Below are 532,564 nucleotides of genomic sequence, written 5' to 3'. Positions count from 1 at the left end.
GAGTAATACAACTTACCAGTTAGATCTTCACTAGTCTATTATTGCACCAATTTCAGAAGGAGAAATCTGAAAAAATTGCCAAGGGAGATCGAGATCAGACTGGTGACAAAAAAGCTGAAATGAAACAATGAGGCTCATTGTGTTGGTGACTTCATTAGTTTTTCAAGTTTCTCCTGAAGTGCACTTCTCTCACAAAACTTAAACACCAGTGCTCTGCCAGAGAATCCCCTGGCACCTGGCCTGCTGGGTCAGACATCTGTGATGCCACAGTCATGTGCAGCCCCTGCAGACACTGAGGGCACCACATGAACTACACAAATAGCAGTGTGTCAAAGTCATGCATTTTAGACTCTGTAAGTGGCAAATTTTCATGCAGCTCACGAAAGGGTTCCCATCATCTCTGAGAAGACAAAAAAGTGCTGTCCCCCAGGGCTCCTTCTGTATGTGTGATTTGTAAAATGTTAGGAAGTCATCTGATGGTTGCAAATTGCTTGACACTTGAGAGAAGGGGTAAATAGATGAGGAAAAACTGGAGATCAAGGACTCTCTACTCAAACAGCTCACATTTAAAAGACACTTCATTAGTATAAACATATCAACACAACATGGAGGTACTCCACTTTTGTAAAGCCACATGCTTTGGCACATCAAGAGCAAACATAAAATGTCCACATGCAAACAGGAATAAAAGAGTTAAGAAAAGGATTCCTTGCTAAAATATATTGTTTGAAGTAAAGCTGTGCCAATCAGGAGAAGAGTCAAAGAGAAAAGAACAGCTAAAACACAGGATGGGCAGCAGGTACGGTCCTTTGTAAGCAGGCTAGCACTTCACACTTGTTTGACACTTTGATCAAATAAACCTGGTTTATTTCCTTTCTGAGCCTTGTCTAGCAATGAAGTGATCTCAAAGTAAGCCAGGAGGTGGGGATGTTCCTTACAGAAACAGCAAACTGCTGAACAGGATGCCTTGGGACAAAGTAACAGTGCTTACAGTTCAGCACCTGTGTTGAGGATGCCAGACACAGAGAGGTTTCTGTCATAAGTCATCTGGCAAGTGTAAGAGCTAGTAATATCAAGTGGTAGCTAAAGGAGAAATATTTTCTCTAACAACATCTTTGGAAAAAATCTGCAGCTTTTCCACAGCTGAGAAGAATATGTTCAATGCCCAATGAGTAATAAATAAGCAGAGGGCACAAGAAATGGGAGACTCCAATACCTAAACCTGGATGTGTTGTGCCTTCACCCACAAATCTCTCTGTTCAGGCATTGCCCAGCAAAGAGGCCCTGGCAGCCAGCCCGTGGCCCCTGCAAATGCCTCTGATGGAGAGTGACTTGCACGGGAGGGGTTTGTGATTTAAGGGGACCATTTATTGCCTCCTTGGCTCTAATCAGGTTGATTTATGCCACGGAAAGATTTGGACCTCGTAATGTCTGAAAAGTGTTTGCAATACCTCTGACTTGATGATGGTCATTAGCCTGACCTGCTGACCCTGATAGCCACACTATGGACTGTGATACATTCAAAGTGTTCAAGTACTTTGGGGGATTTGGGGTAGTTTTTTCAGAAGCCCTGGTACATGGTTGAAATATCACAGGTTTGGATTTTCCTGTCTCATGTCAGATGGCTTTTGCACTCCAGGGCTAACAAATGACTGCACTGGCCCTTCTGAACCTCAGCTTTACTACTAGAATGTATTCGAGAAAATCACAGCTGTGCAGCATCTCCTGAAGGTGGGCTCATGTTGCAACATTAGTGTCATGTAATTCTTTCTAGGTCAACTTTGAATGGCATTTGTGCATTTGTAATGGAGAAACAGCCGGCTAAAAACGAGGTCCTGGACTTTCAAATGACTTGGCATAGCCTTCTGGGCCTGAATGTCAAGTCCAGCTAAATATGTCCTCAGGGGTCAGATTTGAGTTTTCAGTCTTCAAAAACATGCTGTAGTATCGATATCCCTCATGCTTTTGCTTCCTGGGGCATTTGGAATGATCATGCTTTTCCTGTGTTGTATTTTGCCTTCTAAAAGTTTTTTAAGAGGCGATTCCATCAAAAGCAGTGCTGTTGCTGTCAGGGAGGTTAAATTTTTTTTGCTTGCTTACTTCTGGGCCTTACACTGTGCTTGTCCACCATGTGTGGGTCACACTGCAAAGTGATGCGGAATCCACTTAATATATGGCTCAAATGCTGGCTTTGGAACTCCATCCAATCTTTCCAGACCCACATATCTTGTCAATTAATTCTAATTTCAAATCCCAAATACATTTGTGTGTATTATAGGAGACCACCTGTTTGCTGACATTGGGATGAATTAAATGATCTGATTCACTGTTTGGGAATTGTGAACATACCCTACGATATCTCTGAATGTCACCATTCATTTTAAAATGCTCTAAACTAATGGCACTGTAAGGACTAATTACTGTGCTGTGACTCTAGGTGTGTTACAGCAGTCTTAATAATTACATGCTTGATTTAAGATTAACATATTGTGAAACATGTTTGTATTAACATATTGTTTGTGGCAAATGGGGCATCAAATATAACAACAGTTCTCTCCACAGTGTTAGAAGAATCTTTTCTCTTTTTCCTGCGGGGCATACTAAATCACCATTTTCCTCACTTCAGTGCTGAAGTTTTCTGACATTGTTGGGGAGTCAGAGGGCAGCAGGATTGTATGAAAAAATGTGTAGATTGAATGGAATAGATAGAAATGTTATGAGTGAGGATGAATCTTGATATAAGAAAGGATGTGCCAATGCCTTCACAGATTTAGGCTGAGTTAAAAAGAAAATAGCTGGGTTGGTCTCTCTTTCCCTGAAGAGAAAGTTATTTTGCTTACAAGAATTAAAATGAAACATACTTCAGAGCCCAGACATAAGTATTTTTCAAAGCTTTGGCACTCTGCTTATGTGCCAGTTTTGTCTGGAGAAGCTTTCCTCTTTTTGCATGGCTGAGTTTGCAATAGCAAACAGCACCATCCTGCCAAAAGGGAGGGCTTCAAAATCTCCATTGCATTTCTCCTGCAAGCATGGGCACCTGGCACCCTCTCACAGCACACAGCAGGTGTCTGCCTCAACCTGAGGGCTCTTCCCCTCTGCCTGGAGAGAGGTGGCACCTGGAAAGCACTTGCAGAAAGAAAGCTGAGCTGCTGCTGGCAGCTGAAGCTGGATGCCCAGCTGAGCCTGCAGAGCTGCCCATGGCTGAGGAAAGGGAGTTGGTCCCACTTCTGCTCCTGCTGGCCCCACTACCCCAGCACCTTGCCTGGTTAGCACCTTCTTAGAGCCTCTCCTGTTCCCATTCACCTACCAAAATGTCTAAACCTGGGCACTGCTTTTGCTCAGAGAGGAGCCTGGTGCTTGCCATCCCTGGCAGAGGTGGTGGCAGGAGCTCTGGCCAGGGGTGGGATGGGAACCACCCCCTCCTGGCAGCAGGGAGCTGTTCTGTTGGCTCACACCACCTTAGGAAACCTTACCCCAAGACAGCTGCAAAAGGAGGAATAGCACAAACAGCAACCTGGAAAGGAGGCAAAGCACCCTCTTCCATCTCAGCCTGGCTTTTCTTCTGTTGCTGCTGGCTTTAAGAAGCTGGTGAGAGGACAGGAGTAGAAAGAGCAATAGCAGTGGCCACAGGTGCCAAATAAAGGTGCAGCACACAGGCAAAGAGCAGATTGAAACTCCATGTGGAATCTCTAGAGGTGTGTCTTCAGAAAGCTATTCATATCCATGAGTAAAATATAACTTCCCTTAAGCAAAGGAAAGCACAGAGATGAGTTCTCTGGGTAACCAAGAACTCATGGGACTGCCCAGGACAGCATCCTTGCTGCAAGGGCCATGTGGTCTTCTCCTTCCCCCTTCATAAACTGCAGATTTTGGTGCCCCAGCAAACAGCCCCTGAGACATTCATGACTATAAGGGCAGTGTGCAGGTCTGGGCTGGTGCTCCATAGAGGTTAAGGGACAAAACCTCAAGCCAGATTTAAAAATCCCTAAGATTCAAGGGATACTGATGGTAGCTTTACTCCTACTCCTTTACTCTCACTCTCCATTCCCCCTTATATTTCTTCAGTTGATATCGATCCATTTAAAATGTATAAAGCAAATAACTGTATTTAACAGCCCTAGTTGTGAGCAATCAAAGAGCTCTCAGAAAATCTCAGAATGTGAATCTACAATGTTTACCCTCAGGCAGGAATTCCATTAATAATTTAAGATGTCTGTGTGCAATTGAACAGTAATGGTAATTTTCCCCTACAAGGGATCAATCTAACAGTGTACTCCAGATGTCTGTATGCTGTGGAAACAGTTCTCCTCTGGGTAAATGTCATCTTTATATACAGTGGGCTCTGAAAAATTACAGCCATTTTTCTCTCTGGTTCATTTACAAAGCTTTCTTGAATCCCAGGAAAAGCCCTTACAGCGTGACCCTCACCTTGCATGCCTGTCATTGCCTTGCACAGCCAGCAGAGCTGCTGCTGCCTGGACCTGGAAGTCCAATGCTTCCTAAGTGTCCAAAGCCTCAGAAGTGAATGACAAAATCACAGAATATCCTGAGCTGGAAGGGGCCCACAGGGATCATCGAGTTTAAATGCAGAATCTCACCCTGTGCCTGAGAGCATTAAGTGGCTCCAGCTCCAGTGCCTTCCTGAGGAGCAGCACCAGATCCACCCAGAGCTGGATCATCTGCTGGCTCATCCAGGGCACAATCACACATTGCACACATATGGCCAAGTGATGCAGTTATGCATCAGACAACGTGCTGTTTCTGCAAGAAAACATCTTTCACCAGGATGCCTGGCTATCAACCTGGTTTCACAGTGGGATCCAAGGTGACAAATCCATGGTCTGCCCACCTGCAGGATCAGCAGCTCCATGCCAGCCTGGGCTCCTCCTCCTTTATGGGCAGGACTGGTTGCATAGGTATGGAAAAGTTCCATCAAGACCAGGGTGTAAACCTCTCCAAAAAGTACTTTCAGGGAGGGCAACAATTGAGAAATCAAGTAAGGAATACATCATTGAAAAAAAATGAAAGTAACAGGTGTAAGAACACCCAGCTGATGGATGGAGGCTCCTAAAATCCCTGCTGACATGGTTTCCCACCCCTTCAGCTACTGTAAATAAAATGCCACAACCCCCTTTGGAAGTAGTACATCATGAACTGAGCTTTGGTCCAAGGCCTCTGCTGGCTCCCTCCAGCTGGAGGATGGTGCCTTCATCCTCAAGCCTGCCTTCATCCTCCTTCAGAAGATACCAGATGCTTTCCATGCCAGTTGTCCCTACTAATGGCCTTTGAGCTATGGAAATTATACCAGCTGTGGTTAGCACTGTAACAACAAAAAACCTGCCTGATAGTCAAGGCTAATGGTGGGGGAGGGGGAAAAGAATCAGTTTTTACTGGACTTTTCTGAATTCAGCCTCCCTCAACAAGGATGATTATAGCTAATTAGGCAGAACATGGTAACAACACTCACATTTGGATGTGTGGTGTCTCGATGGAAGAGGAAATTAAATAGGATGTGATCAGAGAGCTGCAGACAAAGAAAATGAGGCCAGTCCAAATGAGTAGTTTTTCATCAGAGAATGGATGAATAGATTAGTCAATTTATTTTGTTGTACCTAGAACATTAATAAGCATTACATAGTATTGTAATTTGCAATTCTAGGAAGCATCTGACATACCATCCTTGAGGGCATTGTTTTCCTCCTGCCCTGAGCAGACAGAGAGACAGACAGACATACACACACACACACACACGCACACACACACACACACACACAGACCCTCTTCACCAAGTGTCCAAAGCAAATGCAGCTGTTAATTACCCAGGATTGTCACACTGGAAGGAAGCCAGGGCTCAGTAAACTGGGGAGCAAAATAAGGATTAGAGAATCATTAAGGCTGGAAAGCCCCTTGAGATGAAGTCCACCAAGGAGGTGCAAGGTGGACCAGATGACTGGGTCCAGTGAAGGCACTGGCAGCCTTGGCACAGCTCAGAGACCCCCAGCAAAATTTCTGGATGTCTTTTGATATAGTACAAGAACTTTAAATGTGAGCAGAGACTTGTGCAGCTTTGGTTGCTAGCAGGTATGATCCCAGCTCTGAGACACACAGCTCTGGTCTGACCATCCTGTAAAACTACTTCCCCAAGCTTGTAGTAACTCTTGAAAATGTAGATCTCCAGGCAAAGTTTTTTTTTTTTTTTTCATTACTCTACCATATAAGAACTGGGAAGAATATATGCCTTGAACTGACTACTTTTTTCTTGTCTGCTGCTGGCAGTGCCCCCAGTGTGGTAGAGACAAGAAGTAGGAAGAGGTGGAAGCAGGAATCAGGCTCTGTCATCCTCCTCAGCATGAGCAAACAGCAGGATTGCACCTAGTGGTCACAGTTTGGGGTCATGATCAAACACCAAACACCTGTCCATGTGCTGCTAAGGCAGAAGACAAATGATTGAAAGATTCTCGCTGATTAAAGGTAATGCCAAGGGAAATCCTTCAGGCTATAAATTCTGCGCAGCACATATTGGGAAATTTCATCCAGAAATTCCTGCTTCACACTCTCTCCATACCAAAATTGCATCACACTTTCAAGCTGGGCACCTGGCTCTGAATGCCATTTTTGGACAGTGATTTTCTCTCTCCTGTGAGCTGAAAGAACAAAATCACAAACAAGAATATGAGAAAATTATTGCCTCAGCAATAACCTCTCCATAACCTAGTGGGGAGGAATTGTGTGCAAAAAAGACTTTGCAGTAAGATATAACAGTTACCAATAAAAACTTCAGGCCATGTCACTGAAGCTCTATATTATCCATGCAATTTACAGAATCTATTTTAATTTAGCCACTTTCCCAAGAATATGAATGAGGCAAATAAAAGGCTTCACAGGAGCAGAAACAACAGTGAAGGTACAGAGGTGTCCCAGAAGGGACTGGCAGCTCAGGCTTCAGGCAAGATGAAGACAAATAACCCAAGACCCAGAGGCCAGCAGAGTGTGGTTTCTCCCAGGGGCCTCCTGCTGCAGCATCACAGCATCATTCCTTGCAGGAGAGGCTGGCCACAGCCACGTGAGGAGGGCAGTGGTGGCTGCCTGTCCAGGGAAGGCTGGGCAATGTGCATGGAGAAACTGTCCCCAGACTGAGGGACAGGGCATGGCTCCTTAGGGCTGCCAGCCACCCCTTTCTGTAAGTGTCCTGATTGCTAAACGGTGTTTTAAATAATAATAAAGAAAATGAGTTAAAATTTAGCCAAATTCTAAGATAAAGGGAAATAGTAACCACAGCCCCGTTTAAAAATATTCTGGCTGCCAAAATGTCACCTTCTGCTCTGCCCTCCTCAGAACATGCTACAAACTCCCAGCTTGTTCCATCCATGCTTCCCATCAGTTTGTTCTGTCACTTGAATACATGGATACCTCCTGTCTCCTTCAGTCTTCACTTCCTCATAGGGATGGTGTGATAATTTTTGCAGATCACATGGAAATTCTCAAGTAAAAACTTGCTGGTCTTTAAAATTATTAATATTTTAAACTATTAATATTTTTCAACTCTTTCTAAAATATGGATTTCATTTGTTCTAACGCTGCTGCTATTTTTTTTAAATTTTACTTTGCAAGCACTTTTCTTCAGGGAGGGCAACAATTGAGAAACCAAGAAAAGTTAGAGGTTTGTGAGAAGCTGCTTGAGCAATGATGGACTGAGAATATCAGTGTTCAAAGGGGGACCTGGCCATTCAAACCTCAGTCTATTCACATTCCATGAAAGCAACCCTTCTAATACTGCATGTTTCCTCATTTGCTTATTTCCAAGAGAGAAAAAAATTATTTAATACCTAGTTCAGGCAAATAAAAAACCAACCAAACCATGTATAAACAATTTATGGGTCTACAACAGTAGCCAACAACTACATATGGAAAGCTGGCCTGCAATTAAACAGTGTACCAGTTGCCCTACCCAGCTGAACCAGGCTCCAGTCAGTACCTGTACTCATTTGGATCAATGATTATCTCACGTTGCAGAGATCCCACCAGCATCACAGTGTCAACCTTCCACTCACAGAGACCTTTCATTAAACTCCCTTCTTTCCTTCTCTTTCTCTGCCACTAGCTGCCTGCTGTCTCTTTCATTTCATGTCTTCCTTAAGGCTGAGTGTGACATAACCCTTGTAGACCTCATTCCTGCACAATGGGGAGGAGAGACAACGCCAGAGTCACTGCCCTAGCTCCTGATGCCATTCCTTCACTCTCCAGCTAAAAGGACCAGCTCATCATCTGCTAAATAAACACGAAGTAAACAGAGCCAGGTCTGCTGGGGAAGTGACAAGGAAATGTGTAACAGGGCTCCCACTCAGCGTGCCTCACCCGCTGGCTGCTCCCGCTCCTGCCAACACAGCGTGGGGGGCTCTGACCCCACGGGAGGGACTGGGGCCGCCAAAAGCTTTTCCTTTGGGAGTCTCCACACTCTCTGTGTGTGAACAGGGACTTCCACGAGCCCACTATGGACTGCAGGCAAATCTGCTTTGGGCAGAGGTCTGGCTCTGGAGCTGCAAGCTGCAGCGGAGGGATGGCCACCATTCCCTGGATGGCATCGTGGGAAAAGGTGTGGGGCTGCCTGAGCTGTGTCTGGTCTTTCCTGGTGGGAATTTAGGTCTTGGATCACAACACGGTGACAACTGAAAAGTGTTGATGCTGGTACTGGAATCTGATGTGGGGCAGGTGAGTGCAATCAGGTCTTTGCCCAAGTGGGGAACAGGACGTGGGAGCAGAGATGTGTTTTGGTATGAGTGTCTCAAGGTTTCTATCCATACTGACTTCAATCTCTGCCTCTGTCCTTTTCTAAAGAGTCACATTTTAAGTGCTACCATCCTATTACATAAATATTTTTAACACTTTAATAAGCAATTTCAGCTAACAGACACCAATTTATTTTCCTTGTCTGCTTAGCAAATTTATTTTTCTTTCCCCATGGTATGATTAACAAATCTGCACTTACCCAGGTATTGTGAGCAAGACATTTCATGATGACAGGGGAATCATGAGGAGTAATTTAATGTGTCCAATCTCAGAAAAGCCCACTAATGTTTGCATTATGAAAAATCAAGACCTGCTAATACAACAAAATGAATTCCCAGTTGTATTGAGCCTTGTGAAAACAAGACTTCCACTTAAAATATAATGTAAAACATATTTGAAATTCCAAGTGGCTTTGGTGAAAGCTGTAGGAATTCATTTGATAGCAAATTTGGTCACAGAGGATGGAAAGGATAGCAAGGACAGGGTGACAAGACACTCTGCATGTAGACAGTAGAGATGTGAGATATGGAATCAGTGGGAATTGTGCTTGTGCATGTGAATGAGAATTTAGTCCCAACTCCCCGTCTTCTACAGCAGCACCTGTTTTCTGGGTTCATTTATGTTTGTCTGATTCTTACAGTAGGCTTCTAGTATACACAAGAGAGCTGGCTGGTCTTGCTTCGGGCTAAATAAATTCAAAAGTTGCAGAAACAGCTCTCTATTATCATAAAGCAGATAAATTGCAGCAAACCAGTAAACTGTAGCTTCACAGTCACACTACCACAAGAAAAACACCTGCTGAAAGTCTGCATGTTCTCTAGGGCTGGACATGACCCCATGGCCCTCTGGAGCACCTTGCCCCATGTCCTTCCAAGGTGCACAGAGGGACAGGCACTTGCTCATTCCATCCTTGTCCCATGCCAATCCTCCACAAGGATCAAAGCTGATATTTTTGCAACAGGACTGAAGTGCCCTTCTCCTGCCTCATGACTTTTCCAGACACTTGCACCTCCCTTCTGGCCTCCTAAAGAAAAAATGAGACTAAATACCCAGCAACACCTTGCTGCTGCAGAGGACTGTTTCCCAAAAGAGTCCTGAACATGACTGTGTGCCTAAATAAACCTGCTGTGTGGGACCCTCTCCCCAGCTTCTTGGACACACTTTGGAACACAGAAGTGGACCTACATCACCAGTGCATGACTCTTTCATGCCCAGGTCCCAGGACATGCAGCCTTGTGCACTCAATCAAGTGGCACCCCGTAGATGTCTTTTGCATCAGGTTCAGCTCCATTGGAAAAATTTCATTTCTTCCCAGAGCCTACAGGATCACTGTAGTTTGGGGAGGTGGGGTAGTGCAGCTGTGCCCACACCTCCAGACATCACAGCAGCAGCAAGCACAGCCATTCCAGGCTGGGAGCTCACACCTTGCACAGAGGCATCAGCTCTCAACACACAATGTACGCCTGTGTGTGATTCTAGGCCATTTTTTCTCACCCTTTTCATGAAAAATTTCACCTTCCTTTCCAATAAATTTGGTCTCTTCACTGGAAAGCTCCTGTTTCTCGAGTTACGGGATATATAGAAAGAAAATTGCAATAATGAAAACACCACTCCAACACCAGACAAGTTTCATGTTGCTCCACTCATATGGAAGGCTAAGCTCAGAAAATCCCATTGCTGTGGAAGTTTATTTGAGAAATTCAGAAGTAGTGTGCTGGCATGAAACTTCTTGCTACCACTGTGAGCATTTCAAACAGCTCTGTTCACTTCCAGGTGCTGAAGTAGTAATAAAAATACAGCAGCCCAAAATAGTTGTCAAGTTTTGAATCTGTCAAAAATGTATCATAAACAAGATGTGGGAAGCTGTGAAGTTGCCTGAGGCACAGCAAAACTAAAACACAAATAATTACATAAAAAATTACATAATCCAGGGTTTCCCTTCTCCTTCATCCCAATTACAGGAAAGGTTTAGAAAAGGTGGTGATATATTTTCATCCATTTCTCTTTGAGAGATACCACCAAGGAATATCTTTGTCCAAAGAAAAAAAACAGAGAAGACACTTTGCAGAGCTGTAAACTTGTGTCAGGATCATTTCAGCATGGGTTAATTGGTTACTCTGCTTATTTGCTCTTTATGGTGCTGATCCCCACAGATGAAACAAAAAACTTGTCTCCAGTGCTTCAATGGATTTTTACCTCTGAAATAAGAGTTAGTGGGTGTTTTCCTGAGGACTTCAGCTGCATGAATTCAGCTGTGCTTGTTGAACAGCACAGCTTCTGCCCAACACCCACGCCAGCCTGTCAGGTCCCTCTGGAAGGCAGCATGGATGGTGCCCTCCTCCCAGCTTGGTGACCCTGGCAGCCCTGCCAAGGCTCTTCATCACTCCCTCCAGGGCAATGGTGTCACACAGGACAGACCTGCAGTACTGCACTCAGGACCAGCTCCCAGGAAAGATCTACAACCCAGTAACCCTGATCCTCTGAGCCCAGCCATCCAAAGAGCTGCTTGCCCATCTAGATCCCCACCCATTCAGATGACAAATTCCAAATTTAGATGCACGAATATTATGGGAGACAACATATTCAAGCCTTGCTAAAGTTTACATGAACTGAGCCCACATCATTAAAGCTGCAGTAAATGAGATCCAGTGCTCTCCCTACATTCACAGCTGTGGTCATTTTATCACAGAAGGCAAACAGGCTGGGCAGGTATGATTTTCCTGTGTAAAGTTGTGCTGAGGGCTCTCTCACATTCTTCTTCATGTGCCCAGAAATGGACACCCTGATTTTGCCAGAGACTGAAACAAGGTTGATGTGCCAATCAGTCCCCAAATTTTGCTTCTGGTTCTTTTAAAGACAATCATATATAACAACCTTTTCCACATACAAAAGGTCATCACACCTGGCATAATTTATGTAAAGTCTTTTCACATCTCTCCTGTGGCCATATTTTTGATCATCCCAGTTTACCTAAAATTATTGGGGGGAGCAGAAGGTGGAGTGAGAAATGCTCAAGTCCCTTTGAAGAGAAATTCTTCAGACAGCTGGGAATCCAATCCTATAACAATCCTTTCTGCTCCTCCTGCAAAAACCCAGCTCTGTTCCCTAAAGCAAGTTTAGCAGTGCTGGACAAGGAGAAGTGGTTCTGCTGTTACTGTCACCTCATGCTGCAAGCATGTACAGAAGTTACCAATCCAGTGTGCATCCACTACCATAGACTGTCCACCAGAAGAAAGTGACAGGTAAGGAGAAAGATAAACCTTCAAAAGTTAATTCAGTATATTGCAGAAAATGAAACACATCCACTCATCTTGTCTACTACACCCTTCTGAAGCACACACCCACACATAAACAAGGGGTGAAAGAAGAGTGCGTGTGTCCTTGTCTACCTACCAGGAGGATGTCCTAAGTGGTTTCCATTGAAATAGGGATCCCAGAAACAAAAAACTTTGCTGACCAGGTTTTCAAGGTGCTAATGAAACAGCCTCCAGCAGCTGCTTGCTGCAGAGTAGAGATGCCTTACCTGTGTTTTCTCTGGGGGAAATCTCTGCTATCCAAAAAGACACAGGTGAAGGTCCAGATTAGAAAGGAGCCACCCACACTGATAGCAAATCTGAGTCTGTGGCTCTAGTTCTTACTTCAAGCAAGAAATTGATCTAAAAGGCTCTATATTAGAAAGGATAGGGCAATGAACCCTCCTAAAGTTAGATGAAACTGTTGAAATAATATTTACATCAGTTTTACAAATAAAGATACACCTGCCCTTTCTGAGCTTTGGTACAAACCTATTCAACTTGTCCTCCAGAAGTTCCTTTGTTTTCATCTTTTGTCACTAATAGCACTAGATAACAGATTTCTTCACTTAATATTTCCAGAAATACATGACATTTGCCTCAGTCACCTATGGCAAATATGAACAGTTTATTCATGGAAGATAATATTTGTGGTTTTTTGAGAATCTTGCTCAGCCATGGCTTGACAGTGAGTTTGCAAATATAATTTTGTGTGTTTCTGTTCTGTCAGACACAATAAGACAAGCCTTGGCCTCTGACTTGAACAAAGAAGGTTCTTTGTCTTCCTTTGAAATCTCCATGGACATGAGTGCTACCTTCTGGCCAGTGGTGCCTTCTATAAAATAACAACAGTGGACGGCAGGACTCCCTGGAAATCCATTTCTAACAGTTCTTCTTTATTCTCTTGTACAGCATGACACAGTTTTGTCTTTGCAAAATGTCACTACTGCCCTGACACATAACAGCCTCCAGTCCTGTCGTTAAAGCTAGTAGGAGTGTCACATAATTTGTGTTTATCTTTTTTTGGAAACTTGATGCTCTATTTCCCTTGAGCCCATTTAGATAGAATTCCTTTAAAACTATTATAGCCCAGGGAGGATTACTTTTGAAAGTGAAGTCCCACTGTTTACCTCAGTATTGTAGCCTTACTTCCACTCTTTACAAGTCTCTCTCTTTTGTAAAAGTTCCTTTGTGCTGAATCTAAGGGCCCAGCATAAAGGAGCTCTCACCACACCTTCTACATTAAAAAAAACCCAAACGTTAGTGTGGATAACAAAGATGGAGAGTATCAGTAATTTTACTTTAAAAATACTACTTTTGTCTTCTTGAAGCTGTCTCCAATCCAAGCAGAATAGGGTCAGCAGACAAAAAACTGAGACAAAACATAAAACACATAAAATCCTGATAAAGCATGGAAATGAAAAATCAGGGCATTCCAAAAATCATATTACTCTTCTGCAGTGACACTATGGCAAAATGATATGAACATGACCAAAGTTTTAAAGTACCTCTGACCATACATTAGACTTGATTAAAGTTTAAGACATTACATTTATTTCCTTCTACTTCCAGTGTCCTCCAGAGACACCTACAAATGAAAGCATTCGAACTCAGGGGACTTTCCTGAAAGAATTGCCCTTAATCTTTTAGCTGTTGAATAAAATCACTGTGTGGAACATGAATCTAACAATTCATCTTTTACTGATAGGGCTCTTGCTAAATTGTCTGTTCCCAAAGTCATAAGACTGAAGAAGCTATTATGAGAGCAGAGCATTTTATTTCAGATGCAACCACACAAATCTCAAGGAGAGAGGAGGCTGGCAGAAAGAAAAGTCCCCTGATATATATCTTTTAATTAACATTGCAAAACATCCCTTTCTGTATGCAGGTGAATAATTTACACACAATTCACTTGTATTTCTAATCCTTATCACTAAATACTTTTTTTTTCTTCCAAGTTTGATTTATTTTGAAAAAAAATCGAACTAGCAAAGTGTATTGTATGATGAGGGAATTCAGGATGTATACCACTGAGGGTATTTAAATTGCATTAATTCTTCCACAAAGTGAGAGCATAAAGGTGACTCTATCTGCCTTACCCAAGTTTTGCACTACTCACTTAATGGATCCAAGTTTATTTTAAGGTTTTTGGGGTTTTTTGGTTTTGGGGTTTTTCCAATAATGCTGAGCTATGAGCCTGAGACATATTAACCTTTTAGGGCCCCATTTGTCAGCAAGCCAAATGCAAGAGACAACTCCATATTCTCTGCATCAGGATCCTTTCCCCAGAGCAAGAAGCACAAGCAGAAGTTCAGGTCCAGTTCAGCCAGCATCAGTGTTGGACAACTGATGTGCCACCACCATGAAGTCACCTACTGCCTGCATCCTCTGCAGATCCCACGGAGTCTGTTCCAGCCCTCACTCTCAGCTGATGGGCACAGGAGGCAGCTTTTACTTTTTATTAAAGTAAACTACAGAAAATAAAACCAGCAACTTAAAGCACCTTAAAAATTAATGTTACTGTACATAGGACTACATGTAGGAATTGCCTTGAAACATTTTTTGAGTAAGACAGACTCAGTGCACAGGCACATGGTGCTTACAGCACACTCACATATTACACAAAATTTCTGTACTGCAAGGAATTTTGCAGTACAGTAATTCTGCAGTAAAGGAATTTCAGACACATGCTACCTACATCACTAGTTTCCTAAAATTTGGATGGAGGTTAGATTTTCACCCCAACAACTAAAAAGAATTTTGACTTCTGCAAAGTTTCCATCTACCTGGGTGGAATTAATTTTATACTCTTACTGTAGTATCTGTAGTAATCATCTACTATGACTACATGTATAGTATGCAAGGTCTTTAAAATTGATTACCCTGAACTACCAAGGTATTGGAAAGGACAGCAGAGCCAGCAGACCTTCTCAAGGGTTTGTAAGGGGCTGGCTCTGGCTGGATGCCAGGTGCCCACTAAGCCACTCTATCGCCCCCCTTCTCAGCTGAACAGGGGAGAGAAAATAAGATGAAAAACAACTCGCAGATTGAGATGAGGCAGTTCACTAAAATCAAATAAAAGGCTGTGTACACACAGGCAAATGCAAAAACCCCAAAGATTTTAGTCTCTACTTCCCATCAGCAAGTGATGAACAGCCACTTCCTGGGAAGCAGAGCTTCAGGACACATAGCAAACATTGTAAATAACAAATGCTCCCAACTTCCTCCTCATTTTCCTGGCTTCTATATCTGAGCAGACATCATATGGTATGGAATATTTATTTGGTTAGTTCAGTTCAGCTGGCCTACTTGTGTCCCCTCCCAAGACCTTGCCCACTCCCAGCCCATGGATGTGGGGGCAGCGTGTTGGACAGACAGTGCTGAGGCTGTGCCAGCGCTGCTCAGCAGCAGCCAAAACTCTGCACTGCTACCAGCTCCTGTCCAGCTCCCAGTGCAATGGGGAAAACAAACTCCACCTCAGCCAGACCAAATACAATCTCCACCTCTTATTCCATACCATTTGTGTCATACTCAGATCCCACAAAATTTAATCTTCTAAGTATTGCACTGTATTTACTTTTCATTACTGAAATCCCTTTTTACCAACACTTAGCCCTTAAACTACATCCTTAAACCGTCTTTATACCAAACATATAGATCCATGCATTTTCCTTAACTATTATCCCCAGTCCTTTCACAGATATCATTTTCCCATTCCATGGGCTTCCTCTCCCCCTCCAGACGTTCAGAAACAGTCCATGACTTGGATTCCATTCCATCAGGATGGGTGCTCAGGACAGGAGAAACAGCACACTTGGCCATTGGACACTGACACCAGCCTGGCTCAGGTTGCTGTCACACTTGCCTTGCTCCCCACAAAATTCACTCTTCACCAGTTCATGTCACTCCTGCTTCTTCACTTCCTGCAACATAAAACTCACACCACAGATTATTTTTCCCCCCAAGGTCAAATCTCCTTGAGGCACACACCAGGTCTCCCCATCCTTCCACATTACCCACCAAGTACACCCAGGCCCTTGGGCAAAGACAATCCCACAAAGGAGTTTGCCTTTTCCCATGGGAGGAGAAACCCACTCTGACTCCCCCAGCTACTTCCCCGTGTGTGGTACAGGGACCTTATCTCCTCCCACAGCTTGGGCAGGACCAGGGCGGTTAGCAGATCCCCTAGAGTTAACCAGCCAAGTGGCTTCTGCTCAATTTGCATCCCAATGCTTCCATGCCCCATTGCCCAACAACTCTCGACATAGTCTTCAGCAGTACATTATACCTCCCAATCTTTCCAGAGGCTTGTGGGTGATGAGGGATGTGATACACCTATGAAAGATCTTAGGGCTGTGTTTCCACCCCCCGAGGATGTCAATTCCAGGTTTATTTGACAGTCTCCACACTGGATAACATGTCTGATGTCTGATTCAGCAGTACTCAGGGGTGCTGTGACTTCTTTTAGGCCACAATAGCCTATGCTAACCTCCATTCTTCATCAGAGTTTTGCAATTGCCATATGGACAGTTACAAGGTGAGTGAGCCTTGCTGATAACTCCTTGGCTCTCCAGATGAGGAATCAGCTCATGGATGGGAGCCAGGGAATCTCGGTTGGTGCCATACTGCTGCTGATGCACTGTCTTGGCAGCAATTGTCACCTGCTGTTCTTCCCCTTGCAGCTCTCCTGCAAGGAAGGGATGTTCTAAGAGGCCAGGCGGGGTGATAACTACTTGATCTCTCTATTCAAAATAGCTACACCAAAAGCCATTGGTACCCCTTTACATCCTTGAAGTACCCTCTCCTGAGACAGTCAATGCCAAGGATACAAGTGGGCCAGTCACAATGGGGCACTTTTCCCACTTGTCTCCTGTTAAGCTCCCTTCAGCCTCCAAAACAGACAATTTTTGGCATCCCCTTGTCAATCCAGAGATCCAGATGGGTTCTGAGCCCCTGTGCCCCAACAGCACCAGCGTACACTATGCACCAGTATCTACCAAAGCCTTGTATACTTCTCTGGGTCTGATATGCCAGGCTGTCAAATCCAATACATGCAGTCATCCCTTTCCTCCTCCTGGCAGAAGGGAGGGACCCTCTACTCTTTTTCCTGATTAGAGCATTCACTGTCTAACCCTTACAGGGCCAGACCAGAAATCTCCTCACCAGGATCAAGAGAGGTAATGTCAGTTCTTCTGTGTCTGGGAGGTTGCTGATTGCTGTCTTGTGTCTGCAGAAACTACTCTGACAGCTTTGTTGGATGGCCCCTTCTCTCTTCTCTCACAGCTCTCTCCTTTCTCAGCTTTCTTCTCTCTCAGTTCACGGGCACGGGCTTCCAGTTTGAAGGTGGGTTCACCATCCCACTTCCTCATGTCTTCCCCCTGATCACACAGAAAGAACCACAGTGCACCACGTGTCATGTGTCTGGCGCTCTCTTTCCCTCTGATCAGGGCAGGACAAGACTGATTTCTTGGACTACCCCTGACAGCTGAGGTGCTGGCCTGGATATAAAGAGTTTCTTCTAAGTTTTGGAGCCAAAAAGATGCTCTCTCCACAGTTGGTGTCTCCATTTCTGGGCAATACATTGCTGCCAAACTGTTAGAATATGATGCAGGGGCACTTTGAATTACCTTCCTCCACATGGCCATTGTGCAAGGGACATGCTCTGGATCTTTAGAGATGTTATCATTTTTTAGATCACTATAGATGACTTCCAGCACTGCTAATTCTCTCAGGTACTGGATACCTTCACCTGCAGTGGTCCACCTTCCTGGGGAGTTCACAAGATCTTCCTTAAAGGGATGTTTTGCTTTCACACCTGACAGGAGTCGTCTCCAGAGACTGCAAATTGCCATCTCTTTTCCAATTCCTCTTTGAATTACCCGATCTCTAGCAAGAGATCCCAGCTGTTGGGCTTCCCTACCTTCCAGCAGGTGACCATCAGCCCCACAATCCCAGCATCGAAGCAGCCAGGCAGAAATCCGCTCACCTGGCTGCCGGCTGTAATCTTTCTGCAGGTCTTGAAGTTCTGATGGTGTCAGAGGCTGGGTAATTTCTGTTTCCTGATTGAATTCTTTCGCTCCTGGCTTTGATTCATTTGTTGAAGGACTGGTTTTTTGATCAGACCCTTCCTTTCCTGATGATTCTTCTTCTTCTTTATTTTCTTTTTCTTCTTTTTCTTCTTTTATTTCTTCTTCCCTTTCTTCTTTTTCTTCTTTTTCCTCTTTTCCTTCTTTTTCTTCTTTTTCTTCTTTTTCTTTGTTTTCTTCCTTTTCTTTTTCTTCTTTTCCTTCCTTTTCTTCTTTTTCTTCCTTTTTCTTTTCTTCTATTCCTTCCTTTTCTTTTTCTTCCTCTTCTTTTTCTTCTTCCTCTTCTTTTTCTTCCTTTTCCTTTTCTTCTTCCTCTTCTTTTTCTTCTTCTTCTTCCTCCCTTTCTAATTGACAAGGACTTGCTGATTTCCTTGTCCACCTTTTCTTTTCCATTACAGGGACAGTTACAGTCGTTGTTGTGGTCTGGGTTCCTATCTCAACCATCCTGTCCTCAAACACAGTTTGTGTCCCAGCCTCAGCCACACTCCTCTGCGAGTGCTGGACTGTGGCTCGGTAGGCACAGGCCAGGCCCCAGCACAGGGCAGGAAGCTGCTGGCTTTCATTGGGCTGGGCAAGGCACCCCTCTATCAGCTGACGGGTCAGTTTGTCAGGGCTCATTGCCTGCTCATGTGTAAACTCCCAGGCAACGGGAGGTGATAACCGCCCTAGGAACCTGCCCAAATCCTTCCACACACCCTGCCACCCCGGAACTGACTTCTTCAGGGAACATTTTGGTAACACCTCACTCACAATTTGTTTTCTCATACACCACCATGACATCAGATTCCACAAACCCCATGATATGGTTACAGTACAAATTAAACAGATCATGTAAGGATGAACAAGGAGTGCAGGAGCCTGCATAATAAAAGAATCCACATAAATTCTGGGTAGGAAGAGAGAGATGTATTCCCTCATTGTCTCCGCCAGATAGCTCCCCCAGCACAGCAAGGCCATCAATGCCAGGGAAAAGCACAGAGCCATTGTTTGTGTGAGCATGTTCCCAAACTCAGCGAAATAAAGAGATAAGCAGTGCAGCTGGCAAACTGTGCTCTGCACAGGAGCTTGCTAGCGGATAACTAACACTGCTGTAGCATGCAATAAATATAAAGAGGTGTCACTGCCTCACCCCACACCAGGCACCAAAAAGGACAGCAGTGGGTTCACCTAGGCTGGATGCCAGGTGCCCACCAAGCCACTCTATCACGCCCCCCTTCTCAGCTGGACAGGGGAGAGAAAATAAGATGGAAAACAACTCGCAGGTTGAGATAAGGCAGGTCAGCAAAGCAAAAGCGAAAGGTTGTGCACCCTCAAGCAAAGGAAAAAAAACACAAAGGTTTTATTCTCTACTTCCCTTGAGCAAGTGATGTCCGGCCACTTCCTGGGAAGCACAGCTTCAGGAAATGTAGCAGTTCCTCTGAAGGTAAATGATGCAAAAAACAAATGTTCCCCACTTCCTTCTCCTTTTCCTAGCTTTTATATCTGAGCAGACGTCATATGGTATGGAACATTCCTTTGGTCACTTTGGGTCAGCTGGCCTACTTGTGTCCCCTCCCAAGACCTTGCCCACTCCCAGCCTACGGATGTGGGGGCAGCATGTCGGAGAGACAGCGCTGAGGCTGTGCCAGCGCTGCTCAGCAGCAGCCAAAACTCTGCACTGCTATCAGCTCCTGTCCAGCAAAGCACAGCCTGTGAAAGCTGAGCTCCATCTCACCCAGACCCAACGTGGGATCTTAAGCCACAAAGTTAACCCACAATTCTCAAGAGCTTGAAATTTAAATACAGGTACCTGTTTTTAAAAGTTTGGTATCACCCACCTTTCTTCTCCTTCCACTATTGGCAACCTGTTTATAAAGTGAACCAAAGGAATAAATTAATCTGGGAATCCTGGCTGCAACTGGGGAACGCCACAACTGTCCTAGCCACTAATGCAGATTTTCTGTTTTGAGACAGAACAGAGATTCCTTTGATTTTTTAAACTTCCAACAAAAATAAATGCTTACTGGGAAAAGTAATCTTGGAAATGTAATCTTAAACTTGGGAGAAAACCTTAATACTGTTTACAGAGCTTTCTATATATACTGCATTTGCTCTGCTGCTCTTCCTCACTGTATCATTCCTCCTGCTTGTTATATTTGGAACTTCAGTAACAGCCAGGAAGGTAAGAAACTGCATGGATCGTTATCAGCTTGATTATTTTTTGACATTACAATACTCACATTACTCTTTTGATACTCATACTACTTTTGCTCACACTGCTTTTCATACTCAGAAATTGCTAGCTCTTTTGAGCAACTCCTGCACAAGGGGGGGGGGGTCATTACAAATAGCAAATAGGCCATGAGAATTATGATAAATCTAAAGCAACAGAATTCAGTACAAAGATGCATTGTTTCAAAGCATTTCTCTTACAGAATTTTTAATTATATTCTTTGCAACTGTTTACAGTGTTTTTTATCTCTTTCATTGTTATAACAATTTAAAAGATTAACTAAAAATACCCAATGAAAATTAAAACAGTGGAGCAGTCCAATTCGATTGCATTTATTCTGCACACTCCAAGAAATTAGGATACAGGTTATCAGCAACTGTACTTAATTAGTAAGAAACCTATTTAAACCTAATGATATGCATGGTCAAGGTTGCTGCTGCTCAATGGAGACAGCAGTTCTGCTTGACTGGGATGCTTTCAGACGGTGTAATTGTTGAAACTGATGCTCTGCTCTGCTGCTTCAGGCGTGCAGTGGTTCTCTTGCTCTCTCCCCAGCTGGCTGGGAACATTTTGCATTTGGAGCTGACATAGCACCCAAAGGGCTCCCTGACTGATGCCTTTTACTTCCCAACTCGTGCCTCCAGCACCAGCTCTGCGCTGCCAGCTGGCCCACTGCACAACAAATCTGCTGCCGAGGACAGGGACGACTCTGGGGCAAGGTCTGCTGTCAGCTCCCTTGAGTGTTGAACCGCCACTTTTCAGTAGCTGGAAGGACTTTATCTCCAGCTCAAGGGTTCAGCCACACAATACAGACATAGCTGCTACCCCTACCACACAGAAGAGCAGCAATTACAGCTGCCTGAATGATTGCAATGAGAAGTTTAAGTTTGTGACTCCTGCTGCTATGAGTTCCTCCTCAGCAGACACCCAGTGATTTTTATACTTTGCATTGATGCTACGACACCTGAGAGCTGTTTACTAACCCGTGGGAAATGGAGATGAAGTCTCAGCTCAGCTCCTAGAGGAGCCTTCCTCTCACTCAAACCTTTTGTTGGCAGCCTCAGTGGAAAAGGGTCACCAAGAGAATCACATGTTTTCTCAAACCAGGCAGATGATCTCCCCAAATCGCTCTGCTGGGCAAAATAAGAAAGTTTGCAAAATAACTGATCTGTCACAGTTTCTGTGCAGAAATTACAAAAATTGGCTCAAAAGATAGACGTTTCTTGTGGCCATTAAACTCGCTGCAAATAACTAAGACAGCATTTTAGACAAAGTACCAAAGCCAGGACAAAGTTTGCAGAGTCAGCAGCGCTTGGCAGTGTGTCAGTATAACACAAGATGGCTCCACTTCCATCGACAAAGAGCTTAGTGCCACTGCAGAGCCCCTCGCACCCACCTGATCGTGCCCATCGACTGAAACCAGACCTTTCAGGCTGTCCCGTGCCAGTCCACTCAGCCCTCAGGGCCAAGGAGCAGAACAAAGCTGCAGCCTGCAACAGGCTGGGCTGGGAAGGTAACACAAGCCTGGGAAAAAAATGTGGAAAGGGACGTAACTCCAAGTTACTTTACAGATCAGCAACTGCCTTCAGCAAAAGACTGAAAAATGGGAGACCACAGCCAGCCTTCAGTAGCTGGAAATATTTAAGAGCAGTATAAATATGGCTCCATCTATAACTGAACATTCTTACCATCCTCTTTTGCATTTTTGTTGTTTCCTTCTGGCTTTTCACATTCAAAATGTCCCTCAGAATCAATGCAGACATTTTGTGAAAAAGGCTTGGTTTGAAACCTTGTCTGCACTAGTTCCTATATAAAGTTTCACTGGGGTTTTGCTAGTACAGTCCTGCTGCTAAGTATTGATGTTCTCAGCATAGGCTGGTGGGAGAATGCCTCAGCTGAGGCAGAAAAGGCCAGAAACATCAGCATCAGCCACAACAACAGCAGGTGGAGGGAGAGAGGGTGGGAAAGACCACTAAGTGTCTAGGGAGAATGGAAAACCAGAAGGCTTTAGAGAAAAGATGAAAGGAGAAGGAAATGTAAGAGAGCAGAAAAATTACACACCAACCCTAAACCACCTCGGGAGCAGGAGACTGATCTGGAGCAGGCACTTGCCCTGGGCACAGGTGGCTCAGTGTAACCTGACAGTCTGAAGGGACTGGAAACACGACTGCAGGTGCACACACTTAGTGCACATATTTAGAAGTAAAACAGGACTACTTGTCACTGTGAGCATGTTTGTCTGGCAGGGAATATCCATGCAAGGTGATGCAGTGCATTTTGGGGCCCATCAGTACATTTTTAGAAAACACTGAACCCCTTCAGCTGTGTCATGTATGGCTAGATCCCAAACCTTACTTCCTACAGAAGGATCTTCTGGAATACAAGGGTCATTTCAGTGGTATGGTTTCACTGTTCAGGAAACAGAACACCACCATTATACACAGAATGTTCTAAAAAAAAAAAAACCAACCCTAGGCTCCTACATTTTTACGTGAGTCTTTTGTCTGATCCACTGCATTTCACAACCTTCCTTCCCTGGCCTTCCTGCTGCTGGTCCTGCTCCTTTCTCACCTGGATGAAGGCCCGCAGGGTGACAGGGGGATGAAATCTGCTCACCCAGAATGTCGGCCCCTCCAGCCACGACGGTGAAGCAAACAGGCTGACCAAGCTTCACTTTCCATCCAAGGGACGGAGCACTGGACACCTGGCATAGCTCCTGGTGATAGCAAGTATGTTTTTGGATGGGGTGACCATGAAGAACAAAAAGGCCTGCCCTGGAACAGCTGCAGTAATGCTTCGAAAATGCCGAAATGCAAAAGATCCCAATACCAAACATGGAGTCATCTATATCCACAGTGAAAAAAGCATTAAAAAACTGAACAAGACCAGCTCTGTACTATTGATTTTCAGGTAAGTGTCTGTGTCTGGGAGTGACTGCAAGCACAAGATGAGAAGATCTGGATGGAAAGCTGAATGCTATTTTGGCTCTCCTACGACCCTGCTGGCCACACGTTCTATGAAGATTCTTTATCAGAACTGTAATTTGGTTACCACTACAACAGTTTCAGGCTTCCCAGCAGCAACGTGCTGGAGCTGCTGAGGTCAAACATAAATTCCTTGGTTTTTTGAGCTATATGAATGATGATTAAACAACATTGCTAAAGAAGCAAACTGTCAAACTCATTTCATTTATTTCTTAATATCACATCTGTACAATTTTCATACATACAGCAGGAAATGCACATTGGTTACACAATGGCATTTGGCTGCATTTCCAAGTATAATACAGTAAGTGCAACTCCACTTAAAATGTACATTTATACAACTTAAACAAATTAAGGATTGCTACACCACTATCTGTGACAGTATAAAGCCTCATTTATGTTATGTCTCATTACTAAACCACTTCCTGGTTAAATACAAAACATATTCAATCATTTAAAAATGGCCTTTGTGGTACCTGGCCAGCATATAAAATATTTGTTGTTTAAAATTTAACCATTAACTTTTTGTTTTAAAAAATAATCCTCTAAGCCTATTTAAACATTTGCTATTGAACTGTTATCCTGACACTTTGTAGCAGGAACCAAATTTTACTCTCCTTTTGTTTGTTCTTGCTTACCACCAAAAGAAGTTACATTTGCAATGCACTGCAGCTTTATTCAGATACAGCCAGGTGGTTAAACAATTTATCAATTTTGTTCAAAAGGTAAATAACAATTTTCATTAAAGAAAATAAAATTACACTTCAGAGATATTTGTCAAAATTTTAATGGGTAGAGTGCTACCAGCACTTAAAAAAATAAAAGAAAGGAAAAAAAAAAGAAAAAAGAAATAAAGAAAATTTATCTTTTAAGAAACACCCGAATATTCTTATAATGGTACTTTTGGAATACATTGGTCCACAGACCACATTCTTGTTACAGCTTACCAAATGAAACCCAAAATTTCTTATTGCCGTCCCTGTAACAGGAATGGTTCAGTTTTAAACCTCCTTTAAAAATATACATTTTACAATCCTTTCACCTCAACAAAGGTGACACTGACAATAAATACACTGGTTTGGTGGGTTTTTTCCTTCACTATGAAAAGTCCACAAACTACCTGTTGTATGCCCTTTCTTTTTTAGATTTCTCCAATGCCTTGTCCATAGTTTTCTCATTTTCTCCTCTACATTTGGGGCAGTACCATTTGCCCTTTGGTTTATGGTTGAGTCCCACACAAGAAAAGTGAAACCATTCAATGGGGCACTCATCATTATCACATCCTATCATTTCTCCATAGGAGACTTGGTTGCACAAGCAGTATGTTGGCTCATTAGGGTCAATAGGAAGGTCAGGGGGAGAAGCTTCCCGCTCTGCTTTAGCCTTGGATCGTTTCTTCTTCTTGGATGTTTTTGCTTTCTTCTCCTTTGGTGTTCCTGAGGTGATGTCATCATGATCATGATTATTTGAGGCATTTTCTCGATTCTCATTATTCCGTTGCCTCCTCGATCTCTTGTTGTTGGGCTTTTCAGCCTGTGCGATTGTCTCATTCTTCGACTTATCCTGGCTGGCTTTCCCGCTGTTTCCAGTGGTGTCATTAGTCTCTTGACAGCTCTCAAACAGTTCCACGTGGCTGTCCACTTGCCTTGTTCTGTTCTCAACGAGCTCCACCATCTGACTGACGATTTGGATCTTCTCGTCCCCCAGTTCCTGACTTCGAATCAAGGCTCTCTGTATGCAGTGCAACATTCTTCTCTTCTGCACAGCATCTGTCTCCCGTTTAAATTTTTCATAGTAATCATCCAGGTCCTTCAGAATCTCTGCAAAGAAGAAATAAAAACTATAAATATTTTTGACAGAGAGAATGGCAAAACAAAACCTCCCATTTTTTCTTTCATACAGGAACAGCTTCTTGTAGCACGCAGCACCGATCAGAGACAGACGCCCTGAAGCTCGTATCTGACAAGCAGCTCATGACTCCACTGGACTCCTTTTGGTCTAGGTGGTCCCACAGGAATGGAATGCAAATGCTGACTTAGGAGAAAAAAAGTGACTAAATATATATTTTTATATATGTTGACAATACTTCCCTTTGAACTTTTCAATAATTAAAAGGAACTAACTAAACCAATACACATACCATCAAAAGTTCCAAGGTTAACTGCAAAATCAGAGGTGAAATCAATGGACATTTTCTGTATAACAAATTAATGTTTTCAGTGAATGACAGAGTGGGAGAAAGAGGGGGACAGAAAGCAAGCACAAACCAGTGTAGAAGCACGCTGCTGGGTTATTTGACCCAGGAGATGCAGAAGTACCAAATACATGGTCTAGACCCAAAGCTATTTCATCCAATACTGTCGAGCTATTTCTGCTGAAAATATGAGGCCATGTAAATCCCTGGATTGCAGGATTAGGACTACAATATCCAGGATGCTCAGATTATTTCCCACCTATACTTTACGTAAAATACATGTTGCTATTCTTTAAAACACAAAAATATTATCTTCATTAAATATTTCCTGCAGAGCAGGAGATAAAATTGAAAGGTAACATTAAAGACGATAGGCAACAATGGGGAGCAGCTACAGTGTCTCCTTTAAAATATGCTACATCCTGAATTGCACCTCAAGGATTGTTCTAACCATTTATAGAAAAACAACAATGCACAAAGTTTCAAGAATGGCTCTGGAAACCTATTTTTAAGAAGATGTTTCTGAGTTTCATTATGATACACAAATCAACTACAGGGCACGGGACACTCAGCACTCCATATTAAGTCCTGAAAAACACACTGAATGTTTTTCCTGCATCTCCTTTCTTCTCTGAATTTTCTTTTTCTCACAAGTTAAAAAACTCCATCTCAGAGAAGCAAAATATATTTTTAAAAAATATATAAAACCTGACCTCAATTAATGTAACAGAAACCAGGATCTCTCATACATGCCATTGCCATTACCAAAACTTTAAAAAAAAGTATTTATTTATTATTTATTTATTTATTCATGGGAGAATGTGACACATATGCAAACCAAGAGTTACCCTGTGGTTTAGGTTTTGGCTTTCCTCGGCAGTTTTTAAACATACATGATTTCCAGTGAAGACGTGGAAATATTATGTAAGGTTTGCTTCACATTTTAGAGCTGCAGCTTGTGTTTCACACGTTGGTTAAGCACGACCTGTCAGCTGGTTCTGCAACATAACCCATCTGACCAAATCAGTATTCCGATATGTTACTAACAATTTTAAGCAACTGGTGGGTTTTTTTTTAACCTACAAAAAAAGCCCAAAACAGAACAACAAAAAAAAAATATCAAGAAGAAATCCAAACCCAAGATGCCACCAAAAGATCCTTCAAACATGGAGCAGATTGTGCATTCAGGAAGGCTGGAAAAGCAGAGTTAATGATTTCGGTGGCTGAAATGCAGAAGTTTTATGCTTTGGCACTTGACTGATGTCATCAGCTTAACCCTTCTGAACGTGGTGGGCGGCACGCTCTCTGCAGACCGGTCTGTCTGAAGAGCACCGAACGATGCCGCCCGCAGCCGGGCAAGCCCCGGTTCTGGCATTCCCGCCGGGCAGCGGGAGCACTCCCGGGGCAGGCCGCGATCCCGCACGGCGCCGCAGAGCCGGGGTGCTCCCGGTGCCGAGATCCGCCGGGCCGCCTCGGGAGGGAGCCTGAGGGCACGGCAGTGCCGGCATTGCTCCGCGCCGCGCCGGCTGCCACGGCGGCAGCGGAAAGCCGCGCTCCGCGCCGCCGGCGTCAAGCGGGGGGGAGCCGGAGCCTCAGTGCCAGCGCAGCTCCGCAGCCTCTCGGGGCTCGGACACCGCGGGCCGGCGGCGAGCGGGTCCCGAGCGGGTCCCGAGCGGGTCCCGAGCGGGTCCCGAGCGGGTCCCGAGCGGGTCCCGAGCGGGTCCCGAGCGGGTCCCGAGCGGGTCCCGAGCGGGTCCCGAGCGGGTCCCGAGCGGGTCCCGAGCGGGTCCCGAGCGGGTCCCGGCCTCCCCCGCCCCTCTGCGGCGCGCGGGGCCGCCCCGGAGGTGACGGAGCCGCCATTGTTCTCGGGCAGGAAAGCGGGCCGGCCCCGGGAACCCGCGGCGTCCCGAGCGGAGCCGAACGGACCCGAGCGGGGCGACAAACAGTGATTGACACGGAGCAGCGGCCAATCACGACGGGCGGGAGCGCGCTCGGGCCCGCCCCCTCCGGCCAGTCACGAGCGAGGTGCGGCTGGAGCAGCGGCGCCACCCCCACCCCGGACACGTCAGTCACTCTCCGGACGGCCAAGGTTGCCCCGCCCCCTGCTACGAACCCGACCAATCAGAGCGCGCCGGCCGGGGCCGGCCGAGATATTCAAATCAACCCCACGGAAAAGTTGCTTCTCGAAACGTCACGACGGGGCGGGGGCGCGAGACGGGTCGGCGCGGCGGCGGAGCCAATCCGCGCGGGGAGGCGGGGCAAGGCCGGCCCGTGGGGACGCCCCCGCCCTATCAGCGCCCCCGACGGGCGTGGCCAACCGCGATATGCAAACGAGGACTGTCTATAAAAAGCGCACGGACGCCCCTTCCTAGCACAGCGCGGAGGTGCTCGCTGGACGCGGTTTCGTGGGGCGTGATGCCCGCTCTGTCCTTTTCTTCCTTTCCCACCCCCGACAAGCACCCGCGGGCTTCTGAAGAAGTTTCCCCCGGACCCTTTCCCCGGGAGCTGACGGGCTCTCATGCTGAGCTGCTCGAGGAGCGGCTGAGGCAACGGCAGGCAGGGCTCGCAGCCCACCGCCCCTAAGGCCACATGCACGGGGGCGCGGACAGGGAGAGGGGGTCCCCCCTCCCGGCACCCCGGCTGTCAGCGCTACCTGCGGCACAGAATAAAGCGCCCCCCCCTCCCCCTCCCTTCCCGAGTGGACGCCAGCGACCAAGTGACAAAGCTGCCCCGAGTCCCGCAGACCGGCCTCCCCTTCCTTCCCTCGGCCCGGGGACGGGGACGGCGTGCCCCGAGCGCGGCGAGGGAGAGGGCGCCTCAGCCCAGCCGTAAAGGCGGCCGTGTGTGCCGTCCCCCCCACTCACGCCGGTCCTGCCCCCTCGGCCCCCCCGCCCAGCGGAGCGGGGCTGTTTCCCCGGGTGAAACGAAACCCACCGAGGAGGCAGCGAAGAAAGCACACCCTGCCCCCCGCTCTCGCCTAACCCCCCTCTCCTCTTCTCCCTCCCTCCTTCCCTCCCTCCTTCACTAGCTGCCTCTCTCCCCTACTACAGCCATAATGAATACTGTACATTCCTAAATGTTGTGCTGTAATCTCTACCCCCTCTATCCACCCAGCACTTTCCTCCGTACCCCCAAACCCCTCCACCTCAGCCCCACGGCCAGGGACGGCCCCCCTTTGTGCACCGCACACCCCACTGCCCTGCCCCCGCCTTCTTGGCCAGCAATTTACACAGAAAAGCAGAGTCCTTGCTTAATAAGAAAAGCCGGAGACCTTTTGTTCCGCCCCATGACAAGAGCTAACGCTGCAGATCAGTCCCTCTCTCTCCTCGGATCTTTCCTCCCGGCTTTCTTCCTCCTTTTACCTCTCAAAAATAAAGCTACCATCCCTGTGGGGTGCAGAGGGGCAAACGGAGCCGAGGCTCAGCTCTAAAGAAAAGAAAGGGAAAGACACCCTTCCCCCCTGAGCCCCGAACCACACACACGGACACACACATATATAGAAAACACTTACCTTGATATTTGGCGTCAATTTCCCTCATCAAGGAGACATTTCTCTGCAGATCGAAGGGCATAGACTCGATGGAGTCCAGATAATCCTCCACATAGTTCACTAGGTGAAGCTGGTCTCCGTTTGCAGGACTCAACATTTTCATCCGGCAAAGAAACAAAAATCCTTCCCCACGCCTCTCCGTGCGAGAGCAAGTGCTGCTCCCTTCAAAGACGGTAACCCCGATGAAGGTCTCACTCCCTGCCCACCTCTCTCGGTAGCTCCCCCCGAAAAATCCGAGGGAAGCTACATCTGACTCCTCTTGTGTGAAAAAGAGGGAGAGAGAGACACACACACACACCCTCCGCTAGTCCCCTACAGCCAGCAGCAGCTGATTGAATGGCTGTCGTTGTGGGTAATTCACGAAGGAGGTGGTAAGAACAATCAGAGGGATTTGTGTGTGTGTGTGTGTGTGTGTGTGTGTGTGTGGGGAGGGGAGGGGGGGAGGAGGAGGAGGAGAAAGGAGGGGGGCTTAAACCAGCTCCTCCGAAACAATCTGGAAACAAAATGTGCTCTGCAAAGTGTCTGTCAGAGGCAGCGGCAGCCCCTCTGCCTGCGCCAGCGCCGCTCTGCTCCGCTTCTCCTCCGCTCCCCCCTTCCCCGCGCTCCTCCTCACCGCCGCCGCCGCCGCCGCTCCCCGGCGATATCAACGCAGCCTCCTCGCTCCCATACGCCGCGCTAGATCCAACGTGGAAAACCCAAATACCAGTTTCAAACACTTGGGAAACATTCGGCCCCGCCAGCCAGGGCGCATGCGCTCTCTCCCAGCGCTGTGTACACACACACACACACACTCTCTCTCTCTCTCTTTCACACACTCACCGCACACACTCAATCCCTTCCCCCGCCCGGAACCTCCGCATATCCATCGTCCCGCCTCCCTTACTCACGTTTGGAGAGGGAGGGAAGGCGGCGGGGATGCGGGCCGAGCCAGGGGGCGGGCGGTGCAGGGCCGGCGTGGGCGTGGGTGAAGGAAGCCCCGGGGAAGGCGGAGGCTCCGGTGAAGTTGTGCGGAGGCTGCGAGGCGAGCGGCCCGCGGGGAGGCTGGGGGAACGCGGGGGCAAGTGAATGCTTTTGCGGTAGGGTACCGGGACTTTGCAGGAGTCTCGCCTCCTGCCAGCTCGCCCCGGGATGGAGCGGCTCCGAAGCCCTTCCTAGGAGAGGGGAACACTGAGAACCATGCGACGCCACCCCCCGCTGCGGGCAGGGCTGCGGGCAGGGCTGTGCCCGGCGCGGCGCCGGACGCCGAGGGGAAACGGGGAGCGCTCCGTCCCTCCCTCCTCAGCGGGCACCCGCATCCATCACCCCGCGGCGCCTGACAGCCGCCCCAGCCAATCACCGCGCCCCTCGCGTCCCGCCCCGCGGCGCCCTCGGCCAATCCCCGCCGTGCCACCGCTGCCCGGGATACCGCGCGCCGCGGCAGAGGGGGCGGTAACGCCCGAGGGGAGGGGGCGGGCCTGCGCACGCGCGATTCCTCTGGCGACGGGGAGAAAATGGAGCCGCCAGGGACGCAGCGGGACTACGTTTCCCAGCTGTCCCCGGGCGGTTGCGCATGCGCGAGGCATGTCTGGCTGGAGGGCGGGAGGGGAGGAAAAGGGAAGGAGGGGACAGTGCTGGAGCGGGCGAGCTTGCTGCGGCTGCCTTATCCCGCGCGGTGGCGAGGGAAGGGTCACCGGGGGACGCCGCCGGGGGCTGCGTTGTACAGGAGAGCGGCGGCGGAACGCGCCCGCTCCGCATGGTTGCCGGCAGGGAAGAGCAAAGGGGAGCCCGGGTACAGCCCGGTGCCGCCCGCTCTCTCCCCGCCACAGTGTCCCGGCGCCGTGCGGAGGAGCCCCGCTGCGGTCAGCGTCGCCTTTGTGTCCCGGAGCCGCTGCCGTGTCCCGGAGCCTGCAGGCTCTGCCCGGAGCGGGGAAGGCGGGGCTGGCGAGACCTGCCCCCGCTCTGCTGGAGCAAAACAACGCGCGCTTTCTGCTCTTGTTTTTTTTAGCAGACGTCACCGGCAATCCCCTAATTTAGGGGAGACTGAGTCATGGCTTGCGAGCGGCCGGAGCCGGCGGTGCGGTCGCTGCTCGCTGAGGCGCTGGCCGCGGGAGCGGCGGCCTGGCCGGGCTCCCTCAGCTGTGCCCCGCTGAGCGCTGCTGCCGCTGCCTTCGGCCCGCAGGGTGCAGGGGGAAACCCGCAGCTGTTGTGCTGTACTGCCATAGCCTCCCTGCCACCCTCCAGTGGGAGACAGGCACCCAAATGCTTTCTGAGGAGCGGAGACGGTACCACAGACCAAACTTAGTGAACTGATACCCACCCGCTGTTTCGGGCAGATGTCAGAGGGCACTTCCTTGTTTTCTGGAGATCCCTGTAAGTTCTCCCGTTATTTTCTTCCTCTCATTTTCTGTTTCCAGTAGTTGCCGTTAAAAAAAAAAAAGTTGCTGAACTAAATAAATAAAACCCACATACACAAGGTCTCAGGTTTTTAACTTAAAAGCGCCACGGCATCTAGGCATTGCTCCAAGCCAGTGTTTCTGGACCTGTGTGCTTTGCTTTACTGTGGCATAGAGTTGTCTAATGGCTGCACTAGCCTGGGAATAGGTATTCCTATTCCAATTCTAGATTGTTGGCACCTATCTGGTAGTTAAAGCCTTCCTGCCTTCAAGAAGGTGAGCCACTGTCAGCAATTAAAGGTAGTTAACAGTCCCCTGGGTAGTGTAGGAATCCAAGCCAATAATTATGACTCAGTAGAGGCAATACATCTGAAAAGAATACAGATGAGTCCTAAAAAGAGTCATTCTTGCAAAAAAGGTAATCATCATTCTAGACACACACAAGTAATTACACATATGAATAAAAAATGATTGTGTAAAAGTACCTGCTAATTTACTAAACAGGAACTTTTGTCCCTCCTCTTAGTAGACAAGAAAAAAATTAGGAAGGGAAACACTGAAGTGTAATGGTAGCCTGCTAAGTTGCAGCAATACTATCTTTCAACAAAAGTATTGATAGTTCAGATGTGCTGAGTTTAAAGAGCTTGTTATCCTCTGGCTTTTAAAAGTGCTGTCTACTAGATCCTCCTCTCTTAGCTTCTTGTATGTTACTAGAAGAAGAGTGACAGATAAAACCGTCATGGAAATTTGCACAAATCCTTGGGACAGGAAGGGACTGAGCTCAGTGATGATGCTCAGTGCTTTGTATAGTGCTGTAATCAAATATATACCTGTACCCAGAAATATCAATTCTCTGCACCCCGCTGTAAGCTCAGCAGCAGGTCAGCCGTTGTTTTAGGAAGTTGGGTGGGGGGGACAGAAAGATAAAATCAGGTGTACGAGTACATCTCTAGCATGGAAAGTTGTAGAAGATGTGGAGCTGGTGCCCACTGCCCATCTCTGCTTTTCCTCCTTCTCCTCTGCTTTCTTCTTATTTTGGCCTCTTGCCTCTGAACTGAAATAGGTGAGAGATGGGAGATTTTGAATAGAATTTCAGACATTCTTTTCATATTAGGGGTCCATTTCTTACTCTGGAGAAGGATTCTCAGGAAGTGAATGTCATGTATCAAAGAAGGAAGAGACTCCTGGGGTTAATTTTCTTCCTATTTCCTATATTTGACAGAAGACAAAAGATATCTCTCTCCACCTTGGGCTCCCAAGCCCCTTTCCTCTGTTTATAAAAAATCTTTCCTATTTAGAACCCCAAATATCTGAGGTTTTCAGAAGTTTCTTGAAGCTGTTGCCTTACTACAGATCTAAACTCACAGCAATTGTGATCAACTACCAGATCAACAACTTGCACAACTACCGTGTCATATACATACCATGTGTGTATATACAAAATACACTTCATATAATAGGAATGTTTTAGTAATTATAGTTGTTCCAGTCATAATGGTTATCCCAGCTAATCAGCACAAAGTTCAGAACACTTGATATGAGGAACATAAAATCCCAAACCTCCAAGCGTTCACAAACGCACGCATTACGTAGCTGGTACAAGGAATTGTGGCTGCCTCCTTTCTCCTTCCCTGGCTTAGCTGAATATTGCTATATGAAATCCTATGTAATCATTACAGCTGTGTCTCTGTTTATTAGAAAAGATAGTGTCTTCTGATAATTTGTCATTATACTTTATAGTCAGACGAATCAGATGGGTTTATTCCTGCTAATGAATTGCTGTTTCCGCACCATTTAATGGCTTAATCCCTCTTCTATAGTTACATATGCTTGGAGGGTTTTTTCCTTGCTTGTTTGTCTGTTTATTCTTTATGAGGCTAAATTCATGCTTACGTGGATGATGGTAATAGAATTTTACAAGCCTGTTAATTTTGCTTGTGGTTGTAAGTTTTGAAACAAAAGTACAAACAATTAACATGCAAGATGAGCAGAGCTGAGGTTTGCAAGTGTGAAGACCAGCAGAGTCATGGCTCACCCTCTCATGCAATATGCATTGGCTGTGCCCTGGACAGTATACACCATTTACAGATATTTAGGCCAGAAATACCCGTTCATGTCACCAAATAACGTTGGATGAATAGATTCTAAAATCTGGAAAACTAATCTAGTTGTGTTTGTCCTTTTGCTGCTTCCCAGTAAAGGCTCAAGAATTTAATGAACTTTCCAAATGCCTACCTAACATTGGCCTGCTGTTTTAAACTTCTGTCTTTTTTTATCAGGTATTTCATATCTCCTCCTCTGCTTGCCCCAAGGCAGTTGCACTCACTGCCTCTTCTCACACCTGCTTCCTGGCTACTGCCTTCTTTTTTTGCACCTGCTGCACTGGTGCACTTCCAAAGCATAGTGAGCTTAAACAGCATTACACTGGTATTAAAGGTCAGCAAAAAATTTTGACTGGAAAAGTAAATGTGCATTGCAGTAGAAGGCCAAGGAAAATACATAGGAGTTGTCCCAGAATGTCAATAGAATGAACACAGATCAAGGACAACATATTCCATGAGCTTTGCATTCCCTTAATGAATTCAAGAGAGATATACCTCAGCAGCTGGAAACCACTGACGAAGACACCAGTCTGAACCCTGACTGAATTCATACCAACCCTCAGACCTGTGGTCAGCTGTGGTGCAGGACCCAAACACTTCCAATGAAAACCAGGCAATGTATCTCAGAGCAGTTGGTGGGTAGGTTTTCTGAACAGTAGTAGGTTATGCTAAGAGCTAATAGACTTCTGGTAAGAGAAGAAAGTTTAATTGGTTATATATGTCCACCACTAATAATTTTTCTTTTGCAGTGTTATTCCCTGTCCCCAGAATTACTCTTTTCAAATAGGTTTCTCAAGATGATTTCTCTTTTATAAAACATACTCTTTACTTTGTGAATATTTGGTGGAATGGCCACTCAACATTTACAATATTTCTGAGCCAAGCATTTGTAACAAGATAGAGGCAATTTTTAGTCTCCTTTTAAAAATCAAACAAGATTCTGAAACAAACCATTAGGCACCTACATTTTTTTAAAAATAAAAAGACTAGAAAAGTTAAGTCCAATGTGTCTGTAATTACAGATTACTACAGAGCACCAGCAGGAATTCAGTCCACTGCAGTGGATTTAGCTCATCTTTGCTTCTGGTTTGTAATTTGTCTTTATAACCTTTGCCCCCGTATTTTCTCTGGTTCAGCTTCCTTGCCAGGTTTCTGAACTATAACTTGATGAGAAGGGCCACAGATAATGGAAACATGCTCTTGCTAACACAGCAAATGTAGCCTTTTTCCTCTACCAACAATTCTAAGATGGTGTGGTTGAATTTTTTAGAAGAAAAAGTACATCACCTTTAGCAGTAGGGGGGAAACTGTAAAAAATTACAAAGTATGTGTCTCCTAATAATACATGGAAATAGAAAATTGTTTTTTAGCTTTATTCATGTATGATACAAAACATGCTCTGGGATCTTACATCTGGGGGCAAATCTTATAGGTATTCCTGGGACTGGAAAATACAGAAGCCAGGTGAGCCAAAATCCCAAAGATCCTCCCTGCTCACCACAGAAATGTTGCCAGCACTGCTGGTGGACAGCACACAGAGCTGTGCTTCTAACAGACTTCCTTCTTGATCAAGGATGGAGGGCAAACGTTGCCTTCTTACACATGTAGATAAAGGAACAGAAAACATAGAGATCCCTTCTAAGGTGTTCATGAGTCACCCTTCTACCTTTGAGCTTCAGTTTTTAATTTAAAGGAAGTTTTAGCCTTGATGACTCTTAAGAAAAACATGAGAACATGACCTGACAATATTAAATACATGTGTCCCCTTGAAACAAGAGTTTACCTGAAGCTCAGGCAGACATGCTGCAGTGGGATTGTGACTAAGAGCTGTACTGCTCTGCAGATCACATTTCCTCCTGGCTATTCAGCTAGTGCTGAAGCAACAGGAGTACAGCAGGCCCAGGCCTGGCACTGATCATGTGTACTTTGGCTCCAACTGCTTGAAACCTCCAAAGGCATCCTCTACTCCAGGTGGAAGCAAAGGTCTCCTGATGGCATAAAATCTGCTGCTGCTGTTCTGCCTTTCTGGTAGATGACTGTTGTGCCCATGTCCCAGAGCAGGAGTAAGGGTACAGGTATAGGTGGCATAAAGTGGAGGTATGCTTACAGACCTATTGATTCTGAGAATGCTGGTATTTTTAATATTAATAATTTATGGGTTTTATCCACCAGGATTAGTTTTGCTTTTATTTGAAGTTAGGTTCTTTTTGCACTTTGGTGTTTGAAGAACACTTTCCACCATTCCACTAGATGTATTCTTTTGCATTAAATCTCAAGCATGAATGATGTTAGCTGTTTATTTCGGGCATTTAATAATTGTGGCTTTTCCCACCATCAGAAAATAACATTTTACAGCAGGACATAGAGGTTTTGGGACTAAATGCTAAAAGCCAGTCTGGCTAGCACAGACTCTAAGCCTTCTGAAACCAATGGGAAAGAAAAGGCTCTTGCATTCTTCTGATCTGTTGGCAGTTTCATCCATGATAGCTAAACCTGGAATTAAGCCTAAAAAACATCCATTGTTACTTAGTATTGATTTGAACTCTCTCAAAGTGCTTGGAACCATACAGAACAAAGAAGACAACAGAGTTAATGACAACTCTTAACTAGATGTGTGTTGAACAGCAAGACATCAAAACCAGCTCATTATGGAAGCTGAAATAATTGGCTTGTGAAGCTTCCTGAGAAACATACAAAGCAAACATTTACAAAGGTTATTGGATGGTATCCTGAATTTCATCCTAGGTAGTCTTAAATTAAGAAGCCCATAAAATAGGTTTCTTATTTGATCAAAAAGTTAAGATTGTTAAATGACAAATTCTATGGAAAGTACCTATTAAAATAAAAAAGGAAACATTTGCCACTGGTAGGTCTTTATATCTGATACGCTCTAAAATTAAGTAAGGTGTAGACAGACATCAAGTATTATGTAAAAGCAGTAATTTTAAATGATCTTATTACTTATGAGGAAAATCTATTAAAGTCATCCCTGGCAGATAGAAGAGGAAACAATACAAACACTTGTGTGAGACAGCTCACCACAGGCAGACCTGCAGCATCCAGTCCAGAAAAGCTTTTTGCCTTCCTCCTAAAGACCAGCAAGGTGCCTTAGCAGGTGACACAGTGGTCTGAGAGACCTGAAAAGGCTCTGCCCTGAACAGCCTGTTTAGAGGATTGGCTGGAAGACAGGAGCAGGACAGACAACATGCTGGCACTGGCAGCTCACTCACTCTCCTTGTACAAGAGCAAGGGTGGCCATAATTGGAGCTCACAGGCCTTGAGTTCAACACATGCCAAGAGGGTGCTTCCTAAAGATGCCACTAGACCTGCAGTACTCCTTGGCAAAGCCTGGGACTGATGTGGGTTCACAGAGAATGAAGAAATTAATGGTATAGCAATCTATGAGGATGGGTACAAAACCTTGGGGGCGTGAGGCAAAAAAAAAAAACAAACCCACAGATATTCAGCTGAGGATGCCATCTGGTTGGAAGTTGGAAAAATATCTGGGAAAATATTCACAGAATCATGGAAAGGCTTGGGTTGGAAGGGACCTTAAGGATAATCCAGTTTCAACCCCTTTGTCGTGAGCAGAGACACCTTTCACTTAAACCAGGTTGCTCAGAGCCCCATCCAACCTGGCCTTGAACACTTCCAGGGATCGGGCACCCACAGCTTCTCTGAGCAACCTGTTCCAAAACCTCCCTGCCCTGCGAGTAAAGAATTTCTTCCTAACATCTATCTCAATCTCTCCTGAGTTCAAAACTGTTCCCCCCTTGTCCTATCACTATCTGTACAAGTAAAGAGTCACTCTCCCCTTTTTCTGTAAGTCCTCTTTAGGTACTGGAAGGTGCTGTAAGGTCTCCCTGGAGCCTTCTCCAGGCTGAACAGCCCCAACTCTCTCAGCTTGTCTTCAGAGCATACCTGTTCCATCCCTCTGATCAACTTTGTGGTTATAATCTTGTGCAATTCTCACTTGTTTCCTTGGTACCTGCTCATAGTCACTTTTGGAAACAAGGTACCCATTCAAAAATACTTTTGGTACCCTTATGTCTGTTCCATTACACTGTTATTCATTCTAGTTGAGTAGCCGTGGTTCAAGGTACTGCAGCCAGTTAAGCTCCATTTCCTCGATAAGCTCTGAAAGAGAGAAAAAAAAATCCCCAGTGAGGAAGCAGACCGTGACAGTCAGCTGGGCTAAGGGCCAGGGTACCTCACCAGGTACTCGGCAGCACTTGCTGCCATTTTTGAAAATGTCTAGGTCAGGTAACACTTTATACAAATATGTGGGAGTCTGTACAAGGGGGGGGCACGTTAAGTATTTTCTGAGACTCCGTTTTATTAAGTCCAGTTTGGGAATGTCACACCATGTTTTATTTTCATGAGCTAACAGGCTGCCAGCCGTTCTCTGACCTGAAAGGCAATGCAAAAATAGATTCACTCCTAAAGTGACCGAATTGACTTGACACAGTGGAGACCATTATGCTGACTTAGTCACACATTTCCCACAAACATCTTTCTTAAAAACCTCCTAAGAAGAAGCCGCGCTGGGGCTATACCGAAGCACAAGGCTAGGCACGCGCCGTGCCAGCGGGACCCGGCCGGCCCAAGCCCCGCACCGCGGGCTCTCCGCAGCAGCGCTCCGCAAAAGGAGCCGAGAGCCGCCGGGGCAGCCCGGCGCTGGCCCGCGGGGGGCAGTGGCGCCCGGCCCGGCCCGGCCCCGCCCGCAGGCCCGCCCCTTCCTGCGGCCCGGCCGCGCCGGCCCCGCTCTCCTGCGGCTCCCGGGTTGTGCCCGCTCCGCCCGCGGCCCGGCAGCGTGCGGGCCATGCTGCGCGGGGCGGCGGCGGCCGCCCGGCGCTGCGGGCTCGGTGCCGGTGCCGGTGCCGGCCGGGGGCAGGCGGGGGCGCGGCGGTGCTCGGGCGCTGCGCGGCGGCGGCAGTGGGCGCCTCCGGCGGGGTGCGACAGCGGGATCGTGGCGTACAACAGCCGGAGCCAGAGCAAGGAGCCGCTCGTGCTGGCCACGGAAGGAGTGGCGACCTGGTAGCGCCTTGCGGCGCGGCGGGCGGGCGTGGGGGTGGCGGCGGTGACAGCAGTGTCCGGAAACAGCTCCGGTGTCCCGTTCTGGGCTCCAGTACACGACAGACATGGAGCTACTGGAAAAGGTCTAGCGAAGGGTCACAAAGGTGATTAAGAGACCGGAGCGTCTCTCTTGAGAGGAGAGACTGCAGGAGCTGGGCCTGTTTAGTCTAGAGGAGCAAAGACGGAGAGGGAATCTCATCAACACACATAAATATATCGAAGATGAGTGTCAAGAGGATGATGCCAGGCTCTTTTCAGCAGTGCCTGGTGACAGGATGAGGAGCAGTGGCCTTAAACTAAAATATAAGAAGTTTCACCTCAACATGGGAAAGAACTTCTTTGTGTTGAGGGTGGCAGAGCACTGGGACAGGCTGTCCGGGTGGCTCACGGAGACTCCCTCTCTGCAGACATTCCAAACCTACCTGGACACTGTCCTGTGTCACCTGCAGTAGGTTACCCTGCCTTTACAGGGGTTTGGACTGGGTGATCTTCCAACCCTAGCAATTCTGTGATTCTGTTTTTGCCTCTCCTCTCTGCAGGTACAGCTGCGGGCCGACAGTGTACGACCATGCACACCTCGGGCACGCCTGGTGAGTGTGGATTGCAGCAGGGGGCATCCAGGCAGACATGCGGTGCTGGACTTCTCCGTGCCAGTGGTGCCAGGGGATCCAGGCAGATACACAGTGCTGGACATCCCCACGCTGCAGTGTGTGTCCTGCTGACAGAGCTGTGACTGGTGACACAAGGCCCGGCCCTTCACCTCCTGTGCCGTGCAAAGGGCAAAAGTCTGTTTGTTATGTATTTTTTCCTCTTGGGCTGGGGTAGTCCGTAACGGGGCTGTTGGTTCTGCTGCCTGGCTGAGGCAGAGACAGTGCGTGTCTGTGTCTTGGGAAGAAGCATTAGGAATACGTGCAGTTTGTTTGGGTAGGGTGAGTTGTTAGTTGTTTCAAATTGTATCACCGTAGTGTGAGCTCTCACGTGGAGGAGTCCTGATCCTGGAGCAGAGCCTCTCAGCTGTGCGAAAAGATAGCTTCACCTCAGGTTAGGTCGGGCACTGTGTTGGCACCAAGGAAAAGCCATGCAGGGTTGGCTAATGGAAAGGTACTTTCAAGGTTCATAGATGAACACATCGCATCTTAAATCTCAGCAAGTCCAGGTAGCTTAAAGGCCTTTTTGCAGAGTAACACTGCAGTGGCTTACTATGTTTAAAAATAAAAAAAAGCCAATCCAGAACAGCACAGGTTTTTCTCTGTAGTTCATTAGGATTGTTAGAACAATAAGCTAGCTTCATTATAAGTAACTTTGAAAAAGTACTTTAAACACACCAGAAGAGGTTGCTGGCATTTGTTTCAGAACAACACACCTGATGAGTAGACATGCCAGGGTGTCTGCTATTCCTGTGAAACTGAGGGGAGTTGCAGAGGCTCAAACTGCTCTTAAGGTTCTGTCTCTGCATTCTTAAAGAGCAAGTTGTGGTGGGCTCTTTGGAAGAACAGGGGTTTATCAGATAATTGCCATCTGTATGAGATCAGACATTGTGCATTTCAGTAACTGAATAATTCCCATTCAGTGTAAGGGATTTCACAGCTTCTCATCTTGTCTCAACTTCATTCAGAAACTTGTATTGAATCTTGCTCATGCTGAACTGAGCCATCACAGTAACTGCATAACTGCTGCTTTGTTCTGTAAAAAGGAAGACTTAAAATACCAGTTATGTGAAAGTACTGTTGCCAGTGCTAATGTTAATGCTACTGTACTGTTAATGCTACTGTACTGTACTGTTGTGTATATGTTGTGGTGTCTTTTCCTCCCTGCTTTTGTCAAGTCTCAGCAGAAAACTGACCTAGCTTTTTACTGGTGACCTAAAAATCAAGAACATGATATCTTGGACTTGTTGTTTGTACTAAGTATTTTCAGGGGAACTTTTTATTTGAAAGTCATAGTAATTTGTGTATTTAAATCAGCTCTTTGTGATGCAGGCTCCATTACAGTTTACATTGAAATAATTACAATTTAAAATCATCATTTGAAAGTGACTGTGTAAAAAAGATGTTTATAAGTTTCTTGTCTTTATCCCTCAGTTGAGGTTCTCTGGTGTGGTAGGGCCTGTCTTCCCTGGCATGGTGTAATAGGGAAGGGAATGGCAGAGGTGCTTCTGTCCTAAGGGGTATATTTGATCTAGACCACAATGTTTTATAGACCCTTTGGTCTTGCAGCTCTCTGTGGCTTTTAAATGTCTGGTTTTTTTTCAGTGGTTCTCTTGCCCTCAGACTTTCTTGATTAAAAGAGGGAGTAGAAAGGCCTTGCTTACATTTGCCTGGTTTTTACCCACCTTTCTTACCCATGTCTAAACTAGCAATTTCAAGCTTTCCCACTGTGGAGGTTTGCCATGTCACCCGGGTCTGACCTCTTCACGTGCTAATTTAAGAAAGAATGGTTAGTGCTGAATATTGCCTTTGGTGTATCGTGCAGATACACCAGGTATCATTCTGTCCTTTAGCACCTCTTTAAGCACCTTCACGTGTTGTTCCTGCTGCATGACAAGGTGTCTGCGCTGAAGACCTTTTGCTCTCTTTTCTCATCAGTTAAACCCTTCATCGTGGGAGGAGTTGGCTGTTCCTTTCCAGTATCTCTGGTCTTACACATGTCAGTGTTGACATTGTGTTGCTCAGCTGATTTGTTCAGGATAGTGGAGCACTCTTGGTTCTATTTATTTCTTTATTTTTAAAAATGGTATCTTTTTTTTCCCCAGTAGTTAGGTCCAGACATAGAACAGCTGAAATTTATGCTGCTGTTGGGGGCCAGGAGAGGCACTGGGAAATAGCATGAAGTCAAATGGAATGGTGGCTGTTGCTACTCTGCTGCTCTTGTTAAATACCATCATTTTGTTGTACTTCTGCCACATGTTCTCTTCTTACTAGAATGCCCTTTTTTCCCCTCTGTCTTGTACTTGACTTGTGTCAAATACAACAAATGGAGCAGGTAATAAAGCAGAAATGGATAATGGAAATGAGTTTGAGATCCTTGAGGAGAATTTGGAAATAATGGCATTATTTTTCTCCTGTCCTCTTTCCATTCCACAAGCAGTTCTTATTTCTCTAAATAATTTAACATTCTTTAGTATGTTGTGCTTCCAGTCTTAAAAACAGATGCTCTGTCTGCCTCCATATGACATCCAACACCCATTCTGTATAGAGAAAAAAGTAAGACAGGCAAAGAATACTATTTTTTTTCCCAGTTCTGGGTCTGACCTTGGTTGTACTGGTTTGACCTGCAGCCTGGTTGGCATCCAGGTTCCTGGCTGAATGCTTTGAAGTAAGAGTAAAACCAGCCACGAGAGATTTCTCGTGCACGTGCTCTGCCACCCCCTGATCTTCACTGTCTGTTTTGGCTGGTTTTTTTTTATCAGTCCTGAAGTGGTAAAGACCCTGTGGTATCAGGAATTCTGCTCTTGTTCTTGCAGAGTTTCTTCCATTAATTCAGTTGGAAGATGAGAGGAGAGGGAACAGTGTGAAATTTGTGCCTGCTCTGGGAACAGTGACTGCAGGGCTGTTAAATCTAATATCAAGCTTTTGATGCTGGCGTTGTTCCTGTGAACAGGATCCAAAGGCCAATTTAATATTCTTATGGAATCATGTCACCACATTAGATGAGCCTTACTCCCAGTGAGCTGCTATTCATTAAAAACTATCTCCCTGGCAGCAAGGCTTTCAAAAAGTCTTTTTTCAGCATGGGCACAGCACAAACAACAACTAAAAGTATTTTTCTTCATCAAGGTATTATGCATCCGTAAATCAGTATCTTGGTGCTACCTGGCACCTGCTGGGAAGGGTGCAAATCCATTTCTATAGTTGCTTACACTTCTTTGTTCTCATGGCCATGGGAGTTGCAGGTTGTGTGATGCTGTGGATGAGATGGGAACCTGTAGGTCTGTGAACCTCCTTGCTGGCTTTAGAGAAAACAGAGCCCAGAAAGGCTGAGGATTCTCATCATCTTGCAGGGCAGACACAGAGATTATAGTCACCTTCTAGTTTCCCACCTAGTAATTTGGTTTAACTCAAAGTGTGTTTTGAGAATTACAAATGGAGAGTCTGTGAGCAGAAGGAGCTGCAGCAGCCCTATATACAGCTTGTATATCCATCAGTCTATCAGCATTAAATACTCTGCTTTGTGGCACAAGCCCTGAATAATTTTCAGAATAACTCTATTCTCAAGTGTAAATAGAATAAGCTATAGAGCATCTACTCTTTGCTATCAGAAAATATCTGTGATGGTGTGTGATTGAAATACTTTATTGGTGGCTGGTATCTGTTGTTACTCAACCCTAAGAAAAATTAATTTGAATCCTGCTTTATTTCTCCGTGTTCTTCTGCTGCATGACTTTTGAAAACTTGTTAGGATATATAAGCCCAAGGGATGTGTTTCAAGAACATCTGATCTCTGTGTCTTGTTTTGTCCTGTTGGCTTTGAAAGACTCTCCAGGCTCATGTAGCTTGTGATACCCTTTAAATAAAAAGATGCAACAAAAGAAAACACTCAGAAAATCTGATGTAATGTGTCACTAATGCCAGAAGAGGGTAGGCCAGTTCAAGAGAAATTTGCTTGACTTTTGTGCAGGTAGCAAGTGGTTTTGGAAAAACACCTTATGCACTGAAGATCTTTTCATTGCAAGTGTTGGGATGAATTAGATTGTCCCTGTGGCTGTTGGTTATTTTTGTTTAAGTTTATTCTTACTACTGCATGTTCAAAAGCTCATGTTTCTTTCTCTTCCAGCTCCTATGTTAGGTTTGATATAATTCGAAGGATAATGACAAGGTTTTTTGGAATTGAAGTTATCATGGTGATGGGGATCACAGACATAGATGACAAGATAATAAAAAGAGCCAATGAGGTAGGTGTTTGCTGCAGTCTTTGACTAACCTTTTGGTATTTTCTAAGCTTCTTATATAGGAAAATTAACCTGGCTTTGGGGTTCTTTTATTGAGTTATGTTTGTTTTAATTAGTAGGTAATAAAAGTTGAGATTTTTGGTCCCCTAGTGTGGCTGTAATGGGTCTGGGAGTGAGGAGGGCTGAGTGTCAAGAGCTGTGGTAAATGGGTACAGAGCTGTGTGATGGGGGAGGCAGAGAGGAGCTACCTTACAGCACTCACAGCTGGGATTCTCCTGCCCTCTCCCCCTGCCTGAGAGGCTAGAAGGGAACAAAAGCCCTGCGTGAATCCTCAGCACGGTGGAATTATCCCAAAACTTAGCAGCCAGAAGGGTTCTGGGCGAGTTCTGGAGAAGTGTTGTGTGCCGGGATCATGGAAGGCGGTACCGACAGCGCTGCCACGTGGGGCGAGGGCAGTTCCTGGAAGGTGCCGAGCACCATCTAGCTGCAGTGTCAGCACCTGGGAAAGCTTCCCCAGCCCTGCCTGAATTTGTCACCCACAGGAAAGTTAACGTGGTGTGTAGGGGTAAGTCTTGATAAGACAGGAGCTGTAAGTGGTTCTCAGCTGAATTTTAGTCTGACCTTTTTTACCAGATCAGCTTGGTGAATGATTATTTAAATTCTTTTTTTTTTAATGGTTTTAAAAACAGTTTTTGAACCCTGAAGCACTAACGGTGTATTCTGTATTTTTATTCTGCATTTTGAGTCCTTTTTTTAAATTTGATTTTAGAATCTATAACTCACATGTTTGGGATCATAAGTGAATGTATTGGATTGAATTGCAGTTGCAAGCTTTAAAATAGTTTATTGGAGCCAGATAATTTGACAGCTGTTCCTTTTACTTATCTTTAAGTAAACAGTTACTTTCTCAGTTAAATATAGGCCCCTGCATTCAGATGAATACTAGCACACCACTCATCTAGAAATATGTCTGTTCCCTTAGTCCATTTACTTGCTGTTTTCTAAGGCAGTAAACAATTCCAAAACAAGCAACCCCCCTCCAAAATTTAGGCATTTTAAAATTTTTCCTCACTGACAGAACATCTTAGAGATTTTGTCTTTGAGGAGGGGGGAATGACATGTTCTTGAAAGATGTGTTTCTTTATTACATTCTTTGGTTCTATGAAGTCATCTTTTCTTGGCTTCTTTTTTTTTGGTGACCTTTTGAAGTGTTTGCTCAACCATTTGGTTTGGATGGCCAGGGCCTTTACCTCAGTAGCCTGCTTTTGTTGTTGGAACTTGTGCACCTGAAGCATTACAGTGGTAGAATCGATATGCCGAAGCTTGTTCTTCATCCTCTGGTAGGATTCATCATGGGGAAACCTCAAAATTGGGTACTAGTTTGTGATGAACTGCATGCCATCAGTGGTCCTTTGAGAGCGAGATGACTCTCTGTGTGTTGAACATCCATCTGGACAGGAGGAAATTCCCCCTCTTCTTTCTGTAGGCACCTTTGTTTCTTTCTTGATCAAAGAAGTAGCTGAGCTGTCTGGGAAGATGAATCCAGTCACTGGTCTGTAGGCAGAGGCATGTCTTTGTTTTTTGGTGCTGAGCATTGTCCTCATTTCATTGCTGCATGAACATCTGGATTGTCTTCACCAGAACCCCTGCTTTGTCCAGGAGTTTGTACAAACAGTGGTAGCCACCTGCTCTCTCAAATCGGAGCCCGTACAGATGCTCCAGTAATGAATTAGAAGTGATGAAATGGGATGGATGTTGTTAATGATTCAGTTACCTGCAAGATGGAGAGACTGACAGTATGTTGTCTTCTCCTCAGTAGTTTGTTCTCAGAGAAGATGTAAAAGCATGCATTTGAAACACTTTGATACCATGCTGTTGCTTACTAGGGCAGGTTTTGCTGTCATGCATCTTTCAATCCCTGGCCTCTTCTGAGTATTTGAGAACAAGTACCTTACCATGGGCAAGTACCTTTCCTTTTGGGTTGCATTTTCTCATCCCCTCTGCAAGAGGAACCTGTTCATGTCCCATGAATGAGAAATGTAGAGAAGGTGCTTGAGAAACGCTGGGCTTGGCAAAGTGAGGAACTGGCTTTTAATATTGAGATCTATGAGTACCCATGATCTGCTGAAATAGCTTATTTTTCTTAATCACTGAAAATTAATATCTTGTCTCATCCTGCAAGTCTCTGATCTGTCTTTCTGACGCGTAGGTGGTATTGGTGTTTCCTGTCAGTAAGTTGAATGGTTTTTATCTCGGTGTATGGTAGTATATTTTGTCACTGGAAATGAAAGACACTCTCAAAAGGAAAATAATAAGAGAGGGAAGGAGTTTATTATTTTAGTCTTTAGTTGCTTTCTCTTAAAAGAGATATATTAATATTTGGAAATTGAGTAGCATAAATGAAATACTACTTCTAAGTTATAAATAACTTACATCTCCTCCCTGTCAATGTTAGATTAATAAGCCTTTCTGACTCTTTACCTTGGGGGCTCTCTAAGTCTTTCAATTAGCTATTAGCTGTCTGAGAAAAGATTGCCATATTTTATATCATTACTCTGATTTATGATTTGCTAATCTGCTTCTCTTTTTTTCAGATGAATATATCGCCAGTAGCTCTTGCTCGTATTTATGAAGAAGACTTTAAACAAGATATGGCTGCCTTAAAGGTACAAATACTCAAGATTCTAAATTTAAGACTATTTCTAAGCAATTATTTTGGTAAAGAATCTGGTTTTGAGAGTTTAATCTGAAAAAATAAATTTGTTGCTTGGAAACTGAGTGCTGATTTACTTTTTCATTCTTTTGGAATGATATTGCACATCTTTTGAGTAAGGAAATGTGGGGAGAAGCAATCCTGAGCTTTGGAATAAGCAAGTTACATTTCTTTAGGAACAGTTTTTTTCCATATTTAGTAGATCCTTGATTCACAGATATTGCATATTTACTATAATGCAGAAATAGCCTGATTGAAAGCACAGGAAACACAAAATCTTCTTTGACTGATTTCAGGTGACTTTGCTTCTTGTCTCCCTGTCAGAAGCAGAGAGTGAGCCATTGGGAAAATCAGGGCTTTTCTTTGCCACCTCTCAAATATTTTTTCTATGTGTGTATTACCTTAAATACTGCTTATCAATTTTTATGATACTTGCAACTTTTTTAAAAGATACAATTGAGGAGAATGTTTAGTTTGTTTCTTAGGGTGAAGGAACTCATTGGCAGTGTGATAATGCGATGTTACTCTTTCTTTAAGGTCCTTCCTCCTACGGTATATATGAGGGTGACTGACAATATTCCTCAAATCATTTCCTTTATAAAAACAATAATTTCCAGTGGGCAAGCTTATGCAACCTCGCAAGGTAAGACTTTGAGCAAAGTAACTCCTTGTTCAGCACATGTATAGGAAGCCACTGCTCTTAGTAATCCTGTTTTGGAATCAGATGAGATACCTTGTGCCAGGCTTTCCTTCTGTTGCTTAACAGGGTGTGAGTGAATTGTTTCTGATGACATGAGTGGGCAGAACAGCTATTACTCAATTTATAAGTTAAATGTAGCTTATTATTTATTGTAATTGTTTACTGTAATAAACTGCTGTCTAAACTCCTTGGGGAAATCCTGGCCTGGTTTCTACAAGAAAGCTGGGGGAACCTCTGAAGAGGAGCTGTGTACTCCTGTGTGCTGTAAAAGATGTGTCTGCAAAGCAAAATGTGTGGATTTCTTTTTTAGCAGAGCTGGTGGTTGTAGAAGAGTTCAAGTGCATTGTAACTGGACTAGGTGTAGCTTGAGCTGCAGTAGGGGAGGGCATTGCTGATTGTGCATGGGCAAGGGAGAACCTGGGAGATCCCCAGAGTTCAAAGTTATGCTGTGGGCAGAAGGTTGCTGCAAAACATGGGACATCTGTTACTACTTCTGCAGTATTTCTGAATTTCTAAATCAGAATTTCACATGGGAGTGGAAGAGCACTTTATTTTGCTTTCAGAGAAATGTTACCAAGTTCTCATCAATGTACCCCATTTTTGGTATGCAACTAAACATTTCTTTTGTATTAGGCAATGTTTATTTTGATGTTAAATCCTGGGGAAGAAAATACGGAGTGTTCACTGCTACTAACCCTGATACCCAAGATGAAGCAGGTAAGTTTATGGCATGAGCTAGTTTGTGTTAATGCATTGTTTGAATGCATTTTGCATCTGCATGCAAACTTTCATTCAACAGTCTGATACAGTTTTCTAACCCATTGTGTATAGCTAAGTTTCTGGTTAATTAAGGTTACAGTGCTTGTGTAGTTATTTTTTGAAGCACTCACTGTTGCCAGTGCAGGAGGAAACTTGGTTTTTCTTCTTCCTTTCATCCTTCCCTCTATACATTTGTTCTGGTACCTTAGAACAATTAGGATTCTCAAGCAATTTTAATTATATACTTGGCAGTGCTACATAGAAACTTCACAGTGAGGTGGTGTTCTTGCTGTTGCAGTAGCCAGCAGTGAGGTACTCAAGGGAAAACACAAGGAAACCTCACCTACCATGTTCTTCTTGGGGCAGTTGCACTGCTCTGAAGTTTACTGGGTGAATTGCTTCCTTCATTACTTGTCACTGGGCTAAGCAGCCTCTTTGTGTGAGAGTGAGCAATCTTCATAGGCTGTGCTAGAGCAGGGCTGTACCATGGCTGTGGGGATTTTGCTCCAGTTCCTGCTTTGCAGGATTTGCTTTGCTGAACCTCTGTAAGTAAGGATCTGATCAGGTCTCTGCATCAGAGAATTTGATTCAGGTCTTCTGCATCCTTCCGCAAACTAAAGTTCAGTATTTCATCATTTTAAAAAATCTGTTTGTAATTACTGAAAATGCCTTGGAGGCTGATGCTCAGCTCCAGCCAGAACTTCTCACAGCTCTGCTCTGGAGTTGTTTCAGCGTTACGGCTTCCAGGGGGAATGTCAACAGTTAGTTAGAGGTAATTACTGACTGCAGAGAGCCAGCAGCCTCCTGGGCTGCACAGGGAGGAGAGTTGCCAGCAGCTCAGTGGAGGTGGTCGTTCTCTGCTCAGCACTGGTGAGACATTCTGGAGTGCAGGTCTGGTGCTGGGCTCCCCAGAACAGCAGTGGAGAAAGGCCAGCAAAGGGCCACAATAATGATGGAGCATCTTTCATGTGAGGAAAAGCAGACAGAGCTGGACCACTCAGCCTAGAGTTGAGAAGGCTCAGGGGAATCCTACCCATGTGTACTCATACTGATGGAGTAGAGCAGATGGAGCCAGGCTTTTCTCTGTGGTGCTTGGTGGTGGGACAAGAGGCCCTGATGATGACTTGAAACTTAGGAAATTTCATTTAAAGCTAAGAAAAATCCTTTTTACCCTGAGGATGGTAACACAAGCCATGGTGCTCAGAGAGGCTGTGGATCTCCATCCTCAGTCAAAGCCTAACTGGACACCATCCTGGGCAGCCTCTGTAGCTGCTCCTGCTCTGAGCAGGGGGTTGGGTTAGACTGTCCCCAGATGTGCCTTCCAGCCTCAGCTGAGACTGATTATGTGTTTTACCCTGCTTCTCCTCTAGTCACAACTAAGTGCATTCTTATTTCTAAAGATTTTGACATTTGTTTTGCTTACAACTGAGAAGTTGAAGAGTGCTCTTTTGTAGGCAAAAGAGGGTTGGAGTCCACAGATACTGGTCACTCAGAACTTGGCAATCTAGTGAAAGAGCCCAGGTGAAGATTCAGTGGGAAAAACTAGGTTTATATTTCTGTATTTTTAGTTCTTGGGAATTTTGAGTTGTATGATTCTAAAAGTGAGGTCGTGTATTTGTCTGAAAGAAAGTCCAGAGTCCAGAGCCCTGTTCTGTGGCTCCTGCCAGGGTTTGCTGTGTATTTGACTGGAGGTTAGGAGTCAGCAGAGATGAGCAGCCCTGCAGTATTGTAACAAAGAGGACTGCATCCTTGGCAATGTAGTGAAGGAAAGAGCAAATATAGCTGTGAGGAAGCCTTTGTAGAGAACCCATTGGTGAAAACGGTACTGAAAAATTGCTACTGTCCAAGAATAGATTCTTATCTCTGTACACATTGTTTTATAAAATCTAAAACACAAAGTAATTGTGTCCCAGAGAAGAAAATGTAGGGTGTTTGTTTGTTTGTATGTTTTGGTTTGGTTTTATTACCTTTCCTGCTGTAGTGCAGTCAATTTGTCCTGGGGAAACTGGCTGATATGTAACTAAATGAATGAAAAATAAGGCAAACCAGGAAAGGATAAAAGGACTGGTAGGATGTATTAAGGAATCTTGAATCCATCTTTGTAGCTTGTTGAAATCTATTTCAATATTCCAATATTTCAATTTTCCCCTGTGTGAGGGGGAAGAGAAGGAAGTTGTAGTGAAAAGAAGTTGATTGAAGGGGATTAAAATCAGACTAGTTCACTAAATACACATTTCCTCTTGCTTTCATTTGGTCATTTTTTTTCTTTGAGGCATATCCCATTAACAAATCACTTATTCTTGCCAGTTGATTCTGATAAACGACATGGTAAAGATTTTGCCCTGTGGAAGGCTGCCAAGCCTCAAGAGCTATCTTGGAATTCTCCCTGGGGAAAAGGACGACCTGGATGGCACATTGAATGTTCCACAATATCAAGGTCAGATTTCTTGGATTTTGGTAAATCTAATGCTATTTTTTGTTTTCTGTCACAGTACAATGGTAGCAGCAGTATTGAAAGTGTTTTCTAATCAGTAGGTAGCACTGGTTTTAATGTGACCATTTTATGCAACTTGGGATGTCACATGTGGCCCAGATAAACTCTGCTTCACCTTACTGTCACAGCTGTCTCTATGTTTTGGCACCTTCTCTTGAGTCAGACTTGGTGCTTAAGATATGGCACACGGGATCACAGTCCATTAGCAGTCTTTTAACTTGAGCTGAGTAACCAGAGGTGTGGTGGAAATTATGGCACCTCTTCCATTTGCTTCCCTTCCACTTCTAGCAGTCTTCATCAGCCCTAGTTCAGGATGTAGGTGTCAGGAGGACAGGGTGTGGGATTACAGCTTGATCTATGAGGTCTTGCTGGCCTTATCTTAACAGCAGCTGTGGATGTTCATGCTAATAATCTAAGTGCTATTCAGCATTCTTGCTGAGTAGTGTTTTGCTTGCAGTTGGTTTGATGTAATTTGCTCTTAATTTGAAGTTTCATTTTCACCACAGGAGAAAAAATCTTCTTTCCTGGAAGATTGATAGTGTACTTAGTTTTGCATTAGACTCAGATCTTTTTTTGGAAGCTAATAAGAAATAGTTTAGATCTGACCTTGTTCAGCTTAAATTTTCAGCTAAAGCTGAAAGGAGGTGGAACCAGCTGCTTTAGGTTTTTCTTTCATATGCTTTTCTGGTGCACCTGGTATTGTTAGTCTTTTCCACCTGCTTGTGGAAAGTGTTTATAAGGGTGATTTTCTGTCTGTAAATAGTTTCAGCATAGTGAGGCAGCTCTTAAAGCAATCAAAGTGCACAAAATCATGCTGTGTTTGATGTACAACCTCTGACAGAAGTGCACAGATAAGAAATGCCAGTTACAACATGGCTTGTCTGCTAATGCAGTGCTGCTTATAGTCTGCATTTCTTTCTCTAAAAATGTGTTTTACTGAGGCTGGATGAGGCTTCTGCCATATAAATAAAAGACCCACAGAGAGCATGATTGTAGTAATCTTGGACTGTGAAAAATTGAGAGCTTACTTTGGTAAGTGACCTAAACCAATTTGCTGACCCAGTCAGCTGCTGAAGGTCCATTTTAAGCAATACTTGCTTAGCTGTCTGTTTTGCCAAGTATCTCAAGGCACTTTAACTATGTTAGGTGAGTTAATTTTGATAAGTCTGTGAATGAGGAGTCTCTGGTCTCTAGAGCAGCCCTGGAGGAGGGAATCCCCTGCTTTGTCCCCTTCAGGTCTGATCTTCTCTATGCATTTTTCCTTGTGTGAGGTGGGTGGCTCCTCCTGTCCCTGTGCATTTGCCATATCCATCTGGCACCTCTCTCCAGCTCTTAGTGGTTTTGTTGGAGGAAACAGCAAGTGCTCCTCTGTAGGTGGCACAAAGGAAGGTGAGGGTCAGCCCTGGGAAGATTTGTGCTTTAGCTGGTTTTGAAGTGGGCAGAAGCAGAGAAGGATGAACTTGGGAGATGGTGGCAGCTGCTCTTCCTTCCTTCCTCTCTTCTCCCTCTTCTCCTCCTTGTCTTTTCCTCCTGTGCCCCAACAGCTTCTGCAAAGCCATTGTGTGGCTCAGTGTTAGCAGGGTGTTTGTCTCAAAAAGGGACCAAAGTATTAATGTTTAGCCAGCTACCATGAGCACCTTGTTAAGGTAACATATGGGAGACCTGTGTGTTTGTAGGCCTTGCATCTTTCCCTGCCTGAGTACTCCTGGTTTCTGAGCACTTGAGGTTGACTCACATCCCTATGAGGCTGTAAGTGTGAACTTTGTATAACAGGCAAAATAAAGTTGCTAACCTGCCAAGCTTGACCTGACTGCACACACTGTTGTTTGAATTCTTAGAGAAAAGGTACAAGATAAGGAAGAGTAATACCAAATTTATAGAAATAAGTTGTTAGGTTTACACATAAAGGCACCTGTGTGATACTGAAACTGTAGTAGAACAAGGAAAGGAGACATCCTCTTTGCTGTCCTTGAAGGTAGAAAAATAATTGCTTCTACTAAGGAGGAGTAATTGTGAATAGATATGGGTCCTGTCCATACATGTTCTGCTGCAGTTTTGGTATCCAAGGTATGTGTAAAGTCTTGTTTTAAAACTGCAGTTACTAAATTGTGCACTTAAATATATGTTGTTTCATCTTATTTTTGTCTGCATTGCTTTTTACAAAAAGCTTTTGTGGTGTTCTACTTACTGATCAGGAAAATATTGTTACAGTGCAGTGTTTGGAAAGCAGCTGGACATCCATACCGGTGGAATAGATCTTGCATTTCCTCATCATGAAAATGAAATTGCACAGTGTGAGGTGTATCATCAGTGTGAGCAGTGGGGGAATTACTTTCTGCATTCTGGTAAGTAAAATATTGATCACTTGAGAGGCCTGTACAAATACAATAGTTTGGGTTCTTTAAGTTTGGCATTTCATGCTGTGAGAACACGTTTCACTGCCTGGCATTATGGAGAACTGCTCCTTGCTCCCTCTGCATAAAAGTGCTTCATTCAGGGAAGTTTGTGCTGTGAACTACGTCACTGATGGCTCTAGTGCTGTTCCCATTGATGGAAATCTTGGCATTTTTTCTTCCTGTTGCAGTTGTGGTGGCTCTGGATGGACAGCTGAAGTCAATAGAAAGTCAGATTCAAGCCTGCAGCCTCTCTTTTGCTGATTAGTATTTTGGGCAGGATGTCTCTATGAACTCTTGAGGCTGCTTCTCTGAATAGAAGAGCTGCAGAGTTAAGCCTGTGGTGCACTCTGGGAATTATGTGAGCTTTCATTTTTATATATTTGTACTGTTTGGGTTGAATATTGAATTCTAGTTTCAGTTCCCAGCGTAGAGCCTGTTGTAAATCTATAGCAGTTGTCCAGAGGCTGGTGCATCCTCCAGGGTGTGCTTTGTTCCCGAGGCACTGTGGAATCCTCTGCACTTCCATTGAGATGCACTGGTTACTGCTGAGGGGAGCCTTCTGTTGACAAACCAGTGAATCTGGCTTTGCAAACTTGGAACTGAATCTGTAGGGGAAATATACCAGCTAAATAAAGAAGAGTCAATTAAATCAAAAAAAGAAAAGGGGAGAACTTAATTCCAAGGGCAGTTTTTATACTGAAGTTCTCTAGGAGCTGACAGATTGCATTCATTAAGTCAGAAAGTCTTGCTGGAGGATGATGGTGTGAATTATTTAGGGCAAATGAATCAGCTTCAGAAACAATTTATTCTGCTAACAGACTTCAGAATTTTAGCAGCTCAGAATTGGAGGAGCAGTCCCCATTAGAGGAAGAAAATCCCTGCACTGGGGATAAATCTTATAAGGACTTTATTTTTAGACTACTTGTACTCTGGGAAGAGCGCCAAACCAAAGTTATGAAAATCCTTGTATTTTGTGTTCTTGAATGAAATCATTCTAAGTACTGAAACTCTTGGAAGAGGAGTATTAATTCAAATTCAGATGTTACTGGTACCTTTTTAGGAAAACACAGTCCAACTATTTTTAAGCTTGTCTGCCTGAAGTTAATTAAGTCAGTATTTAAATGCCTTTGCAAAAGAGAGAGGAAGTAATCTTACCCAGGCTCTTCCCCTTCTCCGAGGAGAATTTTGGCTGTGGGTTTTACTTGAGTCCCAAGAGCTGCAGGTGTCCAGCTGAGTCTGACAGCCTGAATATGCTTATTGAGTGTCCCAGGTTTAATGATACAGTGGTGAAAGTGGCCTCACCTGCTAGCAGACAGGACAGACTGTTAAAGCAAGGTTTTTTATCATGGGTAGCTACTGTAGCTGGTTCTGCACCAATAGATATTTTGATTCATTCCTACTCTCCATAGAGTATGTTGTGCAAAATTAAATTTTGAGGTGGTAAGGGTAGGACTTCCCATGGTGAGTTCCTTTTGCTTTGAATCATTATCAGAAATAGCTGAGAAGTGAAACGAGGAGCTTTTCAGGTCCAGTTATCAGGCTTGAGCTTGTTGTTTTCATATCCAGATGAGTGCAATGGGGATTTTATCTACTTGTGGAAGCAAGAGGGTTTCGGGCAAGGCTGCAAAGCAGCTCTGTGTAGTGAGTAGCACAAAATGCAGACAGCTGCTGGGTTGCTGAGCAAGAAATGCCACTTCTGTCACCACTCATAAAAGCAGGAGCACGATCATACGTTGTCCTTGCACTCTGAGGCATTGGTAGCACTGGGCTGCCAAATGTGAAAGAATGCAGTGCTGGTAGGGTATTACAGAGCAAGATAAATTTATGCTTAAAAATCTGTCTCAAAGTATGATTAAGTGCTAGATGCTGCAGGTCAGAGAAGTGCCTGAAATCTCACGTTAGTTGTGGGTGGTTGGTAACTTACAGAATTACTCTTTCATTAGGAGAAGCCTATTAAGGCTTTTAACAACATTTCTGAAATTATGCTGAGTAGTCTTTCAGTGGCAGCATGTTTGCCATTCTCTGGTGCTGTGAATAATTGGTGTTTTCCATCAGTGGTGCTGCCATGATGAGACCTGGAATGAGACGTGCGTGAGACCTGGAAGCAGGCAACCTCAGGCTATACCTCTCCTGTATTTCTTCAACAGAGCTTTCAATCCTAAAGCCAAGCTCTACATACTCTCCTAAATGCAGTGTTACTACCTTTTTCCTGTGCTACAGCCCTGCAAAGCAGTGATCTATGTGACTATTGAATGTTCTAGCAATGCTCAGAGATCACACTTTAAAATAAACGAATTCAAATTAGGTATTGTAGCTGCATCCCTCCCTCACCCTGCTTTTTCTCAGTCTCACAAGTCTGGAGAAGTTGAGAATCTGTAGAAAATTCATTTTGCATTTAAGATATTTTGAACCAGTGCTATAAAACTTCGCGGTAAAAAAATAATGTTAACAGCCATCAGCAAGTAGTAAGTACAGAAGATTGAGTTTTAAGGATTTTTAAATGCTAGATCACTGGAAAATATTTCTTAAAATACTTCTGGGAAGTCAAGAGTAACAGGTAAGGTACTTGTGAAGACTGAAACTATTTACTTGCTTGTTTTTACCAGTTTATTGTCAATTTTGAACAGGGAGACTCATGGCAGTGGTGGGGATTTTTTGTTGTTTTTTTTTTTTTTAATGTTTTAAATGTCTGTATTTTAAAATTCACCCAGTGGAAGTTTTTAGGATGGAGATGTGTGCAGGACTGTAGGCAAAGCTATTGAAAAATGTACCCATTACATTGAAATGTTTGGCATGTATCCATTATAGCATATGCTGCCTCCAACATTTACAGTGTCTCAGTGCAGTCTTTCTCATTTGCTCCCTATTCAGAAGCACACTTGTTTATCCTGATTAATTTTTTTTTTTTTTTTACTATAGGGCATTTGCATGTTAAAGGAAGTCAAGAAAAAATGTCAAAGTCATTAAAAAACTACATAACAATTAAGGTAATTTCTTTGTTTGAATTGAAGCAAGTTTGTAGGTTTATAATATGTAAATATTAATCACAGCCCTCTTTTGAGAAAGCTTTGGAGTGTGTGCTTGTGCTGCTGTGTTTCTCTAGTACAGATGTATCTGTTATTGTGGATCTGGAGGAAGGATACCTGCTCAGATTCATGATTTCCTTATAACAATGGATCGTGCTGAGCTGAGAGTGTAGGAGCAGAGTTTGTGCCCAGTACCAGAATCCTGCACTGCAGATTTGTGGCTGGACTTGGCAGTCTCAGGGGTCTTTTCCAACCTGAATGATTCTGTTCTGTAGAGATGGGTTCTCATTGGTCTATTCTTAATAATGCTTTGAAAAAGCATGGACTTGGAAAAAAATGGATGTTTTTCCTAGTCCTTCTTTAGGTGAAATGGGGCATAGTGTCAGTGTTTTGTCAGGAAGCTTCAGGGTATCCTGAACCACACTATTGCAGCAGTCTCTCCCATTACCATTATTTTTTATAAGGTGGCCTTGCTGATGCACAGAAGCTTTGCCTTCTGATACCCCCGAGCCACATGGCTGTGTGATATGTCACTGTGTCCCCAGGTCTTTGGTGTGGCCCAGAGCAGGGTTTCTCTGCCAGCTGTGTGTGCTACAGCTGTGCCTGGTGCTGGGGTGGCTCCCACACTGGCTGATGCCTACTGCTGGAATTGGGTGATTTCCTTCCTTTAAACAAAGCTTGGGAAACTGCTTTGGCATATGTGTTCCCCTTTGTCCTCTTGAAAAAATTAATTAAAATCCCTTTAAAAAGAGGTTCAATATGAGCTGCTTTATTCCTAAGTCTTCTGATGCTGTCTGGGTACAGTTAAGCCCTGTTTCCCTGGAGCTCACAATTTTCACAGAAATCTCACAAGTCTCAGCAGATGTTGTGGACAGGGTGTAGAGATGACCACAAATGCAGTGCATGGAGTTAAAAGCAGCATGTCAAATGTTCCTCTCCACATCCTCCATGATGGCACAGCTTGTGCTGAGGAAACAAATATTTCAGGCCTGTCTCTCTTTTCTTGTCGGTCTCTGCTTTTCATGTCTGCCCTTACACATGGGTAACAAGCATTAATCTTTCCTGAAAAGTGATTTTCAGTCCAGTGAAACAATTTTTTCCTCTACAGCTGCCTTGACCTTGAAAGTTAAACCCTACATGGAGGGTTTTGTGCCTGTGCCAAAAGATGGGAGGTCTGTCCAGGATCTTCCCTTGGTCCAGCCAGTTGCCACCTGCATCCCAGGCTGTCACCTGGGCACAGCAGCCCATCCTCTACATCCAGCTGCCCTGTTTCCCTCCCCTTGTACCCTACTCCAGTTTTTTCTTTCATAGCTAATTAAAAAAAAAATTAATTTAAAATGAATTAATTAAAAAATTTAATTCTGACCCTGAAAATCAGAGAGATTGTGATAACACAGGGCCAAGCAACCCGCTTTCAAAGAGCTGTGATTCTTCATCTGTTCTCTGTTTTAAAAGAAATGCAGAGTTGTTTTCTCTAGTTTGAATGGTCCTTTCCCAAATTTGAATTGATTTCTGTACTGTACTCATATTGTTCTACCTCTGTATATTAGTGTAAAGCTGCTGTGCATATGGGGTGCACTCATTTCTATCCAGTTTATTTTAAAAACCCACAACAAACAAATGAACACCTACCAAAACAATCAGTATTACTGTTTCTTGATTGTGATTGCCTCAATTATTTCTGTTTTCACTTGAGAGACAGCACATTGCTGATGCTTTTCCACTGTTCAGGCTGGTTTAGTCTTGTACCAGAAGCCTTATTTAAAAATGTGAGATTTAAGCAAATGACACTTTCCATGTTTGATCATTTGTACTGTCTTCTTATTATTTTTGATTTTTGTGGCACTTCAGTCATCCTCACCTGTTTGCAAATTAAAAAAAATAATTGCAGGTGAAAAAAAAAATAAAGCAAAAGTGCAATAGTCACAGTCAATCTACCAATCTATCGCAATGTCCAGCCTTGCCTGAGAGCAGGTTGGAGGTGATTGAATGTTTTATCAGTGTACCTTCCAAACATTTAAAGAGCTCATTATATTACTAATATAAATTAATTGTACTAGTAGTAATACTAGTAGTTTACTGGAGTAAATTATTTGTAAAGCTAGATAAATATTAGAGTGGAGTTTATTAGGCTTCCTAATTAACACAGATAACTCTTTTTATATTGCTAAGATTTATTATGTTCACTCCCTATGTTTCTTCATATTCTAGTCCTGTAGAAAAAGTGCACTTATTTTCTTTTTCAATAAATCTTTGTATTTGTAAAGTTTGCAAAACTCAGGAGCTTTGCTCTCTGTAAGATTGTATCCCACACTTAGTCTGATAATTTCATTTTAGGGTTTTTTTGCAAAGGTGTTTTTACAGTGTATGTTTGATTGTACCAGCAAAGTAATTTTCACTGTCTTATTGGACATTGTGCGTATATTTATATCTTGTATATATGTATGCACACCTATCTTATATGGAACTGAATTTTATTTAGTTTAGGTTTTAAAGCAGTGTTAAAGGTTTTATGCCTGTCTTAAATTGCAGAGATGCGTTGTTTGTCGTGTTAGTTTGAAAACCAAGGGGGTGAAAGAGCTCCTGAAGAAACTGATATCATGCTAAAGCTGTCTTTTTGTGCATGGAGTTTAGGATTTCCTGGAGAAATGCTCATCAGATCAATTCAGAATGTTTTGTTTGCGTGGCAGATACAGCTCAGGTAAGGACCAGCCCCTTCCCTGCATGGCTTTCCCCACGCCTTTCCCACAGCCAGCTCCCTGTGTGCTTCCTGGAGTGCTGTGGGTGGAAGGGTTTTGGTGGTGCTCTCTGGGGCTGCTCTTTGGCTAACATTTAGAAAATTGTCTTTACTGGGCACAGTACATAACCATTCATTTAAATACCTTCTTGAGCTTAGTTGTGACTCATAGTTAATTGCATTTTAAATTAATGAATTACCTCTCTCTCTGGTTTGCCTCTGTTGTAGTTACGTGTATTGCAGTCACGATCAGCTGGTTTTGGAGATGTATCTAGATGGAGCTGTGGCTTATATTCCTGTAGAGGGTATGACGAGGGCTGGCTAGTAATTTTTTATCTCCCTGCTGTGTTATCATTTTTGTCCTGTGGAGTTCCTGAGTGTTCAGGCAGTTCTGTGGTGCAGTGCAATTCACTTAGACCAGCACATGATAACCTAATGAACACCTTAGTTGGCAGATCATCTCTCTGCTAGTGGGGAGATTTTGTCAGCTTCCCTGTGTACACCACAGTGTTTCCAGCAGGTAGATGCTACTTTGAGCTGGAAGAGGTTTTCGTATGTCTGTGTTCCTACCAGTTTATTGGGACCTACCAAAAGCAGATAGTATTTCCTTAACCACTGCTGGATCACCTGGCTTGTTGGCTGTCCTGGCATGGCAAAGGAGTAGTGGAGCATGGGCAGCAGCTGCTGTGGTGTCCAGTGGGCCTCTGTCTGCCTTGGATAAAGCACCTGTAGCAGTGTGACTGTGAGCTGGCCTGGCCAAGGCTCTGGGGCACTGCCCGTGCCTGTCAGTGTGCAGTGTGCTGCCAGGCTTTATAGTCATCCAGTCATTGGACTGAGAAGTGTTTCTGCTTGTTCATACTGCTAGCTGCCTTGCAGGAGCCACCCATGTGATCTTCCTGGTGGATCCTCCCTCTCCTAGGACAGTGGAAGGCATCAGGAATTGAGCAATTGCAGTATTTCAAAGCATGGGGTAGTAAAGAGAGAGGTGGTTATTAACTTCCCTGCCACTGTCACAGAAAGAGAGGGCTGCATCCAGCTGAAGATCTGCTGCAGAGCAGCATCCTGTTTGGGAATGCAGAGGATTGGTGGCATGCTTGGCTGTTTTGGGGTGATGCTGCAGGGCAGTGGCACACTTGACTGGTTGCTCCTTTTAGGAGATGAAATACCTTGTGTACACTTAGGTGGCTCCTTGGCTGGGGGCACTTGGGGGTCATGAACAACTGCGTGTTTAAAACATGAGGAAAGACTAACACTTGCTGCCACTACCATATATATGTTTGTCATGTGAGCAAGAGCTAAATGTCTGGTAGTTTCTAACCTTGCCTCAGGACAAGGAATGGCACTGGAGCCCTGCAATGGAGAGCTGCCTGCAGGCTTTCTTCACTCCCTGTCAGCTGGTTGCAGTTGAGCCTGTGCTTTTTGCATTACTTCTAGGATAAACACCCCCTGAGGTAAAAAAAGAGTGCTACCTGTGTGGATGTGGGTGGCTTTGATGAAAGGATGTGCTGGTGTGATATCAGAGTATAAGCCAGTTGGCAGGTAAGGGTTGCTCAGAAGTCTGCACTTCCCACCTCCACCTTACAAGGCCATGTGCCCAGTAAAGAGCCAGAGTTGGTCTCTGCTGAGCCAGGTATTCACTGTGCTGCCTGTCAGCTTGTGTCCCTGCTATCAGTATTCACTTTGGTCTAAACTTAAGTTTACTGCACTCCTCATCTTGCTGTCTGCTGGTATTTTTATTTTAAGTGAGATCCCAAGCACCTTCTTGTTTCTTAAAAGGTTTTTATAGCCTAGACACATGGGTGATGGTTGCTGCCATTTCTATCTGCCGAAGAAAGCCTTTTATAAAATCCAGGTTTGTGGGTCAGGTGGTACCACAAATGTTGGATTAAATCTGTAAAAAAAGGTCTTTGTAGGCATGTGGATGGGGGCAGCTGCTGGCAGTGGGAATGGCTCATGCTTGATAATGTGTTTTCTTTGGCTTGGAATGGGCCTTTTTTGTTGTCTGGGCTACCCCCCTGTCTCTGTGTATGCTAACAGGCACAAATAGAGACAAATGTGACTCCAGACTAGCCCAGCCTTGGAGGGGCAGGGTTTGAAAGGGGTGAGTGCAGGGAGGTGCACGTGTTTCATGAGAGTGGAGTCCCTTCCTGTGATGATCATTGTCAGAGGAAGGATAAAGCAGCATGCCTTGCTTGTGGGGAAGAGGAGAAAAGTCAGAGAGAAGAGACTTGGATCATCCTTCCATAATGTATTTCTGCATGGGGTTCCCTGCTTCATCTGCTTCTCTGCCTCTCTGGTGGTGGGGCAGAGCTGCTCGGGGTGAAGCTGAGCTCTGGGGGCAGTGGTGATTATCTGGGCATTTTGCTTTGGCTGGTGCCTCTGGCTGTTCCCTTCTTGGCCTGAGTCACCACCCTGTGGCACATCTGGGGCTGTTGGGAAAATCTTTCCTAGGTACCCGAGGCAGCAGCATGGTGACCAGTGTGCCAGCTGCTTCTGGATGCAGCTTGGAAGGACAGGTGCCATCTCTGAAGTCCTGTGGGACCCTGCTGTGAGGCAGCACTTTTCCTCTTGCATCTCTTCAGCAGTGGCTTCACTTTATGCAGTGTGATAAATCACAGGGCCTGTGAGCCCGGCCACGGGCAGTGGGGTTCTGTCTCCAGAATGTTCTCCTGATCACCAGAAATGCTCTGGTGATTTTGTGAACCTGAGTGAACTACAATGTTTTGACCGCTCTGAGGTGTAATTACTGGTTGGTGCTAATAAAGAAATGTTTTGTAATTTGATGATGCATTGGTGATGCTGTCGGTGGCGAAGGAGGGAAGGAGTGGGGAGCACAGTGAAGGTTTATAGGGCCAGGCTTGCCTGTGCTGCGTTGTGGGTTTGCAGTGCCTGCAGGCAGTGGTTTAGGAGTATGCCCTCAACTGGGGATGAAGAATGGCTTGAACGAAAGTAGGTTTCATCAGGATAAACTTTTATCAAGTATTCCTTGCAGAATTCTTGTAAGCAGGTTAATCAGTTGAGTAATGCTAGTGTATATAAATGATCACTCTCAGTGTCTCATTGTGTTATAGAGGTCTGTTTGAAAACTGAGTAAAGCTTGATTTAATGAGGCAGTGAAAAATCTGACAAATAGAGGTCCAGACTTATGCCTTTGTTACACTGGGGTAAATCCTGTGTAAAGTCTGTTTAAATAGTTAGGCTTCCTTGGGAATTAGGCTAATAGAAATTAGATTGGATCTCACATCTGGCTGCTTTTTCCCTCTTACATCTGTCCTCTTGGTAGAACTGTCTGATCTAAAGAGTCTGTCTGGGCAGCACTGGGTAATTCTGCAAAGCAGCTGGATGCACCACAGGCAGGAGCAGAGGTGAGATTTCTGTGGAAGCGATGGGTGATGCTCAGTGCTGATGATATTAGGAACGTGCTGGCAGCTGTAGTTTGGATGTACCATATTGCTGAGGTCAGGTGTACAGCAGTGAAGCAATGCTGCTCTGGCTGTGGATGGGTCTGGTGTGATCCTGGGGGAAGGAGTGCAGTCAAACTCAGGCCTGTCCTAAGGACACCGCTTCCACTGAGGTCAGGTGAGCTCTCTTATGTGGGCTCCAAAAGCTTTTCTACAGATAATTGCACATTCCTGTACAAATTAAAAAAAGCCTCTCACTGATAGCAATTCCCAGTAAAAGTGACAGTGAGCTGGTCTGGCACACCTGCACTTCACAGGGTACAAGCAAGGTGAGAGGAGCCTGCTGAACTCCTGCCAGCAGGAGTGGACTCTGGAAGTTCCCAAAGTGGAATTGCCTGCCAAAGGTAGGGTCTGCCTGGGTGCAGTGGGGATGTCTGTGTGCATGGATGCCTTGTTAGTGGTAGGGCTGATGTTACTGTGGCTGGTGGAACAGAAGCTCTGTAGGGTTCCTGTGTGGCACATCTCATCGTAAAGTGGAGCTCAGCTGTGGATGCAAGGAGTCATTTACCTCGAGGTTTTATCTTTCTTTCCAGTGGCCATAAGAGGCTTTGATACGTGTGAGTGTGATAAATCCCATCCTAGACGTGCCCTTATGAGTTTAAGCCATTTGGTTTTTTTCTCTAAAAATAGCTTTCTCAAAGTAGTATGGTCAGTTTAGCTCTGATGTTGTGAGGGAGTTGTTCAGGAGCTACACCACAAATTTTAAGTTCATCTTGATTTTAGATGTTGGTGAGGCAGCCCTTTAAACAGAGTCAGTGGTGAGGGTTAGGCTTCTTTGGACATCTCCAAATACAGATTGTGTCTACCTAAATTAGAATAGGCACAAAATTAGAGGTACGTGTTGCCATAACTAGAACGCTTAGAAGTATATTAAATCCTAATGCTTTGGATTGATGACTTTGCAGAGAAATTCAATAATGGAAAAAAATTAAAATTAAATAGTGATTGCATCAGTAAACTTCCAGATTCAACTTTTTGAATCAGTTTGATAAGTGTTCCAGTAGGTTATACTTTGTCATATGTAGTGATCGTCTTTTATATTGATTTAATCCACCTGGTGTGCATGAAAAATGGAGCTTTTAATTAAATGTGCAATTAATTGTAAGAAGTTTGCTATACAAATAATAACAAGCTTCTCCTTTGTTTCCAAATACTGTTCTTATGTATGACAGACAACATTCTCTCCATCATAATGCCTTGATTTCTTTTTTCTCAGCAGTAGAATTTAGTGAGGAGAGCATGGAAGATGCAAAGAACCTTCTTCAGGCAATCTCCTCATTTATTAGAGATGCAAATGCTTATATAAAAGGACAGCTGGTGTGTGACCCTGTTAGAGAAGACATATTGTGGGAAAGGTAAGTGCCCTTCCCATATCTTAGAAGATTGTGATTATGTGAGCAATAGTTTGCTGACAGACTCAAGGGTTCTGTTTAAGAAGCAGGACAAGAAGGACTAAGCAGCAGTCCTCCCTCCCACCCCAAAAACCAAGGGTAATTAAAACAAAAAGTCTCTTTCTAGCTTGCTGTTTTTGCTCTTAGTCTGCTATACTCAGTTCACTGTGTTTTTAAAATCACTGTTACTTATCTGGTGTGCCTGTCCTAACACAGGCATCTTTGCCCCTGGTGAGTGGTGTAGGAGGCAAAGCTGTGGCAGTTGTGAGGCTCCCCAGTTCGTAAGCAGAGCTGGGCAGTGGTGATTTGAGAAGAAAGAGGGTGACTGGAGAGTGACACACCTTGGGCACGTGGATTTGTAAGCAGGCTGGCTGGCACTGTGGTGTGCTGCAGAGGAGAGAAGGGGCTGCTGAGAGATTGGCCATGGGCAGGGATGTCACAGGGAAGGAAGCAATTACAGTTTTTGTTACCCTGACAATGATGACGAGAATCCTTTGGAGTCCGTTGTGAAAACCAGGTGATCTTCAGGACTGAGGTGAGCTGTGTGTTGGGTGCAGAGCTGAGAGCAGAGCATGGAGTCAGGGTAGGAGGGGCTTTGAGTGCCACAAAGCAAAGTTAGTGCAGGCAACTCTGGCTGTAGAATCAGGGGGGAGACAGTCTGTGCTGTGGAGGTGAGAGGCAGCTTCCTTATGGCTCAGGTGCCTCACTGATGGGGAAGCTTGTGGCTGCACTGGTAGGTTGCAAGGGACACTGGAGCCTGTTACGGGAAAGTGCAGTTGCATTAACTAGCTGTGGTATTTGGCAAAAGCAAATCCTTCAGCAGGAGTCTGCAGGAGTTCTGTTAGTGCAAGATAAAGCTGAGAGGCATGAGGAAGTTGAAATGGATAATCAGTGGGGGATGTGTGGGAGGGCACAACTTGTGTATTCCTAGGTGTAAAAACAATGAAAATGAAACAAAGCTCTTAATTAGCAAAGTGTTAGGTAGTCAGTGGAGAGGAGTAAGCTTGCAGGGAAGAGTGTTGGGAAGAATGTATTAGAACAGCAGCCATCCAGTATCTGAGGGGAGGTAGGCATTCCAGGCAAAAAATTACAGAAACAGGCAAAATAAGGCTCAGGACAGTCCCAGAGATGCTAGGACAGCTTGAGGTTCCCCTGCTCCTTGGACTTTTTTGGTAAATGGCATCCTTGGGCCAGTGCTGTCAAGCTCTGGTTCACCTGGCTGTGTGTGGGAGCATGCTGCCAGCAGCTGTTTGTAGCTCTCCATGTATCCCTGCTGCTCTCCTCATCTCCCTCTCCCAGTGGCTGCAGCTGGTGGTGCAGGTTCTGTGGTGATCAGTGCTGGTTCCCATGGCTTTTGGCACTGCTACACAAATATTCCCAGTGGACCTTTCCACCTGGGCCATGGTGAGTGGAATCCCTTGGGACTGGCATTGGGCTCCCCTGGGAGATGAGGAGGCAGTGCTTGGTTCTGAGTCGGATCCTGACAACAGGATTCTTGGCCAACCCCAGGACAGCTTTCTTGCCAGGCACTGGAGAGCTGCCTGTGATGTGCCTTTGGAAGAGAAACATGCTGTTAGCATGATTAATGGGCTGCTGGAGAAAAAAACCAAAACTCAGTGAGATCTTTGATATGCTTAATATCAGTCTCATTTTCCATCTGTTTTTAAATTATTTGAGGCAAACTTTGCTCTGTTGTTGTTGGCCCCTCTGATTAGCCATGTATATTTATTGAATGGATAACACTTAGGATTTTGACATGCAAAAGATTTTTCCCTTCACAGCAGAAAGATGTATTTTCCCTGATGAGTGCAGCACTGCCCATCACAGGACAGCTGGGAAGGAGATGGCAGTGTCCTTTCAATGACTCCCTCTGGCTGAATGGCTGATGAATTCAGCATACTGCTGGCATCTTGTTTGTCTTATCTCAAATGTTACCTTTTCTTCTTGAAGGCTAGCCAACACAAAAGTAACCGTGAAGGCTGCGTTTGCAGATGACTTTGACACCTCCAGGGCTGTTGCAGCAATTATGGACCTCATTCACCATGGCAACAGACAGCTTAAGGCTGTTACTAAGGTAACCCATTAGGATACAGAGATCAGAAAATGACAGCTGTCCACTGTCCTACTGCTTAATGCAGACAGATTAGTTTATTGTTCACATAAGATACCAGCAGAAACAAAGCTCCATAAATTTTTGACCTTAGTGGAGCCCATTATGTCCTGACCCTATCACAGGAATTGTGCATGGCTATTGTTTTGTGCTCTGTTGTGTCCAGAGGATGTTTCTTTCCTGCTGCCCTATATTATTTATACCTAAGGCTTTTGGAAGTCCTAAAGCTGTTGTGACATGCTGCTAATTTTAGTGCTGGTTCTGTGTTCTTACCCTGCTTCTTTGCTTAATATCCATGCAGAGAAATTAAGCTAAACTGGGAAGTGGTGGGGGGTGGTTGCTGCAGGGGCTTTGGCCAGCAGCCTCAGGTGCACTGGACAGTTGTGGTGGCGAGTTCAGCGTTGGGGACTGAGTGGCTTCTGCTGTCTCCTGTAACTGGCATCAGCATCAGTCTGTCTTCAGGTGGCTTTTGGCAAGTTAAGACCCTGTTAAGATCTCTCATGCTGATACAAAGAAAAAATCTGGTCAGGACAAGACTTGAGCAATAAACACTATCTGAAGCACTTCTGGGTTTTCCATTTACCAGCAGCTCCCTTTGTTACTCAAGGTGAGCACCTCACCCGTGTTGCTGTGCTCCTTGAGTAATGGTGTCATGTTCACCATGTTTGTGTAGTAAAATAAATGTTGTGTACATGGTAATGACTGGTTTTAAGAGAGAATTAGCCTGTTGACTTAGAAATCCTGCCTTGCTCTGGTCCTGTTTTGGCATTGGCTTTAAATTTTGTCCTTAGCCTTATCTTTACAAATTGACTCTCTGAGCGGATCCCTGACCTGAAACACTTTGCAGCAGGGATCTGTAATGGCATTGCCACTCCTAGCTACAGCTACCCCATTTTGTCAGTCACTGCTTGTTCCCCCTGAATTCCTCCTGTCAGTTGTTTTGTTGAGAATGGGATGGGATATTTGTGGGGCACCTGACTCAGATTTCTGGTTGAGGTAGTGGAGCTTTTCTGGGTACAGCCCAGCTGTCTGGAGTGTTCCCTCTCTATCATGAGTGTAATTTTTCTCCCTAAGAACTGTGAGTAAATCCACATAACTACTTATGCCTCTCTTTAGCCTTCCTGCTAAGCATTTCTCAGCTTAGATGTCATGCTTCTGTTCCTTTCTCCCAGTGCCCTGCTCCAGCTCCTCCCAGTTCAGATATTCCTATACATTTTAGATTATGGCTTATCTCAGGCCCTAAGGAAGATGTCAGATAAAATCCAGTACCAGCTGCTGATTTGCTTGTGCATGTCATCACTCTTATTTTTTTAGGCAAGGGTTAGTCCCTTAAATTGCTCCTCATTCTGTCATTTAATCTTTATTTTATTGTTGCTGCTGCTGCTGATTGCTGGTGCTACCAGGGCATGACAAAATGCCATACACTGTCTCAAAGTGGTCTCCACGTGGATCAAATCAATAAGATACTCAAAGAATTTGTTTTTCATCTTTTATATTATAGGTGCCTGTGAATGTGGGATTTTGTTCTTTTTGTTTTGTTTCTATACACACAGCCCTTTCATGCCCAGAAGTGCTATTTTTAGTTCTAATTTACTGCACACATGTAATGTGTGGCAGCTTCTCACATCTGTTCTTGCCGGCGCAGGCTGGCGATAAGCTCTTCCCTTCCCTTGTTTACTTAAATCCCTTCCCTTTGTGCTGTGAGGTGCTTTTGTATCTCTGTAAGATTGCTTGTCTGGGCAGGAGTTCCTGATGGAGGTAGATCTTTATAATTAGTAGTAGTTTTCCCTTGTGGACTAGGCTGCAGAGAGATGCTGGGCTCTGTAATGTGTATTGACTGGACAATCTCTTTTGAGTGTTTTCTAAACAGGATGCTGGATCTCCTAGAAGCTCTGTTGTGTATGGAAGCATTATTTCCTATATTGAAGGCTTTTTCAGTGCCCTTGGGATGTCCTTTGGAGAAAGACAGGTAATGAAATACCTCTTCTATGTGTTCGATGATATGGTAGCAGCCCCTGTGTTTCATAGAGTGCTTTCTGAAAGCATCAGATGTAACAAAGTTATTTATGATTTTAGTAAACCTTTCTGCACTGCTTGCAGTTTCTCCTGTGATGTTTTAGGAGAGTATATGAGCAGGTGGTACAAAGTGTGGGCTTTTTAGTTCTTGGAAGTACTCCCATGTGATTTCTGCACCAGTTTTGCTGTGGAAATGAAAGACAGAGGAACAAAACAAGAAAAAGGCATTGGAGGCATTTAAATTGTCCTGTAATGTCTCTGGCTTTCCCCAGCTTTTCCTCTTCTTCCTGATGGTTGCATCCAGGCTGGCTTCAATAGCTGTGTGAATATTTGCAGTTGTGAGGGATCCCACTCCTCTGCAGAAAGCCAGGGGAAGGGGCTGCTCTGCCTTGAGCCATGGGGGGGATATGGAGAGGGGAGGACAGTGAGCTGGGGATGGGGCCCTTACATAACTAGTTTTTGGAAAGATAGGAATGGGGAGAGCTAAAAAAGGAGAGCTGAAAAAAAACAGTTCAAAGCAATGTACTGAACAGGAAAGAAAGTCGTCAATTTGGAGGTGATATCCCAGTGTATGGAAGCATTTGAAATGAGACTTCACTGTTGGAGAATAGCAGGTTGTTCTTTGCTCTTCTCCTCAAATATGGAGCTGAATGCAAAGTAGTGGAAAACTTTCTGTAGAGAAACTGTTCTGCAAAACAGAACTGTTAATTTGGGGAGGGGAGAAGAGAATAAGAAAATGTATATAACAGTATTCATCCTCCAAAAATCAGGCAGTGTAGTGGTAAATGCATTTATTTAGTTTGTCTCCATGGATTTTGTCACAAAATTACTTTCAAAACAGTGTCTGGATGTGATTTGGCTGTGTGTTACTCCTCACAGCCTGTAGTTTGCATGTTAATTTTAGTGGCATACTAAACACTTACATTTTTTGTTAGCTGGATGGCAAAGACATTCCTCCAGATTCTGGGCTGTCTGCATGCAGGCGTCTGCTGCACCTATATTTCTGCTGAAACAAGTATCTGAATGCCTTTCTTTGTTTTAGGCTGTGCTAGTCCCTTTCTCTGTGTGGCAGGAGGATCAGCAGAAGATGCTGGTCTGAGATAAGCAGGAAGAAAGGAGCAGCTCATCAGACTCCTCTCTGTTCCTCTGCTCTTTCAGCTTCCAGTAAATGAATCTGTCAAAGTCTTTATCAGAAAGGTCCATGGGCTACCACAGTTTAGTAAATAAAATGGTGTAGGGATTGTTCCCTGACTCTGAGACCAGCCAGAACAGCTCAGCATCCAGCCTTTCTTGCCTCTTAGCCAGGCAGCCCCAGGCATGCAGCTTGCCAGGAGCAGTCCCTGACCACAGTGGGTGCTGGCATGTGTGGGACAGGGCTGCCTGGCCTGGCCACTGCTGTGCTAACAGTGCAGAGGATACAGGCAGCAGTGTTTGGGCCCCCTCATTTGGATGTTTGCATGTAGCTTGTGGGTCTGTCTTGCTCCTGGGCTGGGATTCATCTCAGCTAATCAGGCTAGTGTGGCTGCCTGTGCTTCTGAAGTCATCAGTGGGGATGCTGAGGAGTGGCTCATCTCAGTCTAGTGGCTGTATTACAGTAAGAGAGCCTGTCTCTCCCTCTGCATTGGCAAGAGAAGATCTTATCCACAGGGAGGTAAGATGAATCCATCTGGAAAGGTGATGAGTGAAAACCATTGTGCCTGTTTTAGAGCTGGGAAGCTTTTGCTCTCCCAAAGAGTCCAGAGTGTTGAGTGTATTGCAGGTGCAGCTGGGGCCAATCTGTGGAATAAGCAAGGGCCAGAAATTTTGAGATCAGCCCTGAGAGGCTGTTTTATGTGGCAGACTGGTTCATCTCCTAAAGCTGCTCCTCCTTTTGAAGGCTCTCACTCCAGGTGCCTGGTTTGAATTCTTTCAGTGGTGTTTGTAGAGGCATGTTTCTTGTTCCCATCATCATGGTTTTCCCTTCTGTATTTAAGTATTTATCCTGCCACAGGTTACTGTGGAGCGTTCTGACACTTAGATTTATTACCTTTTTCAATCTCATAAACTTTTTCTTTAGTGTGGTTGCATGTTTTGAAAGCTTGGGGAATTCACTGCATTTCACACTCTTACCTTCAACAGCTTCTCCCTCACTTCCTCCTCCAGCTCCTCTTTTTTGTCTGTGACCTCTGAAGCTCTGCTCCCTTTCGTTTCCATCCTGCTGTTTGGTGACTAAACCCAGTCCCTTCTGGCTTTAATTACTCAGCTGCCCTTCTGCTCCCAGATGATGCTGCCAGGAGCTTTGCCCATGGCCTTGGTGTGCTTTGTGCTCCTGCTCTCGTGTCCTAGTGATAAAACACTGTGGTGAGGTTCTCTTGTTTGTTGGAGGTTTGTCCTTTTGCTCCCCCTTGGGAGTTTGCCTCTAATGAGAAGCAGGGAAGGTCTCTCTGCCAGGGGTGAGATCAGGAGCCTGGCTGTGCCAGTGCTGAGGAGTGGCCTTCCTCTTCAGCCAACTCCCAAGCTCCTGTCCTGGCAGCTGTTGGAGCAGGACTCTGCAGGAGGAGGAGTCTGTTCCTTTCCTGAGGCATTGACCAGTGAGACTCCTGCCAAGCCAGAGGGGCCAGGGATGCTTGGAAGTGGCTGAGGGGAGGAAGGGGCTTGGCTGCAGCCAGGAAATATCCACGCCCTGTGTGCAGTAGCTGCTGCTTCTGTCAGGTTTTCTTGAGTGGCTGAAACTTATTATTGGGTAAGGTGGGTCAGATGAAAGTTCTGTGGGTATGGGAAGGATTTCTGTAGATGAAAGGAGAAGAGATAGGATGGACTGGAGACTTAAAGCCAACATACTTCTCCTGATTTGTGTTTCCTGAAGGTGGTCTGGAACTCCAAGACAGAGTAAGGGGCTGGTGTATTCTGTGTCTTTGGACTTTTATAGCCAAGGAACTGTCTGAACTGGTGGCTAGGCTTCCTTTGCTGTGTTGGATTCCTGTTGCCAGGCCTTTCTTACATTAACTTGTCAGATCCCTTTTTAAGTTACGCACATTTTGGCATATCCAAGATTTCCTGTGGAGATAAGTTCCCCACTTGGGTTACGCTGTGTGTTGTGCTCATGTGAGAGCACTGTGCTCCAAGGTAAATGCTTTATTGTGCAGGAATATGCTGAATTATTTCCAAGTGTGACCCCACTGTGACTTTTTGTCCAGCATTAGTGAGATGGTGACATTTTAATCCTACCAATATATGGAAGGTGCACAACCAAGAGAGATGATAGAGCCTCACACTGCTGTGGATATGGGGTTGATTTTTTTAATATCAGATGTTGATTTTTTTATATCAGATGTTTGTAAAGCCCTGTTTGATTTCTAGGTGGCTGTGGGAGGAGACAAGTCTGCAGTGCTCTCCAATGTCATTGAAGAGCTGGTGAGGTTCCGCTCGAAGGTCCGGCATTACGCGCTGGCTCTGCCGGAAACAGCAGGAGCCGAGGAACCCAAACAGGAGCAGAAGGAGAAGAGGAAGCAGTTAATGCAGGAGAGAAAGCCCCTCTTGGAGGCTTGTGACAGTCTGCGTGGAGACCTTGCTGCCTTTGGAATCCACATAAAGGTAGAAGACAGTAACCCCTTTGTGAGGCTCAGTCACTTTTTAAGATAACGCATATTTTTGTCCTTCACTCCCCTTCATCAGCTTGTGGTGTGGTGCCCTGCTCCCTGTGTGACTGCAGAGCAGGAGCTGGAAGTCAAGCCCCTGTTTGGCTATACTGCTGCCTTCTCTTCTGCTCCCCCTCAGCCTCGTGTCTCCATGCAAGGCACTCATAATATGAAAATCTCATGTTATTCAGAAATCCCTAAGTTTGCCCAAGTTCAATCCAGAAGGAAGGGTGTGAGGAATGTGTGCAGTCTTAAAAAAAGATTGCAAAGGAACTGGAAAGTAAACAGAGTTGTGAAAATAATGCCTTCCTTCTACCTACCCCACACTCCCCACCAAAAATAAGTCTTCATTAGAAAGCCTCTTCCATCTTCAGCAGCTTCATTTCCAGTTGTTCCTGAGCCACAGGGACTTTGCCCGATTCCTGTATTGCTCCTCTCTCTATCCTGTTTTCTACTTTTAGCCTACACCTAATGCCAGTGTTCTTTCCCATTATCTCAATGGCATCTCTGGCTCGAGAGAAGACCCTCTATGGCATTACTGCCTTCTCCTGGTTCCAAGGACCTGAATTGCTTCTTTAAAGTGCTGCTTCTTCCAGTTCTCTTGGTCATTGCCCTTCTTGCCTCTGTGAGGCGAGGGTCAGTGTTGCTCCTTGAGTGCAGAATAATCCTCCACATTCTCTCCCTCCATCCAGTTCATACTGTTCATTTTTCCTTTCCTTGGGAACTGATGCTGGCAAGGCTGGTTCCATCATTTTACCAGTGGGAGGATGGAAAGCACAGTGACATCAGGGAGTGTCAGCACACATCCGCTCCCGCTGCCGAGCGTGAGGGCTGTCCCTTGTCAGGGCTCTCCTCTCCTGGATGACAGCGAGAGTGCCGGCAAAAACCGGGCTGAGGGCAGAGCGTGGTGCTGGTGGTGAGCTGCACCTGTGGAAGGAAAGGGAAGCTGCAACATCTGCTGCCTTTAACTTGTTTGTAAATCCCTACTACACTCACCTGTCAAGCAAGTTTGCAAATGCAACAACTACGCTGAGACAGTCTTGGGGAAGCAGCCTGCTGCAGCTCCACCTCCATCCTTTTGCAGATCTGTTTTGGTTTGTTTTTAAGGGGATTTACATTTAAAAACCTCACAAATTAGTCTTGAGCTTGAAGGATTCAAACCATTCCATTTATTTCAAAAAAATTTTAATAACCTGAAGTTCAGCATAATCTATCCCAGACTAGATTGCTCCAGAAGACGAAGCACAAATGCACTTAGGAGCACACACAGAGCAAGCACCCAAAGCTGAACTCCTGCTTTTTTTGCTGATACTGTGGAAGTAGCTGAAGGCATGTTGTGAAGTTAGCTTATACCTTGCTTTTGCAGATCCCAAAGAGTCCTGCAGACTGAGTGATGCAGCTCTGCAGTTCCTCACACAGGCTCACCAAAGCACATGTGCAACAAGACACAGCCTACACAAAGCAGGGCTCTCCCCACCCTCTTGCTCAGCATGAGTCTGCCTGGCTGGGTCAGCTGATGCCAAAAATGCCCTGATAAAACAGCACCTAACAGGGGTCCTGCTTGCCTAATAATTGCTTGAGGAAGTTACGTGAATTTCTCATTTCTGTCCAGGCCCTCATGTCCACAAAATGTTTGAACCTCTCATCTACATGCATTAATGCCAGCATGCTGCCCTCTGTCATGTGAGGCTCAAGCAAGCCAGCAACTTCTAAAGTCCATGTGCAGGTGGAAAAGCAGCAGAACAGATGAAGCAGACAAGCCTCAGCTCCATCCAGTGCAGACTGGGATCCCCCTGGTTGGAGGCAGGGCAGGGAGGGTGTGGCTTGAATAGAAGCTTAATTTTCTTAAAAATCAGCTTTGTAGAAAGGATAGTTTCTCCTTCAGGTTGTAGCTTGTCATTTCCCTAGTCTGGTTTCTTCTGTCAGGTTGCTCATTGCAAAGGATGTTGGCTGAAGTTACATATCTTGTAACAGACTGATTTAAAAAAAATCCATGTCTTTTCCTGTCATTGTGGCATGCTTGGAACCTGTGGTACCAAGTAAAATGTATTTAGGCATCAAAAAGTTTTCATTTGCATGTAAAAAAAGATTCAACAATTCCAGCTGCTCTCATGGAACATTGTTGTGTGTCTATGTTCAGATTAACTTTCATTTTCAACCATTGCAATCAAACAGCTGGTTCTAAATAGAATGTTTAATTTAGCTGTAATATTGCCTTTCAAAAATATGACAGTATCACATTACAGAGAGTAAAACCAACAGGCTTCTGTCCTGAGTTCAGATGAAACATGTTTAGCAATATATTTGTATGTATTGAGATTTTTTCAGGAACATGAGCCATTGAGACTTGAAAATACGATTTCATGAGTTGAGTGTAGCTACTCATGTGAGAGGCTGCACCCACTGCAGCATTCCACGCTGAAGAGGTGACATTTCTACTCTGTATTTCTTCCCTCTGAGCTAGGAAAAATTGTCTAGTTTTGTTTTACAACTCTGAGCATTATTAGTAGCAGTGGCATTCCTGTGAGATTGTATTGCCACCTTTTTTGCTCAATTGGATGAATAGCTTTGCTGAGTGAATCTTGGTTAAAAAAACCTGTGATCCAGTTGGGCAGGACTGACCTGCTTACTTTCTCTTACAGGACAGAGCTGCTGTTTCAACCTGGGAAATTGTGGAAGGAGGCCAGACAGAGAAGCAGACTGAGAAAAAAAGCTGATCCTTCATCCTTGGACTTGTTTTTTATTTCAGCTACTTCAGCAACTGTTGTAAATACTAATTCTTTCAAAATAAAATCTGTTGAACAGAATGGCTAAAAATGATAGCGTGTAATTTGAGCAAAACTGTTGGCACTAGTACTTGGTAAATAAATACAGGGCTTGCAGCACAGGTGGTGGGAGCATCCAGAATGCAAGGCAGCACAGGAGCAGCTGCACTGATTTAACACCACGAGGCATGGGTGTGTTCTGCTGCAGGAACTGCCCCAGCCCAAAGGCTCCTCACCTGCCCTCACCCCCTGTTGCTGACCCGAGACAGAGTTTAAACAGAGTGAAGGCAGAGGCAAGAACTTAGGCCTGTCTTTAAGGTGAAAACACACACGTTTTATGCCTGTTGGTCTGACAGTTCGGTTTCTCTCAGACATAGGAATGGGGGATACTTTTAACCTTGAAGTATTTCCTTACTGCAGTGGTGCTTCTTTGATCCTGTGAAACCTTTACCTGTAATAATATGGTATCCAGTTACCTGTAAGGCTTGGTGCTTCTGTTTGCTTTTGCACAGAATACAAGGAGATTTCTCTAGCACTGGGTTTCTAGCATGCTCAGGATCTCACCAGAATTGGGAAGATAAAATTAGGATGTATATGTATTAGTATAAAGTAAGTTTAACCTGTTCAGTTACTTTTTGCTGGCCGTGGCTGCTGTGTCTGTGGGCAGATCTCTGACACCTGAGCTGACCTGTGTTCTAGGGCCTGTGTTGATACAGGGCTGGCACTTACCTGCTACCTCCACTTTCTTTAAATCAATTTACAAAAACATAAGACCCAACAACATGGGTTCATCTACAAGGCACTTTTGTGTTTTCAAAGTATCTGTTCAAAAGGATAAAGGCTTTCTTTTATAGTGTTGAGACCAAAATGTGTAGCTCTTTTTCTGCTCCCTTTCTCCATTATCTGTACTTCCAGAGAAGAGTGGGGTGTCTCTTCATTCAGCACTGGGGCACAGGTGTTTATTTGACACAGCTGCTATTGTACATTTGTTCGTGGCAGTGTTGTTCTAGCAAAACAGAGCTAATGGTGAGCAGCAGCTCAGCTGCTGTGGGAAATGGGATCAGCACACACCAAACAAAGTCCAGTCAATTTGCTATTATTTTTATTTCCTACCAAAAGAAACTGCTACATTTCCAGAATGTTTAAAAATTGTAACAATTCATATACATTAGTGAATAACAGAGTTACAACTTCTGTGTAGTTTTAAAACCAACAGGGCAAGTTGAAATCTGTACTGAGCTCTGTTAGTGTATAATACCACTGATATTCTAATCACAAGAGAAAAATCACTTATTTTAAAGGCAGTAGCTGTTTTAAAATCAGTTTTAACTTTCTGATTTCATTTTAAAGTAGTCAGGTTTCTCAAATACATTTAAGGGGGGGAAATAATAGCTTAACTTTCCCCAAAGATGCAGACAGTTTATAAAACTGCTTAAATTAAACACTAAAACCTCATTTCTTAAGAGTAGTCTGTGAACCCTCATAGAGCAACACAAGCAAACACTTCAAATCCTATTTTAAAAATAGGTAACTGGTTTAAAAAGAAAAAGAAAAATGCATCAGGGTGAGGTAGTAGTCACAGTGCATCCATAAATACCAACTCTAAGGGCTGAAGGAAAATACTTGGAGTAGCCTTTCTGATTCTGGGTGCTTTCTGCAGGCAGCTATTGCAAGGAATGAGAACAGTCTGAGTGGTCTGGGACACCACATTCCAGCTGGGAATGCAGGGGTGGCTGTGCTGAAAGGCAACATCCACTGCAGGAACCGGATGCGTTTCATCATTGTTCTGGCACTACAATGAGCAGCAACACTTGGAGCTGGGTTGGAGGGTCAAGGGCAGCACCCATTTAAATTTTCTTTGCAGGAACTTGCTTCCCTCTCCAATCATGTTCAGTCTCTACATACTTTGACTGAATCTCCAAAAATTTAAGGAATGGTCCTGTGCAAATCCCACAGAAGTTCTGCTTTACACCTAATGCTTGCCTGCTCTGCCAGCGCACCAGATCAGTGTCTGTCCTGCAAAGATCAAGTAAAGGCCTCTACGCTTTTTGCTCTAAAAGCTCCTGCTTTTTGCAATACTAAGTACTTCACCTGAAGCTCAAAGACTGACCACCCTATTTCTGTTTCTACCTTTGACTTGCAGCACATGCTGCCTGCACTCTGCCCTGAAGGCACAGGTACGAGCCGTGGGCTGCCTTTTGTTCCTTCAACTTGTATTCCCGCTGGCTCATCGCTGTCCACCTACAGATCTGTGTGCTGGGCTGCTCCGAGCTCTAACCCAGCAGGCAGCTGGAATTTTAGAAGCACTTCACTCTTCCATGATCACTGAGAGCTGAACCAGTTCTGCTGGGTATCACCGAGTTTCGTGCCCCACCTAGTACCTCTCCAAATGACAATTTCACAAGTTCGTTATACTGAGTCGAGACCAGATAAAGAAACACAAATTTATTTCTTTTCCAGGTAAGCCTAATTATTAATGAATTTTACTGCCAAGATACCTATAGCGTATCTTTATTCCGCCAAGGGGGAACCTTTAAAAAAAACTAACAAGACATTGCAGGAAGGGATGCCTTGTCTACATGAATGCTGCCTCTAGGACCGGGAATGGGAAAAGGCAACTAATTACATTCAAAATCTACAGCAACTCTCATGCATTCCCTTTCCAAAGAGGCTTACGTTTTGCTTCTTACTCTACTAGCATAGCAAAAAATGAAGTGCAATAGCTAATTCTAGACAGAGGGTCTAAGAATGACAAGTGACAACCTTGGAGAAATCCAAGAAATTCAGTTGAGCTGGTGGAAGAATTTTATCTAAGTATCAAGTGCATTTTTTTTTTGCTGTTCACACTTTAGTTATTGCTCAATAACTATCAAAAAGAACAGAGGAATACTTTCAGTTTAGTTTTATTATATTATAACAGATCTGCAACTACAGCTTATTTCAGCCAAAACATTTTTGTATTCCAAACTCTTAAAAAATATCTACATTAATCATATTTTTCTATTCTTAAAAATAAAAAAAATCTACCTAACATACCAATGCTGCTACAGCACTTGAAAGGGTGCATTATGTAAATTCTACGGTACATGTAATTACTCTTGCAGTCATTGTTCTTTTCTTCTTTGCTGCTTTGGCTTCAGGTTTCAAAAAGTTTGTTAAAAGCTGTTCCAACTTCTGAAACCATGTCAGAGGCTGTCATTGAACGTCCGAATTTCTGAAAGGCTTGGTGGTTAGACTGCCTCGTGAGAGAGCAAGCTCCAAATGCAGCCACTAGAAAGGGATTTTGACTGAAAGGAAGAAAAAACCAAAAAACAACATTATAAAGAGAATTCCAACACGTCTGTGCAATCTGTGAGGTGGTGGACATCATTATACCCATAAATGTTAGCATTGCCAGGAAGGCCTCTTAAGCAAACATGCTCTCACTCTTGCACTGCAGAGCATCTTCATCTGATTTTTTTGAATCAAGTACTTCCCTACCCATGGCACAGCATGTGACTGAGTGAGAAACACCACCAGGGCCAAAGCACCCAAAAGGCCAACAGGCTTAAGAAGTGGGGAAGGTGCTCCATGTCTAGTTTTACTGATGTGAAGCTTCATGCTTTCCTTCAGAGGAAGACCAAAGGCTCACCCGACAGCCTTTCACCCCCTTTCCTCTCCATTCTCTGGGTAACTCCATTTAGTTTTTGTCTTGCAGGGGTGGGGGAAGGTCATGGGGCTGCAGACAAGAAATTATTTTCAGCAGGGCCACAGCGACTGCCCCAGGGACTTCATTAGATGAGCTTAAAAGGGGTACAGTGGCAAGTGAAGACCACAACACAAGCTAAAGCACTGCTGTAATGCCTCTACACACTTATGAACTGCCCAAGAGTGTGCACCCAGACCCAGACCTGTAATGCTGAACCTCTCCCAGAGAAGCCAGCACAGTCCAGAGCCACCTCTACCTTTCACCTCCAGAGCATCTAGTCATAGGCTGCTTGCCATAAGCTGCCTTAAAACAGAAAACAACTGCAGAATAGTTCAGCAGCCAGTGCTGTGCTTCAGGTCTGGCAGATCAAAAACCTCATAAAGCTCAGCCTCAGCTGAGCATTGCTGCCTGGAACACACTGAAGACCTCCTGACTCCTCTGCCAAGTGAGAGTTTTGTGAAGGATCCCAATGTAAAACACAGACAAAGCAGGACATGACTTTACAATTAGATGCTACCTAAGCAAAATTTCCATGTGCTCATCAAGGTGCAGGTGTATTTAAACCACCTTGAGAGTAATCCTGGATGCCCAAATACTGCTGTGAAACAAGAGCTGTGTACAGGCTCCTGGGCTCAAGGCAGCTAAAGCACCAAACACATCAACATCCTCTCTACTCAAGTGAGGAATCCTACCTACAGGTACCACTAGCACCCCTGAAAAGCCAGTGCAATCTCAGTGTTTGAAAACCTCTCTGCACAGAGCCATTCCAGAGCCAGGCAGAAGCTGGAAGGACTGGCTGGACTGCCTGCAGTGCAGTCTCCAAGCAGATGCCCTGATTCACTGAACCCAAAAAGCTCCTCCTTTCCTGCAACACATGAGGCAGGCAGGATTGGTACAGCAGGTGTCTGTGAAGGGTCACCTTAACACCACTGCAGGAGACACAATGCATTGCTGATGCCAATTATACTTTTCCTTCATCTATAAAATAAAGGCGTTTCCGAGCGAGCCGTTTAGAAAAGCCACAGGAGCTCAAGTCAGGAGTGCCTGGAAAACACATGCTGTGTTTGCTAATCTCTCCAGCAATTTAATACTGCTGTGCTGCACCCCATGCAAAAATGAAGTCACTCTTTTAACAACTTAAAACAGAATTCCTCCTTTAGTGGCAGCTGCAAATTCAGATACCCAGAATGACAAAGGAAACCAAGATTGTGTGTGTTAGATTTTAGAATTCTGAAGCCTTGGGCACCTTGTGCAGTGTCCCTGTGGTAACACAAACACAGCCTGGATAATTCCCAGGGACATCTGATACTGTGCACATGCAGCATCCCAAAGACTACAGGTCTCCACTCCTCAAGCTTCCACAGCTCCTGACTTACTGAAAAGAGAGACTGTAACTCCCTGACTGCTTACATTCCTTTCAACTTTATTTGAAGCTGATGCTTTCACAGAAAGACTCCATGACTATCTGAACCAGCTAGTTCAGCAGGAACTGATGTAATTTAACTAAAAAGCCATCTGCATGGCTGCTTTATAAACAACCAAAGTGGACTGCCATTTGGCCTTAAAAGATTTACTCTCTTTGAAGTTGTATTTTATTTGCAAGTTTTAACATACCTGCCCCACTGAATTACATAGCCACAATGCAGGAGGATTCACCAAAATAGAAAAAAACAAAGCCAAACAACATGTCTTTTGAATTACAGAGATGTTATTGCCAATGACTACCACTTATTTATCCTTTCTACTTTCTGCCTACATTCAGTTGTTTTGAAAACACATACCTCATACATAAATGTCCTTATGAACAGATCCAGAGGCTCTTCTTCTGCCCCAGACTTGGGAGATGCTAGATTACTGAAGAGTTTGTCTTACTATAATTATTACTGTTATGTAGACTGCTCTAGAACACTCTTTTTAAAAGTACATGGATATTTTCTTACCAAAATCTCAAATTTCACTTGGAAATTTATAAAATAGCAGGTCTACAACAGTTACCATAGGTGAACACAGGCTCACAGCAATAAGTGATTAATTAATATTCATACCCATTTGTTTTTTCAGCTCCAGCAACAAATGCCCAGTGTGCCAAGACTCCAAGAGAACCAGAAAGGAGGTCCCCCTGTCCACCACATCGCCGGCTGCTTCCTTCATGACTGCACACAAGTACTGTGAACACACAAACCAAAACCAGAATCATGTGCTTTTATCCCTCTGTTTGCAATGACAGCTGCAAGGGCCACCCTCTGAGGCACACAGCAACTAACAGGTGGGAGACTTAACACAGGCAGCAGAATACGCTGAAATACACTGTTCTTAAAAAAATGCATTAACAGTTTTAAAAATACCTTTCTCATTATCTTTTAATCCTTTGCACGTAACATTGCACAATGCACACACTTTTTCCACTTCACTCAGCCTGCACAGGTGAGTTTAGTTATTTATGTGGCATCATGAGCCATCACCCCAAACTGAACCAGATCCTTCCACAAAGCCATTGCACAAACGTAACTCTTCAGTGTCTCTGACCTTCACAGTTTGCCAACGTAAACCAACGTGCTTACAAAAAGCAAATGCAAAACAGAACTAAAATCTCAAATGTTCTACCATATCCATCACAAAAATATTTTATTGAAACAGCCCTTTCCTTAGGCTTTGTAAAAAGCACACGCAAGACAGATTTATTTTTGTTCTGCCAATCGACAGTGTCCTCACCATCCGTGTATGTTTCTGTCAGCAGTGTCACTGTGGATAGGCTGTGTCAGGATATCAGATGTTACATTTCTATTTTAAATATACAAAGGACCTTGATCAAACTGATCTCTTTGTGCAGCTTTAACTATGAGGAACACACAAATGGTTTCACTACATTTAACTCCTTTGTTCTCCACTCTCAACAAGCCCAAGCAGGAAGCCTGGAGGACATATAAGGCACATAAAAAGAGAACAGCAGCAATTCTGCTACCCTTCTCCAAACTCTCTTGTGGGTATGTACCTACCCTTAGCTTTTTTTCTTGCTTGGCTCTGAAAAAAAAACAGGAGAAATTTATTTTCCTCTCCTAAGAGGATGGAAGAGCTGGTGGAATCATGACTGGCCAAGTGTGATCCTCAGCATCTGCAGTGAGCTGCTGCAGGATTCAGGACTGTGCACACAATCACTTGTGTGCTGCTGAGCATGCCAAATATACAAGCAAAGGATAAGGCAAGTCCAGGCATTGCCTGGACAACAGCTCTTACCTCAAGCCTGGGCTCGGTTTCTCCAAAGAGTACAAATACAGCAGCCCAGGTGTTTTAGAGGGAGTGCTATCCATATTTTTAGCATTTGAAAAAAAATTTTATTCTCAAACAAAAGGAAAAAATTTGCACAGAACTGAAGGACTTGCAGATACATCTTCCTAACTCGCAAGTGGTAAAAAACTACATAATGCCAATAAATCCTTTCCAGTTTGTTATGTGCAGCAGCAAAGAAATTGTACTTCACTTCCATTTCCTAGTAATCCTTCCAGCAGTAATTGTGGGGCTCACAAGGCCAGGCAGTTGTGCGTGTTTGCTGCCACTGAGAGGGCAAAGATTCATTAGTCACCACGAGCACAGAACACACCACTGCAGCCTTGCCAGCAGTTCATTTTCCCAATCACTCTTCTCCCCTTCCCCCTCCCCCTCTCAAATTAAGATTCTGGATGTGTTTCTCAGTGAGCAGTAGCTAATGTCAAATTTCACAAGTGTAATGCCCTTCTGAGTTAGCTATCTGAAGAAGGTATGCCCTTTCAGGTGGAGTGATTTATTCTTATTTTTATTTTAAATACAGTGCTTTGGAGAAATTACCTCTAATTCTACTACTTTGAAGATGCTATCTCACAGAATTTTCACTTTGAGGGCTTGAACTCCTGGCAGGAGGCAGGATGGAAATCCTCTGTTCAAAAGCTTTGGGGCCTTCTGACTGACAGCTGAGCACAAGCCCCTGCTTATTAGCTGTATGTCACCATCTGCCACTATTCTGTAGCCCCACAACCTTCCAGTCACTTTTGAGCTGTACAGGAAAGCAAGATCTCAAACTAGGCCAATTATAATACTCTGCTAAAAAAAAAAAAGAAAAGAAAAAAAAAGAAAAAAGAAAGAAGTGGTCTTTTGTTTGTGGTTTAAAAAGTAAGTCTCAAACATGTGCAGACTACCTCACAGGCAACAACAAAAGCAGACCTTTGTACTCTGCACACAGATGCTGGAAAACAAATCCTTGGAATACCTTCAAAGAAGCAGAACTAGAGGAAATTCACTTGAATGAGGAGGGAGATATAACACAGTTCTTGTGCAGAGGCTCGGCTGATCAAAGAACATCTCAAAATAAAAGGATGATGAACATGACGACAGGCAATGGGAAAAGGATTTAAAACCACTTCTGAATTACAGCCATTATTAAGAGCTTTTAAAATATAAAAAGAATCCCACAGTGCATCAAGACAAACCACCATACTGCCGAATCAACACGGGATGCTTTTCTCACCCTTCTAGAACAGCAAAACAAAACTGCTGTCTTCACACTGTGCCAGTGCAACATCCCCCACTGCATGTCTGAGCCCTGCTGTGAGGACAGCTCCCCATCCCTTTCAGGACTGTGGGGTGATGCCTTTACACTGCACTGAGCAGTCACAACCAGTGGCAGTGTTACCAGACCTCCATTAGCTGGATGTGGCTGAAGAGTCAGCTACGATGCCAAGAAGGTGGGCAGCTCTGTTCCCTGGAAACATGCACAGTGCTCTGCCTACGTGAGGATGAAGCTGGTTTTGATGTGTTCAGTGAGGCTGTAGCAGTTCAACTAGGGATGGGCATGTACATCAGCAAACATAGAAACAAGGTTCTTGGAAGAGCTGAGGAGACCAAGACCACTGAATGTGGGACAACAAGGAAACTACAAAGACTGAAATCACCACAATGTGTCAGTTTTGAAAAGGCAGCAGCCAGGGCCACTTAAGGTCAATTAGTTTGACACCAGTCTGGATCAAAACATTGGAGAGGTTCAGTTATAGTTCCACTGACAGAAACACACAATTAATGCTGGTCAAGCTGGCTGTTACAGTAGGATGTCTAGTTCTGTCTTCTAACAGGTCTGAGCAACCAAATCTGATGTCGTCATTTTTCAGGGTAATGAATCAAAGAAAACCCACCCCAGTATAAGTAGCAGACAGTTTTTCAATGAAAGATGATCTATACCAAGTAACTCTCAGGGGAAAAAAAAAATTACCCAACTCCCTAGGACTTATCCATGCAGCACACACACAGAAGAAAAGGCTAGATGAAATAAAAATGTCATCACTGAAGAAATGCCTGCAAGGAGATCTGCTAGAGTCAGAACAGCCACAGTCCTATTCAACAGTTTCAACACAATCTCAGCAAGTAAACATCACAGCCAGAGCTTTAGGCAGCAAATACAACACGTCCCTCACATATAATCACATGGATTTCTTGTGTACCTAAACCCATGGAAATAATTTGTACTGAGTGCAACCGAAACAAAAAACAGAAGGCTGTCACACTGATAGAATATTGTAAAGTAAAATTCAGGAGTTTTAGGCTTCAAACAATTCAAAACTCTGCCCCAGACTTTCTGGGTAACTATGGCCAAGTCATTTAGTAGGTCTATGTTTACAATATCTTCAGTAGTGCTGAAAAGGGAGTGATGGTAAGATACACATTAAAATTTGTGAAAGCATTCAGACCACGGTGTCACACCTAGCTGTATCATTGCCAACTTTTAAGCTGAAAGAACTCCCAGCCCAAATTTCCTGCTGCCAAAAGTCCAGAATTACCTATTTATGGGCATTGTATGCTTAATAAAAACAACAACAACAACAACAACAAAAAAAACCCACAAGTCTGTTATATAATTGAAAATAGCTGTTCTCTCTTTGAAGGAAAAAAATCACAATGTAGTAGTTTTGCTGACTTCAAGCACTACAAGTTAACTGGGAAGCACAGATTTTGATATGGCTGTATGCAGGCAGCACCAATTACAATGCCAGCCCCCAGATACAGCACAGTTAGAAAAATGAAGTTTTTCTAAGTACAAAAGATAGTGTGTGTCTGCTTGTTCTTGATTCACCATGTTCACCCAGTAGTGAAAAATATAAATGAATCTCTGGGTGGTTTTTACTTTTTCATTTAGAGCATGGCATGTGAAATATAGGATACTTTAGGTGCTCTGATGATGGTCAAGAAGGCTGAAGAGCCTATGTGAAATATCGCATTTATTGAGACGGCAGACTGAAAGACTGGAGATTTAAATTTAACTCCTGAATCTCAGACATCTTGAACAAATTCCTTGCACTTGTTTTCCTCTTAGAAAGGAGGAGGATTACACTCACCCTAATGTGGTCAGGAATCCATGTATGAGACACCACCATTCTAACTTCTGATACGACTCAACTGGATCAATCAGCTAACAGCCACCCCACACAACAAACACACTCCAGTTTAATTAAAAGGCTTAAGATTTCCATTTTTCTATGCAAATAATGCAGCTACCAAGGATCATTTTGCCCCATCAATGCAAGATTCACACCAGTATCAGATTTTTAGTAAAATCTCTTACCAATATTCATCTCTGACCTCGCATGTATTTACACTAGTAAGAAATTTATCTTTTTCCTTTTGCAAGTTAGTTCACAAAAGCAAATAGCTGGAGATCATGAATTCCCAGGAACATGTCCCAGAGTGCATACAGACAGGGAAACCAAGTTTAATGACTCTGGCTGGAGAAACAACTCAACTGATGTGGAAAATGTAAGTTGGCTTTTATATAAAGGGTGCTTATACTTTTTTATTTCCTAATCACACTTTTAAAACTTAGGTAAGTCCTTGAGTGCAACAGAGCAGTCAGTTTAAGTTGAGATGAAAATGACCCACATTTTCCACTAGTTTTGTTGGATAGGCACAGGAGCCAGGGGCCAGGTGAACAGTGCCAGGGAGAAGCTGGCTGGGCTGCACGTGCCAGAGACAGCACAGTGGCACCAGGGACAGGAACCATCACCTCCTCATCGTGCTCATTCTGCAGAAGCAGCACTGGAGACAAAGGTGCTGCCTCTCAGTTATAAATCTAGATGAGATTTGCTCAGCAGCTGTGAGTGAGCCAGTCAGTGACAGCTTCTTTTCCAGCTGTGTGGGGAGATGAACGGCTGGAATTAAAAGCATGACTTGGGGACTTAAGGCAAGAGTTGGCTTTTTACCCCATAGCCAGTACTTAGGATTCTGCCTAAGAAACCAAAGAGAGAAACCAAATTTGGCTACTGGTTCCAGGTAGAAGTAGTCCCAGGTAGTACCGACATGGTTCCCATGAAACCTGCCTTTTGGAAGGGAGGAGGGTCAAACACAGAAAAACTCACTATAATGTTTAAAAACCAAAATACAAATACTCTAATTCAAGGACCTAACCAAATTTTAAACATGTTAGGAACTAAGGCTGGTATAACCACACTTTATTACTGACCAGTTCTCCAAAGAATAATAAAAAGATAACCTTAGAGAGCTGTGCCATAGTGAATAAAAGCTGACTTACCTTTTACCCATAGGCTGAGTACTCATTCCTACCCTGGTCAGTGATGGCACTGATATCACCTACCAAGAGCATGGTGAAGCTCATCTTTGTAGAGCAGGGAATCAACAACTGTAGACCAAGCTATAATGTGAAATTGCAAAAGGAAAGAGAAAAAGAATATATAAAACTTAATAGGCCAGTTGGCAGCTCAGTACTGAACTGGAGACAAATTTTAGAAAAACCTCCTTTATACTGGAGGGCTGCTACTGCTTTCACAGAGGACAGTATGTGACTTTGAGGCCATCTAGTCTGATCTGTGAAAACAAACTTTAGAGGTATCCAGACACTTCAAAGTTTGTGAATCTAGCAAAGTTTCAGGTATGTGGCTGTACTAGTTAATTTGTCTAAATCTTACTTTGAATTTGTTAAACTTCAGCTTCCAATCAGAATTTACTGAGCCTTTCTGTATAGATTACAAAGCTTTTTGCTGAGAGTAATTCTTCAGCAATACCTGACACCAAATCACCTGGTAACCCTTTCTGTCTTCGGGCAGCAGAAGTAAACTGTCTGCTGCATTTCCTACAGACTCATGAATAAAACTACTGTGAAAATAACCACTACAATCACTCTAAGCTATAAAGCATTCACAAACCCAGTCTTTCCTACTGCAAAATTTGGCACCTTCAGAAAGCCTTCCTTCCTCAACAACTAAGCATAAAACACTAAAGTTACACAGTTAAGTTTGCAATTTCTCGATTTCTGGTTTTCCTGGAGAGCACTGAGACTTACTTTTCTCTTCTCTTTTTTTTTCTGGAAAGCACACATGCAGTATTTTCCCAAAGGAAAAAGTAATATATGCAAACTACAGCGTCAGTATGCTGAACACAGGAGGCCAAACAGGAAATGCCTAATAGGTAGGGCTTATGCACTATAAATGGATGATGACATGACAAATAAAAGGCAAGAGGAGTATACAGATCTTTTCATAATGTTTGACTGTGCTCAGAGGACACTGGCCCGATCCAATAACCTTGGATTTCCCTGATGTATGTAGTCTTAGCTGGAAAAAAATGACATCAGATCAAAAGAAGAGACAGATGAAAAACAAGAGCAAAAAAAAAATCTGAAGAATTCAAGGTCAGTAACAGGACAACATATTCCATGTTTGCCACAGAGCACACAGAAGAATCTCCTTTCTCAATGTAATTTTGCATTTGAGAAGCTTTAAAAAAAATGACCAGCAGATCACACCCAAAGAACATTGTTGTTAAAAGGAAGGTGAAGTCTGCAGTTTCTGCAAAATTCTCAAGAACCTCCTTCAAAGTCATGCAAACTCTAAAAACAGTTCTTGTTACAGACATTATAACCTTCTTTCTCAGCTCAGCAATGCTGCCTGTAATGTCTGTAATCCAACAAAGCACCAGTGATAACACCAAGGTAAAAACAAGAAAGCAGCCTATAGCTGGACATCAATGAACTACTATAAAGGCACAGAACTGTTTTTATTTCAAAACCAAAAGCCACTTCATTAGTAGAAGAAAATACCAGAACACAACAGAGACAAATAACAAGATGGGGAAAAAATAAAACCAAGAAAAAGCCCCAAAAGCATACAAGACATATGTGAACTTGTGCCACAAATGAACATTCAAAATTGAAACTGGAAGGAAATTCACTTGTTTCCTGTTTTTTTGGGTTTTTTTTAATCCTTCATGACAAGAGACATTGGAGACCTGTCCTTTCTCTCCAGCAGGTGTGGGGATACACTTATCTCAAGAGTTCAAAAGGAGAACAGACAGATACTAGATAATGTACTCAATCTAAAGTGCTCACCCAGTCTTCCCAACGTTCATTTAAAAAGCAACAATCCTGTATAAAAAGAACATTATTGACATAAAAGCAGAGGAAGAAGACAAATACAATGCTCTAAAGCTCTCTAGATGGCATAAACTGGAGTCAAGACATTTCATCCTCCAGCAGAGTTCATCCACCCTTAAGCCTGGCCTGACTGTCCATGGTTACAAATCAAGTCAGCTGCAAGTGCAAATATGACAAAAAATTCTTCCTGTGGGGAAAGCTGGGTACTGTGCGAGGAAGGTCCTTTCCCACACAGATGTCACCACATTGCTTCCAAGTCCCACTTGTTGCACAGTCTGTTACAGCATCTGCCCTAATGGGGTATGTGGAAGGTGGCTCTGCACAAACCAGTTGTCATATTACATCTGCTTTTCTGGTATAAAAGACCTCCATGGCTCCCAGTAATGAAAGATTGGCTGTATATACAAAACAGTTCTGAAGTAGCATAAACATTTATCAGAGATTAGCATTTCAAGTAATTAAAAGCAGAGCTGCTGCTTGTTATGTATGTGAAATAAGACCATGCAGGCAAAATGTGACGAAGGCACTCGTGAATTAATTTTATACTGATCACAGTACATGATCAGTATAAAAAGCATCAGACAAGCAGCTAATTTTATTAAGTATACTTTAAACCATATTGGTATGAGACTGTTGTAATGGCAATCTAGAATTAATTTTTAATTTGTCAGGGCTGCTGAGAAGTTATGTATGAACAAGCTAATCTGCAGCCCCATGATGGACAGCATCAAGGAACTGAGCAGGTCATGAGCTGCAAGACTTCTTCACTTCTCACACACACTGATACATCCTGAACTAACAGTATTATTTTGTATCAATTTAGCAATGACAGCTGCTAAACCAACTATAAACCAATTATAAACCAACTCAACAAAGAACTTTCAAATAGTTCACAAAGATTAAATAATTAATTTCTCAATAACCATGTAATGTAAAATATAACATCAATGAATGCGAAATATAATCAGCAACTCTTTTCAGCAAATAAATTTAGTTGCACTCTTAAGGTACTAATTTACAGAAATCACCTAAGTTGATCAGCAAAGGCAGCAATCCTTCCAATCTTCAGGGGAATACTGCCAATTGCCATACACTCTACTGGACTCTGACTGAAAGAAAACAGAACAGAAAGTCACATTGCTAAAAGCAGAAGATTTCACTTACCCTTCTCTCCATCTGAAATAAGATCTCTTTCTCCCTTTTGCACAACTGTCAAATTCCCCATGGCTTGGCTGAGTCTTAGCACACATCCATGATGATCACTACTGTCTACGGGGTCTCTAAGCTACAACACAAGAATTCCATACACAGTACATATTTTGGTACTAGAACAACATATACTAACACAAGCTAGTTACATATGCATGGGGTGGGGAAAAAAACAACATCATCAGTCTGTGTATTTTTTTCTATACCCACTGCAATGTTAAAAATGCATGAAAATGGGTCTTTAAAATAGAGCTCAGTTTAAGAATATGGATTGCTGTGGCAATCATCCCACGAAATAATAACCCAGAAAGTGTTTCTTTCATATACAAGAAGCAGTACATAATATTTAAGCCAGTAATAAGTTACGTATTTTCAAGGACAAAAAGGCAAGCAGCTCACCATGGCTTCATACAGTCTACTGAACTCCATGTAGTTTGGAGTAAGAATAGCTCGCTGGTAGCCTTGAATAAGAGAAGGCTGCTGGGAAATGAGCCACAGTCCATCCTGCAAAACACAGTAAGAACATTTACTGAATAGATTCTTAAATGTTAAACCACTGTGACTGAAATAAAGAAAATACTTACTGCATCAATAATGATAGGAATTCCTTTCACTTTTGATTTCTCTATAATACCCTGCAAAAAAGGCAGATACTTTTAAGATGCTTGTTAATTTAGATTTCATAAGATCCAAACCAAATTCATACAATAAATCTGACCATCACTTTACAAAGTGATAGAAAAAAATCTGTTATATTCTGCAAACTAATGTAGAACATTTTCATATCAGCAGGTAATTTTAATAGTCACAATCTTTTCTCCCTGGTTTAAGTGTCCACAGAGTTGGTATGTGTACTGTGTACTCATGGCAAGGTTTTGGGAGGGGGAAGAGGGGCTACAGGGCTTCTCTGAGACACTGCTGGAAGCTTCCCTCATGTCCAACAGAGCCAATGCCAGCTCCAGGACAGTCCTGCCACTGGCCAAGCCAAGCCCACCAGCGACAGTGATGGGATCACAGGTTTAAAAACAGGATAAAGTAACTGAATCAATTGCAGCCAGAGAAGAGAGGAGTGAAAATATGTGAAAGCTACAGTCCTGCAGACATGTGAAGAAGAAAGAGGAGGTGTTCCAGACTCTGCAGCCTGTGGTGCAGTTCATGGTGAGGCAGCTGTGCCCCTGCAGCCCATGGAAATGCACAGGGGAGCAGAGCAGGTGGATGCCCAAAGGAGGCTGTGACCCCACGGAAAGCATGCACTGAAACAGGCTCCTGGTAGGACCTGCCCCATGGAGACAGGAGCCCACAGTGGAGCAGTCTGCTCCTGAAGGACTGTACCCCATGGGAAGGACTCATGTTGGAACAGTTTGTGAAGAACTGCAGTCCATGGGAAGTCCACTGGAGAAGTTTGTGCAGGACTGTCTCTTGTTGGAGGGACCCCATGGTGGAACAGGGGAAGAACGTGGAGCCCTGCCCACAAGGAGGAAAGAGCAGCAGAGACAATATGTGATGAACTGACCAGAGTACCCATTTCCCAACCCCCTGCACCACTAACAGCAGGGAAATGAACAATTTTGGAGTTAAAACAGGCTCGGGGAGAAGGAAGGGGTGGAGGGAAGGTATTTGACCATTTAGTTTTATTTCTCAATATCCTACTCTGATCTCATTTGTTATAAAATTCAATTTCCCCAAGCTGAGTCTGTTGCACACACTTCAACATAACAGTAACTGGTGAATGATCTCTCCTGTCCTTATCTTAACCCACAAGTCTCTTGTTGTATTTTCTCTCCCCTGTCCAGCTGAGGAGGAGAGTGACAGAGAAGCTTTGATGGGCACCTGGCACTCAGCCAGGGTCAACCCACCACAACAAGCAAACAAACAAGCAATCTCACCCACTCTGCCTGCTGTAGGAGGCATGTAATGCCAACACAAATCACACATAGTAAACATACATCTCCAATTAAAATAAAACCAGAGAAATCCCAGTGAGTACTGCCTTGATGGAAATCTACCAATAACTATAATAACTAACTTCAGTTGCTTTGCTGCTGACAGCCCCACTGCAGGATTAGTTTATGTACAAACAAACATCTGAGATGAGCAGTATGCATGATGTCATTTCACCTGTGTGTCTGGAGGTTTCATGCTTTGAAAGCAAAACCAAGGTGGCCCAGGCAACAGACCATTTGTAAAAGTGTTCTTTCCAGCAAGCAGTATCTCTGAGCAGACTGTCTGCCCTTGTTCTCTCTCCTAACCCAGCAGCAGCAATGACTGATCCTCAGGCTTTTTAATGAACAGTGGCCAACAGTCAAGTTTTCTTCAGCACTGGTTATTACTAACTCATCTTTGAAGCTGGAGGGTTTATCTTATCTTTTTCCTGTATAAGATAACAGAGCATGGTATCCATCTGAAATTTTAATTAATTTTGAATGTTATTAATCTCTTCAGATTAGTTGTCATACAGCACTGAGCTTCACAGGTTAGCAAGACATGATGTAAGGAATAAGAAAGCAATTTTTAATTAATAGTCAGGGTACTGAACATCTCTCTTTTCTTGTATAGTGGTCAAAATAAACACCACCCACCTTGGTCCCTGTAAATTATTACATATGACATATACATATCCTTACAAGCATTACTACCTGACTCTGATTTTTCCAATACCAATGGAAAGTATTTCCCTTCCATTTTCTTTGTTGGGCACTGTCTGCAGTTTGGAAGCATGAGACTATCCACTGCTCCAAGCCTGAGGACTTGTCTCAACACACAGCTGTGGCTACAGCAGAAGCTGCTAGAGAACAGAAACCTTTCCAACAGCGACCTGCACAACTTGGGCTGTGTGTCAGACTGCCAGCTGCCTTTCTGCTTTGAGATCCCTAGGGAACACCACAGTCTTCTCTTATACTCAGCTACCTGAATAATTTTGAACCAATTGCAAGTATGAGTTTTTACACAACTCATACTGTTCAGCTACTGCTAAGTTATTCAAATTTACTGGCAAGCACACTTAAGAGCTGTGTGAGGATGGAGTCTTAAAACATATCTACAATTAACTGCAGCATTCTGAAAACCAGAGTACCTCACTATCAAAGCTTTCAAGAAATGTATGAGAGAGTAATTTCTTAATTCATTCATGTTAATCTGCACAGATGTGTACAGCTCAGTTTCCCTTCACAGAAGCCGCATTGCTTTGCCCCTGCTGTGTTAAGTTCATTAAGAATTATGTTTAACTTGGCTCACTTTGTAATAATAAAACAAGGCTGTGGATCTAGCAAGCAGATTTTGTGTTTGCTGTTTGTATTTTCCTTGTATAAATGCATGTTACAGATCCAACAGCTCAATTATTTTTGAATGATACTAAGCTCTTCTGATAAGATATCATAGGGCACTGAGACCCAGATCTCAGCAAGACCATCCTCCCCCAGCGTTTGAAGGTACAAATACCTTTTGCTGCAGCCTGGTTTTCTAACTGGTTAGAATATTTTTGTACATTAGCAGCTTCAGCAAACTCCTTCAGTACACTTAAAATGATTACTGCTCCACTTCCCACTAATATGAATCACCAGTTTATTCTAGTATGTCAACTTCAGTAAGCCAGCCTTTCATGACACTTGATGTTCTTAAACTAAAAAAGATTTCCCCAACAGAGTCAGTAAGGAAGTCTGAAGGAAGACACCAGATCTCAGGAGTCCTTATCCTTTCAAACTGTTCTCTTAAATGTATTATAAGCAATCTAGGGAAGGAATTTTGCCAAAATTCTGTTCCCAAAGAAGCTGAAGTTTGGCAGTAGCTGTTATTGTTTGGCCCTTTTTCATGTTTCCTCATAACTGTCATCTTGGTTACTGGAATGTCTCACTCTCTACTAAAGAAGCAGTCCTGAAGATTCATGGTATCCCAAAAGAATGTATGTATAATAGAAAAAAAAAAAAGTGGAAGTCACAAAGCATGACTGTATCTACAGCTAAATAGCATCCGGAAGGTCAGATCACTGGTACATTCAGAGAAATAAGGCATTTTTTTCCTAATCATGTTTTGAGTTCCTACCTCTCTAGCACATCCTCCACAATCCTGAAATATTTGACCTCCACTCTAATTTGACCTCCTCCTCTTGCTGAGTAAAACCACTGGGCAAGCAACTTTTATTATGTACCAAGTCTCTGAGGTATCAGTTTCTAATCTAACATACTGAATGATATTTGCTTGTCCTTCCTCTCCTTATAAAACAAACAATCAGGGGATACAAAGTTGTTTGTCTTATTTAGAAAACTAATTTTTATTAAAAAAAAAGCCAACCAGTAAGAAACAAACAAACAATCAAAGCCCCTATCCCAATAATTTTCCTTTCCTCTTCCTTCCTTAAACCTGGAGAGAAACTGCTTGGAGATAGACAAGGAACCTCACAGAGGAAGTTCTGGGGAGGGAAGGGATGATTTCAAAACTGCAATAAGCCAGTAAAGATCAGGGATCCCCCCTAAGACACCACATTTATGGGAGAAGCCCTGTTTCCTACTGATTGTGGACAGGACCATGGGAGAGCAGTTCATCCCGTGCAGCTGAGACACCTCACTCAGGGTGGGATGAATAGCCAACAGACATACCTGTCTCTCCTCAGCTGTCACAGGGGGTGCAGAGACACTTTACTGTTTATTTTTAGACACCAAGAATTAGGTGAGATGAAGCCCACTTTTAAACACTCTATTTCTGCAAATACCGTATTTAAAAAAAAAACCCTTAAATATTCGCATTAACAGGAGTTTATGGCAATAATGGCAACATCCTCTGTGCAGAGTATTAGCAAAAATCAGTTTTCACTTGTATTTGTACCTTGGTATTTGGCATGGACTTTTTTTGGCTAGTACCTGTAGATACAGAAGAACCTTCACTGTTAATTGCCCAATTAATATAGCTCAAGCTAACTCTCCTTTCACACCAAAACCTATTTAACAGTTCCTGACAGAATTCTATGTATGAGGAGAAAATATATCTTCAGTTTTATCCAATGCAACAATTATTTCTATGGGAAAGGATTTAGAAGAGAACATTGACAATTAAAAATACTGAGACATGTCACTAAGACAAAAGCTGAAACAAAACAAAAAATCAAAACACCATTGACAAGTGAACAACAGCAACACATACAGATGTCAATGATAAGCCCAAGATATCACCCCTTCCCTTCAAACAGCATTTTGAATATTAAGAATTTGAGAATTCTAGCTCCAGGACAGCCCACTGAACAAACTTTCTGTGCACAGATGTATTATATTTATACATATATTTATGTATAACAGTGGTGGTTCAGCCTGGAGCAAGGCAGGAGAATTCCTTCAGTTCATTCCTAAGCCCTGAAGGACATCCAAAACTGAAGCACTGGATTCACAAGGCAATCTTGGCACAAGTCACAAAGAGAGAGGACAACGATGAGAAGATTGTTGTCACCCAACCTTATGACCTACAGCCACACTGTGTAGGTAAGATATCAAAGACTGTTTGGATCCTTCCTCTGCAATTCACAGCCAGGGCCAAACCTCAGCCTCTTACATTGAGACTCTTAATAACAGGGTTTGGGCAATCTCTTGCTAGAGATCTTCTTCTTTGTACCAGCTGGCTAAATACTTGGCAGTCCTCTGAAAGAGTGATTCAACATTTGTGTGAGAAAGGGAAAAGAGGTGTCAACTCCCTCTCATTAAAATCAGTGATGATTAACTGTATTGCTGGACTGCAGTACTCATGCTAGAACAAATCTGTAACAGGAGTTTCCTCTCCTAATAACAAGACTAAATCTGAAGCTTCTATCCTCATTAAGCCAAAGAGGAAATTACCTGGGATTCACACATCCCACGAAGATGCTCTATGGGACAAGCTCTCTCACAGTTATTATCATTTGTTAGCAGCATCAAATACTTGACATTTAGAATTGCCCAAAATAGTATTTCAGTCATTGCAGTTTTTGGTGGTGGTGGTGAAGAGGAAGAAAGCCAGAGACGGTAAAATTAACCTGAATCTACTCCTACTCTACTCTTGAAATACACTATTTCCTGAAAAAAACCTTTTTCTTTGACTCATTATTCAGGATTTTTACACAAGCAGCCTACTTAGTAAAAACTGAAAAAGAACTTGTCACAGTAGAAACCATTGGTCCATCTGAGGAAAGGTAACACTTTACTGTAATTTCAAAAATTTACAAAGTAAGAATGAAAAATTAATCTGTTTTCATTATTTTTTATTGTAATGGAAACTATTCCCTTAAATGCAATTTATTCATTGTAATAGAAATCTGTTTCCTGTCCCAACTCTCACATGGGAATTTTAAAACAGATTCCCAAGCCCAAATTCCAAACTTTAAAAGAAACCCAAAAGACAAAGCTGAAACACAAAATAAGCAAAACCACCAAAACAAAACCAAAACACACCAACCACCACACTTCCCCCAATAAACCTGAAACACAAAACCCACAACACATGGATACCTGTACAACACACACAAGTGCAGAATTATTTCAGGGTGGAAAGGAGTGCAGGAGGGAGAAGCCTGAAGGAACAAATGGACAGGACACTGCTGAAAGAGGACACAGGAATGCAGAAAAGCATGATGTGATTGAACCATTTGACAGCCCGCAGCTGTGCTGTGAAACACAAGATTCACCTGCACTGCACTAACATGGACATCCAGGACTCCTGCACACTTACACAAGTATTATGGAAAAGGGAATGGGGCTGAGATGAGCCACTGGTTTTAAGAAATAGTCACGTGGAGAATAGTGGGGAACATGTGAGGGAGGAATAAATTGCTGTGGAGCTCCTGAGTACAAGCAAAGGATTCCTTATCAGCCATGGAAGTCTTCACAGAGCAGCCACTCAGAGGCCCCAGGGGGAGAATTTACCTGTTCACTCTCCCAGGAGTGCCCACAGCCTCTTGGAAAGAAACTCTGCAGTCTGGACTTCTGCACCCAAGTCCACGAGCCAGCAATAACACCCATCCTATTTATGCTGCCCACATGGAACAGCATAAAAGCTGATCTTCCACAGATCCACAGAAAAGACAATTATGTAGGTTTGCCACACCTAAGTCAGATATACTTTTCAGCTTTTTTAATTAGATGTGGATTAGCAGAAGAATGCCTGCAGTGACTTTTAATATATTAATATTTTTGTCACTACTTATGTTCTTCCTCATGAGCTAGTTCAGCTACAGAAAACTTTGGCATTTGGTGTTTACAAAGGGAAGAATCAGGAAATTAGAACCAGTCATTTAATTATAAGATTGAATTTTAATGAAATGAAGAGAAAACCAGACTAGCAGAATATATAAAGCAACATCAATCCCAAAACAGTAATTAATTTTCACACCATCATTTTTCTACCTTGCAAAGAAAAGACTGCTTTACTTGACATCAGCAATAAACACTGCATTTCCTCAGTCCCTTCACAAGTCATATCTTGACCCACTCTCAGGAAAAGTCTTATTCATGTTCTCAAAAAGAAATTCAAGCCTTAACATGCTATAATAATGGACAGTATTGACTAAAATGATATCCAAACTCTTTAGGAAGCAGTGCCTTCAGCCCACTGAAAAGTGCACTCCACTGCAACCTGCAAATGCTGAGTATGTAATTACACACTCTGGTTTGGTAAAGACATGCAAATGTGCATAACCTGGCATTGGGAGTGGCAGTCCCTTTCACAAAGAACCATCTCCTGAAAGCTAGGATCAGAAACTGCTGCTGAAACACCATCTATAATTGCTTCTATTTTCTGCATGGATGCTGCTCCCATCCAGCAATCCTGAATCCATGATTTTGTCTGAAACAGGGAGATAAAAGAAAAAAGAGCGAAATTTTTCCTGTAAAAGCTGCAGCTCGAAGCATTTCCACACATCCTCCTCCCCAAGGTGACCGGGAGGAACAAATAAGTTCCACCCCAACACGCTGCAAATCGATTCCTACAAATAGGCACTGAAAGCCCTAGGAAGCATTTCTTGCTTCAAGTCTGGATAAATGCAGAGTTAGCAGGGACTCAGCTGCAATAGAGGTCAGGATGCAGCTCTCTGGTGGAGATGCCTGGAAAATGGGCTTGGCAAGCAGGAATTTGTAATCTTGCACAGCTAGAAGGAGGCAAATAGCCCAGCACAGGCTGTGCTCGAGGCTACAGCCCTAGCTGGCAGGGGGGAGAAGCTTCCCTTAATATATTCTATTTGATGCAAGAAGTTTGGAAAACATTAAGAATGGAGTTCTACTGTTTGAGATTCTTCCTATTAGAGCCATATTTTCAGACATTTCAAAACTGGTTTTAGGCTTTTATTGACTCACTGATTAAAATGTGCAGTTGTCTCTTAAACTGCACAAACTGACCCAAAGACTCATCCTCCTTTCAAAATTCAGCAAAGACAACAAAAATCTATCTTCGTGGACAAGATATATATATATATATAAATCATCTTTAACTAGCCTAATTGCCTGACTTTTACTTTATGTATTTCTGTATGCATACCTGTCACAAACTCATTAATTGCTTCACTAAGTGCTCAAACCTTATGAAAGGAATGATCGCCACTTGTGAATGAAGAGTCACCTAATAGAGATGAATATCCCTGCTCTAGCACAAATAGGTTCTTCATCTCGTGGTTTATGCTCCATTCAATTAAGTCTTTTGTCTTTTAACTGTAGTACCACATGCTAGGCCCCGTGTTCCAAAACAGATTTTCAGGTGCACAGCAAAATGTTTCACTTAAGCCAGGCAGAGTGTGAGAAGGACTCTACCCCTCTACACCATCAGGCTCATTAAACGCTTTGGGAGATGTTAGAAGCTGTTACAAATAACAAAGCTGAAGACACTGTAGATGTCAACTAATCAAAACTGTTCTACCCTACATTAAAAAAAAGATGAAAAATTATTCATTTGTAGATTCTTTGAATTCTTTGAATTCTTCTTTGAATTAAAAATTAGATCACTTGCCTTGAGCATGGAAGAAAACGGCAACTAACAGTTTCTTAATATCATCTTCAATCACATGCTAAATTCCTGAAGAAGTGACATAAGCCAAAGTAATGCCTGAACACAATAAGAAAAACCAAAGCCTCTGAAATACTGTCCTAGTTACAAAAAAATCCAGAACACTCCTTTTTGCCTGTGCTCCCCCAAAACCATGGTCAACCAGAGACCATTTGAGAAGCTACATTTATACGTACATTTCAGCCCTAAAAAAACGTGACCATCCATTTTTAGGTATTAATCCTTTTTATTGCAATCTAAAGTATAAATATCTACATCAGAATAAATAAAAGTAGTATTTTTTTCATGTTCTCATTCACTTAATGTTCACTGACAATTAAAACGCTACAAAATTTCCAATTTATAACTGATTATGTTAACTAGATTTGGCATCAGATATTCATGGTCAGCTGTTGGCACTTTGTCTTAAATAAACATAAACTCAAAACTAACTTGTCATGCTTAAAATGAACTTAATGAACTGAATTTATCACTGCCAATTTCTTTTTAGGGTTTCTAGCTGAATGAGCTCAGAAAGAGTTGAAAAGATATCCAATACCAGTATTTTGCTTACAAATGCTTTTGAGTATAAAAATCAAGTTAAACAACAATATAAGCCTACACACAGAAAGCAAATAAATATCCCACTTCACTGTGAATGACTTTCATCAAGATCCATTACACATATCAGAAATAAATTCTGTTTGCAAGCTACATAAAGCTTGCAAACTAACTAACAGCTCTTAGCTCAACCAGCAGTAGTTTCTTGCCATAACCAAGAGGGCATCTCTGCCTTGAGCTGGTGTTCCCCAGCTTCATCCACACCAGTAACACCATCACAAAGACCTGCATTCTAACCCAGCAACTGCCCCACCTTATGTGACAACATCCACAAATTCTGAGTCTCATCAGGCCTTCTGAAAGCAATGAAGCTTGGCTAGCTGGAGATCAGTTTGTCACTGGATTCTGTCTGTGATATGTGCATCAATGCTGGGCCTTGGGTGAGGGCTGACAGCACACACGTTCTCACAGAGGGCACACACATCCCACTGTGCTGCCCTTGCAGTACCCCAAACACAAAGTTCCAGCTACCTCACCTCCTCCTAGCTGAGGGCTGAGAAGAGAAAGAGGCATGCCCTTGCTGCTACTTCAGTTCCTTATGAACTGCTGCATCCCCACAGCAAGAACCTCCAAAGGGTATCAACAGGGAGGAAGCAAATGCACATGACACACACTAAAGAATGAAGTTTCTGGAAAATAATTGTGCTGATTTGAGTTGCCGTGAGCAGTGACTCCAAACAATAACACATTCAGTTGGTTCATACTTGTACATGGTGGTAGGTAGGCAATACTAATCTGTCACCTGCAACATTCACCTGGGACACTTCTCAGGTGTCTTACACAAACAGAACTGAGAGGACTAGTAGACATCAAGAGGAAAATCCTTTTCAAGGCCCACAGTGACAGATTCAACTCCAACAGACCTATATAACAACAGGTGGCCCTGTATTCTGCAGAGCTCTTCATCTTGCAGAAAAGTAGTGCAGATATGTAGTGAGGCACCTGGTCCCATTCTCACAACTTATTAGAGCTGTGAAGTGTTGCCTAAATCTTGAATGCATGAGGCTTGAAAGGAGGAAAATAATCCAACTAACCAAACACAGAAAGGCTGATGCCTCAGTCAAGGTGGGAACTGAGAATCCACACACCTAAAAATTTCAAATGGGCTCTCTCTGGGCACACCTGATGGAAATGATCTTTGACAAGGGCCCAAACCTCTCTCACCATGTAGATGTTAACTACAGCCAAGACACTTTAACATGACATTAAGATGACGTCACAAGGGGTGGAAAATGAGATCCTGAAATTTATATCCCAAGAGATAGTGGAGATCTTTAAGGACAAATGACTGTCTGAAGGAAGCACTGCAGGACAAGGAGGCTGAGGGAAGAAAAACAGCAACAGGCACAAATGGCAGCTAAACAGGGCCTCAGCCAAAAGAAAACCCAGGCTGGTAGTCCTGACATGTTCTGGAAGCTAAAACAAAGACTGAGAATTGAGCAAGAGGAACAAGCATATGGTTTGAGAACCCAGTCAATTTCATCATGTAATCTGAATTACACAGAGCTGTTCTTGCCATTAATCATTACCTCTCTCCTACAGGAGGAAAGCAAGCATGCTTTGCTGAAAACAGCATTCTGACTTCAAGCAAGACAGGAATCTGGAAGACCAGGGTGCAGGACTTGGGGTTCCCACTTCAAGGAGAGAGGCAAGGAACCCAGTGACAAGAAAGGAAGATTTTAACGTGGAAGAATTCAGTTAAGGAGAGGGCTCTTCATAAGGATGAATGCTTGTCTGTGTGATCCCTACAGTAACTGCTATCCCAGCAGCAATCCTGTATCAGTCCATCTGGCCTCAAAGCCATAAGGAATAGGGGAAAGGAGATGACAAGAGGATGGAAACTGATGAAGGACATAGCTCAGCCTGTAACTGCCTAACTGCTAGGTGGCAGCAGAATGCAGAACATCCTGGAGCATTAGGCAGCATCTCCTGCTCTCCCAGGAGGCTATGCAAGGAACATTATTTTTAATCAAGTCCTCTCAGAAGGTGCACTCATCACCCTGCAGCAGAGGAACCTCTGGCTCTCTCACACACCCAAGAAACAGCTCTTGATGGTACAGGCAGAAATTTCCCTACTTCCCAGCTTTTCCTAAAAGGAAAATCAGGTCACAGTAAAGCCAGAAGTGCAAACATACATGCAACAGCTGAATGAAGTAAATTGCGATTGGTAGATATGATAGGGACGTTACACTGCTGCTGTGGGAAAACAAGGAGAATATCCAATACCTTTGGAAATATGCTGCTTCTAAGCAGAGGACAGTCACTGGGATCTTGGCCTTGCTTCCACATAGCAGCTAAAGCACCAGCAGCAGCACTCCAACTGAGCTGAACTCGGTGACATAACATACTGGTATCTCTGGCCAGAATCAGTCATGGACACTGAAAGGAATAAACAGATGGCCTGATGCTCCCAACAAGAAAGCAGACATCGTGGCCAACTCTCACATCAGACATGGTAACAGCATTTCAAAAGTCTGAAGTAGTATGGGGAGCAGAAATGCTTCAATCTGCATACTCAACAGCTGAGAAGTGGAGCAGAAATGTGTTTTTGCTCTTTTCTCTTGAAGAGAGACTGCTTGGACTGCTTATTTGCTTTGGAATTGGAAGGTCTAACCAGGCTGAAACTAGAATTGCCACATCTGCAAGGGATCCAGGTGTACAGCTATCAGGACACAACAAATGCTTTCTTTAGGGGAATTTTCTGAAGCTGCAGCTCCTGGCCTCATAAACCCATGGCTCGAAAGCTCTGACAGAGCATCAGCTCCAAGCAACTGAGTAACAGCATGGGAGGGTTCTGGCACAGACCCACACAAGTGGCTTGTAAAAGGAGGATATAACTTGCATAGTAGCTTCTTGTAACAGGACTTGTAAATGGAATTACAGCCAAACCCACAAAATTGCAGGAAACCAGTAAATATGTATTCAGACACTATCATAGTGCTCAAGGAGAAAAACATCAAATCAAAGGAGACTGATCACAAGGTGGTTTTTTTAAATCAGACTGTTGAAAGGAGCTCAAATGCCACAGTGAGCAGTGCAGGCGTTAAGAATGAGGGAGGCAGGTGACATACTAAAGATGCTGAGGAAGCAAAGCATTCTTTGATCTGGAGATGATGCACCATCTGGTCAACAAGCACTCAAGCTATTCCACAACAAAACACTGTCTCTTGGCCATATACCAGAAATTGAAGGTTACAGCACTAGTAATTAATTTCTTAATTTCTCAATGCTCAGAAGAGGGAAGCAGCCCAAACACATGACTGTTTGGAGAAGCACATTAATTGGAAATGTGCTGGCACAATACTGACAAGAACTGACATAAAAACAGCTTTAGAGAGATGCCAGAACTCGATGCCTCAGCACCTTAGTGGGACAGAAGGAGAGAGAGGGGAAGCTCCATCTCACCATCACTAGCACTGATACAAAACCCTGGCCAGAAAGCAGACACCCACCTACCTCCCAGCCTGGTGCTCACACGCACCACAGTTAGCTTAAAGGGAAACCAGAAAACTTTACACCAAGCCAGCCTCCTATAAAAGTTTAAAATAGCAATGCTATCACCTCTTGTTTTTTTTCTCGACACTTGAAATTTGCTGTTGGAGCAGGAGGGAGACTCAGCTTTCCCTCAGCACAGAGAAGCACCACTCTCCCTCAGACAGGCAGCCAGGGTTCACTTGTCCCCAGTGGCATGTTAAAAACCTCAGCACTGGGTAACTAATGAACACTTACACAACTACAGTGCAAACAAAGAACTTGAGCTTTAATGTGACTTGAAATTAATAAGGCCAGATCCACAGCTCATATGAATGTGCCCTGAGATTTTAGCACAAAGTGACTTCCAAATGCCTTCTCTTTACTGGCTGGGTTTGTTTCTTTAAGCTGGCTTTCACAGGACAGCCAAACTGAAGTAAAAGTATGCTTGTAATTCCTAGGAAAGCAATGTTATTTTTAGCAATGAGGAAAAAACTACAATCAAGAAATCTTCCAGATACTTCTGTAGTACAGATAAGCACATAAACCCTGGATGGAATTCTGACATAAAAGAAGCTTATCTTAGCTATTCTAAATGAACTCTTATTTTCTTTTGTTTAAAGTTGTTCTCCTTTAGGAAAAAAGCCCATCAAACTTATTTTTTTAGAAAAAACCAAAGAATTGTGTCAAGTATTTTTTCTGTAAAAAAAATTCTGAAAATAATGTTTTCAAAAAACTAATAAAATATGTTTAAATTTCTCAGTCATAATATAATTTGATTTCTTCATCACTTGTAACAAATTTATTTTATTTTCTAATCTTTATTACTTTTGCAACTCTTTATCATAATATATACATTTGCCGTCCAAAAAGAAAATTAAAGAAGCAAGAAACTCCAATAGCAACTTTCTCTAACAAAATCCTAGCAAAACTACCTTTCATAGTTTTCAAGGTATTCTAAACACTTGGATAGTATGGTCTCCAGTCTCTTGCCTGCTCTGTTTTGTGATTTCACTGTATAACTGTCACCATTTCTGTAAATTACATTAATTTCACTTGTTAGTGCCACTGACTAATTCAGTAATACTGGTCAGGAAAAAAAAAATTAACTTGTACAAAGTTAGATTGACATTAGACTGAAAGACACACTTTGAACGCACAAAGATGTGTTGACAGTAATACAAAACATCACTGGGAAGATGGTCCAAGTACATATTATTTAAAGTAAAAGACTATCTCATCTTCTGTTTGAGCTCTCCACTAAGGCTTGACAGAAAATAGGATTATCTCTTTATCCAAAGTAGAAATCTGCAACATTTTATAATTAAGAGTATTATTTCTTATAGCAAGAGGACCCAGTTCCTGTTCTTTGGTGCATCTGATACGAGCTGTCAAAAATTATGAACTCAAATCCATATTTATGTACTTACAGCACTGGTGCTTTGAACCTAAGAAAACACAGAGCCTTTTATCTAGATATGCCAACACCTGTTTCTTAATTCTTGACTTTGACAAGCTAAACAAAAGCAAATCAGAACAACCATACAGGTGCCTAAAATTCAGACTGAAGGTTACAGTTTAACAGTGAAGGCCATGGATAAAAACTGTAGTTGTCAGTCAACAATATTTTATTAAATTTGATATTTAGCAACCATAACAGAAAGAACATTTGTGTAATGATATCAAATATAGGAATGGTTAATACAATTCAACATGAAGACATAGGATAAAATGTCAGTATGCACATTACCTTAGCGTTCTCAAGCAGAACTTCATCTCTACCTAAGCCAGGTCCTATGACAACCGAGTGCAGCCGTGGTAACCACTTTTCCACCTCATGGACAGCATTGGGACTGTCACTACAGGGAAGAATGTGGGAAAAAAAAAGTTTTAAAAGGCTTCATTTTAGTATACTTAGAAACTGAGTTTAAGACACAAGATAGAAAGAAGTATTTTCTATCTTGACAGAGTCAGGCAATTTTATCCTCCAAACTACCAAGAATCTGTGACCCAGAAATACAGGAAATACAGAATGGCTTTCCAAATAGCTAAAATGAAAAATTTCTCTCCATTCATTCTTTAGGGGATACCACATAAAAATGAGGAAGTAACTGCAAGTATCCACTACAGCTGTTACAAAATAAAAAAATAAAATCCAAGCAGGAAACCAACAATTTTTAGTGTCTGTCACAATTCCCTATTTACTGCTTCTTTGCAGAGGTTATACCTTGGAGAGAGATCTACCATCTCGCAGGTATATATTGCAGCTTGCTGGAAATGATGCAATTGTTTATTACCCCACATGGCAGAATGATAAATCTACTCATATGCTTTTTTGTCAGTTGCTTCGTAAGAATTTGTTCCAACTGAATTACAGCCAAATTGTCCTCTTTCCCCAAAAGGCAACAGGAGAAACAAGCTATTCAGTATGGGCATTATCTGCTTATAATGCTTAAAATTTCTATGGCATTCTGTTTTTTGTCTACATTGGAAAAATGATGAGAAAATTCACTGCCAAATATAGCTGCCACAATACAGCATTCAGTCACTGACCAGAACTGTTTATTTTGTTCTGATCAGTTTTGTTGTGTAAATAGGTCAGAGTATTTTGAAAGCACTGCCCAGCATTTGCAGTTAATCCTTACTGACAGTATGGAGTGAAAATTTAGCCTCCCTCCCCCCCATCTCTGACATTGGTGACAACAATAAATGAACATCCTAACTGAAGCACGGGGGAATAAAGCTCCGTGTAGGCTGAGCAGGGGGGTACTGCCTCCCAGTACTGCTCGGATTATTGTGAATCTGCAATAGTCCAACAAAGCTGTATTATTACAGATGAAAGCCACTGCATGGTTTTCATAACCAACAGCTGTCCTGATGGGACGCAGCACTTGGGAACAAGTGTTTAGGTTGTGTCTGGCAGAATCAGCAAATTCCACAATGATTCCTGCAAGTGCCAGGCAGCAGCCCAAAGCTTTTGCAGCTGCAGGGAGCGAAGCATCCTGCTCAAGGGCGCAGGGATGTGGTGCCTGGCTGCAGCCCAGCGACCCCTCTGCTGACAAGAGCCGCCTCCCAAAGCCCAGAGGAGCCCTGTGCTGACACCACAAAACAGCTCTGTCAAAACAAGGCTGCTGGGTGGGAGTGACGACCCTGCAAGGGCAAGGGAGGCAGTGAACACGCACACAGGACATCGCTGTCCCTGGAGCAGTCCCTGTTTCAGCAAGCTGAACTTCTTCCATTTGAGCACTGCAGCTCCCTCCCTCCTCCTCTACCTCACATGGAAACCAACTTGACAACTGTTAAACAGCTCACTTTTTATTTATCTCTGTACAATCACCTATCAGTTCATGATGTAGATAGAGGCTGGAAATAAAAATTATTCAAGAAATAGATAAAGCACTATTAAAAAAAAAAAGAAGACAGGACTTTGATATGAGGTAGGTTGAACGTGTGAAAAACTGCCTGCAAACCAAACTCTAATAAAACATCATCATTTCTGAATGCAGACCACTCTTCTTTGTTTGCATACTGAACTTGTTTTATCTTTGAAGAGCAATATATATCTCAATATACATATATTTCTCAAATAAATATATCCATATACCACGTAGTTGTAAGAACACTGCAACTTCTAGATATATAAGGATGTCTGGACTCAACATACCTTTGGATAGTAGAAGCCAAATACATTAAAAAAAAGCTTAATTAAACATAAGCTAAGAATAGAGCCATAGGTAGTATCATAAATGCTCTGCTCGTCTACAAATAACTTATACAAATAATCTAACCATAAAAGTTTGTCAATTTATTTATATGCAGGATTGAAATAAGATAGTTTTGTCTAAAACTCAATTGATAATTGTGCACTTTTCAAAACAAAGCCGTCTCTTGGGAAATAAACAGTCCAATATTAAGCCACTCCTGCACACTTTGCCTCTGGTAATAATAAAAACCTACTGTGGAGCTTTTCATCTTCAAAGCATTTTACAAACATTATATTCAGCTACTTTCCAATGTCACATCAAGAAGCAATCCAAGATGTGAAGGGTCAAGAGATTAAAAATGGTGGTAATGACAACTACATTACAAAATCAGCTATAAAACCATGCTGTAAATAATTGATGGATTTTAAATCTTCATCAAGAAAGCAGGAAAATACAGTCTCACAACAGCATCATGCCAGCTTCACTTCAGGACACTGGATGCTCACAACAGCTGTGCTACACAGCTACAAACATTGTACCAACAGCCTGCTCCTACAGCTGCTCTGGAAGTGGAAGGGCTGTTGTGCTATCTACAGTTTATGTCCACACACACACATCAAACCAGTAGCATTTTAAAGCTAATAGGGTACAAATGATCAATAAGCAGCTTTCTTCAGGCAGGGTAAACCTTGAATGTTCCTGACCATGGGATTTAGCACAAAGGCAAAAATTCCTCTAGCTCTCACCAGTTACAGTCTACAAATGATGTTTGAACACATGCAGAAAAGCTCTCTGACTTTGAGATTAGATGGCCTCTGCACTCTCAGGCTCCAAAACAGACAAAGTTCAACCTGCCTGTTGGGCACAGTTCCTGGACCATGGTAATTCCTCATCAGTGGAAGAAATGGTTGGGAGAAGCTAACTGGCATGAATCAAAATCCTTGCTAAGGATCATTTGGATGATTTGCCTATACAAATAATTGTGCTTGGGTACTGAGGAATAAGTATTTAGTTTATCATTACAGAAAAAGTCAATGCATGTTCTTGTTTGCCTGTGGATCAAAACCACACAAAAATGTGTTTGGAAAAAACTCCTTTGGAGGCACCAGGACAGAATGCCACATCAGGTTCTCAGCTGCTCACCATGTCCTACACTCACACAGAGGACAGAGTCAGCTCCCTTTGTCACGTCATGCCAATTTCTCTGCCTGGTTACTAACCTGATCTCAAACACATCCTTTTACTTATCACCTCCACTGCCCAAGACATTGAAACAACTGAAATTAGCTCTGTATTTATAAAAGCCCCAACACCTCTCAAGAAAGATACGAGGTATGAAGAAGACTTCCCCTTGATCAAAAGAGATGCGATCTTCAAGCTTTGACAGAAATGAATGAAGTGAGCAAGAATCACCATTGTCTTTAGAGGTGCAGAGCCATATGATCTCCAACTTGATTATTTTCCAAAAGAGATATCATTAATGCAATATCCCCAACTCTAAAGCACAAAGCTAGTAATAATATAAAAAGGAGCAAGAAAATCTCTTAAGGCCAGGAGAAAACAGTATTTCAATTTCTGAGAAGAGAGTAAAAACCTTTAAGAGAGACTTTGATTAAATAAAAATCTGGTGTTTCTCAAAATAAAGCAAGTTTTTTTTTTTGGAAGGTGATAGGGAAAGACTTTGGGAACTAGTCTGGCTTTCCCCTAATGCAAAAATACAAACTCTGCACCATGGATATACACAACAGGAATAACTGGGAAGCTCAATCCTAGCAGTTACACCTGTAAACATGGAGTGTGAACTACAATACCATGGCGCAGATGTGTGCAAAAAAAGATTCTAGTGACAAAGCACATCAGGGAATAAATGGGGAATGCTACTGCCAGCTAATCACCAGGTGTTATGAGACATGCTATCAGATGCTGTTCTGATGAAAATCTACATTATGACAACTCACTGTTGTTCAATCAAACAACTAAGCAACACCTCTCCAAACTCCCAAACACTTCCTCAAAACCTTGTGTGCAAAGCAACCAATAAACCTCTGACTGCACATATTGAAGAACTATCACAGGGTAAACACATAAATAACAACTGCAAGACAACAGAATAACTAATAAGAAAAACTGAAGGAACTTTTGTAACTTGTGTCATATCTGTGAAGCTGTGTAGGTAAGAAAGAGTCTAAACCTAACGTCAGCAATCCTGGAATCAACTTCACAAATTATCCATTAGTCAGATCTAAAAAAACAAGCAAGCAGACGGAGGGGGCTACATGGAGGCACACGATGGAAAAGGACACCAGAGATGGGGTCTGATCAGCTTTCCTTGGCTGTTAATGAGAGGTAAGGAGAGGCTGAGATGACTGATGATGTCTTGGGAAGGCAAACACAACACCTTTATAATTTGCTGTCTCTGAAGCTGCTGGGCAGACAGGACCAGGGTATGGTGCTCAGTATCTTGCATGTTTATCTTTTTCCTCTTTTCTCTGCTTACAGAATATATTGAGGAAAGTACTTTCCCTGGCAAAATAGACAAGGATTCTTCAAATTAAACATCACTAAGTCTCTAAAATTGTGAGGACAAATTTTCTCTAAATTATTAGTGGCTTTAGGTAACTTCTGCCACATTAACCTCATGAAGTTCAAGGAGTGCAAGGTGCTGCACCTGGATTGGGCCAGTTCTAGATTTGAGTACAGACTGGGAGAAGCCATTGGGGACAGCCTTGAGGGGAAGAGCTAATAAAGAAAGAAGAACTAAGTTAAACTTTTTGCTCTTCAGAACTCTTCTATATTTCACTATGGCACAATAAAAATTGTCCTAAAACACAGTTCTGTAGACCTTCGTCTTAGGGAAAGCTTGATGTATTAATCTTTCCAAAAACAGACAAACAGACAAAAACTCATAACATTAAAAAAACAAACAAGAAATCCCCAACAAACACCAAAGACGGTGGCTACTGCCCTAGTATCACCCACAGTTCCCAAGCATCTTCTAGAGCTGTTTGTAAAAGATATCTGACAGGTGCCATCTGCTTGAAAGTCTGCTCTAGGCTGGTCACTGCCCAGAGTGGGGGGACACTTGACAGCTAGGACCTGAAACACCACTCCCATCCCTAATCCTCCGAAGAAATAAAATTTTGTTCTATGCTGCACTTTATTCAAAGACTGGCTTTTACCAAATCATCAAAAGCCACCAAGCAACAGCTTTAAATAATCATAGAAAGCTCTAAACACAGCAGCTTTCCCCATTCAGAATGAATGACAGCTTCTGTCGCTGCTTTCTGGAGGAGGGAAAGGAACAAGAGATAAGGTGCAGCCTTGTCAAATTTTACATGGAAACAAGAAAATGTGAAGCAAAGTCAGCAAGGGTATAACCAGGAGCTACAGAAATAGTAGATAAGCATGAATGACAGCACAAACAGGAGGCAGCAGGACTGCAGCTCTTCACATGGGTCTCAGGCAGAGCTGGTACCGCCTTAGCAATCAGAGATGTGGTTTGGACACCAGAAAATGCCAATCAGTGGGACCTCCTGCTAGAGAAGAACATGGGACAAAAGCAAGACTGCTGTCACCTGACTGACTATATGGCTCCTCTCTGGAGAGTACATTATTCAAATTCTGCTTGTTATCTGTACACACTTGGTATGACTGAGGCAACTCCAAATGCATTAAGTTGTACCACTGCACAAGGCTGTTTATGCAAACTCAGACAAAGCGACACTAAGGGGGCAGTTTCATAGCAAACCTACAGACTTCTCTTCAAAGATGGGAAAAAGTTTCTGATCTGAGGATGAAAGAGTTTCAGTTTTGTTTGTCCAAACGCTGCAGGTAATTATAATTAATGTGAATCAAATGTTAGACCTACTGACACTTGGAACTTTCATGTAATACAACATATCAAAAGAGCCAAAGATGGGACACAATTTGTAGCTCTAGAACTGAAGTAGATCTCTCAGAAAACTAATTGTTATCAATTGTGGTAAACCTTGGATGAGCTTTGTATTGGGAAAATAAGATAGGGAGTGAAATTATCCTGTAAAGGACGGGTCAAAGGAACGAAAAGCAAACCCAAACAACGCAAAAAAATGTTGAGCATAAAATTAAACTAATTCTCTATTCTAAAAGTGGCTGTATTTGCCAACATTTAAATAATCTTTCTCGTAAATTAATGCCAAATTTCCAGAAGCCCAAGGGCTTCAGGCAGCCTCTTTCAGTCCCATGAACAGAACTGGAAATAACAGCTTCCAGAGAAGCTCATTGAGCTTATTATCAACTCTTGTGTCTCTCACCAAGCACCTCAGTCAGGTAGAGCAAATCACAAAGACAACACAATGGCATGAAGCTGTCTGGATGCAATTAGAGAACAAAAAGAGAAACATTTATTAAATTAGGATTAGCATATTAAAATACCCCCCCCCCAAGTTTGGAATACAAAAGGGTCATTTTCATCTAACAGGCTGTTTAAATCGTTAAGTTGTATACAATCTGTAAACACTGTATAGACAATACATATTTTCCAGCTACAATTTGATTAAATAACAGAAAAGAAAATGAAAGAGAAATAAAGACCTTGATGAGAGAGGGATTGAATTCTATTCAAATCTTCTTTTCCAGACATTGAGTACATTAATTTAGACGCCAGAAGTGAACCTGGTAGGCTTCTTCTATTAGCAGCAGCAAGAACAGCAACCCATTATCCAGGAGAAGCAGTGGTATCACAAGTTCATAGGAAGGGGCTACTCTCAATGTGCAGATACCAGAGCTTTTACTTGCTCCCTATTCTACCTTCAAGGCAGTAAAAGCTTGAATGACCTATTGAGGCAAACATTTAGAAAAAAAATGCCATATTGACCACATCGTTGTTTTGGGCTTTGTTTCATAATGACAATGACTGAAAGTGTTTTCCATGGCTGCTGCTTGGACACCAGACACTCACTTGGGTATCAGATGTTCTGCTGCATTAGGAATTAGGGTGGTCACACTCTAGAGGCATTGGAGCCAACAACAGCCTCTCTAACAATGAGCCCAAATGCACCACACAAATGGGATCACCTCTCTTAAGCAGAGCAGAGCCCCCTGCATCCCCTCCTCTCCCCAAAGGAGAAGAAGCTGTTGCCTGACTGTTTGCTGAGACTTCTCACCCAGCCAAGACTACAGTGCTGAAAGTCAACCTTACCTAGCCTTGTAAAGATACTACAGCTACCAACACAATCATTTTATGACCTGCACTTAGATATATACCAATACTTAAATCAGTTGTAGTTTGTTTTGATCTCAACCACATTACCCGTGTGTATTATGACAATCCTCTCCAAAAACATAATGATAACCAAATGTCTTGACCCCCTGTTTTCAGAGTTCATGGAAGTGGTCTTGACCCATTATAACTCCTGTGAACTGAATTGATAAATACAATCTGGCTAATATTTTTCAAATGGACAGCAATCAACCAAACTTGTGACTTTAAAAGCCATAGACAGAAGATGACAATGAAATTTCCCTCAGAAAGGAACACATTTAAAATAATAGTTGCATACCCAGAAGGCTAGAGTACTTCCAGTCAGCTGTGGACACATGAGAAGACAGAACAGGTCTCAGCCTAAGTATCTGCTTTGCTTATTGTCATCTGGAGAAAAAAAAAGTGGGGATCCTAAAACCTTCAAAAATAAACCCCAGGGATGCCTGCCTTCACTCAAACTCAAGGAAGATTGAAAACCAAAGAAATTTGATCCTGGTTTCAAATCACAGCAGTATGGCAAGCATTCAGGAAGATAAATTGGGCCAGATCTAACTGGAGCACATCTCTTTCTGACATATCAGAAAGCAGCAAGGACAGCAGCACTCCCTGCAGCAATGCTAAAAATCTTTGGCTACTTCTCACACTTTGAGGAGGTGACAAAACCTCTGCTGGAATCACATGGGATCTCTGCAATTACAGGAAGGAAAGGGACTGTAGCACAGGGTGAATACACCTCCCTGCTTTTATTCACTCTGCAACACAGCAAAGAAGGAGCAGATTTTTGCCAAGAAAGCTGGACACAGAAAACAGGCCCATAAGCAAGTTTTGGCCACGGCATTGCATGACAGAACAAGAAAGAGTTTAAATATATAAATTGTTTAAGTCAGCACATAGAAACTGACCTTTGTCTCCCGCTAAGTACTTAAGAAAAAAACCCTGAACTTTCTCATGTGATTCCTAGCCAGGCTGATGTCTAAATGAGGCTTTGGAAGAAAGAACACAAAGTTTATATCTTCCTTCACCTTCTCTGCAGGTGTAATAGTGATCCAGCAGCCAAGTCACCTGTGAGACATCTTTTTGATTGTTGGAGGGATCTCTGTTTATCCCCTGACTTTCCCTGGTGACAGCAACTCTGCACTTCTTCCAGCAGCTGATCCAAAAGTGAGGTTAGTGCCAGCATTACACCAAAGTAGTGTTTAATAGCTATCCTTAGCTAACACAACTGAAATGTATGAGCGTCCTCCCACACCGCATCGATGCTTTTGCACCTCCTCTCCACGTAATAAATTACAGGAGACCAAAAATACCGAGCTTTTTGTTGGGCCTTTTATAAGAGATTTGGCACTGGTTCAGAGTACTCAAGTAACTTAGCAGGGCCTCAACTACCCATGATTCATTTTCATGATTTTTTCAAATGCTCAAAACATAGACAAAATTCAATACAACTAGGTAAAATATGTTCCAGAAACCCTGATCTTCATTGAGTTTCTTCATTAAAAGTAATTGGCCTGCAGAAACAGTCCAGCCTCAGGAGTATTTTCTTCCCAATTACTCTTATTTCAAACTCAAAAGAATAATCTTTTCCAAAATGCAACCCAAAACCTCAACTCTGCAATTAACTGTAAGACTTCAAGTAATTCTCACAATCTTTCCTAGTGCACACAAACCCAAAGATATAACCAGATAAGAGAAAAGTTTTAGTTCTAAATCCATGCCTTGTTCAAGGGTGGGTTTTTTGGTGGGTAATGTAAAATTACATCACCTCTTTGGCACCACAAGAAATTAATGACCTCATTCTGCTTCTCTGATAAAACCCTGGAGATCAAGGAGTATACTGACTGTTGATTTCACAAACTGTCTGATACCCAGCTTACAAGGGGGCTACTCAGTAGTATCTGGCTCTTTTCTGGCCTACAGAGAAGAAAATCTCTGTACAATTATGAAAAGTCCCTGCAAAAGGGGAAAATAGCACAATAGATTTATTCTCCCTTCTTTTAACATACAGCCACCCGGGTTCCTACAGCTCATTCAGCTCTGTGATCACTTGCCTACCAGGACAGGGTAAGCTAACCCAGATATCCAAGAAGTCTATTCAACCTGATCTGAGCCAGGCTACTAACATGGCAAATATAAAAAAGCTGCTGAAAACTCTTCTCTAGAAAGCATGAAGGAAGTGTGCACACATCTACAGCAAAAATCCACACACAGAACACCTGCAATAAAACTTATTAAAATGCCAAAGCTAGGCTTTGTCTTGCCTATATTTGTGAAGCATTCACAGTAGGAGCACATTAGCTGACAGAACAGGAAAACACAGCACAAACCTGAGGTAGCAGTGACAAGATCAAGGAGACAAGATGTCACCAAGACTGGGTATATTCCACTATTCGAAAGACCCCAACTTCTGCAACGCACATTTTTTGCTTCTCCGCAGGAAAGCAAAAAGTCAGACATCAATATTATTGAACTGGTTAGCTGGTAAATTTTTGAATAATATCAGGCTGTTGTGGAAGGGGCCATAATGCATTTGACAGAATCTCTGAATAAAAAGGAAAAGTTACTATTGATAATATTGACTATTCCCAGCCCCTAGACACTCTGCTTTCATTATTCTGCTCAGGTAGTGAGGACATAGAGCCAGGTGCTGAAGCTTCATTTTTCCAGATCCCAGGCTGCCACATGCAGTCCCAGCTCTCACATTCACTTAGAGGGAATGAAGTCAAGAAACAAAAACCACAGAGAGGATGGCACTATGGGTGTCCCCAGCATGGAATGTCACACCAAAAGGATTCCCAGGATTGACTACATCTGAAGTCACATGGAATTGCCCTGGCAATGCTGGAAGATGGATGTTCATTTTCATAACTCCTTCTGCAATCCTGCTCAATGATTCTCACATAACATTCTCTGCATCCTTCAAGTGACAAGTGATTGCCAAAGACCTGAAACGCCCCGGTCCAACTTCTAACTCTCTCATGCCTTCACCAGTCATACTGGCAAAGATCCACAACAGCAGCTCTAATGAGCCAGAAGAGCCTGAGCATCCAGAGAGGGCAAGAAGAGAGTATTTTCTTCCCTTGAGGTGATCCCCTGTGAGGTGAAGGCAGTAGAGAAAGCAGTGGCAGCTAAGATAAAATGTCAGACTCCCAGCAGTACAAAATGGCAGCTGAACCCTGGCCAAGTGCCAAGCTGCTCAAACAGGGAGTTGAGTACACGGGGCCATAATTATGATTAGCATAATAAGAGAGTGGTACAACAGCTACCTAGTTACTCTGAGGGGTCATGGAGAAATCATAACAAAGCAGAGTTTTAAGGAGAGACACAAAAGAAAACAATGCCATAGCTGCTCGTGGGTTTTACCCGGAGGTTCCTCCATGCGTGAAGCGCGGCCCGGGAGAAAGCACAAAGACTGTTTAGGAGATCAGGCTCTGAATCAGGAGCAGCCGGCCGTGCCCGCGGAACTCAAACAGCTCCACAACACATAAAGGATCATATGAAAAGTGTGACACTGAACACAAAGGACCTCACAAGAAAAATAGGCTGTTAGTGTAAATTTCAATAAAACCTGCGCTAAGTAGAGTCAATCAAGATTTCTTTCTTTTCTAACCAGAAAAGACTGTTTTCTCTTTCCCTCTGTCCTGGTTTGAGAATGAAGCAGAAGATATAAAAATATGAGAAAATTCAATAAATAAAATCTGAACACTTAGACATTTGCATTTTTTTCATTTTGAATGTCACGTACACAGTATTTAGAGATCCACTTCATCATGCAATTAGCCCAGCTGTCTGCATGAAATTAATCAGTTTTATTAAAAATATTAAATACTGAGTCACAGACTTAAAAGATACATGCATATGAAAATCTGTAGATTAACTATACTGGGTACGTCTCAAGGAACTCATAGACAGAGCAGAAGTTTAAAATCAAAAGTTCTCTTGGCAGGTAGAAAGATCAGAGTTTTTACTGAAATCTAAATCCCACAGAAGACACTGAGAATCTGTATACAAAAAAAATTCCCACTCTTACTTAGCAGGCCTGTTCTGGTCCTTCATGAACAGAAAGTTTACTGTTAACCCTGTTTTCAGCTCCCTTTTCCTCTGTGCTGCTTCCATTTCTCCTATTAACGTTTTCCATGACCAGACATCAAGAACCACCGAGTACACAAACCAAGCTTTTCCCAAGGCAAGGTCAACTTGTTACCATACAAGATGACCATCTGCTGTACCTCAAGTGAAATACATCCAGAAAACCCCAAGTTAAATGTTAATATCGCCATTAGGCTTCTCCATTGCATTTGCTATCATATGATATCAGACAGAACATCAACAGAAGAGATGCTTTTTAGACCGAAGAGGCAAACTGTCATACTGGTAAAAACCCTACCCATCTCTCCCTTGCTTTCAAACATCATTTTTATTTGGTCTGAAATCCATAAAGTTATGGGTTTCTTCTACCTTTGCGGAGAGGGGGAAAAAGCAGCCAACACAACACAACCCTGTTTAACTGCCTTCCTTCTAAGCACCTCTGTCTCCAGCGAGAGGAATGAAACCCACCTTCAGAACACAATAAACTTACGACTTCCAGCCACAGGCATTCCCATAAGGAAGACCACATTCTTGTTCTCAGACACCAAAATATTCCTGCTGTCATAAATCCTTCCTGACAGCAATATCTGACAAACATGTTTTTAAATTATGCTTTTCCTACCCTCATCACAGCTTTGCTATGTACACCAGCAGACTGTGACACGCACTGGTGCGAGCTAAACTCACACCTAAGGCACACATCTTAATTTCAATTTGCAGTGCTCATTGCAAACCATCATAACACCTAATTGAAACAAATTTATCCCATGAAAGTTCATTAATCAGTAACACATTTCAGAACAAAAATTCAGAGAAGCACACACACAGATTTTCCCAATCAGAGGACAGTCACTTATTAAACTTTTCATCTTCTTGTTAATTAAACCCTTATTTTATATAATTTTGGAACATCTATTTATTCTGAAGAACAGGTGTGTATTTCAAGCAACATACTCATGAAGAAAAAAGGAGAATTAGCATCTCTCTTGCCTTGCAATTTTACCTAGGTGTCTATATACACAGCAGTGAGAGGCAAACAGACACACTACTATTAAATACTATCAGGGCTGAAGAAGCAAGAGAACACACTCCATTTGCCTTTCAAATGCAGATTGCAAAATGCTGACTTGTAGTAATTTGTAGCTCTGGATCTTGCTACTGTTCACCGGGAAATGCATTACAATCACAGAACAGGTCAGAAAGAAGCAGAAAGAAAGATCTCTGCTTTTAAAAACTTGTACTTAGACAGACATGAAAAGAAATTCACAGCTGACTGTCCCATATTAAATATTAAACTAGTCATAATGAAAGGATAAAGCCTGGAGTTTTTGTAATCTCCAGCTCATCCATCCAGTAACTCAGCAAAAGAAATAACAAAGTAATCAACTATCAGACTGAAATATTAAAACTAGTAAGCCTGACTAGCTCATTTAAACAAAACATAAATCACTTACAGAACTGGATGAACAATCAGCTCTGGACTATATGATTTGATTACTGTTGCTGCATCTTTGGTACAAAACACGTGGGATAAATCTGCACCCTAAAAAAGAAAATTTGCAAACAGTATTATCAAATTTATATTTAATGATAACAACTTTATCATTCCAAAGATTACTCAACTAATAATTCAACTGAATTCTTTCTTCTTGATAATTTAAACAAATTTTATTATGTTTCTTCTATTTTAGCATAGACTAGTATGAAATGTTCTGTTATTTTTGTATCTAACTTCCAATATATTTTTTTTCTGTTTCTCACTAACAGGATGACTGAAAACACAACTCTCAAATTTTTATTCACTTGAGAAATGTTTCTCATCCATAGATAAGCAAAGAATACAATGTCTCATGTACAAAAGAACACAGATGAACATGAGTAAAACTACTTAAGAAAGTCATAATACTACTGTAACATACTTGCATATAGCTATGGTGAGCCATGCTTACATTTCTAGTCCTACCATTTTTACTCAATGAGCCAAATTCATACACGAAAAAGGCTGGCACAATTTCAGCAACACACCCTATGTTAAATAAACATTAAAGCTGAAGAGTTGAGACTCAAGCTTGTGCTACTATCTCAAAAAATCAGAATACACATAAAATTATGTAAGCAGTGACCAGACCAGTGATCTTGTATTGGTCACGCATACTGAAATTTCCCATTATCAAGGAGTGTCTTCTCTGCTTTACTGCTATACATTGAACAGTTCAAGCCACTCTGACTTGTTTATGTGCAGGTGTAACAGTCTGAAATCAACTGACTTCAGTAAGGAACCTCCTACTATTGCTACTGGACTTCCACATAGTGGACAGAAAGCTGAGTGGTTAAATATTATCATTTCAGTTTCAAATCTTTAAGGGTTTGAGGGAAAAAGTGGTTGGAAATATCTGGGATGGTTGCCTACACATTGAGAGAAATCTTCAAAAAGAAAAACACACAATGAGCTGAAAGTACTGACAAACTATACACAGCTTTCTGAAAATCAGATGTATCATGCAAGCATGACTTGTTCACATTTGTGTGTTTACATACACCCTGTATTTATGTAGTCTGTTTAGCCATTCAATGTGTCAATAAAATAAGGAAGTTCATGCTTCTAGAAAAAAAAGCTTAGAAAATACTTCTGCTGAAGACTAGAATGCAAATAAAATAGGCTATGAGAAATTACATGGAATTCCACCTCCAATCTTTAAACTTACTGCATGTAAGAATTTTACTAGGCTAAAGTTTTAAGTTTTGAAAGAAAGTTATTTCATTCAACATAGTTAACTATCAGGTCCAGAAAAAAAATCTGAAGAACTCACAATAGCACAAAAACATAACTAAACAATAACCTAAGGTTATTTTATTGTTCACTTTTGGAGCAAACATTCCATCAAGACTTGAAATTTCCTATCCAACTCCCTGAAATTGTCAAACTTTGGACATATTTCTAACCTCACCTTACATAGAGAAAGGAAACACAGTGAATGAAACACAGTAAGTGACACATTTACAAAGTATTTCTACAAATTCTGAACTAAGGATTTTCTTTGCTTAAGAGAAGACCTTCTAGAGCTCAAAGTTCATGTGCACTACACAATGAATGATATTTTAAAAATTACACCTAGGCAACAGAAATCATAAAAAGTTCATTTTGGACTTGTAAAGAGGAACACGTACCACTTTGAGAGCTGTAATTGCAGCAAAATATGGTGCTCCAGTGTATCTAAAATGAAATAAAATTTAGGTTAGGAACCACAGTAATGAGATTAGATAATGATCTTGTATAGAAATATTTACACAGATCACGCCATAAACCAGCAAAATTTTCTCAAGTAAAAGAGGTAAAACTTCAGAGACAAACAAACAAGAGCCAAAAACTGTTTGCAAGCTAAATATGGGATCTGTGACCTGGATCAATCCCATCTGGTTTTACATGCTTAACTAAAGTGCCTAAACTGTGATTCCAGTTGTCCTAAATTCTCTTTATAAAGACTGAAGAGAGAGATATGAACACAATTGCTCTCCAAAGGAGCTTACTTCAACCAGGAGGTAAGAACCTATGACCATTAGCTTCTAACTCCTGGCTATTTGACCCAGCTACAAGACAGCACCTTTTTGCTCTTTATGAAATGTTTATTCACAGCAGATGTCCAACAGTAGATCTCTCATACAGGAGAAAGATGTCACCTCTCTTTCAAAAGAGGAAAATGAAAAGAAGGAAGGTGTAGTGGCTCCTTTAAAGTACTGTGGCCAATATTGTTTCTAGGTCAATACAGCATTTAACTGATTTATGCAGTATAAATTTAATGATTTATGCAGTATCCCTGAAATAGGATATTTCCATTACTTCAGTACGTAAAGCAAGGCATTGACAGAATCCACTAAACACCAATATTTATCAAAATAAAAAGCACACAAGAAAACATAGCATAAGAAAATAGAAACACAGTTCCCACAAAGGCAAAAAATCAGATGTGCCACTGTCTTACCTACTTATTCTAAAATCTCACCATGCAATGGGAAAAGACTAACACTGAAAGCAGAGTTTGGTGGTCAAAAAAGACAGAGAAGGTAGACACAAACAGCATTTTAAGTTCCCATAGCATTCAGTATAAAAATTTTGCAACATATCTGCAAGGTACCATGTTCTTTCCTAAGTATGCATGGTCATGATGATGGAGTACTAAACCACAGTTTTCCAGAGAGCTTTAAGTGTAAGGTGAGTTTGAATGGCTTCTCCAAGCAGTTATGAAATCCTGATGCTTTATCAGAAGCAAAAATCAAATTTCTATTTAACTTACTCTCGACATCCTCCAACAATGCCTATACGACCATCTTGACCTTTATGCTTTTTCCCTGTTAGAGGAGGGATAACATTGCGCACCAGCTGAAAAATATTCTCCATATCCTTCAGAGTGTGTGTTCTGTGCAGTGAAAAAGACCTCTCTATAACTGAAAAGAAGAAAATAAGTGTTACTTCAAAGAATGTTCTTTCTTAAACTACTGCCAAGCATTTCTTTTAAGCACTCATGTACACTAATAAAACTACACAAAGATACACGAAGTGACATACTTCTAAAATCCAACTGCTTTGTCACTTAAAGGCCTTTAGAACGGTGAGTAACTAGGGAAGGTGATAATTATAAAAATGCATTCAGGGTCTGATGAAGAGAATATTTGCACTGACTGTTCACAGTTCTAATTTAGGGCTCAGGTACAGAAAGAAGCAACAACCCAGAATAGTTACATGAACGTTTTGTAACTAGAAATACCTTCTTAGTTCAGCCTGAAATCAGTTCCATAATTAATCTCAACTGAAATAGGAACACTTAGTAAGGACTGAACACATCCACAGAGCAAGCACAAAGCAACTGAAACCAAATTTTAAATGGACACCCTACCTTTTATTTCGCTTCCCCTTAAAGACTTGCACCTCTTAGCAGAATCAGGGCCTAGCTCACTGCTTTTTTATTTTGGTAGGCGGTTACAAAGCATAGTGAAAGTCTTTCTGCAAAACTCTAATCCAACGCACTAGATGCAAACATCACAAATATCACACAAAGATCATTTTTAGCTATAATACATCTCCAGATCTCTGATGCAAAGCTACATGTCAAGCCACATACTAAAACAACTGCACACTCAGTAAGCTATATATCAAATGACTCTTCCAAAAGGCTACAAAAATTTAGAAGGAAAAATTACTTCAACAATCACAACTAGAAAGAACTGAAACATTTACCTAACATGGGAAAAATGTGAAGATCACTACTTCTCTCAACAATGCGTTAACTATAAACTGCAACAAATACACTAAAAGAGCAAGTTTTTAAAAGCTCCTCATTACCAGTAAAATTTTGCTCAGAAGAGTGGCTTATTTGAATGCTAATATGAGCGTCCTAGACCACAGCCATGCTTACTTTCTTTTTTACAGATCTTCTAAAAGCTTTCAAGAACTGCTACACATATATAACATAATTATGTAGAAAATAACTCCCATGATACTCCTTACTTTCAGCTGCACACAACTCAATAACCCCAACCCACAACTCCAAAATACAGAGAGGAGGAAAAAGAAGGGAAAAAAAATTCTGTTCCAGAAGTACTGGGCAAATTAAAGGGGAAAAAATGTAATAAACAAGAAAATTACAAATCTGCGTGCTATCAGCAAAATACAGTTTTTTTCTCTATCTTTCACAGAATCTAAACCAGACATATTAATCTTCAGTAATAGTATGTTTTAGTCTTCAATAATGATAAATACTCTCGGCTGATCTTTTGCTTTTGAATACAGGCATCCCAGTCTTACTGAGAAATAATTAAAAAAGGGGGGTAAAAAAAGAAAGGAATTAAAATAAAAGAAAAAACCCACTACCTGTTTTGGATTACAGCCAAAATAGCATTGCAGTGACCCAAAGGAGAACAAAATCCTTATCTACTCTGAAAATAGGGCAGATTATTTTCTTTAAATCACACTTCACACACCTGCTGGTTTTCAACCACACAAGAATATTACTTATTAGCTTGGAACCCTTAAACTGCAGTGTTGCTAAGATGGCCTTGTGTTAATTCGCTGCTGGTTCTTGTTCACATGTGAATATAAAATGACTACATAATAAATAGAGAGAAAGCAGAGAATTATGCAAAAAGCCATTCTTAATTTAGCCATACTCTACCTACAGAATCACTATGGCACATTCAGCTCTTAACAAATTAAATCTTAATTCCTTAAAAGATGTGTTGCCTGAAGCATTATGCTCACATTTTAGCATAAACACTTTTTTACACTCTTGCCAATTAGAAGATTAGAATCTCAAATTCCTCTTGCTACAGTTAAATAAATAAAATGCATTTTTGCATAGTGCAATATGCCTGTACACCTGTATGATGAAATCCAAAAAGAAAAATTGAACCTGTTTCAGGTTGCTACACATAATTAAACTTTCCAGGAAAAAACTTTCAGAAGTAATGGTAAGGCCTTGTAGGTACCTTCACCCCAGTCTAGAACCTTAAATAATTTCCTATGGGGTTTTCTAAAGCACACCAATTTCCGTAATTTTAGAAGTGAAACACTGTATCCATTCACATCCCATAATCTATCTGCAAAAGTCTGTTGCCACCTGGAAATCCTATACACCAACTATCCCCTCAAGAAACACAACCAGATCTGCCAGCCTAAACCCTCAACAGGCCTAACCACCCAGCATTTTACAGGGAAACAATAACTAACACACTCCTGAGAGGCAAGGGCCTCTCAGGACTCAGGGAATGCCCCTTAGGATCTGGCATGCCAGATTATTATTCAACACTGATGCCGCCTGGTTCCCTTTTTTTTTCCCCTCTTTTCGAACTACACTTTTTTCCTTCCAAGCAGTGTAAAATTCAGAATTAGAAGAGAATAACACTTTTTGCATTTCCATGTGGCAGGCTACAATCACTAAGCCCCCAATCTGACCCTAGTTCCAGCACTGATGGAATATCCCCGATTTCCTCCTGCCCATGCAGTCTACCTCCAGGTACAAAGAGACCAAGACAAAGGTAAATGCCACAGGCACACAGATCTCAAGGAGTTTGTTAATGATTGCTACCATCAGCTTCTGGCCCACACATGAGGTACAGAAGGAAGAGTTTGTGCATAAATACCAATTCTTGAGATATTGCTTTGTCTTTTTCTTTAAAGTAAATTCAGATGCCCATAGAATTTATAGAGCTCGTGTAGGAAAAAAAAAAAAAAGCAAATATTTTCATCTTCTATTACACCTACTACAATAATACAATATTTAATTTATAAGTTCCAGAATTTTGTTGTAAAGAAATTTATTTTAAAGAAGCTAGACCTTAACATCTGATGACTTCAGTGTAGGAAAAACTCCACTCTTTTCCCAGCCCTAAAAAAACACATACACAGCCTTAACTTCATATACTGGGTTATGCTTGATAACTTCAAGCAAAACAGCAGCAATATTTCTGCTACAGAGTAACTAACGCTTCCAGATTGCTTCCAGCAACTCTCCTACTTGCCTTTTACATATATAACTTCTCCTCGCTTCAGTGTACAGAGACGTGAATGTGGCAAGAAGTTCCCAAGGTTTACAGGGTTCAAAAGGTATAATTTTGCTCATGAAAATCTGTTATAACTAATGTACCTGTATTAAATAACCAGTACAATAATGATTTAATTTCATTCCACATCAGACAAACACCTTCACCACAGGATTAAATAATTCCAATTAGCTTTTATTTTCAAAAGCTGCTTACTACCAGTGCTTTCACACAGAAGTTTTAAAAAGTACCCTAGTTTTTATTTATGCTGTAGAAGGAAGTACCTATCGGTGGAGAAAGTGTTGCTGTCATAGCATTATAATTAAAGTTATCCGCATATGAACGGTGGTTTGTTCTCCGAGGTGGACTTGTTGGTATAGACTGTGACCTTTGTGATACAGTAGAAGAAATTCCAGCCAACATCTGTCCCAACATCTGTAACATCTGGAGTTCTCGAGCATGCTCAGCTTCCCGACGCTTGTCCTCGATTTTGAGCCTCTGCTCTTCAAATCTGTAAAATTTCTCATCTGTATCCATGCTCTGCTGCAGAAATTTTTCCATCATTTTATCCAATGTCAAATTGGTATGGCGTTTTTTTGATCTTTTGGGCTGATTGAGAGGTGGGGTAATGGTTGGAGCACTGACTTCTTTAAAGCCTAAAGCAAGGAAAGAATCTATTATTTTTCTGATGAAAAACAATTTTCTAAGAGGAAAGCAGCAAAAAAATCTCCCTACAAGATGTGACCTAACGTCTCACAAAGCATTAGGTTACACTTTCTCAATGTGAACTGTATTTACGTGAGATAAATAGTACTTCTTTCAGAGTACCAAAGCAAATCCACAAACTTCTACCAAGTTGCAAGGGTAACACAAAAATCACAGAGCCATTTTTTAATTGTTGTAGTGCTAAACTTCAACAATAGGAGTATTTTTCATTTTCTAAAAAGGTTTAAGTGAAGGTTATTAAATAGTATAGCCTCATTTGTCTATTGCAGATAATCACATTAATCTAAACTGAGTTTCAGTCTGTTGGCATTCTAGATTTGCATTTCAAAAGAACATTAGTGTAAACAACTCTTTGATGGGGTTTAAATGTAAAAAGAAGGTTGCTTAAACGTCAACCAATTGGCTGATGCTTAAGTGATGTCAACTTCTGAAGACAGGTTCATGTTTGTATTAAACAACCTGCAAACCTGCATTAATCCAGATTGAAAACAAACAAGCAGCATTTCCCCAGCACCTCCACAATACAAATGTGGAGGGTAAAGAACGCACAGGGAAAGGACGGCTTTATCAAAGTGCTGTTTCTGTCCGCAAGCCCGGTAAAGTTAGAAACATTGTTTCTGAATTAACCCGTGCAATTTATTATGTGAAAGCTCTCCCCTAGTAGCTTTCTGGCCCAGCTGCAACAATAAGGAGATTTTTCAGGTATTATCGTCATCACCGTTTTAATACCGATTAGCAAACTGCACTCAGTCTGCAAGGAACGGGAAAACACTCCAGCGAGAAGGATGCTTATTTTCTTGTTCAATGCTACCTGACACTTTGTCTCGATAATCTCCGCGCTAGTTTTCCCATTGACAAATACCGATTAAAACTCACTAGGGTCCCTGTCTGCAGCGTCTCCCCTCCCCGGTATGCAGCATTTCCAGCAGCGGCAGCAGCCCGCTCCCCAGTTCACAGGGACGCGCAAGGTGCAAGAGCGGGGGGAAGCACGGGCGGGTTTCGGAGCGCGAAGGACGGGGCAGGAGGCAGCAGCATAAGGCAGAAGCCGCTCAGAAGCGCGCTAGCTGCGGAGAAGCGCCGGCAGCCGGGCTGCGAGAGCCCGCGGGGCGAGGGGAGCACACCCGGCGCCGGGAGCCCGCAGGCTACTCACCGTCACCCGGCGGCACGGGGATGGCGAAGGGCGGGCACTCCACCTTGATGGGGTGGTCGGCGTAGGAAGAGCACTCGCCGGAATCCTCGGTGAAGTTGTCCCGGGGGGACTCCGGCCCGGCGTCCTCGTCCAGCTCGGCGTCCAGCTCGCGGCTGTTGTGCGGCGTGCCCGGCGTGGGCGGCGCGGCCAGCGGCCCCGCGGGCGGCGGGGCGCCGTCGGGCGGCGGGGCCAGCGGCTCGGGGGCGCCGTCGGGCCCCCCCCGGCAGCTGAGGATCCGGTCCATCTCGTCGTAGTACTTGCATATCTTGCGGGCGTGCCCGTTCTTCTTCAGCCCGTCCCGGGCCTGGTAGTACTGCCGCTTGAGGCCCTTGATGCGGATGCGGCACTGCTCGGGGGTGCGCTCGAAGCCCAGCTCGGCCAGGCGGCACGCCACGTCCCGGTACACATGGCTGTTCCGAAAGTTGCCGTCCAGCGCCGACTGCACGTCCGCCTCGCCCCAGATCTCCAGAAGCGCCCGCGTCTCCAGATCCGACCACAGGAAGCCCCGCGTGTTCGTAATCATCCTTGGCCGGCCGGGGTCACTGCAATGGCCGCGCACCGGGGAGAGGGAAGGAGGGAGGGAGGGAGAGAGGGAGGGAGGGACGGAGGGGGCGGAGGAGGGCGGCGGGGAGGAGGGAGGGGGTTTAATGCCCGCACGCGGCTCTCCCAGGGGGCGCCTACGCCAGCCCCGGCGGCCGCGGTGCGGCGGGAAGCGGCGGGGAGCCGGGCCCCGGGACCCGCATCCCGGGCCGCCGCCGCTCGCAGCCCGCACGCACGCAAACAAAACTTTCCAGGCGCCGCTCTGTGCGGCGGCCACCTGCAACAAGAGGGGTAGTGAGGTGGCAAAAAAAAAAAAAAAAAGGAAAAAGGAAAAAAGCCTCTTCCCCTTGACTCGCCCTCTCCGAAAACGATGATGGTAAATAAATAAACAAGCAGGCAGCCGGCGTGGAGCCGCGGTGCTCGCCTCCCCCCCTCTCAGGCAGTCATTCGTGCGCTGCCGCTCCCCCGCCCCGGGCTCCGCTGGGAGCGACAGGACGACGGCGCTGGCTGGACCTGGAGGCTCTGCTCATCACAGTGCGCCTGCCTCCCTCCCTTCCTTCTCCTCCCTCCCTCCCCGCCGCAGTGGAGCGCGATCCCTACACGCACACACCCCCACACACAAGGCGCTGCAGCTCCGCTCGGCGCCTACCTCACCCCCGCGCACCGCCGTGCCGGGCCGCGCCGCGCCAGCGCGGGCAGCGACATCGCTGCGCCCTGGCCGCCGTGTCAGCGAGCCCGCGGCGGGCGGGCTCCCCCCGCACCCCGCACCGGCGCACACACGCGCGGCAGCGCTGCCCCTGCAGGCCGCCGCGACAGCCGCGCCGCAGCCGGCGCCGCCCGCAGGCCCGCGGGGACCCGGCAGCCGCTGCCCCTGGCAGACCCTGCGGCGGGGCTGGGGGTCGGGTCTGCGAGCGCTTCCCCCGCCCCCGGCCGTCCCTCCGCGGAGCAGGTGAGCGGCCCGGCCGGCCCCCGCGGCAGGCGGGGGTGGGCTGCATCCCGCTGGGCCCCGCTGCCGCCCCTTCGCTGCGGTTTCGCTCTCCGGCAGCAGCGTCACGAGGCCGCCGCCGCCTCCGTCCCGCCTCGGCCCAGCCCCCGGCCGGGCTGCTCGGCCCGGCGACCTTTCCTTCCGTGCGGAGCGCGCACCGGCCCGACCGCCCGCGGGCTCCGGCAGCACCCGGCGCCCACCCGGCCCCGCCTCCCGCCCGGGCCGGCGCTCGGAGGTTTGTACCTTCGTCACGCCGCAGCCAGAGGGCCGCGGCCAGGGCGGCCAGGGCGATGACAGCGGCCCGTCCCCACATGCTGGCGGGGACAAGGCAGGGCCGCTCCGCTCTTACCTCGGCACAGCGCGGGGCTCCGCACACCCGCTGCCCAGCGCGCACAACTCATCGGCGCGGCTTCCGCCTCCGCTCCGCGCCGGCGGGGCCGGGCCGGGCTCCGCGGGCGGGCGGGCGCGCCCTCCCGGCACCGCTCCGCGCCTCCCCGCGGGCCGCCCGCGCCCCGCGCAGCCACCGGCGGGCGGGGCCGCCGCCGAGCGTGTGTGTTAGCGCCCGGGAGGGGAGAGCTTGGAGAGCCTGGCCCGGCCAAAGCCCGGCGCTTCAGGGCTGGCTTCCCGGCCCTTTAATTGGCAGCTGTTATAAACTCCCAGGAATTTACCATTTATTGTTTCACGCTCTTCCCATCCCTCACTTCGCCAGGTGTTTCTGAGAAAACTCCTCATTTTCAAGTGTGATTTGCTTCTAAGGTGCTATTTCTTGCTCAGATACATCATTTTGCCCTATACACAGCACTTGCCCTATACTGCGCTGGTGAGGCCACACCTCAAGTACTGTGTCCAGTTCTGGGCTTCTCAGTCCACAAAGGACACTTGAGGTGCTGGAGCAAGTCCAGAGAAAGGAAACAAAGCTGGTCTGGAACACTAGTCCTGAGAGGAGCAGGTGAGGAAGCTGGTGCTGTTTAACCTGGAGAAAAGGAGGATCAAGAGACCTTATCACTTTACAACTATCTGAAAGAAGGCTCTAGTCACATGGGGTAACCAGTGACAAGACAAGAGGACGCAGTCTTACGCTGGGCCAGGGGGTTGTATGTTGTACATTAGGAGGAATTTCATCACAGAAAGGGTGGTCAGACCTTGGGATGGCTTCCCAGGGGGGTGGTGGAATTACCGTCCCTGGAGGTAGTTACGGAAATCCTGGATACGGCATTTAGTGCTGTAGTCTAGTTGACATGTGTGATCCTGTGATTTTATAGCAGCATTCCATTATCATTTTCTTTAAAACACAACAGAGCTGGTGAAACTACCATCTGATGTTCACCTCAGCTCCTATGGCACCTGCTTAATCTACGCGATGAATCAAAATGCATCGTGACCCAGGAGAAACTTAAGATTATATGCATGAGAAATCTGCAACATTTTTTTAAAGCTCTAAACAGCTGTGTTATGAATAGAAAATTGTATTTTTTTTAGTTTCAGAGTTAAAAAAAAAAGCAAGTCAAACCGGTCAGACTTCTTTGGGTGTGCTGCCAAAGAAAAAGTCCTTAATCACCCGTTAATGGCCGGTGATTAACTGTTGTTCCTCTGATGCTGGCCGTTTGCCAAAAAGATACCAAGGGAAACCCTCCAGGGTAAAGAGAATGGGCAGTGACACCAGAGACAACATGCAAATAAATGCAGTGCACCCTGGGTTTTTACAGTTTTACAGTTTTTACAAGAAAAACCCCTAAAATCACGAGCCAACAAGTGACTTAAGTGACGTCTAAGGATGGGAGCATAGTCCTGTACCTGCTTGGACCTTTTTGTTTCTCACCCTAACCTAAAAGATACTGATTAAGAAGACATCCCGGAGTGTTAAACACACAAGACAAGGACTCCACGACTCTCCCGTGAGGACAGAGTCCCCAGCTCTGTCTGCAGACCAGTGGACAGAGTTGCATCGTCCTCCTTCTTCGTGCCACGCCTGGGAGCAACGGCGGTGTGGGCGCAACCCATCGATTTCTCCCCACCTGAGCTGATTCTTCTTAATAAAGGCATTAAAAAGGAGAAAGATCTCCTGCCCATTTATTTCAGCTGTAATTTCTGCTCTAGACTCCTGGGTGTTTCAAGAAAGAGTGTTGTTATTAACTCATAAAAGCTTGTAGCCTAACTGGCAGTAAAATGTCAGTGTTTCAATTAATATTTTGCAGGGGTGAAGACGGACAACATTTTCCTTTACTGTCCTGCGTTACATATATATATAAGCTGTGGTCAAATGGACCTGCTGGTGTTACCTGGATCAAACCCAAGCACGTGATATTTATGTCTTTCAGCTTCAGAAGCATTGCTTAAAACAGCCATGCTGTCTGCAAAGTACGAGATGGACAACCTGAACTTTTAGTGACCCAGGTTGATCAGTAACCCATGTTCCAGAGCAGGACCTTGGATACCCGATGACTTCACTGTCAAGTATTAACTTGTTTGTTAAAACATTGCTCTTCTATAGGTCCTGGTATCTGGGATGACTTTAAAGCCAATACCAAGTCAGTGAAATTTTCCCTTCATTCAGTCACCACAAGTAATGCTTTTTACCCTCTGATTATCTGAGTGGCAGTCCAAAAGATAGATTAAACAGACAATCACATTTAGTTTGCACATGAATTTTAACCCAGAAAAAAAAAAAAAAGTTGAACACCACATTTCATACACACATATTTTGATTCCAGCGGGAAGGATAATGAATGTGTAGATTCCCATAACTCCAGCACTGATTTAATGTCTGGAAGAGAGGGGGGAAAGAATAATGCAGATTTTTTTTTCATCCCATCAAATGTCCCTACCAAAAGCATGTCTTGTGCCCACCAAAGGAGAGAAAGAAAGATATAGTTGTAATGTTTTTTGCTGAGTTCTCTGGTTTCCTTTGTACCAGAGGTGGAAGGGAATTCTTCTGATGCTGCAGGCATCATAAGTTGTTTGTGGAGGACCGAATTCTCAGTCTGTGTGTAGAAGGGTGTCTGTGGGCTTCCCCTATGCCACAGTTCTTCAGCTTGTTATGCATAGCTTTGTTGTGCACAACAGCTTTGTGTAACCCCAGGAGTGTAAAACCTTTGAGCAAAACATGGTGCCACTCCTCCGACATTGTCCTGCCCTGTATCCAACTCAAGGTACCTTCTTCTGGTGTAGTACTGGCTGCCATCTCCATACCTTGTGCAGTATAAATCCATAACTTCTGGTGCCATCTCTGAGTGCAGCAACAGACATACTTTAACCAGCAGATGAGGCAGGGAAAAAGGACCTTTAACAGAACTGCAGAAGGTAGGAGGTGTATGAGGGAAAAGTTCACACTTCCACCAAGGAGGAAGAGAAAAAGCAGCTGCAAGAGGCACTTACTTCTTCGCGTATATACTGTGCTTGTCTTTTTTTTTTTTTTTCAGCTTTCTTTTCTGACAGTCTTGTCACTTTCTCTGCTTGTCCCTCTTACATGAAAGGGGGAATGACTGCAGATTTCCATTTCCTTCTTTGTTAATATCATTCTGGCTTCATTGCCTATTGTTGGCCCCTACCTCTGCCTCAGACTCTTGTCCCTCCTTCCCTAATTCCTGATCCCAGCCTTGAGTTCCAGCATTTTAACCCTTCCCTAGCTGCACTGTCAAGGCACCATATCCTCCTCATTAGTGCATTAACTCTGTACCTCCCCTGCTACACAGAAAAAGAGGCATCAGTAGCCAGCCTGAGAATGTCCTAGTGCTGTCAAAATAGACAAGAGCTTGGAGGTTTGACTTTGTAGTAGATGGCAGCAGTCACTGACAGCTGGTGCTTGCTGGGAACAAACAAAATGAGGAGGGATGGACTGTAAGTTAGGTGGAGACCCCAGAATAGTGACCATTCAGGACCATCTTTTCTTCTGCAGGTTTCTGATGAATCTTTATTGGCTCTTTTCTTCTGATGACTTTGCACCCACTGAGCACTTCAGTCCTTTCCACCCATTTGGTAACTGTTGTGCAACCCTGCCTACCAAAGCCATTCCAAGGTGAATGTGGACAGCAGGTGTCAATAGCAGAGTTTGCAACATCCTTTGATTGCATTCTCTCCACTCAAGTAATTGACAGCCTGTACTGGAATCGCCATTTAATATCATAAATATTACAAACATATCCCTATCAACATATGCATATTAATAATTGCAATAGGAGGTTAAAGCATATGTGTAGAGAAAGGTTATAGAAGAACTCAGAGGTAATAAGTAGCTCTAATTGAAACTGCCCTTAAAATACCACCAAGGATTTCTTTGTTGTTGACATGGGAATCTGGAAACACCTTTCATTGTGAAAAGATAAAGGAAGTTTTAATTTCATTTGAATGATTACCTAGCTAAATTGCAGCTGTTAGAATTGATAGTGTAATAGAGAAGGCAAAAAATGTATAGATGTTGTGATAAGAAGAGAGACAATCCTGCAGATGTTGTTAGTAGTGCTATTTACTGTTTTTAAATTGAGTGGAATGAGCATGTTTTACACTGCTAATATGTTTATCTTAATACAGGACAAAATGTGGCTATATGGTATAAATTTTAGTTTATGAGTTTGGTGTCTCTCTAGTCCACAAAGAAACTAGGGAACACCTGAAGCTACAGTAATTATTCCTGCCACTTCACTTTCTGTATTTTTATATTCAAGAGAAAGGATAGCATTAAGCAATTGACATCGAGCTGTTACAAGAACACATCAACATGGCTCTGGTTTTGCTATAAAATTTACTAAACAGCAATGTTGTATGGGCTGAAGAAGGAAAATAAAATTGTATATGGAAAGAAACATACCAACACCTGATTAAATACTGTGTTAAAAGTTTGCCCCTACAGCTTCTGTGATTCTTCATGTTCTTACCAGGTCAGTACTGATACCACTTCTAGACATACTCAGTCTAATAATGTTTGTGAAACCCTGTGCTTCACTAGGTAATTTTTGTTTTACCCAAAGTGAACAGTCTTTCTGCTGAGTGTTAATGGTGAAAAAAAAAATAAACATGAGGGAAACAATAAAGAGGCTCTTTCTGGTCTGTATTCTCCTTAAAGCAGGCAATAAGAATGATCTATGCAGTGCAGTAGAAGTGAAGAAGGTTTTTTGGGCTCACCCAAATCCTTCAAACAAGTTGCTGATATCTAGTGCAAACAATTATGTAAAACCTCTTAAGCAACAGCCAAAATGTTAAAACAAATGGCCTCTTTTCCAATAGGGAATAATGAGATTCTCAGAAAGCTGATACTGGGCAGTTATACAGTTTTTAAAAAACTGCTTTATCTTGTTCTTTGGTAACATCTGCCAAATCCATTAATTTACACAATTTAGAAGACTGCTATTGTTATGAAATATACAATTTATATAAGTTTTTTACCATTCAGTAATGTCATTTAGACATTATTTTAGTTGTGTTGTATCTGAGCCTGAAGGCTTTGCCTGAGCATCGTCTTACCCATTGTACATATACAGATGTCAGCCCCTTACTCAAAACAGTTTTATGTGCATTTAAGAGAGACATGAATACTCAGAATGATGGACAGATTTGTAAAAAATAAATAGGTTTTACCTTAAGTGATATAGCTCAATTCAGTCTTGGAAATCATAGTGGATATTGAACGTGACTGCTGGAGGAAGGCTACATGCTGTATTCACAAAGGGATTTGAACACTGAAAGGTTCCTCTTTCAGGTTCCCTGGGTTTTTTTCCCCCTGTAATGTGTTGCTAGTTATCTCATAGATCCAGCATATGAACTTTAGCAGTTGTGTCTCCAGGTTTCTCTGAAGACTCTGTAGTTGCTTCCCCTGCAGCCCCTAAGCCTTGCATTTGTAGTCAGGCTCAGACTGCTGTAATGCCACAGGTGATGTCTGCTTCCAGTTGCTTCTGGAGTTGTGCATAATCTTTTTGCCCACAGGAAAAAGCTGTAGCTCTCTGTCCTCCCTGTGAGAGCTGTTCTTATTACATATTCCTGACCACTCATATATATAAAATAAATTCTAGTCCTTAATATGCCTGCACTTCAATTTACAGGTGTTAGAATTAAACACACATACCCTGGTTTTGGTTACAGCATCTTCTACTTCAAAGTCAGCATATATGCATGTACATTATTACTTCCTGTGATTGCCACAGCTGTGTAAGTGTTTGGGCAGCAACAATTCATTTTCTCCATGCCAAGGCCAGCTCTGCATGTTCTACTAGGATAATTAATCCCATTGTGGGGGAAGAAGGTCATGTAAAAATACAAGCTAAAATAGGGTAAGAGGGTGGATATAACCATGTCGTTATAAAATGACACATCCAAATGGTGATTTTCCTTGCTGTATGGGAATAGCTATCCCAGTATAAAGCACCTTTGTAGAAATACAGCTGTAGACTTGACGGTCAGAAGTTGAGACAGCAGGGAAATTGCATTGCTTTAGTTCTCTCACAATAATTAAAATAGGACCTATTTTTTTGTGTCCAGCCCCAAATAACATATAACAATAAAAAATTGCTTAATTTGGCAAATGGTTTTCCACAAAGAAGCTCATCCTTTTGTGTGAAGTAAACTTTTCAATCCCCCCACTTTCATTTTCTATCCTTCATTACTCTGAACACCCTTCTAGAAGGGCACACCATGTCAGTGAATCCAGTTCTCCTACTAGCACATTTTCATGAGGAGTAGTTAATGAAGGACCAGTAAAGATCAAAAGGGGAGAGGATTTTGTGTGAGGGTGTGGAAAGGACAGCCTTGATGGCTCTCCAGGGCTAGGTCTGCCAAATGTCATGTGTCAGGAAAGAGGATGCATGGCCAGGGAGGAAGAGAGGCAGGTAGCCCCTGTGCCCTGAGCTGCTGCTGTCACCTCCAGGTTCACACTAAGAGTTCAGACAGCCCATGCCAGGGTCACCACTCTGTACCAACCCACCCCTCCTGCTCTCTCCCACCAGTGTCTTCCATCAAACCCAAGTCTCGCTGACAGATTAAATTAAGACTAAACTCTCAACGAGTATCCAATTAGGGGGAAACCTTGCTGCCCTGAAGATATCCTACTGGTGCTCCCTAGCTCCAGGCTTTTCCCTCCATGCCTGGCCTTTCCCTTCATGACTGCCTGCTCTCACCCTTGCCAGCCCTACTGTGGCTCAGCACTCAGCTGGCCCCAGCCTTCCCATCCCTGCACTGGGGCTGTCCACATTCTTCTGCTCCCATTCTCCCTGTGCAAGAAAAAGCAGCTCCTGCTGCTGCCAGTCAGGCAGACACAGCCTGCACTTCCTCAAAATCCATTCAGGCAGGATCCTGATGAATGGAAGGAGGTGTGTGTGGTGAAACTTGGACACCTTAGCCAAGCCCTGGTACTGTGGTGGGGGAAACTGTGACAGAATGATAACTGGAGTGTCTTTGGTGACCAAACCTTGGCAGGGGATACGGAGCTCCAGTGAGGGTGCTATATGATTCTGCATAATCTTCAGCCTGCAGTGTTGGCTGATCTCTTATCATGGTAACCCACCTCTTCAGCACCATGCAGGGAGAGGAGGTACCCCGTCTTCAGCTACCTCCACTCTGCAAATGATTCCAGGACATTGCTCTTACCTTGCCCCTTCTTTAGTGACACATCCCACTCCCTCAGGCTAGCACCCCTAACATTTCATCCCTACTCTCCCCTTTATTTTCTCTTGAATACCTCCTCATCCCACTGTAGAGCCCACTTTGATCCCTGCTCTGTGTTTTCTTTTGTAAAGTGGATCCAAGCACTATGCTGGATGTGAGGGAAAGGCACCACAGCTGGACACTGAGCCTCCCACACTTTGACCACATTTGAGCATTCCCAAACAATACTGCACGTGTCACAGGTGAGCAGTTCCTGCAACTGGTAACATCAGGGGACCAAATCTGTAACATGCCTTCAGTCAGCTGGTGAGTTGTGTGCTGTAAAAAAGCTTTTTAAGACACTGCCTTCTGAGTGGCCATGAAGATTTTCTCCCATTATATGGAAACCAGATTATTTCTGAACTTATTTGATCCCTTCATAGGGAGTAATAAAATATACATTTTGCACAGTAAAAGCTCCATTTGGTCTCTGAGATATATTGGCATGGCAAGCATCCACCTTCCGTTGCTGTCACTTGCAGTCCCCATCCAGCCACTTATCAGTTCATCTGTCACAAGAAGCAGAGATTCCCCTTGCATAGACAAAAAGTCACCTCCCTGAGGCATCTAGTAACTGGTCCTGCCTCTATTCTGGCAACTGGAGTGGCACATTTTAAGGCTGTAACGTCCTAAAAAGGATTCATCAGACTATCCCTTTTGCTCAGGCATTCACAACTGTCTCTGTACAAGGAAACTGTGTAATGGGGAGGAAAAGCATTGGGAATTGAAAATTAATCACTCTTGTTTTTTTTTTCCTGTAAGAGCTGTTTTGTAATGCTTTAGAGCAGACAGGAGTTAGCTGGTTAGGAAAATCAGCAAACTGAATGCCTTCTTTTGAGATAAAATGTGATTCATTTGCATCTGTGCAGACACAGTCTTAATCCACCCCATGTTTATCAGGTTCAAAAGCACTTTTATCAAATTCACCTGAGAAAAAGAAGTGCTGCAGGTTTGTGCTTAACTGTTCTACCGATACCTGTAGGTCAAGGCTGAAACCTCAGGTCTTTCCTTTCATAGAGGGGGACTGACTTCCCTTCCTCTTGGTCGAAGTTTATTGAAGCTTCTGGCCTGTTAGAGATCATTGGGATTACAAAAGTGACTCAGTTACTTTTCAAAAGCATCACATTATTTCAAGAAAAAAATATTACTGAGTAGTATTAAGACCTGTTTGTCAGGTTTAACTGATGCTTGGGGTTATTAGATTTTATGTTGTATGTTTCTGAATTTTTCCTGCTCAGACATGCCCTGTCAGTGTGCTCTTCTCCTCCCTGCTTTTTGCCCTGTTGAGCCAAAATCCATTATCATGTTGCTTGAGGGCATTAGGCTTCCCAGTCTTGTTCAGTTGTAAGTTTATTCTTAACTACTCTTTCAGGATCAAAAAAGGACACCTATTGGTCCATTAACCTATGAACATTTAATATGTGGGGGGTCTGGAGATAAAATTTTTGCTTTTTCTGGGCTTTCAAAGTCTCATGTCTTTTTGTAAAAGTGACTTTTAGACCATTCAGTGTGAGTAAAAAGGCTCAGAACTGGAGGTCAGAGTGACAGACAACAAAGTTGACCTAATTGTGGAGGAGTGAGAGGACTGTTTCAGAGTAGTGGGAAAAAATGGGAATAAAGGATGTCAAAGAGTTTCAGAAAATGCTTCTGACTATTTTTGCCAGGTCCTGAGCTGTAATGGGAAATATGGAGTGTAATTCAGCTCCAGATTGTAGACATCTAAATTTAGGTATTAAATGTAGGGGACTGCCTGTAAGCCACATATCTCACGTTCCATTTCAAGCAATGGAGATCACATCCTGAGAGTTACTGGGGCCTGGAGAGCTACCGAGCTCATCCTAAATTAGACACCTACCAGGCCAGTCTGTCAAAGACCCAGTCATGCTGCTGCTAAGATACTTCTTAAACTTTGACAAGTCTATTTTGTACATCCCAAGATGCCCAGGGTTCCCCAAAGACAGAATAATCACACACATCTCTCTGGTAACTCTGTTGGCAGGGGGAAACTATGACTGTGTTTGCCCAGCCAGAAACACACCAGATGGTTGGAACAGCTGAGGGTAGTGCATCCTTTGGGGCAAACCTCCTCGAATTTCCCAAAACCTCCTTGTATACTTGCTCATTATACATGATAGACACAAGAAGGATGTAAACATGGCCTCAAGTGCTCCTGGGCAGCCAAAGAGTCTGTTCACAGCCTCTCTGCCAGGCCTTCTTACTATCATGGCCATAGTCTCATCTGTGGGGCTATGGACAGGAGCTGTAGGGCTCAGGGTGCTTTGCTAAGAGTGGCTGGATATCTCTGCAGTAAACACTATCAACTGCTAAGACATGGCACTGTATACACGTGGATTATATATGGAACATATAGGGAAGGCTAAAACAAAATTTTGTAGCACTAACATCTATAGCTCACTTGTTTGCAAAAGAAAGGGCACGTTCATTATGTATTTCTCTTTTAGCTTACCCTCTACTCAAAAGGTTAAAAAAAAGAAAAAAAAAAGGAAGAGCACAACACACCCACAATGACATGATCAGGGCTTATTTTTATCTCTTTGTACAGTTTACTTACAAGGTTACAAATCTTTTTGGTATATTGCACAAGAATTACAAGAATTCAACTACCAATGAATTTTTACCATAGAACAAGAGTACTGAACATTTCTGGGAATACAGTATGTTCATACTGTTGAACATAAAATGTGTGAACACACAAATACTTAACAGAGTATATTAAGAATGGATACCATCAGTTAATATAGGAGGATATATAAGTAACTGGCTTGTACTTAATGAATCAAAATCCTTGGTCCCTCACTGCTCATTGCACATTCCCTTCACAAGGTATTTGTAGTACACATCTGCCTTGAAAACATCACCAGCTTTGTCTATGCCACTGTTTTTACACGGTCTTGCCCTTTCTTGCTGTTGTTTGGCTTTTGTTTGTAACTAAAGGCTGCTACTTCCATCTGCTGTGGGCAAAAATGTGCTTCTCAAAGACTCTCACTGTCCCTTGGCAGCGTGCCTCAGAAACGTTTCTCCACAAAAACAGTAGCTGTCAGTGCTGGATTTTAGGGACTGAGGGATCATCTTGAATACTTGAATGCAGTTACTTTTATATAAGTTATTATTAGGTTCCTGCAGAATTTTCTGGACCTGGACTTCTGAGCCTCTTACATTTTTGAGGTGAGCAAAGTGACTGATGTATCGCTCACTGTTCATGCAAACACAGAGCAGCCTGACAAGCTGCAGTGCTATGAATCTGCTTCCTTTTCTTAATTTTAAGAGATCTTGAAGAAGAGAAGTGTTTCATCTTTTGTAACCCATACTTATCACTGTACTACTCCACAAAATATTTCTTCTCTCCAATACCCTTTGTAATCATTATTGGCAGCACAATTCTTCTGATTGTTCATCAGAATTATAACCTGAGACAACACTTGAGTGGGTACAAACAGAGAGGAAAATAGAGAGAACTGAGAAGTCATTAATGGTCAGCATGAGGAGGACAGCATTTCCAGCATATCTGCAGCATAAGAGTTTCAAGATTCTTGCTGGAAAGCTTTGAAAAGCACAAGGCATTCACTCCATAAGTGCTTGTGGCACACTTCACTCATAATGTGATGGCTGAAGGAGGAAGTGCCAAAGGGATGCACTGAGAAACATAAGACATGACCAGTTATTGGCTGGAATCAGCATCTTTATGGAGAGTGGGGGATAACAACACAGTACAAACATGCTACAGAAGTTCTTGAAAATGAAGACAAGGATGTATTTGATGAGCCAGAAAAAAGAGCAGAGAATAAATGTGTGGAGTTCAAAGACAAACTGATGGAAAAGACCTGAAAGAAACAAATAGAAGGCAGGAGCTCTTACATGATGCGGTAAGGTTTAACTCAGCAAGTCCCTAAGCTGCTGGCTATAGAAGAAGGAAAGGAACCCTCTCTATTTCTAGGTTTTTGCTCATCTGGCTCTCCACAGGTGATTTCAAGGAATGCAAGGTAAGGTAAATACAAAGGAGAAGTTTAGGAAGTTAGGAGGGGTTAGGAATTTGCATTGTCAAATATTTTGGAAACTTTGTACTGAAAAGTAATGGTCTCTACATTATTTTCTCTAAATATATTTCTCTGAATTTCTCTATATTTTTTCACCTAATGACCAGCAGTAAAACATATGTTCACACATCATGTTTTTGTTACCAGGACAAATGGGAGAATAAAGAATGTATAGGATGTGGAACTCAGCACCAGAAACTTATCTGTATTATTCACAAACAGCTTGCTAGAGAAAAACTGTGACATCTGACTGAGACACTGGTATCCAAATAAACCCAATTTATGCCCAGTTCACGTCAGATTATTTGTGTGATACAGAAACCTCTTAAATGTCCTGAATTTTCCCTCCAACCCCTCAACACCTTTTGTGCTACAACATGTTACCCCCAGAGCTTCTCTGCCATCAGAGCCACTCACCATGTCTTGGCATTTTGTCCCCCTTAATATAAAATGAAAGAAGTTTTGAAGCAAAAATTTAAATGCTGAAGTTCTCTTCACCTAACTCTTGTCATCTAAAATTTAGCCTAATAATCTAAAAGTCAATCTACTGATTCAGTTCAGGGTGAATAAATTGAGAATGGTTCATTTAATTTATTAAAAATAAGTATGTACTTATATTTGCAAAGATATTGTAAGCTCTTTAATGTACAACTTCAATTGTTTTTCTTGACCTCGATATCAAAACCATGGTTCAGGCCACTAGAGGGAAAATCCTATATTAATAGCCATTGATTTCCCATATGAGGGGAACTGACAGAAGACATCACTGCCCACTCCTTTCTCAGGTATCTAGACCTTCCTTGGGTAGAAAACATGTCCAGGAAAGGAAAAGCAGCACAAACATCTGGCTTTTCCACCCAGGTCAGAGTGGAGTCAGATATCTACTGACATAGTAGATATTGTTTGATCTATGACATATATTATAGCAGATAATCTCTGTCTCTCTCTGTTATGTAAGAGTGGTGGTATTTTTTGAGCTGTCAGACACAGTCTGAAAATCTGAAACTTCTTTACAAAACAGGTCACAAAACCCAGGATAGGGAAGACATAAATAGGACTGTATTCAAAGATCTTTAGCAGCCATTTCTCTCTCTTTCCTGTATTTTTATACTAATATTTTGAAATTTTATGATGTTATTTTCAAATGTTTCCTGCGTTTATTGCTGGAGAATATTAATATATTATTATTGAGCTGTTTATGTGTCCATGGCCACTCTTCTAATCATTCTTCTAATTTTTAAAGTGTTCATTAATGCTTTTGTTTGAGGAAAAAAAAGAAGCAAAAATATAATAATTCGTATACATAGCAAGCTTCAAAAAAGCTGCTTGTGTTTCTGAGTGCTCAGATTTAATTCTGTCTGTCCCTTTAATATCAACTGAACACTTAATACTGATGGGAAGACAGCTGGCTGCTCAGACATGGATGTACAACATCTGTTGGCTGCTGTATGAGCATGGGACTTGGAACAGCTTCCACTCACTGTGCACCTGACTTTTTTGAAAAGGATCCAGTTTCTGTGTTTGTGAACTGATTTGATGCCTTTATTCATCACAGAGCATCTCCTTATCCCTTCTTTATCCATCCTTGAATGTGTGCCACACCATCTGAAAATAAAAGATTGAATTGGAAGGATGACATTTTTTTTTTAGCTTTTGCACAGTTCTTCCAATATTTTCTTTCTTTAAAACAAAAGTAAATGAGTTTTGGAGTGTCTGCTAGTCTGTGTGACTCTTTGTCTCCCTTGCCACAGGTGGCAGAAGTAAGAAAATGCAACACCCAAATGCTCACAAGCTTAGAGCTATGAGGAAGGGGATTCTAAAGAATCCACGTAGGGATAGAGAGTCTCTGGATCTGCAGCACCTGAGCTGTGTGGTCTCATTTCATTGATGAAGAAACAGGTAAAGCTTGTGACTAGGAAGAGTGACTGAGAGATTAGTTAAATCACCAGTGTTGGAATCCATTGCAAACAAAAGAATTTAAAGAGCTCCTGGGTCCCTGAATGTAGCTGGGTAATCCTCTAGCAATGAGAAATCTTTTTGGGGCTGTAACCTGCACTCATGCTTCCCATACTGCTGGCAGCTTCCAGCAAAGTATCACAAGGTGTATTGCAAATACTGAATATGTACATATGCAGATGATGGCTTTCTGACTCTGAAAATGCTTTCTTTCCAGCACACAACACATCGTGTCATTCCATGCCACTGTGAATGCATCCATACAGTTTGCTAAAATCCTCCTTTATGTTAAAGGAGTAAAGGGGGAGATGGGAACTTTATTTACCATCAACACAAAAGAAAGAGGGGATGCATTTCATTGCTTCTTTCCACTTCACCTAAGGCACTTTCTCAGGGCAGGACCTGCACAGACATACACACCTGTATAATCTCCATACACACCTGTGTAATCTCAAGTGCAAACTGATTTTCAGGGTGGGGTGGGAGAGTTGTTGATATACTCAGTCTTAAGCCCAGGGCTTGCAGACCCAAAGCTGGGAAGGTAAGTTCTCCTGGGACATGCATTCCCAAGCAGCTGGGTGTAGGTATTGTCAACAGCATGGCAATTTTGTAAATTTGGCAAATTCCTGTAACTGTGTTTGCTGCCACATCACTTGAGCGTGTTGCTCATTGTTACTAGCTGCAGATGGTCCTTCATGAATGTCTCCACACATGTTCTGGGTTGAAGTTATCTCACTTGAGTGAGGGTGAGGGGAGCTTACTGGGATAGGTACTACGTGTTATCCAGGGTCCAGCATAGCTAGGACTTTGGGTTTGGCCCAGAACCTGTAGGTATCATTGCTAGAGAAATAATCCTTTTTGCCTACTTTGTCAAGATATGAGACGATTTAGGCTATAAGCATTTCAACAGGTGCCTGCTCCTTCCCTTTGACAGGGGGAACAAGATTTCTTCCTTTAGCTGGTCTACTGCAGTCCATAGGCCAGATAGCCCACTTCATCTACTTTTCAGCTACAATAAACTCTGAACTGGAACACTTAAAGCATGTGCTTGATTATGCTGGTACTCTTCTGGGTGTGTGTGGATGGATTTTTTTTTTTTTTTTGTGCCTGTTGTGACTTTGTCGGGTCCCTTTTACACAAATCTGAGGAAATACGGGCACACCAATTTCCATTTTTTATTGTAGACAGAATCAGATGTGAGCTTATACCAGTGGTTGTGACAAGGCTGGAGTCTGCATGTGAAGATACCCAAATCCTCTTGGTATGTGTTCTCTATGAAGTCTGAAAGGTAAGGGTAGAACCCATTTGATTTAATTTAGGTGTTTGAAGGTGATGTATTTAGGCTTAGATTACATTATAGGCACTTTTCATAAGCGATGAACAGGGAAATGTACCATCAAAGCTGATACGTGTCATCCTAAAATGAATGTCTGTGACAAGTTAGGCAAGTACAAGAGACAATTCCTCTGTTTCCTTCCATCACACTTGAAGAGAGCATGGGGTACTAGCTCTAGCTGCTGTGGATGACTGTGGATTGGTGGCAATAGTTCAGTGTTTATGGAACCTGGCCATAGAATCCCTCTTCACAGATGACAGAAGTAGAACACAACTGTGATGGCTCTCTCACAACTACGACAAGAACAGGAGCCAGCAGGACTGGGGATGACAGACATCCACAGTGACCATCTGGACTGGATGGCTCTCCTCCAGAAGCGATGAGGAGTGGAACAGCTGACTTGCTGATAAATATCTACAAGTGTTCATCTCACATTTATTATGCCACACTGAGATGAAACCCTAACCCTGACTCTAACTCTAACTTTAGGAGTATCAGTTAAGTTATAGATATTTTATTTTTCCATTATCCTGAAGAACAGAAATCCTGCTAGCACAGAACTCATGCTAGAGGAATTCCAGAAAATACCAACCAAGTACCAACCAGAATAGTAATTAACAAACTCATTGAGAATGACAAAATACTAAGGGGCTTACATACAACTTAAGAGCAGCTTTCATGAAGAGAAATTCTGACTAGTTTTCTGTCTTCTTTTTTTTTGTAGCAAATTCATAAAGGGAGAAAGAAAAGGAGGCAGATAATTTACTGGCTGAACTTTCACACAAAAAGCAGTAAAAGAAACTTGAAAACCACAGGGTTGCATGGGCTGTTCTGTCATTAATCAAACTTGCAAGAGAAAGGACTCAAAGGGTAATAAAATTAGTTTGAAATCAGGTTAAATTTGAATTGTTCAAGTGACCACTACACATAAAATTTGCTTGTGTGCTATCATCAGAGTTAAAAACAGAATTAGCCAATTATTATGAGAAGTTGTATAATTAATTAGGAAACTGTTACAGATCTAAAAAATTATTCAGAGTCTAGCACTTACTTTCATCAAGTTTCATTTTATTAATCTGTGCTGTGAAAGCATCTTACAATGTTACTTTATGCAAGAATCTCATGGAGTGAAGGATTCCATTTCTTCATAGAAATCCCTGGAATATATCCATTTGCTAGGTTTCAGGTTCTGCATTTTTTGGTGTCCATGGGGTAGGATGGGAGTGCAGCTGGTTGCAGCTGCTCATGCTTTGTACCTCTGGACATCTTAGAGCCTGGCTTTGAGCCGAGAGCGTGCCACCACGGGTATGTTGTCTCAAACATTTGGCCAGAGGCGTGCAAAATAGAAACCCTAATGCCCGAACAGTTGCACTGACCAGGTGTCCTCAGAGGTTGGCTGGGGACACAGACGCTTCTTTTTACACTTTCTAGGAAGCATCCGGATGCAATTGAGTGAGCTAGGAAAAAGAATCTGTTCTTCATTCCTTGGGAAGCTGAAGTAGTGTGGAAGAAATGCTTTGGGTTTTCCAGAATGCATTCCTCCTAAAATGGTTTGGTGAAGAAGAAGCGTGTTTAACCAGGGAAATGGGCAACGCAGTATCATGTTTTTGGAGGAGTGGGGTGAGTGGAGGAACTCCTGCCCTGTGGAAATTTCCCATTGATGCCCTCTGGCTTTATGGCACCACAAGGGTGTCACACAATGGGAGCCACTGGGTCTGTCACTGGTAATGTTACCACAACCTGTGGAGCTTGTTTTATTATCTGCCCTTTCCTTCCCAACTGACTATTGGTATTGAGTGGAGAAGGTCTCGGGGGGGGGGGATCAACATCTGGCAAAAGCATTTCCTTGCTTCCAAGGATGAGAAAAATGGTTGTAACTCAGTTTGATAATTTCTTAATCTCATATGAGTTCTGCTGAAGACAGTCTTGATCTTACCTCTTTCTTTTTGCACACTCCTGTCCTTCAGCTCTTGGAAATACAGTGGCTTTCTGGACAAGAATCTTTTCTGTAGCTGAGGGAGGAGTGGCTAACCAAATGATCTGCTCCAGAACCACAGTCAGCATCACTGACATATCCATTAAAGCCTGTGAAGTGCATGCAAGTAAAATTTGTGAAATATCGTGGTCATTAGCCTGTATGCAGCGCCTCTTAGATTGTCAAATAAACTGTTAAAGATTAGAGCTTTGTTATTCTCTTTATTGCAGGCATAAAGCAAGGGATGGAACAGTGAGGAAATACGAATAAAGTCACTCCTAAACTTTTGGCCAGGATAGCATATTACCAACAAGCTATTGAAGACTTTGCAACATCCCCCCCTTTTTTTTTTTTAATACTTTCATGTGGGGTGAGGGTCTGTAGTGACACAGAGTCCCCAGGCAGGTGCAAAGGAGAGCTGCTTTATTGCAAAACCCAGGCCTTTTTAAGCAGTTAGCCCATTATCAGCTACATAGTTTTAAATCATAACAAACATAATTCAACCAACCACCATACACGACGATGTGAACACATAATGGTTACATAGCTTGTTTTTCTACCCCTAATTCAGCTGAGTTTCTTTCCCACAGTCCTTTTCTGCTTAGACAAAGTAGCAGGCCTGAGCCATGATTTTACAAGGCCTTCTCTTTGTAAGATTTTACCCATATGCAACACCTTCAGGTTAAAATGCCAGTGGAATTAATCAAAATTAGAAGTGTTCAGCAGAGCAGGAAAGACTGCAGAGTGCTGGTGCTGCGAAAATTAATAGAGACACTCTGGAACCCTGGCTCCATCGCATGAATGAGTCTGTAACCTCAACTATCAAAAGTTCATTATATATGTAGCTTTGGGGGATTTAACAAACCATTTCAAAGACTGGAGATTATAAGAAAAATGAAAAATAAATATGTTCATTACAGTATCATTACTTCATTTTGCCTTCAGAAACTGGCACGTACGGTTTGGCTGAATAGAAATGGAACAATTTATTTTGATCAGTATGAAATACAATGCATTTTACCCTGCTCCTCTTACTCCTTCCATGGCTCAGGTTGCACAGAGTTTGATTAATGTGCATGCTTTATATGGGGTAATTTTTACTTTTATATCCCCTCTCATAGCTATATAAAAAGGCAGTCTCTACCCTGGATAAGAACTCCCTTGTGTTAGAGAAAACACACATGTATGCATTTTTTCTTTCCTTGAATTTTTGTTCTATGGTTTTGAGGGAAATAACTTTCAAGCTCTTTAATATAGCAAGCAAATAATTTTTGCTCTTTAGTGAATATAGTATTGGGCTAGGAAGAGAGCAAACCTAGAAATGAGTAATCAGACAGAGTCTTCAATAGAATACTACCCTGACAGCCACAGGCTCGGGATGCACTTTAATACAGTCACTACAACTACTAATTGAAGGCAACAAATATCTTTTTGGCCCCACCAAGACCATTTGATGTACTAATCTGGTTTTAGACAACCAAGTAAAACCTGTTGGTCCCAATGTTCTATATTTTTGCAACTGGAGTGTGTGCATGTAATTGGTAGATAAAATTGAAAACAATGGATTATTTTTATAGTAATATTTATACCACTGATAAAAGACAGCCTGCCTCCAAATTGAAAAAAATCAATCATCCCTTTTCAATATGAACAAAAGTAGATTTTTTTTTTCCAAAAAAAAAAACTCATGCAAAATTTAATTTCTTCAGTGTTGTTTTTGTTCTCATATAGATATATGCCTACAGGCTTCAAAGTGCTCCATGTTAAAGTCATTTAACTTCAGAAGACCTGTCTAATAATCTCCATTGTTGTACAAGAGCTATTGCATTGGAAGTATTTGGGTTGTGTCAGCATTTACAATAGTGTTAGACACTGACTCCTTGAAAGTACAGCAACTTTTCAGCTTTTCACTTCACTGCTTTATTTCCAATGGATTGCAGCACTACACTGTGCCTGACTAAGAATCTGCTTTCTCTGTCTTTTTCTGATTTTGACTGTGATCTGTATTTCAAGGCAGCAGAAGTAAAAGCAGCTTTTCTTTTCAACCACCCCACTGACATAAGGGCATCACTGATAAATTCAAAACAAGGCTGTTCACCACTTGCAAAAGTGTTTCTGACTGGTTGTGCCAGTGCTGCTCCTGTGCCCTGGCAGGAGCTGCTCCACAGAGCTCTGTAGCAGCCATGGAGAGCTTTTTATTCACTGTGAGCAATCACTGAAATACCATGAAGAATCCATGTATTAACATTAGGCTTATTTAAAAATGGGGAAGAAAACCAAAAATCACCTAAAACTCTCAGCATCACAGTTTACATCAAAGGAAATCCTCAGCTTGTTTTTGACCCCCTGCTGCTGCTTCTTTACAGGAACCTTTGCAATTCAAGGCATCTACCCAGACTTGGGTTAAGACAGTAGGATATTTAGACCACAACTAAATTAGAAGGTTTTTATATTTTCTTACTATGTGAGTGGGTGTTATTTTTTCATGCTACCAGAGTGCTTAATCCAGTCAGAAGGTAGTTTCTGAAATATATGAGGAAACAATGAATAGACATTTAGTTGTTATAAATATACTGACATTGTTTAGAGATAGAAATCGTGATTTGGGAAGCAGGGGATATAGAAGCAAAAAATGTTGTTTGACGGCTGACAAAGTAATTGGAAGCTGACTTGACAGCCTTCACTCCTGACAGCCTAATCCAGTACAGCTGCTCGTTCCCACAGGCTGTGCACTGAATGTAGGGGTGAATTCTTCTTCTCAAAGCCATAGAAACACCATCAGGTGTTTCCACTCCTGCAAGGTGAAGGCTTCTGTGATTCTTGTGGCCAAGGCAGTATCCATCCATCAGGACACTACTCTGGAGCCAGGTTTTCATTCTGCCCTGGCTGCTGTGCACAGCTCAGGCACCAGAAAAGGGCTTTGGCACACCTTGGAGATGAATTTCCTCCACACAAAAGGGCTCTCTGTTGGCATGAGGTGTGCAGAGCTGGGCTCTGCACCAGCCATGCTGCCCTCCTGGGGTTTACCTGTGCCAGGGGAAAAGGACAGACTGCAGAATGACTGACAGAGGTCTGTGTTAGTTTTCCAGACAGTCCCAGGACAGGCAGTGCTGGCAGCCTGCACACAGAGCCTCTGCACCAAGGCTGTCACCTGCTGTTGGTGAGAAACAGCCGAGTTTATACATGTGTGTCAGCACAGGAGGGGAAAATACACACAGCAGCACCCACAGCACGCACAGCACAGATGATAACACACAACCTGAAAATTATCCAGCAGGAAGCAACAGGACACCTGACACAGGTTTTGTTCAAAACAGGCTTAAGCAAGGTATATGCATGCATAGGAGGGAGCAGAGAGATATGCTGAGCTAACATGACTGTAAGAGTGGAAGCAGGCAATATAACATGCACTTTTTAAAGGAGGTTATTTGTTTTCATGTCTTTAAGGAATGCTGTCAGTCTCTATGCTCATCAGACACAGACAGCAAATAAGTTTTTCCAGAAAGTGAGTATGATCTTAACAGCATCTGACTGCACAGGTGACCATTTTCTGAATACAATGACATTGCCATTGCCTTTGTATATAAAGCATGATTGGGAAGAGCATCCCATGACAGAGTATTTGCTGTAAAAGCAGGACAGAAAAAAGTGACTAAAGGAGGAAACCATCTTATTTCAGCACTGTAAACATGGAGCTGGCTGTTTACATCCTGAGATCTTGCGCTTGGCTCCATTTCCAGAGCGTGAAGAGGGGTCTCAGTGGTTGGTGAATCCCCAGGCAGCAGCAGCCACTGGGCTGCCATGACAACCACGGGGCTATGGCCACAGGCTCTGGATGCTGGCACACACTGCATGGCTGTTGGCTTTGTGACTAATTCCTTGCCATCAGCTGACTCTTGCGCTCTGCCAATCTCCTTCCGGTTCAGAAAACACGGGAAGTAATTTCTGCCAGGAGCTCATTTGTATTGCTGACTTAATGGTACTTTTATGATTAGTGGAACATATTATTTTACTTATTTTACAAAAGATGGCATCAATTGACCTTTTTATGAATGGCCTAAAAAGAGATACCATCTTTTGTCTCTTTAATTTCATTAGTGGCCTCTAAACCATTTCTTTTCTAGGCCCAGGACATTCTTGATTACTCCAGCAGTGACAGACTATATGAGCAGCAATATCCCAAGAGTGTCAGCATCTCAGTGCAGTATGACTGCAATACAAATTATTTTGGACTCATGCTGTGACTGTTTAGGGGAAGAGACTCGCCGTCTCCACCACAGTACCTTCACAGAGCTTATCAGCAGAGCTTTTCCAGAGGGTGGACAACCCAGGTAATCTCTGCTGTTTGAATCATTCATCTTTGTCGAGTATTTCTTGCTGTGATAAACTTCCAGTTTAATTTGTGGGCAGAATAATTAATATTCAGAGCAGTGGTAGCAGAACTGTATCCAAGCAGGATAAATGCTGGTCCTTACTTGCCGCAATACCATGCAGTTTCAAGATGCTGCTGTTCCCTTAATTAGAGAGGGGAGTGAAGAGCTCTGCAGTTCTCCACTGGCACACCAGGGGTGTGAGCAGCCCCTGCTCACCCAGACAACATCTCAGCATTGCTGAAACCAGCACTGGACTGCAGAGGGGCCCCACCAGCCAGTGACACCTCTCCCTTGTGTGAAACCCTCGGAGCAGCTGCACCAGTGGCAGCCCTGGACACAGACTCTGGGCAGCTCTAGGTCTCCCCCTCGAGCAAGGCTGATGAAAAGGCAACTGCTGAGGCTGATCATCAGCTCCTTCATTTGTTAGCTTCTTCAGAATGTAAGATTGTGAATCCACCACTGAAAAAAAATATTTCTTATTGCACTCACATGACTGTTACGTGTTTGAGCTTTCAGGTTAAGCAGTTAGAGAGCAAAGCGTAGTGAGGAAATACTAAAGAGACAGACAATCTCCTGGGCCTTCAGAGCGAAGGGACTTCCCCTTACACTTTGCAGTAATTCATTTATTGGCTGCTGGGAAACAGCAATAATAATAACAAGCACGTGTCAGTATTTATCAGAACTTGTCCCTTCCCTGCAAAGTGGGGCTGGCGCTTCTGCAAAGATACACAGAGGCTCAGCAGGTCCACAAGGGGCTGGCAGCCTTCACGCAGCCATGGGAGCTCTGCCGAAGGTACTGCTGCCTGTAGCACTGCACCAGTTTACTTAAATTTAATGGGGTGGCAACTTAAAACACTATAAACAAGTTTTCCATTAGATATAGCTTCTATGGCCACTTGATTTCCTTGGGAAGTGTATGCTTTGACCCCTGAGCGATGTCCCCCTTGCTCCTTGGGTCATGGCACTCACATTTCCCTTAGCTGCCTGACTTTAGCTGTCCCCTGGTTTTCAGCAAGACCTGGCCATCAGCAGCTGGGGTGGTCTGGCTCACTGCTCCTCACTGCTGTCAGCTCAAGGGCCTGAGCACACAGACTCTCGGGCACAGTAGAAAGCTCTTGCAGGACAGCAAGAGGAATGCGCTGCATCCCTCAACAAGATTCCACCTGAGCCTGATGTGCCCAGGAGCCGTGCCATGCTGGGGACCCGGTATGGTGTTGAGAAACGATGCCGTGAGGAGGAAGACGAGAGACGTGTGGGCAGTCGGGCTGCCTCCCGCCGTACTTTGGCAATTATTTGGGTTGGAAGGCCGGCAGGAGCGGGGCCGCGGGCGGGCCGAGGGGCCAGCCGAGCCGGGGGCAGCAGCCCGGCGGGGCGGGCAAGGCGGGCCGGGCAGGGCAGGGCAGGGCAGGGCAGGGCAGGGCAGGGCGGGCAGGGCAGGGCCGGGCAGGGCCGGGCCGGGCAGGGCCGGGCAGGGCAGGGCAGGGCCGGGCAGGGCAGGGCCGGGCCGGGCCGGGTAGGGCAGGGCAGGGCAGGGCAGGGCAGGGCAGGGCAGGGCAGGGCAGGGCCGGGCAGGGCCGGGTAGGGCAGGGCAGGGCAGGGCAGGGCCGGGCAGGGCCGGCCAGGCCGGGCAGGGCCGGGCAGGGCCGGGCGGCCAGGCCGGGCAGGGCAGCGCGGGCCGCGGCTCCCGGTGCGAGGCGGCCGTGCCGCCACCTGCCGGCCCCGGGCAGAGCCCCCGGCACCTCCCGGACCTTCCTCCGGCCCCCGCGTTCTGCTCCTCACAAATTAGCTTACAGCATTTCCAGTTTTCCAAACTCCTGCGGGACCGGGTGTATGCCCAGCATTCCCATGTCATCCAGTATGTTCTATCCGACTTTTACCTTACAAAGTTAATATCACATAACGGGAGACTTCGGGAAAAAATACATCTCAGAGAAATGACAATCATTTCTTTTTCTTTGCAAGAGCTTGTTTCAGAAGTAACCCCTCCAGTTTTTGGCTGTCCCAGTAGTGTTGTGGTATATGTATTGTATACATGCCTGCAGTCTTGATTTTCCTACTTGTCCAGATAAAGGTGCTAGCTGAACATTACACCTCCTCCCTTCTGTCTGAGCATCAAGTTTTCTTTTACACAGAAAAAAAAACAAACAGCGAAAGACAGGAATGGTCAGCTATAAAATCTGGATACAAATTTTTAAGCATCCAGACTTGACAGCAGAGATATGCCCTCATGCCCCATAATGCAACTACATTCTAAACATCCTATTGTAATTAGAGTGGTTCATATTTCCAGGCACAACAACACAAATCTGCAAAATGCCCACATAATGTAGTTGGAGGCTAAGCACTACATTAAATTGTTGTTTCTTCAAGGATATTTTCCAAAAGTATATCTATCTTCTACAGGATACCTGCCCGCTTCAAGTCCTTTAATTTATCCATGCCCAGAACAGACAAAGCAGAAACTCAGAGAATCTTAACCAGATTTAACTGAAGGGTTAATGCAATAGCAAATGAACTTTTTTGTTAATAAATAAGAAGTCATTCACCCATGGGACACCTAGACCTGATAGGGTCTTCTACAGGAGGCCTTCAAAAACACTTCTTTTCACTGACTGTATAGAATATGCCCAAACCATTCAGTCTGGGAACTCAGGAAAAAGTGTTTCTCATAGGCTGAAATCAACAAGCTGCTTTTAGGACAAGGTATAAATGGACCATGTATCCATAGCTCAGTTCAGATCATAGTATTATTTAGGTTGGAAAAGATCTCTAAGACCATTGAGTTCATTTGTTAAACCAGCACTGCCAAGTCCATCACTAAGCCTTGTCTTTTTAATACCTACAGGCAGCTTTTGTAGGCAGCGTTTCCACTGCCTGACAACACTCGAGGTGAAGAAATTTTTCTTAGTATCCAATCTAAATCTCCATGGCACAACTTGAAATAATTTCCCCTCATCCTATCATTTATTTGGGAGACCTCCTTTCAGGTAGTTGTAGAGTGATAATGTCTCCCCTGAGCCTCCTTTTCTGCAGGCTGAACAACCCCAGCTCCCTCAGCCACTCCTCACACGACTTGCTCTGTAGACGTTTCAAGGCTCCACTGCCCTTCTCTGGACACACTGCAGCACCTCAATGCCTCAATGTTTTCTGCAAAAAGGAACTGTAAAGAAGGCTGGAATGCAATTCTGCTAATACAGATAAGCAATGTCAAAACTAGAGGCTGGGTTGTTAGTCTCCGAGTGATCCTGGTGAACAGTTACTTTTCTGCATTTGTTATCATGTTATATTAATGTAATTAATATGCACAAAGAGTAGATACTAATCAACTGCTCTCAGAAGAGGCTAATTTTTTTTTCTGCCATCAGCAACTGAGTTTGTCAAGGTCCTGAATCATCTCATTCTTCAGCAATGACTGATTTCAGAATGTGACCAAACCAGCCTCCATCTCCTGGTTAATAGTTAACAACTTAAAGTGTCTGATAAATTCTGAGCCAGATCTGAAAACATGTAAGGGCTCAGAGTTAATATTTATCTTAGCAGGATGAAAATATAAATGACGTATTTCTGTAGCCTCTTGTGATTTGTTTTCATTTTCTGTATGAAACAAATGGGGCACAAGCAGCCACCTGTTTTGACAGGGATACAATAAAAGAGCTGATCAGAAAAGTCTCTCAGAAATAGAAGACCAGACAGGAGGAAGCTATAAGGACCAGAATCATAATTTACCACCACTAATCAGGTAGTTTAAGACCAAACATCTACCCTCACCTAAGTTTTGATCTAGTTATACATATTTTGCAAAAAACTTTTCCTGTCAAAAATCTCTAATTACTATCTCTATATTTCTTTGCTCAAATCCAGTATAGATTATACTTCTGAAATCCACATTACTTAATTTTTTTTTTTTTCTTTCAACCACCTGGACAGTGACAATATAAGTTTTATGATCCTTCCAGCTGGGAAGCAAGACAGCACCTACAGCTTGAAAAATAAAAACTTGAACAGTTGTTAGACTCCATGTGTGTCTAGTAGCTTTATACTAGAGGATGTGGCAGGCCAGAATCTGGGAGACCTTTGCAGGCCCTTTCTACAGTCACCTCCTGACTCCCTGCCTCAAATTCTCAGTGTCCCACAGAAGGAACAAATGAGCAGTCATTTTTATCTCCTTAAATGCCACACCTGTTAAATTTTGCTTTAAGATGAGCTGGCCCAAGTTTCAGTTTATGATTATATGCAACATCAGCAGTTTGGAGGCTGCTCCATAAAACCATTCCATTTAAAGAGAAGAGGATGGTTCAAGTGGGAAACAAAGCAAGCATACAGGAGCTCTTTCCAGGTAAATGCTGCTCAGAATTAGCAGCTTTGAGACTTTCTGATTTTCATTGGTCTATTTTTTTTTTAACTTTGACCTCCACAAGGCAAGAAGTTCTGCAATGCACTAATCATACAATGCACTCAAATCATGCACTGAGAAGAAACAATTACTTCCTTCCATTTTAAACCTGCTACCACAAGACTGGAATGGCTTCTCTCACTGCTGGTAATTTCCTGCTAGTTTTTCATCCTGTGTATTGGCAATTTGAGGACAGAGACAATGAGGAAAAGGTTTTATCTGGAAAACAAACTCCACTTCCATTTCCTGAATTGCCTAAATTCTTCAATTTTAAAAAAGTCCTTCAGTTTCAAGTTCTTCCAGCTCTTGAGTGTTCATGCAAAGGTTTGTTACAGATCTTTTCTCCTTCATGATCACAAGATGTACTTGCAATGAGTATAAGCACATTGTGAACTTGTGTGCCCTATGTATCAAAACACAGGCTGTGAGCTGAAGCTCACTGAAGTGGATGGATTTTTTGCTACTTGCTCTGAAGAATACAGCTAACAAGTGTTCATTGCAATTTCTCCATCTGTGCTCAATTATTTCTTTTTGTTAGTATCCATTATCAATGTGTCCAGAGGTTAGTTAATGTATAACTCTAATCAAAAACTCATAACAGAATTTAAATTCAAGTCCATCCTTCTTCACTGAAGAATTTTGGTATAGGTTTCATTTAGGTGTGCTTTTAACTGTTAATGATATTCTTAAGAGCCAAGAAAATACTTCAGCACCCAGCTGAATATGCTGTGGGATTAAGTCCATACTTGCCATTTCAATGAGAATGGAATGTCTTTTCTAGACTCACTGATGTCTTACAGTCAGACTGGGTATTCCTATATATTTTTCTTTTACCCTCATCCATTCTTGTTTTCTATGCATATATTCTATAATGAAGGTTTGAATCAATATTTTGTAGTCTTTCTTTTCTCCTTTGGACACACTCCCTTCTGTTTCACCTTTTAATTTCAAGCAGTTTTTCCATTCAGTGTCATTTGTCTATATTAAATTAATTGCTACCTTTCTTCTTTTTCTGATTTATGAATAGCAGTGTTGCCATGTTATTTTATAGTAATACCATTTGAGCTTTAGAGAATTACAAGCTTCCTTATTTGACTTAAATAGGAACAAGCTTACTCCAATAATAATCTTATGCTAATCTTATGTTAACATCTCCAATATGTTCTAAAAGTTTTTTTTACTCTGTTATTTTTACTCCTTAAATAGACTAGCTTTGACAGAAGCAGGTGTTTGAAGCAAATTAAATTATATAATATTATATCTGGAATAAGTTTTACCAGCACTTCTGTTTAAATTAGGGATTTACTTTGAATATCAGCTAACATTAATAATTTCTCCAATGTCCTCTATCTCACAGAAGCTGTTTTCTCAGTGTCTTAAAAGGATACATATTATTCAAATTCACTGCAGAAAAAAATCTCATAATAGAGACTTTTTCCTTGAGTATTTTTCTTCTTCTTTCATCCTTTAGCATTCCAAGTTTTCCCTCTTGATTAAGAGTTTCTTGCCCTGGGTGTGAAAGAAGGTTAGGATACCTTAAAATCAAAGCTCTGGAACCAATCAGTGATGTATGAAGCCAAATACAGAACTGATTTGCTCCCATAAGCAATTCAAGCAGTGTTTTAGGGAGGTTGGCTTAAGTGAAAATGAGCACAGGTTGTGGTGCTGCATTTCTGCAATGCTCTGAAGATGGAAACATCGTGACAATAGTAATTAATACTGATAATGCCAAAGAAAGCCAATCCACAACTATATTTACCTCTCACTTGGCATTTCAAATGGAAAAAAGCAAGCAAGCAGGCTTTTAAATATTTTCAGAGCTGAAGCCATTTCAGGAGCTACTAAATCAATTATTTCAGCAACTTGCTTTTGTAAACGGAATCATCAGCAACAGATTTCATTTCCAGGTGACTTCCCAGGCCCCAAGAAACACAGCAGCATCTATAGCCTGGAAAGATGTTGAAACAGCAGCATGCAATTCCTAGTAAGTCATAAGTGCCAAAAAATATACTGCTTCAGCAAACATAGCAGATTTTCACATAACAGAACTACACAGAGAATAACTATTATAGCAGGAAAAAAAGTTTAAGTTTCAGCTGCAAGCACTAGACACTGTTTGTCAGAGGCAATTTAAAGTATTTTTGCTCTTGAATTTACAGCAGAATTTTCTCTATGTAATGAGATTGGAGAATATTTTTTTGAGATGACTGAAGGTCAAATTGCATGTACTTATTTATACCTTGGCTATGAATAGTTCCACTGATCTCAGTAAGATTTCTGGAGGAGTACCCAAGGTGAGTAATGATTAAAACCTTGGTTATTAAAAAAGAAAGGATAGAAGCAAACCAGAACAGTTTCCTAAGATCAACCAACAGCAAATTTTTGAATGGTGAAATTGGAAATGCAATCAAAAGAGTAACACAGAAATTAATTCTCAGAAACACTGTGATGTAGAGTGATGTGCTGGGGACTTGTGCACATCATTTTAATCATAAATATATGGTTAAAGAGACAGAAAAAGTAGGAAATTCTGACTGCACCATCTTTATGCAAACTCTCTACAGGATATTATGGTATGGCAATGTTTCAAATGTAATGAGGTTGCCCTCATGCTGTGTTTGAAACTATTTCAGTAAAACTTAGCATATTTTTAGTAGGGTTTTAATGCCTAGATATAATGTCTGAAACAGCATAAATCCAACTAACTAGCCAGCAACTAAAATCTGAAATATTCTGGGGTGTTTTGTCTCTTTATACAATTTAGAAAGCAGCCAGGAAGCCCTCTTTCATATTCTAGGAAGAAAAGATTTTCTGTTACAGAAGCAACTAAGAAAATCATCATAGCTTCCTTTTTTTCTTAGCTCTAAACTAAGACTAGCAGAGGACTGGGACATTTTATGCAGTAAATTTCTAATTTGAATGCTACAAACTTGACAAGAATTTCCAGTATTACTCTCCAAAAACATGCTAGTATAAATTATATTTTTATCTTCTAAATTCTGCTTTGATCATCCTTTTTTCTTCTTTTTTCTTCTAATCTGAAAGTCACATCTTCACACATGTAAGTAAATCATTAGTATCTTTATGCTTCTAATTGCATTAATATTTCCTTTCTAAATAGGTTCTCTTATCCATGAATAGCTGGGGCATCTCTCATCCAAGGACCAGATGTGGCTGGATGAAACAAGAGCCCATGAAGGGGTGCAATACTTTTAGGAGAAACCATTGTGATGAATTTCATTTCATAGTGATCAATTTACACTTTGAAGGTCACAGTGTTGTCTTTCTGTAAGAGGATAAAAAGAGGGTAGCTGGTTTTTCCTGCCAAATGCAATCAGTGTTGTTCAACTTTAACATGCATCAGGAGGAGAAATCCCACTTCTCTCTACAACTGCCAGTATGGGTGGGGAGAAGCTCAAAGAGGAAGGAGGAAAGGAGATTGCAATGGTTTGTCCAGCCAAGAGGTGAAATGAAAGTGGAGTAACAGGGCCAGAGGCAGGACAAAGTGTAACTCCTGACTGGATCTGTGGCACAGTTTAGGAATGGGTCTCCAGTTTGGTGTTCCCAATGAAACACTCCAAAGCACATGCCCCATGCTCACTCCCCTGTATCCCCTCCCTTTCCCTGCAGGGAGATGGAGAGGAGAATTGGAGACTCAAAAGGTGAAGATAATGGGTTCAGACAAGAACAATTACTGGAAACAGCAGAAATATTATTGCAGAAATAATGTCAGATTTAAAGGTCAAAAGTTGCATTTCTTTTGACTCCCATATCATTATTAGTCAATAGGATCATGCTTTCTGATTCTGCCAAATCTGCACTCACATTCCCATTGTGGGCTGCTGCAGTCCATAGGATGTCTCCTAGATACATGGGTCTGCTTATTATGGACAAGAATCTTAATGAGTTTATAGAAACTAAAGCAAATTCTGTCTTACTACTGGCTAACTTATTCCATTGCATCCATGATGCCAGGAAGAGGGAAAATCTAATGCATTGTTTATAGGACATAATTCTGTATCTTCTTGTAAGCATATGTGTACCTTCCTACACATCCACACACAGTGCCCTATTAAACTTCAGGAACATGATAGTAGGACAGCCTTGGATTCTTGTGTGCTGGTGGAGTCAGACTAGACCTTAAAAGACTGCAGTTAAAAAAAGGCAATCTATGCAAAACTCACATTTAGTGCATTCACCAGAATGTCTTGTATTGTGATCACTTTGAATCACAATGCTTACATTTTGATTGAATTTCCAGTCCTATATTTCTGTGTCATTTATTGAGTATATCCACACTAATCCCCCTGAAACTCAGGTAAAAAAAGTCTAGAAAAATGAGAGCAACTGATTCCTTCATACAGGGAAACTCGCCAATCTTAGTACAAGGTACTGCAGGGCTCAGATGATTTTGGTGAGCAGGAAGTACCAGCAAGGAGAGAATCAAGCTGTCTGGTGCAGTGGGCACAGCAGGGCTGCTCTCTCCATACAGTGCTAGCAACAAAGACTAAACTAACTTTCCATGAAAGACCTGGGTGGGGAGCTCCTCCTGAGCTCCTATTTTCATCTGCATCTCTAGCACCTGTGCATCAGGAAAGAGTTTATTTTTGCTCACTCAGTGGCTGAGTGTAGCTATAGCTTAGGTTGCTTCATGGTTTCCATCTAAGACCTGATGTTCCACTGCCTGTAACACAGGCAAATTCTAATCATCCAGGTCAGGCTTTTCTGTGATAAGGATGTCTTGAGCTGGTTGGTTCACCATCTCACTGTCAGTGTGGCATGATTCAGACACTGACCAGGCAGAAGTTGTACAGTGAAATACTTTTCCAATCCTGGTGAAAGAAAACAGTCCTACAATTGAGGTGCTCCAAAACCTGCAAGGTTTGAAGATGAGGTAGAACAGGGACACTTGCCAAGAGAAAGTGAGCAGCCAGCACTGCTTAGCTGAAGACCCAGGAGACTGAAACCTCCAGCCATGGGCTGCCTCATCAGCCTCCTCTGTGCCAATCACAAAACCAGCAGAAAATTACTCACAGTCACTGCTGAGCTGGTTTCTCATCAGCTTATCAAGCTCAGTTTTCATGCCAAAGCCAGTGCCAGCCTAAGAAAAATGCCAGGAAAAGGAGAGGGAGAAAGGTGTGGAACTGCAACCCTAGAGAAGGGCAGACTAGCTCTTGATAAGCAGTACAAGCAATTTCCCTTGATTAGGGCATCTAGGTTGCGGACTAATGTGTGGGGTGGAGAGGAAGAACCTAGTATATGTTAGAATAAATATGTAAGCAAAGCAGAATAGCTTTTTCAGGCTACACAGCTACTCATCACATTGCCACTGCTCTGTCTATATATTTCAGGCTTCCTGCTTGAAAGAAAGCACCTTGAGAGTGAGCTGTAGTTACAGCTGTCTGGAAGATGATGAGGACAAATATTTATGTTTCATGAGCATGCATACTCATTAAACAGAGTAAACTCATTGCTCATTAGAAGAAAGAAGTCATAAAGGAAGGCAATAAGCAGAAACAAAACCAGAAATTGCTGTGACATGTTGGGGGCAGGAGTTAGTAGCTGATGTGACATTCCTTTCAACCACTTGCTCAATTTTTCTCCAAAATAAGATCAGCTCAGCAAAAAACAGCCTTGTTCTGTGACAAACATTTCACCTCATGTGAACTTACAAAATATTGTTAGCCTGAAGACTAAATGAGGACCATAGGCAGGAATATGTATATATATATATACACATACATATATATATAGGGAAGGCTGGCAAGGAAAAAAATAAACAGGCTCTAATTTTCTCCTGCAATACTAAGCAGCTTTCATACTGCGGGAGACTAAAAAGGTTGAGTTACCCTGACGTCAGTACAGTAATTATTGGCTCAGATTTTTGGCTTGTGTACAAGGCTAACATTCTTACTCTTGGGAAGGTCTTACTCTAGCACAGAAGTGGGTAAGAAACTTTAATGTGTTGTCCCTCTTTGTATCATAATCCAAATGTCTGAATTTCAGAACATCCGGAGACCAGCCATGGTGAGCACTTTGTCACACTGTCAGGAAGGCTAATGAACAACCTTGTTGTAATTAAAGGTGTCCTCAGATGCTCTAAATTGAAAACAAACACCAGACAATGTATGTAGTCCACATACATGCACTACTTAAAGAGTAAAGTATTCCATATTCCTTCCTATAAAGCAATTTGACATTCTTCATGCCTATGCTGAATACTGTGGAGACATCTTGCTACAGACGACTCAGTGATTTGGGGAAATTGTCTTGCAACAGGCCAATACATCTGAGTGCTAGAGAGCAAATTACAGGCTCTTAATGTTTTCCCAAATATTTTCACATATGCTCTATTATTATTTATATTGCATTACAGACTATCGTGAGCCTTTTGACTTTAACCAGAGGTGACTTAAATTGCACGCTCTAGTTCGGAGTGCACTCATCCAAGGCGAGGTGGGCAGTAATAACAAAACACACTGCGCTCTGCCCAGTGAGCGTGTTTTCCTGAGGTCAGTGGGAGCTCAGGCTGCTGAGGACTTCACAAACTTGACCTCAGGAGCCCTGTAACATACCTTGACCTTGTTCAGATCACCACTGTCCTAAATTCTCCCAAGGATCTGAAACAACACACAGCACCCTCCAACCCTGTTGCACCTGATCATTAGGGACAGATTGCTGTGAAACAGAGATGACCCTTTAAGAAAGCAGTGAATGGGAGGTGAATACCAGCGGGATAATGCACATCCCTTGCTGCGTGGGAGTTGCTAGTTGTGGCACCAGGTCCAAACCAGTACTGGACCAGATGAATTTGGTGCCTTGTTGAGCTAGGCTATGTTTTACATACAAAAGTGATACATTACCATCAGTGACATTTGGCTGGTGACACTTTCAGGAGAGTCTCTTGTCTTGTCTGTCTGCTGCTAGCTGGAAATACCCTCACTCAAATATGTGGGGATGTAGGTATGTGTTTCAAGAAACTGTGGAAAACATCTGTGAAGGGAGTGGGCTTCTCTTTTTATAGAGCATGTTATTAACAGAGCCTAAAATCCCAGTTGCATTTTCACCCTATTATTCAGACTGTTTTGTGTCCTAAGTTCTCTGCTCACTTTTGGAAACTATTGATACTTGTTTTGAATCCCAGAAAGACCTACATTTCACTACTACTTGAAAATAATTCAAACACAGCAGAATTTTAGAGTAAAATTCAGAAATAATTGTTTTAAGTGCTTTAACTGATAGGATTTGATAACAGAAGCGCTGTTGTAAATCAATAACTGTGTCTAAGCTTTTAATTATTTTGTTATTCTGTGGACAGTAAAACAGTTCATAAGGAAAAAGTACATAAACCCAGGAATTTTTTACAGGTGCAGATCCTTATGGTCTAAACTCTTTGATACAAGATTCTTCTTTTCTCTTTCTGAAATGGCATCTGCCACTTCAAAAGGGTGAAACATATTGCACATGGGAATTTGCAAGCAGTATCCATACAAAGAGAATTTCTGTTGCTTTTACACTTTCATACTAGGCACCCAGAACTTGCTTTTCGGTATGTCAGAGAAACACTTTGATCCAATGAGTATATTTTTCCCAACTCTGGGAGTGAGATAGGAATCCAGGCAGAAAATGGGAATCTGAGGCAAAGGCTGCATATGCCACATAAAAATAGTGCCACACAATTACCCAAGTGCAACAATTCCCCCCCACCACCCCTTAATGAGTATTGCACACAGCTCTGAATCACATCCTATATTAATATCTTGAAGGCACTTGTAAGGCTTTTTTAACCTAACTATTTAACATCTCCTCTCTTTGGGTATCTCCAGTACTTTAATATCTAGAGTATATTTTATTCTGAAGTTACATATCACTGGGTACAGCTGCAAGATTACAAATCTGGTCAGTAAAAGCAGAGTAAGCTAAAGTAAGCAGGCAAGGCTTAAAAACCCAGACTGTCACACAGCTAATCCTTTTTAGCAGGTAGGTGAAAATCAAAGCATCTCATAAATATGAACCCTGGACTGGCTAAAGAAATTCTAGTAGTTTCAACATGAGACATGCAAGAATGAGGATGCATGTTCACGTATTAAGAAAAGTGCTTCTATCTGACCATTTTTCTGTGGGGAAGGAGAGAAAATTAGTAAATGATAGGTTCTCTTAAGAATACTGTTAACAGTTGCTTCCTTCCCCTCAGCTGGTCTACAAATTATCCCTTTATTTTACCCAAATTTGTAGCAAGTTTGTATTTTATTAATATTTGTTTGGCATAAAGAGGACTGATACAAAAAGGATAGGCTGGATCTCTAGATCTCTGTAATGGAATTAATCTGAATTACAGCAACTGGGCAACTGACTGTGAAATTGGGTAGACCTGCCCCTCGGAAAATAATCCCTGACACCTCCTTCTCACCAGAGCAAAGGCGTTTGCCTGGCAGCTGTCACAGCTCTGTGAGAAATCTTAATTTCGGAGCAACTTTGTGCCCCTCCATGTACACCCCAGGAGAGGAAGGGGATGAGCGGGCTTTGCCTTGTGCTCCGGGAGGGCTGCGGAGATGGTGTCCGTGCCACCTCCAGCTGGAAGGACGCGAGCATCCCGGGACGCAGCTGCATCCCCCGCAGGCTCAGCGAGCCCGAGCTCGACACCCCGCGAGGACCGGCTTCTCGGCAGCCGCTCAGCGTGCCCCGCGGCGGCCGGGACACCTCGGCCGGCTCCTCCGGGGTAGGGCAGGAGGGGAAGGTCCGCCGAGCTCCGGCCGCTTCCCCGCCCGCGTCCCCTCCCCCTGGCGGGGCGGGGCGGAGCGGAGCGGGGCCGGCCCGGGGGAGGAGGAGCAGCCGGAGCCGGGGCCGGATCGCCGCGGCTCCCGCGGAGCCCCCGAAGTTTGCGCTGCCGGCGGAGGCGGCTCTCGGCCCTCGTCCCGCCGCTTCCGGGGCCCCGCCGGGCGGAGCGGGCCGGGCCGGGCCGGGCCGGGCAGGGGGGCGGGAGCGGCCGCCGGCAGGAACCGAGCCGAGCCGCGATGAAGAAGCCGGACGGGAAGGTGGTGCTGCTGGGGGACATGAACGTGGGCAAGACCTCCCTGCTGCACCGCTACATGGAGCGGCGCTTCCAGGAGACGGTCAGCACCGTCGGCGGCGCCTTCTACCTGAAGCAGTGGGGGCCGTACAACATCTCCATCTGGGACACCGCAGGTGAGGGCACCCCGCACGGAGCGGATGGGGTCCGGCGCGGCGCTCCCGGCCGAACGGGGCTCCCCGAAACCCGCGGGGTGTTTGCTGGCCGGCTGCCCCTCTCCGGCTCCGGGGAGAGCGGCGCTGCCCGCGGCACCCTCCGTGCCTTGGGATGGGTAGGGCTTGCTTTTCCCTAGTGTTGGCTCGGCCCTACTGTGCGAGCTGCGGGGTGGGTGACCTCGCTCGGGACAGCTTTCCGAGAAGCGGGAGCAGGAGATGGAGAGTGCTCCCCGCGGTGCCCCGGCGGCGGCGCCGGGAGCCCTGCCCCGCTGCTTATCGCCTTGTTGGCTCTACGCTGAAGTCAGTCGCCTGAATCATAGGGTTTGGCGGTAGGACAGAGTCTGAGGAGACACGATTTTGATGGGCCTTAAGGGGCAACTGTTACTTACAACTGTTCATCTCTGGTGTTTTTGGAACTGCTTTGCGAAATGTGGATGTACAGGGAAGATCGCGGTGCCTGATTGCTTTCTTTTACCTGAGTAGATGGCTGCTGACTACAAGTTCAGTCAGGAATTAGAGAGGTTGCAGCTTCTCCCTTCCCTTTCTTACTGAGTTCATCCCTGCTCGTTGTGTGCTGTTGAATTCGGTATCAGCTGGTGTCGGACGCGGACATCCCAACGCGTGCTGCTGCCAGCCCTTCGGACGTGGCGTTCCCCTTCCCCGCAGCTGTAAGAAATTGGTGCACAGAGAGCACGGGCTGCCGGCAGCTTCTGGCTGGGATAGCAGCAAGGGGCTGTGTTTGCCGCTCTTGTGGCAGGCAGCATCTCTGGGATGCGGGACTGAGCGTGGGTTGTGGTTGGGAGGCCTGGGGTGGAGGAGGTGGGAGAGCATCGGCTGGAGAAGTGGTTTGTGGTCTTAGTCATATGAATGTCTTGCTCTTGATTATTAAGTCAGGAAGCTCTCCCCTGTCAAGTAAAGCACCAGAGTGTCCCGCAAAATTAAGTCAGTCAATGCTCTTGCCTTTAAGTTGTTCTTTGCAAATATAATCTTGTTCCATTTTTTTTGTTGTTATTGTTTTCATGTTTAGCTGGATTTTTAAAAATATTTAGTGGCAACATGAAGAATGCAGGTTATATGTCCTTGTGGAACTTGAAGAGCTGCAGCATCGTGCAATATTCCAGTTTCCTCTTGATGAAATTTGGGAGGGAAGTTCATTTGCTGTGTCACTTCATGTCACAATCTAGTCCAAAATTGTTTTTCCTGTGTCAGGAATTGAGAAGAAGGAAGGGGAGAAATGAAACTGCCAAAAAGTTATACAGAAACACTTTTGGGAAGTGTGGAGAGGAGGTGTTTTAAGAGCTTTTTCTTGCATTTGGTAATCTGTTACTATCATGAAAGCTCTCTACCCGTAGCTCTGTTTTAAATATACTTTCTATGTAATTTGCGGTATTTTTTAAATCTACTTCAGTTTTGGAGTTTATGTGTTTTACTATGGGGAGTCTCTTGTGGGCAGTTGCTGGTTGTTTCTGGTAAGCCATGGGTGATTAGCAGAGGGCTTTATTTCAGCAGGAAAACCATCTGTCTAGGTGACATTGTCCTTGGTAATTTTCATCACACCCTTCTTTTTTTTTTTTAAATCATACATAATACAATAAGTCCCTCCAAGGCTTGTCTCCTGGTTTTAGAGCCCTTTTTGTCAGTCATTTATTCTTACTGTGGTATTTTATTCAGTGTTAATTGAGGAACCAGGTTCCAGTTGTATGTGGAATCTGGAAAGCTCCAGAGGGGGAATCTCCATGTGCCAGATGAAGCACCCAGGTGCTGTCTGTCTCAAGACAGTGCAAGTGTTCAGAGCTCAGCAGTCACTTCCCCGGTGGCCACAATTCCTGGTGCAGGGCCACTGCCAATGCACAGCTCTGCAGCAGGAGTTCCTGCTGCTCAGCAGCACTTCTGGAGCAGAATTGCTGAAGCTGAATTTGCAGAGCAACAGTTGAAAAGTGTTGCTGTACTGTACCAGGGTGACATAACACATCTTCCTCATTCTTCTCTGTTGCTGGAGTTAGCGCTGAGCCTGGCTGTCCCCTCTCTGGTGTTTCAGGGGCACACAAGGGCTCTTGCACCATCTCCCTGTTGACTCGTGCTCCTGAGAATGATGGAAGTTGCCAAAACTGGGCTAGACTGTTGGGACCTGTGGGTTTTCATTTCTTAACAGCTCTCATTAATCTTGGAATTAACAGAAGCTCCCAGGGCACATATGTGCTTTCTGCTGTCCTGGTGAAGAAGTAAGGGACCTTGCTGACACTGTAAATCTGGTGTTAAGTCACAAGGGGATTGAAAAGTTGGTGTTATTTGTTTATTTTTATTTTGTGTGGATTTTATGTGTTTGCTGGGCTCAATGTGTCTGGAGACCTTGGTTTGCACCTCTTATCTCTCTGCAGTCTCACTGTCTTATCTCTACTAGGTGGGTACCAAGTAAGCTTGGAGTGTGTAGTAAGGAGGAGTTTAAAATTTAGCTTTTTTGTCTGTTTATTAACCTGATGTTGCTAACTACTGAATTCTTGTGAAGCAGTTATAGGGTTAACAAATACTGATACATTGGTTTCTTATGTATGTGTAGGTATGCAGAGAAATCCAGCAACAAACAATCATCCAGGAGAGTTGAAATTCTTTAGCCAGCAATGACAAGAACATGGATCAAAGTTTACAACCATCCCACCTATCTAAATACTGAGGCCCTGCTCAGGATGTCTGTCTTAATACCTCAACAGCACTTTATACAATATGTGATGTAGAAATAGGGAAGATTTGGCCTAGAAAAATCAGGGTATGCATGGTAGTAGCTACTGTACTAGTTCAATACATAATTAAACAAGGTAAACTGGAGTACATCTTCTTAAATTTTCCCTATTCATATTTAGTATGTGAATGTCTGTTTATTTTTGTTGTTGCTTATGAGCATTATTTTTGGGGCTTATCTCCATAGAAATCCCCTATGTTTTATTTGCAGTTCAGAGTGTGTGGTTATTTGTTTTTCTGGTATGGGGTAGGCATTTGCCTGTAACAACACAAGCTCCAATACAATGAAGCTCCATTCTTGTAATACAAGGAGATTGTTGTGCACACTTAGACTTTAGTGATTGATGAGGATATCTGCAGTAGTGGTGATGGATCAGAAGTATGCATGGATACTAGTACAAGTGTAATTGCTGATTTTCTGTGATATTTAAAATGTGTGTCATTTTCACTAATCACTCTGTTGATTTTGGATTACTTCCTGCTCTGAATTTAGAAAAATCTCATTTTCCTAGGAAGAACTAAATTTGCTTACCACAGTGCTTAAAATGTGCATTTCTGTGTTATCTTTAATGAAATCAGTGTGCACACCTGACCTGTTCTACCAAGTTAGATTTGAAGTGTAAATCATTATTCTAGGGAGGAGTCTTAGCTGTACATTCACACCTCTCCTTATCTTGGAAAAATCAGCTGCTTAGTCTAGTCTAAATCTTTCATGTTCTTATCCACAAGCCCTGTGGTATATATATAAAATGGGTATGCAGAAGTTGTCAGACTTGATTGTTTTTTTATGTAAATGCACATGGCAAATAGATCAACATCTCCCGTTTTCCAATTTGATGATTATGAGAGAAGTTATTTGGAAGTTGCATTCAAGTCAAGGAAACAAATAAACCCCAGATGGAGGAATACTTGGGAGAAGAATCATATGCTTGCCATGTTCCAAAGCTCTCCTTTTCCTAGCCATCTGCTTTTGGCTGGTTCTCCATTGTCAGAGGCTTGGCTAGACAGTCCTGTGTCTGGCCTAGCATGGCTGCTGTTGTACTTGTGGTTGGTGCATAGAATTATTTACTTCTTATGTCCTGATGTAACAAATTACATTTTGTTGTTTTCTCTTTGGATCAGTTAATTCAAAGGAATTGAAAAAAAAAGCATAAACTGTACAAAAGGCAGTAACTGTACACTTTTAGCATATTTTAAAGAGCTTGTTTGCTGGATAGAGGCCTAGTCTTTAAAGCATTTGAGTACATGCTTTGAGACCTTTGTACTAGTTTTTTCAAGTAGTATTTTTCTGCAACAAAGAAAGTAGGCAACAACATCAGTAAGAAGGCCTTCCTCCTCACACAACAGGATTGAGGGTTGGACACTCAGGATGTCAAAGCTATATATATATGTATGTATTTCTGTGTGTGTCTATACATATGTGTATATATAAATATATTTTCTAGGCAGTGCTGACAGCAGCTGTGGAGTAAATTAAAACTTCCTGCTGGGTGCTGATGACATGTAGCTCAGAGCTAGCATATAATCTTTTATGTCTGGCAGCACAAAACCACCTGAAATTTTGAGGGTCTTAGTCCTATTCCACCATTAAACGTGGAATAATAACGTGTGGTGGCTACAGCTAATGATAATGTATAAGTGTTTTGATTGTTCAGGCATGTTTTCTGATGCCTTGGCATTTCAAAAGGTAAAACTTTTTCTGTATGTTAGATTTCAGTCTCTTTAAGTTGACATTTGTTCATCTGACAGATAAGTGGTTTCTTAACCCCAGCAGCAAGGTTTCTTTATTATTAGTGGCCATGTCCCCTGTGTGGCTGGCATAGTATTAGGGCAGTCAACTGGTAAATGAATGACCAGTATTTTAGAAAGTTCACATCAGGATGCTCTAATTCTATTTTAAGAGACTAAGTTTTGAACTAACCAGCAGATATTCGTGCAGCATTATAATGGGGAAACATAAAGGTTAACTTTATGGAAAGCAAACTTTTCTTCTTTTCCTTTTTCTCCTCTTGAACTATCTGTCAACAAGGACTGACTTAATTTTTTTTTTAATTCTGTAAATACTCGGTTCATATTTTTACATCTTTCAACCATTTATTTTCACCTGCATATATATATACACACATACCTACCTGCATATATATATATATATATATATTTAACTTGTCATAGTTAGGGACAAAGGAGATAAACATAGCCTAGAAAAGGCTTTTCTGCGCCTTGGGTCAGCTGCAGTGGTATCTGCCTAATGAGTGCTTACATCTCTTGTGCCTGGTTTGCTGATGTCTGATGTTAATCAGCGCTGGTGAGCACGTGTGAATTGCTCACAGCTTCTGATCTCTGACTGCTGGGGTTCCGTAGGCTGCAGCTGCCTGTGCTGAGCTTTTCGGGCAAGGTGTCAGTGTTCAGCTGGTGACATGTGTTAGATTCCCCCGGTAAAAGGATTCGTTTCCCCCCTTGCTTAGTTGGGCTTTGAGGGTTTTGTGGGTTTGGTTTTGTTCTTTTTTTTTACACAATTTATCTGTGTTGATGAACACTTCCTTGTGCTCACTGAGTCAAAGAATATCTTGAGCTGAAAGGGACCCATAAAGACCAAGTCCAATTCCCTGTTCCTTACAGGTTTACTTAAAACGAAACCATTAAACCGTGTGACCAAAAGGGAGCTCCTTGAACTCTGACAGGCTTGGTGCTGTGGGGAGCCTGTTCATCCCCCTCTCAGTGAAGAATTTTTTCCAAATGTCCATTCTGAACTTCCCCTGATGCAGCTGTGCTCCATTTCTTGGTAAAGGCTGTGAATCAGCTTAGTTCTCAAGGCAAACCTGAGATGGGGTGTGATTTGGTGCTCAGAGTGTGAGATCAGCCCAGGAAGCTGGAACCAAACATTGCCTTGTGTGGTGAACAGTATGCAAATTGTCAGTAGGTAGGGCAGAAACATGGTCCTCCATCATACTGAAACAGAACAAAGAAAGAGGAGGATTTAGGTGACGCATTTCCTCACAAGTGAACACTGATAGTAGCTGCTCTGTTTGGTATTATTCTGGTTTTGACTTTTGGAAGTAGAGGATTGCAGCAGGGAAAAAGGAGCTGCAAATGAGATGAGATGGTTGGGTGGGTTAGTTGAAGCCAAAGAGGGCTCTGATGCATGTGCCTTTCTGCACCTGATGGAATTCTGGCAGCAGCTGGGGTTGGCTGTTGCTGAATGTGCAGTGAGGTATCTTTATTCAGGGGGTTTCTTGTTGGAAGGACATGGGCGGTATCACCTAAAAAAGTGTCTCTGGCATCAGGGACCATCAATAAGGAAGGCTGCTGAGTGTGTGTCTGTGCTCAACAGGTGAGAACTAAACAACATAGAGGTTGGAAATCATGGAGAATAAAATCCCTTTAGTCTGTTGCTGGTGAGTCATGGCTTGGGGGCCAGTTACTGGCAAGAGTCTTTGATTTTAATTTTTTTTTATGAATTCTTAAAACACTTTCCTTTCTGCCCTTGGGAAAATTATTTTGCAAAATATGATGTTGGCCTCAATTAGTTTTTCATAATAGTTGTATGTAAAACAATGATGGCTGAGGAGCAGTGTCTCATACACATGGTGTGGCTTCCTTGAGATTACTGTGCGTGGTTATAAGCTATATATTTTCATATCTTGCAAAGGAAGCCATAAGAGTGGAAGCTCAAAAGGACAGAAATTCCTCAAGAGCGTTCACTGTCAGTGAGCTCTGTATCTAAAGCCTCTGAAGCAGATTCAGAGGAAAGAATAAAAGTTTAAGCTTTAGACCAAAACATGGTTTTGTTGGTGTGAAATAGTGCACTGGATACTTTTTCTTTTTGCAATGAATGTTTCCTGAAAAGAGTAGAATAACTTGGGAGGTGATTAAAAATATGAAGAAATAATGAACTGCTTGGGGAATGTCCTGAAGGAAGTTCTATTTTCTGTGTCCAGCAATTTAAAATATAGCAATATACAAATAAAGTCAAAGGCAACAAATTCACTGCAGCTGAAAGTGCTTCTGTGTGCAAATTAAGTAAAAATACAGAAATACCTTGCCAGAGGAAATAGTGAAAAATACATATCAAAAATAAACAGAAGACAAAAGTAACACAACTTTTTCAGCTACATGTATATTGAAAGCAGAATTTTATTTCTAGTGTGTAATTTTTAGTAGTGACTTGCAGAGGCAAGCTAGTGGGGAGGTTATGGCACCTCATGAGTACGTGATGCAGGCTAAGGTAAATGTTGTGTGTGAACCTCTGTGCTACCTTCTGTGTTCCAGCCCCCACGTTAAAGCCCTACTTTGCATGTGGTATTTAATAACAGTGTGCAAAGTGACTGAGCTGTTCTAGCCTAAGTGGGGAAGTACTCAACAGTTTGAATAGGACTCTCCCTGAATAGTCTCTGTGACCTGAGATATGTGCTTGGCTGAAGCTGCCCAGGATCATGCCAAGGCATTGTGGCTCGACAAATACCAGCAACTTTCAAGAGGACTTGAGTTTGTTCAAGTTCTTGAATTGATTAAATATTTGTGACTTTTAAAGTCACAGATTCTAGGCTGTAGCAGTATGGAAAATCTTCCTGATGAAGAGTTTGTGCCTCTGGCATTATGTTTTTCTTCTCTGTTTCCTGAAGGAAGAGGTGTATTTTGCAGATGTCTGTCAAATTTGACTCAACATCTGAAAGATTAGTTTAAATACTGTCTGCTTTATGCCAATACTGAAAATGTATGAGGGAGGGAGACATGAGCAAGAGGAATGGTTAGTAAAACAATATAAATGCAGCGGCAAAGCTGCTCATAAAAATTGCAGATATATGGAAGTTCATCTTCCTTGTGGATTGGGAGCTGGTAAGAGAGACTCTAGAAAATAAGGGTGTCCAAGAACTGGATTATTGACTTCATTTAAACTGGTGTCCTGGAGGGTATATGCAAAGGCATGGGTGTTATGGGCATGAAAATTACTAATGCCCTGTTGCATTCTTCAGTTTGACTTTGTGAAATGTATACCTGAGCTGTCCAAGAAACAACAGCTCTTTCAGTTTGAGCATGAGGGGAAAAACACAGAGATGGAACAGGAAATGTTTTTCCCAGTAGTTCTTTCTCTAGCTGAGTAAATAGTGTGGCACAGAACAGCACAATGCGTTGCAAACTGTAATGTAGAGATGAATGTATGCAAAATAACACACATTGACAATTGTGGTGGTTTTTTTTTTTTTTTTTAACTGGGATGCAGTCACATTCTGTAATGGAAAACAAATAGGTGTTTAAAATTAGTATTGTATGTCCAGGTGCCTGAACTTAGGCAGTGAGGGTTGTGGTGTCTTTCTGTTGACTATGCAATCAACTTTGTCTCTCAGTTGGAAGGAAGGGGACAGTGGATACTTCAGATACAAGTGTGGGGCAGGTAACTGGCTGCTCATTGTACAATTTCTACTTTGAGTGATCATGAATGGTGAGTACATTTCTAGTTTAATCTCAGTACATGCACATTATGGTGACACAAGTACGAAAACCAGGGAAACTCATAAGCAGCCTCACAGTGCCTTGGCTGAGCTTCTCCTGGTACTCTGTGGACTAGTTTGAGTCTCTTTACTCCATGCTGCAATCACATCTTATATCTACATGAATTGTTTGCTTCACTGCAGTTGCTGTCTCGTGTTGAAGCCACTGGGCATGTGAGCTTCCAAGGGGCAGTGTTTTACTGCCTGAACTGAAGGTACACTTAGTAATCCCTTATCTGAGTCACATTTTGCTATTGCAAAATATCTGAACAAATAAGCTTTGTTTGGGTCTCCATCTAGAAAAATGCTGAGTCTGTGGTGGATACATTTGGAGCCATTAAAAATTGTGAAATAGAAAGAATAATTTTCTCTTCCAAGTCTGAATGATTTCCTTTCTTTCAGGGAAACACTGAGTACAACATCCAGGGGGTTGATCAAAAGACATCAAAGTTGTGATAAATTCCTTTTCCTGTGCTTGATTAACTGTAATTTCATATTCAGTACCTGAAGATATGCCTAGGAAATGAGATTTCAGGTTGGTGATTAAACTTAACTTATGCAAGCATGCTGCAGAGAGCAGAGGTGGTCAGAGGAAGTGAGTGGGTTTTTGCTCTTAATTTGAATTCTTTACATAAGTAATTTGCTATCCTACATCACAAGAGATTCAGGATAGCTTCCTTTAGGGCAACCAACTCAATAAACATACAAGATTTCCACACCTACCTGGGTGTGGAAAGAAACAAATCTAGAAGAGTGTTTATTAACATGGTTTTTAAAGCGAGATAGATGATGAGATGTGTTTGTGAATTTTCTAGTATATCTTTCCATCTCTTGGGAAGCAGGTGAGAATGGAAGTTGGCTTTGCATGGGCCATCAAGAAGCCATTCATGGAGGATCCCCGGTGACCGCCTAAAGACCTGTGTGAGCATTTGATGTAGATACTTCTCCCAGCTCCCTCAGTCTTTCTTTTTTGATGCAGTTACATATTTTCTATACTCTGTTACATAATTTAATATTACTAACTACTGCTTTTGTACTTCAGGAGATTCTTGCAAAATACAGAGAAAAGGTGTTGTCCAGCCATCCAACCACTTTTACATAGTTTAAAAATAATGGTCTTCAGTGCAGGTGAAATAAAAGGCAAAATTTTCATTAACATTCTGGAGCTGATGACTACTTATGAGTTTTTAGTCATACATAATATTCAACCATATAAATTTAAATGTGTGAGATTTTGTTGTGAAAGGCCTCAAAAATTCAGTTTCTGTTCTTCATCATGGGATCTGTGATCTGAGCATATAAATCTGTACATCTGTTGTTTTTTTCTTAATTGTTGCAGGTAGAAATAAGGATCTTGTTAATATTCTAGAGGTCTTTTTGTTTATATTCCACTTATCATTTGCTCTCAAAATTTTCATTCATTCAGAAAAGGGAGAAAATACCAGAATCTGTAGTGGCTTATAGGTACAAAAATAAATGAAAGAAAAAGCTGTGTTTAGTCGAGTCAGCATCTTCCAAGCCTCATAAAAGGGATCAGCAAATCTTGTGGCTTGCTGGAAGTGAGACTTGAGTGTTTTAAACAAAACAAAAAATCTCCACTGGTATAATGAGTGAATTTTTTTTTTCTCCTTCCTGATACAGGCTGTTGCTTTTTAAAAAACTAAATCTCCATTTTTGTGAAAATAAAAATGTCTGACTGCTCAGCTCCTCCAAATCCTACCAGTATGATTCCTTCTTATTTTCATGAGACTGTAAGACCGTCTTTAGGATGTGAGCTTTCCCTCCTTCAGCAGATAGCTGTATGTGTGACATTTGTATTGTTTCCCTTATCTCCTTCCTGTTACAGTGTTTTGTGCCCTTTCCCACGTTGTACTGTTTGACTTTTTTTTTTTTTGCTTCAAGTCTTGGAACCCCAGTGGAAGTGGAGTAGTTGTCTTCTCTTTGAGTGGCAGAACACTTTGTGACCTAGAGATACTGTCCTAATTATGGAAGTAAAGGATGCAGTGCAAGCAGATCAGCGAGCAGTTCCCTTTCTGTAAGTAGCTTCCCCTCTTGGCAGGAGGGTTCAATGGGCAGACACTGGACAGTGGTAACCTTGCTCTTGGTAGCTTATATTGTTTAGAAAGTTCAGAACTGTGTTGTTTATGATTTTTAGCACTACTCCCTTTGTACCAGGTTGGAGAACAATAATGAGATGAGATTATGTACCATGCCTCTTGTCTGATTACAGTTTCTTTAATTTCAGATCAATGCTCCTAAACTGTGGATATTATGTATGCTCTTAAGTGTGTAGGCAGAGAAACTGGAAGGAGAATTAAAAGGGAGAAGTAGTGCCGGAAATATAAAGACCATTTTTTTATCTTAGCATAAACTCTGAAAACACAAGTCGCACGTCCTGTGATAAAATTATCCTAATGTTTTGAACAAGTTTTAAATACATTCCCACAAAACCCAGGTAGCAGAACTGTCTGGCACAGTCTGCCACTTCTGATACTTGCTGAAGGCAGCCCACTGGATAACCAGAACTGCCTCCTGCTTTTGACAAATTGCAGCTATTTAGAAACACCCAGTGAAGAAAGATTTCAACTGAATGGAAACTGATGGTAGCTGTTAAGTAATAGAAGCAGTTATAACTTTCTTCAAGGGTCATTATGCATGAATTTATTGCTTGTGTTCTTAGTTGAGAACCTGCCTATAAATCATTGAGAACATTGAAACAAATAAGAATTGAGTGAGCCTAATTTTATGTCCCATGATATATTAATATGAGTTTCTCTTCAAAAAAATAAAACAGTAGACTTTTTCATTCAGTTTGCAAGATCCATGGCCTTTATTTCTACACATCTAGCAAAGTTAAATATTTTTCAGATTGCTGGTGAAGGATGGCTTGAAGTTAAACTCAGTGTTGCAAATCAGGAACTAGCATATAGTTATCTACCCATTTCACCAAAAGATGATTTAACCTTAAGTAAGAAGCACTTGCCAAGTAACTGCAGGGGCAGACCAGCTGTGGGTATCTTCTATTGATGTGATAACCAGAGCTTCCTGAAGCATTTCAGATAACTGTGGTTTTTGTTATGTGTGCAAGAATCATTCCTCACTTTGGAAACATGTGACACAGAAGATCACTTCTTACAAAACAGCCTGCCAGCTCTCAAATGTGTTTTTGTGTAACCTGGACTCTGTTTCTTGGAATGTGCATGTTGTGATTCTTAGATGCCTTTCCTTCCCCCTCCTCACCTAGTAGTGATCAGTGATGAATACCAGCATTTAGCTGCTGTCTTGCACTAAGTTCAGTTTTGTAAAAGCTAGGCCTCTAGAAGTGCTTCTAGTTCTCTTCTTCTCTACTCCTAATCAAACCGGAAACATACTAGTAGGATAAAAGATTTATGGAAATAGTGCTTGAGGTGCTGCCTACATATGAGCCCAGTAATTAATTTTATTAATTAATATTGAAAAGGAAGCATGGCCAATATACTTGGGTCCCTCTCTGCATTGCAGTGCCCCACACATGTACTGAACCAAGCTGTGCTGCAGCTGTGGAAGAAGAGAATGTTCTCTGGCTGTGTGGTAGGTTTGGAAGGTGCATTCCCACAGATACGTGACCTTCCAGACTGCTTACTAAAGGCTAAAAACTCTTGCTTCTGGTGGGCTGATGCTGTGGTAGAAACAGCCTGGAGATCCCTGAAACTGTCTAAATACTGAATTTCTTGCAGGTTCTTGAAAGCCTCTGGCTGATGTCCTGGGATGAGCCTGAAGTAGAGCACTGAGGGGTAGGGCTGGGTTTTTTTGGCCTGTCTTTGCTGCTAGTGCTTTTGAAATATTAATGGAAGGAATTATCATGAAAGTGGGGCTGATGGAAAATAGGCACTGCCATAGCTAATGCTCTTGTAAATGAATCTAGAATGGTTTGGGTTGGAAAAGATCTTAAAAATCATCTAGTTCCAAACCACCTGTCATGGGCAGGGATACCACCCACTTGATCAGCTTACTCAGGCCCCTATCCAACCTGTTCTTGAACACTTCCAGGGTTGGAGCACCTACAGCCTCTCTGGGCAACAAGCTCTGAAGCTCTCCTGTGGGTTTGTGGGAGAAAGCTCAATTACTGTGTTACCATGTGTGACTCCTATTGGGTGGATGTGCACAAACCAGTTTACAGCTGCTTCTTGATGGTTTGGCTTCCTATACATAGGAAGAAGGGAAATGACTGACAGCCAGGAGGCAGAAATACATAGAATGTATTTGGGGTTAAAGCAATACTATGGAAAAAGAAGAATGTTTCTAAGAGTAGACCATTAAATTTTATGTATGGTTGGATACAAAATTTAATCCAAAGAGGGTCTGCAATGAGTAACAATAAACTCTTTTTGTAGTCTCTAAAATGTCACTTCCCTTAATTGAGATATTTATTAAGTTTATGGTGTTTCCTCACTCAAAAAATGGAGTATTGTACTGATTGTCTTGGTATGTATGTAGTTAACCCTTCTACAAAAAATCCTTTGGGGAATTTTGATTTTAAAAAGAGAGGTTGTAATGAGCTAAGGCTATAGCAAAGTATCTAATGAGGAAGTTAAAAAACCTAACTCAGCTTAAAACAGGAATAAAGAATGAAGAAAAACAGGAAGAATTTCTTGTCTGTGAGGTAGTGGGCACACAGTGACTTAACAATTCTTTGCTGAGAGCTGGCAGGAATGCTGATGAGTGGTAGAATTTCAGAGTGCTCATTGAGATACATTTAGGAGGGCAGCCTTAACTAAGCTCCAACCACCCTCTTGCTTACTCTGCCCCGTGGGGATGGGGGAGAGAACTGGGGGGGTAAAAGTGAGAAAAGTTGTGGGTTAAGACAAGGACAGTTTAGCGGGTAAAGCAAAAGTTGTGTGCGCCAGCAAAGCAAAAGAAGGAATCCATTCCTCACTTCTCATTGGTAGGCAGTTGTTCAGCCATCTCCAGGGAAGCTGGGCCCCATAATGTGTAATGTTGACTTGGGAATACAAGCACCATCACTCTGAACATCCCCCACTTCGTACTCCTTTTCCCCAGATTTATCTGCTAAGCATGACACCGTATGGTGTGGGATATCCCTCTGGTTAGTTGGGCCCAGCTGTCCTGGCTGCATCCCAATTTCTTGTGCACCCCAGCCCCTTCACTGTTTGGGTGATGTCACTGAACCAAATAGGTTGGACAAGATCTCTGAGATCAAGTCCAACCTTTGAACATCACCATGTCAGTTACACTATGACACTCAGTGCCATGTCCAGTCTTTCCTAAAACACCTGCAGGGACAGCCCATTCCAATGTTTAATCACCCTTTCTGTGAAGAGATTATTCCTTAATGTTCAACCTAAATCTCCCCTGGTGCAGCTTAAATCTGTCTCCTCTTGTCCTGTTGCTGGTTATCCAGGAGAAGAGGCCAGCCCCCACCTGGATACACCCTCCTTTCAGGTGATTATAGAGGGCAGTAAGATCCCTGCTGAGCCTTCTGTTCTCCAGGCTAAACAACCCCAGCTCCCTGAGCCTCTCCTCGTGGGACCAGCTGTCCCAGGTTGACCAGCACTCCCAGGTCCTTTTCTGCTGGGCCACTTTCCAGCCACTCTGCCCCAGCCTGTACTGCTCCCTGGGGTTGTTGCTGCCAAGTGCAGGACCCGGCCCTTGGTCTTGTTGAACCTCATGCCACTGGTCTTGCCCCATTGATCCAGCATGTCCAGGTCCCTCTGCCAAACCTTCCCACCCTCCAGCAGATCGACCCAACTTGGTGTTGTCTGTGGACTTGCTGGAGGTAGATTCAATCTCGTCATCCAGACAATCCAAAAAATTAAACAGGACTGGGTTTAATATCTGGGTTTATCCCCCACCGATCCCTGGGGGATACCATTAGTGGTTGGATGCCAGCTGGATGCAGCACAGTTCAGCACCATGTCCTGGGCCCAGCCATCCAGCTGGTTCTTCACCCAGTGAAGAGTGCTCCTTTCCACGATGTGGGCTGCAAGCTTCTCCAGAGTATGCCACAGCAGGCAGTGTCAGAGGCTTTGTTGAAGTCCAGGTAGGCTACATTGTCTTTCAGCACATAGGGATGGTCTGCTTGTGTGTCTTCAAGATTTCTTTTTTAAGGTACATTGAAGTATGTATTATCTATTAATTAAAGTAAAAATATATATTGATGTTTATGAGAAACAGGAAATTTTCTAATATTGTGCTGCTCAACAATAGCTAAAATATCCCTGTTTTATTTATGCAGTTTCTCGAATCAGCAGCACAAATCCCAAAACACAGCCCCATACTGGGTACTATGAAGAAAATTGACTCTGCCCCAGCCAAACCAGCACACCAAGCTAATCTGCCAGTTCCTTATTGAGCAATATAAAACCTCCAGTAAGTGTGGAGTGACCTCCTGGCCCTGCAGTGCCAGTCAGACCGTGCTAAAGTACATCTGGCCACGCATTCCTGCCTAAGGACCTGCTTCTCAGTTTGAAGAGCAAGCTTTGGGAGGGAGTGTGGGCTTTGAAGGACTCCTTTGAGTGACTCTGAAATTAAGGACCTGGCAACACCCTCTGCTTGGAAATTGGGGAAGTGGCCTCATCTGCAGCACCTTTACACCTGCGGAAAGGAATTGTAAATTAAGGTAAAAAGTATCAGTATTCAGGTACTACAAAGAAAGAATACCTGCTTTTAGAACTCACCCTGTGGAAAATGGTTTGTTTTCTGTAGAGGGTACTTTTCTTTGAGGCAGTGAATTGGTGTTTCTGCAGGTGTTAGAGCTGTAAAGCTGCTCCCACAGGCCAGGAGCGAGTGTCTCGCCTAGGTCAGGTTGTTGTAGAGCCCTGTCCTGTAGCTGGCCTCTTTGTTACTCACTACTGAGCAGGATTTGACCGTCAAGCTCTGCTGCTGCAGTTAAAGTGTTCAGTGATATTGCTTCCTGCAGAATTCTTGCAAAATAAATCCAAGGTTTCTTTTTCCCCCTCCCCTTATGATTTCCTTCCAATCATATTTTCCTAAGGAAAACTGTCAAATGACTGCTTCTTTCTAAGCAGCAGTTTCAATTTTTCTTTTAGACACTTAATTTCAGAAGAATTTTACATCAATGCTTTTTTACTTACTTGGACTTAAATTTCTAGTTTCATTATTGCATTCCTGCTCTCATTTCAGTAGAGGCATATAGGAACTCCATGAGTTTAACTTAATTAGCTTAATTTAATACCCTGATACATTTTCAGTAGACATGATGTTGATGCTAGATTTCAGCTGGAGTTCTGGTGGAGCATTTGCTTGTAGATAGGATGGTAGCATCTCATCAATCTGTCTTGCCCTCATTTCTTTTGCCAGATATCAGTGCTTAGATCAAACCTCTCCCTTCACAGCTGTGAGATTTCAGAGAGAAACGATTAAAATCTGATGTAATTTTCTCAGTTTGTGTTAAAGGTGCACCTTGTGTATGCTTGTATGTCTGGCAGGCCTGTGATTAATTCTGTTCATCTTTTACAAGGCACTGCCCTTCCAGGCAGCTGAAAATACATGAAGTGCTTGAATATTCTGGGCTTATCTCCTTTTTCAAGAAATGAACACAGTACATGAAGAGAACTAAATGAAATGAATGGTTTGAAAAAAGTAGATCCAGCTAGCTAAATGTGAAAGTTAATCAGGATTGTAGAGACATCAGTGGAACCTTTAGCTACAAGTAGGGTTTTTTTTTTTAACATGGGTCTAGCCAAAGTTTTTGTTGGCAGAAACATGCTATGTAGTGTGGTTAGGAGATTTTCTCTGTGTCTCTGTGTAATGCTTTGTATTGCTAGGCATAATATGGTGAAGTTTAAAACTTTGGATAGAAAGCATATTCGTGTTTTTTATGAAATGTGATAGCTTTGGATGGAAAGCATACTGTTTCTATGGGAACGTCTATTTTGAAATTAAAATTCTTGTGAGTTCAGAAGCTCAGTCATAATTTCATTATTAGAATTGTAAGTTCTGATTTATTCTTGGCAGCAAGAAAAATAATTTTGCATTTATGTAGCAGAACAGACTCCAGGTATTCTTTTGTTCTAGAAAAGCTGAAACTAAATCTTGTAGATAATAGGAATCTTCTCTGATATTTCTTCTCCTTTATATAGGCATTGTGAAGCTGAAAGCATTGCTGATTATAGAAACCATAAATATGCCTTTAGTCCAAAGTCACTGAGTTTATAACTCTCTTTATAAAAAGAAAATTGCAGCTAGAAATATACAGACTAAACAAAGGTATAAGGGTGCAAATGAAGAGAGGACTAATGTTATGGGGTGCTGCAACAGGATGAGCTAGATTCATTGGGCAACAGGGTGTTTTGCAAGGTCCATTGAGTTGGTAGTATATGGCAAACCAAGCTCTTGGTACCTTGTGCTGTCCCAGAATCTATGAGCTGTTCTGGAAAGTGCAAGTGTAGGGAGAGATAAAAGTCATCAAGAATTTAGGTAACATTGTGACTTCGGTAATAAAATAATACAGAAAGATGGGAGAAAGGAACTACAGGTAGGATTTTTAGTTCAGAGAAATATGCCAGAGGCAAAGAGTTTGAGTGAAAAAATACTCATTTCTCTGGCGTGACAAGAAGGAGGTTAAGTCATAGGGGAGTTAAGTCCTCCTTTCAGGAGGAGTATGGAGTTTTTCTGGAGTTTGGGGAATGTGTTGTTTTTTAGTTTGGTGCTTGAAGGAGAGGCATTTGTTTTTTGAACAGATTACTTTGTAAAACTGAAAGTCTATCAAAACTCAGAATCTGAAAGCTGAACTCCAACAAGCAAATTGGTGGGATACTAACTTTCCTTTCTTTAGACACTTTGTAGAATTCAAGTTCCTCCTAGTCACAAGACAAGGACTGAATGAAATTCTATAATCTTTATTATGCAGGAGGTAAAATTTGAAGAGGATTACACTTGGTCTCTGATCATGCTCTCTAAATGTTTTTTTTCCTTTATGAATTTTTTTTCTTTCCTCTTTTATTCTCTCCCATGTAAACTTGGTCTTCTTCTTTCACTGAGTGTGTCTGACAGGTCTGTCATTGGGAACCAGAAATGCAAGCCTTATGGAATTCATACCAGTTGTGGAATGAAGATGGACAAACTACTCTTCAGGGCTAGATTTAAATAGTTTCTGGGAGTATTTAAACTAATTAATGATCAAATAGTACAGGATTTGACAAGATGACTGAGGGATGTTTATTATATTTGAGCTGTGGGTGAGAAGGCTTCATCTGTGGTAATCAGTTTTTTGGATACCTCTGGGACTCAGAATGCTCTGCAGGATTCAGCTGATTGGCACCTGTGTAAGCTGCTAGGCATCTGCTTTTAGTTTAGCTGCCTTTACAAAATTAAGCTTTTACTTAAAAGCAGATTTCTCCATAAACTATTACACTGTTAACTGTCAAAAAACTAGGAAATTTTTACCCATGTTGTTGGTTCTTTGGTGTTGTACTGTGAATTAAAGCTACATGGCTTTTGAGGCATTTATTTATTCCATACATCAGAAGAAAGTGGTAACTAGCCTTTTATTTTGGAGCTTCTACCAGAACATGCCTAGATTGATAATCTTCTTGGAGAATATGAAATAAAACTAATCTGCAGCAAAAAATTCCCAGTATTTTCTGTTTTGCGATTCTTATTAAACAGGGGTTTGAGTGTGCCTTTTTGTGAAGAAAAGCATATTGCAACAACCCATATTCTTGAGATAACACTCAGATGATCCTGTAGATCATTAACCACATCTTGCAGAGTTTGACATGTGATGTGCAGCACACCACGCTGGCATTCTTGCATAACTTCTCAGTGTGTTATTTGTCCTAACAATAAAAGGCCCATTTAAGTGAATTTCTTTGGAAGAATTGTTTTATGTGAATTGTGCCAAAGTATCACTTTTGGAATGTTAATTGAATTGATGGTCTAATAAAAATTAAAGAGTCAGTTAAAACTGCTTGACTTATTGGTATACTTCAAGTTTGACAAGGGAAAGATTTCTTAGAAAGGTCAAGGGCATAAAGGGGATTTTTCTCCCAACAAATCAGGCCTTTCTTGAGTGGATTGGCCTATAAAAAAGGAAACACAGCCAAAATAGAATTATGAGCACTTTTTACTGGTGAGAACCATAAAGAGGAGCACATTAATGGTAGTTTGTGCTGTTGTTTATTTCAGCCAGTTAAGATGAGATGGGATCTTGCCACTGCACACAAATCTTAAGGGCAGGTGTCAAGATGGTAGGGCCAGACTTTCAGTAGTGCCCAGTGAAGGGACAAGGGACAGAAGGTACAAATCAAAACACAGGAAATGTAATCTAAATATTAGGAAAACCTTTTGTACTTTGAGTGTGATAGAGCACTGGAACAGGCTGTCCAGGGAGGTTTTGTATCCTCTTTATCTGGAAATGTTCAAAACCTGCCTGGAATTACCTTGTGCAATCTCTTCTAGGCAAGCCTGCTTCAGCAGGGAGGTTGGACTTGATGATTTCCAGAGGTCCCTTCCAACCCCAACCATCCTGGGATTTGTGTAACTTTCCTTTTGTAAATGCTCTAAACAAACAATAAGCTTGAATCTGTGAAGAAATATAGGCAGCATTGGTTTTAGCAAAGTTATTAATCCTTTTTAAGGGAACACTTGTCTTTCAAGAAAGTAGCTGAAGTGGGTAGAGTTTTAGTGCAAAATCTTCTATATATTTGTTATTTGTTGGTCCTTGCAGAAACATGTCCTTCAAATCTTATTTACGGCACAGTAGTTAGCTTTAGTTTAGTTGTTATAATTCAGGGGAGAGGAAAGAAGTAGGCCAAAATAAATCTGCATAAGGCTTTTTTCATTAAAGGTAATACTGTTCTTGTGTATCAAGTGTAGTGGAATTTCCATTTCCAGTAAGTAATCACCCCCTTTTTCTTTATTTCAGATGCATTCTAGTGATTCTTTTTGTTCATAATTATTCTGAATTAATTCCTTTCCCATACTACTGATTGTAGTAGGTTTTTTTTATTTGTGTAGCAGCACAATTTGCGCTTTTGATACTCTTAGATAAAGCAGAGGAAGCGTGAGCTGCATTTCTTAATGCATATGGTGGATGCTGGTGTAGACTAGCCTTCTAGGGAGTAGTTTGTCTCCTCTTGGCAGAATCTTAATAGCTAATTTAGATGCCCAAAAAGATGTTGGTTATGTAAAGGAACGGAAATAAAGGATGAGTTTTATTTTTTCCCTTGCATATTGTATTAGAGAAAAGAATCCCTAGTAAAAGGCCTCGATGCTTAGTAATGCTATTAATTTCATCCAGCTTTGCCTGAAACCTGTTGTAGATTTTCCTCTTATTCCATGGAGAATATATTAATATCTGTTAAGTATTCCTGCATAAGTTTGTTTCCAAAGAGAAAAGAGTTATGCTCTTTTAAAAAATGTGTAAGTAAGTGAAGGGATGTGAGAAAGGGCTAATTCACACCATGACAATGTGTTTGAGAATTAGCCCTTTCTCACATCCCTTCACTTACTTATCTCTCTGTATTTTTCCTAGATTTTTATTTCTGTCATAATTTAGATTCCCTAGTAACAGAGTTTACATATATTTTTGGATGTGTTTTATGCCAGACACTATTGGATCACTGATGGTAATTTAGTAGACTTCTAAAAAAAAAATCCCCCTTTAATATTTTTATTTATGTAAAAGGTACAGCTTAATCTTTCAGGATAAAAGTTATACTGCGGAACCATAGCTCATAAATTTTGGATTATAGTGCCAAGGCATTTCCTGTTTTATCAAAACTTTCTCTGCTTCCAGTTAGATGACTAGTTGGACTTCTTGAGTAACTTCATCCAGTTATCCAGGCAGAAATTAGATCTATTAAACTGAATTTTTAATATTGGATAGAATTCTATTCTATAGCCTGCCAGTAGATTGTATAAAATTTCTGAATGTGAATTCAGTGGGGACTAGGTTATATTGACATAATGTAATGCCACTTTCAGAGCAGGAAAATAATGTTACATGCCTCCTGTATAACAGTGCACTGCAGTCTCGAGATCTGCCTTTTATTCAAATGTCATGGAGTTAAATGTATTAGAAAGCATCTTCTGCTTCACTGCTTGCAGTTCAGAAAGCTTTCTCATCTGTGGCACTCAGCTCAAATACATCATTGGCTCCTCTCAATCTGGGACTTGCCTCCATTGGGATATTATGATCTTTTTATGGGAAGAGATTTGTAGCACTTGGAGCTAATGTCCAGAGTATATTTGCCTTCCTGACCACCAGCCTCCAGGGGAGGAGAAGCAGCTCATGCAGTACATTTCCTTTATCTATCTAAAAGCAGCAGAATAAATACCTAAATGCTGTCAGGCGTGGCTCTTAGTTTTGGATCTAAGCTTTTGAATAACCTCTGTGATAAGGCCTCAGTGTGTGTGTGTATATAGTGGTAGGAAGAAGGAATTGTGTGCAGCATGATGGGTGCTCTTACATGTTTTTGTGTTTTAAATCAGAGTGAAAATAAAAATGTTATAAAGACTTGAAGTTGTGTTATTTTAAGTGTTTTAAAATAACCTCCATTTTCTAAGGTCAGACCTAAGGGTGTTTAAGTAATTAATAGAAAATGATTGTGCAGTGTGTAAGTTCTAGTCTTTCTAGTCATTGATTTTGTGTCCAAGGGGCACATTTGTTAGTGGAAGTGTGGTATTTCTAGTACAATATTTAAAGCTGACTGGAGGACAGGGCTCAGTTTGATAATGATTTCTCATCTTGCTTAAGTGAGAAGTGAATGCTTCTGGTTTGTGTGGGGGCTGTTTTCTCACACTGAGCTGCTGTTTTGCAGAAGGAGGTTTAGAAGACTAGAATAATTCATGTTTGTAGAGTGGGGATGTTTGCAGGGTCTTGGCAATTTCAGACTCCTTCAGAATCCAAAGTATTTGCTCATTAAGTAAAAACTGCATAGACTTGAGGGAAGAGATGATTTCTTTCACAAATTTAAGTCTTCTATTACGAGATAAAGATTCTTGAGTTAACAATTCAGAATAAATTGTGTTTAGAAGTGGAGTAAGCATGTCTCAATCATCTATTACTTTGATCCCACTTTCTTGACTGTTTTTGATGTTTTCTCTTTGGAAAGCTTTATGAAAGAATTTTCCTTTGTTCATTGTTCACTTAACCCATGTGGCTGTTATTTTCTTCTTCCATATGTAGCTCTTTCTGCTTTGAAACATGCAAGTAAAACCCTTTGGGTATTAAGATCACTACTCCCCTGTGTTTATGTTATATTCTGCTTTGGCCAAGGCATACACATATAATTTTAATAACTTAAATAGAAGCTGCTAAAATAGGGCACAGTTCATCCGTGAATGTTGATTCATATCTAAGTAATGAGTATAAACAAAATAAACGTCATCTTGTTTTTTAGCAGAGCTAGGCATCTGTTGCATGCTGAAGCTTCAGCATATGCAAGTGTCTTCTGTAATGCAGCTTTGTCAATGTATAATACTGGGTGAAGGTGGAGCTGAAATTAATTTTATCGTTACTCAACTGTAATTGTTTTTGTGGTTGGTGGTTGTTTTTTTCTGGGGAGAGGTGGGGGTATTGTGTTGGAGATTTTTATTTGGATTGTTAGTTTAATTATTTAGTTTCTCTCTGTCTCAGAAACTATCATTCCATGGGGAATTTTGTCTTGAAGAAAAAACATATGTTGGCATTTTTCTGGCAGATCAGGAAATCATTATATTCTGACAGCTCCTGGACATGTAGAAATTGGACTCTCCAGTCCTTTGTGACTCATGTGTCCACAAATTTCTATTTTTGTAATCCTTGTTAATCCTTTGGGATGGAGAGCTTTATTTTTATCCCCAAGTAACCACAGATGTAGTCCAGTTCTTAACAAAGCTCCTGACTTCAAGGGAAATATGATAAAGCCACCTACGAGAAATAAATACCAACCTTGAACAAGGTAATGAAGAACCCTGACTTCATCACTCTCAAAACTTGACAGCCTGACTCATATGTGGGCAGGAGAATTTTCCTGAAACCTTTAGGGACCTTTACTGTTTGTTCTTTGGTAGTCATTATGTATCTTGGTATATGTGCACAAATAGAAATCTCAGTTCCTAGCAAAATTGTTTCCCCTGATGTCCTTTAAAGGGTCACAACTTTACTGCCTTGTCTGTGAACAGAAAGAAATGTTGTTGCCTTTTCAAAAAGGATCTTTGTCTGCTCTTGTGATCGTGAGGATGTTCCTGCTGAGGTAACTCAAGAGCATAAGGGTCACCCTTTGAACCTTCATCTACTGCAGCTGAATCCTCAAAGCTCATTTCTTTCTAATGCTGATTTCTGTGCTGAGTCATGGGTGTCATACTTTCTCTTTTCTTTCCTCTTCTAGCTATCTCCCTAGGGTACAGTTCCTATCCCTCTCTGTGTACACTCAAGTTCAGACTCGTATAAAGGAGAAAGAGAATCTGAAAGACAAAAGCTTTGTCTTTCACAAGCTCATACCTTGTATTTCTGTTAATTCCTCTCTACTGGTCAGATTACAGTGCTGTAAAAATCCTTGTTTATAGACTGAGCACTTCCTGGACAACTGTGCAATCTTGTGCAGTTTTAACGCAATGGTGGTGTGCCTCTGTAGCCCACCTTTGTGTACATATTTACCTTAGGAACTGAGTTATGCTGCCACTTAGACTATGATATCAGAGTAGAAACAGTACTTTTTTCAGTACTTTACTGAAGACCTTTTTAGCTGTTTAATAGTCATGTTTTATTCCTTCCAGACTGAAAGTAACAGCCTGTTTTGCATTCTTGTACATGCTCAAAACTGAGAGTTTTAAAACTTCTTCTTCTGGTAGAAGTTGTGCCACTTCAGAAGTTGTGGTGAAAGCCTTTGAAGAGGTGGTAGATAAGGAGCATTCAAATCTGGCTTCTGCTCTCATAAACATACACAGCTACTTCATGGACTACTTTGGATACCACTCTCAAGGGGCCATGGTCAGGCAGAGAGCTCCAAGAGCAGCACTGAGGTGCTGTTGTTGTCAGTGAATCCCACTGGAAGGTATTGGGATGCTTGGATGGACTGTGGTCCCATCCAGAGAAAGCATTCACAGGGGCTGCTGACTTCCAGCTGAGAGGTCAGAGTACAGTAGGAGGCCTTAAGTTCAAGTCTTAGTACACTTTAGATCTAGCCTTGCTTATTTGTCAAGCCAGCCTCTTGCAAGGTCTGCTTTTCCTTTCTTTCTCTGTTAAGTTCCTTACGAACTTCATGGTACTGAGGTCCATTTGGCTCAAAACTCATTGATTTGTGACAACCATCATAGGGCTTAGAAAATGCTTATTGGTTGTGCTGCCTCTTGAGTGGCTGGAGTCTCCAACAGGTCTTCATATACTTGATGAAAGACCTTCTGGAAAGCTGATGGTGCTGCAGATACAGCTGCAGGGTTGTTAACTGCTCCAAATATGGTAAAATATAAAGATGAAAAGGAAATGAAAATTAGTTGTTGGTTGCTTGGGTTTCAGAATTTTCCCTGATGTTGTGCCTTTGTGGTTGATTTGGTGGTTCTTGCAATTCCTTTGACTGCAGATTATTTGATAGTTCTTCCACTCTTCTCTGTTACATTTGTTTTTTTGAAAAGGGAAAATTGTTTAATTGTTGGATTCAGGGCTTACCTCTTACTTTAACTAATGGTATAAAAATATATGTGGTTAGAGTGGGATCAGATGGGTCCAGAGGAAAAAATAACTGGCTATAAAATGGGGATGGCTGTTCTCATGTAGTAAGTTTTTCATTCTAATGTCTGGTACTATTTTGCCTGACACCTTGAGGACAGTTTAAATACTTAGTGAAGTTTTGGGTTTTTTTTTCCATATGTAGAATTGTTCCAGCCTGTAAGTGTCAGAAGTGGTCTGTACAAGGAAACTGCTACAAAAATACATTGTGCTGTTTTTTCTTCATGTTGATTGTGCTGTGAGGGTGAGCAGAGGGGACTATCCATAACTCCTTTGACATAATTAATCCCTTATGCAAGGTAAATTCTTACTGTTTCTCTCCCCCTTTCAACAATGTATTAGTTATAGAAGTAGTCAGTTGGTAGTTGCCATGTAAAAGTGTCATGGTTTATATTATGCTGTGCAAGATTAGATTAGCATATAAATGCCATAAAACAAGTAATAGTATTGTTCTGCTGCTTGGTTGCTGTAGCAAACAATTCTGGGGGCTGCATTTTGTGGCTTAGGCATTTGAAGTGGGAGAACAAGGGGAGATACATGTTCCATTGTGGTTTCCAGACCACAGTATAATCAAGGTTTGGGTGAGAACAAAATCGGTCATGGTGCAAACTTTTATTGAAAACTTGGGGACATTTAAAGACTCAGTTACAGTGCAACTGGAAGTACAACTTTAACTTGAGGTCGGGGAAAAAAAGCATAAAAGGACTGACCTCCTCCATCCCCTGCATCCCAATCTCCCTTGCCCTTACTCAACATACCTAAACAAGGGTGTAGCTATTTTTTTAAAACCTCTTTTTTTCCTCCCAGATCATGAGTTAAAGAATTTATTTTGCTGAGGGAAAGCAAATCAGAGGTTATACAAAATTACACTAAAGCAATTTTCCATAAACTTTGCCTAATGATTTTCTGAATGCTGTTCAGTGAACTTTTGACCTCTGCAATGTTATATAACTACTATTACCTATTTTTCACTTTGTGGGAAAGTATTTAAATTACACGCATGCTTTTGATGTGAAATCCTCATTTTCTGTGTGACGAGAAAGTAACTGAGGAATAACTATTTATTTTTTCTCAGCATTATGCCTGAATTTAGAGACATCTGTTTCTACCCTTTTTTTCCAATCATTCACCAGCTGGAAAGATCCCAGAATTTTTCCTCATGCAAACGTTTCACATACTTCTGAGCATTCTCACCAGCTTCCTTTTACTCCTCTTTATAGTGAGCTCTGCACCTTTCCAAACCTCTCTCTCTGGTAGTTGCCAGAGTTTCACTCAGTGTTAAAAGTGCAATGAGATTTGAATTTCATGTTCTAGCTTGAGGTTTCCCAGATCTGTTTTACTGATAATGATGAACACTGTCTCTCTTCTGGCAGCTGTGGAGCACAGTTCTGATGTTTGTCGAAGGCCTCACTGCAGTGACTGTTCTGTTCCCCACTGGAGGTAGATCCTGAGTTCCTTTCACAGAGTGCATGTTCACGTGCAGACGAACACATTTTCCCAATGTGTGCTGGCCTGCATTTGTCAGCATTAATTTCTTCTGCCTTTCCTGTTCCACAGTCATTTACAAGGATTTAATGATGAATCATTGATGATGATGAAATAGCTGATGGTGGTCAGTAGCTTTGTGCAGAAGATGAATGTAACAAGATCTCTTCCAGATTTTCTGTCAATGAAGGCTCTGTGCAAAGGGGTTGTATGAAAAGAGTTAGAAAATGATTTTAAAATATTCATAAGTGTGTAGTTGGCTCTTTTTTTTTTTTTTTTCTGTTCATTCACACTTATGTAGTGACCTAAGGCTGACTCCGATGGCTGGTTGAAATCTCATGTATTTATCTTTTTCTTGGATAGTAAAACATACAGCATATTCTACAGGTAGCAAGTATTTGGGGAAGGTAGCAGCTCTCAATAGGAAGGAAAGCACAGTTTGTCTTCTGCCTAATTTCTCTTAATCCTGTTGCAACTACTGAAGAACATTATTTGCTTCCCAGGATTTAAAGAAGAGTCAATTTTGTTTTCCAGCAAATGAAGTTGAAGGACACCAGCAAGGCTTACTTGGAGGTGCTGGAAGATAGTCCCTGAATGGAGAAAGAAATATTTTAACTGTTGATTATTGAGCAATGGCCAGAGCAACTTATAATATTAATTTCTCTTAGAATGTATTAGGATTTTCTGTATATTATGTGTTTAATACTCTAAAAAATTGTGAAAACTGATGGAGGGACAGATGCATATCACTACAGGCTGGATACCACAAGACACTTTTCCTGTAAAGCCAAGGTGCCTGAGAACTGTGGGCTTGTAGCATCAGACTATATGGCTTACAAAATCCTTCAAAACTTAGGAAGAAGTGGATTACTGATTTTGATACAGATTTCTGAACTACATGTACTGGAAAATGCATGCTGGATTTATAGGAGTAATAAATTCTGACAGAACTTGAAACTGTAGAACTTACTTGTTTGTAAATGGTGAGGTAGATGGATGGGCCATCTGTGGGTAGTAGTTAATGTGACGTAAGTCAACTAGTGTGCAATTTAATAAAAAATAAGCCAGTTTTTTTTTTGCTCTCTGCAAGTAAGAATGCTGCATGATCTTCCTTATTCACTTGTCTCTACAGATTCCCTTCTCTGAGACTGAGCAAACAATGAGCAGAGCTGTTCTGTGATACTGTTGCTCTCTTATGGAAAAACAGAAGGAAAAACCTGAAAGTTCTACAAATAACGCATTTTTATTTCACTGTTTCATCCAGACTTGTGAAATTGGTTTAAAATTCCTTAAACTCTCTTACTTGGTTAATAATGTGTTTTCCAGCACGCTAACATTTGCTGTGTTTAAACCTTTGCCAGGACGGGAGCAGTTCCATGGCCTCGGGTCTATGTACTGCAGAGGAGCAGCCGCTGTGATCCTCACGTACGACGTGAACAGCCTCCAAAGCCTGACGGAGCTGGAAGAAAGATTCTTGGCTCTGACAGACAGTGCAAGTGCTGACTGCATTTTTGCTATTGTTGGAAATAAAGTTGACCTCAGTGATGACTGTACTTCACCACCGGATGAAAATAGACCTGAAAAGTCTGGTGCCAGCTGTGGCTCAAAGGTGCGGAAACAAGTCCGTGCGGAGGATGCAATTGCGCTCTATAAAAAGATACTGAAATACAAAATGCTAGATGAGAAGGATGTTCCAGCAGCTGAGAAAATGTGTTTTGAGACCAGTGCAAAGACAGGATACAAGGTGGACTACCTGTTTGAAACTGTGTTTGACATGGTAGTCCCAATAATCGTACGGCAGAAAGCTGAGGGGCCACCACAAACCGTAGACATCACGGACTACAAGCCAGCCAAAAGGACAAAGTCAGGTTGTTGTGCCTGAACCACCTATGTGACATAGAAAAGGGGAGGGATTTTTCACTCCAGCAAAATGAGGAATAAGAACTGCTTGCAGTTGACCAGAAAGGAAAAGTCAAGGAATAAATGGACTAAAATGGTGTATGCAAAAAAAAAAGAGAAACAAATAAATCTTCTGACCATTAAAGGCTTCTGGGAAGCTCTGTGAATAAAAAAATGGGAATGCAAGTGAAATTATAGAGTAAGACTTGCCAGTTTCCATGGGCTCTGAAGACAAGTGGTGTGTTATTAGAATGGGTAGCGACAATCCTTTGGACAGATTTGAAACATTCTGATTTTTAGTGACTTGCCATTTCATGTTGCATGTAAATGATCTGTTTGTGTACTCTTGAAAACTTTCATATAATGATCTTCTTTTCCCTTACAATTCTAACTTTGGAAGACTGAACACACAGTACTTTTTTATTCTTAAGGAAAAAAAGAAAATCCAGGTATATTTATATTTGTAGCTAATAAGTCAAATGCAATCTTTTTATGTCAGACATGACAGCGTATGATTCAGAAGCTGAACTATTAAAATCACTGTCGATATGTACTGTTCATTTGGAGACTTTATTAATGAGAATTCTTCTTCCATAGTGGGCTTTCATGTGTTAACAAGCAGTATCTCAGCTCTTGCTCTTCTTATTGCCAGTTGCAGGGGGAAGTTTTTTTCTTTCTTTCCGTTTTCTCCTTGTAATTATTTTTAATATAGGTGGGTTTGGGGGAAGAAATCAACCTTATTTTGTTTGTATTTTTGTAAAAACCTTTTTTTTGTGCCTTTAGGGGTATCATTGTGTTCAGTATGTGTTCTGTCTCCTTTCCTACTTCTTAGTTGTTCTCAGGCAGAGCTGCAGCTTTGATTTTTATCAGCTGTGCATGACATTACTACCTGGAGTAGTAATTACTTCTACCTGGAGGGAAGTGAAGACTGGTGTTTTCTGATGTGAAACAGGCTAATGCAGGAGGAAGGGAAGAAACTGCCTTTTGTGGAGTAAAAGGCCCATGAAGGAGCAATAATGAGGCACAGGTTTCCCTCCTGACTGCAGTAAAAAGGTGTGGCTAACACTTAATACAGCTCCTGGAGTTTCCCAGCCCTCTCAGCTACAAAGAGTGCACGTAGTGACCTATGTGCTCACGCTGAACTGAGGCAGAGTGAAGAACTTCGAGTTTTTAAACACACCTTGAGACACAACCCCTCCTCCCCGCCATTTCTCCCAAAAAAGCAGCCAACCACTCAACCCCAAGGATGCAGCCCGCATATTTTCAGTCTCCATCTTCCTTTGGGTGCCTCTGGCACAATTTTCTAAAACTAAGGGTTGGTGGTTCTTACGCTTTGTCATTGCCTCTCTCTGTCCCACACAAATCATAGTTGTTCCATACATAGGGAGAAAATTCCTAAATAAATAATAATTTTTTTCCTAAATATATTTAAAGTACTTTTTTTTTTTGGAAGTATATCCTATTGAGCGAATTGCTGCAGAGCTGTAGCTTTATTTTCTGCTTTCAAGTTAATTCATAGTACACATGTAGTGGGGAAGAATGGCTTGAGAGAGAAACCACTCAGCATTAAATAATATAATCATAGGTTTGGATTGGAAGGGACCTTTAAATGTCATCTAGTCCACTTCCCCATGCATTGAGCAGGTAGGTCTTCAATTTGATCAGGTTACTCTGTCCAGTCAAAACTTGAATATTTCCACAGATGGGGCATCTACAGGTGCAACACCTGTTGCAGTGTTTTACCAACCTCATTGTCAAAATGTCTTCCTTGTATCTAGTCTGCACCTGCCCTTTTGTGGTTTAAAATCATTAACCCTTTTCCTATTGCTACAGGCCCTACTAAGGGTTGTAATCTTCTGGGTTTGCCAGTGGCTTGCAGACACCTACCAGTCTGTCAGAGACTAAACAGCACCTGAGCTGTGCTATTTTAAAATGTGTATAATTAGAAACCTTCTAGCCCTTAACAAAATTCCAGGGTCAGTATGTAGTCTTCCCTCAGGACTGGGAAGAGACAAACAGGCTACACTGTGTTTTGTTTGTGACCAAAGGGTTCTGCAGACACACCTGCGAGAAGTCCAGCCCTGGCTTTCCTGCATCTGTTGACAGCTGAACCTGCAACACACGCTGATTGCAGGGTCAGGCATTTTGGGAGATGCCTGGGAGATGTACATCTAGAAGGCACAGAATAAGAAAAATGTTTGTAAATTTAACATCCAACATTTCTTAAGGTGTTAAATATTTGCCAGTTCAGTTGCACCAGCATTTGACTCATATGAGATCTTAAGTAATTCTTACAGTCTTTCTAAAAACTTCAGCTTGGGTGTTTTCACCAAATGAGATGACACAGGAACCAGTCTTGTGTGCTGCACTCTTGCCCTTAAGGCTACACTTGTCTGGTATGTTGTTCTTGTTTTTTTGGTGTTGCTGACTATTGTTCCTTGAGAAATTTCTGGGTTATGATGGGTTGACACTGTACCAGCCTTTGTGAGCTCATGGGATTACACGACAAAACCTGGGAAGCAGTTGTGTAATACATGGGAGCTGTTGAAGAGAGGTCAGTTGTCTGGAGCTGGGTCTGTTGTGGTGATGCTGCTGAAGCAAAGGGAAATCCTCCCTGCCAGGACTAGTGGAGGTGGTTGAAATGGACCAAAGACTCTTTCTGCCAGGGAGAGGGGATTCATTTGACAAGCATTTATTCCCCCTGCCCCTCTCCCCATTATGTCTCGATTTTGTGAAGTGATCATGTAGTGAAAAAAAAAGAGGTGCTATTTTTGGCCATGCTGGGTGAATGTGACCTACAGGCCAGCCAGTGCCTGAGGTGATGGCTGAGCCAGGCTGACCATGGGGGACGATCCGTGCCAGAGTGCTTGGGAAGGATCCATCCTGCTCTCTGTCCCTCACAGGCACTTATGGTGCAAAATGGAAGTTGCCATGGGCCCTTGACAACCCCAACAATGCTTCAAGTAAGTCACAAAAGAGCCTCCTCTGCCAGTGCCTATAGGGCTGGCAAAGCTTCTGAGATTCTTAGCTGCATCCTTGCCCACATCGTGGTGGGAAGCACTCCTGCCTGTTTCTGCTGCTCTCTAGTGAGTCATGGGGTGCTGTGATGTTGCTTCTTTCCCTTGTTCAGTAGGGTTTAACTGCTGTGTGCAGGACAACTGCAGGGCCATGTCCCCACTGCCCCTCAGCGGGTGGCCGTGCCTGGGGGTGCCACTGGTCCCCATGTGGCCACAGGGGCAGCTGCTGCCTGCACTTGGGTGCTCTTGGCATATTGGCAGTGACCCCTCAGCCTCTCCTCTGGCAACAATCTCACACCTCCTGTGCCAAGGCCATGTTTACTGCTTGCTGTTTGTTCATTTTCTATTTCTGGCAGCCATGGACAAGCAGAGTCATACAGGGTGTGAACAGACTCTGCTCATTTGGCCAATATGTTCTGAAGGAATAATTGGGGTCAACTCACATCACTATGTTGACTTCACTTATATCTTCACTTATATCAGTGTTAATATACTGATGCACTATTACCTATAGAAGGGGAGCATGATCTCATTTATCTTCTCCAGGCTCAGCAGCATGTTATACTTCAGCATGTTTTCAAACAGGTAAGTGTAGGAAGCATACACCATGCTTTGAAGTAGAAGATGTGGTCAAACCAAGGCAAAACATTTGTGATTATTTTTTTACATCCTAGGCTGGAGCACTTTGGTTCAGTAAAAGGATGGTTTTATTTTGCTGTAGCTGTTTTTCCTGTAGAAAGGTATTTTAGCTTCTTGAAAGTGGGTTCTACAACCATAAGTGTGGAATGGTTTGGGTTGGAAGGGATCTTCAAGAATCATCTAGTTCCAACCCTTTGGCCATGGGCAGGGACATCTGCTAGCCACTCAAGCAGGTTGCTCAAAGCCCCATCTAGCCTGGCCTTGAACACTCTTGTGGATGGGACCACCACAGTTTTTCTGTGCAACCTACTCCAGTGTCTCACCACCCTCACAGTAAAACAAATGTCCTCCTTCTGTCCAATCTAAACCAACCTTCTTTCAGTTCAGAACTGCTACCTCTTGCCCTGTACACTACAGGTCTTATTGAGTCTTCTTTAGGTACTTTGAGGTTGCTGTAAGATCTCCCCAGAGTCTTTTTCAGCTGAACAACTCAAACTGTCAACCTGTGTTCATAGGAGAAGATGTAAATTTGCAGCTAAGAGACAGTTTGACAAGTCAGTGTCCTTCCATGCAGTGCTCTGGATGAGCTCACCAGGTGAAATCCTCTATGTGTTGTGTTCCACCAGGTGAAATCCTCTGTGTGTTGTGTTCCACGTGTCTGTGTGCACGAGCTCCCTGCACTTCTCTGAGCCGCGATTGCGCAGGCTCTGGAGAAACACAGCTGTGGGTACACACACAAACTACAGGAGCTCAAGCCTGCTTAGCACCCTGTGGGTTTTATGGCTAGTTTGTCTTTTCCCTGCACTATGCTGATGTGTTCCACTTGATGCTGTGCTGGGACCACTCTGGACAAACTTGTTAATATCAGCTTATTGAATCAGAGAAAATGAAGAGGCTAAGCAACTGCTGGTGGAAGAACCATGTGCTGAAGTTTTATGTGCAAGAGCAGTGAGCTTTGTAGGAAGATTAGGCAATATATTAGCCATGAAAATCCAAATAGTTTGCTGCTGTTGTTGACGTAATCAGTTTTTATAGATTTGTTTAACCTTCACTTAAGTTCTCTTAAAACACTGAATGTGCTGCATTGTCAGAGATGCATGCTGTGCAACTCACAAGGGATATTTGTATGATCACCCCACAAGTATTGCTTTTATGATCATCCCACAAGCACTGCTGTCTAGCAATATGTGGAAAAGACAAGTTGTGTGTTCCTGGTTATTTGTTACTGCCATGTTTAAGAGAATTGGCAAATATGGAATAGATTTAGCTCACGTTGACTGCAGTGCTTTCAGTACTGAGTTTTATTTAGCCGAAATAAATAACAGTGTGGTAAGTTTGTTCAGGGTCTGCCTTTCAGAGCTAATGCAGGGTCAGAGAGCTCATTTAAAGCTCAGGTAATTTCTCTGTTTATGGCTATATCTAATTATATGAGAAGCTAATCTAGGTCAGACAGTGTGCTAGGTAAGTGCCTGAAGGCAGCCTACTGGAAAGATGGCAGGGGGCTTTTTACAAGGGCATGTAGTGCCAGGACAAGAGGGAATGGTTTCAAATTGAGAGTAGGTTTAGATTAGATATTAAGAAAAAAAATCTTTACTGGGAAAGTGGTGATACACTGGAACTTGTTGCCCTGAGAAGTTGTGGGTGTCCCATCCCTGGAAGTGTTTAAGGTCAGGTTGGATGTCACTCTGAACAACCTGGTCCAGTAAAAGATCTCCCTGTCCATGGCAGGGGGCTTGGGACAAAATTATTTTTATGGTCCCTTCCAATTTAACCCATTCTATGATTCTGGACCTTTAACTTAATTTATATATATATATATATGTTTTGTGGAGGTAACTCTTGTCAAGTCTGGTAAATGTTGATTTCCTGAACATTGTAGAGCATGAATAATGGTTGTTTTAATCTGCAATGCCACAGTTTATCTGCTTTCATCATTCTAACAACAGGTTAAACAGTACTATTTTACTCATTCATCTTAAATAAGTAATTTTAGAGACAGCTTCCCTCTTAGATCTTTTTAAGTGCAGTGAAACAAACAAGTGTTCTCTAGTTGAAGAGTTTGAGTTTCAGTGGGAGGAGTTTGCAGGGGGTGCTTTTCTAATTCCTTAGTGCAAACAAAGTATTTCAACAGAGCAGTCCATATGCATTGTATCAAAAAACACAGTTTACAAAATAGAAATCACCAACAAATAGAGATGTAGAAAAAGAAGGAGTTTATTTATGATACAGTGAGGTTGGAATGTAATAATAAAAGCCAAGAAGCACCTGAAGCAGGAGTGAGGTGAGTTACTGAAAAATCACTGTCATTGCTATAAATATTAATCAGATTATGTGAACATGAAATTTGTAGTTGATCCTTTTTCCCTCCTCTCTTGCAGCCCTGACAGACAACTTCTTTCTACAGAAGGAAATAACTAGCCATTCTGGCAATTATCAACCTTTTCTACAGGAAGGGATGATGCCAAATAAATGCCTTGCTACACTCTCCTTTGCTTTTGCAAAGATGACTCTGTGCAGGTTGGGATGGTGGCCATGCCATTGCCACTCATCCCCAGCTGCCAGGACAGGACACATTCAGAGAGCAGCTGGCAGGGCTGCAAGTTCTGTGTTTGAGGGTCAGGTGGCATCCAGCACTCCTGCAAACCCTACCCTGTGTGCTGCTCCAACACGATGTGGCTAAAGCCTGCTTGTGATGAGTGGCTTAATTTTGGAGGGGAAAAGGTACAATGCCCAAACCAACTGATGCTGCTGTGTGGGTGGTGTGACACAGATGAAATGTCCACAGCATGGTGGAGCAAGGGATCGTTTGGCTTGGGGTATGTCTAGGAAAAACACCATCAAGCTTGTAAAATAAAATGCTAATCTTCATGTAGACTTCTAACCAAATTGAAAGAGTTGCATTTTGTGGTTACTGTTTTTGGGGTTTGTTCTTGGGCAGTGTTTAAGTGCTAAAGCATGGTGAGGCTTGGGGGAAAAAAAAAAAAAAAAGAGGAAGACAGTGTTGGGTGTGTTTGAAATGCCCAAGCAGAAAATACTAAAATGTAAATTAGGTTTCAGTGCTGGACATGAGCATTTTGGACCACAGTGCATTTTCAATATTTTGCAACAATTTAGGACATACAACATCCTGTGTTAATTTATGGAACTGCAGCTGTTAGCATTTACTGTTGTGACAAATACAGTAAATAGAAAGATACATATATTCTCTTCAGGTAAATGCGGTGCGTATCTGATCAAGGAAACCTTTTATTATTGAAATTTTTTTGGTGTTTCAAAGCTGCGAGTATTTCTGTCATCTGGCAAACGATGTAATATTAGACTAGCAAAAAATGTGTATATATTCTGCATAGTGGGAGAACACACCACTAGATCTGTTAGACTTAATTTGTGTTATACTTAACTTGCTTTTACAGACATTTAAAAATTAATTTCAATTCAGCTTTTGAGGTAATAAGTTAAAAAAAGCACCAACATGATTTATTCAATTGTCTAACCACCTCAGAAGGCTCCTCAGTATCAGAACTACGTGATAAGACTGTTCCTTATACTGTGAGAGACTTTTATAAGTTTTTCATACAGACTTGACATCTGCTGATATGGCTTCGGATGAGTCCTGCCTTGAGTGTGTCTCCCGAGGGCTTGCTTTGGAAGGGCTGGTCGATGGTGGTGAGCCAGAAGCTGTATTTGTTTGCAAAGTAGTGACAGGTTCCGCGTGCGCCGTTGCATTCGATGAAAGGAGTCGCCCTGAAATCCTCCAGGCAGCTCCCAGGAGAAACCAGGGACTGTCCTCCACCTTCATCACCAGCAGCAGTGTGCTAAGGGAGACAAGGAGGGCAGTGTTCAGAGTGCAGCCTCAGGCAATGCTGTCATAAACTTACATGTGTGAAAAGAGAAAAACCACTAGAATTGCTCCTAATTCTTATCTCCAGAGCAGAAAGTTGGCCAGTCCTGCAGCTGTGTAACTATATAAAACAGCTAGCCCAAAGAGGCTGATGCCTTCTTGAAATATTCCAACAAACACCTTTTCTGTAGTTAAGATTTTCACTGTTGGAAATCTTAGAATTGGAGAGTCATTTAGGTGGAAAGGGCCCACTAGAGGTCACTTCCCCCTGTTCCCTGCTCAAAGCAGGGCTGACACCAAAGTTGTCCTCAGTTACTCCAAGGTGCTGTGGAGATGTTAATACCTCCAAGGATAGACCTCCCACAACTTGTCTGGGCATCTTGCTCCTCTGTTTTATTACCCTCACTAAGACCAATTTTTCACCATATATTTAATTTGAATTTCCCAAATTATAAAGTCTTAATCTGCATTGCATGTGAGGAGCACTGCAGAAACAGAATTAGCTTCTATACAATAACTAGTTCCTTGAATGACATGTTTTTTTAACAGTGAATTACACCAGAATCATGCCTGTTTACACCACTCAACTGTTGCCTTTGACAGGTTCTGTGATAATGAACTGAATGTTACTTTTCTTCTGTCAAAGGCATTACTAACAAAATGAGCATTTTCTCTGTCCCTTTAATAAATATACAGCTGTATTTTAAAGCTATACTGTAGCAGTTTTGTTAGGAACGGAAAGAATCTGTAATATAAAAGAAAGCAGCTGGAAAATGAAGTTCTTAAACAGTTTTGTAAATTTAGGCAATGTAAGATGCAGCATAAATTATTTCAACTTTGAGGCCTCTGCAGTTGGAGCTGGAAAGCAGATAGTAAAACCTGCTGATGCTATTTGAGCTCTGGCATGGGAGCAGCCCTGCTTGGCAACTTCAGGATGAGCACTGGTGTTCCATGCTTGGTCTGTAAGCTCCAACTCTATGACATCTCTTCTGGTATTCACTATGGCTTTTTATCCTCCTGCAATGCTTACTCCTATAGGATGTGTGATAGTGGAGTGTCCTTGCTACTTGAAATCTTACTGACTTCTCTGGCTGTTTGGGCAGAGTCTGTGCAGACTGAGGATTGCCCCTTACTCAGGGGAAGGAGGTAACAAATTTAAGCCAAGGAATTAAAACACATTGTACTCTGAGAAAACCACAAGTGTGCTCTACGTCTTCCACATTTGCCTGAGAAGCAAAAATGCATACACCAAACACTTCATTTGCTCCACAAGCTAGCTGGGAAAAGGGGAATTTTTCTCACAGTGTGTACCACAGTGCTGACAGACTTTGTTCTGGCAAAGAGTTCTTGCTAAGGTGACAACTTTGCACTTAACAATGCTCAGTGTTTACATGGGCTTTGCAAATATTTAATTAATTCTTGGCATTCTTGTGAAGGAACTATGAGATTGGTATCAGGGCTTTTTATAGAAGCAAAAGAAAGGTCAAACACAGGGATGGTAAAAAATCTGACCTACTCTCAAAATGTAGGGATTTTTTTTTCTGTACCTAATTTTGGATTTGCCTGTGTCTTATTTTCTGAAAAATTTAAGTTTTTGACTTTTGACATACAAATGGTTTGTGGGTAAGATTGACTATTGTTGTTTTATGATGTCTTCTGCCACAGAAATCTTGTTTCTTTTCCAATACTGTTTACTTCAGGATTCAGCCCAGTCTTCAGAAAGTTAACATGGGCATGCTGCTGCAGGTTTTGACTCTCGTGTTCATCAAGCAAGTCGGAAAAATGAGCATATGTCAGACCATTCACTGACATTTTAGATACTCTTTACCATGCTAAGCCCTCTGGGGCTCATATGATCCCTCTGTACAGTCTTGCAAAAAAACAGTCAGACCCTTCAGTAGGTCTTCTGCTGCACACCCAGCACTAAGTTTTTCTGTAACATTTAATTTCCTAGTTATAAGATCACAAGATTGAAGAGTTCATGTAAACCGTGGGATGTACAGCTCAGCTCTTATTGCCAACAACACTGAAATTTAATTTTTAAAACAACCAGAGCCTGTCTCTCTTTCCAGAGTAAGTGAAAGACTTTGGCTTCAAAATCTTTGACCGAACACCAATGATTTTTAAACTTTGAAATGAAGGAAAAAAGCATGTTGTTGCTTGGAAAAAAAACATGTTGTTGCTTTTCCTTTTTTCCCCCCTAGATCAGCTTCTTAGTAGTGATGTATGTAAATAACTCCAAATCTTTAGCTGTGAAAATGCTTTGTGTGCTCCTGTTGCACCTCAGTGTAATTTTATTTCTTAAGTCACAGCTGCCCCTTTTTTCTGAAGTGCTATTTTGTATATAAAGTAAGGTCTCCAGATGCTACTCTGACAAGAGACAATTTTCTGAAATTCACAGAAATCTTCCTCTTCTGCTTCCTAGAAATTACTTTTGTAGTTCCCTGTTTCCCCAGTAAGATGCATGGTTTTGGTCTTGCTGCCTCTGAAGCAGAGCAGCCTTACTAGTACCAAACACTCAAATTTAAAACCCATTGCTGCACAAAACGTGACACTGGAGAGCCAATACCATAAGGAAGGAATATCCGATCCACAGACTGCGCCAGCCTTCAGGGCAGTGAGGAATAGAAGCTTCTTGGCTGTGGACAGCAATTGCCACAGCTGGGGCCTCACAGACCGAGCAGCGACTGATGTATGGCTTAATGTCTTCTTCTGCCACAGGCATCATTGGAAGAGGTGCTGTAGTTGAGAGCCAGTAGGATTTATCATTTCGACTTGCATAGTAACAAATATCCCCAGGGTTACAGTAGAGGAATGGCATGGTGCTGAAGCGAGACAAACATGAGCCAGCCAGCCCTGTTAAAAAAGAAGAGAAAGGCAATAATTGTCAGAGAAGTCAATGCACACTTCCAGTTTCCTGCTCTTTCCCAAGTACCTGCCAGGAAATGGTGGTCCAGAATGTTTTGCTGGCTTTACTGGTTCCCTCAAACAACACTAATGACTTGCAGGAGCTCTCTCAGGGGCACTCCATGAAGACATGTAGTTTCTATATTCTCACTTTGGTGCTTCCTAAGCCTCTTTGTTGTAGTCCCAGCTTTTGGAATCCAGGCTGCTGCCAGCAGTATTTGTACATACCTAGATCCTGGTTGTGTGCTTTCTCTTGTCCTTCAAAATACAGTAGGCTGTATCCACTCCAGAGTTTGTTCATGCCAACTGGGCACATTGGCTCTTGGTCGGACTGGCTGTGCTTCACCAGCAGGTAGCCCATGCTGACACTGCGGCCCGGCATGCCTGGGGGGCCCGGGCTGCCCGGCCGGCCTGGCTGACCTAGAGGGGAGCAGAAGAGAAAGAGTCCAGCTGAGCTTGTGCTCCCACAAATGATCTGGTGCTAACTGATTTTCCAGCTAAGCTGCTGACAAACAGCTTGATGGCATGAGGCCTTTTCTTTATGGCAAGTTATTGTTAGAAGAGCTGCAGTTCTAGGATTATAACAGTTGCTTTTGAAGTAGATTGGTACTGGATCAGGCTCCACAGTTTCTAAGATTAAGTATTTCACACCAGAACTAGGGAAAGTCATAAATAAAGTTCTGATGAATTTAAGCATACTTGGTACAACAGAGATGAGCAGATTTTTCCTTTAAAATATTTTCTTAGTCCAAGATTAACCAGTGGTTGTTGGACTTCTTGCATTTGACTCATACACTTGAAACTATGCTCTGGAAATACCTTTTTCTTTGTGTGCTTAGCTAACTAAGATAGTAATAGTTCTGCTTTTTGATTTGATAAGGACACAGGTATTTCCTTTACAAATACATTCCCTTAAACTTCATCTATCCAAGTTTCACCTACCCAGCCATTCATCTCCATGAATGTAACTGTTAGTTAAACACTAGGCTGAAAATACTTGAAGAGAATAAATATACTCAGAGTGAAACAAACTCATGAGTAGACTGATATCTACAGCTATCAAAGTTTATTCTAAAAATATTGCTCTATGATAGCTGTTAACATTTAATTTGTCCCTTGTGAAGTATCTATGAAGACAGAAACTTTCCTCCCGTCCCTTTCCTTCCCCTCCTCCACCTTCCTTTTGCTCCCTGCCCCTCCTCTTGCCCCCTCCTTTCTCTCCTCTCATTTCCATCCAGTGAAGTAGTAACTGCAGAACAATTAAGTGCAGAGAAATGGGAAAGAGAAAAAAAGTGCTGTGTGATATCTCTTACCTTCAAATCCCACCGGACCCTGAAATCCCATTCCTCCTTGTTCCCCTCTGGAGCCAGGAGGAGCTGGAATGCCACCCCTGCCCTGGAGTCCTGGCTCTCCTGGTGAGCCTCTGAAACCTTACACAACAATGGTTGTAAGCACAGTGACTGCAGACATATCAACACGCCCATCCCACTTTGTTAACATGTGCTCTACTTGTGTTTGTTTGGTCCTGTCTGCTGGGTTTGCACTGAAGGTGAGACCCTATGGTACTTGCTCGGGCAAAAAGCACCAAGTTCATTGGAAAGGCTTGCTGGGGTCAAGACTACATGAGTCCCACAACCTTGATCCTTCACTCTGGGCACCACTTATCTCTGATGAGGCTCATGGCAAAAGGTGCAGTGCATCAGCTCTACATGTCACCAATGCTATGTTATTCCCCGAGCATTCCCACAAGGATGTGCACTTTTCCACCAGAGATATTCAGTCTTGATGTGCGTGAGATCCATATCTGATGTTGCTTTGGCTTTGTGAGTGTTGCCAAGGTTATTTCCTGTTTTGCTTATGTTCTGAATGCTAGGAGGAGGAAGAAAGCTGAAGCCTCAGCTTTGGAAGACTAAAAATTGACTCTCCTTTCTGGATTACAGACTTTAAAGTAGAAGAGCATCAAATCAGTGTTCTGGTAGCCTCAGTCTGCTAAGGGAACAGCTTTCAGTCTAAATGTGTGATTCCTACCTGGATCTCCTGGTGGGCCCTGAGGTCCCATATCTCCTGGGCTTCCCTGAGGTCCTATATTTCCACGGGGACCTGGTGAACCTTGCTCAGCAACCAGCCTTGGAGGAAGAGGGGGCAGCCCAGGAGAGCCTGGAGGTCCCTGGAAGCCTGTCATTAGAAGCAAGATGAGATAGTTTGATTTAAAAAAAACCCCAACCACCCTATATTTTTTCCTTAATGTACTTTAATCCAGACACATGTTGCTCTTACTTGGCTGCATATGCATGAGAGGTCTATGGTCTGCAACTCACCAGTTTGGATATAGCAGCTTTATTATATTGGGGAAATATGTGTGGGTATGGGGTGCCCAAGATGAGACAATCTCCAAGTATGAGATCATCTCCAAAAGACTCTCTTCACCTGGACTGTACATAGATAAGCAAAAGGAAATTAATGATGCTACTGCTTCCTCATTTATGACACAGGAAGCTGGGAAGTTCCCTCCAAATAGCTGCAGCTCTCTGAGGTGCAGCACCATCTTTTGGTGGGCTTCAAGAGACACAAATACATGATTATACAAATGGAGTGATGGATTTTAAAGCTCTCTTTAAATATTCAGTATGTCTAATCTGGAGGATTAATTTAGACAATAAATCCTTTTTATTAACCACAAAAGTGGCTCTGATTTTGGAGTTGGCACCTCATACAAGTCAACTTCATTAAGCCAAAACATTGACTACTCATGTTAAATTCAGGATCTGCCCGCTGTAATTCCCCAGGATTCACAGTCATGCAGGTTGAAGGATTCTGGAGGTCGAACCTCCTGCTCAAAGCAGGGCCAGTTGGATCAGCTCTGTGGAGCTGCAGATGAGTGGTTTCAAAAGGAGTCACCCATCTGACTGCACACACTTACCCGTTACTCCTCTGTCTCCCTTGGGTCCGATGGGCCCCAGATCACCTGGAAATCCTACTGTGCCCATAAAGCCAATGACACCTTGTTCACCCCTAGGACCTTTAATGCAAAATGACAAGTGAGTGCAAAGTCATGGTGTTAAAGCTGCCGTAGCACAGAAGGCTCCCCTGCTTCCCGCCACAATCAGCATTTCCCATCCTTACCTTTTGGTCCAGGGAATCCGGGCAGGCCAGGTCTTCCTGATAATCCAGGATCACCTCTACTTCCTTTTGGGCCAATTTCTCCAGTCCTACCTGTTTCTCCACTTTCTCCTTTGCTTCCTGGTGGAGCAGGTACTCCAGGCTGCCCTTGTGGTCCTGGATAGCCTATTTAGAGGACATATAGATTGTAATCTGTTTATACTTAACACCTGGGCACAGAGGAAAGTAACAGAACTATCTAATCATATCCCATCAGGTTCTAGTTCCTTAATTTAAGCAGGAGACAGACTTATTCAGCACTTCTGATGTCAGGCTGGCAGCAGTGGCAGAGGAATTAGAGTATGAAGCTCCCACAAAACAGTGTTATCTCAAGCAAGATTTCAGTAGAAATACGGTCCCTGCTGAGATACAGCCTTCCGTGAACTCTTCCTTCACTAGCAAATGCCCCACTTCCCTAGGTGTTTCCTTGCTTCATCCTAAATTATCCAAGTAGCTGAAGAGAAATCAGAGAGCAGCAAGTATCTGACTCAAAGCCAAGGACTTACTGTTCTGTGTATCTTAGTGCTTCAGTTGAACATCTGGAAACAAATAAGTACTTCATGCTGTCTTGGGAATTATGGGAACAGATCCTTTTTCTAGAATTTCATATTGCCTGAAGCTAAACCTGGCAGGTTTCTCTTCACTTACCTCTGCTGCTTACAAGACATTTGGACCTTTTTTTTGTGAGGAGAGAATAACCCTTACTATGTAGGGTTTTGAGGGGGCATCTCTTGTGCTGCCTTTTGAAGCTGGATCACATGAGGATAGGATTGCAAGATGCATGTGGCAACGTAAGAGTGAGCCACACTTGTCTCACCATTTTGGCTGGGATATGGTGTTCCTGTTTCCACTCTCCTGACTGCTTGGAGAGTTGGAATCAGTATGCAGAGTCAGACCAACTAACATCCTCTTTAAACTTGGAAGCCTAGGTATTTTGTTGGTTTTCAGCTGGTTTGTCTATTCTAAGTTTTTGCTGAGTTTACACAAAAATTTCCATCCATCATATAAAGATGTTAGTGGAACAACTTCTGCTACAAGCTCTTCATAGTGGCACTGCAGTTTGAAATTATTGTGCAGTCCAATAAGCAACAGGAATTTTTAAGAAGGAAGAGCTAATACTTTCCAGTGTGACTTAGCTTGCATGGTCATTTCACATGGGAGAACTTTGTAAATGACTAAGACTACTTAATAGACTTGCAAGTCTGTCACAGACCTCAGATTTTAGAGTAGTAGATTAGCATAATGCTTCTGGAAGTTGTCAAGAGAATTCTGGATTATTTAATCTGTTATTTGCATGAAGATCAGACCCTTCCATGAGGACAACCTGGAGGAACTGCCTTTTGCTTTCAAGAGGTCTGTCTCTATTATCTGATCTACCATGAGTTCTGTCCAACAATTTTAGTGCTGTATTTAATAGCAGCTGCTTTACTGAATCAAGACAGAAATAACGATAACTCTGCTGCATGAATTACCTGGCACTCCATCTAGACCTGGGGAGCCTTTATCACCAGGATATCCTGATATATTTGAAATCCCAGGAGGCCCTGGGAATCCTTCCTGCCCAGGAATACCAAAGGGTCCTGGGACTCCTGAAGGGAAGAAAAGAAATAATTAATACTGCAAGGAGAATGCATATTTGCAATTCAAATGACTCACCTTAGACTAAAGAGTAGGATTTTCAAAACAGAAAACACCTGCAGTTCCCACTGATTTTTGTTTTATTTTTTCAGATGATACTGTGGAAGGTTTTTTTATTTTTTTTTAAACAACGAAATACTAGTCCTCTGCCAAAGCTCTCTAGGTAGCTAATCACATTTCACTGTGTTGAATACTAATAATCTTGTGTCTGCCAGGTAAAATATTATTTCAAGATAGGAAGTACTCAAAATATCCTAGGTATACTGAAGCAGACAGGAAATCAGCTTTGTTCTTCTGTGCCTGCAGGGTCAGGGCTGATAATTAGCATTATTTGGTGTGAGTTAAAACCAAAAGTTCAAATCCAAGAAGTTCTCTAGAGATGAAGAATTGTTAAGTGGTCAAAAATCTGCCCTACCAATAACAGATTATTCTTTTAAGTACATTGAAGTTGTTAGGAAGTTGACCTTCTGTTTATAATTGTGACAAATAAAAATGAATGAAGTAAGCTGTTTTTTTAAATGCTTGATAATAAATCTCTGAATGGTGTTTGAGATGGCATAGCATGTTAGTAACAATAAAGTGTAACACAAAAGAATATGTATGAGCCATTGAACCAAGCAGGCAAAGGCAGTAAGGTTTTATCTCAGTCAGTCCTTAATCCTTTCAGAGCCAAAATATTGGAAAAAATTTGAAAAACAAATCCACAAAAAAAAAAAGTAATTAGTTTATTTGTTCATAACTTAAGTCTGGTGGCTTCTTGATGGATGAAAACCAGGTGGTGACCCATTCTGAGATGAGCAGAGTCTGTTACAGCACAGAGGGCTGGAGCTTACTCTGCACAAGGGAGAGATGGCACCAGCAAAGCACTGTGTATGGGAACAGAGCCCCCGAGGTGCCAGCAGGACCATCACACTCTGAGAGACAGTGAGGCTTTCAGGAGAAAGGTAAATATGGACAGGTTTGCAACAAAAAGAGAGAGGGTCTCTTTTTGTAACTGGAACTTGATTAAGAACATTTGGGGAGCTGATGGCTGAGAGCAGCCTCTGGCATTTGCAGCTTGCTGAGCCCAGTGGGTGCTCCAAGATGGGGAAGCACCCAGGCTGTGCAGCACTGGGGAACACACACTGCTGCTCCTGAGCTGCAGCACGGACTCCCAGCAGTGACCTTCCCAGCTTCAGGAGTTCAGGAGTTCACCTGTTCACCTGTCTACACCATAGTGTATTTTGTGACATCTCTAACACCCACAGATGAAACAAGTAACAGTGGATCCCATTCTCTGGAATACAGACCTGGAACACCTCTCTCTCCCTTCTGGCCTGGAGGTCCTTGGCTGCCTTCTACTCTGCTTGGCTCTCCTGCTTCTCCTTTGTCACCCACGGCACCTGGGAAACCTGCAGAGCCGTACCCATCCGGACCTGTTGAGTTCAGAATAAGGAGGAAAGCTGAAATGTTTCTGCATATAACAATGCATGCTGAAGTACATGTATAGAGCATGTGGATTTATAAAATACATGAGTCCATAATGGCTCGTTGAAAAAAAGGCTCATAATGAGAAAAAAGGCCTTGAAGTTTTAACTTTATCTGAGGAAAGAAATAATGATTTGAAGTTGTGTTCTAATCCACCATATAGTGTATGAGTTGTTTTCCAGAGCCCACAATAATGTAGCACATTACAAAGCTTTGGAGGACACAGTTTAGAAAGCTGCATTAGAGAGATCTCACTGACCAAACTTGAAGAGAACACAATGTTGTGCCTGTGAACAGGCAGAGTAACAGCCTCACGTACCTGGTGATCCTGGTAAGCCCTTAGTGCCTGGTAAACCATGCAGTCCACTGATTCCTCTGAAGCCAGGCTGGCCTGTTTTAAAATTATATTCATGATTATCATAATACTTTCTATTATTCTGTATATATTCCTGGGCAAAAAAAAATTCATATGCTTGAATAAATGCTATTCTATGTTAAAATATGATGTATTATATGCAAATGAATTAATTACCATAAGTTTATTATGAAATACACCACGCTATGGTTTTGTGATTGGCAAATTTTGTTATTATCCAATAAACTCATTACTCCAGAGATATTTTTAAAAAGATCTCTGGTCCATCTGGCAGCATGTCATTAGTTCCAGTCTTGCTGCCATAGTTTTTTTAATACCCACTTTGTTTTCCAAAATCCTCAAGCCAAGACAATTATGACATAATTGTAGACTCTAAATGTGGTTATAATAAATCTGTCTTCAGGAGTAACTCATTCTGTGTCATTTAAAAATAAAAAAAAAAAACCTCTAAAAAAAGTCTGATAGTTATCATTACTAATGTTATAGGTAAAATTTATTCCATCTATGTGTACCTGTCAAAGTGGTAAGTATGATGTTAAAGCTAGACAATGGCCAGAGCTCTGGAGGACTATCTAGTCTCAGAAAAATAAGTGTCTGTCTGTCTGTCTCTCTTCACTGTCTACAAAAGCAGTCTTCATAGCTGTATTTGAGGCAGATTCAGATAGAAGAATCTTACTAAAAGATTTCTGGCTGAAAGGTAGAAAAAAATCTGCTGCCTTAATATATTAAGGAATTAAGTGGCAACCATTGAGATTCTGTATCCTGTGATACAAACAGCTTAATTTTAAACTATCACCTGCATTTTCATAGCACAATTCTGTCTAAGCCAAAACTAATTTATTCTTGAAACCAGATATTGAATCAGTTAACAATTTTTGGTGATGATGCAGGACAAATATGTTGCTTGCTATCTAATGCCACATTAAAATAGTCTCATATTGTATATTACTACCCTTGCTGCATGTTTAATAATTTTTTATTGTTTTTTTTTTCTTCCTAGCTGTCATGAAAAATGAAAATGTTTCTTGAAAACTGCTTTCCTAGTTGAAGAAGTCATCAACAGTTAAAATGAGCTGAAAAGACACCAGAAGCCATAAATCAGCAACCACATCTCATTGTTAATGAACTTGGATTTTGTGAGGAACAAATATTTTAGTACAGAAAACTCTGCCACTCTGAACTGCAAAACTCCCCTTTCTTCTTCTTCACCCCAAAAGAACATTTGCAAGTGCTCACACGGAAATGGTTGAATAGCTGAAGCTGTACAAATACCTGCTTGTCCTGGTAAGCCAGGCCAGCCAGGAGCTCCCTTTTGACCTGTAAGTCCAGGAGTCCCAGGGTTTCCTTGCTGCCCTGGGGGGCCAACCAGTCCTGGCAAACCTGTGTGACAACAATGAATCATTGCTCATGAGCATCCTTAAAACCAACAGCCAAAACACAGACTTGTGCTACTTGCATTCTCCCAGGCAGCAAAAGGAAGACTTTCCCTTCCTGATATCATTGTATGACACTGCACTGCTCATCCAAGTGGAAGAAAAGCAAAGAGAGAACAGGTAGGAGAGACAAAGTATAAAAGAACAGCTCAGGTTTCTGACAACTTTAGAAAGACAGCAGGCTCCTCCTAATAAAATAACTTGATTTCTGTTGCCAGTTACAACAAGTGATTTTATTTCTGTGCATGTCACTTTCCCCTTCTTCTGCACTTGTTTTGCTTTTCCCACTGAAAAGTTGATCAGACAAGAAATGTTTCCCAGTGAGGCACTCGTTGAAGCTCTTCCAGTCTTGGCTGGAGTTTCTAAGCCCTCTAATGAGAAGAAGTGTGGAGCAACTGTTCTGAAAGAGCATTCCACGATCCTCCTGCAACAGGACATGTTCTTAAGCCCTGAGTGTGTGATGCAGCCACAGCCGAACCTGACTTGGCTTCTCTTGTACAGCTGACCCATGAGCCTGGCTCAAAGGCTCTGTAAATGTGTCCTGGGAGATACTGACTTCATTTATGGCAGAAAAGGTCATTGAAAAGCCTACTCCTTGTAGTATTGAGACATTAGAATACCTGAGTATGCCAGCAATACAACACTTTGACTGGACACATGGTTACTATAGAAAAGGAAAAACTGGTATCAAGCACAAGTTTTTGCAATTTCCTCTTAAATTCTGCTGTGAGTTCCACATCCTTGTCACTGCTCCTCACCAATTTACAGAATGATTAATATATTAAAAACTTAATTACTTTCTTCTGATGGAAAGAGTATTTTTCTTTTTCCTCTTAAACAATGTTATTCTTTGGAGAGTTAAAAAGAATATTTTACCTTCCTGTCCCACAGAGCCAGGGACACCCTGTGTACCCTTGAGGCCTTCAATGCCAGGGAAACCAGGATCACCACCTTCTCCTTTTGGTCCCACACCTCCTCTTATGCCTGGAAAACCACAAAACCAGTATGCTCTTTTAATATTCTTTTAAGCAAACAAGCGTAACATGAACTTGGCTACTGAATGGGTCCTGGTCTTGCCACATAAAGACATTCTTCTAGTCAGGGTGCTTACATAATCTGGGAGCATGAACAGTCCTCTGGCCAAATAATCATTAAACTTGTTTTTAAAAGTGCCCCCTAAATTATGTGGAATATGACACTGATGTTCAAGTGCCTGCATGTACAGGGAAATCTAACATACTACCTAACAACTCAATCCAAAATCTACAAGACTTTGCTATCCCACCTTCTATAATCATGGCCTGATAATGGTCCTTTTGTCATCAACAGCAAAACAAATTATATAGAAATGTTTACTGGAGTTGCCAGTGATGATGTTTACTGCTATAATGGTACTTTCAGTTGAAGAGGTAAATGTAGCACATATTAATTTCAATAAAGAAAAGATGAACCTTTCCAGGAGCTGTCATGACAGCACAGGTTCCAGAGCCATCTAAAGCCCATGGAAAGCTCCCCCTCCTTTCCTCTGGGAACTTTGGTATGTGAAAAGAAATACATTCAGAGAGCAACTACGAAATTAATACCTGTTAAGCCTGGCACACCAACTTCCCCTTTAAGGCCTGGCATTCCTGGTAAGTTTATAGTATCTCCCCGATCACCTATTTCAAACAAAAATGAACACATGAGTGTAAGGCTTTAATTTAAACATTATTTCCTGTTGTTTCGAAGGAATTGCAACTTCACAGGCAAAATTTTGCAACTATTATCTTTATAGAATAAGAGAGAAGTAAATTAAAGACAGCAAAAAAAGTGTCTGGAACAGCTTTCCTCCTTGCCACAGATGGATTTATCCATGGACAGCATCTCTTGCATGAAATTAACAGCATTAACCTTTTTAGAGTCTTCCACACCTACAACAGCATTCTGTAAGACTGTAGAAAGACTCTTTGAGATTGAAGACACACTGAGATCCCTCAGAACTTAATGTCAAGTATTTGATGGGTGAGGAATACAGAGTGCTCAGATAAAGGAACAAACTCACCTATTTCTCCATGTGAGCCAGGAGTACCAAAATGGCCTGAAATTCCTGGAATGCCCTTTTCACCCTATCATATGATTGAAAAAAGGCATCAGTTAGTGAAGACGAGAATTTATTCAACCTTCCAAGAGGCTGACTTTGGAAATACTAAAAAAAGGCTATTAAAAGTACCACTTTTGAGTTTCTGTAGTACTTTATAGGGTAACTTGGCAGCAGTCAGTTAATCTAAATCAGTACCAACTAGGGACAAGTTATGTTTGCAAAGGCTTAACTTTAAAATTGAGGACATCCCATTATGCATATATAGCAGTGAGTCCTTGTGCTGGTTTTGGCTGGAGTTATTTTTTTTCACAGTAGCCAGTACAGGATTATGTTTTGGATTTATGCTGGAAACACTGTTGATAAAACAGGGATGTTTTCATTCCTACTGAACTGCACTTACGCCACGTGAGGACATTTTTTGCTTGTCACCCCACCCTGCCAGTGAGCAGTCTGGGGGTGAGCAAGGATTTGGAAGGGGACACAGCTGGCACAGCTGATCCCAACTGACACAATGGATATCCCACACTCTGTGGCCTCATCCTCAGCATGCAACGCAGGGGGGATGATGGACTGGGGGGTAACAATGCTTGGGGTTTGGCTGGGCATCAGCCAGTTGGTGGTGGGCAATAGTTTTCATTTGTATCACTTGTCTTTCTTGGGTTTTATTTATAATTGTTATATTATTATTACTACTACTGCTACTATTATTATTTATTGTTATTGTAGTTTATTTCAATTATAAAACTGTTCTTATCCACAAGTTCTCTCACTTTTACCCTTCTAGTTCTCTTCTCCCCATCCTGCTGGGGGGAAAGCGACCGGGTGGGGCTTAGATTCTGGCTGAGGTTAAACCATAACAGTCCTGCAGTCCTTGGTTAAAAAAAATATCTTACTGAAACCTAAAGGCAAAGAGAACCTCAGAAAGGAACATAGTTTTTGTCTCTCTGAAATAAATGATGTCTATGAGTCTACTGTCAGGCCTTTTCTAAGTGTTTATTTCTTCCAGTGTAACTTATTTTGAAGCCAGAGTGAATTACAATGAATTACCCTCTAGAAGCTAAGATTCTTAGGCTCTTTTACTGTTAGGTGACACTGAGTAACTTTTGGCAGTGGTACCATTAAGTTCTGGGACAAAGAGAAAAATAAGCCCAACACTGAGAATAATTTTTACCAGCAGCTGTGGCAACGGGATCAAAGATCTAGAAGGAACCATCTGGGTCCTCACTGGCAAAATGCCGGCATATGGAATTTGGATGTCTCACAATGAGAAAAGAAATTACTCTGCCTAATGAATGTTGGAGGGAGCAAGCGAAAGTATTTGATCTCTTTCATTCAATGCTTATGGAATTTTATCTTTGCACTGCTGCTGTTCGGCAAAATTTCAAGGGGTGAATGCCACTTCCTGAGAAGCTGAATGCCAGCACAAGGACGCCCTTATTCCCCCATGTGCATGAACTCACTCTGACTCCCGTGGTGCCAGGGAAGCCTCTGATGCCAGGAGAACCAGCAGGACCAGGATACCCTTTCACACCTGTCAGCCCTTTCGCGCCGATGTCTCCTTTCACACCAGCCACGTAGCTGGGATGCCCAGGGGACCCTGGGGTTCCTGTCTTTCCAGGAAGGCCTGGCATTCCCTTGCTACCTGCAGGCAGGGAAGAAGAAAAATAAATAAGGGAAGACTGACATGCAGGCTTGTGTGTAAGAAGTTTTCCTGTTACTGGCCTTCTTAAAACATGGCACCACAATGTGCTGTACAAGGCAACACACACACACACACACACACATACACACACACACACACATCATCCCTCAAAGCTTTCACTCTGTGAAAGGTATCCAGGAGCTCAGTTTCTGCTGTCAGAGACCTTGCTGTGGAGGCTGCAGCCAAGTGGTACAATGAGCAGGGAATATTTAATATGGTAGCTGAGAAAAAGCACTGAATGATAGTTCTGAATGTGCTTGCCTTATTTTGTTGTGACCACTGACCTTTTAAGCCAAATAATCCCTTCGTGCCCCTTTCTCCAGCATCTCCTTTTTCACCTTTAACTTCCATCATCATGCTGGGCATGAGCTTTGGAGGTTCTCCTGGGGGGCCTTGATCCCCACGGTCACCTAAAGAGTAAAAAGCCCAACCACATTACAAAATGCTAGTCAGCAGCATGGTCAGAAAAAGTGAACAGAAGAGTGAACTAGGAAAAAGGAATGACTTTGCACAAGCTACAGCAAATCCACTTGCAGGAAAAAGTAACCTGTGTCAATACAACATGGCAATGGAAGAGTCATGCTTAAGAAAACATGAAAACTGAGTTAAACTTTTGTACATACAAACCTGGGTGTTGGACCCAGACTCCTCTGTGACAGATAATTTATCTCTCAGCAGATCAGTTAGAAATCATACCAAAAAAGCCCCAAAATCATGGCTTATAAAAACCCCCAAAAAACTCATTGGAGAAAGCACAGGAAAGTAGTTTAGTTCTAGTGCAAAGGAAATTCTCAATCAAAAAGCCTTGGGCAAAAGAATGTGTTTGGATTTGTTAGCAGTTATAGTGTTCATTTTCTTGACTTTATGGTTACTGGTGATATCAGTAAATAATGTCCAGAAGAAGGGACCCATATAGACTCTAAGAGTGTCTTTAGTTCTTTGTGGGGTGCAGAGACAGGCCAGTAACCCAGACTTGTCTCCTATGACTATGCAATGTCTCATATTTCTTTGCTAAGAAGTGTATTTGCACTTCTCTTCATAGGGGCTGTTTTCACACATGCCTTTTGCTGAGACTGTTGCTGGGATCACTGTTCTGCAACCTCTGAATTGCAGACACTTTTAAAAAATACCAGTCTCAGGGTCCCTAGAAAGAACATTTTGGTCTTGTGGCAAAACATTTATTTAAAGGTAATTGTGTGTAATCAAAAGAGACCAAGTTACAGTTTTCATTTCACCAACAATAATACCAGCTGAATGTTTGTGACTTTTAAGTTTTTAATACTTTTTGTGACTTTTAACTACTTAATTTTAGCTACTTAATTGTCTGTTTTTCTGAATATTTAACTGTCTTTAGAGTGCAACTGGAGAAAAATCTAAATATTCTTCCCCAGACATTTTCCACTTCTTGGGAAAATGCTCTCTTCTGCACATGTCCAGGGGTGCCACTATCTGAGTTCAGATGAGTAGCAAGATGTTTGTCTCCAGCCTTAAGTGTGTAAAGAACTAACCTTTCCCTGAGTCTAAAATCCAGGCCTCTTGGTCAGAGGCCCATGTGTGAAATAGGTGGAGGAATGTCTGAGCTAAATTTAACATGTGAAAAATGTGTCTTCTTCGTCGTTGTGTCCTTGCAAAATAGTTCTGCAGATGTGAAGAGCAAACACACTAGTACCACCCATTAGCAAATACCTTTGAAGCCACGTGCACCCTGTGAGCCTTTATCTCCCCGAGCCCCAAGTGGGCCAAATTCTCCTTTGATTCCCTTGATGCCTGGTCTTCCTTTTAGGCCTGTCATGCCTTTGAAACCATCAATGCCAGGTGAACCTCTCGAGCCTTTAAGAAAGAAGGGGAAGAGAACTGTTACTTCACTCAGATTTTTGCAAACTAAGTAAACATGAACCAGCAACACACAACTAAAATGGTATGAAAACATCAGTGCAGAAGTACCTATTTTTGGGTGCCTTGATGCCCACAGCAATCTGTGCCTCTGGAGCAGTCACCCAAGCTCTCTAAGAGGTAGCAGAACTCCTGAGGTGATGTGCTCTCAGGAGTACATGAACCTGCCTCAACTGGCCAAGAAGAGGTGTTGTGGAGATGACCAGAACTTACTGCATTCTTCTGAGAGATCAGTACAACCCCTCTCCTAGAGATGGGCTCGAGACAGGCACCTAGTTCCACATAAGGTTTGTAGTCAGCCTGGTCTACATGTAGAGATACAAATCATGGGTCTAGGACTGGCTGGTCCTTTCTCACCAAAAATTCCCTTACTTCTCTTTTCTAAACAAGAGAAGGCTGTGTTACATGAATAATGCTAACAAACAGATTTTAATTTCTCTCAAATGAGAGCTGATCAGTACTCCAGAACTAGTCTTGTCCTGTCTTTCCAACTGATGGAATTGTACCATGCATTTTTAAGTATGCTTTGTGCTTAGCTTGGCTTCACATGGAGTTGAACCCTGTTGAAACTCCCTGTGTGGTGTAGGCAATGTGCATTACACGTGTTTTCTTGTGGCTGGTAGGTGAGAATCTCACCTTCTCAACATAACATTAGTGTCCTAAAGTCACCATTGAGGTCTTGTGTCTGGCATTGCTCAGTTCACAGCTCCCAGCTTTAAAAAACTTTGAAACTAATGTTTGGGGAAACATCTCTTAAATTTCACTGAGGACCAACGGGACTAGAACAAGGGTAAGACTTTTAGAGAGAAAACAGTAAATACTGTATAATTTTTAAAATGAGAAATAAAACAGCCCTTGCTCTTCTAAATAGGGCTGCATATCACAAGCTAGCACTGTGCCAAGCTCAACACAGGAGAAAACAGGCAGTGATTTTGGAATATGTTAGGTACATTACCCTAATTCTACTGTTTTAAGTAGAGGGAGACCAGCAGAGAATATGTCTGGTTCATGTCTGCACAGAAAAGCTTTAATCAAATACTGCTTTCAAAGTAGCAGTCCAGAACTCACCTTTATCTCCTGGAAAGCCATCCATTCCACTTATGCCAGGTGGACCAGTCACACCACGTATACCTGGCAGTCCCGTGTGACCCATGTCACCTTTGTCACCAGACAGACCCTTCAGGCCCACGGGGCCAGGAAAGCCTTGCTCACCATCTTCTCCCCTAGCACCAGGTGGACCTGTTGTGTAAACATGAGAACAGGGAGAGTAAAAAAGGTTTGGACACAGATGATGATTTCATACAAGGTACCTCAAGAGGGAGAAAACTGCTGTCCTACCAACTTCATATTGAAGGAGGGAAATTAGGATTTTTTCATCAAAGAATTGCAGAAATGATTGTAAAGATAAAGTAGCTCATCAACATGAACTAGCCTCGCTATCAGTTTGGTTCCACACCCACTTGCAACAGGACCTTCCCCTCCTCTTTAATTTGAGAACTAAGCCCCTTTTCCATAAGCCTACACTCATTTGGTGGCTTCCTTTTTCCAGTCTGCCAGCAGCCAGCTCTGACCTGACTTAGTAGGTGGCTACAGAAAGAAAAGCAGCAGCTCTGCCTGTGAAGATCATCCCCAAACTTGACTGTCTGCTGTGGAAACCTTACAGTTGCCCTGCCACAGAGGAATGTGGCAAGAGGAATGACAGGGCTCCGTTACTTCCTCACCGAGAGGTCCCTGGGAGCCAGGGCCACCATCTGGCCCACGGTTTCCTGGTGGACCTGGGAATCCATGCGTTCCTGGTGTTCCTGGTAATCCCATCAAACCAGGGAGACCTTGTGGCCCAGGATCTCCTTTGGGACCTGGCAAACCTGGGCTACCATCCGCTCCTAAAAGAACAAAATTATGCATTAGAGAGCATCATATGTAGAGAACATGTTTATATATTTCTTCTGTGTACACCCTAGGCTTCCAGGGTGTGTTTTTCCTTTGAAAATTCAGTGAGAACAGAACAAAAAAATTAAAGGACTGGTCTTTAGATTTAAAATAATTACCAGCAATTATTGATGTTACCAGCAATTATCTCAATATTTGCATCAGATAGGTTGATTGACTCTTTCAAATGAATGGTAACGATTTGGCACCATGTAGATATACATGCATGTCTCTTTTCAGTTTTAATCCAAATATTTCTATTTTAATCCCAATAATTCTGTTATTCCTGATCTCCCTGTCACATATATCTTAGTAAGAACTGAATCAAGCAGCTGACTGAACCACTGAAATAATGCTGTGCATTTTTTTTCTAAAGTTTGATGTGCAGGCAAAGTAACATTTAAGACAGATGGTAGGATGTGTGTTATTGTTTAGAAATTTTCATGTAAGGTTGTTACAAGGCATTTCTGTAAGACTGATACAAATTCCTAAGCAAAAAGACTCAAATTTCAACTTCATGCACAGGTTGAAATATTATGACTCTACCATAAACAAGTAAAGAGGGTTTTAAGTTTTAAAAGATAATGCCTGCTTTTCATTCAGCTTGGAGAAGCAGCAGCATACAAATAGTACATGGCATTTAAAATCCAGGTTAAGTAGATCTCCTTCTCTTTCTTCAGGTTTTACATCAGTGTAGGTCCATTGGCTTGACTGTAGTTAAATGAGCTTTATAACTGTGGTCACTTAAAGTGGGTTTTCTCAACAACAGCACACAGGCTTTAGTTTGCTATTCTAAGTGAAGTAGCAGAGGTGGTATAAAGGAATCCTTAGTCATTTAATGTAAAATTTAAAAAAATCATACTTGTAGAAAAATTCACATGCTATCTGGAGCCATTCTGTCAGAACTGTAAAATAAATCAAGAACAGACAAACTAGTAATGCTTTTGATTTTCACAGTATTTTTAACTAGTGAAAACTTAGTTCTACAAAAATGTCACACCATATTTTTTGTTTTCAAACAAAATTTGATTTCATCCCCTTTTCAGAGGTGTTAGTGATGTTTTCTGTCTTTTCTCAAACTTGTTAAGGGCCACAGAGCTGCTTTCATCCTTTTCCTTCACTCTGGGGCTCTATCTCTAGTGAAACTGGCTCTCCTCACTTCAAATCACTCTGAGAAGATGATGCTCTTCTTTATTTAATTTAATAAAAAATCAGGAGAAGGATATCTAAAACTAGTTTCTGTGATAAACCTTGCTTCGAGCTAGTCATACAATTACTACTCCTTTCTCAGTTCCACACAGGAGAAGGGGGTAATCAGAAGTCCTAAATTTAATCATGGGTCCAAATGCAATTGATACTGTGTATCAGGGTATGATAAATTCCCACATGTGCTTTTGAAATCCCTTCACAGAGTTCAGAATGTGAAAAAATCAGATTTTGTTGAGAAAATCTATTTTCTGCAGGGATTTTAGGGTGTTTTTTATGGCCTGGGAAATAACAAACTAAAATGAACACCCTGAAGTTTAAATAAGTATATAATATTATCTTTTTCTTATTTGTAAGTGCCCAAAGACTGACAAGGTAAAATAGCTTATTAGTGGTTACCTAACTCTATGTCCTCTTAGCTAGAATTTACAAATTCAGCACTACTGGAATGTGCTGATCAGCAAAGCCATCAGCAATACCCAGACATTTTTGGTGTGGGAAAAAAATCTCAGTATTATTGCTGTATGTAAGTGAAAAGTCAGGATAATAGCGACGCCACCATTCCCTTAAATCCAGTGAAAAAAAATAGCAGTACATCTGAAAGTGACAAAGACGAGCAAAGTCTGGTTCTCTGCTATCCTCCTGAAGATGATTTCATGTAGAGCAGTGTGAAGGACAGCTGAACATAAGCAATGGATCTCCAGAAAGTGGTCAGAGGAGCCAGGCATGTTGGCAACAGCTGACACAGAAGTGGAAAGAATGGGAGATCATCAGGCACTGGGAATTGATAGTGGTCATCAGTACCTCTGATGCATCCTAACATGGTCTCTTCCTACTCTCCCATCCCTACAATTTGGCTGCATTTGTATCACACTCTTAGGCAAAACATTCTTTATTAGAAGAAGCTGTTACCTCTAATTCCTGGTACTCCTTGGTCTCCTGGTGCACCTTTCAGCCCTGGGAAGCCAGGGAGGCCGACATCCCCTCGGGACCCTGCTGCTGCTCCAAACACGTCACCAGGAAGGCCCTTTGGTCCTGGTGCTCCTGGAGCTCCAGATTTTCCTGTAAGGCCTGGGTGTCCCTGCAGTCCAGGCAGCCCATTTGGGCCTCTGTCTCCCCTGGGTCCAGTAAAACCTATAAATAAAACAGGGAGTAGGCATCACAGAGTTCACTACAAATGCTGGAGTTCAAATCCTAGATATACCAACATGACGTCCCCATCACCACAAATGACAAGGTAAAGGCTTCTTGTGGACTGGAAAACTGGAGCTGGACTGAAAGTTAAGCCCAAGCACTGGTGAAAGATAGCATGGAAAACTGCAGGGGATTGCTCCCTGTGGCCTGAGCCATATGGGAGCCCTAATTTAGCACTCAGTGGAGCTTATCAGGGGAGACAGAGGTTCGTGGTCCTGCCCCATGCTGCACAGAGCCATGTTGTGTGATGCATCCCTTGATGCATCAGGATGCACCAGGACATGCACCAGCTCTTCTTTTGCTTTCTCTGTTGCTACTGTAGAGGTTGTAGATGAGTCCAGAGAATGCTGTCAGGCCATGTGCTACTTGAGGGCAAAGCACCACCTGGCACTGGATTTGGGAAACTTTGCAGCACTTCAGAATCTGCGAGGACTTAGGACTTTGATAAATCAGATCTCTCAAAAAAATTTCCAGAGAGCTCATAAATTAAGTTGCATCAATGGTTTCTGTAATGGGGTACAGAAAAAAAACCCAAACAACTCATTACCCATTTCTCTGACCAAATAAATTTGGTCAGCCACAGGGAAGTGGTAGTTTCTGGAAGTAATTCCTGGACTGATTGATGATTTGTGAACATACATGTCCACTGCAGCTTACATGTGCATGCCACTGAATGAATCACATGTGCAGTGGCACTCACACAGGCTCATTTATACTAATGCAGAAAATAATTAAATGGAAGTACTAATACTATTATTTTCTTCCTTTCTTCATCATCATTATGAGTGAAATGTACTTGGAATCTCAAATATCTTCTTATTGAATTTCTTTATAAGAATTCAATTAATTTTTACCATCACATTTATAATTTTGAACAATAAAGCAGATTGTAAAAGGTTGGCATCTATGAAATTTTTCATCATTAAGGAAGTTGCAAGAAATACTTCTGGATTTCAAAAGTAATATTTTTGTCTAATGGCTTATTGATTCAATGTAGAAGGGAAGATAAGTGAAAATGTACCTAGAATCAAGTATATATGTTTATGTGACTTCAGTAAAAAGGTCAAATGTATATAAAGAATGACCAATTATTCCAAGATACCTGGAGGACCTGGGAATCCTTCCCGACCTGGATCACCTCGTGAACCATTTAGCCCTGGGAAACCCATTGGACCTGGATCACCTGGGAATCCTCTTGCACCTTTTGCACCTATATTATATAGAAGAAAGTACAAAAGTGTGATTGGAACAAACAAAACAGAAATGTTCATATAATGTAAAGAAAGGTAGCAGTAAGTATCGTCATGATGTGTTTCTGGATGCAAAGATGAAACCTTTAAAAAATAATTAATGGGGCTATACAGTAGCTCTTTAGAAGTATTCAAGATCCCAAAACATGGACCAAAAATCTAGCTTAAGTGCTTTTACAAACATGGATTAACCTGACTTAAAGACTAATGATAGGGTAAAGATAATTAGTTTCACTTTTGGAGCTTTTCAGTATTTTGTAAATTAACGCTTTTAGATTAAGGTCAAAAGGCAATGTCAAAAAAGAATGTTCACAGAAATGGGCACAGATGAGATGCTGTAGGAGGAGAAAAATTTTCCCTTCCCTGCTCAACTGGTCACAGAACAAGAGCAGACTGGCTTAGATAACCAAGAAGCAGAAATGTAAGGCTAAAGGTTAGATCTAATAATCCCTCAAAATGAATACAAATTAACTAGCCTACTTACTATATTTGTAACATTACCAGTCTAGAGATTTCCTAGTAAAAGAAAGGATGTGCCCTGAAAAAAAAAAAAAAAAGTATGTGCCAGTTCTTCAGGCACTGACCTCTTGTTCATACTGATTTTTCTCCTGACAGCTAAAATGATACCTCTTTTCCTTGTGATACAGTATTTGACATTTCAGTAAGGGCAAATATTACTGTTTTTTAACATCTCAAAACCTGCTAGCATTTTGTAGGATTCCTTTGTTATGTTTCAAAAATTATATATTTTTTTCCATGCAATAGTTTTATTACATGAGTCTCGTTAATGCACTGTATTACAAGACCAAGATTTTTGGTAAAGTTCTTTGAAAATAATTCCTGGGGAATGCTTTGTTCCACTATGCTCCCCAGCACTTTGAACTTCATAAGTTCCCAGCTCAGGCTTGAAGGTCAACAACATACTTCAACATTTAAAATGTTGTTGCTTAGCATCACCATGAATTACAACTCATTTATTCATTACTGAAAGCAAGTTTCTCTCCATCCTTAACTATGACAAACCAAGGGAAATCTCACTTGGATTTTGATACTTTCTTCCACTTTAGTTTTCTGAAATTTATATTATTTAACCATGATTATTTGTAGTTTTAACTATCATTTGTGAAGGGGAGCAGGAAACATTTAAAAAAATGAGATATAAGGTGCACATGCAGCCAATGCAGTGTGCACAGTATTTCACTGTGCTGTACAGGACTCTTCAGTGCTGTACAGGACTATTTTTTCTCTCCCTTATATAAAAAGTAACTTCTCAGAAAGAAATCAAAAAGAAAATCTTAGGCTTTCAGGTCTCAGTGAAAAACTCCCATGTGCCTCTTACCCAAATGGCATCTAGGTCTTGTTTCCCATCTGCAATAACTGGCTTTCATTAATTCTGTTCAGTATAGCACTAATTAAAAAGCCATGTAAAAGAAAGAAGGTGCAGAGGGAGAATACATCCACTGCTTACCACATATTTCAGTAAGTCAATATGTGATGTTAGCTGGTGATAACATGTTGTACCAAACAACAGAGCAAAAAAAGTTTTTATTTTGGCAACGTAATGTTTGGTTTGAAAATATTTTAGTTGTTTGAGACAGAAAACAGCCAAAAATTTTTATTCAACAGCAGTTGTGTAGACCTTGGGACTCCTGAATAGCCAAGAATGTTTGTGTGTGTTGCCAGGAATTTCAAAGGAACACAAGGACATGAGGGTGGCAGCCTATAAAGACAACTCCTTGCTTGATACACCATATGCCAGTAGCACCTAGGACTCCAAGAGACTTGATTGTCTGCAGAGGAGCTCCATGCTGGCTGGACAGAAGGTGGGAAATCTTGTGGACAAACCACATCACTCTAAGCAGACAATGGAAATGGAGTAAAGGAGGTGTTGGTGCTCGTGTTGGTCTGACGAATGTGGGCTGGAATGATGCTCCAGACAACTTAATTGAAACAACTATGGCAAAAGGAAGCAGTGAAAATGTGTTCTTTTCCTCCCAGGCTTCTGATTCCAGAACTGCCTCTGGAACTGATTGAAAGGCAGCTATGAACAAAGTTCTGCACTGGGCTCTGCAAGGGGCCCTTCCCAGGTTTTGGAGAGTGAGGATGAAAAACAAGTCTTAAAAAAACAAGTCTTAAAATTACTGAAGCATGTAAGCTAACAAAGGCAGAGAAAGATCTGTTAAAGAGCTAACCAAGAATACAAAATGTAAAACACATGGAACAGCATCACTTGTGTTACAGCAGTCTTACAGCTGGGAGTGAAATCTGACTGTACTCACTGAAAGAAAAACCTTCAAGCTCATATGAATGAAAGAATAAACAAATCATATCCAGAAAAAACTACAAATATTGCAAAGAAAACAAGAAGCCATGATCCTAGTAACAAACTTGGGCATTAAGACTAAGGAAACACAGATAATCTTTCAACAGAGATAAAATTTTTCCTTTTAAGATGCATTAATCTGTGATAAATCAATTAATCAATCCATGTATGAAACCTTGTGCTGAAAAAAAAGAGCTTGCCCTTAAAATTTATATGCCAGATCTCTAAACTTGGCTAAAGCACAGGGGCACAGAAACACATGCATCAAGAATCTCCCAAAATCTGAAGGACCCAGCTACATTTTTTGTCAGTGTCTTTACAGCTGGTGATGAGAAGGATTTATTGAAAAACAGTTTTATTGCTTAGGCTGGGAGTACATAAGTTTATAGGAACTATCAGTGCTGGTCAGACATTCTCTCTTCAAGGTCAGTCATTAATGACCACACAACACACCCTGCCCATGAGTCTCAATTCCATCTCACACAGTCCCTCAGGCTCTGTCCTCACCTTCTCTTCCTCTTGGAAGGAGATGTGTCACTGTTGAGTCAGGAACAGGGGTGAGGTGACATATAGACTCTAGGTCTCAGAAGGCTATTCAGAGTTTATTACAAATCCCTTCTTTTATACGCTGTTCCGATATGGGTGGACCTGATTGGTCATTTAATCAACACCCCGTCACACCATCGGCTAATTAAGAAGACACTCTTTGGTAAACATCTTATGAGAAAACAACTGTTCAAAACATCAGTTGCAAGATTGTTTTAATTCTTTCTCTCAGCCTTCTCAAAACTCCCCAGAACAATTCCTGGGAAAGTTTACCTGGCTTCTCTCTCTCTGACTAAACTGTCACATCCACAGGTCCCCCTTTTTTGTTTAAAGGAGAAGGGGGCATTTATAATCCCCTTCAGGGCCCTTTGCAGGAAGGAGAACAAACACAGCTCAGAGCTGGGGAAGCCTCAGTGGTGGGGAGGCCCAGGATGACCAGATGGCCCCTGTGGGCTAGGAGGGACCAGCACTGCAAGGCAGGTGTGCGTGGCTACAGACAGAATGGCCGTGTTGTGTCAGACAGCCTGGCCCAGACACCGAGCAGCACCACCGATTTTGGGCTCACACTTGCTGAAGGCACTCTGTATGTAACTTGAAGAGCAACAGTGAGAAGGATCTTTCACAGTCCTCCATCAAAATCCTTTATCACCCTGCTCTCAGAGGACAGGATTTGCCTTGTGAAGTGTGCAATCAGCTCTGAGAGCTCAGTACACTCTCTAGCACCAAATCTGTAGATTCTGTATACTCTTACTTGCATGTGGAGGAGGGCAAAGGGGCTGTCCTTTCTGCCTTCTGCTTCCTGGCTGACACTCATTAGCAAAGGCAGGCTTAGTTCAGGAGTGGTGAAGTGATCTGGGCTGCACACTGCTTAGATCTCTCTGCAGGGTCAGGTTAATGCTGTGTTCCAATGTAATTTCTAAAACTTGCTGTCTGCTAAGGCTCATTTATAACTGATATGGCAAGATACCCTTCAAATGCAGCGTATGTGGGAAACCCAAAATGGGTAAAGGCAAAACATTACCTGTGGCTCCTGGCACTCCTGGTTTTCCTTGGGATCCCTTTGGTGGCCTTACACAGCCTGCACCTGCAAACAAAAACTTGAGTTAGTCACACTATATGTGCTCCTATACTGTCTCTCCATGTCTCTGGGCCTGCAGTTAACACAATTTCATTAAAACAGGTGAAGAAAATTAACAAGAAAAGTCCTAATTTGAAAATAAATTTTATTCTTAATTGAAAAAAAAAATGGCTATATGTGGCATTTTCAGGGGGGCACTCAAGCTGATCTCCACCCCAAGAGCTGCTCTTCTCCCTGTTTTACAGGGGTTATTGTGGCAGGTCCAGTTGGACCAGCATGGAAGGGTAGTCCAGCCTATTGTATTTTTCAGAATAACAGAAATGCTTTGTTTCCCTATGTGTGGTTTATACCCATGACACAATCAAGTTAATTTTTGTAAAAATCAAAGGGTTTTTTTCTTATATGTCACATTGCACTGAAAATCTTCACTCAAAGTTCTTCTAAAAAAGTTGCTGAATTTTTCTCAGGCACCTAATTTCTGGTACTGTTTTCACAGATTGCACAGTAATTGTACAGTAAATACTCAGGAGTGATGAAATAAAGAATCTCTGAACTGTAGAGCCAAAAGTGCAATAATTTTAGAAAATGTTAAATTTGATTAATTTAGTTTAGAGCTACATAGAGCATATGCATAGTTATTTGTGACCTAAAGTTAAAATATTTTACAACCAAGAGCATCCAAAGCAGTCATCAGAAGAAAGTATCAACCCATAAAAGCAGCATAATACTAAAAAGATATTCAAGCCATCTGTATGTACAGTACCTGACCATATTGGTTCGGTTGCATCCCCTCTAGGAAAGTCTTCAATGACCTGCCCACAGTCTGTGAGCAAAGAATTAGAAAACACAGTTATTATCTAAAAGAGAAAAATTGCAAAAAGATAAAAATGTTCTCAATTCTAACAAAAATGCCCATAAAACCAGCAAATACTGTATTCTCTTGTCTACTGTGCACACATACCACACAAATTATTTGCTGTAACATACTGAACATTATCCACACATTGATTAGATCCAGGCCTAAAACCCATCCTGCCCATGTTAGGAGGCTGTCCCATGCACTGTGTAAGGTTGACATGTGCTTGCTTTAGCTTGAATATTCTGCCAGACTTCTCAAAGTGGAGGAATAAAGCTCTGAGCTTGAGGTCTTCTGAAAGTAGCCCTGGAATTGCTACACTTGGAAGGGACTTGAAAAGCTGCAGAAACACTATGAGGAGCTCTGAAGGGTGGAAACATGATTTTCTCTGGTCAATTAAAAGATTATGTTGGATGGGAAAAATGAGAGAAAACCACCAGTGGGATTTCCAATTGCAGGACATTGCTCCATTGGCTCCAACTGCTTGAAACCTGAAAAATGTTACTTGCTGGCACTAACACATTAATTCATGTTATTTCAAAACCTGACATGAAACTACTGGGAATTCTGAAGTATCTCCTTTTTTAAGGTTTCTGGACAATACCAGCATTTCCTTTTACCCCACATAACTCCCACCAAACTATCCCTTTTCAACAGTGTGCAGGGCAAATGCTGCACAGAGCTCAGTGCTGATCTCCCATGGCTCTCATGTAGGACAGAGTGGTGCCTCTTACCTAGTTGGCCAGGCTCTCCTGGCAGCCCAGGCAGACCTGGAGATCCTGGGCTTCCAGCTTGTCCTTGGTCACCTGGAGGACCCCGGAAGCCTTTTGGACCAGGAAATCCTTCACCTGGCAGGCCTGCTTCTCCTGGAAAGCCCTTTGGGCCTAATTCACCTGGATAACCAGGATCACCAGGGAAACCTCTGATAGTATCACCCTGTGGGAAGTGAAGGGAGGTGGTCACTCCTGGCTTTGCTGAGAAACAACTCAAACAGTTGCTCTCATGAACAACATCTTATAGGCAGTAATTTCTCAAGTGTTGCATCCCAGCTCTTCAAATCAACATTGAAAATAAAGTATTTTTGAAATAACCTGACTTTAATGTAGAGCACATGGCAGTAAGGGCATAAGAGAAGTGTTCCTTGAGGGAACATTCCCCTAAAAATGTTTGCCCTTGAAAAGCACTTGGGCAATATGAATCAATGTTATGGAGGGGCTCCTGGTCCTTCCTGAAAAGCTCTAAGTTGATTTGGGGAGACAAAATTCATCGCTAGAGATGTTCCATTGTGGCATTTACTTCTGAGAGAAGCTGACATAAAAATGCACCCAAAAGATTTTTTCTCTGTCTGCACTCCCAGTGATATTTCTACACTACTGAATCAACATTTTACAAACATCATTAGAGAATGCTTTTCTATCTTCAGAAGCAGTACCATCTTCACTGTTAGGAAAAGTACTGTAGTCTAGAATGCCTAGTATAGATCTTGCCCATCTTCAAATATGATATATGACTGTCCCAGTGGTTCGAAACATCATTTATGATGGGCCACAGGAATTCTTCTTGAAAGGTATTTAATTTTGGCTATAGAAGGAAGTTAGAAAATTAACGAAGACTACATGTCTAATTTCTAGATAGCTACAGTTAGTTAGGTGAGTTGCTATCAAGCAATATGATGACACAATGTACATTTTAAGAACATAAAATTGTAGTAAATTTTGCTTTTCTTCAACACAGTTGTACCAAAGCTATTGAAATTCAGTCACAAAGAATCTCAGACTATACTAGAAGGAGTCACAAATAAATCATACACTACCACTTGTTTAAGTAAAATGGAAATAAAAGTGATTTTTCTAAAAACCTTGAGAGCAAACCTGATGCTTAATTTATCAATAACCAGCAAACCCACTCTAGTTTTGCATCATTATCTGTGAAAGAAGGACAGGCTGGTGATTATAACTCCTCAGAATGAAGTGCATTAGTAACTGGGTCTGGTGTATTGGCTGTATTTGTTGCTTACTGGAAGGCCAGGCTGTCCTGGTAAACCATCTAATCCATCTCTGCCTGGGAAACCATCTTCACCTCTGATTCCAGGCAGCCCAGGATCTCCTCGTATTCCTTTGGTACCTAAAGAAGACATTCCATTGTGAGACCAATTTTTCATTAATACTACAAATAATAGAAAAAATATAGGTGATATGAATTTTCACTCTACCTTTTGTAGTTATGTGTAAAGAGTCTCCTTTTTCTCCTTTCCGTCCAGGAAATCCAGCTGGACCTAAAAATCCCTGTTGTTACATACATTAAAAAAAAAACCAAAACAGATCAGAACTGCTTAAGAAATAAATATCAAGATTTGCATTTCTACTGTCCTGCTTAAAAAAAAAAAAAGCCTCCTTAAATTTTACTGCTTTCCTGTTACTTTCTGTGAATAATTTCCTCTAATAATCCCATTCTTGTGCAGAACCTTTATTAATATGTTATAACTAGGACCAAGGTCTCTATGGCATGGTAGAGGAGATCTGCATGAGGATGGATTGGGACACCTGTGGCTTTCCATGAGCTAGTGTCTTGCAGCTGACTGCAGGACTGCTCTGGAGTTCTGCAGGACTGCTGCTGCAGAACTGCACTGGAGAATACATTGTGAATTAACATTGTGAGTTAGCTACTAAAGAAAATGCCCCAAGCAACTCTTTGCTACCTTGGAAAAAACATTAGTGTTCTACTGATGTGCAATTCCTGCCATGCACCACTCCCAGGGCAGCTGGCAGTGGATTGTGATTCACAGCACTGTTCTGGGGCTGAAAAGCAGCACCACCTTCATTTACCAGACAAGAACTTGGGCACAGAGGGATTAAGTGATGAAATCTCTTAATCAGATCACAGACCTGTGGGAAGGCTTTGGTTAGAAGGGAGGGCTGGAGGTCTCTGGCCCAGCCCAGCACTTGGAGATAGAGCAGGCCGCCCAGGGCCTTGCCTAGCCATGCACTGGAAATCTCCAAGGAGTGAAACCTTCTCTCTTGCAAAGACAAACTGTGGTGAGCTAAAGACCAGTCCCTGGCATTCTTGCTTCCTTAGTACAACACTGAAACCTCCTCCTGAACAGCCCATCTAAAAGTGAAATTTCTAGCTGTTGGCCAAGAGCCTGGCAATCACAGAGCCAAATCCATATCCATGGTAGCTGCCAAGGCCCAGAGGTTATGGAGCCATTTACTAGTGATTGTTTTATACCAATTAGCTTTAGTTCTGAATAATTACACTCATGCTTACTAAAATATAAGCTGTGCATGTCAGGCTTTCCTCAGCCAACTCTTATGGAATTCCAGGGCAGACACTGAATGAAAGGGATGTACCTGATAATTTTTTTTTTTTGTTTAAAATACTGCTGTGCCAGATATTATTTAAAGTGTGTCTTTGGCTCCACTGTATTTTATTTACATTCTGGGTGAAAAAGCATGTAAAAAAACTGCATCTCAGCTGCAGGTCATCACACCAATGAAGGTTTCCACTTCTGTTAGTCAAAAGAGTGAGATTAGTTTTGATTATAAGCATTCTGCTTTACCTGGAACATATTTGAAAAATGCATTTTAATGTGGCTGAAGACAATCTGTACTCCATGGTAAAGTCATTGGTTTTGGACATTGATTTTTTTCAGGCCAAAAGAAATCTCAAGAATTTAAAATAATGCTGAATTACTGCATTAACACTGCACTAATAGCATGATCTTCACATTGCTATTATTTTTTCTCTCAAGATTTTGTTGTTATGTATAATACAATTTAGGTCAGAGGTATTTTCAAAATATTTAAATATTTTACAGCTGATTCTAATTTCTCTTCCTCCACAGAAAAAAAAATCCCTTTGCTTGGGATAAAACTTCATTTTCATTAAACTGGCATAGAGTTCATCAAGCTTAATTGTATTTATCATCCACAAATATAGCTTGTTGAACATACTTAAAGAATTATGGAGTGATTTTTGCCCCAGAATATGGACCAAGAATATATTAGCTACATTGTTTTACTTTTTGAATTTGCTGTGCTATGTCTGTACATGTTTATACTTCTCTCTGTTCTACAGTAACTTAAATTCTGGGATGAAGAATGTCAAAAGCAAAATAGCCTCGTAGAAATTAAAGTTTTAATCAAAGTATCAATATCATATTTTTGGAAATATTTCTGTCAATTTTTTGTGACTTTTAGAAACTATAGATTTTTATTAAAGTATTTTGAATTTTTGAAAAAAATCTAACTTTTCTGCTTTTTCAAATACAGCCATAATAAAGCCAAAGTTTAATGTATTATATTTTAATTCTAAAAAATGCCAAACTTTAGATAATTGTGAGTGAGCTTGGTTTTTTTTGATGTTCAGAAGAGCCTAAAGTACTTACTGAAAATATATTTGCTCTGACATCTTTGGACTTTACAATGGTAGTGATAGGAAAAGAGGAATGGTTTTAAACTGAAAGACAGCAGGTTTAGACTAGATATTAGGAAGAAATTCTTTAATGTAAGGGTGGTGGGGCACTGAAGCAGGTACACAGACCCAGAAGAGTTGTGGATACCCCAGCCCTGGAAATGTTCTATTCCAAGAACACTTGGATGGGGAGCAACCTGGTCTAGTGGAGGATGTTCCATCCCATGGCAGGGGTTTGTAACTGGGTGATCTTAAGTCCCTTCCAACCAAAAAGCATTCTACAATTTTTTGATAGACAAAATCAGCTTTTGGGTCAGCATTACAAAGGATTTATTCTAAAATCTAGTGAGATGTGATGGACTGAAGCCAGTTCTGCCCGTGAGGAGCCATGATGCAGTCAGCACACCACACAGTACAGCACCTCTGTGTATCATCAACACACAAGCTGTTATGAGCTCTTTCCTCAGTGTTATTGAACAGTGTTTTTTAGAAAGTATATACAGTAAACAAGAACCTTACATTTTGTCAGGTTAACATGTGCCTTCTGTAATTTGTGGGAAGGAAGGAACGAAGTGGCGGAAGGAAGTGGTGGAAGGAAATGGTGGAAGAAAGTAGCGGAAGGAAGGAAGTGGCGGAAGGAAGAGAAAATACTTTTCATCATTTTTCCATGGAGAATAGCTTGAGGGTTTGGAATTTTTTCATATAAAACTGGAATATAATACTAGCACATATAAAACTAAGCAGTAAGAAACCCAACTATCTCACTTTTGCTCCAGGGTAGCCAGGAAGACCATGTGGTCCTTGATCACCAGGTTCTCCTTTCCTTCCAGGCTGGCCAGGGGTTCCTGGAAAGCCAGGAGGGCCACGGGGGCCAGTAGAGCCTCTTCTGAGTTCCTCACCCAAAAGGCATCTAGTGCAATCCCCTTCTTCACCTAAGGAAAAAATTGGAATGAGAAGAAAGAAAGAAAGCTCTATCAACAACAAATAGATGTGGAGCTGTATCCATCTTATATATAGACTTGAGAATATTTGAGTAGTTTCTCAAATACTTGAGAAAATGACTCCTTTTTTTTTTTTCCCCCCAACAAGAATCCAACACAACGTTTCTTTGTCATGTTAGCCCCAAATCAAATTCATCAGTCCTCATGCATGTCATAGTTCAGTAAATCCAGACTGAACACACTGGGGCTTTACATAATGCATAACAGCATCTATTGAGTTATCTGTTATAGCCTACCTTTAGGTCCTTTTTGTCCTCTTGGCCCAGGGAAACCTTGTGTACCAAATCTACCTGGTGCTCCCTCTCGTCCTTTTAATCCAAAGAGAGGACCTAGAAGTTTAATTTAATAAAAATATAAATTAATCTACTGTAGATTTACTCTTTTTCTCTTTCATTCCTATTTCTTAGAGCTGCAACACATTTTCCCCTGTTTCCCCTAATGTCAATTCCTGTCTAACCCAGCCTGCTGTGATGTATTCCCTTCTCCCTTCCTCTCTCCATTTTCTGTCAGCTTCTCACACTCCATTCTCACTAACTTCCATCTGTTGTGTAGACAATTCTCACCATTCTTTGCTCTCTGCAACACTGAATTCCTCCTCTCAGCCCAACCTACTGTTCATTAACACAAATAGCCTGCTCTGGATCAGCTCCTGCACATCCTTTTCTCCATCCTTTCAAATGTTGCCAGGACTGTCTGAAAATCACACAAACCTTTTCTTCACTGATGAGTGTACACGACTTCTCTGTGTGTCCTCCCCACCTCTCATTTAATTTTCATTTCATTTCATTTCATTTCATTTCATTTCATTTCATTTCATTTCATTTCATTTCATTTCATTTCATTCTGTCAATGTCTCACTTTGCCCTGCCACCAGCTGTCTTTAAAATAAACAAAGATGTTCCTGAGAGTTCTCATCATCTCTGTTTTCGCACTTACCAGGGGCTCCAACGGGACCAGGTGGACCACGAATTCCAGGTAAGCCGTCCTTCCCCGGAAGCCCAGGCGGTCCCGCAAAAAAAGCAGGAGATCCTATTTCACCCTTTTCACCTTTTGGTCCCATTTCTCCAGGTAAGCCTGGCTTATCCCCATCCGCTGAAACAGAATCAGGGAAGAAGTTCAAAGCAATTTCTTAACAGTGCTGCTCAAAGAGCTGTGATGTAACAGAAGAGAAAGTTCATACAATTGCATGTAACAAGCAAGGAAAAATGGACATACTTAGCATGGAGCAAAAATGGTAACTGCACTTTTCACTTGAGCAAATCAATAGCAGTTACAGAAATGAGGCTCTGTCATCATCTCTACTTCAGCAGTTTTGCAAGAGTCCCACTGGTCCAAAGGAAAATGCTCTTCTCATTCTTTGTCCCCCCCCAGTTATTATCTACTACTCTACTACTCATGTGTATCACATAATCACCATTAAGATTTTCTCTACTGTGACTCTGTATCAGTCAAACTCCCTATAACGCTGTTAGAACTTTATGTAAAGCTGGGGTATTACCATCAGAAAATCCAGGAAGACCAGGCAATCCACGATCTCCCTCGTCTCCTCGGTCTCCTGGGAGTCCAGAAGCACCTGGGAAGCCTGGATCACCTCTTGCACCTGAAAGACACCCCCGATTCCACAAAACATGTTAGTGTGATGCTGCTCTTGGTAAAAAAGCAAATATTAGAATCTTCAAGTGCTTTGGAATAGTAGAGTTTACAACAGTTTCTAAAACATAGCTTTAGACTGACAGGAATAGTGTGGAGCCAACAAGCCCAGAAAGCAGGACAGGATCTTTCACCTTTTACTAATATGCAGCTAAAGCTACATTGCTGCTGGGAAGCACAGAAGAGCAGCTTTCTGAGGAGAGCCCCTCTTTTTCCTACAGGAAGTTTCTGTAACAGATGTGTGATATTTGAGCTTTCCTTTGCTTCCCACTACCAAAAGCATCTGGGCCCAGCTCAGGTACTGCCTGCAGAAAGTATCATGCTCTTGTCAAAGATCAGTGATAGCAGAGAACATGTGGTGTCTTCAGCCCTCTGCCTGCTTCTCTTCTTTCTCTCTCTACACAGTCCCTCCTGCTTCTAAAAGGCTGGCAGGGTATTCGGGGTGATTTCACCAATGTTTTGGGTCTCTTGTCCCCTTTCTCTGGGAGGAAGGGAACCATTCACTGCTAGTCTCTCTGGCTTTCAACAAGACTAGTAAACTCTGTGGCATGAGGACAAAGGCCAAGGCAGTGGCATGTGATCACTCTTGTTGTTTGCTGGCAACTTCCCTTGAATAGTTTTGGCCTTGGCAAACTGCTATCACCTTTTATGTGTTTCTAGTCTAGCCATGCAGAGCCACCACAGCTCTGCAGAACAGCTGACACTGGATGCTACAAGCTTAGTGAAAAGATCACAACGGAAACTTGTCAATTTTGAAAAGGAAAAAATACTCTTATATTCCTTAAGGCATTTTTAATGTGTGAGTTTCTCTTTCTTTCTTTCTTTCTTTCTTTCTTTCTTTCTTTCTTTCTGTCTGTCTGTCTGTCTGTCTGTCTTTCTATTAGATAATAAGAATGCTCTCTGCTGTGCTGCCACTACTGTGCTTTATCCAAAGTCTCAAACAGGCCACAGAAGACAGACTCCCATTCTTCCTTTCACTGGCCAACAAAGTCACACGCTTTTTTGCTTGCTTCTTCTCTGTGGATACAGGCATGCATGGAAGCCTTTTGTAGAGCAGTCCAGCTCAGCAGGAGAGACAAAGAAACCACCTGCCTGCAAGAAGGTGATTAGGGCACTCTCTTGGAAGGCAATTACAGCTTCTTGAACACTTTAGCAAACACATTTTTTTAGGACTTGAATTCCTAGAATGTCATGCTTTTGATCTATGCAGAAGGTAGTAAAACAGCAAAGATAAACAATCTGAGCAAAGAAGATGTACCTTTCCTTGGGATGCGGGAAGGAAAATAGGAATCTGGTCCTGGAGGACCCATCTCACCAGGCTCCCCCTGTCAAGAGAAGCTGAAGTATCACACCCAAGCACGTTGTCATAGAAAATTTATTTTAAAATGAAAAGGTATCCCCATGAAACACAAATCCCCAAACTCCCAAAGGCACAGACACACCATTTAAGAAATCTTAACGATATCAAATTAACAAACCACATAACCGGTTCTACAATGACAACAGACACAATTGCTACTACATGATGACAGAAAAGGAAAGAAGGCAAAATGACAATCTGGCTTCTTGCTTCTAGGAAATGAAAGTAAAGCAGTACCTTGCTTCCTCTGGGACCATGGCCACCAGGTGGACCATCAAATCCTGGAATACCCTGTAATACACATAAAAATGATTGACTTTTCCATTATCAGAGAGAGACTAAAATTATTTGGTCTGTAGCAATTTCTGTAACACAAATAAAGTTCCTTGTGGTTTGCTGTCCCACCTCTTGGACCAAGCCTAATTCTTGCCAAAGGCCAGGGGGACCTGCTGAGCAGGGGGACGTGCTCTGTCACCCCTGGCAGTGGTGCAGATGGAAGGAGCACCTGAACTGACACCATTCCACGGATGCTGCAGGGTACAGGAAGAGAAAATGCAGCTGACCATGCCAGCTGACCCTGAGATACATGGGCTAGGCAGCCAGACCACAGCAGCCTGCTGCAAGAAAACTAAATTAGTCAGAATCATTATAAGTAGACATATTTTCACTGGAATGGGAACAGTGAGCAGTGAAATAGCACTAAAGTACACAGGTCCTTTTTGCTCTTTTCCACGGGGCTGGAAACTGTTTGGCTGAAGAAGGGCTGAATGAGAAGAAGTCACAAGCAAATAGATTTCAGAGATGCTGACCCAGATGAGATCGCCTCTTCTGTGTGCTTTACTTCGACAGCTTTTGTTTTCTACAGAAAATATTTATATGTACTCTGGAAAGAGATTGGTGTTAAAAATGTGTGCTTTTAGTAGAAAACAGTGGCCAGATCAACAACTGATGTTAATTAACACAGTAGTTTTGTATAATTCACACTTAGATTATTAGTCAGTTTTTTAAAATCTCAGTATCTCTCAGTTTTACAGTGGGTGCAACTCTTACCCAGAACTTCAGTGTTAATAACCAGCTCTGTAAGTAACGCTTGAAGTAGTTTTGAAGCACTGAAAGTACCACAGTTCTCAACCAGATGCTGCAAACCCGATCATGTTTCAGAGGCTTTTCCATAATGGCAAGTGTACACCACAGCTTTGGAAAAAGAGCCTCTTGATTATCTGGTGTAAAATCTCTTTACACTAGGTGGAGCTGGCGGTCTAGAAGCAAAGCCAGCAGCTTCCAGCTTAACTGCAATTTTATCTGTGTGCTAGCAGGACCTAATCATCGTTCTTTCTTTCTCAAGAATAAAATCACTCAAAAATCAACAAAAAGGAGGTTGTGAATAGCACATAGAGTAGGGTGTCCCCTCTCACACACACATTATACAATGATAGTCCATCCAAACCAATGTACCTTCTACTAAAATTATTTCCAAGATTCATCCCCAAAAAGGAGCAGCCACTGCTCACTTCTGACTGGAGCATGAACCCATGTTTAGGTCAACCACTGGGCTTTAATGGGTTTTGCATCAGCCTCTCCATGTATGTATTACTAATAGCAATTCCCTTCCACACCACCAGGACTGAATAGCTGTGCAAATGTTATTTTTCAGATTTTGTGTACTTTCATGTCCCATGTGTTTCATGTTATTATTGTTATGCCTTGGTGGCAGGACAAATCTTTAAACAACTAAAGATGGCAAAGCATGGAAAAATCGTGCATCCCACAGCTATTTACCTCATGGAAGTGATTTCTAATGCTGACTGAAGAAGCCTTTTTCTGAGACCAAACAGAAAGTCTCTGTCTGACAGAATGCTATTTTAAATATTTGGGTGTGTTTCCATGGGGACAGAGATTTAACTGGTATATTTATCAGTTTCCATCTTTTCTCCCTTTGTGATATCCAAGATAACCATACATTTCAAACACATCTGCAGAAAGCTATTCAGAAAGCTCCTGCTTGCAGCAAGAAAATGACAGAAATCACAATCACAGTAATTAGAACAATGAAAGTGATACTTCCCTGTAATGGTCTCAAAAGATGCTCATGGTTTAAGAAAAACTGGACTTTAATCATAGGGTAATTTTTTGCCTTACTGATGAGAAAAATAACTGACCCAAAATTAGAATGATGGATGAACCCAGAAGACATTTGTTAGACTACAGCTAGTGTAATTGCAGGCAGAATTTGTCCTCTACAGTTTACTTTCCAGACAGATTGTCTTCATATTTGTTGGAAACACCAGTCTTGTACAAAATACTTACTATTTCTCCACTGAGTCCTGGAAAACCAGGGATGCCAGGCAGTCCCTATGAGGGTACAAAAAAATTAACAAAATAAAATGACATTCTGACATCCTCAAGGCAAAGAACCATTATTATTTCTTAGATAAAATAAATCTAACAGCTTGAAAAACTAACAGTCACACTTCAGATATGTTTTCAATTAGATTTTTATATGGTGCAAACAGTACAAGTCTGAAATCTAATCTGGTATTTTACTTTTTTCTCTCTTAATCAATACATTGTAAATTGACCATAAAGATTATAAAGATGACTGAGATTTTTTTAAAAAAATGTATTCTCAGTACCATTCTCACTCCATTTAAGCACTTCAGAAACACTGCTCCAAGCAGTCATAGATGCTGCAAGGAAGCATTAGATTGACTTTTGGTTGAGTCCACAAGTAAGTGGAGGCAGACTCGTGTTTGTTAACCTTGGTCTGCAGACAGCTCAGATGGGAACAGTGAAGCACAGCCTGTGCTGAGGACCAGGACAGCAGCTCTGCTTAGTGAGCACAGCTTCAGGTGAGAGATGCACAAGGCTTCTCAGGGATGGCACAGGCACACCTTGCCATCCTTTGGCACACCTTGAGCCCTGCGGGGGCCTCCTCCCACCACCACTTCAAAACGGCCTTTTTGCTTTCCTGCTTCAGGCAGTCCCGAGCTGCCAACCTATTGATCTGAAGAACTATAACTTCTGTGATTTTTTCCATCTTTGTTTTGCTCCAGAAGGCAAACTCTCAGCTCAAATGCACCCGCTCAGCTGAGTGAATTCTACCTTTAATGAATGACTCACCCTTTCTCCTGGGTAGCCCACTAACCCTTCTTCACCTTTTTCGAGAGGAAAGAGAAGAACACCCTAGGAAAGATTGCATGTCAGTTCAACATATTTCTTCATTATGTGCAAAAAAAATTGCAACACTGCTTTATGGAAGCTAAACAGGAAGAAAGCATCATTGTAACAGAAGGATAATCTAATAATAGCTGTATGTGAAAGAACTGTTGTCCTTATAATTAAGTGTAACATGCTTGCTTCATTACAGTAGCAGGAGCAGGCCATTAGAGAGAGGACAGTGTCTCCCTCCTATCATCTCCTTTATTTTTTCTGTGTCTGCAGCTCTGAAGAAGAGCCAAAGTAATTATTCAGCTATACAACCAATTAAGCAACTCATCTTATGCCCAAACTGTAGCTTCAGAGAGCTATTTGGCAAACACAGGCATGCTGCTATTCATCCTACTATACAAAACAAAAGAAGGGGAGAAGCACATATCCCCTTTTGCTACATCAGCATGTAATTAGTTTTCCTCATGAGTAAAAAAAATCCTGCACGTGTAGAATATGATCAGCAGCTGAAGAACTGGCTAGCAACCACACATGGAGGGCATCAGGGCTCACAATGTGACCTTCTCCCATAACCTTCTGGAGTTGCTGACCAGACCATCTGAGAAAATAAAGCTCTGCAAAATGCTCAGCGAGGCATCCCTGCTTAGTAAAGACTCTGCTTGAAACCCCTCTGGGAAGTCAAAAGGAACCACTCAATGGCAAAGCTATTTAGTCAGTCTAGAGATTGTCTGTGAGCTATAACTAAACCATGTTCAGTCAAGCTGGGTTGGCAGCTTTACACAATACAGCAACATATGGGATTACTGCCCACTTACTCAACAGATTTTAAAAACCATGAGACAAAAAGTTTGTATGTGTTGGACAGTAGGCTGAAAATTATTAAAAATACTCCATATGTTCTTACTGAATGAAATACAGTGAAAATTTAAAACATAGCTCAGAAGAATAAGTAAAGATATTTATTAATAATTAGAATTAAAATTAAAAATATGTGAGGGAAAGTCTTATTTCAGTAAACCAGTAAGAGAACAACTGATTGTGCTGTGAAGTTATTACACATCAAGTTGTTCAGTTCTTCTGAAGCATTAGAACTGGTGTCTCTGCTTATAACACTTCTATATTGCTTCATATCCATACTGCATCACATCAGTGAAGAGCACACAAGTATTAACTCCAATATTATTAATTGACTTTGTTCTTCTCCACATGACTTACTGGAATTCCAGCTTCTCCTCTTGGTCCAGGGTCTCCCCTTTCACCCTAACAACAAGGAAAAAGTATTCAGATAGGTTTGGCATTCCCACTTACATTTCAATAACTTTTATACAACACAAAATGACTGATCAAGAGAAAAAACACTATCCCTGTGCTGTTCTTTATTCATACACTTCTTGTATGAAATCAATGCTTTCATGGTAAGTTTTTGAAGTTGCTTTTTAAAGAAATACTTGGTAATTTTTCTGAAAAGGTCTCTAGGAATGTGAATGCCTAGCTCTTTCCAGGCTTGTTCATGAGATGTCAGGGTGGTGAGTGCCAAAGGAATACCTATGAATAAATGCACACTCTCCCATTTTTACCTACTGATTATCTACGAATTATTTGATCAGGAGCTCCAGTTAGGGTAAGACAAATCAAAGCCTAAATTCCATTCTCTCTATTGATGACATCTCCACTGAATAGAACAGCTCTCCAGGTAAGTAGCTCAATGTAGGTGTCCGCTTAGTCATGAAAATCTCAGCATGTATGTTATTTAGGGCAGACTGTAGAGTGTTAAAGGTGTTTTTAGATCTTCCAGTATGATAGCAATTTATTCATCTTACGGCAGAAATTGTATGAGCCACATAAAGTTTCTAACTTCAAATATGGGACAAAAAACAACTGGTCTGGAGGTTGGTGTCTGATACAGAATATACACATACAGGGTATGACTGCCTCTGCTCCCAGCAAGAAGCAACAGATGAGAATAAACTGCGTCTTGCATGTGGGGATTTCTCCAATATGTAAGAATAACCCTTAACTCTAAGTATATAAATATCTGCATCACATAGATAAGTTATCAAAACAAACACAGTAACGGTTTCTCAGCAGGCATTTCTGCTTGTAAAATGAGATGTGAGTGACGGCCAGTAGCTGCACGCCTGAACAAAAGGAACAAGTTTGCCAAAGACACCTCTAAACTTGAGAAATACTTTCTGAATCACTTTAGCCACCACAGTTTCAATAAATACATTATGATCCAAGTTTGTGAAAGTAACAAATTTCTGTTTTGATATATTAAAGTCTTTTAAGTTCTATATGTTAAAGCACGTTTTGGTAGCACAGAGCTCTTAGTTTCTTTTTTATCTCAGAAAAATACCCTCTTACTTACCTTGTGCTTGTCAGGGGGGACACCCGTCAGTTCTCTTGTAGGAAGCCCAGGTGGACCAGGAGGACCTGGGGGGCCCTGCAGGGAAAACATAAAGGAACATTTACCAACAGCTCTAATACCTGGTCAAGCTGATCAGGAGAGGCTCTAGCACACTGCAAAGGAGCAGCACAGGTTTGCCCCTGCTGGGAGTATGGTTCTAAACCATATACAACCATTCCAAATAAATTTGTAGCAAGATAAATTAATTTTGTTCTGGGTTAACATATAGTAATACTTGCTTTTGCCCTGTGTGTTTTCAGAAGAACAGCAAAGATTACAGCATTACAGAAAGTGACCTGTGTTTATAAATTTCAGAAGTGTTACCTCTGTGTCAGTGTAAATGAGAGGAAAGAGAGGCCTAGACATATAGGGGTTAGTTCAGCTATAATATCCCTTACAGACAGACCCATAATTAATTTCTCTCTTATAATTATATAATGCAATTGCAAATGAAGAGAGTATTTAAGCATGTTAATTTATAAATAGCAGAAAACATCCACCTGCCCTTTAGTAGCGGTATTAATTCATTAGTTTTCCTTTACCTGTTCACCTTTTTCTCCATAGAAGCCAAGGCCCCTGTTGCCCTGCAAGAACAATAGGTCAATGTTTACCAAGTGTACAACTCCAATCTAATATAAAATTCAAATTTAAACATGCTTAAAGGCCTTTTCAGGCTTACAAATCTATATGGCACCGCTAAGAACTGCAATCAAACAATAGCCTAGGTTTACCTTGAAGTATTTTTAGATTTAGAAGTAATTTTACAGACATAAACTTTTAGAAAGACAACTGTTTAAAATATGCTACCAGTTCTTCTTTGAGTCATCCACTGAGTAATGTCATGAAAACATCAAGCATTTCTTCTGCAAGAGTTTTAATAGCCTCGAATGCTAAATAAAAACACTTAAATAGACTGTAACAATGAAGTCATATATATTTTTTCCATGGAGATAAAATTTAATATTGTGAAGACTGCAAGGATTCTCTGTTCATGGGAAGCTACTGCGACTATGGTAGCAAATTAAATCTGGCTCTAATCTTTTCAAGGTAGGTGATCCCAGTGTAAGATTAACTTCCCATGGTACGCAGCCAACACAGAAAGTCTTGTGCCACACAGTCTGTCGTGCAGCCTATGGTTCTTTCTTTTACTGTCTTCAAGTAGGTCTTGGATAAACCTCAGCAACACAAAATCAACATGAACAACTCTGACACAAAGACTTACTTGTGGTCCTGGGGGCCCTGGGGGTCCTGGTGGTCCCTGGGGAAGCACAATAGGGGAGAGCCAGTTACTTGTTGCTTTCTAATCAATGCATGCAGGAGGGTAGTTACCCTCTGTCTGAAACCTAAGTATATATTTAGGAGGGAGTGTAATCCTCAGCATCCCAAGTGCCATTGTTACTATATTCGCTGTATTTACTGTTCTGAAAAATACCTTCCTAAGTCACATGGTAATCTTTCTGAGCAGACTGACAGTTACCCAGCCTAGATCTAATGAAAACCCATTTTTCCAAGTAATAAGAACTTGTGCTTTTGGATCCTGGCAAAGCAACATTTTAAGCTCATACCTAAAGCTAAGCACATCTTTAAGTGCTTCACTGGGCTGCAGTTTTGGTACTGTATTGGTCTGTAAGGGGTTGAACTACCATAGGCATCTCAGGTTACCTATTTGGGATTGTACAGAATGAAATAAAAGGAAGATGGTGGAAAATGAAACTAAAACATGAAATACATCTGACAGAGCCTTACAAGAGGTAGGAAAGCCATTAACTGAAGAACAACCTCCCTTGCTTCAGTCAGCTATGGTAGTAAACAGGCTCCAAAGGGCTTTACACATTAGAAACTGTCAAAGGAGGGAAAGGTGGGGTGAATAAGAAGCATGAGCTGCTCAGCTCATGGTGAATGAGTGACACAAAAAGGAGAGAAGGCTGCAGATGGAACTGTCCACCTACTGAGCCCTGAAAGGGGATGTTGAGCTGCATAATGGGGATGAAAGCTGCATAATGCAAAATCCAGTGTAACCTGCAAGGAAAAGATAGTAACATTCAGGTGAGACCTGAACTTTTTAGACACCTCTGCCTTGCTATGTACTTTTGTGTGGACAAACACTAGACTTGTTCTGAAAAAACACCTCCTTTTGAATCACTTCTGGTGACTTGAGTAATTTGTTAGTAATTTGACTTGAGTAATTTTTACTGCCTAACATAATGGGCAGAAGCACTGCACAGGGAGCACTCCCTAGGCTGGAGAGCCTGCAGGGACCTGGGGGAGCCAGGCCTGCCTTCCTGCACTACCCAGCTCTTAGAGAAGAGCAGTGATGCAAACTCAGACCTGTGAGGTGCTCCTGGGTCTCTCTCACAGGTGAATCATAGAGTTAGAGGCAGTAAATAAAGGCTGGATGTATTTTGCTCAAAAGAGATGTTGCCAATATGGTAACCAGAGGGATGTGGTTGTGGGGCATCCCCAAGACAGGGGCTCTGAAAATGTACGGTTCACAGCACTCCTAACATCCCAGAAAGAGCACTGGGAATATGAGTCACTGCAGGCTGGGCTCCTCTGTGAAGCTCATGAACTTCTGTGGGTTTGTTCTAAAAAAAGAGTAAGTAAAGGACTGATTTTCCTTCAGGATGACCAGTGAGAAAGAAATGATCCCGTTTACTCCCCGTGATAAAACACGCCAGTGCAGAAAATTAACTTTGCAAGGCTTAGCATACTGTGCATTTTTTTGTTTTGTTTGGTTTGGTTTAGTTTGGGTTTTTTGGGGCTGGTGGGGAGGGAGCTGTTCCTGAAAACAGCTATGGAGGCTGTGAGTGAGACGCCCGAATTAATTTTTTCCCCTCAGATCAGGGGTGTAAAGTGGGTCCAAAGTAAATTTTGACAAAACAACAAAAAAAGCAAATGCTACAAAGTTGTGTCACAGGAAAATAAAAGAAGCTTCAAGAAAATTAGATCTATTGAATTTGAATACCTGCTTCTCACCAATGAAGCTATTAACCATGGAAATAAGAAATGTAGAAAATGTATCTAGAGAGAACATAGTCTTCTGAAAGAACTATACTGCAACAGTTGTCAACATCAGTGCTGTAAATGACGATTTTGGAAAAAAACCCCACAGAAAAATAGTTTAAAATTGCATTCTAAATACCATTCAATCTCCTCTGGGAAGTATAGAGAGCTAATATACATATCCTTTGTGAGCAGAAAAGGTAACATATTTAAGTCATTCTGATAACTCAGTGTAGGGAGATGTTCTAAGGAGGTTAAAAAAATACTATATGAATCAAAAGCTTCTGACAGCACAGGACAAAACCCTTTCTCTACCTCTTCATGCAATATTCATCTCTCAGTGTCTCACCATGCTTTTTAAAAGGTCTAATGTCCATTGACACCTTCTTGCTATTTCTAACCTAGGTTACAATCCAACATAATGGAACTTGCTGAGATAATCCTTCTGTTTGGTTAATTTTCTAGAGAACAAAATTTTAATATACTTACTGGTCTTCCTCGCTGTCCTCTTGGACCAATGGGTCCTTGAATACCCAGTGTACCTGGAGGTCCCTTTGAATAAAAAATCCACCAATTATCAATAAATGTTGTTCTGATATTAGTTACTGTTGACACTTTATCACATCCACTGTAATGCTACTTACTGGAAAACCCATGAACCCTGCATCTCCAGGATCTCCCTAAAAAGAACCAAACCAAAAACAAAGAAGTAAAAAATCCAATAATTTCTATATACAAAGTTGAATAAAATATTTTTATCACTTATAAATTTTTTTCTCATTCAAACAACTAATTACAGCATGCAACGCTACTCAAACCCTTCCATACAGATGCATTCCATAGAGATGTTAAGATAACTGAATGTGAGCCACACAGATTTCATACTCTATAGGTAATTGCATGTAATAAAGTAGCAGGGTGCAAAGTTGGCTAATGAAGTTAGGGATCCAAATTACAAGGCTGAACTATACAACAGACCACACTGAATTTTTTTGTTGAAAAATCCTATCTAACCAGTGGCTTAATTAGGGATACAACCTTAGCTGAAATGTCCAAGCTCATTTTTGTGAGTTGCATGGGAATTACTGAATCATTTTGATTCTCTTCTGAGTCACTAAAAGCATTTGGAACATACCGTTTTCAGTGACCACATATTTTAACTTCAGTACATGCTGAAATGTTTTTGGAAATTAGATCCAAAAATGTTCTAGCCCAAAGACCTTTCAACACACATAAATAATGTGTTATTCAGTCCAAACACCTTCAATCATTTTGAGTAGCATCTTAACAACCTAGCTAATTTTGGTTTAGTTAACAGAATAATTTGTGGAACCGAGTACTTTCTGAAATGAATACAGGTGTCAGTATCCATCCTTGGCCACAATATAGCTGAGCATTTCTTAAGCATTACTTAATCACTCCTGATTACTAACAGTGCAGATCTGAAGATTTTCTAAAAGGAAAAGAAGTTTCCATTAAAAATACAGGCAACTTACAAATATGTCAAGAGAAATACCTATTTTGGCACTTACTGCTGGCACAAAATACACACAAACAATGTCAGCAGATCCCTTCTGTGCTGAAACCAGAGAAAGCAGAAGCTGCCTTTCAAAGCCTACACTAAATCAAAGTGGGCCTCTTGGGATGTGCCCATCAGAGCATAAGAAAAATTTACTCTCCATCGTGTGTCTGAAAAACTGTAGTGGGCAAGAATAACTGCTGGGAGTCCCAGACGTACCCTGTGTTGCCTGATGATCTCTGGTGCTACGATGTACGGCTCCCCCTTCTGGCCCTTGGGCCCTTGGACTCCCTGGAGGTGACCAAAAAAACCAAAACGTGAGCTCTCACACCATCCATGTTAACATGTAAACAGCTAAGAGTGAGATGAAAAATATTTCTTGGTGTTTTTTTAAGTGTACATTAACATACTGCAGTTTAGAGGCAGAGACTATGCCCAGCTTTGGAAATTCGTGGTTTAGAAAAAAAACGTGTAAAACCTCAAAGTATATAAAATCATTAATTTCTAAATTTTGGGGAGAAACCCCCCATTACCAGTGAGTGGTATTATGGGATAGCGTCTCCCAGCTAGAACTGATGCTGTACTTCCCAGGACTGACATGTGCCCATGTAAATCCAGGAGCCCCACTGCTCACATCAGCATGATTCTGTCTATCTCACCATGAAAAGCCAATACTATGGCCATGGGGTACGGAAAAAAAGAATACTTTCATCAGCAATTTTGAGTTTAATATTATTTTATTGCTGTTGATTAAAGTGTACAGGTTTTCCTACAGCAATCTCTCTGCAAGACCTGTGTGATGGGTATAGCTCTGAGCAGATCCTGTGGCCCTGGCTCAATGCATTGACTGAACACAGTGCAGTGTGTCCATGTTGAGTGTGCACCAATGCTCTGCTGGGCCAAAAAGCCCCACATTCCCTTCATTAAGAGATCCAATTAACCCAACCCACGTGTGAAAGAAATTCACTCCAGCAATGTTCTTAGCTTCAGATACTCACTTACTGCCAGCTACTTACAATGCTACCAGGGAAACCAGAGAATCCAGGAGTTCCCGGGTCACCAGGGTCACCTGCTGTCCCATTACAGCCATCATGGCCTGGTTTCCCCCTTGGTCCTGGCTGGCCTGGATGACCCTGTTGAGGAAAAAAAAAAAGTGTTTATCTATCCATCTGTTTCTAGTTTTCCTTTTCCTGTAGTCATGAAGTATTTAGACATTCTCACATTAAGCCCAAGGCTTGGATCCATGGGAAACTAGGATTTTCAAAGACAGAAACAGACAGTGCCTTTTTTTTAATATAGCTGCAGCTTGAACCAGATGCCCCAGACAGCATGAAAAAACGAGTAGTGAAGGACCTCTCAGAAAGGGTAAGAAAGCTATGTTCAATGCAGGCTCTGTTATGCAGAGAGCTAAGCCAGATGAGGTGCTGTGCAGGGGTCCACCAAGAACTGGGATTGTTAAGCATTTCAGTGCTTCACACTGGAAGAGTGGGAAGAAATGTTCCTCACTGAGTTTGAACAGCTTCCAAGCCAGGAAAAAAGATGCTGTTGGAGCTAGATTGAGTGTCATGATGAGGCTGTGAATATGGAAGAAAACAGCAGGGCTCATAGGTAGCAAGCTGGGGGCACTCCAAGACCTTGACACAGAGCCTCTGAAAAGTTACTCCTGTCTCAAACTGTATTTTCATTGCTGTTCCTACATTCACCTTATCTGCTGTTGCTTCTGGTTTGCACTGAGAAGCAAATCTTCCCTTGAGCAGCTCTTTGTTCCAGCAGGCTCAGTCAAAAAAACCCAAAAACTAACAAAACATTTCTCCCTTCTCCTTTACCTATAGCAAGAGTTTTCTCTTTGCTTTTGCTCCATTGCTTAGAAAAAATAGAAGAATATCCAAGTCCTTACTCAGCTCCACCAAATCCTGCACTCCTCATCCCAGAAGAGACTCAGTCTTGCCACCATTGTCTCTTGGCTCCCAGCCCCACGTCTTAGCACTGTGCCACTGTGGTTTGTTCAGGTGTCTATCTACCTGCCTTCCCATGGTCAGTGAAAAAGTGGCTGGAAAATGTAAGGGTGCCTGAAGAGAGTACACAATGAAAATGCAGGTTCAAGTTCTGTCTGAAGGTATTTATCCCTCACAATGCAATGTGCAGAGGTCAGAGAGGCATGGCTGAAAAAGAAAACATGTCCAGGTAAGAGAAGCAGTCCTTCTGCTTCTAGCTATAGCAACACTGGGCTTCACAGGGGAGCAATTTACTCTGCTTCCCAGGATGTGTCAGTGCTTAGAAAAAAACTCAGCATGATGCAGTGAGATGAACAAGATCCTCGGCTCAGGAGTGTTAATAGAAATGGCAAATATGGTCTTCTTTTTTTCCTTAAAGAGCAAGAAAGAGGGAGACAAGGAAGATTGTGAGAGAGAAATCCCTGAAACTTGATAGGAAGCTTTTCTGGAAACAAAAGAGGGTGAAAGTAGAGTGGATATGGATGCGTGGGCTGCAAAGCAGGGCCCCGATGTCAGGGAGCACTACAAAGGAAACCCAAGCCTGGGAACTCTGTCCAGGGATTCCAGTGACTCAGATTTCTTTGTTATTTTATGACACAAGATGTAAAGAAGTGTAGGCTGGGAAAATACTGTGCTGTGAACTTTACCCGGTTTTCCTCTTTGAGTGTTTCAGTTTCATAGACCTGGATCATTTGTTCAAAGTTTTACATTGTTTAGTGCTCAGTAAGATTTTTAAGACAATGTCAAGCATGCCATATGAGCTATAAAGCAAATTAACCACAGTTAGTATTCTTAATATTACTGGTCATTATACAAGCTTTGCAAATCAGAAATAATTAGGAATGACCAACTCGTGTCCTTCGTTCACAAGCTTAAGAGTTGTGAAGCGCTTATGTCACAGGTCTTTTCTACAAAAGAACATACTTAGCTGGGTAACCTCCAGAGACACAGGAAATTTCTGTCCTTTTCTGCCCCTTTTATAAGGGGATTTCTCCATACGACAAAGCAAATGGACCTTAATTATCTGAGGAAATGAGAGGGAGCACGGATTCTGCTCTTTTGTTGTGTATCTGCAGTTCCACTTATTCAGCAGATGTCCTTAGCTGGAAAGTGTGTATGTGGCTGACACAGAATTTAACCCAGACATCTTAATTAAAGTACAAAGGCTTTAAGCTAGCCTGCAATATTTGCATTTGGTGATTTCTTAAAGATGAAGTAACCCACTACTCACAGGAATGCCATCTGCCCCGGGGAATCCAGTGACTCCTCTTTGTCCCTAGAGTGAAACAGCACAATTAAAATTATGTTCTGCTAGCATTTTGCTTATTAGTTAAAACATTTGATATTCAAAAGTTACCACTTCTCCTTTGGGTCCAGTTATTCCTGGGTGTCCTCTTTCACCTTTGTGACCTTTGGGACCTTGCACTCCTGGGATCCCCATCAATCCTGGTGGTCCAGTGAATCCCTGTGATCCAAGGAGTCCTGGCTGGCCCTGATAAAAACAATAAAACAGCATTTATATAGGAACAGTTCTGATGCATGAAGCTGGATAAGTTATCACTCCTGCAACGAAGTCAATCTCTCAAAGAAAAAATAAACACAGAATTTCTTTCCATCCCAGTAGGCCAGGCTCTTTGATAAAAGTCATCTGAAACACCACACAGAGAAACTCCTGCAGCAGTGACTATATGGCACGTGTGGTCACAAAATCAACACATGGATATTAGCATTCAAATCAATATTCACTACTTAAGTATTCATGGCCACTCAATGAAAAAACTGTTTTCTTTGGAATGAGGTTTCTCAAGAGCAATTCCCCTACAACATAACATATGACACTCCAAACAAGTAAAATATGATTAACTGTGAAATTTGCTTATTGGCCATATTTATTGCAAGTGGCGTCTAATATTTAATGGCAGGAATTTCTGCCTCTTTAGTGACAATATTTCTATTCAGCAGTGGATCCTGAAAGTGATGGGACATGCATGGATTCACAGAGGTTGAGGAGTTGCACACAGGGCTCCCTGGTCATTCTCCCTTCCAGCACTGGTTTGGCTCTTCACGCCACTTCAACCATTGTTTAAAAATAATCCCTGTTGGCTGCCAACATCACAAGGCTCAAAAGGGGAAAAAACAATTTTGAAATGACACAATGGAGGTTTAAGTAATGGATTGTGACAGTATGTCTGAGATCTGTGAACTGAAGTATTTGAATATTGTTCCAGACGTAGCATTACTGAAGGCACACATGTTTTGTGTGTACTCACTGCACTAATGACATTAATAGTACATTGCTGCAATCTTTTCTGGAGAAATATGTTTTAAAAAGGGCAAAGCACCATTTACCAAGACATTCAAATTAAGTCAAATCTAATGAAAGTTGTTTTTAAAATGCAATTTTTCACAGACCAGGCTGGAACAGCACCAGTATCTCACAAAGGAGAAGAACTACAACAAACCATGAACAAACACATATTTATTCATACCAAAAAGTTTATTCAAAAATACTATCTTCTGTTAGTATAAAATACTTACAGTCTTGCCCATGCCTTCAAAGAAAGAGCTACAAGGTGAATGCATTTCCTGCTCAAGAGTTCAACTTCATTTAATGCCATTGAGGTGGAAAGAGGGCAGAGTGGGGATTTGAAAAAAAGAAACCTGAAGATAACCTAATTTCTTTGGATCAGGAAGTTGTACCAAAGACACTGAACAATGCCTTACTGATATTAGGCAAAATTTATTTTAGTTTCATAGGCCCATTTGTGATCCACTTTAAAAATTTCATAGTCAACAACTATCTAAAACAAACATTTATCTCTGCTATGGTTGTTTTCATACCACATACTCTAAACCACTGCTGTGACTGAAACACAGCTTACTTCTAGCTTCGAAAACAAATCAATTTTCCACACTGCTTCCATGCAAAATGGTTGTCACAACACTTGGGGTAGGTTTTATACTTTAAATCTTATTGTATCACATCATGTGAGTCCATTTTGAGAAGCTGACACAGCCAAACAAAGTACAGAACTGAGTGCAAGTCTTTAATTTTGGAAGAAGACTAGGAATCAGCCAATATGTACAGCATGATTTATACTTTTACAGTATGGATCTTTTGCTCTACTGTTAGGACTGATTTGACAAGACTGATGGTTTAGGAGCAGTGCCAAAGGACAACATGAATTTAAGTGCTTGAGCTGTCAGGGTGAAAGAGAATTCCCTCTGCTTGCAACCAAACCTGACTTTATACAACATCCCTACTTTTAAACCAAGCCTGCTCGTGTGGATTATTAGGTGCTAAGAGGCCAATGTCTTTTCAGATTAACAAACTGAGAAGAAACAAAGATTACATGAATACATCTAAAACATAAAAGACCTCATGTTGGCAGGAGGCATATGCATCTGAAAAAGCAGCTGCTCATTTCCTTATGCCAGGCACCACTGGCTGGTACAAATGCATCTACCCCCAACAGCAGTAGTTTTTAGTTTTTTTCAAAATGCAGTGAATCTCTAAAATTTATTCTGTGGAGGTGCAGATCCCAGCAGACATATTTCCTGAGTTGCCTGACTCAAATGGAAAGATGCTGATTAAAAGCACTAGAGTAATGACTTAAATCTGAACCAGAATTTTTCATTGTGAGTTCCAAGATCGGGAAAAATAAAATCTTTCTTATACAACATTTTCTCCACTTTTCTTATCTACTATGGCTCAAAATTTATATATACAGGAATTGATAAAATACATATGAGCATGCACCACAGAATTGCCTTTTTAGGGAAATACAAATTTCATTCATCAAAAAAATGGAGTGAGTGATCTTTTTTTCATTGGGGTTCCTTTGGTAGAGAAGTATTCTCATTGCAATTCTCATGCAAATATCAATCAAAAATACTTCAATTTTACTTATAAAGCCTTAAAATATTATTCAATGCTTAACATTTGTTATTCCTCATGCACTCAAATCTAGAAAGAACCCTTTAGAAAGGTTCAAAAGTGATGGAAACATATTCATTACATCTGCAAAGAACACCGAACAATTATTAACAATCATTTGTAGAGATTTGAGTTGGCTCCAGTTGCATTTAATTTCTGAAAATAAATGTTTCAGTTGCTTCTGCAAAGAAAGGAACACATGGGTTCTGAGCACTGAAAATGACACTTCATTTTTGGAGTACCTGAAAGCCAGAATAGACAATCTAAATTCCAAAAACCACTCATCCTCCTGAGATAAGGTCTCTTTAGTACCCATCTACCCTCCTTTAGAGGGCAGCTGTCTGGAGGTAGAACACATGTAAAAATTTTCATTGCAGTTTTTGATAAAAGGCTGGTTATATTCAGGATTTCAAATCTGTGCTTGGCTTTCTATGGGGTCCATGCAGAGCTGTGCAGTTCAAAGGTGGTATTCCATGGAACATGGTTACCTCTCTAACTCCACCAGATACCACTCTCCCACTTCCAGTCCCATTCTCCTATCTGGTGTGGAGGAAGAAATAAACAAGAAATGGAAAACAAGGAAGAGAACTGGGCATCAGCATCCCTTCCCCATGCCTTCCTGGTAGTTATCTGGTCATTTGTTTGTTGAGGGATATGGGTTATTTCATATGAGCAGAAGAGAATAGATCCTCATGGGACTAGTTTAACACAAGGCTAGAGTCAGATCTAGGGAAATACTTAATATCATGACAATGTTTGTGTAATTCTTCAGCCAATTAGTACCTTGGCTTGTTAACTGAATTAACTTTGTTAACCTTCAGTAATTCAGACATGTCAGCTTTAACTCTGCTTTCTTTATCTTAGATCTTTTGTTGAACAAGTATGTCCCCTTTTCATTAGCAAGTGACCTAAGAACATTCTCTCTTTGGCAAAGGTCACTAAGGAGATTTAAGCAAAGACAATCAGTTTGAAAGGTTCAGTCAAACAAAGCATGACTCAATTCTTAGCCCCAAATACCCCTGTGTGACACATGGCATGCATGGTACTACTCTGTCTGTGCTCCTGGAAGGTCAGAATTCTAGAGAATTCTCCAAAGCTGTAACATTGTGCTTGACTTAAAATTTCCAGGTTTAAGAAAAAAAAAAGGCAAAAAAAAAAGCAGCAAGCCTAGGGGAACATATCATCTATGTCATATTTCAGAAAACTCATTAAGTTCTCTCTCTTGTATTTGCAATGACCTTCCCATTTCACTAGGGTGAACTGGACCTCCTCCCTAGTCCAGAGCATGGCACCATTACCCAATTTCACCCACCACGGGACTTATAGGCCAGTGCTAAGAGGCTCACTGAAGTGTGTGTGGAATGCCATGGCCAGCACCTCTGAGAGAACACATAAAAAGAAAAGGAAAAAGTGGGCTGATGGACTGTCTTGAAGATTAACAAGAAGTTCTTTCATTGTTTTTATACTTCCACAACCCTTTAGTTGAATTACAAAGCTCCCAATGCCAGGATATACACCTAAATAGGCAGTCCTTGCTTTGCTCTTCCTGCAACTTCAGCTGACTGGAAGAGGTCTCACAAAATTCTTGTGGCCAGCCTAGATATTGTGCAAAAACTATTTACAGAGAGGAGAAAGGCTGGAAATTAGAAAGACTCAGGGAAATCTCCCCAGAAAATATTTGCCATGTTATACATACACTGTCACTTGTACAGTGACATGCATGAAAGAAAATGCTGCCAAGGTTGTGACTGAATTCAATAACTGCATTTTGCAATTAAGTATAAGTGGACGTAAGAAGACTCTGATCAGCCCTTTAAATTTGTACTCAATGTTCATGTTTTGCAGCTTGAACTTTAATTTCTAGTTCTTTTACCATCGGTCAGATGAAAGAGATGCCATGTTGCAATACTTTCTTCCTTCTAATTACTGTTAAATTTACAGTGTGGAAACAAAATTGACAGAGGGTGTGCTAATTTTGAGAGCAACCAAATGTTTGATGTGCTATACAAAGAGAGATGCAAGAAATGACATTACCTGCTCCAAAGGTTTTAAAACACAGGAATCATGAATTGCTGAGAAATCCACCTACCAGGGTGGTGATACAAAGATAGGAGAACACTGTTGCAATAAAGAGGAGGCAGAATCAGAGTTTCTACAGAGCTTCCCAGCCACTGAGTCCATTTCTCCATGTTTCATTACAGATAACCATTTTGCAATTGCTTCTGGTACATGGAATGTGATGATTCAGTATTCCCCACATGGAAACGAGCCTTGTAGGCCATCATTTCCTTTAACAGTGGACAAAAAGAAAGGAGGTTAATTCCCTGACATTTTAAAAAGGTCACTGGTGAAAGGACAAGTTCATTTCCTGCGGGAAGGGTGATCTGACCATGACAGGCAAGCTGGAGCTGGGATTTTTTGTAAGAGCTCTTGGTCTGGAACGGTCTCTGTAAGAACAGATGGGGAAAGGACGTGACAGCAAGGACCTCAGTGCACTCCTACTCAGTGAGACCAGCAAGTGGAACAGACAGCAACTCAACAGGGAACAAAATAATTTATAAGGAGAATGAGCAGCTTTTGAGCTGATTAAAAGTGCTAACCCAGGAAAAGACATTCCTCCAGGCACACAAGAAAGAAACAGAAAAGTTTTTTAAGGTAATGCTGGCAAAATGTGGAAAACTGGGTGTAAATGTAGGGAATTTGTGATTCTTTCAGGTGGTTTCAATAGGTGTACTGCCCTGAAACAATCACTGACTCCAAATAAAAAATGTATGATCTTAGTGCTCCCGCTACCCCCAAAAATATAAATTACAAGGAAGAACCTCAAGAACCTGCTGTGGCACACAGAGTCAGACTAGGATGGTCATATCACATGGCATTTCTGCTGGAGCATAAATCCAGGAGGTTATCTAGGAATTTATGGATTAAATGTAGTAGAGGGGAATATGTAGGGGAAAGGTTTGGGGTTCAGCTCCATGAAGCACATTGTCAGAAATACTTCACCTATGGGGTTGCAGCACTTTGGGCTGAGGCAGAGAAAAGCAGACCACATGGAGCACCTGCTGCCACAGCATGGTTTGACTCAGCAGCTGCCCCTGGTGTCACTGGGCTGCCCAGTACAGACAGACCCCAGGGATCTTCAGACACTGATGAGTACAACACCTACCATGACACAGAGGAAAGTGGAACATTTATGTACCTTCCATCATTGTGTTGTGCATTGATGATGTAGTTTGAATGCAACTCAAGAGTTTTGTTTAAGCAAGACTTAAACACTTTTGTAATTCCGCCTAGGAAGAATGGATCAAACCATGCACAGAAGGGTAGGAAATAAAAATACACAGGGCAAAACACAATCAATGCTAGCCACTGGAGACAAAGATCATGTGAGAGAAAAAAACTCTGAAGTTTGTGCAGCCTTGATTGTTAAACATATTAGCATGTTACTTTATTTCTGTGTCTTCAGGACTGTAGTAATGACTACATCCGACCAGACAGAAGCCTTGCAACAGTGTGCAGTGAGCATTCAGGAGCTCCTCACTAGATGGCACCAGCCATTGCTGCTGCACGCAGCCCCCACCACTGCAGGTGCAGAATTCCAGAGCACGGTACAACCTTCAGGAAATCTGATAAAGAGTTCAGATAGGGTCAAACTGTCCTTGAGCGAGGTCTGAGGCAACAAAAGCAGAAGGTTTCTGCCAAAATGTCTGCAAGTGAGATGGCTGGGGAAGTGCAAATGAAATGGGATTAAATGCATCATGCAACTGAGCAGCATAGCTGCCTGAAGGTGCTCTGTGACTCAACCTATATTGTATGTGTAGTAGGCACACTTGGTCTTCTAAGAGAAATGAGAAAAACTTATTACCTTACTCCTCCATTGTATTGCTACGTTTATGTTTACTGTCACAGGCTGGAAATTCTCAAATTTGTCTTCTGAATTTGTGTTTTTAGTGTAGGGCTGGCATTAATTTCTGCCACCACACTGATACCAAAAAAGGAGTCTTATTCTGATATTTTGGACATTTGGTAACAACATGGTTACCAGTGTACCACGGCACCAGGAGGAGATGGGACTTCTGCTGTCTAACTAGAATATTGATAAGCACATCAAACAAACTTCTCTCTTGTGCCTTATAAATATAAGAATATTAAATTCTTAAACACAGAGTAGCACTGAAAGTGTTGGCAGGCTTTAACAAAAAGGTACATAACTAATGCTTATTTCTACTTTTTTTTCTCTGTTACTTTAGAGGAGGTTATTTAGCTGAGTTTCACATTCCAGCTCTTATTCTCAGAAAAGACTTTCGTTCTCGTTTGTTAACAAGCTATTTTATTTATAACAAAAGTAAACAAAAAAATTATAACATTCGTTAAAAATAACTAAAAAATGAGGCTAGTTCAGCCTAGTGGCATGGTAACAATCTGCTGCTCTTTTAACTTCATTGTCTGGACATACGACATTTTCTCTCAGGACAGTGGTGACCAAATGACATTAACATTAATTCCAGAACAGTGATTCAGCTTGTAGAAGGGTGAATTTTTTTTTTTCATTAAGGAAGGAATACACATTAAATCTTCATAAAAAAAAGAACTATGAAAGCATTCCGTTTACCAGAAGCCACATCCCTTTTCTGTACTCAGTAATGAAATAATTTTGTACTGTTTTCTGTTCCCACGGTTTGATCTAATTTGTGATCTTCCAGAAAGCTGCTATGTCACCCAAGAAGATAAAACATGTGCAAAAGTAAATATATGCTGGAATGTAGGTCAAGAACTCAAAAGAACAAGTTAATAGTTTCTTCATGTCACAAAATACACAGGAGTAAATGTCAGAAATGCTTTCTGTGCTGTGCTGTGCTTCTGTAGCAAGAACAATACTGGGGCCACAGCAATGATCTCTCAAAGCAAAGCATAAGAAAGGGCAAGTCTAGACAAAACCACACGAGGATTTCCATACTAAACCTTCAAAAGGTCATTGCATAGAGGAAAGAAGAAGAGGGTGGTGAACAAGATGTGGGAAAAAAGCATTGGGCAGAGACAAAAAGCGCTTTTGTTTGCAGACTGAGTAAGGGGGTATCTCTGAAAGTACAAAGCAGAATCTCTGCTGAAGTATGGCTAAACAGACAAACTGGGAAATTTAGCATCAGAATTAAACATATATTGGCAAATGTATCTCTCTAGTAAGCATCCTGTACTGAATTATGTGAGAAGACTTGGAATGACTTGAAAGGAAATGACTTGAAATTTTTGAAGTATTGTATTTATAGAACAGACGTAGACATTTATCTACATGCAGTGTAGTCATCAAAAGATCCCATTGGGTGCAGGTGATATCTCATGGCAAGATATCCTAACGCAGATATTTAAACTAAGTCAAACAAATGCACCTGAATGTAACCATTTTTCTTAAGTGTCTACAAAAGGAGCCCAGGTTTCTACCTCAAAAGCTGACCTCACATCATTGCTTTCTAAACTGTGCAATAAGGCAACAGCCCAAAGATCAAGTCCTGAAACAGTGGTTTTAACAGTTAGAATTAAGCCTGAAATAAAAATTGTGCTGCATGAAAAGGGAGCTGATATAAATGCAATACATTTACTTAACCAGGCAGACAATACATGGCAGAAATGCTGCTACTGGTAGTACAAAACAGTAGGGTTTTCTTGGACATTAGAAGTATTTCAGCATTAAAGAGTAATCAGATGCTAATGGTGTGTGCTCAAATGCATATACATTTATTCTATGTTAGCCTGAGAGTGGAAGTGCAGTTAACAGAGCTACTCACTTTATGTTGGTTAAACTGAGACTACCAAGCTAAGACAACCATAAAATCAGAAAAAAACCCCTACTTCAGTGACATGTAAATACTGTCCCTTTGACTACCAGCTAAATTCTGTTTTTGAGAAAGAGGTAACTAAAGTTAAATTTGGAGATGTCAACTTTGAATGAACTTGAATGAACTTGAATGAGCTAATGATGTTTTACAGAACACTAAAATGACATTGATTTATACTTGTCAAATGTTCATTACTATGTAATTAATTGGAGAAGGTTAGTTTGATAGCCAACCAAAAACTCACCAGAGAGGAAAATCACCTTGCCAAATATGCTCTTATAACCAGACAATTATCACACTGATGGGTGTGGACAAGGAGCAGGAGGAAGCAAGGAACTCCCAGTTACCCTGTGACATCTGCTGTATCATACTCATGTAACGGAGCAGACGTTTTAGTTTTTAGTACAATGAGTATATTTATTGAACAAAATTCTGTTCATTCAACATGGGTTTCTACAGGATCAAAAAAGCCAAAAAATTTCCAGGGCACCATAGAATGCAGTGCAATCTTCCTACTCTGCTAGTATCTGCATCAAAATTATTTTTTTAAAGTTCTTTTCATTCATTCTATTCATTTTATTACCATCATAATATTAAGGTCAGCTGCTTTCTGGGGCTTTTTAAAAGCATACCTCGTGCATATTGCCAAAAACTTGGATAACACAGTTGGTTGGATAGCTGTAAGACTGCTGCTTGGCTAACTGGGCTTTCTCAAGGCAAGACAACAACCAGCACCTGCTTGAGTTAGAACATTCAGTCATAGACACAAGAGCCAATCTGTCAGCCCAGTTGCTTTCAAATGGCTTTCAGTGGTGTGTGGGAGTGTTCTCAAGATCCTAAAATTCAGGAAGTTCAACACAGATGTTTTCTGTCAGTAGGCGTTGGAAGCACCAATAGTAACATCTGTTCACTTTTCATATTTGTGAGAACATTTTTCTTTTGGTCCAAAAACCATTCACTGTTGAAATTTCCAAATTGTGCAACTGGCCAAAATGTTAAGCTCATTAGGCTCCATGAGTTTAAGAGTATGTGAAAATTAAAACCCCTGCAGGAGTTCAGCCTATCGTATGCCAATTTTTCCATTCAGTGTTCTTCTGTTTAAACAAAAGTGTAACTATTTTTGTGGTGGGAACAGCTATCAAAACTGACTTGATCATGCAAATAAAAGTTACTACTGGCTGTTTTAACTACAGAAAGAATTTAATTCTCTTACAGAGGCTGTGACTTTTTAGTAATTTGTGTACTGGGATACCCTCTCCACATGGGAGCCCAGAACACATGTTCTAGCAGCATGTACAAGAGACTCAGTACAGACCTTCGCGCTCCGGTCATGGGAATTTACAGCTTAGGACAGTCTCTGAGTTCCTGACAAGGCCAGATGATTGGCTCTGAACTACCAGGAAGAATGTTGGGCTTTAAGGCAGATGTGTGCAGCATATGAAGAATCATTGTCGATACAGAATCAGAGACATTTTTTTTCTCCTAACCCTTCTAGACGGATGAGCCTCAAGAGCAGTGGGGTGCTATGATATCATCTGAACGGAGTTTGTACAGTTGTTTCCTCTACATGATTTCCCAACCTTGATGTATCAATGCAAATGGTCCAGAAATTTCATTAACTGGGACTCTGTTGAAACCTGCTGTTGAGTCAGCTTACACTGAAGCTAAATCAACCCTTATGCCTTCCAGTGTATGTTGGTTGTTAACCTCACAAATATTCCAATGCAACCACTTTGATGGTTGTTAAGCTGGGTCTGCCTTCATGTTGGGTTTGTCTCCAGAATCACAAATAGTCTAAATAACCTGTAATCTATGAGAAATCTTCAGTTAGTGAATAGAAATACAGAAAATTATCAGCAGTTGTCTTTTATACCATACATTATGTTCCCTGCACAGATTCACAATAAGTTTTTACAAGTTGGCAGTACTAGATCAAGCTGAATGATCATCTAGGGAAGCTAAATTATTTGGAGAAAGTATTACGGAAACCAATTACTTGGAGAACTCTCTGTGATTCTGTGAATTCTTTTTTTTTTTTCTTTGAAACCAGGCAGGAGAGTAAAAATATTTTCCTTTGAATCATAAAGGAAATAGTTCTGTATCATCTACCTGGAAAAAAATGAATGTAACTTGTGATAACAGTCTTGGAGATGATTAAGGGTGTAATACAAACTTGAACAAGAAGATTATCCAGATCCATTACAAAATATCTAGTTTTTCTGGTAGACTCAGTTTGAGGTAGCATTAATGGGGGCCAAGAGTGCCCACACATCTTTTGCAGATTCCAAAATCTCATCACTCATGGGAAAGGATGTTCTGGAGAACATCAGCAGCAGACAGTTCCACAGCTGTTCAAGGAGAAAGCCTATTTATAATTTCAAATGCTGATTTCAAAAGCTACTGGGAATTTTTTAACCATTTATTGTAGGCAGTATGGGCTATGTAGATTCTTCAGCAAAGGATCAGGATAATAATCAGAGCAAACAATTTTGTTTGATCATAAAATCATAGAATGGTTTGGACTGGAAGAGACCTTACAAATCATCTTGTTCCAACCCTGTTACCAAGGGCAAAAATACCTTCTACTACATCAGACTGCACAAAGTCCCATCCAATGTAACCTTGAACAATTCCAGGGGTGGAACATCTACCATCTCTCTGGGTAAGCTGTTCCACTGTCTCACCACCCTGACAGTAAAGAATTTCTTCCTAATATCTAATTTACATTTGCCCTCTTTCAGTTTAAAGCCAATACCACACGCCCTTGTGAAAAGTCCCTCTCCAGCATTTTTGTAAGCATCCTTTAGATACTGGAAGACTGCTAAAAGGTCTTCCTGGAGCCTCTTCTCCAGGCTTAACAGCCCCAGGTCTCAGCTTGTTCTCATAGGAGAGGTGTTCTGGCCCTCTGATTATCTTTGCAGCCCTCCTCTGGACTTGCTCCAACAGGTCCATGTCTTTCTTATGTTGGGGGCCCCAGAGCTGGACACAGCACTACAGTCTGGATCTCACCAGAGCAGGTTGCAGGGGGAAAATTACCTTCCTCAACCTGCTGGTGACATCACCTGGTTTCGATCCAGCACAGCATATGCTGGCTTTCTGGGCTGCAAGGATGCAGTGTGGAGCCATGTTGAGCTTCTTGCCCACCCACACCCCCAAGTCATCCTCAGGGCTGCACTCAGTCTGGTATCCCCCAGCCTGTATTGATTGGGCTACTCCAACCCAGATGCAGCACCTGTACTTGGCTCTGTTGAACTTCATGGGCCTTTCACACTGGATGGCATCCCTCCCCTCCAGCATGCTGACCACTCCACACAGCTTGGTGTCATCAGGAAACTTGATGAGGGTGCACTTTGTCCCCCATAAAGCTGACAAAGATGTTGAACAGTCCTGATCCCAAGACCAACCCCTGAGGAACATCACTTGTCAATGCTTTCCACTCGGACATTGAGCCATTGACTGCATCACTATGTGTGTGTCCATCCAGCCAATTCCTTGTGCAAGAAGTGGTCCACCTGTCAAATCCCTGATTCTCCAGTTTAGAGACAAGGATCCTTTACTCCTTTTCATCCTACAGATACTGAGGGAGGGAAGGCACTGCTAAATTGTAATAGCAAGTTGCTTTTACTTGAAGGACATGCCTTTAGTTTGAGAGGTCTCGGAGAAAATTTAGGTTGCTCTCTAACTGGTAGCAAATGCAGGTAATGTGGAGGAAAAGAGAAGCCTTCCAGACCAGGAGAAACAATAGAGAGAGCTTATCTGTTCTATGAGAACACCAGAGAGACTGCTAAATAATTTTTCCCAACTACTCATCTGGGCGCCATCACTGGGGACTGGTTTCAGGCTTCAGCTTGAGGAAAGTATCCTCAGTATTTCAGATTCAGATTCTAGAGTGTCTCTAAGCTTTGTTAAATTAGTGCTTTCTTGGCTAAAACACAGTCTGCTTACAGGATTAGCTGTGTCAAAGGAATCAGTGATGTGCAGTGATGCGCTGTCTTTGTGAACTTTTAATGTACTTGCAGAGATGCTTCCATCACTCTCATGGGAGAGGCTGCATTTATTGACAGGGGAGGTTGAATTGCTGGTGGTGAAATGGTCAGAATGGCTCAGTTCACAAGTCAGCCATGGCCCCAAACTTCTGCTAAAGATGCCTCTTGCTTTACCATATCTATTACAGGCAACGGTGAAAGGAAGCAAGAGATGAATGGGGAAGCTTCTCCTCCTTTCCAAAACACTAATTAATGGTGGAACATCTCTACCCAAGATTTATAGGTATTGCATCCTCCAGGTCCCTGAAAAGATCTCAACTACCACCCAGAGTGTCAGCCTTCTGTATTTTTGACAGAGAGAGTAACAAATGCGCTTTTATTTATGTGGTTCCTTTGAAGTTTTGGCTCTCACTCCTCCCTTTTTTAATGAAAAAATATTTTCAACTTTTCGGACTGTTTCTGCATTTGGGAGAACCTAAGGCTTTTGGCTTTTGTTTAGCTACTGAAAAGAGCCAATGCTAGCTCTCCTGTCCAAGTTAATGCCTGCTGTAACTTTTATTGCCTTTTTTTTTTTTTTTTTTTGGTCCAGAGATAAAGAACATTTGCTAGATGAGAGCAAACAAACTCTGAGCAATACTGTGATGGAAGCTACAGTACTTGGTACAGACTGATGATGTGGATGGCTGAATGAATCATGATGGCTTAGAGACTGGTAATCCCCAAATTACCTGGGCAATAGGAAAGATTAATCAAATATTACCAGCTCTAGCTGATCCTGCTTGAGCACAGGCAGTTGGACTAGATTATCTTAGAGCCCCTTTCCAACCTTAGCCATTCTGTGATTCAGTGAAATACAGTGACACTGATGCTCAAAATCCTCTTTAAGACCCTCCAATTTAGCTGTTTGCCTATTCTATTGCTTAGATTTTTTCCTCTCTGTGATGTCTGTAGAGTTTTTCTGTCTGTGTACATATTTATTCTCTTTTGTTTGCTGTCTTCAGATCTCTGTGTATCTAACACAAGCCATAAAGCACTCTAGTTTCTTTAGAACAGATAAGGGGTGGGAGTCACTGACATAAGGTGGAATACTTTCTTACTTCAGTTAAAAACACTGATAATTATTATGAAGTGTTTGGTAAAGTTAGCATTATTGACAAAAGCCAAGATGCAGGTTTATGGCTATCTGCCTGTGGAGAACTATAGCTGTGTGTTTGATGCAGACATGTATGTGTGAGGTCTCCCATATCTTTACAGTTTACATGGGTGTTTACAAGAAAAAACGGCCTTCTGGTCCTGCAATGCTTTAATGACCTTGCTAAAATCCTGCCAGACTATCCTCAACCAGCTCTATTGATTTAAACAGTTATGAGCTAGAATAAGAAGTTTCTGCTCTTATTTTTTTCCACCAAAGGAAGACACCAACAAACACTGCTAAGGATAAAAAACAACCTACTTTTTTTATGAACACAGCCTGACATTTCCATTACATTTTGACACAAAAAAAGAGGGTGCACTTAAAAGGAGAGATTTGAAGAAAGAGTAAAAAAAGATGACAGAGCTATCCAGCTTCCTCTGAATATTTTTGATTTAGAGCCATATTTCTCTTCCTGCTTCCCCTGCCGCCTCCAAACAAACAAGAAACCCACAAGAGTTTTTCAACAGATACAGGAAAAAAAAAAAATTAAATTTGTCTTAATAAGGCTGACAGAATTTTCATATGGTAAGTTTCCAGTAACAAGGACCAAAACAAGAATCAATGAAAACTCATTTTTAATTACACTGGCTGGGGTAATGCAATATTACCTCAATAAATATTAACCCAACTGCAGTGAAGAAAATCAGCAATTTGCCTATTTGCATATTCTTTTTGATCTTGATGATTTTATCAATCTAATTCCTATACATATCAGATACCTTTGGAAGATGAAACTAATCCCAAGAGAATATGGAGATGATGCAATTCAGGAAGAATTTTAATGAAGCATGATAGAGAAAGAATTTGAATTATTAACTATGATAGATTGTGGACAAAAAAGAAAATCAAATCTATTTCCTCTCAGCATTCAATAAAACTATTTTATTCTGAAGAGAAATATGGTTTAATATGATTTTCTAGTTAATTCTTATTATTTATAAAGGCCTGACTAGACACTGAGCTATGAATGTCTTGGATTTCAAGTTACCACAGAAATTTAAATAATTTTAATTATTTTATGCAAAGTAGCTATGAGATTTCTGCAGAAGTTCCTCCTTGACTGAACATTTCCCAATAAATTCTATTATTTGACAAAAAAAAAAAGAGTGAAATTAATGTACTTTGAATGTACAGCAGAAACATTAAGGAAAATAGCTGGAAATGTGTTTCCAGGCATAGCAAAGTATAGGCTTAGATTGCTTTTCAGGTGTTTGACTAAGCAACATTCATTCAATTAGTATCTGAGAGAACTGATGACCTTGTTACCCACTGAATGTTTAATCCTCGCCAGCAGGGATCAGCAATGACTTGAGAAAACAGCTAAACAACAGGACCCAACATTCTCCATCACACTGAGAACACTGCTGCCCTGAACTTTCCTTCAGATATAAGATACAGCTATTAATTGGTGTGTTTTTAAGGAATACAGCTTTCAACTTAGAAAGATTAATGACACTACCCTGACAATATGCAGGGTTCACTTGCTTCACTATAGATGAACAAATTAATAGTATTAAGGAACCCAACAAACTGGGGCAAGATTTACTTTTACCTTAATGTTTGCCTGATAATAAAGAGTGGTTGTAGGATAAGCATGCAAAACTACAGCATTCTCATTCCTCAGTAAATGTGTGCAGATACTGAGGAGGGCTTGAGATGGGTCTGCAGTGAACTAAAGTGGTGTCATTGCTGCGTGCCGAACTGAAGACGGGAAGCACCCATGGACGAGGACACTACTCTCCAGTCAATGCCCAACACCTCCTTACACTCACTTCTCTGAAGCCCACAGTGGGTTCCCTTCCACCTTTGTGCAGAAACACACGTGGGTATCACAATCCCTATCACACCTCAAGGGTGCCACAGGTGTCAGGCAAGCCCTTCTGAACTGAGGTGAATTTCGGCCAGTTTAAGACTTGCTAACTATTAGACTGATTCAGCAGCAGCAATGCCTCATCACAGAGATAAATAGAGACTTGGAAAAACATTTCAGAAGACAGTTTTTGTGCAGCTGCTAACAACTTCAGAGAAGAAGTGCAGAAGATATGTGTTGGGATAAAACACGCAGGGACAAAAATGTAAACACAAGAAGCCAGGCTGTGACCTAATTTAAGCCTTGTTCAGTTGCAGGCTAGCTAAAGCATGCTTCCATGCTCATAATTAGAAAAACATAGTGAAATTTAAAACAACTGAAACCACACAACAGTGGGACTTCTTGCACTGTTCCAAAGATGTGTAGTGAAGAAAAAAATAAAAACAGTTAAATGACTGAGATTAAATAGGAAGTATCCAAGAATCCATTTAAAATGCTTTTACCTTATTAATCACTTCTTTTCCTAAACCTAATGGAGCACATATATTTTAGTAAAAATGCACCGGTATCCATTCCAGATTAAAAAAAGCTGATGACACAAGTGATCCTAAATTTTGGGAAATTAACTAAAAACACTGCTGAAAAACCTATATTCTAGGTGTAATCAATGCACCTTGTTGCACATCAGGCATGTAAAATGGCACAGATTGAAGCACAATGCTCTAGGCAAACACAGCTATAAGAGGGCACCTTGCAAGCCATTTTGAATGAGCACAAGAAAAATAAATCCAAGAATTACTCCAGCAAGTCTTCACAGCAAAGCTGACTATCAGCATCTGACAGCTTGTGGGTACACAAGAAGCTACTGACTGAAGTGAGACTTGATAAATGGGCATTTCACGACCTTCAAGATATGGCCTAAAACATGCTTGTCTCTTCAGGAAAATTTGATACTGCATTAGATGAGATTACACAACATGATTGTCAAAGCCTCACTCAAGATCAGCTGCCTGCAAACACACCTACTTATGTTTTTGCATGCAGTGGGAAAATCTGTGAAGCAATTTCAAGTACCTCTTTTTAAATGCTCCTATATGTCTTTCAGGAGACTGAAACGGTGTAACACTGAATAATTATTTGTAATAAAGTTGGGCAATAAGCACTTCTAAAAATTGTACTTAGATTTTCTCCAAAGTTTAAATTTTGTCTTGGAGAGACACTTGCACCACTGCTATTCCTGATACCCATCAGCACATGGAGAAGCCACCAAAAGGTATTCCTGGTGGGGTTGCTGCCTTACAAGTTAGGAAGCCACTTGTTACATTCCACTGTCCTGCTGCTTCAGCCTAAAAAATGCAAAGTATGAGTTACTTCTGGTAAAAATAAGCCCATGCTAATTTCTTGGCTGAAGCTCATCAGTTCCTTTTCCAGAGAGATGGGTGTTATGCAGAGTGGCTGCTCTCCTCACTGTCCTTCCTTAGGACCAAAGAAATCCAATGGGACAGTTGAGCTGCAAAAATGAAATCAGTGATTTTTGGGGTGCCTATTTTATGGGTCTGCTTGAATGAACGTGTCCCAGACTGTCAGCTGCTTCTCACAGCATCTGCCAAAAAATTTTTTTCAGCTTTCTTTGGGAAGCAGAAACAAGGCATTCTACACAGCCTTGTACCACCCTCTTTTCAGTGGATTTCCTTCTGCAGGGTGGAGGCAATGGGTGAACACAGAAGATCCTCCATGTTGGGGATGCTGCTGATCTGCCTTGCCTTAGGGAGTCTTAGGTGATGCTGTGGACTATCAGCTCTTCCTTCCACTGAGAGGAATGGGGCAGCACTCAGTACTTTGTACCCCTACAGCACTGGACAGCACAGTCCATCTTCCCCAAGTAAAGAACACTTTCTATCTCCAGGCTATTGATCTCCAATAGGCTCTACAAATGTAAAAAAATGAACAGCTCATGCGCATCACTTGTGGGTTTTTTTACAAAGTTATGTAAAATTCCCCACAACAATTGGAGAGATTAATTTTAATCCTCTGCATGAAAACTACAAAACCAAAAACGAGCACAAATACTATGAAAAATTAATGTCCCAAGGATACTTGCTATCATAAACATGAAATACAGAGCTTCTTGTTGAAGTTCTCCTACACCATTCCAGTCTATTTCCTCCTCATTATAGCCACAGAAGGACTATTCATTCATGATAAGCTAGTTTAGTGAGTTCAGATAATTTTCCATTGCGGTTCCATGCAAGCTGCAGCCACGGCAAAGACCTAAGGCCTTCTCAGGATCTTGTTCCAAAATTTGTCTGTGTTGTCCAATGCCTAAACCCATCAAAGTAATTATGATAATGTTTGCATGTGGTGCTATTAGCTGATTTTTGAAGTTATAGCTGGAGAAACAAGGATTAGAAGCTTTGCTAGTAATTATAATCAGATGCCTGTAACAATCCTTGCGGTTTTGCCTGCTCGTTCAGTTGTTGCTCACACAGACTATCCACAACATGAGTGGGAAATTCCCGTGAGAAAAGATTCTGGAAATGAGGTCCAAATGGTGCACTCTATCGGTCTGAATGAAGAAAATAAGCTGTTTTGGGTCAGTTTACTTTGATTAAGGCATCACAGAATAAATTGAATATAGCCCAATAAATGACAAATATTTTATCCCTGAAATGTATTCCCTTTTGCATTATTATATATTTTTATAAGTTTAAAAAACTGTGGATAGAAAAAAATCTTACTGGAAACCAATACATACATACTTGATATTTTTATCTACATTTTATTGGTAAACAAATTTCTGACACATCAGCAAGTAAATAGACTGTAAAACATATCTTTAGACAAATATCAATGTAGACAGATAAACAGTCTTGAGAGAGGAGGTTTCAAAAAAAAATCTTAAGCTTCATGTAATATTAACAGGAATACAGCGTGCTTTCCACAGCACTGCTTGGAACGAAATGTTATGCCCATGGATGGTAAAGCAATGAATAAGCTGCAATGAATAAATCCTGGTCATGAAGCATTGAAGGCTAAACATGAATGCCAAAAAATCTGTACAATTAAGTGCTACTAGTCCTACAGATCCCAAGTAGGCCATATAAGAGCTTATCACTCTGCTTGCTGTGGAAAATCAAAGTGAAACACAAGCTCAACCACTGCATACTTGCATTTTTTCTAGCTCTTAAGGGCTAAACAAAGCTGGGAACATGAAGCCACAGAAGCCACCCATCCTAAGGGCAGTCTGAAGAGAGTTCAGCACTGGACTTAAAACAGCTTCAAAACCAGAGCTGTGTAGAATTATTTTGCTGAATGAAAGCAGAAATGTATCAGAAAAGGTTCTTTGTATGGATTGATTTAAAAGATAGTGGGGAGGAAAAACGGGACAGAATTCCAAATTGCAAAATAAGGGCTTTAGTCAAAATGAGATAAGGTGCCAACTTTGAGCTGGTGAGTAAATACAGCCCTTACAGGGCAGATGGCAGGCTCAGGTTCGAGCCTAGAGCACAGCTGCATTGCCATGTCTGTATTTTTTTTCTAAAACTGTTTTTTATCTCAGTCTTAAAAAAAAATAGTTTTGCCTTATTTAGGAAGAAAATATCTCAAGTCTTGAAAATATTTCAGGTCAGCAAAACTGGCTCTGTTAACATTTGTTCTGCCATACACTACCCAAGAGCAGTCCCCTTGCTTTGATGCTGGAGAACAGCATGTTTGGATCTTGCTGTCTCCTGCTTTTTACATCTGCTATGCTGTGAATGGAGTCAATGTCACCATGCTGGCTCTGCTGGCCTTATTCCAGCCTAAGATTTCCTCATGCTGGAAGGAATTGCTTCAGCTGCTTTTATAGACCAACTTTAATTCCTCTTTCCTCTGCTACAGTTTACCAAAAGGGCATTATGCAGAAATTTAATCTTCCTTTTTTTTATCTTCCCAACAGTGTAAATTCTTACTAATGTGGCTTTGATACCCAAAGTAAAGGAGGCAATAGTTTGTGTACTCATCTTAAACCAGGCTTTTATAGTAATTTATTTCCCTTAATCTTCATGTGAACGGAAATGTAACTGTACACACTGCACATCAAAACTCAGATCCAGATATATTTCCTTCTGAAAGATTTAGTGAAAATGGAAAAGACATTGAAAAGATAGAACAGCCTGAATATAGTGCTGGAATAGGACATTCACTGGCTTTCCGCAGTAGACCCAGAAAAGGTTCCCACTGCAAAGAGATATTGATGCTGAAAGTCTGCTAGAATAAGGCTCCCTCTGGGTCAACTTCTGGCCATTTACAGTTCATTTATGTAAAAGCTATAATTCACAGACTCCTCTGCCTCTCACTACATGATTTTCTTAATTTGCGATTATTTAGCTTTCAGTATACTGCCATCACTGCTATTTCAACAGTAGGTGCATTGCAATAAATGCTATTGCCTTGTCATCTCTGATTAACTCCACCGAGTTCTGTTACACCACCCCAGTACTAGACCAGAACAGCTGAACTGGGAACATATTCGGGTCTAACATCTAACAGATGTTTGATGGGAAAATTTCCAACATCTCTCCTTTTTTTCTTAGAAAGCAGTTTAAAGAAAAACTAGTTTAACTCCAGTTTCTCAAGGCTCAGAATCTCTCACAATAACGAGCCTTAGGAATAACATGGGAATGAAAGAAAGCACAGTAATATAACAAGAGGGAATAACTGCTCTGCTTAAAATACAAACTATTTCTCATGCTTATTCCTATCCATATTATATAGAATCTTTCCACTGAAAGCATTCCAAGAATGTGCCATTTACTGCTAAATCAATGAAGTCAAAGAGCATGGGAATGTAGTCTGAGATCCCAGAAGAATCCATCCAGATTGTGCTATCAACAACCTGCAATGCAGTGCAAGGTTGAAACCAAGTCTGGTACTTTGTCCAAATCTGGCGATTATTTTTTTTTAAAGGCTACAAGTGCAGGCATTTTCAGAGTACCATTTGTGGCTGTTTGCCTTGGGAAAGTTAAGTAAAGTTGGAAAACAATGCTTTCTTAATGAATATATTTTACTTTCTCTCAATCTATATGCAAGTGTTTATTGCAAACAAATTGCTTGTTAGCTGTTCTAAAATAACCCCCTAAAAATAAGTAATTGAAGCTTACTCTAATACATGGCAGAAGTAGAATTTTGCTGAGTTACTACATGCTCAGCTTTTTCATCCCATGCCTTGTCTAATGTTAAGACTGCAGCTTCTGCGATAAATATGATTCTTGTATAAACACATTCTTTCCAACAATATTCATCTGGCTCTTTGCGTCTAAGAGAGTATGAAACGTTACAGAGCTCTCAGCACTTCATTCTCTCTCTCATTCAGCGAGCAAAAATAAATCTTTGCTTCTTCTGTTGGTATATAATATGCAGTGCCAGGAGCTGCAAAATCCTTCCCTTTTCTAGTAGTGTCTAGCGCACTCGAGAACTCGCCGTTAGCCACAAACGTGAAGAAATGTTAAACAAAGTTGCTACTGCATAACCACCTCCTCCTACATGAGCTCTTGGGATAGGTTTAATCCCCAGCTGCACTTGAAGAATACACTTGTTGAGATTAATGTGGCATCACAGCCGGACTGCTTGCGTAGGTTTGTTTAGAGCGGCGTCAGCATCCCTGCAGGGCCAGCCAAGCAGCCTATTTGAAACATCTCACCAGGGCAAGAAATCAGAGTTTTTTACATTGAATGCAGCGGAATTTCTACAGGGGACTGGGGAGATCTCAACTGCTGCTGTCTTTGAAAGAAGTCCTTATACATGTAGGATGAAATTTCGCTCCTCCTCTTCAGTCTGGGCTACATTTACAGAGAAGGACCCAACACAATGCCTAGCTCCTAGATCCAGATGCTTACCCAACCATTTTCTTGCTGTGTATCAGGATGAGACACAGGTCCTTTTTGTCTCCTTTTTCCCTTTCCTCTGTCCCATACTCTAGTGGAAGGGCATGAAGCTCTTGAGAATGCAGGAATACAGATTGTAGGGGCACTGGCTCAGCAGGGCTGGCTGCAGGAAAACCTAGAGTATACTTCAAATTAGACACCATTCTATTGAAACAGCTGGAACCAAACAGGTACATGGAGACCAAAAGCAGAAATTCAGAACACTACCATTATTTCATAGCTAAAATACTGGATTAGTACTCTGCAGATATGAGCAGTTTAATTCTCAGCTCTGCCATGTCTTTTGTTTGACACCTGCAAAGCTCTTACAGCTACATCAGTGGGTAACACCTCCTTTCTTCATGTTCTGCAGTGGCAAAACTGTCTTTTCTCATTATTTGCGCCACTTTAGTGAGTGAAGTCCTCTTTTCAGATTAGAACCACATTTCTGTGTGAATAATGATGACAGTAGAATAGCTGCAATTCACTCCATTGTACTAATTTGTAACTGTTTGTTAAAGAATTCCAGGTTTACCTTTTGATTATTTCAAATTAGAAAGAAAACTTCACTAGGTCTACTTGCATGAAATTTCTTCACAATAACTAATTGTGAGAGTGATGTGTTCAGTAAAAGCTTGGGTCTTGCACATATACACACATGAACAGGCACACACATACATGGAAAGCTCTTCACGCCTAGCCTGTAGATATCCATTTCTGTAGAGGAGTGGAATCACAGTTCTTCCACATTTGCTCATCATCATCCTCCTTATTGTGTGCCTGCTGAGCTTCACTCTTTAGAGGCCCACCTCCGGGGAGAGAAATGTGATATGGGCAGTTTTCTGTATTTAGACCTGAGAACAACTGAGAAACCCAATGCTGGCTGCACTGAGCAGCTTTTCTCTCTACTGCCAAGTCTACAGCAGCCTTGAGAATTCACGCTCTGCATTGCAAAGGGATATGTTTCTTTATCATCTGAGTCAGTTTATTCACCACTAGCATTTGCAGAGCACATCAGTAATGCTGTGACAAGGCAGTGTACAGATGAAAGCCAGAACCTGATCCCCTAAAGCATCCTTTCCAGAGCTACATTACTCCAGCTGTAATACAGCACTTCACACAAAAACAAGGCTATGCCTTTTTTATTTAGTAAGAATAATGTATGTTTATGGTTGAGTTCTCCATCAGTGTCTGTTCCTGACACAGGGAGCTAACTAAAAAAAAAAAATCCCCTTTCCTGTTTCTTTGTCTGTGTATACCGACATGTGCCAAAAGGAAGCATGTTTGGACACTATTATGCAGCTTGCTGAAAAGCTATCTTAAACGTGAGGTTTCTTCTTTCCTACTAGCCATTATGGTTTCTTATCTCAGGCATTCAAACTATTTGCTAATTGCTCTCTTTTCTGTTATGGAATTTTTTTGGCTTTTTTTTTTTTTTTCTTGCAAGGGGGGGCACTTTTTGTTGTTTTACAAAGTAGTTGCTATGAAAATAATAACTTGTGGACAAGAACATTTCTGTCCATGTTTTTAATACTGAAAGACCCTGTATTTATTTTGTAGGAATGTTAGCATTTCTCTGGGGATATCCTTGTAGAAAGCAGGTTGAATTTTGCTGTGAGACTGAAATGCTGATGAAATAAAAAGACTGAGTGAGTCTTTGTGACTAATTGCTACCAGGAGTTATACTGCAGCCTGATCAATAACCATTAAAACAAGTAGAAAATAGACACCCATCTACTTTACATTATATAAGGCATATCATATGTAAGCATAAAGGCTTCAACTATTTTTCATTGCAAGATCTAGTTCCCCTTTATCTCTTATTTTGCTCTAGCCTTAAGGAAAATCCAAACATATTCAAATATGCTTGTTATATGTTAACACATTTAGGGTACTTTTCAGATTTATCATGCCCATAAAGTTACTAATATGGATATAAGAGGAGAGGAAAAGAGGTGTGACCTGTATATGGGAACAAGATTGACAAGAACTGTGCAACATTGTGCTCAAGCTGGCACTAGCATTGCTCCACTAATGCACAGCTGGAATTCACAATCAAAACATGGAGATGGAGTTGTTGTTTCTTTTAAAAAGAGGTAGATGGTATCAAAATCAACCTCTAAAATCTCCCAACAGAAACATCTTTCCATCTGCTGCTATAGTTTCTTTATCCTGAAATTGTTCTGTGGAATTTCCTGTTTACTCTCAATCTCCTAATTTATAGATCATGTCCTTCAACACCAATGGTAGAGTTTATGTAATTCCCATTCGCTGAATTCCTTCATTATGTTCTTTTAGAACAAACTGGGTTATTATCTTAATGTGTGCAAGTTCAGGAGGTTTAACATTTTTCTACCAGCTACAACTTAATTGCAAGTTTGAGCCTCATACTGACAATTGCCTAACTGAAAAAAAGAATAATAAATTCAAACCAGTGGAATAAAATCTAAAGTCTATCTTACAGTGTGAGTCTGGCATTACTTTTGAATTTTCTCATTTCATTGATGCTCCCAGTATGTTCTACCTGAAACACCACCAAAATAACATCTCCTATTCAGCTACCTGAAGAATCCTCCTCCACATCACTTTTACTGCTGATCTCAAAGCACAGGACCAGTCTGGAGCATCATCAGTGTGACAGCTGAGACAGCTATAGGTGACCAACTCAGAAGGTAGAAGTTTGTGAGTACTTATGCAATGAATTTCCCTTTCAAGGAGTTGGTAGGATAGGCAGCCTTCCCATGGGCAAATGGTAGGGCTCAGCACTGGCATACAAATACTCCTTAAGCAGCAGAGACAGGGACTCATCTCTTCTACTCATCTCTTCTTCCCTTTTCCTCCAGCCACACTTCTATTGCAGAAAGGTCTTTACAGAAAAGGACAGGCACAGAAATCCTGCCTGTGCTGTCCTTCCTAGGCAGTGCTTAAGGAGGAGGATGGATGAATCACTTTTTCCATCTCACAAAAGCATGCACTTCCATCCTCAGCCCATGCAGTGTCGGCAGCCTTCCTGTAGCCTGGGAAAACCAAGGAAGGGAGCAAGCACTGGATCCTGGGGCACACCACTGTTTCTGTCTCTCAGGAAGTCTTACAAAACCCATTCTAAGAGAGGCTTTGGAAAATTGTGATTCAGTTTATTTACTAAAATAAGATTTATTTCACTAAGTCCTCCCTGCATTTTTAAGTGGTTTTTTGAAAATGTTCCAAAGGTTGACTCAGGAACCTAATTAATTTTAACTTAGTAGAAACCTTCTTTTAACCAAGTACATAAGAAGCAAAGGCCATTTGCTGCTGACTGGCCAAACTCAAGATGAAATTTAATAATCCTCATGCTCCTTTGCCCCAGCTTCTCCACCTTCTCCCCAGAAGTAACAAGGCAGGAAAGGCCCCTTCATTCCCCTACTGACACCTCTGGGAGAGGGATGGATGCTCAGTGCCCACAGTGAGAGCAGCTGAGATGGCACTGAGCCACCTATTTAAACAGCCCTTTGGCTGCACACAGTGAGTGAGCTGGGCATTGTTATACCTCACAGCCTAACCTGGCCCTCAGACAAACAAAACATTACACTGACAATACTCCAATTCCCTCTATTTCCAGCAACTTTGTTCCAAGTGGGAGAGGAACACCAACATGACAACCTGCTCCATGATAGCGTATTGAGGATCATGTCCACCACATTAACACTGACACAGAACAGCTTTAAGTTACTTTGTGCAGCCCTGAGCCCTGCTGCATTTAGAATGGTTTCCTTTATTGCCCAACTCACTGTTCCCTCCTGCTCTCACTGCTCATCTCCTCCTCCTCTGGCCTTAGTCCCAGCCATCTGCTGCCAGCTCCTAGACAAATGACATCCACAAACTTCCTCCTTCTGTCTCCTTTCCACTGCCCACTCCCACACTCTCCTGAAGTATATTCACCAATTAGCCACCTGGCAAGAAGAGTATCTTCAAGGTCATTAGGTGAACATTCCTGGATAGAAAAGCACCAGTTAAAAAAGGGTGGAGTTGGCATGGAATAGCCAGGGAGAAAAAGAAAAAACAAACATGCTGTGAAAATAGGGTAGGAAAGCAATGTACAGACTTGGAAAATTCCATGCCTGGTAGTATGGATGGCCAACTGGGTTTCAGCAAACTTTAGAGTGAATAAAACATCCTGCCTTACTTCTGCTCTATCATCTGGTCTTCAACAAAAGTACAAAAGAAAACAAGAAGAAAGTGGCTGGAGTACTTTGATAAAATTTTTATGGGCTGTGAGATGTTCTAAAATTCAGCACTAAAAGGATCCAGAAACACAAAGAGCTAATCTCAGGGCTTACATTTTTGTTTCAGCAGAAGAAAGTATAAATCAGACCAATAATCAAACACAGCTCATTTTCAGAAGACAAGGGGTGGTAACAAGCAGTTGTGTTTTGTAAGAATAAGACATCAAGAAGAGGAATGCATCCTACTTTTGACTTTTTTCTAAACATGGATCTGAGGTCGATAAAGGCGAATGAGCTCACCTCCCAGTAGAGATAAAATTCCACTCATACAACTGATTAGCTGTAAGACAGTCCTCATACTAAAACTATTCCAATCACCCCTCCTCCCAAAACCTTCCCACAACAACCCCAATGCCACCCACAGTTCTCAATGCATTGGAAAAGTAGCTGCTGACAAATGGGAGTGCTGTCCATCTACTGAGTTTTCCAAGTGTTATGTTTTGGCTATTTATTGGCACTGTTACATCGAAAATGAACTTCTCACTCACTGATATGTTCCAGAAAAATTTGACCTAAGCAAAGCATACCCAGTAATTTTGGCCAAATTGGCAAGGGATGATTAAGATTGCTGTTATTTTTACTTTGTTTTGACTGGCTTTGAAAAGGCAGTCCTAAGCAGGCTTTTCTCACTTTCTGGAGCCTTAGGAGCCAAGGAGGTATCATACTGTACATGTAGAATATATTGTGTGTCCACACAGTGCTGTGCCATTACAGGCTGCCACTTGTACCTCCTCACTCTGATTTACCACCCAGATATGGAAAAAAATGCACTGTTGTGCAAGCATTCCTTCCAAACTTTGATAAGGGAAATGATATTAAAATGCAAAGGGGCATACACAGATTTCCACAACTCTTGGTGAATGCCACATTGTTCTCATGCTCCCCATCTTTTACCAACTAGAGACTGAAGTTCCTACCACTTTTCTAGAAATATTCAGAGCCTCCTAGATGGTGAGTTTCTGACTGGAAACAGAAGAAACCTTCTATTGATGGGTGAAAAGAATTGTCATGCAGACTGATAATCCCTTCAGTATTTTTTGCAGACATAGTCCATGGAATAATTCTCCACCTCCTCAGACTTACATCCTGTAGGTGTAGCTTCCACCAATAAGAATTACTTGGCAGTAAATGCTGCATTAAATATTGAACTGCAATATTCAGCTACATACACATTCATCCAGCACCAGATTCAAATGTGAAGAGATGCCACAGCAACAACGTAATTAAAGAAGAAAATGACAATTGTCTCAAAGAACAGTAGAAAAGTTTGAGTTGGAAGGAACCTTTTAAAGGTCATCCAGTCCAATCCCCAGTGACCCCTCCAATGACATTTCTTGCCTCTGAGATTTTGCACACTGTAGACAAGCATAAGATACATGAAAGAATCCCCATCCTCTTCTCACCATTGATAGAATTGTGGTTAGATGGCCACTGCATCTCAACAGTCGGGAGGAATAACAATAAAGAATGGTCAGCAATACAAGAAATCTTTCCTACAAGTAATAAATGAATGGATCAGCTCTCCCTAGACTGCAGCAGCAAAGACCAAGTGGGTTATAACAGCACAGGAACTTCAGCTATGCTGACAAGCTTGCTGGTGGATTGTGGAATCTCCATCACTGGAGCTCTTTAGGGGAAAGTTAGATATATCTGTGTTGGCAACAGCAGCAGAAATGCCATATCTTACAGTTTACTGGGACATAAACAAGGAAAAAAAGCCCTGTCAAATCTAGTAAGTGCTTTTTAGTTGTACTATGTACAGAGTCTCCAAGAGATTAAGGCCTCTGCATCACAGCTATGTCTATGCACACCAAGTAATAGAGCATGCACTGCAAAAGAACGAGAGAGCTGAAGGAGGGAATTGGTTATATTTTCTTTACTAGGGTTGAGAACTTCAACCAGAATGGTATTATCCAAAAGACAAGAACCTAGTTTGCAAAAATAGTCAGTACCAAACCCTGGCTTCAAGCTCCCTTAGGTGCCTTCAACTCTCACTCAGTCATTTAGTAAATAAGTACGATGACAAAAAATCAGCATACAATGGATGTAACTCCATGTCAAACACTCAAAAAAATCCATTTTACTAAGGAGAACTGAGCTCTTGGGCGATTTACCTTACATGACTTCCGTCCCAACATATCATGAGCCTGTGAATAAGCCAAGAGAGGAAGCAATGTCTCCTGAGAGCCTAAGGCAACAAGCAGGAGAGCTTGCCTGGAGGCTGCAGCACCTCCTGCACCTCACTTGTGCTCTATCACTGGCTGTGAGCACAGGTGGGACACCCGTGCAGTAATGACTGAATATCAGAAGTACAAACAGCTGGGCTGGCCGAGCTCAGTGCTGCTCCACTGCCCTTGGTGAGCTGTGGGATCAGCTGCTGCCTCCTGAGCCAGTTCACCTCAGGAGCAGTGGCAGGCTGATACACTATACACAAGAGGGAAACACTTCTTGATTTTGTTTTTTTTTTTTTTTTTGTAATATCTCCTCACATGCTCCTATATCTTGCAAAGCTGGTACTGAGGTTTTCTCCAGACAAACAATGCATGTATTGAAGTGTCTGGATATACAGTGCATGCACCTCATGTCTGAACAGGCCTGAGAGCTTTGTAAAATGTGCACTTCTAGTAATAAAAGGTAGTACTTATATGTGGTCTGAAGATGATACAGAAATCTAATCTCTTTAGGAAAAAAACCTTCACACCTGTTTTGAAATCAACATTTCTGATTTTGTTTGCTGGGCATAGAGCACTCTAAAGGTGAACTGGTACACTGTACTAATGACTACTTTTCACCCTGTGTATTCTTGATTTACACACTTTATTGAAAATATTAAAATTGCTTGATGCTAATAAACTTTGGTTGTTGGGATATTTTTGTTTGTTCACTTTTTGTTGTTATTTTGTTTTGCTTGTTCCTCATTATGACAAATACAATCTAATTTATAGGAATGGCAAATGAAATCTAGATGAAAATCTAGTGGAAACCATGGGTGAGATGTCCAGCTGATACTAACTGGGGTAGTTCCATTTTCTTCTCGAATTTAGCAATTTTCTTGTAAGGGCATCTGACTACTGTCTGCTGTCATCAGAGAGGCTTCAGAAGAAACATGTGTGGGCAAAGGAAGGGGAATGGCAGAGAAACCACCTACAGGACATCTGACTACCACTGGTTCAAAAAAAGGAAGACACAGTGCAATGACAGATCAGAGTATTTCACTTCTTTCCCCACCCCAGGCCTCCATCAGTTTTTTCCCAGACCAACAGCCACCTGTACACCTGCCAGGTCTCATTTCAAGAGCCTGAGTGGATGCCAGAAGCCTTTTGTTCTTCTCAGTTCAGGAGTGAATTCAGCAGAGGTGAAGGTGGACTGTATAGGAAAGGTCACATGCAAAAGTTATACCAAATGCACCTGAATTTTGGGGCTTTTCACGTAAAAAATCAGAGCAGTCAGTTCTAGCCTATAGGAGGAACATGAGCTTAAGTCCTCAGTAATATGGAACATCTTTCTTTTCACACTTTTTCTCAGCATAAATTCTTGTTCAGTCACACTGCACTGTGTACCCTAAAATCTGGAGAAAATCTGTCCTATTTTTGATCTGGGAGACAATAAATAAATGTAGATAATAGCAGACAACTGCATATTTTTACATCTATTATGTGAAATTATAGCAATAGTCTTCCTCGCTGAAGCGACTTTCTCCCTTAAGCTCTGGAGACCTTTGTACTTACTGAAAATGGTTGTGTGTGTGGCACTTTAATGTAATGACACAATCTGTAAGTACAATAGTCTAAGTTAAATAATGCTTCCTTACAAAGTTTCAGGCACACAACTAAGGAGTTAAGTAGTTTCCATGTTTGTTTTTCCTGGATCCTGTTCTGAGACTATCTTCCATAGCTGGAAAAGGTCAACATCCTACCATTAATACAACATTATTCCCACAAGTTTCTACAACAAAAAAACTTTTCATAAACAAAAGCCATTTTTTAATGTGGTGCATCGAGAGCCATGTTTACTTGCAGTGTTATTTTGCCAGTACCTTATGGTTTAGAAAAGATAAGGCTATTAACAGAATTTAAAATACATATTTTTTGATCTTATTCCACATTGGGAATGAAAGAAAATATTACTAAACTGTCCTCCCAACTTCCTCTCTTGAGAGGTCAGATAACTTGGCAATCTATCACTTCTGAAAAAGAAAGTATACATATGTGTATTTGAAGGAGCCAAGACATGTAAAAAAAAAATCATATACAATCATTCAAAATTTTCTGAACTTTGCTCTGAAAATAAATAATGCTGACATTAAGAAACCAGTTTGAAGTATTTTATAGTTATTAATGCAAAGCCCCACAAATCTTCTCATAATCAAAATGCTCAGAGGAAGTTCTCTGCTTTGACTTAACTCTCTTTGTTCCTATGCACTGGTTGCCAAACATGGTTCATCTGGGAAGCGCACAAACATTTATAGTCTTTCCAGTTGTCAGCTTTCTGTAAAACTTCAAGAGTGCTCACAAAACCAATACCAAAATACTTGCATGACATCTAGCTAAAATGTAAAAGGGAAAAAAAAAACACTGAAGAGATGTGAGTTTTGCTTGTTTGGGTTTTTGTCCTTCACATACAGTATCTAACTGCAGCACCTGTTTGGATTGCTCATTTTTTCCTAATGCATATGATTCACATCCCTTCTTTCCACATAAACAAATGTACAAAACTGCAATGTACAATCCAGAGTGTGGATCCCACTATTTCTTCTCTTTGAACTTCAAATCTAAAGTAGAAAGAATGTATTGGAATGGTAGTATCTGAATAAGAAGGTGCAGTGCATGGAATTAAAGATAATGATAATGATAAGTGATAATCTTGAACTCTGAAACACAAATTGTTATTACCTGTTAATCTACTTGATGTGCCTCTTCCCTATACCACGGCTTCCCAGGGCAATCATCAAGCTGGTGCATGCTACCAGTTACCAGTTTTAGATGAGAAATGGTCCTGTTGAGTTTTCTGACATGAGGGCACACATGGAAACCTGAAGAGCTGAGGCACTCTGTCAGCCCCCTGCACTGCCCACATTGTCAGCACTGGGTCATGGTACAGGTCTGCCTTCATCTCTGGGTGCATCTCCTGGGGACCTCTTTCTTTGAAGGATTCTGTTTCCTCCTCTCTCCACTAAGGAAAAGGATTTTGTGTCAGGGAAGCAGCTTTTGACCTTTGTCTGACACTTGAACAAGATACAAACCTTTGTAAAGTTTCATGCACTCAGCAAAGCTTTTCATTCCCAGCAGCTGAAATGTGGGAAAGTCCCACATTTCCGTCAGAGTGTGCCCAAACCCTCACAGCTCCTTTTCAGGACCAGGCTCTGGGAACACAGAGCATCCTCTGTGTGTGTGTGTGTCTCTGTGGTGTTCCATGGACAACCATTCCTATGGAGCAGCATCAGCCTCACAGAGCCCATTTCCAAAGCTGAGGAGCTTCTGGGGAATCATTTCTGCAGCTCTCCTTCCAAACCAACCTCAGACAGATATGGAACTGAGTTCCCTGGCCCTCCTCAACAAGCATTCAGGCTGCATGGAGCACACACAGGGACACAGCAGGCTGGATAAAGAGGTTGGTGGAGGCTGCCAGCTGGAGGTGTCTAAGAAACCAGAAGCAAGGTTTCTTCTCATTACTGAAAAATTATTTGGAATGAGTGTCAGAGAGGAAAGATGGGCCCTGGTGGCCCAGGATGAGGTACCAGCACAAGAAATGGCTGTGTTTTTGAAAATAAATGAACAAAAATGGGTAGAAGAGGAACTTTAGGGTCAGATGGATGTAGATATAGTTCAGTACAGCATAATGCATAAGGGAAAAATGGCTCAAATAGTTGTAATTTCAAACATCTTTTTATACCTGATTGCAGATTACACAAGAGATTAATTACACAGGATTAATGATTGGATGAGCAGGTCAGGATTTTGTAAGTGAATTTCTGCTTCTATCCATGAGCAAGTCAGCAGTACCAGGGTGCTGCTGACTGCTGCCTTTTCTGAGGAAAATGCAGAGAGCAGGTGAAGAATAGGTGGTGGCTGCAACTTCAGTTGAAAGATAGTAAGTCAAATCATAGGGGTAAGATGAGGTAAATTCCCTTTGAGAAGCTTTCATAAATCTGTTCAGATTTCTGATTTCTATATTTGTTTAACTTTCCCCCAAGGAAGGAGTTTTGTTTAGAGTTCTCCATTAACAGAGCCCTATCAAAAACTCAGGTAACCCAAATCTCAACCATTTTGAATATCAAGAGAAACTGCTTTCACATCCTAAAGATTTGGGTTAAAGTCTTGGAAGAAAAAGGGGGCTATTCCTAGCATCTCACCTAGCTGAGACACTAAGACATGTAATACCCCGACCAAATGGAGAGGGACAGAACATAGAAAATATTCTTGTAATATAGGGATAAAAGTAACACCATTCTAAAGTAGTTACAGGAACACACTCAGCTGCACATAACAGAAAGCAAATGTGCAGTTCATACTACTTGAGCTCCATATTCACCAGCCACAAACCAGTAAAAATACATCTCACACTGACAGCAACAGAGGAGATTACATCACTTCAGGGACACATCTGACTCTGGCTGTAAGAGAATCTGGAGGAGCACAAGTGTCAGGCTAAAAGCTGGTAAGAGCCAAGAGACCATTACAAGCACCATGGCACCACACAAAGGCACGTGCTCTGGACATAGACTAAACTGGCCCCAGTTTCAGGGTGATAAACAAAGCAGGGGATTGTTTCATAGCCCCCATCAGAATTTATTCTTAGCAATTTCAACTGCCTGAATATTCAGAAGTCAGATAGGAAGTAAATGAAATTCATCAGTCATCAGCTGGCTGATGCTCCTGCAGACTGGAGTGTTTATGGGTTGTGCAACATTTCCTCTCCCAGGAAAAGAAATACTTGTTTCAAGCATGAAATGCTTTTTCTTCAGTCACCAGTTCTTAACAGCAGTTTCTTACTGAGGTTTGCTTTGCTTTGTCTCTGCTTACCTCATGACACTTTTGTATCTAAATATTAGTGTTTTGTTTGAAAGACTTGCCTTTTGTTTGGTTTACATATCGCTATGTACACTCCTACTATTATTCTTTTTTACTACCATCCTCTCCTCTTTCCAGCCCACCCTAACCCACTCAAGGAAACTTCTGCTTGTTCTGTGATTACACCAAAAGCTTTGTGCCCAGGGAAGGAGGCACTTCTAGGAAGGAAATCTCAATAATATTTTGCTTTGGAGAGTAGTAGATTAGTATCTCCAGACAATTTTATCTCAATTCTCCCCTGACAGTCAAATTTAAGCAAAGATGGCTATTTCCTATTTCCATTCAAGAAACTGAGAAGTTCTCACAGAAGACTAAGCTGGAAGCTTAAACATTTCCCTCCTGAACCCTCTGGAATGTCTTCGTTACTGCTGCAGTTTGATTTAAAACACCTGGGTCAAACACAATGTAATTTGCCTGTGATGCTTCTGCTTTCTTACAAAACACACTTGAGCCTCTCATGAATTCTTAGATGCTTAGTTACCTCTTAAAAAGCCAAAGCTTACTTCTTGACAAATTTCAGTTCTAAAAGCTAATCAGACCAGTAGCTAGAATATGTGATCAAACTAGAATAGTCCTTTTTGCAGCACTTCAAGCAAATTGTGTCTGGTGGCAATAGCTGCAGTCTATTTGGCAAGCATAAGGCTGGGGTGGGATACACCCCACAACTTACAGAGACCTGCAGCTAAAGGGATTAATTTGTAACAGGTGCATAAAAGGGATCATGTACTTCCTTAAAGACACAGGTTAACTGATAGAGGTTACAAGACCCTAGCAATTACTAGATTTTGTAAAGAGGGAATTTTGAGGAAGTTTTTCCCTGAACTAAATAGCTAGTTAAGGGACAAGTTAAAGTTTGACCTGTATTTCACTTCATGACAAGAATAGATTATAATACTTGAGACAACAAGAGCTGAACAATCTTTTTTTCTGAAAACTGTGGTATATGTTTGAATAAACAAATGGCAGGAATAGACGAACAATTATAAACAGATATTAGGCATTGGATTTCATTATGGGAATGCTCTGAACTGAACTGAAAATGAAATAATATTCCACTGGGTACAGGTAACAGCTCTGCAGCCTCTAACTGCAGACACTTCCTGAGATCTTCAACAGAATTTGGTTTAGAGAATTGGGAATGTAAAAAAAAAGAAACAGTATAGAAGATCTCTTCTTGTAGCAAAGGATTCACAACTGGCTGCAAGAGTGTTCCAGTGGCTGTAAATACATGACAGAGAAGTATGTTTATCCCACAAAAAAGGACTCCTGTTGATTTAGTACACAGAGGCAGGAACACATTTAGCTTTACAATTATGCCTCGTTGCAAGGAGGGTTTATTTAGCCATTTGTTGCTCTGCTTTACACCATAGAAAACATTGAAGTCACTAAAGTTACACAACATAGATAAGTTAGGACAGTTCTCTGTCTAGGACTAAGAATATGTAGAGAAGGAAAATCCTTACAGGGAAAAAGCAGAACACAATGTCTGTGAGGAAAAGAGTAAACAACAGCCCAAACTGCAGCTGTGTAAATGCACCAAGCCACAGCCTCGGCTGACAATATGAAGTGTATATTTATTTATACCAGAGTGTTTGGGCTTTTATTAAAAAAGTGTGCTTACTGAGAATGGTATTTAGTGTGTATTTAGTTTTGGTAAACTTGAGGGGCCAAACTACCATGCTCAGGCAGGAGATGCTGAAATTATACAGAGGATTTTTGTTGGTTTCATGTACACATGACTGATACAATTAGCATTGTATAGCAGAAACTATGACTTGATAGAACTATTACTGTGGCACTAATATATAGACATCTTTGATAGCTATAAATGCACCTTACCAGAGAGGGCATCACTCCTGTAGCAACAGAGTCATGTGCCCTCCAGAGAGGACTGGACACGCTGAGGAGGGACATGCAGGGGGCAGGAGGGTCTCCATCCCCTGAGGGGGAGCACCCCCACCCCTCTGCATGTTCTTGTTCTGCACACCATATACCACAGTGGGACATGGGCTGAGGTGTCCTGCTGAGTGCTGGCAACTTGGAGCAGTGCCAGGGTCACTTGCAGGGGTAGCCCAAGGACACTCTGTTTCTTCCCATGGGTGCTTCCTCATGAAGCAACCTGATCTTCCTTGGTCTTGGTGGTAGTCATGGATCCAGACTAGCCCCAACAGACTTGTTCTCTACTTCCCATGTATCTGGAATAGCTCAGGCATCTTTAGAGGTATGACACAGAAGGATGTTGGCAGGAGAAGCAAGCCTGTTCTCTAGTTCACTTGACTAAGGTTACCACTGCAGATCAGGCCCCAGACATGCTTGATCCCACGGAGCTGTCCTGCACATTTAACATCACTCCAGCACATACCATTCCTACCATTCCCTACTCTAGAGATGCTTGAGCCATTGTGCCAGATTGAAAATATGCCTCTATGTGCCTGACAGGCCCTGAGAAAATAGCTCTAAAGATGCAGAGGTGAGCAGCTCCCTGCCGAGACACTGACTGTGGCTCTGTGCACAGACCCATACAGGATCTTGGGTCTACAGGTCTACATGGCCTAGCAGAATTTTCTATGGTGGCCAAAGCTGTATCAGCAGATATGTTTTATGATGACACTTTTCAGATGGCTTTAAAGTTCACTAAGGAGCTGTCTTTGACATGGTTTCTCTCCTCAGGCTGCTCTGATGTTTTCAGGGTGGGAGGGTAGGGTGGGGGGTGTGAGGGTGTGAGGATGTGTCTAATATTTTTCTCCCATCTCCTTTAATGATAAAACTCTATTCTGCCTCAAGAAAGTTTTCTGGTTTTTTTCCCCTTTCTCCACTGTGCTGAATTCTGGATCGCTCCATCAACTCTTCTCTAATTTTAGTGCTGTTGTTTAACTGGATAATCTGACTTCTTCCATTTTACATTTATATTTCATAGCACATCTGCAGGATTTGAGAGTTCATTGCAAAGATGTTTCAAACCACACCATAGGATCTTGGCAGTTACACATGACTTCAGAGATTTTATACACATATATCTGACATACAGAGGAAGCAATTAAACCATATGGACCTCTCCTATACAGTAGGAAGCACAACACAAATCTTCTCACTTGATTTATTATAACCTTATGTCATTTAGCAAAACCAACTCTGCAACTGTCTGAAGGAGGGAAGCCAGCTGAGGAGAGGGGAGGAGAGGGAGGAGCTGTCAGGGGAGCTGTGGCTCAGGCAATCCCGAGCAGTTTTATGTGCCTGCAGCCGTGCAGGCCAGTCGAGACCTTGCTGGCAGCACCAGGCATGAGGCAGCAGAGCACAGACTCCACAGTTTGGTTTGTGAGGTCTTGTAACAACAAGAAAAACAAATGGATCTCTCCTCAGCCTGCCCATCCACCTCTGCCTCTGCTCCAATGGCAGGGGCCGAGGATGAGGAGCTGTAGGGGACAGCAACATCCTCCTCACTCAGGGAGCCCACCCCTCCTTGGTCCTGCAGCCTCGCTCTCTGAGGAGGAGTTGCAGGTCAAGATTGGGCTCATGTAACCTAGCTTGTCCTGTCTGCAGGACTGTCATGGAAAGGGGGTTAGTCTCACAGTGCTAAGGGATACTCTGCCGTAGCAGCACAGTCATATGTGAACTGAAGAGTTTCCTGTGGAAAAAACCATTTTATCCATAAATCTGCGTGCCAGTGCATACCCATTAAATACTGGAAAAAGGAATATATATGGGTCCAACACCCACAGTGTCACATGGATCCTTTGAGCCCTTTGCTGCTGGAGTCCCTGTCCACTGGAAAGAAGCTGTCACTGTGCCTCTCTGCATGATGCTACCTCTGCCACAAACCTGGAAGTGTTAGCAATGCTTTTGGCACCATACAAAGAGCCACATGCTAACAGCTCCTGCCCCAGGAGCTCATATCCTAACATAGACAAGCCCAGACAGCTGCAAAGACCATGGCATCCTGCATTACAGGAGGGAGACTCCATCTCAGAACCAGCTTCCCTCATTCCTCTTCCAGGCTATCAAGACAGGAAGTCCCTTGTAGGAAGCCTTTAACAGATAAACGGTGGTGAAATGGAAAAGATGTTGCATGCTTGAGAGTAGATAACAGTTCACCAAAGAAAGAGAAAAGTAGGGGGTCTAGAAACTGAAAAACAGCCAAAAGGTGATTTATAGAGAAAAAGGGTATTTGGATGAGACTAAATAATACAGACATATCCAAATCTTTATTTGTCTGGACAGAAAGACTATACAAGTTGCCATATGCTGAATGGAGTGAAACAGTTTGTACTGGGGAGGATAGGAAGTACAACCTTCTTTTTTGCTCTTACACCTCTGCTAGACTTTGCCAACAGTCTTGGGGACAAATAAGCCTGGTTTAAACAAGTTTATAAGGGCGAATAACATATCTTTAACCAGTGATATTGTATTTACAAAAAATAGTTTTGCTAAGTAATAAGCTAAGCAATAGGTAAACACAGAATTTAATTGAACGACCATGACCTATACTGAAAAAAACTCAACAAATCAAAACCATAAAAAACCCCAAAGTGCTTCTCTTTGCTGGGCATCTGTGATAGCAGTAGACAGGAAGGAATTTTACAGACTAATACAGTCTTTTCATAGAGAAATAGTTTCAGCCTGTGGGAGAAAAAATGCTGCTCGGATGCTTTATTTGTTTGGGCTTGCAGCTTTATTCATTGGCTAGAGCTGTTCCCTGTGTCTAAAACACAGATTTCTATCCTTCAAGATCTTTCTTCTGCATGCTTCCAAAGCTCCTATCTAATGGTCAATATAATATATTTTAACATTTGTCATCCTTTTCCAGATACATGTAATGGAAAGACTCAGGTATATACTTCAATGGTCTGGTTCATTATGCAAAGACACTGAAGATGATTTGGAAACCTTTTGTACTAACTGAGGTTAATAAAGAACATTTATTTTCTTAAGTGTCAGTAAGAAAATGCTGAGAACAGGCTCAGTCTGCCTCGGCAGATACTGTTTGAGATGACAGCCTGCCCATTCCCACATTCCTGGTCTCTCCAGGTCAGACTCAAAGGATTCCACTAATAGTTTGGTACTTAGCAAAGCAGACAAAAGGAAAATGGGTCAATGTTACTTGCTCCCATGTGACAAAAATACAGAAAATAGAAACAAGCACCATTTGAGAAATTTGTAAAGCCTCAGACATATGTCATGAGAAACATTTACAATCTCTGGAGTATAATTTAAGTGCTAAAGGATGACCTGGATTATCCCTCTTGGATGCCTGTGTAAGCTACCCAGTCACAGAGTAAAACCATCATACACCCACTGCTCTATCTTTAAACTTCTTCTCACAGTAAGCAGAAATTGCAAAACTTGGCTGAAAGCACAAATAATACTTTTGTGCAGTAGTTGAGCTGAGTGCTAGAAGTCAAAGCCTGACAGTCTAACCAAATGGACAACACATTTTTCTGAAAACAATCCTGACAGTGCATTTCATTTCCTTAATGAAGTGAAATTCATATGTGAGAACCAAACAAAAAGATCAATGACACAGAATCACAGAATATTCTCAGCTGGAAGGGACCCATAAGGATCATCCAGTCCAACTCTTGAGGAAACGGCCCATGCAGGGATCAAACCCTTGGCACTATGAGCACCCCATGGTGGGAAATTTCTACCCATCAGAGCTGACACACACACACACCCATACACACACCCACACACACATCCATACACTCATACATACGTACAGGAGGATGTACTCTGCTGTGCTGTGCAGACACTATTGACCCCAATAAGTGGAAAGGTGACAGAAGAGTAGACACTCGTGACATGATCTAACTTCAGGTACTTATTTTCTAAATAAGGTAAAATACACTTGCAGGATATCATAGGAAGACAGGAAGGATTAAAAAAAAAAAAGAAAGCCAGTCAAGAAAAAAGGTATGGCAATATTTTTAAATGGTTGTGAATTGCATCCAAAGGATTCTTATCTCAGCATTGGCTATTATCACCAAAGTTAACTTTGCACTATTCATCTCCAGCAAGTCTCCTTTCTACTAGTTCTTCACTAGAGTTAACTTTTCTAGAATTAAATTTTAAGTCTTGTTTTATTTTCTGAAATAAAATGGTTCTTGATTCCTTACTGTGATTTCTCTTGCATTTTCTCTCCATCTCTCATTTAAACTTGTGAAACACAGATGTTCAAATACACTCTTAAAAATGCTGCCCTCGAAATAAATTCCTGAAATATCAGTGAAATACCTTCTCAATTTATTAGCAAACTGCCATAAGATTTGTTTTTTAATGAGTGTAAGAAGCCCATAAATCCACAGATCACATAGGTAATGCAAAAGGCATCAGATGGTGTAATTTCAAATGGAAGAGCTGAATCTACAATGCAAATAGTTAATCCAGCATATTGACTTCAGTCATAAGTTTGTTTAAACTGCAACCTTGGCATTCATTCTGATTGATGACACAAATTCTTGAGCTTTGTCCAACGCTGTTGAATTGTTTTCTCATCACACCAGCTGAGATTGCAAACGTTTCTGATACAAGGTCATAGAAGTATCTTTACAGGTCTAACCTTGTGGTTTAGGAGGAAGGTGCAGCATTTGCATGAATGCTACATACCTTGCACTTATTTTGCTAGAGATAATGTATGTCAATCCAGGAAAATTTAAAATTATTAAACTGAAAATGCAAATTAAAAGCTGAATGCGTCCTTTGGACTATCTTTAATTAAAGTATCATTCTTCTTTTCTTGAATACAGTTCTGTTCAGTTGATTTGAAAAGGCTTTGAAGGAATTTTGCTTTCAGGGCGGGAGCAAAAGGCAGGGAGTGCAAATTATTACCAAGGGCTTAAAAAATCTTCTATTCCTTTGGATTACAAATAAATACCATTTCTATATATTACTTATGGAATAAAACAATATTTTATATCTGGTTGAAATAGAAATGTTCTGCAAAAGAACAAAAGGGTAACAAGGACTGAAAAAATAATTTTTGGTCAATACGCATATTTTGTTTGATTTGAAAGAAAGTCTCCATTTGAGTTTATTTTATCTTTTAAATATTCTTTACAATGTTCTGAACATGAAATGTTCAGAAAATGTGATTTCTGTGTGAACGTTTAATTGCACTCCTGCATGTACTGAAACAAAACACCCTATTTTGCTTTTTAATATATCTTACATTTTTTTATTTGAAAGAGATTCTGAGGAAGACCTTTCACTGCCTCCCAAAAATCTTAGATTTTGTGTAGAATGTATATATGGGAAGTGGAGCTTCTTGCTCATGGGAAAGTTATCTAATCTCCATCCCCCAGTTCAAAAAGATCTCTGATGTTGATTAAACATGTATAAACAGAGCTTAGGGAAAAAAAAAAAAGGAAACATGCATATTTCACTCAAAAAAATGTCAAGACAAATTTACTAAAGGACAGCAATTAGCAAACAACATAACTATCCCACTACATGGTTGATTAATTTTCAGTGTAGCCCAGGTAAAGCAATGTTCATTAAATAAAACATTAGGTCATAAAGATGTCAAGTTTCAGACTGACAAAGTTCAAATTTTGTCAAGCAAACCTGTACACTGTCTGTCTTTGCTAGTGAACTCTAAAGATTGTGGCTCTATTTGCTGCTAACAGTTAATGTAATTAAGCCTTATACCCAAGATTTAGGTACCTGTGGAACAACATCAAGACTTCAGGCATTTGTGTATGCTGGCAAGACCTTGTAAGGCTGAGTTTTAAAAGTATAAACTTATTCATTTGAAACCACTTTCACACACATGTGCAAAAGAAAACTGCATGCATGTATCTGAAAGCAGAATTTAGCTTCACACTGTTAAACAGATTTTATAGTAACACTTTTCCTGTCTTTTGCCAATAGAGCTGATCTTCTCTACTACTCTGACTAGAGAAAAAAAGAAAATTAAATCTTGAAGTACCACACCAGACTTAATTACAGCATTGGAATAATGAAGAGGGTCATCCCGTCCCATGTACAGAGCTCATTAATACCACAGGCACTTTATTTTTAAATCTGTTACGATTAAAAACATCTCCTCCAAATTCGTTCCCTCAGAGGGCAGCTTTTCCTCTGGGAATTTTCCAGAGACTTAACCTTGTCTATGAAGCAATGTGAGATTTTGAAGCACCAATTTTTGGTACTTCTATCCTATTCTGCTGCAGAATCTCACAACACTTTAGCAGATATGAGGTCGAGTTCACTCCCAAAGCTTTGTATATGGCAAACACTGTAGAGCAAATAGGACATTTCCCAACCCTCTTCTGTCTTGCTGACCATCCAAAAATTCCCACGAAACCTTGATGCTGATTTAACAAGTATTTAGGGTTTGTCAGTCAGAGGGAAGGTGGATGATCAGCCTGGAAGAAGGGATCAAATCCCTGATAAACTCTAAGCTCTGGCTGACTCTAATGTCTGCTGGGTGTGAGGATGCACCTGGGACAGAGTGAACCTTTCAGGAGAGGACAAAGAAGGTGATGGCAGCAGGAGGTTTGATGAGTTGTCACAGAGAGCTGGTTTTGGAACAGGTGAGAAGACTGAAAGGCCTGCTAAGTGCAAAGAGAGCAGAGCCCATGAGATGGTCACATAGGAATTTGTTCTGGTAGAAGGGACTGGTGACCAGTGGTCACAATTCTGTATTATAACCCTGATGAGGGAAAGTAGAACAGGGGTGTCCAAAGGGGTTAACTCAGTGGGAGACTGGGGTCCTGGTCAACTTTGTGGAATAGGTAAGGTAAATAACACCATTTACAATTCCACTTGACTGGTACTTGCAACAGAGAATAGCCAAAAGTTGTAAATGCTTCTACAGCAATGCTAGAAATCTAAGGAATAAGATTATGGAATTATGCTACCATGCAATAAAGGACAACCCTAATATAAAAGGCATCTCATGCTGGTGAAAGGAGGGTAATCAGTAGCATATATAGACTAGTCCATCTAATTTACAGGAATGATAGAAAATAAGATACAGACAGGGAAACAGCACAACATTTGAAGGCTACAACAAAGCGTTACAGAAAAAAATACTCAGGGAGGAGGGGACCATTAGGAGTCCTTGTGGGTAGAAATAACAGAAGGGTAGGACTTTGTTTGTATTTAGGATTCCTCTGTTAAAGACGCCAATAATTAAATACGCAGTGAAATTAGAGAAGCTGAACAACTGGGTCAGGTAGCAATACTGGCCAATTCCAACTACCCACATACTGTCAGGCACAATGCCTCATCCAAATGTGATAAGGAAATAAAAGTTTTGGACTCACTAACTGACTTTTTCTTAGCATAATAAACACTGAGACCCATAAGAAAGAATGCTGCTCTGGGTTTAGTCTCAAGTGCTGCACAGGACCTTCTTCAAGAGGTACTACTGGGAGAACTGCTCTGCAAGAGCTTCAAAATAGAACTGAATTTAATGTTGTCGAGTATTGGGATAAAGTAAGCCAAACAAATACATCACACAGATATCCAATTTCAAGAAGGGGAAATACATAAAAATCACAAAAATAGTAAAAGCCTGAAAAAGCAGTCAAAAATACAAGAAGCCTAAAGCAACCTGGAGGCTTTTCAAAAACACTGTATTAAAAATCCCAGTAAACTATGTCACATATCAAAAAGAAAGTAAAATGGTTCAATAAAAACCCTGCGCAGCTCATAAAAAAAACCAAAACAAACCAACAACCAAGGAGGCTATTGTAGGCAAAAGGGCTGGCATTTAAAAAATTGCTGAAATGAACAGGAAAGCCCACAAAAACCAGATCAAGAATAAATGGCAACTAGGATGGGTAAAAATGAATGAGAAAATTTTGCAGAAGATAACCAAGCTGACCAACCACAGTAAAAAGTTGTTTAAAGGAAAACAAGAAGCCACCAAGGGAAATAGCAGTACCACATGATGCCAAGGGCTCATAAGGGGCACTCAGGGATAGTAAGGCCATAGCAGAGAAAACTTGGTGACTTCTCAGCAGAGGTCTTCACTGCTGAAGGTCTCTATTCCTTTAGACAGAATAATTTCAGGTAAGTATGAAGGAAGTAGTAGATAGAACAGGTAAGGCAGGTGTTACTGAGTGAACACGAGTGGGAACATTCATCCATGACTTCCGAAGGAACTCAAGTGTGAAACTGCAGAACTGCTGGCCAAAGTGTGCAACCCAACATTACAAACTGCCACTGCACCAGTGGGCTGGTGCCAACCAAGCTTCCATGTGGAAAAGGGGCTCAAGAGGAAACTTTGAGAACTGTGGGCCAGTTTATTTGACTTTCCTGCTTGGCAAGGCAGTAGTCCACCTTAAGGAACCCAATTACTGAGCTCAAGGATAAGCGTGGTAAAGCAAGCCTTAGTGACTACAATGTATTTGGATTTTCAAAACTGTTTTTATAAAATGCTTCACTGAAGCTTTTAAAATAAAATATCTTGGGGTTGTAAGAGAGGTGCTCTTATGGACTGAAGGCTGTTAAAAGGTAGAAAGAAAATTATTGTACCTGATGGTCACATTTTGAAATGAAGACATAACACCAGTGGGTCCTCTCAGAGACCTGCTGTAACTCTTTTTGCAAAGATTCCTATGGTGATCTACAGAAGGGACTGAAACATCCAAGTTACAGATGATACTAATCTCTCTTAGGTTGTTAAATATGATGCTGGTGCTGAGGAATGGGGAGATCTGGTGATTTCTCATGCTGGGAGATCCAGAAGGACCCCACCAAAATGGATAGGTGCAGTTCTGGCCTGTCACAGAAGAGAGAGTAAAGGGACTAAGGGCTAGAGTGTCATCTTCAAAAGAGAACCTAAAAAGGCTGTGACTCACCCTTTTGGAGAAGAGAAAGCTATGAGGGAACATAACTGAGATTGACAAAATTAGGGAAACAGTGAGTAACCTAAACACAGACCTACTAGAAATCTCCCAGTACTGGAAATAGTGGGTATTTGAGGAAACCAGAGGGAGCTTTGCTTAGAACAGGTCAGGCAGTGATTTATATAATTTATATAATTTGAATAGTGCCACTGGAGGTTGCAAAGACACACAGTTACAGTAGCTTCAAAAAAGGATTAGACAAATTCAGGATGAAACACAGACAAATTCAGGATGAAACACAGATACAAGGAACATTTAAACTGGATTATCTTGGGTACAAGTGAATGGACTGCAGAAAATTGCCAGAACTCTGTGATCCCTGTAAAGAGCATCTCTTACGGTAGTTCACTTTTGGGAACAGAATAGTGAGCTAGATGAATAACTAAGAAGATGCTTCTAATGTTATTATTTTGTGGAGGAAAAAAAAAAGTAAATATCAGTTTTCATCAGATATATCAGTTTACACCAACAGACTTACAAGGAGCTACTGCCATTATACCAGCCTGGAAGCCAGTTAATTATGATATACATGTATTACACTAACAGTTAATAAAATTATTTTATTGGATTTAAACACTTCCCTATAATTTAATAATGGAGTTAACTTTAGAATATTTGTATGTTCTATTCTGTTGTTGCTTGTTTTTAATTATGAAGAAACACATCTAAATCTAGCCCATGTGTTAAGACTTAAACTTGTATGGAAAATGTTTGCAAGCAAATATCACACACTAGATTTCCCTAGTGAAGCATCCAAAAGCAGACAGAAGTAATTATAGGTGTACTGGTAATAGCTTACCCTTGGCCACTGCATTAGTGAAAACAATAGAACAGCTATCTGTAAAAGACTGCTAGTGAACATTCATTTTTCAGTCTGGATTAAAAATAAATGTTTGGGCTTTCCCAAGAAGTAGCCTTTATGGGGGGACACAAAGCTGTCTTATAATTTCAGTTTCCATCATTCCAGCCTCTTGCAAAAACAATTGCTAAATGGCTTGATCACTGTTAGACACTTGTACTTGGGAAGTACAAAAGAGTGCAATTTCTCACTCTATAGAAAGATCAAAAAGATTTCTACTCACTTCCACTTTCTACAAAGCCTTCTAGGCTGGTTATGAAGTGAGGCTGATTTTGAACTTCAATGGGTCAAACAGTTGGCCATTGTACTGAATGGAGTTATCGTTTCCTACATAAGTGCATTAATGTTTAACAAATTGTAAGGCACATATATTGTTCTCTGAGCAATGCATGGTTTGCAAAGAACTATAAATCTCAAGATTTTAGGAGCTGCAATAAAAATCTTGAGGAAAAAAGAAAAAAAAAAGATTTTTAAAAATTCATTTAATCCAGGCTTTCCATTTCATTCAAACCAGAATTTCAATACAATATCAGTGTTTCCCTTTACTCTTTTCCCACGTACCCAGGCATCTGTGTACTCCTTATATTGTGCTCTCCAAATGTACCTTAGGGAAAGGGTGAGTCTCTTGTAGGACAACAGTTTAGGAAAAGTTGCCATAGAAGAAAATTATGAAGACAGAAGATGAATCTGTCTCAGGGAGAAAAGTCTGCTGTCTTTCCTGTCTTCTCACTCTGCATCCTCAACTGAGGCTTATAATATGGTTTCTTGTAATGTGGATTTGAACACTCCTCCAGGAGCTTTGGTTTGCACTGCAACTCCACTGAGTTTTTGTCCACTGTGAGAAGGGGAGATGAGGCTGAGGCTGGTCCCCAAGACTGGCTCCTGCAGCCCCAACTCCAGCCATCTACCTAGATGCAAAGTATGGTTAGATAGGCTGGACATTTGTAACCAGCTAACAGTAAACACAACTGCAACATAACTGGGCTTCAGGGAAAAAGAACAAAGACTAGAGTGTCATTAAAGACTGGGAAAAACAAAACCAGCAGAAGGAACTTCACTCTTTCTGCTATGAAGATTTGAACACAAAGCAGGACTGGAGGTGGGAACTTCAATGGGATTGTGTATGGCCCAAGAGACATTTCTTTGGAGAAACTTCTCCAAGAAACAACTCAGCATTTGCTGTTAGTTACAAACACAATTATCAGCAATGTCCTGATTCTCTGCACATTTGGATTTGACCATCTTTCCTTTTGGGAATGAAGAAGAAAGTGCCATTTGCAGGTGTCCTCACAGCCCTGGGAGCAGCTCAGATGAGAGGCAGGAGGATGCAGGCTAGATGCTGCAGCAGCTCCCCCAGCACTACAGTGGGCAGATGATGCTTCTGCTGTTTTGTTTTTCTGTTCCCACTGGATTTCAGCTGTGTCTGAGCCCAGTAGAGGCTGCAGGGTCAAGCCCAGCCGAAATAGAGTAGAGGAAAATCTAAAACCACATACCACTTTCCGTTAGGCTGGCTAGGTGGGTGCATTGATTTATGCTAGGCTGCCTTTTGCTCCTAAAAACTGCCCCTGTGAAGCAGGATTCAACTTCCCTGTGCCTTTGTGCCTATCCTTACCAGTCCTGAACCAAAAGCAGTGTAGACAGTAGCACAGGGCTTCCAGATGCCCTGCACCCAGAGACCTGGTCCAAATGACCAAAGCCAGGATGCATCTCCACACATCTTGACAGTGCCTCTCTGCATCTAGCACAGAGTCCCAGGAGATACCAGTGGGCATATTTTGCAAAAAAAAACTTTTTTAAAAACAAAAGTTTTTTGGATTAAGACAACAAATAAAGCTAAGCCTATTTCCTTAAATGCTGTTTCTTAAGACTACAATGACAACAAATGAAGTAGAAGCACAAATAAATAAAGAGCGGGTGTTTCTTCAGACCTTCACTCCTTTCATAGTTTGCAATTGTGTTTACCACTTCTATGAATTCACTTCATTCAACAGAGCCTGATGTGCATTCAGTAGTAGCAATCCAAATAAAATGTTTTTAATTTTCCTGGTTTTAGACCTGTCACAAAGACAGTGTGAATTTCCAGAGGATGGCAGGGTTGACAGCTGGCTGCAGACCCTTGCAGTGCTGCTCCTACCTGAGTTCCAGGCAAGTGACAGCTCCTGGGCTGGAGAGTCACTGCAGAAGCAGGCTCTGACAGACTGCTTCAGGCACTCTTACAAGTGCAAACACGCAGGACGTCTATTGTGCATGCAATGAGTCACCTCGAACAGAGAACGTGTGCCGTGCCAGATTATACAGAGGTTTTGTGAAAATAAATATTCCCATTGAGGATTAGCATGAGACCAGAAGCTATGCCAAACTTGACTAGACTCTAAAGGCCAATCTTGTTCCTTAAACCAGATGTTTAACAGAGGTTGTGACATCTGAAGAGATCAGCAGACACAAAATACAGGCAGTGTATGCTAAATCAGAATGAGGTGTATCATTTCAGAGAAGTAAAATATAGAAAGATAAAATATGATTTTTCAAGTGTAAAATTCTGTAAATCCCTTTTTCCAATACTTTTTCACATCTTGCACAATTAACCACAAGCAGTATAATATAATTTATGTTTTGTAGCATATCCTTTTTCTCTTTTTGAGTATCTGTTTAAAGGGAGGCCAACCTCATTAATAAGTGGGTTTACTTACTTCCCTGAGGTAAAACTGAGAGTGGTAAGCAAGTACATAAAATCTACCCTCACTTTCCCAATCTAGATAGGAAGCAACTCACAGGGAGCTTCTTGTCAGTGGCACCTGACTGCCTCTCTACTGTGCTATTTTCACATTTTCAGCTTTTCCAACCTATGCAGTTAGTTTTGTTTAACTGCCTCTTTTTTCTTTCTCATTTGGCAACTTGAAATTCAAGGTCATTCAGTCAATAAGGAGCATGAAAAACATTTCAGTTGGAAAGCTGGTAGTTTTGCAACAGATATTTTCACGAACTCTAGTAAGCATCTTACAGCATCAGTTTTTGATTTTCAGTCAAAAGTGGGAAGTGGCAGGAAGCACTTGCCAAACTTCATGTGCTGGATGATGAGGGTAAGGCAGTAACAGCGGGAGGGAGCCCCATGGGAAGCTGTGTCTCAGGGGATGGCTTATTTGTCCTCAGATCATCAGGTTGCCATTGGGTTATTGTAATGGAAAGCAGATCATGAGCAGCTCATGGTCAGGCCATGGGAGTATAACCATTACAGTCCCCATGGCATAGTGACCCCAGGATCATCTGACTTCCATGGAGACATCAGGACTTCTTCTGTAAACAGCAATGTTCCTTGCCTCCCACCTACACTGTGACTTTCCTACCACCTCTCCCTCCACTCAGACGTGGAGTCAAGCTTGAGGAATGCAATGGGAATGGGAACTGGTGGCTGGCTGTGTGGACAGAAGGCAGAGAACTGAAAAATCTTATGAGGTTTGTGATAGCAGAACTAGCACATGACCTGCCACCACATCTCTTGCCTGACCTATTCTTAGAGATGGGTGGATGGAAAAGGCTGAGTCACTGTCTCAGCTGCAGAAGACCAAGCTGTACAGAAGGAGCCTGCCAGCCAGGGCTCCAAGCCATACAGGATAGGAGCCCTGCCCTATTTCTCAGTGCTCTTTGTGGCAGGTGGCTAATCCCCTCCACCCCATCTCCTTTCCTCTGCCTCATTCCTCACTAGTTCCCAAAACGAAGAACAGACTATCAGCCACAACATAATGCCAGGAATTCTAAACAGTTTCCTTTCAGCAGGGATTTCAGGTTTTGCAGACATGATTCCCTCTTGCTGTAGTGGAAATCATATAGAATCACAGAATTATGGAATCATTTAGGTTGGAAAAGATCTCTAAAATCATCAAATGTCTGTATCCCATGCATGTATATGGTATCTTTTAATCATTCTCATCTATCAGCTTGTCAGGGCTGTTAGGTCCCTTGGCCCTCATCTTTGAGATAAGTGCCTGCTACATATCCTAACAAGGCATTCACAACAAAGCATTTATTCAAATCTACAAGCCTGTGAGAAAGTAAGATGAAACAACAGAAACTTTTTCCTGAAAAAGAATAATGGTTTTAGCACTCTTAGCAGTCTAATGTAAGTCCACCTATAGATAAATATATAGCATTGAACTTGTACCTTCAAGAACAATTTACAGGAAAATGTTACTTACACGGCTTCCTTTTTCAGGGAAACACTGACATCCTCCACTGCAGTCTCTGCCCCCACATGGTCCTGTGTATTTCTTTCCACCCTGCAAATCAGAACACACATAACACAAAAGTTAAAAGATATCAGCTAGAATATCTGAAACAGAGCAATCAGCTTTGATTAGCAGACTGATTAGCTGGGAACTGCTAAAGCAAAGACCAGGATCAGATCTAGGATTTACAGCTGAAACTTCTTTAATATATGCTTAGAAGCAGCCATGAGTGGCTGTCCAGTTCTTGCAGATCAGCATCAAGAAATATAATGTTACTTCATTTATTTCCCCCCACATTTTCAAAACACTGTAGCTCGATGCTGAGCAGTATCTTATGTATTTTTTTGACACATGCAATAGATATCGTATCACAGAAGTGCAGCTGCTTGGATTCTTTAGAGACATGGACTAGTCCTAGGTCACAATGCAGCACATCCTTTTATGCATGCTCCAAATGGTTGCTGTATTTTGAAATATTTATTGGTGGACATAAAGGAAGATGTAGGTATCATGTTCAAATTCATGAGCCACTGCTTTCTCCTCTTCTATGGCTACCTATTCTGGAGGAATAAAAAACTTGCTAGCAGTCAACCGCTGTGATTTAGAAGTCACTCCAGCTTAAGTAAATGTCTTCAGTTACATCTCTCCTGCCTGACCACAACCACGTTAGCCTGGGCCACAAATATATGGATCACAAAATATGTACTGCTCCAAAGAAATCCTTGGATGGACTTCAACAGGCAGGCAAACTCAGATTATATTCCATGCAAGCGCCTGCACAGAATGCAGCAGCCACAGTCAGTCTTGTTCAGAAACCTGAACAGCAGAGATGCTGTGCATGCTGTGGTGTGACTTTTACAAATGTAACTTAATGATTAGGAATGTTGTGAAGACCAGCCTGCAGCCCACTGGAGCTCACGGTTTTGAACCCCTGAAAATGACCCAGCAGCCTAGTAAGTAATCTGGAAAGGAGGAAGGGATTTCTCATCACTATTTCTGAACCTGACTTGGCCCACAGTGAATAATTAGTACACTCAGAAGAAAAAGGGAGAAGGACTAAATCTAGTGGCTACAGGAAACCTGAATCCCTCATTCAGGCATTTCACATGCACTCCTCCTCACAAGAAAACTCAAGACAACCCAGCTGTAGGGTACAGAGTCAGGCTCTATGTCACTTGCTCTCCTGTTGGCTAAAGCAAATAGTGCCTTCATTTTCTGCCTCCTTCAGAGCTGGAGCCCACCATCTCTTTAAAGGGAGGTGAAAGGAATATAAACAAGGCTCCAAAACAGGATGGGTGCTCTGAACTGCTGTGTTGTTTCATAAACAGTCAGTGATGCTGCTATTCCTGCCTCTAGGGCTGACCTAAGGAGCTAAAACAGGGAGGGGACCAAAGCTGCCATGAAGCTCTAAGCAATCCTCTACTGAACACCTGAGGTTTTTTGGTTACATTTCTCAGGTATCCATTTCCACCTTCACACTGCCTGAAAACACAGCTCCGGGATTGGGATACCTCCCTGGCAGTCAAATGAATAAAAGGTGTGGAGCAGGCACCAGGCATTACCTAAGTCCTGCTTTGGTCGTGTTTGTACAGCAGTCTCTTAATCTTACGACACACAGAAATACTAAGTTCCCAAAACAAATTTTTATGCTTGTCATGAGAAGGTTCATGTCTGCATCTTAAGTACTTTTATATACTAAAACACTTTTGTTTCAGCTTTATATTTAATTCTCATGTTTAATTAAAAGGTAGAGTTTTCATCAACGCAGTCCACCAAACTGAAACCATGCCCTGACCTAGGTTAGATGTTTTATTCAGGAAATTATTTAATGGATGTAGCAGAGTTCTGTGTCATGTTATGAATTCTGATTTATGTTTAAGCTATTGTTTAGAGGAAATATTAAATCAAGACAAATTCATAAACTCCAGCAGTTTGCTCAGCTTGGTCCATTTTTTAGTTAAATAAAACTCATTATTTCCATGGAGTTTATTTCTTATTAACCTATTTGCAGATGAAATGTGCAAAATTTTCTCAGTATCCTTCATTTAACAGCTTTTCTCCCACAGTTCCTTTCCTGAAATTGAGAATAGTTCTATTAATTTTTCTGGATGCTGTGCAGATGTATCGCCTGTGTGACCATATTCTTATGTAGTGCTGCCATTAGTAACAATCAATTTTGAACTTTTAGAATCTGTTTTTGTTGGTGCTGTAAACAACTGCATATCCCAGCCTAAGAGTAACAGACAGATACAGTAATTTGATCATGTGGGTTTTTAGTTTCTCCTACTGAGAAAAAAAATAATGAGAACAATAAGTTTATTTCTTTAATTAGCATAGTGACTCTAAATTTGGTAAACTGTTGTCAAGGAGAAAATAGAAAATGAATCAGAACTATGTTAAGATATTTGTGCACTTGTAAGAAAAAAATGGAGGAGGCTGCTAATGCTTATTTCAAATGGAAGTTCAAGGTCCATTGTTCGTGTACTATCCACCATCCAATATTTCAATTTGCATGCTGTAACAATACCAGCAGCTAATATGGGGACACAATTGTTTTCTTCCACAATTTTAGGAAGCTTTTTTTTTCATTATTTTCTCATTTTGTATCCTTTTATGCACACAGATTCTGCAGATAATGAAAAGAAAAAACCTGGAAGATTCTCCAAAGGTAGGGAACACAATGGGAAAGCATTTGAGACCAGCAATAATATAACTCTTCTTGATTATACTTGGGCTTTTTTATTACCTAATTTCCACCTCTTCACTTTTTAACTGCTAGTGGAATGACTCTGGGAACTTTTAGTCACATGCAGCATTTTTTACTATCTTCCACTATTACAAATATCTAGAATATTTATAATTTTTTGAAGATCACTACATTGTTGTTTGTTCTTACTTTATTGGGGATTACAGTCTAAAACAGTATGGTTTACAAGCTTGTTAATGTTCAAAAATAAGTCTGTTAAGGATTCTCGGAGAATTTTGCCAAAAACAATTATACCCATGGGCCCACAATTGAGATGAAGGGAAATCAAATGGACATAGTCAATATTTAGAATGCAAAAAGCCTGAAAGTTTCAAATTTAGCAATGGACAATGTACCTTGAAGTCCTCAACTATTCATGTCCTGAGGAAAACAGATTTCTGGGAACATAACACTAATGGTGACAATCCATCAGTGTTTTGATCTGAGCAGGAGCCTTTTTGGTCAGTGGTGAGAAAAGGCAGATATAGGACATGCTTCACCCCATCCTTATACTGGCATTTAAACTGATGGACTGCATCTCTCCCAGAAAGCTCCTACTGCTTTCTCTCAACCACAAAGGTGGGCGGAGGGGACTAGCTTCCATAGAGAGATCCACCCCCTGTAGAAAGTGTAAGGATGGGGAGATGAATCTCCTGACTAGTTCAGTATGCAGTTAAATGAAGACAAGTGTGCCTGCACCAGAATGGTATTCTAGGATTTGTGTAATCAAGCTGGAAGAACTGGCCCTCAAGAGTGAAGGTGTCTGCTGAGAAGCCTTTCAGTTCTAAGTCATTCTCATGTTTTGGATGATGTATAATCCCACTAATCCCTACGAAGTCTAGAGTTTAGGCAGAGTCTAGAAATGGGGTTTATAGGATCTAATTTAAGATTTGTGCAATATAGGGACAACATCTGGCTGCCTGCTGTTTTAGATCACCCAGAGTCTCTCATCAGATCAATTTCAGTCACCAGAGCTAAATCTCATCATAGAAGGGTAAGAAGATTAGAGATGTAGCATAGGGTAACTGGTTGAGACGTGTCTACAGAGCAGATGTCCAGCTTCACATGAGATGAATCCTGTGCTAAGCGTCCAAGTCTCACCCTCATGGGAAGCTACACCCTTTGATGGGAACACTGAGTGTGAAGAACATGATTTAAGAGCAGACATTTGTGCAAACACAAAATGAGCTACACCATTGCACTGGTGTGCAAGCTTTCTGTGCATAAGGTGAGGTGCTGCTTAATTAGAATTAGGTTGGAGAATCAGGAGTAAAGTATGGTAATTCTGTCCAGAAATGTGTAACATTAATGTTCCCAATGAGACCCACAGGGTTAAAACACAGCCCTTGAAGGCAAGGCTGTCTCATTCAGCCAACTGTAATGGAAATACCATATTAGAGAAAATATTGCCTAGGTAATAGTAAGGTAATAGAAAAAATAACTTTTGAGTGTAAAAAATATGGGACCAATGAGGGAAAAAAAATTAAAAGTAGGTTGTTAATTTGGGAGGAGTATAGACAGGGAAGTGGTAGTGCAAGGGTGGTAAAAACTTGAAAAATAAAAAAACCAAGAAGATGAAGAAAGCATCAATTAAGTGAAGAATGAAAGTAGTGAGGATATACTAAGAGCAAGGGCAGGGACATCTGCAGGCAGCAGTGATGTTGACTTGTGAGCAGAAGCCCACTGGGAGCCCCCACGGGGAGAGACCACAGGTCTCTTGACCAGGCATGTCCCTGTGGGAAGGTGCGGTAAGAAGAGATAAGCTTGTAAGGAAGGACAGGCTTACTCCTGAATACCAACTGCAGGAGCAAAGGCAGTAGAATTACAACTTATTAGCCCTTTTGTGCAATTTATCAGATTTTTTTACAGTTATTTTTGTACAAATGATAATCACAAGAAGATATAGAATTGTAATTCACTGTTTCTTGCAGTGATATAATTGTGAATTATTGTTAATAACAACAATGATATGTTACTTTGCCAAATAAAGAAATACTTGGCTCTTAGAGGTGTTTTCTTTAATCAGCAAATCTTTAGTTACATCTAACACTGCTCAGGTTCACACTGTTCAAAGCTAAGCATCTCCAGAGCTGGCTTATTCAGCCACTGTGCTAGCATGAATATATTCATCATGTTCAAGGAACACGAACACTGCTCAAACAAAAGCAAGAGAAAACATGTAAGTAAGTGCCACCTATGTTTGTAAAGCTTGCATATTTGCCTAGTGTAAATACTTCTTATTTTTATGTATAGCAAGCATACAATGTGGATGTCCCAACACAAAAATTTTTCTGCCCTCTTGCTTTCTCATAATTTTTTTTGTCTCCAAACAATATTATTTCTGTATTTACACATCTTCAGCCAAAAATAGACAATTTCAATACAGTTTCTTTCAGCCAAGCTCTTAAAAAACACAGAATGCACTTTTCTTTAAACTTTTCCACACACCAATGATTTATTCGTTGCTAATCTTGGCCACATTTGGGTAGCTGTCATTTCTGCGTGCCCATTCAAGTACCTCCACTTCAAGGGCTGGTACTCTAACAAAGAACAAAAGCAACCAGAGACAGACCTCAAAGTACAGTTCTATGAGTACAGAAAGACCAGGAAATATAAGCCATTTCCTTACATACAGCTCAAAAAAGAATTACGGAAATTATAATGAAAATATTGCAACTTGGAATCAAAGGCGCCATACACCGACATCTTCTTTGATAATGTTTTGCATGTTGTAGTTGTGCATTAACCTCTGTGCTGACAAGCCCCATTCTGTTCACCCAAGTTTCACCAAGGTGTGTTTTAGATGTTTTAGGAGCTTGCTGAAGCACTGAACTAGGGCTGGGGCTGCTGACACACTGCATGCCTCTGCAGTGGGGCAATGAGCAGCACATTGGAGCAGCACGTTCAGATGCTTCAAGTGAGGCTCCAGCCTGGAAGTCCCGAGGGAATTCCTGGCATGCCTGAAAGTCAGCCTCTGTGTCAGTGCCAGGGAGACCAGACCAGACCACACCTCCCGTACGAACCTCTGCTTTCACATTTGACCTTCAGCTGTTGATACGGACATTAATTTCAAATTCGGTTTATACAGCCCTGACTTAGAAACATTATTTTTTTGCTCCCTTCAAAAGAAAGAAGAAAAAATAAAGTAGGAGTATGACAGAGTACTCCTGCTGCTGATCATCACCAGACAGAGAAGAACTTCATCAGATTCAAATGTGACAGCACAGTTGTCTTTGCTCAAACCAAACATTTTACTCCTTTAAGAGCTGGAAACATTTGTTGCCTGCTACCAAACTTATTTCTCTAGAAATATGTATAAACAATCACTCAAAACAAGTATTGAGAATGCTGCCAGCGGAGAAGGCCTGGATTGCGCAGGAAGAGGCTTGGTCTGTCCTCAGAGCTACAATGTCAAAGATGCAATCAGCCATCTGAAACCTCCTGCTAACAGCCCCTCTAGTGCAGGGGACAGTAAGACCACTGTGGAGACCTTAACTGTCCAGGGAAAGGGAGAGATAACTGGCACAGTCAGAGAGGAAGGAAAAGATGTGGGTGTGGATCCTCTCTCCAACTGTTCTGAGAATTATTTCACTAAGAATTAATTCTTTCTTTCATATTTGAATGAGAGCCAGAACCTTCTCCAGACTGGATGCATGGCAACTAGAATAATTTTTAGTGCGTGACCTCAAAATCTTGAGGTCACGCATTAAAATGAATGTTTACACTTCCCACCAAAAGTAGGGGGAGCCATGTATTTATATATCCTTCAATGAAAAAATTCTGGAGGAGGAAACTGGTCCCAGGAAGAACACAAAGATACTTCCCACCAGCTGTATGAAGAGAGATGGTCTCCTAACTACTGCCTAATGGAGTCTTCCCAATGCAATGAGAAGAGCTGTACTTGTGGTAATTAGTTATTTATTATAAACTGGTGTGAATTCTCACATGCCCTCTCCCTCTCATGTAGTGTATCAAGAAAACTGGGAAGCAGGATGCCAAGAAAACAAGTGGCTTGCTTCAGCTCTGAGACCTGACAGGCATGGGAATGTCAACAAAGAAGAAGTACTCAAAAGCACTACTGCTCCCAGGGACTGAGATGCCTTTGTTTAGTGTCTGGGGTGAGGAAAGGAAGGACAAGAATTTTAAGTCTCCAATGCTGAGAAGACCCCAACAGACAGAAACTTGCCTTCTCAAGGGTGTATCAGCAAGTATGTTGGAACCAGAGATGGGAAATATGAATTCTGTATCTCTCAGAAATGAAGCTATAAAAGACTTTCCTCTTATGGACTTGCTTGTGACTCTTGATTATATGAACCTCCTGGCATGCAGCCTTGATTTGAAGGCTGCATAGTTTCATTTCAAAGTGAAACTTCACAGCTCCACATATTCACTTCATTTGAGGTACTATTTACTGTCCCCCTTCAGATTATAAAGTTCTCTTGTTGCTATCTGGAGACACTGCCTTGGAACAATGGCAGAAGCCAGATATGATACAGTGTGAACTTATCCATCACATTTCCCTAATACCATTTCTAATTTTGTGGCTTTCATCCAAACACATATTTACCGAGAAAACCAGATGAAATCCAGAAAGTGCAGCTGTGATATAGTAGGCATTAAAAAAAAAAGGTCTTTAAGAGGCCAGGCAAAGAGAAATGCTTAAAAGCTGCCTATATATAAAGCACACACATTTGAATAATTCTCCAGCGTTCTTGCCCAGTTGTCCAAGATGCGTTTGTTTGCAAACAGCACATTTTGAAGCAAGCAGCATATATTGTGACTCAGTTTTCTGTGAAGAAGTCTGAGTCTGAAGTCTGTGAAGAAGTCTCATATTTTACAGGTAATGAAGTTGAATTCAGCCATATTTTTCCTTTTTTTTGGTCACAAGGTGACTATACGTTATGCTACAAAAGAGGAATATAAGATAGAAGAACCCAGTTAAAACACTTTAAAATGCTAAACAATTTAAAAAAGTCACCTCTATAGAAAAATATAGCACTCCTGCTTATTTTTGAAGAATCTGTAATGCCATGGGAAAGGGAATCCTAAAAGCCTACCCCAGGTCTCTGCATGAAAGTGCTCAGCTTTCAGGAGCTGATGAAGGAGGGATAAGATGCAAAAGGCTTTTGCTGGAACAAAATTGCATCCAGAAAGGGAAGAAAAACATCATCTGGCACTTGTCTATTTGAGCCTGCCTAAAGAAATGACAAATTTTGCCTTAGTCATCAACTAAGGCTTGAATATAAGGTAGCAGGTGATACTGAAGGAAAACGAAGCTCTTTGCAGAGGGTGCAGCCATGGTTAAAAATGTCTCTTACATCTCACAAAGGGACCAATATTAAGCAGCCATGAAGTGATACCTATACCTATACACAATGCTTACAAAAACAGAATAAAAGTGTTGCTCTGTTTTACCAAGGCCAGAATTGGGTTTGCCTGCAGAAAAAAAACCCCATAGGTATGAGCCTAGTAAGATTTTGAAGCTGGAAATGTATTAATAAAGGTAAGCAAAGATACCTACATTAATTATTACTATTAGTTAAGGCAAGCCCATTGGCTTCCTTGATTATAATGAGAACTCAGACACCTCCTGAATACGTAGATGCCTAAATTTAGGTGACTTCATGTCACCGGTTCTTTGTTCAAATAGGATTTTTTAGCTAAATCTGAGAGAAAGGTAAAGGATGCAGCAGTAGCTAGAGTAAAATCTGTATTGATAAGTTAAAATTCGGCATCCTGTTAAACTTGATCCCATCTTTGTAAAGCCATACTTTTAGAGATGCGTATCATTTCACTATTATCTTTTCTTATGAGACAGCAGACTCTCATCTAACATTCAACATGACATTCCTCATCTAAAAGGATGGTGGTCTTAGGCTAAGAGTGCTGGGACATCTTAGAGTTAACATGAGTTTTCAACACCCCACCCCTAGAAATTAAATGCATCTCCACAGAAGCTACTTAAGTCAAAAACAGTATTACAGAAGTCAGAAGTGTTTTCTAGTTATCAGCAATGAAAAAAGTCCTTTGACTTAATTCTGTGATTTTATTGTGACTTGCCAAAGTAGACGTAATCACTTGTTAGGGACACTGAAAAGCACAGATTGTTTCTCTTTTAATTTTTAATTTTTATTCTAATATTTTATTTATGCAAACCACTGTGCATTTTGTATTTGATCTGCCCAAGTCTTATGCAAGGTGCAAGCTAGTGGACAGTGTTATTTTGATATGTGCAGTTACACTGGAATATTTTCCATAAAGGAATGAAGTCAAAGACACTATCCACCCTTAATCTGAATTTGGCTTTTGTGCAATATCTTATACTTATTACTAGAATAAAACCTCCTTTCCCATCCCTAAGAACAGAAAGACATTTGTTCACATACTAGTAGCATAATAATGAAACACAGCATTCACTCATTAAAGTAGCAATTTCTATATTTAACTACTTCTGGTTTCCGAAGTCTAGTCATTTTCAGTTTTGGAAAGACATCCAAATAATGATATCATTTGCTTGAAACAATAGAAAGTCTGGATACTAGTCTATATATGGAGATTTTTTTTTAGTCTATTTATAAACCACGCCAGTTATTTGACCTGTCTAGTTTACTCACCTACGTAAATTGGCAGACTCAGGAAACTTAAGAACATATTATTCTTTTTGACTGGTAAATCTTAAAGGTTGCTAATCATACTTCAGATAGGCAACCAGTATTTCTGAGAACTCATCTGTGCCTATTACACTAAGCACAAACCAGCCAGCCAATGTAGGAAAGATTTTTTTACTTTTGAACCAGCAGCAGTGCAATTGCATTAGCTCTGCTCATGGGGAGGGGACTGACAGAAACCAGCTGTACAGCTGTTTGCATGGCTGCAGCATCTGTACTTTCTTCAGTGCAGTGCAATAGTGCCAGGGCTTTCCAAAATGTGAGCATAACCACTGGGATTTTATTCCTGTTTCATGCCTTCTGTAATTACTTAAAAATGTTTGATTGTGTCTGAACTGCTTTTATCAATTGAATTTGTTAACTTTGTTTTCCCCTGATAACTGTTTACAGACATCATTCTGTTTACAGTCATGGTTCAGACGTGGTTCAGACATACTGATCTGGTTCTGAAGTGAATACTTAAGAGATTCTGAAAGTTCTTTTTTCCCTTGGGAGGGATGAAGTTGGCAATGGTTTTCAACAGCCTTTAGAAATCTTCTTGTGCCTGCAGAATCAGATATAAAGAAAGCAAGAAAGCTGAATTTAAATTCTTCCTACAGAATTATATAAATTGCAATTAGAAATATCTACCATGAAGTGGAAGTATGGAACTATCCCTGACAGCATGATTTGGAAGGAATGTATTTGCACAGGTTTATCAATGATGACACAGATTGGCTGACACTGCATTTATCATACATGCTGATGGGTAAGTCCAGTCCAGTTTAACATTTACAGCCCTGGCTCAATTTTCAGGGTTGGCTGTTAGACAAATGACTGTAGTGGAAATATTAAATGTGGAAATTTGCTATGCAATTTTTCAGAACTGCTTCTTGGGACTGGACTGGTATTTCCTTAAAAGTAAGAAGATTGGGTAAGAGATTTGGAAACTAGAAAAGAACTGCATTTGATGATGGAAGTGTTTACTGCTAACTGCTCAGTCAGATGCTTCACCCACCATTTCCTTTCTATTTCAGTCAAGAAAAAGCCCATGAGAACTAGCTTTCTTACTGACCCATTTTACTGTCCCACTTTTGATTGCAAAACTTAACCTCCTCCCTGAGCCTTATTGCCTCTGCTCCAAGGTGATCAGTGTTGCCACTGGTAAAAGCCTTGGGTACAGGTTTAGCAAATAAAGAAGCTACAGTAGAGGATCTGACATATCAGGACTATATGCAGACATCTGTGAAAGTTTTTCTATTTGCAGAGAGGTTAAGGAAGGTAATCTAACAGAAAAGACCAATGTGCCTCTTGTAAAATGTGCCTCATAAAAACTGGCAGTCAACTATCATTGACAATCTCTTTTCTCATCTATTTACTTTTGATTAGCAAAATGCCTTAAAACATTTGGTCAGAAAACTCACATGATATCTCCCTTTCTTCTGTCAAAGAGCTCTTTTAGTTACGTTCCTAGTTAGGGGTCAAAATCTATATCTCAATATAATGTGTTTGCATCTATAGATCACAAAATCAGAAATCTGGAATGGCTGAATTGTTACCCTGCACCCTAAAAAATAAATGACAGCTTTTTCTTTGGATATTTCTTCAGCCTGCATATCTGTTTCCACATTATTTTAATGGGAAGAGTGGGAAGGTTTGTTTGTTTTATAGTTTGGGTTTTTTTTGTTTTTTTTTTTTTTTTTTTTTTTTTTTAAGGGGAGAACAGGAGAGGTTTCACTTCCTTCAAACTATCTCCTTGACTATACAAGAACATTACCACAGCCATACTGTGAAATATTGGCTCAGGATATGATAATATGGAAACTACATTTATTTACTCAATGAAAAAAAGGGTTCATCTTTCCCATATTACCACTGACTTGTGACATAAAGCATGCTCTGGTTCAGTTTGGCAGCTAAGCTGATTTCTGCAATGCTGCAGAACTGGGTTAAATGCACTTTCCCAGAGTTTGATGAGTCACTGGTTCAGCTTGGTCTAGGACCCAGATCTTCCTGCCTTCCGGTCCAGTTCCCCAACCAAGAGACAAACACTGTCTGCATTGCTGCAATAAGTCTTGTCGCTCAGCCTCCACACCACAAATGCTCTTATCACAGTACAAACAACTAACATACTGAGATTATAAACAACCAAATATTGAGCTTTAAACTGACTTAAGGGATGTCATTTGGCTTCTCTTTCACATCCTTTTTCATTACATGCTTGCAATTTTGCAAACAGATCTGCAAAATTCAGAAATGCTCATGTCTTGGCAGTAAATAGTAGAAAATAGACAAGAAAAAAGTAACACGTTTATAGCTTACTGAATGCAGTGATATGATCTTGGCTCATAATATGAGCTTGATTCTTAGAAGAGGTGGAACAAATCCCAGAGTGTTCATCAAGTTCAAAGGTCTTAGAAATTGTAACTGATGCTTTATACAGAACATGTTTCTGTACGGGCTGTACACACCACCTAACCCCGGAAGAATAACCTTGAGTTTGAAATCCAGAGGTAACCAGAAGACTGGATGTATGTATACAGCTTTGCTATAAGTAGCTTTCTGTGAAACTCCTCATAGGTGATGCCAGCTCAACATAATGATATTGAGAAAGAATGCCTAAAGACTAAGAATGGATCTTAGAAAAACTTTATCAGCAATGGTGTGGAAATAAGCTGGGGCTGCAACGTTCATGTTCAACAAAACAACAACAATGAATCCAAGCTCTGTGTCCTTGCTGGCCTCCTTGAAACTTCACAGATTGTATCTCATGCCTCTGTCCATAACAGATCTTCACATTAAAGACCAGTAATGAGACTGCTGGTCTCTTGAGTAGGTACCATCTTATGGCACTGGTCTGGCCTCTCTAAGATCTGAAACACAAAAACCCAGTGGCTTTCCTCTGACATAAGATGCAAGACCCTGCTAAACTTCAAAGCAAGAAGAGGAAAACAGTTCTCCCCACGCAGATTAAGGAATCAAGCCTCTAGTGAATCATTACTCTATCCATATGGCTCAACCACCATAAAGACTGCTCTCCAGGGATCCTTTGCTCTACCACAAAAACCACAGCTTCACTTTCAGGCATCAGAAGGAAAAGAAAAATCACATATTTGTCTTGTCTTTCTTTTCTGTGATCATGGAAAAGTCAATACCTACACTATATTTTGTAAGCAGAATAGATCTCAAACGCATTAAGGTTCTAGAAGGACTCTACTACATATCCCCTCCTGGAAGAATCAATCTCTCACCATTTACATTTATAAACTTAATGCTTCACCTGCTGAAACCCTGGTAAAACAGTTTAATTGCTACCTCTTTACTAGATCCTTCCTTCTGTGTTCTATTTTTCCAATGTCTAAGAAATTATTCCAGTTGATTTTTGAAAGGCAGGTCTTCTTCATTAAAAGGCAACAGTAGTGACACATGCTGGATCAGTAATGAGGTTTTGAGTCTGGTCACACTTTGTCAGCAACATCTGTTGTGCACAGAGATGAATCTCACCAAGCACTTGAGGGACTGAGTTCTGTTTGGTACCTGCAAGCTGCATAACTAGAACCTCACTTCTCCATATAACAAGCTGAGCAATTGTCCGCAGAAAATTCCCATTCTCTGTTTATAATACTTAATTTGTAGTCTCTTTCCTTTTGTACCTTGAAAGGTAAGAAGAAGGTTTCTCTAGTCATCAGATCCTGGGATCTGTTTTACTGAATTGGAAAACTGATAAAACCAGTCTTGGGGGCATTTACTCCAAACCCTCCAAACCTCATCCACTCAATTTCCTTAGTGTGTACTTACATTAATTACAAGTGTAATTAATTTTTCAGCTGTGAAATACAATAGCTTTCCATCTGGTTTCTTGTCTTTACTCTTCTGTTTTTTCTGATGAATTGGGTTCCACTCAGCCAAAAGCTTCTCTAGCAGGAGATCCCAGGTAAGTTGCTAACTTGGTTTCAGTTTTATTGATGCTGCTCAAGTACAATCTTTTAGCACAGTTGAACCATTTCTCTACTGTTCTCAGGGTGCTACACCATTCACACAGTGTCCACTAATGATCATTAATTCTGCCATTCTGATAATTTAAGCATAATATTTCAGTTTCCCTAGACTTTTGTGACTGCTGCCCATTACCTTCCTTAAGCATTCACAGGCTCTTTCCTTCTCTCTGTACAACTCTTAGGCCACCAGATAATTTGGTTAACTCCCTAAAGCAGGTTACAGTCACACTAACATTACACCTTATTTCGTGGCATTAGTGATTCCTGCTGCCCACTGCTACACAGAACACTGGCTTTAGTATCTTAGGAGACTGCTTGCTCCTGTTGGTGCTCCTGTACTTTTTATTACACACAAGCCAGATTTTGAGTCTAGGTCACCACTGATGCAGCAAGATACTAAAAATATGAGCATGACAAAAGGGTCTTTGAAGATCTTAATGTGGTAGTAGTTAAGACCCTGTATGGATTTCTCTTTTCCTATTTACTGAGAAAGATAAAGGGTATCTATAGTAACACATTTCTCAGAAATTCTTGTGACATTTCAATGCCTTGCTTTTTCTTATTCATCCCCAAAAAATCTCCCACTGCAAATAGCCAGTTGGCCTCAACTCTGTTGTCCCACTAAATCCAACTGTATCCCTTAATCATGGAAACCCAGCCTCTTCTTGCTTACTGAAGAACTTCCTTACCATCATAAAATGTGATGTTCTTCCCTGTGAACTCCTGCAACAATGTGAATTAGGATCCCAAGGCAAGTAAGTTTTTTCTGCTTCTGCTGTTTTTATTATATTTAGGTAAGTAAGAAAACATGATTTCTTATGTTTTCCTCATTAAGCCACATCAATAATATAAAAATCATGTAAAAAGCTACTCTTAAAATCTCACAATAACAAACTCCTCATCCTCCACAGATATATACTTCTTTAACTCTTCCAGTCCCAAAGCCCATATGCTTTTCTTTGTAAAAAACCACAACAAATGTAACTATTATCTCCCAGTGCTTACCGTCTAACTCTCCAGTCACCTCTTTCTAGCAAGAAGGGACCTAGATGAAACACGACTGAAGACAACAGTTTATGCTAGATGCTTAAAGAGCAATAGGATGCTTTACACAAACAATTATTTGGTTTTGTATTTTGATCAAACATACATATGGTGGCATATTAGCCACCCCTGTTCCATATATCTTCTTTTAACTAATCTATTCTTTCAGGAAGAGAGCAGTGTACACAGAGACACAGCATACTTTGCTGTGTCTATTTTGCTGGCATAGCTGGCAAAAGTGAGGTTAACTTCTCACTTCCCCCACTCCCCACCACCCCCCATCCTAGGAACACAGAAGGAAAAACGGAATTGTTCTTCTGAATTGCACATCCGTCAGCCTCCTCCTGGGAAGAGACAGCTATTTCTTATCTTGGCTGTTTTACATCACTGAAATGTGAAGGCAGAATTTGAAGGAAGGAAGTCATAGAAAAGAGAGACCTCCAGGTTTCAGAGCACTGGAGGGAACTACCAGAAAAAGGGTGGGATGGTTGGTGGTGGTGGGGATGAGAATGCTGTAAGTAATGAAGAGCTACAGAACCTCCCATTTTAAAGAAAATATTTTTGATCTGCTATCCTTTACCCTTTTGAAAAGACCTTTAAATAAATACCTTTACATTATTCCAGTCTGCCAACTTCTTATCCTCTGAGATTCTAAAGGAAAGATGTCTCTCTCTAATGTTATTCATGCCTCAAATATAGACAGAAAAACATCCTTTTTACGCTATTCTGGGACACATTGCCCCTGAAAGTAGGGATTTACAGCTAAATCTAGTACAAACAATGTCATTTGGTAATCAAGAAATGGCAGCTAGGTTAATTTAGTCTTCCTTTGGGACCATAAATGAATAATGGATTCACTGAAAAGACACAAAGAAATGTTAATCATCTCATTTAGAAGAAGATCTGTTTAAAGGACACAGACTTGAAATGCATCGGGGCAAATTTCAAAAGATCAGGAGTTAAAGATAAGCATCCAAAATGCAGAGTATTTATCTGAAACTTATTGAGACTATTTGATGCTCTGTGAAATGGTACCAGAAATCCTGTACTGGCAGGCCATCTACAGTAATTTCATAATTTGCTTTCAGGCTAGAAACTCGATCTGTTTGGTGGTAATTCCTCACCTCTAGATCTTGTGTAAAGCTGAGATCATAGCATAAGAACTCAAAACCCAGTAACTTTAGAATCTCCTATCATGGAAATGCTAACCAGGCATGTCAGAACTCAAATCTGCTCATGCAACAACAGGAGCTTGGACAAAATCAGTCACTTTCTCCAAAGAAAGCTGATTATCTGAAAAGCAGCTCTTTCTCAAGGACTTCTATGGACAAGAACTCTTCTCCATAGCCTAGAAGAGAAACATGATCTCTTGTCATCTGCTAGTGAGGGAAGGGAACAATGGGCAGGCTTTATCAGGTTTAATTGAACATTTATTTCCTAGCATTTTGCACCTTTCTGTTAAAACCCATTAAGTTAAAGAGTGCAGAAAATGGTATGCCAAAACATATTTGCAAAGAATTGGGTAGGTAGGTTTATATAGCTCATTACAATTCTCCTACCAATTGGTAGGCTGAAAGTTCAATATAGTGCCTGATAAATTGCTCTTGTCCCAAGAAGTGGAAAAAATGCGTCTGTGTGGGGGAAAAGATTCCTAGGAGATTTTTTTTTTTTTTTTTTTCCCCTAGGAAAGAAAAAAACCCACTTAGTTCGGCCAGTCCGTTCCGCGTGGCTGGGGCTCTGCGTGGATGCCCGCACCGCTGCGCTTTCTGTAAAGCGCCAGAGGCGCGGCGGGGCTGCGAGCCGGGAAGGGAGCGGGCAGGAAGGGGCGGCGGGGGCAGCAGGCACCGCTCCCGCAGCAGCACCGGCAGCAGCAGCAGCAGCAGCAGCAGCAGCAGCAGCAGCAGCAGCAGCAGCACCGGCAGCAGCACCGGCAGCAGCAGCAGCAGCGGCGGCAGCGGCAGCAGCAGCAGCAGCGGCAGCAGCAGCAGCAGCAGCAGCAGCAGCAGCAGCAGCAGCAGCAGCAGCAGCAGCAGCAGCAGCAGGGCTCGCGGTGCAGCCCGGCACGGCCGGACGGGCGCGGGGAGCTGCGGCGGAGCAGCTCCGGCCGCTCGCCCTGCGAGGCTCGGGCTCCCCGCTCCTCTGCGCTGGGAACGGGAAGCCACCACAGCCCCCACCCCTGCTCCTGGAGGTCGATATGACGCTGCGAACATGCTCTGTGATGGCAGCTTTGCCTCCTGCTGTGGAGTGCTTAGGTTTTCCAAAATGACGTATGATTAATTGGGAGGTGGAAAGAACAGGGAAGTGTAAAGATTTATTTATTTTGTTTGATTCATTGTTCCTGAGGAGGGAAGTACTGCTCAATAAGACAGCGTAATTTAGATTGCCAGATTTCTGGGTGGAGGCTCAAACTGGTGCAGTTTGTTTGGTTCTCCAGGATGGGCTGTTTTTCTTTCGTAAGCAAAGCTAAAATTGATTCTGACCTATACTGCTTCTTGCCAGAGAGGTTTCCCTCACGCTGAATTCCCTGTTGGGTTAGACATCTGTCTTCCTGAATGATCTCAGCTCAAAGATAATACAGATCCCTAAAGAGTCAATGCATACAAGTAGGTATCAAATCCAGAAGCACAGCTATCTTGTACACAGTGGATGTGTTGAAGTGTCATTTATCACCTGGACAGCTCAGCCAGGAAAGGCTGCTATTGCAATCACCCTGTCACATCATGCTGCCAGTGATGCTTCTATGCAAGAAATACAAATCAGGAGCAGCACAGGCTTTACCTTTCTAGCTTCATGTATAATAGAGGCTTTTGTCAGCAAAATGTGTATATGTGATCCACTGATGGCTGGACTGCAGACCTGGCTGAAGTAAGGATGCTACTTTGACAATTTTCAAAAAACTGGGCAAAGACTGCTTGACTTGCCACAGGAGTTGAAGAGACCATGAGCCAAACTGTTATTGACCCCCACAAACCAATGCACCTCACCCCATGTCTGCAGCCTGGACCCAGCCTTCATAAAAGCATCCTCCTTGCCCATATTTCTAGAGCAGCTCCCAAAGCATTAACTAGTACCAATTTGTAGTGTTGAAACTGTGTTAGTATGTCAGTCACTTTGTTTCACTCTGAAGAAACTCTGTTTCCATAGCACAGCACCTGGAGCATGTGTTTTGTGGCATGTTTCAGTCCCAAAGCTCAGGACAAATAAAAACATCCTTTGTATCTGCCTGCTGCAAGGCAGATGTCCATCCCACCTAAATATCCCTTGCTGCAAACTTAGGAACTGATCAAGATCAGTACTACCAAACACTTCTATTTTGCTGTTTTTTAATAGCTCATTACAATTCTTGTAGTAATTTGTAAACTGAAAGTTAAATATAGCACCTATAAGCGCATTTATATGCTTTCTGCTTTCATATTTTTCTAATCCTTGGACTCAAAAAATTAAAAAAATTAATTGTTTGTTGTAGGAGACAGTAACAACAATATCAAAACATATATAAGCAAAGCTGGGAAAATTTACTTAACCTGATGTTAATTTCTATTTTTTTTTTTTGTAAACAAACAAAAACGTAAACTTGGGTTTTTCCCAGCTCTGACTATGTTTTAGATCTATACAGTCAGAAAAATTTATATGACTGCAACATACTTTCCATGTAAATATGAAGTGTGGAAATCTTCAATATCAAAATGATAGATCACTTGAGTTATTAATCTCTTCTTTCTGAGTAGGAAAGATTTGTTTTTAAGACACTTTTCCATTAAATGTATTAAATATCTTTGAAATGTGGCTTCCTTTCTTTTAGATTAGAAGTTGCCCACACCTTCAGGAAAATTGTAGTGGTAGAAAGGTCAAGCAATTTTCTTATCCATGCCTCCATACAGACTCAAGGCGCCTGTACTGAGACTTCTCTGCCTCAGGGAGCCTGCCCAGCTCTGCTTTGCTGGGAGATCTGATAAGGCTGCAGGCTGGACTGACAAGGCTGCAGGCACTGAAGACCAGCAAGGTCGTTCCAGCTGTCTCCCAAGCATGGCTGGAGTCTGCCAGTGTTACTGCTGTAGCACAGTTCGTGCATCAGATTGACTGCCAAAAGTGGAGAAGCATCAGTGGAATATCAAAAGCAGTTTTGGTATCACTTTGCTATCTGATCTCATCGAGGTTACAGGCTTTCTGTGGAGGGCTTGTGTCTTGTTTCATTAAAATCCTTCTCTGCACTGAAATTTTTTCTCCTGGCATGAAATGTCATTCTTTGGGACATGGCAATACCTACTGCATGAGGAAAACAAGAGGTCCCACAAGCATGTGGAGAAAGTTCTTGGCTAGCAATGCAGAAAAGAAAAACATTCTTCACTTACTCACTCATTTGCAAAAGAGAGAATATTCCTGAGAACTCCCAAGCCTGTGTTATCTTTGTGACTGATCCTTGGTGAACAGCCGGCAGCAAAATGAACTTTCCAGAGTGGCTGAATATCAAATAATTGTGGGTTGCCTGGACTAGAGAACAGCACCATTACCACTTATCTTGTTATGACAAAATGAGTTAGCATATTTATAATTCTTTACTTGATAAATGTAAACACTAGGGGTATGTAGGCACATAGCATCATTTTCTTCCATTTTCTTTCTCAAAAATAGCAAAGCTAAAGGTCTTCTCTGTAAGTGCAATGTATTCAAAAATTAGGAAAAAAAAAGGACTGGAGAAAGGTTTCTGGGACTCGGTTTTCTAATTTAATAATGGGAAGAAATGGTTCCTTCCATTCTTCCTGTTTTTTTGCCTCTCTAACTTGGCGGGTAGATAGAAAGCAATTTAAGAAACAGGGAGTTGAATTACATCCAAGTAAAAAAAAAAAACAAAACAAAAAGAGGAGCTATTGAACTGAAATAAACTGAACTTTGGGGTTGAATTAATATTACATAGGGGTGCTCCCAGACTTACTTGATGATGGCAACAGCTCTTGCCTTTAAAAGATGGGTGTATCTACTCCTTGAATTTACAGATGAGCTTGAATTCATGAATTCAAAGCTGTGCAATCACTTCTTTCATCTTCCTGTTATACACACTCACTCCCCATATGCCCTAGCTCCAGCCTCCTTAGTCAGAGCTGCAGTTGTCCTACAGGCTTCTTTGCAGTGCACCCATGCTAGCAGGCAGCAACAGAAATGGGTGCTTCTGATTTTCCTGCGTGCACAGGGAGACTTGGGTGAGCTGAGCCGGAAGCTGCTGTCTCTGGCTGGTCCCTGTGCACCACTTTCCTGCAGTGTGCATATTTATAAAATATGGTCTGAGAACCACAGGAGGACCTGAACTAAAAAAGAAAATGGACTGAAAACAACAGTTGCAAACATTTGGCTCCTTAATGCAGCCCAAGTTGGGAAGTAGAGGCCAGAGGAGCCTGTCCACAGACTGAGCTTTGGGATTACACATCTGGAGTTCTGTCACTTGTGTCAGCACATGAAGGGAAAAGATTCATTGGTGCTATTCCTGACTCCTGTGTGTGGAAAGACCATAACAATAAAGCAGGTAATTTAAAGTATTCAATTGCTATAAGCAGCATAAAAATGAGGTACTTGTAACAGCAAGACTAAGTTGGAGAAAAAAATGTGTTGACTTGCAGGAAACAGAATCAGTAAACCTAAAATCTCAAGAAGCACATAAAAAAAAATTTTACAGCTACTCTGAATCTTCTGACTGCACTAAAAATAGTCACATAAACTAACTTCTGTGCTGCTGCCTTTTCTTAAGCAGAAGTATGCAAACTAGCTTTAAACTTATCTCTTATCTCTATACTTGTTGTAATTGGAATTTTCCAGAGGAATTTGTCTAGCGGTTGTTTTTAACTAATGTTCATTAAAAGCATGATGAAGCCCCATCACGGAAAATAAATAACAGTGCTGCGACACTAGGAACCCAGTTGTCATCATTAGTGATGAGAAAAAAGATAACTGTCTGCCCTGGTCAGTAGTGTTTTGGTGGTCTCAGTAAAATCTAAGATTGAGGATAATAAATTGGACCAAATTATGTGAACATGAATATTCCATCATATTCCTCCAGACTATAAAAAGCCTTGATAAGTTATTCAGCTTGATAAGTTATTCAGCTGTCTACAGTATCGGATTTTAGAAGCACTTGCTGTGTATCTGGAAACTACAATATCTGGGAAAAGAATTGCCTCTCATCCAACTAAGAGTGAAAGGCTGGAGTCCTTAGACCTTTAAGATGAAAAGCTTTCATCCTACAGAGAAGGAAATGGTTTAATGGTGAACATGGTGATAAAGCTCGGCTGGCAGTAGGACTTGATGATCTTAAAAGGTTTTTTCCAACCTTAACAATTCTACGATTTTTCTTACTTAAACTACTAAAGGTAGTCACAGAGAACACAGTCAGTCAGGGAGAAAGGTGAAATTGGGTTCTCGGCACATTTCATGCTACCCGTGCAGCTGGTTTCTTCCAGGCTGAGAAAGGAAAATGCCTGAAGAAAGGGGGAGGAAATTCTACAGGAAATTTGGTAAAGATTTCCTTTTCTTGTTTTTCTCATGGAAGAAGGTGACCTAAACTCATAAGGATAAAAAATAAATGCTCCATGAAGCCTCATACAAACCAAGGTCCTGTCAAAAAAGCCTACTCTTCTGCATGTAACACTCTTACAAGTTCTAATGGAACAACTTAATATAATTAGTTCCATCCAATCTGCACAACTCCATCACCGATGTACTGCTTTTGCAATACCAGAAGCAAAATTGAGCATGACTGAACTCTTTTCCTGCAATGTCATGTTGCTGTACAAATAGCAACTGGCTTCAGACTACAACATCACACTGCCCTTTGAGTCCAGGTTAGTCTGTGCAGGGTGGCTGCACTCTTGGGCCTCTTTGGAGAGGCAATGAAAGGACACTGTGGGTGGTAGAGAAAATAGAAAGTAGGAGCAAGAAGTGGAAATCTATTATATGCCCACAAAGCTAAAAGGGAAAGAATAAACAAAGCACTATTATTCCTTTTCTTGCTGCTTTTTTATAATTAATTTTCTCACTGTTTTTTTTTTTACTAGATTTCTTTCATCTTCCTGTCTCCTGATCTTTCTTTACCAAAAACCCACTGCGTTGAGATGCACTCAAGCTTAAAAATTATTAAAAGAACCACACTGTATTTATCCTCCCAAGTGTTCCTTTGTGCAGAGGCACTTCCCTGCTGACTGGGGTGCTGAGCCAGGTAGCAAACACACAGTGCACTTCATTTCAGCAAGCATGCTCCCTCCTACACTTGACCCTGGATCCCTGTGGAGCGCAGAGCAGGGGTGTCATATCTCTTAGGGAACCCTTTGTTCCTGTCCCCTGGCATCAGGCAAAGCTTCCTCAGCAGAGGCTGTGGCAGATGCTGATCACTGCTAGCAGCAGTCTTCTCCTGTGGGCTCACCCCAAGGATGGATTTGAGAAGGCAGAAATCGCCTCTTGTTGTGGACATGTGGCTGCAATGAAACACAGCTAAGCTGTGCCCGGCAGGGTCATGACAAACAAAAGCCTCGGAGCCATAAATAAGTGCCTGGGAATTTAACATGCTCAGAGAGGCAAAGCCTTAAGCCCATGTCACCATGCACAAGCCAGCAGTGCTTTCTAAATGACAAAAGGCTATGGACACCTGCAAGATGAGGCGTGCTGCTGAAACATCTCAGAAGGGTCTGTTTGACACTCATTGCTGACTGTGCAACCAGGGAAGAGACAGAGACATCTCCAGAGGAGAAGCAGGTCCTCTCGACACCCATCCACCATGCAACAGGCTCAGCCGTGCCTGGCAGGCACCTCCTCGCCCAAGGCCAGCCTAGACCTGCTGCAGAGCCTGTCCAGCTAATGCAGGGTGAAGGGAAGCCAAGTCCCTCTGAAACCCGACTTCTCTGAAGCACCTCACACTGCACATTTACTCTCCTCAATACTTGGACCATTATGAAGGAGAAAAGCTTGCATTAATGAGTTTATCAAGTCAACAATTTATATCAACAAGTAGGCAAGAAGATTTTCGGGTACAGAGTTTATTTTTTCCTGACAATGTGGAGAAATTCTTGGATTAGCAGCTAGCAAAAGGAGCGATGGATGTGTGGCATGCATTCAGAAGCATGAAAAGAAATGCAAGGAGATAGAAATGCATGACTGATAAAGTCTCAATTTACTTGAGAACATGCATTTTACTGTCTTAAGTGTGAAATAACTTTCGAAAATTGAGTTTCCAGAAGATCCTATTATTATATCATCATCACTGAATTTATAGTACTTCAGGGAAGGCTTCTGTTTCTTAGGAAACCTCCCAGAAGAACCTGGCATTGGAATGCTTGACTCAGTAAATGCTTAACTTTGGTAGCATAACCTTCTTTCCAGCAAAACTGTGACCTCTGGTTATTTTTGCAAAGGAAGACATTTGGAGTTATCTATCTGCACAGTATTTTTTCATTTGCTCAAAGAACCCAAATTTCTTTTCGTAAAAGGAGAATTTAAAAGTAAATTTTGTGAGTCTTTAGGATATAATTAAAGAAATTCACAGAAGGGATTATTTTTTCCATGTAGGATGAATGACACATGTTAGGGCAAACTTTCAGTTTGATTAATCCACCAACTTTGTCCAAGGCAAGATTTGAGAAAATACATTCTCTATACAAAAAATAGGACCTGAGCCAAAAGGAGGACACTTTTGAATCGGTTCTTAATAGCCAGTAAAGCTAAAACTGTCTTTACTGTGTGCCTCTTCCTGAGTTCAGACAAAGGTGTGTGTTTCAATACATGCTGAAATACCCATTTTCAAAGATGAGAATATTAAGTTGCCTGATATTCTTATCAGACAGAGACCATCAAACAAACTCTTGAACTGGAAGACTTTAAACTCAAAAGAGGAAACAGCCCTAAAAGCAATTGTATCCAGGGATGAACTTTACAATATAATGCTTGCCAGTGAACGGTAACCACAATTTCATCCTTTCAGGCCAAGAACGGCTGCAATTTCTAAGTACACTGTGAGTGTTTCTTTGCATTATTTCATCCCTAACACCCCAGTTAAGTAACATACAATCTCCTCTTTCTATTCATCCTTTATAGACTTAATTAAAAAGTCTGACTGGGGAGAATTGTTTGTAAACAATTGTAAACAATTCTCTTGTCAGTGGAATGACCTTTTTTCCCTAGGTATCAAGTGTCACAGCTTGTTTCTCTCTTCACCCTGTGAAGCCTGTATTAGGAAACAACAAAGTAAACAATAGAAAGAAAAGAAAAAAGCCACCAAGCTCCAGACCAGCTGAACTTAAAGGATTTAACATAATCTCTAAGCTAATTGAAACAGTGTGGTAGCCTTTCTGATAAGTCTTGTATAATATTACAGGCTTCCTGGAATACAATGCACTCTGTCCCAAAACTGCCCAGAATTTCAAATGAATCTGTGTCTATATAAAGAAAGGATGCTGCATTATGGACCAATCCTAATTTGTATCAGTAGCCCTTAAGAGACCTGCATTCAACCTTTTAATTATGTCAGAATTTTAAAGAAAATGCAATAAAAATAATCTGCATTTGTGATGTTACTTTTAATGATGACCTGTGCTGGATGGGAAGACCAGTTGCTACCAGTGTAGAATGCAAGTATACAAGAGTCTCTGTATGACCCCAAAAAGGGGAAAAACCCCTTTTATTTGTGAATGGGGATTAAATTCCCACTCTCCACCACTGCAAAATTGACAATGATCATCACAGCTAGCTGAAATGCACTTAGGTTTAAGAATTGGGATTTTGCCACTCTGCAGAGTGAAATTGCATTGACTGATGAAGTTTTAACCTCACAAATGTCAGGTCTCGATGCCCACAGGAATATTGCACTGGCTCTACTCCACATGCCAAGTAAGACAATAAAGTTAACATCAGGGTAATATCACATTTGTGGAAATAGGCTAAGTGACAAATGATACACATCTGAATTTCCTCCTTCCCTTTCACAAAAGAATTATTACTAAATGTAAAAACATAAGAGACCTAACTGAAAATAAGTAGGGTTGTTGGTTAAACAATTTTAACCAACAATCTTAAGAGAAAGAAAAGGCAGAGCATTAACTGGAATTCATTACACTGTAAGAAGAAGTAGGCACACCAATCTCAAGTTACTATTTTCAGCCTAGTATGCATAATAGGACAAGAGGGCAAAGGTAGAAATTAAAGAAAAACAAATTCCAGCCGTCAGGAATCATTTTTCACATGAGAATCATAAATGTTGGAACACTCTATCAAGTAAGGTTAATGAGGCTAACAGCTAGCAGCCAAGGAACATCAAATTAGATGGCATCATGGGTGGATGACAAAAAAAAAAGGAAACAATTTTGCAATTATCCCGAAGGTAAAAATGCTTCTGATGCTCTTTGCCTGCCAACATACACAAAGGGCCACACTTTCCTTTCAGTTATATCTGCAAAATCCAATAACCATCCCTAGGGGAATTGCACAGCATCAGTGACAGGATAACCTAGTCTGTGGCTTTTATGGAAGGTATGCAAGAAATGAGAAAGGAAATATTATTTTTCCTTAATTGGTTATGATTTAAAAACAATGTTAATTTATATATATATAGTACCTATATAATGACATAATGAAATTACTAAACTTGTAATATTGAGCTCTTTCATCTACCTTGCAAAGGTAAAACAAAAGCTCAGAGACTCATTTTAAAGCTGGATCAATGTGGTTAAATCAATCTGTGTTTATTTTAAGAGTAATCAACTACTGGGAAAATTTGGTAGGGGCTGTGGTAGGCTCTTTGGCACTTAAAACACAAAAAAATACAGATGGGATGCTTCTCCAAAACTAGTGCTGTAATTCAAACATGAATTAAACTCAGGAAATTCTCACAGCCTACTTCGTAAATATCAGTCTTGCTTTATATATTCCATGTGTTTCTTTACACCAAAATGCCACATTAATCAAGTTTTCTCTATCAATCTGAGCCTGTACTTTCAGCTGATGATAGGCAAGGACTACAGATGAGAGATTAAAGACTTACATTAGTGTTGTAGGACTCACACAAGTGTAATGTAGGAGGGGTGTCATAGGACACTCTCTGCTTGCATAACTTCACTGCAGACATAACTTCATTGGCTGGTAACAAATGTAGGTGACCAGTCTGGTGGCACATTCTGACTCACTTTTCCAGGACCCTATTTTCAACTTCTGGTTCTTAGAAATTAAACCTTGAACCTCCCTAAAGGAGGGAATATGTTTATCAGCACAAACAGAAAGATAGGACATACACAGGACATACAGCTACAAAACCAGGAAAAACCAAAAGATGTACGTGATGTTAAGTCACTCATTATTACCTGAGGGAGGCTTGAAAAGCAGAACTTCAGTAACGATTAACATGAAATCTCACTGTCAGCACACACTGGAAGAATTTCTATTAATTGTTACCCTGAAAACTAAATCCAGTCAATCCTATTGTGTTCTGTTGCATCCTGCAGCAACTAACGGAAAAGGTCAAATGCTTAGAGCCTGACTCAAAGTGTGCATAAACCCACTGATTTGAAGAAGGTTTCTACAAACATGTTGCACTTTAAAACCTGACTGAAAACTTTAGATCATTTGATAGTACACACAAAAATTTTAATTTTCTGTTGAAGACATCATGCTGTTCTGCTTAAAAGCTGGTGGCACGAAATGGCTCTCGTAACACTGTAGTTAATTATTAAAAAACTGTGGAGCCGGGGAAGTATTGTGTTTTTCAGCTTTAATTATTTAGACTTAAAGCAACTGGTCACATGTCCTTAATAACTAGATAGAATTCATGCAACAATGTACTGAGATCCCACACCACTAATTCTGTACAAATCATGTTCAATATACTGTTTGGAAAAGTGACCTTTTGGGACATGTTTAATGCAGCACAGCAATACAGCAGAGAGATTTAAAAAATGAGTTTCAAGTGAGCCACCTTGGGTTCTGTGTCTGGCCTGAATAGCAAAAGTCACAGAGCATTTGTAAAATCTAGAGGACTTCATTTGGAAAGTTCTTGCTGCAGAAAATCACAGCTTGCTGAAAGTAACTCTCATATTTGTGATATAGCCAACTCGGTATCCTGTAGTGGTGGCAATGCCACTCTGCTACATTTCTTTCCATTGTTTTCAAAGCTAGAGATGTTAGAGTTAATATAATGCCACCACAGCAGGGATGTGTGTACTGAATGCTAAGGAGGAGAAAATGGTTAACCTGCTTACAGACCAACAGGGAGAATGAGCTCCCTCTCCCCCGGGCTGGGCCAGGCAACACACACCTTCTGCATGGAGCAGATTGGGACATGACTCACAAAATAGCAGATTTGAGGATAACACCAAATTGGGTGAGAATGTCAATCCACTGGAGGTAGGAAGGTTCTGCAGAAGGACCTGGACATGCTGGATCAATGGGCTGAGCCCAACAACAAGACCAAGGGCTGGTCCTGCACTTTGGTCACAACAACCCCAGACAGAGCTACAGACTGGGGGCAGAGCAATTGGAGAGCAGCCCAGTGGAAAAGGACCTGGGGGTGATGGTCAACAGCCCGATGAACATGAGCCTGTGTGTCCCCATGTGGCCAAGAAGGCCAGTGGCAGCCTGGCCTGCCTCAGCAATAGTGTGGCCAGCAGGAGCAGGGCATGATTGCCCCCCTGTACTCAGCACTGGTGAGGCCACACGTTGAGTCTTGTGTCCAGTTCTGGGCTCCTCAACTCAGGAATAACCTTGAGGTGCTGGAGCGCATCCAGAAAAAGGCAACCAAGGCTGTGAAGAGGCTGGAGCACAAGCCTGGGATTGTTTGGCCCAAGAAGAGAAGGCTCAGCAAGGACCTTATCAGTGTCTACAACCACCTGAAAGGAGGCTGCAGCCAGGTGGGGGTCAGTCTTTTCTCCCAGATAGCCAGTGACAGGACAAGAGGACACAGTCTTACACTAGGCAGATTAGGTTGGACATTAGAAAGAAGCTCTTCACAGAAAGGTTGATAATACATTGGAATGGGCTGCATAGGGAGGTGTTTAAAGGAAAGACTGGATGTGGCACGTAGTGGCATGGTCTGGTTGACATGGTGATTTTTGGTCATTAGTTGGACTCGATGATCTCAGGGGTCTTTTCCAACCTCATTGATTCTGTAATTAACCTGCACCACGACTGCAGTAAGACAAACACCACAGGGAGGGACAGACAGGGGCAAGTCCTGCCTTGCTCATGCTCCCTAATTAGTCAACCATGGATCTCACCTTGGGGTTATGTTTTCATAGAATGGCTTGGGTTGTAAGGGACCTTAAAAACCTCCTAGTTCCAACATCCCTGCCATGAGCAGAGACACTTTCCACTGGAGCAGGTTTCTCAAAGTCCCACCCAACCTGGTCTTGTTGACTTCTAGGAAGGGAGCTTCAAAATCTGCTCTGGTCAACCTATTAAAGTGCCTCATCGCCATCACAGTAAAGGATTTCTTCCTCATATCTAATCTATACCTATTCTCTTTCAGTTTAAAGCCATTCTCCTTTGTCCTATCACTACACATCCTGGTAAAGTCTGTCTTCATCTTTTAGGCCTCCTTTAGGAACTGACAGTTTTTAAGGGAGTCTGTGCAGCTCTCTGTTGTGGAGGCTGATGGACAGTCTGATGTGTGAAGGAGAGCCACAGGAGCTCACAGCAAATGCCATTTCCAGGTCTCTCACAGCCTTGGTTGACAGCTCTGTGCTGCAGCTGGGCTCCTCAGAGAGCTGCTCCCTTCTTCTGTTTGTGAAATGCTGGAGCTTCCCCTAGCCTCAACTCCCCAAGTCTTCTGGTATTTGTCTTGCTGCTTTTGGACATGCAGAGATTTTGGGAACAGATCATCAGATCAAAAGGTCAGAAGTCTTTCCTGCTTGTGCTCTGGAGCACAGTTTTTGTGTTCATTACTCATATGAAAGATGCTGGGACAGCTGACACTACTAACAAGACTCTGCCAAAGGCTAAGCAGACTGTCTAAAATTATCTAAAATTTGGTTGTGAGGTGCCATAAAAAAAGGAAATTTCTTGAAGCTATGGCAAAACTGATTTAGTATTTTACCCAAAAGGGAAAAAAAAAAAAAAAGCAACAACCTTGCACATTTATTTTAATTCCCCATTTTCCCCCTGTCCTTTCTTAGCAAAACTACCCACTTTTGACAGTAGACAAACTTGGAAGCAGGAAGATACAGTAGGATTTCTGAGATTAAACAGCAAGATTTCTGCAGCTGAAACAACTTCAGATCAATCTGACCACAAAAAGACAAAAAATGGTCTGAGGCCTGGCTTCTTAGCTACTGAGGAACAGGACTTTCTTCAAAGAAAATTTATGTTTTCAGAAAGGCTGCAAACACTGGGGGATCTTTGGATGACAGTCAAATAATTTTAGGATGGTCCCTGTCCCTCTGTTAAATAAAAAAATCCTGTTTTTTTCTGTATGTACATACATGGGTTTGTGGAGTTTCTGCACAGTCGAATGGGATTGCCCATTACCTGCATGCAGCACTGTAATCTCTCCATGGACTGTGTCTGTAGGGTAAGTAATGAAACTACATGGCAAGTGCATTTTTATATCCCCTTTTTTTTTCTGAGGAGGATGAGCTTTAATCTCCCCAAATTAATTATGCTATTCTATGAGGCTATGTGTCCTTGTCTTAATGGAACATTCTTTTAGAGCCTAATCAGCCTCAAGTCTAAGAACACGTGCCCGGGGTGGATCTCAGTCTCCTCCTCATTTATAACGCATGATGACTGTACTTCAGTTCCTCTCTCCTTGTTTACACATGTTACTGACTTTATTGAAGACAGTGAATGATACATGACTAACATGGAAATCATGCTGAATGAAAATTAAATACCTTGAAGAAGTAGTAAAAATTACATCATCCCTAATTTGAGATGGTATAGTTCCACTGCAGCTGACAAGCCTCATGGAATCTATCTCTATATGGAAACTGGGTTCTATACACAAAGAGCTCTCAACATGCCAGTATGATGTTTCTGGCTGCCTGTGATTTGCTCAGAGTAACTGCTGCATGTTTTTCCTTGGAAAAAGAACAGACCAGTTGGTTCAAAGCATGAAGCAGCACAGGATCATGCAAGCACGTTGCTGTAGGGCTCACAGGATTCCTTACTCAGACAAATTCAAGAATACAGTCCTAACCTTCAAAGTGATTTATGATACAGCCTCAAGCTACCTTACTAATCACCCATCTACTCACTTGTGACTCTATGTGATACTGTCTCCCCAAGGGACAATACGAACCTCAAGCAAGAGATTAGAGTTGTAAAAGCAGAGGCAACATTTTCTTGAAGAATGGCTACTATATTATCCCCTTGAAGACACAAAAACAATTATTATGAGCAAGTAACAACAAGGAGAGTTTAAAGTTTCCCCTCTTACACAGAAACATAATCAGAATAGCATTGGGCAAATCATGCATTGGATGGATGGTATGTTTGGATCTCAATTTGACGACATAAATTCACAAAGGATTAATGAGAAAAAAGGTTTATAAAATAGTAATGAGGATTTTTTTTCCCCTGGATTTTTCCCAGTCCATCAACCATATGTTTATTTAAATAATAATTTCTTAAAAGGGATTCAGGTATAGATGGTTTGTTGTATAAAAACAGTACCATATTTCACTCTTTTTGAGTCTAATTAAGTCTGTTTACTCAAAATAAAGGAGTACTGATCCTTTTAGTCCCTAGATCACTGAAGGGATGGAGTCTCACAAAGTTCTCTCATTCTCTAAGACCAATGTAAAAGCTAAACAGATCACCTTATAGTGGACTTTTTTTTTTTTTTCAAGGCAGTATTAATAGCCTAATAGCTAAGGCAGCAAGGCTATGATTCACAAAGAAATAAAAACCTCTTGCCACAGGAAAGAAGTAGAATAGAAAAGTAAGAAAGAAACCGAGACTGGAAGACAGTATTGTGTGACTGACAACTGGCAAACCCCAGTTCACATCAAATGAGGACAATTAAAACCCTTCCCCTCCACTACTCACCTGTTCTTGACTGCATTCTAAAACCACAAGGTAAAAGAGCACATTTTTGCCATGCTCCTCACCTATTCCCTGGAAAAGCTCTCTGGAGAGTGGGGCAGTTGAAGAAAATGCACTGCAGTGTTGACACTCCAGAACAGTTTAGGGTGCAGCTGGGATGTTTAACATAAGCCACCAGAAAACAAGTATGTAGCTCATTGCTAGATATTCTAGTCACTTTCCTTTTATTGGGAAGGACTGCTTTTCCTAACACTTAGGCATGGCACAGAGGATGAGTAAATAGTTTTTTGCTACCTCTGCTTTTGCAATTTGACTTGTGACCTGTTGCCAGTCACAGCTTCTTATATGCTTATTTTTGTCCTTTATTTTGCTTATATGAAGCAAAATATCAACAGATAAGGCAAGAAAATGCCATGAATCATCACAAAAAGCTTAAAACAAAGCTATCAGGAAGGGTTTGGGTCTTCCCTAGCACAAATTTCCTATTCAAATGGGCGACAGTGCTGCTCAGTTCTTTTATGCCATTCTTACTCTGGTCAAACTCCCCAATACAATGATGCATGTGAGAAATGAGAGTGGGCCCCGATTTTCAGCCAGTTGATGAGTCTGAGGCACACATGCTCTATGTCTATAATAATGTGTTAGGGAGCCCTGTGCCCCATCTGTGCCACTTAGCTGTCCAAATGGCTTCATGAATGCCTGCAGTTTGGACTAGGAATCTTTCACTTGCTTTGCTTGCAAAGACAGTTTTGGCCATGGTGCAGGAGTCAGCATAATGTAAGGAACAGAGGCAGTCTCTAAGGGGCCACCCTGTTTTGGAAACTGAGAAGGCTATTGCTGTTACGGACGTGGACAGACTGTGCCAGCTGACCACAAGGCACAGAATACACCTGGGACTCTGCGGTTTACTGTACGGACACAGCCAGAGAGGAAGCAGCCTCTGAGCCTGAGTGAGTTAAGAGATAACAGATGTGCTGGCTACCTCCTGGGCACGTACTGAGGACAGAAGATTTGGACAACTTCACACCGACTTCTTCACACTTATTCTTACCACAAACCTGCAAAGCACCGGGTGGAAATGTAGCCTCAGCCCCACACTGCAAGAAAAATGCTTACATTTCCCCATTCACATCCTTCTTCCAGCCAGCGTCACTTAAGATTTCCTAAGTTTCACGCAGAGATGTTTGGGCTGTTTCCAGCAGACTGTTTCTCTGGCTGCCGGCTTGGGGAGATATGCAGGCTTCCCATGCTCCGTGGCCCCAGCGGCTATTCCCAGCCCTGCGCGGGAGCGGCATTCCTTTCTGCCCACTCCCTTGCCGCGGCTCAGCCCAGGACACTCCGGCAGCCCTCGCAAGCAGCTCCGCTCTCCTGCCGGAATTGCACCCTGGGGTCTCGGTACATGTGTTCAGGATGCCGTGAGACTCAGACCAGGTGTCTGAACATCAATTACTCGGGGTCAGTGAGGCTGCAGCCTGAATGTGGGACTGCCTTTCCTCATCCATATGCGGCATGCCCGGCGACTGCACACATGGAGCAGCAGGAGCCAACACTTTGCTGAGAGCAAGACACACACCAGGGAGACAGGGAAAGCCTGCAAAGCTTTCCCAGTTTCCCGTCCCTACCTTGGAAAATGATTCTGCTCCTTACAAGCATGGGCAGGACCTGACAATGGAGATCCATGTGGTAGAGGCAGAGCATGGACAATTTGTACAGATGGCTTCTTTCCTTCTTTTTATCTCTGATGAACAACTGGTTTGTTTCCAAGCCTGTGTTTCCACAGGAGGCTGGGGTGTGCACCAAGGGGGTCAGCTCTGCGTTGAGCCAGGAGCTGCAGCCTCCAGAGGATGGACAGAAGGACAGCCACACTGCTCAGGCACCAGTGGCAGGTACACAAAGTCCCAGAGCTCCATTGGATGTAAAAACTCAGGAGCTCAAAGCTGTGCTTTGTGACAAGGCTTAAACCCGAGGAAGTTAGTTGTTTTATAATGACACAAACTAGAAGACAACAAAAAACCCACCAAAACCCCAAAAAACTCCAATTGTAGAACAAAATGAATGTGCTGTATGCAAAGTATTTCACTTTGCCCAAAAACCTCCAATTGTAGAACAAAATGAATGTGCTGTATGCAAAGTATTTCACTTTGCCCAGCATTACTTTTCTGTATACAGCCTGATTATATATGCAAGTAATTTTGGTCAGACCTTTAAGAGTCTGGTGAACTATAAAGGAAAAGTATACTTGGAATAAAGCATTTATTATTTGGCTGCATCATGCAATAGTGAGAAGAGGTGTGGGTAGGATCTGCAGCTAGGACCTGCCAAAAATAAGCCAAGCTCTATTTATCTGAATGATCTTTACTTGCTAACTTCAGAAAGCTACTTCAAAATAAAGGTCGGGATCATTTACAAATAAATAGGATGCCTGAAATATCCCAGTAAGCGTGCATCCTCGGTAACTGATATGATCTAAATGTTCTTCTGATCTCGTGTTTCTAAAATAAAAATAGAACTTGTTAGTAAATTTATATTAGAAATCAGGGGGTTTTCTTGACAAAAAGTCCCCTTTGAGGAACTATTCCTGGAGAGAAATACCAAATGATGCTGCCCTTTCAATTAATACAGAAGGCTCTGGTCAATTTTAAAATTCTGTTCCTCCTAAAAACATGTTGATTTCTGTAAAATTGCCACAAATTTGAAACTTACACATCTGCTTTTCCAGCTTCCCGGCCTCCCTGCAGCCAGCTGGGCTGCACCAGGACCTGCTGGCTGCCTCTGCCTCAGGCTGGCTCCCCCATCCCACCCCAGGGGAGCCCCGGGTCTGCTCACCGGGCGCAGGGCCAGCTCCGGGTGCAGCTGCACTCCCAGAGCGGTGTGAAATGAGCTGTGTGGGAAAAGGGCTGTGAGCAGTGGGGCTTCCCCCTTGGCCTGCCAGCAGCCTGGGAGCTTGGCTGAATGCTGGGCCTCGGTGCTGACCCGAGCTGTGGTCAGCCATGCCTGTGCCAGGCCACCCCGACCTCCTGTGGGCAAATACCCCGGCCTGGCTCTGCCTGCCTCCATCCCCACGGCCCTGCCCTGCCCTCCATGGCTGTGTCTGCCCCTGGTGACCACCTGGACACGCTGGAGGGTACAGGTCCTCCTGTCCGTGGTCCCATCCTCCTGGCTCCTCTCTGGCAGCCCACTCTGCTGCTGCCCAATCCACAAGCACATCACCCCTCGTTCCTGGGAAGCACAAAAGTAAAAGCAGAAACTGAAAGACAGCAAAAACCAGGTGTGTTCATAAGATGCAGCAGCCTAGTCAAACACTGACTGTCAAAGAGGGGAAAACTGCAACAAAAACATGACTCTGCTGAAGTAGGGAAAATTAATCACACAAATGCAAGTTTGCTCATGAACTGTGAGAGCATTTTTCCTTGCTACACATTGTTTCTAGGGTGTGAAAACAAGGAGCTTTCTTCATATCAAACCAGCACCTTCAGCTTCCAAATGGACAAAAAAGGGCACGTGGAAACCAAGTGTTGGTCCTTGGTCACTGAGAAATGTTTGCATGATAAAGATCACATACTTTCACTGTGAGCTGAGTCAACTGCTGCTATCAACTAGGTGCTGCCATTTTAAAGAAAATAACTGTTGATAAACATCAGGAAACTCTGCAGATTTCACTGTGTTTTTTACTCCTGAGGAGCAAACAGGGCACTGGGAATAAAGCAAGATAAGCTACCTTCTTAGGCAAAACTATGTAAGCTACTAAATTAACATTGAACTCTCAGATCTTGGATCAGTACAATATGATATGAAGAATGTTCCACTCCTTGGCCAACTTTTGGCTTGTCAAAACAAAAGCAAAGAAGTAATTAAGAATAATCTGGTCCCAAACAAGAAATGCATTACTGCAAAAAAACCCCAAACCCAACACTAATACAAAATGTGCTCTGAATTACTGAGTGGAAATATTTATAACAAATGCGTTTGCTTATAGCATAACTTAATAAGCCACAATGCAGCTTTATACTCTGTGTAAGGCAAATATATTTGGACCTACAAATATTTTTTTGTGCAGAATTAAAAAAATTTAAAAATACGTGATAGGTTTAGTATCATAATGCATAAAGGCTTCCTGTGGTAAAATCACTTCACAATAAAACCCAGATGTCCTACCTTAAAAGCTCAAGGAAAAGCAATGCTGAATTTCTGAAACCACTTCAGCTACTTTCAGAGTAAGGTGAAAAAACAACAAGATCATTTTATTACATGACAGTTTACCTTGTCAAGGTTTTTGTCTCTCAGTATCAACATTTTAACTCTGAGAATTCTGGGAGGCTGACAGAACTCTGTCTATTCTGCTACCAAATGCAGCATGACATATGATATACCAGTTAATAACTCAACAAGACAGAATTAGCTTGAATATATTATATTAACTTGAATATATTATATTAACTTGAATACAATATATTCTTTAATCATAATTCTGATCTATAAAGAAGAAAAAGTAGGTAAAGAACCTATATGTGACTTGGTACAAAGAGCTCAAAAAATATGGACACATGAAAGAAACTCTTCCTTGTCATCACTAACTTCAGGTAGATACAATATTTTGCTTTTGGTGTAACCTGTCTTGTCCTTGCATGAATAACTTGATTCACTTATACAGGATATGACTGTATACAAAGAATAGACTCTCTAATTTTTTCCACACAGACATAGAACAAATGACTCTTAAAGAAATCTTTCAAGAGAGAATGATTAATTAGTAAATTAGAATCAGTATCAGTTTCATAGGATGGCAGAAAAAAATAATTTCAAGGAAGAATTTCAAGAGCAACAAAGAAAAGACTTTTACTGATGAGTGGAGCAGACAGCACCCAAGAAAGGAGGGACAAAAATAAGGAATTCAAAGCTATCTACCATGACTACATTTCCATGTGTGCAATACTGGCTGTGAATGTGCTTGTCTGTCTGGCATTACATGATGTTGATGGGAGAAGTCATGGCTCTTAAAATACACAAATAAATTCCCACTTGGGCAGCCATCCTGCTGCCTGTCCACAATGTGATACAAATTCTGTGACCCTCAGCATCGAAACACCACTGCCAGACCAAGACATGGCTGTTGATGGCAGTGAAAATGAGCGGCTTAGCCTTAGGCAGCTGCGACCTCCTTCATTCAGGATTCTGAATTTCTCATAGTTCTTTAAGAGAGCTGACCCTTCCCGTCAGCTCCATGACTGAACATGGAAAGAGTACTCTCTTAACTATCCAATAATTCTTCCAGGGTTCAAAGAAATTTTGAATAAAGCAATGAGATGTGCTAGGAGAGTCCCCAAAATGCTAGTGATTTTTTTCAAGGTATCATTATTCTGTCTGATCTTCTTACAGAACACCACTCATACTCAAAGATGAACCCAACTATACACTTATTTAATCAGATATAAATAAACCATGTCTGTCAGTGTAGATATACCTCAAAAGAAGCTGTTCTAAATTAGGATTGCAGTGTATCTTCTAGGGGGAATCTCCCAGGCTATTTCTGAAGCAGCCCACAGGTAGGCAGCCTGGTATTTCCAGGTTTCTATGAATACAAGTGATGATCTGACCCAGGATAGAGTTAGCTCTCACCCCTCTTCTTTTTTGGGGTAGTGATTAGTACAAACAAGGAATTTTCCAATTCAGCTCACCACGCAACTACAGAAAGACCTGGGCTGACCAAGGGAAGGAAGCAGCATGTGAGTGGAAAATCAGATAAATACTGTGGTGGCAGTGCAGCTCAATTTTTCATGGAAACATGACCAGACTTCCCCATTCACATTCACTGGAGTGTTTCATCTCCTATACAGCTGCCAGCTTAGGAACTACTAAATCTGAGAAATTAAACCTTCAAGCAAGCCAATTTACTCTTTCAAGCTTCTCTGGGAAAACCAGCACGTGGAGATTCAAGCAGCCATGCTCAGACTGCATGCATTAACTGAGATCTCTTGAACACCTCTTCAGCATACCTCACCACAGCCTGCAGTCTACTGTAAGAACATGAAGGAAAATGGATTAGTCTATGCTATAGCTAAAACTCAGGTATCACGCTATGTACACTACAACACAACTTGACAGAAGAAGAGTCATAATGCCACTGGTTTATGTCATCTGATCCCAGTGATATCATTCCTGGGCATAAAACAATTGCAGTTATCACCAGCCTGCTCTGGTTTCAGTAGCACATGGTAATTTTATCATCCATTCAGCACTATGCAGCAGAACAACATTTGTATCTAAATGAGGCAAAGACAAGCAGCACGTGACACTTAAGGTTCTTGCTCCTGTCCCTTCCTACAGGGCTGTGGGTCCCCAGCCAGACAGCTCTTGCTCAGGCATGATGTGGAGAGATCAGCCATCCACGCAGGCTGACGGGCAAGTGCCACATGCCAACTGCAGCCGGAGTGCAGGATTATCCTGTGTCACAACACCTGCTGCACCAGCCATAGTGCTTCCCATTCCATAACACAGTGTTTCCCATTCCTTAACATGGTATTTCCCATTCCTTAACATGGTATTTCCCATTCCTTAACACGATATGCCATCTCACCAGAGATCTGGCCTATCATCATACGTCTACATGGAATGGAAAGTCATAGAGTTGCAGACAGTAGAATTAAAATGTAAGCAGGACAGCTTTTGAAAAAATGTCATCAAGGTCCCACCAGCACATGACCACAGAGCCTTACCCACACTTGTGGCTGACCAATAAATGCAGCCACAAGCCAAGCCTACCAACCTCAGCCTCCTATATTCAGGCCTGATCCAAAATCTATACCCACTAATGACAATCTTTCCATTAAACTCACCACGCTTTGTAACAGGCAAATATTGCCTATTTTTTAATGCATACTCTCCTATGCATTATCTCTCACAGTTCTCACATCCTTGTGACAACGATGCAAGAGTTTAGTAACATCTGCTTATATCAACAACTCAGGAATGCAGCTGAAACCATCTATAGGGCACATAACACCCATTTTTTTGATTTAACACTTTAATTTAAACAACAATTTGTTTATAAACTCTGACTTGTAGAAATAAGCTTCACAGCCCTCAGCTGAGGTTTGTATGTAAATGAAGACATTTCACCTGCAGGTTAACTTTACCAAAGGACTCAGCACTGCATTTTTGGTGTGTTTCTCACAAAAATAAAGAAATTGTTGGGTTTGTTTCACTATCGTTTTAACAAATAACCCAATTAGAACAAAATTAACAGTGGAATACTTCAAACAACCTGACACTTGAAGGGTTATGCTTCTCTGCTGAACATAATTTTGTTGAAGACAGCAATCTGTAAGGCTTCCTAAGATGATTTGTTAGTTGTTTCTTTAAACGGAAAGATAGATAAGCCATCTGGCAAGGAAAACGCAGTTCCTCACTTATTGGTACCAAGGAAACTGCTTTTTTCTCCTCTTCTCTCCTCAGTAAAAGTCCGAAGATGTTTTACTTACAGCGTCCACTTTGACGGCTGACAGCACAACTTCCATCAGGATCAGCAAAAGCCCCGTATCCCTGCAGGGAAAGGTGAAGAAGGACGATATTGTTTTAAGCTAGTGCAAAACAAGCACGTGATAACGCTCTGCAGTTAAAGGTGACAATACGACTTTAAAAAAGTTATTTCCAAAAGCCTAAGGAGCGGAATTACTTACTGACAAAGGAAAATACGTGCACTGGGAAGCTGCGAGATGTCCATTTTCGCTCCTTCCCCGGCCGGGGGCTCGGCTCAGGGCTCCCTCCCGCCGGACGGCCACCCCTGCAAGGCAGAGCAGAGCCCGCTAGCAACGCCGCTCCCCCCGCCGGAGGTCTCCGCTGCCGGAGCAGGGAGCGGCCCCGCCGGCCGGGCCGGGCTGCGATCCGGGGCACAGAGGGCTGTCGCGCCGCTCCCCGCGCCCAGAGCGGCGTCCCGCCGGCGCGCAGGCACCCGCGGGGCGCGGACCCCGACGGGCAGCGCGGAGCCAGCGCCGCCGGCCGTGCCCCGGCCCCTTCCGCCGCCCGCTCCGCACCGCTGCGCGCCGCGCTGCCGTACCGTGCCCTCCCGGGCGGCCGCGGCCGTGTGCGGCGAGGAAGCGGCGCGCCTCCCACCTCCGCCCCCCGCGGCCCACCACACACCCGCGGCGGGGACGAGGAGGCGGAAGAACTGCGGCCAGCGGGGAACGGGAGCGGGCGAGGTTGCGCCCTCCCAGGGTCCCCGCCCGGAGGGGAGGAGAGGGGGGGCTGCCACCGCCCATCGTGTACGACGAGTCGAGTCCTTCGCCCCCGAGGCATTGCAAGCGCCGCGGCCGCGACGGAGGGAAGAGACGCGCATGTGGGGCCGGCCCCGCGGAGCCCCACTCTGAGTCGCGCCGCGCAGGGACCGACGGCGCGGTGCGGTGCGCGGCAGCATGCGGCTCTGGCTGGGCTTCGGGCTGCTGCTGAGCGCCGAGCTCAGCGCCGTGTCCGCCGCGGTGAGTACGCGGGGGCGGCTCCTTCGGGCTGCGCGGTCCCGTGCATACGCGGGACCCTCTCACGGGGAGCCGCGGGACGGGACGGGACGGGAGCCGGCGTGGGTCGGCGCGGGGCCTCCGCTGGCGGGGCGCTGGGACAGCCAGGTGGGCTTGGCGCGGATGCCCGGCTGCCCCGCCGCTGCTCGGGCTGTGCCTGCGCGCCGGCTCCCCGCGGGCGCGGAGCGGAGCGGAGCGGGGATGGCCGCGGGGGTCCGGCGGGGACGGGCCCCGCAGCGCTCTCCCACGGCCCGGCACGGAGCGCCGCTGACTGGGGAGGGAATAGAAAGCACGCACCCACCCGGGACTGAAAAGTACCGAGCTGTGCTTCCACGATGAAAAAAAAACAAAAACAAAAACAGTAAAAAAGAAGCAATATTTATATTAATAATAATTTAGAATTGGCTGCTTGGATTCAAAGTGCTGTGCACGCTGCCTTTGACCCCCGCGATGGGCGGTAGGCTGAGTACTGCTTAGGATCCTAATGTTAATGGTTAGAGCTGAATTTTGGCATCTTTCCGGATGGAACTAGATTGTGGCATAGACTTCGTAAAATCGAAAGCATGCAAGTAGTCTGAAAGTTTTTCTTAAGGGAGCTAATTTTATCACTGTGATAATAGCTGTTAGCTGTCCTTAAGTCTAAAGGACTCTCTCTCCTGGCGCTCCTGAAGTATTTGGGCTGTTCCTTCTGTACGTCTAAGTAATGGGCAGCCTACACAATAGTTTGTATTAGGTTATCTTTTTGTGTCTCCTTTTTTCCTTGAATTTGGTTAGGTTGATACTGTATTAATGAAATTCAGGAGTGCAGAAAACTTCTCAGTAGCCGTAGACACATGGCTTTTTGTCATGCTTCCTGCTATAAATTTAAGATCTTGCATTAACATTTCAGTCAACAATGGAGGTATGGGAAAGGGTTTTTTTAAGCTTTTCTGCAGTTTCGGATGAAATTAAGTCCTATAAAGAATTTTGACACCTCTGTGTGACCAGTGGGAAGGTGTGTATGTGTTGAACCAACTGAAATAAACAATGCACTGAACTTCCAATTTCTTGTCTGTTGCTCCTAGGTTGATAATATCAGGCTTACTGTGATTGCAATAAATCACTCAGTGGTGAATCCTCTAAGGCAATTCACCCAGCATTTGTCATTAAGTTGATTAAACTGTATTCCCTTAAGGTTGTAACTAATTATAATTAATTGGAGTATTTTGAAGTAAATTATTTACATTTGAGTTCTGAATTTGGTATATCTAGAGATAAAAATACCTATCTGTGAGATACATTCCCACCTTGTGCTGTAAAGTGAAGTCATTGGGTGAACCATGACTGTCAATCAAATACACAAAACTATGTAGGGATGAGGTACTTATTAAAAGAAGATACAAACTTTAGTATTAGTTGTATGATTTGAGGTCTTCTGTGGCAACTGTGAGGCGGCTCTGTTCTAGAAGTATCTAGCATGTGCTGGATAAATTATTCCATTGAAATCAATATTTCTTAAAATGTAACCTGAAGCTGTTAATTATATTATGAAGCTATTCCCATAATTAACCATTCTTTATGTGTTAAGCTGACTGCAGATTTCCAGTTCCTTGTCAGTGCCACCAGAAAACACAAGTATGCAGTGGAAGTTGAGCTCCTTGCAGTTTTGTTGCCTTAGATAAACCTTTGGCTGTACATGGGTGGCCTTTCAATCAATTCAGTTCTGCTGGCATTGTCCCCAGCTCCACAGTGTTGCCTGTCACTGGCAACCACACAAAAGGTGATGGAGATGGCTGTTAGCCTGCACCATACCACGTGTGGGTGGTGATCCAGAGGCTGCTCTTAGGAGATTCTTGAGCTGGGCTGATGCCTGTGCATGACTGTGGCTGGCAGGGTGGTGTGAAGCACTCTACACCTGGGCAGCACCTCTTCTGCTTTTGGAGAGTGGGCAGAGCTGACCCGGTGCTCACATTGTCCTCAGATGAACGTGTTCCCACTGTTTACATTTAAAGAGTAGGTGTATTAGCAGAAGATTGTGTGGTAAGGAAGGTTGTAGCAGTACTCTTTACAATAGACTGAGTGGAGCAACCACTTTTCTGCAGGGAAAAAGAAATTATGCTGGTTCCTTCCTTCCCCAAGGTAGCTTTTATTGGCTAGAGTTTTTTTTATTTTTAATTTTTTTTTTATTGGCAGTTGTGCAGCCATAGTCTTATTAATTGTACCATGGCCTTCCTCACAGAATGGGTAAGGCTGGTGGGCGCCTTGGAGGTCATCCAGTCCAACCTCTTGCTCAGAGCAGGGGCAGCTACAGCAGGCTGCTTAATGCTGTGTCCCACTGAGTTTTGAGTATGTCCAAGGATGGAGACTGCTCAACCCCTCCAGGCAACCTGTGTCAGTGCTTAGTCACCCTCACAGTAAATGTTTCTTCATATGTGCATCGAGGTTGTTCTAGGCTTGAGACCATCCATGCCTGTAAGCACAAGCAAGTGTGACAGAAGCAGCTCATGCTGTGTTGGTGGTGGTGATTCTGCAGTCTGTCAGGGCTGACAGAGTGAAAAATTGTTTTTATCTCTGACATATCTGTGATTAAATACATACAAGGAGATTTGGAATGACTGCTCTGATAGAGGCATTTGACGTAGCAAAGCCAGCCCTGAGCCAGCTACTGTCAAGATCACGTGCTTCAGTACAGAAGGAGGGAGCTGCTCCGTTGCAGCTCCCGCTGGTTTTAATGTGGTGCTTCCAGATGTGACACTGGAAGTTCTGTGTTCTTTATTTTGATGAATTATAATGAAAATTATATTTATAGCTAATCTGGGCTTTTGTGCTGTTCTGTGTTCTTCTCAGAGATTAATTTTCAGGTTACAGTGACAGCAGAGTGGAAGACAGAGCCGTAGATTAAGATGTTTCCAGGTCAGGATAAAAGACTGCTCCCATGAGACGGTTACAGGAGAAGCTTGTTTTGATGGATCTCTGCAGGGGCCCTCATTTCTGACACTCTTCAGGCTGCCATTTCCTTTGGAGAAAGTCTGTTTCCTAACATTAGTACTGCTTGGTTGAGAGAGGACAGTGCCATGGGAATGCCTGTTTCATGGCTCGGTACCTTGTCCCTGCTGCTGCAGTGCTGGTCCTTGTGCTGCGTGCGAGATCTTCAGCTGCACTTGAGCCCTGGGTTGAGTCACCTTCCACACAAGTGGCTGCCATGTAAGCCCTGGTGGAAGAGAGGAGCTCTCCTGGCCACCACTGCTCAGCAGTGCGTTTAGCATTCTCTCCAAGTTCCCAACCATTCCCCCTGTTCTGTTTTTAGTCTTAGTGAAATGGGTGCTGGGACAGAGTGAGAGCAAGCCCTATGGAGCTAATAGGGAAATGTGTGCCAAAACAGTAATAAAAGCACACATAATTTTTTCCACAAGGGCAGTGCTGATTCCAGTAGTTCTGTTTGAGCTGAGAGTGTGGTGGCAACTGGGGATGCACTGGTGGGAGGCCAGGAGGTTCCTGTCCCTGGGTAAGCCCTGTATAAAGAGTGGTCCTGTATGTGGCCAGGCAGAGACAACTCTGCTGTATTGTCCTCATGCCTTCCTTGCATCACCTCTCCTGCTTTTACATAATATTTGGGAGTCCATTCTGACACACACAGTTAGAAGCCAAAAGGAATATAATTGCTTCTAACTAATCTGACCAATATTCTATCCTCTTTTCTTTAAAAATGGGATTTACTGAGATGGAGATGTACAGGGCACATAAACCTAGAGCAGATAAAAAGAATGACCTGGGCTTTTGGCATGTGGTTGAAGGGAAGTTGTATGACTGAGTCTGAATCACTGGTAGCACTTCACTTGGGTGTGCTTTTACTAATGAAGCAAGGCAGGGTTGGGCAGCCTTCTGCAGCAGGTCGTGTCTAGGGCTGCCATGTCTTTGATGCTGAGACACCCTGAGGCCATCTGACACCCTTGTCCCTGAATGTCCTCAGGGACTTGACAATACCAGGAGCACATTTAATAAACCCTAGCAAGTGTTAATTCAGGAGGGAGATATGGTCACTCTGGTTCCAAAAATATGGCCAGAAGGGGAGACCGAAATGATTTCTGATGAGTAAAGCTCCTCTCAGGCTGGAAGGCTTCAGAGAAGAACAGGAAATGGGTTTGGTTGCCCCTGCCAGGCTATGGTGGGGTGTGGAAGCATGAAGAAGGCAAGGGCTCCCTTTTCCTCCTGTTGGAGCAAGATGTCTTGTCAGGAAGAGGTAGAAGATCTGGGGTGGCTGAGGGTGCACCAGAGAGGATCATGAGAGCGTGGGCAGGAGGGTGGCCTTCCAGCTTGTGGCCAGCACTGCTTGCTGGGAAAGTGGAGGAGTGGTAGGATGGGTTCACCTGTCCCAGCAGTGGGGGGTTATTACTCAATATGTATGCACAGAAAAATGCATGGGTACTTCTGGGGACAAGCCTGGTGACTCCTTGCTCCCAAAGGAATGTCTTCATACCTTTTGTCCTTTTTGCCAACTTCCTCTGTCCACTTCTTCTACAGCATCATGCCATAGGGTGCTGGAGGAGGGAGAGAAGGGCAGGATATTCTGGAAACACACACCTGCCTGCTGCCAGCTGTGTTGGTGAGCACAGTCTGAACCTGCTGAGTGTCAGCATATGCAAGTGCGTTCATGGACTGTCATCCCAAGCTGCACAAGTTTTGCTTCTGAGTGTTTGTATCAAATGCCTGCAGGACTACTGCAATGTTTCATTGCAACTTGTCTGCTTGGTGTTTATAATCCTGGATGTCACTAGTTTGTATAATGCCTGAGGTTATGCTGGATGTATATTCTGTCAGTTGCCCTGATTACGTAGAGCAATGTAGCACAGCTGCTGCAGGCAGCTTAGACTATTGTTCTAAAATGTCAGAAACCTTCTTTAGGGATAGGCTTAGGAATATTGTTCTTTTTATAGAACTAGACTAAACAAAGGAAGATTCAACAACCTCTACACAAGAATAAATTGACTTACTTCATCAGTGTTTGAAAGTTACATAGTACACCCTTCCCAGAATTTCCGCTGACTTTCCCATCATAAACACTTAACACCTTAACACCTTGCAAGGTTTGATCAAAGAGAAGAATTTGGGCATGGGCTATGACCTGAATGGAAGAGCAACCTGTGGCTTTAGTGAGTAGTTGAAGGTGTAAAGTACTGCTGCAATGTAATGATGTGTGTGGGAAGATCAAATTTTGATTTCTCTGGCTTGTGACTGGCTGGAATTATTCTTCGTGATTTAATACATCAGAAAGGCATGTGGTATTAACCCTTCAAGAGTCTTTATATAGCAGTGTCTTGGACAATGTGTCAGTAAAATATAGGACAAGTTAAAACATTATCAATAAGTAATTACTAATTATGCTGTGAGTTATCTGAGGTGAATTACAGTAAAGAAACAGAAAAATGTGTTCTTCATAAAGAGTCTAACTAATGCAAAAACTAGTCCTTTTTTTACCCTCTGGCATGTACAAACAGTTTTAGGATGAAAAACTGACTGTTTAATCTTCCTGTATCTCTGACATATCCTCTTACAGAAGGAGGAGCTTGAATAAACTTTCTAAATTGAAAAAAAAAAAGTACAGTGTAGATGTTCAAAAGCACATCAGCTTCCAGTCCCTTGTACTTCTATTATACTATGTTCAGCTCACTTTTTACCACTTTTGCATCTCAAAATGTCTCAAATATGCATTTTTTAGGAAACCTCTTAACATGGTGTGCTTTCATTATATTTCCAACAAAGTCAAAAAACATTGTAAGTCTTAATATTATATTAGCTCTTCTTAGCTTAGGTGCTTGTGTGGTGCTGGTGGGAACTACCCCTTCTCACCTCTGATCTGCCAAGTTATCAAGCATCTGAAAACCTGTAATTATGGGTGCCAATGGGAATTGTAGTCCTGCTTTTATACGTGTGCTAGGGTGTTCCAGTGACATCAGTGCAGTTCTGGTGCAAGGTGCTGAGGCCTGGGTGCAGACAGCAGGTGCCGTGGAAGCCAGCAGCTTGGGAATCTGCTTGAGTGGAGATGAGTCAGCCTCACAGCCGGCAAGAAAGTTCCCTGGTTTTGGCTTGGCTTGCCTTACAGCCCTATGATTAAAAGGACACGTCAGAAAATCAAATGAGGGAAGCCAAAGAAGAGCTGGAAAAGGATAGGTTTCCTTTTTCTTGATTTTTTTTTAATGCTACCTTCATATTCAAAGTATGCTGTTCTCACACATGTTCTGAAATAAATGGTGTAAGATTTGCCATGAATGCACCTACTTAATTTATGTGTAATTGTGTCTTTAGCAAAGTTATTCAGCTACTTTTATGATATTTCTTGTAAGCTAAAGGGTTTCTTTGTGTGGATTCAAGAGAATCACTAATCATACTGTGTTCCCCTCCTTTCCTATGCTTTTTTTCTCTCTGTATGCATCCGCTGCCTTCACCTTCGCTGCTGCTGGCAGACAGCCTCTTTCTCGCAGGGTCTGAGGAAGGGTGTGCTTCTTCAACAGAACAATGTGAAGGACAAAATACAAAGTGCTGTCAAGTGTGTGGAGTAAACAAATTGCAAAGTAATAATTAAGTTTCTTTCATCTTTTTGTGGCTTTCATCTGCTTGTAGCAGTGACAGACCACATTTTGATATGCATATTTTTAAGATGGCTTGGAGGGAACCAGCAGAATATTATCAGAGTTATAAAATAAATCCAATATTTAGTTTCATACACTGACATTGGTAGGAAAAACTAGAATATTTTATTTAAAAATCAAGTGAGTTTGGTCATTTGCATTCAGAAGAGATATAGTTTTTTTTATGGAAGACTGACACATGGTAAAAACTATCCATTATCTTGTCTGTAGATAACATACACCTTATTAAAGGACATTTTAAATGCTACAGCTGGGAACAGAAAGTTTTTAGGTAAAGTCTGTCACCCCTGCCAAACTGTAAAAGTGGGAGTGGAAGTGATGTGCTGAGTTGCTCCAGTTTGCAAACTCCGTTCTTCATCTCTGCACTGAGATAAAATGAAAGCCACAAATCAGGTTTAGATGTTAAACTTTCTTGAAAGGTGCCAGAAGTCTGGTAGTGTTCCCTAGCATTGCTGGAAAAAACATATTTGAGGCAAGTAACATTCATCTCCTCTACTACCTTTAAACACCAGTGTCCAGCCTTCTCTCTGCCCCTGTGTGTCTCAGTTGCTATGGGATTTATAATCTCTCTGGCTGCATGGGAGGTCTGAGGTTTCAGCCTTTCTCCTAGTCAAGATGCCCTCTCAATATGTCTTCTGAACATGTGGATGTTGTCTTAACACTGGGGAATGAATGTGGTAGAGCATTTCTAAATGGTTTAGTGGGAGAAAGAGTTCTAATTCATCATAGTCAATGATCAATGCCATTTTTATGTGAGGATTCTTCCTATAGATAATTCACATTGGAAATTCATAATGAAGTATGTAATCTTTCATGCAAATAATCACCGACTGAGTGGAAAATAAATAATTTTATTGGCTTGTTCTCTTTTAGTAGGTGATATATGAGGTTCTTAGTTTAGTATACAGAAATCAGAATGACAAAGGTTCTTTCTTTTATTTTTTCTCTTTGTCATGACAAATGTTTGAGTTGTAGCTAAGGGATAAAACAAATTAGCCCATTTTCACTGGATAGCTATGTGCTGACTGGATATTGTAAGTCTTTTGGTCTTATTAGTCCATTTGTTTATCTAGTGGAAGAAAACTTGTTTTCTAGTCTACTGAAAACTTCTGTTGAAATATTTGTTAATCTAAAAACATTGAAACAAATCCTAAGATTGTAATGGAACCCAAATAAGGCTGAAAAATTACACTGGTATGGACTGATGGAGCTGTCAAGAATTAGAACAAAAGTTTAAAGAGAAATTAGTGCATTAATAGTTTGTATTCATAGTGCACATATTAAGGGAAAAAAATCAGCTACATGAGGGTAGATTCAAGCATTCCAGGAATTTTCATATTGTACTTGAAGCTTGTCCCTTTTATGGCAATGGTAAGTCAGTTATCTGCTAGCAGAATAAAAAAGGATGAGTTCTGGCTGCTATAAAGCCAAGATATATGTGCAAGTACTAATTGTGGCCAAAACTCAGATTTTTTAGCTGAAAATACACATGCTTTTAGCAGTTTGTTCGAATAGGCAAGGAATACTAAAGCCATGTAGATGCTTGTAATGTAAAAGCATTACTTGAGAAAATTATGAGTAACTTTTTACTGAAACTTTTTTTTTCTGAAGTGTATTGACTGGGGCTGTATCTTTGTTAAGAACAGCTGCATTTTTTGGAATCAACATGGACACTTTTAGAGAAAAGCAGGGAATAGCAAGAGGCATAAATGAAAGTGAGAAGAAAGTAAAAAGCTTAACACTCTGCTAGGAAGTCTATGTTTTAATCTTTTTTTTTTTAATGGCATAGTGATTCTGAGGAGTCAAGGCTGCATGATGCATCTCCAGGGGCCAGAGTAGAAAGCAGGGCATGACAAAAGGTCAGGAAAAAGGGAAAGAAGTAAGTGCTAGAGCCCTGCACTTAAGTTTTGCTTAGCTGGACAACAGCTGTGGGAGCTGGCTCTTGGTCCTGGCTGCTGCCACCAGTTGTGGGACCCTCCAGCTGGCAGTCCCAGCCTGGAAGGGGCTGTTCCATGATCATTACTGGTAAATATCAGCTGGGACAAGACTTAGACACTGATTCTGGTGCTGTTAATTATTACGCAATGTAATCCTACTGTCTGTGACTTTCTCTTGCTATTTTAAACCTTACTTCCCAGTATGGACCTTGGTGATCCAGCAAATGTTGTACCAGTGCCTAAAGTCATTGGGTTAAATAATGTCTCGGCTCACGCCCTTGAGAGTGCCAAAATAATAGTTCAAATCATGCAGAAAAGTAGATCCATCTTTCTGGGAACATGCCTTTGAAAATGTGCTCTGATTCACACTGGTCAGACAAACAGTGGATGCTGATTTCTGATGCATTTTCCAGGAATTATGTGCTTGGTTGGGACAGAGCTTGTGATTTTAAATGGACTGGATGTGTCCTAAGCATGGAAAAGCTTTGAATGGCAGCCCCTGAGATATGCAGGCACACAACTGCTAACCTTGTAGTGATTGTAGCTCAGTGCCCTCTGTCCTGCCAGCTGCAGACTAATTTCCTTAAAGTTGCTAATAATTTCAGCTTCCATTTAATTGCTTTTTAGAGTAGTCAAAGAGGTTGTGAATGTGAAAGGGTTTTTTTCTGGAGTATCAAGGAGACCAAAGAAGATGATGGTGACAGGACAAAGCCAAAGAAGTGCATAGGTCAAAAATTAGAAAGATTGTTTTGTAAGAATACTTCTGTGTGCTATCATTATAAAAAACACGTTTTCCTTTTAGTGCCTTCAAATAAAATCTTTAAAGGAGCAAGCCTGGCAAGTGACTGCCTTATACCTATTTGTGTTCACACAGCCTTTGCAAAGGTAATACACACACTGAAATACACATCTAATGAAAGGCGTTTGTTCTAAATGCCTTCCTTGCATTCCAAAAAAAACTTTCTCATTGATACCACAGGAGATGCTGATGCTAGAATTGATTTGGCAATGTGAAAGCCAAAGGAAAAGGTCTGTTTGGTCCTCTGGATACACTACTTTGGATGCTGCCAGGCCTACAGAAAATGCAACTGTGCAAAACACAAGTAGGATATTATCAAGATTAATTGACCCTGTGTTAAGGCCTGAGATGGCATTTACGTGGTCCCTGTGTAGTGGGCACATTATGGTTTTGGTCCAGAGTTTGCAAATTAAGAATTCTGTGCACAACTTTAGTTAATCGCACAATATAAGACACATCTGTGCATTGACAGACATGCACATCTGGGCTCTATTTCAGCAGAATACTTTTTATATTTGTTCGATATCAATACGACAATATCCTTTATTTTAATACTGTCCTGTTGCTTATAATTAAGTAGAACCAATTTAACATGCAAAATAGAACAGCGTGTAGAATTTAATGCAATGCCAAAGCAGTCCGTGTAGTGAGTGTCTTCTGTTGAGCTCATGTTTATGTTAGCTGGACTGGTGTCCTGTACCACATGGCTCACAAGCAGTTCTTTGTTTTTTGTAAATCCCCATTCAACATCAAGATTAAAGTCTGAACATTTCATGGCCAAAATGTGAAAAGTTCTGCCTTTCCCTCTGGACCTTCTCAGATGTGTGCCATGGCAATTGGCAATTACGTGGGAGGGGTTTGCACATGGCACAGTGTGTGTCTGTACTGTCCAAAGGAAATTGTGAAATTGATTGATATGGGAGGCTGCACATGTGACTATGTCATGTTGGGCATTGTTTTGGTTAATACCCCTACTTTTCTGATAAATGTAGTTCAGCTGTCTAGAAAAATATTTCATAGTTCTGAATGCAAAGATCTATAAATCATATCAAATCAGTCTTGAAAACAGAATTTTTTGTGAAGTTGCACATATTATTGTATGAGGTAGTGCTGAAAATAAGTGAATGTTGTGCTTAAAACATGAGCCTCTTACATGAGTTTTTTTCACTTGAGGGCAACTGACTAATTTCTGTTATGTTAGGTAAAATGTAAAGCTTTGTCCAAGACCCTCCCTAAAACAGAATTTGTAAGTTTGTGTGTAATCTGTTTCTTGTGACTATTGTTTGCTCTGTTTGAAAGTATAAAGTGAAGAATTTCTGTGCTCAGATTTATAGTATTAGATGGAAGCTGCATTTTTAAATCTGAGTCACACCACGCTGAAGGCAAAGTTATGATGTACATTCATAATTAACCTATCTCATAGTTTTCACTGATGATGGATAGTCATTTGTGTGTTTCCCCAAGTACCAAGTGTTATTATCCTGATAGCCCAATATCAAGTGATATAATTGATAGGAATTAGTAATTGGACTAAATTTTGGTGCTGATGCTTCAATATCTGACTGGCTGCAGGAATTACTTCACGAATTAAGTGTAAAACTGGGTCTGTTTTTGGAGAAAGCATCAGCTTCTTTAGACTGATTATTTACCTGCCTTTGTTTGGGAAAGTGGAAAAGGGGTGGGACTGTAAAAGAGTCAAGGCACTTTGCATGTTATGATGAGGTGCTGAGGTACCAGCTGGGTGAAGAAATAATTTCTAAGTGTATTATCTGGGTAAGGCAAACAGCTACACTTTGCCATTCCTCTGTGCCTTCCTGTGCTTGCTGTGCTCCCTGGGGGTCAGATTGGTGTGTCAGCCTTCTCCTTATACCTGCTTTACTGTGGTGTATGGAAAAGATAAGCCAGCTTTTCTTTCCTGGCTGGTGCCTCCTACACATTAAACCTTGCATGTGAATCTTTTTTACCATTTTTACCACTGTCAGCACCAGCATTTGAAGCTGCTGAGGCTAGGACTGGCCAGCAGCAAGGATGTGCTCCTGCAGGAGGAGCAGCAGAACCCACTGCCCACCATCCCAGGGGAGGGGCAGAGGAATGCATAGCAGCTGGTGGGCTGTGCATCCCAAGTCAGACCCTTCATCTCTTCCTGTGAGCTCGAGGGTGTCCAGTGAGAGTCCATCATTGCCTGTCCTGCTGGGACTGGAGAGGTTTGCTCTCCAGTAGAGCCTGAAGTGGTAGTGCTGCTCCATCCCTTCCTGAAGTTGCCTTTGAAGCTGAATTCTCCAGCTGACCACAGTAGGGAACCAGAGCAAAGCCAGTTGCCTTCCCTACAAAACCTACAGGCCATGAGAAGAGGGAGGGAACAAGCTGTAAAAATGCCAGAAAGTGTTCGTAAGATCTATGTGTCTTCTTACTCTTAAGGTTTTTCAACAATTTATTTATGGCATGAGAAATTACTTTTGTCACTGAAGAATTATTACATGCAGAGAAGTCGGTTAGTGATCTTGATCAGTAGAGTAAAAATGAGTTTCATCAGCTTGGATGTCTAAGGATGATTTTATCTTGACAGGCCTGCAGATGGAAAATAGAGGCTAGTCAGATGTTCTGTGCCTCTTTTCCTCCCTTATAACTAGCCTTGCTCTGTTCCCCAAACTGAAAGTCCAAAATGTCATGTCTGTAATCACTTAATTTTTCAAGCTTATTTCATTGTTGGGACTTCATGATGATGAACCTATCATCACTTCCTAAAAACTCAGTCAATTAAAATGTATCATGTGGAAATGAAAATATGCACTATTGTCTAACATTGGGAAGCCATTAAAAGCTTCTGGATGTGTTGAAGGGGAGAAACTACTTAGGTGTTGTGATCAAGGTAAATTGCCAAGGGAGAAGTGTCTCCTCAGGCTCTCGGATGAGTCATTTAAAAGAATTTTTTTTTAATAATAAAGACATTAACAAAGAGACATCCTCTAAAATGTTACCAGCAGAGTACAAGACAACCTTTTCTGTATAGTTTGGCTTAATTTTTCCCACTATTAAGTGAACACTTGAAGCTACCTTCAAAGGTGGTGAATGTATTTCTTGGTACCATAAGTTTTTCCCCTTGTTGTAACTCTTAACATTGCCAAGGAGATGGATTACTTAGTGGTCTTTTAGTCCAGAGGTGATTGCAGGAACGAGATTTTAAGAATGTAAGGTTGACTGAAAGCCAAAAGTTTCGTAGCTGTGCCCAGCAGGTTTATTATTGCTATTTTTAAGGACAACTGACAGTTGGTACAGATCACAGCATTTAGAATCCATGTGAAATGCAGGAATATATATTGACTTTTTTTTTGGGGGGTGGGGGGGGAAGCAATACAAAAGGTGTAAAAGGTTGCACTTCTTTTTTTTTCCCTGTTTTTTTTTTCCGGCCTTATCACAAAATACTAGAAAGAAAAAATCTGAAAAAAATGCAAAAGAAATGCATATTATGTATTAGAATAGGCAGTAAAGTAATTGCTAGGGCAAGGAACATGTATTACCACTGCATTTACATGTATCAGATTTTTTTTCTGAAATTATAAATAGTTTGAATAAACAACTTCATTTTGGAACCTGCAGTATTAGCCAAAAACAATTCCTGTACACTGCAATCTGTACTATTCTCAGTCCTGTGCAAAGTATGCTGTTGTGTATTGGCATATTTGTTTCTTGACTAAGATTTTTTTTTTACTGGAAGCATCTCATTTATTTTTATCATAGAGTGAAGTACCTATGCACATACTTGTTTCTGAAATCTTCATTTCTGTTTAGAAGTTACTAATACTAATACTGACACTTTATCTTTTTCAGCATTTTCTTTTTCTCTGTTCTAGGCATATGCCATTGGTGCCTACTCATGGAAGTATGTGCTAGTAGAACCTCCTCAGTATTACATGTAATATTCAAAAGTGTTTTATCATTAATTTCATGCAAACATATCTAGCACGGCTCACTCATTTTAGGAGTAAGAGATGCATTGTGCGTAATGGTGACAAAACCTCATTTTGAGAAGCAGTTAGCTGTTGCAGATACTATTTTTTTCCTCCTCATTCCATTTTATTTTTCTTCAGGAAAACACAAATAAACTGCCCACTCCCAACACCTTTAAAACCTATGGAGAGTTCTCACATCTAAGTGAGGACCGTGGATCTTGATAGATAATCAAAGAAGAATAAGAGTTCCAACAAATGTTTTTTCCCTTGCCAATAATATTGTCCTGACCTGTATTCTGATTCAGTGGTAAAAATAAAATGTTGGGTTTTTTTTTCTGTTCTTTCAAGTTAAATGATGAACTTTCTTGCTGTGCAGTCTGAGGTTTTATTTTCCATTTCACTTTGTTCACTGATATGTTCATCAGACCTTTTTAGATATGAAGATAAGGACATTGCATCCCGTCCAAAGGTGGAGTATGTTTTAGAAGTAGGTCTCCAGTGTTGCCTCTGGACATGCACCACGTGCCACAAACCCCTTCAGGGCTGTCATTTTTTATCTGAAGGATCCAGTGCAATGGTTGTGTCTCCAGTGGTTCCTCTCCTGCTGCACATCCACCTGCTCTCAGCTACAGGCAGAATTGCAAACAGTTCAGGTCCTGCAGCCTGAAGGGATGAATCTGGCATATTTGTAAGGGGATCCCATCCTTCCCCTTTCCCCTTTGGTACATGGAAGGGTCTCTCCTCCCTGAGCAGCTCCAGCTGCCTGCATACCCTGTCTGAGCATGGATCTCCAGCTCCATGATGCTGTTCAGCTGCTGATTCCATTGCTGTCCAAGGGTGAGGAGAGCTTGGAGCTGCTCTGGTGGGCTCAGGGGAACGTTGCAGGCAGTATCCAGTGCAGCTGCAGATGAGTGTGCCTGGGTTCACGTGTGGGAGCAGAAATCCAGTCCCTGTTTTGCCACAGGCTGCTTTGGCAGCCCTAAGGCAGTATTTTTAGCTTCCTTGTGTCTCCTTTTCCTAAAAGTGAAATAAGGAGAACAAAACCTCCTGACAGTCAAAGATATAAGTAATTCTGTGACAGGGATTATACAAAGCTTGAAAGTGTGTAATAAGAATGAATTTGATGGAGACTGAAGATTAATTTCTCAGTATCATCAGCTTCAGGAATGAAAGGAGTTCACACACTCAAAAGTTGGCAGCACACTGGCCCTCATGACCTAACATGTAACTGTGGGTTGCCAAGCTTTTTCCTGTGTTGGCCCTTGCTGCTCTCATTTTAGGTGTTTCTGCAGTAACCACAGAGACAAAAAGTTTAAATACAGAGGCTAAATATCAGAATGGGAAAAAAAGACAAATGATTGAGGGGAATTCTGTGACGGGTTCAGGATGGTGTACCAGATTAACTTGGGATTTCCATCCAGTGATTTTGGCTATGTCTCTCTGATCCTTTTGGAGTATCCTCAAAATAATTACAGTATATTTAAAAACATATTTTCAAAATTGCTTCTGCCTAGGACCCCAAAATAGAAAAATCTTGTTTTTTCTACCAGAAAGCATTCACATAAATATTTAGGTGAGTGAAGGCAGAGGAGGAAAATAAAAGTAGTAAGACAGAATAGTTTTAAACCTGCCTACCTTATGATGCCCACCAGTTTTTATGAGATAAAAACAGCAAAAAGCTCCATATAAATTTATTTTAATGATTAAAAATAGTCTTTTGGAAATGGAAATTTTAACTGTTTAATTTTTTTCCAGTTTAACATGAAATTCCTGCCCAGTGAAAGAAGGGGAAATGAAGTAAATGAATAAAGGAAAGGCTTGCCAAACAATGATAAGCTTTGGATTGTTGCAAATAACTGTAAAAAGTTTAGTGTCATTATAGGAAAGTATGTTACCTGTTCTCCTCTTCCTTCATTGCTAATTGAAATCAGGGGGGACTGATTTTATTCTTTACAGTTAAATTTACAGCATTGAACAAGGCAGGGAATCCAGGCTGTTCTCAGCTGGATAACAAACAGTAGAGCTATTCTTTTGGTCTGAAAACCCTGACCTCGTAGGGAAAAGTGATCCAACTGCTTCCAAAATAGGCACATCTGTATACTGTAGTACTTTGTCTCTCAGGGATACTTGATGTGTGCTCCACCAGTTGAAGAACGGGTGAGGTAAATGCGGCGTTCCAGAATAAAAGGCATGAAACTACACCTAATCCCAAAAATTTTAGGCATCCCCGGGTGTTTTTTATTTAGAATAGTTTGTGCCAATCTATTTTAGGAAGTAAGCAGACAACTTCAGTTCTTCATTCTCCTCACTACTTTTAGTTCTTGGTGAGCGCTTAAATGCTATGCCTGTCTTAAATACACTTACAAATATTAAATCACTCTATTGCATCATATTGAGAATAAATTTTTCTGTATTCACGTGCTGAAATACTGAAATTGAGATGGAAATGCAAAGCAAACATCCAATCAGTTGACTTCACTCTCATTTTGTGTTGAAAATGCAATGTTTTTGAGATATCCAGAAAAAAACATTGAAATATAAACACGGTTATAGAGTGAGGGGTGGATGTGACTTGACTTTTGTAAGCACTGTTTTTTGCCTGTAGACAATTTTCCATGTGGAGTTGAATAGCAGAGCTCCCAGCCACCATCAGCTCTTTGCCCAGTAACCTCAGGTAGCAGTGAATAAAGTATTGCAGGACCCATTGGTGGGGAAAAAGATCTGCTGCCTTTCCCTAGAGAGAAATAAGAACAAGCAGCCTTCTGAGCAAGCCTTTGTGCTGCCATCGTAGTAGGATTAGGAGAATAGTTAACCACACCAGGAATTGGCAGTGAAAGTTTTTGGTCTCTGTTGTAAATGTTTTGTGATTAATTTAACAGGGTTGGACAGGATAGGGAGGCAGGTTGGACTGACTTGCTGGCTGATGCTGAAGTGTCTGTGTCCCACAGGGCTGCCAAAAGACACATTTCCACTCCTTTTGCTCATGTGTGTCAGCGTCAGGGACACACATGGTTCTGCTGTGAGCCGTGGCCCGTTTGAGCCCGGCTGTAGCCAGGGCTGGCCCTGGAGGGGCCGGCGGCCGCCGCTGGCCGTGCGGCGGGGCGGGCGCGGGGCCAGGCCGCAGCGGGGCCAGGCCGCAGCTGCTGGCGGCAGCGGCGCTGGGCCGTGCCCAAGAACCGGGCTAACCACAGCCTCAAGGTGTGTGTCACCTCCGGGCTGGACCGACCTAGAGCAGCGGTGGAGGATGAGTGGGGCTGACCTGCTCACAGCCAGCTATTAAATGGCTTCTGCCAGCTGCAGCCTTGCTTTCTCTCCGGGCTGTTTGCACGTGGAGGGGCAGTGGCCACTCAATGCGTGATGTATCGTCAAATGCGCTTCCTTCTCACCACTGGACATGTGCTGACATATTAATGTCTTCCTACAGAGAAAATGCTTAAGGAATATTTTGTTTTCATAGTCAAGCTGTGTGCAACCTAAACATGGGCCCCTTTTGCATCATTCTAGCCTCTAATTGCTTGATGGGTTTCACAGGATCACATCTTATTCAATGCATGGAACAGAATGTGCTCGCTGAGCAAGGGAAGATGCAGGAATTTTTGCCTTACTCTTAACTTTCTGGACTTGTTTCTTACTTAAGGTCTAATAATCAAGTTGTGCTTTGAAGGCAGAATAAATGCATTCAGCTTCTCATGAGCTTCCTATGGCATTTATCAGAGTAATACCTGAATGTTTTGAGAAAGCATGTGCTGATTTTTATATGCATACTCCCCAGAAGGAAGGAGGCTGTATTGCTGCACTCAGTTTTCTCATCTCATTTGCCTGTGCAAGCCAGAGTGGTGCCTTAACCTTTCCTAAAGATTTCATAGCTATTTGCTGAGTCTTTAGGAGAGGAAGCCTGGAAAAGGTAATGTCAAAATTACCTCCTAATTAGCATTCAGTAGCATTTCACAGTCTGCTTTTAACACAGTGACTTCAGCTGAAGCCAGGGCTTTGAGATGTTTGGTTTGAGAAAAGATCCAACACTAAACATGTAGAAAAAATGGGGAATGTATAATTAGTGACTGCCTGTGAAAAGTGTGGAAATGATTTGTGCAGCATCTTTAGCTAATTTCATGGGAGAGGCATGGACTGGATCCCATTCTCCAGGACACCAGTCAGCTGCCTTAGCCAGGAAATATCTTTCCAGTTGTCTCAGCTCTCTGTGCATCCTCCACTGCAGCAGCAACCAAGTAGACATCAGGCAGTCAGCTTTAGGATTGCAGAGCCTAGTGCTGAGATTTCACATTCTCCATATTAAATGGGTCTGAGTAGGGCTGGTGCTGGCCAGGGATAGAGCGTGGCTATCACAGCTCATACCTATTTTTAGAAAGGATAGATGTTTTCTACCAGAGGTCCTTGCTGTGGCTTGCCAGGCAGGTGGGGTGATGGAACCTTGGCCAGACCGGGCTGGTGTGGAGGGCTTGGGTTGCCTCAGAGCAGTAGTAATTTAATGACTGCAGCCTGTTAGGAGAGCAGAAGAGCTGCTTGAGAAGAAAGGAACCTTCTGCTCAGTGCAGGCTTATATGGAGCTTTCACAGAACACCCTTAATTTGCATTTCCTAACTTGCTTTAGCTTGGCAGGAGAAGGTTGTAGATTTAAAACCTCAAAAAAATAGTTCAAAGAACAAAGTAAGTTGATAAGAAAAGAAAATGTAATTATTTTTCTATTTTGGCTCTTTCAAGAAAGACATTTTTCCCCCCAGTCCTAAGGTTATGAAGTGTAGGTACGTCACAGAGATTGTGGTGAGATGTACCATTTCCCTGCTGCTTTCCATCCCTTTCCATCCCTTTCTCAGGGCAGGAGGAAGGTGTGGTGTTTGAAATCCTTTATGAAAAGCTTCACACTTACTGAAAGCAGTGGTGAAATGGAAATTCATTTTTCTGTGTCTCATCCAGACTACAGTTTGGTCCACCAAAGAGCCTACACTTTTGCTTCTTCCTTCTTATTTTCTCAGCCCAGTGTCTTTCACCTGACTGTATTGGTTCCTTTCCATTTACATTATCTGTTTATCTTACCTGTCATCTTTTTCTCCTTGTTCTTGTGCTTTAATAGTCCAGCCCCCATGTATTTAACTGTTACTTCAATCTTACCCATCTTTGTTCACATGAAACCATTTGACCTTACATACATTGGCAGGTCTACAAGCTTTGTCTGTATTAAGCAGGAAAAGAGTAGGCAGCAAACTACAGGTTTTGATGTTAGCATTGTGTATATTTGAGTATTTTCCCCTTTTAACTGCTGATGAGCAGGAGTTCCCAGTTTACAGCTGCTTAATCTGTTTGATTACAAATGCTTAGTCTGTGCTTCTCCTTTGGTGTTCCTTCCTTTCTGTTGAACTATTGCCAGATATAATTCATGTGTCTGAAAACATGGAAGAATTCATGGAACAACTGTCTTTTTCCTTGGAAATAGTTCAGTGGGCTTTTGCTGTGGCAGAGTTCTGTGTTGTGTTTATCTCTGTCTCCTTCTACGCCTAAAATTGCCGTGAGAAAATAAAAAGGTCAGATGCTGCGAGACTTCCTTGCAAACCTCCTTTCCATGTCACGAATATGGGACTTTTAAAACTAGCTAAAAGCTGTGTTGAAACAACGGAAGAATGCTTCATCTGAATTCATAGATTTTATCAATGGTGAAACAGCAATATAGTTGTTTTTAGGCCTTATGTAGACAGATGCAGGTTTTTGCAACCTGTTTTGAATTATCTTTGGTAGTAGAAAATGGTATATTACTGTTAACTGTGTAAAACTTGAGGTTTTCCTAAGCATGTTTCTCCTTAGCGAGTATCTTTCAGAAGATCAGCATTGGCACTGTGACAGGACGTGTCCTCCTACACGTGGTGCCTTCTGTGCACTGCTGGTAGCCCCAGGCATCTACTGATGGCAGTGAGCACCTCAAAAGTAATCATCAACCTGGTGTGCATTATACATGTACTAACCACACAGTGTGTTGGGAGATTGTTCTAATTATCTGTTTAAAGTGGTAATTAATTATAAAAAAGGTCTTAAGTTTTCCAAAAATATCATGATATGCTTTCTCTGAATAAAGTGATTTGATGCTGTGAAGCTGGATAAGTAGTGTGATGTAATTTTATATAGCCTTTAGAAAAAAAAGAAATGTGTAGTTTTCAATCTGCTAATAAGCTGGGCAGAAGTACAGTAGAAGGGAAAAAATAGAAGGTAAAGTGTAATATTGCAGCAGGTGTTTTATAGCTTGCACATTCAATAATTTTGAAGCTTAGAAGAACTAAAAAGCTACCTGTTGTTTCTGTGAGCTTTAGTTTTGATCTTGAACGTTGGGTTTAGGGCTGTACTGAGACTTAGAAATGAAGAAGGAAGCTATAAGAAACCTGACAGCCACAAGTTCCTGCTCCACTGGAGTTCTGTGTTCTGATTTTGCTAAATGGGGTCAGTAAATATTGATTAATAGTTGCAGGTAGATATCATGGCATAAACATAATCTATTAAGAATCACTAAAAAGTTTAAGGAAATACGGGTCTGGCTGCTTTGGCTACTGTTGGTGTTTGAATAAGAATTCTTTTCCTTTTATTCAAAGTGAACAAATACTAGGATTACATCACGTCTTTTAAACATTTATGGGTGTTATGACTTCCATAATGGATAAAACTGAAAGGAAAATAAGTTGTACTTCTTGAAGAGCAAGATTTTAAATTCTCACTGTTGGTATTTCATTGGTTTTTAGGACCAGTTCTTTTTAAAGAGTTTTGCTTTTAATATAAGTGATCAATTGTTTTACATTTTCCAAGGAATAATAATGACATTGTGTTGCATTCTAGATAGTTCGGAGTTCAGGAATGCGACTTTTATTTTAAGGTTGCATGGGATCTCCCAAAGGCATTTCACTTTTGACCTTTAGATGAAATAAATGGATGTTCCCTCTTTGTAAAACGGACAGAGCATGCTGGTGGAGTGCAAAGGCATTTCTTATTTAGCACAAAGTCAAGCTTTATGTGAGGAATTAGATATACAGATTAAGCAACAGTACTAAAATGAAGTAATGCCAATATAATGCCTATCTTGTTTTCACCCTAAGTAAGTTTACATTCTTAGACTCAGACTGGTAATGTACATCTTTGTTATTAGCTCTGCCTTTAGCTTCTTTGCTTCTGATTTTCCATTCACAATTTCATAGCCAGAGATGCCTGTGCATGTATGTGTGTGCTGAGGGTCAGGCTTTATTTCTACCAAATTCTGAGGTATCTGAGGTAGTACATATATTTGTTAGCTGATATTCTAATTTTCACTGTAGAACAGTATTGATTGTAGGTGGTGAGAAATAGTAGATACCTAGATTAAGACTTCTGCAGTACATAAGTCTTAAATTTGTCTTCCTTTTATTATGGTGTTTTTGACATGATCATTCTTTCAGCTGTTCTTCAGGGCATTGTATGGTGATGGTTTTGTGTGGCATTAATGATTAAAATAAAATCTGTGTGCTATAAATGGATTTTATATGTTAGAGAAAGAAGCATTAAAAAATACCATATGTTGGAAGCAGAAGGTGAAGAGATTTGTTGTGATGCTCAGAAATCTGTAAAAATCCATTCTTAGCTGTGAACCAGCTTTTTTGAAGTGCAGAACCGATCAGAAGGAGCAGGCTCTGGCCTTGCCAAGTGGTTTGTCCATCTTTCCATCAGTGCGATATGGCCTTGAGGGGTGACCATGGCTTCTGTTGTGAGTCCTGCCCACCCCAGAAGAGCTGTACACAGATGAGCAGTGCCGGTGATCACTTGTCCTGTCTGGGGATGTGGCCAGGCCTGCTCAGTTTTGGTTGAACAATGACATAAGGTGGAAGCATGAATGTTGTTTCCAGTTATTTATTGTACATACAAAGCAGGACAAAGTGGTGTTGAAATGTCTACTTCCATTTTCAGGCACCTGGTTTAGATGTACCAACAGGGATGACAAAACTTGTCAACACCCTTCCTCTCTCACCTCACTTCTGCTGAACCTGCATAGTTGAGGGAAAAATCAAGCAAAAATATTGTCCAGATAAATTATTTATCACTCACCCACAAACTGTTACTTTGGATCCCAAGTGGTATTGTATGGAGTAAATTATATCCCAAGGGAAGAGTGTGGCACCTCAGTACTACAGTGCCATGCATTTGCTTTTTTAGGAAAGTTATAAGTGAGTTTCATTATTAAAATAGATTATTGTTCAGTTAAAAGCTTTTCTACATATTTAGGTCAAAATCTGAATCTTGCACAGGCCCCATTTCACTGAGATGCAGGACATTTGGGCTTGAAAGGCATTTCACAGAAACAAGGACTTTTGAAGAGCAGGTGCTTCTAAAACTGTTTTGAGGGGCCTGTGCTTTGAATAACCCCAGTTAAGTGCAAATGATTTCTTTGTTTCAATGAACCTGCTCACCTCTGTAGTTTGAGCCCTATTTTGTATTTAGATGAAAGGACTGCAGAGAAAGTTAAAACTTCCAGGCGCAATAGTAGTGCTTGCAGACTTGCTTTTGTAGGTGAGAGATGGCTCCTGCAGATGAGGAGAGAAAGGATGCCTTTGTGTGGGCTCCTGCTTTGCAGCTTTCCTCTGACTATTTGTTTTGTGGAAACACTCTCGAGCTTTAATGAGCTTTCTATACCACCTGCTCCCAGTGCTGGGCTCTGGTGTTGTGAAGAGACTGGATTCTCAGCTGTCTGCCTTTGATTGTATCAAAGGTAGAAACAAGGCAGGGAGAGACATTTCACTTCCCAGTATCCTTCTCAGCAATTAAAGTGATAGATGGACAGAGCATACAGCCTGGCCACTGCTTATGCCAAGCACATTGGACTGGGCACCGATACAACTTTGTGCTGGTAAGGACACAGAAAAAGGAATGTTTTGTCATTGATTTGGTTTGATTTGTCCTGTGGGCTTGAGCTAACACACCTGACTGATAGTCGGGGATATTTTGGTTTTGAAAAGCTGTGGAAATGCTTCTACAGCTGTGCAGCTTTTCATTCTGGTTTTGTTTATAGGAGAGTGGAAGGGTGAGTATAGTTGTACAATAAAATTCTCAGTAGTAACCTGTTTTGAGCTATAGCTCAAAAGGCATATGAATTTGGGGAAAGTTTTTTTACCTTAAAGGAGTATGAGTATGTTAGAATAAACAGGTGAGAGATTGGAAATAAAATCATTGGGTAGAGCTTCCATTCCCTCCATGGCACAGGGGCTGGGGGACCAAACCACCTCTGCATAAGGGTGGCAGTGGGAAGCAGTGGGAATCAGATGCACCCAAAATACAGTTTCCTGTTTCATAGAAGCAGTGAGTTCAGCAATTCCCCTCTCTGTGCTGGCTGCAGAAAAAAAAACATTCTTGTGTTCTTCCGAGTATTTAACCCATCATCTAGTTACAGTTGTGAAAAATACAAAAAGATTGGAGTCCATAAAAGGAGATAATTTGAAGTTAATAGGGTCAGCTCTGTGTCACACAGAAATGGAACACAAGCTGTCATGCCTTTCACTCTTGTGTTCTGCTCTATTAAATTAATCTGCCAATTTAATTCATGTCTGTACTAAACAAAACTTTATATGACATATTCGAAATTAGCTTGTGTTTCTGCCTTGTTGCTTCGGCTCTTTCATAATACTGTAGCTTTCTGCCTGCCTGAGGACAGCAGGGTGAGCTTCAGTGTGGGCTGAAAGGCAGGAGATTGAATTCTTGAAGCTAAAAGGTTGGCCAAAACGTCCACCCTGCCTCTGCTGTGCTCCCTGATACAGATTAACCTAAAGTGGTTAAATATACAACTCGATTTATGAAGCACAAAATTGCTTCAGCAAATGAAAGCCACCTAAGCCTGTGGATATAAGATATTTCATTGCCCTTTTTTTTCTTCAGTTAATAAGTTAGTGCAGTAGCAACTGAACTCATGCAATAAGTGAAATTCTGTGCATCCCAGTGTGTTCGATGAGCCAGGAGCATCAAAGTCAGGAGAGGCTGATGACGATTGCTCCTAAAGTTTAAGGCAGATGGATTTTACAGCAGGGAACTGGATGTGAGAAAAATTTTACCTTAAATCACTGGAAATAAAGATTAGAGAGGAAGCAGCTGTGCCCAGCTGGCTAATGGCCATGGATCTCTTTTGGAGGTTTGGAAGTCTGGATGCCCTTGGTGCTGAGTACTATGTTTTTCCTGCCCTCCATTGCTTTTGCTATAGGCAGGTGTGAGACAGGGGTCCCCTGGCTGCCCAGGATAAACCCATTTCTGTTTGGAGTGGCTGCCATGTTCCTGACCTCAAAGAAAGTGGGGGACAGAAGTAAGCCTCTTTTTTGTCCCTTTGTTCCCTGAGAGAGGACCCTGGAGCTGCCGTGGGGGTGAAGGTGACGGCGTAAACACGAGGGAGGGGGGGAAGGGTGGCTGAGATGGTGAGGATCAAGTGAAGACACAACATATGGGAGCCCTAATATTTGCAACCTTGTTATGCTGACCAAATGTGACTAATGCTTGGAACACTAATGGTCAGATGCCACCACTGATCTGTTAATTGAAGATGGCTTTTGTCTTAATCTCCTGTATTGCAACATGTTGGAGATATGCGTCACTAGATGTTTACTGTGAAGATTACTGATGTTCTTCCAGACTGCCTTGTGTATGCTCAGTTTTGAAAACTTGAGTACAATTGTTCCACTGTGAATTTTAGAAACATATGTTCAGGGATATATAGCTTTCATATTCTGCTCATGCAGCTGCAAACAAAAACTTGGTACTATCTCTTGCTTGAGAGAAAAAATAAAGGACGTGCTGTACCCATGGATGAGTCATGATTCATTTATGTTCTATGAGAAATTTTAAATGCTCTTGCATGACCTTTGTCATCTTTGTGTACAGTGGAAAAAATATGCCAAGCCAGGAATATCAATGAAAGTCTTCCCAATAACCAAAAACAGGCAAGTAAGTTCCCATTGGGTTGGTTTTTTTTTTTTTCTTCACTAAATGGATCTTTACTGTGGAACAAATGATGATGACTGCTTGAGAATTTACAAGCTAAATAAGCTTTGAGATCATACAGCCTTCTAGACTAACCATCATTATCTGATCTTACATCAAAGGAATGGGGCTTTTTTGGTGGGCAGACTGAGTCTGGAGCAAACCCATCTGCTTCTGTGTTTTGAATTAGAAGAGTTATTTATTTTATTAATTAGTGGGTGATTTGGATAATGCATTTACTGCAAGTGTGCCCATAGCCATGCCCTGTTCATTTGGTGCAGTACAGAAATGCATGAAAGATGGTAGAGGAAAAATCAAATCGTCACATCTAGATCTGAAATAAAACTAGAACATCTAGGACAAGGTGCATCACCTGGGTTCATTCCCTCATGTGTTTCAAGTAGTGTTATTGCCCAGTGCACTGTAATGCAGCAAACATTTCTTATCCACCCCCTTTCTCCCCAGGCATCTGGGATTTTTTTCATTGAGAGTTAATGTTTGGCTTGGAACTAATCTTAACAGCTTACTACAGCTTGCTCTGTGGACCCAAGCATGCCCTGTAATGGATTAGATACATGTCCTTAGAATAGGAGGGATAATGTGTCTGCTGTCCAGGGATATTTGTGGGGGTGGCAGAGAAATTGGAATGCACAGATAATAAAATGCTCTTTTATTCACATCAAAATTTTTCGTGAAGTTTCATAATGCTGTTTTCTGTGAGTGCGTATTTTCCCAATCTGTGTTCTTATCTGACAGTTTTTGTTACTTAATATCCTGTTTATTAACATACATACTACAAGGAGCTCTAACATGAGGATATATCACTTGTATTTTTCATAGGAGAGGGGGAAATCGAAATAACTTCTTAGGCTGAAAAGGGACATTGTAGGAATATTGGTCTATTAAGACCGAAAAAAGGGAATTTTAGGGACATGGGCCCTTTAGATTTGGTTTTCATCTGTTCAGATGAACTTTTAGAGATTATGAAAATGGTGTGGAGTTGTGAATTGTAGTTTGTGATGATTGTGAATTATTTAATAATTTCTGAAAAGAAGAAGAAGAAGTAGAAAGTAGTTGGAAGAATAAAGTCGAAATAGACAGTCTTCAACAGGCTCTGGGGTGCTTTGGTAGGATCTTGCTGGAAGCAAGACTAAACAGTTAGTGTTGTACTTTTAAGCAGCATAAACTGTACAACCGCAATGGGAAAATCAGAAAGTGTAATCAGAAACTAATTGAGAGATGCACTGAAGAGATTGAGGGAGTTGAGGCACATTCCAGAGAAAATGGCAGTGAGGCCAAATTACTAGAAACTTTTGTAAGTACCACGGGCATACAGGGACAAACTTGGAAAGGGATGAATGAAATAAAAGGATCTGGGGGCACAATAGATACTCCTTGTGCTTGCGGATGGTAAGAGAAAACCAAAAGGCAAGAAGTTGCGCCTTAGTAACTGGAGATGAAAACCTCATGACTGAGGCTTGCGTGTTCAGGTGGTTAATGCATGCATCATGAGGAGTCTGAGCTATCTTGAGGAGAGAGCAAGCTAGAACCTACTTAAAATTAGATGGTTATTTTAAAGTCATTTGACCCCCATGACTCAGACTCATGGCAGCACTCACAGTCTCTAGCTTTTTTAAGCTGCAGAGCCGTTAGACGAAGCAGTGTCTCTGTCTTGCCCCTGCCCAGTCCCAGGAGCTTACTCCCACTACTGAACTCTGCCCCTTCTTATGCTGCCACAGGAATTCATCCAGTTATGTGGCAAAACAGGGCAGGGAGTTGATTTGGCTCAAAAGTTTTGATGTTTTAAGAACACTTTGTTATGTTAATTTTTCTAAAACTGTTTTCGCCTACCCAGTCCACTGCACACTTATGTTGCTGGTAGAAGGGCATCAGGAAGTAGTCTACTTTTGGTGGCTGTGCTTATATCATCTGTTGGTGGACCTACAGCACTGCCTCATGAATGTAAGCCTGAAGTTCCAGCATATAAGAACTATGAGGGTGTAGTGGTATGTTATGCCTAATGTGATTGGCTGTATCTTCTCACATTTAGCACTGAACTCTTGTTATGTCTGCTGTAATTGCCCTACTCTGAGCCAGTTCAAGTTGTCTAGCCTGTGAAAAGCAGAATTATTATTTTAAAAACGGTCTTCTTGTTAGGGGGGAGAATGGGATGATTCCTTTATGGTGGCAGTGACTGAGCTGGCTTAGATAGACTCAGCTCCACCTTCGGTGAGTGGGCTGTAGCAGTCTTACTGTTGTCAGCAGCTATCTTTGAGAAGTTATGTGAGGACAGAGAAGCTGTAATAACCCCCTTTAAACCTTGGGAAAGGAATACCTGTGAACTCATTCAGACTACTCAGTTTTTCTCAAATTCCTCAGAAAGATCCCTGGCCGACTAAACAGAGTGGAAGCACCCATGTAAATAAACACCCACGCAACTCATGCTGGCACCAGCTGTGTTAAATCAGCTCAGTGCCTCTGTAACACAGTAGCAAGTGGAGACTGGGGAAGGAGCAGATTACAGTGATTTCAGTAATGATTTTAACAAGTCTCGTCTACTTTGTGATGGAAATGTCATGTGTAAATGTTGGGTCAAATGGCAGAGGGAGACAGTACCGTACCATCCTCCATGGGATGCTTGTGTATCCTCTCTGGAAGAAAAGGAGGGACACCACTTCTCAGAAATATGAGAAAAGAAAAAGAACCAAAAAACTTTAGCTAACTGAAAAGTTGTTTGTAGAGTGGGTAAGAATAAATTATTTCTGTTCTCCAGGTAAGACAAGAATCAATAAATTTCCAGGAGAAGGATTCAGACTGGTCACTAAAGTACTAAGTTTTGGGAAAGACCAGAGAAGCATTAGGTGAAGTATAGTTGATCCTCTCTTGAGACAGTAGGCTTAGTAGCTTTTTGAAGTCTGGTTTTCAGATACTGTTTTCTAGTATTTCAACTTAAAGAGGAAACATGACTCTTAACTGCTAGTATACGCGAGCAGAAATTCAATGTGCAGACAGTGAGCTACAAGATACCTTCAATTAAATTTATTTTGCTTCAGAGGAGCAGAAGGACTGTTAAGCATTACATGATGTCCTGTAGTTCTCTCAAATATTGGCAATTAAACTCAGTTTCAGTGTGCATCAACAAACACTTGGAAAACTAATCAAACCTATTCAAATGCTATATTCTTATGTTTCTTCATTGCCCATCTTCCCCTTTGTGGGATGCATAAGGGAAGTGCTTTTAAAACTTTTGTTTCAAGAAGGAGGCTATGGGTGATTGCTATAAGCAAAGGGCTTTACTTAAATGCACCTCAAACCACCTGAAAAATAAATGTGCAAAAGGTTTAGGTCTTTTTTGTGGGTTGTGCACCAGATGGAAAGCCTAACTGCCTGTTCCTCCTGACCCTTTGTTTACATTTTATTCAAATATTGGGGAAGAAAAGTGCAAAAAAAAATCAATTAAGGAAGAAACATTAGTGAAGTTTTTATTTTATCAGAGAAATTGGAACTGTAAAAACATGCTTCACAAAATAAGTCTTTGCCTCTGTCCAATGCTGCTCTTTCTTGGTGGCCAAATTTATTATTCTCCAAGATTGTTCATATCACCTATAACTGTGAATTTTTAATCGTCTTTGAGACTGAATGCTCATAGGAGTTATGAGGCAGTTTTGAAAAACGTCAGTGAATGTGGTTGAACTGAGTGTGGATCTGTTTGGGAGCAGAGAGCAGTTTTAATGTTTCTCAGGGTGAGGGATGTGTGCTGCCAACATGCCAGTCAATGTTGAAGAAAACTCCAGTATTTCCTGAAAGGCTCTTTCCTCACCCTGCTTGCTTGCCCTCCCATGTAGCACAGCTTTTCAGCACTTCTTACATTTTACACAAAACATATGTATTGGGACAGTTTAGCAAAAAGACAGAGCCAATATATTGTTCCCTTAATTTGGTTTGCATATGGCTTTGGACGAATATGCAGTTTAAATTAAATTCCATGAACCATGGATTTAGTATTTCAGAGTGAGTTTTTTAAGCATTTTATTTGTTATGAAGATAATGCTTCCCCTAGTGGGAAAAGGGAGACTGTATTGTTACAGTGACACATCTTTGTAATTTGAGATGATGTTTCTTTTCAGAGCTTAGACTTTGTGCATGTAATTATAATAAAACCTCAGATCCTGGGTATTCTAAACTGCAGGCGATCCCCAATAGAGGGATACAAACCATTATTTTTTTAGTAATTTTTGTCATTACTTAGAAGCCAAAAGGAAAGAGGTGTGTTCCTCCCGTGCTTAAGAGCCACAAAAATACGAGATGCTGATCCATAAAAGTTAGCCAAGATGAGAAGGATTCTTGATAGCAAACAAAAAAATTTACCACATGTTAGGATTGGGTGGCAGCCCTACCTAAGTGTCAATACACCCAGACTGGAAGAGCCAGGGATGAGCAGAGACCTCCTTATGGTACCCTCTCTTCCTTTATTCCACAGTCCTGACCCAGTCTCAGTTTACTGCTCATCTGTGGCCTATCTGGTGGATTCCTCTTTTTTCACAGCGCACCTTTTCACTGATCATCTCCTACTCACCAGTCTACTGTGAATCAAACTCCTTCGTATTCTCCAGATCTGATTCCTGGACCTCTGCTGCCTCATCAGCAGGAGACTCTCACAGTTCCCTGTCTGAGGCTACCCTTGCTTTATCTACCATGAGTTACAGCTAATGACATCTTCATCTTTCCCTAGGTACATTCGCAGCCTCTTCCGTCCATCCTCTTATCTGGTCCTTTTTGTCACAGAAAAAAACCTGTTTCCTTTTGACTTTTTGCCATTTCCATACTCCCAGTCTCCCAGTACAGGAAGCCTCCTCAGGGTTTTGGGTGCTTCTGCACTTGTCCATCAGTCCTGCATGGTTCTGAAGCTGTGTGTGAGTGCATTTCCTGTCCTGTTCATCCCATTTGCCATGCTGCCCAATGTATGCTGCTTCTGGGAGGTTGCTTCATTTCCCCTGGGATCCTTTTAATCATAGTTCAAAGGCTATATTTTAATATTTTTTTCCCCTTGCTGATTTGCATGTCATGTAATTATGTTGATACTTGAAATAAATGAATATTTAAAATAGATTTTTGTTCTGTTTTTAAATTAATTGTCCAGTTAAAGCCAGGCTATATGATGCTAGGGTCAGAGTAGAGCTCATCCCAGTTGGGGATGTAGCTCATCTCAAGCTTGCTGTTCTAAAGAATGTTGGGTTTTTTCTTAGAAATATTTTCTCTCTTCTCTTAGTTAACTGTGTAAAAGGAACAATGGAAACAGGTGTGTTCTGAATACTGTTTCAGTAAATTGGTGACATTACAAAGAGGTAGTCCATTTGTCTAAGGAATGCTAGTAGTGGAAGCTTAACTGATGTGTGTCTTTGGGGGAATTCATTGAAATTAAATGTGTGTATTGTGAAGATCCACACAATAAGTACAATTTTTGCCTCCATTGACATGAATATCCCACTGACCAACTGAACTTCCAGCTCTATCAACAAAGGAAGTATAGTGAAGTATTATTTTTATATTTTGTATTTCCATACATTTTATTGTAATTCCTTCAATATTGAAATACAAGTGTGCCATGATTTGGAAGTATCTTAAATATCCCTTCTTAATTCTTATGGCCTGGCAATGGCTTCACTTCTAGAAGAAGCTGTTTCTCATGCAACTCTTCTAAAAGTCAAAGGTTGAAAAGCTATGTAGACAAATGGTGACGTTTAAGAAAATTTCACTGTGTCATTTGAACCAGCATAGTTCAAACTGTGTCAGAGTTTACAACATTTCCTGTTTTTGGTGCGTTGTAATTGTAATCTAATCTCTTTTGGTTTGGAGGAGAGATTAAATCATTGCCAGGGACTAATTTTCAAAAAATGAAAGTACATAAAAAAATCAGCTGGTTTTGCTTGAAAGTGAAAATATAAAGTGGAGTAAGTTTCTATGTTGAAGTGAAAATAGGAGGACAAATATTACACTAGTCATTGAAAAGCATTGTTCAACATACACCTCTCTAATGTTATTTTTCTAGGTAAAGGCTAGGACTTTGTAGAAAATTTATTTCTCTAATAATGCATTTTTATAATCCACTTCTATAACACTTTAAGTGTCATGTTGCTAAATCCTGAAAGTACCTTTCAGGAATTCTTAAGCTAGTGCCTGTAAAATGAATTGATTTTTACAGCAGATTTATTATTATGTGCATTATACAGGTACAGCATTTGCATTGCTTGAACAGCTCTTGCCACTTCATGGTCATCCAAGTCCAAATCTGTTCGTGCTACACAGTTAAAGAATCTGAATTGGTAGAGCAAACCAACAACTAAATATTAATGCTGCTGCATGCCTTTACAAGGTGGAACAAATCTGTCACATTACCATACAAGTAAGCTATAAAATAAAATTAAGTCTCCAGGGACCTGTCACTGGTGTGGAAGTTTCCACACAGGACATGGCTGAGGCACTCCACAAATTGCCAAGAACAGGATTAGGGTGTGAGCTGGAAATGTGTCTGTCGTCCCAGGTGTGTGCTTGTCCAGCACTGTGCATGTAAAAGAAGCCAACCTAAGGATTCTTCAGCGTAGAACAACTTGGGCATTGTTTAGTTTGTCCTTGAGCTTTCCACTGTCAATGTACCCTTAAGACAACATTTAACTGCCAGTGGTGTCTCCTGGTCAGAAATAATCAAAAGCTTTCTGTACTTTTACACGAGTTTCTTAGAGCCTAATGAAAGTTTTACTTGTGATTCAAATATTTAAGAGGTGGTGCACATATTACAAGTAGCACTTGAAATAGAAAAGTCCAGGAGAGTTTGTAAGGAAAAAGTTATGAAAGTCAATTGTCCTTCTGCCTTTTACTTTAGAATGAACTTTTTCATTAGGTATTTGAAATTAATCATGATTGTTAAGAGAAACCAAAGCATTTTTAATGTACTTTTTGTTTGGTTTTTTTTTGGTGTGTGGGTTGTTTTTTTGTTTGTTTGTTTGTTTTGTTTTGTTTTGGGTTTTTTTTGTTTGTTTGGGGTTTTTTGGGGGTTTTTTTTGGGTTTTTTTTGGTTTTTTTTTGTTTTTTTTTTGGGTTTTTTTGTTTTTTTTTTTTTGTAACAGGCACATTTTTAAAAATGTTCCATTACTTCTCCACAATTATTTAAAAATTCTGGAAGTAATAATTTTGAGGTTTTGCAATGATAAAATTCAGATGCTTTCTTTACAAAATGGCGACACACAGCCACCTAAAAGGAAGGAAGGATGTGAAAAATAAGACCAAAGGAAGAAGGATGCTGTCTTAATGAATATAACAGAATCTTTGTGGTACTAGTTGCTTGATGTTTCCATCTTCCGACAGATGCTATTTTTGTGTAGAGTTTTTCCAAGGGATGGAATGGTGACTCCATGATCTAAAAAGTGATACAAGGGTACTGCTACAGGAGCCTTAATTTGAGCATTCATGGTTTTGCTGTGTACATTTCAACACATCTATTCAATACATCCTGGGATGGTGACATGCTTCTGAGATAAAAGCAGGGTTCTTTTGCTTTTGCAGTTAAACTAACTGTTTACCTAAGCAGCTCCTAACTTTGGTTTTGGTATTTTGGATTTCAGAAAATCTGCCAAGTGTGAAGACATGAGATGACTTTATAACATGCTGTTCTTAACAGAGGATGTAAAATTCTTATCATGTGAGAAATAGCTATGTTGAATATTTATGCATTACTAATAAATAGTGATAAACTCAGGATCCTATACTGAAGGTAGGAGAATTCGTGGTGATCTTGTTTTACTTAGGCCAGTTTGAGTGCCTCTTAAATTAATAAAGCTCTTTGACTCAGGAAATTAGACTGTATGTAGTCATATTTATTCAACAAAAGTTGTGCTCATATAGCCAAATCTAAAGGATTTTTCTAACAAATGTAACAAGATTTTTCAAAGTTGTTGAATACTCTGTAGTTTCTGATCATAATTTTAGGTGACGTGATAGGTGCAACACTGTTGAAAGAAGCTACTTCAGTGGTTTGATTCTGCTTAGTGCCCTGTACATTTGAAAACTGTGAAGTTTATTTTGACTTGTTTAAAGTCACCATATTAATATTAATATATTAATATTAATGGTGTTGCTAAACTAAACTTTACATATGTTGTCCAGTGGTTTCTCATTACTTATATTTTTAAAATTGGATGCTTTAAGTATTTCCCTATCCAGCAAAATGCTCATTTAGTTCCTCAAAACTTGTTGGATGTCCCGAACCTCTTGAGGGTGTTTTGATTCATATGGCCTATTTAATACCACTTTTGTCTCCTTTTTGAAAAAAATTGTGGCAAGGAGTCACATATTATGGGTGCATATCAAAATAGAAAAAACAAATGTGTCTTTTTTCTCTCTGGGTTCAGTTTTTGTTTTGGCAAACAGTATCCATCCTCCCAGCCATTCTGCTGATGTGTACAGTTTGTAAATCACTGTAGAGTATGTTCCATCTGTGAGACACTGTGGCATGAGTATATTTGTGACTGCAGATGTTTGGGTTCTGATTTCTGTTGAAGTCTGTGGAGATTAGTTTTGCTTTTTTTTTCCCCCCCCTCTAATTTTAGTTGGAGTTGAAAGAATTGCCAGACAGAATAAAATTGCAATTTATGATCTTAGATCTGCCTCTGTAGAGAGTCCTACAGGTTCTGCAATTTGAATGTCCTTCTTCTCCTTCTCCAGCTTGGGACAACCTGCCTCTGTTCTTTGTTCTGCTTTATTTGTCAACCAGAACTCCTAATCATAGATCACAGAACCTTCTGAATTGGAATGGGCCCAGAAGGATCATTGAAGTCCAACTCCTGGCCCTAGGCTGGTTACCCAAAGAATCACACCCTGTGCCCAGGAGCATTGTCCAAATGCTTCTTGAACTCTGCCAGGCTTGGTGCTGTGACCACCTCCCTGAGGAGCCTGTTCAGTACCCAGTCACCTTCTGGGTGAAGAACCTTTTCCCTATAGCCAACCTAAACCTCTCCTTATAGAATGTCAGGCCATTCCCTTGGGTCCTATCACTGGTCACCACAGAGAAGAGATCAGTGCCTGTCCCTCCTCTTCCCCTTGTGAGGAAGCTGCAATGAGGTCTCCCCTCAGCCTCCTCTTACCCAGGCTGAACAGACCAAGTGACCTCAGCCCATATGGCTTTCCCTCAAGGCCCTTCACCGTCTTTGTTGCCCTCCTCTGGATGCTCTCCTATAGTTCAATATCTTTTTTATATTGTGGCACCCAAAACTTGAGGTGAGGCTGCCCCAGCTGAGAGCAGAGCAGGACAATCCCCTCCCTTGCCCATGCTGTGCCTGATGCCCCCAGGACAGGGCTGGCCCTCCTGGCTGCCAGGGCACTGCTGGCTTGTCATTGTTAAACTTGTCATTGACCAGGGACCCCCAGGTCCCTTTCCACAGCACTGCTCTGCAGCCTCTCACTTCCCAGTCTGTCCATACATCCAAGGTTGTCCTGCCCTGCACAGTAATGCTGTTTTCCTGCTTTCCTTTCTCCACTGTAATCCCCAAGTAGTGCCAGTCTAGAGTGATGTTCACTGAGGTCATGTCAGGTGATATTAGGGGTGTGAACCCTTCAATTTCTGATGACTCTGGGAACTACTGGCATTTGCACATTTTGGTTATTAAAGTGCTTTTAAATAAAGTAACTTCTGTTTCTTTCTAGCCCTGTATATTACTTCAATTAAATGTTTTATCTTAATGAGGTACTTTTCAAACCCAAATTATTTTACTTGATGATCAAATAAACTGTTAGAGACAGAGAATAATAAATATTATAAAAACCTAATATAAATAAATATCCCCTTTAAAGCAAGCACCAGTGAAATTAAGGAAATAATCCCCTTGTAAAACTTTTGCTTACATTACATCTGGTTGAAATATGCTAATGGTTACTTTATCAAGCAGACTGAATCTGCCCTAAAACCTTGAATTATTTAATAATTGACTTTTTTCCTCTCTTTCAACTTCTGAATTACATCAAGTAGAAAAAGATACATAAGGCAATTGGAATGGAGGACCTTGTACAAGAAACATGAGCTGAGCCCAAAGGAAATGTGATTTTAGTTTAAAAATAATGTATTTTAATAATTACTCTGTTAAAATTTATACACTCCTTTTGATCTTTACTGTGCAGATTTCTGATCTATAAGACAGTCAAACAGATGATGATTTTTAAATAAATAAAAAAAGCTAGAAGATAACAATAAAGTCACTTACCTCCAGTCTGAAGAGTAATGCCAAAAGTGAAAGGCCCCTTGACAGTCATGAGCACTTGCTATGTGTCTGTAAGGCAGCAGTCACAAGTTTAAGGTTGTGTACCCAGGATTAATACCCTTTTGGTTAACAACACACTTTTATTAAGTAGAGGTAGTGATTTTAATTACTTCAGTTTTTAACTTTTCAAGCAGTGTAAATATGAGTTTTTTTTAAAAAGTGTTATTTAGATGTGTGGTTTAAAGTGTGGTCTGTTCTAGGGAGTGATTTGGGAATACATCTGGTGTGTTAAGGATGTTGCCATAAGAATGACATGTTCTGAACTTTGAGTTTTAGTATAACTTTTGCAGATGTGCTGGCATTGAAAGGCAGTCTCGTGATGTGACTTTGGGTGGTTTTGCTTACATTTATCACTTTTATTCCTGTTTTTCTGAGGGCACTCGTTACTTAAAATTGTCAATATTTGCATATTTTATAGTGAAATTATTAAGCTGAACATTTTTTCATTCATGCGTCTACATGGAATGTTCTGAAACAGCTAGACACTTACCATTTGCAATGAGCATTAATTCTAGCAAATTGCTGGTCTGGTAGGACTGTGTGAGATTTCGTATTTATTTTGTACATGACTTGAGGACTTACATTATCTGAGGATCATTTTCTTGAGTTTATGCTGGTATGTTAGTGCTGAGAACATACTGCAGATCACAAGGAATTAGGAAGCCTGGCTAAGCTTGCAGTCACATTACAAGTGACTGCTATAGTATCCATAATGATAATGATATCATATCCATAATGATATCCATAATGAAGCTGATCAACCTATTTTGAAAAAATATCTTACAAACCCAGCTGAAATAGGGTTATTAAACATACAGGTCATACAGGTATAGAAAATGGAAAGTAATGATCATATTTTTTCAATAGTAATTTAGATAAGCATAATTTTAGAGATACTTTCAACCTTCTTCCACAAATACCAATAAAAATGGAAGTACCTTTGTTGGTTACACTCTTGGAGAAGGGAGTATGATCAATGGTAATTTAGTATAAAGGTAAACTCTGGGGGCCTCCATCTTTTTCTGTCACGATAGCATGCAGTACATCATAAATTTATCAATTTACCAGTTTATCTCATAAAATTATATATGCCTTTGATAACTAAAGTACTTGTGCAGCTATGTCAATCTTAAAGCCCCTGCATGAGAGTGTTCCTAGACCCTTTTGCCTGTGGTCCTGTTTACATTGTCTTGCCCCTCCACCATGGCAGCATTTATTTGATTGACCTTGAGAAGGTAATTCAATAAACTAAACTGCACCATTAAAAAAAATATGAGTAAAAATGTCACTGTATTTAGTCCTCACATAGTTCCAGGGTGGGTTTAATGTGTTGAAGTGGCAGGACAAGAGTAGGGCTGGGACTGCAGAAGGGAGAACAAACATGTGGCAGGTCCCAGGAAGAAAGGTCTCTGTGGCTTTACCCGTTGTGACCCAACCCTTCATCACATCTCAGGAGGAAAGGCCTTTGTTGCATCCTTCATCTTGTCCTTTGGGTGCCTTATGCCTCTTATTGGCAGGATCTTTTTTTTGGAAGAACTCTGAAATGGATACTCAGCCTGCTTCTATAATAGCCCGTGTTTATTAACTTCAGAAAATTTTGATTAATTTTTTTTATGAAGTATGAGATCTTTAGTATTGACCTTTCGCTGGATGAATGACCTTAAGCTTATTGTTTCTAATTCTAAATAATAAGCATGGATTTTGAAGCCTATTTGTGTCTGCTTAATCAGTGGAAGATATCTTATTGCTGAAACATTATCTGTCTGCTTCTTACAGTTTTTAAATAAGCTGCTCACAAAATATTTACAGCTGAATCTCAATGTTCATCAATGTTTGCACTTCTGCTGACCTCTACATGCAGGAGTACAGGTTAGGAAAATGTTTAATTTTACTCAACTATAACTTTTCCATCCCTCAGGAAGTTGCCATAGAAAAGAATGGATTTTCAGCCTCTCTTCAAACCATGTTATTTCCGTTTCTGCAATGAGTGCTATTTACTTTTCTTCTTGTACCTAATTAGTACTGCATTTATGTAAACTGTCAGATACCAAGCACATCCCTGGATGCTCATGAAGTATGCTTTTATTTACAAAATGCAGTCAGCAACTGAAGTGGTACAATAAAAATTATGTTGTATGCTTTACAAGAGGAAAAAAATCAATTTTTGTCAGCTTCCTGTCTAGTCAACAAAGAAACATAAAAGAAAGAGAGGACTGACAAGTTTGTTTCCTTTTGCGTCTGGCAAATGTTGCACACTAAAATAATATTTCCTGTGGCTATTTTGCTCTCATGCTCCAACATTTTAATTTTTATTAAAACTGGATTTTCAAATGTCAATTTGGAAAAATATGGGTTGGAGAAAATTTTGTCTGTTTTTCATTTAGGCCAGACAAATAAATTAGAGAATATGTCAATAGCACTGGTTTTAACTTGCGACTGTGTTTTAAAAATGGCATCCAGTTGACCCGCCACAAAAGTAAAAGTGAGTTCCATGGCTGAAAAATAAATTAAATAAAAAAAAAGTTGTTTGACAATCAGTCTAGGTTATTATCCAGTTACTTTTTAAATACAAACTGCTCTGTAACCAATATGTTTATTTGCTGTGCAATGTGCATTTAGAATGTCACAATCCCGTTGCAAGTGAAAATGGTTTTTAGATTAAGGAGCTAATTTGCGTAGGAAGACATGGCACTATAGTTTCTACCAGAATAAATATTCTGCTGTGTTTATGAAAGGATGGGATTCAGAGCAAGTTGCAGGTTCAGGCTGCAGGACTTCATGGCAGTATAAGCCACACTGATGATTTGCACTGCCTTTCTCTGAATTCCTTTATGCCATAAGGCACTTAACTAAGAAATGAATACAACATGAGGTGTAACTACTGGAAATGTGCATTTAATGGGACAAAGTGTGAGTTTGAACCATCTAATTTGCACCTAAATCCCCTTTTCATGTATTTTTGATGCTCATTGGATGGACAAGGAAGACAGCAATATCCTGAAAGAAATCCAATCCATCCACTCCCTGTAAGCCCAATGCACACAAATTCTGTGAGCTCTTGTGAGTCATTCAGGTCATTGTTAGCTTTTATTCCAATGTTGTGATACTGCTGCTCGTCAGAGAGCAAAAGATGTGGGCTCCTCTCCATACCTCCTAACTCTCAGAGAAGTTTTGCCGTCCATAGGGCGAGGCTGTGGCAAAACTCATCTTCACTGTTTTTGTTGAAGTCATGTAGAAGGCAGTCAAACTGTTGTAAGCTGTGGGTGTCCAAGTGTGCTTGTTGAAGACAGAGGCTGTTGTTCACTGAGGGAAGTATTTTCCTGCTGCTGGCACCTTACTCCAGACGTGAGGTGCTACCTCAGGGGCATTATAAAGTCTTGCACAGCAGACCTGTGAATTGAAATAGTAATTTGGGGGTTACTTCTCAATTATCTATCCAATTGCTGAATGCCAAATGTGTTTTGAGGGTTGAAGTTTGTTTTGGGGTCTTTTTTTCCTCCTGTTTTCTTCTCTATAAACTCTTTCTTAAAAGACACCACCACTTGGAAAAGCCCAAGTCTTTCTGCTTAGCTGGTGCTCTCAGAAAGGAATAAAGTGTCCTCTGGGATAATTTCTTTGTGACAGCAAAGGAAAGTAAAAACCCAGTTTTTTGACTTTTGGTCGATTATCTTTGTGCTTCTTAACAGGAGCCGAGTCCTCACTTCTCTATTGAGCAAGGGCTTTTGTTAAACCATGAGCTTTGCATTTAAGAGGAATATCTCTTCAAAGTTGGGACTCTTCAGCAGGCAGACAGACACATATGCATCTGGAGTCTTTAGATATGCAGTAATGTCCTTTGAAAGGTAGCTTGAACTGAGTGGATTATTTCTAGGGTGTGCAGAGTCTTTAGGAGAAAAGATGTTGGTGTGTCCTGAAGAGAAAGCAGCTCGTAATCAATGGCATCCTTGACCAGAGCAAAAGACAAAATTCAGTGGCCTGTTAAGGAGCAGAAACAGCAATACTTCCCCTTATGGCTTTTTAGGAGTCCAAACAGATGAATAACTAGTGATTTGTTGATAAAATTATCTGTGTAACTGAACTAAAGTTGTAAGATGGAGCTTAAGAGAAGGTGCCCAGATAGATTGATGACTGGCAATTTGTTAAAATATTAGAGAGAAAATGCATGGTGTAGGCTTCTGGTACTGCTTACAGTCCAAAAATTGTGGTAGTATTATAATGCAAATAGTCCAAAAACATATTTAATTTTAGGAAATACTCTTCCAATTTTAGACCTTCCCTGTGGTTCTGCAGTTTCCAGAGCTGACTATCTGCAAGAAGCAAGAAGTGGCTGAAATCTTTCACTAGGGCAATTAAATACAGCTTTTTTTTTTTTTTTTTTTTTTTTTACTGTGACAGTGATATTGCCAAGGATGAACCTGTTTGGAAGAACTTTGAGATCTGTGGGGAAGAAAAGTGGGTTAAGTAGGTTTATCAAATGAATTTTTGTGTATTTTGGCTGGCTGCTAAGTAGACTAAACACGCTACATGCTTTTTAAATCCTGTGTTTGACAAGGATGTTGAACTGCTTTGGTTACTACTGCTGTTTCCAGAATACCATAAGGCTCTTAAAATGTACAAATTGGTTGCTCGTTAACAATCTTGTGATTCGTTGTTGAGTCTGTTGGCCAGAGTGAGGCCATTGTTGCCCTACCTGTCTCCTCTTCGCAGTATTACTGAGGAGATGAGCGAGCTGGTGTTGTGAAGTGCAAGCAATCTATTTAAAATTTTTTATATTGATTGTTACTATTTCATTGTCAGAAGTTTTGAAAAAGTTGAGGCTCCTTTGAGAAGAAAAGATAACTTCACATGTTTTACTCAAGAAGTCACTTGGACAGTTGTGATAAATTTATGCAATAGAAGTTGCATATGTTCTAGTAAAATTTGCTAATCTTTAAATGTCTGACAGAGACCTCCTGTAAAAGTTTCAGTGGCAAGTTGTATATACCTGCAATATGTCATGGAGGTCAGTGAAGTCTTCCATTAAGGTTTTCCTTGCAGAAGCTGCAACATTTGACAGGTATGGGCAAATCTTCTGGTAAGGTCAGATGGGGCTGTGCATTGCAGATGTTGCTGCTGTGCTGGTACAGCCACAGCCTCAGGGAGTGATTGCAGCCCTGCTCTGTCTGTGCTGAGGAACTGTGCCTGTGCCTGTGCAGAGCCTGGCTGCAGGTCAGACATACCCACATAAAGCCACAGTGTTTCCTGAGCAGTGCAAGTCAGGCTTGGGAGCACTGAAGGGTAAGGAAGGACTAAGAAAGGAGCAAGGGGACCCTGCTCATGCAGTGTATGTGACATGAAGGCAGGAGGCCTCCTGGGCAAGACCTTGCCCGTGGTGATGGCGTTACCTGGAAGTGCACACAGCCTCCTCCGCTGATCACACTGCAGGAAGGTGGTAAAAGGACATTAGGAGCTGCTCAAATAGTGCACAGGGGAAAGCCCTGCTCGTGTGGTGTGAGCTCAGGACACAGCAGTCTGTGCCTGCGCTGGACTGTGTGTCACTAAGGTTTCTCCTCCGTGCTCAAATACAGAGGTCCAGTTTATCTTCTGTGCTTTTCTCACATCCTTTGGTGTGCGTCCCAACTAAGAGGATATTGCTTCTCCGTTTATTTAGTCTAGGCGAGAATGGTGAGGGCCGAAGACCTCTGCTTCCCAGCACTGTGTTTTCTAGAAACTGTTACTTCTAAATGTATTTGTTTATGTTGATGTTCATGTGTATCAGCTAAGGGAAGGGAAAGCAGCGCTCATGGATGTGCTGTACACATTTGCAAAAGGGCTTCACTGGCTTCTTGCATTTCTCTCCTGAGGCATCACCTTTGCTTTTGGGTTTATGAAAATGCCTTGCTGGACAGGAGGAGGAGGAGGGCTGCATCTCCCCTGTAGGCATGCTCTTTCAGTACTCTCCCCAATGTAACGGGGGCTTGCTGGGGCCAGACAAGTTTAAAGGGAAGACTTAGTGATTGGGTGGACAATGTGGCAGAGGTGGCTTCTCCATCAGGACCAAACCCACAGCAGCCACAGGGATGGTCCTCTGCACTTTGTGGCCCATGGTGGCACAGCTCTGGGGGTGGTTGCCACCATGGCATCCATCTCTTACCTCATTCCCAGTGCTGCTTAGAGAGGGTTGTTCCCTGTGAGAGGAGGGAGGGAATCCCCCTTGGCAGTTCCCTCTCATCCTGGTTCTGCCTCCAGCCTGGGTTGGGAAAGCGCTGGGAGGTGGAAGGTGCCTGGGAGGGGCTGCAATGCCTGCTGAGCTGGTGGCCACCACCACCTCTCCCTCAGCTTCTGCCTAGTTTTGGTGGCAGTTTTGTGTTTTGCCTCCCTGCTGGAGCTGTTTTGGGGCAGGCTTTCAACCACACTGAGTGCCCATTATTATGGGTACCCCCGTGCTTGTGGAAATGGGGTCTGAACAGCAAAGGCACAGGGGCCAGAGAAACTCTGAGACATTTTTAGAAAGCAGTGAAGCCCTCAGGTGTGGATTTATTGAGAAGGCAGCAAGAAGACTGCCACCTGTCCTTGCATCACCAGCCACCACACCATTGTAATGACACTGTGTCCATTTTGCTGGGTTGTGGCTAGATCCTGCCTTGTACCTCTGGCAGGTGCTGTAAGTGGTTGTGTGGATCCCTCCCATAAGGCAGCAAGAAAAACGAATTTGTTTGATTTGTTTGGGAGTCCACAACCTCTCTGCCTGATGAACAAGAAAGAAGCCTGATGTTTTGTTAGCCCCCCACTTGGGGCACAGGGATTGCTAACACCAGTTTCACTAAACATGAGAGTTACAGGGCAGAGGGCTTGGATCTGTTCCACACAGGACTTCTTTTGCAGTGTGCTTTGTGAGCTCCAGGGTAGTTGGATATGAGGTGACTGGTGAACTCTTCAACAGCCATGGGGGAGTTCTGCAACAGGATTTCCTGTCCTCTGCAGTTTTTTTTTCAGGTTAGCAAGATGAGGAATGGGAATTTCTTACCTGTATCAATTGGCTTCAGTTTGCCTATTCACAAAGTAGAAGAGCTGAGTGATGATTGTTAGCAGTGATTACCATAATCAAATTTAGGAAGGGTCATGCCCTTTGAAATGTATTCCTGAAAGTACTTGTCACTGGGTGTTAGGAAGCCCTGGAATATGCTCTAATCCTCAGCTGTCAGTGAAGTAACACCAGTGGCTGCAACACCAGAAGATCTTACTGGAATTTTTTTCACTTCTTTGAAAATAAAACTAACAGTGGAGTTCTTGTATCGGAAAAGGATGCAAAACCTACTGGATGGATTGGTAAATAAAGCCTTTCTCTGTTGGAGGCTGAACAGTATCTGACAGTCCATGCAAATAGACCTGTTAGTAGATAATGCTCAGGGGAGGCTTTTTTAGTTTGTATTCACAAACCAGTTATTTGCTTTGAGCTGTGCAGTATGGAGTTCTATATTGTGATATTCTGAAAATTTCCCTAAGTAAGCAGATACCTTGATTGTTTCCAGAGCTTCCTGTAAAAGAATGTAGCTAGAGGAAACAGTTGTTTTAAATGTTGTTTCTGTCCAAATATGGAACTACAGGAATAACTATATTTCCTGTGAACTAACGGGAAGCTCCCTGGATTTGCATCACTTTGTGAAAACGATGTTCACATCACCAACAGGAAGGTCATATTCACAAAGCAGCCTTTAGGGTAGTCCCATGACCCTACCTCCAGGATAGACCCCTGGGGAATTTGGAAAAGAATGTAAAAAATGAGGTCCCAGCAACAAAACGTTTCAGCGCCAGCAATCTGATATTCTTTTGATTAAGAAGACACAACTCTTTTTTCAACATATTGTAAGTGAAGTACTTCCAACTGTTGCTAATTTACTAAATAAATATTTTCATGAATAGTTAATTTAAAATCTACTAAATTCTGAAAATTTGCTAGTATTCCTTTGAGTGACTAAAGTACATTGGAGATAGATAAGAATCTGTGGTCTGTCTGCAATTTTTGTATGAACATCCTGCATGATTATGGTAATACTAAAAACAACAACAAAACAGCCCTCCAACCAGGCAAACAGCAAATCTGTGCCAAAAATATATGAACAGTCCCCTCCTGTCCCAATAGCCATAATGATTTTTTTTCCAATTGTATTTTATAGAGTTTTTCTTAAAATTAATTATCTTCTGAAAATTGTGCAAGGCTTTTCTCAGACTAACAGAATATTCTGAGTTGGAAAGCATCCACAAGGATTATTGGTTCCAGCTCTTAAAGTAAATGGCCCCTACAGGGATTGAACCCTCAGTCTTGGTGTTACTAGCACCATGCTCCCATCAACTGAGCTAAACTTTTAAATAAAATCAGAGCTGAATCGTTTTAATTAGTTCAAATTTCATCATGCACATCAATACTTCAGAAAGTGACTTGCCATTCTTTTCAGATATTATGAATATGTTAATCTGGAATTTGTGACTCTAAACTTAAAGTTCCCCTCAGACTAATAGGACTACTTAACTCATGCACTGACATGCAAGCAATCATGAAGTGCCACAGTTTTCCACTGTGTAGGTTTGTTTTCATCTGGTCCAAAGCAATCCCCAGAAGGTACGTTAGGAGAATGGCTCTGCATTTACAGAGAGAAATGAGTGGGGACCCCTTCTGCTTCCTCCTGTTACATTCATTTACATCAGCCTACAAGCAAAGAAGGTCTTCAGGAGAATGAGTATTTTAATTCTGAAGTTTCATGAGCGTTTGGAGATTATTGGGTTGAATGTATTTCCCTTGCTTAAACAGGGGCATCTGGTGCATGTGCAGGACACCTTGAATGGTGCTGTTCTGCTGTCCTCTGTGAAGATCTGCAGAAGACTGAAATGACACAACCAAGAACTTTAAATAGCTACTGCATGACAGAAGCTTCCAGTCACTGCTGACGAGAGCTGAACTTAATTTGGTGACCTAGAGGGTTAAAGCTTCAAAACCAATAAGTCTTCCCTTGGTTTGGGGAATCCCCTGAATGGTCATAACTGGAGTTATAACCCATGATTTGCTGGGGAAAAAAATTTAAAAAGGACATGAAGAAAAGCTGCTAACTGTGGTTTGTGAAGGGTTTTTTTGTTTGTTTTGTTTTTTAATAAAGAGAAAAATAACTCTGGAGAGGAGGAAACTGGAGCTTGTTGACATTAAAAAAAATCATAAAATGTGTCCTTTTGTCTGCTATTTTTCTGTCTGTAGACATCTGAAATTGATGGGTTTACAAAAGACATGAGAACTCTGCAAAACTTCTGGTCTTTGCTTTAAGTCCTCAGAATGAAGGGATAGCAGATGTTCCTTTTCATGAACCATTTTAAGAGTTGAAGTTCAAATCATCAGTCCAGAAAAACTGGCTTTTTATCAACTCCTTTAAGGGTGTATGACTAAATGTTGCTAATTGCTAAGACAGTGCAGATTTTTTTTTGTTATCGTCTTTGTTCTAGCTAAGTGTAAATCAGGAGTTTTAGCTATATTATTTTTTTCAAAGTTGTTAACGGACCGTAAAACCACTTAAAAAATACTAATTTTAATTGGAATATAACTGGTTTTCTCTAGTGGTACTTTGCACACAAAAGAGCAGTTCTGCTAATTCAGTAGTTATATCTAAAGGTTGAAGACAAGAATAGTAATACAGACAGGGAGCTATTTTGACATTCTGGAAAGAGAAAAAAATATGAGAGGAATGCAAGATAAGTGTCCTGCAGTTGGCATCAACACCCTGTTTCTGTATTTGGTGGGATGTGAAATGTGAAGATATTATTGATCCAGCTCTCATGTCAGCTACATGAGTTGTATGCACGTGCACTTAGGAAGAAGTGCAGTGTCTGCTACATAGGGATAAATCTCCCTTGGGCTTCCATGTGACTGGGTTTACACAGAGGTGGAAAGGGGTTGATTTTGTAGAGAGAGGAGATTCAGACTTAAAGTTGTCATTGTCAAACAGCCACCCTATTGGCTTAGCCCTTCTTGTGTTTCAGCCTGAAATTGCTATTGGAATTCACCTCAAATTGGGGTTTAAACTAAAGCAATATAGAGTGGGATACCTACACTGTTTAATCAGAAAACATCATCAGTTCAAGCGTCCCATCTAAACAGAAGTTGTCATTTTATAATGAATTAATCATGAGATGAAGTAATTATGATTATTTTTACCTTTTTGAAGCACTTTGGCTATGAATTAGGTAATTTGTGAATAGTCAGAGAATTTTCATATCTGTTGTAGCCTTACCTATTCACAGGATTTTCTGTGATTTGAAAGATATTTTATTTTGTGCAGGAGAAGTGACTATGTTCCCTGGAATGAGATTTTTAACATGGACAGAGTTAAGTAATGAGGGAGAGTTTAATAACATTTTTCTATCGCAGTTGTGCTTTACGGGCTACAATGTGAATTCTATCGATACCCAAGCAATTAGCCTTAGCTGGTGGCTGCTCAGCAAGTGAAATTAAGTAAGCAGGGCCTGAGGTGATGTTGTGGGAAAGAGAACTACGTTTTGTCTTGAGAAATGCACTTCTGTAAGAGAGTGTAGCTTCCAAGAACTGACTCTGCCTTTGTATTTTTTTGGAGATGTCTGTAGCCTCCAGAAATGGTGCATTTCCAAATATGGCAGTCGTCTCCCTCCTGGGCTGCTCATCTGGCTGTTTGCATCGTTCCTGTGCAAGTTCCAAGCAGTAGTCCTCAAGTGCCAGGAAAGTAGCTGGACGTGGAAAAACAGGGCAAATCGCAACAAGTCTGTAGCTGCGATCTGACAGATGTCTTACAGGCTGCCTTGCAGAGCAGAGTTTGTTCTGTCTGCTGCAGGGAATTTTAGCAGCTTTCTCAGCTCTGTCACTCACAGGGCTTAAGGCTTGTAAGGCTCAGTATGTGGGTCATGGAAGCTAAAGGTCCAGACTGGGATGCCCATTCATTAGCAGGACTTTTTCTGAACCGTATGTTAATGTGATAGAAGAAAAAAAATAGGTGTCCTTTAGGCAAACACTCAGGCTGCATGTAGCACCTCTGTGTGTGTCGTGTTGAAGGGAAATAATCTCTTTATAGTTTAAAACTGATTTGCTAGGATGATTCACTAAGCTTATCAGTTGCAGACAGTCTGGGAGAATGAAATGGAATGGAAATGCTTGTCAAGAAATGAAACAATTTGCATCACTAAAATAAGCTTCTGCTTCTGGGCAGAGTTATATTTTGTGGGCGGAGTAAGATAAAATTAATGTCCTGTAATGTTATTTGAGAGGCTGGCCTGTGGTGCAAGGAAGCTATGGCTGTTGAAAATTGTGAGTGTACCATGCAAAATAGGGGATGTACCTGGTGCAGTGCACCTGGCCAAAGTTTTTGGATTAGCCTGTTGGCTCCTAGACAAGGGATAAAGAGACTGCCTTTTCATCTACCACTCCTCCCACAGATTGTGCTTCCTGCCCAGCACTGTTCCTTCTCTGTTTTGGCACTTGGAGGACAGCAGGGATTGTTCCAAGCTCCATGCAGTTTCTGGGGAAGGTGTTGTCTCTATGAGGATGTCTGGGAGATAGGACAAAGTTATTTCTCTCTATTTGTCTCAATATCTCTAGTCATATATAGTGGGAAATCATTAAGTGGATTATTCATATCATGAGACTAATTTAAAACCAAAGTTTAGAAAAGAACAATAATTTGCATAGTTTAAGTTTAATTGCCTTGTGATGATTCCTGTACTTGCTATAATCATCCTTCTCTCTTCCAGCATCTCATTACTTAAGTGCCCCTTTGACCTCATTAAAGTGACCTTTGATCCACAAGCTTCTTCCAGTCTGGCTCTCCCACTTCACCAGAGAAACAGAAGGAAATACTTCATACTTCTTCCTAGTATAGGCAGAGTCTTACCACGTTGCTCAGATTCTAAATTCATTTTAGTAGCTAAGGATAATGCCATTCAGTAGTGGCTGTCATTGCTGCCCAACCTCCCACCCACCCACAGAGGTTGCAGTCAGTGACAGCAGGAGATGATGTTACTGTAAAATAAAGGCAGTGTTTTGTAGACCAGGTGCCTGTTCTGGCATGGCAGGCTGCAGCCCTTGTCCCAAACAGGACCTTGTGCAGTTGTGCTCCCTGGTGCTCAGTACCTTCCTACCTTCCTTGCCTTTGGTTATTCTAATCTGAGGCATTAAAAAACAGGAAAAATTGAATATAATGGACTCATTTTTGTGGGGACAAAAAGAGACTCAAAAGCACAAGCCCATTCTTCTGGCTATGCTAAATTTGAGAACAAAACCATACTTAAATAACAACATAGTTTTTTTCTAAAACGGTACATGTTAAATAATAGGCTGAAGGAAATATGCAGGGATTAACTTGAAAACAGATGTTTATAATGATTCAGTGACTTATGTTAAGTACATTCCCAGACGCAATTAAAACAGACTTCTTCTGAATGTAGGGGATGTGTTGATAAAACTGATAACATTCTACATGATCCTGGAGGAGGAAGTATGAGCTGCAAGCATGCGTCCTCCAGCTGAGATCTCATCAGGTCTGAAAAACTAAGAGAGGTCACACCAGGTCACTTCTTGTAATGGGAGACCCAATGTTTTTCCAGGCGTAACCAGGTCCTGCAAGGAGTAAAGCTGATTATTCAGTGGGTGGCATGCTTCCCTTCTGATCCTTGCTGGGATTGCACTGCAGCTTGTCTTGGTGGTGTCTTCAGATCCAGTTGTCTTTCTGCATTATATGATAAAAACTCATCCTAATCATGTTAATTCTCACCTTTGTGTGAATTTATAATATAACATGGTATAATAATATAAGATAAAAAATTTTATCTGTTTTTGCTTTATATCAGTATGGAGAAAATTTTGCTTCAAGAAACAAATTCATTAGGTATACATATACAAAAAAGATGTCAACAAAAGCAATAAATTTTTTAGGAGATAGTATACTGTAGTTTCATTGGACTGCCTTTTTTTTTTTTTAACTATCAAAGCCCCATTTCTCTTCGATGCTTCACTTTAAAATAAAAGGTATTTACCAAGTAAAAATGTTACTGTATTATTTAGCTTTCTGGGATATTTATTGGTTTCATTGGGGGTTTTCCAAATTCAAAATGGATTAGGTGCATTTTCTTTTCATTTCCCAGCAGTACTGAGATCCCAGTAGACTGGAGCCTGCAGGTGTAGAGGGACAGGTGCCCAGCATCTGTGCTGAAAGCTGTGTCAGGGGAGGTGCTGTCCCTGACTGCTTCTGAATAATGGCCTGAAGGGGCTGCTGAAGGATCTCCTGTGCATTGGTGGAATATTCACTGATGCAGATGTTTTGCTTCTTTTCCTCATAGTTTGTTTCTGAGGGGCATGACAGCAGTAAAAGCAATTGACTGCTGAGTTGCTTACCAGTTGCTTCGTGACTGTGAGGAGGAAAAGTAGAGAGTAGCCCTGATGCACTTAAGAGCATCTTTGGTAACACGCAGCGACTGTAAGATTTTACCTGTGCACAGGTTAATCTGATTTCTGTTATGTTACTGTATGGGCTTAAGCATACTTTCCCTGCACTGACCAGCCCTGCAGATAGTGGGGTGCTGCTGACATCCCTGGCTCACTGCAGTATGTTCTGGGTGTCACCCAGTTCAGACATTTAACTCTCAATTTCTTTTATTTTCAGGGATGTTCCGGCTGTGGAAAATGTGATTGCAGTGGAGTAAAAGGGCAAAAGGTAAGTCAGCTTTTTCTTCTCTATTTTAGCCACAGGGTATAAAATCTGCTGGGAGCCAGGTAAGACATTTGGGTCAGCGAAGGTTTGCTCTGCCAGGGAGCATGGCCAAGGCCAGGCCAGTGCCATCTGCAGGTGTCTGAGCAGCAGCCATCTCGGTGGCTGTGGCTCCAGAGGGCAGCAGGGCCAGGGCTGGGGGGCAGGGGAATGCCCTGACTCTGGAGTGAAGCCCCCAGCCCAGTGTGGCCGTGCCCTCTCTCTTTCCCCATCAAGTGGGATGCCAACCCATCACTCTCACCTTTCTCTCACCTCATCTCCAGCCTTTTCAGTGGGTAGCAGGCTTGACATCCTGACCATGTCTGGAAGTGAGACAAGCAGTTCAGTTCAGAAATGCTCCTCTCAGCACGCCATGCAGGTTGCTCTCCAACATGGCTATGATGCATCATAATCAATGTTCCCTGACCAGGGTTAGCCCTGGGAGGCAAAGACTTTTAGTAGGAAGAGGGGGTTAATGATCAACTTAGATACAGAAGTGTGTTGCAGGTCAAGAAAAATAATATTTAAAACTTTTGACAGAACCTTGCAAATGAGTTTTAAAGTTCCCATTCAGTTATCTAAACTTCTTGGATATGAAACAAAAAAGGCACTTTAAAGTCTTCTTTTAAAGCAGTTAGAGTGAAGAAAAATTACAGTGCCCTTAAGTACTCCATGAATTCCCCCTGCAAACTACCTGCTTTTGTAAATATTATAGATATTCAACCACTCCCCTTATCTCTTCCAATTTTGCTTGTAGAGATTGTAATCTATGATGTGTTCTCTTGTGCATGCAAATGTGCTGTACGTCTACCATTCTAATTAATGTAAACCAGTTTTCTCATCCTGTGGTTGCTTTTGTATGTGCTTCAGGTAAGTTGTTTAGGTCACCCAAAGGAATACTTAGAAGAGATTGGGGGTTGTTTGCTTTTTCTTTTGGGGATTGTTTTGTTCTTTAAAATAAATAGACAGCTGGTGTTCTGTGTTGTCTGAAAGGCAATAGGTGCATATTTAGGAATGATGGATTTAAGAATGTCTGTTGGTGGCTTTTCCTTGGTGTTTTCCAGAACTAGGAATGTAAATTACTTAATCGGAGGCCGAAGGAAGCGAATTTTCTTTGTAACAGAGCTTAGATGAATTTAATACAGAGAAAAAGTGTCAAGGTCTGGAAGATCATTCAGATGGAGTCTCCTTTTTTTAATTACCTATTAATGTCTGTTTAATAAAAGTCAACTATATATTGAAAACAAATACAACAAAGATTTTGGAAACGTTCAAAACTCTGAATTTATTCCTTGATAGCTTGATTTTACAAATGAACTTGAAGTACAAATGAGTCACAGTAGAACAAAGGAGACACGTTATAACCCTTTTGTTGAAAGACATCAGTTTTTAGTTCATAGAGTATGCCAGCATCTTGTAACAAGATAATTTTAAAAAATGATAGCTTGGGGAAATAAATGGTATTAAGCCTTATGTCTCATTTATTTTCAGCTGTGTTCCTGTCTGTTTGCTAGAGCTCTTGCTGGCATTTTTCATTTGCGTAGTCCAGAGGAAGTCTCAAAATGTTCTGTTTAAAAGAAATAGATGCTTGTCAGATATTCTAGAATTCAAAACTACCTCATTTTAATGTAGGCTGTTTAAAAATGTTGATGAGAGAAAAATATCAGTCCATAGTAACAGAAGGCATGTTAAGTTCCAGTGTGTCAGTGTACTCTCCACTCTTCCTAATGGGTTCCGTCACAAATTTCTGTGACTTCAAGCAGGTGTATAATGAAGTATTCACATAATTTTAGACTTTGTAGAAAATGTAGTTACTGACATTAGAGACATCTGTACAGTTGAATGTCTAGTTATACCTAGAAAACACTAGTCAAGAAAAGCATTTGAAGGTATTTTGGAATGCATTTAACATGCATAAATCTAGTTCACATCAATGCTTGCTTATTATGTTAACTCTGTTTCAAACATACTTACGATTTTCAATAGAAAACTGAGTTTTATTTAAAAAAAAAATCTGTCCCCTGCCCTTCAGCCCTGTGTAGTTTTTTTGTCCTGATTCATTATATTTTATGTCTGTCTAGAATAAGGATAGCCTGCCACTTGGCCCCAGGCCTGGAGACAGAACCTGGTGAGGGAAAGTAAGGGGAGCATCCTTCCTGCTTGCCTCTGTAATATTACTGTAAATGGCATTTCCAATGAATGCATTTGGATTTGAAACATGTCGCTATGGTTCCCAATAACACACACATCAGTAATGATACCTGTTACTTCAAAAATCTCTGTGACTATTTCTTAATCAGAGGACAGATTAGAAAGACTGGTTTTAGCTGAGATCCGGGCTAGGAGAAGGCTGCCATGCCCAGCTCCTGTGGTACCCCAGGAGACCACATAAAAGAACATCTGCTCTCCACTTCTCATGTGGGAGGACATATCCACTCTACCCTCCACCATCCACAGCCAACATTCTGCCTACCCCGGAAACCCTTTTGATCTAGCTTCCATGTCAGAAGTGCACAAATGCTGAAGGGCCTTTTCCAATCCTCTCACACTCTTCAGCAATCCACCCACACCACCTCACTGCCATGGGAGCTCTGGGAGCTGCGGAAGTGGGTGCTGGGTTTACTCTTTAATGCCTTAATTATTAACATCTGGAGAGATATTTCCTACTGTAGTGTGGGAAGAAGTTCCAAACCAAGAAGTTCCAGACTGGGGTTCAATTAAAATTCATTTGGCCAAATCATCATATTCATGATCTCATCAGAAAAAGTGCTGAAAATGGTATTTAACTTAAAAGCTATGAAATGCTCAGGAAATAGTACCAAGAGCATTTCAGACATGGAAGAGTAAATCACATTGCCATATTTTTCTCTCTCCTTTGAGAATAATTTCATCAATATGATGGCCATATTTAGAGTACATTTAAAATGTTCTCTCATAAGACTGTTTCCATGAAAATTGCATTTCTGTGCCAAACTCCTTTAACATGACTCATATGTTATCAAGGGCATATAATTGACAAACTCTTAAGGGTTTTCATCCCTTTCAGAAAATTCAGAAAGTGAGTGTAATTGCAACAGATGGCCCTTATCCTATAAAGCCTTTATTATTACACTAAACATCAAGCTGTTGTTTTAAGCTATATAATGTCAAATATCACATATTTGCCAAACAAAAGGTACAGAAATTTTAGAAAAACGTAATATTGCTAAAATAATAAATCATACCTTACTGTTTTCCATTAGAGAGATTAGCCTAAAACATCTTCGTTTATTACCTCATACTTTTTATTTGGTTTTCTGCATAATAACTTGACTGTTCTCTTAAACCTCACTGAAGTGTGAGATCTGTTTAAACTGATTAGAGTTTTGAATGCTTGCCTGCATTTTATTGAGCTACTCAGAAGAAGACTGAAGCTATGTTTTTTCTTTTATGCCTACCTAGATTTTGAGAACAATTTCAAGCAGCTGTCGAGATAAGAAGTGCTAGCTGTTAATGCGTGCAGAAAAAACACCTTAAGCATTTAATTACCATTCAGAACAAAGATTGTACAGAGATGAGTAAAATTCTCCATGCACTGACTTTTTCTAAAAATGTTCCTTCTCTCATTCATGACCATTTGCACTCCTTTTACTCTGTATCAGAAACAAGTGTAAATGGAGGCAACACTGGAACCTTGCTGTAAGTAATACAGAATGATTAATCTTCTTAGACTTATCAGTTAGAATGCACTGAAGTATAAATCCTCATTCTTTAGTATAAATATTTTATGATGATTTCACTGTCTCAGCATTACCCACTGAAAGTTGAAGTCAACAAGAATATCAAACATGCTTTTGTCATTGAGCATGAAGTATTGCAATTTAAAAAAAAAATCTTTGCTAAGTAGAAGATAAGAATAGAATTAACTCTTAATGCACTGCTGGTTTTTGACATCTTTATTGTTTGAAAGCAGGAAAACTTGAGCAAATAATGCTCTTTTGGCTTATATTTCTTTCCCTTATTCTGAGACTGTATCTGTATTACTATACCTAACATAAATTTGAATTCTCTGTTTGCCTTGATGGGTGCATCACCCATGTGTGGATTCACCATGCTGCAGAAGTACACAGACTGGCTTTGCTTGATGTATTTTGGAACTGGAAGCCAAGTAGCTCTGACTTAGACTGAGAGTCAGTGGGACATCTCTGGAGTTCCTCATCAACAGGAGCAGAGACCAATGTTTTCTCTCCTGCACACTTTTATAGCCTTAAAAATCACAGATGGTTTTGGTGTCTGCAGGGGATTATGCTTCTGCCTTTGCTCTGTGTAATGAAGTGTTGACTGTGTCCCTGCATTTCTTTTGAGGTTTACCAGACTGGGACGACCTTTGAGGGTCTTCTGTCATTTTACATATCAAAAGAGAGAACAAAAATATTTCTAATACTGATGATTTAACACAATATAAACCCCCCTGTTAGAGACAAGCCCTGGCAGTCACTGGGAAGATCACTATTAATTACTTTCAGTTTCCTTGAAAATATATCAGAGGCAACAAGTCAGTTCCTTTAGTGGAGTAAATCAGTAATCATTAGATCTGTCTTTTCATAGTCAACCTTTATTAGGCTTTTTAGAATCAAGAAGGTTAATTTTTTTAATCACTTTTCCTTAATACTGCTTGGTTTTAGTAAGCACTGCTCAGTGTTCCTATGTATGTCCCCAGAGAAGGAGAGGGCAGAGCGTTAAGCTGGAGCAAGGGAAATATAGGTTGGATATCAGGAGAAAGCTTTTTACAAAAAGAGTGATAAAATATCGGAATTTTCTGCCGGGGGAGGTGGTGGAGTCCCCACCCCTGGATGGGTTTAAAAAAAGACTTGGTGCCATGGTTTAGTTGAGGTGTTAGGGCATGAGTTGGACTTGATGATCTTGAAGGTCTCTTCCAACCTTGTCATTCTGTGAGTCTGTGAAGTGGCTGCTGTAGAAACTTTGAGTCCAGCACTAGTTTATGCCCAAGTTGGAAAGACCTTGAATGGGGGACATTAAGGAAACTGCAGCCAAATAATGTGCTCTGGAGATGGCCATAAAGTTGGAAAGAGGGGTGACAGGCAATGTGGGAGGCAAAATGTGTCTGCAGTCTGGAAAGGGCTAATAGATAACATGAAATCATCTAATTATGCCTGAAAGGGCAGACTCAGAAGATAGTAATAAAATAAGCGAAGATATGGGTCAGCTGTAGATCCGATGTTCTACAGGGAAACTTGTGATTCATAAATATTTTTGAAAGTCGGGATATTGTCACAATGGTTTTTGTCAGTTCTACTTTGACAGTAGTATATTTTTATTGATTTATCCTTTATTCTGAGAAAAATAATCTTTTGAATTCAAATCAGGGGAAAAGAACTAATTTTTCATGAAGAGATCTGCTATTCTTGAAAAGAACAAAATAGACAACTTTGAATAATATTGACTGTGATATGTTAAATGTTAAAAAGTTGTCTACTCTTTCCCAGCTGTCAGACCAAACTTCTAAGTGGCGTCTGAAACCATCAGCTTTTCTTAGTTTTAAATAGTTATAGGAACCATTTGTCCCAATTGTCTCTGGCAACATTTTCTATGTTAAGATACATTTTTGCACTCAGTACAGTGAGTATTTGTGATTAATACAAACCAGTGGATTACACTGATCAATTAATCTCTGTGTAATGAGGGCTATAAAAGCAGTAGTATTATGTGCTGAGACACACTCATACTTAGTTTTCAGACCTGTCTTCTGAAGGTATTCACAAAGGAATATTTCATTTGGCACAATATGACCTTTTAAGCAGCTGTTGCTAGATGCACTATCTTTGATTTTAAGGGTATTTGCACAATGAGCTCAAGCTCTATTCTTCATGGAATAAAACAAGCTCACAGGGCTTGATTTTAAATTTGCACAACGGTTAGTATGTGCCTTCACTATGGTTTCTTGAAGGATTGCAGGGCCTTAGCTTGATCTGAAGTGTGAGCCTCCAGTGAAGTTTCCCCAGTGTGAGATATGAGATATAAGATATGAAAAGATGTGTAAGATCTCTGCTTCTCTGAAATCTTGATGCTCTGGAAGTGGAGTTGCCCAGTCCCTGTGCTGTACCTGTACATAGCTTGAAATCTTCCAAATTTAAAATTATGTCCATACAGGGTCAATATCTACCGACTAGATACTGATTACAAAACTTTTCTCCTGTGCAGTTTTTCAGTATCTGGTGTGATTGCCCACTAAAACTCCGTGATGCTGCAGGGTTTTATTGGTATAACTTAGGAGTCTGGGACAGCAAACCCTGGGATACAGCAGTAGCTACATTTTCTAGTTAGCCCTTTAAGCTCCTTTAAATCATCCTGCTCTTCAATTTATATTGTATTTGCTGGGGAACTCAGACCAAGACAGACATTAAAGTACACAGTTCCATGATATGTCAGTTCCTACACAAGAATTTAGTCCTTGATGCACTTAATGATCAGTTTCTGTGTACATTTTCTCTGTAGCAATATCCACAAGAAATGACCTGGGTGTATATAATGATCTCTAGGAAACCATAGTAATGTGGTATATGGTAGTCTTCTTAAATCACTTTCCAATTTCTGGTCTTTCTAGACAAGAGCAAAAAGTAGTTTGGGAAATTGCTGCCTTTTTTTCTCTCTCTCCTTTTTTTTTTTTTAAATCTTATACCTCATAGTAGTTAGTTGTTTGCTTCCTTTCTCCCAGCTATTTCTTATATCAGATTTTAGACTTATGCTTTCAGAGAAAGGTCATAACTAAGATTAGTCACTGAAAACATCTGGCCATATGATGTTGGCCTTCAGAAAAGCATATCTGGATTTTCTCAAAGTTTGGATTTCATTAAGGAAGGGTAAAAAGCCAAATTTTATACAAAGTTCTCAAAACCACTTCCAGCAGAAGCAATAGCAAAGCTTGTAACAGTATATGTCTGGAAGGAGAAAGAAGCAGCATGAAAATGGGATTTTCAAAGAGGAAACCTGAAGTAGCTGCTAAAGGAGTGATAGTGAAGCACTTTATCACACAGGGAAGTTTCTAACCTGCTGGAGAACACATTTAGTTTAGCCACAGAAGAAGTTTGATATCACAGTAGGAGCAAAAACAGTTGGGAAACCATATTTAAGAGATATTGAAGAGGATTTACATTTCTTTTGAAGTAACTACAAGGGGCTACAGAATAGTTAATTGTAGTATTGATAACATAGCAAAGAGTTCGATTAAATGATGAAAATAATGACTAGCTTTCAGTAATGAAGTGTTCTCTTATATAATCTTTAACAGCAAAAGAAACACAAAGTCAAGGTAAAGCCAAGGGAAAAGAAACTTTGACTCCTGTCTGGAAAATCATGTTTATATCTCTTAGAATATTTAAGAGTGATTATAATGACAAAACGTACTCATAAATTTTGTAGCCCTTAAAGAAATAATGTGACAGCTTCCACCGAAGTTCATCTGGAACATTTTTAAATGTATTGATATGCCAACAAAAATAATTCTCACCAAGGCTTGTGTCAAAGTTCAGTGTGCACAGTGTACTGAGCTGAGTGAGTGAGCACAGTCACCAGCATCAAATGAGGTGTTCTCTCACTCTTTTCTCACTGACTGTAAACAAAAAGCATTTCATGGCTAGTTAGCAGAATACTTAGTCCTGAGGGGGTTTAGTAACCCTTAATTTTGTTAGGTTTGCTCGAATGCCAAGCAAAGACTGAAAGACAATGCAGAACTGCAAAATAAATGGTTTTAAGTGGTGGTGATGGAGGGGAAGGACGCTGGTACAGAGGAGCAGTCTGAAATGCTCTCTGGCTCCAATGTCAGTAGTTAGGTGAAAGAAAGGGTGTTCCAAAAGCTTGTGTAATATATATAATATACCAAAGGCTTGCATAGCGAGCAGTGAACAGAGAAACCAGTGCTGCCTCCATCTGTGTTGCAGCACCTTTAATGGGGTAGTGGGTTAAGGATGTGATCGCAATACCTCCAACTTCATTTCTGTCTGAAAGTGTGGAAATAGAGGCTGGAAATCCAGCAAGGACACATCCAGCCCCGTGAAATTCCTATGAAACGATCTCTGTAGGAAGTTCTAGTATTAAATGCAGTGAAATCAGTGTCAAGGCAGGAGAACTGAGTGACACCTTTTCCCTCATCAAAAAAGGGAAAAAATAGTGTTTGTGAAACTCTCCAGAGTATGAGCTTTAGATAGCAAAACTGCCTTTGCCCGCCGTCTGTCGCTGGGCTCCGTTCAGGAAGAGCAGGAGAGGGGCAGGGAAGGGCTGTGCCCTGGGGCTGGCAGTGTCCCAGGGGCCGCGCTGTGTCACTTCCCCGCGGGGTCCTCTGGGTGGCAGTCAGGCATTACGGATGTCGTTTATTCTGACCGGCCTTTTTACGTGTCCTTGTCCCTTTTTTTTGGTCGGAAAAACCTTAAAGCCACCTGCTGAGCAATACACAACTTCTGCCTGACACTTACTGACAAAGATGCTGACATCCTCTACAATGTCAAAATAAGAAATATACTTGTTTTCATTATTGTTAATAACTATTGCATCTTTGCTAACTTTATTGACATAGGCTGAACAATCCTGGAGGTATTACAAAATATATATGTTGTCGTGTCTGTTTCACGGTGGATCTGGTAGAGTCAAGAGACAATAAAGTGAAGAAGCACTGATTGACACACAGTGTTTTTTTGTGGCACAATATTGTCTGCCTTGTGATATTTACATGATTAAAAATCAGAAGCCAGAGTATTTCCTCTATTTTGTGGAAGGATATATTACTCCTATGGAACTTTCAAAATGTTTAAAGCTTTAGAAATGCCATTTCCAACCTGACCCAAAAAAGCAGCTAGACTAGCACTGTCTCAAACAGTACTGTCTGTCGCATGCCCTCAAGATATGAGTACCTCATTATGAGAACTTTATTGCAGTCCGTACTGTCTAGGACCAGCTGCCCATGTTTTTACTATTTATGGAAGAGATTATTTTCTGTAAATATGTCCATGACGAACCTTTGGCAAGAGAATAAAACTTGCATGTAACGTCACATTTCATTCCCGGTCTAGGATCTGAACAAAAATAAATTAAAAACCCAGAGAAGTGTAAGACCCGTTTTTCCCCCCTGCTGTTTCATCTTTAAATGTGAGCCTTTAAACAATGCCAAATGCAAACAAATGCTAAATAATTTTCGTTAATGAAGTAGGAAGGGTGTGGAACATTTTTACCCCTTATATTCTTGGACCTTCAACACTGGAAGTGATTTAATACAATGTGTAATAAAACAAAGGAAGAGTTACTCAGACCTAATGTGTTCAACAGATGATTAGAAGGGGTGGGAAATATAGCACCCTTTTGATTCAACCTGTATGCAGGTGATAGAACTTCCTTTTTCTTTTTACAGTGCAAACACATTTGTCCTTCAAACATCCTCTTCCCTTATGGTTCTTTGAGGTTCTCCTGGTCCCCTGAGTGACTCAAGCTGATGAGAAGAGGTTCCTTGACTGATGTGTGATAAAAGATTTAAAAACTAAAATAAAGTTGGAGAACCTCATGTGTACCTTTGTAAAAAGGTTTGTGTGACTTCCTTCTGACACATCATAAGCTGTGGAACATCATAAGTGTTGGGCTTTTTTTCCTTTTTATTAAATCAAGAAAAGTTTAAACAAAAAGACAATGAACCACATACTTTGGTGTTAAACTGCCAAACTCTGTGCAGGCAGACTTCCACAGCTGAAGATAAAGTTTAGTTGCTGTCAGTCGTCTTCTTCTCTCATTTTCTATTTCTGTACTTCATATACCATGCTCTCAATCATGCTATGAATAAATATGTACCCCATCAGCATCCCAGCTACTTCTGGATCTGTAACATTTATCTGTGCTGGAATGCAGTATCGCACAATGAACCAAAGACATGCAAATATATGGAATATTGAGAGCTTAAGGTAAGAGTGTACATGGCTCAAGAAGTCCTAAAATGTAAACTTTAGGCAGCTGCATTGAAAAAACTGACTACTACATTTGGAAAATGAGGAATATAACTATGGGTCAAAGAAGAAGAACAATTGCATGAAGAAGACTTCTAAATTATGTAGGGAGAGGCTCTTACTTATAATTGGTTTAACTGAAATTGTATGATGTTGATACAATTGATGAGGAAACCAGTTGCTTAGCACCAATTAAATGATAGCCATGATTGGCTTTTGAATGTTAACTTCACTCACTTCTTATTCAGCTTCTGAATTTCTTTGAGACACACTGAATATCCTTGCACTTGAGCATCAGCTAAGCATATAGACACTGATATGTAGGGGAAAGGATAATCAAAGATTGTTATTTCTATTTTTATACTCCTGGGAAACACTTAGCAGCTTCCTGAGGAATGTTCTGTACAGCCATGAGGTGCCACAGAAATATGCTTTTGCTCTAAGCATTCTTTAGTATTTAGGAGGCAGAGGCTCAGGCTCAGTCCCAGAACCTTAAACCTGAAAAGCCCTCTAATGAAATGTTTGTATCAGTGGAGTCACTATTGGAGGTTTGGGGTCATCTTGTATCAAGCTGCAGAGGTTCCTCAGTGTTGTAAATTCATGACCCTTGAGAAAGAATACTTTCATAGTAAGAACAGCAATCCTATCAGGGAGTGAAAAACCACAGTGAGATTTGGTGATCAGGGTGCCTGCCCATGGTACATGAACCTGTATAGGTTCCTGTGAATTAAGGATACAGCACTGGCTTTTTCTCCATAAATAGGTGCTTCCCAGTGTCCTTCTTCAAAATGCAGCCTGAGGGCTCATTTGGCTGGGACACTGAAGGAGTCCCACAAGTCAAAGTCACTGGGGAGGGAGCAAGGGGAGAAGGAGATGCAGGATGAACACCATAGCAAAGAGGTCATGAGGAAGAGAGCACTGTTCCCCAGCAGCTCTTGGGGTGGCCCTTTGTTGTCACTCATGCCTGAGTACAGTGTGGAGCAGCCCTGGTGGTGCTGGAAGCTGTCTGGGGCCTCAGCCAGCCTGACTGTGGAGCTGTGCAGGCGATGTGAAACTGTCATGATGGTTGCTCCTTCTGCTAGACATGCCAAAAATGCTGCAGTCATGTTTCCATGGGACTGAGTTCGTTCAGATGCTTCCTGGCAATGCAAGAATCCAGATTTTGCTGACTCTCCCCCCTCTCTCTGCCTTAGCCCCTCTTCCATTCCACATACTGTCAGGAAGTCAGCCCCAAAACTTCTGGGTGAGCCAAGATCTCTACAGAGCTCCTACACAGATTCCTTGCATGTCTGCAGAGTTATGTTTATGTAATTAATTGCTTGTTACTTGTGTGGCTCCAGAATTGTATAGCTATGGTGCAGATAGATTCTGCTGAAGAATGTGCAGTGGGAATTTTGTAATGTTAAACATGCTCAGTGCATTTGAGGACACATGTCCTGTAAGCATATAGCAGTAATTCTGCTTGACTGATATCCACTTCACACTTTCAATAAAATACTCAAAAATGCTAAGTGCAGCTGAGGACAAACAGATGACATTTATTGTACATGTTTATTTTATTCCTGAAATATATTCAGGGCCAGTGCTCCCTCTGGTGGTTAAAAATACCATTTTAATAAAGAATTGGCTATTCTCTGTGTCTTCTCTAAAGTAACACAATTCTATAACACATGTTTAAAAGTGTGGAGAGAAACACTGTGACTTGAGAGCCATGCTCAGGTTGCACAGTGCTGTTTCCCACTGTGGGCTGTAATTACTGGTGTAACACCTTGGAGCCAATTCACGGAGTGCTCACAGTTACATTAGCTGAAGGATCAAATACAGAGCCTGCACTCACCTCTCATGTGGCTGGGGATAGTCTGGGTAGAAACTATGCAATCCATTGCTGTGGATTTTTGAGGTCACACTGGAGCATCAAGGTGTGATGACTGTTTTGAATGGCAGCTTTTCCTGTTAACAGTCAGGCTTGTGCTTTACTCTGTTTGGAATCTGCATTGTCAGTTTTCATCTTGAAACAGTTGCATTTCTTTGCCAAATGTGCCCCTGGTAGAACTTCAGTTCAACCAATGTTAACTTTTGGGAACAGGATAGCATGTGCATTTGTGGGAAGAATTCTGAGTTTATGACACACTGGAGTCAGCAGTGACAGTGGTCTGAAGACAGTCCTCTGGCAAGGCCAAGGATTTGTTGGCTCCCAGCTCAGTTTCCCTTGCAGCAAAGGCACAGCTGAGGAGCTGTGGTGGAGGAGCTCCAGCAAACCCCACTGTGCTGGTGTGAGAAACTGCTCTTGCTGCTATTCCAGCTTGTGTCCTTGTGTCCTGCTGTGTCCTCCTTGCATGGGCTTTGGCAGCTGCCTGGCCATGCTCACTCACTAAAGAAAAGGGAGTAAATTGAGTGAGCTGAGCTGGTGCAGTGGAGGCTGAGGGAATCATACCGGGTGCTGTAAAGAAGGGTGAGGTGGCACCATCCCTTTAAAAGGAGAAGAGCCACTTTTGCTGGGTAGATCAGTTTAGCTGCCTTGTGACATCTTTCCCTTAGACTGTTTTATGCCTTTTCAGCTGAGGGACAGACACGTGTCTGTCCTGTTTCAGCTGCTGGCAGAGGCAAATGTTAAGAAATGAAGCATCTTTCAAATGGCTTTGGGAAGATCTACACATTGTTATTAACCATGTGCCTGAGTCTCTGGAGAGCCTGAGAACATCATATTTGTACAGACACAGACACCCTGTGAGCCCACACTTCGGGAAGCAGTTGATTTATATCCATGTTACCAGTCTCTCAAGCCTAAAACCTCCCAGTCCAGCAGTCCCTAGGCAAAGTAATAGGGGAAATAATTTATAATGGGGTGGTGATTATTTCCTCCCCCTCAGCCCTTGATATATTACAGCTGAACCTTCTGAAATTACTTGCTTTATGTGACTCTTTTGCTTAGCAATCTGTGGTTGTTCCATGTGCCAAACAGCATTTCATGGCTAATTTGGAAGGGTAGGTGTCAGAAAAAAAATCAACAGCTCATGCAATTAAGTTCTTAACAGGTTCATGTATGTTTAGAAGTCCATTCAATTTTAATTTGAACTACCTAATGCAAAGGCATTTCACAAAAGCTGAGCTAAGACAGACATTTTGATTATTAAATGAGTGCACTGGTGACTGAGCACTTGCTGTCTTTTTATGTAGCACCTCCACATTTTCAGCAGTTGAGTGGCAGAATATTCATTTTTGTGAACTGAGTAATATGTTCTCCTCTGTGCTTTCTGACAGCTTGCATTGAATCAGCAGAGGTACAGATGACATGGTTACATCTGTTTTAATTTTTGAGTCTCATGAATTGATTTGTAAGAAGCAGAAGCTCTTTCAATATTACTTGCCAAGATTTTGCAGCTGTGAATATTGGAACTTGAACAATACATAACCCTTACAGTCAGAGTCTCATGCTCTTCATGCATCACAGCTAGAAATCTCAGTGCTGAGTAAAAAATAAGTGGGGCAGCAGTGATGACCTGGTGCTTGCCAATTTATGTAGTGTGTTTGCTTAATGAGTTGCAGCATAAACGTAGCACAAGCACTCACTGTTGGGCTGTTTGGCTGGAATATTGAATGAAGAAAGAAACAGGCAGGCAAGCAGGGGAAGGATGCAGCAGGTCAAGTGTTTTCCTTGCAAGGCAAGACATCTTCAGGACATGCATATGTCTGTTCTGTACAGCATAATAAGTGATAGCTTCAGGGGATCTTGCAGTTCCAAGTAAGCCACTCTAGGCAGGAACGCAGCAGTGCAACTGCTGTTACCTGAGTGATCTGTGGGGTCTGATCTACTCAGTGACATTAGGATACCCTTCAGTCATAGGACTTCACAGTTTAAGGAATGTAGAGTTTCTCTACTCTCTTGTTCAGTGTAGATACTCTGATAGAATTTTACTGTCATTTAGTGTAGTATCACTGATGCAAAAAAAAAAAAAGATGGAAGCTTGTACTAACTGAAACAAGTGTATTGAAGTAAAAGTTATTTGTTAGCCCTTACAAATGCTGGCACCATTAGTTTTCTAAGGCTGTTGAACAAAGGGGAAGACTGATACCTGGACTAAAGGAAGGAACTGGAACCCAGGAGACATCCCTAGGTCTCTTACTGGGTCTTGCTGGAATTGGTTGCCCTAACTTCTCTCAGTGTCCATGGGTGGCATGGAGAAGTTAAATCCCATTAACTGTGTAGCCCAAAACTGCAGAAATTTGGACTTATGCAATCCTTAGTTTGGACTATTTACCCTGAGCTTACTTTGCAGTAAAATCAAATGGGAAGGCAGAGTAGAGGGAGAGGTGTTAGCAATGTGTGAGTCCATGATTCCCTGTTAGAATAAGCAGCCAAGGTGGCAGGTTGCATGCAGAGATGGATCCAGCAGCTCTCACATGTGCAGACTCTTTTATGTTTCCTTATTTCCCTCTTGCAAAAAGATGAGCTCAGTTCCAGAAAGAGAAATCATGAGTCTGCAGGCTTTGGGGTGGTACAGACCTCCATGTGCTCAGGAGTTATATTTTCCAGGCTTTGGAACATTCAGTACCTTGACTGGGTGTCCAGAAGTTCTGGACAAATAGCCAGTTGTTTTTCTTCTTGGCCTAACAGTTTAAGTTGGGAAAATAACAATGTTTCCAGGGAAACCTGAATGTATCTTAGCTCAAAGTGACTTGTTGTGCTTCTCCAGCTGTTTTACCCCTCAGGCAGGGCAGCCTGGAAGGTTGAAGATAGCCTGAAGAAAATTGACTATAGTTGCCTTAGAAGTTGCAAGTTTTTTTGTATTTTAAGACTTTAGGTAACCTCCTTGGCCAAGTAAAGCAGCCATTCCCTTAGTAAGTGATTTACAGGCAAGTTAAGGCCCTTTTATATTTCCAGAATGGTCTAAGGGAGCCTTAGACCAAGTGACAATCTGATCTGTAAACCTCAGATTTAACTTTCCTTAAGAATGGAGGAAAGACTATTCTTCTGTATTGCAGGGTGCAGTGGTTCAAAGTGTAGTGAAATCCTCAGGGGCAGAACTTCTGAGTGCAGAAAGTGTCAGCCGTGTTACACATTACTGATGTGGGTCACCTATAGTACACGAGGCATATTTCTCTGTGGATGTCAAAGAAATCTTGTTTTCTTCTCGTTTGCACATGTTGTACATTCCTTCAGCAGTGAAGACCCTCTTGTATGTCCTTAAGTGTCTTCTTCCTTAGCCAATTTTGCAGCAGGTCATGAGAGCAAGCGCCCAGGGTTCAGTGGGAATTCCTGGTCTGAATGACAGAACAACTGATTTTGTAGAAGTACGCTTGTGGCAGCAGTGCAAATTAGCCAGTCAAAGCATGGTTTTATGTTACATTCTTTAACTTTACAGATGTATTTCAGATTGTTAATTACTTCAACATTCATTCAGAGACCTCCATCATGATGTGTTCTTCCTTCAAATATTTTTCAAAACAATTTTAGTTACTTTGGAACTTGGACTTTGTACCTCTACAGCTGACCTAGAAACATATTTCTCCAGCTGTTCTGATGTTTGCTTTGTTTTACTTTGTTTTCTGGTCTAGCACACTGCTTCAGATTTCGCTCAAACTAGATAAAGAATTCTCAAACCATGATAAAAATATTGGGAATTAAATAGAAGAGGTCATGCCATTTCAGCACCTCAAGGAAAAAAAATCAGTGTTTGCCTCAGAAACTACTCTTCTACTGAAAAATTTTATTTTTGTGGGAAGATGGAGAGGAGAAGGAGCAGGCTAATTTTTTTGTGTCAGGAATTTTAAATAAGTGAATGTTATTTTGATTTTACTTTCTTGTGCTCTTATCATCTCAGTTAGAATTTTCTCTCGCCCTCCTTGGCCCTGCTCTTCATACCCATCAATAATGTCCCTTTCCCCTTGTTTCTTCATTGTAACAACATCTTGGACAAGGAACTAAAAAACAACATCAGCCCAGTAACTCCACAAATTTTTCAATTCCTCTCATCTTCTGACACTATAGCACCATGTCTGCTAGTTAGCACTCAGTTTCCTCTGTCTGCATGTCATAACTTTTTCTTTGCAAGATGCCTGTTATACTTCCTGGACAAATGAGCACTCCAAGACTCAGATGTTCTCATGTGTGCTCAGTCCTTAGCTGACCTCTAAGTAGCCAGCATGTTTCTGGGAATCTTTGTCCTCAGCAAACAAGAGAAAAGTTTATTGTTAATCACCATCCTGAAATCAAATACTAAATTGGTTGTTAATTACGAGTTGCAATTTCATCTTTCACTGTTTTGATGAAAATCCTTAAGTCTCTGTACTGTCCTTTTATGTATTTTGAACATTGTTAATTTTATTTTTGTTTTTCAATCCTTTGAAAATTGCTGTGTTTTGAGTTTCTAAAGCAGGTGCCATGTTTGTAGCTGTTGTCCAGACTTGTAAATCCTCTTCTTTTCACACTAACCTTTTATTCATCCAGTATTCCCACAGTTTTTGACAGGATGAAGTGTTTCTGCTCATTTCACATCAGGCCTTGATAGGACAACTTTGGTTACTTCCTGCATGGAACCAGTGGCTTTTGATTTGCTTGATTTGCTGTTTCCAGGAATTGACATGCATAAATTTTTCCCCCTCTCCCTGCATGTAGGTTTGGCATCCTTTATTCAGATAGTGTTCCTGTTGGTTTCATTGGGAGTGCAAATATAGTTGAATGTGTAATAGCTGCAATATTGATCTAGAGTGTGGATAGCTTTTCTGCCTCTAGATTTATCTGATTTAAATACATTTGGAGTTGTAGGGAGAGGGACAACACAGGTATCCCATACAGAATTAAAATAGAGTTAAAAGGATGACATATATGCAAATACAATTTTGTGTTCAGCTTCTTAGGGAAGATCCTGTATCTTGAAGCACCCTGTCTCTGAACCACCCTGAAATTCAAGGTCAAATGACAAACCTGATCTCCAAAACCTGCTGTTGTGAGTGATGTATAAGAAGAGTGGTATTTACCATTCATACACTAGTTGACCAAACAGTGATATTTGTGGTTTTCAGAAATTTAGTTGCTGATTTTACCTGATAGATTTTCTTCTGGGACTTAGCAGCACCTCTGGAGGAATGCAGTTATTAAAAGGAAAGTGACTGTCCAGTTACCAGGAGAATAAATCTGCTATGAAGAGCACTATCCAGAAAAAAAGGTTTAACTAATATTTGAAGAGTAATTTTGTGTTATGCCACACTCAGCCCCTGCCAATCTATTATTGAATCTATAATTTATATTTATTGAATATAAATATTTCTTTATTTATAATAATCCTTCTTTCAAGTACCAACATGAACTCTTTGCTAACTCTTCTTACCATTTAACATGTTCCTTGAGTACAGAAATGGGATATGTGAGTTTCTTGAAGAAGGAGCTTCAGTTGTGTAGTTGCTAATTAGTTTTTCTTCTTCCACAGGGAGAAAGAGGCTTGCCGGGACTTCAGGGTGTGATTGGGTTTCCTGGAATGCAAGGACCTGAAGGTCCCCCTGGGCCACCAGGGCTTAAGGTAAGAACTTCAGCTTTAGTGTTCAAAACAATCAGATTTCCCTAAATTGTTGTCTCAAGAAACGATAAAACTTTCTCTTTTACTTTTCAGGGTGATACTGGAGAACCAGGACTGCCAGGAACAAAGGGAACAAGAGTGAGTTCTGTCTTACTTTCTTGCAATTCTGATGTCTTTGGGTTTGGCTGCCTTCAAGTGCAAGAGGAAGTCTCTGAGTTAATGAATGACATCCTCTTGAACTGCAGAATAATTTGAAAATTCTCACTTTTATCTTTGAATTTCTTGCTGCATTGGACAGCCAGTGCCTTTATTAATTGGCATTGTTATCTGATACTTATCACTGTGTCAACAGTACTGGTTTTAGTATGCCTCTGATATCTTCCTGACATACCAAAAGGCTTTTTTCCAGCTTCAGAATGAACCAACCTTATTTCCTCTTGCAAAATTCTCCTTTGTATTTGCCATCTACCCTTGAAGCACTCCAGCAGAGAAGCTGACACAATCATGACCACATACGTGCTGAAAAGATACAGAGCAAATTAAAGCCAGGGACAAAGATTTCTTAACTTTGCTAGAAGAGGCTCTGAAAATCTGTGATCTTCCTGTTGTCATTTCTGTTAAATGGGGCACTTATATAGCACTTTTTAGTATATTATATTGGCCAGGGCCATACTTGTTGGGATTTTTTGACATGCCAAGCTCTTTCTGAGAATTTTCATGTTTCCTATTGTCATGATGAAAGAGGATTCAAATGACTTGGCCAGTAGTGATGTATACATTTTCAGCTATACCCTCTTGCTCACAGATTCTCAAAATGCATTTCAGTTTTGTTCTCCATTTGACTGCAGTTGCTGCAGGAAATAGAATTTACTGAATTAACTGCAGTTTATGAGGTGTTATAGAGAGGATATTATGATAGATCAAGAAATCCATATTTCAATCCATGATGTTCATGTTGACCTGGGGTATCCTGAGTGTTAATGTAAATTGGCACCTGCTGGCAAATGTATTTGTTTGCTGCAGAGTAAGTAAAATGTATTTTAGCAATTATGAAGTTTGAAAGAAGCAAATACACTGTCTGAGCTCAGGATTCCCATACATCTTTTCTGCTTCATAATACATGTTTTAGGAAATGCTGCATGGATAAGTAAGATGATAGGATGAAAATTATGTGCCAACTTAAATGCCTGATTCATTACACTGAAAAGCTATTCAAGGAGAAAGAATTTTCTCAGCCTGGTAGGATTTTTGATAATAAGAATGAATTGGTGTACTCAAGAGTATGAAAGACAGAGAAGCATCTTTATGGTGTGTTAACATTATCTTCTGCTATGAAGAGATGCCTACAGTAAATGTCATTTTGGGAGCAATGTTTCTGAGAAGGGAACATCTGTGAATTCCCTTTTACCTCTACATGAGGCTCTGATCTAGTTCTTACTGCTTAAAAAGTTAAAGAAATAGAAAAGGTTGCTTTCAGTTATTCATTACTAAGGTGACATATTTAAGAGGTTTTGCAGATTAGAGCTATTCTGTCAAGGAAGTTTAAATGCTTCTGATTTTTGCTGTCAGCATTGGAGATGCAAATTGGGCTGCAGCTTGTCCTTGCTGTTTTGTGGATTTGTCATTTCACTTTGTGTTTTTCTCAATTGCAGGGCCCCCCAGGAGTATCAGGCTTCCCAGGAAACCCAGGCCTTCCTGTATGTATGAAATATACAAGGACCATCAAACTTTGAGTTGTGACATCTGATCTGGATTATTCCTAATATTGCTAATTTCTTTACTTTCTCTTCATGTAGGGGATTCCTGGACAAGATGGCCCTCCTGGTCCACCTGGCATTCCAGGATGTAATGGCACAAAGGTGACATTTACATATATTTATAACAGCGTCTTTGTGTTGAAATAAAAACATCCTTCAAGTATATGTTCCCTAAACAAAACCAATTTGTCTGTTCCACTTAGGGTGAAAGAGGTCCAGTAGGTCCCCCAGGTTTACCAGGACTGACTGGAAGTATAGTAAGTAGATTCTTTCCTGCTTGATTCACTTCTTTTAAGGCTGACTCTTGAAATGCAAATATAACTATAGAAAATGATATTAAGATGTAATATATACAACACTGAGGAGCAATAACAATAAATATGTCTGTTTTTTTCACAGGGACCTCCAGGACCTCCTGGAATGAAGGTACATTTTACTCTTGGAATATTTCTATCCTGCTTCTAACAATAAGAATTTGTGTGATCTCTACATCCTTTAAGACTAGCAGCAGTCTTAAGGTCTGAATAGTTGTTTTGCAACCCCACTAAATAAAGACAGTGGGGTGACCTGCCCACTTAAAAGCAGTTTAACATATGTGTTGTTCCATGCAGGTCTTAAAAGGGTAAGTATTATATGGATTACAACAGAAAAGAAGTAGCACATGTCATTAATTATGTATAAACACTCTGGTGGCCACCGAATTGTGTATAAAGATTTCTGTAGGTTTTATGATTCAAACATATGGTTTTATATTGGCATTTGATGTATCTAAAAAGTTTCACATGGATAATGTTTGTGGAAGAAGGTTCCCCACAATATGAGACATACTAGACATTTTTCATAAAGACAAAAACATCAAACTAACTAACTAGGTATCTGAGTGCATTTTGTGAACTGAAGAATGAAGCATTAAATGACATCTGAAAACCTTTTGTCTTTAAAATTAATAGATATTATCTGGAACTGTAAGCTAAATATAAGCCTAAAACTAATCTCAAATTTGTAATGACATGACAACCCAAGTTATTAAAATGTCCGTTTCTCTTACTCTCACATGGAAAGAACTGGCTCATTCTAGAAATACTGAAGTACTCAGATGCTTCTTCCCTAGGCATGTATGCATAAGTACAGGACTGAAATAAAAGCACTTGCAATATTGTAACTTGGTACAAAAACACCGGAAAAAATGGGATTTTTACTCTTAAAAGGAGGGACATAAAGAAATGGATGGTTTTTGGATGTCTTTATTCTTTATTAAAAGAATAGTTTTCTAAAGAAAGACTAAGTGTATTCCTTTCCTGAAGAAAAAGAACACCATAAATGGCCTTTATGTCAAAATTAGGTGTAAATATGAAGATCTCAGTGGGGGAAAGAGATTGTGAGGTTACCACTTCTCTCAGCAGCCAGGCCAGATGATCCAGGTGTGTGGTGACACTGTAGCAGTGATAGATTTCATGGAAAAATCATTCCAGCTACCCATTACATTACAGAAAATAAGGTATGAAGATAGTTTTGGTACTGGAATCTCTTCAGGCCATTTTAGAGTACATTTAGCAATTAAGGTCTTAACTTTTAATATCTCTGTGTTTCAGCTGAATTAAGAGAAATAAGGTGATTTTTTTAAAGTCAGCTTTCCAAATGATTCCAAAGTATGCAGAGATACAACTTTCCGTTACTGGTGGGTTTGAATGTATTAGAATTCATGTTCAAGACTTGCTCTTTTTTCCTTTCTTATTATAGGGAGATCCAGGTGATGTGATTGGTCTTATAAGTCCTGGTGTGCTAAAAGGTGAAAAAGGGTTTCCTGGCCAACCTGGACTGCCTGTGAGTAAAAATGACGTTTGAATAGCAGTGAGTTTCAATTAAAATTGTATCAGTATCATGGAATTGCCATATAAGTATCACTTTCTTATTAAGCCATCTGAATTTTTCATAGGGTCCACCCGGAGCTTCAGGGTTTCAGGGACCAATGGGACCAATGGGTCCTCCAGGAGAGCCAGTAAGTTTCCTTTCATGGTGATCTGCACTTCACTTACAGATCTTTATTGCAGGAGTTTTCTGGAAGGTGTGTATAGCAGATCTTGGTTGGGATTTGGGAAAGATAAGGTGTAGTTCCAGAGTTCATGTTCAGCCTTCTGAAATCTACCATGGGAGAAATTCCTGGGCAACATGGATTTTCAGTAGCAGCTGCTCCTATGGTCCTCTTCTCTTCTTGCACTCTTGGAGGGTATTTTTGTGGTGGAGAGACTGTAAGTCTCCTTGGTCATCCTTTCCTCTCTTCCCCAATTTAATTTATAGAAAATAAACTACATATTAAGCATCCAGATCAAAATCCAAACTTTTGCTGAGTTATTCTTGTGAATAGCTGCACTGAGCATTACTGTGGAAGCACATTATCATCTATCTGTTATTATAATAATGAATGAGATATCTCAGATTCTCTTTGTTACTATTTTTTTATTTTAAATTGTGAATTATGCACAGCAAGAACAAAATGAAATTACTGGGTTTAACGAAACCCAGTTTAATGAAACCTGCATTTTTGCTGTGTTCATAGAATAAGACATTATTCCACTTAGTGTACTCTATACATATGGATGCTAAAATGTATTGTCTTGTAGGGTCCCCCAGGGCCACCAGGACTTCCAGGCGAGAAGGTAAGACTCTTTAATACAAGTATTAAGTCCGTTTGTTTATTTATTTTGCATTCAAGATCCTCAAAACTCTGGAAACTAATGGTCCTAAAGGCATGGGGTTTTTTTTATACTTTGGGAACTATTTCTGTGTCTTAATGAACATCATAAAGAGATATTTTTACCACTTTTTTTTTCAAATTTGTCTAGCCCTGTTATCTCACTTATTCAAATCAGTAATTAACAGCATTCTCTAGTTATTTGAATTAATTTTTACATTTTCATGTCAACATTTTCACTAAATGTCGGGTAAAAGAGCATATTGACAATAAAATTATCTGATGAATTTCAATCTGTTTTTTCACCAGTTGCTGTGAACACAGGGCTTAAAAAACAGCAGGGGAGTTAGGACATGATTATTTATTTGTTTCACACATGCATTTAAAAGACATATTCTGTCGTTTACATTCTGCTTTAGAATTTGACAAATACATAATACCTTCATATGTTTATATACATGCATGTATGCACTGCAGAAAAAAATTGACTAAGTGTGTGTAATTTACATTTTCAGGGCTACATGGGCTTGGGCTTTCAGGGTCCCAAAGGTGAAAAGGTAGGTCTCTTGTAAACTTCTAGGGAACAGCTGCCAGAAATATTCTTGATACTTAGTTTTGAATGAAGAAAACTCTTGACATCAATCAATGGAGAAAATCAACGCTGTGATTTTTGGAAGACTTGAGTAAATCTGTGACTTACACGTAAATGAACAAAAGTCATGAGCAGCTGCAGACGTTTTTAATGGGGATGTTATACCTGACTTTAATTTAGGTCACCATCCTGTTTTCCAGCTGTGCCTGAAAAGCTGCTTGAATTTGCAGTGGGCAGATCTGGAAACATTTACTCTGTATATTAGGACTTACCATGAGATTTTTAAAAAATCAATTTAGTTCTAAGGGATGAGATTTAATGTGCTGTTCAGAATGGTCAGAATTAATTGTTGTAGAACTCTGAGGCCTGTCTGCCTTATTTTGCTTTGGTAATGCACACATTTGAAGCAGATCTTTCTGTTGTCCCCTTTTATTGTGTTTTGACACAACCAGGAAGAGGTTTCAGAGCACACAGAGTGGTTTACTTTTGAGTGAATCTAGGCCAAGAGATGTGCCCTAGGATCCCATTTATTCTCTTAATCAGCATCAAATGGGAGGTAATACATGTCAGCTTTAATCTGTTACCTCTCCCACTGAGAGGTCTAGGCTAAAGTGCCTTATGTTGTGTTTCTGGGAGCCAAGAACTGCATGCATTCAAGGGCTATTCGGTAAATTCATAATGTGTCTGAGCACTTCTCCAGAAGCTTTGCAGGAGTGTCATTGGCAGAGGGCTTTTGCAGTATAAGTATATTATATTGCTTAGGTAGGTTTTTTTGTTTTTTTAAACTACCTGATTAATAGATTTTGAGTCAATATTCCTAATGGATAGAATTTTTGCAACGTGACAGGCTGTTGAAATTAATTTTTTACCATGAAATTTATTTAAAAATATTGGAGAAGATGACATAAAAGTATGTGGAGATTTCCTGGACTCTGCAGGTTTGTCTTTAGCAAAAGATAAATGGTATTGCTGTGAATTACTGCTTGACAGAAATTTATGGAGTCTTTTCAGAGGTGTTTTACTGTTAAAGATAGAGCTTTTGCACTATAGAAGAAGGTGAGGCTCCGACCCTGCAATGGAAACATGCATACTAAAAAATCATCCACAGTTATCATCTTGAAGTTGGCCTTTATGGACCTCCATAAAGCTTTTTTATCACTGTAAACTTTGGATAACTTTTTCCTTTAGCTGTTGACTTTCTGTACCTGACCTCTTTCCTCCTAATTTCCTTTCTCCTGAAGGAGGCACTAAAAAACTTTGGTACTATTGCTGTAATTATTTGGATATGTTTGTGATATTTGGTTAATCAATCTTGACATTAAGAGTAGATTCAGAGGTCTTTCTTCAGGGCAGTCTCTGTTGGTAACCAGTTACACAGTAGTGACTTCTGTAACCCTTTGTCTTGCTAATTTTTCTGAAAAAAAGAACTTTAAAAGAAACCATTTAGCTATATTTGTAAAAGCAAGTGATAGTTCTCTTTAATGTTACTGATCTTAGCCATATTTGATCTCAGTGTCATTCTGTTTTCAATGGAAAATTCTGGATTTGCTGTTGACAGGGAGAACAAGGAGTAAGGGGCCCACCAGGACCCCCAGGACCAGCACCTCACATGAAAGAAAAAGGGAGTGAAATCATAAAGGGAGAAAAGGTGAGATGTTAAATGATTAAACTTCTTGTACTTTTCATTACTTTATTGGAATTAGCAGATAGAAATCAAACATGAAAAAGAAAATACAAAGTCACCTAGAGCAAACTTGTCAAAAATTTCTGCCTGTTTTACTTTATGGAGGAGTTTTAATTTTCATTCTAGAAGTCTCTCTAAAAAAATACACAATAGATGGTAAATGCATCAATAATTGCATAAATAAGTGAGCAGCAAATGACTTTCTGAGGAAGGAGGATTTATAAGGATAGGATATTGTAAAAATATTCGGAAGGTTAGAATTAAGTAGCATATACTCAACTTTTCTTACACATATTCATGAAATCTTAGTAATGAAGTTTTCAATTACTGAATTAAGCAGTCAAAGCAGTATGTACTAGTAAAGCAAACTAGCTTAATGGATTCACATTTGATGTTTGTCTAAATTCTTGCACATTATCCTATTAGGCATAGTTCTTGAGATGGAGAACAGGATTAAATGTACTTTTGCTGAAATGAAGAATTATTTTCAACTTAAATGAATAATGTTCAAGTTTTTGTTTACTAATTTACATTTTTTTAAATAATTTCATTAGGGTGATCCAGGTGAAAAGGGCGAAAAAGGAATTCCAGTGAGTATTGAGGTTTTTTTTTTACTACAATAAAAATTGTAAAGACTCTGATAATAGCACTGAATATTATTATACCTATTAGTTAAAAGCAAATTTACTTTGGAATTTGGTAGTATTTTTAATCTCGTGAGTATTTATTTTCCAGGGATTGCCAGGTTCAGGTTTCAAAGGAGACAGGGGTGACCCTGGGCAGCCTGGTCCACGTGTAAGTATACTCAATTTTATCAATATCATAATTGCAGTTAGTGTATTGTTTCCATTAGCTAACTAAATTCAGTAACCATTAGTTAAACAGCAAATTTGCTATACTTCAAACAAACAAGTTTTGCTGTAGGACAGGTGTACAATCAAGGTAGTAGTAACATACAGTGATGTTAATATGTAACATTTCAGTTAACTAAAGACATTTAGCTTGCAGTGCTGAAGGTGAAGGCAGAACTCCCATTAATCCATATTGAAGAAAGATGAAGTCATTCCGGAATGGAAGAAAACGCAAAAAAAAAATCACTCTGTAGGAGTGCTAAATGGAACATGTTGAATTTATTTCAAATACTCTCATGTGCAGTCGACAAAACAAGCCTGCTTAGCCTGAAGGTAGAGATTAGTACAAAGAAAATGAAAGGAGCAAAAAATGTAGGTGGCTGAAATCCTTTTGCTTGCTGGTTTCCAGCCTGGCTGTAGATGCTTGAGGACATAATGTCTGTTACATTTGTCTGATCTGACCCATGTCATAGTCTCATCCATAGAACTTCTCCACGAGTCATGCTGTATCTTTCATAGCTGAGCAGGTAGCAAAACTGTACTTTTTTTTACACTTAATTGTATCTTAAGTATTCTAAGTAATTCTATGTTTCTTGAGGTGTGGGTCTTGATAAACTATTAGGCCCAGCACATCTATAGGCATTTGATTGTACTTCAATCTGAAAAAGAAAAATCTCCCTTTCTACTATGCTTCAAAGCCAGATGTTCTGTTAACTTTTCAGTAAAGTTATGTGATGGGATTATTTTTTCTATCATAGATGTATTATTATTCTTATTGTAAATGCAGGCTTGAGGCTGGAGGAATGGAGATATGTTGTCTTAGAGCTTTTTGAGGAAACCAGAGCATCTGAATTTATCAAAAGTACAATTTACAGTTTCTGAAGAGCTCCCTCAACTAAGTTTCCAAAATATTTTTTATATAATTTCTCAGGAAATCATAGCTATTTCTGAAATTAAGCTAAGCCTTGAAAGATCAACAGATGTTACAATCTGATATTCAATGAAATTATATAGTTCAATGAAACTAAACCATATGATTAATTTTGATCACAGTGTATATTTGAAGACTCTCTTGACTTGCAGATCAAAGTTTTAATTAATCTTTAAAAATTACTTGTAACCTTCATTGTAAGAGACCATAGCTGCACACCTCAATGGTTGTGGCCTGTTCACATCTGTTCTATCATTTTTGTCCTTCGATTGCATTAAGACAAAGTCTTTGTACCTAAACTGATGGGATTGTTTATAGACTGAATTACATGCACTGTTACTTTGTGTATTCAGTGCCTACATTTCCTTGGGTTTATGGGACAAATTAATATTGCTTATGCTGCACATACAATCTAAGCACTGGGACACCAAATGAAAGCCAGCCTCTAGCAGATCAGGCTACAAGCTGATGTCCCAGTTCTTTTATGGTGCAGAGGAAGAGGAAGGGAAAATGCTGTAAAGTAGGTTTGCCCATCTAGATAATTTATCACATAACTGTTGACTACTTCAAGGGAATCTTATCCCCTCTGTAGGTTGATGCAGTGGACTAATAGTTGTAATTTTACTCTGGAGGAGGGAATTTTGACTTCCAGCATATCATCTGCCTTATGATTTGAATTTCAGTGTGAGGGAAATGGATTTGCCACTACATGACCACACAGTCTGATAGAGGGCCACTCTCCAACCCTTCTGCTGAAAGTGAATCACTGAATATCTATGCATAAATGTCTTGTGAGGTTGAAGAGCCTGTATATAGAAAGGGATTGTTGTGAAGGAACAAGTTGGATGTGGTTCCAGTTTCTTGTGCTGTAGATTTATTTTACCTTGATGACTCTGTGACAGGGAGATCTGTGTTATTTCCGTATCTGGGAATGGATTTGCAGGATTTTATTTAATTTGGCATCTTGGAGGGTGTGAGGTAATACAAGCACTGGGCATATTCACCGTTTGTACCCTGTACTCTGTTAGCTGAATTAACACACTTTGATTGATGCATTGCAATAGTGATAATTTTGTTCTAGTATTCCACCCACTGTATTTAGAAATTGCATGTATGTGGTTGTCTGTTAAAGCAGAGTGGAACTTGGTGTTTTACAGGGCAAGCCTGGAAAAGATGGTGAACCAGGACCGAAAGGAGAACGTGTATGTATATTACTTATTTTCCAGTGCTGTTATATTCAAAGCAAAGAACTGTCTGTGTGTTATAGATAATTGATATTTTCTAGCCTTCTGAATTGTTTATTTGAAGTAGTTGCTTTCAGTGAATTTGTGACTTTTAAAATTTTTAAACTGTGGTGCTGCCTCAGCTAAGATCCTCCTACATTTGTCTCTTCTGGTTTCACTGCCTTCTCCACACAGGGTTTGCCAGGAGGGTTTGGGATTCCAGGACGACCTGGGGAGCCTGGCTTAAAGGTGAGTAGTAGCAGCTTCTGCTTCCCTTCATGCAGAATGAGTTAATAGCTTTTGTGGTGTGTTCATTGAATGCATTAACGCAGTGAATGCACATAAAGCAATATTAATTGAATACTTCTAAGCTGTATGTCATCGTTCAGAGACTGTGAGAAGTCAAAGTGAAGGTTTCCCCAATTTAGATCTGTGTTGATTAATGCAGGTTTTATTTTTACAAGCTCTTTGTCCAGCCAGCAAAAGTATAGGTGTACTTCCCTAAAACCTCCAGTTTCTCTTCAAATAGTGCAAACCAGTACAGGCTTGCAAAGTAATTACTACTGTTGGTTATTACAGCATTCCAGGTACTTACCATGTGGATGTTGTTTGAATCTGTATCAAAGTGCTCATTTGTTGAGGAAATCTGATTTTGTTGGCAAAAAAATCTGATCTGGATTTAAAATGTAAATTCTATTTTGATTTAGGGTGACAAAGGGGAGCGAGGTTATCCAGGACCTCCAGGAAGAGTAAGTAAAATAATTTTTTATTTAATTTTAAACTTAAAATTAAATTAAATTAAATTAAATTTTGTGAAAGTCAAAGTGCTCAAACAATGAAGAAAAAAAGCGATACTATGTATACTCTCATCTTGTTCTCTTCAGAACAAGAGAGTCATGTCCATATTTTTGCTTAATGGAAGCAAAAGTTGGGTGCAGTTCTTTAAAATACATTTGAATTTTGGGAAAGGAACCCTCAAAGAATATGAATTTCAAGTGAATATTACAAGCATTGTTAATCAGTAGACAGTACCCAAAAGACAGTTCAAAAGAGTAAATCTGCCAGTTTCAGTGTTGTGGTTTAACCCAGCTGGGAGCTAAGCACTAGACAGCCTCTCACACACTCAGTATCCCTCCTCAACATGGGATGGGAAGGAGAATTGGAAAAAGGTAAAATTCATTAGATAAGAACAAGTTATTAATAAAAATAAAGTTACTAATAGTAGTAATCAGGAAGAAATGGGAGATAACAAGAGAGAGAGAGAGAGAGAGGAATGAAACCTGAGGAAGACAAGTGATGCACAGTGCAGTTGCTCTCTGCTTGCTGACCAATGTCCACTGAGTCCCTGGGCAGAGATTGGCCATTATACACAGGAAGAAACCAGGGGAGCAATTTATAATTTATTTAACACCTCAAATAAAAAATGGGGTTAGTCAGGAACAAATACATGACTGATGGCACTGCTTCCCAACTGTGGGAACAAATGCTCAATATATGCTAATTTGGCTTGGAAAATTGTACATAGTTCTTGAATATTGTATTGTAAATTTATTGAGCTCAGATGTATTGAGCTCAGATCAATGTTAGCAAAAATTGGCTACATAATATTTTAAAATAAAAGTTAATACAAACCTGATGGATCAGTTCTTAGAGCATGTTAAGTTTTTCTGGCATCATTCTTTTTGAGGAAGATAATAGAAGAACTCTCCACTTAATCCTTAAATCGATATGAAGGCATTTGAGTAGAGTAGGAAATATTTATTTTCTTTGGTAATTCCTCAGCAGCTGCAATCCTCTCACTTGCTGAAATTGCAAGTATAATCAAAACTGCTGAAAATTGTCAATAAAATTAAAATGGCCTCTGTGCCATCAGATGAAGATGGGGGAGATATGATGGCTCAGTTGCATGTTTCTAGTCTTTGTTCTGTGATTTAGATGATAGATGCTGGACCAATAGATACCTTTGGTGAAAAAGGAGACCCTGGAGTTTCAGGTTTGCCTGGAGTGAAAGGTCAAAAAGGTGAAAAAGGTATGTATTTTGTCATGTCTTTTTAATTGAGTTACACTTCTAGTTTTCTCACTAAAGGAAATTAAAATTGTACTGTCTGTGCTCAGGAGCTTTATATGACAGTGTAATGTTCCAGTTATTTGTTTTCAGGTTATCATATTTTGCAATAGCTTGTAGGACACTTCTGGTTCTCAACATAACTAAGATTGCCTTTGAGCTATAGATGAAAAAATGATAAACTGGGATCAGTTTTTATGGCAGTTAAATAATTTAATGAGATTATCTAAGAAGTATGGAAATCAACATGAATATAAGGAGAGTAATTAATGCAGAGAATCTTGAGATTGCTTTGTAAAAGTCAGTAGCTAATTATTTATCCTAAGATTGGCTCGCATATTTTAAAAAAGTCTTCAGTAAACAGAGAAAATCAAGCATTTCCCTTCCCATTTTCCCCGTTACAGACCTTAGCCAATTCAAGAAAAATCACTGGGGAAGTTGGCACACAGCAGGACCTTTTCTCTGAATGTATTTCTTGAAGATATATATAGATTATTTAACTCCTGATTTGATTCTGAATATGAATATGCATGAATATTTCATAATTTCAATTATATCTCCTTAAAGTTCACTTTCACTGGCATTGCAGAATTCATTACCTAATTCAATCTTTCTCTTTTTAAAGGTTTCCCTGGTGCACAAGGAATCCCAGGACCTCCAGGTAGGAAATGATAACTACTGATTTTTTCACATTTGTCATGTGCTCTTGGGTGAACAGTCCTGAGGGATATTCTCCTTACCTGCTTTCAGTTACTGCCTGACTTTCTGAGCACCCAAGCACTGACCTCTCAAGGATCTAATCAGTCCTGCAGACCCTTCCTCTCGATTGCTTTTCTCATATCTCTGATGTGATCCAGCCTTGTTCTTTCTGTTCTGCTCTGATAACTTTGCTGAAATGGAAGGTGTAGTGCAGAGTCTGTCAGAGACAGCCCAGAGAGGATGGCCCCATCGGGCAGGAAGAGTTGTTAACTGGGAATGTGTGTGAGTGTGTGCACATACAGCTGAGTGTGTGTGCTCATGTCTTTGTCTGGCTCTCACTTCAGCTCTCTATGTGTTTGTGTAAGTATAATAAAAAAAGGTTTGAAGGAAGAAATAATACTTATAATCAAAGTCATTCCTGAAAGCTTCCTGCTTTTTTGACTGTGTCACTTGGTCTAATAAAAGTTATTTCTTTTGCCTACAAAATTTGCCTTTTTCAGAGCCTTAACATCTTCCCATCCATGGTAACACTGCTTTTATGTATATAAGTACATGCACATGTGTTTGACCTACACCATGATATTTGCTTTTTAAAAATCAGGCAAATCAACTCTGGAGACCTGACACTTAGGACATCCTGCAGTGATACTACCATTACCTTCCTTGCTTTCATTTTCTATCTTGGCAGTGAGATAAATATGAAATTAATGTGAGCCAGGGTCAGATAGTTAATAGAAATTTTTCACAGGTTAGGGAGAAGATGTATATATACCACAGGCTGTAATGATAGCTCTTATTCTATAATTACTCTACAGAGATTGAGCTTTGTGTGACTTCTGTATCTTCCTGCAGTGTTGCAGATGACTCAAAATGTTTTAATGGTCAAGTGTAGTGATGAGTTGTGAACTGAAAGTCATTAAAATATGAAGACCTGTGTGACTGTACAAATAGCTAAAAGGAGATCTTAAGCAGGGGTTTTGGTAGTTGTTTATTTGCTTCTCTTTATTGGCTGTTCTTCACTTATTATTCTTACAATACATTTTCTTTTTAGCATTCCTTAAATCTGCTAGCATTGTTGAGTACTTATTTTTTGAAGTTATCAGACATGCCCTCCCTTTCTAGGTATGTTCTAGATTTGGTTTGTTATGAGGTAAGGAAGTGTGCAATAGTTTCTAGGTGGAAGAGCTAAGTTAACTCCAGTCTTCCCACTATTTACTACCCAGCAAAATTGTGTCCAACTAAATCTCAGAAAAGCACTTGATACAGATGAGGTGTGTTTGTCTAGGGACCTAACATAAGTGAGTTTCTCTCAGCTGTAGTGGGTATACAAACCCCATTTTTTTTATAAATCACCAGTATTTAAAATTCAGTGCCTTTTTTCTTTTGCATTAACATTTTTCCATTTCTCTCCAAACCCCGTGAAAGTTAATGTGTTGATAATGTTGCTGTCTTTTCACTTGTCATTTTTACATGTATGTTTTACTCCGTCCAAAGGTCGACCAGTTCCAGACAGGGTAGGATCACCTGGTGTCCCTGGAGAGAGAGGTGAAAAAGGTGAAAAGGGTTCTCCTGGCTTCCCTTCACCTGGAAGCCCTGGAAGAGATGGTTTCCCAGGTCCCCCTGGTTTGCCTGGCCCACCAGGACCTCCAGGCAAAACAGGTAGGTAAAGCCCTTGGTTGCTTTTCACCTTTAAGACTCATAATGCACATTAAAAAAAGAAAGAAGAGACAATATTATAAAAGCTATTATCAGGATGCATCTGTGTCATGGAAGAAACATATCTGAATTGTTGATGAACCAAGTAAAAGCTGTTGCACAGTGTAGGAAGTCACTTGTTTCCTTACTGGGAAAGGACAAGGATTCTTTCCTAAAGAAATACTTCAAATATTTCTAAAAAATTCATTGTTAATTATTAGAATATAATCAAACAATTGATCTTAATTCACATTAATTTGTTCTATGCCCTGTTGTGCCAATGTAGTGATACTTGTATGTTTTCAGTTTAAAAAGTTTCAGATGCTAATAGTGTTCTTAGCATAAAAGATAGCTGTTTAGTGTGATGATTTTTCAAGTCTGCAGTACCAGTTTGTGTAACAGATTGAACAGGTGTGAGAACTGCTGTGTGAGGTACTAGTTTGCCAGAAGATTTTATTTTAAAATAAAATTATCTTAGAGGACAATGGGATCATAGAAGGGCTTGGGTTGGACTAAACCTTAAAGATCATCTGGTTCCAACCCACCAACACAGGCAGGGATGCCACCTACTAGATCAGGGTAAACACATGCTTTATGGAATAAATGAAAAGCCAGTAATGACGTGAAAAGTAAAGAATAGCATCAGTAGTAATGATAACAACATTGCACACATTTTATTAGATTGTGATAAAGAAATTTTAAAGAGAAGAATGTTTTTGCTCTGCAATGAAGCAATAACCAAGTACATGTGGAAGTGGTTTATGCTAAATAGTTCCTTAAAACTAATGTTTTAACTCACAGAAAACTTTTACTATAGGTGATACTGATATTGTGAGTTCAATTATCATTCTAATATCATATCTAATGATATCCCTGTTACAATAGTTAAGGTACTTTAAAGCTATTGAAAGAAACATTATTCTCTATGGAATTCCTAAACCAAAGATACTTTGTTCAAAAACAGGGGAAGATGCCTGGTTGTTGCTGTGTTTGCCAGTGAAGCAGTGCAAAATCCAGCATGTAGAATATGGAATTAAATAGCTAAATCTTACATTTTCCTAAAAATGTATACTTTTCATACAAATTATTGTCATTGCTTAATTCTACTCCTTCCCCAGATATTTCTTTAGCCTTCTTCAAGTACATAATGGGAAGCAATTCTTTTTCATTTAACTTGTTTTACAAACTTCACATTAGCATTTGGCTACTGGCTTTGGCCATAATGATGTCATATTATCTTGGGTCAGATCCTGCATCATATCTTCAAACAGAACAAGCACTATTTATATTCTTGTATCAAGCCTAATAAATATTCTCATTTGTTACCTATTTCAGATCCTAACATATGAAGTTTGTTGTTTTTAGGAAGCCTGATCAGTGTGAAGAAGTTAAATAGATGTTGATGAGCTGCTCTTACCTAGAAAGTTTCTTAAAATGTTGGAAAAGAAAATTCAGGGTACAACAAAACCTTCTTAATGAATTTCTTCTTAACATCAATAATCTCCATTCTCTTCAGGGTCAAAACATCAGTTTTTCATCACTCATGATGCTTTTCCATGACAAAACTTAAAATGAAAATAGATTTTATGTTGAAATTGTTTGTAACCTTATTATGGCAGAGCCTGTCTTTTCTCTGTAATTCTCAGGGTTTCTTAAGCAGTGTATATGGAATAAGAATATAGAATCCCAGTTACATTTTTCCAAGTAAATCAAATAAAGGAGTAAAATACTATCCTGAGTTACCACGTTTCATAGGTAACATTTCAGGTATAAATGCAACCCTTTAATGGAGACTTGCACTTGTCAAAACAATATTCTTTATTGCAATTTTATTTCAGATGGAATTGATCAGTGCCAGCAGGGAGAACCTGGTGCACCAGGTAGTCCTGGACTTCCAGGGAGAGATGGATTTCCAGGAGAGATGGGAGAGAAAGGTAATATTTTAAAGTGATTCTATTCTAATGCTTAGTAGGCTTGAGCTTGTATATGTAAAGAGGCTGAGCAAATTAGGCTGGATTGAGAGAAGGTGTACCTAAAGTTGGTTAAATAGTTCATAGACATGGAAGAGGTGTCTTGATTCTCTGGTGAGTAAGGAAGGATATTGTATTTTGAACTGTGTGATATGCACTTCTCTTGGCCTGCTCGTTGCTGGAGAGTGATAAAGGATGGCCCAGGGCTGCAAGAGGAGCAGAAAGGGTTCAGTGTAGCTCTATGCAGTGTAAATGTCGCTGTTCAAGGCAATTCAGGGTGTGAATTCTGAGATGCAGATTTAAAGAGGGGCTAGGTGAGCTGAGAATGAAAATAATTCATGAATCATTGCCATGAGTATAATTGAAAATAAAATTTTAACACCTATAGACAGCCTTAGGTTGGACATTAGGAAGAAATTCTTCACAGAAAGGGTGATTGGGCAATGGAATGGGCTGCCCAGGGAGATGATGGAGTCACCATCCCTGGAGGTGTTTCGGAAAAGGCTGGATGTGGCACTGAGTGCCATGGTCTGTTGACATGGTGGTATTTGGTCATAGGCTGGACTCAATGATGGCAAAGTTCTTTTCTGACCTAACTGTGGGATTCTGTAAATAGGACTGTTAGTCATGTGTTTTAGCAGCATTGACTAAATGAACATTTAAAAAAAGTGCTGTACTCGTTTACATGGTGGTTGCTCCTTTCTAATCTCATTCTGTTCACTGTTTTTTTTTTTTGGTTTTTTTTTTGCAAAATTATAGTGACTATAGAAGTTACCCTTTTTCTGTTTTAATAATTTTATTTTCCCTTTATCCACTGAGTGTTCCTTTTCTTCTTTTTGATCTTCTTCAACCTGGTCCCCTTTTAACCATTATTTTAAATATTAATCTTAGGATAAGACTTTGGTTGATTTTCATGCCATTCCTTTAAAAGTTTTAAAGAATTTTGAACATCAACTTGCTGATATTTTCTCCTTGAAGCATGGAATTAGAAGTAGCAATTTATTTAAATATTAAATTGACATTTGCCCTGAATCCACCTGGTTGCTGTTGTCTTGAATCTTTTTGTTGTTATTCATGTTCTTTGTTGTTTTCTTTTTTCAGGTGACAAAGGTGAAGCCTGTACCTTGTGTGATCAAGTAGGACCTCCTGGACTTCCAGGACCTCAAGGGCCGCCAGGTCCAGCAGGTAAAAACTCCTTAATCACCCAAGAATGAGCTAAATTGTAGGCTAAATTCTAAAAAATGCAGCATGCATAAGAAAATTAATTACATTTTGTCCCACTAATCAAATTGTTTGTGAAACTAATGAAAGGACTAATGAAAGGAGAGTGGCATATTCCTATTTTTGGCCTGATTCCAAATTTCAAATACAATCAACTAGAATTACCAGGGAAGCAGAAGCTGGCCACAATGAAGGGTCTTTGCAAATTGTGGCTTAAATAATTTCACAGTGAGAAATAATGTGGGAACCATTTGCCTAGGCTTGACAGTGACCCATACATTTGTTTCCAATTACAGCACTAAATTCTGTGGCCCAAAGATAAAATTATTTTTTGCTACCATATAAGAGAAGTGCCACATGCCAAAAATTGTACTATACTTAATGTTTCTTCTGGTGCTGTTCAGAAAATGAATGTGGTTTAGTTAGTTTCAGTTCTGCATTGGTTACATGAATTGGTAAATTCATTCCTAACTCAAATGATTCATCAACTTCCAAGTTTATGAATGCAGGCATGCAACACAAGTGCATGAATCAAGACAGCTTCACTGGCTTTAGCAGCATGATATTGGTGTACCTGGGAATGGAATGAGACCCTTTACAAGGGATCACAAAGAATTCCCATACAATGAGCTACTCGTGTGTAATATATTTTGTGCAGTATATTATATTTTGTGTAATAATTTAAGCCATATTTTTGTCTCTCTGAAAAGGTTTTCCAGGACAAGCAGGTTTCAAGGGTGACAGAGGCTTACCTGGACTTGATGGCCTTCCAGGGGTGCCTGTAAGTAATGCCTTGCTGAATACTACATGTCCTGCTAGGCATGTGATCAAAACACATGTGATGGTCAGTGTATCAGTGTGGTTGTGTAACAGTTCTGTTTAAAAACAAACAAACCCCCCCCCACCACCAAAACAGTGCACTGATATGATAAAATTAGGGTTAATTATGCCTAATAAAATAACATAAGAAGAAGTGGGTTTGAACTGTAAGAGCTAAAAAAGAGCTGTCAGATATTGGTTATGCTTCTGAATTTATCCATCATAAGAGCTTGGTGGGACACATGACTTTCTGCCTGAGCCAGCCAAGCAGCAGAGCTGGGTAAAGATTAGGATTTCTCAGGATGCAGGTATTCCCTGACCTTCTAAATTGTTCCAATAACGTTTTGCTGGTGAGTACAAACATATTGAGAGAGAGACAGTGCCATCTAGTGTAGTTTAAGCAATCTAATGTTAGCATGCAGCATATTGGCAGTTTTGCTGAATTTTGAATGATAGAATAAGAGAAAATGCTGAATTAGGAGGGGCTTATCTGGATCATTGGGTCCAACTCCTGGTCCTGTGAAGAACATCCCAAACATCACCCTGTGTGCCTGAGAGAATTGTCCAAATGCTTCTTGAGCTCCATCAGGCTGTTGTTGTGACCACTTCCCTGGGGAGCCTGTTCCAGTGCTCAGCCACCCTCTGGATGTAAAATCTTTTCCTGATATCCAGCCTAAACTTCCTCTGACTCAGCTTCATGGTGTTTCCTCAATTCCTGTCACTGTTGACAAGACAGGAGAGATCAGTGCCTGCCCCTCCTCGTCCCCTCATGCAGAAGTTGTAGATGGATATGAGCTGAGCTCCCCTCAGTCTCCTCTTCTCCAGGCTGAACAAATCAAGTGACACCAGCCGTTCCTCATAAAGGCTTCCCCTGCAGATTCTTCACCATTCTCATGGCCTTCCTCTAGATGCTCCCTAATAGTTTCATGTTATTTTTATATTGTGGCACCAAAAACAGTATTCAAGGCTGCTCCAGCTCAGAGCAGAGCAGGACATTACCCTCCCTTGCCCAGCTGGCCACGCTGTCTCTGATGCCCCCAGGACAGGGCTGGCCCTCCTGGCTGCCAGGGCACTGCTGGTTCATGTTGAGCTTGCCACTGGCCAGGACTCCCAGGTTCCTTTCCACAGCACTGCTCTGCAGCCTCTCACTCTTTGGTCTATCCACACGCTCAAGGATTGCCCCATCCCACCTGCAGAATCTGACTCTTGGCCCTTGTGCTGGTGATTGCCCTTCTCTGTGATTTGTTTCTCTCTGCAGGGTCTTTCTGCCCCCAAGGGAGCTGACAGCTCCTCCCAGTTTATTGTCACTTGCAAACTTACTTAGTATTCCTTCAAGTCCTGCATCCAGGTTGTTAATGAAGATTTTGGGAAGTGTCTGCAGTATGTTCTGTAAAACACAATTAGTAAACAGGAAAGTTAAATACTTTTGAAGAAATAAAGCAAAGCTGTGAAAGTGGGTAGCATCCTAATAAGATTACTTGTAAATTATGTTGAGGCAGCACAACATGACTCTCACGAAGGCCAGAAAGCAGAACAGCTGTAAGTGTAATACTTGTCTAAAATGTAACACAAATGACTCCTAGATGAGCAGTGTACTACCACAGCTACATTTGACCTTGTCAGAGTCCATTTAAGTGCCCTTATGGACACTGAGGTTTGCTGTAAAAACCTACCTTAGCACACATGTTCCTGTAGCATAATGTGGGTTTTGACACCATTCCTACTGTGAGTAGACTGAGTCTTCCCAGACCTCTTCTCCGCAAAGCTGCCTGTTTCCTTACAGCTGATCCTTTCTGGCAACATAACTTCCCAGTGACATTCCTGTGCACTGGCTTTATCACACACTGGAGTTACATGAGCTCCCTCTATCACCAGTGGTGAGAGAGAGGTACCTTCAGAAGTAAAAAAACCAAAAAAACAACTGTATGAATTTATTACTAAGGAATTTGTTTCTCTCCCTGAAGTATAAATAAAGCCTTGTTGCCTGAATTCAGACAATGAACGTTGACTAAGATGAATTCCTTATCTATTGCCACCACAATAAATTGTATTACCCAGTGGCTGATTGTACTATAATATCAATGGGATCCATGAAAGAAACTGTGGGGAAAAAATGAAAAATATTCTAATATATTTAAGCTTTTTTGTTGTCTGTCATTTGTTCTTGGCACATGTTTTGCGACACCTTTATATTTTACTTTTATTGCCTCGTAAGTGCTATTCATGTCTTTAATCATACAAGGACTGGCTGCTGTTCTGAATGCTTTTAAGCTTGTTTTGCTCCGCAAAGTTCAGCCAGGTGGTGATCCAGCATATAATTTAACTTGGAAAAACTACATAGGGGCCAGCCTTGCAAGCTGACATTGCTGACAGCCATGCCAAAACATCAGAGTCTAATTCAGAACACTCCAATGCTAATGAAAAGATTACCATTGACCATGTTCTGGTTCAGGCTGAAGTAGAGGGCACACATGAGCTGTACATAGTGGACATTGCCCATGAAGTTTGTGTTTTACTATCCTAATGATAGCTCTGAGTTACTAGAAATTATAGAGACTGTTCCCGTAAGAAAAGTTCATTCAAGTCGTAGAAAATATGTAGGGGAAAATGTAAATTCTGGAAATCCTGTAGACATATCATTAGGTAGGTAGTTTCTTTCCAGAGGAAGTTGCAAAACTATTTTCTGAGCACATGCATTATATTCTGATATTACCAACTGACTGCGTCATCTGTTCAAAGTCGATGAATATTAATAATGATGAATATTAATAATGATTGAACACATGTATTCACATCCTCTGAATGTTATTTATAAACTACACAAGGGAGAATCTTTCTGCTTCAAAGACTGCTGTGTCTTGGAAAATATTCTCATTTGACCTCCTCAGTCAATAACTTGGTGGTTCCCTTAATTTGGATTTGCAATTCAGTTTTTGGAAGTTTGCTTTCTTTTATAGTTGAAGGGTTTGTAGGGCAGCTGATGACATCTGAATTTATGAAATTTCAGGGTCCCCCCGGCACTCCAGGACTTATGGGCAGCCCTGGGCCAAAAGGAGAACCTGGAGATTTTACTTACGATTCTATCCTGAAAGGCGAAAAGGGAGATCCTGGTTTCCCAGGACAACCAGGCACTCCTGGAAGAGAAGGAAGACCAGGAAAAGATGGATTTCCAGGTCCCCAGGGTCCAAAAGGAACACCGGTATGTTTGTTTCTTTATGTTTACATATTGTCCTACTGTGTGTTTATTTATGTTTACTTACTGTGCTATACATTCTGTCTTCCAGATCAGAATGCACATGCTTTTGTGCCCTATACATGCTTTATGTTTATTGGCCTCATTTATTTTGCCACTTCTATTCTTTACCATGAGTAGTGCATTCTTCCTCAGAAGACGATTCCATTTTCACTGGAAGTAGTGAGGAAGACAGTTCTTCAACAACTGACTATTTCAGAGCTAGGTTTTTCAGACCTTTTTTTACATGCCGTGCAAATAAGTAATCTGACTCAAATGCATTCAGCATGGCTTGTTACTTTCAGGACTATAGAGAAAAGGTTCAAACATGGACAGTAGTTTTATCCCTTTCTGCCTTTCTCACAGCTTGATAGTGAGAACTAGTGTGAATGATTTAGCTAGTATTTGGAGATGATTGAACAAATGTAGTTATCCAAGTAGAAATTGTGAAGACAAGATTCAATTCTGCTCTAGCATATTTCTCTTCTTGTGGAAACGAATGCTTTGAAATCTGGCACTGACAGAGTTCAGCTGATGTGAATATGGAGCTGAATGTGAAGCTCATCTCTGCTCCCAGATCCACTACTGGAAACATGGCCTGCATGTAACAGTTAGCTGCATTGCTAGATGTGATCTCCCTGTGCTGTGCCACGTGCAACCTTGTTCTGTTTCCATTGAACTCAGTAGAAAAAAATCCACTTTCTTCAGAATTACAGATTCCTGTGCTAAATCCCAGTTGCAAAATATTCAGAGAGGATGATGTGTTCTGTCTTGCCAGCCAGGCAAGGAGTACACTTATACTTTCCAAAAATTAGGGTACAGCTGGCTTGAAAGGAGAACGTGGTCCCCCTGGCCAACCTGGATTCCCTGGAGTGCGTGGTGAAAGAGGTTTTCCTGGTCCTCCTGGGATAGGTGCTGCAGGATTACCTGGTGAAAAAGGAGACAGAGGCTTTGCTGGAACCCCAGGTTTACCAGGACTTCCAGGTAATGCTATAATGTGTTTAAAAAAAATTTAAAAAAATTAAATTGTGCTCTTTAAATGGTACGGCCTAAAGGATCATCAGAATTTAAGCCTGAAATAAAATTACTTCCTCATTTGAATCAGTGCTCACTTTCACCAGTATAATTGCAAATTTTAGCAGGCAGTTTTCTTGAAGAATTTGCTAGGTGAAATGGGGTGGTTTAGGTTCATCCTAGTTTTTTATGAAGCTTCTACCAAAAAAACTTCATAACAAGTCACTTTTAATGGTATGGATGAACTGATAGTGTTGTCAGGGTAGCAGTCCCTTGTTTTATTTCATCAGTTCCTGTACTCTAACACAACTTTACATTTACAGGAGCAAAGGGCGAAGCAGGACGAACTATATCTCTCCCTGGACCTCCTGGGGCAGATGGCCTTCCTGGGCCACCTGGTTTCCCTGGACCCCAAGGTACAGCAGTCTATTAATCTTTGATTATCAGGGTGGTTCTGTTCCCCAGAAGTTAACCTTTGTGCTAACATTTGCCTTGCTTTTATTTGCAAAGGTGACAAAGGGAATCCTGGGCTTCCGGGTAGACCTGGCCTACCAGGAGAAAAAGGTGCTGTTGGGCAGCCAGGTATAGGGTTCCCTGGACCTCCAGGTCCCAAAGGTAAGATAAAGCTATCCATCTAACAGAGCTGGTGTAACTGGAGTGTGGGTGGAGGCCTGGGCCTGCACTGTCATCCAGCCATAGCTGCATGGGGTTTGGGAGGTGCAGCTGAGGAAACTCCCTTGCAAAAAAGTCAGCCAGCAGCACAGTGAGCATTCTGTCAATAGAGTTCAGCTGCACACTTTGTGTGGTGCAGTGGTGCACCCACAGACAATGTCACAGCTACTGCCAGAATGGAAAGTGATACAGTACAGCATCTTACATTGCAGCAGCTGAAGTTGCTGAGAGATGACCCTTCTGAGAGATGAAAAACACTGCATGTAGTTGGTCCAGGTGATATGCTGATGTAACTGTAACAGCTGTGGGCCAGAGCTTACAACTCTGCTGGGTCCCAGACAGCTGAGAGTAGTTTGGTTACAATTCCAGCTTACTCAACAGAAGTGTAGTCTTCCTTCCATGGCCATTGTCAGCATATGCAAGTATCTTAGAGGGAGTCTAAGTGTTTTGGATTTTTTGAAGATGTATTTCACAGTACTGCTGCTCATTTAGAACTAGATGACTGAACTTGCAGCAGCCACCTCAATCACCAAAATTCTTTTGTGTCTTTGTTATTATTTCTTATGATTCCACACACGAATGAACTGGGAGGGTCAGAAATTTAATAAGGAGAAAGGGCATATTTTTCTCTGTAACCATGTCTGGTTCCTCTGAGAGTGCATTGGGAGCTGAACAGAAAAGGCCCATTGTATCTGTAGAAGAATTGCTGTATGCACTTTGATGCCAGATGAAAGAAATGACACATTAAATATATTTCTTTAAAGGTCCCTTCCATGAACTCAGCTCTGCCCAGTGACATTCTGGGGTCTTAGCCTAAAAGCTGGATCTCTGCCTGCTTTGTCTGAATTTGTTGTGCGTCTGCTGATGTTGACTGAGTGCTATCTTCAAGGGATTTGCAGAGTGTTGTAGGTTTTCCTTCTTGCATTCCCAAGGTGCAGTTCATGGGCTAGCTCTGGCATAGAAGCCTTCTGTATGAAACCCTCAGCAGGACATGTAGAATGTGTTACAAGACATACACTGCACCAAAGGTGTTGATTCACAGGTGGGCTTTGTTGTGCATCCTTCAGACTGATGTCCCCACACATTAGATTGCCTGTTCTGAAGAAGATTTGGGGAACCCAGTTTTGCAGGATGTTTCTTACAAGGGAAGTGAAAGATGAACCCACAAGGCTATTTATTTAAGAAGAGACACTCAGCATTTATTTCTTCTGGGTGGTTGTTTTTCATCAGAAGCCAACTGCTGTGCAAATGTCAGTGCTTGAATTTTTGTTGGGACATTTGCTTACTGGCACACCTAGAAGTTTGACTACCCAGATCTTTGTTAACAGGTCTCTGTGAATAGTTCAGTTTAGAGGCTTAAAGAAACAGCAGACTTACAGATAGAGAGGGTAATGATGTGACTATTGTTTTGTTTTGCTTTGTCTTATAGGTTTCCAAGGTCAGCCTGGCTCACCTGGTCTGCCAGGAACCCCAGGAACCCCTGGACTGGATGGTTTGCCTGGAGTTCCGGGTTTACAAGGCCAAAAGGTAGATGTCAGCTGCTGATACTGTTATCTGTGACTCCCCATATGATAGGAACATGTGCAAGGAAAAACTTTAAAAGTTGACCAAACTGCCTTTCATTTTGTGTTTGCCACTGTGCACACAAGGGGACAGAATAGATGGATAAATGCTTGGCATTAACACTTTTAAAGAACTTACAGCTCTCCCCTGAAGTCATGTACAGAGGTCTGTACATTAGCTCTATACTGATGATTTAAATACATTTAATAAATGATTTCTTGGTTTTGATGTGTAATCTGTTAATTGTGTTTCTTTGGCTAGGGTGAACCTGGTGTAGGTCTACCTGGCCCTAAGGGATTGCCAGGCCCCCCTGGCCCGGCTGGCATCCCTGGAGAAAAGGGAAGTCCAGGACTGCCTGGTTTACGTGGCGAACAGGGCTTTCCAGGCATACCTGGACAACAGGGATTCAGAGGTAATGTCACTGGAAAAATACAGTTCTGTATTTGTTATTTCTTTTTAAAGTCACTCTCCTGCAGATGCAGCGAGAAGTCTATTCATTACTGAAATATCCTACTGATATCTTGTGGAATTGCCCCGTTCCCCTCTCGTTTTTTCCTACCACCCACCAGTAGCAAATGCTAGCAGCAAAGACCAGCCCTTCTTCCAAGGCCAGGCTTGGAGGTGTTAGTGGCTGAATGAGGTCTCCTTAGCCATATGCTTCTAAAGCACCTTGTCTGGCATCTTCAGCAAGGAAGATGTCAAACAGCATCAGAGAATGCTTGGTCTATGTTCCTCCTGTCTCCCTGCAGGTGACCCTGGTCTCCCAGGTCTCCAAGGCTTGCAAGGCCCTCCAGGTGCACCAGGGGTGGGCCCTCCAGGATTGCCAGGACCTGCTGGGCAGCCAGGACCCCAGGGACCACCAGGTGAGCAGAGAATACTCCCATGATGCTGCTTAAGAGCAGAATTTTGACATAAGTGGATAACACAGGTAAAAGGGTTTCTTGAGAACTTTTTGCAGTGTGAAGTTGATAGGGGTAGATGGGGGGGACATAGTGCAGGGTGAGGCTTCCTGAGAGGATTGCTGGCATTTGGATTAGTCTCCTTGGGTTATTTGATAGGTAATAAATATAGGTTCAAAGCCTCTCTTAGGAAATGAGGACTGGTTCTGCTGTCTGCCTTTGAGTCTTCATCCCCCATGCCATTTAATTTGTGAATCACAGGTGGATGTGGTCAGATACACTTATTAATGGTTTTCCTTGTTTTTTGTTAAGAACTAATCCAGTATCTTCTCTTTTTCCTAGGATTTCCTGGAGTAAAAGGAGAAAGGGGCTTCCCTGGTGTCCCAGGTCTAGATATGCCAGGACCTAAAGGGGATAAAGGTAGCCCGGGCCAGCCAGGAGTCCCAGGCTCTGTGGGGTTACCTGGCCTGCCAGGTCCACAGGGGGCTGTTGGACTGAAAGGATCAACAGGTAAACACCTTGTCCCTCAGAAATCAGCATCTTTGACAGCTTGTTTTATTAAGTTGTTGCAGCACACCCTCTCACTCAGTTAGGAATTGATTGATCAAAGAGCCCAAGCTTGGGAAGATGCATGGACTGATATCAGTGAAGCAGCTCTGTGCACGTGTAACTGCACTGCTGCTGCTGAAGTCCTTTCATGGACCAAATCCAGCAGGTTGAAGGAGCTAGCCTTCCTCCTCTAGTAATGAAAGGGGATTATTCTGCACAGTTTTAGTGACAGAGTATGGTTTTAGTAATGCCTTTGTTAATGACAACATTGTTTGGTGTAATAGGAAGTCTTAAGAATTTGTCAAAAACCCATTACAAACTGTTTTCTTCTGGTCTTCATAATACTGTTTTTATTGTTTTCTCTATTGGGCTGTTTTAGTTTAATCATCTTTGTCCCATTTTTCCTTAAGTAGTGAAATTCCTAATATGATAGACAGTAAATAGTTCTGTTTCATGTACTTCTTTGCACTGCTTGCTTTATTTTTGTTATTAACTCTTCTTCTTTGGCTTCAGGACCCAAAGGAGAAATGGGAGTTATGGGAACTCCTGGACTGCCAGGAACTCCTGGACCAGTTGGAGATCGAGGGTTTCCTGGTGAAAAAGGTAAGAGAGAGATTTTCTCAAAATAAAAACTGCAAACCCCACACCTTTTCCCCAACAGAAGTTGGGAAATAACCAAAGGTAAGGAGTATACTTGGCCTAAGGAACCGTTTCTGTCAAGAGACTTTCCTCTAAGTTAGAAATAGTATAAAAGGCCACATCCTTGGAGCAGTCATGAATTTGGGCACCAAAATATGATTTTTGATCAATTTTTCAAGTACATAAGGATTTACTAGGTGGGGCTGCCATAGGTATTGCTCCAAGAAAAATACACTATTTGAAATTATTAAAAGCCAGCAGGAAGGTCTTAATTAAGAGCCTCAGATAATGCTCTGTATTACTGCCAAACCCCTGTCCTTATTGTTTCAGGAGTTTAAAACTAATGGCTGGGAAGTGGGAAAAATATGTCAACTTTCTGACAGGGCTATTGTAAAGTATAAAAAACATTCATAGGAGCTGTTCCAGAACATGGTATTTGGTGTTCAAAATCTGAATAAATAGCTAATTTAATTTGTTGTTTTCTACTAAATATCCTTGCAAATATTTAAATGCCCCTATAACATTCAGTGCTGTCTCTTTGTAGGTAGCCAAGGTTTCAAAGGTGTGATTGGACCACAGGGTGATCCTGGTGTTAAGGGAGATAAAGGTGAAGCTGGTCTCCCAGGAAAACCTGGAACAATAGACAACATGGACATGGTTAGCCTCAAAGGCCAGAAGGGAGATCAAGGAGAAAAAGGTAACTTTATTCTCTAACTGTGAATAAGTGGAATTAACACTCATATGCTACAAAGCAGCAGTACTTTGAATTCAGTTTTGCATTAGTTTTAGGCAACAGTTTTTAAAATAAAAGAGATTCACACAGCAAATATAGATATTTTTCTGGTGTTTTTCCACTCTATTGAAAAAAAGATTAATCACAGAGCAGAGGGGTTTTGTTTGAATAGAAGAAGTTCAATTTGTCCTTTTATAATTGATTTTACCTCTTTAATCACAAGGCTCTCTGAAAATAAAAGAAATTTTAAAAGTAAAACTAGAGCTTTCCAGAAGGGAAAAGCTTTAATGTAAAACATGTACTTGTGGCCATGAAGATCAACTGATAGTGTAAGAAAAAAAATGAGCAGTCTTTTTTTACATATGTTTCTTGTGACCTGAAGAAAATTCAGGAAAGAAATGCCTTTATGTCACTGATACCAACAGATCAACTTATATCAGTTTATAAATTGCTGGAGGTACACAGGAAAAAGGCAATCAGTTTTCTCTTTAGAAACTTCATGGTTATAGATTTGTTAGCTTTGTTAGAGAATATATTCTTCTTGGATTTTTAGTTTTACTGATGATTGATAAATTAGTTATTTGAAATAATTTTCTCTCCTGTATTTATTTTCAAAGAAAAAAATTGTGTATATTTTGCATATTTTTACTTTTTTTCTTACTATAAATTACTTTTTACTTTAAAAATAAGAGTTTTTAATAAATGGTAACTTATTTGCTTAAAATAGAAGTGTAGAGCTTAGATGGGAGCTACTGAGATCTTGTGGTCTTTAATTTCTCTCAACCAAGTCCTTCAGGCTTTAGAGTAGTATATCATGTTTTCTGAGACAATTATCATTCTTTTTACACTTTTTGATTTCTCCCCAGTTTGGCTGCAGCATTTTTAGAATGCGCATTGCTGAAACAAGCAAAGTACTTAAACACAGGCCTGGCTAGAATTAAATTTCCCTTTCTTGAAACAATAGCTGGCTGAGTTTGTGATTAGCTACAGTTCTTAGTCCCTTAGTTCTGGACTGCTGCCTGTGTAATAATTTTAAATTTTGTATGCGTGTTTTTGACTTCTTATATCACACACGTGGTGCATTATGCTTTTTGATTTTCACTGTGATGATTTTCAAGCTTCACTTCAACTCTTCAAAATCCTTCTGTAGTCTAATCCTGTCCTCTTTTGGAGCCTTTCCTTTTGAGTGTCATCTGTACATTTCATCAGTGTATTCCAGGGCAGACTCTTTTCCAGTTTGACAGTGAATCACTAATAACTGTGTATTTGAACTGTGGAAACAGGAGAGTATCCCAGTCTTAGCTGCCTCTTATCTCCATGTCCTGGCTAATTGTCAGAAGGAGATCTGGGCTCACGTGTTCTGGTTGGGTCTCAGAGAAACCTGGGCATGTGGGTAAGTAGTGCCTTGCAGCTTGGGCAGCCAGGGACTGCAGGGGAGGGCGTCAGCAAGAGAGGAGTGAGTACATCTGCCCTTCAGCTGAGATGCAGCTTCTGAGACTACTTTTAGTAAAGCTCACAGCCTATAAAGACTTCATCTAGATTATTTTTTTCTCATTTGCTTCTGATCTTGATGTGTACAGTGGTATGTAAAGTCTTAAAACCACCTAGGTTGTTTTCACTATTTCCTTATCTACTACTGATATGTAGGGTGATTATTTTGTTTCTAGAAATCTAAATTAGACACAATTGTTATATGCAAATAAACAAACCTTTGCTGAGAAATTCAAATGGTTAATTTCTTTGGTTTCTAATTTACTAATCTGTCCAGCACTAACAGCGCATGCTTGCAAACTTCTACACTCTACCTTTTCCTGACCACATGCTGGCTACAGATTGGCCTGGCTCACACAGCCTAGAAGAGTAGGTTCCAAACAGATTCCAGCCTGCAAATTTCTGCTGTTTTCTCATCCTTTCCAACCAAAATACACTAAGTACCAGCAGAGAAAAATAATTTAATTATACTCTGTAACTTTGCTGATATTTTGGCTGCCTTCATTCCTCTGGACATGAGTATCGCAGTAATGCTTTTAGAAGCTTCCAAAATACAAACTGTGAAGAGAAGACACAGAATTTTTATGGCATATTATCAGTGATGCTTAATGAAAAAATGTGGGTTTGGACATCTTGAAATGTTTTTAATACTTACTGTTTTAATAAGCTGCTTACTTAAAAACATTCCATGACCTCAGTAACCTGTTGTCCTGCAGCTCTATGCAATACTAACAGAATTGTTTATGACCAAAAGGCATGGACATAAAGTTGGAGAAGAGGCACACTAGAAAGTAAGAGATCAAGCCTCCTGAAGGTGCTTTAACATTAAATGGAGCGGGGGAAACAACAAATTTCTGGCTGTTTACTTTGTTCATGTGTGCCTTTTTAGAGAACTGAGCAGTCAAATCAATAATTTCTGTTAACACCTGTCGGCCACTTTTCAAATAACTCATTAATCTAACTCAAACACACATTAATTCCAATTTCTTTTATAGATGTAACTTGCTTTGTAATTTGCACAGACACCCATAAAATTACAGTAGTTTTCAGCCTTTTCTCAGTACTGGTTTAATGATTGGAAAGTTGTATTTTACTCAGCCATTTCCTTGTTCAGCAGAGAGAAGCATCAGTGATCAAAAATTAACGAGAAGGATTGTTATATGTAATTACATTAAATTGTAATAAAACTGATCTCACTGTGTTCTTCGTTTTGGTGTCCAGGGGACCATGGAGCAACAGGAGAAAAAGGGCTACGTGGGGATTATGGAGAACCAGGAATTCCAGGGAGAGATGGTGAACCCGGTACTCCAGGACAACCAGGTATTTCCGAAGCTAACAGCACACAGACTGTTTGTCAGGTATTTTAAACCTTGTTAATGATGGGATTCTTGATTTCTCTGTTGTCCATAGGACCAAAAGGTGATCAGGGCCCCCCAGGATACCCAGGGGATCCAGGAGTTCCAGGACAAAAAGGATCGGTTGGTGAAATGGGTCTGCCAGGTACTGATTGCTAGGAGTTTCTTCTTATTTTTTTCCTCAATTAATATAGAGCATTATGAGAAACCTGTATGGAATAATTGTTGATGTAGATCTACTAAACAATGGCACTGTTTGCAGTGACTGAATGTTAGGCTTTTGGGACATTGCTTTTCAATCCTATTGTGGTATACAAATAATGGTTTCCTAAGTTTCTACACACAAATCCTTTAGCTGGATCTTTAGGTTTTCTGTATTTGTTTCAGGCAGGCAGTTTTTTGAGTGGTGCCTGTTTGTCTGTCTCTGATAGTCTGTGAGCTGCATGGTGTATTTTCCCCCTTCTGAAAGGTTTGGTGAGCTGCTGTGTACTGACTGTCAATTACGAACTGTCGAGGTGTGGGAATAAAGTTGTTGTGGAAGGGATTAGCAAAGAATAAAATGGAAAAGAACCTATAACTCAACATGGAAACTTTGTCTCCATTGGGACAGCCTTATGTCTAGCATATTTAGAAAATCAAACATGAAAGTCTGAAATTATAAAAGAGGACAGAAAACATGCTGCAGAAGAGTCACTTTGTGGTACTATTAGAAATTAATCAAATAAAAATAAAGTTTTATTCAGTTCATATTTTTAGCAAGATCTTTGTTTGCTCTGAATCCAAGATTATGGCTGTCTTCTATGAGTAGAGTTGATCATCCCATAAAATGTCCCATTTAGAGAGTGAATCTCAAAATATAATTTACTTCCTTTCATAGCTCTGAATAGCTGAAGCAACACTGAAACATCACTGTCAACACTGCTAAGGTACCACTGGTTCTGATGTACCCATTTTTCCGTTCCCTTTACTAGGAACACCTGGAGAAAAGGGTCTTCCTGGAGTACCAGGTGCACCGGGCACACCAGGATTCCCTGGGCAAAAAGGCGAAAAAGGAGACAAAGGAGCGCCAGGTTTTCCTGGAATTGGCTTTCCAGGGGCTCCTGGTGAGAAGGTATTTATACTCCTAAGGATTTGGTTATCTCTACCAAGCACTTGAAAAGATGCTGTTGGCCTTTAAGCTGTTTTGTTATATTTTCTATTATGCTAATTTAACTGCCATATGAAAAACTTGAAAGGTGTGCATATGTGCAGGTTTAGATGCATTCTGTTTGATGGAACCAGTATCCCCAGTGTTCTTTTTTATTATCTCTGCTCAAAATAGGCTCATTCACAGTCCTAGAAATGTAGGGAAGGGGAGAATTTAAAAAAATACTAAATCAATAATGTGAAAAGGGCATTTTACAAACAGGGAAAATAATCCCACTAAAATAGTGTTACTGTATTTTTACAAAAATACTATACAGTGCTCAGATACTACTGAAAAGTGAACTGTGTTAATACTGTCTGTAAAGTTTAATTTAATCTCTAATAGTATCTAATAGTATTCTCATTTGTTTCATATTCCTTTTCCTAGCTGTACAATGACAGTTTTAATGAATTTATAAGTAAAAGTGGTAAAAATAATACCTGCTAATCTGGTAGCAAATTTACTGAGAACTCAAAAAAATACTTTTTTTAAGATGATGAAGTGTAATAAGTTAAAAGGCTAATTTTGAAAAGACATATAACCATCCTAAAAATGCATAGAAGACTGCTCATTTTCATATGTAAGTATTAGGCAATTGCTCGATTACTTGAAAAACTCTGATAGTGGAATTTTACACCAAATTTAATCCTAAATTACATTGTGTAGGAGTGGGAAAACAATGGAATTCTTTAAATTCAAATGGATAAGAGAGGTGACATCTACCACTGCATACAGAAAAAACTGTTTCTGAATTCATGTCTGGATTTTATGTGTGCTGCTTCTTCTAGGGAGAACCAGGAAGAACGGGTAGTCCAGGTTTATCTGGAGATAAGGGTGAAAAGGGTAGTGCAGGAATTCCTGGAATGCCGGGTGCCCCAGGTCCCAAAGGATCCCCTGGCATGGCAGGATTTCCAGGCAAGTGTTTATGCTTTTACAAAACAGAAAAATGAAAATAAAAATTATATCAAATATTCCACATGGAAACACATTTTTCTTCCTTTCTTTAGGAAGCCCTGGCCGCCATGGAGAAAAGGGTGAAAAAGGACTTCCTGGCTTAAGTGGGATTCCAGGTTTAAAAGGAGAACCAGGTAAAAAAGAAATATAAACCAAATGAAAGGACACTTAAAATATTGTTTATCTCCAGGCAGTGGCTAAAACAAAATCTTTTGCATTCTACATTAATTTTGGCCCAGATATTTCACAGTGCATTTGTTAATTTCGTAAGCAAGAAAAGACATTGCTTAACAATATTGACATATTTCCTAGGTAAATATGAGTCAGTGTAGTGGGGGCTCATATTTCTTTTGCACTGTTAGAGGAATAGATTTTACCACCTTCCACAAGACCGGTTGTTGTTACAGCCATTACTTCTGTTGTTTCTGAGTTAATTTAAAAACAATTCAGTTGATCTTTATGTCCAAACCTGAATCACCACATTATCATCATTTCACTGCTGTTAGAAAGGAAATAGATTATGGAAGAGAGTAAATCCATTGCTGTTGAGCATTTTTGATCTTGGAGTCTGCTGTTCTCGGTTTTTTGGCTGCAGGACACATCATCTTACTGGACAATGGACTGTGCTGTTCACAAGTCTTTGCTAGAGGTCCTGCATTCTAAACTCACTGAGATTCATAATAATTAGCTGTGTCAAAATCTTTAATATTTGAGCCCTGTCTCAGACTGATTTAATTCAGAAGTAAAATCAGTGAAAAGTCACACTGAAGTCATCATGCAATATCTGTGGGAGCAAAATAAAAAGTTAAGTTTCTCTTGAGAGGGAAAAAAAAAAAGTCACAGTTCAAATGAAAATGTCGATGATTTTTCAGGTGAACCTGGTGTTCCGGGTCCTGCTGGTGCCATTGGTCAGAAGGGTGAACCAGGTTATGATGGGATTCCAGGTGCAGCTGGTGCAAAGGGTGAACAAGGTACTGTGACTGTCATCTTCAGTTCCTGTGGTATGAAAATCCACAGACACAGGCTGCACAAGAGTAGCTGGTAGAGATGTGTACTGGTTTTGAGTCCTTTGGATGAAACCTTAGAAAATAAATTCAGTATTGGTGTCTTACGATCATCCAACATTGCAGTGTGATAATTTAGATGAGCAACTGTGTTTAATCAATGTAATTTTGAAAGAATTTCTTTCACAAAGGCTGGTAATGCTTTAAAGAATTGTGTTTTGGCATTAATTTCAGCCTGAATCTTAGCTGTGAAATAGTGGAGCAGCCTTGCCTTTTCTTTGGGTAGGGTTTTCAGTCATGCAGGACTCATTGTGCTCAATACAATACCAGTACATAACAAACACAGCCTCTGCCCTGAAGAACTTTTGCATAAGCTATTTATTTGGAGTTTGTATTTGCGTAATAGAGTTTTATTCATTACAGGTTAAATGTAAGTACTTTCCCAACTTCTTATTTTTTGCTGTCTCTCTGCTTCAGGTCTTCCAGGTAGAGGACTTCCAGGATTTCCTGGTGCAAAGGGAGACAAAGGTAAAACACTTATTTAAACAATTCTAAACTTCCTTCCCAACATACTATAACCGTGATTCTGTAATGCAGACATTACTTTATACTTCTTTATTTTACATCCTATGCCTTCTCAGAGCAGGCAGAAGCTCTGAGAGGTTCAAATACTGATTTCTGTTACAGTGGCAACATCTTGGAGTTAGATATACCCTAAAATAGGTAATTATTCATAGTGTGGAATTCTCTGCAAGCTGTGGTGTGATGAGGTAATATAAATAACTCCTGTATTTGTGTGCTGTGCTTTTGACTCCAAGTATTTCTGTTTTCCTACTAATTTTGCAAGAATCAAAATTTAGTGAGGTTCTGTGCACCAGACAGCTATAGGTAGTGGTTTTGTGGCCAGGATACTGTAGTAATTTTTTTGCCTGAACCTGTTTTGCAGCCTAGATGTATTAATTGCTAAATTAGTTATTTACTATATCTCAACAGAGCATGCCTATGCTATGCACAGGAGCATGGTGCAGAGATGCAAAAGATAGCAGAGTCCTGCTGAGATCCCACTGAAATTTTTTTTTACCTGGGCTCAGGACTTAATAGCTTGGGTACAGCCACATGGCTATGACAATTCAAGTCCTCTTATGTTCTTTGAAAAGTGTGTCACGACACTGTGCTATGGTTTGATTGGCTTGATTTGGTGCTTGTTCAAGGTGTCTGTAATGCACCATGCTCCAGTTAATGAAATAAGCATATCCTAGACACTAGGCTGCAATAGATGCAGTAGTGAAGAAATGTCAAACTACTGTTGATAAAGGAAATTGTGTATAATGGGGGAATTTTCAGTTTTAATCATCCACAACTTTCCATTGTGGAAAACACAAACAATTCAACTAGTCCATCCATGAAATTAACATGACACAGCAGATTTTGAAGAACTTACACAACTTGAAATATCAATGCCCTACCTCAGTCATTCATTCTATTAATACAGGAAACTTGTCTGGACCATCCAAAGTGATAAACCAGAATTTCAGAATATATTTTATTTACCATCTTAGACTAATTAACACTCGTTAACTACTGTGAAAGCCCTAATGTTAGAGAACTTAATAAATTTAGCAAATGTTCTAATCATAGCTTGGTAGGCATGTAGAGCACTAGATTATGAGAACACTTCTCTCACCTTCCCCATCTCTCATTTTGTCAGCTCAGCTCATTTAAAAATATCTGGGTTTAGAGTAAATATAGATTGTACTTAAATAATTTGTGTTCTAAAGGTATTTCTTTGGTAGCTCCAAAGAAATAAGTCCAGGATTTAAAAACCTTGTTCTGCTCAAGCAGAGACCTAGCGATAGTGTTCTCTATACATTTGGGGGGTTTTTATTATTGTACTTATAGCAGTTTCTCTATATTCTTTTGCTCAATCTAAAACTAGATTGAATTGCAATTGTTAACTATTTTTACAAGCCTGAAAGTAAGTACAACAGGTCTAAATCTAGATCTTAGTATAAAAGTATTCCATTTTTCTCCAGGAGCAAGACCTTTTGTGCTTATTCAAGCGCAACATCCGTTACTTGACTACAACAATAATAATTACTGTGGACTAAGGGTTTGGGGGCTTTATAATCTTTGTGTAAGGAGTGATAGAGGGATGCTGAATATTAATCTATTTTAAGAGTGACTAAAAATAGCCCAGTGATGAGTTTAGATAAGAAAAGATATGTCAGTCAAACTGCTTTCCTCATATTTTATATCATAATGTGAAGACTCATACAGTTTTCCTGAAGTTTTGAATTTTTATAGAAATGTATAAAGTTAAGGTCAGTGTTTTCAAAAAGAATAAAGCTTTCTATGAGTGGACAATATAGCAGAAGGTTTCAGTGATTGTGATCTTCTCTCTAATCATGTTCTGTGGTTGTTTCAAATCTTAGGTGCAAAAGGTGAAGTGGGTTTTCCAGGATCCCCAGGAAGTCCAGGCATCCCAGGCCTGAAAGGGGAACCAGGATATGCAGGTCCACCAGGCCCTAAAGGGAGCCAAGGTCTTCCTGGGCTACCAGGAAGTGCAATTGAAGGCCCTAAAGGAGACAGAGGACCCCAAGGCCAACCTGGTCTTCCAGGTAATTCTTTATCTTTAGTATTAAAGTATTGCTGTTCATCGAGGCTCACCTAATGAATTAATTAATAATACAGTCAGTATTGCATATGTTTGTTTGTCTCCTCTTCTCCCAGGTCAGAGAAAAGCCTTTGTTCATGGGCAGTTTTGGCAGTGTGTCCTAGAACAGGCTGGCTTTATGTCCTCAAGCAGTTAGCTTTGTCCAGAAATCTTCCTGGTGTTGAGAATGTTACCTCCCATTTCCACGTTTCTCTATGGACTTCATTTACTGTTTTGAGGCATCCGGGGCTGTATGTTCCTATGTGCTGAGGTTAATGGATTTTAAAAGGACCCAGCTTGGCCTTTCCATGGCAGTGGCCTGTGCTAGAGGCTAGGGAGGAGAGTGGAGCAGAGCTACAAAATATCTTCAGCGTGTTGATGCCTGAGGATGGACTATCTGCTTGATCTGCACATGTGGAAAACTGCCTCTGTTTTCAATCAGCTACAGGCTGAGAGATGATTGGATGAGGAGTCTTCCTGCAACAGATTCTCCTACTTATTTTCTTGAAATGTTGCAACAATTTTTTGGTTCTCTCCATCTGCAGACCCTGTTTGTCCTCCATCAGATACTTCTGTAAGCCAATTTTGCTACTAAATACTCTTTTCTTCTGTTTTTTAGGTTTACCAGGTCCAACAGGGCCACCAGGACCTCCAGGTCTGAAAGGGGCCAAAGGAGAGCAAGGGAGCAATGGCTGGCCAGGGACTCCTGGGGGTCCAGGAATGAAAGGTGATCCGGGTTTCCAAGGACTGCCAGTAAGTTACTTTCAGTACACTGCAGATTTGCTGAAAGCTGGTTCTTGTAATTAATGGATATATTAATCATACAGTTTCTTGTTCAAAACAATGATATTTTATGTTCAAAGTGCCTTTGCACTCACTGCTGATGATGTAAAGTCAGTTTGAAAGCATTTCAGTGCTCTCCTTGGAAAGGCAGCCCCAGTGAGCTAATGAACTTATTAGAAATTTATAGATAGTGAGTGGTAACATGCAACACCCAAAATATAATTTACAGTGTTTTAACAGTGCGGGATGGCTGAAGCACATCCATAAATCTGGTAAATGCATTAGTAGTTAATTTTAAAGGTTGCATATTTCATGATAAATTGCCTTCTGAAAATACCTGAACTGTTTGCTTTTGTTATGAGGGCTCTCAAATAAAGTGCAGTTTCAGTACTGTCAGTGATGAAATATTGCTGCTGATTTAGAACTACAAACAGGCAATACTATTAATACATTTTGTCATATATTATTCATTTTCCCTGGCGTAAAATAGTCACTTTTCTATACTATTCCCTATACTAGCAAGAATGAAGTAGAATAGGACAGTCACCCAGAATAGTTGGTCTTTTATATTCTTTCTCTCAGAGTGTATGATCTCTTTTTCCACACTGAAAAATATGCTCTATTTTTTAACTTTTCATTCCTTCTTTCCTGCTACATTGGGAATGGAGATCTTTAGCTCAGAGTAGAAGGAGGCTCAGAGGGGACCTTATCAGAGGGGACCTTATCAGAGGGGACCTTACCACTCTCTACAACTCCCTGAGAGGAAGTTGTAGCCAGATGGGGGTCAGTCTCTTATCCCAAGTAACAAATGACAGGACAAGAAGTAATGGTCTCAGGTTATGCCAGGGGAGCTTTAGATTGGATATTATGAAAAATTCCTTCACTTGAAAAGGTGGGTCAGGCATTAGAATGAGGTACCCAGGGAAGTGATGGAGTCACCGTCCCTTGAAGTGTTCAAAAAAATGTGTGGATGTAGCACATTTTGAGATGTTTGGTTTAGTGGTGAACATGGTGGTGCTGGGTTAGTGGTTGGATTTGATAATCTTAGAGGTATTTTCCAGTCTTAATGATTCTATTAAAAAAAGGACAATAATAGCAATAAAAATAATATTTATGGAAAAAGGATGAGAAAATGCCTAATGTACAAAAGGAAGAAAGACTCAGGAATAAGGTCCTGATATGAAATGCAGGACATTAAAGGTCCACTTTCTTCTTGATAATGCAAAGATCTAGTGCATCTTTTTTGCATCCAGGAGTCACTTCACAGAGACTCTAAGGATTTGCTTCCATGTTCAGACCTTTTTATATTTGATACCATACTGTACCATACCATACTAGCTTTAAAGGTAGCAAATTCCAACATAACACTCCAGTATATTTTCCCTAGTTTAATAATTTGCACTACTTTTGCAGAGAGCTGAATTTCTATACCCCAGGAAATTGTAAAGCTTTTTACTGGTTGATATACTAGTCTGAGACTGTTTGCTGACAAAGAATGGGAAATGCCTAAGGGTTTTGATTCCATGCCTTCAATCAGAAAAAATGTTTCACTATCCTTGAGCCATAATTCATAGTAGTGGGTTGTTAACTCAGTGTGAAAGGCTGCAGTGAGAGTGATATTAAATATTAAGCTTCCTCTGGTGATACATACTAAGATAAGTTTCCAGTGTTCCCAGTGTGACAGGCTCCTGCCCTGATTATGGCTCAATTGCTCATACAGGTCTCCAGGTACATAGTTACCTATATCAGAATGGAGATTTTGTTGCTGCATGAGTGACACAACCTGTCCAAAAATTGTATCCAAAGAAAGCAAATGCAGAGATCGGACTGTGAAATACAAATCTCATAGGTTTTTTTTCCTGTTCATTTTAGTGTTGAAATGGGAAAAGAAACATTTTCCTGAAATAGTTTTGGTCTGTTTGGAACAGATCCAAAAAAGTTGTTTGTCAAGCTATATCTGATGAGGAAAAAAAAAGTTTAGGAAATGCATACTGTTATGGGAAATGTATTTTGATGAAAATCTTCCAAAAAACTCCACTTATATCTTTTTTATCTTTTATCTTTTTTATAATTATAACCTAATATATATATATATATATATATATATATATATATATATATATATATATTTAAAACCCCCCTCTTTTAATGTGATTGACTAATAAATGCCTTCTGAATGAAAGTTAGCCCTCCTGTTTTGGGCTTCAGAAGTTCACATATTATGATACAAAGAGATGGCCATTTCTTTAAACAATCCTCTATGCTGTGACTGTGTGACTGAAGGAAACCATGGAATCTACTTCATTCATGCCTTCCTTGGCACTCTTGAGAGTGGCACTTCTTTTGTTTAACTTTGGAGTCTTCAGAAGTTTAACTGTGGGCATCCATTTTTTAACTAGTCATCTCTTCTCCCTTTATAATCAGTGAAAAAAATTAGACAATTGTTGTTTCTTCTCACCTTAATATAAACATCTAACTTGCACTGAATGAAAAATCACTCCTATGTGCTTATTCTATTGCTCTGCAAATATGATAAGATTACTTCTTCTGCTGGTATTATTTTTCACTGGGTGTTCAATTCACATCTCCAGCTTCTGGTTGGTAGGTTACTTAGCAAAGAGATTTTATGTCTTTCCTCCCACTGTGTTCCATGTTTTATTATACAGTGAACTATTGCTGTCTTACTAAATCAGCCAGGGAGAAACTCTATACTTACAAGCTTTTTGCAGATGATCTGCAACAGACAAAAGAAGAAAAGGAAATTGGCAGCCATTTGAATGACTATTTACAGTGTCTTTTGAAAAAGGTCTTGCTTTTCCTTGAAGTGAGGCTACAGTGAACTTGTTACCATTAATTTCAGGGCTACAGTTTAGAGTGGTGAAGGCAGAAGGAGGAGTTCCCATTGTGTTTGAAGTGTTTTAAGTCCTTGAGTGTTTTAGCCCTGTTGAAAAGTAAAAATCTTCAGAGAATTATAAATTGTTGAGCATATTTAATTTCATCCCAAGTGTGAATGTAGAAGTTTTCAAGTCTGCTGGAATTACCCCATTTAATTATCTAACTAGCAACCTCCTGCTGGGACTGCACTGAAATTAGTATCTGCTGAGATTTGTGCTTACAGATGTTTTTCATAATAATATGGTCTACGGTTGAGAACCTTTTTACTGGCTGCAGTGCTAGTAGGACCTCATTCTGATCTGGTATATTTGTGAGGCAAGAAATAATTTAGAAAGAGCAAAGTGTCACTCCTGTTCCTATAGGAGAAGCTTCTCAGCTAATCAAAGGAGAGAATGTCCATTTCTTAAATTTAATGGCTTTCTCATATTATATTTTTTCATAGGTTTCCAGTAATACACAGCCTATTTGAGAGTCATATCATAATAGTGTAGGATAACTATATTTCACATTTTCTTTTATACAGGGTAGTCCTGGTTTGCCAGGAGATGTTGGTCCAAAGGGTGATCTCGGACCTCCAGGAGTTCCAGGTGTTCCAGGTGAGGAGGAAACTTAACATACTTCTGAAAAGTATGCAAAAATGTCTCTTTCATATCCTTCCTCTCTCAAAAGAAATGCCCAAAGAATGTTGACTCTATGATAATAATTACATGAACAGGACACTGAAAGCTGCATCAAAAAAACATACAAAAGCATTGAGATTTTTCTTAAGATTTTTTGTTTCTTGCCAGTTCTTGCATTGCAAATATTAAATGTGCACTTCCATTAAAAGATGGCTGTAAAGTCGATTGTTAGGTGCTACCAGTCAAGAATCTTCAAGATTTTCTTGAGAATTGAAGAGGCAAATGTTATACCTGTATGTGAGGAAGTGAGCTCTCTCTTGTTGAATATATTCCTGCAAGTGTCACCATCATGTATGTGAAAACACCAGGTGTATAAAAAATACAGTTATTAATAGAATAAATGTAATGCTTTTAATCTAGGGAATGATATTATTAAACTAAGAGAACTTTGAGGAGAAGTAACAGAAAAAATAAGAGAAACTTATTTTCAGTCATCATTTCTTTTGTGACTTAGTGGTGTGGTGGTGTTTGTATCGTGTTCCTGCAAACAATTAAACAGTACTTGAGCAAATAAAGTCACGTACTTTTCAGGATCCTGGGGTCAAACATGATTATTCCACACATATTCTTCCAAATTAAGAAATTACTGAATTTTCATGCAAATATTTCCTTTGACTTCAGGTCCAAAAGGAACTCCTGGCTTCCCAGGCCTTAAGGGTGAGCGAGGTGATCAAGGTCTTCCTGGATCTAAAGGTATGATGAAGACTTGTGCTTTTTTCCCCCAGATGTTTTGGTAAACTGGCTATTTTTGATTAATTTGTTGTTATTTGTGGCTAGAACTCTATCACTTTTTTGTTCTGTGTAAAAACTCATGAATATGAATTGAATATGAAACTAGGTATCATGAATCATTATCTGAATAGTCAGATTAGAATCATAGAATGGTTTGGATTTGAAGGGATGTTAAAAATCATCTAGTTTCAACCTGCCTGCCATGAGCAGGGACATCTTTCACTAGACGAGGTTGCTTAGAGCCCTATCCAACCTGGCCTTGAACACTTCCAGGGATAGAACTTCTGTAGCTTCTCTGGGAAACCTCTTTTCCAGTGCCTCACCACCCTCACAGTAAAAAATTGTCCTCCTTAAGTCCAATGAAAATTTACACTCTTCCTGTAAACACTTCTCTCTTTTACACTGTTGCCCCTTGTCCTGTCACTCCAAACCCTGGTAAAAAATCTCTCTCAGTCTTTCTTATATATTGAAAGGCCACAGTAAGGTCTTCCCTGGGCCTTCTCCAGGCTGAACAAACCCAACTCTGTCAGCCTGTCTTCACAGAAGATTTCTTCCACCCCTCTGATCATTTTCATGGCCCTGCTCTGGACCTGCTCTAACAGGTACATGCCCTCCTTGTACAGGGAACCCAGAGCTGCATATAATATTGTAGGTGGGCTCATATGAGAACAGAGCAAAGGGGGAGCATTACTGGCCACACATCTTGTCCTGTAGCCCTGTATTGCCTTTCTGAGCTGCAAAAGATGTTGCTGATTCATCCCATTTTCATCTACTTGTGTTTCCCAAGTCCTTCTCTGCAGGGCTGCTTTCAATCCATTCATCCCCCAGTCTGTACTGATACTGTGGATTGCTCTGGCCCCTGTGTGAGGCCTTGCACTTGTTGAACTTCATGAGGTTCCCATTGGCTCACTTGTCTCACATGTCAGGGTGCCTCTGGATGGCATCCCTTCCTTCTGGCATATTGACTGCACCACTCAGCTTGGGGCTGTTTGCAAACTTGCCGAGACAGCTCCACGGAGCCAAAGGTCTGGACAGCTATTTCAGTCCATGAGAAGTGTGCTTGGCTGGAGATATCAGCATAGATAGGCTTCCATTTGGGAAGCTTTGCAGTTTCATTCGTGTGTGAAATCTTGGTTGTGTTGATAGCTTGTGACTATCTATAAGAGGCTCCAGTCTCTGACATTTGTATAAATGGCAATACAAGGTAACTTTTTTTTGCCTTTTTTTATTGTGCAATACTAAATATGTGCTGATTTTCTTCGTTGATTTCCACAGGTTTACAAGGCCCACCAGGCCCACCAGGTCCTTTTCAGCTTATTAAAGGAGATCCTGGCTTACCTGGACCTGTAGGACCAGTTGGTCTCAAAGGATTCCCAGGACTTCCAGGACCCAAAGGACAACAAGGTGAGTTTCTAATTTTCCAGGAGAGACAGATTTTTTGTAATGTAAAATAGACCAAAGGTAGGTTAGATACTACAAGATTTTTGGTATAATATTATCCAATTTTTGTAAGCCACTTAAATTTTGTCAGTGATGAAGAAGCTCCTTTTTGAAGCTCATCCAAAACAGATGCCTTCCTGGTGATTTTTTGTAGGCTCTCACTCTGCAGGTATCACATCAGTATCTGAAATCAGCAGTAGGCAGAATGACTTGCAGCACTCTGCTTATCCTTTCCCCAAAAAGTTTTTGTTAGGGTGTCTTCTGTCATTAGTCTCGAATCCAAACTTAATTACTGTGTGTCTCTGGGAGAAGACAGCATGAGGAAAAACACTTGATCCTGGAATGAAGTAATTCCTGAGGAAGCTTGTTCTGTGGTCCGGGATTTCTTCTTTCAGTCCAGATATTGCAAGTTTTATAAAGAGTAGATGAATGGCAAAAATGAAACACAGCAGCAGTAAGAGACTGGAGCAAGTGATAGGAAAAACAAAATACTAGCACAAGGACACATCCTTCAGAATGATGGGACATGGAGAATGGGGGCTCAGGAGTGCTAAGATTCTAAGCTTTTTGTCCTGAATGATTTATGTTGAGTTGATGGGGAATTACAGTGGAGGATAATGAATATCCTCTTCCTAGTTAATATAGTAGATATGAAAGTTTTCTCTTGAAGGTTGGGATACAACTCTGCAACTGCTGTCCTTTAAGAAATAGCTATGAATCAGTCTCAGTGATTGAGCACAACATGGGTTTGCTTGTGCAGAATCCATGCTTTATCACTAACAGTCAATTCAGTACATCAACACAATGTTTCTCTTTGGGTGATCAGGAAAAGGAAAGTTGTGAGTGTCTAAAGCTTCTGATGAGTCACAGAAATATTGCTATGGTGCTGATGATATTAACTTCCTTTTCCTGAAGTCAGATTTTCTGAGTTTATATAGGATTCATAGCATCCCTAAAAATTGATAAAGGGAAAACATAAAATACGTCTGAATTGGGAAGAAGCTAAGAGGATACCCATTTTCCCAGTGTTCATGACCCTACTTTTTTATGGTCTATTTTTGATTGAGTCATATGATAAACAGAGAGAGAAGAGATTCCTTTTCGTATTCCAGGCAAATGCTAATTTTTTTTAGAAGCATGCTCTCTCCTTGCTTCTTCTCTACTATAGAATCACTTTGCCTACAGTAACCCTCATATATGCTGTAGATATGGAACTGTATGCACTGAATCTGCAGGAATTTAGTTTATGCTGAGGCATACCTATGCTATACTGCATTAAAATTCAAAAAGTCAGAACAAACATTACATAATGTATTGTAATAATTATTGCTTTTTTTTCAACAGGGGTGACAGGACCTTCAGGTGTACCTGGACCACCTGGTAGTCCAGGGTTTGATGGTCAACCTGGGCAGAAAGGAGAAGCTGGTCCTTTTGGTCCCCCAGGTAAGTCCCTGCATTCTTCAAAGACTTGATTCCTTAATGGAAAATAACATACGGTATTAGATGTGAATGTATCTAATTTCACTTCTTTAGTTATGTAGGGACAGTACTGCTGTGCAGAAATAAAATGAGCCTCTCTGTATTGTAGGGCCCAGAGGATTTCCAGGTCCACCTGGCCCTGATGGCTTGCCCGGGGCCATGGGCCCACCAGGGGCACCATCTGTTGCTCATGGTTTCCTTGTCACCAGACACAGTCAAACCATTGAAGAGCCATCGTGTCCGTTTGGAACAAGGCTGATTTACCACGGCTACTCCTTGCTTTATGTACAAGGCAATGAAAGAGCACATGGCCAAGATCTGGGTAAGTGGAGACCAAACAGAATTCAGTTAGAATTCATTACAAGTCAAATGCTGCTCTCATTTGTAGAACTGCATTGAGCAAATCTGTGTAATTGCTCTGGCTCAGACCTAGGCATTCCAGATCAAGGAGGGTGTTGCTATACCACAGTGAATACAAGACCTAGTTACTGAGATGGGTCACGAGGTCTGGACAGTCAGATGGAACTGGGTTTGCTCATCATTAACAGATATTTGTGGAGGGGCCTTTATTGCACTCTACAGCTGTCTACAGGAAGGGTAGAGAGTATGGAGTCCCTTCTCAGAGGGTCTCAGAGACAGAAGCAGCAATGGACCACAAGTATGAGATACATTTTAGTGAAACATAAATAAAAGCTCTTTTATCATGCTGATGGTCAACCATTGGAACGGAACCCCAGAGAGATGGTTGAATTTCTTGTCTTTGGAGATCCTCAAAACTCAACTAAATCTGGACCCAGGAAACCAGATCTAACTGACAGGGCAAATAGGATAGATGACCTCTAGAGGTCTATTCCAACCTAATGTATTCCATAATTCCACAGGCAAGACTGGACTACTCCTTTCCTTATCCTTTTCATTCCTCATGAAACTAAGAGAATTCACTTCCTCAGAGAAAACTTGGCCATCCAGAGCAAGTGTTCTCTGCCTTTTTTAGCTGCTCCTGGAAATAATTGTTAGGCAGTTGGCAGTGGCTTAACAAAAGTGTTAAGAAATAACCTTTCACTTAACATTTCAGGCACAGCAGGAAGCTGTCTTCGGAAATTTAGTACCATGCCTTTCTTATTCTGCAATATCAACAACGTCTGTAATTTTGCATCAAGGAATGACTACTCCTACTGGCTGTCTACTCCTGAGCCCATGCCAATGAATATGGCTCCTATCACTGGTGATAATATCAGACCATTCATCAGCAGGTATGGTTTTGGTTCTGCTGTATTTATAAAGTGAAAAAGCCTGTGGAAAGAGCATAGGGTACTTTATTTTTCTGGACAAAGTTTTTAATCTGTGTATTTTTATTTCCTGCCTTTAAATTTCAAGTTTGAATTCTTTTGATGAAATGTTTCAAAGTGTGCATGTTTTCAGTTTAGACTTTGATCAAAAATGAATCCATTTTGGGAGAAACCCAAACAAATAGAATAGCCTGTTTTGAGTATAATTGAAATGAAAAGATATACTTTGAAATGTTGTCTTGCAAAAGCTGTGATGTACTTTGAGGGAGAAAATGTTTTGCAATTCTTATCCAAAACACTTCTGTTTCTTGACTAGCCATAGCTAGAAGCTTTTTAGGGCTCAGTTTCCTTTTGTTTGAAAATGGTAGCATTTTTTAGACTGACAGGCTTCTTCCATTGTTTTAGACATTCTGCTTGAATACAGTCTGAATTAAGGGAAACAATTGAAAAATCAATCATCTGGTTTTTTTTTAATAATTCCAGATTCACAGCTAGCATAAAGAATGGTGCTTATATCAGAGACATAACTGTTTTGCATCAATGCAATGTTGAACTTCTGGTCCATTTGAAATTTTAAGACCACTAGAAAACCTCTTCTGACATAATGTGTCCAGTGCTGAAGGCAGAGCTGTGAGCAAGAGTGTGGCAAACTGCCCCACCATTAGATATGAGTCAGATAAAGGAATCTTGAGCTTACAGCTTAAGTGATAACCATTAGATATAGGCATTGCTGTTGTTTCTGTCATTGCTTATAATCTGTATTAGCTCTTGCTGACCCCTCTTCCAGCCCTATTTAATGAATGGGAGTGGAGATTGCTGGTAGTGATTTCTCAGGTACATCCAAGAGAAAGGACAATCCAAATCAGCAGTAGGTTGTATTCTGGACATCTTGGATGTTCAAAAAGCTATATGGCCCTACTGCAAAACATTCGGTGTTTATTTTGCATAGTGGAATCTGTCTTTATCTGCAGTTGTACTCTATATTCTTACTTTTGGTTTAGTACCAAAGAAGTTGGTATGTTTTGAAAATGAATGGGCAGATTGAGGACAAGACGCTCAAGAGAGACTATAGCTTTTGTTGGTCTTAAATTTTCGGTTGTTCCTTGCGTGTGAATGGAAGGGGCTTGACTTTCAGAAAAAATTCAAATTGCCAGCCTCTGAAATTCATATTCCTTTTATGCCATCCCCTATCATGCAAAATAGCCTTTAACAGTCACATTTGAAACTCTTGCTGAAGGAGGTACTAACCAACACTGTGCTTTATCTTATGCCTACGGATTGGTTTTTGCACCATAAAAACTCGTAAGTGTGTATATGTGTGTACGTGTGTTTGTGTGTGCATGTATGCTTATGTGTTTTTCTCCTTTTAGTCATAGCAACAAGTGAAATAGTTGTAATACTCATTTTAGAAAACTAGCAAAGAATCTGGAAGACTCTTATTTCAATTTATTTTATTAGTTGAAGCTTTTTAACCCAACAGTTTTCCCTGTCCAAATGTAGAAAATGTGTAGAAGTGTCGCTTGCTGCCTTGAATCATAGGACTTCTTTTCCTGTAAGGTCTTCTACTGAAATACTAGAAATCTCTTGAAGCAAAGCAGAGCTCCAAGAATAGAGGCAGCTTTACATTCCTTCTTTTAACTTACTCTTTCATTGATGTGTTTCTTAAAATAACTCTCTTGCTTCTGCACTAAAGATGAAGGCAGTAGGTATGAAAGCAGTCTTCACAAGGCAGAAATAGAAGGTTTTCATTCTGAATAGCTTTGCTTCTCTGCATTTTCCAGAATCCAACTTAATCCATTTTGCACTTGATTCTTTTCCGTGCTCTGATAACAAGAATCAGACTGTTTAGTTTTGAATAATTTTCATAATTGCTAACTGCAGCAGCCAGTTGAAGAATTGTACAAGGAAAAACTGATTATATCTACCAAATTCCTTATTACCAGCCCCCATATTAAAATTCCAGCCCAGCTCATGGGTTTTTTATGATTCTGTGGAGGGATGATTGGTCATTGGATTATTCAGTAACCTAGCAGTTCTGAGACATGAGGAATTTATCTAAAGTAAAAGAACTGGTGCTGCATGTCTTTCTGGAGAATTGCTTTGTAGTTTGTTGTGCAAGTTACTTTACTGGAAGTCTCTTACTGGAAATACAGACCACAAATGTAAACAAAAAACGCTTTCAAGGAAAATGCATGGGAAAGAGTCTGCATTAGATTAGATTAGCAGTGATTGCCTTTGTAGGACATTCTCCAGAGAGATGGCTTTTTCTCTGGAAGTCAGAGCTAAGTTCAGGATGATGAATTGCTGTTACTTGTTTCTGATCAGAGTAGATCACTTTTAAGTGATACTTGCTGAGATACAGTGTTTGGCAATTTGCCCCCCATGTTCATGACATTGAGCTCTTTTAGAAACTTCAGTACAAACAGGACTAGAAAAAGAAAAATACATGTAAATATTCAGATAAGAGGTCTCCTGTTCTTTTCTCATAGGAAAGTTAATCGGAATAAGACTTAATAGTTGAACGCTTTCTAAGTAAGGGAGAAATTAGAAGTTTATCAAATAAATTAGAAATTAACAAAAAGAAAAAAGAACCAGTTGGCTGTTTTTCTAAATGAAACATTGTGATTTTCCTTTGGTTTTGAATATGACAACGTTTTCTATTTCAAGATTCCATGAAGAAGGTAGCTTCTGAACAAAGAGCTATTAATCCTTAAGTGCACTCAGCTCATTCATGTCTTGGTCCTTCTAGATGCTCTGTGTGTGAAGCTCCTGCTATGGTAATAGCTGTTCACAGTCAAACAATTCAAATACCACCATGTCCTGAAGGCTGGAGCTCACTTTGGATTGGTTACTCCTTTGTCATGGTAAGTGCACTGGGACATATTCTGAGCTGAGGAAAGCATTTGTTTCAGGGTTTTGATCTATGGAAATTTAGTATCTGACTCTGCCCCTTCAGGCTTTAGGAGGGCATTAGGCCTCCACCCTTTGTAGCGACATCAAAAAGAATCTGATCATGTTCCCAGGCAAGGCCTGGGCATGGTCTGAGACACAGCTGGATCCAGAGCTGTTAGCCCTTGGCAGTGGGAGTGAGGCCACTGTGATGTGGGGTGGGAATCACCCACTGATTAAGCTGTTCAATTAAGATGTTCAGATAAAAGCCATACCAGACCTTATGCCAAGTTGCTTACATAGAGTTATTATGTGTCATACTGCTGTTGAGTGGGAGAACCTAATGTCTCTCTGGAGTCTTGAGCTCCACCTTGTTCTTCCTTGAACTGAGCAACAAAACAGCAGATGAACAGAACAGAGGACAAGGAGGGAAGTGTGGAAAATGTTTGTGCGAGAGGGTTCATTGAAGTTGCAGCAGAAGAGGTAGAGTCCCTCTCTGACCAATGCTTTTGCCTTCTCCTAGCACACCAGTGCTGGTGCCGAGGGCTCTGGCCAGGCCCTGGCCTCCCCTGGTTCCTGCCTAGAGGAGTTCCGCAGCGCTCCCTTCATTGAATGCCATGGCCGGGGCACCTGCAATTACTATGCAAATGCTTACAGCTTCTGGCTTGCCACTATAGAAAGGAACGAGATGTTCAGGTAAGTTCATGATTTATTTGTCACTCTTTGAGACTCAGTTGAGCCTTATCACTGAATAAAAGAAGTATTTTTTTGAATGTAATACAGGTTCAAGTATTGGCTGTCCACCAGCACAGTTAATTTATGTGATTAATTACTTTTGTAACAGAAAGAAAAAAAATTAGTAGCTTTTGGGGGAATTAATGAATGTATCATCAGTTAGTGTTTGCAATGTGTCATTTGTATCATGTATTTTGATTTTCAGAATAATCTAACAAAGTCCACAATTCCACTATGTTTCTGATTGTATGCACCAAGTGGTAACTGGGATAGGCTGACATACTGATTGAAATTAGATTAGAATATAACATTTCCTGTAAATGGATGTTAACATATAATAGAACTACTTGCAATACATCCAGCTGCTAAACTAAGAGAGTTGAACAATTATTTACTTTTCCCTAACGTTAGAGGAAGTATGTTTGAGTAAAATGCAGCTGGTGGTAATAGGCTTTGTTCTGGTCTTCTGCACATGAGTATTTTTCAACACAAGCTTGTTTGCTCTATATGAATGTTACTAATATGTTGGCATATAGGTCAGTTCCCATGTCTGCATAGCTTAACTGGTCAGCAGACATTCCTCTGGAGTGCAGGTAATCACCCTTTTCCACCACAGTCCTGACTGCTGCTCCTGTTACCCTTTGTCTCTTCATGTCTTCTGTCTAGATCTGTGAATGCTGCCTTGCCTGTCTCAGAATGAAGCAGGTTTTTTAGCCAGTTTTCACTGTTTGTTTATCAGATAGCTGTCAATGGATTAGGTAGAAAAACTGAGCACTGAGACCCGAGTGTCTCTGGGGCTGTAATAATCTCATCAACCAGAAAAACTACTACCACAACCACCCCACCACTGGGGTAAGCCCTGGATCCCTAGGAAAGAGGAAAGCTGGTCAGAAGAAAATTTAGAGTGAGCACTACAGTTGTTTCCATTCCTCAAGCCCTACCCAGAGACCCCTGAGCTTCACATGCTTTTCTGGCTACAAACTATGCCTCAGATTAATAAAATAATTCCAGATCAGGGGACCTGCCCTGCTATCAGAAATCACAAATACTCCTCAATTTCCTGTAAACTCATAATCTTTTTTAATGAAAACCATTAAATACGAGCACACCTTTGTCTGAAAATTATTTATCTCTAAAAAATAATTTTGTTGTTAGGAGTCATTCCTTATGACAGGTTAGAGACTCAAGGCTTTGGTTTGTGTTTCTATATGACATCACATAATTTCCTTTCCAGCTTTTCATTTGTCTTTAAAGTCACATGAGTTAGCAGAAACTCACAAACAGTCAAATTTCAGCTTCTTTGCCCAATTTTATTTTTTGCCCATATTCTAGATTGTTTTCAAACTGCTGCTTTAACAGATGGTGTTCTAGGTTAAGGAAATGTTATGCCTTGTGAAAGAACTGAATTCTTCAGTAAGTGTGTGATGTTTAAAACTGATCTTATGACAGTTTGCGACCAAACTTGGAAGTGATTACGCACTGGAGAACTTAGGAACACCTTCTTGATTCAGCAGAGGCTGGAAGGGAGACTTGCATTCCAAGCTGGTGTTGTCGGTTACAAACCTGAAAATTGTTAATGGATCTTTTAATTTCTCTCTTTTCCATAGGAAACCGACTCCCTCAACCTTGAAAGCCGGGGATCTACGCTCAAATGTTAGCCGTTGTCAAGTCTGTATGAGGAAAACATAATGACTTTTGAATTTCAACTAATTTCACACAATATGGTGCTATTCGTTTAACAGCAATGAAGCCTAGACATATATCATATGTACCTCATTGTTGTCCAATATGAAAACAGTAAAGTGCCTTTTAGGAACTTGCATAACTAACACACACTGCTTTACTGGCCCTGTCCTTGCTAAAGAAGAAAAGAGACAACAAAGATAAGCTTCAAATGTTGACCTGCCAAATGGCACTTTTGATCAAAGTATATGTATTTTTTATATAAATGCAATGCACTGATAGAATAAAAAGTCAGCATTTATCCAGAAAAAAAAATGCAAAGGTGCTAGGAGGTATGCAGTTCTGCCTTATACTGTTTGACCCCCCTTTCTCATTCTTGTATTATATATTTAGATTCATTTTTCTTCCCCAGATAAGTTTGTTACCGTTATCTAGGTGTCTTAAAATCCCAAACTCTTGGGTATGTACTTATTGTTCTTGTACAAAGAAATACTAATGTAAAAAAGAGGTTTGGGATTACAGACTGTGGTTAAGCAACATTTAACCATCTTTTCACAACATAGAGTGCCATCCTGCAAACCTTTGCTTCTGTTTGTAGCCTTTAGTGCTGTCAGTATTAATGGGTCTACATCTGGAAGAGATTGCCAAATTGGCTTCACAAATAGGCAAGTAAGTGTTTCTGCTATGTTGGTACTACGCAGCTTCTTTGTGCAGTAGAACAAACTTTCCTGTGGAATAAAGAATGATCCAGCAATGGTCAAGAAAAAAATATATATAAATATTTTAGTAATTTATATAGATATCAACCATTAGGCAAATCAAGCTCTAAGTTTATAGTTTCAAAAAGAAGCTTACAAAATTTTTCTTCTTTTTCAGTGTCATGAATTAGGTGTTAAATGCCAAAATATGATGTGAAATGTTCATTTTACATAGCCATTTCAATGCTGAAGTTGCAGAGACTGAACCCAGGTTAATAGTTATTTGTGTTTATAATAGTAAATTCTGCTTTGAGCTTATAGTCTTTATTCTGTATTTAATATTTTTCAGGGTTTTAAACACTACTCACACACTGAATTACTTGATTTTGAAAAGTATAAGGCCTTAATTTTGTTAATACTGTGCCAAAAAGTTCTTCAAAGTGGCCTCAGAAATATTTCTAAAGAATTTCTATGCAATGATACCATTGTTTGAGCACGTCTGTGTCCAGAAATGTTTTATGGACTATTACCATGCAAATACCAAAAGATTTTTGCAAATGCTAAGGCCTTTGTGTAATTTCTTACATGTGTATTTCTTAAAAATACAAGTTTGTAATAAAACTATTTGTGTAAAAAAAACCAAACAGAAGAAAGGAAGATGTTTTTACTAATTTGTTATTAGTATTCATTTAAAGCAATTAATTAATTTTAATAAGCCACCAATAAATGCACAAGCTTGATGCAATCATAGATGATTTTTGTTTTGCACATCTTGCAGATGTACAAAGCATCTTCTAAAGGGGGAAACAGGGCACTGTACCGACACTTCTGTTGTTATCTTGTAAGAACTGAAGCTGAGAGATGAAACATGAGAAACCTATCACTGAAATGTATTTGATATGAACACATTACAAAAATTTGCTGACTTCATCTCAGCTCATGGAAATCAACAAATTATGCATATTTTTCACTTTTCCTTTGAATTTTTCGTTCACAAACAGAACTGAATTATACAGGATAAAAATGAAAGTATCTCATATAACTTTGCTTTTAAGTGAGCAAGGTGAATCTTGGCTCTGGTTGAAGAGGAAAATGGGCCATGCTACTGCTTTCCTTAGCAAAAGCACGTAATTTGCTAAAGTTTCATGTTGTTTTCCAAAATTTGTGAAGACACTGTGGCTGCTGCTGCTGTTTTGAACTTGTCTTTCAATTAAAACCCTTCAGGACATTCTCTCACCAAATGGCTGAAGGCTCCTGCATAGAAATTGGCCATTTCATTTAGCAATGATTCTTAACTCTCATGGAAGTTCTGACACTTGATAATCTTATTTATAAAAGACCAGTCCTTACGAGAGTTCCTTTCTAGTCTATAAAATAAAACAGTCTGATTATGCCTGAGCAGCCTCATGCAGGGTTTTCCCAAGGACACTTGACATCTAGAAGAAGAGGAGAAGACTATCTCGGAAAAATTATTCAAAAATTGAGTCTTCACTGACTCAGAGCATCCAAACTGCTGCTCACACTCTACATTTTATCTCCTGGTCAGCTAGGGATTTAATTTGCTATGGTCAAATTGGCTTAGAACTGCCCTACAGGTTGGTTTATAAAGTTCTTCATGTATGTTCAAATCAGCTTGGTTATGAACCCTTGTCTTCTCAATTGGGAGCATTTCGAAACAAAGTCCTTTGAAAATTTTTGAAAACTGCTTGAACTGTAGTTTGATATCTTCCTTATCTAATAGTAATTAATTTTTCTATAACCTCCAGCTCATATAATGACCTAAACCTAAAGATGCTATTTCTTCTTAAATCAGTCACTAAACTTTTTGGTGCTTATTGAATACCAGTCAGATCTCCTGAAAATGTGTGAATGCTAGATTTTGATGCCCTGGGTGAGGACGAGCCCGTGTGAAACACTGCCTTGCTTTCAAAACCCTCTTAAGTACCCCATATTCAGGCATTTATGGCCAGTGTTGTGGCTACAATAAAGTTCATTGTGTGAACAGGCAACTGCTAACTCATCACTTATTCAAATCGTCTTGCAGAAGCTTCAATTTCAGGAGAAAATTTTTGAGTGCAGTACTTGAAGAGTCGCTGTCATGTTCCAAATAAATACATTTCTAAAACAGCAGGTGGTGCCCTTGCTCTCTTTGCGGTTACACTGGGACGGACAGCTTTACACTAACAAATACCTTGGTCTCTAATTTGCTAACATGATCCTATGCAATATATGACTCTTTTCTTATGTCTCTATCTCTACTTCGACATGTTCGACACCAGCAATTTTCCTTTTGAAATAGGAATGGATCAGATTTCAATTGAAAGAATTTCTATACATACTGCAAAATAAAAATATAATTAAGTGATCTGATACGTATTTTGAAGCAAATTATGTCTTAGCCTGTGTGTCTTTTCTGATAAATGTACATTTATAAGTACATAAATTTATAAGTATATCTCTTACTCATTTCATAGTGGTAACTTCCTTGATGAAATACTCTTTTTTCTATGTAACAGGACTCCTGAGAACAATATCCCCACACTAGGCTCCCAGAAAAGTGACTGTATTCCTCATGACTGAAATTGTATATTTGCATGACTTTTTGAGAATTCCTTTCCTATTTTCCATATTTTATAAATCTGTAATAATCTGCACTAACTGCATAAGGTGAAACATAAAGATGGAGCCAGGCTTGTGGATCTCAGAGCAGCAGCTAAATAGAAAATGCAGCACCTGGCACAAAGAAAGACCACTGACTAGTTGAAATGGCAGCTGCCTCAGTGCCTGCCTGTATCTCCATCCCTGTATCTCCATCCCTTACTCTGTAAAGGTGGTTGGCCATGCCTACACTGGGAATTCTGGGAGGAGACCAACAACATTTTTCCACAGTTTGCAGTGGAGCTTATCTCTGTCTGCTGGTCACATAGTGGCAGCCATGTGCTGCCCACTGCATTTCCACCTCTTCCAATATAGAAATTGTCTTTCTTATGATCTTCACATTCTGAATTAGATAACAATGAGAACATGAGAGACCAGGGTGGATCTTTAAATGCGTATTTTGAACTCAGATAAATGCTGAGATCAGTGATGGATGGTGTGGGATACAATTAATCATTATTAAGAAAAGAAGTGGCTACATGGAAGTGTTCAGCCTGTCAGTTTCAGAGGTAAGATGGTAGAAAGAAGGAAATAATTCCCCCCCTTCATTAGTAAAAGTATAATATGAAATGGATAAAAATTGTGAATTTGTAATATTGCTGAAGTCTCTACAGCATAATTATAAACAAAAAAATAATACAAAACCAATAATACAAATACAAACTTACTTTTAACACCAACAGCTAAACAAGAAGCACATGTTCTTTGTGGAAGATATACTAACAAAACAACCTCAAAAAATTTCCCGGAAGTATAGTCTTTAAACCATTCTCTTTCTTCTGAGTGTAAGAGGAAAGTCCTTAAAAAAATGCAGAGGGAGTGTGTGGGTTTTGGCTATTTCTCTCTGGCAAACAATAAGCTTGTTGTGTTGCTTGAGGTGTTAATATCTGTGGGAGGATAAATCACTACTACTTCTCATGAACACAGGAATGCTTCTATTGTAAGACGTTTTACCCAGTCAGGCTTACTGACACCACCTTCTCTCTTCAGCTCCCACTGTAAGAGGATGATATCCAGAGCTGAATATTCTTTCTTACTTTTCAGTGTTGATTTTTAAAGGTACATTCCTTTCCAGCTTTTCATTGTCTTCAAACCAGAGAACAGAGTATAAACATTGAAAAGATTCAGAATGTTCTGAATATTTCACATATGTTAGAGAATTGCCTTTTCCCCCCTCTGGCTGTATGCAGTCAGCTGTATTTGTTATAATTGGTGTGCAGAGCACAGAAGACTTGACAGAGTGAAAGTTATAGATGGAACATGATCATTTGATGCTCTGTCAACTCCTGTCTAGCCTAAGAAAACATGTTGGATTTCATGCAGAATTGTGGCAGGATTCATTTGTCATCTCCACCCCATGAAGTACGATTTACGCTGTAGTAAATAAACATGTAAAATGGCTTGGGTAAGGGAGAAAGTCCTTGTAAAACAGTCTAAAGAGCATTGGTCAAACCTTTTTGTTATGCTTAGTGCACAGCTTTTAGACCAGTGTAACCCATGGCGTGTTTTTGCTAGAACGTTCCTCTCAGTCTTACACCACAGTGCTCATTTCCCACCATTGTTTCCTGGAAGAGGTTCAAAGTGAAGAGTGCGAGAACATGCCCGGTGTTACCTTCTGCCAAAGCTTTTGTTATCTTTGTGGGCATAGTAGCTGGCAGTGGAAGATGTTCTCGTCTTCCTATTTCCTCTAAATAATTATAGCTGTATTTTTCCAGCCTAATTTTGGACATGAACCTGTTTGAGAGATGTGATCAAAGTGTCAACAAAATCATAGGGACTTGAAATGCAGTCACATGAATCCCATGTCAAGAATTCCTTCTGTGTACCACTTTCAATAATGTATCTGGGAATCCCCACTGAAACACTGATTCCCAGGGCAGTCTCAGTACACATTGTTTTACAGTTATATTGGGATCCACCTCTTACTTCCCTCGCCTGGATGTGTTTCAGTGTCTTTGGGACCTCAGACTGGCAAGAAGGTGGGTACCAGACAGAAGTGAATGAAGATTGCTGGTAGGTCTCAACATCTGCAAACAAAATTGCCATTTGCTCTCATTTCCACATTGACAGACTACAACTTTTTCACAGATTATTTTTTGCTACCTTTGATCACTTGAGAACTGTCAACTGTCTCTGTTCAAAGCTAATACTATCCAGGCCTTTTGGCATTGCTCCTGAACTGAGGAAAGGACCTAGCCCAGGGCAATGAAAGATACATCCTGTCTAATTCTCAGCCTTTCTTTTCCCAATTAAAAAGCACATAGAAAATGAAAGAAGTTCTGGTGTCCAAAAAACCACAAAGAAACCCCCACAGCATTTCTCCTTCCCCTCTTCAGAGGCAAACCTTACTTCAGGGAAAGATTATGACCTCTTTAAAATGGGAAGGAAAAAAATTGGAAGTTGAAATCTGAAAAATTATTCCCTGGGTTATATATTCACTTTATAACAACAGGTACTCACAGTAAGAAAGACAATATCTGAAATACTATAATCACCTATAGTTATGTGAGAATTTGAGGGATTCCCTGGAGAGTTCGGGATTTCTTAGCAAGAAAGCTACTGAAGTTGTGAAGGCTGAATTGAAAAAAAAGTCTTCTGAACACAACCTGTAAGTTTGAAATAAAAAATTATATTCAGATTGCAAAGATTACGGGGATTGCTTGTGGTGCGAACCAGAGGTACATTTCCTAGACGAAGTCACTGTGACTGGGAATCACAGGTACAAACAACTGGGACAACATTTGGGAATCTGCTGAGATGAGGTGTTCTGGAGCTCCTGCAAAGTGGCACTTAAGAGAACTGACCTAAAAAATTGAGTAGGTCCTACTTGTCAAAGGGCAAGGTTGTCTTGAGAGGACATTTGTGATGAGGATCTGAAAGCAACAGCCAAGGGTGGGAACCACCACTATGAACATTGTGGCTCTTCTGTGTAGCCTTGGTACCAAAGCATTTTTGGGCATGTTCTGTACTCTCCTATTGTAATCAGAGAAATCTTGCCAACACAGGTATATTAATAACCATTTTCAAGAAGTAGTTTTCTTCTAGAAACACACAGTAGAGAGGAAATTTTTAAAGGTTTTCTTTTCATCAGGCAATTGCAGAGAATCAAGGAAAGAGAGAGGGGAAAAAATTGTAGTTGTTTGTTTGCTCTTGCAAGGCACTGAACATGACCTCTCAGGAATGTGTAGGAGAGGAAATGAAAAGCAGACGTGGGAAGCTGAAAAAGCAGTGCTTCTCCTCTATCATTAAGTATATAATAAGGTAGATTACATCAGTTGTTGTCCTAGTCTCCCTGGTGAACAGGTGTCATAGATACAGCACTGTCTAATCAAATATTAACTCATCATGTGGCAGCAGTGGAGAGAGAATGTGTAAGATCATCTACCTCCTTTCACATGTGGCCAAGTCTTCAGCACCAAGGTCCAGCAAAGGACATTCTTATCATTCCTATGGGTTCTTATGAATCTAATTTTATTTAGTTGCACAGACTTATGACAACTGATTTTTTTCCTGCTTCCTGAACAAAAATATGTTAGATACAAACATATGGATGTGGCAAACTCAGGCAAAAATTATGTTTATTTACACTGTTATGCAATGAATGCACAGGAGCTTAGTACTTACTGTCTTCAACCTTTACACAGAATAAACTCATATACAGGGGTTTTGTTTCATGTATTTCTGAGTTGTTTACAATTACAAATAAATGCCATTGCTTCTGTGAAAGGGAGATATCTTGCTGTTACTTAGACAGGAAGTCAGTTCTAAACTCCTGGACTAGGTCTGTCCCTGCTGGGTCATGGTCTCCCTAAGTGTCTGACACTCCTGAATGGTGATGAAAACTTGTTTAGTTTTTGATTATTCTATTGCACTTGCTAGACTTTTTAATGTACACAACTTTACATAGACTCTAAAGTGTTGCAGTGCTTTTAAAATGACAGCTGAATCAGATATGTGAGTATTGTACATAAGATATCAAATAACCTGAGAAAAGGTGCCTGATGAGAGTCATTTTCTATCTTCTCAGTCACCTTCCTGAAGGAGGAAAAAATCAGTAACATGGTATTCAAAGCAGTGCCTCCAAAGCAGAGTAATGGTAAGTGAAATGAGGCAAGGTTTTTTTCAGGAAATACAGCTTATCACTTACTTTCCTTTCTTTGGGCTCCAGAAAGAGTCAGTATAAAAGGAGAAACAAACACTAGGAGAGTTTATTCTGCATAACCAGGTATCCTGACATATAGACTTTTACAAGTGTCCTCTTTGATCCATCCTAGCTGTCCTTTTTCCAAGATGAGAAGCCTAAAACTCCTTCACAGAGTTTCAAGAAGGGGATTAGAAACTCCTGCTATTTAATAGAGAAAGGACTTAGTAAACTGGATGTAAATTGACCTTAAAAAAATCAGCCAGGGGAGTCTATTTTAACTGTCCAAAAAGGGAGATTTGGAGCTATTTTTTCAATAAGAATGTAGGTACAAAAAGTGTTAAGCATTAAGGCCTGACAAATTTGCATAGCTAGTTGATGGGATTGACTGGGCTACAGGACTGGAAGGCTAAAATGGTTCTAAGTACTAAGATGGTGGGGGAGTGTGGAGTGAGCAGCTTAATGGTGCTTCATTTCCGTCTGGGCCCAAACCAGCACACCATCCCAAGATGTGTTATCACTCATCAAAGAGAAATGCACAGCTCTTGTCCATATCTGTAGTTTCTTATTACCAGATACTACCCTTCTATGTTCAGGTGAGTAATAAATATAATGCATAACATATTAAATCCACAGTTTTTTAATATATATTTTACCTCTAAGGCCTATTAACCCATCATCTGTACTACTCATCACAAACATTATTGACACAAGGGTGAACCCAATCTGTAATAAGTAAGAGGTCTTGCTCATTTAATTTTAATTATTCATTGAAGGTGGCAGATGTGCCAACAGCTGGAGAGCTCTAGGTGCAAATGTGAGCTCTGGCTCAGCTCCACCTTGAAGGGAGGTACAGGTGCAGACTGTCCCCTCTCCAACCTGTTTGCTTTTGGAAAGAATCTCAGCACAAAAATTAAAAAGGGGGCAGACAATCTGGTCATGAGCTCCGGCCTGTTCATGGTGTGGGCAATCAGTTCCTTAGGACTGATGATATATTGTGAGGTCAGCTTTCTCTGTGGCTGGGATATGACCAAGGTCCTTAACTTAAAAACACCACACCTGCTCTACCCTGCAAATATAGCTGGTGTTACCCTACTCTGCTTCTGCTCAAGTCAGTGTTAGTTCATGGGAGAAAAGAGGGTGAGGCTTAAACATGTTGTGATGTATTTTAAAAGAGGCATTCAAAACAAGCACTGCTGGGCCACCTGTTGCTGATAAAGCCCTGTCAATTTATTTGAGATTAATTGAAGATGTCTCCGTGGGTGCTGTATTGTATCACCTTCAATATCTTTCAGACACCTTAATGTGACAGAGTCAGTGAGAGGAGGCAATCTTCTTGAACTCTCACTTCTGGAAAGGAGACCAGTAAAGGCTTCTCATCAGTTTCTATTGACATGAAATATTTAGTAAGCACTTGCCATTTTAACTATTGTGGGGAAAACAAAGTAGTCATCTGCCTCCTCTAGGAATTTTCATAGCTTATGAGACTAGTTGCTGTCAGGTAGCTGGAGAGCTTTTTCATTAAGTATAGCTCACAGCCTTTTTGCATTTGGTATTGAAAGCACAGGCTCCAGCCTTCTGCTACCCAGAACATGCTACATATTTTAATAACTTCCTAGAATCACTCACCTTTTGAAAGAAGCACAACACTCTGCTGCAAAGCACAGAAAGAACAGCAGTGGGTCTACAGGATTCATAATCTCTGTACAATTTGGGCAGAAGTGTAATACTCCCATTGAAAGGCACTGAGATCAGGCTCTGGTATGATCTTAGTGAACTTGTTATCCTTACTTTTATGTCATCCTCAGCATGTGCTGTGACTTGATCTAGATTTAAATTTTTTTAAATAGCCATGTTATTGGTGGGTCATAGAAGGTTTGTTACAGAAGAAAAGAAGCACAGAATAGAAATAGTCTCTTGTTTTTGTAAGAAGTAAAGGCTCATTACCAACAGAGAGATTCTACGCCAATAAACTTGTACTGATGGGACAGGTTTAAGCACTTAATCCTTTTTCTGCTCCTGTTATAACAATTCCTAGAATATGGCAATGCTAACAGGATGTTTTTCGTAGAGATTAAAAAGGATTATTCATTTTAGTGACTCATCTCTAGCCAGTCCATTGTTGAAAGCTCTGGTTGATTGTACCAACAGTGTGTTTTCCTAATGAAATGAAAGCAAACTGAAGAGACCTGGTCCTTTTCAGCCACCATCTATTCTGACCTTTGTTTGCTGTCTGTTATCAGTATAACAGTTAAAATTCCAGCAAAGTCTAGTTCTCTTCAGTGTGTCCCATGTGTTAGCCCAAATATCTGTCTCCTGCTGTCCTCTAGCCCTACAGGCTATTCAGAGACAAACATCACCACAACATGTAATGTCCACTCTGTTTTGTTTCAGAGTGCTGTAACCTCTGTGTGTCAGTATTAGGGACACTTACTCATCTGGTCCTGCTTAGAAATTCTGGGAACAATAGGTCTGAGAAAACTTTCTGCAACAAAAGAAATTATCTTTTGACCAGGTAAAAGGTACAGCTGGGTGGATGCACAAGAGCAAGTAAAATGCCTCGCAAAAAAGACGCAAAAATATATTGCTTTTTTACAGAACGGCAGGAATTGTGCTGCTGAGTAAGGCTCTCAACTCTCATCTTCCTCTCCTATATATAGACAAAGTCTGTCTCTTTTATAAGGGCAAATTATAAACTCCTGGTAGAATTAATTTTGTGTCCTTTTAATCTGCTTGAAAAATATTTAAATAGTGAGAACAAACAACAAAAGCCTTTATTTAAAAAATACAGCCAAGCTTGGAATATGCCTTTTAACATTAACTTTCCTGGTACAATTGAAGAACTTCTTACTTTATCTCCAGGGGGTTATCTGCAAAAAGCCTCTCACTAAATTTTTTTTTCATATGTGGGAAAGTGATTTTCTTTCTAAGAACTACTTTTAATCTTTCAATTTTTTACATCTTCTTCTGGCTTTTTACTTACTACTTTATGGTCAAGAATTACCAGAAGTCTTTTGAAGTATAACAAATGCATATATTCAAGATAGATTTGGGGTTATGTTCTATAAATAATTACTTTTACCCAGTGACAAAAGTAATTTTCTTGCATTATAGACAAACTGGACTTCAATTAAACATCATGAAGCAAAAATTTCCTGGAAGAATGATTTTCCTGTGAAATAGGAAATATATATTCTCCTGACATCATTGACATGACATGTACTGCCATCTGGGTGTTCTGAGAAAGCACCTGGCTTGCTTCCTTACCTGCTGCTCTCATCCTTTCCCAGTGGCCACATCAAAATGCCCTACAAATGCAAAGATGTCATCAAATGTCAGCCCTTCAACCTTACCTATTGCCATTTGCTCCAGGCTTTTGCAATTAAATTGCTCATCCCCATTTCTTGTGGGCAGAGGAGTTGAAGCAAAGATGCCCAGGAACCATGGGCTGGGAGTAGAGCTGGAGCCCAAATCCTTCACACAGCACCTACTCCGAGGCCACATCCACAGGCACTGCTGTCTTTGTATCCACAGCTCCTGCCAGTTGCTGCCAGTACTTTACAGCTGTATAAAACCATTACTTCTGAAATCTTCACAGAATCACAGAATGGTGGGGTTGGAAGGGACCTCTGGAGATCACCAGTGCTCCTCCTAGAGCAGACTCACTGAGAGCAGGTTGTCCAGGATTGTGTCCAGGTGGGTTTTGAATGTCTCCAGAGAAGAAGAACCCACAACCTCTTGAGCAGCCTGTTAAAGCACCTTAAGAGACCATACGATAATACTACATTTATAGAATATTTTTATATAGAATATTGTAATATTTACTTACCCCAAATCAATCTTACCTGTGATATTAAATTCACTTTTTCTGCTCCACTTTCTTTCTCTGTGCCTAGGTAATTGAAGTGCCTAATCTGACATGTTATTAGATATGTGTCTATGTGTAGGTCACTAAGTGTACATTAGGAATGCAGTGACATTTGTCATTCAAACTATGACATTGACCAAGCCACTGTGAGTGTTAATGATTTTACAACTGTCTGCACTTTGTTATGTCTCACGTTGACATATTGCCAAATAATGATTTTTTAAAAATTTTATTTTATTTTTTAAATAAATAAAAAATGCCCTCTTCTTTCCAGGTTGGTATCCTCTTACATGGTATTATAGTCCTTAGATACTTTCAGAGGAATGTGAAGATACATTGAGTAAGAAACAGAAAAAGAGGTTAAATTGCAATCAACTCCCTGTCCTATGTTTTTTTTTTTTGTGGCAGATGGCTGCGGTTCCTATTACACTGTTCAGTCTTCCAGGGACTGGAAAGAAGGCATTTCATTGCCCTCAGGAACTCAAGGAGGTTTGTATTATAATGAAAGAGTAAGAAGTTGTTTCAATTAGTGCAGTTGCCAGGAAACTCACAATATATGTTATATCTTTATCATGAATCTGCTTTCTTCTTACCATAGGTTAAAGCAAGAATGGTAAACTTATTAAAAATAAATATAATTTAGTAATGTACGATGGAGAGAACAAGCAGGATTTTTCTAGAACTTAGACATAAATTGTCCGTTGACTACTGTTGATGCTTAATCTCCTCTTCATTCTGTGAACATGAGGATATGAGGCCAGCTGGGGTTTACGAGGCGCTTCCAAAGCATCGTTATTCCAGCTAGAAATGCTATCCGCTGCGAAGTCAAATCCCCACAGTGGAGGGAGGCTGCTGAGTCTTTGCACTCTGCCAGAGCACAGGCGCTACCCTGATTGAGTGTAGCCCAACTGGAGCCACAGCTATGACAGGACACTGAGCAGAGACGTGGCAGCCTGGAAACTCTGTCCCTGGTCATTATGTTCATTGCTGCTATAAAAAGACTTCAGCAATTATAAATTTTGTCAGAACATTCTAATACGGATGGAAGGAGAAGGTCACTTTGAAAATAGCTCATATTTATTTGTCTGTCAATGCTCATAAGAAATTATACACATGCACCAGATGCTAGACTGGCTGTGCCCTTTGTTCATAACTCTGGCAATTAAAACAAAACCAAGAATGTCCAAGTGGTATAGTTTTAATAATCCCAAAGATTAGCGACTAATCCCAAACCATAATGAATTTTCCATCAGCATGACTGGTAGGTCACCGTCACTATAAATCTAGTCTAATAAAGTTTGTTACCCAGAGGAATGCTCATGGAGTGGAGAAGAAGAGAACAGAAGCCAGGGTCAGTGATGGAAAAAGTAAAAATAATAAAACATTGCCTGGAAGGTACTGTATTAACAATCAGTAGATAACAAAGCACTCAACTCTACTAATACTCATATACTCCAAAAGGAAAATACCTTTAAGGAGGTAAACACCCATCATCTTTTCCATTTACATAGCTTTCTGTTCCATTTAATCCAAATAATACCAAGTCTTTGTGTCATTAGTAGAGTCCTTGGTTTTATCATGAGTGTTCTTTGAATGATTGCTAGGCGTGTTGGGTGAAGAGACTGGAACTTGTGCTCAAATAACTTAATTCTGGACGAAATGGTTCCAAGTCAGTAATGCTCTACAGAGACAAAGATGTGTGAGGAGAGACACATCCTTGGCAAAATGGGAAAAAACTGCTCTGTTCACAGCATGCCTTTGCTGAGTATGTCATAGAAATATTACCAGCGTACCATGAAGTTCCAAAAACTCAGTCCTAAACTGCTCTTTGCCACCCACAGACACCTGAGGCCATGGCCTATGGAAGTATGAAGTTCTGGTGCAGATTAAATATCTTAAAACTGTGAACCAGAAGCCAGTTTAGGTGGCAGGGAAGTACTTGGGATTACCTTAAACTCAGTTGTGACTAAACACTGACATGACACCATGACCTGAGGGAATTTCTGAAGTGGTATCAAAAACATACCCATGTGAACAAACATTTGACACTGACTCCTCAATGCTGCAGCCTGGATGGGTGGACAACCAAAGCAGTAATGACCCAGTTGGATGGTCAGGCTCAGAGTCTCAGGGTCAGGGGATCATTTTTCTGCCTGGAACATGCTGCAGGGGAGCTACCATTGAGCCTATCCCAGGACCTGTCCTGTTTCAGTTACCTGGAAGAGGCTGCAGAGCACACTCTCACCCAATAATACAAATTGCTGGTTGCTAGCCAATACTCTCCATGGAAGGACTGTCTTTCTGAGTCTCCCAGACAGGCTGGAGGACAGCTCTGGGGAAGGGGCTCTGGGGCAGGAGTTGGTAGCAGAGACAGGCAGCAGCATCTCAGCTGCAACAGCAGGAGCACAATGAGGAGCTGGGGCAGGAGCCCGTGCCCAGCACTCGTTGTCAGAGCCCCTCTGGGCAGCACCAGTTTGGGGCCCCAGAGCAGAAAGGCGCCGGGAGCCGGAGCGAGCTCAGCCTGCAGCGCCCAGGGCTGGAGCCTGGCCTGTGAGCAGAGGCTGGGGCTGAGCCTGGGCAGAGACAGCTTTGGGGGCACCTCACAGACACCCTGAGCCCGTGGGGAGGGGAGGGACAGGAGGCAGCCGAGCTCTGGCAGAGGAACTGAAGGGCTCAGGGTGGGCACTGAAACATTTCCATGAGGAGAGGCAGGTCCTGCACAGGGAGGCTGGGCAGGCTCCATCCTTGGGGGATTATGAAACCTGGCTGGGGGAAAGCCCTCAGCAACCTGGTCTGACCTCACTGCTGGCCCTCCTGTGGTCCCTTCCAACACAAATTACTTCATGATTTCTTTATTCTAATCAACGATATTAGATGTAGCACCATGAAGAGTGTTATTCCAGTTGCGATGCAATTCCCATCAAAATATGCACTGGTGATAAATCCTGGCTGGAGACAGTCACCTCAACGCCCTGTGTCTTGACCACTGACATAAATCAACCTACACTTTGTTGACTCAAAAGCATTTAAATATAGCAGTCATTTTTGTCCATTTTTTACTCAGATTGGCAGATTTGTCAACAGTATATTTCACAGTTTTTTCTCCAATATAGGACCAGATTAAGACTTCCCTTTTTTTCTGTTACTGTTGAACTGCAGCTCATTACCAATATCCTGTTATGGACCTGAGCCTTGGAGAGGTTTGTCTTTTGTTTTTTTTTCCCAATTTGTTCTTTTTTTGAAAAGCTCTGTTAAAATTTTGAATTCTAGTGGTCATTCATTGATGACTGGTGACTTATTCCTTCAGTTTTTTGTTTCTCTCCTTCCTTTTTAAAGTTAAAACCTATGATAACTGACTTTTAATTTCTTTTTTTCTTCTCAGATTCTAAATCTTTGTTTTGAGGAATTAATTATTTCTCTGCATCTTTTTCTTTATAATCCATTGCATTTCTTACGGTTTCTCCATCACAGTGCTTTATTTAGCATTCAACAACTAGTTCTTAAGCATTTCCTCATGTGCTTTTTAAAAGCATTTCTTGCTCTAGATATACATTCCAGTCTAAAATGTTGCCAATTAGTTTAAACATTAAAAAAATTACTATTTGAAACTTGATAAAATGTAACACCGATTAGTAGCAGTACTGTGGTCAAATATATTTAACCCAATCATGATCATTGATAGGCAAACATAAATATTCTAAATCTGCAGTGAAGATTTGCTTGTCCAGCAAAATAAGCTCTAACATGGCAACTCTCTTATTGTCATGTTTTATGAATATTTTAGGGTCTTTGTAGTTATCTTAACTAGATCTTCTTCCAAACTTAATCACTAGCATATTTTCAGACTCCCATGAAAAGCATCTAATGTCATTTATTTTTTGCCACCACCTAAAAAAGTCAGGCTCCTTCTGTAAAAATTCCTAAATCTATTTCCTAATACAAATAAATAATACAAATAAAACATAGACAAGGTGAACTCCAGAGATCCCTTCCAACCTCAGCATGGTATTTGTACATGTGATTTCTCCTGCTGTACCTTCAGTATGTTCTTCTGTGCTCACTTCCAATTTTTTAACATCTACCCCATTGTTTTTTATATGCTTCTCATTGAATACATTATGAATGGGATACAAAAGCTTGTAGACTTCAAGGACCATAGAATCTGGACAGCATCACAGAAATGGGATTCAGGCTCAGAAGCAATATCTGATGTCTTAGCAGTGGGATCTATAGGCTCTCTGCTCTATGTCACAATGCTGGTGCCACAGCCTTTCTGGACCCATAATTGCCAAGACACCTTCCGTGTTAGCTAGCAAAGCTCTGATTTCTGGTTGGCCAGGACCATGGCAAGAGTAATTCAAACACACCCAGGAATGCAGAACAAACCTGACTCTGAAAAATGAAAATATTCCATGAAGACCTTCAAGGTTTATCTCACCCTTCTAGCATCCCCTTGGTTTGAACAGTGATGTTGCACAATTTGTAATCCTTCCTGATTTTCTTTTTCTTACAGAACTTGGGTCCAGGCTGCAAAACCCAGGACTTCTTCCCTCACCAACGTTCTAGGAAAAACACTGAGAGACAGTAGCCATTTTTCCTGTATGGAGACATGCTGTGCTCTGTTAGCCCAGGATGTCTCTGCCACACACCTGAGCCATCCCTTTCCCACCAGAGTATCAAAAGTCCTTACTAGTGTCCATCTTCACCTTGAAAAAGAGAGAATCTACAAAACAGAGCTACCTGCCTTGAATTACTTTGAACACTTGTGAATCCAGCCAATTGGGAAGGATAACTAATGAAATTTATGAAAAAACAATGTATTTAATGATTTTTATGAAATTTATGTATTTAATGAAATAAATCAACCTTGGTAGAAAATGGTCCTAGGTAATAAAATCTGATTAGAAGAGACAGGATGGTCATGCCCAATACAAACCCACATTAAAATTATCTGGACTGTTCCCTGTGGCTTCTTTGAGAGATACTGGAATGATTGCAGCAGAAACCAGATCTCCATGTCACAGTGAAAAACTGTAGCTATGTGTAGAAAGAAGTAATTTAAAACCAAAGATAGTAATCTTTGAACATGACTATATGATGTTAGAACATGACTATTACCATGTAGTGAGCCCAAAATTGCTTCATATTCACAGTGTGGGCTGAAGGCCAGCTGGGGAAGTGGGGATGCTTAGGCTTAGATTAACTCTGAGTTTACTCTTCACACCAAACCAGTTCTACTTGAATGGCAGTCTTTAGTCCCAGCCCAGGAAACAGGCTGGAAGTGTGCAAGAACCACATGAATGAGGCTGCTCTTTAGATCAGTTAATAGGCTGGTTAGAAATACCTCATTGACATCATGTAGTCATTGTCACTTCTGCTACCCTTAGCTGGGGAAATAAAGCATTGGGAGTGATTTTTTCAAGGTACTTTGCTGCAGGCCAGCTGAAGCCAATTCAGTTACAGGCAGGCTGGGGTGATGTGCTGCTGTGGCTGGAGCCCAGGCGTGCAGTCAAAAAGCCTTTGTCAAGCCCTTGGCTCTGATGGGGAGTGAGGAGCAAGCAGGTTATTTCTGAACTTGAGCAGCTAGCCTGAGTTTGTTAGATCCCTTCTACGTGCAGCCTGGGCACTCCTGAAACGTCTGTCACAGGACATAAACATTTATGATTTCCTTAATGCCAAATCCTTGGGCTCAGAACCAGTTAAGGTTAAATGAATACCTGCTATTCTTCACTATTGCAGCTTAAACCGAAATCAGTGTGCTTAGCTATTCAGTAGTTTGTTGCTTCATGCTTTTAATGAGTGTGGGACTATCATGCCTGTCTTACTGGTTCACAACATTTTGCAGACAGTTCCCAGTGTGACAGAGTGCACAGGGACACCCACTTTTACAGAAGTGCCACTGGGTGACTTCTGTTGAAGTGAACAAAAAAATCCCTTCACAAAGCAAAAAAAACCCAAAAACCAAACAAACCCCCCCCCAAAAAAAACCCAAAAAAACAAAAAAAAACCAAAAAACCCCCACCCTTTACAAAGCAAGAAAACAAAAAAGAAAAAAAAAAGGGAGGGCTGGATGAGCTCCCATCATCTGTCTGATTCTTAGACTTTGGATGTAGCTCTCTGCTGCACATGCTTCTCTTTCTCACTCAGTCCTTTGTTCTGGTTTCACTCCTCTGCATCACTTCTCACTTCTACAATACACAAACATGTCACACAGGTCCCCTGTAAGTTAGTTATATGAAGTTATGTGACTGATTAAAACAATAAGCAACAGCCTTTTTTTGGAATAGAGATTATAGTTTTTCTTCTCATGGGTCTTGAGACTTTGCTAAGGAAATAACTTTGCTTAATAGAAGAGTTTTGCAGCCAGTTTCAAATAAAGAAAAACTCTCAAGATATTTGTAAGATCTTAACAAGCCCTCTTTGCCTTTCTGTTTGCATTGGTATATTCACACACACAGAATTATCAGTGAGAGGTTGTTTGGTTTGGGTTTTTTTAAACTTTTTGCCGGAATTCTTTTCTTCCTGACTTGTTTGATACTGAGACAAACTTCAGTAGTTTGTCAGTGTTTTTACCCACAGTAAATATCATCTATTTTTCTTTTCTAAAAGTCTTTAGACTGTAACCCTACCCTTCAGAGCACCCTTCACATCACTCTCCCAAGGAGGACAAGTCAGGTTGCAGAGCTCACCAGATTAACCAGACATAAAACACGACTGCAACAGATCACAATCACAATGAATAAACACCCTTGAGAAGCAAGAGTTCTATTTTAGTGGAACAACAACAAATTAGCTTGTTATGAATAACAAGTACAATAACTTCACAAGTGAAGCTGCCATTCTGTTCTGCTGACTATACAAGACACAAAGGCACAAGGTGAAAGTGCCAAATTCTAGGAAAGGGAATAAAATTCATGCCTTCATACCAGGGCTGATTAGAAATAACAACTATTGCATCTCAATTTCCATTCATTTTCCTGCTATTGCTCAGCTAAAGGTCCTTTCCACTGATGACAATTTTGTAAGATAAATCTTGCAGGTGATGAAATACCTTCAAAATGCCCATAGAACTCTGCACAGTACTAAGAGGAGGAACCTATTCAAGGATGATATTTTTAGGTCTTTTCCAACCAAAATGATTCTGTACTTCTGTAAGACATTGAAAATTATAATCTTGCAAACACACCAATGATCTCTTTTATTTCAAATGAGAGCTGTGATATGATTTATTTTTTTTCATGTGCATATGCATCTGCAAGGTTAAGTCTAAAGCAGGGAACTTCTTGAATGATTTAAAAAAGAAAAAGGGAAAAAAGTCTGAAAGAAGAGAGGAAGTGAAGCCTTTCTAGGCTTTACTGACAATATGTCTTTCTACTTCAACTATGTATATGAGTTAGTGGTTTTAAAAGTAAATATATATTGGAAAGGAAATCAGAGTTGCAAAACCATGTAATAAAAAAGTAAGAAAAAATAATTTTTTTATTAGGTGAGGCAGAATAGTGAGGGAAGTGCAGCCTAGTGCTGAGAAAAAGCCAGAAGGCAAGACAACAGCAAAACTTTGTCTCTGCTGATTTTAGGGTGGGCAGGTGAGGCGACAGGTTTTGAAACTAAGATGTAACAGCTGCTACATGAAAAATCCTAAGCAAAGACACATGCAAGACAGTGGTCAACAACGTATTCATCCCCCAATTCCTCCCACTGTGATTTACTTCAGTCAGCTTAGTTCAGAAAAATCTAATATTTGGCCTGATTTTGGGTGGGACATTAATGTAGTAAAAGTGAAAGATGGAAAGATTATATAGTGAAACCTTTGCATCAACAGCAAAATATCTGTCTAGGGGCCAGACCTCACCACAATTACTGCATCTGTGGGCCTTGACCCCAGCTTAGTCAATGAGACTGAGACCATGCCCTGATACCATTACCCACCAATGCAGATCTTGTTCATTCTTGAAGGACCTATTTGAACCACACCACAGAAACTGGGAGGACTAAGGTTTTCTGAGATATGATCAAAAGGAAGGGTAAGAAAAAGCTCATTTAAGCAGCAGCATGTCATGGTCAAGGCAGGAAATATGCAGAGACATCAGGGAAAGCAATTAGATCCACAGGAATACAGTAAAGATGACCTTGGCATTTGAGATTAAATTGAGGGACAGAGAGCATCTCACCCAAAAGTGGTAGCTGGGAGTGTCAGTTTGAGTCTAAGATGCCCAAACTGTGGTTATGTTGTGTGGGTGTCACCCATGGGCCACTAGTCTAAGCTCCCACTGCTGTCAACAGAGGTTTAGTCAATGAGATCCAGAGAGACATACAGCAGACACATTGCTTGGGGCATGATTCTGCAGTCTAAATATAGACATCTAATGCCAACAGAGAGGTCCTAGGCTGTGCCATCTGGCCTACAGCTGCCTCTCCTGACACCAGCAGGACAAACAGGTCTGTGTTATATCTGCCAGATAACTGCATGCACCTGAAAAGGATGCTGGGCACTTTTGTCCAAGGCTACATATGAAGTAGCTGAATTGAGTCTTAGTTTGAGTCTTTAGTCTTGAGACTGTTTTAGAATGAGCCTCTAGGATGCTCTCATGGGTCTTCTAAATGTAGGTGTTATTTTCCACATAGATGCCAGGTTATATTTCCCATATGGGTGCTAGTTGCAAGTTAGAGAGTATCACTTCCCTCGCAGGTGCACCTATAAACAGGCTCCTAGTGAAGGTGAGCCCTGTAATCTGAAGATGGTGCTTGAGCTGATCCTAGGGCATAACTGCTGGTTCTCTCTGACATTTTTTTTTTTAATTAGCTATAAAGGGAGGAAAGCCTGGGTAAATTTCACTTTAATATCTGACTTCTAAATCTAAAACCACATGAAGCAAAACCCACAGTAGGGTACTAGTTCCAGAAGAAGAATTGACAAAATTTAGGTATGATCAAGAGAAGAAAAACGAATTTTCTCTGGAATTCTTGGTGCAACTTTATCCGAATGATTTCATACTGGTATGAACACTTTAATTCCAGGATCATTTTCCAATTTTGATTGTGAGGAGACTGGTGAAAACCAGTTCCAGGGTAGTGTGCCTTTGTGACATAACTGACAACATTTCACTCCAGAGACAAAAGCCTGGGGACAGAAGAAGAGAAAGGAGAGAAGGGCTGGAGGTAAGTCAAGTCATGGACAATTGTAGTAAAAGGAAGCACTCATTTAAGTCCCTTCCGATTGTCTAATAGTGATGATAAAACATTGGCTCCATTTATTTTGTTTTTAAATGGTTTGTGTTTTTATACTTGCTTTTTATTTCATTGTGAGCCTTTTGTTAGCTACAAATTGCTTCAATATGTCTTTGAACTGCCTGTTTGAACACACAGTATAATTCTCTTCCATTTTCAAGAGTAAAATATCACAAGCTCTTAAAAATGTTTAGAAACAGCTCCCCACTCATAAAACTTTAAAATATTTGCAAGTGCCTGGAGTAGGAATGCTGTTGGTTTGAAAGATGTTTGGTCTATTTCAAAACCAGTTGGATGTTTCATTTAAAATGAAATTATGTAAAAATGATTTGTCGGCTTAAAGCAATTTTAATTTAAGGTGTCCCTTGAAATTGCTTTCATCCTCAAAACTTCTTATTTTTTGCTACCCTTATCCTTATATTATCCTTATATATACAAGGATAATATAAGTATATCCTTTTATTTTTTCAGCCTTCAATCCTGCAACCACTTGTGCATGACAGGACAATTGTCATTATTTAATTGACTCCAGTGGAACAATACTAAAGAATCATGCTAGGCTGGACAGTTTTTGCAGAAGCAGGGTGTGGACAGAGCATTCCCACTTCCCACTTGAGGGACCTAGCCTCACTTGCTTGCATGATATGTAGGAACCATAGTAGAAAGTTTCTTTACAGGAAAGTATAAAGCTCTTAGCAGCAGATTTTACTGTGAATGTTCTGAACAGACTTTTAAATTTTCTTCCTATTAAAATGTCTGTCACACTCAGTAGCCAGTTATGCTCCCAGTGATGTAGCCTTTCTTCTGAAGACAGCAGGGATTGTGATCAGATGAGAATGTATGTTACAAATATGCTTCAAGTCTGGAATGATGCTCAAACAGGGAATAGTTTATCAAGTTTATCAAGTTTGTCAAGTTTATCATAATGCCCAACTATGCAAGAGGCTTTTGTGAAATGCATTATAAAGGAAGCAGAGAATACAATCTCTCAATTTTTAGTTTGCTGTGCCTTGTTTTGTGAGCCCCTTAACTTTGCAACTTCAAAATAAAATTGCTTTGTACAGGCTTTTTATTGTTTCCTGTCTTTTTAATATTTCATTTTGTCAACACAAAGCTAATAAAATTATTTTCTCATAGGAAATGTCTGAATCACAGTCTTCAATGTGGAAACATGGGAAGCCTAAGTCACCTTTACCAAGGAATCCCTTCTGTGGAAAGTCTGGAAACTTTACAGTGTTATTTGCTATACTGGCTGAGGTATTTTTGTTCCATTAAAAACAGATGCTCTTCCTGAGTATTAAGACAGATTAATTTCACAGATACAATGGGATCCCATTATAACAATCTGGTTTTGTTTCTAATCAAAACAATTTCATCATATGCATGACGCCTGGCTATAATATAACTGTTTTGATGTGCAAATGGAAATCTGGAATTCTGACTTTCTTACAGTGTATGTAAATGGTGGCTATATTTGTAGACTCTAAAAGTGGATTCAACTGTACAAATGAAATGTTTGAATACATACCATCTGTGTTAAACATATGTTCTTTTAAGGCCTGAATTTGCCACTACCATTATTTCTTTAAGATTATTTCAGTGCACTTTGAACTGACTGGGCATCTCAGAATCCAAGATTAATTGGCATCTGTCTTGTTAAATCTTGACGCATATTAATAGCAAGTTGCTCTGCAATTAACAACAACAACAAAAAAGGGTTTGATTGGTTGTGAGATAAGGCACTTCTGAATGCTGTGAGGAGTACTTACTGTGGCCCTGGCGTGGAGCCAGTCATGCACAAATTTGAGCTTCAGAAGTGACAAGGCAGGACCCTGGGAGCATGAGCACAAAAGGCGAACAAGGAACAGCAAGCAGCCTGTGGTATTGTTGTCACATCTGGTCCCAGAGATGGGAGTGAATGGAGGGCTGCTTGTAAACAGCTGAGCTGTGGCACAGCTCTCCTGATGCCTTTCCAAGCGAGGTATGTTTTCAGTGAGTAGAGGCTTAGTTACGGAATTTAATGCTCTTTCAAGAACATCTGTGGCTTGTTTTTCTAATTAGAAGGGCAGTCCACAAACAAACTGCTTTCTATGCTGGGAGAAGAAATGACATCTTAGAAAGAAGCTCAAGGCTTTTGAAGATGCAACAACTCACAAGGGGGAAAAATAATCAAGCAGCTATGTTTTTCAGAAGTCACATCACTTTTCGATAGTGTTATGCCACTGAGCCCTGACAATAACATGTGTGTCTTAATATGAAATGTCACTGGGTCCTCAATTTATTATACTTCATCATAATCGATAGCCCAAGCCTTTCCAGCATTGGATTTTATCTTGTTGTTTGATTTATATGTGCTGACTCTAAAGCCTTAGAAAACAGTCTGAAAAACTGAGTTGAAATCAGTGATGTTGCACAAGGGTGTATAGTGATGCCCTGCAGCTCAGGTTGCAGGAAAGGAATACAATTTTATAACACTGAAAACTGCTTTTTGAATTTGCTGCCATGAAATGTCAAACTAACATGCTCAAAATTTTCATTTTCATAAATGCACCTGCTGGTACATGACTGGAAAGTGTGAATTTCCAGAAGGCTGGGTTGAATCACTGTGCAGTGTCTGGTCAGCACTGCCCCAACTCACAAGGTGTTGAGCCTAATGGGTAAATAAGGAACTCTGTACCTAGTCTATGGAAATGAATTAAGGAAAGGAAAGCTGATCGTAACAACAACAAAAGATTTCTTTTTCTTTTTCATGTCAAGTGATTTAAAAAGTTTTCATTGTTTTGGCAGCCTACTCATCTTCTCAGGCTTTCCCCCGATGCTTCTTTAAGGCTTTTGGCAGCCCATCTCTTAGTGATTCCTTACTCAACAGAAAACTTAATCTCAATCCCCCTGCCATGATATGTATATTGGATAAAGTAGATAAATTGGATAAAATAGACAACTTCAATAAAAAATAAACACTTCTATAGCTTTACGTATCTTGTGAACAGTCATTATGAATAAATGCCATATATATGCATGTGTGTATGTATTTGTTTACATAATGAATAATAAGTAATATTAAAATATCTCAGTCCTCTGAAAGCAGTGGGAGAATATGTAACAGGAAAGAATTACTATTGGTTAACTAGAATCATGTTAGAGAACATTTAAACAAACCAGACATCCTGAAGTCCATGGGCCTGAGAGATTGTATACACAAGTGCTGAAGGAGCTAGCTGATGTCACTATGAAGCCACTCTTGATTATGTTTGCAAAGTAATGAAATGTTCAAGAAGGGAAAGAAGGAGGATCTGTGGGTCTGTAGATTGATCAGCCTTAGCTCAATCCCTAGGTAGGTGGTGTAGCAACTGATCCTGAAAACCTCTTCCAGACACGCAAAAGAGAAAAAGGTGATCAGGATTGGCCAACAGAGATTTACAAATGGAGAATCATGTTTAATCAACCTGACAGTCTTCTTCCATGAGGGGATTAGTTTGATGCATGAGGGCAAATTAGAGAATGTTGTTTAACTTGACCTTGGTAAGGCTTTTGATGCCGTGCATCACAACATCCTCATAGACAAGCTGACAACATGCTCATTAGATCGTACACAGTGAGGCACATCAAAAAGTGGCAGAATGGTCAGATCCAGAGCATTGCAGCCATTATGATAAAGCCCAGTTTGAGGCAAATCACTTGAAATTTATTCCAGGAGTTAATAGTGAGACCAATAACATTCAACTAATGACCCCCACTAGTGACTGTGGAGCAGAGTGCTCCCATAGTGAGATTGCAAAGAACAAAAGACTGGGAAGAGTGGTGGGTATGCCACATGGTGTGCTTACATTAAGAGGAACCTAGATAGGCTGGAGAACTGGGCAAAGGCTAATTGTGTTGTTCAACAAAGGAAATGCCAAGTCCCAGATGTGCAGACAAATAACACTGAGTATCAGTATGTGCTGGGGGCACCAAGCTGGAAAACAGGTCTGCAGAAAACTATGCGAGGATCAGCAAGCTGAATATGATCCAAAAATGTGCCTTTGTGGAGAAGGCCAACAGGACAGCATTAGCTGCCCTCAGGTTGATAGAAATGGCCCTCCCTCTCATGATTGATAGGGAAATACCTAAAGTACTGGGTCCAGTTCTGAGCTTTCCAGTACAGGAGACACAGAGACACTGGAAGTGTCCAGGTAACAGTCACAAAGCTGAAGAAAAGAGTGGAGCATCTCTACTATAAGGAAAGGCTGAGGGAGCTGAGACTGTTCCGACTGGAGAAGACAAAGATGAGAGGGATTTTATCAGAGAGTATAAATGCACATGGACAAGAGGGAGACAAGATCTTTTCAGCAGTGCTTAGGGATAGAACAAGAGGCAATGGGTACAAATTAAAAAAAAAAAAAAAATCAATCTGAAGGAAAAAACTGCAAGAGTGGTCTAACACTGGCATGGGGTGCTCAGAGAGGTGGTGGAGTTTCCATCCATGGAATCATGTAAAATCAGGTTAGGGTCCTGGGCAACCAGATCTGCCTTATGTTGTTTGAGAAGTGGGAATGGAGTAGATGAACTGAAGAACTGCCTTCCAACCTGAACCATTCTGTGATATTCCACAGAAGACTTGTTGATGTGTTTAATTCCATTTTCTCACCAGATATAAAAGTATCTCTGTGGAAGAGTTCATTATGAAAGTAGTGGCACATAAGGATTGTTATTTAAAATAAAAGTGCTTCTACTACTAATTACAGCAGACGTACAGGAGCTTCCTAGGCTGCACTGGGTGAATTGACTTCCTCTTAGTGATGACTCCCTGGATTCCTTGCTGTAGTTCTGCAACAATGCAAATAGCTCTTGCCAGTAAAACAACGTTGTAACTATTTGGTCAGCTACTTGAAATGGTCTCCACTACCATGCCTGGAATCAGGTTATAAAAGCCAGGCTAGCACTAGACTGAAAGCAGAGAGGAATACAGCTATCACACAGGATTTCTGCTTGTCTTCCTAGTATGCAGCTATGCTGGGAATTCTGTCACATGGGTGACATGTTATGTCAATTCTATAGAGTATTTTCCTTTTATGGCCATGCTGTGTTGTTCCTGTAGCTGCTGATATGAACATTGCTTTGGCTGCTTGACAATGCACTGTAATTAAACGTCTGCTAAGTAACAATGCTTTTAAACCACGATTTTAAAAATGTAGTTATTTGTAGGAGAATGCTAGATAAATAATTGAAGCACTGGAATGAGGCTTTCTTAATACTATATTCTGTGCTATTTGGTGACACAAATATCTTATTAAAATAAGAAATTTAGTCTTCAACAGCAAAACCCTTTTGAGTATGTCAGACACTTCATGTGAAGACAGGTTGCTGTTGATGTATAAATTCTTACCTCTCTCAGTAAAGCTGAAGAAGACTCTGTCCCTTTTTTCTTAACACACATGGGTCTGCTATTTTATTGTCTCTGCACAGAAACATCAACCATTGCCATGTAACTGAAAAACCCAAAGAGGTGCATGTTTCTGGAAAGAATCAGATTTCCTATGCAAATTCTGACCAGAGAGTCGCTTCCCAGAAATACTGTACTGTGTGACATATGCACATACTTTTGTGTTTGGGAAATCCCAGGAAGAAATGCAATCCACTGGGTAGGTATGTGTACTCTGAGTGCCCAAATCACACCTTCCTGACCCTTTTTCAAGCCTCACTCAACTTTTGTGCTCTTACTCTCCACTTTTGCCCAGAATGACTCTTCCCCTTCATGCTCCTGTTCTGTGGGCACCCTTCCCAGACCTATCCATGAGCTGTGTTCACCACTTCCATCTGCTGTGTTTCTAATGCTAGAAAAGAAAGCACTAAGTAAGGGTAAGGAGAAAAGAACCTCAGAGCCACTTGCTTTGGAGCTCTACAGGAAATACAGTGATGGGTCTTTTCTCCCAGTGATGGCAAGGTGAAAAGAAACATAAGATCTGAAACCTGTATGTGATTTGAAGCTTGTGTTTGAATCCCATATTGGAGCATAGTTTTCTATCCTATTTACTCAGGGGTGCTCCTCTTACATTCAGTGATGTCAGTAGGTACTTGCTATCCAGGGTGACCTGGACATGCTCTCTCAGCAGGACTTGGGATGGTTTAATTGCAGCCTTCCAGTACCTGAGGGAGAACCTACAGGAAAGGTGGAAAGAGACTACAGGAGTATGTAGCGATAGGAAAAGGGGACATGGCTTTAAACTGAAAACTAAGTTTAGATTAGATATTAGGAAAAAGCCCTTTCCTGGGTGGGTGGTGAGGCACAGGAACAAGGTCTCCAGAGAAGTTGTGAATGCCCCATATCTGGAAGTTTTCAAGGCCAGGCTGGATGGTGCTCTGAGCAACTTGATCTACTGGAAGGTGTCTCTACCTGTGGCAGGGGGTTTAGAACTAGATGATCTTTAAGGTCCCTTGCAAATCAAAGCATTTTATGATTCTAGGATTCTATGACTGCTGGAAAATACATGATTGTCTGATGGGAAAAGATAACCTATCTCTCCTTTTTAGCCTCAGGTTGCCCATCTTTTGTTTCTTTCCCTAACCATTCTTGTTCCCAGTTACTTCTCAGGAACCACTTTGCAAACTGCCCGTTTCCACCTTTCTGCCTCCCTTCCCCTTGTGGCTGGCTTTGGCCAGCTCCAAATCTCCCTTCACAGGCTTCTTCCTGTGCTACTACACAAGGTATTCCCTTCTGCTGCCCCTTGCCCACAGCCCCTTCCCACCCTCACCCTGGAGTCCTTTCCCAGACCTGGATGCTCCAGTCCCATTTTCCTTTTCTGCTGTGCCCAGGTGAAACTGAAATCTTGCTCTGTCTCTGCAGCTTCCACGTGGAACACATGCAGGGAGGGTGCAGTTTCTAGGCAGTTATTGACTTCTGAACAGGTGAAATCACTGTTTCTGAAAAGCTTGTAACTGGATCATGTTGGATGGAAAAAGGCAGAAGGTTTTTCATATGTAAGTCACTAATCTCCCATTGGATTTCAAGTGACTTGTTTGAACCTCTAGATTTAAGAGCAGGTTTTAGAAGTCTGAAAAATGTACAAAACACTATTCTTTCCCCACATTCATTCTTGTGGGTGGCTAAATCTTGCCATGTCAAATTTTCCCCAACTATTCATCCAGTGTCCAGCTCAGTCTGCAGCTTTTCATACATGTAAGTGAGAAGTTGACAATTCTTATTATGAGCAGTTTTGTAAGGAGTTTTATCATATCATTATTTTATCATTAACATGCCAGGCTAAATTCCTAACAAGAGTTGCTACCAATCCCACCTAGTATAGAGGGGAAAAAAAAATCAATTATTTATTGATTTAGAACACCAGCTACTGAACATTATAGTAAAATATGTCACACTGACACTGTGTTTTCATGTTGCTTCATCCAAGACTTAATTAAGACAGCTCAAAAAGCATATTGACTTCTATTAGCTTTGTATCAAGTTCTGACTGAACAAACAACAGCTTATAAAAGATGAGAGATAATAAACACGGCCAGCTTGTTTTTTTAAATGTGAATTTGGAAGAAAGAGAGAATAATGGGCTGAGGAATGTTTTATTTCTTCTTGTCAGGGTAAAAGAAAGGAAAAATACACCCAAGATGTTTCTTTAAAAGATCCATTTAAATGGGACCACTGCTGAAGGAGGCAATTATTTTTTATCATAAAAGCTTGACAGCCTCCTTTTAGGGCTGAAATGCAGAAACAAAATGAAATCTTTTGTATGATAGATTGAGTTAATGCACAGCAGCTTTCTGAGTGGTAAAACCAGAGAAGTGATTAGGTTATTACTTCAGCTAGAGAGACTGGGTACTGCTTCTACAACTAGTCACCGGGGTATAATTAATAGACCATTTGCTAATAGAATACAGAGCTTTAAAAGCAGATGCTGTTTGGGATTTCAGCTATCTTGCTGCATCTCAGGTGGTTGTAAAGAGTGCAGAGCTGTGTAGCACGGTCTGAGTTGCTCCCCTGGACCCTGCATGGTTAATCTGTGCTGCTCTGAGAGCCCCTTGCTGTGCAGAGGTGCAGACAGAGCTGGGGCTGTCCTGGCTGGGCTGTGGCTGGGCTGGGAGCCCTCTGGCAGCTGCGGGCCAGGGTGTGTGCGCTCGGCCGCTGGCTCTGCCAGGTGCCAAAATGAGTCCCAAACTCAGCTTGGCAGACAGGAGAGGTGTGGCTGCTTTTCAAGAGGAAATGAGGAGCCATTTTACCATCCTGGACTGGCTTGAGAAGTGAAGAGCTACCCAGAGCCCTTCTATCAGGTCGGACCTGCTGGTTTGTGGTGACATCTCAGAGTGTCACAGAGAGAGCTCCTCTCCATGTCACCCCAGAAGAGCTGCCTCTCCTTTCTCATTTCTCGCTTGCACCTGTGAAGGTGTTGTCTGATAAGGATAACCCAAGCTTAGCTGATAGAATAATTGCCTTCAGCACCTCCAGGCACTGCAGGTCTTTACAAGAATGGGGAGATAGAGGAATCTGGTCTCAGCTGCACTTGCTTTGCATATTACATGTTGGTCCAGCAAAGCAAAGTCAAGCAGGAATTTAAAAATAGTGTGTATTTAGGACTCCCTGACAAAGGCATCTTGTCCAGCATGGTTTAATGCACATTATTCTGGGTTTAGGATACATCTCTTCTCAGCAGAGATGGATTTGGATTACACTGAAGTTCTCCAGTTTGGGCTGCAGATGGGGTCAGTCTTCCAAAAGGGTCAGATCACAAAGACTAAAACCACGTCTCACTGGCACTGCATCCTCTATTTCTTATTTTGTGTAGGAAATAGGCATAGACATGAATATGGACCTAAGTGTTTATTTACATGTTCCTGATTAACATGTTTACCATTGGGGAAAAAGCAATTAAGATGAGTGGGAGATATTAAGAAAATAAGTTTAATGAACGATCTGTAGGCTTGTTTTTCCCAGAAAGAGTGCTAAGAGGGAGAAAAAGCAATTTTTTGGTGGATGCTGTGTAACCCTTGAAGAAATACAGTCTATTTCTTTGCCTCTGACATATTTGAGAGATCTCATAGTCTTCAAACTTTTTTTCCATTTTATTCTTCATTGTTTGCAGTGCTTTAGATGTTCTTATGTAGCTTGTATACCTGTTTACAATTTTCTCCCTGAATTCCTGAGCCTTCAGATAGCCAGGGAAAGGAAATATATGTGCCTTCCCTAGAACTGTAAAACTGTTTGGGTTGGGAAAAGATCTTAAAGATCATCGAGTCCAACCATTTGATCTCTTCCTGACTACAGGTCAAATTTCTCCACTTTGGTGTAGAAGAGAGACAAAGAAACCAGTGAGATCTAGCAGCCCCTTCTAAATTGTATTGTATGATAACTCCAGGCATGAATGAGAAAAATGCATGCCTCCCATCCCATGCTGCTTCTCTGCTGTCTGTGCAGGTTTTGTTCCAAAGTTTCCATTTACTTTTCAACACGGACGGAGTACATTGAGAGTTTGCCACCTTCCAAAGCACAGCTCCTTTAACAAGTGATTGTGAAACAATTTAGGGCCTGTTATTGGTGACAAGGCTGTGAGGAGCTTCCTTGGGGGCCCTGTGGACTCCTTTTCTTCTCAGACCCTGGCCTGTAGTGCCTGCTGGGGCATCTGTGCCTTGCTTGACTGGTCCAGACCCACCTGGCTGACCGGACAGCTCAGTCAGACCTCACCCCCTGCCTGTCCCCTTGGCTTTCCCTCAGCCCTCAGCTCTTGTTCTCCAACCTGCCCAGGACAGTGCAATGGTGCAGCCAGTCTCACACTCAGATCTGCTTCAAGGCTGATTTTTTTATGCCTGGTCTTTTAATTTTTTTTCTCTTTATTGTTCGTTGGTATAGTTAGTACCACAGCAGGTAATCCTATCTGCAGATTTTGAGAGCTACCACAGCAGACTTGAACATAACATAAAGTTCATTTCCAGAGCTTAACAAGCTGTCACTCATCAGCTGCCATGGTGGCTGCCTTCCTATGCTCTTAGTCTGCAGTAAATGCAAGATAATTCAGCTTGCTTTAACTCCTTATTGCTGCAGGCTCAATTAAATCCAATTACCTCACATTTGCAAGATAACACACACATACAGGATTACTGCCACTCAGTTGCTAGTAGAGAATCTGACAACAGCTGAGCCCAGCTTAAATATTTCTTACTGTTAGGGATATTTTATACAGCTGTCTGCATGTCTTTTGAATTTGTGTGCGTAGAGCATTCTATCTGAGAGAAGGTGCACTGCTTCTAGATGCCAGCTTCTGTTAGTAAAGAATTTACATTAGACTGAACTGGTGACAGTGGAGAGAAAGAAACAGGCTCTGTAGCAAATAGGACCTCTTAGCCTCAGGCTTATACAATACTCCAGGCATTGAAAGGTTAGGAAATTCCCTTACAGGAACCCCAGGCCCTGTACAGTTATGCAGGATTTATCAGAGATATTTCAAGGGATGAATTCATGCAGTATTTTTCTGTTATGATTTGGTGTCTTTCAACAAGATGGAAATTAAATCTCAGATCTCCCCAGTATGTTTATAGCTTATAGGACCATTTAAATATGGCATGTGTTCTGAGGCCCTTTTGAGTAAGAGATTTACAGAAAAATGTTGTACACATGGGATGCCCTGCCATCTAAGGCTGACTCCCAGAAATCTGCTACTTAGGCAAGCCATTATTTGCATGGTACAATCTTGTGATAATGGTTACAAAATAAATTGCACACCCTTTTTAAGCTTTTCGTTTTTAATAAAAATGTCAGCATGTGTAGTTTGGAGGGCAAGGTGAGCACAGATTACCTTTGAATGTAACATTAGTAGCTAGCTTTTCAGGTAAGGTAGTAATGGCTTTTAATGGTTAAACTAAAAAAAGAAGTCTTCATCTCTTACCTTCAAGCAGATTTCAAGAGTCTTGAAGTGCTAATTTTGTACCAGAATGATCTTGAGTGCCATGCTGTTAACACTCCAGAAAAGTATTCCAGCACCTGCTCTCACATAGAATTAGCTCTACTTATATTCCTAAAAAGAGGACCAAATGTATTATACTATCTTCTATAAATAATTTCACATGTATCTCCAAGAGCCATTGATACTGTAAATATTCAGCAGTTTCTGTTCATACAGTAATAGGAAGATGTAATACACTTCATTGTGGGTAACTTCAATTTCAAAGTAAGTGGAGAACCAACAGTTTGATCTATATATAACACAAAATACTTTAAAAAATCTATACCTTATAAAAATCATTATAATCTTGGTTATTGTTTAGTGATAAAAACTAAAAACTAGACAAGAATGAATTATATTAATATCAATTTGTTTATAAAACACTTTCTTTGAACACTGAGATGTATTTGAGTCAAGTGGCTTGCTCTTTATGTTCAGTGCATAAAAAGTGATTTCAATAAGGTCAAAACTAGTTAGGTAAACCTTGAAAGCATTTGCTATTTATAAGTCACTGAACTTCGAACAAGTACACATCATACATTGGAATCTGACCTACCAGAAGTAAAATCTAAAGGGGATTGAAACTCACAGAGTCGTTACACCACTTCTCACACAATATCATGTTTAAAGCACGTTCTTCTAGGAGCTTGCCCAGCCAGTATGGTTCATAGGTCAAAACTTTCAGCTTAATTTATCACAGCCTTCAATATACTTAAATATATGAGTGACTTTAGAGAAAAACAAATAGTGAAGGAAAAAACTGGGACATCCCGTTTATATATTATTTTTCAAGTCAGTTCCAAAGCAGTCTGAGAAGTATAATTCTGGGATCCAATTCCCTCCTGCCAATTGGCAGCACTGGGACAGACAATCTATATTTTATAATTTAAACTCAATTGTATCAATCAAGACTGAAATAAACACAGTACTGATTTCTACTGTTCATATTTATTTGTAAAGATTCTTTTATATAGAAACTCCCATCTGTGTTCCAGGAAGTGTCAGATCTTTTGTACCTGCTTTCTATGGTTTTATATCAACCATGCACTGAATCTGATATGACATAGAGTCACAAGGTGCACAGGTGATTTTCAACTATGTAGAACTGTAAAAGTCATGGCAAAGACATTCAAAAGCCAGCATTACATTCAGATCTTTAAATTCCTAAGGCAGCCTTGGATCGGGAGGTGTGAGAAGACACCCCTAATGCAGGCTGTGCTGTGGTGCCAAGAGAGCTGGGAGGGAAGGGAGGCTGATATTATCTTCAGCTGACCTGGATGGATTTGGAAGAGGACATATGTCTACAGCTTCAGCCAAGGGTTATAAATATGGGATTAAGTTCCCATTCCTTTATGCTACACTTCCATCTAGGAAAGCTGAATTACCTCAGTATTTCCACAGTTGTAAACTAGTGATCTTTGCCATAATGGCTATACAGTCACAGTTTTGTTCCAGAGCAGTCTGCCTAGCATTCATAGGCCTCCCATTAAAGTGGCTCCTTTAGTGACTTTTTTATATAGCAACTATAATTTGGGAACAAATATTTTTGGTGGCAAGATATAATTCCTATGATTGGTACTCATTAAACTGAAGATATGTTTCAGATTTTGGAGACAGAGAGATGAGAAGACTCTGTGATCTTCTTAAAAATCTACCCAAAATGTGGATAATATATTTAGATGAGAGCAATGTTACAGCCATGAGAAAGATCTATGAAGCTGTCTGAAAGGACAAGAAATTACAGAAATGAAAAAAAGGGGCAGAAAATTATACTCTTCATGGGACTGTCTTCAACTGTTTGCAAACGTCCCTAGCTCTTTTCTTACACAGTATGAAGCTCAGCTGTTAATCATACACACCAACAGTGTGGCTGTAACTCCTGCACTACATTTTAATCATGGCAGAGTGGCTGTTAGCAGGCATGATCCATGTATATTCTTGTAGAAAGGGAAGAAGCACAAAATAAAAATAACACTGTCAGCTGAAGAGGAGCATTTGCACTCATGTTGGAGGTGGAAACTTGTCACATCAGACATCATCATGAAAAATCAGGCCTTGTGTGTTCATGTGGAGGCCACTCCTTTGGCTGAAGCATTATCCCAATTAAGGAGTAGCTGTTGAGTGACAGAAATCATGGGTTAAGATGCCAGAGCGGAGGGGTCATTTTACAAACTTGGCCAGTTAAAATGTGAGCACTCCCTGTAGCAGATTTAAAAGACTTTATAGTGTTAACATGTTCCACTCTTGCTGGTCAAGTTCGTGTCTCCTGTCCACAGGTACCTGCCAGAAAGATAAGTGCTTTGATGGAGTTCAGTCAGGGACAAACCCATCAGGGATTGCTGCTTTGCTGTTGCCATGCAGGAGGCTCATAAAGTATTTTAATGTGCCTTTGCTTCCCATTTGGTCATTCTGTCAAATGTAGAGAAACTACACATGCTTGTTTTCCACAGCCTGGAAGTCAGAACAACTTTTTTCTTATACTAGTCTGTTTTAAGTTTGATTAACACCTGGGGTCAAAGGGAATGACTGTCCATACTGAAATCTGGAACAAAATATCAAACAGACATTTTTTTAATGATATCCCAGAGTAAAAGAGTCTTCAGATAATCTTTCTTTTACATCACATTGTGCTGTGAGCAATTGTGTTGAGATTCAGAGACTTTAAGAGATAGTGGACTATGATTTGGAGGTAAAATAAGTCCTCTTTCCATTAATAATTTACAGGGATAAAATTTACACCGATTTCATTAGAAATTTGCCCATGTAGCATCACTTAGAACACTCTGAGTCTTGAGTCTTGGATGTTTGGAAGCAATGAGTTCAAAATTCATTTGTTCACCTTGCTTTCTTGAGTTTTATTTTATTTCTATGATTAAAGGAGTACCTGCTACCTCTGTCCCTCTTTAAAGTTCCAGTTCAGAATATGTCTTTTGGAATGTGGGTAGTGGGTAACCTACTACCTGAAACACACAGATATTATTTTTGTGCTGACAGGAGCAACCTGTAATTTTCAATATCTCTAAATGACTTATAGTAACCTACTAACACGTGAATATATTTACTTCTCAGTCAACCATGAGTGTCAAATGCTAAATGCAGCATATAAATACATTAGGTGAATCTGCAACATTTATTGGAAGGATCTGGGTCCATAATCTTTTAGTAGCCTTTTGCAAATTTTACAAGCACACCAGTATAAGCACAAACTTATTTGAAATCTTTGAAGTTAAATTTGCTGGTATAAATAAACCCAAAGTTGACAAGCCTGAAAATGCCCATATTGGCACATATCCTGGGACAGGCAGTTCCTATGATCAAATCAGGTTTGGCTATAGTGACCCAGAATACATAAACTCAAGGTTACCAGCACCAGGCTCTAAACAAGTCCTAGTTCAGAGCTGACCCAAACTGCATCATACTAGACCCTGTTCTGGAATGGAGCTGAATGCAGAATTCTGTTATCCTAATATGACTGGTAGTGTCTCATGCTAGACCTACCCGTGGCTTTTTGCTCATTTTGGGACTCTGCGGCTTTTGTATGTGCATTGGTTCTGACGTGACTGCATGCACTTTAATCCAAAGAAATTTGTTCTTTTTACTCACATTAAATTAATGAGGAGCACAGATTTTTTCCTACCCATTCTATGGCATGAAGTGGGAAAAAGTTTTCTTGGTGTTTCAGAGCTCTGGTCTCAAGGGAAAAAGCTGACCTTATCTTTAGAAGAGCCATTTTCAGCCCTTAAACAGGCAGCCACAGGGAACGGGGTCTGGCTGGGTCTCAGCTGCAAAGGAAAAGAGGTTCTGTAACAAATACTCAGGCCTAGTGCCATGGCTGGATTTTGCCCACCCAATCCAGGGCTAGCACTTCTAGATGTTTGCCATTGCAAGGGCAAATGGGAGCCTTTTGAAACAGCAGCCAAGCAGTGGAAATAATCAAGTCCCCAGGAGCTGAACTCATTTGTTTCTCCTCTTGCTGAGCAGCAGGGCCTATGTTTGTGACCTCCAAGAGACGTGTTGCCTTAGAAGAGGTAGTGTAGCTCTGTTCCCAGCCTTTTTTGCAAACTAACCTTCAGAAAAGAGTATCAAAAATGAGTTCTTTTAATGATGCCAGCTATCCAGGAGATCCCTGAGTAATATTTCTTTATACTGCTTTATTCCAGAGATCTTCATCACACATGATCCACTGAAAGAGAAATAAATATGAATCTATCTACTTGTCTTATTACACCAGGAACTCAGAAACACTCCTGGTGCTTTGTTATGCCTCTCACCTCTCCCTATGCAACTGCAGACCCTTACCTTCAAACACCTATGGGGGGATGCTGAGCACTCTCTTTGATCCTTTCCTTTGGACACCCCACTCTGGAATTGTGCTTGGTGCTGCAGAAGAGACCAGCTTGCTAGCACTCTTGGGTGTTTTTTTTTTTTTTTTGTTTGTTTTTTTTTTTAATTTTTGGCCTGCAACAGAAAATATTTCATTTGGGATTTGTTTTCCTCTACCACCACAGAACTGGGAAGTTGCTCTTCTGTTGTTGATCTTCTACATCAGTTAAAGGAATTAAACAAACACACTTCATTTGTCAATCTGACAAATGAAAAGAAAGAGAAAAGAACAAACCAGCATCACAGGATGCTTAGAAAATGACTTCTATTTTTAGCCTGGTACATTTCAGACATGTAAACACCTCTATTAATCGCAGACCCTGAGGCAGTGCTCTAGGGATTATTGAATTGCTTGGAAAGCTGGCAGCCCTATATGGCATGCTAGTGAAGGACTTGACAAGGCTAATTGTGTTCCAAGTTGTTTTCAGCACCAGTGGGAAATGAGGTCTGTGTGCTGGATGTACTGTACAAACTAAGTAGTGACGGAGGAAGGGAGGTGGGAAGAGTGAGGTGCTGAATAAAGGTAACAGGATCCATAAGCATATGACATTTCACTAATATATTTGGCCTCTGGAATCTGAAAGGCAGTTGCATGCTTAACAGGCATGTGATGTACTATCGTGAGTGCCTGCATTTCCCTTGGAAATTTTAAATTGCTGTTAGCTCTGGAGTACATCTATCTCTTTACTCTGCACCAGTAAGAATGTAAAAATCACTACTAATGATGTTTTTCCTCTAGACACAGGATTTTCAGATCCTGCAAAGTAACATTTTTTCCCTGAATATGCTTATGAAGCTTAAAAATTACGTCCACAATATTTCAACCTCTACCAATAACATTTCAGGATTGTCCTCTCTTGCAAATTCCCAGTTGCAACAAACAATTTGCAAATACCTTTTGTCTTGTCTTCCTGTCTTCAAATATGGATTTCCATCTAATCTATTACTTGAGTGACTTATCTTCTGTCCTATGAGGTGTTCCTTAAGGAGTATTTAATTCAAAACCTGTGTGAGCAGGTAAAATTTCTGCACCTGTTTATCACATATTTAAAATTGTTTCTGTTCATCAAATTCAGTGTATTTCACCACACTATTTTTCAAGGCTTTGGATAACTATTCAAAACCTGTTTATGTGACTCTTTGAGTTCTAGTGGGAGGAGCCAGGTACCTTTAATGGCTTAGAGATCCATGAAAACTAGCTTGCTTTCCATGCTGCAGAAAAACATGCCATAGAAACACCTCATTGAAACACTTTTAACAACATTTCCTCTTTTTATGAGCACTGCAACAGATTTGTGCTAGGTCTGGCTTTGGTGCCTTGGTTTCCTCTGTCATATGCTGTTAAACATAAAACGTGCTGCAGAAAGTGATCTGTTTCTTCTTTTCTAGGGTATATCTGCCAGTCTTACAGTGACAATGCAATCTAAGATTGTGATCAAACTTGAGAGTGCTAGCTCTTAAGAGCTGGTGTTATGAGCTCTCTCATTGAGGATTTAATAACAGGAAATTTTGGGCAATGCAATCTCACAGGGAGATTGTTGGCATCATGGGGTTTTGGAATAATCTGTCTACCAGAATAATAAAAGAGAAGCCAGATAAAAGGATTGAAAGGATGTGAGACGAGGTAAGGAGGAATGGAGGTGGGGGGAAAATAGCCAGGAAATGAGAGAAGGTCTGGAAGAATATCAGGGTGTGATGGAAAGAGATTGTGAGAAGAAGCATTTCCAGAAGGGAGAAGCCTTGCAGAGAAGTATTAAGTGGTATTAAAGGGAGTGATGCATGCTCTGACCTGGGGACAGGAGCAGTTTGGGTCTTGCAAGGGTAGCACTCTCTTTCTAGGAGTCTGGACCAGGAAACAAAAGGATAGTTATGTTTGGGAGCAAGCTAACAGGCAACCTTTATGTTCATCTTCCTAAAAGGATTATGAAACACCTTGTTGGTGCAAAGGTTTAGAACAATATGGTAAGAACATTTCTTCTCATCAACTTTTTTTCAGTTCTGGATTGAAGGACACTGAAAAATAAAGAGCAACGTGTTATCTGACTCACCGAGCAACTGTCAATGAAACATTTTATTTTCTCTTCCCAATCAAATAAGCTGTTCTTACCCATTGACTCTACTAGCAGCAGGCCTTCATCTGCATTCCCCCATGAATCATGCTAGAGTATTGGCTGGGAGGACCTAAACTATGAGTGGGGACCTACCAACAGTGTGTTTGGCCCATGGTCCAGCTTAGTTTTCCAGGAAAGTCACAACCTGTGAAAGTGCCCTGAAGTTCAGAAACAGGCGTGAGAAGCATGTCTTGCTGAAAAGAATTTTTTCGGTCATTCTTTAGCTCTGAAAAGGAATGTGAAATCTTGAAGGAAGGTTTCCAGGCAATGTAGGTTTTTCTGTTTTCCACTGTGCCTGACATGATTGAGATCAGCCTCTGAAACCTGCACAACAATGAACTTAGCACTGGTTTCTCCCAGTTTCCCCTATCAGAATGATGATGACCAATTGGCCGGGGTGCCAAGTCACCAAAAGAGCTTCAGGATAGTGCCAACACTGTGATAATTTTAAAAATAAGTTTTAAATACATTAAAAAAGGTGATGTAGGGATGACATTTTCAGTATAGGATAGTCCCCTTCTGTGGAGACCCTGAATACTTGGAGAGCAGTTCATTCATGGAGGAGAGAGATTAGAGATTTGCACCCAAACACTAAAGTAAGGTCTCATGATTATTTTGTTATGCTATCAAAAAATTAATAGGTATTGTACATTGGTGTGTGTCATACACTAACCCGCAGCACGGTGTCATATTTGGACAGTAGGACATTTACTCTGCATGTCCTGTCCTTTACATGGTCTTCAGATAAAAGGGCAAGGAAAGTAAATTGTACACTTCTTTGCAAAACAGTTTGGATGTAGCCAAAGTAGCTGCACAGATCCATAAATCGAAGAGTACTCAAATCTTCCCATCACATCCTACACAACTATAGTGTATTTATTTTTTGTTACCACGAAGATGAACTTTAAACAAAGTTAAAATAAATTAGCTCCTAAGACTCTGTTCTGAGAGAAGCTGTAACTACCAAGACCAAGAACTGCTATGATTACTCTACAGACATCAGCACAAAAATGGCAATATATTCTGCCAACAAACAGTGTGCTGTTCCATTGCTGTAGGACTATCAGCCCCAAATTGCCATCTGTGTCTCCTGCAGTGTTCAGTGTCCCATGTGGCGGATTAGCTGGCATATGTCAACATGTGAAAGAAGGAATTGTTCTGTCTTGTTGAAGGGCTTTTTCTGTTCAGAATTCTAGATATTTACACTTGCTCATCTAAAAGGTAAATTGTTTGTTATGGGAGCTGTTAATGTTCTGAGAACTGCACAGAACAAATAGCACACATAGATCTTGACTGCAAAGAATTTATCTAGTTCAGAAAAAAGACTTGCAGGGTCAGATGGATGACTAGTTGTCCATTTTAAAAATTGCTATAGATAGAAACCTGGATTTTCAAGAAAAAAATTTCTCAAGAAATTCTTGATTTGAGCTGATTTGGTTTTAGATAAGAGCTAACCATAAGTTTCAGTTCAGATATTCTGTAAAAGTTATAGTTAGGCTGTTCTGGGTTTTCTTTCTCTGTGGTAATTACTCTTTGTGACCTGAACTGCAGTCCCATTGATGCAATTTTGTCTAATGCTAATAAGAGACCAGATAGTGTCTTACAGAAGATGTAGTCTAAATAATAAACATTTTATTCACATAGAAGAATGTACAGCAAATGCACTTTAATTCCCAGTGGAATAGAAATATTTCACCAAAAAGCGATTCACAAGAAGTTTTCATGAGGTTATTTAATTTCATTGGTTTTGCCTGTCTTTCTCTTGTGTAAGGGCACTTGTCTTCATGCCAAACAGACATCAAGGAGCCAGAAGGGTGGGGGATTTGTAGCTGAAAGGATGAAGAGACACTGGTTTCTGAAATACTTGGAGCTGACAATACTGCTAATCATCTGTGGCTGTTTTTCAAAGAATTATAACCTGGCATACACATTCAACTTCTGCTGACCCTAAAAGGTTACTGAGATAAATATATGGTTGCCTACTTAGCAGTGTAAGTTTGCCTGAATAATTTTTCGACAGAAGGAGAAACTTGGCCTGAGACCACTATGAACTCAAGAGGCAATGAAATCCTGCCTAGATTAATTATCTAATGTTATTCACAATTAATACACATTTATGATTATTATGTTCAACACATATCTAGCTATGGTTAAAATGCTTCTGCTGAGAGTACTCTGGAATAGAAACCATGTCTTTTCATCCAGAGTATTGTGTGATTCCTGGTTGCTCCACAGAGGTTCTGTATAAAATAAAATTCCAAAAGAAGGCCTAAAGGCTGTGGAAAAGTAGGATGTAGTATCACAACTCCTTTTGCAGGAATTTTCTCTTTACTTGACAGAGTTATGAAGCTGGTCTGGCCAAGATCTGTATCTTTCCAGTTGAATCCTGGATTATATAGATGAAATATTCTCCTATTTCTGGTAGTTTAGAAAGTAATTACTAGGCCATGGCCAGAGAAAATTCAGGATAGATCTGCAAACTCTTCAACAATTTAACTGTGAATGAAACAAGTTAGTTCTGTGGAGACGCCCTCAAGATAAGTTTTGCTGATGTTCTGCCAGGCTTTAAAATATTGTTTGACACTTTAGAACTGCAATAAATCCGTAATAATTCACCTCAGCAACCTCTCTCAGGAGATTTTAACCGAAGTATATTGCCAGCTTTCTTAAACATGCTTTACTGTATATAGACGCTTCAGCTTTTTGTGTATTTCTGTTTCTTTGCCCATATGAACCACTCCTTAATATGGTCTGTTTCCCTGGCACTGGGAATGAAACTGGAACAGCTTGTCCTGGCAACTGTTGCTAGTCTACAGTAATTGGATGTATTAAAAATAAAAACAACAACAAAACAATTGTTTTTCCTCATTCCTTCCCAGTAGAAATCAGTTAGTCACAGCCTTTATTTAGCACATGTGACATTTACCTAAGCAGAGGCAACTGGTGAGCCAGTTCTGTGTAACAGGCCTGGGGAGCACAGATCTTACTCATGCTGCAGACTTTGTTCTGTTGTCCTGCTTGTCACCAAGGGTTAGTCATTCTTCAGGATGTTTCTGGTAACAGGACAAACTGCTACGAGATCATTATTGCCATGAATTTGAAAGGAACTGGATGGAGGAATTACTGTTGGAAGTACCTTCCAGCAACACCCCATGCAAAGAGTTTTCCATGGGCTTCATGGCAGGAGCACATCCTTGGCATAAATTGTCACCGTCAGAGGTTCTTTTCTGCAGTCCATCAGATTCCTGTGTGCTTCTGCTCATGGTGGAGAGTTCTTGCAATAAATGACACATTTGTTCCTCCATCACATGGTACCTTCCCTGTCTCCTACCTGTCCCCATCCCTGCCATCCTTATCTCCAGTCTCCAGGGAGAAGTGGGGGGTAATTTTATTTTCTTGAGAAGACACCTAATTTATGACATGTGGGTTCTGTTGTCTTGGGGTGGCTGTTCAAAACAGGTGAAAATTTGGGGGCAGTGTGGGATGTGTGAGGAAGGATAATCAGGAAAGTCTTAGTTATTTTATGCGTTGTCTCATTTTTCTTAAGGTAGCTGTAGTGGAAGTGGAGGCCTCCAGGGAGTTGTGTATTCCCTGATTTCCCTTCTCAGACTGAGGTTACCTCGAGCTACATCACACAGAGAGAAACACTTCACTATCTGGCATGCTGAAGATGACCTCTTGATATGATCTCTGAATAAAATGCAGTTTTGACTCTAACCTGACTGTAGTGATGTGCACTTGGGCAGTAGTATAGCTGGAGTCTAGATACCTGTCCTCCTACATGCCCTAATAACTGTGTATTCTCCTTTCCTCCAGACTTCTCTCAGTGTTGTGGCTCCAACTCATCATTTTCTTTGCATTTCTTGACAGCATTTAAGAGAGAATGGGTAAACTGAAATGTGCAGTGCAACATCTGATTAATTTTTTCAAGGTGTCCCTTTGTTTCAATGGGAAATATCAGAAATAATTCTCAGTTTGTGCTAAATTAAATTGTTCTTTAGGTTTTACCTCCATTCTTGTCACATCAGACATAATCTCTCCCTCAGTTCTGGCCAGCCTTTGTGTTGCCTGTGTTTTGTGTGTTGCTTGTGTTTTGAGGGGTGGTTTCTGTCTGTCAACTGTCTAACTCAAAAAAAGGCTCTTTCTTTTCTCTGACAGCATCTTGACTGAAAAATAATGCTCTCACATCTCAGTTTCACCTAGGCATCACCCTGTTTGTGCAAAGCAAGTTATTTGGTATGTACATTCACATGAGGACATTCTTTAACTCTATCGGCTGGTATTTAATCATTGCTTAGATTTAGAATATATAAAATTTTATTTTAAAAAACCCCATTGCTATACACAAAAGCCTCCCAGGGAGACTTTGAAGTTTGAAGATAATTATTTGGCAAGCAATGTGGGGTCTGCTGACATGGTTGGTTAAAGAGCACATTGTACTAATTTGCAGTTATACTAACAGAGATAAGAAGCCTGAACTAAAGAACTCAGTACAATCAGGGGCATGTAAATGGGACCTATGCTAAGCCTGCTGGATCTCCTGAGGTTTTGGCTCTAGTTTAGAGCACTTCTCTCTTTAAAACGTCTCTGTTGAAAAGTGAGATGTGTTGAATGTTCCAGATGAATGTGAAAGCTGGAAGACTCTCTAGAAAATGAGATTTCCCTTTCATGCCTGATAAGCAATTCATCTATTGTTACCTGCTTTTCCTTTCCTGGATAATTACAGAAAATATGAATTTTATCTCCCAAGATAATACTATCTATCTAGTGTTAAAGACTTTACTGGATAAATTGATATGCTCTGAATTTTGAAAAAGCTCCACAAACAGAGGTATAGGGCAGCAAACAACTAAGGCCATTGGTCTTCTAGTTTGGCCTTACAGAAAGTGTAAGGCCTTAAGATGAACTTTTGATTATTCCTGTAGGAGTGATTTAAAATACCTGCTTCATTTTTCTGCCAGCTATTATTACCCCAACAGTAGAGGCAGCAGAGTGGTTGATATACCTTCTCTCAGCTACAGAGGTCATAGCCTGGGGTATTCACTGAAACTGCAATAAGACTTAGCTTTTGAGCAGTAACTTCTGGCTGTGTGGGCAGGCAGCTGAGAGTAATAACCTCATAAATTATTCCAGCTTATATTGCAAGAACTCATTTAGAAGTACTCTGCATAATCTTAGGCCCATATTTTCTAAAGTGCATGCGCTGCCATGAGGCATAGTTTTGTATATAGTGTTCACCTATATCCATGTTTCCATGTGTCTTCTCATCTGGACATGACACCACCAAAATGAAATGGTCTTATATGCAGTGTGGGTGGATATCCATCATGGTACTGATCACAGAAATGTCCTGATGCTTATAGAAATCCTGTTCCTGTCTTTGTAAAGTAGTTGGTAATGGCACCATGTTCAGATACCTGGCTGGGAACCTTAAAAGGGCAAATCAAAAGCCAGACATTTCTCACACCAGAAGTCCACAGCATTCCAAGCTTTGGACATATCATGTAAACCCACTGAGCTTTCCCCTCTCACTGAAAGCAAGAGACTTCTTCTCTCTTGTAGGACCTGGGAGCTGCTGTCTCAGTGATGTCTTCACGATGCCATGCCCACAAGCCCCCACCCCTGCCTTGCTGCAAGCCACTCAGCAGCTTGCCTGAATGCCACGTATGGCATCTCTGCTGCTAGCTCCTGCTCACAGGCAGAGCTGTACTGCTCAGAAATCAGTTCAGTTATCAGCATCTGTGGAAAATATCTCATGGCATGGAGACACTGTGGATTAGAAGGCAATGGGCACACAACTGTGATGTTTGAGGGTTTAGGTTGGTTTGTTTGGGTTTTTTTGTTAGAGGGTAAATGCTGTGTTATAATTCCTCACAATTAATATGTTCTTAATGGAGGCAATAAAAAGATTAATAAAGTTTGGAATGTTGGAATAATTATTTTTGGAATAGTTATTTTGGAATAATTATTTAAAGTCTGAAAGCAACAGTAATGATCCCAGTCTAAGTGGGGATGAGAAAGAGTCATGACAATCCACATCCCTGATCACCAGCTCCTCCTCTGCTAGTTTAGTCCCTCATCAAAAGCTTTCAAATAGGCTTTTGAAGTTACATTGACCAAAGTGAGTAACAGAGCTCTCTCAATGGCTTTTACTTGCCCCCTTAATTCTTGGCATTTTCTCAGGAACTTGAGATTTGATTGAGGCCTGCTTATTTTTGAAGTCTAAGTCAATTATTTCCATAGACTTTATATGTTTTTAAAAAGTATTAATGACTAAACAGCTATACTTGACATTTCTTTTGGGATGGAGGAGAAACTGACTAGTGGTTTTCCATAATAGATATATCTATTCAGGAAATGTCTGTTGGAAGCAGAACTTCAAGGTTTATCTTGGCATAGCCAAATTGCCACTTGGAAAGAATAGCTTCATTCATGGCTCTAGATTTTGTTGTTGTTAAGACTAAAGTGTAGTGCACACATATAAGGGACAAAGGTACAATATCAGTGGAATTGCAGATGAGATTTTGCAAACAGCTATCTGAATATAGTTAACATATGTCAATCCTCAGCCTCAATGCATGTTCACTTCCCACAGCTGAAGCCACATAGGAACTATGGTGGAAAATCTCAGCTAAATCTCAGTAATGAAGCATGTAATCACATAAATAAAAATACTGAGCTCATTTATGACAGCTCGAGCATCATTATTCTCAGGTGGGCATCTGGAACTGGAGTACCTTTACAATACCTGACAACTGCAAGGATAATAACACCAGGAGTTTACTTTAACTCATAAATGGCACATCCTTTTTCTTTTGGATGACTTTTATTAACTTAGATTTTGTTTCAATTTTTCACCTCAGAATATGAAGATGATTAACACAATCCAAGTACATATTGAAACAGATGATGCTTGTCTTTTTCCCATATAATCTTCATCTGCCTCTGCCTTGAAGTTCCTGTTTCCCTCCCTCTGTCCTGAAAAATCTGATAATGAATTTGGGTGACGTCTTAAAAATAAATAGTTAAATACATTAAAAAAATCAGAAGAATTTTTCTTGGATTGTGTCCTTCAAATAAGGTCTGAAGCAATTGAGACAAAACAAGGGTTCTTTTTGTTTTCCCATTAGGGAAGATCAATTATTACTGTGTTGTACACGTGTAAAGAATTTACCTCACCTGAAATATAATTTCCAAACTTATTCCTTCAATTTAAATTGTTCATAACCATTTTATCTTTTATAATCAGTGGAATCACAACAAAATTTTTAAATTATCTGTAAGTACAAGCGGTAGTTCTGATTAAATACCTTAATTGCTTGAAGTTTTCAGCCCACTTTTGAATTACTTCGTGAGCAGATTGGAAATGTTCCTGTTAATAAAAACTCAGGATCTGCACTTTTTCTTAAGAACAATGATTTTACAAATATTGACTTTCTTCAAAGAAAAATAATCTGAGCAATAGATCTGGCATTGAAGACACTTTCCTTGGTACCATTTTCTCCCAAAATCTCGTTCATCAGGTTCCACCCAGAACTTGTTTGTAGTGACTTTTTTGTATAGTTTCTACTTGGGGTGTGTATGGATTTTCAATGAAACTGTGGATGTAGAGGTAGGTGTCTGGTGCCTAAGAGTATTTCAGAGGTACTGTCTCAAGGATACAGCTGGGTTAATGGCTGGGCTCAATGATCTCACAGGTCTTTTCCAAACTAGGCTCTGTGATTCTAGGGATTGCTGTAGACCACCTGCACTGGTTTTCAGGGTAGGCCTGCAATGTCTCTGCTGCACAGTGGCTGAGTGTTCGGAAAGCAAACTTGCTTTCTAATTTTCTTGCTTGCTAGCAAACTGGCTCTTGAGAATCAGTTAATGATAGATCGTATATCTGAAGTTGGCACTGCATTGTGGATTGCAGCCACAGCATTAAGAGCCTTTAAAGGTTGAGTGGCTATTACTGATCTATAAAACATTATTGCATAGCAATTTATTCCACAAAACCAAAATGATACAAGCAGAAACTGTATTCATTACATAAACAGCACTCTTCCACAAACAAGATTGACATTCTATAAGCAGCACACATGTAGAAATGAGAATTTTATAAAACAAACCATGAAAGGAACAAACTGTTACAGTCTGATGTAATTTCAGTAATTTTGTAGTGGGGAATTTCCACCCACTATGTGTGAAAGAAAAAGTACACAAAGTCCTGCACACTCATTATGTTTTTACTTCTTTGATAGTGGCAAGCATACTAGCGGGTGAATGATGGCTTTGTGTCCTTTCTGGTACTCCATTCACAGACAGTCATTGCTTCCTAAAGTTAGGAAAAAGAAACTTTGTAATTTGATAATTAATATGATTCCTAATTGTAAGAAAATTGACACTTTAATTAAAAAAGACTCACAAATACCAAACAGTTATTTTATTGGGGTGTTTTTTTCCTTTAGCCATAAAAAGTAAGCTCACTGGGAGGAAGATTGCATGATAGCTTACAGTTGATGTCTTTCAGTAATGGAAACTGTCCTTTTGAATATAATTACATATGTGAACAATCAGGGAAATCTGCCAAAGGTTTCACTGCTGGGAAGTTAATCTTTCATCTTTTCAAATATTTATTTATAAAGATTTCAAAGATTTGTTTCAAAGATTTATAGATCCAGATCAGTTACAGGAAGAACAACAGCAGCTGTAGTCTCAATGTTTGCATTAATTACTAGAAAAGTATACATGTGTGTATATATATGTATATGTACAAACACACAGTATTTCAGACATACAACAGAAACTTCTGTATTGCTAAAACTAAAATCAAGCTCATAGTTTCCTTTTCAAGTTTTGAACCACTTTTGTGTTATGCTGCGAATTTTACTGACTTATTAGGTTCAGGCACTGCTCGTCATTCAAATTCATGTTACTCATACAAACAAGTCTGAGCGTCAGATATTGGAAGGTCATTTTTTGGCACTCCACTTCTGGAAAGATGTGAACCAGTTGGAAAGAATCTGGAGGAAAGTAACAGAAATGAGCAGAGGTCCAGAAAACATAAGCCATGTGAAAAGATTGAAGGTACCAAGATTGTTTAGTCTAGACAGGAGCAGAGAGAGGGTGAAAATTTTAACACTTTTTGTATATCTAATAAGCAGCTTTGCTTATCTCTTTCCAAACTGATGGCTGATAAAGCCAGAAGGAATGATCTTAAACTGTGCTAAGTGAAAGACAGATGAGATGCTAGGAAATTCACTGTAATGGTATGGCGAGACAAGGTCTGGAAGAGTGCTGGAAATTTGATCATCTGGAGATTTGAAAGAGCAGGTTAGAAAAACGTCAGCCAAGAAACTTTGGAAAGAAAGCAGCTGAAGGAATGAAAGGGAACGAACAAGGCAATCTTTTCACAATCTTTTGAAAATTCCTTGTTTCTGGATTACATTACATCACTTCCTGGACTGCTATAGTACCTTTGCTACCTTTCTAGGCATTCAAGATAGCCTGGAGACAGATGTCATTTTCCAGTTCAAAATGCACCAGTGGAAAAGGTTACCTTCCCATGTTGTTGCATGCAGTGGGAGCAAGCCATTTCTTTCTTCTGTCATTCCAGTCAGCTACCAGAGTGGTTTAAGTGGACCTTCCAAAACCATTTCAGTGAAAACAGCTAAATTAATAAACACCTTTTTGAAGTGTGAATTCTATCTCATTTGACTAAGCAGCAGCTGTCAGTAGTTCTCCAGCAAGATCTGGGCTATTTGACTGAGTACATTTCCTTCTTCCATCTTAAGACTTTGCAGACATTGCTCATAATTTTCTCTACTAACCTTGGTGCCTTCCCACTTGCCATCCTTTCTTCAAGGAACAAATATCTTTCCCATCCTTGGAAGTGATCAAGTTCAGGTTGGGTGGGATTTTGAGCTACCTCATCTAGTGGAAAGTGTCCTTGCCCATGTCAGTGGGTGTTGGAGCTGGATGATCTTTTAAGGCCCCTTCCAACCCAAACCATTGCATTCTGGCATTCATGCATCATGTGCTGTACCTCTGAGATCTTTTACCAGACATAAAGTTAATATATGTAAGGATAAGTTACAGTCAGTGCAAGACAGACTGGCGTTGGAATCTTGAAAAAAATGGGTAAAGTATATGATGTTTAATCACTGTTTCAAGTATCATGTCTGTTTTGATATATTGCCTTTCTGGCAAACTGGGTCCATCCTTCAGGAACTGCCAGCATGAAGCTGATAAGACATTACTCACTACAAAATCAGTCCAAGAAGTTATAGTGGCAACTGGCATGGCCTCCAGTTCTCAACAGCGTGTTAAGGTTGGGAGGGTAATTTGGACATCTCATCTCTTTGCTGTCTAAACTCAGGATATAACTTTAGATTCTGCAAAAGAATACAGAAATTATTATGACACTGATAAAACAATATTTCTCAGAGTCTTACTCTGAGACCTCAAAAGGATTTAGAGGTTGTGCACTTCACCTTTTGATGTCACACCACGGGACCATGCCAGGTACCTGGCCCTTCTCTTCAGCAGCCTCAGACTGGAGAGGGTTCAAGTGCCTATGAGCCAGGTAGAAAGCCACAGCAGCTGGCTGTAAGGGAACACTGTTGACATTGCCCTCTCCATAACCTCCATGCCCTCTCCATAACCTCTTTCTACTTCTGGCAAGGTAAGAGTCCTCACCTCCTCTAGTTTTTAAACAAAGGTAAGGGAAATATTTGGAACTGTGAATTTTGAGGAGAAACTGAACAAACTGTTCATCCCAGAATACAAGACAAAAAACTTTACCAAAAGCCCCTTGGATGTCTTAGCAGTGTCCAGACTGTGGTGTACTCATTTAAAGCATTGCCTGCTCTGGCCTCATAGGAGGAAGAAAATTTTTGCAGGACTGGAGGCAAGATGATGATGAAAGATTTTGAAGGGATTGTATCTTAGTTAATGGACATCTTTTTAGAGACTATCTAAAAGAGAGTGGGGCAGAGCTGTGTTCTTGACAAGAATAATCTTTGTACTGCACACATATTTTGTTTAGGATCTCATGAAAGCAGGGTTTAGCAATAGTTCAGCAATATATTGTGGACTAATAAACCTGAGTTTGTAACTGCTAAAAGGTTAAAATAAACCCCAAATTTTCTTCCAGTTTTTTAGACCTTGCATCCATCTGCCACATCTCTTGTTCTACCTTGCATTTTTGGACCCTCTAAAAATCCCAGGTGTGTATAAGCATGACTCACACAACCTCCATCTGCTCTGTGATCCATGTAGGGCATAAGCATCTTATATCACTGTCATGAAGCCAAGGAGCTCCCTTTGAACTAAACATGCTTTTTGTATGGGCATAATGCCGTCTTTAAAGGATACTGCCATCTAAAGATTTTATTGTGTTTCATATAACTGTTTGGATGATGCAGAGGGGTATAAAGCTTTGTGTCCTTATAAAAAACCAGTAATGTAATGGAAGATGAAAATGGGTTCCAAAAAGACAAAGTTTTTATGAGAGGTCCTCATGATTTAGAATTGTTACGGAATATAACATGACCCTGATAATTTTGATTTAAAGATTTAAATTTGCTATTTTTCTCCATGTTATTTTTGATCCTGTATTTTATAAAGACACTTTGTTAATTTTCCAACTGTACAAAGTTCCACCCTTAGGTGCTGGCTATCTGCTTTTAATGGCAACTGCAGGCAATGTTGCATTTCATCCAGACTAGAGGTTGAAATTCCTGCCAGATACTCCATAACACTAATGAAGGTCAATACAATTTGTTCAGAAATAGCTCTAAAAATGGAAGATAGTTCCAGTCTAAATCCTCAGTTCAAAGTCTTACTTACAGTTTATAGATTTACTCACATTAATCTAAGGGAATTTATCGAGACATTTAAAATTATATTCTCAGTTTCTTTTAAATAGTTCCTTCCATATGTAAAGAAGGTCTGGAAACACTGTGTGACAAGACAGAACTTACAAATCAATGGCAAAATGTGTGTGTAGCAGGGGAAATTAATAAAGCTAATATTCAGAAGGAAATTATTTTGCATGTGTACTGGTCAGAAGAGAAATATCTACCAGAGTAAACCCCACTACCTAGTTTCAACTAAAATATTTTGGAAACACAGCCAAGGAGTAAGTGACTTCAGAAAATAAGAAATAACTGGTTTTGCTGAGGAAAGCCAGCTCCTTTACTTGAAGGAATTTAATAACCTTTCACTTGCATAAAACTTGCACATGGAAAGAGGCTTGTAAGCATTGTACAGGCATGTTTTGTATGACGAGCAGCCTCCTCCTAGCTGCAGTTTTTGTGGGCAGGGAGGGGGAATAATTGCAACATTCCTTGTAGTGTCACCATTCACACTTCAAACGGGACATATATGGGAACAAGAATAACACTGGTGCCGCTCTGAATGTATATTAGAAAGCACTAAAGTGGATATAATTTATCCCTATGGCATCCAGATGCCGTGGAAACTGATCTCATATAAGCCAGGATGTTTCTTTTATGATTTAAATTCTGTTTCTTCTGGCCCACATGAAGCATATGAATACCACCAAGGGAGAGTTCACATATAAACTACCAAACACTTCTCAGCAATTTCAAACCTTTTCTGAAGTGACAGTAATATTTATATGATCCCTGTATACATTTTCAATCCTTTAGATGCTTCAAGAAGAAACAGAAAACTCTTTTATGTTAAATTTTATGAAAAGCTTTGTCTGTGACATTGTACACAAAACCAGATTGCATTGTACTTCCACTGAATGGAGAAGTGGCCATGACAGAGGGTGGAATGAAGATACTATTTCCAAACAGAGTGACTTATTAGAAGGCTCTAAAAGTTCTTAAATCCTTCCTTAACAGTTTAAACAACCTTTTATTATTTCTTTTTTATCGTGGTTCTCAATATCAAATGCCACTTGTCAGAAGGAAAAGTAGATTGTTTATGTACTAAAGGGAGTATAAGGTACTTGTGTTGTTGGAAATCTACCTGAGGAGCAAATTTTAATATACTTTTTTTTTAAAAAAAAAGAGAGTGGCTGCATTGAAGACTGAATTTTCTGTAATACACTTAGAGTTTATTGAGCACCAGCTGGAGATTTGATCAGCTTTCTGGTATTCAGAGGCAAATTAACCAAGTCACTAGAGCAATCTCAGTCCTCCCGTAAAGTTTGTGTGGCTAAGTTCTGTTGGCTAGCTTTGTGTTACAGAAGACAGACATTACCTCTCAATCACTCACCATTTTCCAGCTGTGTCCTTCAGCTTCTTCACAAATCTATAATTAAACTTACTGTGTTGAACCTGAGAAAACTCTCTTATATAAATGCATTTCTTTTTAACAGATGATTAGTAGTTGCCATCTCTGCCTGCCTGCTATGGAGAACTTCATAAAACATTATTTGAGTAGGAAGGAACATTTAAAGTAATCTACTTCCAGCCCAGGTTGCTCAGAGACCCATTCAGCCTGGTCCTGAACACTTTTAGGCATGGGGCATTCACAACTTCTTTGGGCAACCTGTTATTATGTCTCATCCTCAGAGTAAAGATTTTCTTCCTAATATCTAATCTAACCATCCACTCTTTCAGTTTGAAGCCGTTCCTCCTTGTCCTGTCACTGCATGTTTGAAGACAGTCCCTCTTCAGTTTTCCTGTAGACCTTCTTTAGGTACTGAAAGGTTGCTACAAGGTCACCCCAGAGTCTTCTCTTTTCCAGGCTGAAAAAGCCCAATTGTGTTAATTTTTGTTTATAACTGAGACACTCCATCTATCTAATCATCTTGGTGGGCCTCCTCTGGACTCATTGCCTCAGGTCAATGCCCTTCCTGTGCTGGGGACTGCAGAGCTGCAGGCAGTACTTCAGGTAGTGTCTCATGAGAGTGGAGTAGAGGGGCAGAATCACCTCCTTTGAGTGTAGCTTCCCCTGGTACTGCCTGTATTTTCTTATGTCTCAATGCTGCAACATTTGCATTCACAAGTATTCTGTTTTTTCACTATCTACAGCAGCTGCATTGATGGCAATGGTGTCTGTGTGTGTGTGTGTGTGTGTGTGTAAATACCTGGGGAAAAAAGTTACTGCCATGCTTAATGCTCTGGAAAACTTTGACAATGATAGCTGCACATTTATTTTCTTTGAGGTTGATCAACAGCTATTGGCAAGGTGTGGGGATGGATTGCTTCTGTCAGCCCAGATGGTGCTCAAAGTAGAGTTTATTCAATGATATTTGAAAAATATTTACACAAATGTTTTCTTACGAGTTTGGAGAATAACATTCTGTGTTGACTACAATATATGCTTTGCCTTCAGAGGCTGTTTTTGGTAAAGGCCCCTCTTCTTTCCTTTTTTACTCCTTCATTCCCCTTTTACTGAAAGTCTTGTCAGAGGAGCTCAGGGGTAGGCTACAGTGCTATATTTGGATGCTATCATCCTTAGCATCCTGCATGAAGTTTTTTCCCCAAAGAGGATGAGCAGAACAGAACTTGGGCCAGCACAGGCTGGCTGCTCCAGTTTACACTTAAGCAGCTGATGGCAGTGAATTGACATTAGGAGGCCACAGTGCAAAGCCTGTGGTTTTCTGCAGCGCTTCTTCTGTGGCACTGTTGGTGACCACCAGCACAAAAAAAAGCAGGTACAGGATAGAGGAGGCGCATGGCCCCTTTAGTCACTTCAGCAGCTATCAGTGAGTGTGATCATCTCCCAGAGCAGCCGTAGTCTCAGCTGCCAGTGGGGATGTACCTGGGCATGCTTTGAAGGAGGCAGCCGGGGTTCAGTGCAGGCTGCACTTCCAGTTATTTATTCAGCTTCTCCCATGGTTTGCACAACCCCGGCTGAGAGCTGTGCTGCCATAGCTACACAGTAACATCACTCCTGCGGGTTTAAAGTTAGGCTGGGCTTGTGTTGTGAGCACGAGTTCCAGCCATGGCTCGGCACAAACAGTCCAGCTCTGCCCTTATTTGTTTGTTTCAATTCCCCAATGGGATCTTCAGGCACTGCTGCAATAGAAATAATAATGAATAATTAATAACTTCTGCTGAATCATTTGAAAACTATTAACCATGCAGTTGATGTTTATTAGTGCAGAGTAGGTGATGCAACAAAAGACAGCAAACAAAATGAACTGTGGACTGTTTTGCTTCAATTTATTGTACATTTTCTTCTGGGGATAATTATGTCTTAAAATGAAAGCAAATTATGTGCATTTGTGGTTGGAAAGATTCCCCTTGCCTCCAAATATCTTCTGAAAGTAGCTTTGTTTATTACTCTTGGTATTATTTTACTATTAATACAATGCTGAAAAAGGGTCTGGAGAGAGGTGAATTTTTTCAAAAACAGAGTTATGAGATGCCAGGACTGGGTATGTTCTGTCTTTCTATTAATATTTCTATGTTCTTTTGGCATAAATTCATGTCAGCCTCCATCTTTGAGACCAAAACAGCTAGATGGAGCTCTTTACTCTCTAATTAAGAGGAAACCATCTTAAAGAAGTAATTTAAAATCTTTGGACCAATCTGTCAATGAAAATATTCTCATTTTTTAAAATAAGGTAGCTCTGAGTAAGAGCTATGTAGGAAGATTTTGCAAGATTACACCCAAAGGCTTAAACTGCAAAGATGTTAATGATGAGCATGTTAACAGAGCTTGTTCTGCAGTGCATGGACTGGCAAAAAATAAAAAATAAATGAAACAGAATAAAATATCACTCGAAGGTTTCTTGTCAAGCAGCAACTCTGTCATATACACATATAGATACAAATATTGAATTAGATGATATAATGATCCTACTCTGACTCAATGAACCCAGATAGATGCCAAGTGTATTCATTAGTGAAGATAGCTAAGGTGCTGCTTGAAAGAAGTTGCATTGAAACAAGCCAGGTAGAGGCCCTATGATCTAAAACACCATGGCTAAAAGACTAAACATTGTATACAAAATCTACAAGGCAAGGCAACAGTCTTATAGCTAGTCTTGCTAGGTTAGGAAAACTACCCTAATATGGATATCTTTCATTCTGTCAACCCTCAGGAAATAAAGATAAATTAAAATGGAGAACTGTTTGCTTTAAAAATATACTCAGCAAAGATACTCATAATTTATATACACTTAATTTCTTATCACATTTTAGAAAAGGTAACTAATAATCATCGATATGAGGATTTGTTTTTCATGGCAATACACATAGTTATGCTGATTTTCCACTAAAATCTCTTAGAATTGGTGGAAGATTTTCCCACTGGTACTCCTACCACTTAAAATAAACTATATCATATAATTGCTTTCACAAACCACTAATCAAACTCCACTCCTGAAACTGTGCTTCTGCCAGCTACAAAGGCATCCTGGTTATTACAGACACAGAACAGAGCTGTCTGCTTCTGCTTTGCTCTCCCCTTCCTGGTCTACCAACACCATGAGCTGGCAGAGGGAACAGAGTTGCAGTGACACTGTGGCACTCATGCATCACCTCAACTTCAGAGCACACAAGCATTTTCCAGAGGCTACCTGGACCTCCTGCTCTTTATGCTGTCTATGACCTGGGCTGGTCTTCCTAGGCAGCCAAAGAATGCTGGAAATACTCGCTTCCCTAAAGTACCTCCATTGCCATGGCCCAGGATGGAAGACTCCAAAGCAGGCTCTGGGATTTTCTCAGCTGTACATTGCACTGTGGACCTGAAGGAGCCTGTCTGAGCTGTACAATTCGGTCTCATGATAATACAGTCAGTCACAACTTTTGTTCCTGTTCACCTGTTCAACCCTAGCCAGCAAGAGTTCCTTTCGCACAGGAAAGCTGCTACAGGTTCTCACTGCAAGATTCTAAACTTTCTACTCTCCCAATATAACTTACTGCTAGCCTGCTTTACCTCATACAAGTATACCTGAAAGCCTAACTAAATCCTCCCTGTTGCTAATGGAATAGAGTCATGTTGTGGCTACATTAACAAATTAATTGCAGTAATACAACTGGATTGGTAGGCAAAAGCAGTCATTGATGTCTTGTGTTATATCCTTCACAGACACTTTGGAGTCATATCACTTCAGAAATAATTTCTTTCAGTTGAATACCTCTGCATGTGTGATTCAAAGTTTTTCAAAGGAAAACTATGCTTCAGACCTTTTCTTCCTGGATCTTGGGTTCCTTTAGGAAGTGCCACTTTGTCTGCCTGCCTCATGCCACTACTCACAGCAGTTTCCTCCTAGTATTATCTATCTAACACCAAACACATGAAAATGTCACCTCTGTTCCTGCTTATGCTGTGCAAGACACCACCTACATCTCTGTTCTCTCCCACCTCATAGCCTGCACAGCATTTGCTGCTCTGTGCTGCAGTCACGGAGTGAATCCTGTGGCTTCAGCAGGTGCCTCAGCAGGACAGCAACCAGAAACTGACACTAGCAGGACCAGATTTCTGTCTGACGACTTTGCCCAGGCTTGATTGATGCTGAATCGAGACTCCTGGGACTGCATCACCATTGGGATGATCAGTACCAGGTATTTTCCACTGCAGTTGGACACCACCAAGAATCCCTCCTGTGAGCTGGCTTCAGGGTCTTGCCATCCTAACATGTAATTTTGCAAGCTGATACCTGTATTCAGAAAAGCAACTGTAACCCTAAGGAACTTTACAAACTCCAAAGCCTGGTCTGTGACTAATAAGCATGGGATGGGCAAGTCCACCACAGGCAGGGTGCAGTGAAGCTCTCCAAGACCACTCTCCACAGCTGCTTCCTACATCCAGAGCAAATAACTGACACAAGCAAAATCACTGAGACCTTTTCCATGCAGGGGCTGCATTACTGTTTGTGTTGTTGGAGAGGGACAGGGCCCTTCTTCTTTCCCCTGCTTCCCAGTGCGTGGAAGCTGTGATCCCCTAAACTGCAAGGCTTGCTACCACTTGTTCAGGCCAAAAGCAGGCCAAGATGCCTTGACAGAGTTTGCCAAAAGGAAAGAGGACACTCATGCCTTCTGTAGCTCTGGCCATGCAGTCGACATGGTGCAGGAACCAGCTTTTCACGCTGAGCAAGGATCATGCAGGACACTCAGGCCAGGTAGCAGTGCTGCTCATGCCTGTGTGACTGGATCATGACAGGACACAGCACACAGGACACAGGACAGAGGACAGTGTAGTCCTGTGCTAAGGACTACACTGTCAGATATGAGAATGCTCCCTCACTGCAGCAAGCTTCCTACTCTGGGTGCAAGTTTTGCATTTCAGCAGCACACTGCAAGGTGGAGGGCAGCCTTTCTGACAGTGCCCTCCAAATTATGGGCGCCTGCTGTGTCCTGCAGGATTGTGGGAGAACAGATTTTCAGTTGAAATGTTAAGGAATGGTTTTTCTGCAGAAAAACTGTGCAATATCTGTTGCACCCTGCATGGGAAACACCTACGTGACATGTATGCAAGGGATGTTATTTGTTCCTTCATGGATGCAAGAACATCTGAAACCAGATGCTTACATGTCCCCATCTTTTCCAGAAATTAAACTTCATAGTGAAAATAATAAAGTTTAAAAAAAGAAAAAAAATCTCCAAGTGTCTTTTAGGTCTGCTTAGTCCTCACTCTACCTCTGGAAGAGGTTGCAATGGATTTTTGTAGCCCTAGTGTTGAGCTTCAATTTCTCAGCAGTGCCCCTCAATTCACTATTCCTTTTCAGCAAAGATGGTTACTCTAGTTAAATCTTCTCTGGCTTTCTGTCTCCTGTGACTTTTTCGATGTATCAGTAAGTGCTTTGACTCAATAAGTCTCAGAAAACCACCCTCACTCTCCTGAGATGAGTCTCCTGCCCTCACAGGTCTTTCCTGGAGTAGCTGCTCTGGGGGACGTAGCAGCCAGAATATACATGGGATTCAGCTGAAAAGGATGGTGTGTGGGTGTGTTTTTTGATGCTTAACAAAGATCTGACAGGAGAAGAGAGCCTGGAGGGTGGTTTGCTTGCATGTGGCACTGCAGGGAGCTGGCAGCAACACAGTGGTGGGAGAGAAGCTTGTTGAAGGTTCTGTTAGTTGAAACTGCTTGGGAATAGTACAGTCAATAAATATTGCAGTAGTAGATCTAGCTGGTCCTAAGCAGTGGGAAAGGACCCCCCAGCAGGAAGATTTTCCTCCCATGTCAGACAAAACTCTTATTTCTCATTAATTCTTTTCAAATTTTAGGAAAAAAATCTCCCATCTTTTTCCGTGTCTTGGCTATTGCCTGAAATGTTTGATTCACAGAGACCGAGCCCTTTCAGCCTCACAAATTGCTCCAGTTCCTTGCCCCAGAGTGACTTAAAGCTGGAGTCCCAGCTTTGTGTGCTGGCCCTCTTAGTCATGAACACTGAGGGGCCAAACTTTCCACAATGACACAGTTAGTTGAGGAACCGCTATACCCTTCCCATGCTAGAAGGGCCATCAATACCTACAGCCCACAGACCCTTCTCAGGCATCTTGCTCTTATCCTATGGAAAAAAAAAGATGGCACATGCTAGGATGACTCTGAGCTTTAGCTCAAGTTGAAATACCTGTATCTAAGAAGAAATGGGTTAGCATAGGTGACCATTTTCTGAGCTAACAGACCTCATGACTTCTAAGGAGACCAGTGTGGTAGGGAAATTGGTGGGAAAATCCACATGGCCAAGAAAGAACTACTTAGGAGCAAGGATGTAGAAAGAAAGACCAGGAAGAGATGCAGGGAGTGGAAAAAAAAAAAATCCCATCCCTGCCACTTGTCAGCTGTAACACAGCTCAGTGGGGACAATGTTGGTTAAAAGTGGTAAACATGGCCAAACAAAAATGGCAACACAATGCCTGTAATTGTCTGTTGGAAAGAGGCAAGCGGTCACTGCGCTGTCCACAGCTTTTTCTCTTTCCACTAGGCTGTCTACCTGACACTGCTGGGTATAGGTTCCTCTCTAAGTCCCTTTCTCCTCCTTGTTCTCTTCCCAGAAACCTGAGCTTGAAGGCTCTGAAGAAAGGTGAAGAAGATGCTGTTGTTGTCACTTCTCCTGCTCCTGAGATCTTGGCCCTTTTAAGGGAATGTGGGGGAAAGATGGAGAGGAGTGGTAGCCAGCTGCTACCCCAGTAACATCTCTGTGTTGTAAATACAGGGAAGCCTTTCAGCATGTGCTTTCCAGTCTCATGTCTGAGGGCAGAAGTGGGAGCAGTAGTGTTATTGTGAATGGTACCACATCTACATCTTCAGGTGATAATCCAGTGCCTGCAGAAGGGACCATGCAAGAGTGTCAGCTTACAGTAAGATAAGGATGAATCACCATACAGTGTTCTAGTCACAGCTTTCTTGGGTGTCTGCACTGAGATGCTCCTGCTGAGTGGCATTGGATGAAAAGTTTTGGATATAGAGACAATTGCTGCATGAAAAAAAATACTCTGGCAGATTTCAGACCTTGAAGAATACTTTGCAAAGTGGTCAGATCACCAAACCACAGCTACAAATACTCACCTGTAATACAGTTGCTAGAGATTCACCCCTTCTCTTCCCAGCATGGAGATGTGAATATGAAACTGTACCCATGCTCCAATTAACCTGGACAGAAGGTGACTATTGCAATTTATGGTGTGAGTTGCCAAAGCAGAAGAAGCTCCTCTGAATGTCCTCACCTGCTTGCATGTCTCCTACAAGGTTTAGGTGTGGGCTCTGGAGGTCAATACTGGCCTGGCACTGGGACACAGGGCTATGGAGGTCCAAACAAACAGCCAACTTTGTAGTGGACTCCCAGTCACAGAACTTTTAAAGCTGTCTGTGATGGACACAGACCTTCCCCTGTCCTGACAGTATGATTGTTTTCTTCAAAAAACTATCTCTTCTCAAATTTCAATTAACACTGCTAGCAACCTGCTGATACTGCCACTATGTTATACAACTATCCAAAAAGTTTCTCCCTCTTCATCTCACAGTTTGATGAAAGATGTCATTCCATCAAGTGTCTGTAAATCTTCCAGGAGAATGGGCAGGTGTCTGATACTTTGACACACAAACAAAGATTGCAAGCTGGAAAAAGAAACTGTGGCAGGGTTGGACTGGTAGCCAAAAGGAATGGTAGCAGACCCAGGAATGCCTCTGTAGAAGATGAAATGTCTTTGCAAAAATAGCTGAGGCACAACAGTTGTTGATAAATAGAAAGACAGAGATGACACTTGTTCATTTGAATGTCAGAAGAGATGCTTTATGGGATCTGTGGAAGAGTCAAGAGCCTCCTCACAGCACAGATATTTTATATAACACCTAGTGGCAATGTGGCCCACACCCTGGCTCAAAACCCACTGTCTCCATGGAGCATTGGAACACTTTTGAAATTATAATTTCATTTTCATTTCCTCCAAGGGGAATTTAACTTGTGTGCACCAAAATCACACTGAACAAAGATGCTGGAACTGAGGCAAACAGGGAGGTCTCTTCAAAACTGCTCAACTGTCTCAAGCCCCAGTGTCCATGTAGAATTCTTTCCTCACTCTTTGGAGGATAAGGGGAGACAAGCTAAGATTTTTACATTGGTGTTCTGCCCTTATAGCTGAGATGTTACACTGTAGATTGATGCAATACATACAGGATCCCTGATCTATTTTCTATGTTCACTTTCTCTTCTGAGGAATTGGAGTATAGGGATTCTTTTTAGCATCTGACCCACAGCAACATAAAAGTTGGCATCTGGACCTGGGAAGTTGGAAGCACCCATAGGTCAGTAACAAGGACATGACTGGTAGGCTGCCTCCCCTGAACACAAAATGCTGCACTGAAGCTGGATGAATTCTACTGTGTCCAAAAAGGCCAAGTTTGATGGCAAACCTTCCTTCTTATTTATATATAGAGGGTCTTTTTTATTGTTATTTGGCAGTAAACAATCCGAGAAGATGTCTCCCAAAAGTCCTGTAGTATGGAAAAGATTGAACAGAAGTAATCTGAGTAATTGGAGACAGTAAAGTTATCCCACTGGGCCTCTGTGCTTTTTAAAATTTCTCATTTTCAATGATGCTTTTGGAACTGAACAAAGTAGAAAAGAATGAATCAGATTTTTTTATTTCACCAAAGTGTAAGAAAGGGCTCCAGTTTAAATCAACTCTGCTACCACTGTTTAGGACACACATTTTAAAAGCAAATCATTGACTCAGAATTATAATTAATATAACATGAAATTAAAACTTTCCAATGTGGTGTCTGGCATTTCCTCTTTACTACTTCATATCTTCCAGTTGGATTAGCATCAAAGAATCATCATAAGATGTTTGCCTGAGGTTCAGCTGCATGATCACATCAAACTTTTTTCTTCACACCTGAGGGATTAACTCAGAGTTGAGTTTTATCTACTTCAACCATTAAGTGCAAACTCAAGCTTAATATATCTTTTTACACTTATTGTGTGATGATCAATAGGAGATTTTTGTTTGATTTTGCTCTTCTGATACATTACTTTGGAAACAAGGTACTCCAATATTTCAAGATGAATAATTGCTGAGATTTTGCAGACTATGAGGCACCAAAATGTCCTGAAATGCCTTGCCTGACAAATATATTTACAGTCAGACTTGTTTAATCCTTAACTGATCATCAAGTCCCATTTATATGTAGGTGAGAAGGATCTTCAGGCTAACAAAAGAGTGACAGGAAACCAGATAGTCAGATATTTGGATAGAGTAAGGAGGTATTATCCAGGCCTGAGTGATATTCTGCAAAACAAGGAAGAGAAAATGCCAGTTTAGAGTTCAGCAGAGAAGATGAGAAATACTATTGCATTCTGCCTTCTCTTTCCCCTGTTAACAGTAGTACCTGGGGTGAAGGGTCCATGGACCTTGCAGGAAGCTGCTGGCAAAGTCCAGCCACATGTGCACTGAGGCAAATGAGGTTCAAGCACTCCACCTAGGACACAAAGAAGTCGTTTCTGGCATGCAGGCACTGCTGGTTGATTGCTAGAGCCATAGGAGAGATAAATCAAAGCAAATCCAGTTTTAAACTCCTTGTACTATCAGTGCCCTGCTGCGCTGGTAAGTCATCTTTGATGCTCTTGTTTTTCTCTTCTCCCATTTTGAACAGGTTAAGCAGCACATTCCCACTATAGCTCAAGAAGCTGCCTGCTACCAGCTCTTCCCTGAGCACCCATCCTACCATGTTGTACCACAACTCTGGGGGAAGCCACTATCTTCCAATGGCAGTGGGTATTCCTGTTATTAATTAGTGAATAAGAAATTGAGGTCTGCTTGATATATATTCCTACAGTTTATCTGCATTAAGTCAGTGCTTAGAAATAATCTGCTCATCATCCTTCTGTTTCTCCTATTGTTTGCAACAGTCACCTATTTCCCATGCTGAAATGTAGGATGCTATCAGATGTCTATGGAATGGAAGTAAGCATGTCTATAAAGGGATATTCTACACAAACAGATGCTTCTCTGAGGTGTGGGAGTTTACTGACATAACCATTTGTGCAGCTGAACCTCCTCTGATTCCTTTCAGACCCCTTATCATACACAATGTCCTTCAAGTGTGAGACTATTTCTGAATTTATTGTTGAATATTATCCATTTCCCATTTATTCTCTCAGAACACCTGGCTGGGGATAAGGTGAGGAAAACAAATGGTGAAGATACTATACTACAGAGAAATCAGAGAGATTTTAAAAGGTTGTCAGATTAAAATGAATCATTTTTTAAGAGGCAGCAGCCAATATCTTGTACTTCAGGAAAACTATGTCCAATGTCCACAGAGATTGTTTCTAATGCTGTTGATGGTATTCTTTCCTGATCTAGCAGAAATACAAAAAAGTTTTCTGTCCTTTATATCTGTAAAATGTTTTCTGTAAAATGTTTTCTGTGTATATCTGTAAAATGAGTTCTAGGATGGATTAGGAAATTCTGAAATAGGACATAAGAAGTCATTAGGATTAACCTTTGTGGTGACAGTGTCAAAAAGTCAACTGTGAAAAGTCATTGATCACACCGTGACTGTTTATGTAAATTAATACATCTGCACTGTTAAGGAAACTATTCCTTCATTTCCTTATCTTATTAATTTCTTTTCTTCCTTCCATGATATCCACTCCCTTAAACAAGGGATCTAGTCAGGGCAGAGAGGGAAGGTAGGAAGAGAGAGGAAATGTCTAGTGGAAAGGTATGGCTGTGCAGGTTGGCAGGCAGATTAGCCAGGTGATAAATGATACTCAGGAATGTTTGCACACTGTGCCTCATTAATTGCTCTCCATGAAGTGGTGAACTAAGGAAGGAAAGGCTGATTTTATTTTAATCTGAATTGCTCACATGACCAAAGTTTCATTTTATCAGACACTTTCGCTTGTACGGCTCAACTCCCTATCCTTTTATCAATGAATAGCAATTTTTTTGCTGCTTTTAATGTATCTTATGCATTTTGCTATTCAGTTTTTCGAATGATAGCAATGTAAGTTCATGGATGCAAAAGGAAAACAAAGCATGCTTACTATCCTTGAATCATGTACTGCCTGTTAAAGTGCAGTACAAAATACTGTCCATGTTGTAAAATGAGAGCATATCAGAGTGAATTATTGGAGAACATATTCAACTACAACTTCCCATCACTCCATTCAAGTATTATAGGATATCCAATATAAAAATTTGAAACCTGGACTCTGACAGTATTTTATTCCTAATGAAGGACAAAATTGAAAGCTCCAGTAGGGCACAAGACAGAATTCAGTGGTGGGCAAAGTTGTATTTCCAAGGTACAGCTGTGGCATGCTGTAGACAAATGTGGGGGTGCACAGGTACTTATATGATCTTTCATAATATTTTTTCCATGCCAAGGCTAGACTTTTTCCCAATCCCTGTGCCACTAATTGTCACTATAGAGTGTGACATGGCGCAAGCACCAAGACTCAGATCAGAAGGCTGTTTATTAAGGCAACATGTTGCCTTTATAGTTTTACAGGATATTTACATTTACTTAACAAACACATACACTGTCCACTGGTCATGAAAAATAAACAAAACTCTCAATAGGTGAAAAGGAGACATGTCACTCTGGGGGCCAACCAAAGTCCATATCTTTTGACTTTCTCTCTTCCTTCACATTGTCATGGTGACAGCCTTGGTACCTTCCTTCAGAGAGATAGGAGGCTTTCCTTATCTTCAGGAAGCCTTTGATGTCTCACAAGAACAGCACAAAAATATCTTTCCTACTACTAATGTCTGTGCATCCTCTGAGGGGCTCCTTAGCAAAGGGACTCCTGATGGAGCCTCTGTGCCTCTGTAGTCAAGGCTTTAGGACTAAACATGCCCACTGGCATCAAGCTCCCTCAAGGCATCTTTGTTGCACTTCTTGTGGGCTGGAAGTGAGGATGAGTAAAATATGGTCTCTGAGCAGTCTGGCAGGGGTGCTGTGCTTCTGCTCTTTCCAGCTGGGGGCTGGCTGCATGTTCATTTGCTCAAGTGAAGAGGCCTTCTTCTATTTTAGTGCAACTTAAAGTGCATATTCGGTTGAAAGTCTTGGATAGTAGCAGTGCAGTGCACTTTGCTAATTAAACCAGAGCTGTGTTTAATTCATTTTGACAGCGCGCTTCTTTCCCCTGTTGTATTTGTAACAGCAGGAATTCTACTCAATGGCTAATGGAAACATGCAGTTACAGAAATTGCCCATCAGTCTTCATGTTCTTGCTGAGGCCAAAATAGTAAAAACACATAAACTTATCTGACCAGATATAAACTGGGCGTGTGCCATGGAGGCTTTCCTGTTCCTACAGGCAATCACAGGCAGCATAAATTTGAGCACCAAGCAGGGGACAGAAGCATAACTACAGATGTTCTTAATGTCTGCCAAATTCCTCAATCCTATTTAGAAATAATCACTGTTCTTTCTGGTCCCTTGAGCTAATGCTTAGAGTAGACTCAACTAGTTACCTAACATAATAAAGTGAAAAAGAGAGTAGGTGTATGGTGTGAATCCATGGTGATGCATAGACTAGATGTTAGACAGAGTAAGAAATTAGGTTTCCTTCCATCCATCTATCAGCTGTTAGAATAGTAGCCAGAGAAAATACCTGGTAGGAGAAACTGGAACCTGCAACTGTGATATCCATTGAGACACATTGAAGAAAATCAGAAGCAATAGCATCTGGATTTGTGAACGAGGAAAATAAAAGAAGCATTGCTTTTTGGCAAAAAGAGAAAAGCTGATAATTTTCTTCCATCTGCGTCTACACCTCCTGCGTCTGCCCATTCACTGTCACTGCCTTAGGGTGTTTTTAGAACAATGGTCCATAAGAACCTTCAGAATTCCAGAAAAGTGTTTGAAACTGCTACGCTGGTTCAGTATGCACAGCATTAAGCTCTAGAACTCATTAGGTGCCACTGCACTCCTGTGAGACACGAAGGGGTTGTCCTCTCTATTTTGCAAATAAACAATAAACAATAGCAATTATTAATGCTCAAATATAAACCTACAACATTAACAAACACCAATACACAGTGCAGCTTTCCTCTGTGAAGCTGTCTTTTTTAAAAAACACATTAACCGGTTAAAAAAAGAAAGAGGATTTCAAGCTAATAAAATACCAGGAATTTTTCATGTAGGCTGTCCACAGCCTGATGACAGGAGTCTCTCAGAACACTAAATGAAGACAGGATGAGCCGCCTACTGAAGGAAACATTCTCTTCTGTCCCTCTCTCTCTCTCCCAGCTTGGCCAACTGCACATGGCTCTTAGACAGTTTTGAGAGGATGCCCGTGTAAGAACAACACTAAAGGCTTGAGTTTGTGCAGCAGCTGAGGCCAGAGGGCAATGCCAGCCTGGTGTTAGGCAAGGAGGCTGCAGAACCCAACTCTGACCTTTCATGTCTATTTCTCTTCTCATGCTGAAGCAATGAGGCCTTTGGTCAAAACACCCTCTTTCCTTCTGGGGGTAGCCCTTGTGTTCCTCTTCTCTTTGGATTTCTTGTGCATGCAGTGGGTATTTCATGACTCTTGCTCATTCAAATACACTATCCAGCTCCTATTGACAGGACAACCAATTACCCTGGAGTGACTTCAGAAGTTATGTTAAAATTGGCAGAGAGATGCCTGTCAGGGTATTTTTAGTTATTATTAGACTTTTCATTTCAATTTTACATATTTTTCAGAAGTATATGAATCCTGACTATACAAGAGTTAAACATACAAATACCTTTTAATCTGTGGTTCCTAATCCATGCTGAATATGTATTACCACCTTAGGTGAAACAAGACACTTGAAGGTTTAATGTTTGATCTAAGTTCTCAGCTGAAATACATCAAAGCTGGTGATGTGCCTACTCTTTTCTTTTTTTTTTTCCCCAAGAAAAGTATTTCCACATTTGAAAATAATTATTTTAACTATTTTCTCTAATGAAAGAGTTGCATTGACAAATATTTTGCAAGCTATTTCACCTTCTTTGGCTTATTCTTTTTCTGTGAGTTTGTTTTTGTATCAAGCAAAGAGAGCTAGGACAAGGCAGCTGATGTAAAAACACAACCTTTTGTTGTTTTGTTATACTTGCCCAGTGCCCTGGAATTTTATTTCCATGACAGCCTTCTTGAATGGCATATTTGCTATTTTCAGTTTACTCTGCGTGTGTTTGCGTATGAGCGTGTGCGTGTGTGGGCGTGCCCACAGAACAATTCCCATTGATGAGAAAGGCCAGGAGAAGGTTTTTAGGAGATGTTATGAAATACTTAGAAGGAAATAGTGCTTGTAGCTGCCAGAACAAATAAATTATTAATGTTTACAGCTTAAAAGTTTTTAGAAGCCAGGCTGTTCAGGGTGGGTATATGCACATGTATATGTGTGTGTGTGTGTGTGTGTGTGTGTACATACGTGTGTATGTGCAAATATAAAGGTCAATGACTCACGCTCTGTTTAGTCAATGAATGAGTAAAAGAGCTCAGGCTGAAGGCATCAACTAGCACACAGGCCTAGTAATATCACCCAGAACCCATAAACTGTGACATTTCACTTCCTTGGGACATTCTGGCAGCCCTGCTATCGTCATTACCCTTTATTGGGTCCTTTATGATGTTATAAAGAACATATAGCTTTTCCTTTTGTAAACAAAAGTATAGTACGTGTTTACAGGTGAATAGTAGTACTTTGTTTTATTCCAGGAGAAGCCTAGTAGCTGCTTTGAAATGGTAGAAGTTTGGTGCTCCCAGAAATCACTTGTATTTGATCGTAACCAACATCCACTTTGGCATCAGAACTCATTCTGTCTTCATTACTGAATAACTGACAGAAAAAATTCATATGGAAAAATTCCTCCATTACCCACAAAAAGAGACCTACAGTTCAAAACTAAAATAAATTTTTAAAAAATGAAGAAACTGTATCTGAGCACAAAAAGAGAGTTCTGATATTTTTAATGATTCGCATATTTACAATAAGGAAAAGAAATATAATATGATTGGTTTTGACTCCTTATCCAGCAGTTAGGCCTCTAGCTCTGTTGGCTATTTAAGCAGATTTGCACTCAGACCTCAAGCTCCACAAGCAGTGAATGCTCTGAAATAAGTGATGTGTCTCTGTAGCTGAGAGTTGAAGCATTCCTATCTATTTGGGATCCTGAAACATTCACTGACCCCTATTATCTGAAGCCATGAAGAAACTCCTTCTAAAACATCCAGAATTTTGTTCTTCCTGAATAAGTGAATGTTTTATTCTCTATGGAGAAAAAAGTGTTCAAATATTTCCAGACAAAGGAGGAAATTGAACCAAGATTCCCACACCATGGATGTCTGAAAGAGTAATGGTAGGTTTTTTCCATACCATTTTTCCATTCAATGACTACATCTATCTTTTCTTTGCCATTACCTTAATGTTATTTTTAATTATCTTACTTTTACTTGGAAATAAATAATTTCATTTCTTTTAAGTTTTTTTTTTTTTTCCCCCCAATGGATCATTTCAGCAAGAAAATTGGGATACTTCCATGTGTTAATGTCACAATGTCAGCAACCCCCAGCTTTTGCTCTCAAAATCTGGGTTGCACCTGTTCTATTTTCTTTATTTAAAATTGTAGCAATAGGAAAATAGTGCTCATTGATAGCCAGAACATGCAGTCCCTGACTGCATACAGAAAATACTTGAACAAATATTACACCTTCCAGATGTGGCCGCAGAGCATGAGCAGAAAGGATTCACTCTCTAAGCTCTCAGGTCCAGACTTAAAGAAAGAGCAAAGGTCACACTAGGAGAATTTCAGTAATTCTTCAGTGCCCTCTATCAAAAGAATGTTTAGAATTTTAATATAATATGCATAAATATATGTCTATGATTTTCAGCAGTCAGCAAATTCCAGTTAAGTTGAGATTGCTTTCTTCTCTGTCACTTTGCCAGATTTAATCAAGGATTAAAGTTGTGACTTGCTCACCCCTGGCAAGAAGGGTTCATGCACAAGGAATTGGGAGAACTGCAGATTGTGCTCTGGCAAACTCTCACATTTACCTGTGAGCCTGGAAAACCAAAGGAAGGATAGACAGAAGATCTGCAGAGAGGGCCTGCTAGCTCTGCAGATGCAGATGCAGTACCTCCAGCTGGTGTGGAGTTGGTTGATATCCAGAACTTGAGTCCACTTGCAACATACTGGTTTGCCCTTCACACGGGGATTAGGTATGGCTGCACCTGAAAAGGTTGAAGTGTGTTCCTATCAAATTACATGAGGGCTTAGAGCTCCAAAGCTTGCCTGATTCAGCTTCTGAAGTCCAGTTAGCCAAGTTTTGTGCTTCTTATAATATATGCAGCACCCAGAAGCTCATCTTCTCATGTCTTCATTTTAGCACTCTCACTTTCAAGAGTGAGATCAGCAAGCAGATCATCAGTGAAGATGAAATCTTCCTTCATTAGCTCCTCTCTAGAAAGACAAATTTCAACTTAAACTTGCATTTGTGTGTTTGTAGGGATGAGAGAACAGTCACCACTGTTGAGACAATAAAGACACACTTGGCCAAAATCTGGGGTGATTGAGGGCAGAGGTTTATTGTGAGCTATAGAATAATGCTCTGGGACAGAATCCCAACATGATATAGAGGGAACATGGCATTCATCTTTGCACACAGAACTGCCCTGACAGGTCAGAGCTGAACAGTAGTATTGTTACTAGGTGTTAAAAAGCTGCACAATGCAATACCAAACCACATGAATGTACCAGGTGAAGCCTGCTGACCCCATGCTCATGGAGGCCTTGCATCATGTGACAATACCCTTGAAAGAGGAGGTGCCTTACATCCTGTAGGGTCATAAATACCAGCTTTTGTCCTTGTTCTTTTTCAAGTACAACTTCAAAAAGCAGTGTGGAAACTCCTTCAGTATTCCTAAGTATGCAGATTGGGGGTGTTCAGGGGATTAGAGAGTCTATACAGCCCACACAGTAAATGTATTTGTGAAGTACTGCTTAGGTGTCTGAAAAATCATGGGACACCTCAGGTTTCCATAGCAGTACAAGTACGTCTTCAAATTGCTTTGTGTTCCAGTTACAGATATCTTTGGCATGGCTGTTAGCAAAAGCAAATTAAGGTTGTAATAGCCCCACCTCCATCAACATTTGACTGCCTCCAGACAACTAGTGTCATGAGCTATATATGCTCGTTGATCTATAATTTCTTGACTCTCAGCAGCTGCTTGCCCTCCTCCCACCCTTTCCTCTCAGGGTACTTCCTATTTGAAAGGTATCATATGTCTGGGGCACACTTTGCCATCTCTGGTGCTGAGCTCTGTCTTGGCAGCAGAGGCTCATTGAATCATGTCAGCTCTGCTGCCAGCTGTACTGTTTCTCCATGTAGAGCCCTCCAACCAAATGGCCATGAACTCACATACCTTGCCAGTTTTCCTTAATGCTTATTCAGCCAGCCACAAAGCAAAAGCAATTAAAAAAAATTATTTGTCACTCTGGTCCCTGAAGATGTAAAAATTAAAATGTCCATTGAAATGTATCTATAATAGAGAAACAAGAAGGTTGCCAGGAGAAGTTTGTGTTCTTACAAATAATAGCTAACATTCATAAATGAGATCTAACACTGTTCTGTGACTAGGTTTGGGATAGAAGTTCTGAGGACTATGAGGAAAAAGGGTAGAAATGATACAGAGTACTAAAATCAGTTTCTGCGCCTGTCAATATGATGGCAGTACATGGTATATCTTTCTCTCAAAAATATCAGAGGGGATGTTTATAAGATCTTTTATTTATGAAAAGAAAATGTCTATTTCTGAAAGTGTCAGGATAACAGTAGATACCAAGGGATGGGACTGACACACACCAAAAAAAAAAAAAAAAAAGAGAATTTCACTTTGTATGAAAATTTGATGTTTGAGCTGCTTGGATCCTTTTCGTATTTTTGTAGAAATGCCAGGAGGTCCTAGTAGACAGGAAATCCAAGCATACATCCATGGATTTCAGCACTCAGAACAGTTTTGAGTCTCAGCATTCTTCATCTTGGGGAACAGATCAAACTCTATAGGACTGGCAAACTCCCTCCCTCACTCTCTTGTTCTTATGTGAATACGCACAAAACCACATTTATTTTTGTCACAATTTCATGTGAACTTAATACAGATAGAAAGATTACCACTGAATGTTTCTCTAGAAGGGTGGAAATAGAAGTTACATTTCCATATAAAACTGTTTTCTTGAAAACCCTCCTTAATAGATAAGTACATAGTCCTGAGACCCAAAGTGTTTTTGTTCAAGCGTGTCACAGTATTTTTATAACTGTAGCTATGTGTGACAAGTAATGTTATCTATTTTGGATTAAACAGAGCTTCTAGGGACTGCTGGAAGCAAACATCTCTGTCAAGATACAGGAAAAACTTTTTCTTTCACCATCTGAACTGTAATGAAAATCTTTCCTCAGCATGCAACATCAGTAGTAAAAATCAAACAGTGCTAAGATAGACAAGAAGATGGAGGAGAACATGGTTAAGCAAGCTGACAGTATGACAAATCAAGGTAGTCACATCTAAGAACAATAAAGTCAAGCAAAACAAAGCCTAAACAGGGGTTTTGTGCTGATTAGCTAAAATCATGAGGATTATGTAGAAACCTCTGCATCATGAGAGCTTGAGATAGTTCATGCAAGGAAGGAGACGAGTAAGAGAGACCAAGTGATAGAGACAAAATACTGGAAATTTAAATGGAATGTAAGTTTGGAAAGTCCTTTCATTGGTCTCATAAGAGAAGAGAAAAGGGATGGCACGTGAAATTGGGAAACAACACATTTAACCACGACTTAAAGGAAATTTTCTTTATGCTCTGTGTAATTATCCATTAGGACTGCTTGCTGAAAGATAATTGAAGCAAAGGGCTTAGCAGGATTTAAAATATGATTAGATACAGATAATGGGAACATTCATAGTTAATTAGACAGGGTAAGTAATGTACAGGATATACTTAAGGTTTGCAAGAGCATAAGAGAACTACCAGTTAGGGGAAGTTAAGTTGATATTACCCTCACAGAGAGATAATTCTGCACCTGCTCCTTCTGGGTTTTTGTACACCTTTTTCTGAAATATTTTCTGTCAGACTCAGGATGAAAAACCAATCAGTGGATCAGTGCTATGCTGGCAAATGGCAACTGCCATGTCATAAAGGCAGAAAGGTGAGATCTGGGAGGTCTGTGAGAGGCTGAAACCAGCACAAAACCAGTATTTTGCTCTGCCCTTTAGAAAATATGGCAAGTTGTTCAGACTTTCATGAGCTTGGAAGCCTTTGCTCTGTGCTGGACTAGGGCAAAATGGGCTCATGCCTTCCCCAAAAAAGTCTGATAAGGCCTGCATGGGCTCCTGTGTCCAAGCAGGATTTTTCAAAGAAAACAACCTGAGACTGAACCAGATGAGCTCTGGACAGGTCCCAGTGGAGACTGATGAATGTATCCTCTGGCAGCAGAGGCAAAACCAGTTAATGAATGCCTGCTGTTTGCTGAGTGTCTCATGGCACCTTGGGGTCTTGGTTCCCTGGGTTCCTTTCCAGCCCTTGGTGTCTTCTCTGTGAAAGTAATGAAGAGGAAGAGCAATGCTTTCTTTTTTTTTTTTTTTTTTCATCTCACAGCAGAGCTGAGGACTGGATAAAGCACTTACAGGAACTGAGGGTTGGGAAAAATCACTGATCTGGTAACAGAGAGTCTCAGATTTGAACTGGTCCATTTAGAAAGGATTAGAAAGTTATAGCTCGCAGCCCAAGCCAGTGAGGTATGAATTTCTCTACTTCTGTGTCACAAGTTTATTTTACCTTTTGCAGGGAAACATACCTATAGAGAAGAGTCTTTTTATTCATTTGCAATAGTTGTAGAGTACTTACAGTGATTTTGCCACTCAAAGAGTGTTTCTATGATCACAGAATTGACAAACTGACTGACTCTCCATAATGGTGGGATGCTGATCAGTTGAGGGTTACAGAGGAATTTTAGTCTTTTTACAAAGTCTGGAAAATTATTTTCTAAAGTCCAGTGAAAATAAAACCAAAAAGTGGTATTGCTATACTTGCTAAGCCTAATTACATCTAGCATTATGAAGTAGACTACAATAAACATATAAAAATACTGTATATCCCCTGTGGGTCTTTCTATGGGACTAGTTGAAGGATGAGATAAGGTTAGGTGTCTGCTGGCTGTTTTACCAGAAGTCTGGCCTCCCATTATTTTAGTAATGTTCTTAGCAGATTTTTTAGGATTTGAAAAATCCAGTCTGTAGTATTTGAGAAGCTCTGTTCACTTAATGTTTCATACCTCTTCTTTAGTCAGGCCTAGAGGCAGTAACAGCATACATTGTCTTGTTCAGTCCTCTGAAGAAGAGTTTTTTCTATTCCTAAATCCTTATGTTAATTAAGATTTTAAATAAAATCTTTTATCTTAAAAAGTACAGTGTAAAAGTAATGTTGAAAGCATATGATTGATCTTAAAAATACTTACATTCTTACAATAACTTTTCAAGTGTATTTTCATAGCTTATATATAACAAATAAATTATGTTGCACCCTAATGTCAACGTAATATAATTCTCAGTTGTCATAATAATTGGACAAAATATTATACCTAACTTTTAAAATTGAAAATGTAGATACATAGAGAGGATATGTGTGGTTTAATCAGACCAACATAAAATGACTTAAATTTTTTTCACAAAGTGAAATCTGACTAATTCATGCATAGCCTATGAAACGAAGTATACACAGAGCATAACATAGATATTTCTAGACAGATCAAGGCTTAAAATCTGCAAAAAATCCTCATGATATCTTTAAATTATGGAAAAGTAATTTTTATGTTTCTCTGCACATTTCCATAATGAATAGAAAATATTTTAAAAACATTTTTTCTTTATTAGGTATTTCTGCTACTTTCTTAAAGAGCAATTGAAATTTTGGAGTGTGGATATGAAAATGTACTTTTCCAGCTGAAATCCAATATGCCATATTATAAACATTGTATCAGCAATTTATGATTCCTGCTTGCATATTTTTAACAATTTTTGTTCTGTGTTTGTCCAATTTATATGTTTCAAGTAAACAGCATGTTTTGAAACTGGCAGAGATCTCAATACCAGCTCTGTGCAACAGGATATAGAGATCCTTTTATGATTCTGTTACAAATGATGGGGCTGGACAATGTCAGATGCCCTCATTTTTATCTAGAAGTAACTGAAATAAAGTCACATTTAAAGATATACCTGTCATTGGAGGTGGTGCTTTCTGATGACACAGCAGCTGGAATACATCTGTATAGGAAGTTGTTAAGAGATATATAAGTGTGCAACCACAATAGCATTTGAGAAATAGCTTTTTACAAACTAAGGTACTTCCTATGAGAAGATTTTTTGGTGGTTTTTGAAAAGATGCCAACAATATCACTGGTCATATTTAATGCTGGAGAAACCTTTTAGTAATTCCAGATTGGTCCATGATATTGTCAGTGAGAGAAAAAGGGAATATGGTCATGCTTATTTAAAGCTGAGGTAGTGTGAAGTCCTCTGACCGTGTTCTAATCTCAGTTACCTTGCATGAAACCAGACTAATTCTGGAGTTAGTCCTCAAATAATTCAAAAAAGATTCCTCCAGTTTCTGCAGTTTCTGCATTTCCTTCAGCATGCATAGGCCATGTAATTTTTCTAATTTGACAGAAAACATGTCTGTTATCAAGGTTCCATACTATTTCCAATTCAAAATATCCTCCTTTTTTTTCAACAAGAGCTTTGTATGGCTCAGCTCTGCTGGTAATTCTGATAAAGATGCTGCTGATAAAAAAGAAAGTATTCATGAAAGCACAGGGAGATGTAATTCAGGATACACTGTTTTCTAGTAGGTTGAAGTGAGGTATCACTCTCCTTATATGACTCTTTTTATTACTGTACATATTTTGTAGACATAAACTCTTTCATGTCTGGTTACTTCGTTCATCATGTGGCTCTTCATATACTTACACAATTTCTTAAATTAAAAATGGCAAAATCTTTACAGTTTCATCTCCCTGATCCTGTCTCAAAGTTAACCTGATGAAAGAAAAGCTGCCATGACAGCTCTGTGCCCTACAAGGGCTTAAATATCCAAGGTGGCTCTCTTGCACACTCCCTGCAAAATTGCTAATGCAAAACAGGTTAAACAAATGCATCTTAGTTGCCTGTGAGATGCTTCTATTTACCATGGAAACTAAGTTTTTCTTCTTGGTTCAAGCACCCAATGCTGATAGTTGAAACTCCCAGAATAGTTTTATCTTAGAAGTAGAGGAGAGGAGTTGTGGAGGGGGAATTTCTAGGGAATTTCTTTGGTACAGTCTTTAAATATTTAAGACACACACACACAAAAAAAAAAAATGGGAACAGACTCAAAATTCTGTTCCCCTGAACATGCAATATTAAAAAAGAGGCACCTTCTATTTTCAAGAATTCAGACATGTCCTTTTTATTAGTACTTCACCCCAAAAAACATCATTTACCAAAAAATACTGGCTGAAGGAAACACAAAATTTTTGGATTTCTCTCTTCCTTCTGGCATGGTACTCACTTTTTGACGCTCTCACATGCAGCTGCAAAACAGATCAGTGGTACCAGATCCTGTTTCTGCAAGCAAGCCCCTAGGAAACATATCAGTTCACATAGCTTTGGTTTAGCTCTTGCTTTGTTGGGCATTATCTCAGTGTTACAGCTGCCAGAGACCAAAGCAATATTTAATTGCTGCTTCACACTGAAGGAAGGATGTTTAGTGTATGCATTACCTTTAAGCACACCTCCACTATCAGTAGCTCTTACTGTTTTTCAGCTGGATTTCAGTCTGTTCTGTCCTAGTACAAAAGGGTTTTATGTTAGTCCCTCTGACAGGAGTTCTGCATATTGGACTTGCAGAACTGGAAGAACTCTCACGTGTTTTGGGAAGGAGGAGTCTTTGATGTGAGGCTGGGAGGATTTGAATTTTTCAAGATTTATTTTATTTCCTTTCTCTTTATAGTACAGTTGTCCAGTTGACCATAGAAGAGGCTGACCATTTAATATGTATAGAAGAGTGAATTTGTATAAATCTATGGTGTAGGATCTTAGTGGTGGGGAAAGTGGGAATCATATGCTGGAATCAGTAATACTTCATGAGCTGTTCTACAGCCCCTTGTGTTTCATGTCAGTAAGCCACCAGATATATTTCATAAGTTAACACTTGCTTTGTGCCAAATGATTTGTAATATTTCACTTTTGCTGTGAACTGCAAATGAAAATCACCCTCAAGGGTACCAAGTATATAATGATGTTCAAATGTATATATGTACACATAAGTGTATATACATGTTTTCTTGGGAGAAACATCTACAGATGAGATGAGGCTCGCCACAAGGCACATCACATCTCCTCCTACCCTCCTCTGTAGGGATTCTTTCTGTAAACTGATGAGGGTTTAATCAGTTGTCTTTCATTCCTACCTATAGCAGAAACAACATCCCACACCAACATCCCACACTGACATAACATTTGTTGAAGACAATAAAAAAATTTTGGTTTCAGACCTGAAGAAGGCTGGTTGTTTTTTGCTGTCTAGTTTAATAAAAGATATTACATATTCTTACAAGGTTTGCCCAACATATCTTTTGGCCATTCCTTCTAGAGCAGTATAAAGTAAAGCTGTGCTCGGCATATAAAAATTCAGGATTAAGGTCCTACATCCCCTTACAAATGCTCTTCTTGGACTTGAGAATCTGAATGTCCCTAAGCACAGTTAGACTCTGAGTGACACTTCTCAACTGTTTGAACCACAAAAATTAATTCCTCAAAAGATTGTTCTTGATATCAGTTCTTTTATTAAGTGCAGTGAAACACAAAAAATTCAATGCATTTATATTTTAGCTAGAGCTGTGTCCCTAGTTAACCACACTAAAATTGGACTGAGAATTATCATTCCTGTTTCCATCAACTAGGTTAACTACTTGCAGTCATATTTTCATGGCTGAGCATTCCCCAAAATATACATTTATGTTCTGTGCAACAACTCTCTTATGCAAATATCACCAAGAGGAATTAATTGCATGTGTTCTTCTCTCACACCCTTGGGGTAGAGCCTGTTAGGTACCACCACGCTGAGCACAGCACAAGTTCAGTAATAGAAACCTTTAAAGACTGCTAGGTCCCTACAGATTTCAGCTCCAAGAGACCAACCGTGCGTCCTCTCCTGACAGCAGCAGTGCCTCAAGTGGGAGTGCTTGGCAATCCCCACCACTGTCTCCTGCAAAGATTTGCTTGTGCTAGCACCTTTTACCCTGTTTCAGCTTTCACCTGGCTCATTTTGATGGATGTGGGTCAGGGACTGACTATCCAAGTAGCTCAGCCAGCAGGTCCTTAAGACAGTAAATTCTGGCAGTCTGGCAGGGACAGCCCTGCGCTCTTCACCACATCCCCCTGCAGCCAACAGAGAGGGAGTGCTGACCTAACCAGTGAAAGGTTTGGTTGTCTTTTCCTTTCTTTTAATACTTTTGCCTCTGAATCCTTTTTAGCACAACAACAACTGGTAGTCTAGTGCCAATGTTTGTTAGGGTACTGACATGAATTTCTATAGGAAAGAATATAAAAGGAAATATTCAATCTTAGAATATGAAGGCTTTATTTTTTCAGGCATAAGTGAAATCCAACTATGGAGGAGGACTGTTTTCATGCTACCCCTGAAATTCTTTTCTGTAGCTCATTGAGCTTCTGACTCATTCATTCTGTGCAAAACAGAGCGATTACTTATTTTAAAAGCCTGTATCTTTATTGCTGTTTGTATACTCTTACCATTCCTTTTGTTTTGGCTTCTTTCCCTGGGTTTTTTTTTTGTTGTTGTTGTTTTGTGGGGATTTTTGGCTTTTTGGGTGTTTTTGTTGCCTTTGTTTTTTTTTTTTTTTTTTTTTTTTTTTTTTTTGATAAGGCAAATGTGTAAAAAGAATGATATTTTTAACCTGTCTTTCAGTCCAGATTTCATTATGGGCAAATATTAAACACTGTTTCACAACTTTTAACAGACAAACTCTTATTGTCACTGACATTCTGCTGCCCGGAGATCAGAGGAACCCACATTTCTTCCTGTTTGACTAGCACAAGGGCAGGCCTACATACAGATCAGGAGACACTTCTTGGGAGAAGCTGACAGCTTAGGCATAATGGGAAGACCAAAATGCCTGCTACCACCTCTGGGACAAAAAACAAACAAACAAACAGACAAACAAAACAAAACAAAACAAAACAAAAAAAAACAACCGAGAAAATAAGTAGTTCCTCAGAGAAGAATTTCCAGGCCCTGCTATAATTCTGTAGAGAGAAGGAGGTTAGTGGGCAGATGATGGTACCTTGTGATGGTTCCACTGGCCTCCTGCATTGGGGATTGACTGACAGGTCAGCACAGGGGTGCAGGGAAGGTGGTCACTGGGGGCACTGCTTTACAGATGCAGGGCAATTCTCCCCAGAGGTTTATTGTCTCTGAACAGAGGTCCCAGCCAGGTAAAAGGGATCTGCAGTGCTGAATGCTTTGCAGCAATCTGATGCCAGCTTCTTGAGCTGGAGCTGTATTGTCCTGCACTTCCATTTTGGCTCTTGCTGGAAGAGATTGCAGCAGGACAGAGACTCTCTTCACTTTATTCTCCATTTGATTTCCTTTCTCTGACCATTTCTTTTTTCCTCATCTTCTTCCCAGCTCTCTTATCTCATTCCTGTTTCATCTGATGCTGAGTGATCATTATCAATGTCTATGTGCCATCAAACAGACATTTAGACATCATTTAGACATCTGGGCAGTGTCTTCACCACTGAGGTTGCTTGGAATCCTGGAGATTTTCCCTTTCTAGTGAAAAGTTTGAACATCTTACATTAATTTTGAATTGTATAACAGTACTAAATACTTCACCCAAGCTTATCAACTTCATCAGATGTTCTCTGACTTTTCAGTGGGGATGGCAGGATATAATTTCTGCTCTTCCTAATACACAGCTGAACTGAGGCAAAACCATGCAATTTGTTCATTCCATGAAGCAATTCATCCAAGATCACACTGGATTTCTGAACCTGTATCATCTGTCAAGTTGCAATAAGATAATAGTGCTACAAAGTGGCATTATCATCTCTCTTCTTTCAAAATAGTCTAACAAAAAGTGTGCAAATGTTTGACTTTCACACGAATTGCATGATCTTGAGGTAATCAGATTAGGAGAAAAGTCACCATTCTGAAAGGGAAAAAGTCTGCACGCACTCACATCCACCAGCACAAACCTGTCTTACCTCTTCAGTACCACTGAAGCATGATGCCACCGAAGCTTTGTGCCAATAAATACCCCCAGGATAAGGCTGCTTGCAAGTCTTCCATTCATGAAGTTCTCTAAATATTCGCTGTCATGTGTGATATTTCAAAGGCATAACAGTAAGAAAATGTGTGCTATTTTACAAGGGTGAGCTAAACGCATTTCTTCTGCCCTGTGCTTGAGATGAAAAGAAACCAGGCAATTAAATGAGGAAGTCTGGGGCCCTTTTTATGGCATTGTATGTGACCGCAAAAGGGAGGATGGTAATTGCCACTGGTGTGTGATATCCTTTAGTAACCTGGCTCAGAAAATATCTCTCCATCCTAGAATGCTGGTGTTTTATAAAGCCTGCAGGCACATCAGTCTTCAATAAGACAGCTCACCCCATTAAAGCATTTAAAATTAATTTTAATCCAGGGAATTCAACTCCTGCCTTTAAACCTTTACAAACAAGTTTAAATCTGACATGTGCCATAAATTCGTAGTGGTCTGTAGAGGTTTTTTTATAAGCTGAACAAAGCATAACAATTACATAGGGAATTCAGCTAAACCCAGTTGGTGTGTATAGACAATACACTTTGAGAGGAGTTCTTTCTACTTTTTATAACAGCTACTGTATGTATAAAGTCTACAAGAAAATGTCACTGTGATAACAACTATCCCTTAAGTCAGGCATGTTATAATGAGAAGACGGTGCTGCTCCTTTATCTATGTGACAATAAAAGAGCAAAGTAGATATCCTGTCCCATAGCCTGGACATAGCAATGCAGGTGCAGCTTGCCATACATCACATTGATGACATTTGTCCTGTTCTGCTGTGAAACGTGGAAAATACTTTTGTTTGACTTTGCCTGCTCCTTCCTTCTGAAGCATTCAAACAAATGCACATTCATTGCTTTAAGATGAAACCACACTGAATTTCAGCTGCTGCCCATTTCACTCTACCATCAGAAGATATTGTACTGACGGTGGCTAATATGCCGTCAGTACTTAACTGACCAGAATTTGGCTTCTAGACTGGTCCAGTTTTCTTCTTCTTGGGCCTCGTGTAGTAAAGCAATGTTGGCTCCCACCTCTTCTTTGTCAAAGACTCTGACCTTCACCTGTTGTGCTTCAAGCAAGCACTAAGTGCTTTCAGTGCTGCTATTTCACTGCACTAGGACACCATAATGGTGCTGAAACTCTTCCCTGGAGCTGGCACACTGACCCTGCTGCTTACTGAGCTGCCCCTTGTGACTCTGCTGTGTTGCTGTGCTCTTTGGCAGCTGTGCCCTGTTGCAATCCCAAAGGCAGCAACTCCATTGCACCAACAAGTCTCTGAAGCACCAACTGCCTGTGGGACACTGTTTGCCATGCCATCAGGTTTGCTGATTCCAACCCTCTTCAGGGTTATACTTCAGACCTGAAACATGAAAAGATCCAAGCTAATAGCCCACCCAGTCCTGCCCTAACAGTCGTGGTGGTGTTTTTTTAAATGGGAACATTTCTTCAATCCTACAAAGGAGCAGCTGAGATGAAAGAAGATGGGACTGTCTTAAACCTGCTTCCCTGGAGAAATCTTAAGTGAACCCTTATGTTCATTTATTTTCTGTTGGTATTTACATGCTGACTCCAGTCATAATTGAACTGCAAGTTCCTTAGGGCAGAGACTAGCCTTTTGTTTGGTGTTAATTAGCAGTTTATGCAACAAGGCCTCTGTGGCTTGACTTCTAAGTGACATAAAAATCAATGTGTTATGTTTTTCAGGTTTGGGGGAGGTTCTGTCAGTCTTCACACAGAGAAGATTGACATTTGGTTGAGGATCATAATATGTGCACATTAGTGGAATGATGCTGCTAAAATGATAAACAGTTATGATTCATTTGATGTTAAGACTTGAATGATGGCATTAGGATTTTGAGTTAGTAGTCTGCTGTGGTCTAGTCACCCTCATCTCTCCAGGCTTTATTTCAGGCTGTCTGCACAGTCAGTAAAGGAACAATGCATGGATTTACTCCCAGTTCATATATGCAGTGTTTTCTGGAGTGGTTAGGGTTGAAAACATATTTATTTTCCTATGTTAAGACTTGGATTCCTTGGGGGATTCCAATGGGCTGCTAACTGTGTAATGGCTGCCAGGAGCTGCTACTGACCAAGTGTCTACGCTCTTCTGGCTCTGCTCTTCAGGTCAGTTAGAAAACAGTAAATATTTTCCACAGAATTTTACTAAGGAGCTATAAAAACTTCCCTGAGGGGAAAAATAAATAAAATAGAGTATATTTCAAATTTTCAGTGCAATACTAAAAGCATTTGATTCTGAACAAAATATTCAGTTTCAGCTGTTTAACCCCTTAAAAAATGTGAGAGAAGGAAATACGCTACGTGAAAGTTTTTTTTCCCAAAGGCAGTTTTTCATTAAAATGTTTAAATCATCTGTATTTGTGACAAATAGAACACACATGGGGATTTAAGATATTGTTTGTGTAATATGTCAGCGAAAGAAATTTAGAGCTTTTTCCAAGCATCAGAGAAATGTTAGGAGTTCTCAAACTGTTACCAGTCTTATTAATCACCCTGAATTTTTAAGCATGTATTTCTAACCAAACTGAAAAATTAAATCAAAGTTAAGGCCAAAGTTTGCCTGTGAATATGCATATGCAATATCCATTTAAGTCAATGTGAGGACGAAATTTAGCTCATAAGCCTTTTAACTGATAAAGTCCCAAAATAGCTTTACAGGCAAGAATTTCCTGGCAAGACTAGAGTTTTGTAAATCTAAAAGCATGCAATCATATTTCAATGTAAAATAGCATATAAATATCTAACCACATCTTGAATTATAGCCAAATGCAACACTACATCAAGCACAGCTCAGAAGTGCTATATACAAAATTTATGCTTTGTCAGGTTTCTGCATTGGTGCATAATAAACACAGAAATTTGCACATACATACATATCATTTGAAAAAAATGGAAGATGCTGTTGTCCTCTTTGTCTCAGTTATAAGCTTTTTTGCTGAAAGGAATGCAACATTTAGCTTTTAAAGTCAGAACAGGATGTAAGTGGACAGTATTTCAAGGAGAGTGTTGTGTCTAAAGCTTATTGCCACTGTGTAGTGCTATATCTCTCCTGGGGTCACATGCAGCACAGTCAGTGGCTTTCTCAGAGTCAAGTAAAGTACTTATGAGTTTAAGTAGCACAGACATTTTTATAAAAGCCTTTCATCCCTGCCTGCCCTCCTCCCACCCCCAATCTGCATAAGTCTCAAAACCCAGTGAGAAAATTTAACACATTAGAAACCAATAGTACAATTAAACTTTCTCAGAAACTTTTCAGTTCCTGTTTGGTTATTACACTCCACTATGCATATCCATCCTAATTTAACATTTATCCATCCTAGTTTAACTTCTCACTTCCTCTCCCAAATGTGAAGTTCAGTGTTATGGATTGCTGGACCTCCATCCTGGAGGAAAAGTTAGAGGATTTGCAGATGAAGGCTTAGTGATTGATGCAATGGACAAAGCAAAAGTCCAGTTGGGAAGTAACACTGAGGATGATGTTATCACAATGATGCCTTGGACTGCTTACCTAGAACTGAGGCTAGACAGAGTCAAGAGGCTAAAGTGGGTATTTATTAAAGGCCTTTAATTGATACACCTTGGGCAGTCAAAAACATCCCAGAGGCTACACCCAAGGTAAATTATGGTCATGGGCTTTTCAAACAGATATAAGTTTGGTCTGTTTGCATATCAGGGGTAAACTGTCCAATTACAGCCTTGGGTTGTAGGCACACAGTTTGTGGCAATTGGGAGTGGGGCTGTGGTCGAGACTCATCCCCAGTGGGCACAGCTGTGAGCAGCAGGTGAGCAGCATTGACAGCAATGAACCATGGAAACACTGACAGCAATGAGCCATGGAGTGCCCAGGGGCACTGACAACCACCAAAGGGAACAGAGGGCACACAGGTGCACTGCATGAACATGAGGGGTATAAGAGATTGTACTGAAGCACAATAGAGGGCTGATGCTTGAAGCCTTCTCTGATGTCAGTTGTACTCCTCCACCATGACATCAGGTAATGAAGTCATATTCCCCTGGTTTACTTTCATTGCCCCAGTTCACTTTTGTTTATACTTTTCAGACCTGAGGTAGAGGGTGTCCTTGGTTCTCAGTCCTAGAAGGATTCTTTTGTCTGACCAAAATAAGAAGAGAGCTTATTAACACTCTATATGGAGTCCCGAGTTACACACTAATGCAGTACAGGGTCTTTTATGTACAACATAAAAGCTAAAAACTTAAGGCATCAATAATGATAAGTCAAAGCCATCTCTACAGCCCACTGTTTGCAGATGTCTGTGCCCCTTGCTGTGGCCAGAGAAGAGGACTTTGAGGCAGCCAGGATAATAACAGTCCAGACTACTGCTTTATCTGTAAGAATGGAAAACAGAAGGTACAAGACCAAATGGGAATGAGCTCTGAGGCCAAAGAGCGAGATGATGGTAGAGTGCCTACAGATAAATGATCTTTCTTTCCTTGTCTCTTGTTATATGGTTGTGTTCTCATTGAGAGCTTGTGTGTAAGACCACTGAAAAAACTCACTGTGCCCACAATTCAGCAGTTAAGAGTCCTGGAGAGAGAAGAGGACAATGATAAGAGACATGAGTGGGACCTTTCTGAGCTGTAACTAACATGGAAAGAGAGGCATAAGTGAGGAGATCCAAATAAGCAATTTCAACTCTGATACTCAGTGAGCACCTTCAGCTTGAGCCCACCTTGGTTGCTGAAGTCTCTATGAGTACTGCCTCAACTCCTCAGACAATTCAAAGCTAATGACAGCTACCTAGTACCAACTGAGCAGCGCTGCCAGGGTGGCTTATTCTCTTGGCTGGAGCAGCTGCAGACAGCAGTAAGAGATGCCCTTTGCTTTCTCACATGGATGAGCAAAGACAGTCCTTGGAAGCAGCAGGGCAGGGGACTGAGTGTAATTACACCAGCCATCCTCAGCCCTGCCATCCCCACCACTAAACCAGAGCCCATAATGCTGCCTGTGGGGAAATAGCATCTTTTCACTGAAACATGACTTCTTGTGAGCTCACTTGTGGATTAATACCTTCTTATAACAGAAGAAGGCTCTTGTATTGATGACCGAGTTCTTATTCTAGATGCAACAGTTCTCAAGACACCAACTGCTAGCCTTTCCATCAAATGGTAGGAAAAGAAAATAATTAATTCCATAATTCCTGCTGTTTATTTCTAAAAGCAATAGTTCCAGAAAAACCTGTTTTTCAGTGAAAAGTAAGTTACAGCAGATTTTGATTTGTGAATGTCTTAGCTCACTCTCAGAGGAGAGGGTTTTTTGCAGTCCTGCTTTTGTAAACAAAATGCACTGATGAGCTGAGAGGCTTAAAGCATACAAAAGAATACTGATTTTTTTCTGTTTTTCTCTTTGAAGAAGTATTATCTTCTTCAAGAAGCTTCTAGTGAATACACTGGTCACAGTTGCGTTCCATCTTCCATACCCTCTCATCTAGTCTAGCATTCGATGTTCACTTAACTTCCTTAAACAAATGAAATTCTTTTTATGGAAAAACTGAAAGTTCTTCTGTATTGATTAGTAAGTCAGTTAAATTGGAAATTCTTCTGCCAACTGACCTTGTTTTAAATCCAAGGCATGGAGGTTTTGCTTCATCTTTCACCACTGTTTATTTAAGAATGGCTTATTCTGTCAGTTCCACTGAGGCTTTCTTGTCTAACTCCAGTGAAATTGAGAAAAACCCCACAGGCTTACTGAGTCTGAAGGCTTGTGCAAACAATGCAACCCTAGATGAGGATTCATGCCATTTATAACTATACATCTATAAATGTATACACACAGAGAAAAATATGCACAGCAAGCTTTTAAAAAGAGCTGGGGTAAAATTGCATTTCAGTGAAGTCCAGGTTAAAAAAGCCTGACTTAATAAAACTTGTTTTGACAATATTCAGCTTTAGTATTTTAATTATTATACATATTTTGAAAAGAAATTTCAGAAGGTCTAATAATTGAATATTATAGACCCCCTGCATGCAAGGCCCAGACCAACTCATGCATCTCTCCCGTGGATGATTTGGGGCATTCATAGGTTTGTCACTGCTATGCAGGCTACTATATCAGTAGTTACACAGCTACTGATATCCTTTACTGTTTAAACACCATGCAAATGTTTCTAAGAAGAACACTTTCTGGTGGCATGCTCAGTTATGTCCTTTCTCTCACTGTTCTTTAAGAATCTAGCTTGATCAATCTGTTGGCTCAGGTTGCAAAGCTGGTCTAGGAGTTCTTCCTTTCCCCACCTTTGGCTGCTTACCACTATTGCTGAACAGCAGGTCACTGCTCCCTCTGAAGCAACAGGTACATCACTGAAATAACCTAAGAGCTATTTTCAGAAAAACTTTATATATTAATGAGGGGTTTTTTTGCTCTTTTAGGTTTTTAAAATCAGTTTGGTGGCTGGCTCACCTCCATAGAATTAAACCAGCCCAGCTGAGGAAGTGATCGGTTAGAGCTATGGGGCAAGAATAAGCAGCAAATGCAGGAACCTCTTAAGTCAGCTGCCACCTGAAAAAAAGTTCCTATAGCTACATCGTTGTGTGATGTGCTGGGGGAGTAGAAGAGTATTTTTATGAATATAACTGCAGTGATTCATGTGTTTGGTGTTCTGGAATGTGTTGAGCATATGGTATTGCAGGCTTTATGTAAGTGACCTTGCAAGTTTGTATTTTTAAATCTATTATGGAGCAACTAATGAACAGGTTCTGATTTCTCCTTCCTACTGGGATAAATCCTGAACTTCTGGTAGGCATACTCTCTGGGGCAGAACCCACAACTATTCCTGTAGGACTAGCATTTCTTTCATCCCAATGGAAAGAGGAGCTTTCCACAACATCTCCTAGGACATTTTTGCTCTTAGCATATGTTATGTTGTTGTTTTGTTCGGGGTTTTTGTGGGTTTTCTTTTTTTTTTTTTTTTTTTTTTGGTTTTTTTTTTTTCCTGTGAGCCATGTTAGCAATCAAGAGATATAC

General features: G+C 41.0%; 6 protein-coding genes and 7 long non-coding RNA genes across 38 annotated transcripts; 7 read left to right on the top strand and 6 right to left on the bottom strand.

Annotated features, from left to right (window-relative positions):
- Positions 1-23,550: 23,550 nt before the first annotated feature.
- ING1 (inhibitor of growth family member 1) lies at positions 23,551-30,302 on the bottom strand. 8 transcript variants are annotated; one of them, XM_064407809.1, is made up of 3 exons: positions 29,994-30,302; positions 29,068-29,781; positions 23,551-25,182 (listed from the first exon to the last, which is right to left on the bottom strand). In XM_064407809.1, exons 2-3 carry the CDS (start codon positions 29,207-29,209, stop codon positions 24,479-24,481), a joined length of 846 nt encoding a protein of 281 aa, XP_064263879.1. In that variant the 5' UTR covers positions 29,210-29,781; positions 29,994-30,302; the 3' UTR covers positions 23,551-24,478. The 8 variants fall into 8 exon arrangements, with proteins under 8 accessions (XP_064263879.1, XP_064263883.1, XP_064263884.1 ...); XM_064407813.1 differs by lacking the exons at positions 29,068-29,781; positions 29,994-30,302 and adding exons at positions 25,263-25,396; positions 26,450-26,680; XM_064407814.1 differs by lacking the exons at positions 29,068-29,781; positions 29,994-30,302 and adding exons at positions 25,263-25,392; positions 26,405-26,420.
- An 8,029-nt stretch (positions 30,303-38,331) lies between these two features.
- On the top strand, positions 38,332-73,771 carry CARS2 (cysteinyl-tRNA synthetase 2, mitochondrial). 6 transcript variants are annotated; one of them, XM_064407803.1, is made up of 15 exons: positions 38,332-38,617; positions 39,196-39,246; positions 43,430-43,547; positions 46,139-46,210; positions 46,795-46,900; positions 47,591-47,674; positions 50,024-50,153; positions 52,422-52,555; positions 55,526-55,593; positions 58,267-58,333; positions 63,050-63,185; positions 65,172-65,295; positions 67,202-67,300; positions 70,687-70,920; positions 73,607-73,771. In XM_064407803.1, the coding sequence occupies exons 1-15, from the start codon at positions 38,403-38,405 to the stop codon at positions 73,679-73,681; spliced, it is 1,713 nt and encodes a 570-aa protein (XP_064263873.1). In that variant the 5' UTR covers positions 38,332-38,402; the 3' UTR covers positions 73,682-73,771. The 6 variants fall into 6 exon arrangements, with proteins under 6 accessions (XP_064263873.1, XP_064263875.1, XP_064263874.1 ...); XM_064407801.1 differs by having other exon boundaries at positions 38,334-38,617; positions 63,047-63,185; XM_064407806.1 differs by lacking the exon at positions 38,332-38,617 and adding an exon at positions 38,678-38,760 and having other exon boundaries at positions 63,047-63,185.
- Positions 73,772-74,814: 1,043 nt separating this feature from the next.
- On the bottom strand, positions 74,815-125,622 carry NAXD (NAD(P)HX dehydratase). Of its 7 annotated transcripts, XR_010355637.1 has the most exons (13): positions 124,776-124,949; positions 123,548-124,128; positions 121,956-122,327; positions 118,431-118,581; positions 117,307-117,352; positions 115,593-115,681; positions 102,857-102,965; positions 88,614-88,664; positions 88,429-88,533; positions 87,985-88,105; positions 84,964-85,083; positions 79,463-79,583; positions 76,998-77,016 (listed from the first exon to the last, which is right to left on the bottom strand). XR_010355637.1 is itself a non-coding variant. In XM_064407796.1 (12 exons), exons 2-12 carry the CDS (start codon positions 124,107-124,109, stop codon positions 76,866-76,868), a joined length of 1,878 nt encoding a protein of 625 aa, XP_064263866.1. In that variant the 5' UTR covers positions 124,110-124,128; positions 125,461-125,616; the 3' UTR covers positions 74,815-76,865. The 7 variants fall into 7 exon arrangements, 6 of the variants coding, with proteins under 6 accessions (XP_064263866.1, XP_064263867.1, XP_064263865.1 ...); XM_064407796.1 differs by lacking the exons at positions 84,964-85,083; positions 124,776-124,949 and adding an exon at positions 125,461-125,616 and having other exon boundaries at positions 74,815-77,016; XM_064407797.1 differs by lacking the exons at positions 84,964-85,083; positions 124,776-124,949 and adding an exon at positions 125,355-125,484 and having other exon boundaries at positions 74,815-77,016.
- Positions 125,623-159,679: 34,057 nt separating this feature from the next.
- RAB20 (RAB20, member RAS oncogene family) lies at positions 159,680-187,884 on the top strand. Its single transcript, XM_064407793.1, has 2 exons — positions 159,680-160,014; positions 186,798-187,884. The coding sequence occupies exons 1-2, from the start codon at positions 159,843-159,845 to the stop codon at positions 187,316-187,318; spliced, it is 693 nt and encodes a 230-aa protein (XP_064263863.1). The 5' UTR covers positions 159,680-159,842; the 3' UTR covers positions 187,319-187,884.
- LOC135293529 (uncharacterized) lies at positions 185,267-190,072 on the bottom strand. The gene is made up of 3 exons (XR_010355632.1): positions 189,631-190,072; positions 189,400-189,506; positions 185,267-185,629 (listed from the first exon to the last, which is right to left on the bottom strand). It is a non-coding gene; the product is annotated as an uncharacterized LOC135293529 (long non-coding RNA).
- A 236-nt stretch (positions 190,073-190,308) lies between these two features.
- On the top strand, positions 190,309-191,092 carry LOC135293530 (uncharacterized). Its single transcript, XR_010355633.1, has 3 exons — positions 190,309-190,421; positions 190,899-190,937; positions 191,027-191,092. It is a non-coding gene; the product is annotated as an uncharacterized LOC135293530 (long non-coding RNA).
- Positions 191,093-193,187: 2,095 nt separating this feature from the next.
- Positions 193,188-330,944, bottom strand: COL4A2 (collagen type IV alpha 2 chain). Of its 4 annotated transcripts, none has more exons than XM_064407786.1 (48): positions 330,813-330,944; positions 330,436-330,539; positions 330,238-330,298; positions 292,290-292,370; positions 243,742-243,876; positions 243,616-243,660; positions 241,407-241,523; positions 240,610-240,681; positions 239,516-239,551; positions 239,361-239,423; positions 237,091-237,126; positions 236,411-236,452; positions 235,830-235,904; positions 234,677-234,721; positions 233,414-233,476; positions 232,601-232,645; positions 230,531-230,584; positions 230,192-230,258; positions 228,782-228,883; positions 228,220-228,375; positions 227,520-227,612; positions 227,048-227,214; positions 224,082-224,154; positions 223,887-223,993; positions 222,604-222,805; positions 221,777-221,836; positions 220,957-221,019; positions 216,919-217,026; positions 215,535-215,756; positions 213,209-213,370; positions 212,556-212,726; positions 211,281-211,424; positions 209,879-210,004; positions 209,353-209,534; positions 207,854-207,917; positions 207,396-207,470; positions 206,689-206,796; positions 205,652-205,759; positions 204,323-204,394; positions 203,826-203,951; positions 202,371-202,487; positions 200,863-201,024; positions 200,660-200,758; positions 199,768-199,914; positions 199,053-199,169; positions 197,968-198,159; positions 197,402-197,688; positions 193,188-194,806 (listed from the first exon to the last, which is right to left on the bottom strand). In XM_064407786.1, exons 2-48 carry the CDS (start codon positions 330,477-330,479, stop codon positions 194,552-194,554), a joined length of 5,148 nt encoding a protein of 1,715 aa, XP_064263856.1. In that variant the 5' UTR covers positions 330,480-330,539; positions 330,813-330,944; the 3' UTR covers positions 193,188-194,551. The 4 variants fall into 4 exon arrangements, with proteins under 4 accessions (XP_064263856.1, XP_064263859.1, XP_064263858.1 ...); XM_064407789.1 differs by having other exon boundaries at positions 330,896-330,938; XM_064407788.1 differs by lacking the exon at positions 330,813-330,944 and having other exon boundaries at positions 330,436-330,719.
- LOC135293532 (uncharacterized) lies at positions 291,424-299,232 on the top strand. Of its 2 annotated transcripts, none has more exons than XR_010355636.1 (3): positions 291,424-291,549; positions 294,943-294,987; positions 299,033-299,232. It is a non-coding gene; the product is annotated as an uncharacterized LOC135293532 (long non-coding RNA). The 2 variants fall into 2 exon arrangements; XR_010355635.1 differs by lacking the exon at positions 291,424-291,549 and adding an exon at positions 293,198-293,272.
- Positions 330,945-330,978: 34 nt separating the features above from the next.
- On the top strand, positions 330,979-450,662 carry COL4A1 (collagen type IV alpha 1 chain). Of its 3 annotated transcripts, none has more exons than XR_010355631.1 (52): positions 330,979-331,230; positions 379,512-379,562; positions 397,003-397,092; positions 397,183-397,227; positions 398,742-398,786; positions 398,886-398,948; positions 399,050-399,103; positions 399,246-399,272; positions 400,587-400,670; positions 400,783-400,845; positions 401,468-401,503; positions 402,054-402,095; positions 403,689-403,778; positions 404,369-404,404; positions 404,550-404,609; positions 406,754-406,798; positions 407,015-407,068; positions 407,527-407,568; positions 408,755-408,848; positions 409,510-409,545; positions 411,078-411,242; positions 413,117-413,212; positions 414,350-414,433; positions 415,180-415,250; positions 418,296-418,487; positions 419,336-419,504; positions 419,858-419,950; positions 420,045-420,149; positions 421,636-421,733; positions 422,031-422,181; positions 422,519-422,632; positions 423,011-423,178; positions 423,731-423,820; positions 424,401-424,553; positions 427,302-427,400; positions 427,491-427,580; positions 428,407-428,546; positions 429,410-429,536; positions 429,629-429,709; positions 430,448-430,546; positions 431,057-431,107; positions 433,012-433,197; positions 433,852-433,985; positions 437,434-437,506; positions 438,212-438,283; positions 439,598-439,726; positions 441,107-441,205; positions 441,351-441,563; positions 442,317-442,494; positions 445,297-445,394; positions 445,943-446,115; positions 447,762-450,662. XR_010355631.1 is itself a non-coding variant. In XM_064407791.1 (52 exons), the coding sequence occupies exons 1-52, from the start codon at positions 331,168-331,170 to the stop codon at positions 447,841-447,843; spliced, it is 5,010 nt and encodes a 1,669-aa protein (XP_064263861.1). In that variant the 5' UTR covers positions 330,979-331,167; the 3' UTR covers positions 447,844-450,662. The 3 variants fall into 3 exon arrangements, 2 of the variants coding, with proteins under 2 accessions (XP_064263861.1, XP_064263862.1); XM_064407791.1 differs by having other exon boundaries at positions 445,280-445,394; XM_064407792.1 differs by having other exon boundaries at positions 429,410-429,540; positions 429,633-429,709; positions 445,280-445,394.
- Positions 415,709-419,484, bottom strand: LOC135293531 (uncharacterized). The gene is made up of 4 exons (XR_010355634.1): positions 418,549-419,484; positions 416,962-417,180; positions 416,609-416,675; positions 415,709-416,009 (listed from the first exon to the last, which is right to left on the bottom strand). It is a non-coding gene; the product is annotated as an uncharacterized LOC135293531 (long non-coding RNA).
- Positions 450,663-456,598: 5,936 nt separating the features above from the next.
- On the bottom strand, positions 456,599-463,361 carry LOC135295267 (uncharacterized). Of its 2 annotated transcripts, none has more exons than XR_010357306.1 (4): positions 463,239-463,361; positions 458,602-458,642; positions 456,964-457,160; positions 456,599-456,684 (listed from the first exon to the last, which is right to left on the bottom strand). It is a non-coding gene; the product is annotated as an uncharacterized LOC135295267 (long non-coding RNA). The 2 variants fall into 2 exon arrangements; XR_010357305.1 differs by lacking the exon at positions 463,239-463,361 and adding an exon at positions 459,180-459,237.
- A 21-nt stretch (positions 463,362-463,382) lies between these two features.
- LOC135295266 (uncharacterized) lies at positions 463,383-464,080 on the top strand. Its single transcript, XR_010357304.1, has 2 exons — positions 463,383-463,629; positions 463,716-464,080. It is a non-coding gene; the product is annotated as an uncharacterized LOC135295266 (long non-coding RNA).
- Positions 464,081-467,176: 3,096 nt separating this feature from the next.
- Positions 467,177-469,724, top strand: LOC135295265 (uncharacterized). The gene is made up of 3 exons (XR_010357303.1): positions 467,177-467,226; positions 468,221-468,361; positions 469,568-469,724. It is a non-coding gene; the product is annotated as an uncharacterized LOC135295265 (long non-coding RNA).
- Positions 469,725-532,564: the final 62,840 nt, after the last annotated feature.

The sequence above is a fragment of the Passer domesticus genome, chromosome 2 (assembly GCF_036417665.1).
Source record: "Passer domesticus isolate bPasDom1 chromosome 2, bPasDom1.hap1, whole genome shotgun sequence".
NCBI classification, from domain to species: Eukaryota; Metazoa; Chordata; class Aves; order Passeriformes; family Passeridae; genus Passer; species Passer domesticus.
The sequence above is the reverse complement of the archived record's forward strand: the minus strand, read 5'-3'. Positions and strand labels throughout refer to the sequence as shown.

What these genes read in the sequence shown, in the direction of transcription:
- ING1 (XM_064407809.1), bottom strand. Translation starts at nt 29,209, where the DNA reads ATGAAAATGTTGAGTCCTGCAAACGGAGACCAGCTTCACCTAGTGAAC. An exon ending in AATTGACGCCAAATATCAAG is followed by an intron (nt 25,183 to 29,067) that starts GTAAGTGTTTTC and finishes TCTTCTTTGCAG; the next exon opens with AGATTCTGAAGGACCTGGAT.
- RAB20 (XM_064407793.1), top strand. Translation starts at nt 159,843, where the DNA reads ATGAAGAAGCCGGACGGGAAGGTGGTGCTGCTGGGGGACATGAACGTG. An exon ending in CTCCATCTGGGACACCGCAG is followed by an intron (nt 160,015 to 186,797) that starts GTGAGGGCACCC and finishes AACCTTTGCCAG; the next exon opens with GACGGGAGCAGTTCCATGGC.
- NAXD (XM_064407795.1), bottom strand. Translation starts at nt 124,831, where the DNA reads ATGTCGCTGCCCGCGCTGGCGCGGCGCGGCCCGGCACGGCGGTGCGCG. An exon ending in CTGATTGTTCATCCAGTTCT is followed by an intron (nt 102,966 to 115,592) that starts GTAAGTGATTTA and finishes TCTTCCCTGTAG; the next exon opens with TGACAGTCCCAATGCTGTCC. An exon ending in GGAGCTGAAAAAACAAATGG is followed by an intron (nt 77,017 to 79,462) that starts GTATGAATATTA and finishes TCTTCCTTTCAG; the next exon opens with TCAAAATCCCTTTCTAGTGG.
- COL4A1 (XM_064407791.1), top strand. Translation starts at nt 331,168, where the DNA reads ATGCGGCTCTGGCTGGGCTTCGGGCTGCTGCTGAGCGCCGAGCTCAGC. An exon ending in AGGACCTCCAGGCAAAACAG is followed by an intron (nt 411,243 to 413,116) that starts GTAGGTAAAGCC and finishes ATTTTATTTCAG; the next exon opens with ATGGAATTGATCAGTGCCAG. An exon ending in AGGGTCCAAAAGGAACACCG is followed by an intron (nt 418,488 to 419,335) that starts GTATGTTTGTTT and finishes TCCAAAAATTAG; the next exon opens with GGTACAGCTGGCTTGAAAGG.
- COL4A2 (XM_064407786.1), bottom strand. Translation starts at nt 330,479, where the DNA reads ATGGACATCTCGCAGCTTCCCAGTGCACGTATTTTCCTTTGTCA. An exon ending in CTGGTTTCCCTGGTAGCATT is followed by an intron (nt 240,682 to 241,406) that starts GTAAGTAGCTGG and finishes GGTCACCTCCAG; the next exon opens with GGAGTCCAAGGGCCCAAGGG. An exon ending in TCCCCCCTGACAAGCACAAG is followed by an intron (nt 234,722 to 235,829) that starts GTAAGTAAGAGG and finishes CCTTGTTGTTAG; the next exon opens with GGTGAAAGGGGAGACCCTGG.
- CARS2 (XM_064407801.1), top strand. Translation starts at nt 38,403, where the DNA reads ATGCTGCGCGGGGCGGCGGCGGCCGCCCGGCGCTGCGGGCTCGGTGCC. An exon ending in ACGGAAGGAGTGGCGACCTG is followed by an intron (nt 38,618 to 39,195) that starts GTAGCGCCTTGC and finishes TCCTCTCTGCAG; the next exon opens with GTACAGCTGCGGGCCGACAG. An exon ending in TAATAAAAAGAGCCAATGAG is followed by an intron (nt 43,548 to 46,138) that starts GTAGGTGTTTGC and finishes TCTTTTTTTCAG; the next exon opens with ATGAATATATCGCCAGTAGC.